The sequence below is a fragment of the Podarcis bocagei genome, assembly GCF_964188305.1.
Source record: "Podarcis bocagei genome assembly, chromosome: 14".
Lineage (NCBI taxonomy): Eukaryota > Metazoa > Chordata > Lepidosauria > Squamata > Lacertidae > Podarcis > Podarcis bocagei.
Window position 1 is genome coordinate 17,521,556 of NC_138139.1, and position 536,535 is coordinate 18,058,090.

Genomic DNA, 536,535 nt, shown 5'->3' on the forward strand with positions numbered 1-536,535 from the left:
GAAGGCTATTTTCTGTCTCCACCATTGGAGGCAGTGCAGTCAAAGCTCGGGTTGAAGTTGTTTCAGGTTGAGCGTTTTCAGGTTGCACTCCACGGCGACCCAGAAGTAACGGAATGCATTGCTTCCGGGTTTCGCCGCTCACGCATGCGCAGACGCTCAAAATGACGTCACGCACATGCGCAGAAGCAGCAAATCACGACCCGAGCACGAGCAGATGTTGGTTGCATTCTGCTCAGGATGCGAACGGGGCTCCTGAATGGATCCAGGGGTACTGTATGCATCTTGAGTAATATCTGCTGGGAATCACGTGGGGAGAGGACTGTGGCACTCGGGCTGCTTGTGGGCAGAATGGCTCAGGATGACAGTCTTTACATAAGAACCTCCCTGGACCCTGAGATCATCTTCTGAGGCCCTTCCTCGTGTGCCCTTCTTCTGAGGCCCTTCTTCAAGAGGTCCAGAGGGTGGCAACATGAGAACGGGGCCTTCTCTGCAGTGGCTCCCCATCTATGGAATGCTCTCCCCAGGGAAGTTCGCCTGGCGCCTTCATTATACAGTGGTACCTCGGGTTACATACACTTCAGGTTACATACGCTTCAGGTTACAGACACCACTAACCCAGAAATAGTACCTCGGGTTAAGAACTTTGCTTCAGGATGAGAACCGAAATTGTGCTCTGGCGGTGCGGCGGCAGCAGGAGGCCCCATTAGCTAAAGTGGTGCTTCAGGTTAAGAACAGTTTCAGGTTAAGACCAGACCTCCGGAACGAATTAAGTACTTAACCCGAGGTACCACTGTACACCTTTAGGTGCCAGGCCAAAATGTTCCTTTTAAACCAGGCCTTTGGTTGACCTGATTGACATCCCATACCCTTTTAAAATGTAGGGAGCCGTACGAGGGCTTTTTAGCCCTTTGGAACTCCCTTCCACTATGATATTAGACCATATTTCTTTTCAGCGTCTCTTGAATATATTTCTTTCCCAACAAGACTTTTTAAAGTAGGGATTGGGGGATTGGTGCTGGTTCTACTCAGAGTGGACCCATTACAAGGGATGGACCTAAGTTAGTCATGCTCATTAATTTCAGAGAATCTGTGTAGCAAATGGGTGCGACCGTTTTATCCCAGTCTGTATTTGTCTTGTTATTGAGTTTGTGGGTGCCAGACCTCCCTAATCCTTGGACCCAGCAAGTGTTAGAATTTAATCAAGGCTTGGGGTATTAAACTGGGTGCCAGGCTTCTAATCTCTGGATCCAGCATAGGCTCAGGTTGTATATATTTGTAAATAAACCATATGTAATAAAGACACCACAGTCTCTCCTGTGTCTCATTCCCTAAAGAAAACACGGACCCAGGAATCTCACACCACTGAGATCAGGGTGGCATTCGACAAGATAAATGAAACTGGCACAATCATTTTTGCTCTGAGATATTTTTAGAAGCAATTATTAATAGAATGGAATGATAAATAAATAGCCCTCTCTTAGACATGCTAAGATCAGGGATGTCCAACAGGTCTGGTAGATCCCCACAAGGTTTTGAGCTGAACCCCGCAAAAACAGGGCTAGATCACTGCCAGTTTTTCATTCTGAAAGTAGATCGCAGTCTCTTGAGAGTTGGCCACCCCTGCTATGATGGTTAGTTCCTAGCGTGTCACTGTTTATAATTATTAATTGGGTTTACTGAGGTGGTGATACTGTTGCTTTTCTATTTTGAGCTTTGTTGACCAGGAAGCTGTAATAAACAGCTGCATTTATTTATGAACGAATGAATGAATGCTAACGGATCTTAAACAGTTGGTGACCTCTGCCTAGCAAGGGACTTGATCCTGACACTGCATCACAAACATTTGAAGTCGTTCTCAGATGCAGCAGGAGGAAAAGAGAAAGATGGTGGTGAGAGATTGTGGTCCTCTCTTATGCACTAGATTTTAAAATATATTTTTATCTATATAGCCTTTGAGCTAAATGGCCTAGGGAACTATTTTATTCTCCTGGGCTCTTTCATGAATTCTGCTAGCATTGCACTGCGAATCTCTGAAGTTGTTTGAGCTGCAACACATGGGAAGAAGAAAGATGGTGTCAGGAGATAGTATTCCCATTCCATGCAGTATATTGTGTAAATATTTATCTATAGCAGCTACTTAAAAAAAAAAAAGGTATCCAGTGCACGAGATAACCTGTTGAGCTTAAATGGCCTAGGGACGCTCCTTTTGGAGCAAAACAATCAAAACGTTATGAGGAGCAGAATATGGAAGAGCAAATGGATGTTTTGCAAACTCATTGAAACTTGATTGTAAGGCATTTGGGGTCAGTAATCCCCACAGCTTTTGGAGCCTGCCTCTTGCTGCTAATAATCTCTGTCAAATACAAAGAATTATTCTGGATTTTGTCCCCGGTCTCCAAATACTCCTGATCTGAGCGGCAAGAAATTTGAGCAATGCTACATGTGTCACCCTATCTCAGTGGATCCTGTGAAAAGTCAGCTTTTAATCCTAAATTTGGCTTTTCTCTTGGCAAATGCCCTGAGCTGCCCTTTACAGCAAGCTGTAGTTTAAATCTTCAGTGGCAGCCGTATGTTGAGCTGCGGTTTCTTGGCTGTGTTCAGCTACTGACACCCACTGGAAAACGCAGCCAGGAATTCCATTTGGGCACCACTTTAGCTTTTCCCAGCCTATCCCCCCCCCCCCAATTAAGGGGATATTCACTGAACTCAAGCTCTCATCCTACCTTTAGCTGCACTTACTACTTGAACTCTCCAGTAGCACTTATGAGCAGGGATAAATAGATCGGTCTTATTTGCAGCCTCTGCCAATTTTGCATTTCTTCATTCACAAGTCTGCCCCATCCTGCGTTTGCTGTGATTTAAAAGAAGCATGCATGGGAATTTGTATTTAGCCATGTATTTTATCATAGGGTAAGCACTTGAGTCTGTATTTCTAAATGCAAAATATTCATTTTAGTACATTTTGGACCCCATCTGCACCATACATTTGAAGCAGTATGGTAGCCTTCATTGGCAGAGGCAAAAAAAAAGAGTTACCCTGTCTTTCCATTTATGGCTACACCCACACAATACATTTAAAGCCGTCATGGGCTCCATCTGCACTGTACATTTAAAGCAGTATCATACCACTTTAAACAGCCGTGGCTTCCCCCAAGGAATGCTGGGAACTGTAGTTTGTTAAGGGTGCTGAGAGTTGTTAAAGGTAAAGAGACCCCTGACCATTAGGTCCAGTTGTGGCCGACTCTGGGGTTGCGGTGCTCATCTCGCTTTATTGGCCGAGGGAGCTGGTGTACAGCTTCCGGGTCATGTGGCCAGCATGACTAAGCCGCTTCTGGCAAATCAGAGCAGTGCACGGAAACGCCGTTTACCTTCCCGCCGGAGCGGTACCTATTTATCTACTTGCACTTTGACATGCTTTCGAACTGCTAGGTGGGCAGGAGCAGGGACCGAGCAATGGGAGCTCACCCTGTTGTGGGGATTCGAACCGCCGACCTTCTGATCGGCAAGCCCTAGGCTCTGTGAGTTAACCCACAGCGCCACCCGCGACCCTTGCTGAGAGTTGTTAGGAGACCTCTATTCGCAGAGATCCCATTCCCAGAATTGCCAAGGAAGAGAGATTGACTGTTCAAACATTCTGAAAATTGTACGTCTGTGAAATAGGATGGAGCCCCAATTTTCTTTTAAAGGCAGTTATATGGTGGAAGGGGGTGCATTATATTCCTATATAATTATATTCTTATATATTGCTGATGCTAACAATTCACATACACTTGAAATACTCAAATACACTTGTGCTTCGATGGCAGAATTGTTGAGCGGCTGCAGAAGCCTGTGCCCTATAAAGGCTTATTGCCGACCCCTGGAATCTCTTGCTTTTGTTGCTCATCCTCCTAGCTGCTCAGAGTACATAGTTAAACTATGGAACTCTCTTGCACAAGATGTAGTGTTGGTCGAGATGGGCGGGAAGAGATTTGGTTCAGTTCGCATTTAAAGGCGAGCCTACCTAATTTTCACTTTCCGAAACAACGCGCTGATCGAAACAAGCCGCACTTTGAAATTCACATACCAAATTTTGCAATGCAGTTCTCCAGCCTGAGTACACAAACTCATATACTATGGAAAAGGATGCATAACAATACAGGTATTCATGAAAATAGCATGCGGAAATGCATTACAGTGGTATCTCTTGTTACGAACTTAATTCGTTCTGGAGGTCCGTTCTTAACCTGAAACTCTTCTTAACCTGAGGTACCACTTTAGCTAATGGGGCCTCCCGCTGCCGCCACTCGATTTTTGTTCTCATCCTGAGGTAAAGTTCTTAACCCGAGGTACTACTTCCAGGTTAGCAGAGTCTCTAACCCGAAGTGTTTGTAACCTGAGGTGTTTGCAACCCGAGGTAAAAAGGTAAAGGGACCCCTGACCATTAGGTCCAGTCGTGGCCGACTCTGGGGTTATGGCGCTCATCTCGCTTTATTGGCCGAGGGAGCCGGCGTACAGCTTCCGGGTCATGTGGCTAGCATGACTAAGCCACTTCTGGCGAACCAGAGCAGCGCACGGAAACGCCGTTTACCTTCCCGCTGGAGCGGTACCTATTTATCTACTTGCACTTTGACGTGCTTTCGAACTGCTAGGTTGGCAGGAGCAGGGACCGAGCAACGGGAGCTCACCCCGTTGTGGGGATTTGAACCGCCAACCTTCTGATCTGCAAGTCCTAGGCTCTGTGATTTAACTCACAGCGCTACCCGCGTCCCGTAACCCGAGGTACCACTGTATATCAGGGAAGTTGCCTTGCAAAAAAAAAGTGTATTGGGCCACATGGCATGAAAAAGTGTATCTGTTGGGAGAAAAGAACATTAAAATGCTAATAAGCAACTGCAAACACTTCAGTGGAATGGTGGGGGTAGATATATTTAACATAATTTCATCAAATTGATAAGTAACTGTGTAAGTATTTTGCCATTTGTCATTTGGTCGAGGTTTTTTAAAAAAATAAAAATAAAAGTGCAGGGATAAGCCAGCAGAGGGCACACACTCCTTGTTAACTGAAGAAGCACTCAGATTAATAAACTGTCAAATTGATAGGGGTGAGTTGACACTTCAAGCCTCTCAAGGACTCACCCGCACACTTTGAACAGGTCAAAGGGCATGTAGAGCATTGTTGAGGTTAAGGATAACAAAAACTGCCTTTAAAATGCATGTTTATTCCCCCATGAAAAACATTGACCTGCTGGTTTTGCAGCCCACTCTTTCATATTTCTACTCAGAATTTACCCTCCTTGACTTCAATGTGGTAGGAATGAATCTGTCCGTTGTGATTTGTCATTTTTCTGATCTCAATTTGCCCCAGTTGCACATCAGTTTTAGATAGTATACATACACACACACATGAAGGTGAAATCTGAAATACTTTGTGATAAGAATTAACAATGCAGTGGTACCTCGGGTTACATACGCTTCAGGTTACATATGCTTCAGGGTACAGACTCTGCTAACCCAGAAATAGTACCTCGGGTTAAGAACTTTGCTTCAGGATGAGAACAGAAATCGTGTGGTAGCAGCAGGAGGCCCCATTAGCTAAAGTGGTGCTTCAGGTTAAGAACAGTTTCAGGTTAAGAACGGCCCTCTAGAACGAATTAAGTTCTTAACCCGAGGTAACGCTGTATCTTATTTGTTAGTCATGGTTAGAAATATATGATTTCAGTGATTAACACAACCCTACCAGGATCCAGAACAATCTTTCTGTTTGATGCTTTCCTATGTATCAATCTATCGATCTAGTGTTGGACTAGGTAGGGCCTGGGAGCCCAGGGTTCGAATCCCTGGCAACTCACCCCCCTGCTTTAAACCTCACTCAACCCCCCCCCCCCCATACAGGACATAGCTGTCAACTTTTCCCTTTTCTTGCGAGGAATCCTATTCGGAAATAGGGAATTTCCCTTAAAAAAGGGAAAATGTTGACAGCTATGATACAGGGCTGTGCAGAGGTTGTCAGAGGCCCAGAGCAGGATTAAAGTTATAAACTCAAAACAACCTGATTAGGACTTAATTGGTGGGTTCAACTCTTATTGCCAAGCTGCCTAATCAGCTATCAGTGGAGACAAAGATCTGGCGATCTTCTTGCCGCGGCGAAGTAAAGTCCTGCTTCTTGTTACCAGATGCTGGAGGGGAATGATGATCTCCCGCCTGCCTGGCTTGCGAGCTTCCCTGGGGGTATCTGTCTGTCTGTCTGTCTGTCTGTATCTCGGGAAGGCTGACGCGATCATTTCTCCCAGGAACAGGGAGCAGAAGTCTGTGCATGGCAATTACATAAGTCAGAATGAGAGATGTGGTTTTTTTCGTTCATACTCATGCTTACTCAGTTTGCGGCAGTGATTAAGAATGATTTTATCTGCTGCTGGGTTCTCATTCCTCTCCTCGTTCTGCCCACCCAGCCCCTACCCTGTGATTGACCCTGCTGATGACTAGAAACTTGGCAAATAAATACCTACTAAGGATGACACTCATGCTGAACTGCAGGGGGTGAGCTGAGGTTGGGGACAGGAGGGAGCCCAAAACTTATGAGCCACACTTGACTCTAGCTGAAAGGAAGCTGTTGAGTAATCTAGATATGAGATCAGCAGAACTGTGAGAAAGGAGATCTCCTGCTTTCTTCAGAATTTAGCAGCTAGACTAGTGACTGGGAGTGGCTGCCGAGACCATATAACACCGGTCCCGAAAGACCTACATTGGCTCCCAGTACGTTTCCGAGCACAATTCAAGGTGTTGGTGCTGACCTTTAAAGCCCTAAACAGCCTCCGCCCAGTATACCTGAAGGAGTGTCTCCACCCCATCACTCAGTCCGGACATTGACGTCCAGCGCCGAGGGCCTCCTGGCGGTTTCCTCCCTGCGAGAAGTGAGGTTACAAGGAACCAGGCAGAGGGCCTTTTCAGTAGTGGCGCCCGCCCTGTGGAACCCCCTCCCATCAGATGTCCAGTAAAAAAAACAACTATCTGACTTTTAGGAGACATCTGAAGGCAACCCTGTTTAGGGATGTTTGATGTTTTATTGTGTTTTTAATATTCTGTTGGGAGCCGCTCAGAGCAGCTGGGGAAACCCAGCCAGATGGGCAGGGTATAAATAAATTATTATTATTATTATTATTATTATTATTATTATTATTATTATTATTATTATTTCTTCTGCGCTGGGTGCAGGCACAGGGCTGGCCTGGAGCACTTCAGTGGCCCTTGAGACTCTCGCCAGACTACATCTCCTCCTGGCTTTGCTTCTAACCCGCCTTGAATGTTTTCGCCTGAATGGAATGTGGCCTTGAATAGATGGAGTGTTGTGTGGATGTACATAGGAGTTTGCAGCATATTTCATTAGGATGTGCACTGAGGAGATTTCATTTGTTTGTTTGTTTTAAAGGCAAGTATTTAATGGATGCATAAACAGAAAGGACATTATTCTCATTCATCCAACAAACTGAAGGAACGAACACTTTATTTATTTATTTAAGATATATACATTTCACTGATTTTGCCATCATTTTGACATTTTAAAACTTGACTTCCTTCCCCCTCTTTCTGCGGTTCCTTAAATTTATTTTTAATATCTTCTGCATATCCAAATTAACTTAACCTACTCATTTATTTATATTTTCAAAAAATATATACTCTTATGTAAGTGCAGGTTATTACAATAATCCTGCCAGTGTTTTTAATCTGTTTGCAATTTATTTGTAAATATTCAATAAACCATTTCCATTCTTTAAAAAAACACACCTTTGTTATCTTGATTTCTTATTCTTCTGGTAAGTTTTGCCATTTCTGCACATGCCATACATTTTTTGTATCCATTTTTCCTTTGCTGGGATTTGTTCTTTCCATGAAGGAAGGGAAACTTAACTGAACTTGACTTTGTGTTTGTGGGAGGGTTTTTTTTAGTTTGTTTTGGTTTTATTATGTATTTTGGATTCTCATTTTGTTTTTTTCTGTTGTGAACTGCTCTGGGATCTTCAAATGAAGAGTGGTATACAAAATTAGGAAATAATAATGCCAATGCCTGCTGTACAAAGGTAAAATTCACTTGCATTGCTCCTTCAACTTTTGCCTCTGGCTCCTGCCTGGCAAAAAAAAAAAAGTTTCCACCACCCTTCCTCCTAGCAGTACATTTCACAGAATTAAACTATTTATTTATGCATAATGAACTGGGACTGTAAGCTACATTCCAAGAGCCTTTCTCGTTCCACTAATCCAAGAGTTTGAAATCATGCTAATGAAAAAGATCAGGAACAAATGCAAGCTTTTGTTTACCAGAGTTATGTGATGCTGGTAGTCTCTCCCCATCAGGAGAAAACATGAAATCATCCTCAATCTTCCAGAGTGAGAAAAATAAATACAGTGGTGCCCCGCAAGACGAATGCCTCGCAAGACGGAAAACTCGCTAGACGAAAGAGTTTTCCGTTTTGGAGGTGCTTCGCAAAACGAATCTCCTATGGGCTTGCTTCGCAAGACGAAAATGTCTTGCGAGTTCCTGCGGGTTTTTCCCCCTTTCCCCCCCTTTTTCTAAGCCGCTAAGCCGCTTATCAGCTGATCCGATAAGCCGCTAAAAGCCGCTAATAGCGCTAATAGCGCTAATCCGCTAATCCGTCAATGGGCTTGCTTCACAAGACGAAAAAACTGCTAGACGAAGAGAATCACAGAACGGATTCTTTTCGTCTTGTGAGGCACCACTGTAAGGAGCTGCTCCTGAAGCCATCGCATTTGGTACCAGATTCAAATGCCTGAATTCTCCTGCCTTTGCAAATGCAGGAAAAGTCCGAGAAGGAAAGCAGGGGTCTGAGAAAAAGGCTAGTTCTCGAAGCTACCAGCATGTTTGACCAAGGCAGTGGATGACAGGAGTGCCTTGCTTAAAGATCTGCAAATCTTTTTTCCATCTCACTCTCTCGGGAGAGACATGTGCTGACTGCAAGTTGTTATAGCCTATGGAGAACTTTGCTTCTTTTCAACAGAAAAAGGTAAGCTCAGATTCCAGTTTTGACACTCACTTCATTTAAAAAAACCCTTTAGCCGAGGCATTTCTACCCCGTAACACAGTTATGAAGTTGTACCTGCATTGCGGCCTGGTGAGGTCAAGCTGTGCAAACAATGAGCTGAACGAGCCATTCATGAATCCAAAGGGTCAGATGTAGGGAGCTAAGGGATTGTTGTTGTTTAGTCGTTTAGTCGTGTCCGACTCTTCATGACCCCATGGACCAGAGCACGCCAGGCACTCCTGTCATCCACTGCCTTGGTCAAACTCATGCTGGTAGCTTCGAGAACACTGTCCAACCATCTCGTCCTCTGTCGTCCCCTTCTCCTTGTGCCCTCCATCTTTCCCAGCATCAGGGTCTTTTCCAGGGAGTCTTCTCTTCTCATGAGGTGGCCAAAGTATTGGAGCCGCAGCTTCAGGATCTGTCCTTCCAGTGAGCACTCAGGGCTGATTTCCTTAAGAATGGAGAGGTTTGATCTTCTTGCAGTCCATGGGACTCTCAAGAGTCTCCTCCAGCAAGGGAGCTAATGGATGCTAGAGGTCAAATACTGACCGCACCAACCGTAAGTCTAGAGAGGCAGGAACATAAGGGCCTGCTGGATTAGGCCAATGGCCCATCTAGTTTAGCATCTTGTTCTCACTGTGTCCAGCCAGATAGAATTGAATCATAGAACTGTAGAGTTGGAAGGGACCCCAAGGGTCATCTAGTTCAATAATTCAATAATAATAATACTACCCCGCCCATCTGACTGGGTTTTCCCAGCTGCTCCATCTATTCTCCACACAAGCCAGAAAAAGGGGGAAGGAAGTCAAGTTTTGGCAAAATGATGGCAAAATCAGTGAAATGTATATATCTGAAATAAAGTGTTCGTTCCTTTGTTGGATGAAAGAGAATAATGTCCTTTCTGTTTATGCATCCATTAAATGCTTGCCTTTAAAACAAACAAACAAATGAAATCTCCTCAGTGCACATCCTAATGAAATATGCTGCAAACTCCTATGTACATCCACGCAACACTCCATCTATTCTCCACACAAGCCAGCAAGAGTCACAATCAGAGTTCAAGGCCACATTCCATTCAGGCGAAAACATTCAAGGAGGGTTAGAAGCAAAGCCAGGAGGAGATGTAGTCTGGCGAGAGTCTCAAGGGCCACTGAAGTTCTCCAGGCCAGCCCTGTGCCTGCACCCAGCACAGAAGAAATAATAATAATAATAATAATAATAATAATAATAATAATAATAATAATAATAATAATTTATTTATTTATAGCCTGCCCATCTGGCGGGGTTACCCCAGCTGCTCTGGGCGGCTCCCAACAGAATATTAAAAACACGATAAAACATCAAACATTAAAAACTTCCCCAAACAGGGCTGCCTTCAGATGTCTTCTAAAAGTCAGGTAGTTGTTTATTTCCTTGACATCTGATGGGAGGGCGTTCCACAGGGCGGGCACCACTACTGAGAAGGCCCTCTGCCTGGTTCCCTGCAACCTCACTTCTTACCGTGAGGGAACTGCCAGAAGGCCCTCAGAGCTGGACCTCAGTGTCCGGACTGAACGATGGGAGTGGAGATGCTCCTTCAGGTATACAGGACTGAGGCCGTTTAGGGCTTTAAAGGTCAGCACCAACACTTTGAATTGTGCTCAGAAACGTACTGGGAGCCAATGTAGGTCTTTCCGGAGCCCTGTTCGCATCTAGAAACAAATATAACCCATGTTTGCGTGTCTGCGCGTGCACAGGTCACGTTTTGGGGCTTCTGCGCATGTGTGTGACGTCATTTTGAGCGTCTGCGCATGCGCAAGCAGCGAAACCCGGAAGTAACGCGCTCTGTTACTTCCGGGTTGCCGCGGTGCGCAACTCGAACGTGCTCATCCCGAAGCACATTCAACCCAAGGTATGACTGTATATAAATTCAATAAATAAATAAATAAAATAACACAGCAACATGTACCAGTTTCTTGAAACACGCTTTCGAGGTCTCTGCTGCTGGGAACGATTTCAGATTCTGTTTATTCTGCCGAGGCAAACACAACCAAATGCCAAAGCTCTTTTGTCATTGACTTTCCACTTCTTACGGTTTAGAATTATCATCTCCAGAGCCTATGCCCACAGAGTTTATACAAGAGAGGGTGGTGATTCATGCTATCTAACTGGAAATTGCCCAGTCATGGGTTGTTTGTATGTAGAAGGATCTACTTAACTTAACCATCATCCTCTCTCTCTCTCTCTCTCTCTCTCTCTCTCTCTCTCTCTCTCTCTCTCTCCCCCTCCCTCCCTCCCCACCCCCCTCCCATGTGCACCTTTTGTCCCTTGTGTGTTTACACACAGTTTCAGAACTGCTCCGCATACTGGAAACAGGAGCAGGTAGGGCAGGGCTTTCCAAAAGGTGTGTCACGACTCTTCCCCATGGCTGGAAAGGGGTTAGTTTAACCTCCGGTTTGCTAGTAAAACTGAATGACTGTATGGTGCATGTCTAAAAAGTGTGTCACCAAGATTCTGAGCACATTCATTCACATAAAGTGCTATGATGACACTTTGAACAGCCACATATTCCATCCCCCAAAGAATTCTGGGAGCTGTAGTTTGTTGAGGGTGCTGAGAGTTGTCAGCAGACCCCTAATCCCCTCTGAGTTCTATGATTCTCAGAGCTTCCTTTGAAGAGGGATCGATTGTTCAACCACTCTGAGAACTGTAGCTCTGGGAGGGGAATAGGGGACCTCCTAACAACTCTCAGCACCCTGAACAAACTACAGCTCCCAGAATTCTTTGGGGGATGGAAGACATGTCTGTTTAAAGTGTCATCATAGCACTTTAAATGTGTGATGTGAATGAATGTGCTCAAAGTAAACCCCTTGGCTTCTTGGGAATATAGGAAGCAGAGTCAGACCATTGGTCCATCTAGTTCAGTATTGCCAGCTCTGGCTGGCAGCACCTCTCCAGGGTTTCAGGCAGGGTTCTCTCCCAATCCTACCTGGAGAAGCCGGGGATTGAACCTGGGACCTTCTCGATGCAAGGCAGGTGCTCTGCCAGTGAGCTATAGCCCTTCACTTGTGACACCAGAGGCTCCTCTCAGGGATATTCCCTGCACATGTGCCTCTCCTTTCAAGACAAGCCTTTAGCTCTTTTATTGGTGGAAATATGAAGTTAAATATGCAGGTGCTATTGAGAAAGACATCACCTCCCAGTAGTTCTGGCCTGTTAGTGCAAAAGGCCCTAGCTATGCGCTAGGCCATTAAAAAATATATGCATGCAATTACATTTTGTTTCATTAATTTTTGATAGAATTAAAAACAAAAAAGGCTGCTTCTAGGCTAGCACATTTATTACGGCCCAAGCTTTCATGCAATACAGTCCACTCGATCAGATGCATTAAGCATTAGCTTCACTTGGGAGGAATCTATATAGCCATGGTTGCAGAGAGTGAGGGGAGTTACAAGCAGTGAGGAAAAAAGGGGAAGAAATGCTCAAAGTACAGATACTGGTGGTTGCTGCTATGATTTCACACCTGTTTAAACTTAACTGAAGGGGTAGCCAATGGGGTTTCCTCCAGACACGGGTGGCGCTGTGGTCTAAACCACCAAGCCTCTTGGGCTTGCCGATCGGAAGGTCAGTGGTTTGAATCCCCACGACGGAGTGAGCTCCTGTTGCTCTGTCCCAGCTCCTGCCAACCTAGAAGTTCAAAAGCACACCAGCGGAAGTAGATAAATAGGTACCACTGTGGCGGGAAGGTAAACGGCATTTCTATGCGCCCTGGCTTATTTCACGATGTTCCGTTGCACCAGAAGTGGTTTAGTTACGCTGGCCACATGACCTGGAAAGCTGTTTGTGGACAAACACCAGCTCCCTCGGCCTAAAAGCGAGTTGAGCACCGCAACCCCATAGTCAGCTTTGTCTGGACTTAACCGTTCAGGGGTCCTTTACCTTTTACCTTACCTCCAAATTTATATACCGCTTGCTTGAAACCCCCCCCCCCAAAACTTCAAAGCAGTTTACAAAAAGATAAAACAAGAAAATCAAGAAAAATTCAGAACCATATTTTAAAACATGGGGGGGGGGTCTGAGTAATCATTCCCAAACTGTATGTCAGATTACACCTGCATGTCACATGAGAGAGCTGCATAGCTGCCAACTTTTCCCTTTTCTTGCGAGGAATCCTATGCAGAATAAGGGAATTTCCCTTAAAAAAAGGGAAACATTGACAGCTATGGAGAGCAGTCCATGGATGAAGATAATGGTGATGATTGTTGATGTGGTTCATAAGAATTAATCCCCCTCTTAGCTCGGTGTATCCATTTGCAGAGGAGGCTGCCCGCTACTTCTCTGTGTGATCAAGTGCTCTGTTCTAGCCTTCCCATTATTCCCGGGGTGCTGGTGGTGGTGGAGGGACGTCAACCCAGTTAGCAATGACACTGCTGTTGTGCAAAGCCTTATTGCGAGGTCTGCTGACCTTTGCCCCAGGGCAGCGAAACGTCTGGCTGAGTAGATGAGGCTGGGCCAGATGACATGATATAAGGCGGCTTCCTGTGTTTCGATGCACAGGAACATTGGGAAACCTTTAATCCTGTCTTATTCTCCCCCCTCCGCTACCTCCCAACAAGGTGAAGGAATTCCACACAGAAGTCAATACGTCAATTAGGTTCTAGTGGGAGGCGATGGTCTAAACAGAGACAGTTTCAGTGGGAAGACTCGAGAAACAAGGGAGATAGAGGGAAAGGTTGCATAAACATTTACTTAAGCCTTGTGTAGCCCAGGGTTAAAGGCCAGCTAGATTTTGCTCGGCAGGAAAACGAGGAAAGATTTTTTTGTTGTTGTTGCTGCTGCTGTTTCCTGCACTTACCAGGGCACAGGGGGCAGAATTATCTCGGAAGCTGTGTGCCGGGGATTCTAGAAGGAGGCTGTGATGCTACGTTCACTGCCAGTGGGTTAAGATTTATGGTAGCAACAAGTTCAGGACAGAGCAACGCTTTTTGAACGCTAATGGAGATGTCACTTCTCAGCATGCCTTTGTCAGCTGCAAAGTCTGAATCATAAAAACCTGGATCTTAGATTGCAGCGGCAATGCCAAGGAGCCGGGGCTTACTCATTTTAGCTTCATCATCATCAGAATAAATTGCCGTTCACAACCAGCATGCAATCCAGATTTGATTCCCCTCAAAGCAACGCAGACATTCCTAACATTTGCAAAGGGAGCTGAGGTGAGTGACTAGGGTGGCCAAGTGCCACCCTTTTAAAGAGGACAGTCCTTTATTTAAAAGGTTGTCAAAGAGCAACACCCTATTCAAAGGAGTCCTGTGCTTAAATGGTTGTCCAAGTCCTGTTTAAAGATAAACACCCCAAAGATGAGAGAACAGAAGCTCTGAAAATGATCAGCAGCACAGGAGACCAAGCAGGCACCCAGGTCTCTTGGTCACAGACTGCGTCCAGACAACATGTTTATTGAGCACTGTTTGTTGTTTATTTAACTATTGCCTTATACTAGTCAGTTCATTGGTTCAACCAGCTTGGTATTGTTGACACTGATTGGCAGCTGCTCTCCAGGGTTTCAGAAAGGGGTTTTCCCCAGCCCTACCTGCAGACACCAGGGATTAAACCTGGAAGCTTTTGCATTCAAAGTGCATGCTCTGCGACCGAGCTACAGCCTTTCCCCCAATATATTCTGCTAATGTCAGGCATGTCACTTAAGCTGAACTGGAATTTACCTGCCATAACCTTTTTTGGCTTATAATTCCACCCTCCCACTCCCAAGATGATGTCCCAATAAATAAACATACTGTTTCAAGCCACCCCAATCTCTGAGCAGTGTGAGATTGCATGGGTCCAGGGTCTTACGCAGGGGCTGTGTTTCCTTTGGAAATGGGGAACAGTGGAGACTGTGGTGTCTTTATGATATGTGGTTTATTTACATATATATGCAATCTGAGTCTAGACCAGTGTTTCCCAAGCTTGGGTCTCCGGTTGTTTTTGGACTACAACTCCCACCATCCCTAGCTAGCAGCAGCAATGGTCAGGGATGATGGGAATTGTAGTACAGAAACAGTTGGGAGACCCAAGCTTGGGAAACGCTGGTCTTGATTAATGAGGATCTGAGCACTGCACCCCATACAGAGGGTCTCTTGTTAGTTCCATAGGCGCAGCCAGCTTGGGGCTAACACAGAGAAATCTGGCATGCTCTCTCTCTTTGTTACAGCCTGTCTCAGTCCGCCCACATGGTGTTCTGCCCTGCCCTTCCTCTTCCTTCTCACTGCTAACCCAGTGATACTATTTCCCTCCAGGCAACATCATCCAAATCCTAAACCCTTCTTGTCTCTGCCCACTAACACACAGCTGGAGGAGGGAGCCTACCTCTCCTTGTCTTGTACCTCATTGACCTCTTAATGGCTTCCTTGACAGGTCAATGACTAGCCATCATCAGCCTTCAGTTCTTCAATGACCCACACTCAGCTAGCTCTGCTAAGATGGCCTGGCTCCTTATCATAAGCTGAATCCAGGGGCTTCTGTGTTCCGCATGGTTTAGTCAAACCTTGATTAATTCCCACTTATACTAAACCCAAGAATTATGGGCGACTTGCACACACAAATTCTGGCACCCAAAACTTATAACCATAGTTTCCCCTTTATAAATTAGCTGCTTGGTTAATTTTGGCCATATGTTTTCCCATCACATATCTGGTGTTCCTGGTATTCAGTAACTTTCCCTCTTTTGTTCTGGCTTCAGGATCACATAAAGACGATGTCTTCCAAAATACGATAGGCTGAAAACAAGCTAGACCCAAGGATTTTGGAAACAGCAGATGCCCCATGTGCTCAATCATTCCCAAGATGAACAAGCAACTAGCAGTAATTAATAAACTGGTTGCACAAAATTCTAGGTGTGAAATATGGATATAAAATTTACAGCATGTTATGGGACGCGGGTGGCGCTGTGGGTTAAACCACAGAGCCTAAGACTTGCCGATCGGAAGGTCGGCAGTTCAAATCCCGGCGATGGGGTGAGCTTCCGTTGCTTGGTCTGCTCCTGCTAACCTAGCAGTTCGAAAGCACGTCAAAGGGCAAGTAGATAAATAGGTACCGCTCCGGCAGGAAGGTAAACGCCGTTTCCGTGCGCTGCTCTGTTTCACCAGAAGCGGCTTAGTCATGCTGGCCACATGACCCGGAAGCTGTACGCCGGCTCCCTCGGCCAATAAAGCAAGATGAGTGCCACAACCACAGAGTCGGCCACGACTGGACCTAATGGTCAGGGATCCCTTTACCTTTACTATGGTTTAAGAGAAAGTTATATGAAAATGATATAGTGTTGGTATCTGACACCAAGTAAACTAGCAAAAATATATAAATCTAAATCAAACAAGTGTTGGAAATGTAAAGAGAAAGAAGGTTCTTTTTATCTTATGTTGTGGTCCTGTATTAAGGTTAAAGCTTACTGGGAAATGATATACAATGAATTGAAAAGGATGTTCAAAGTAACTTTTATTAAATAAAAAAACCCAGAAGCTTTTCTTTTGGGAATTATTGGGACAGAACTACAGTACCTAAATTGTATATAATTTTTTTTATGTATGCTGCTTGCCCAAAAGTGGAAAGAAGCAGAAGTCCCAGCAAAGGAAGAATGGATACAAAAACTTATGGGATATGCAGAAATGGCAAAACTTACTGGAAGAATAAGAAATCAAGATAGCAAACTTTTTATAAAACAATGGAAATGGTTTATTTAATATTTACAGATAAATTGTAAACAGATAAGAACATTATTGTAATAACCTGCAGTTTCATAAGAGTATATATTTAAAATAGATAATTAAATGAGAAAATTAAATGAATTTGGATATGCAGAAGATAATAAAAATTTAAGGAACCACAGAAAGAGAGGGAAGGAAGTCAAATTTTGAAATGTTAAATTGATTGTAAAATTAATGAAATGTATAAATTTGAAAGTATAAATAAAAACTTTTTGAAAAAACAAAATTCTAGGTGTACACACACAACCAGTTAATTAATTTTATTATACATTTCTATCTCACCTTTCCTTCAAGGAGCTCAAGGTGGGATATGTCCTCCCCAATACCATTTCACCTGTACATCAACCCAGTGTGGTAGGCTAAGCTAATAGACACTGATGGACCCAAATCTACCCAGTGAGCTTCATGGCTGAATGGGGTTTTAACCCTTGCTTCCCAGGTCCTAGTCTGACCCAATACCCACTATACCACACTGGTTCTTCTAGATTATCATGAATGAGCCTTGGGTCTGATGCACATCCGTTCCCTGCTCCTTCTCTCACATACAAGAGAGACCAAAAGAGTGTGATAATGGTTTGCTCCTTGGCAGAGCACCAGGAATGGTTTGTTTTCACTAACTTTGGTTAGAACAAACCACAGTTTCCGGAGTCCCTACAGTTTGATCCTTGGCAGAGGGACCCAATAGATGCTGCTTTGTTTTCACTAACTTTGGTTAGAACAAACCACAGTTCCCAGAGTTTGTGTGTAATGAAGAACTGTAGTTTTTGGTAATGTGAAAATTGAAGCTTTCTTTGCCCTGCTCTCATGGCTTGCTGTGCCATCCTCAAGATGATATAAACCTAGGGGTAGGGAACTGGCAGTCCGCAGGCCACAACTGGCCCACAAAGCCTCTCTGAATGGCCCACCAGCTGCCTGCTCTGTTTCCTGGTGGTCTCAGCAGCAGCAGCAGCAACAACAACACTTACATGTAAGAAATTAGCACTGCAGTGTAGAGTCTTGGGGAAGGGGGGCAGTCAGAAGTGGGGCTTCTGGAAAAACAGAAACAAGCAAACCACACAGACGTTTGCCCAGCAGAGGCACAGTTCAGGCTCTCTGGCCCTGATCTGCACCTGAAAAGCACTTCTTGGTTCTTTAGTAACAGTCATCAGTGGTCCAAACTGCTTCTGTCCTTGCAGAAGTGCTCAGCTGTTGTTATGTACTGAGCTGAATCCTAGAACAATAGGCTCCAGAATGCAGCATTCTGATTGGTCCGCAGGAGCCACCCAATCCAGTTCCAGGTGGAAGTGAACCAGCAACATGATTGGCCTGCAGGAGCAGCCAATCAGGCTCCTGGATGAAGTGAATCAGCAACCTGATTGGCCTACAGGAGCAGCCCGGAATTAGCCAATCATGCGGGGCCCATTGTGTAAATAATGTATATATGGCTAGATGTTTTGGGGAAAGTTTCATTCATTGCTACTACGAGCTGAATAAAGAGCATGAAATTCACGCTCAACTCCGAGTATATTTCAGCTGCCCTTGCCAAGTTTTGCTCAGCCTTCTCTTGACAGCAATGGGAGCTGGAGTGAAGGCACCACAGCTCAGCTGTGGCATGGCAAGTAGGTTTTAATGGATATGAAAATTTGGCTGTCCCCATTTTCCCCATCACTCAAGATCTAGGGAAGTGTCGTTATGCCAACATTTTAGCAGAGAAGCGCACCTGTCCACATTTACCAGCTGAGCAAGGGGCAGAAGAGGGTGGCGTTTCTCTCTGTGATTTTGGATTAAGGGTGTGTATGTTATGATGCACACCCTCCAACAGTTCTCCAATGAAAATAGGGGCGTCCTATTCCATAATAGCAGGGCTTCTCCTCAGCAGGAACTCAACAGAACTCAGTTCCGGCACCTCTCTGGTGGGCACCACTGCCATTATAAGAGGAGCGGGTGAAAAGGGAGCGGGTCTAAACCACTGTGGTCTAAACCACTGAGCCTCTTGGGCTTGCTGATTGGAAGGTTGGCGGTTCGAATCTCCGCGATGGGGTGAGCTCTTGTTGCTCTGTCCCAGTTCCTGCCAACCTAGCAGTTTGAAAGCATGCCAGTGCGAGTAGATAAATAGGTACCACTGCGGTGGGAAGGTAAGCGGAGTTTTTGTGCGCTCTGGTATCTGTCACGGTATCCCATTGTGCCAGAAGCAGTTTAGTCGTACCGGCCACATGACCCAGTATGTGGACAAAAGCCATCTCCCTCGGCCTGAAAAGCGAGGTGAGCACCACAGCCCATAGTTGCTTTTGACTGGACTTAACCGTGATGAGTGCAAGAGCGCACAGAAAATGCCATTTACCTTCCTGCCACAGCGGTAACTATTTATCTACTTCGACTGGTGTGCTTTCTAACTGCTAGCTTGGAAGGAGCTGGGATAGAGCAATGGGAGCTCACCCCGTTGCGCAGATTCGAACCACCGACCTGCGTCCCTTCAGGATTAATACTGGTGTAGGAATACAGTGTGCCATAGTTAACGCCATAAAGGAAGGGAGTGGGAATTTGTGCACAGGAGGGGGTGAAAGCATGCAAACCTGTGGTATTCTCCTGGTTGTGTGTAAGCGATTGGGACTGCACCAGGCTGAATGCTCTTACATTCAGCAGATTTTACTGCTCACTACTTCAGATTTTCCCCTGACCTTACAATGCACGGTGCTGTGGAATCAAAGGTTTCTCATGTGATCTAACCATAATTGAGGCCTCCAGTTCCAGAAACATGTTCAGCATTATGATTTATTTCTGGGTTTGCAGTTGAAACTCAGATCATGTGAAATCTGTTCCTGTTTATATTGAGTCTTGAGCAGCCCAGAACAACCCTCTGCCAAGGGACAGGTCATCACACTTGGTACAGTGCTGCGATTCGTCACTTTGTAGTAGTACCTGAACTAAGCATCTCTGTTCCACACATCTAATCCGGGTGGTTGGGGGGACAGAAATGCACTCTGAACATGCTCAGGAGCCTTTCCCATCTGTACTTACTTCATTTGTTCTAGGATTGGGCCCTGGCAGTCAAAACATGCCAGGGCTCAGTCCTGATGAGGCATTGCGCAAATTGTGAACATTGGTGGTGGGGGTGGTGGGGGCAGCATTTAATTACACCTCAAATGACTGCAGGCACAACTAGGAATGGGCAATTTCAGTTTCTTATTTGCCCAGTCTGAAATTCAGGTTGCACATTGATTTGCAATTAAAACAAAAAATCCACAGGGAAATTTTGGTCCTAATCCCAACTCGCCCAAAATTTTGTTCATGTTTTAGTATCATTTTTATAGAATGCACATCACTGCACTTATAGAAAGCAAAGGACAAAATTGAGCACATTTATGGCCCATTAACTTAAATGGAAGAGTTAAGTTAAATAAATACTTCAATGCCATGGAAGTCAACAGGATTAAAATTATTTAGCATAGGCTGAATTATGGCCTCAGCGTGAAGAGTGGAGGAGGAGATAATTAAATGTGGCGGGCTTAAAAAAAAATTTTTTTTTTAGCTTACCAAACTCTTTAAAGTCACCTGACTGGTTATTAATGCATACTAAGCACGCAATTAGCTTTTCAGAAGTCAATTTCAGGAAATTGTGTGAAGCAAACTGGAAAATTAACTGGGTAATTTACAAAAAATAACACACTTGGTTTTCTCTCCACACAAACACCCCACATTCATCTACTGGGGCAAAAGAGGAGGAACCTACATGCAATGACAATGATAAATGAGCATTTTGAAGACAAAGGCTACCTCTTGGGGGGGGGGGGGACTTTGATCTCAGAGCCGCTCAGTCATTTAAAAAAAATGTTTTGCATGTTCATCAACATATCTATCGCAGGAAGCAGCCAAGAGGCAAAGGTTTTGTTTAAGGTGATTCCAAATTGAGCTCCTACTGAGGATCATTGTTTGTTAGCCACAAGTAAGGTTGCACTGGAAGCTTTTGCAGAACATCTTGCTGTGTTCCTTGAAAATCTGAATGGAACAAAACCCCAAGAATATATATTAGGAAAGGCTTTGTAAAACCAATCCAATCTACTCTCTTAAACTTCTGTCCGAAACTGCTGAAAATTATCTGGCAAGATAAAGATTCATTCATTCATTCTGGCAAGAAGGGCGGGTTTGTGAAGACTGTGGTTCAGTGGTAGAGCGCTCACGCTTTCCATGTTTAAAAGGGCCAAGGATTAATCCCCAGCAGCATAGCCTCAGCAAGCAGGTGAAAAGCTAGCAACCCTCTAGATCTAAGGGTGGAATGGAATATTCTAGAAAATAGGGACATCCTATTCAATAATAATAATAATAATAATAATAATAATAATAATAATAATGGGGAGCACTGTGGTCTAAACCACTGAGCCTCTTGGGCTTGCCAATTGTAAGGTCAGCCATTTTAATCCCCGTGACAGGGTAAGCTCCCATTGCTCTGTCCCAGCTCCTGCCAACCTAGCAATTCAAAAGCATACCAGTGCAAGTAGATAAATAGTTACCACTGTGGTGGGAAGGTAAAAGGTGTTTCCGTGTGCTCTGGCTTCCATCATGGGGTTCCGTTGCGCCAGAAGTGGTTTAATTATGCTGGCTGCATGACGCAGAAAGCTGTCTGTGGACAAATGCTGGCTACTTAAATCATCATCATCCCCTGCCCATATGGCTGGGTTGGCCCAGCCACTCTGATAATCTTCCAATACATATAAAAACATAATATGTCATCAAACGTTAAAAACGTCCCTATACAGGGCTGTCTTCAGATGTCTTCTAAAGGTTGTATAGTTACTTATCTCCTCGACTCTGGTGTCGCATAACTCCATCCCCTCCGATTAAAATACTGACGTCCTAGCATACCCTCCAAAATTTATCCGATGGGATTAGGGATGTCCTAAGGAAAAGTGGGATATTCCAGGATTAAATCAGAAACTGGGATGGCTTCTGTAAATCCAGGACTGTCCCTGGAAAATAGGGACACTTGGAGGGTCTGATACTTTGTCCCAGTGAGTACCATGATCACACACACACACAAAAGCACCAATCACACACACATACAGACATTTCCCTTCCAGTACAGTGGTACCTCAGGTTAAGAACTTAATTCGTTCCAGAGGTCCGTTCTTAACCTGAAACAGTTCTTAACCTGAAGCGTGCTTTCGCTAATGAGGCCTCCTGTTGCCGCTGCTCCGCTGGTGTGCAATTTCCGTTCTTATCCTGAGACGAAGTTCTTAGCCTGGAGCAACCACTTCCTAGTTAGCGGAGTTTGTAACCTGAAGCGTCTGTAACCTGAGGTACCACTGTACACAATCTGCTGATAAGCAAAACTAATAATTTTGAGGATAGAAAACCTGCTGATAAGCAAAGCAAACCTTTTTTAAAAATTTTTAAAATACTGTAATGATTATTTCAGAATTTGCCAGAACAACCAGCCAGAGGGGGGCAGGCAAGGGTAAACCTGGCTACCTTGGCTGATGAGATGTCTTCTTTGGAAAGCAGCGGGCTGGAACCTTGTAAAACATGGCAACATCCTGAGGAAAGAACAACAGGTTGCAACTATCATACACAATTACTTGCAAGTGCATAATGCTTACATGTACAGGCAGTGGACCGACACGTGCCTGCTGTGAAATTAAATGCTAGAAATCTTTTTGACTAAGTAATACATTTTCTTTACAGTAAAGAAAAGTCAAGTGCGGACTATAAGAGCCAGCAGCACCATCATTGCAACTGTGACTTTGCAAGCAAACAGAAACATACCGTAACTCAAATTACTATAAAATGAATTAACATAGTACTGAAAATATACATACATACACAAATGCATGATCACTAAGTTCATTGTAAATAAACTATATGGGTGTATATTATGCCAGAAGGTGTGTTATGTACTGAGTTGAATAGGATCCAAAAGGCGGCAGTCTGATTGGTCCTAGAACAATAGGGTTCAGAATGCAGCAGTCTGATTGGTCCTAGAACAATAGGGTTCAGAATGCAGCAGTCTGATTGGTCCTAGAACAATAGGATTCAGAATGCAGCAGTCTGATTGGTCCACAGGAGCCACCCAATCCAGCTCCAGGTGGAAGTGAATCTGCAACCTGATTGGCCTACAGGTGAACCCCAGAATTAGCCAATCACGAGGGGCCCATTGTGTAAATAATGTATATAAAGCAGACCTTCTGGGGGAACTTCCATTCCTCCTCACCACTATGAGCTGAATAAAGAGCATGGAATCCACTCCCGAGTATATTTCAAGTTGTTATTCCAAAACATCATAAAAAGTGACCATCATTCTATCTGCAGATCCACACCATACTTTTAAAGAACATTCAGTGTGCATTTAAAGCACACAACATCCTACAAAGTATGTTGGGAAGTGTAGTTTCACCAGCGCACAGTGACAATTCTCAGCACCCATAACAAACTGCATGTCTTTTCCCAGACTGGTTTATCAATTGATTCATCTTCCCAGGGAACTCTGGGAATGGTAGTTCTATGAGAGGGACAGGAGTCTCCTAACAAGTCCCAGCAAGCTAAACGAAGTGATATAAAATCAATATAACTGTACAGTGTGGATTAAGCCTCTGATAGCTCCCAGAGGCCAACTTGTTCCAACAAAGTCTGGCACTCAGTTGAGGCCTTTTATCCCTTTGCAGCCGAATTACCTTAACCAGGGTAGTTCATCTAACTCAGAGGTTCTCACTAACTCGTGGGTAGGCAAACTAAGGCCCGGGGGCCGGATCTGGCCCAATCACCTTCTAAATCCGGCCCGCGGATGTTCCGGGAATCGGTGTGTTTTTACATGAGTAGAATGTGTCCTTTCACAGTGGTACCTCTCGTTGCGAACGGGATCTTGGAATCTTATCCATAGTATAGGTAATACCCTTGCAAACTCTAAAAGTAGGACTGGAGCCCGTTTCAGAAATGTAAATTGAGTACTTGTGAAAGTAAATGAATCTATTGTTAAAAATGTACATAAATGTACATAAGCTTGCATGTGATTAAGGCAATATTTCTAAAGAAAGAAGCACAAGTTGTTTGTAGGTGATTCCCACACATCTTGTAGTTGTGATAGCAGAGCTGCCACATGTCCGGGATTTAAAAGGTGGAAGTGGCGTCCTGGGGAATTCCCCCAGCAATTTTAAAATTTTGTAGTCTTTCTTTAAAAAATGCTTAATAACTTTCAGGGTATCCTGGTTTTTTACTTTATGAAATATGGCAACCCTAAGTGATAGTCTTAGAAAAGGTGTAGTACATCCCAGATCTGTCTCCCCAAGCAATTCTGAATCTTTTAAGCACCCCTGCTCAGTCTAGCACCATGATGGGGATGCAGACTGCCCAGTCCCTGCTTACCAGCTCCATCATCTTCTGAGTGGGAAGGGGGCATGGACCAGCTGAGGGGGTCTGGCTGTGTACCTGTTCCTGCAAAAGGAGTGTGTGCATGGAATGGCCACGCCAGGCTTGGCCAACATGGTGCTATCCACATGGACTCCAACCCCCATCCTCCATTGCCAGTATGGTCAATGGTCAGGGATGGTGGGAGTTCTAGTCCAACAACACCTGGCTACACCAGATGCGTTATGTACAGAGTTGAATAGGATCCAAAAGGCAGCAGTGTGATTGGTCCTAGAACAATAGGATTCAGAATGCAGCAGTGTGATTGGTCCTAGAACAATAGGATTCAGAATGCAGCAGTGTGATTGGTCCTAGAACAATAGGATTCAGAATGCAGCAGTGTGATTGGTCCTAGAACAATAGGATTCAGAATGCAGCAGTCTGATTGGTCCACAGGAGCCACCCAATACAGCTCCAGGTGGAAGTGAATCCGCAACCTGATTGGCCTACAGGTGAATCCTGGAACTAGCCAATCACGTGGTGCCTATTGTGCAAATAATGTAGATAAAGCAGACATTCTGGGGGAACTTCCATTCCTCCTCACCACTACGAGCTGAATAAAGAGCATGAAATCCACTCTCGACTCCGAGTATATTTTAATATGTTTAGCCGCACCCTCTACTGGCATACAGACCACGGATGATTGGCCAAGGGTGAATATGCCCCGGCAGGGCAAAAAGGGTTAGCCACACCAGGCTTAAAAGTACAATTTATTCCCAGTTGCTAGACAAAAAGGGCACTGCTTCTCACACGTCTGAGGAAGCAGAGTGCAGCCTATGGAAGCTTACGCCAAGAAGAAAGATGTCAGTTCTTTCAAGGTGCCATAAGAGCTTTAGTTTTCGCGATAACAGCTGAACACGTAAACCCCTCTGCAAATGCATTTTCTTGGATTGCTTTTCTGTGCAACTGGTTCCACACATTTAGGTATTATTTATATATATAAATAATTCAACACAATTCAAAGTGTTGGTGCTGACCTATAAAGCTCTAAATGGCCTCAGTCCGGTATACCTGAAGGAGCGTCTCCACCCCCATCGTTCTGCCCAGACACTGAGGTCCAGCGCCTAGGGCCTTCTGGCAGTTCCCTCCCTGCGAGAAGCCAAGTTACAGGGAACCAGGCAGAGGGCCTTCTTGGTAGTGGCACCCACCCTGTGGAACGCCCTCCCACCGGATGTCAAAGAGAAAAACAACTGCCAGACTTTTAGAAGACATCTGAAGGCAGCCCTGTTTAGGGAAGCTTTTACTGTTTGACGGCAGGGTATAAATAAATAAATTGTTGTTGTTGTTGTTAATCCTGCCAATGCTCCAAGGAGCTCCAGGTGGCAAATAGGCGCCCTTTCATCCTTGCTACCATACAAGGTAGATCAGGCTGAGAAACCGTGGCTGGCCCAAGGTCACCCCATTGTGCCACTGAGAACAAAGTCTAAGGGGGATACTTTATGTGCTGGGAAGATCCTTTGGGAGGGAGTCCACTCAGGCCACTTGCTATCTTGTAGGTATGCAGTACTGCAGCTGATGGTCTTTATATCTTGCTTCGTATTTTGCCCTGTACTTAAGATTAACATGCATGACACAGGGGTGTAGAATCGGGCTGACTCCTTGACCTCTTCCATCCTCGAGGGCCAACACTGGCAGGTAGGTGAGGCAATGACATCAAGAAGCGAGTTTTTCTTTGCTCGTGCAACTAGAAATCAAATTGTGCAGGCGAAAGTGCTATGCGCCCAGTGACCAGTGTGCTCATACAGCCACTGTCAGTGCATGCAAATCCCGCTTTCAGCAAGGAGCCATGTCTTTACCTGCCCTACACTGTACAGCAGAGCTTTCCAAAATTTTAATGTTGGCGACACACTTTTTAGACATTTCATCATTTTGTGACACAGCGGGTGCTGCTGTGGGTTAAACCACAGAGCTCTGCCGATCAGAAGGTCGGCGGTTTGAATCCCCGCGACGGGGTGAGTTCCCGTTGCTTGCTCCCTGCTCCTGCCAACCTAGCAGTTTGAAAGCACGTCAAAGTGCAAGTAGATAAATAGGTACTGCTCCAGCGGGAAGGTAAACGGTGTTTCCGTGCACTACTCTGGTTCACCAGAAGCGGCTTAGTCATGCTGGCCACATGACCCGGAAGCTGTACGCCGGCTCCCTCGGCTAATAAAGTGAGATGAGCACCGCAACCCCAGAGTCGGTAACGACGGGAACCAATGGTCAGGGGTCCCCTTACCTTTACCTAATTCAGTTTTACTAGCAAGCCAGAGGTTAAACAAACCCCTTTCCAGCCCCGGAAGGAGGGTAGGGAGTGTTCGTGAAACACACCTTACACAGTGCAGCAGACACACTGTGTCGCAACGCACAGTTTGGAAAACATCCTATAGTGCCGTGGTCTGTGGCTGATTTGATATGGCCTCACAGACCAAACGGGTTGTCCTGATTCGGCCTGAAGACTCACTACCACCATGGTATGGCTTCATTTTTGGTCTGTTGGTCATAATGCACCAATGGTGATGTTTTGGCTGCGGACACATTTAACGCATACGATTTCCCCCACCAAGGAATGACTGGGAGCGGCTGCTGAGACCACATAACACCGGTCTTGAAAGACCTACATTGGCTCCCAGTACATTTCCGAGCACAATTCAAAGTGCTGGTGCTGACCTTTAAAGCCCTAAATGGCCTTGGTCCTGTATATCTGAAGGAGCGTCTCCACCCCCATTGTTCTGCCCGGACACTGAGCTCCAGCGCTGAGGGCCTTCTGGCGGTTCCCTCACTGTGAGAAGCCAAGTTACAGGGAACCCGGCAGAGGGCCTTCTCGGTAGTGGCGCCTGCCCTGTGGAACGCCCTCCCACCAGATGTCAAAGAGAACGACAACTACCAAACGTTTAGAAGACATCTGAAGGGAATGTTTAGGGAAGCTTTTAATGTTTGATGTACTACAGTGGTACCTTGGGTTACATATGTTTCGGGTTATAGACTCCGCTAACCCAGAAATATGACCTCGGGTTGAGAACTTTGCTTCAGGATGAGAACAGAAATTGTGCTCTGGTGGCGCAGCAGCAGCAGGAGGCCCCATTAGCTAAAGTGGTGCTTCAGGTTAAGAACAGACCTCCAGAACGAATTAAGTACTTAACCCGAGGTACCACTTTACTGTATTTTAAAATTTGGTTGGAGGCTGCCCAGGGTGGCTGGGGAAGCCCAGCCAGATGGGCGGGGTACAAATAATAAATAAATTATTATTATTATTATTATTATTATTATTATTAATCCTGAGAACTCTGACAGGCAGGGATCCTCCATAACCCTTTTCTGGTCTTGGCCACGATTGAACCGGGGACCTTCTGCCTGCATGCAAAAACACCTGTCATTTTGAACCGTCAGGGAAGGCAGCAAAGGACTTCGTGAAATGCATGTGTTAAATAGATAATGCAGATACAAAAATCTGCAGCTCAGCCCTGCCTAGGAGCAAATATTCTTCAGGGATGAGATGTTCAGGCGTGTCCCCAGCTTTAATCCAGAAGCGAGCGCGAGTCGTTCACCATCCGACGCTTGCGGAGAGAAGGCACTAAGCCTGCAACTGCGCGATGCTGGCATTCTTTGTCTGCTCCGGCTACAAAGTGTCGCTGAGGACCCGCCCCTTTCCCTGCCCAAAAGGCTCCTCCCTCCTCTTTGCCAGCCCAAAGTGCACGTGGCTCCCAAAGGCGGAGCCAGAACCTCCGGCAAAGGAAGCCACGCCCCCTCCTCCGCCAGCGACTTGAATGGAAAGCAGCGCGCATCCCTCCCACTCCGTCCGTACAAACCCTCAAACGGTGGGAGAGGAAGGCGACCTGTGCGCAGGCGCCGGGAAACAAAATAAATAAATAAAATAAATACAAAACACCCTTCGGGGCGCAAGCGCAGAAGGGCACTCTTCCAATCAGGAGAGTTAGGGATGCTTCCTGCCTCCCCCCCCCCCTTTGCAAGTTGAGAATTTTTGCTGGTTAACAACAAAGAAGCGCTCGCCAGAAATGACTCGTATGAGGCGCAAATGGTTTTGCTCGAATTTTTTTGTCGCTGCAAAGGACTAAGGATGGGCGTGCCCGCTGTTTCAAGCGGCTGCGTTGGAGGTATTTGTTTTGTTCTGGACGCGCGTTCCTCAGGCCAACCCGCGATCGCAGCTCGCCTTTCTTTTGTGCACGTATGCACGTGCGAGCACGCGTTCCAAGTTGAGCGTTCTTTGCGCTGCGCCGCAGTTTATGTTTGCAGAAAGAAAGAAAGAAAGAAAGAAAGAAAGAAAGAAAGAAAGAAAGAAAGAAAGAAAGAAAGAAAGAGAAGGCGTCCCTCTGATCTGTCAAGTCCCCCTGGAGATGCCACGCCCCTCTGACCTGGAAACCTCTTCCACCCAACGCCCCCGAATGCGAGCGGGGAGAGCGCACGCCGCTTTGCACATGCTCAGAGGTTATCGTATCGCTTGACACACACACAGACACCGTTGCAGGCATCCAAATTAAAAAGGAGGAAAGGTGTGCGTGTGTGGAGGGGGGCGGGACCCAGGGGTGCCCCCGGCTGCAATTAAAAACCCGCTTTCTTCTACAGTTTAGACTGTTCCTCTTTATTTCCATCGGAAGGTTAGGCACCCTCTTTTTTTTCTTTTTAAAGGGACACTGTCAGCCCAAGCCACACCCCTCCTGCCTTCCCCTCTGCTGCCGGTGCTGCTCGCAGGAAGCGCCGCGCGTGGCTCCTTGGGCCGGCGCAAATGTCCCTCCCTCCCTCCACCCATCACTCGGGGCCAGCATTTTATCATCCCTGCGTAAAAACCACCGCACCCCGAATGGATAGAGAGAGATCCCTTGGGGAACGAGGAGAAACGAACCCCCTTTTCCGGATGGGAAACGGGTTTGCAAGCGCTCCGTTTGCAATGCCGCAAGAGCCATTAAGTGTCATGTTGGGTCCGCGTTGACTTGATGAATGCGCGGAAGATTTCCTATGTATACATAGACAGATCGACAGGGTTGCTTTTTCTTTCTTTCTTTCTGGATCTTCTCTCTCTCTCTCTACCCCCCTCCTTTATTGTTCTGCATTAGACAACAAAGAAAAGGAGCCTTGCCTTAGAGGGGCGGGGCCAAGCAGCCCAGCCGGCCCGCCCCCCTCCGCCGGGCCCGGCCAATCGGCTCCTCCAGCGGCGCTGTCGGCGGCTCCCCTCGGCTCGCTCGCTTTTCCCGGCCGCTTACGCTGCGGCGCTCTGATTTCTCCTCCCCTCCCCCGCTCCCCTTTCCCCAGCGCTGTCTGGCTGCAGCAGAGGCTCAGACAGAAAAGAGGAGGAGGAGAAAGCGAGCGAGAGAGAGAGAGAAAGAAAGGGGGAGAGGAGGAGAGAGAGAGAGAGAGAGAAATCGCTGAGTGAGTGGAAGCTGGGAGGGGCTCCTTAAAGAAACGCCTGCCATCGCGGCCAGCAAAGGAACTCAAGGGGGGGTGCCAAAAGCACCGGAGCGCTTCTCTCTATTCTCTGCACGCGCCCCCCCGCGCCCCCCCCAAGGAGGAGGAGGAAGAAGAAGAAGAAGAAAAAGGGAAAAGCTTGGGGGGAGTCGTGGTGGGGTATTTTTTCTCCTTTTCTTGGAAAGCATCTTATAAACCGGATTGCACTGGAGGGGGGCTTCTTCTCTTTTTTTAAAGCGGCGCGCAAGGAATTTACAATCTGAGCATTTTTGCCCGTTTTGTTTTGTTCTGAGCCAGCATCCAGGATCTGCTTGCCGGGCTTCTCCAACCGCTTCCTCGTCTGCCGTTTGCTGGCCATCTGCCTTGGCTGTTTCCTTTGTGTCTGCTTTCCACCTCCCCCCTTCTCCTGGTGTGTGCGTGTGTGTGTGTTGGTGCTGCTTCCCTTCCCTGCTTCCCTCCCTCCCCACCCCCGCCCCCCACTCCTGATCCGAGAGCGCAGGAGGGAAAGGAAGCGGAGGGCGCGATCCCCCCACATCCACCCGGGACTATGCCCAGCTCCTTGTTTGCCGACATGGAGAGGAATGGGAGCGGAGGAGGCGGCGGTGGAGGAGGAGGAGGCGGGGAGACCCTGGATGACCAAAGAGCCCTTCAGATCGCTTTGGATCAGCTCTCCCTGCTGGGCTTGGACAACGACGAGACGGGCTCCCTTTACGACAACGAGCCGCGCAAGAAGAGCGTGAACATGACCGAATGCGTCCCGGTGCCCAGCTCGGAGCATGTCGCCGAGATCGTGGGCAGGCAAGGTGGGGGCTTGGCTCGATCGTCTTTGTGTGTGTGGTGTGTGAGAGAGAGATGTGTGGTGGGAATCGAGGGGACGTTTTTTGCTGCTTCTCTCTAGCTGCTGTCTCCTCCCTGGGTTTCTGTGGATGCCTTTTGCCTCCGAGATGCCAACACGGCTCGCCCCCTCGAGTCCAAATTGCAGGGTTTGTGATGATGGCTAACCTGGCCGCCTCTTCTCGACACCCTTCTCCCTCCCTCCCTCCTTCCCCCGCCGCCACCACTTCCACTCTAGACAAAGAAAGTGAAGCAGAGCAGAGGTGGAGGACGCCTTTCGCATCCAGATGTTTGCGCCTCATCTCGCAGCACAACTCCTCCCCCTTTTATGCCCTAAAAAACCCCTTTTGATTTGATTCTGTGTGCGCAAAAATGCAAGCGGATGCTGGTCAGTGCGCGCGCCTTTATTTGTCAATAGTTAGGAATCGATGGGTGTTTCCTTACAGGCAACGGCAAGGAGGTGAACAATGGGGGGGGGGGTTAGGTTCAAAGCATCTGCATTACGAAGCGGGTGTCTTCAAGAGGGCTGCTGCTGCTGGTACCTTTTTGTATTTCTCGGTGTGTCTGTCTATGTCATCCCCGTCGGGCTTGCTACCACCCCCTCCCCCAGACCCCTTCCCTTCCCCTGAAATGTGCGGAGCGCGAGTGTGGTTTTATTAATTTTATTATATATATATATATAAAGGGGGCGTTGCATATTTGGGTTGCCCGCTTGCGATGGATGCAATGTGGCCGCTCGCTTCGCGTCTCATAGCGTGGTTGCGTTGGGTGTGGGGAGGTGTTTTGGTATTGTTGTCTCTCTGCCGCCCCACCCCCCTGCAACTTATTATCTCCGAGATGCTGGGCAAATAACGTTTTGGGGCTTTTGTTTGCTTGTTTGTTTTGGCCAATGGGAATATTGGTTGGTTCGAGGTGCGGAGATGGGTGTGTTCCTGTGTCAAAAACCTGGCATGGTTGTGATGACTTGCAAATGGAACTCGACATGGATGAAAGGTTGGACCAAGAGGCAGGTTGGCTTGGTGCCCCCCCCCCTCGTTCCGTTGTTGCACCCCGAAAAGCTGGAGCAGATGTAACCGTGTTTCCTTCCTCTTTTTCCTCCCTCCCCTTCCCTCCCCCTTCCCCCCCCCGCCTTATCTCAGGTTGTAAAATCAAAGCGTTGCGGGCCAAAACCAACACCTACATCAAGACCCCGGTCCGCGGGGAGGAGCCGCTCTTCGTTGTCACGGGCAGGAAGGAAGATGTGGCCATGGCCCGGAGGGAGATCATTTCGGCGGCGGAACACTTCTCCATGATCCGCGCCTCCCGGAACAAAAACACCGTGCTCAACGGCACGGTGCCCAGCCCGCCCAACCTGCCGGGCCAAACCACCATCCAAGTGCGGGTCCCTTACCGGGTGGTGGGCCTGGTGGTGGGGCCCAAGGGGGCCACCATCAAGCGCATCCAGCAGCAGACGCACACCTACATCGTGACGCCCAGCCGCGACAAAGAGCCCGTCTTCGAGGTGACCGGCATGCCGGAGAACGTGGACCGCGCGCGGGAGGAGATCGAGGCGCACATCGCCATGCGCACGGGCGGCATCATCGAGCTCACCGACGATAACGACTTCCACGCCAACGGCACCGACGTGGGCTTCGAGCTGGCCGCCGGCGGCGCCGGGAGCCTCTGGAGCAAGCCCACGCCGCCCCCTCCGCCGCCGCCGCCCCCTCCTCCTCCGCCCCCTCCGCCGCCCTCCTCTTCCAGCATCACCCCGACGCCGGGCCGCAAGCCCTTCTGCAGCTACCGCAACGACAGCTCCAGCTCGCTGGGCAGCGCTTCCACCGACTCGTACTTCGGCAATGGCGTCGGAGGAAGCGGCGGCAGCAGCAGCGCCCGCTTGGCCGACTACAGCCCGCCCAGCCCGTCGCTCAACTTCCCGCACCACAACGGCAACAACAACAACAACGGCTACGGCGTCTATGGCGGCGGAGAGGTGCTCTCGTCGCCCGACTGCTGCGCCTCCGAGCTGCCGCCCTTCGATTCCCCGCCCGGCTTCGACTTGGCGCCGGCGCCTCCGCCCGGCGCGCCGCTGCTCTGGTCGCAGTTCGAGCGCGGGTCCTCGTCGCCCGGAGCCGTCGCGTTTCCCGCCGGTGGCGGCGGCGCGCCTCCGTCGAACGCCAACCTGGCCTTGCTGGTGAGCAGCGGAGGGCAGAGGCGGGGCGCCGGGCCGCCTCCGCCCCCGCCTCCTCCTCCTCCCACGCGCCTTTCCCCGCCTCTGCACGTCGGGGCGGGAGGCGTGGCGCTGGAGCAGCACCCGCTGGCGCGGCGGGTGCGCAGCGACCCGGGCGGCCGCCTCATCGCCGCCGCCGTGGCCGCCGCTGCTGCCGCCGCCGCGGCCGCTGCAGCCGCTTCCTCGCCGTCCGTCCCGTCGTCGTCGTCGCCCTGCTCCTACCCTCTGTACGCCAACGGGCTGGGCTGCCACTTGCCGGGCCTGCCGTCGGATTCGTCGGCGTCGTCGTCCTCATCGTCCAGCTCCTCTTCCAGCTCGTCCTGCTCGTCGTCGGGGCTGCGGAGGAAAGGCAGCCGCGACTGCTCCGTGTGCTTCGAGAGCGAGGTGATCGCGGCGCTGGTGCCCTGCGGCCACAACCTCTTCTGCATGGAGTGTGCCAACCGCATCTGCGAGAAGACGGAGCCCCAGTGCCCCGTGTGCCACAGCGCCGTCACTCAGGCCATCCGGATCTTTTCCTAAGGGTCCCCAAACCGCGACCCCTCCCTCCCTCCCTCCTTCCCTCCCTCTCATGGGTGCCAACTTGAATTAAAAAATGGGTGTAGACGTGTGCCAGGCCAGCTGCACCCTGCATAATGGATCGCAAGGCATGGGGTGCCAACTTGAATGAAATATTGGGGGCCCCAGCAAGCCCCGCCCCACGTCATCGATCACATGATGCGGTGCATGCACCCCATTTGAAGGGCAATGCCCACCAATTTTAGGGGGCCCGCCCCATCAATTATTTTATGGGGGGCAAAGACCCCTCAGAGTTGGCTCCTGTGATGCACCCCATAAACTTTTGGGGGGCCCAGCTCCCTTAAATACTTTATTGGGGGGGCAAAGGGACTTCGACCTCTCAGAGTTGGCTCCTATGCTCCCTCTTTCTCTCTCCCCCCCCCACACAGACAAGCAACCTCCTCTTCTTCAAAAGGTCTTCTACTTGCCTATATACATGCATATAAATATATATAATATCTGTGTCGAGCTTTTAAAGCTGCAGTATCCGCACATCCCAAAAATAATATAAATAATAACAGAGTGGGGGGACGGGGTGGGGTGGGGGAACCTGACGTTTTGCAGGATGGTGACCATCTTGGTTTTTGAAAAAATAACTTCTGTTTTTGTTTCCTTGCATTCTTGAGTGTGCCGTAGCTTAGGAATGGGTTTAAGGGGGATGTTTGTGACACCTGGTGCATGCTATAAATATTAAGGAACGACATTCTAGTAATAGACTAGTTTTTACACTTTCTCTTAAGGCCAAGCTTCCAAATCAAATGATATCTCTCTCTCTTCTCTCTTCTCTTTTTCTCCCTCCCCCCCAAATTAAAATAGGAAATGCATATGGATTATGATGGCGTGTGAACAGTTAGTATAATGTGCTGGTAGTTGGTAGATTGCTTATTGAGAAATAAATCTATGGATGGATAACTTTTCTTGAATGTTCTCGAAAGGGCAAGATTTTTTCCTGTGAATTTTTAATAATAATAATGATGATGATAATAATAATGATGAACTTATGATACTGCAGCTTTATCAAAGAAAAAAAGAAGAAAAAAAGGAAACTGTAACATATCTCTTATATATATTAAAACGTTTAAAGGTTTTAAAGATAAATTGCATTAATACAGATTGAAGTATTTTATTCTTTTTTGACTTGAAAAATTATATTTCATATTGCAAAGATGTTTACAAGTATTTTAATTTAAGTTCAGTGAACTTTTTTGTAGCTGGGTTAAATCTTTTTTATTTTTTGGTATGGCCTTATGGCGAAGAACACTGTATTATTTTACTATCACACAATTGTGAATGGAATTGCAAAACCATAAAATGTGTAATACTTTGAACAGTATTCTGTTGGGCTGGAGATTTTTTATAGGTTCAGAAAAAAGAAATCTTTTAAATCTGCTTCACCCAGCATATTTTCTATTCAGTGATATAAAGCATATTTTATTCTATATTATTACAAAAAAATGAAAGCGTTTAAGCATAAGTCAAAAGGAACTGTTGATGCTTTCTAACATTTGTATAAATAGAATTCAGTGGAAATTACAAAAAAATTCTGTTGCACCACTATAGTTTAGTATTTCTATTTTAATACATTTGTTTACCACTTGTTTATGTATATGTAGGTGATGTTACTTGATCTTAAATGTACTTTACTGAGCAAAGTTTAAAAACAAAGTATATTTTATTTTATGATAAAGGGCCTTTAACCTCATGGTCAGATACTAATATTATATTTGCTGAGACAAGATTTGAAATTGTATCAAGAGTTTTATTTTTCTGACATTTAAAGTTCTACATAATAAAGGTAAAACTTAAGTAATGGTGCTACTTCATGTTTTTTTAAGTATTTCTATATAAATAAAATATTACAGAAAAGCATCTGGTGTTGTGGTTAGATTTTGGTGGTTGTTTTATTGCGTTCTTTTATGGTGGGGAGAAGGCAATGTCTCTTTGATCTGAGGTTACTGCTTTGGAAAGTCTTTATCAGGGATGTTCCGCACATTGCCTGGGGGAAAACCTGAGTTTGCCACCAAGTCTAAGTTTGGCAAGGAGCCCTAGTGAATCCTCACTCTCAGAAAAGTCCCCTTTGGTTTTCTTTTTTTAAAATGAAGTGTTTCAGAAGAAGCTTTGAGTGTTATCCTTAGAATGCAACAAACTTGCATTTGCAACCTTGCAAAATAAGTGTATCCTAACCTTGCAAAATAAGTGTATCCTGTTGTGTGAAGTGGCCCCAATTGCTTCCCATATTAACTTCCATTCTTTCTGTGTGTGCAGACTGCAGGCCTGACGCTGCTTGTGACATCATTTGACCCATCAGGCTGAAAACCGAGGGGTTGCCAAGCCCGTGGCAGAGCACAATGTATGACTGGTGGGCTGAGTTTTTGCCTGGAGGGTCACAACAGGGGATGGTAGGTCACATTCATTTTAAGAGTAGCTTTCGGGACCTAATGAAATGAGTTTTTGGCTTTGGGGAGAATGTCCCAGAGTAGCTAGGATTCCTGTTCCCCCTTTCCTATGTTTTGATAAAGTTTTTTTTTAAAGTTTGCATCTTGAGTTTGCTGCAGTTAAGGCTGCTTTGATCTCAAAGACCTGTTGTGTGTACTATATGAAAGGTAAAGGTAAAGAGACCCCTGACCATTAGGTCCCGTTGTGGCGCTCATCTCACTTTATTGGCCGAGGGAGCCGGCATACAGCTTCCGGGTTATGTGGCCAGCTTGACTAAGCTGCTTCTGGCGAACCAGAGCAGCGCATGGAAACGCCAATTACCTTCCCGCCGGAGCGGTACCTATTTATTTACTTGCACTGTGACGTGCTTTCGAACTGCTAGGTTGGCAGGAGCAGGGACTGAGCAACGGGGGCTCACCCCGTCGCGGGGATTCAAACTGCCGACCTTCTGATCGGCAAGTCCTAGGCTCTGTGGCTTAACCCACAGCGCCACCTGCGTCCCATATGAAATGTACCTGTATCATAAAAAAACTCCTCAATGTGTACTCTTTTGTTGCAATCCAGGTATCACACTTTCATGTGCTGGTGTGTTACTCATGGTCAGCACAACTGGATCAGAAAACCACAAGTGCAGCCTGATCTTTTAAGGTCAACTTTGTTATCCCGGATCCGGCCAATTGCCTATTTAGCAGCAGAAGAGGGAGCTGGCAGAAGTTCCATATCTCCTTCGAACAGGCGGTCAGCATTGACAGCCCCAGTGATGCAAGCCTTTGGAGCAGGCATAGGCAAACTCCAGCCCTCCAGATGTTTGGGACTACAATTCCCATCATCCCTGACCACTGGTCCTGTTAGCTAGGGATGGTGGGAGTTGTAGTCCCAAACATCTGGAGGGCTGGAGTTTGCCTATGCCTGCTTTGGAGCTGTAAGAAGTACTGTATGTATGGCAGCCTTCCTGGCCGGGTGTTCTTCACATCTCTGGACTTACAACTCCCTGACTATTGGTTATGCTGGCCAAAGCTGATGGGAGCTGCAGTCCAGCATCCCCTGAAGGCCACCCTGAAGAACCTTTATCTGAAACACAGATGGGCGAGACTTTGTGACTCTGCAAGAGTTGTTGAGCTACGTCTTCTGTGGTCTGACCATGTCAGGTGGAGCTGATGGGACTTGGGGAGTCTGACAATGCTTTGAGGGCCCAAACCTCCCCATTCATAGATTTACAACTGAAATTATCTGCAAGCTATCAGAGTAGATCAAGTCTGTGAGCAGGATTTGAACTATGAGTAGCAGAAGGAATCGGGAGGAGATTACAGGATTGTTATGTTATAAGAGTGAGACGATAGGGTGCAGCAAGGAGGGGATAAATTAAAAAACACCGTGGAAAACGGGGTGGGAAGTCTGCAAAACAAAAGAAAAAAATTATTATGTATTGGAGTGTACATGTGAAATTTTTGACAATTTAATAAAATGTAACCGGGCACCTTCTGTGCCAACTTTTAAATGCCTACAGAAAACTTTTCTATGTGGGCATTTCAGAGTACATCCCCCTACTGTGGGGTTCTGATGTTATTTTTTAATTCTTTTGCTTTTGGCGTGCTTTTAACTTTTTATGGTTTTCTATTGTAAACTGCTATGATGTATTTATGATACAGCAGTATTTTATAAATGAATAAGTAGACAAACAACCCTGTGAGGTAAGTCAGGCTGAGAGGCAGTGATTGGATCAAGGTCACCCAGTGAACTTCATGGTTAAGTGGGGGTTTGAACCCGTGTCTCCCAGGCTAACCTCTACATGACCCTAGATGGGCCATTGTTATGTTCCAGCAAGCTGTTTTTATTTTATTACATGGCACAGCTCATTACAACTGCTACATCAGGCAGAAAGATAATTAAGTGGTCCACTCAGACCCTCAGCAGTTTTCAAGTAGTCTATATTGCAGAATGTTTGGGGGTAGATCATTCAGATTCCTTTTGGCTTGTAGGCCTAGTTGTGATAGCAGATGAGGTGGCAAAGCTATTCCTAGACTGTACTATAGTCTGTTCCTAGGCTATACAGTGGACACTTGGGTTGCGAACATGATCCGTGCGGGAGGCAAGTGCGCAACCCGCAGTGCCGTGTCTGCGCATGCACGGGTCACGATTTGGCTCTTCTGTGCATGCGTGAAGTGCGATTTAGTACTTTTTGCGCATGTGTGAGCGCCGAAACCCGGAAATAACCTGTTCCGGTATTTCCGGGTTCGGCGCAGTGCGCAACCCGAAAATGTACAACCGGAAGTGTCTGTAACCCGAGGTATGACTGTACTATAGTGGTACCTCTGGTTACGTACTTAATTCATTCTGGAGGTCCGTTCTTAACCTGAAACTGTTCTTAACCTGAAGCACCACTTTAGCTAATGGGGCCTCCTGCTGCTGCCGCGCCTCCGGAGCATGATTTCTGTTCTCATTCTGAAGCAAAGTTCTTAACCCAAGGTACTATTTCTGGGTTAGCAGAGTCTGTAACCTGAAGCGTATGTAATCTGAAGCATATGTAACCCGAGGTACCACTGTATACTATACCATTTTAGATTGCGGTGAGGAGGGGCAGTTTGAATGTCCCCTGCCCCTGCCCCTGCCCTTACATTTTTAAACAACCCAACTCTGATTAAAAAGTGATGTTTGGGAGAGGAGGGCTTCTAGTCCATCCTCCTCCCTGAGGTACTAGATTTCTGTGTGCAGGGAAACTTCCCTTTGGGGAAGGATTCAGTCATGCAATTTCCTTCCACTCTTAGCTGTCCTCAATTTGCAAAGGAAAAAAAGGTGTTGCTTGAAAATATCCCCCAAAACCAACATCGCAACATTGCTTGTGCTTTTATTTAACCTCACGATGGTGTTTTTTCCCTTTTTGCAGCAGAATGTCAACATTCTGGTGCCTGTGACTTTCTGCTCGTCAAGGCAAATAATTTTGTTACACAGCATGTTGTGGGTGCAGGGGTCTTGCTCTTAAAGGGTGGCAGTTCTATAGCACCCCTGACTCCTCTGTAGCAGGAGTCCTCTGAGAAGACACACTGCATTTTGCCTGGGATCGTCCCGCTCTGACACTGAGAAGCAGTCTTAAGCCCAACTACTGCAACCACGACCCCCATAAACCATGTGGATGTGCACAGGTGTGACCTCATTCAGCTGGGTGCATAGACGTGTGTACATGTATGCATTGCTGCCTGATACTGAATCAGATTATTGGTGTAATTGAATGAAATAATAATAATAATAATAATAATAATAATAATAATAATAATAATAATAATAATAATAAATGAAGGATATATGCTGCAGGAGTGCACATCCAGGCCTTGAAACAACATGTGCCATTAACGACAACTTGTTCCTTGCTGTGCACTGAAGCCACTGAGTAGCAGGTTGCAGTGTGCTTCTTATGTAGGTGAGTCTTTGGAGAATGGTTTGGGGCTGGCCACTTCAGCCTTGGGATAGATGCTGGGCTTTTAATAGTTCTGATGGCTCTCTTGAAGGTTCTGGTGGGTTTTGGAAGCCAGGCAAGTACCGTATTTTTTGCACCATAACACTCACTTTTTTCCTCCTAGAAAGTAAGGGGAAATGTCTGTGCGTGTTATGGAGCGAATGCCTACGGATGGCAGGGGGATCTGCTGCAGTCGTGAGCAGAGGATCCATGGTTCCCCTTCCTTCCCTCCTCCGTGGCTTGCTTTGAAACAGCAAAGCGGGAGAAGAGCCGCTGAGTGGGGAGGAGAGAGGGACAGAGAGCCTGCTTGCTTTAAAGGAGCAAAGCGGGAGAGGAGAGGAGCCTTCTCCTCTTATACCCCTCTTCTGTATTATTAACAGCATCCTTCTCCACCCACCCCACGCGTGTCCCTTGTCCCTTGAGTGCTTTTCCTTCCCTCCCCACTTAAAACGTGGTTACAAAGCATGGATCCACATGGATCCTCAGGATTTTTGCACTGGGTCACCCCAAATTCACCATCAGATCACATAGCATGTCCATGGCTACATCTTGCACCAAAAAAATCACGCACCCACTGTTGCCTGGGGCCGCAGTGGTGCAAAAACGTGGTTACAAAGCATGGATCCACATGGATCCTCAGGATTTTTGCATTGGGCTACCCCAAACTCACTGTCAGATCACATGTCTGTGGCCACAGCATGAACCACAAAAATCATACATCCGCTGTTTCGTTTAGAATATTTTTTTTCTTGTTTTCCTTCTCTAAAAACTATGTGCGTGTTATGGTCGGGTGCGTGTTATAGAGCGAAAAATACGGGTATCTCTTTGTCCATGGCAGATTACTCAAGAGCTGTGCCCCCGCAGGACTGTCACTCACAAGAGCAACCCAATTGCTTGGCTTTGCTTTGGGTTCTCTATTTTTCCGTCTAGGCCACTGGGATTTCTTCCTGCCTGCTTCCCTCAGCTCTTGTTATTTTGATGTGAGAAACGCGTATTTGATCAAACATCCGGTGAGATCATTGCCGCTAGTGTATACAGTGGTACCTCGGGTTAAGTACTTAATTCGTTCCAGAGGTCCATTTTTAACCTGAAACTGTTCTTAACCTGAGGTACCACTTTAGCTAATGGGGCCTCCTGCTGCTGCTACGCCGCCAGAGCACAATTTCTGTTCTCATCCTGAAGCAAAGTTCTTAACCCGAGGTAATATTTCTGGGTTAGCAGAGTCTGTAACCTGAAGTGTATGTAACCTGAAGCATATGTAACCCTAGGTACCACAGTATTTGTAGTTCAGGAGGGAGTATACACTGGGCATTGTGCAAAAAGTAGAATAAAACAGCACTATAACCCCAATAAAGACCTTTGAATTGATTTCATTGCATGGGGTTTTGGTCAATTTAATCTATTGGTTTTGAATTTGCACGTGCAGAAAAACATTTTTCCTGAAGACAAAAAGCATGCTTCCTTTTGTTTCAAAGAGGTAAGTATGTATATGTGCATCAGTTAGGCATCTCACTGCACATGCACCATTTAGAACATATAACCTCCCCTAAATAATCCAGGGAACTATAGTTTGCTAAGGGTGCTGGGGCTTTGTCAGGTTAAACTACAGTTCCCAGGATCCTCTAGGGCAGGCATGGCTAAACTTGGCCCTCTAGCTGTTTTGGGACTACAACTCCCATCTTCCCTAGCTAACAGGACCAGTGATCAGGGATGATGGGAATTGTCGTCCCAAAACAGTTGGAGGGACAAGTTTGGCCATGCCTGCTCTAGGGGAAGCCATTTGCTTTAAATATGCTTTAAATGTATGCTGCATATTAAGTCTTGGGCCATTTCCAGACAAGCTGTTGACTGGATAATTTATCCCAATTTGTTTTGTGCAAAATTTGTGGGCCGGTTAGACAATACCCGCTTTCTATTGAGTATCCATTCTGATTTGATTGCAGGGGGGTTAGATAATGTTGCATCATGCAAATGTTATCCCACACTTTCTGGTGCATTTTCCCATGCTTTCTTTGTTGCAGAATGTCAGATTTTGAGCGGTGGAGTGGAGAAGTGGCTTTTTGTGCAAGAGCTCCAAGGTCCACTTTAAATTACACAAATGAATTTGTTTGGATGCAATAACCAAATAAGTATATATCCACACATAGCATATATATGTATATAAATAATATTATACATGATCAATACATGTAGTAAGTTATTAAACATATATTATAAAAATATATGATGCCTTATATTATATATTATAAACATATATTATAAAAATATATGAAGTCTGTTCCTGGTGGCACTGTCTTCCCCCGCCCTCCAGACTTTGTTGTTGTTTAGTCGTGTCCAACTCTTTGTGACCCCATGGACCAGAGCACGCCAGGCACTCCTGTCTTCCACTGCCTCCCACAGTTTGGTCAAACTCATGCTGGTAGCTTTGAGAACACTGTCCAACCATCCCATCCTCTCTCATCCCCTTCTCCTTGTGCCCTCCATCTTTCCCAACATCAGGGTCTTTTCCAGGGAGTCTTCTCTTCTCATGAGGTGGCCAAAGTATTGGAGCCTCAGCTTCAGGATCTGTCCTTCCAGTGAGCACTCAGGGCTGATTTCCTTCAGAATGGAGAGGTTTGATCTTCTTGCAGTCCATGGGACTCTCAAGAGTCTCCTCCAGCACCATAATTCAAAAGCATCAGTTCTTCGGCAATCAGCCTTCTTTATGGTCCAGCTCTCACTTCCATACATCACTACTGGGAAAACCATAGCTTTAACAATACGGGCAGCAACACATAATTTAACAGCAGCTAATAAATTTAAAACAATTTCTAAGTCAGCCTCTAAGACTGCACCTTTCAAATATTCAGAAATTGTATTTTAGACCAGTTTAACAATAAATAGCCAGTCTTTTATAACAACAGATTTCCTACAGCATTCCAAGAAATTTGGGCCACATACATTTAAAGCACTACAATACCACTTAATTCTTTAGCTCCCCCTAAATAATTTTGGGGAGATGGAGTTTGCTAAGGGTGCTGAGAGTTAGGAGACTGCTATTCCCGTCACAGAGTTACAGTTCCCATAGTGGCAGGGGTGCCAACTTGAATAAAATATTGGGGGGGGGGCAGGTAAGCCCTGTTCCATATAATAAGTCACATGATGTAGTTCATGCACACCATTTGAATGACAATGCCCATCAACTTTGGAGAGGCCTGGTCTCTTCAAATATTTTATTGGGGGTGTGTGTGAAGCCCCCTCTGCCCCTAGGAGTTGACTCCTATGCATAGTGGTTTAACATCAGTCCACAGAAGGAGAATAGGGGTCTCCTAACAACTCTCAGCACTCTTAACAAACTACAGTTCCCAGAATTCTTTGGGGGAAGGCATGGCTGCTTGGCATCATAGTACTTTCAAAGTATGGTATGAATGTGGCCTTGGATTATGGGGCAACTCCCCCCAAAAACATGCAAAAAACCAGTTTGCTTGGCGGGTCAAACTGAGCAACTTTTAGTGAATCGCCAACATGTTTTACCTACTCCTTTAGAAGAGTTTGGATTTGATATCCCGCTTTATCACTACCCGAAGGAGTCTCAAAGCAGCTAACATTCTCCTTTCCCTTCCTCCCCCACAACAAACACTCTGTGAGGTGAGTGGGGCTGAGAGACTTCAGAAAAGTGTGACTGGCCCAAGGTCACCCAGCAGCTGCATGTGGAGGAGCGGGGATGCAAACCCGGTTCACCAGATTACGAGTCTACTGCTCTTAACCACTACACCACACTGGCTCTTAGTCGGCAGCTGGACAGGCAGAAAGGAAGCAGCAGAAGCTTTCTCTGTCGGTTTATATCTGAGTGAGAAAAAGGCCCCACTCGCTATATTTTTACATGTGAGGCTGATATTACAGGCAAAGAAACAGGGCTGTGTGTGTGTGGGGGGGGGGGACGGGGACACTGACAACTCTAGTGACCGTGGATACATTTTAAAATGTTTGTTTTAAAATGAGCTTTTCCAGGTAATAGAGCAACTGGCCACAATCCAGCTCAGAATCACACTTAAGCCTGTTGATTTCAATAGGCTTAAGTGTACCAAATGATGATGAATTGTGACCACGGACTCTGAATGATTTCTTTCTGTTCTCCTTTGCAAGGATGCTGTAAATAGCTCCACGCTGAGCAGCCTTAAATCAGGCACAGGGTTGCCAACATTTCAACCATGCCTTTTAAATACATACCCTCCAGCACTTCTCTTATGAAAAGAGGGATGTCCCATTCCATAATGATCATTTTACTATCTATACCCCATACATCTTATTGGGTTGCCCCAAGCCACTATGGGCAGCTTCCAACATATATAAAAACATAATAAAGCATTAAAAGTTGGGGTGGGGTGGGGACTTCCCTGTATAGGATTGCCTTCAGACGGCTTGGGGAAATGGGCTAACTCCAACATTTCTCCAATGGAAATAGGGACATCCTAAGGAAAAGCAGGACATTCTGGGATCAAATCAGAAACCGGGATGGCTTTTCTAAATCGGGGACGTCCCTGGAAAATAGGGACACTTAGAGGGTCTGTAAATGTAGCAACAGCAGTATGACCCCCATGAAAGTTGTGGTGCACTGTGCTTTTTGTGTCATAGGATCTTGCAAAAGGAGCAGTAGCTGCCCGAGGGTTGCAGAACTGATGGGTAGGACCAAGGGCCAATGGGAGGAGACTTCACCGATTGCCTCTCAGGAAAAGCATCAAGGCAAGGGGAAGACCAACTGTGGCCTGTTCATCGGCCAAGAAGGGAGCAACTGCAGGCAGCTCGTTTCCCCGTTCCCTGCCTGAAAGAATACTCACAGAACAAGTGCCCCTATTTTCCAAGGACATTCCCAGATTTACAGAAGCCGTGATGAGCAGCAAAGAGGGAGATCCCCGGCCGCGTCCTGCCTTTATAGGGCAGGCCACACCCCCTAAACTGGCCAACTGGAATCCCCCCAATCGTGCGGGGGCTGGCCTCTACCCACCACGTGTGCGGAGGGGCCATGAAGCCTGCAACCCTACCTCCTCCGTAGGGCAGAAGGGGCTTTTCCTTAAAGGTAAAGGTAAAGGGACCCCTGACCATTAAGTCCAGTTGTGGACAACTCTGGGGTTGCAGCGTTCATCTTGCTTTACTGGCCGAGGGAGCCGGCGTTTTTCCGCAGACAGCTTCTGGGTCATGTGGCCAGCAAGACTAAGCCACTTCTGGCAAACCAGAGCAGCGCACGGAAGCATGTTTACATCCCGCTGGAGCGGTACCTATTTATCTACTTGCACTTTGGCGTTCTTTTGAACTGCTAGGTTGGCAGGAGCAAGGACTGAGCAACAGGAGCTCACCCCGTTGCGGGGATTCGAACCACCAACCTTCTGATCAGCAAGTCCTAGGCTCTGTGGTTTAACCCACAGCGCCACTCGCATCCCACTTTTCCTTAGAACGTCCCTATTTTTATTGGAGAAATGTTGGAAGGTATGGAGTTATCCAAACCCCGAGCTGTCTGAAGGCAATACTGTGTAGGGAAGTGTGTAGTTTTTTTTTAAAAAAATGTTTAATGTTTTATCATGTTTTTATGTACAGTGGTACCTTGGTTCTCGAACTTAATCCATTCCGGGAGTCTGTTTGACTCCCAAAACTGTTCGAAAACCAAGGCACGGCTTCCGATTGGAAGACAGGTTGGAGGGTATGGTAGGACGTCCCGATTTTCATAGGAGGGTATGGAGTTATGCGACCACTGAGCCAAGGAGATAAGTAACTATACAACCTTTAGAAGACATCTGAAAGCAGCTCTGTATGGGGAAGTTTTGAAAATTTTATTATGTTTTTGTATATGCTGGAGGGTGCACAAAGTGGCTAGGGCAACCCACTCAGATGGGCAGGGTACAAATTTTTATTATTATTATGGAATAAGATGTCCCTATTTCCATCGGAGAAATGTCAGAGGATCAGCACTCTGCTCCGAGGGCCTATTACTCTGGGATCACAGGAAACTCTGCTCCCATCCAGAGACCAAGGGAACAAGAGCCTGTAATTGCTGTTCAAATAAGAACATTCACAAGGAGAGATCAGCCTGGCCTGAACTAGATGTAAATGCTTAATAACTCCCCCACTTTTAGACCCCACTTGGGTCTAAAAGAAGCCTCCTTGTTCCACTGTGTCCTTCAATGCCCCTTTATTTGCATGTCTTGTCTGGGAAGGAGCTATAGCCCAGTGGTAGAGCATCTGCTTTGCATGCTCAAGGTCCCAGGTTCAACCCCAGCCATCTCCAGGTAGGTCTGTGAAAAGACTCCCCTCTGATACACTGGGAAGTCACTGCCAGCCAGTGTAGACCAAAGTGAACTAGATGGCCCCAGTGGTCTGGCTCAGCCTAATGGCAGCCTCTTAAATTTGGTTTGTAAACCAGATTCCTAGTCTCTCTCCCCCTCCCTCCGGATATGAGCCACTCTGGGAGACCATGATTGTCTGATAAGTGAGTTGAGGGGCGCCATCTAGGGGGGACTGAGGGGCCAAGGGCTTCCAAAATTTTCGAGAAGGCCAGACACCCTCAAAATTCTGCAGCAACCATGCATTGTGCTGATGTCAGTGGCGCAGACCGCATGGTGACATGCCAGCATTTCACACAGCGTGCGTGAGTGACACCAGCAAATTGCGCATCTTGTGCACATGTGTGCATGTTGCACGGCACCCTCAATTGCAAAGGGCAAACTGGCAAGTGAGTGAGATAAAAATATTGTATGTATGTACGTATGTACGTATGTAAATAACATGCATACTTCTTGGTCGGTTGATTCTTTCTTTCATGCTGCTATCCCTGCCACTGTTTAAAACAGGAATCTGAATGGTTCAGCATTGTTTGAAGGCTTGTGTTGTAAATGACTTACTGAAGATACAGACATTTATTATTACAGTGGTACCTCGGGTTAAGTACTTAATTCATTCTGTTTTGTACTGAAGTTCTCACCCTGGGCCAGCAGGGGGATACTGTAGATAGTTATGCAAATAAGGGATCGAAAGTGACGTTCAGTGATTGGATAGTTTTAGAAAATTGTTACAGTTACATTGTACTGGAGCTCTATATAAGCAGGCTGACTGAACCCTTCAGTTCAGTTCTGTCCTGGCCTGTGAATAAACAAGAGCTGTTTGAAGAATCGCTGTGTCGTCTGATATGTTCACCCACAACTTAACACATTCCGGAGGTCCGTTCTTCACCTGAAACTGTTCTTAACCTGAAACACCACTTTAGCTAATGGGGCCTCCTGCTGCCGCCGTGCTGCTGGAGCACGATTTCTGTTCTCATCCTGAAGCAAAGTTCTTAACCCAAGGTACTATTTCTGGGTTAGCAGAGTCTGTAACCTGAAGCGTATGTAACCCGAGGTACCACTGTATTTGATATGTGCATGTTCGTGCAGACCTAGAAAAATACCTCCAGTTGTTCAATGCCAGAAGCTATTTCTTGGATGCCCGTTTGAAATGTATAGGTTATCAGCTCTGAACAGGGCAGAATTAAACATATATATTCTACAAAGAGCAGCATTTTATAAAAAAAAGAGGGGAAACACACTCGGAGTTTTCCTGTTCTGAAAAATTGGCACCGCCTATTTAAGGATTTTTAAAACGATAATGATAATGCAAATAGCAATTAAAACCTGCACAGTATAAAGTGCACATAAAAAAAATAAAATCAGAGAAAGAGAAATTAGTATTGCGTTCCCGGGGCTTTAAATAATGGTACTCTTGAAAGCACTCCACAAATGTTAATTAGTATTATTATTATCACAAGTGGGACCTGCAAGAAAAGGTTGCAGCATGAGGTGGCAGCGTGGAGTGTTTCAGTTCCCTATTCTAGTCATCCAGTTCTGCCCTCCTGCAGGATCCACCATTCCTCCTCCCATTTGGTTTGCCTTTACCCTGTTTGTACATCTGAAAACTTTGAGGTTTTCCCTAACCCAGCTGATATCTCCCACTGGTATTGTGGGTGCTGCTGTTTTGGCTGCATAAGCACAGCACTCACCCTTGAGCATCAGATATAGAGGGAATGAATTTCCCAGCCTCCCTTTCTCTGCTGTTTCTTCCCTGCATCTCTATAACATCCAAATTCTCCTAGTTTTATGATTCCATCCAGGTTACATGCAGTTAAAGCAATGATGCAGACATCTTGCCCCATAGCACAACTGCAATTTCAAAAGACGTTCTTCTTGCCAAGGTACACGTTTTCTCCTTCCACTTCTCGGTTATAAGCTTCTGTTGTTGTTATTAACATTCACAACTCTTTTAGGCAAGACTCTGTTTCTCTGATTTTGCACAAATGTTGCATTATGTGGCAATTTGTCTCCTGAAACGTTCTGCAGTGGTACCTCGGGTTACAGACGCTTCAGGTTACAGACTCCGCTAACCCAGAAATATTACCTCGGGTTAAGAACTTTGCTTCAGGATGAGAACAGAAATCATGCAGCGGTGGCGCAGCAGCAGCAGAAGGCCCCATTAGCTAAAGTGGTGATTCAGGTTAAGAACAGTTTCAGGTTAAGAACAGACCTCCAGAACAAATTCAGTTCTTAACCCGAGGTACCACTGTAGTCTGGTTTTGAAAATGTTGACACCTTGCTTGAGATCCTGAAGAGCTGCTATCAGTCAATGTGGAAAGGGAAGAGGAATCTCAAGTCTGGGCAACAAATACAGTATGGCCCACCAGGTTCTCTTTCTGACCCTCAGGACTCTCTCCAGGCACCTATGTTCTGGATCCTGAAAACAGAAAAGAACAGGTAAACATTCAGGATGGTATTCAACCAGCTTTTACTCAGCAAAGAACCACTGGAATTAATTAACATTACTAAACTAGGTCGATTAAGTTCAGTGAGTCAGACCACACCTGGAATACTGTGTCCAATTCTGGGTACCACAATTTAAGAAGGATGTCGACAAGCTGGAACATGTGCGGAGGAGGGCGACCAAGATGATCAAGAGTCTGGAAACCAAGCCTGATGAGGAATGGTTGAAGGAGCTGGGTTTGTTTAGCCTGGAAAGGAGGAGAGTGAGAGGAGATAAGACAGCCATCTTCAAATATCTCAAGGCGTGTCACTTGGAAGAGGGAACAAGCTTGTTTTCTCCTGTTCTGGAGGGTAATAATAATAATAATAATAATAATAATAATAATAATAATAATAATAATAATAATTTATTTATACCCCGCCCATCTGGCTGGGTTTCCCCAGCCACTCTGGGCGGCTTCCAATAAAACACTAAAATACAATAACCTATTAAACATTAAAAGCTTCCCTAAACAGGGCTGCCTTCAGATGTCTTCTAAAAGTTTGGTAGTTATTTTTCTCTTTGACATCTGGTGGGAGGGCGTTCCACAGGGCGGGCGACACTACTGAGAAGGCCCTCTGCCTGGTTCCCTGTAACTTGGCTTCTCGCAGCGAGGGAACCGCCAGGAGGCCCTCGGCGCTGGACCTCAGCGTCCGGGCAGAACGATGGAGGTGGAGACGCTCCTTCAGGTATACTTGACTGATGCCATTTAGGGCTTTAAAGGTCAGCCCCAACACTTTGAATTGTGCTCGGAAACGTAGGGTAGGACTCGAACTAATGGCTTCAGGTGACAAGAAAGGAGATTCCCACTAAAGATCAGAAGAAACCTTCGGACATTAAGAGCTGCTTGACAGTGGAATGGTCTCCTTCAGGAGGTTGTGGACTCTCCTTCCTTGGAGGTTTTCAAGCAGAGGATGGGTGGCCATCTGTCATGGATGCTTTAGCTGAGATTCCTGCATTTCAGTGGGGTTGACTAGATGTCCCTTGGGGTCCCTTCTAACTCTACAATTCTATGATTCTATGAATACTAGCCTTAGCATAGGCGCCAACTCTTAGGGACCAAGCCACTTTGGAGCCCCCTGTGTTTTTTGTTTTTGTGTTTGAAGGGGCTGGGCTCCCCCATTGTTCAGAGAGCAGAGGAGGGTGAATGCAGAGCCAGGCGTGGTCTGGCTTCGGTGGTAGGTGGCTCCTCCACCTGCCACACGCCAAGGGCGGCTTCCCCCGTCTTCCCCTTGTGTGACGGGGAAGGGGATGACAGGGGCCTCCAGCTGCTGGGACTGCGCTGCCTCTACATTCTGCTCCACCCTGCAGCACCTCATGATGTTCCTTGTGAGGAACACCCTCTCACCAGATGTCAAAGAGAACAACAACTACAGTGGTACCTTGGGTTACATACGCTTCAGGTTACAGACTCCGCTAACCCAGAAATAGTATCTCGGGTTAAAAACTTTGCTTCAGGATGAGAACAGAAATCACGCAGGGGTGGTGCTTCAGGTTAAGAACACTTTCAGGTTAAGAACGGACCTCCAGAATGAATTAAGGACGTAAGCAGAGGTCCCACTATACCAGACTTCTAGAAGACATCTGAAGGCAGCCCTGTTTAGGGAAGCTTTTAATGTTTGATGCATTACTGTATTTTAATATTTTGTTGGAAGCTGCCCAGAGTGGCTGGGGAAGCCCAGCCAGATGGGCGGGGTATAAATAAATTATTATTATTATTATTATTATTATTATTATTATTATTATTACTACTACTACTACTACTACTACTACTACAGTCATACCTCGGGTTGAATGTGCTTCGAGATGAGCACGTTCGAGTTGCGCTCCGCGGCAACCCGGAAGTAACGGAGTGCGTTACTTCTGGGTTTCGCTGCTTGCGCATGCGCAGACGCTCAAAATGATGTTACGTGCATGCGCAGAAGCGCCGAAACGTGACCCGCGCACGCGCAGATGTGCACACACAGGTTACGTTTGCTTCTAGATGCAAACGGGGCTCCGGAACGGATCCCGTTCGCATCTAGATGTACCACTGTATTATTATTATGTTGCTGTTGTTGTTGTGTGCATGACGTCAGGATCTTTTCCAGAAATTGGCTCCTCTGACCTTAGTTTGAATGCTTGTCTAATGCCCAGGTACCAGCTTTTTTGTTTGGTTCCTTAATGGCTAAATGTCTTAAATTAAACACTTAATGGCTAAAAAGTCAAGCTGTGCCAAGCCACTTCCTTTACGACTTGAGGGCCGGAGGCCAAACATGGCTCTCCAGGCATCTCAACCTGGACTTCAGGCCACACCCTTCACTGCCTCTGCTCCACACCCTCCCTGGCTGCTTTTGCACAACTGAATGTGTCCCTGAACTGTAAAAATGCTTCTTGCTCACCTGAATGGGGAGGGTTGCGTATAGGAACTTCTGACTTTTGAATCAACGGACAGTACAAAAATCAGAGTCACTGCTGTCGCTCCACTTTCTTCTGCCTCTGCAGTCCTGGCACCAACCCACTGCAAACATTTCTGGTTCTTTTGGTTATTATATTGATTACTGGACAGGGCTAGCCTTGCTTCTGTTGTCTGTGCTCTGGTAACCTCTGGACTGGATTACTGCAATGCACTGCATGTGGGGCTGTCTTTGAAGAGGGTTCAGAAACTGCAGAACTCTGCAGCCAGATTGCTAACTTGGGCATGCCAGCTAAAAACAAAATGGAATTGGTGGGTGGGTAGCATTCTGTACACGGGAACTGCTGGGTGCTGTTTGGGGTTGTGGCATTTTGTGTGGAACGATCCCATTCTTCTACGACTTCTCTCCTGGCGAAAGCAAGGAACGAATATGAAAAAGGAACTCCTCAATGGCTCGGAAGGCTGTAATAAGCTCGTTTCGTTTCGGAGTAAAATGTAATAGCTAATTACATTTTAATTAACTCTCTTCTAGCAACAGCTGTTATAAAGCAGTCTTTTCAAGCTACATTTATTTTTAGTATGTTTTAAAGAACCCATCTATATCTGCATCTATCTAGCATTGCCTCAAAGAGCAAGCCATGCAACCTCCATGCAGCTACTGGCAATTGTGTCTAAGAAGGATTGGAAGGCTGATAGGTTCCCGATCCAGCCAGGAACATAGGGAGAAACTTCCTGCATGAACTGATTCCCTGCATCACAGCTGTAAACATGTGTGTGCTCGTGGTGGTCCATGAATGACCGCAATGGGTGCAAATGGGATAATTTCTCCCTAGGCAAATGGGAGGTGTAGGAGGTGACTGAGGTTGCAACCACAGGAGGTAGCTCAGGTTAAAGACTTTCTCACTCCCCACAACCCCAGAGACCTGAAATGGATGGAGCGCCTCCCCCCTCTACCACTGGCAGTCTTTAGGCTGTTAAATTTCAGTGGCACCCTGTGCAACGCCAAAATTGAGTATGAGGGAGCACTATTTATTATTATTATTTTATTACTACTTCCTTTCTTCTTTTTTGAAATTTTGCAACCCTAAGATTTTTCGTCCGTGGCAACCACCCCGTGGCCTCACCCACACTATGCGCCATTGGGCTGGCCACTTTGAGAACATGCTGCTGGACTAGAAAGGGCACTGGTCCGATCTGACAAGACAACAACAAGAATGTGCTGACAGCATACAAATCAATCTGGCTACAGTGGCGTAGCGTGGGGGGTGCAGGGGGGGGCCAGCCGCACCGGGCGCAACATCTGGTGGTTAGGGTTAGGGGGCGCAAATCCACGGGTTAGGGGGCGCAAATTACTTGCCTTGCCCCGGGTGCTGACAACCCATGCTACGCCACTGTCTGGCTAACATGATCCAAATACACACACACACTGCTCAAACACACAAACATATCTCACTACAGTGGTACCTCGGGTTAAGAACTTAATTCGTCCCAGAGGTCCGTTCTTAACCTGAAGCTGTTCTTAACCTGAAGCACCACTTTAGCTAATGGGGCCTCCCGCTGCTGCTGTGCCGCCGGAGCATGATTTCTGTTCTCATCCTGAAGCAAAGTTCTTAACCTGAAGCATTATTTCTGGGTTAGCGGAGTCTGTAACCTGAAGCGTCTGTAACCTGAAGCATCTGTAATCCAAGGTACCACTGTACAGCCAACCAAAAACAACCAATCACACCCTGGGCCACCCCCAACCTCTCTCACCACCGAAGAAATTCAACAAGCGAATAGTAAGAGAACCCACACAAGTGATGCTGACACAAAACCCCACACATACACTAAGTAGAAGAATAGAGGCATTGCACCTGACCCCACCCCACTCACCATTCCCCCTCCCCCTCTTTACCCCTCTTTTCTTCCTAACCTAACACTGCATGTAACCCTAATGTCTCACAACAAATGAAATTGATCTGTAGAAAATGCAGCTTGAAAAAAGATACAATGCACATATTTTTGTAAACTAAGAAACCTTACGATCTTTTGAGAAAAGCTGTGTCTGCAGAAATTCCCCACTCTGTGCCTTAGAGTCCCAGGTGGGGTCCTATCCTCCTTTGCAACCAGTCAACCTTTTTGTCCATCTGATTGTTGTTCTCTCCTTTTTTTTTAAAAAAAGAAAAGAATGAAAGCTGGACCGGGTGGAAGGTGGCGTGTTATGAGACACAGCAGAGCGGGCTGTCATTTTTAGCCCAGCAACAACCTCTCTCGGCTGCTACAGGGACAGAGGAGCAGGGCCCATCAATAAACATGCCACAGCGAGATGGGCGATGATTGAAACAGCATGCAGCCCATTGATTTGCGAGGCTCTTGGAGGCATGCGTAATAGGTCGCTATTTCTTCTCTGGAGCAGCTGATTGAATTGCATCAAGCTGAATTCCAGGAGCTGAGCAGCGATTGTATTAGGAGAAATACTAATCGCTGCGGGATTGTTTTACAGATGTCAATAATGCAGGCCGTATACCAGCACCTGACATGCATGGGAACTACTCAACTTTCTACAGAGGTCCAAATCACACCGGCTGATTTGAAAGAAAACATTTCTCCCCGTCTCCTCATTTCTGTATTTGCAGGAACCCTGGTTAGGAGACCAAAAGCTAAAGGGGAGCAGGAAGACTGCCTCTTTAACTGCTGGCAAATGCAAGGTGTTGGAAGGAGTGTGCTGACTAGGGATGGGAAAGAAAGGATATTAGCCTGCAATTTTTCAGGGGTGAGAAATCTGTTTTTCTGCCTGCGGGCCGCCTTCCCTCATGTGCAGCCTTCTGAGGGCCACACATCTGTGGTGGCGGCGCCAGATGTAAAAGCAGGGAGAGGAAAGGATATGATTCTCTTTTTTCCTTCAAAAAATTTTTTTTTGGGTTTTCCAAATTTATAACAGACATAAACAACAAAAAAGAAAAACATTACAATATTAAAGAACAAAAAACCAAACATTTATCCTAACTGTTATAATCCCACTTTTGTTACCATTGTTGGATGACTTCCTCAAATCCCCCAGCTGAGTTTCTATAAGACTCATTGTAGCAGTTTTCCAGTACTATTATCAAATAAACTTAACTTGGTCAATTAACATCTTTCTTTCTTTTCATATTAACTTCTGTCCATAGTATTATGCAATTTAACATACTGAACTCCTAGGCCAATCTGGTACTTACAAGTAATTCTACTTATATTATCTTAGCATATTTAACTAAATAATCCTTAAATTTCTTCCATTCATCTTGGTACTCCTCCTCTTTCTGGTCGCGGAATCTTCCGGTCAGGTCGGCCAGCTCCAAAAAGTCCATCATCTTCATCTGCCATTCCTCCACTGTTGGTATTTCTTGTACTTTCCAATTTTTGGCTAACAGAATTCTAGCTGCAGTCGTGGCATACACAAACAATCTAACATCTTTCTCAGGCAATTCCAAACCTGTTATTCCAAGTAGAAAAGGAGCCAGTGTGGTGTAGTGGTTAAGAGCAGTAGTCACGTAATCTGGGAAACCGGGTTCGCGTCTCCGCTCCTCCACATGCAGCTGCTGGGTGACCTTGGGCCAGTCACACTTCTGTGAAGTCTCTCAGCCCCACACACCTCACAGAGTGTTTGTTGTGGGGGAGGAAGGGAAAGGAGAATGTTAGCCGCTTTGAGACTCCTGAAGGGGAGTGAAAGGCGGGATATCAAATCCAAACTCTTCTTCTTCTTCTTCTTCTTCTTCTGGTTTTTTTAATAAAAGTATATTTCAACATCTTTTTTAACTCATTATAAATCTTTTCCCAGCAGTCTTTCACCTTGGGACACACCCACCACACATGAAAAAAGGTACCTTCCTTTTCTTTACACTTCCAACATAGATTGTCACTCGTATGATAGATCTTTGCTTGTTTTCTAGGGGTGAGGAAAGGATATGATTCTTACCTTGGAACAGCAGGTTATATTCCAGCCATGCAAATGCCAGGTGTTTCCTCAACACACACTGCAAGTCTCCGTCTTCCTGCTGGGCAGGGAAAAGGAAACCTTACAGCCAGGCAAAAGCCCTGGCAGTGGGAAAGTTTGTGGCCTGTGGAGAATTCTGAGGACCAAAGGAAGAGGATTGGAGGGCTGCATTTGACACCCAGGGCTGAGGTTCCCCACCCCTGCTATGCTCATAAGTCTCACTGAACCCATGAGGGAGTAGACATAAGCAGTGGCATAGCACTGGTTGCCGGTGTCTGGGGCGTGCATGTGTGTGCATGCCAGGCAGAGGGGGAGCATGTGTGTGCTGGATGGGGGGGGGGACACCAACCCAGCCCTCACCATTGACGCCGCCAGAGGCACCCCACCCCCATTGGAGCAAAGGTGGGATGCGCTGAGCAGCCTGCACAAGGGGGAGCCCAGCTGGCTGATGTGGTCCTTGGCGGGCAGAGGGGAGTGCCAGGCTGCGCTGCGCTGGGATGCCTTCAAAAAGTGTGTGCCAAGGGCCACAGCCCCCCTGGCACATACACCCTGCTATTCCCCTAGACATAAGAACATACAAAGAGCCCTGCTGGATCAGCCTCCAGGCCCATCAAGAACAGCATCCTGTTCTCACAGTTGCTGCTTACCCCCTGCCAAGAGGTGGACGGGGTTTGCGACACCGTGCGGGCTTACCTGGCCAGGTGCAACCCACCTTGCAACAGGGTTGCGGTTGCTCCGCCTCCTTCTCGGCAGGACAATGGGCTGCCAGCTGGGGGTGGGGCAGGGGCCAGGAAAAAGGCTGATGCCCTTTGGCCCAGACTCACTTGGTTTCCTTCTAGACCAGAGGTAGGCAACCTAAGGCCCGTGGGCCAGATGTGGCCCAATCGCCTTCTCAATCCGGCCCTCGGATGGTCCAGGAATCAGCGTGTTTTTACATGAGTAGAATGTGTCCTTTTATTTAAAATGCATCTCTGGGTTATTTGTGGGCCATAGGAATTCATTCATATATTTTTTTTCCAAAATATAGTCCGGTCCACCACATGGTCTGAAGGACAGCGGACCGGCCCACGGCTGAAAAAGGTTGCTGACCCCTGTTTCAGATTCACCCACCCAACCCACTTGGTTTCCTTCCAGATTCACCCACCCAACCCTCCCTAAAATATAACACGGTCTTCTCTTGCTTTCTAGGTCAGCGGGCACTGCTATGGTCGTAAGATGGCTGCTGTACAGTGGTACCTCGGGTTAAGAACTTAATTCGTTCTGGAGGTCCATTCTTAACCTGAAACTGTTCTTAATCTGAGGTACCACTTTAGCTAATGGGGCCTCCTGCTGCCGCCACACAATTTCTGTTCTCATCCTGAAGCAAAGTTCTTAACCCGAGGTACTATTTTTGGGTTAGCAGAGTCTGTAACCTGAAGCGTCTGTAACCCAAGATACCACTGTATTCAGAACCAGGAAGGAATCTTCCCTGCATTGGCAGGTTTTGCCTTCCCCGTAGCAATTCGTCACAACTTTGGCACTTTTTAGGCCTTGGTCGGTATCCTATCTTCGAGAGGAGGGGCGACATCTTCATGCACCCCCACATGGCGGCATTGCAGGTCCCGTTAAAGGGTGGATTGTGGGAGTCACTGGCCCTACAGCAGTGGCATATAGGTCAAACTTCCTGGCTTTGGTGAAGTGGGAGGGCACGCTGCGTAAGTTCACGCCTTACAGCCCCCTCCCACCGCACCTGACTGCCCTGTGCATCCTCAGCCCCTGTTGGGTTGAGAGGGATACTTTCCAAGACCTAAGCCAAGGTTCCTACACCTGAAATTCAATAAAGCTTTGGCCTAATTTAAACCCATACATTGTAGTCATGTCTCATTTCTGGGGGGGTAGGCTCCGGGGACAGGGTTTAGCGTGTGGGCTTGCAATAGCCAGTTAGATGCTCATGGGAAGCCCATGTGCAAGGCATGAGTGCAGCCACAACCTCCCTACTTGTTGTTTCCAGTAGCTGACATTCAGAGGCATGTTGCCTTCAACAGTAAAGGTAGGACATAGCTACAGTGGTACCTCGGTACCAATTTGAATCTTGCTTTTGCCATGTTCTCTCCAGATGGCCTTTAGCCCCAACCCCAATTGCTCAGCCCTAGCTTTCCACGCCGTCTTCAGTACAGTGGTACCTCGGGTTACATACGCTTCAGGTTACAGACTCCGCTAACCCAGATATAGTGCGTCAGGTTAAGAACTTTGCTTCAGGATTAGAACAGAAATTGTGCTCTGGCGGCGCAGTGGCAGCAGGAGGCCCCATTAGCTAAAGTGGTGCATCAGGTTAAGAACAGTTTCAGGTTAAGTACGGACCTCCGGAATGAATTAAGTACTTAACCCGAGGTACCACTGTATTGTGGCTACTAGCCACTGATGGATTCATCCATATATAGCATTGCCCTGGAAATGAAAGAAGAAGAAGAAGAAGAAGAGGAGGAGGAGGAGGAGGAGGAGGAGTGCAGTTAGGGATTGATACCTGAGATACACATATATTTCATAGTAAAATAATAATAATAATAATAATAATAATAATAATAATAATGATGATGTTGCATTTTTCATTTGAAATTCCGCAAGCAAGATATTGTATATTCCCCCCTTCTTTTTTTAAAGGTGTGCTTTGAAACTATAAAGGTGTGCCTGGGAACTATAGCAGCAGCCTGACATGAAAGTGGTGAAAACAATTTGACTTAATAGCTTTTTAGAATAAAAGGAGGGACAGGGTGGGGAAGGAGCAGGTTTTCTGGGGACTGGAGGCGTTCACTGAGAGAAAAGGCAGGAATCACAAATACAACTTAATGGCATATATAATTCTCAGAAAGGGCTCCACGAAGTAATAGTGACTTTAGCATTCATACCAAATTAGATTTAAGAGCTACATTTGGTTCTAATATAGAATCAAAAGGGCCGCCCGCTTCCTGTTTCAATCCACTTATTTCGAACTAAATGGAGTTCAAACGCAATGCCACGGTATAGTTGACATTTATCTTAATTGGAAACAACTGAGAAGCATTATTAGCGATGTGCAAACTTTGAGGCATCGGTACATTTTTTTAAAAAAATAAAATAAAAATAAACAACTCTGCCTTCTCCAAAGAGCTGGATAAGACGAAGGTTGTCACTCCTGAGTATTCTGCAAGATGAAGTGCTCTGTTTCTTACTTCTAAACAAGAGATAAAGCCACACCGTAAGGCATAAACTTGCACGACAGCTATTGTGAGTCAGTCCTCACCACCTGGGACTTGATTCATGTTACGATGGGTAAATCTATCCATTTTGGCTTCTCTCAGTCCCCCCCCCCCCCAATTTCCCCAGTATTAAGTCCTGTTCTCCACATTTGATGATTTGATGATTATTGTTGTTATTATTACCATTGATTTATTGATTGCCTTGTAAGCCACTGTCTCATGCTGATTTTAAAACGCAGTTTAAAACGCAAACACACCAAATGCATTTTAAACAAGAGCATATCCCTAACAAATGGACATTTGTGGTAAAGACCCTTTTAGGCAGCTGGAAAAGCCTGTTGAAACAAATATGTCTTCAGCTGTTTCCAGAAAGCATGGATAGCAGACACCTGCCACATCTCTACAGGAATGCTGTTCCACAGAAGAGGGGCTGACACATGGAAAGCCCTGAGCTGACTTACTGAAGAGCAGGCTTCTAAGATCTTTGGCGCTTGTAGGAGATGGCAGTGGCCTACAGGGCATCCTGGGGATAAAGGTGGTCTCTCAGTGTGTGATTTTTTTAAATAAAAAAATTGTCCTCATCATAGGAGCCAACTCCTAAGGGCTGAAGTCCCTTCACTACCACCCCAATAAAATGTTTGAGGGAGCCAGACCCCCTCCAAAGGCGATGGGCATTGCCAGTGCTATTTTCTAGAAAAAGAGGTGCCAGAACTCACCTGAGCACCTCCTTTTTTCTCTTATAATGGCAACGGTGCATAGCTGCCAACTTTTCCCTTTTCTTGCGAGGAATCCTAGTCGGAATAAGGGAATGTCCCTTAAAAAAAAGGGAAACGTTAACAGCTATGCAATGGTGCCCACCTGAAGGTGCCAGAACGGAGTTGCAGCCAGTTCCAGCTGAAAAAGGGCCCTGCCATTTAAACGGTGTGCCTGTGTCAGGTCATGTGATCGATTACGTGAGGCGGGGCTTACCTGCCGCCCTAATATTTTGTTCAGGTTGGCACCCCTGGTCCTCATGAAATTAAATCAGCATCTTAGTGCAAATTTCTCATAATATACACATTTTTGTACACAGCTTTGACTAGCACACACATTTCTGCAAAGGAAAATGATGAGTGTAGCTCTCCTCCAAGAATATATATATATATATATATATATATATATATATATATATATATATATATGCACACAGTCATACCTCAGGTTGAATATGCTTCATGTTGAGCGTGTTCAAGTTGTGCTCCGCAGCAACCTGAAAGTAACGGAGCGCATTACTTCCAGGTTTCGCCACTTGCGTATGCGCAGACGCTCAAAATGACGTCACGTGCATGTGCAGAAGCGGCGAAAAGCGACGTGCGTCTGCACAGACGTGCCTTCGCTAGTTACGTTTGCTTCTGGATGTGAACGGGGCTCCGGAATGGATCCTGTTCGTATCCAGAGGTACCACTGTGTATATATAATGTGTATATTATATATGTGTATATAATATATATGTGTATATATAATGATATATATATCATTTTCACTGATGAAATATTGGACACTGAGGGTGTTGAGAGCGTGTTTGCCTAGACTTTGAGGGAGAAGGTCAAGTTCTTTACAGAGTCACCAAATTACCTAAACACTGCTCGGATCCTAGGCTGTATGCTTGCTGCCAAACCCTGTTACTGCTGACTTTGAGAAGTTCGTAAGGCAAGTGTTTTCCTCAAAAGTAAATGCACAGCCTGTCTATCTGTGGAAACAGAATTTTTTTTATTATTATCTTGGCATCCGTTATAATATGCAACCATATTGTCATATCCCAGACTAGCTGTTTTGCATCGGCTACAGAAGAAGGATCACAGGTTGTGAGCTAGTCCTAAGGCCCAAAAGCAGGTGTACTTCAAGAGCATTCACAAAGGAGCGAGGAAGTGTTACCTGCCTGTAGCTGAAGGTGAATCAGAGGCCAGAAAGAAGCAAGGCATTTTTATAATGGGTTGGCCATTTAAGTGCTTAATAGACATCTACACCTCATGTGTCTAGTCCCCCACACCCATTTTTGCAAGTGCACATTATCAGCTTTCCAATTGCGCAATCCCCCCCCCTTTCCGCCGCCACCAAACTGCACATTTTATGTCCAACTAACAAAACCCAACAACCCCAGGCACTTTGTGGCATTGTGAAGAATACCCCCCCCTTTTTCCTGGTGTGTAATGCTTACCCACGATGTCAGAGGAGTTAATGGCAGATGTGGCTGCGAAAAAGCACTCTGTATTTTTAGACAACCTTTAATTAAGACGCTTTGTATGGTGTGCAGGCCCAAATAATATGCTGCCACTTGGAAGCTGTCAGCGGGGAAAGGGGGTACAAAGCATCTAAAAGCAGGCCGCCTTTTATTCTCCTAATCAGAAAGTCAGTTTAGGAAGCCTTAGCCCATGACAATAAGTGTCTTTTCACAGGGCAAGCTAAATTTACAGTGCACTGTTCATTAGGGCAAATCCTCAGCAAATCTCGTTTTGAATGGATTTTAATTTTATATAATATTTTCACTCAAGGGTGAAAAAGAAGCTATATAACCAAACTTGGTGGGGTCTGCCAGCAGGGAGCTTCGATGGGGAAACCCAGGCGTTCCAGTTTGACTGGGAGTGGCCGCCAAGACCATATAACACCAGTCCTGAAAGACCTACATTGGCTCCCAGTACGTTTCCGAGCACAATTCAAAGTGGTGGTTCTGACCTTTAAAGCCCTAAACGGCCTCGGTCCAGTATACCTGAAGGAGCATCTCTACCCCCATTGTTCAGCCCGGACACTGAGGTCCAGCACGGAGGGCCTTCTGGCAGTTCCCTCACTGAGAGAAGTGAGGTTACAGGGAACCAGGCAGAGGGCCTTTTTGGTAGTGGCACCCACCCTGTGGAACGCCCTCCCACCAGATGTCAAGGAAATAAACAACCAACTGACTTTTAGAAGACATCTGAAGGGAAATTGTTAATGTTTGATGGTTTATTGTGCTTTTAATTCTGTTGTGAGCCGCCCAGAGTTGTTGATAAACCCAACCAGATGGGCGGGGTATAAATTATTATTATTATTATTATTATTATTATTATTATTATTATTATTATTAGCCTTGAGCAGGCAGTGTTGTGCAGTGGTTAGACTAGGGCCCTGTCTACACTTCCATTCATGCTATGCTTTTGAACAATTTGTGCCGGACAATTACCACTGGTCTGAGGGCTTTTTCATGTATAGGTAAAGGTAAAGGGACCCCTGACTGTTAGGTCCAGTCGTGGACGACTCTGGGGTTGCGGCGCTCATCTCGCTTAACTGGCTGAGGGAGCTGTCGTACAGCTTCCAGGTCATGTGGCGAGCATGACTAAGCCGCTTCTGGCGAACCAGAGCAGCATACGGAAACGTCGTTTACCTTCCTGCCAGAGCGGCACCTATTTATCTACTTGCACTTTGATGTATACTTTGATGTATAAAGGTAAAGGGACCCCTGTCCATTAGGTCCAGTTGTGGCCGACTCTGGGGTTGTGGCGCTCATCTCGCTTAACTGGCCGAGGGAGCCAGCATGTGGAAACGCCGTTTACCTTCCTTGCCGGAGCGGTACCTATTTATCTAAGCTGCTTCTGGCGAACCAGAGCAGCGCATGGAAACGCCAATTACCTTCCCGCCGGAGCGGTACCTATTTATCTACTTGCACTTTGACGTGCTTTCAAACTGCTAGGTTGGCAGGAGCAGGGACCGAGCAATGGGAGCTCACCCCGTCGCGGGGATTCGAACCACTGACCTTCTGATTGGCAAGTCCTAGGCTCTGTGGTTTAACCCACAGCGCCACCCGCGTCCTGTACTTTGATGTATACTGACACTGCAATACAAAAAACCTGGACTTTATCGCTGTATTGGAAAAAATGTTAGTACTTTGGAAACCTGAAGATATTTTTTTCTCCCTTCCAATTTGGTCTGTTTGATGGCTTCTGAATGCAACCATGCGTGCTTTCCTGGGATTTGTATTCTGTGGGCGGTCTCCTTCCACACCTGCCCCTTCTCTCTGCAGCTGTAGCTAGAGGACAATTTTTCAGTTTCCCCTTGAACTCCCTCTGCTGCACTCCTGGTTCTCTCATTCCTGCATTTTCTCTCCCTTCAGTATAGCTCTTCCGCTTCGTGCACATCTCAGCAGTGCAATAAAATGGGCTGACCCCAAAGTAACCCTCCACCCCACCCCTGTATATAAAGGGGGTGGGGGAGACCATCTAGGACAGGTATGAAATCATATGTAGCAGAAGCAAAGCCTTTGACTCCCTTGGAATCTGCCAAACCCAAGTTCTAGTAAGTAGTTAGGCAGCTGGGAGCTCCATGTGGGCAACTTTTGACTGTGCATTATTATTATTATTATTATTATTATTATTATTATTATTATTATTATTATTAAAGATTTCTTAATTTACAAAGATACGTGCATTATCTCTTTTTTCAAGTTGTGTTTTCTACATATCAGTTTCATTTGTTGTGAGACATTAGTGTTGCATACAGTGTTAGGTTAGGAAGAAAAGAGGGGGACAGAGGGGAAGGGGGAATGGTGAGTGGGGTGGGGTCGGGTAGCAATTCTTCTACTTAGTGTATGTGTGGGGTTTTGTGCCAGCATCACTTGTGTGGGTTCTCTTACTAGTCGCTCGTTGTATTTCCTTGGTGGTGAGAGAGGTTGGGGGTGGCCTAGGGTATGATTGGTTGTCTTTGGTTGGCTGTAGTGAGATTTGTTATTGTGTGGGGGGGGTATGTGTTTGTGTGTGTGTGTGCTTTAGGATCATGTTACCCAGATTGATTCTTATGCTGTCAGCAGATTCTTCTTGTTGTCTTGTTGGGCTGTGTGATAAAGGGGAACCACACTGGGGTGAAAACGTCTTCTATTTGTCTCTGTGTCAGTTTCAGTTTATTGGTTAGTATTTCTAATAAGGCCGTTTCCCATACTATTGGTCCATGCTTACTCCTGACAAGTCTTTCCAGTGTCTGGCTATGATGCTTCTGGCTGCTGAGAGAAGGTGGGTTATGAGCTCTTTATGATGTGAGTGGGCATTATTATCTTGGAAGATGTTTAGTAGGGCCAGTTCTGGGGTGACTTCTAATACTTGCTTAATTATCTGGGGTGACTTCTAATACTTGCTTAATTATCTTACATATTTATCGTATGATTGATGTCCAGAAAAGTTGGATTTTGGGGCATTTCCACCACACATGGAAGTATGTGCCTATGGAGGTGCAACCTCTCCAGCATTTTGGTGAGGTTCTGGGCGTATTGGTGCTAGTTTCCAAGGTGTTAGGTAGCATCTGTAAGTAAGTTTCAGAGTGAGTTACTTTCTTTTCGCTGATATGGATTTAAAGGGAGGTTTAGACCACATACTGGTCCATTGGGTGGGGTTAATCCAGGGGTCAGCAACCTTTTTTAGCTGTGGGCCGGTCTACTGTCCCTCAGGCCTTGTGGGGAGCCGGACTATATTTTGGAAAAAAAAGTGAATGAATTCCTATGCCCCACAAATAACCCAGAGATGCATTTTAAATAAAAGGACACATTTTACTCGTGTAAAAACACCAGGCAGATCCCACAAATAACCCAGAGATGCCTTTTAAATAAAAGGACACATTCTACTCATGTAAAAACATGCTGATTCCTGGACTGTCAGCAGGCCGGATCTAGAAGGCGATTGGGCTGGATCCGGCCCCTGGGCCTTAGTTTGCCTACCCCTGGGTTAATCTCATAGCCTATGTCAATATATTGAAGGAAATATGAAAGGTCTATGGCAGAGGTTTTCAACCTTTTTCAGTCTACATCTCCCTTGACCAACTACATTGGCTTCAAACCCAGAAGCCCAATTATGTCACCCCTTGCCTGCAGAGCCAGCAGCCCCTCACCCTAACACCCTCCCTTGTGGAGTGTTTCCTCAGGCTCCTCTCCCCTCTTCAGTCTCTGAGCTGCCCACCCCACCCCAAATAGAGGTGCCTCCTTATGCTGCCCCCCCCAGGGTCTGGGAAGAAGATGCTCCCAGCCTTAGTGGCCCAACGGAGACAGAGATCTGAGAGACTGTCAGAGGAGGGAAGGGAAAAAAGAGGGACAGAGGCCAGTGTTGCCTGTGGCACCCCTGACCATGATTCATGGTAATGGTAAAGGGATCCCTGACCATTAGGTCCAGTCATGGCCGACTCTGGGGTTGTGGCGCTCATCTCGCTTTATTGGCCAAGGGAGCCGGCGTACAGCTTCCGGGTCATGTGGCCAGCATGACTAAGCCACTTCTGGCGAACCAGAGCAGCGCACGGAAACGCCGTTTACCTTCCTACCGGAGCGGTACCTATTTATCTACTTGTACTTTGACGTGGTTTCGAACTGCTAGGTTGGCAGGAGCAGGGACTCAAACCACCGTGGGGATTCAAACCACTGACCTTCTGATCGGCAAGTCCTAGGCTCTGTGGTTTAACCCACAGTGCCACCCATATCCCTTCATGATTCATGGTACCCTGCTTGAAAACCCCTGGTCTAGGGGATTGTTGTCCATATTAGCAAGAAGTGTGCCTCCTACAAGACAGCCTTTCCCAGCTGTGGCTGCCTGTAATGTACGCATTATCATTATTATTTTCCTTTAACTTGGAGGTCCATATGCAGTCAGTGAACTGATCTGTTCAAATTCCAGGATGAATGAAGAATAGACAAAACACACGAAATGACAGGAAACAGGAACAAGGAGACATTATCATTCATAAGGCTTGATGGGGATAATTGCAGACCTGTCAGAATTTTGGCTCGCAAGAGAGTATTTCTGGAGCGGTAGTACCTTTAAGTTTGCTTCTTTAGTTTGCTGGGCACATTTGTGTTTCGGGGGTGGGTGCTCTGTGCTTGCCACAAATTGCACGGCGCCACCGCAAGCGGCTATTTTGTGGCAGCTTGTGGCGCGGTGCAATTTGCGCTGCCTGCAGCAATCAATTTAAACATTCGCTATGTGCAAATGGCTCACCGTGTGAAAAACAGTCCCCATGATGATCCACTTACAGCAGATTTCATGTGGTCGGGGTGATGTATAAGCTACCTTTTTTTTTTTTTTGCTGTGGAATAGGGAAGCTATAGGGTGACTGTAAGGCAGGTGTAGGGCACCCCTTGCCCTCCAGATGCTTCTGAACTACAACTCCCATCAACTCAGGCCATAGGCCATGCATGCTGGGGCTGATGGGACTTGTAGTCCAACAACATCTGGAGGGCCAAATGTCAATCTGTGTGGATTGTGCACTCAGCTTCAGTATCCTTCCCAGTTCTGTGGAATACCCTTTCTCTGCCTCTGATTTATCTGTTGGATTTATTGTTTGCTTGTTATCGAAGAAGGTCTCCAAGCAACGTACAGCTAAAAGTGTACATGATACCATAAAAATAAAAAGAAGTCCTGGAATCGCAGAATTATAAGGTAGGAAGGGACTCCAAGGATTATCTAGTCCAACCCCCTGCAACGCAGGAATCTCAGCTAAGGAATTCGTGACACATGGCCACCCAACACCCACTTAGAAACCTCCAAGGAAGGAGAGTCCACAACCTCCTGAAGGAGACCATTCCACTGTCAAACAGTTCTTAATGTCCGAAGGTTTCTTTTGATCTTTAGTGGGAATCTCCTTTCTTGTCACCTGAAGCCATTGGTTCGAATCCTACCCTCCAGAGCAGGAGAAAACAAGCTTGTTGCCTCTTCCAAGTGACCTTGTGATATTTGAAGATGGCAATCCTATCTGGAGAATAGGATTAGCCTGGAGAAGAGGAGGTTAAGGGGTGATATGATAGCCATGTTCAAATATATAAAAGGATGTCACATAGAGGAGGGAGAAAGGTTGTTTTCTGCTGCTCCAGAGAAGCGGACACGGAGCAATGGATCCAAACTACAAGAAAGAAGATTCCACCTAAACATTAGGAAGAACTTCCTGACAGTAAGAGCTGTTCGACAGTGGAATTTGCTGCCAAGGAATGTGGTGGAGTCTCCTACTTTGGAGGTCTTTAAGCAGAGGCTTGACAACCATATGTCAGGAGTGCTCTGATGGTGTTTCCTGCTTGGCAGGGGGTTGGACTCGATGGCCCTTGTGGTCTCTTCCAACTCTATGATTCTATGATTCTATGATTCCTCTCAGTCTCCTCTTTTCCAGGCTAAACATACCCAGCTCCCTCAACTGTTCCTCATAAGGCATGATTTCCAGACCCTTGATCATCAAATAACCAGACCCATTTGAAATGAATACTTGTAACTTAGACCTATGTAATTTAAATGGGCCTACTCTAAGTAGAACTTAATTGTTTCACTGTGCTTGCTTTTTTATCAAGTCTAAGTGGGTACGGGGGTGGGTGGGAAAGGGGAATTTTCCTGGAGAGTGCAGTTGGGGAGGCAAGAGTTAACTGTCCCTCCACAGCTGCAGTCTCCAGGAAGACACCCCCCCCCAAAACCCACACCAATTAGGCTTGAAAACAGCCTTCTATTGGAGGCACCACCATCACCAGTGAAGGGGAGGAACAGCAGTAGCAGAGACTGGGGCGAGGAGATTATTGGAAGGGGGGCACACAGTGTGATTTGTCATGTTCCCTGCACCTCCCTGGGAATGATCCTGGCTCCACAGGTGCTGTACCTATACAAGGAATGATCCTGTCTGGTGAGTGCATGTATGCATGCAAAAATCCTAAATCAACAATATAGCCCAGAACGCGTCCCCCCCCCCAATAGCATTTGTTTGCCATAAAAAATAGGTTTTTAAAACTTCGATTTTTAGCAGTAAAAATGGGCCATGGGTTAGCCTTCCTGTAATACATTCTGTTTTATAAATAGAAAAGATCACGTGGAGATTCTTTGAAAATGAAAATACTTCCTTCACTTCAGTTTCTCTCTCTATTTCCCTGTGCCTCCCTGCTTTAGGAGGTTCATATTCATTATAATCATTCTACATCTGGGCATCATCTTTTGACAATTGCACCTGTTAGTCGTTTCTCAGTTTGTCTCTCAAAACCAAGTGATCTCTTTAAGGTCACGGATATTTCTTTCCAGACTCGTGTTACTTTTTTTGGCTTTGTTTCCTCGTGGCTGAAAAGGGCCCATAAATTCTCCAACCCTTGAAAATTGGGCACCTAGAGATTTTTCCATTCTTATGTTCAGCTATGCAGTCCTTCGTTTGCAAGCCCTGATTTCCCCCCTTTAAATCCTTTACTTCAAATAAAATAATCTTTTTCAGTGCAACGTATCATTAATCTAAAGAACGCTCCAAGGCAGGTTTCCCCCCCCCTAAGACATAATAGGAAATTTACAGCTGGTTTTGTAAAGTGAGCTATAATTCCTCCGAGCACAGTTTAAAAGTAATTGCCCAGCTCAATTAAAAAAAAATTGGAGCGAGAGATCAAGAGAGAGAAAGAGATCATCTATAAGTCATATTTAGCTGTCATAAAGGCTGGTTAAAGGTAAAGGTAAAGAGACCTCTGACCATTAGGTCCAGTCGTGGCTGACTCTGGGGTTGCAGTGCTCATCTCGCTTTATTGGCCGAGGGAGCCGGCGTACAGCTTCTGGGTCATTTGGCCAGCATGACTAAGCCGCTTCTGGCAAACCAGAGCAGCGCACGGAAACACCATTTACCTTCCCGCTGGAGTGGTACCTATTTATCTACTTGCACTTTGATGTGCTTTCGAACTGCTAGGTTGGCAGGAGCAGGGACCAAGCAATGGGATCTCACCCCATCGCGGGGAATTGAACTGCCAACCTTCTGATCAGCAAGCCCTAGGCTCTGTGGTTTAACCCACAGCGCCACCTGCATCCCTAAAGGCTGGTGACCAACACATAATTATGAGATTTGATCGTAGAGAGGGATCCTCGTAGCTAGGGTTGCCACCTTTGGTCGGGCAAAATATGGGACAGCTTGGGCAAAATAAAGAACAGTTGGGTGGGGATTGGGGGCAGGTGCACTCTCATGACACCAAAAGTGAACAACAAAAGAGGTTTAAAGATGCTCTCAAGGCAAAATGTGGTATAAACACTGACAACTGGGAAACACTAGCCTGCAAGCGCTCTAATTAGAGAATATGTAAAGGTAAAGGTACCCCTGACGGATAGGTCCAGTCGCAGACGACTCTGGGGTTGCACACTCATCTCGCTCTATAGGATGAGGGAGCCGGCGTTTGTCCACAGACAGCTTCTGGGTCAAACCAGAGCAGCGTGCGGAAATCCCGTTTACCTTCCCACTGGAGTGGTGCCTATTTATCTACTTGCACTTTGACGTGCTTTCAAACTGCTAGGTTGGCAGGAGCAGGGACCGAGCAATGGGAGCTCACCCCGTCGCAGGGATTCGAACCGCCGACCATCTGATCGGCAAGCCCTAGGCTCAGTGGTTTAACCCACAGTCCCACCTGCATCCCACCAATTAGAGAATGGCCTCTACCAAAGCCATCAAGGACTTTGAAGAAGCATGAAAGGGAGAAACGAGATAAGAGGAAGGCACTTTGGCAAATCCTCACCGTGATCAACTCCTGCCTGGAAACCTATGCCCCCACTGTGGAAGGACGTTACAGATCCAGAATTGGCCTCCACAGTCACCTATGGACACACTGTTAAGACCATATTCATGGAAGACAGTCTTACTTGGCTACGAGTGATCGCCAAAGAAAGAGTAGATTTGTTTCCACACAGGCATCCGTCTACGTCCTTCATCAAGGCAAGCAAGAAGTGTTGTCATAGTTCAAGGTCATGTCCCAGCCAGGCGAAATAACTTGAGGATGTCTCAGTGGAGGGCTGGTGAGGACTGCGGACCGAGCAGAGTGGGGTGGCATGGGAAATTTAGTGAGGATGACGGAGTATGCGGACCTGGCAAGACTGACTCAAGCAAAGATGAGAGACCAAAATGACGAAAAATTCCTTGAGGACTGGAGACCTTCTATTGAGTATTTAAATAACTATCATAGCGAGATGAAAACATGAGCACTATTTGAAATATGAGCATCAGCGTTAGTTATTAAGATAAATAGGTTAGAATGGATGTATATTACATGTGGAATGTGCAGCATTTAAAGGTAAATATGGAAACTATGGAAAGGGGGGACAGGAAGTCAATGGATAAAGTAATTTATGGTCTATGACAAAATCTGTATAGTTTTTGTGTGTGTGAAAAATCAATAAATAAGTTTTAAAAAATAAAGTTAGTGAAGTTGGAGGGGGGACACAGAGAGATGAACTGGGTCCCCAGACTTGAGGTTCTCTACCTCTGCTGTGTAGAAAATCGTGCCGATTCAATACATTCCAACTCCTGTGACTCAGTGACTCAGATTTCATTAATCCAAGCGAGCAAGAGACATTGTCACACATTCCAGTCAGGCATAAACACTCAGGGAGGGTGAGAAGCAAGGCTGGTGAGGAGAGGCGGTGGTCTGGAGAAGGAGTGCAGCCTGGAAAGAATTCCCCCCTCTCTGTAAAAATAAGAAACAGAATAATAACAAAGGCCAACTATGAACCAAAAAATAAATGCAGTAACCTTAAAAACAGATGTTCAAACAGTAAGCATATAAAAGGTTTCCTTGATTATTTATTTATGTGAAGTACAACGCTAGCAACGATTCGGGAATTTATTAGATTTTTTTTTTTTAAACTGGAGTATCCAGATGGATTTGTCCTGCCTTGCAACAGAAAGTTTAGTGTTCCTCGCTCTAAATACCATTGCAAAATGAGTCTTGTTGCAGCTATTTTAAACTAGCCCCCTGGGAGCAACCTGAATGCTGTCCCCGCCTTTTTTCCCAGGCAGAGGAGCCAATTTATTGTGTAATCTTTATCCTGAATGGAAGAACTAAGGCAGACATTTGCCCCTGGTGGTCAGGCTAGAGTGTGTGTAATCTGTATCTTGTGCAGTCTGCAGTACAGAATATCGAGTGCTTTATTATCCCTTTATCTGGGTGCTGAACTGCTCTCTGAGAGCAGAGAATGGATGCTTGCTTCTATCCAAGAGCTGAAGAAGGTGATGCGATCGAGGAAATGTTGCTCCTGATGTATTCGCACTCAGCTGACTCACATTTCTCTTCTCTTTGTACTGCCTCAAACATGTACCATGAATAACAGAACCGTAGAATTTTAGAGAGGACCTTGAGGGTCCACTCTGAGTCCAAGCCACCCCACCTTCCTCTGCCTGCGCAAAAACTCCTTCTCCCAAACCGGACCAGGCCCCTCCAATCTCCCTCTCTCGCTCTCCCCCTGCCACCCCCCTGCCTGCGCAAATCCTGAGACTCCACCATAGCAGGCCTGTGCACTGCCAACCCCCCCTCTGCAACCCCCCCTCTGCCCATGCAGTTTTGAGGATGATGATGATGGGCTTCAATATGTGAAATGTATGAAAAAATGTGTCCCATTTGAAGTCCAAACAGGACAGGGGGTGTTGTTGCTGTTTAGTCGTTTAGTCGTGTCCGACTCTTCGTGACCCCATGGACCAGAGCACAGCAGGCACTCCTGTCTTCCACTGCCTCCCGCAGTTTGGTCAAACTCATGCTGGTAGCTTCGAGAACACTGTCCAACCATCTCGTCCTCTGTTGTCCCCTTCTCCTTGTGCCCTCCATCTTTCCCAACATCAGGGTCTTTTCCAGGGAGTCTTCCAGGGAGGTGGCCAAAGTATTGGAGCCTCAGCTTCAGGATCTGTCCTTCCAGTGAGCACTCAGGGCTGATTTTCTTAAGAATGGACATGTTTGATCTTCTTGCAGTCCATGGGACTCTCAAGAGTCTCCTCCAGCACCATAATTCAAAAGCATCAATTCTTGGGCAATCAGCCTTCTTTATGGTCCAGCTCTCACTTCCATACATCACTAGGGGCAGGGGGCTACTTTTCTTCAAATAAAGACAGGGGGTACTTTTCTTCAAATAAAGGGACAATTGCGTTTTTCTAAGGATGAGTGGCAACCCTCGTCTGAGGGCAACCTCCCAGAGGCCACATGCCAATGGTGGGTAAGGACAGGGAGCAGGTGGCGCTGTGGTCTTAACCACCGAGTCTCGTCGGAAGGTCAGCGGTTTGAATCCCCGCAATGGGGTGAGCTCCCGTTGCTCTGTCCCAGCTCCTGCCAACCTAGCAGTTTGAAAACATACTAGTGTGAGTAGATAAATAGGTACCACTGCGGCAGGAAGGTAAACGGCGTTTCCATGCGCTCTGGTTTCCGTCATGGTGTTCCGTTGCGCCAGTAGAGGTTTAGTCATGCTAGCCACATCTGTGGCCAAATGCCGTCTCCCTTGGCCTGAAAGCGAGATGAGCGCTGCAACCCCATAGCTGATTTTGGCTGGACTTAATGATCCAGGTGTCCTTTACCTTTCATAAGAACAATGAATGTAAACAATGATCATCAGCTTGTGGCAACACAGAGATGTGCTTTCTCACTGGTGGCACTAGCATTGTGGAATGCCCTCTCTGCTGAAATAGGAGTGGCTCCCATCAATACTGGCATTCTGCCGGCTCTTGAAGAGAAGGCAAGCATTCCTCTGAACTTGAACCCTGGGTTTTGCTTCATGTGTGCGTAAAGTGCGGCTGGGAGCACATCTCTGGGGAGAAGGTGCTTGCTTGTATCTCTGTGAGGCAAGAAGTCCCTTCTTTTCACTTTGCATGTGCATGTCCCACCCTGTCCCCATTTCCTCCTGGGAGAATCTTGCACACGCCTGTTCACTTCTATGCTCATAGATGGCTTAGAGGCCCGGGCATATACTGTACTAAAACCATGCAGTTATAGAGAAAGGGGGCCAGTTTACTTTCAAAGCTATGATATTAGCAGGAAAGGCAACAACAGCTTTAGGTTGGAAATATAGAGAAAAATGGACAGTAGAGGCATGGAATAGTTATTTGTTTGAACTTATTCAGTCGGACATTTTTGCAGTAATGTCACAGGAAACAATGTGGAAGATCAAGTCCACCACGATAAGGAACAGATGGAACTCCTATCTTAAGTGGATAGAAACTACTGGAACAAAAGACATTCGGTGGAAACTAAAGATGCTGTGCCTGTGGCTGAGGATAATTGTTTGAACCCTTCCAATGGATACGGGGGTGGGGGTGGGAAGGGAGGGGAAGGAAAAATTGTATGGGAAATTAAAAAATTGGAAGGAGATAATATAATGTATGTAAAAATCCCAAAATAAAAATAAATAAATAAAAATAGTCATAAATAAAAATTTGTGACTATGAAATGCGCGCGCGCACACACACACACACACACACACACACACAAGGTAAAGGGACTCCTGACCATTAGGTCCAGTCGTGGCTGACTCTGGGGTTGCGGCACTCATCGAACCAGAGCAGCGCACGGAAACGCCGTTTACCTTCCCGCCGGAGCGGTACCTATTTATCCTCTTGTACTTTAACGTGCTTTTGAACTGCTAGGTTGGCAGGAGCAGGGACTGAGCAACGGGCGCTCACCCTGTCATGGGGATTCAAATCGCCAACCTTCTGATCGGCAAGTCCTAGACTCTGTGGTTTAATCCTCAGCGCCACCCGCATCCCTACACACACACACACACACACACACACACACACACATCTTTGCACAGCCCTAACTCCATGTGCTTGGGAGTAAGTCCCCCCCCCCAATTCAGCGGGACTTACTTCTGCATAGATATGGCTAGGATTGTACAGTAAGTCTTTTTAAGCGACTTCCCAATACCTGTTTTTCCTTGTCCATAATCACAGCTGCAATATGCACTTTGAAGCATAATGGATTTGTTTTTTAAATGTTTAATTCAGATATAAATATGTATCTGCTCATTTGATATACAAATGAGATGGCGTAGCTTTGATGAGGGCAGCCAGTGTCACCTTTAAAATGGTATGTGGAAAAAAATGCTCTTAGATGTAAAATGGGTAGAGGTGACCAGCATGAAATGTACTTGAGAAAATTCTTGAGGCATGTTCTCTCTGCTTTTCTGTCCCCAGTGGAAGAAGCCTTAACTGGTCAGCTATCTGAATCAGTTAAGTCTCAGTTAAGATGTTTCAGTGGGCAAATTTCATTTTCCCGCAATATGGAAAGCTGCTTTTTAAAAATAAGAAGGGCAATAGCTTATAACCCTGCTGTTGGGCAGCAGAGGAACCAACCCCCACGGCAGGTTGACAGGAACAGACAAGACAAGGAAAAGTCCTTATCATCTGCATTTATTCAATATTCACAGAGAGAGGCTTAGAAAGGCAGCCTCTTGGAATAATGGTGTTGCTCTGAGTGAAACCCCACCCCCTCCGTCTCTCCCACTTCCTCATGAGTCAGCACTACGAGTGCTGGAGAGGGCCTTTTGCCTTTGAGCTCTTTGCTCTCCTACTTTCAAGGTCCGCCATGATTTTTTTTTTTTGGGGGGGGTCTAGAATGCTTTCTAAAGACCCTGTGTCTGTCAGCTGTCTCTCCCCTGGTGGTGCTTCTTCTTCCTCCTGTCCCATAATTTCCCAGCTTACCCGCTCATCTTCCTCTGAGCTGTGACCTCCCACAGACCCCTGTTGTAATTCTGAACTGTTTCCTTCTTCTCTGGAAGGGTCAGGCTGGGGAGGTGGTCTCCACCACTCCTCCTCTGCCCAGTCCCTGACACCCGCCTCCCACACCCACTGACATTTATTCTTTCCACAATCTTTATCCTATTTGATCTACATAACTCTCAAGAGAATTGTTGCTGTCTTTAGCACTGAGCCAAAAGGAGTTGTCTCCAGTACCGAGCAGGGAAAGGTGAAATCGTCAGTTTCCGTTTCTCTTGGTTTCTCGTTTTTCCAGTCTTAAATTCAGTTCTCCACATTTCCATATCAGTTTGTAATAATAATAGTAATAATAATAATAATAATAATAATAATAATAATAATAATAATCCTCATGAAAATCTGTCACCATTTTAGTGATAATTTCTTTTAATAGACAAATTATGCAAGCCATTTCCCCTAATATAATGCTTTTCTGTATGTTGTTTTCACCAGTATATGCATTTGTATGTAAACATTACACAGCTGGAGAACTGCATTGCAAAATTCAGAGAAATGCAAATTTCAAAGGGTTGCTTCACATATTGTTTCACAGAGTGCAAGTTAGGTATTATAATGGGAGTTGTTGTTGCTTGTGTGTAAGTCACTGACTTCCCTAAACTGCTTGTTTGTTTAAACCTTTCCCTAACTGAAGCGCACTCCTGTGCGTCTGCTTCAGTCGCTGGCAGAATCCGTTAGTGGGTGTTTCCTAAACTTTTTCCAACATAAGAATTCCTTGACAGCCAGTCTCTGCCTAGCCTCCCTGCGCGGAAGCCTTCTGCGCAGAGTAGGCGTGCCCAGCGGTGGTCCGGCACTCTCCCCGCTGATCTCACTGGAAGAGTCCCTGAGCCTTCCCTCCAAAGTGCTCTCATTCCCTCCTTCCTTCTTGGAGTCACCTTGATTCCCTTCCCCCTCGGAAACCCTCTCTCTCTCCTTGCTGGTTCCCTCTCCTGCACTATCGGGGCGACTTCTCTCTCTGCTGGTCTCCGATGTCAGTTCCATGACAGGTATGTTTGCTTTGAAATGTGCTGAACGCAACTGTGAGCCAGCGGCGGTGCTCTGCCGTGTTTTGCCAGTAGCTGCTGCCATAGACTTTAATGGGTCAAGAAAACTTTAAGTTTTGAACTATTGCTCAGAACTTCCAGAAACTGACAAAAGTGTGTGATCCTCAACTAGCTTGATTAAAGCACCACACTAATTGGAAGGGAATGTATAATAATAATAATAATAATAATAATAATAATAATAATAATAATAATAATAATATCTTTATTGTCATTGCCCCCTTCAGGGACAACGAAATTACTTGACTGCTCCATAAAAACACTAATTAAACAATACAGTATAATACAGCAAGGGAGATTAGATGACTTTCAAAGTCCGGGCTTCCCATTCAGGGCCGAGATCGCTCTGTATGATGTGCCTGTAAGAAAAATTGCATTAAAAAGGGTCAATGTGTCACTTTTTTGCCTGTCTTAATTTTCTGTATCTGTTGCCATTTTTATTGGCTTGGTTTGAAAGCTGGTTTGTTTGAGCTGCCATTCTTCTTTAGTTGGGACCTTGCTCGTTTTCATTTTCGGGCTAACAAAACATGGGCCACAGTAGTTGTATACATAAATAGCCTTTTTTGACACCTGGGAATTTCCATCTGAATTATCCCCAACGAAAAGGAGTCTGGGGTTGTTTTTTATTGAAGAGTACTTTTAAACATTTTTTTCAGTTCATCATAAATTATTTCCCAATGCTCTTTTACCCTTTTACAGGTATACTACATATGAAATAACGTACCCTCAACCTCATCACATCTCCAATATATACCACCTCCAATATATATCCAATATATACCAATATATACCACTCCAATATATATCTTCCAAGGAGCTCAAGGTGGTGTGGAATGTGGCCTCCCCCCCATTTCATTCTCATAACACCCCTGTGAGGCAGCGGGGCCCATGGTTGCTCTAGTGCAGTGTTTCCCAACCACTGTTCCGCGGCACACTAGTGTGCCGCGAGATGTTGCCTGGTGTGCCGCGAGATGTTGCCTGGAGGGAGGCGGGCAAGTCGGGCGGCGAGAGGCGGGACGGCGGCGAGGAGAGGCCGCCCAGCGCGGGGCTCTCGCTGTCTGGCTGCCTGGCTGCCTGCGAGCTCGGCGGGCAGCGCCTCCGTCCGCAGCGCCCGCCTCGCGGCTCTCATTCCCTGCCAAAGCTCACCCAGCCAAGCCGCGCTCTCCTTCCTGCCTCGCTTTGCTGCCTCCTCCCCCCCCCCACCCCCAAAGCTTGGAGGTTCCCCGGCAAGGGGGAGGGAAAAAAATTGAAACTTACACTTTTGTGCGTCCCTCCCGGCATGACGCTGCGCGCTGACGTCACGGGGCTGTAATGGTGGTGTGCCTCGAGATTTTTTTCATCAAACAAGTGTGCCTTTGCCCAAAAAAGGTTGGGAAACACTGCTCTAGTGGGCAGGTGGATGGAGGCAGCAGGCAAGGACAGGGGACTGCCACACTTGCCCTGCCCCGGGCACTGGCAACCCATGCTACACTGCTACTGTGAGGTAGGTTAAGCTAACAGATGGTGACTGGCCCAAGGTCACCCAGTGGGGATTCAAACCCTGTTCTTACAGGTGCTAATCCAATACTCTAATCATCGTGTCACATTGGTTCTCTACTCCTATTTTAAAGGAAGCAACACAGCACAGTCTTTAGCTGTTATATTTTGTTAAATGACGAATATAGAGAAACTAACACCTGGGCATAAAACAAGCTTTCAGGAGAGATTTGATCTTTGTGTGATAAACTGAATGTTTACCAGGACTTTTCTATTTTAAGGATGCTGCAAAACACATTCTCTCTTTCTCTCCAGCCTTGGAAAAGAAAAGAAAAGATGTTGCCTTTGTTCTGTTCTGTTTTGCCTTTGGTATAGATTCCTCAGCCGTGTTGCTTATAGTTTAGATAAAATGCCGAACATAAAAAAACCACACAACTTGACTCCTTTGCCCACTAGAAAGACTGGCTGCAGTTTTAAGACAGCTGAAATCTGAAGTTTTGCTGGATCATTTTGCAAGACCTTAAGAGGAGACACAGCAATTCTTCTGTGAGTAGCCTGAGCACTGCACCCAAGCAGCCATGGAGTCAGATGTTGAAGATGGGACCTCAGTCAATGCCAGCCAGTTTTTAGGGAAACAAAGATTCTGAGGGTTTTCTTTAAGGATAGTAGATAGTTCTGAGACAAAGGCATTTCACACCTTCAACTTAAAGGAGTGAAATAAAACAAAATAAACACAGGAGCTAGTTCTTTGCACAAATCACAAATGCTGACTTCAAGAGAGATGCTCCCATGAGAATGTAACGTGCCACACAATGCCTTTGTCCTCACACATTCCCCAAATGCCTGGAGATGTGATGTCAATAATACACTCAGCGCCAAGTGCAATGCAGATGCACATCTATTGTACAGTTGTGTATTCCTGCTTGTCGTCACATTATGTACCTGCCAAAATGGAGCAAGCTGAACAAAATAGCTGTGGTGGAGGAGAAAGAGGACAAGGTGGGAGCACAGCTCTCATAGTCTACACCACAGCCAGTGGGGGGGGGGGGGCGCTAGACAATGTTAGGCTGGAAAGAGATGGGACTCTTTTGCTACCCAAAATAGCTCTAGCAGCTATTTAACACGCTCTCCCTCTTTCTGAAACATGTGTTTATTCATTTCAGGGTTACCAACAGAATGCCACTGAGAACATCTCATCAAGCCATCCAACATGCAAACCCATGCACACTGTTCCCTTTGTCACAGAGCTGAGGGAGGAAGCTGGAGGAACAACACTCTTTCTCACTTCCTTGTTCAGCTCTTACGTGCTTTCCAAGCCTCAGGTTGACATCTGAGCAACTGAACAGAAGGCAGGGAGACCAAGGGGGTAGGAGAGAAAGGGGGCGGGGGGGGGGGAAGATTTGAGAGACTGTGTGAGGAGGAAAATGGCACGAGCACAGGGAAGACATGGGAGAGAAGCAACATTTCCTGCATCACCACTCATTTCCAAACTCCAAGGAAACCTTCCATATTGACCCTGCGCATCTGCCATAGGACAACTCTGGTCTCTCACAGAGGATTCTGGGTAATGTTCATGGGCACACACTTCGACTTCTTGTACATTCACCTGGCAGAATAAGGTAGTGCAATGACACCATCAAGGACAGTGACCAGGATGGTGAAGGGTTTTTGGAAAGCAGGTCCTATGAGGAACCGTTGACAGAGCTGGGTTTATTTAGCCCGGAGGAGAAAAGATTAAGGGGAAACATGAGCATTCTTCAAATAGCTGAGAGGCTGTCTTGCAGAAGGTAGAGTGGGCCTCTTTTGCTCCAGAGGGCAGGACCAGAACAAATAGGTGAGAATGGTCCATTTCACAACTCTTTACTGAACTGTTCACATCAGCATGGCTTCAGCATGGAGATGAGAAGCTGTGAAAGGTCTCAGTTGGAGTCTGAATGCAGCAGTGGACTGGATGAGGGTCAAGAAACTGTGCTTGGGCCTCAGCTACCAGCTGTGTATTAATTCCAAAGATAATTTCCTCACAGAGCCAGAGATTGATTCATAGGGCAGCTTTCCCCACAACTCTTCCCAGTGCCTGTAATCTAGAGAGAGCTGCAAATTTTGATCCCACCACATCTTCAACCCGAGAGATTGACCTACATGACCAGGTTAAGAAGAGCCCTCCTTGAGCAGACCAAAGGCCTAATCTAATCCATCGTACCGTTCTCATAGTAGCCAATCAAATGTCTATGGGAAGCCCACAAACCAAGCAGGAGCAGAACAGCCCTCTCCCACTTGTGAGCTCTGGGAACTGGCATTCAGAGGCAGGATCCTTGAGGCAACCTAGCCATCATAACAAGAAGCCTTGAAACAAATGGCTAGTAACAAACAGGGAGCTTACTTGGGTGACAGGGCTTTATAGGATCTGGTGAGTTCTGACTGCTTTGTGGAAGTCAACTTGTTTGAGATCACTGATGAACCTCCAAGGAACAATGGTGTTCCTGGAGTAGAGTTTGCAAAATGCTGTCCCAAAAAGATGAAGAAGGGATGGAAAGAACCACAAGGAAGGACTATAGCTCAGTGGTAGAGCATCTGCACTCCAAACAGAAGGACCTAGGTTCAGTCCTTGGCATCTTCAGGTAGGGTAGGAAAGATGCCTTGTCTGAAACCCTGTCCAGTCAGTGTAGACAGTTTTGGGCTTCTTGGACCGATGGTCTAAGTTGGTTTAAAGGAGCTTCCTCTGTTCCTATGCAGTTTTTTTTCAAAGGGATGTTGTGGATGATGGCAGTCCAACAATTCACACATTTGTAGCTTGTTACTGGTTTGTCTCTGTGGATATATGGAATGGAAACTCCTGACAGTCATCTGTTCCACAGGGGACCCGGAAGATGAAAGAAGGTTTTGGTATATGGTAGGATTGACAGCTACTGTACGAAGAGAAGGCTTTCATGTCATATTCTAGTAGTGTGTACCCAGATCTCCACACATTCTGATGCACCTTGGGGGGGGGGGGAGAGAGAGAGGCTTTTGTATGATGTTGATGCTGCAATTGGAAACTGTATTTTGTATTCGGGCAGAGCAGTTCCTTGATAAATTGCTTGCAGGAAAATCCACAAACTTTATGGCCACAATCTCACACACAACTATACAAATACATTGAAATCAGTGGAGCTGACATAAGCCTAATTCTGTGATGTGCTGTGGCCTTTGTATTAGTGCGTTTATACTTTTCACTTGGCCTAAGAGAGAGAGAGAAGCAGCTGAAATAACAGAAATGGAGGAAGACTGTGTGTCTTTGCTTGGTTATGCAAGGGTTATACGTGTGAGATCATTCCATGTAAGCATGGAAGTAATGGGTCTGAATGTGTGCGTGTTCACATTTTTTTTTTTACAAACTTTTCCAACAGGTGTAATGTGTTGGGATCACAGGTTATTTTTAGAAGAACTTTTGCACAGCTGAAACATCTGTTTGCTTTACTGCTGTTAGGCTCGAATAAAATAATCTAAGGGGTGGGGGAAACTTCAAGAAAACGATCTTGCCTTGAATTAAGATATCTCGGTTTGCATCATAAGAGCACCAGGCCAATGGCCCATTTAGTCCAGCATCCTGTTCTCAAAGTCGTTAGTCAGATTCCTGTGGGAAGTCTGCAAGATGGACATGAACGCAACAGCACTATGCAACCAGCAATTCCCAGCAGCTGGTATTCAGAGGCACAGTACCTCTAAAAGTGGCAATGGATCATAGCCTTCACAGTCTGGCCCAATATAAAAGAGCAGGAGTCTTCCTGATGCCTATCAAATCTTAGCAGCTGGACATCTAACTAACCACATTCAGCCTAAGAATATGCACAACCTGCAGACTTAACATAAAGAATAAGAGAACAAGAAAAACATTCATTTAAAGAAGATTGGGATATGTTTATTGAATACAGTCATACCTCATGTTACGTCCGCTTCATGTTACGTTCTTTCAGGTTACGTCCCGCGGCAACCTGGAAGTACCGGAAAGGGTTATTGCCTGGTTTCGCCGCTCGCGGATGCGCAGAAGCGCAAAATGACGTAACGCGCATGCTCAGAAGCGGCAAATTGCGACCCACGCGTCTGGGTCTTTTCATGTTGTGAATGGGCCTCCGGAACGGATCCCGTTCGCAACCAGAGATACCACTGTATATGGGAAATAATTGTATACAGCTGAAAACGCTAGCAGCATTAAGATAAAATTAAACAGTGTAAATAAGTTTTGATGGATGCAATAATGGAATACTGAATAGTATAGTTTTTTTAAAAAAAATATATGCAAGGATTTATGATATGTAAAATGAACCATGGAAAGAGAAGGGAACTCACTGATATCTGAAGGATGTCAAATGAGTATTTTCAGTTGTAAAACGGGAAATTTAATAACAATAGAGATTTAACTTACGGTTCGGAAAAACACAGGAGAAACATTACTGCATAATCTTAGAAGGTTGTATAATGTCAGAAGTGGCATGGCTGTGATTATCACGAAGGGAACCCTGAACTTCTGAATTGGCCACTATTGCTTTGCGAATTTGCCTGGGCTGAGCCTGGAACATTCTGCATTCAAAGCACGCACTCTTCCTCTGTGCTATAGCTCTTCCCTAGTGTGCAGAGGAGGGAGCCAAATCCTGGTCACACTACCAACATTTTAATAAGGTGCCCAAAATAGGTATGAATAATAGGCCCACACAGAGGACAGGGCCAGAAAACAGGTGCTATCCCTGGTTAAACAGGGACAGTTGGCTATGAGGATTTGTAACGCATCTGATATTGGTTTGATCAAACTTGGCAGTCTTGCTTCCATAGCTCTGTGTGCTTTGACATAACATTTTTTCCTGAGATCTTTCCAAACCTGGTGTGTTACCCCAAGGGGGCAGGAGAAAGGAGATCTCAGTTGTATATCTTTTTATCTCAAGAGGTCTGGCAGCATCAGAAAGATTGTCTTTATTTCCATACTTAGATGGAACTATAGACTCTCTATGGAAGGAGAAATTGTATGTAGTGGCACCCCATTTATAAGGAGCTGACAATTTAATGCAAGATATATAAGTAATTGCACATATAATATTGCAAGCTGTGCTGAGAGATCTGAAAATTGCAGTCCCAACTATTCAGACACCTCCCCCCCCCCCATCAGCCCTTACTTAGACGGCTGATTGTCTGCCTACAAGGAATGGGGAATAAATAGGGAGGTTAATAACCAAAACTGCATTACCTCCTTAGCACTTAACATTTCTTGAATAAGTAGAGAACACTGGCTTCAGTGTGAAATTAGTGTCCTTGTTTTGTAAGGTGGGGGTGGGGAATGGTTTTCTTTAATTAGAAGTGAGTGGGAGGTTTAATGCTCAGCAAACTTTGATGCCTTTCATATTTTGTTCATGGGTATTTATTTATGTATTATGAATCTCAGTGCAGACAATCTGATTCTTAGGACTTGCGAAACTACTAGGGTTTCGGTGTTCAATCAAGTCATTTTACCGATAAGTTATATTCAGCTAAAATTAGTTAAACAAATTAGCTAAGCACCCACAATTAATTGGGGAGGAGATTAGGGTTGCTAGACAGCCAGGGATGACTTGGAACTCTCCTGCCAGGGGGCAGGAAGGGGGCTTAAATTTCCAAGTGGAGCAAGAATGCCATATATATATATATATATATATATCCTTCTTTGCAGTTGCATCACGGTAGTGCCACTGTTGGCGCATATCTCATCTTATTTATCTCCTCTGAATCTTTTCCATCTTGTCAACGTTCTCACTTGATGGATGGGGTTTTCAGTATTCACCATGCTGTAAGACAGTTTGTAATATCAGTGGGCTTTGCTGGGCCAAAAAAGACTCCCAAGTCTTTTTTAACCATGATTCTGGGCTCATACCCAATATTGACACTGTAGTTTTGCGATATAAGACCTGCCACTCTTCAGATGTTAAACTAATCTCTCCCTCTCCCTCCCCCGCCCCCTGTTTCTGGTTGCCATCCAGATTTGAAGTCAAACATCCCATAGTTTTTCAAAGACGTCATTGCTTTGTTTTTGTTTCATTTATGTATTTTGTATTCTCATTTTGTGTTTTTCTGTTGTGAACTGCCTTGGGATCTTTGGATGAAGAACGTTATACAAATTTAATAAATAACAAACAATAAATTTAATGGAGGGGGGAAGGGGGGGGAAAGATTGCTGTTTTCTGTCCAAGTTCCAACATCCCTTCTCTAAGTTAAATAAGTTTTTAATATTGACTGAATGGGCTCTTACAGCGTTCTAGAGACACTGCCAGTTTCACTTGCACTGCTCTGCCATTTCCCTGCCAAAACAGATTTGGCTCATTGTGCGGTACACAATAGTGAATCGAGATCCAATCCCTATAAAATAAAATGAGAATATTTTTTTTAAAAGAGTTGAAGTGGATTCTTGCCTACAGCTGAACTTTGTGCTCCGTTTCAACTTGACCGTTATTGGCTGCATGCAAATCAGTGGCGTAGCGTGGGGGGTGCAGGGGGGGCCGGCCGCACCGGGCGCAACATCTGGGGGTTAGGGTTAGGGGGCGCAAATCCACGGGTTAGGGGGCGCAAATTACTTGCCTTGCCCCGGGTGCTGACAACCCACGCTACCCCACTGATGCAAATAAAGCCTGAATCTTGGATTTTCCTGTCATGAAGACTTTTGAAATTAAAACTCCCCCCCCCATGCAATTTTTGACAGTTTTGGAAAGAAATGCCATTCCAACCCTGGCTCGAGAGTTCCTCCTTCCCTCCCCTTTAACATCTGCATGTGGCTCTAATAAATTGCAGACCCTCAGTGGCTTTTGCTGAGAGCATCAGGGCTTGTAATTGAGATGTTATTTGCCAGAGGGCCCCCCCCCCATGGCACATGTGGGTTGAGGCGAACATGGCAGTCAATAAAGCGAAGCCGGGGGCAATAAAACAGAGACCTTTGGTGCTCTGTTACCGAGATCTGGGCAATACAGAGCAACCTGTAGCCATAAAACATGCAGTGAGGGGAACAGCTACACTTTCCCAGAGAACAAAGGCAGCTGGGCTTTAATGCTTTGGGGAGGAGAGGGGAAGGAAAAGGAGACCCACATGCACACAGCCATCCCAGCAGCCCTAAATATCTCTTTTCTTTGCACCTGGAAGTAGTTAACTTTAAAAGCTCGGCAAGTCTGGACTCTTCTGCTGTTTGAAGGCGGAGGAAGGGGGGAGGCCTTTCATGTATTCTGGTGAGGAACGACTACAGAGGTGTAGCTTTAATGAGGGTGCTCAGTGATCCGTTTCTCTTCCCCCCTCCAAAAAAAACACACCCGGTAAATTTATTTCAAAGGATGCATTAGCGAGCTATAGCAATAAAGTGTTTTCACTTTGGGATTTATCGCCATCCCTAACCCAAGGGCTCAGGAAGGCAGGTGACGGTAGTACTAAAGACTGGGATGCACCACACAAACAGAGCGCTTTTATATGTACGGATACAGATTTAGAAATAACGGCTATGATTGAAATAGAAAGACAACTTGCCAGAAAGGGGGAAGAGTGTGACTTGTGCGCTTGTCAGCTTCTCGTCCGGGTGACAACTCCTCCTGAGGGAACATCAAGGCTTCCACTTCTAGCTCTAAATCTTTAAACCAGACTTGAACCAGACGGCCCTCGAAACATTGTGCTTCAGAGGCTTGTTCACATGCTGAAACGAACAGCTGTGGAAGCCGCCTCTCTTCCCATGTTCAAGTGTTTGTGTGAAGGAGTGCTCACCTCTGGATTCATACGTTCAAAAAGTACTTTCTGTGTACCAGAGCACCCAAACAGTTGAGCTACGCCTTCACATGTTGATTCCATTCAATGTTCAACAAGTGTACAGTCTGTGCGCCAACACACACAATCATTGACCTGTGCGCACTCAGCAATCGACAACCGCACGCTCCTTCGCACTGCTATTTTTCTAGAAATCACCACAAACACCTCCCTCGTTCTCTTTTTTTTTTTTAAAATATTTTTTATTGGTTTTACAAAAAATTTTGTAGACAATACAAACAAATAAAGAAAACAAACAAACATGTATAATTTCATATCCTTTTTTTCATAAACCTCGCTTCTCCGACTCCCCCAAACCTCCCCTTTCTACATCCCAATTTCCAAAGTTATTTCAGCAAATCCTAACACTTATTTTAATCCAATTTGTCCCTTATTTATTCTTTTCTTTTACTTAATCTTATGCCGCTGTAATCCCCTTTTTTCTAAAACCTCAACATTTTAGCATTCATTAATTTTATAATATTTCTTAAGGTAGATTCTAAATTTTTCCCAATCTTCATCCGCCGTCTCTTTCCCCTGATCACGGATTCTGCCGGTCATTTCAGCCAATGCCATATAGTCTATCACCTTCATCTGCCATTCTTCCAGGGTAGGTAGATCTTGGTCTTCCAATGCTTTGCGATAAGTATTCTTGCTGCTGTAGTAGCGTACATAAAAAAAGTTCTATCTTTCTTTGGCACCAATTGGCCGACAATGCCCAAGAGAAAGGCCTCTGGTTTCTTAGGGAAAGTACATTTAAGTACCTTTTTCATTTCATTATATATCATTTCCCAGAAAACCTTAATCTTCGGGCACGTCCACCAAAGGTGATAGAAAGTACCTTCAGTTTCTTTACACTTCCAACACTTATTGTCAGGCAAATGGTAGATTTTTGCTAGCTTGACTGGGGAACACCTCCCTCGTTCTCTTGGAATGGCAATGGTGTCTGACTGAAACCAACCTGAGAGGAGACAGAACCAGGGGCGCCGACTTGATGCCCCCACATTGAGGGGGCACAGTCATGTGACGTGTCACATGATGCTGCCCAGCTTGCGGCCGGGACGAGCAAGCGGAGAGATTGCCCTCTGTGCTGGTCCCAGCTGCCGCCTGGCTCTGGGCTGCCCGGCAGGGGTTGGGGTGCTCGGAGGGCACCTGGCAGTGGCAGAGGGAGGATGGCCCCCTCAATATTGGGTGTGTGTGTGCTGCCCCTACCCAAAAAATATTTGGGGAGCTGAAGTTCCCTCTGCACCATATGCCTGGCGCCCCTGGCCAGAACTGAGTTCTGGCTGGCGAGTTTTGGCTGGAAAAAACCAACAACCCTGTGACTTTCGGCAAGTGGATATTTCTGCTGTGGCAGCAGTTAATAATCCTGTTTAAATTAATTTATTATTATTATTATTTATTAAATTCGTATACCACCCTAGAACCGCAGGTCTCAGGGCGGTTCACAAGATAAAACCACAATAAAGGTAAAGGTAAAGGTAAAGGTAAAGGTAAAGGTAAAGGTAAAGGGACCCCTGACCATTAGGATCAGTCGTGACCGACTCTGGGGTTGTGGCGCTCATCTCGCTTTATTGGCCAAGGGAGCCGGCGTACAGCTTCTGGGTCATGTGGCCAGCATGACTAAGCCGCTTCTGGCGAACCAGAGCAGTGCACGGAAACGCCGTTTACCTTCCCGCCGGAGTGGTACCTATTTACTTGCACTTTGACGTGCTTTCGAACTGCTAGGTTGGCAGGAGCAGGGACCGAGCAACGGGAGCTCACCCCGTAGCAGGGATTCGAACCGCTGACCTTCTGATCGGCAAGTCCTAGGCTCTGTGGTTTAACCCACAGCGCCACCCGCGTCCCAAAACCACAATACAAAATCACAAAATACATAATCAAAATAAAAACAGAAACAACCCAATAATTCCTCCTCCCAAACACATTTTAAAAGGGCAGATTTAGTAAATAAATAAATAAATAAATGAAGTGACTTTACAGTAGCCCAATCCCCCCACCAGGGTTAAAACGCATCTCTAGCCCCCATGATAAACCATGGTGGTGGGGGGGCACTTTCTAGGCCACCCCCACCTAGAACGTCTTGCTCTGACGAAAGCCCTGCTCCCTTAGTCCTTGCACAGAAGGAGGTGGAGGGGCAGCAGGGAACCTTGCTTTACTCCGGGTGGGTGGGGGTCAGTGGCGCCAGCTGCAGCAGGTGGGCTGACTGACAAGCAGAGTGGCCAATTATGAGGCAGTTGAGTAGGGCAACACACTCTGCCACCCATTGCCCATCACCTGTGACAGTTCTCTTGTTCTGCGTTGTGACTGGACCATCTCTGAAACGGAAAGGTGAAGTAGCTCAAGGACTAGGATTATAGTAGTACCTCGGTTTTCAAATGTAATCTGTTCCGGAAGACCGTTCAACTTCCGAAACATTCGAAAACCGAAGTATTTAGTTCCGGAAGCATTTACTTATGGAAAGCTCAATAGGAAGCCATGTGGCATGTTCTACTTCTGAAAAACATTCAAAAACTGAAGCAGTTACTTCCGGTTTTTGGCATTCAAAAACCGAAACGTTTGACTTCCGAGACATTCGAAAACCGAAGTACAGTAGGTTAAGTACTTAATTCGTTCCGGAGGTCCATTCTTAACCTGAAACTGTTCTTAACCTGAAGCACCACTTTAACTGATTGGGCCTCCTACTGCCGCCGTGCCGCCGGAGCACAATTTCTGTTCTCATCCTGAAGCAAAGTTCTTAACCTGAGGTAATATTTCTGGGTTAGCGGAGTCTGTAACCTGAAGTGTATGTAACCTGAAGAGTATGTAACCCGAGGTACCACTGTACCACTGTATATGGTGGGATAATTTGCGAAAGATTGGGAGGAAGAGACGGAGAGGAAGGAAGGAGAAATTGTTATTTGTTTATGTCATTTGTGAATCGTTTCCCCTGAAGCAGCCCAAAACAATTTACAATATATTTATTATCGATTGATTGAATTTAGAGGAGCCCATGGCAGCAAACACGCTCACAGCAAAACATGCACACAAGAGCAAAAACATTCAAAAAGCAGTTATGCTAATATAATAACACATAATGATATAATGTGTGTTACAGTTGCATTATATAAAAACAACTGCATATACAAAGATAATTTTAAAAGAGTTGTGAGTATAAAAACATAAAATCAGTTCAGATCCAAGACGGATACCTACTGGGATAAAGGTTTGGGAAGGTCCCTTGGAACGAATGTGAGGGGAAAGAGTTGTGAGTAATAAACTAAGTATATACGTATGGAACTCAGAAAGGAAAGAGTCTTCACCTTCATTTTCTATTCATCTTCTTTCACCCCCTCAGGCTCTAGATCAAGCTGCACAAAATGGGGCCAGCTGCATGTTGCAAGGTGGGAATCTGTTTTATGCAATGAAATTCTCCTCCATTCAGGTCATTAATGACATTCCCTGCACTTAGAAAACAAGTATGCCAAGGAAATAATCTCCCTGACATGCTTTCTTTCTTTTAGGATGGATTTACCACAGTTATTTTTCACATGAAGTTGCATCCCATCTGAGTCTCGGTGGTTGCAGTCTAGATACAATTTTCTGCCACCTCACTGTGAGCTGCTCCATGGCACTTTTATTTATTTTATTTATTTATATTTATTTTTATTCAATTTCCAATATAAAATTTTAAACATACATTTTCAATATTGTCACAGATACATATTTTTGACTTCCTTCAGCTCATCCGCGAATCTTCCGTTTTCTAATCTTCTGTCCGCAGTTCTAAATTTAACATTGCCTTTTATTTTAAATAAACCTATTCCCTTGGTTCCCTTTTTTTACGTTTCTTATACTTATTTCTTCACAAAGCTTCCTGTAAACCCACAAACGTTATTTATACATCACCTATGCGTTTCATATAGTCTACAAATTTACTCCAGTCCTCGGTAAACTTGTGTTCTCGTCGGTTTCGAACCTTTCCTGTTAATTTGTCTAATTCTGCGTAGTCACTCCTTGGCACTTTTAAATGGATGTGCACATCTAACCTGTGTGTTTTGCATTATTGAGCTGGAGCTCTCTGATAGCAATATTTAGTACTTTCATAGCAATTCCCCTAAATACCATACCTGATCTCAGCAATCCTTATAGCAACCCTGTAAGTTAGGGCAGAATATACCGTACTTTTCCGTGTATAAGACAATTTTTTTATTATTAAAAATTAATGTTAAAAATTGGGGGTCGTCTTATACATGGAGAGTGCATAGGGGGGACGTGGGATTGGCTGCTGCAGCAAGCTGGAGATTGTCAGCGGCTGTTGAGTGTGTTATTGGTGGCTGCGGCAAAGGCCGGTGTTGATTGGCTGTCGCTGTGGCAGTTGGGTGGGCAATTGGCATTGAGGGGACAGACGACAGGTGACTTTTGCAATGTGCGCGAGTGACAAAGTAGGTCAGTCGGGTGAGTGATTTTCAGCAATCTCCCCTAACAAAAGCTCAACAAGTCTGGCAATCCTCCCCCCATTTTCTTAATTTGGTGTCCCCCAAAATAAAGGTAAAGGTAAAGGTACCCCTGCCCGTACGGGCCAGTCGTGTGCGACTCTACGGTTGTGCGCTCATCTCACTTAAGAGGCCGGGAGCCAGCGCTGTCCGGAGACACTTCCTGGGCACGTGACGAAGCTGCTCTGGCAAGCCGGCACCAGCGCAGCACACCGAAACGCCGTTTACCTTCCCGCTATAAAGCGGTACCTATTTATCTACTTGCACTTAGGGGTGCTTTTGAACTGCTAGGTGGGCAGGAGCTGGGACCGAAAGATGGGAGCTCACCCCAAAATAGGGGGCGTCTTATACATGGGGGTGTGTTATACACGGAAAAATACGGTATGTATTTGCAGGTGTGTGTGTGCTGGATGTTCTTTATGTGTGTGAGAGAATCATTTGTTCCAGAAACAAAGAACAGGGAAGAAGTTTCAAGAATCAGCAGAAGGCTGAGATTGTTTTGTCTATGCAAGGACGTTTTCTGTGGGAACTGTTCTTTGGACCTGCGCAGCGTTACAGGCAGTTCTGATAACAATGGTTCAGCGTGATTTGTTGTAACTTGTTGTGAGTCTCTTGCTTGTGTCTTGCGGTGAGGGAAGCAGAGAGAGAATCTTGCACTCTTGTTGGACTCTAAGCATGCCTTGACCACAGCAGTGGTGAATGCCTGCATATATTTGCTACCAATACGCTTTTATGCCTGTCAAGTAAACCTCTGCACTTGACTGAATCTTTAGGGCATCCATGAGTGTTTATTGCCTACTCTGTGTACCTTCAACCCCAAAGACACTTCCAAGGAAGGAGCTTCATTGAGATGTAACTCTGCTGAGTATGGATACTGGCACACACAGTTCTTCTAAATCATCCATCAGAGGTTGATGGATTGATCCAACAGAAGGAACCCCAAAGGGTCATCTAGTCCAACCAGCAATCTTGGCTAAAGCATCCATGACAAGTGGCCACCCAACCTCTGCTTAAAAACCTCCAAGAAAGGAGAATCCACAACTTCAGAGGAAGATTGTTCCACTATCAAGCAATATCTATCTATCATCTATCTATCTATCTATCTATCTATCTATCTATCTATCTATCTATCTATCTATCGGGGAGGGGGAGAGGGAGAGAATGGGATAAGATGCAGCTGATATATAATGTAGTTTCATTTTCTTTATCACGTTAACCATCCCCACAAAATAAATCACATACTAGGAGCAAGTCTTTCTCAGTAGTGGCCCCAAACCTTTGTAACTCTTTCCGCAGGAAAATGCACACAGCCTCATCACTGCTGGGCTAAAGAAATAAATAAAGAGAGAATGTTTTATTATAGAATCACAGAGCCGGAAGGGACCACAAGGGTCATTTAGTCCAAAGCCCTGCAGTGCAGGAATATTTTTGCCCAACGTGGGGCTCAAAGCCTCAGCCCTGAGATTAAGAGTCTCATGCTGTACTGATTGAGCTATCCAGTCTGCATTTGATTGAATTGTTCCTGTACTTGGGGGGATGTTCCCCCCCGAAAAGTTGCTGGGGTGGCCTTGTGTCCTACTTTACATATAGCAGTCCTCTATTCGAAGGGCTGCCTGGTCCAGATTTGATTTAAAGGCACTGAGGAAGAGAGAGAGAAGGTGGGGGCCTGAAGTTGACCAACATAAGCTAGTCATGTCCATTAACTTCAATGCGTCTACTCTGAATAGGACTAGCTTTTGATACAACCCTATAGATCTATGGCAGGGGTGGCCAACTCTCAAGAGACTGCAATCTACTTTCACAATAATCAATCAATCAATCAATCAATCAATCAATCAATCTTTATTACAGTCCAGAGACCCAACAAATCGTTACAAAGCAATGCACAATTCAGACAGCCTACCTCCAGGTTAAACAAGCATTTTGTTCAGACATGAGCAAAGTCTGTCCTGGTAGGGAACTCCTCTCAACCTGCCATCCAACACTGCAGAAGGAAAGAGGTTTAGTCTGGCTTTGGTGAATAACCTTTGATAATTTGGTACTGTCAGGTTTTTAATGTAAGGTGTTAGCTTAAAGACATGCCCATATTGTACTCCTACTGCCAGCGGACTACAGACTGCGACTTTCACAACTAAAAACTGGGGGTTCAGCTCAAAATTGTTGAGTTTTTTTTAGGGGTTAAGAAAACTTTTGGGGGGAGGAACTTCCATTTTTGGGAGGGGTTAAAGGCAAGGGACAAAGGGGTAAAGTCACTAACAAAAAGATGGCTATGGATGAAAACAGATCCAACAACAATGGAGGGCAGGGGGATGGAGCACTAAGAAAAGGGAGCAAGAGATCGACAGTGATCTACCAAAACCTCGCGGGGATCTACCAGTAGATCGCAATCTACCTGTTGGACATCCCTGATCTATGGGCTTTCATTTCGTATGCCACCTTCAAAGGGCAATGCTCCCTAAGCAGCAGCTAAATTATTATTATTATTATTATTGTTGTTGTTGTTGTTGTTGTTGTTGTTATTGTTGTTGTTGTTGTTGTTGTTAATTTATTTGTACCCCGCCCATCTGGCTGGGCTTCCCCAGCCACTCTGGGCGGCTTCCAACCCAATATTAAAATACAGTAATACATAATTTGAACAAACGGATCACAAACCAAAATAGGCGCTTTCAAAAATCTCTAGACTGCACACCAAATAGGCAAAAGGACTTCTGAATTCTGCTTTAGAGATTATTGCTATTGTTTTATTTTAAGGTAGATACTTTACCTGCCCTTTGTGACCCTGCTTATGCTTATTCTGCCCCCTCTTAGGGAATTAAGATGCTAATACTAAATGCTTGCATTTTGGGGGAGAGGAACACTCTGTGATGCTAATGGTGCAAGCAGCCATCCAAACAATAGAGACAGTGAAATCCTATGGGAAGAGGAGAAATGGTACCAATGCAGATGGAGACACACAGGGCATGGCTTTTAAATGGAAAAGAAAAAAAGAAACAGTTGGTTTTATATTGCATTTCCCCCCTCAAATGCATAGGGAGGTAGCCCTTGAAAGCAGGTGAACTATTCAGAGGTTGGGGGGGGGGGGCTTAGGCAACTAGTCTCTGAGGCCCTTCTCCTCTAAAACCTTCCTGCTATTTTTGAGCACTGGCAAAAAAGGGACAAAACAAAAAACACAAAACCCTCTCCCATTCTGAGTATCAATGAGTGAAGTCAGCTGTCCTTTAATTTATACACGTTGCCAGGGACAGTCCCAAGCTTGGAATTAAATACTCCAGCAGAAATCTCTCTAAGTCCCCCTAAACAAGAAATTATGCTAAGGTCCTTTTGAGTAAAGAGGTTCCCTCGCCCGTTGAAATGAAAATCAATTATATTTGCTCTTTGGAGAACAATGTCATCCTGCACCTCTGCTTTCTAATTGGATAACGTTCGTAATGACCTGCTGAGAAACTCTGATGAAGCCTTTGGACCTTCCCAGCAGGCCTTTAGACTACCAGTCAGATGTCAATAGAGCCTGCCTCTATGGGAAGGCTCCCTTCCTTAAATTCCATTATTCATCAAGGTTTAGGCACTAAAATGATCGCAAAATAATAAAAATTAGGTGGGGAAAAACCCCTTCGCATCAAGTGAAGTGAAATGGAATCATTGATGCGTTGCTCCATTGTTCAGCCAGAAAGTCCTTGATTTCTTTCCTTCACGAAATCTGAAAGCAAACTTTCTTTCTTTCTTTCTTTCTTTCTTTCTTTCTTTCTTTCTTTCTTTCTTTCTTTTTACCCCCCCTTTTAATGTCAAAGTCCTGAATCATATGGCATTGAATCTTTGGCACAGAGATGTGGGTTCTTCTGTTGCTGTTTTGTTAGAAATATGAAATTTAAAAATTACAAAAACAATAGCCTCTTAATGCCAAGCAGGTTAACTGACAGGTACCGTATTTTTTGCACCATAACATTCACTTTTTTCCTCCTAGAAAGTAAGGGGAAATGTCTGTGCGTGTTATGGAGGAAATGCCTACGGGTGGCATGCCTATGGATTTTCCTCCTCTAAAAACTATGTGCGTGTTATGGTCGGGTGCGTATTATAGAGCGAAAAATACGGTAATTGTGACTATTGCAGGTCAGTCGATATACGGGCTCCCTCTGTGCCATTAGGGTATGTCATTTTAGGAGGTGAAATTTAATTTTTGCATATTTCTTCAGTTCTTAAACATGTTCTTAAAAACATGTTTAGGGGTACGCGGGATTCAAATCTGCTGTTATTTCTGAGATTGGGCAACATTTAGCTTGGCACGTCTACGTTTGATGGAGAAGCACCTAAACAGCTTTTGGAAACACAAATTTGCCTTCTGAAAAAGGCAAGTAATGTGAAATAACAATAACAAAGAACAAAAAATATGAATATACACTATAACTGCAAGCAGTTGGCAATCATTTTAATGATTTTACAAACTTTTTACCTAGCAAGCAAAACTAAATTACTTTAATTCAACCAAAATATCCTCTGGATTCATGAGTCCCGTTAAGACATTTTAGCACCCTCCGTTTTTGGAATTTGAAAGCCGAAAAATTCAACGTCCCCCTCAGAACCATACATTTAGAGTGGTATCATACCACTTCAAAGAATATTCTCCCAAAGAATCCTGGGAATTGTAGTTTGTTAATGGTGCTGAGAGTTGTTAGGGGACCTCTGTTTCTCCGACAGAGTTATGTTCTCAGAGTGGTTTGACAGTGAGTTCCACTTCACAGGAACTCTGGGAATGGTAGCTCCGTGAGGAGAACAAAGGTCTTCTAACAACACTCAGCACCCTTAACAAACTACAGTTCCCAAGATTCCTTGTGGGGAGCCACGACTGTTAAAAGTGGTCTTACACTGCTCTAAATGTATGCTGCCGATGTCACCCTCGATTCTCTCACCCGAAATGGCTATCTCACCACTTTTAATGGTCTTTAAAAAAGATTCCCACAGCTAAGAAAAAAACGAGATGCTCTTTCTATTTAAAATGTAAACTCATTTTTAAAGTTTTTTATTTTTATTTTTTAAAAAAACCTTTAATGAAAAAATGTGCTTGTTTATAAGATACCTCAGGGGCAAGTTTCAGGCTATTTAAACATGTATTGCTCTATTATCCAATGACAAATTAGGAGCTGCCATAGCAACGGTGTGCAATAATTTAGTCATGTTGCTTCAGGAGCACAATGCACTCTCTTAAAGGTAACTGAAGGTTGACGGGGTGAAGTCTGTGTCTTTCCAAATTTATCAAGCAGCCTTGTAACTTTAAAATGGCATTTATTTATTTTTTAGTCTCCTTTCAGGAAGCTTTCAGACACACTAGAAGGGAAGGCTAAAGCATATGGGTTCTTCTTCAGGGGTCATTTGGACTGTAACTTAAGGGTTAATTCTGCCATCCGTAGGTCAGCTAGCCAAGACGGTAGAGGAAGTTGCATAGTAACCTGGCAGAGTGGTATAATGTTTGCTGAGGTAGCATGTGCCCTGTATGACTGTGTAGTTCCGAGGGTATTCTGTCTTTGTATGTTTGGTTAAATGTCCCCCTGCCTTGCACAAGGCCTGAACTAAGACAGGCAAAACCTCTGTTTATTTCTTCTCAAATCATACGCTGTTTTTGTTCAGTTTTCTTCAGCAAAGTGTTTCTAGGATTTCTTTTCTCTCTGGGCTCCACCTGCATTGTTTAAGTGACTTTGATAACAAATACTTGGGATTATTGGATGATCTGAGCCCATGGTAAATGAGCATAATAAAGTAGCATAATAAAGTAAGAAGAAGAGCCCTGCTGGGTTGGACTTCAGTCCCATATCCTGTTCTCACAATGACCAACCAGGTGCCTATAAATAATAATAATAATAATAATAATAATAATAATAATAATAATAATAATAATAATAATAATAATAATAATAATATATTTATACCCCGCCCATGTGGCTAGGCCTCCCAAGCCACTCTGGGCGGCTTCCAACAAAATATTAAAATACAGTAATACATCAAACATTAAAAGCTTCCCTAAACAGGGCTGTCTTCAGATGTCTTCAAAAAGCCCGCAGAGCAGGATCTGTGCACAACAGGGCTTTCTCCACCTGTGATTCCCAGCAACTGGTATTCGGAGACATTCTGCCTCCGACAGTGATTTGTAGCCTTATTAGGCTTGCTGATCGGAAGGTCGGCAGTTCGAATCCCTGCGATGAGCTCCCGTTGCTCTGTCCCAGCTCCTGCCAACCTAGCAGTTTAAAAGCACACCAGTGCAAATAGATAAATAGGTACCATGGCACAGGGGTGTTGCAAGGGTGGGTGTCATGCCTAGAGGGGAGGGTGACAAAACCCCCCTCGGGCGGATCGGCGTGGCGGTGCTCACACCCCCGGCGGGCGGATTTTCGCGATTGGCGCAATTGTCCTCATGAAAATCCGCCCAATGATCGTGCAAATATGCCTGGTGATCAGCCTGACACCGCCTGGCGGAAGGTGCTTGCATCCCTGGAGGGCGGTTTTATGTGATCGCGAAAATCTGACTGCCAATTGCGCAAATATGCGGCTGGGCGTATTTGTGCAATCAGCGGGTGGATTTTCATGACGATGGTTGTGCCAATCGACAATCGCACTCGGTACCACCTGACCTTGCTACGTCTCTGCAGCTGCAGCGGGAAGGTAAATGGCATTTTCGTGCGCTCTGGTTTCAGTCATGGTGTACCATTGTGCCAGAAGCGGTTTGGTCATGGTGGCCACATGATCCGGAAAGATGTCAGTGGACAAACAACAGCTCCCTCAGCCTGAAAGCGAGATGAGCACTGCAACCCATAGCCACCTTTGACTGGACTTAACCGTCTAGGAGTCCTTTACCTTTTTACCCTATCATCCATGAATTTATATACAGTGGTACCTCGGGGCTAAGTACTTAATACGTTCTGGAGGTTTATACTTAACCTGAAACTGTTCTTAACCTGAAGCACCACTGCTGCTGCCACGCCGCCGGAGCCCAATTTCTGTTCTCAACCTGAAGCAAAGTTCTTAACCTGAAGCACTATTTCTGGGTTAGCGGAGTATGTAACCTGAAGCGTATGTAACCTGAGGTACCACTGTAATCCTCTTTTAAAGCTGTCCAAATTGGTGGTCACCACCACTTCTTGTGGGATTGAGTTCCATAGTTTAATTGTACACTGTGTGGGGAAGAACTCTCTTTTGTCTGTCTCGAATCTTCCAACGCTCAGCTTCTTTGGAAGTTCCCGAGTTTTTGCAGTAAGTTCTCGGATTCCCTTCCATCCCCTTTTCACAGTGAAATTTTACTTAGAAATAGTTTAGCCACCACCATTATATGAAAAGCCATACACCGTGGTTTGTCATTTAATCCAAACCATCATCAGGACCCCCCAAATTAGGATCAGGAAATCACAATCCTGGCTATGGTCATTGCTCTAGCCTGAAAGGCTCCTCCTTGGGATAGGGAACGTGGATAAAGGGATATTGCAAAAACCATGGTTTGGAAGACACATACATTTGGACACAAACCTTGGTTTGGAGTATGTTTAGCACATACTAGGTTCTGAACAGGAGAGCCACTCTGCTCTTAGTATTGTGCTTTCCACCAAGATGCCTCAGAGATGAATATGGAGGGTCCACATAGATGTTACTCCCTCTACTATTGGACTCAGGTGTGCCACTGTGGGTTAAATCACAGAGCCTAGGACTTGCTGATCAGAAGGTTGGCGGTTCGAATCCCTGCGACGGGGTGAGCTCCCGTTGCTCAGTCCCTGCTCCTGCCCAACTTATCAGTTCGAAAGCATGAAGTGCAGGTAGATAAATAGGTACCGCTCCGGCGGGGAGGTAAACGGCATTTCCGTGCGCTGCTCTGGTTCGCCAGAAGTGGCTTAGTCATGCTGGCCACATAACCCAGAAGCTGTACGCCGGCTCCCTTGGCCAATAAAGCGAGATGAGCGCCACAACCCCAGAGTCGGCCACAACTGGACCTAATGGCCAGGGGTCCCTTTACCTTTATTGAGTTCAGACAGAAATGGATCTAAAATACAGGCAATGAGGAACAAAAAAGAGGTGTTAGTATGTTTGGGGATGCGGTCTAAACCACTGAGCCAGGGCTTGCTGATCGGAAGGTTGGTGGTTTGAATCCTCGCGACGGGGTGAGCTCCCATTGCCTGGTCCCAGCTCCTGCCAACCTAGCAGTTCGAAAGTACGTCAAAGTGCAAGTAGATAAATAGGTACCGCTCTGGCAGGAAGGTAAACAGTGTTTCTGTGTGCTACTCTGGTTCACCAGAAGCGGCTTAGTCATGCTGGCCACATGACACGGAAAAACTGTCTGCAGACAAACGTCGGCTCCCTCGGCCAGTAAAGCGAGATGAGCGCTGCAACCCCAGAGTTGGTTCGCGACTGGACTTTAGTATGTCTGGGAGAACTCCAAGGTTTGCAGGAGAACAAAAAACACCTCCCCTAAAGGGGTCATCCCCACTAAATCGCCTATTGAGAACTGAGCATGCACAGTAGCTACAGAATATTGAGTATCAGCTGGAAAAGAGAAATAGGGTGTGGGGTATGGAGTATTCTGAAATAGGGCACAGTTGGCAGGCTGGCATATTGGGCAGCAGCCTGGATATGCTGCAACATTTTGTTACAAGCACCACTTATCATCTCTAATAGTCATTCACAGACTGTACCTCCATGAATTTGTCCTAAAGCAATCCAACCTGCTGCCCTGCAGCCATATCCTGGTGACAGCACAGTTTTTTATTTTAATTGTGTGTTCTTCAGGACCTGTGTCTGAAGAACTTGCCATCTTGCTTGTAAATACAAAGGCCAGCTAAGTTTTGAAATGGATTGAACATTTACACCTTGCGTCTACTTCTGATAGTCCCCCGTTGACATAAATAATTCTTCCAGCTTCGCTTAAAAAGCTGTTTATCCGCCCCACCCTCCCTGCGAGTGTGTCTGTCTGGAAAGACAGAAAATGCTATCTCTTGGGAGACTAATTGTTAGGAGGTGGGAGAAAGCAGTACTTAAGCTTACAGTAAAAGCATTTGTTTTATGCTTATTAATGAGTTTTTTAGACTTACAATTTTTTTAAAAAAACACAGAAACCCTATTATGTCCCTTTTCAACACTTCTCTCTAACCACCCCCTCAGTTTTTTAAGATGGGGAAGAGAGGTTGTGGCTGTCTGCACACCAGAAAGCTAAGAAAATATGTCAAAAGGCCCCCAGGGAATCTCTGTGTTAATTATTCCTGCAATTGGCTGGTGTGAAACCCCGGTTGGGGGTGGGTAAGAAGGGAGGGGAAAGGAATAATTCAGGCTTTTTGTTTGGGTTGAAAAGAAAAGATGCAGCACAGACTGCTTTTAGAAGATGCTTTGCAAAGGACCAAAAAACCCAAAAACGAAACAAAAACCACAACGAGAGAGAGAGAGAGAGAGAGAGAGAGAGAGAGAGAGAGAGCATTCCTTATTGTTAAATCTTTAAGAGCTAAGACAGAAAAAAGTGTGGGAATGAGAGAAGTCACAATGTGTTGTGGGAATTTCAAGATCCCTGTTTCCCCGAAGAAGGTCCAAGGTTCAATCGTGGACATCTCCTATTCAAAGGATCAGGAATCATTATCCTCTTCATCATCATCATCAACAACAACAACAGTGCTTTTTTTCTTAAATGTTTAGGGGTAGTCTCATTTTCCTACTCATATTGAGATACTGTCCTTCAATGAGGCCAAACTTATATTCACAAAATGTTTAGGGGTATGCCTCCCCCTGCGTCCCCCCCCCAAAGCACTAATACCAATACCAACAACAACAACACTATTTATACCACCCCTCCCCTCCAAAGCAAACAACAAGGTAATAATACAATCTCCTTTTTCTGTAGTGTGTTCTTGGCTTATGAACCGAGTATGGCAAGGAGCATTTCCCAGAATCCTCTGCAACACAGATCTGTGGTGAAATGTCTGCACTTGCAAGACAGTGTCAACATCTGGTTGCAACACCTCAGCTAGCGGTGCCATATTTTGAAGAGCGAAAAAGAGGACACCTTTGCCGACTTCTGCTTTTAACTATGGATTGCTATGGCGACTCTACCCATGGAAAACACGATGTGTCCCAGAAAAAAAGAGGACATATGGCAACCCTAAACATCTTTCAATCCCAGTTTCTAGGGTTCACTAGCAAGAGGAAGAGTTTGGATTTGATATCCTTCTTTATCACTACCCTAGGTAAAGGTAAAGGTAAAGACCGACTCTGGGGTTGCGGCGCTCATCTCGCTTTACTGGCCGAGGGAGCCGGCGTACAGCTTCCGTGTCATGTGGCCAGCATGATTAAGCCACTTCTGGCGAACCAGAGCAGTGCACGGAAATGCCGTTTACCTTCCCGCCAGAGCTGTACCTATTTATCTACTTGCACTTTGATGTGCTTTCGAACTGCTAGGTTGGCAGGAGCAGGGACTGAGCAATGGGAACTCACCCCGTCGCGGGCATTCGAACTGCCGACCTTCTGATTGGCAAGCCCTAGGCTCTGTGGTTCAACCCATAGCACCACCCGCATCCCTACCCTAAGGAGTCTCAAAGCAGCTAACCATCTCCTTTCCCTTCCTGCCCCACAACAAACACTCTGTGAGGTGAGTGGGGCTGAGAGACTTCAGAGAAGTGTGACTGGCCCAAGGTCACCCAGTAGCTGCATGTGGAGGAGCAGGGAATCAAACTCGGTTCACCAGATTACGAGTCCACCGCTCTTAACCACTACACCACACTGATTGTGGGCTTTCCATTGGCATCTGGTTGACCACTTCAGAAACAGGACCTGCGACAAGGCTGGCTGGTCTGATCCAGGCGGGCTCCCCTTCTGTTCTTAATGAGGACAGAAATACCTGCCCTTCACCATGAGGTCTCGGGGAGTTACTTCAATATTAAAATCAGTTAAAACAACTAACCTTGAGGGATAGCTCAGTTGCTGCAGCATAAGACTTTTAATCTCAGGTTGTGGGTTTGAGCCCCATGTTGGGTGAAAGATTCCTGCACTGCTGGGGTTTGGAATAGATCAGGGCTTCCCAAACTTGGGTCGCCAGTGGTTTTTGGACTACAACTCCCATCATTCCAAGCTAGCAGGACCAGTGGTCAGGGATGATGGGAATTATAGTCCAAAAACATCCATAGACCCAAGTTTGGGAACTCCTGGACTAAATAACAACAACAACAACAACAACAACAACAACAACAACAACAACAACAACAACAATTTTATTATTTATACCCCGCCCATCTGGCTGGGTTTCCCCAGCCACTCTGGGCAGCTTCCACAGAGACCAAAAATACACTAAAATGTCACACATTAAAAACTTCCCTGAACAGGGATACCTTAAGATGTCTTCTGAATGTCAGGTAGTTGTTTACCGCTTTGACATCTGATGGGAGCGCGTTCCACAGGGCGGGCGCCACTACCGAGAAGGCCCTCTGCCTGGTTCCCTGTAGCTTTGCTTCTCGCAATGAGGGAACCGCCAGAAGGCCCTTGGTGCTGGACCTCAGTGTCCAGGAAGAACGATGGGGGTGGAGACGCTCCTTCAGGTATACTGGGCCGAGGCCGTTTAGGGCTTTAAAGGTCAGCACCAACACTTTGAATTGTACTCGGAAACGTACTGGGAGCCAATCAAGGTCTTTGTAGATGATCCTCATGGTCCCTCACAATTCTATAATTCAAGTGGTTCCGTGGCAAATAGGCAAAGAAGTTCTTTTCCAGGCAGCAAGTTGTGAAAGGAAGACACTGATTATAGCACACTTTGAATACTTTTTTTACATCTACAGTCAAAGCTTCGGAAGGAGGCTCTATCTGTCTGCAAGAAGAGTCTGCCACACACCGCATATCTTCTCGTCAGCTCAGAAGGGTCCATCTGTTGCCTTCCACTCAACGTGCTTGTCTTTCAAGGCTGTGTTTATGTAACTGACAATTTCGCCAAACTCCGCTATTTTTAAAGAAGAGGGTGGCTGGCTGGCTGATGCCTGCCTGCACATCATCCTGTTTAATTGAGCACTATATACAAGATGTTGTAATTAAGTGGCTTCACCCAAACGCTTAGGGCTCTTGTACGGCAATTAGTACTGTTTTAACACAGGAGCCAGGAAATAAACTGCCTGATTGCACCTTTCTCTGTGCTCAACCCCTTGACTGCAGTCGGAATCGGGAAGCGCAGTTCTTGTCACCGCAAAATAACCGCCGTGCCATCATTAGCAGGAGATTCGGATGCAGGAAACATTGATCGGCCTGTCACCCCCGATGACAGCCGCTATCTACCATGTGCTTGGCTATAGCCTGAAGCACAGGAGGAAGAAGGTTTTTCACAAGCCATGTGGGCACCTTCTCCTCCTGTTTACGCATTGCACTGGATGTAGACTGGCAGCACCCACAGGATTTGAGCACCAAAAGGGAACCTGGAAGGCCATCGAGTTCAACCTTCTGCCCAGTTTCAGGAATATTTTGAGGACAGCATCCTGAGCATAGCTGTCAACCGTCCCTTATTTGGTGGGAAAGTCCCTTATCCCAGCGCCGTGTCCCACTGCTGTCCGTTATTGATGATGTCCCTTAAATTTCCCGGGTTTCAAAGGAAGCAGCTCCCCTCCCTCCCTCCCTCCCTCCCTCCCTCCCTCCCAGGGAGGAGGGAGGCTCCAACTGTGTTGCTCACCCAATAAGGAGTCTAAGAACGACTGGGGGGTGGAGCTTGCATGCCATGTGCCAGTCAAATCAGCCGCGTTGCCTGGGGACTCGCCTTTGCTCAGCGCTTCCCAGCGGAGAGGTGACGGTGGTTTTCCTTGCTGCATCCCCTTTGCCGGGTTGCTGAGCTATGGGAACCGCTGCTTGAGGCTTCATTTGGCTGCTGGCTGGGCTTTCTACCTTTGGCTTGGAGGGGCTCAGAAGTTGAACATACCTGTGCTTGGAAATCCCTTATTTTGGTTGCTGATCCCTTATTTTCGAGGCTGCTGGTCCCTTATTTTCAAATCTGTAAGTTGACAGCTATGATCCTGAGACCACTGGGTATAGGGTGGTATATAAATTCAATAAATAATAAAACAACAACAACAACAACAACAACAACAACAACAACAGGTAGCCAGTCCAGCCTCTGCTTAAATGCACCCAACCAAGGTGGTAGATTGTGATCTACTGATAGATCTTCAACGACTTAGATTGGCAAGGATTTCTGACTGCTCAACAAGAGCAGCGACAAATGTGCTGCAGTCATACTATTTGCTAGAGTCAGTTGCAGATCTCTGAGCCTCAGTTAGTACCCCTGCATCCAATGGATATTGGCAGAAGCTGTACATGTGAAATTCTATATGTGTGCAGAACTGCGTTTGACACCTGTTGAATGTGTCAATGTTGGGGCCGAATTGGTGGTGGGCAAGGCCCGGGGCCATCTTCAGCATATGCGCTGCTGGGGTGCAAAGATCCTCCCAGTGTCCCCAAATTAACTTTTATTGAGCTCACCTGTAACAATGATGGGAAAAACTGCTTTTGTTTCCTGGCTTGTCAGGAATATTTGACGCTATGGAGTAACAGAGCGATGGGGGCGGAGACTTTCGCTACATTGCTTTTCACTGCCGTTGATCAAAAGGGACCGGTATAAGAAAGCGGCAGAGATAGCACATGATAGTACGCACCCTGGAAATGATCTCTTTCAGCTTCTGCCTTCTGGAAGAAGGTATAGGGTTATAAAGGCCAGGACTAGCCGCCTGAAAAACAGTTTCTACGCTAATGCAATTCTGGTTCTAAACGCAGCATAAGGGGTTTCTGTACTACAGTGTGTTTTAAAATGGGGTTTTAGAGTTTTTAGGGGTTTTTGAATGTTTTATGTAGTTTTTATGTAGTTTTATGTAGTTTTTATTTAGTTTTATGTAGTTTTGTGGTAGTTTTATGTAGTTTTTATGTAGTTTTATGTAGTTTTCAATTTCATTGTTCCGCAAGGGACAATGACAATAAAGATATTGTATCGTATCGTATACAGTAGGTATACATTTGCCGCCCTCCAGAATTCTGAGCCCGGGTGCCTGCACCCCTTGCACCCTCGGGTAAAGACGGCCCTGGCAGGGCTATTAGTGGGTGGGGCTAGTTTGCATGGCTTTACAGTCCCATCCTCCTTTCTTTCCATACGTGAACCCCTCTGAAGTCACTAGAAAGCAGAATTTGCTAAAACAGGAACAACCTCCCTTTCTCCCTGCAACCCTTTGTTTTGAACTCAGCCTCTGATTCACAGATTCTCAAAGTTCTGAAGTGTCGTAAATCACGGATTCAAGTATTATTAATATTTTTATAAAAAACAACCCAGCGACAAGTTGTTGAGGAAAGGAAAATATGAATAGGGTCGTTTTTAAGGTTAAAAATTTGGCGAGACTTTATTTTTTATTTTTATAAATCACACTTCAAAATATTGTCTCAGATTTAAATGACAAAGGCCATACTCCATATCTAGAGATCAGGAGGCGAAAAGGAAATAAATGGGAACAGTGGGCTTAATCCAAGCAAGAGAAAGGCTCTCTGCGCCCCTCTCTCTCTCACTGAAAAAGAGACTGAGAATAAACCAAAGGATATGAGCAGAAGCAAAGGTGTCTTTTTTCTTTTTTCTTGCAATTTAAATGCCTTGGCTTTGAATGCATTCTCCAGCTGAGTCTTTCCTCTTCATATCTGCAATGCAAAACTTACAGTAAATCCCACTGTTTCCTTTGGAATGCCTCTGGTGGAGTTTACCAATTCCAATTTCCATGTGGATTAAATGAGGCGCAGTGGACCAGCGGTGTGCAATAAGCCCCGCCCCCCATCATCTTCTTGACTTGCATTTTCAAGTAATGAGCACCTTTCCCCTTCAACCTGATTAAATGCAAAAGATCAAAAGTCAGAAAAGAAGTACAAATATGAAATATGAATATGAGCTGCTTCCACAACTCGAGTGCTTTGGATACATTGCTTTCCCCACAATTAACTGGATGTGGAGTTAAAGCAGAGTATGGGATGCAGGTGGTGCTGTGGTCTAAACCACTGAGCCTCTTCGACTTCCTGATCAGAAGTTCAGCGGTTCAAATCCCCACGACGGGGTGAGCTCCCGTTGTTCTGTCCCAGCTCCTGCCAACCTAGCAATTCGAAAGCATGCCAGTGCAAGTAGATAAATAGGTACCACTGTGGTGGGAAGGTAAATGGTGTTTCCGTGCACTCTGGGTTCCGTCACGGTGTCCTGTTGCGCCAGAAGCGGTTTAGTCATGCTGGTCACATGACCTGGAAAACTGTCTGTGGACAAACGCCAGCTCCCTCGGCCTGAAAGCGAGATGAGCGCCGCAACCCCATAGTTGTCTTTGACTGGACTTAACCGTCCAGGAGTCCTTTACCTTTACCTTCCATACAACGTGAAGGCAGTTTCTTTTCTTTCTTTTTTAAAAACCCCCATCAAAATTCAAGGGCTGCTTGGACACATAAAATATCCTCTACCTTTTAAACTGAACTTTGGCAGGCTTCATTCACTCAGAACGACACCTGCAGCTTTGTCGAGGTGCTGCCCAAAGGTTAGCAATGTTAAAGGCATGTGTTGATTTCACCCTTACAGTCAATGAGGCAGGATGAGTTTCCAAAGTGAGGCTCAGGTCCAGATCCAAGGCAAAGAAGCTGCCCTCTGAAGCAGTCCAGGCTGGCTGAATCAGCAATAAAATAGGAATGACAGGAAGCTTTAAGTTAAAGGACTAAAAGGTAAAGGGACCCCAGACCATTAGGTCCAGTCGTGACTGACTCTGAGGTTGCGGTGCTCATCTCGCTTTATTGGCCAAGGGAGCCGGTGTACAGCTTCCGGGTCATGTGGCCAGCATGACTAAGCCACTTCTGGCGAACCAGAGCAGCACACGGAATGGCAATAAAATATGTGGACAAGCAAAGCACCAATGAGAATTTTAAGGGTGACTAGTCCTTTAACTTTAACCTAGCAGTTTGAAAGCACGTCGAAGTGCAAGTAGATCAATAGGCAGGAAGGTAAATGGCATTTCCGTGCTCTGCTCTGGTTCACCAGAAGCGGCTTAGTCATGCTGGCCTCATGACCCGGAAGCTGTACGCCGGCTCCCTCGGCCAGTAAAGTGAGATGAGTGCCGCAACCCCAGAGTCGGTCACGACTGGACCTAATGGTCAGGGGTCCCTTTACCCTTTACCTAACTTTATCAGTGTGTGTTGTTTGCGTGTGTGTGATGTTTTACAAACAGAAGGTGGCGACTTTGACCCCTCAAAGCTCTTTCACACATACAGATGTGCATCTGCAAGTTTGAATCCCGCTCCTGACAACATGCCCTCTGCTGAGCAATCTCCTATGTTGGAGTAGCTGCACTGGAAACAATGGGCTTTACTTCTGAGTAGGCATACACAGAATCAGGCTGCAAAAGCTCTATGAAGTTGGTTTGTATCTTTAACAATGCCATCATATATATGTCTACTCAGAGGTAGGGATGGAAAAATCTGCCCCTTTCCATTCTCTCCCCCCTCCTTTCTTAAAGTCAGCTCTACATATTTCCTCAGCAATTTGTGTGTTTTTCTTAAACAACCACTCTATAGTATTTTTGTGTGAATTTCTCTAAACCCATTTCTGAATGTGCTTTTGGCTAATACACACTTGCAAGCAATTCCCCCTTAAAATAATGCATAGGACATTTTGACCGATTAATGCATTTTTATTGCACGGCTTCCCCTATACATGTCTTTGTGTACACATTGGAGAACTACATTGCAAAATTCAGAGAAATGTGGATTCCCAAAGACAGCTGCATTTCAGTTTGTGTATTGGCTTGAAAAGTGAGAATTGGGCAGTTTCTTATTAAAATGCAAACAAAACTGAATTTCTCTTTCATCCCTGCTTAGAAGCAAGCCCATGTGAGTTCAATGGGGCTTACTTCCAGGTAAGTATGTATGGGATGGCAGACTAAATCAGGCAGTACTTCTACACGAGGTTTGTAACAATCATCATTATAATTTTAATCATTTTAAAGGAGGTAGCGCAATTCATTAATGGTCTCTGCTAATGGGTTAGTCACTGATACAATGGCTCATTGGAAGGTTTGTCAGAAGCTGCCGTGATGGAGAGGCTGAAGGGATAAACTGCTGTTAGAGCCCATTGTCTGGCGAGGCCTCTTGTAATTGCCTCAAAGAAGCTGCATGGGAAAAATCCACCTCCACTGAGGCCTCTTTAAGTAATTCTGTAAGCCTGGTCCTACTTAAGCTTTTAAAGACCCATTCACAGAAAGCACCTTTGCAGTCTTTAAGGAGACCCTCTTAGCTAGAAGGAAGAATTAGAAGAATTAATGATGATCAGGTACACAACACTTGTAAGCTATTATTATTACTTCCCTTGATCTGGACACCATACTTTTGTTGATGCAGCCTAGAATAGCATTAGCTTTTTATTTTATTTTAATTTTTTTGCTGCTGCATCAAGCTTTTGACCTGTTAAGCTTGTGGTCTACAAGACCTTTAGATCCTTCTCACATATACCACTGGCAAGCCAGGCATGCCCCAATCTTATATTTGTGCAGCTGATTCCTCCTGCCTAAATGTAGAGCCTTACATTTGCCCCTATTGAAATTCATTTTGTTAGTTTTGACCCAGTTCTCCAGTCTGTTAAGGCCATCCTGAATCCTGATTCTATCTTTGAAATAAAATGAAAAGAAATGTCTATACTGGGGCAAAGTGTGCCTATAGAAGGATATATTAGTGAAAATAACATACAAAATGTATTTTTTTTGGGGGGGGGGAGTGTTGTTTGCAAAAATGTATATATTAGGCAAAAGTGCCTGCAAATGTGTGTACAGTCATACCTCGGGTTACAGACACTTCAGGCTGTGTTTTTTCGGGTTACGGATGCGTTGAAACCCGGAAGTACTGGAACGGGTTATGGTGGTTGCGCATGCGCAGAAGCGCTAAATTGTGCTTTGCGCATGCGCAGAAGCTCCGAATCGCAACATGCACACGCACGGCACTGCAGGTTGCAAACGTTGTGGGTTGCAGACGTGCTTCCCGCACGGATCATGTTCGCAACCCGAGCGTCCACTGTATATTAAGAGAAATTCAAACTAAAATGCTGGTGAATTTTCATGAGAACCTGGGTGGGGGGAGGCAGACTGGTGTGGAAATGTGGAGAACTAGACTGAAGAACTGATTCCCCCCCCCCAATTGACAGATTTGCCCATTCCCAGGAAGGAAGGGGAGATGTTGGAATGCATGGTATCCCCTTTAAAAGAGGCAGCCTCCATTAACAACACAGAATTAGTTTCAGCCTGCTTGAGCTGGGGCTTGGAGGACGAGCAAGGACTAAGCAGGCCTTGCAAAGGCAGACTGTAGTCTGTTTGTTGCAATAACCGCCGCACCCCCCAGTCAACGGTCAATTTCATCTCTTCAAGCTAAGCAGAAGGTGTAGTTTCTCCTTCCTTTAGCCCACACTCATAAAATCTTCATGTAAACCTACAAGCAACACTAAACCTGTCTTTTGGAAAAGGCATTTGGCTTGTGAGTATGCATTCCTTGGCTGCATTTCCCTTGCACCTATTTACCCAGGTGTGGTTGCCAATCAGCTTGCATCTTCAGCATGAGAAGCAGGTTGCTCCAGGTGGACATGAATCAGTTCAGGATCAAGGCCAGACGCAGTGCACAGGCCATTAATATTCAAGCCGACAATTTATACCTGTGATTACACCTGAATCGGGGCTCATGCCTGGTGTAGCATGAACAATGGAGCTGTGATTGTAAGCCCCACAGGGAAAGATGCTGGCCCAGTTTTATTGCCTTCCACCAGGGGGGAAACCCTCCCCCCAGACAGATCAAAGCCCTTGAAAGCAAATTTAAGAATACAATCCACTCTCAGTGGGAGCAGCAGCGGCTGCTTCCCCCTGCAGTGGTTTTCAGATGTCTCCTTAAAGAGAGGACTTACCACCTTGTTCTCTATCTCAACTTAATGATGTGAACCAGCTTGACTCTTGAAGAAGGCTTCACCCCGATATGGCTCCCCTTTATCACACACACAGCCCAACAAGACAATGACAAAAATTCACCAACAGCATACAAATCAGTATGGCTAACCTGATCCAAAACACCCACCCACCCCACTCAGACGTGGAAACAAAGATCACCACAACCAATCACAAAAAAACAACAACACCCTAGGCCAACCCCAACCGCTCTCACCACCAAAGCAACACAAGTGAATAGCCGAGAACCTGCACAAGCGACGCTGACACAAACCCCCACATATATTAAGTATAATAGAAACATCACCACCCGACCCCACCCTCACTCACCTTTCTCCCCCTCCCCCTCTTTCCCCATTTTCTTCCTAATGTCTCAACAAATGAAACTGATTTGTAAAAAATGTTACTTGGAAAAAGAGAGAGAGAGAGAGAGAGAGAGAGAGAGAGAGAGAGAGAGAGAGAGAGACATTGCACATACTTTTGTAAACCAAGAAAATCTTTAATAAAAATACACACATATATAAAAACACCTTCTGCTAAGCGTGGGATTGAATCCTGCCGTATAAACACACTATTTGTTGTGAAGAGGCTCTACAAAGCTCAGATGCGCTCAGGCTAAATAAGGACCCTCAGCAATGCTTGGAGCGGGTGTGCAGAGTGCTCAGATGGCTGCAAAGCTTACTTGCAAAGCTGCCATATTTTTCGCTCTATAGGACGCACTTTTCCCCTCCAAAAATTAAGGGGAAATGTGTGTGCATCCTATGGAGCGAATGCAGGCTCCTTGGCTTCAGCAATAGCAACGCGAAGCCCCCAAAGCACAGAGGGAACGCTCCCTCCGCGCTCCGGAGGCTTCGCGTTGCTTTCGCTGAAGCCTGGAGAGCAAGAGGGGTTGGTGCGCATTGACCCCTCTTGCTCTCCAGGCTTCAGGTTCCTTTCGCTGAAGCCAGGAGAGCAAGACTCTCCTGGCTTCAGCAGAGAGGGAGAGCTGCGCAGCACCCCTTCAGCCAAGCGGGAGGAGAAATGGAAGGGGCTCCGTTTCTCCTGCCGCTTCGCTGAAGGGGCGCTGAGCAGAGAGGGGAGGATTTTTTTTCACTTGTCCTCCCCCTCTAAAACAAGGTGTGTCCTATGGTCTGGTGTGTCCTATAGAGTGAAAAATACGGTACTTTTAATAGACCAGTGGGGTTTATTCACTTACCTATTGAACAGGCGCATACACACACATGCGAAGGGAGAGAAGGCCAAATGACATTGGGTTTCAGGAGATGAAAGTCTTGCCGGTTCTTCACCCTCTAGAGAACACAGCAGTTACTATCTGCTCTCTTTAGTCAAGTGACTCAGAAGCAATTTGTGGCAGCCTGAACAGCTCCGAAACAATTATACCACCCAGAATGACGACCTAATTATCCCAACTGCTCCAGATATTCTGAAATTCCCAAGCAGCAACAATTAATGACCCAGTGACCAAAGACGCTTCGAGGGGTATGATCTCCTGGCAAGTTGTCAGGAAACAAGTAAATAGCTGTGTATAAAGGGTCAACATGCAGCAATCTGAAATGCTGTTCTCTGTACAGGAGAGATTGGGGTTGCCCACCATCCCAATCTCTGAGGAGTGTGAGATTCCAGGGGTCCCTGGCTCTTATTGAGGGTTTGTCTTTCCTTTTGGGAATGAGGCACTGTGGTGTCTTTAAGATACATGGCTTATTTATGTATATATGCAACCTGAGCCCACAATGGAGGGGCTCACAGCAGTAACACCCCAAAAAGGTCTTGATTCTCCCTGCATTTCCCTGCATTTTCGAGCTTGAAGCTTTTTCTTCTAGGTCACATCCTAGCAAACTCTGCTCTCCAACTTTGTCCTTCTAACTACAGTGGTACCTCAGTTCTTGAACGAAATCCGTTCTGGAAACTCGTTGGGCTTCCAAAATGTTAAAAAACCAGGCACGGCTTCCCATTGGTTGCAAGAGCTTCTTGCCCTCAGTGGAAGCGGCGTTGTATGCTCAGGTTCCGAAATACGTTCGAAATATGCAAGCATTTACTTCTGGATTTTCGGCTTTTGAGAACCGAAATGGATGACAACTGAGGTGTTTGGGAACCGAGTTTCTACTGTATCTCAGAGCTGGAAAAGGGGTTCCACCCATTTGCTGTCAGGCACAGAGCCCACTCTCCTCTTAATGGCCTCTCGCCCCTGGCTATTACCTCAACACAAGAAACTACCGTGGCTTATTTTTTAACACTTGCTGGGTCCAAGGGTTAGAATGGGTAGGAAAGGGTCTGGCACCCACCCACACATAACAGTGTATTGGTGGCAGTACCATCTGAAGAGAATCCACTTGTGTGCTGATCTTGCCCAACTAGAGATTGGTGGATCAGTCAGTTTCAGATCCTCCCAGCTGCCCCCACCCCCGCCTGAATTCAGCTCTTCAAGGTCCTCGACTTGGTTCATCCTTTGAGGACTCTGTGCCTGGTCCCAGGTCAAGGCTTAGGTATGGCAGTAATAATTGTGCAATTCATAATGTGATTCCTAACCTGATTCAGTTACAGTGAGCCGATGCTCTATGCTCTCTATACGTATGACTGTACAGCCATCTACTCCAGCAACAAAATCATCAAGTTTGCTGATGACACTACGGTGGTGGGGCTCATTTCAGGAGGGGATGAGTCCGCCTATCGGGACGAAGTGGAGTGGCTCTGTGTTTGGTGTGGAGAGAACAATCTGGCTCTTAATACGGCTAAGACCAAGGAATTGGTGGTGGATTACAGGAAAAAAAAGGCGGACATTCAGCCCTTGTATATCAACGGGGAACGGGTGGAGAGGGTGGCGGAATTCAGGTTTTTGGGAGTGACTATGGATCAGGGCATGACTTGGAGCGCAAATACCACTGCTCTGGTGAAGAAGGCCCAGCAGAGAATTTATTTCCTCAGACTTTTAAAAAAGAACAATCTGAGTGAGAGACTGCTGGTGTGCTTCTACCGAGGCTCCATAGAGAGCATACTTACATACTGTATTTGTGCTTGGTTCTCCAGTTGTACAGCTAGGGAGAGGAAGGTGCTCCAGAAGGTCATAACCACAGCCCAAAGGATTATTGGTCACCCTCTCCCACCTTTGGAAGAACTGTACGGTTCCCGTTGCCTTAGGAAAGCAAACAACATCCTGCAGGATCCATCTCACCCGGGATACAGTCTGTTTGCACTACTGCCTTCTGGCAGGAGGTATAGAAACATCAAGTCAAGGACAAATAGACTGAAAAACAGTTTCTATCCAAGAGCTGTGGCCTTTTTGAATGCTGTAACTCGATAGTGAGATCTGGGAGTTTTTGGGGGTGGGTGTGGGTGTGGTTGGAAGGTGGTTTGTTTGATTGTTGTTGTTGTTTTGCTTTTGTTGTTTTTAAGGGATGGCATCCAATTTCGTTGCACTTGTGCAATGTTGCACTAGTGTAATGACAATAAAGAATCTATCTATCTATCTATCTATCTATAATGCAGTTTTCATCAGAAGCTGAACTGCAGAGGAACAGAAACAGCATTGCATGAGCTGACTGTGGGTTGCAAAATTGAAAGCAATCACTGCATCAACCTCCTCCTGCAGTTTAGCAGCAGCAGCAGCAGCAACAACAACAACTTTATTATTTATACCCCATCCATCTGGTTGGGTATAAATAATAAAGCCACTCTGGGTGGCTTACAGCAAAATATAAAAAATAATAAAATGTCAAACATTAAAAACTTCCCAATACAGTGGTACTTCGGGTTACATACGCTTCAGGTTACAGACTCTGCTATCCCAGAAATAGTGCTTCAGGTTAAGAACTTTGCTTCAGGATGAGAACAGAAATTGTGCTCCGGCAGCACAGCGACAGCAGGAGGCCCCATTAGCTAAAGTGGTGCTTCAGGTTAAGAACAGTTTCAGGTTAAGAACAGACCTCCGGAATGAATTAAGTACTTAACCCGAGGTACCACCGTACAGGGCTGCCTTCAGGTGTCTTCTAAAAGTTGTGTAGTTCTTTATCTCCTTGATATCTGATGGGAGAGTGTTCCACAGGGAGGGCGCCACTGCTGAGGTGGCCCTCTGCCTGGTTTCCTGTAACCTCACTTCTCGCAGTGAGGGAACCGCCAGAAGAGCCTTGGAAGTGGACCTCAGTGTCCGGGCCGAATGATGGGGGTGGAGATGCTCCTTCAGGTATATAGGGCCAAGGCTGTTTAAGGCTTTAAAGGTTGGTACCAACACATTGAATTGTGCTCAGAAATGCACTGGGAGCCAGTGAAGATCATTTAGGACTGGTGTTAGATAGCATCTGTGATCCTGCCCACCCAAAGGAGTCAGGGACCTGTTGGCAAGAAGAACAAGATGTTTTTGCTTCTGGCTCGGTAACACCGTCTTCAGGAGCCAAGTGGTGCCTTGGAGAGTGTCTTAGCAATCACACCAAGTGCGAATGCCAAGTGTGCACTTAGAACACTCAGAGGCTGCTTTCATCTCTCAAGACCATATCCTTCTTAATTTATGCCTGCTGGGGCTGTGCAAAAACTAAGGCTAACATTGCTCTTTTCTGATCTTTTGAAGTGTCAGATAAGGGATGCTGCTGAGGGTCTAAAGGCGTAGGTCACAGCAACAGCCAAGGCGACATTTTTCCACCTTTGCCGCATCAAGCAGTTGGTCCCTTACCTTTCCCACCCCGATCTGGTCACCTCCAGCCTTGACTACTGTAATTCGCTCTACGCGCGGCTGCCCTTGAAGCTGTCCCAGAAACTCCAGCAGGTGCAGAATGCTGCAGCGAGGCTCCTCACGGGGTCTCTGCCATGGGAGCATATTTATCCAGTGCTTTTCCAGCTGCACTGGCTCCCGGTGGAGTACAGGGTCAGATTTAAGGTGCTGGTTTTGACCTTTAAAGCCCTTCACGGCCTAGGACCCTCGTACCTACGGGACCGCCTCTCCTGGTATGCCCCACGGAGAGCCTCAAGGTCCATAAATAGCAACACCCTAGTGGTCCCGGGCCCTAAAGGAAGTTAGATTAGCTTCAACCAGAGCCAGGGCCTTTTCAACACTGGCTCCGCAGGGCTTGTAAGACAGAGTTGTTCTGCCTGGCCTTTGGCTTGGAACCAGTTTGATTCCCTCCCCCTCTTTCTTTTTCCTTTTTCCTTTCTCCTGTGATGAGGCTGCATTTTAATATTTTAATGTTTCAATATTTTATTTTATTTTTTAAAAATGATATTTATTGAGAATTTAAAAATTACAGAGAAACAAAAAAGGGGGAAAATAAACAAAAAAGGAATTAAACAATACAAGTAAATAAAAACAAAAAACAAAACGCACAATACATCAAAACCAAAAACAAAAGCAAACAAAAAATTTAAAAACAAATCCAATATTCCCAAATCTTTATCTTTCGTTAACTTGTTTCATCGACCTCCTCACACCTCCCTTTTTTGTATTCTAGTTATTAATTATCTCAGCAAATCCTTTCCATCTTTCACTATGTTCTGTCATTAAATTACCTTAATTTATTTTAACCTTATCTTACCATAAAAAGCCCTAAAGCTTAAAACTTAAAACTTATTTATACATAATTCCTTAAAGCATTTCTACTAAAGCCAAATAGTTTCATTCCAGCATTTTTTCTAACACTCATTAATTTTACAATAATTCTCTAAATGAATTTTTAAACTTTCTTCCAATCTTCATCCATTGTCTCTTCTTCCTGGTCTCGGGTTTTGTCAGTCCTTTCTATCCCTTCCATCTAGTCCATCAACCTGGTGACCTTCTATCCGAGGCTCTTAAGTCTTTTCCATGTCCCTTCTGCAGGTCTTCTTCATGTTTATACCTGCACTTTACTTTGTCTTCTGCTGATCTTATTCTTAATTTCCTTCCTTTCTCACTGAGGAGTAGATCTTGGGGAGACTCCAACCTGACAATATCTTTATCCCTTCTCGACAGGTCTGCCCATTCTCCATAGTCAGCACTGAAATCCAAAAAATATTTGAAGACATGTTTCAAAGTCCCTCCAAGGTTGAGGGCCCCCACAACTCCAAACTCCCCCTGGCCCAACTAATGTTTCAATATTTTAATTGTATTTTAATCTTGCTTTTAAGTTGTATTTATTCAACTTGTTTTATTATTGCTTGTTAGCTGCCCTGAGCCCGGCCTTGGCTGGGGAGGGCGGGGTATAAATAAAATTATTATTATTATTATTATTATTATTATTATTATTATTATTATTATTACAGGAATGCGAAGACTGCAGCTCTCCCGATATCATTGCACTTCAGCTCTCAGGATTCCTGACCATTGGCTATGTCAGGGGGCACTGATAGATCGCTGTTTGCGTGGCTATTCCCTCCCCCCCCACGGGTGGAATAAATGAAGACAACGGACACAGAGTTATAGGTTAAATGGGCGAAAATGGCCACAACTTTATTGATTACAGGAAAGAAGGGCATTGGCTTTAGGCATTGGCCCCTAACCGACTATCCGGTCTGCCCGGGAAGGGTTAAACACCAACAGGGGGAGCCACCCGAGATGCGTATCCCTAGGCGCTCCCCGAGGGGTTACCGCTCGGGGGCGCGCTTTAGGCCCTAGCCTCCGTAGGTTTCGGACGAGGCGACGCCCCTCGGAGTCCTTTAACGAACTACCCTTCAAGCATTGAGGGAGGTGATGGCGTTCCTCCCCCCCAACCTCATCTGCATGACAATACCCCGGCCAATGCCTACCGCCAAAACCGAGGAAGTTGTGACGATTTGCTACGAGGTAGGCGAAAAAACCAAGTGGCTCACAAAATCAGCCAATTAGCCAAATGGAAAAACTCCTACCAGGCCCCTTGCGGCGACCAGCCGAAGCCCATAGCAAGGTCAGTGGCAAAACCTAAAGGGCGGGTGGGTGGGAAAACGCGTCGTCTCCAGGGTAGAAAGGGGCGAGCCAAGGGCTGCCCCGACCTTAAGTGGCCTTATGAAGGCCCGCCCCCGCCGCCAGCTGATTGGCTGGGGCCAAAGGGTATGATAATTGGGGGAAATCCCCTGCCTTCCGCGAGGCTGGCGCCAGCCTCACGAGAGCGAGAGTGGGCGGGGTCGTGATCCCGCAACCCCCCCTCCTCCTGACGATCGGAAGGGGCATTACGAGTTGCCACTATCTTATTACCATCATTCAGCCACACCAAAATAAAGTGTTGCTGATCAACCAGCTGTTTTGGTTAACTGTCTATCCAACAGTGCCTTACAAGGCTTTGTAAAAGGGATGGCAAAGTAGGCTAGGCACCAATGTGCAGCACCTGCAGGTAGCAAAGGTTTTTTTTAAGCCACTATTTTAAATTTCTGACAGTGCTTGATGTAGTTTAGCTCTGGGAAATGTACTTACTTACTTATCAAACCTTTATTAGGCATTGTGCAAATAAAACCATAAAAGAGGAAATAACATATAAAAGCTTTGAAATATATATAAAAGGCAGCAGTTGGCTACATACATATATATATATATATACATATAAAATCAGTGGTTTTCGTTGTTAACCTGCTCCTTGGAGGACTGCTGCCAAAAACTCGGCTACCCCCGCCGTTACCCTTTGGTCGACGTCGGATAGGCAGAATCCCACACATTCACCTTGCTGGGGTTCCAGACCACCCAAAAGAGGGGACAGCACGCGTTGACGTGGGATACTGTACAATGGGCAATGAAAGAGAATATGCTCTACAGTGTCCGGGACATTCATAGAACATCTGCAGAATCTCTTGTTTCTAGGAATGTTTTGATATCTTCCCCTGACAAATGCTGAGGGAAAAACATTCAAACGGGCCAGCATAAAAGCCCTACGTTGGGCTGGGATTATTAATTTAGTGGCGTAATTGGCTCTGCTGTCTAGGATATTTAAATCATAGAATATGGGGGAGCAAATTTTGTTTACAGCTGCCATAATATTTTGTCTCTCGACATCCTTTAGTCTAGTTAGGATGTTATGGAAAATGTATTGCTCATTAGAATTGTACAGGGGCTCCAGCTCGATGCCTAAAGATTCAATCTTTTTTTCGAGGTACTGATACCATCTTGATTTATAGGAGTCTTTGAGCAAATCAGCGAGCAGACTTGATGGAGGGCAGCGAAAATGGCAGCGTAACCAGTACTTTATTGAGGTGGACCAGGCCCAATATTCCATTGTGTGTATGCCTATTTCTGCACACATTGTTTCATATTTGATCACAGCTGGGAGTCCAAGAATACGTCTCAGAAAGCTGGAGTGAATCTTTTTTAAATCACTGTTATATGCTTGGACCCATAGCGGGATTCCATAGAATATCTGGGATTGCACTTTTGTTTGAAATATCTGATTGGCCGCAGGAATAAATTGATTACCTTTCTGATAATAAAAACGGGCAACTGCTGATGAGGTACACTTTGCCTGTTTTATGGCATTTGTGCGATGATTTGCCCACCCTAAATTGCTCTGGAATAAGATTCCCAGATACCTATAGATTTTCACTTGTTGGATTTCTTGCCCTCTTATTTTCCATTTCTCTAATTTCCAACCATTCGAGAAGACCAAAATTTTTGTCTTCTCATAATTTATAGAGAGTTTGTTACATTCGCAGTAAAGGATCAGAGAAGATATAAGACGTTTCAGACCCAAGCTCGTTAATGATAGTAGGACAGCATCGTCTGCGTATAATAAGAGAGGAACTGGTTTCTGATTAAGTTTAGGGGCATGTGATTCTATTTTTTGGAGGTGATCTGGCAAGTCTGATAAAAATAAATTAAATAGAAAGGGAGCGAGAATACACCCTTGTTTTACCCCTTTCGAGTTTGGGATGTCTGATGAAAGGTGACCTTTGGTGTTAAGTTTGACTTGACAGGTATTGGAAGAGTATAGATTTTGTATTAGAATCAATAAGCGTTGATCAATTTTTAATTCTGCGAGTTTCCTCCACAGCTTTGGGCGGTCAATTGAGTCGAATGCACCACGAAAGTCTACAAAAGCAGCATATATCTTAGATTGCCTTTGGGATCTATATTTTTCAACCAAATGCATAAGTATAAGGCAGTGGTCTAATGTAGAGCAACCTTTGGAGAAACCTATTTGTTCTTTCCCTGGTAAATTTAGATTTTTCATCCAGGTAAGAAGTTTAGATAAAAGGTGCTTGGCGTAGATTTTCCCTATCACTGATAATAGGCTTATCGGTCTGTAATTCCTTGGTTCTTTTGGGTCACCATTTTTAAAGATTGGGATAATTATTGATCTTAACCATTTATTGATCTGGGAAATGTATAATGACCTCTCAAAAGCCACCTGCTTTTGACAGAGAACCACAAACTGGCAAGTCATCTGAAGAGAACAGACACTTTTAGCCCAGTTTGGTATTATTTTAATACCAAATTAATATCAAGGTGCCAAGATCCCCAACCAATCAGCATTGGTTCAACTATGGCTGGCATAAACAGACAAGATATAATCCAAGAAAGAGGGATTCTGGAGAGGGCGTCAGCAAGGGGAAAGAACAAGGGGGAAGGTTCAATGATAAAGAAGGTTCAGATGCAAAAAAGCAAACAATTTTATAGGTTTTCAAGACCACTAAATTTAAGACTAGTAGCTTATCTCTTTAACTAGTAGCCCACATTAATGCATATAAATATAAGGATTTTGAAGCATGAACGGTTACAGAGCTGTGAGCAAAAGGGGGAACTGGCATGGATGTGTGTTTATTTTATGATTTGAAATTTGAACTTGAACCTACTTAGTATGTTGATTTCCTCCCTCCCTCCCTCCCTTGAATTTAATTATTTCTTCTTCTTATTCTCTTTTAAAAGGCAAGCCGTATGAAGTATGAAATTGTATCAGGCTGAATTTTTATTGACAGTATTTTGCTGATTTAGAGTATTTTGTATCCATTGTTTTGATTTTCAGTAAATAAAATCCTTTGGGGGGGGGAGCAGGCTACCTGTTGCCAGGTAAGTCCCACGGCTGGGACAGGGAACTGATACATATTGTATATTTTATTCTTTACAAGAATAAATTATACAATATGCAAAATGAAACCTTGAAAATTTAAAACTGAAAGACATTAAAATCTCAGAGAGAGAGAGAGAGAGAGAGAAACTTCTGAGAAGAAATCAGGGTGCAAAGGCCTCCTGTTATAAAACTTTCTTGACCAGGCATCTGAAGTTGAGCCAGGGATGGTGCCTGTCTAGCTTATTATGGGAGGGAGTCCCATAGTTGGGCCTGCAAAACTGAAGGTACGACTCTCTATTGACCTGAGTCATGCTTCTGTCTCAAAAGATATAGTGTCATGACTAGGAATGGTGGAGAATTTGGATAAATTTGGAATCGGTAGCAGAAATAACATCAGTTCAGGTGTTTGTGTTCCACCTGGAACGGAAATTTTGCTTGGAAAATTGGTATTTACTGGTTGTTGGGGGTTTTTTACATCCACAAACCCAATGCGATTGATATTGTTTCTTAGCGTTTTCTTCCATTGAATTGAATGGTGTGGCATCACATAATACTCAACCAATAAATGAGATGGACAATGTGGGGTTTTGTTTCAAGAAAGCTGGACTTCAGCTCTTGGGCTGAAAAATGGGATACAGTGCTGCACATGATGAATCCTTTTTTTACATCCCTAGTCATGAACCACAACCCAGATACCATATACTAAGTGAAAGGCTCCGAGAAGAATTAAGCTCTGGCCCCGATTTAGGGAAATAACCACCAGGTCCATCTTCAGGACCCTCTCAATTGGTAGGCCCAGCTTTGCCTTCTTCCATTTCAGAGGAAGAATCTTCCAAGGTGCCCTGGTTTAAAGGAACAGGCCAGCGTTAAAGGGCCCTTGCCTTATTCTATTGGCTGCTGTAAACCTGGAGATAACCAGCAGTTTTCCAGTTTCCAGTTCTTTATAAAGGGTGTGTGTCTTTATCTCCAGTTTTAAACTTAATGGAGAGTTCAGCGCTTCCTCGCCGGGTTTGGCCTGTTCCTCTTAGGAGGTATGGCATCCTGAACTACAGCCCATACAAAGGCTTCAATACAAGCTTTGTTGTTGTTGTTGTTTAGTCATTTAGTCGTGTCCGACTCTTCATGACCCCATGGACCAGAACATGCCAGGCACTCCTGTTTTCCACTGCCTCCTGCAGTTTGGTCAAACTCATGCTGGTAGCTTCGAGAACACTGTCCAACCATCTTGTCCTCTTTCATCCCCTTCTCCTTGTGCCCTCTATCTTTCCCAACATCAGGGTCTTTTCCAGGGAGTCTTCTCTTCTCAAGAGGTGGCCAAAGTATTGGAGCCTCAGCTTCAGGATCTGTCCTTCCAGTGAGCACTCAGGGCTGATTTCCTTAAGAATGGATAGGTTTGATCTTCTTGCAGTCCATGGGACTCTCAAGAGTCTCCTCTAGGCATTGCAAAAACTATAGGTTGCAAAGCTATCCAGCAGAGCCCCGGGAGCTCTCCAAGGTCCTGTAGGTATCCTAGGTGTCTGGAACGCCTGCCTCTCGACAGGACACAACCTGGCTTCCCCTGTGAGCCTTGAGCTCCTCTAGAACAGGACCAATAGAAGGTCTACTGTCTGCCTTCAGTTCTACACAGAGCCAGCCCGGGACAATTTGCTGCTGCCTGAGGTGGAGCAGCCAAGGGCACCCTGTTGCCACAACAAATCAAAATGTGTGATGCCCAAGGCACCTGTCACAAATACCTGCCCCATTTTCCAGTAGTAAAAATACAGGGAGCTGGAGAAATTGGACTACTCAGTTTTTCCTTTGTTTGACTTTTGCAGGTTGGCTGCAGCAATTTGGGCAGAAACCATGGAAGGAGAGTAAGGAGAGAGATTGGACAAATCACAGGTTAGAAATGATTGCATAGGAAATAATGGACATAATCAGCACCGTTTTTCTAGAAAACAAGCTCCCATAACTCATCATGAAGGCCTCCCTTCTTCTCTTAGGCCTACCTGAGAGGTGCCGGAACTGAGTTTTGGTGGGTTCCAGCTGAAAAAAAGCCTGGGATATCATTAGCTTGTAATGTGAACATTTGCCCAACGAACCGTTTCCTGGGAATGCGTTGTGCTCAGAAAGTGGGACCTGCTTGTAATTTGCACTTCCTAAAATAATATGTGAACAAAACCTTCACTTCTCCAAACCAAAAATGTGTACATAAAGAGCTATCGTGGGGGAAATCATGCGTATATGAGAATGAAAGGAATGTTTTAAAAAGTGTTTTATATTAGGTGAACCTGCTTGCAAAATGCACGTGTTTTAACACAAATATGCATGTTAGGAGAAATGCTGTTTATATAATCACAAGCGCCTGTGGTTAACTGAAGAACGAGAAACTGCAAGAAACCACCCATCCCTAATTACCAGTAGGCAGTGTTGGAAATGGCAAGACCAGAGGTCACTTTTCCGGGGTTGACCTCCAAACCAGAGTCAGCCCTGGACGCAAGATTGTGGAAGGTGTTTTCATAGGGTGTTTCTGCAGTTGAACTGACCTTGATTCCCCGCTGCAATTTTTATGATACATAGTTAAAAACATTGCTGCTTCTTTCTGCCTCTCTCTTTCTCACTCACACAATACCCAAACCTGTGCAACTGCATTTCACCTAAGGAAAAGGAAAATGTTGTGATTTTAAAAAGCACAAACTCAATAGATTCCCACAAATTGATTTCAAATGTGCCAGTAGAACATTTGGGTTTCTTTATCAAGTCCTATGTGAAGCAGCTGTTGCCAAGGTAACGGCGATACTTTTAATGACAGTAAAGGAAGCTTATAAAACTTGCACATTTTCATCGGCTATGAGATGGCTGGCCTCGCGCTACCTTACTTTTGTGGCACATGCTCTCTTTTGTCCGCAAACTGGAATGTCTGGTGCTTCGTCGTCTAAGACAGATGCAGTCTAGCTTGCTTGCTGAACTGTGTACCTATTTCCTTCATGAGGAAAAAAATAATTTTCAGACAGCTAGTCTTGAATATCAACTGCATTGGTGCATTTAACACAGTCCTCAAATGTATGCGCACAATCTTTAATGGAAACATTAATTAACTAAGACTGCATTCGTAAATGCACTTGGATGACTTGAAAAGAGGATTAGATAAATTCATAGAGGATAAGGCTATCAGTGGTTACTAGCCACAAGGGCCATGTTCTTCCCGGAAACTACAATTGATCCAGAATACAGCAGCTAGACTGGTGACTAGGAGTGGCCACTGAGACCACATAACACCAGTCCTGAAAGACCTACATTGGCTCCCAGTACGTTTCCGAGCACAATTCAAAGTGTTGGTGCTGACCTTTAAAGCCCTCAACGGCCTTGGCCCAGTATACCTGAAGGAGAGTCTCCACCCCCATTGTTCAGCCTGGACACTGAGATCCAGCGCCGAGGGCCTTCTGGCGGTTGCCTCCCTGTGAGAAGCTACAGGGAACCAGGCAGAGGGCCTTCTCGATAGTGGCACCTGCCCTGTGGAATGCCCTCCCATCAGATGCCAAGGAAATAAACAACTACCTGACTTTTAGAAGACATCTGAAGGCAGCCCTGTTTAGGGAAGTTTTTAATGTTTGATGTTTTATTGTGTTTTTAATATTCTGTTGGGAGCCGCCCAGAGTGACTGGGGAAACCCAGCTAGATGGGCGGGAAACAAACAAGCAAGCAAGCAAGCAAGCAAGCAAACAAATAAAATTATGGCTGGAGACAGTATAACAAGATAGACAAGGCCACTGGATCAAGCCAATGGCCCATGTAGTCCAGCATTCTGTTCTCACTGTGGCCAACCAGATGGCTATGGGAATAAATTAACAACCCAATATTTTTTCATCCCATGTGGCCTGATTAAACCACCCAGCTCTGACGGGCAGTTTGTGGACAGCACAATGAGATGCAAAAGCAGTTACAGGTCATGGGCTTCACTGCCCAAGGTTTGAACTAAGTTCTCTTCTTAATGACTGCATGTCAAAAGCAAATGTATGGTACTGTTAACTGCTGAGCAGATGGTTATGGAGGAGCACTCATATCAACCTTCTGGTGCCACTTGCTTTGACAGAAAGCAGACATCACAGTTGGTGGTGCTGGGAGTCTGGCTCACTCAAGCCACCGAGTCCTGCTGAATCAACCCCGTTTGATTTGGGCTTCGTCTGAATTCGGTGCACGGCCCGAGTAAATACAACAGCATGACCATTACAACCACCCACCTCTAAAAACACAAGTAAAACTTATCAGCTTAAAAATCCAAGAATTAAAATGGATCAGTCATTTAAAAAGTTCTCATAGCCTATCTAAAAATCTCCTCCAAGGTCAAGCTTGCAAAGATCTATCATTTGCCCGATAATAAATGTTGGAAATGTAAAGAAACTGAAGGTACTTTCTTTCACCTTTGGTGGACGTGCCCGAAGATTAAGGCCTTCTGGGAAATGATATATAATGAAATGAAAAAGGTACTTAAATGTACCTTCCCTAAGAAACCAGAGGCCTTTCTCTTGGGCATTGTCGGCCAATTGGTGTCAAAGAGGGACAGAACATTCTTTATGTATGCTACAACAGCAGCAAGAATACTCATAGCAAAGTATTGGAAGACACAAGATTTACCCACCTTGGAAGAGTGGCAGATGGAGGTGATTGACTACATGGGATTGGCTGAAATGACTGACAGAATCCGAGACCAGGGGAAAGAGACGGCGGAAGAAGACTGGAAGAAATTTAAAATCTATCTTAAGAAATATTGCAAAATTAATGAATGTTAAAATGTTGTGGTTATATAAAGTAAGGAATTACAGCTGTTAAAGATTAAGTAAAAGAAAAGAAAAGGAAAAAATCGGATAAAATTAAGGGGAAGGATTTGCTGAAATAATTTTGGGAATTGGAATACAGAAAGGGGAGGTATGGGGAAGTCGATGAAGTAAGTTTAAGGAAAAAAAGGAGTTGAAATTATACGTGTTTGTTTGTTATTGTATGTATATCTTTGTATTGTGTGTATTGTATGTGTTTTTAAAATTTGTGAAAACTTAATAAATATTTATAAAAAAAATAAAATAAAAATCTCCTCCAAGAGAGAATTCCACAACCGTGATGCTACCACTGAAAAGGCTCTGTCCCTGGTATCCATCAGTCAAATGCTTGCAATGCTGGGGCACAGAATAGAGCACTAGATGCCAATCTTAGGGGTTGGGTAGATTCATGGGTGAGGAAACTCCTTTAGACCATGATGTTCTGTTTGTGTTGTTGCTGTTCCTATGTTTTTTGTATACCCTGCTGGAAGCCACTCAGAGTGGCTGGGGCAACCCAATCAGATGGGTGGGGTACAATCAATCAACCAGTAAAATTCCCCAACCTGGTATCCCTCAGATGTTTTGCACTACAACTCCCACCATTGCTGAACCTGGCTGGAGTTGATTGGAATTGTACTCCAAAGTATCCGGAGAGCACCTTGTTGGGGAAGGCTGATTTAAAGGAGGGCCTGCACCCATCTGAATCTATCGGAACCCCAAGACGGGCACCCAATGTTCTGCTTTAGATCACTCAGCCTAAACTGTTCAGGGCTTTAAATCAGAAATGAACTGGTAATAACCAATGTAATTGGCAAGGGATCATTCCAATATGCATTAGCCATCTTGCTCATGCTAGCATCCTGGGGGCTACTTTTTAAAAAAAAGAAATAAAATAAAAACCACTTTGCATTTCTGAATTGTTTTAAAAGACAGTTTCATATAGAGAGAGAACTGTGGTAGCCTGGTCTGTACATGTTGCACTGCAGCATCTATTTCATTTATTCAGTCTCTTGGATTTAGGCATTCCTTTGCCGCTGTCTTGTAACACCCCACAGAAACAGTGTCAAACTTACGGCACACTGGTAACTCTAATAGATACTCTTTGAGCCAAAGCTGTGATATTAGAAGAAACACCCATTGCCCAGGGAAGGCATTTGTCATCATGCTATAACCACGGTGGCACTGATTGCACCAATTGCCAGGTACCGTTCACCAGAGTCACACATATAATTGACAAAAGGTGAGGACTGGGGAAAGTATCTTGCTTATGCACTACTCACCGACTGAATGCAGTTTAATTGCACGTGTCAGTTGCTTTCCAGGTGAGTGACAAATAATGCCAGTGAAACAGTCTGGAATTCAGACTCTCGTGGCCTGCAGGAAGCTTTCCTCACTCCCTCAAAGAAGCCCATTATACTTACCAAAAGGACCATGAATGAGACTGATTGTGCCAAGAATATTCTGCCTTGCATGAATGAGGTTGACACACTTGAAAGGTCTTGATGAGTGCTGCTCCAGCATTCAAGGGTGCTAGCTGGACAGTTAATCCACATCAGAGAAGCCTGGACCATGGGGCAAAATTAGGCATGTCGCAGGTGGCTAGGAAAGATCAGTCCACTGTCCCCATGAATGGCACGCGAGTGGTGAGCAATGGAGGGTGGTCCATTAGGGCACACAAGGCACTGCTCCCCTAACCTCAGTCTGCTATCAGCCAGCCCTCACTCACATGCTGTCATGAATGAGCCAGACCCCAGGAGAAGTTTGCAGCTAGCTCCCCGTGAAGAGAGGAGCCAGGAGGAGAGAGGGTTAACTACAAGACAAGAGGCTTATAGCCATGAGCCAACTCCCCCACACGTAGGAATGCCAACTGATAGCAACGTACAGTGGTACCTCGGGTTAAGAACTTAATTCATTCTGGAGGTCCATTTTTAACCTGAAACTGTTCTTAACCTGAAGTACCACTTTAGCTAATGGGGCCTCTCGCTGCTGCCGGGCCGCTGCTGCGTGATTTCTGTTCTCATCCTGAAGCAAAGTTCTTAACCCGAGGTACTATTTCTGGGTTAGCGGAGTCTGTAACCTGAAGTGTCTGTAACCCGAGGTACCACTGTATTAGAGAGTCCTCCAGCAGTTTGCCAGCGTGCTAGCGAAGAGCAAAATGCAGGAGTTAGAAATGAAAACAGCTTAGAAAGTGGGAAAGGGCATGGAAGTAAACTCTCAGAGAATGAGGAAGAGGTGAGAGCTGCCCCCCTCTCCCCTAGGTCTGTGCATATGGGGCATCTTCAAGACAGAATACGTCACAAGAATAAGTTTGGCTGCTTCTGGCCTTGCCGAAAACATCCACCTTAGAAGGGACATCTTTCATTAATGGACGACGGCCGTGCTCGCCGCTCCGATGAACTTTGTTGCTTTTGCAATAAATCTTCCTTTTAATTAACTCCGCTCTTTTTGTTATCAAGACTCTCTGACACATGCCTTCTTACTTAATAATAATAATAATAATAATTTATTATTTGTACCCCGCCCATCTGGCTGGGCTTCCCCAGCCACTCTGGGCGGCTTCCACAAAAACCAAACAGTTATAGAATCATAGAATTGTAGAGTTGGGACCCAGGATGTCATCTAGTCTAGGAATCTCAATTAGGTCAACATCTGCTTAAAAACTTCCAAGGAAGGAGAGCCCACCACCATCTGAGGGAGTCTGTTCCACTGTCAAACAGCTCTTACAGTCATAAAGTTCTTCCTGATATTTAGTTGGAATCTCTGTTTTTGGAACTTAAATCCATTGGTTTGGGCTGTCATCCTTCTCCTTAGTCTCAGTGTTGCCTTTGTAGGACTTGGCAGGGAGGAAGATGGGGACAAAACTGGAAGCAACTAGCTCTGCCTGTCATTGGCTACAGCTCCACCTACTGTTGGGCTCCTGGCCTTCCACCCCACCAGTTCCAACGGACACCAACCATCTTTCTCTTCTTCAAATGACATTATGGACAGATTGACTTGGGCTGTGTTGCCATCATATGTTTTCCCATCGTTGCTCCAAGTTCTTGGCTTTTAGGGGAGGAAAACTGGAAGATCACATAGTTAAGGCTGCCTAAAGGTGATGGAAAGAAGTTGACAAGAGGACCGCCATATTTTTAAAGCAGGAGACTTGTGATTCTGGCTTGATGGAGGCCCTCTCCACCCTCAGTGATGCCACCCTGACCACCTCACCCTCCCAGAAAGCAGTCTTCTCCCCCAATTCAGATCCAGGAGCAGAGCTAGGAACAACATCTAGGCCAGGAGGACAGGGAAGCTGTGAACATGTAGTTCTTCCCTCAGACAACTACCGTATTTTTCGCTCTATAAGACGCACCAGACGATAAGACACACCTAGTTTTTGGAGGAGGAAAACAAGAAAAAAAATATTCTGAATCCCAGAAGCCAGAACAGCACGAGGGATCTGGCTTCTGGGATAGCCGCGCGAAGCCTCTCCCGGGCAGCAGGATGAAGGCTCCCCCTGCCCGGAAGAGGCTGTGTGCGGCTAAGCCGCACTCTGTCCCTTCCCCCACCTCCCACAAAAGCCAGCCAAGAGCCGCACACTCTTTAAAGGGAGCGCGGCTCTTGGGGGCTTTTCTGGGAGGTGGGGGAAGGGACAGAGCCACGCTGTTCTGGCTTCTGGGATAGCCCGCGAAGCCTCCGCAGGGCAGTGGGATGAAGGCACCTCGCAGCCCTCTGGAGGCTTTGTGCAGCTAAGCCAGAAGCTAGAACAGCAAGAGGGAGCACTGCGCAGTGATCCCTCTCGCTGTTCTGGCTTCTGGGATAGCCGCGCAGCCTGCATTCGCTCCATAAGACGCACACACATTTCCCCTTACTTTTTAGGAGGGAAAAAGTGTGTCTTATAGAGCAAAAAATACGGTAACTTGCTGGAAGTTAGGATCCAAAGTGATCCCATGGTGTCTAGAGAGCTGCTTGAGATTTTTGCTCTTCTTGTCTTATGGCAGGTGTCCCAGATGTTGATGAAACAGCCACCTGGTAGCCCCCAAAAGTAAAAAAACAAAAATACACAAACACACCAAACTACAACTGGACAACATAGTCCTTTATACCACTGGAGCAGGAAAACAGTTTCTTTGTATTACACAGTGTAGAGCAGCTGGTTCAATTTTTAAAAAAGACTTCTCATTTTGCCAGCCTTTCCCACTATCTCTTGCAATCCTTTAATGGGAGCTGTAAACCCCCATGTTCCTTCCTTTGCTGAAAAAGGCCCTCATTTCCTCCGTCTTATCTTCTGTTTCAAAGGCTTGTGTTTCAGCCTGACGGATTTCACCTCCGCTCCTTGTAACAATAGCCATTTCTGGTCTGAGAGACCCTGACTTTCCTGAGAAAGGCCAGTGTCGCTGGATAATGAGGAAGCCCGCTTCACCTCTCTGACCAAGGCACTTGATAGAACCCAGGTAAATTGGGCAAAAGTAAAATTGGCGATTTCTTAGCTAGCACACTCAAAGTCATGTCTTTTAAATAGGCCGTTAAAAATAAAAAAAAGGTAAAACCAGCACTACCTTTGCAAATGTATCCAGCATTGACATACCTGTTGGTTGCAGGAAAAAATGGGTATATGAAGGAAAATTTCTGGATGTGGGGGAAAAGTACTTTTTGGTGAGAGAACCCCAGCAGAGATTCACAAAACATGCAGCAAAGTAAAGTGAGGGAATGTAGGTTGTTAGACCTTTAAAACACCCCCTTGTGAGTTCCAAAACTTCCCTCTTCATCTAGCATAGAAAAAACCCCCATACATTTGGTAAGTTAAAAATTGGTTTACTTACAAACTCTTCAAAGGTCAGCTTCATGTGCTTTTCCATACATCAGTCAGAAAGGTTGCCTAGGCAGTAAAATTTGGCTTAGTTGCAAAGTGGTGAAAGCTCCTTAATTATTGGTATAGGAACTCAAGAGAGGCTTGTTAGAGCCATGCAGCTAAGCTGGAGTAACCAGCTTAGCCTCCTCACACACAGTCCTCCTGCTCAGGGTTTCAGTTAGCCAGCCATGCCCTTCTTGGTATAAAATATTGATAGGAGGGGGAAAGCCCAATGCAGACTTTAAAAACTGTACACATAATATAATTACCAAAATACAGGTAAAACCAACAGATTTTACACAACTTTCAGAAGACATCTGAAGGCAGCCCTGTATCGAGAAGTTTTTAATGGTTGACGTTTATGTTTTCATATGTGCTGTAAGCCGCCCGGAGTGGCTGGGGGAACCCAGTCAGATGGGTGGAGTATAAAACAACAACAACAACAAATGTAAATAACAAAATCACCATATGTGACTGGGGAAGCTTGCTTAAATAAAAAAGATTTTAGCAGGCAGCAGAAACAATATGATGAAATCACCTGCCTAATATCAAGAGGCAGGGAGTTCCCAAGGACAGGTGGTGGCACACTAAAAAAACCCTATTTCTTGCAAGTGCAGAATGAACATTTCATGCAAGATGTAACAGAGGGGGGGGGGTGTGCATGCGTGTGTGTTATCCTTAAAGAGCATGAAACAATTTACAGATAGTTTGTGAGGCAGCATTGTCTTGTGTGCAGCTCCTAGGAGTTTAGCCCTGGAAACTGGGGCGTATGCAGCGGGTTGGATAGGTTGCCCCCCAGCAAGGGTGCAGGCCTAGGGGGAACCAAAATCGTCCCCCTCCACTCTGGCTCTGGGTGGCTAGGAGCCCGCCCATCTGTCCACATGCTCCCCAGCCTGCTCTACTGATGCTGTGGGTGGCCAGGTGAGGTGCACAGAGTCCTCTGGGTGGAGGAATCTGGTCACTGGCATGGGCTATCACAGCAGCCCTGCAGGGCCCAGGACTCTGAGAGAAGAAAGATGGAGGGAATGGGTGAGAGTTGCAGGAGGAGGATAAAGGAAGGGCGGAAGGAGATAGAAGGGAAAGCAATGAGCAGAGGGAGGCAGGAAGACAGGAAGTCACTGGTGGAGTGGGGCAGGAGCTGTAAAGCAAACTTTTTGAGTTTCTGGTCCATGGTCTCTCCTGGCTTCAGAGGCACTGACACATCACCTTACGAAGGCTGCAAAGGATCCTAGGTATGCCTCTGCCTGGAAAGATGGAACTCCTAGGTATCTTCTCTCACCCAAAGCCTCAACTGATTTTGGGCTCTCCATAAAATAGACTTGGATTACAGTGGTACCTTAATTCGTTCTGGAGGTCTGTTCTTAACCTGAAACTGTTCTTAACCTGAGGTACCACTTTAGCTAATGGGGCCTCCTGCTGCTGCCGTGCCGCACGATTTCTGTTCTCATCCTGAAGCAAAGTTCTTAACCCAAGGTACTATTTCTGGGTTAGCTGAGTCTGTAACCTGAAGCGTCTGTAACCTGAAGCGTCTGTAACCCGAGGTACCACTGTAATAGCTAGGAAGCTAGACATCGGTTTCCCAGAACATTTCAACCTGATCTTAGCTTTCATTACCATTTCAAACTTGCTTGGTCGAAAGGAAGAGCAGCTAATTCTACTCAAAACAACAACATCTAATAATGTCATTGCACGCCAGAGTTGTGTTTTACATGGTTTGAATTTGCTTTCTCTCCAAATACATCCCCCCCTTCCCCTGTGTGTCTTAGGAGATAATAAAGCAGCGCGTAGGCTGTTTAAAAATAAATCCTCATCAAGTTGGGGTGGAAAGCGATGACAGAATTCCTTCCTGATCTTGAAAAGCTGTCAAACCTGGATATAATTCCAATGGCTAGCTCTGCTCAGCACCAGTGCTTTGGCATGAAAGGGAAGCCCACACATCCACACACTGGGATTTTCACACCGTTTGCTTTAAAATTAAGCCGCATCCAAGCAAATGGGTTTGGTGCAAAGATTCGTGAAACAGCACCGTGTCTGGCTCCTGCAAGGCATCTCTGCAGGGCTACTTTAACACAAGACGAAATTGTGGGGGTTTTTTAAAGTGAGAATTTCAGGCCCAGCGTTCAGTGTTGTTTTTTAAATAAACAATCTTGAGGCTTTCCATAGGGTTGTCCAATGCCCTTGTGATGGCCTGGGAATCGGATTCAGAGGCTGAACCTGAGGAATCCCAGCCTGCACAGGAGTCCCCGCCTCCAGGACCAGCTGAGACGGGGCTGGAGCTTGAACCTGAAGGGCCCTCACCTGTGCCGGATCCTCAGGAGCAGACACCAGCTGAGTCTGCTCTGGCTCCGGAGGTGATTGAGGACCCATTGCCTGCAGGTGCTCCACTCTCAGCCCCGTCAGGGGAAGAGGAGGTTGCCTCTGGGTCCAGTAACCCTCCAGCCTATCCGGAGCTGCAGAGGCTCAGGGCAGAGAGGCGGAGGGAACTAAATTCTCACAGGAGGAGTGCTCGCCTTAAGGCCAGGAGAGGCAGGTCACCTGTGGACAGGGACCGCCCTGTGCCTCAGAGGAGATAAAGGCCAGTCAGCCCAGTCCCAGGTTGCGGGAGCAACGTCGTTGGTAACCTGTTCCTGCCGGCACCCTGACCTGCTCTCCTGAGTTCCTGACCACGTCCGACTCCTCGCCTTTGACCTTCGCTTAGCCCCTGACGGACAGCCTCCTTACCCTCGACCTAGGACCAGACATAGACCATGCCGCACGGTAAACCCCGCCCCCCCGGGACCAGCACAGCCCTATACTTTAAAGCAATAATGGGGTGTGTGGCTCTCCAGATGTTTTTGGACCAGGACTCTCATCATCCCTGACTATTGGCCTTATTGGCTGGGGCTGATGGGAGGTGGAGTCCAACAAAATCTGGAAGCGACATGTTCCCCACCACCACTTTAAAGGGTTAAGGTTAAGGATGTATTGGGAAAAATGAAGGCAACATAAGACAAAAAATTGTTTGTCCTGGGAGTGGGGATTAAAAAGCAACAGGAAAAGGATGCCTTTATCAGGACCAATGTATCATTATGAAGCCAAATCAGAGTGAGGACAAACTGTCCTGCCCTCCATTTGGTGTCTTCTGAATAAAATAAAGGCAGACAGTAGCAACCAAGATCACAACTGCTACCACTTCACTCCCATTTCCACCTCCTAGTTCTCTCTCTCTCTCTCTCCCTCCCTCCAGCCTGGTGTAGTGGTTAAGAGCGGTAGACTCGTAATCTGGTGAACTGGGTTCGCTTCCCTGCTCCTCCACATGCAGCTGCTGGGTGACCTTGGGCTAGTCACACTTCTCTGAAGTCTCTCAGCCCCACTCACCTCACAGAGTGTTTGTTGTGGGGGAGGAAGGGAAAGGAGATTGTTAGCCGCTTTGAGACTTCTTAGGGTAGTGATAAAGCGGGATATCAAATCCAAACTCCTCCTCCTCCTCCTCCTCCTCCTCCTCTTCCTCTTCTTCTTCTTCTTCTTCTTCTTCTTCTTCTTCTTCTTCTTCTTCTTCTTCTTCTTCTTCTTCTTCTTCTTCTTCTTCCTCTTCTCTCTCTCTCTCTCTCTCTCTCTCTCTCTCTCCATATGCAACCTATGGGCAGGATGTTGAAGTCGGAGGGGAATTTTAGCTCAGAACCATCTTCAGCACCATCATGTCTCAACTCCTCCCCCAACATCTCTTTTGGCCATAAAAGGCCAATGCTATTATTAGGACCAATCAAATTGTCACAAGTCATAGAATCATAGATTGTAGAGTTGGAAGGGACCCTGATGGTCCCTTGCAATGCAGGAATCTCAACTAAAACATCCATGACAGGTGGCCATCCAACCTCTGCTCAAAAACCTCCAATGAAGGAGAGTCCAGCACCTCCTGAGGAAGTCCGTTCCGCTGTCAAGCAGCTTTAGCTTCCTGATGTTTAGTTGGAATCTTGTAACTTGAAGCCTTTGGTTTGAGTCCTAGCCTCTGGAGCAGGAGAAAACCAGCTTGTTCCATCTTCAACGTGACAGCCCTTGAGATATTTGAAGATGACGATTATATGTCCTCTGTCTTTTCCAGCCTAAGCATGCTCAGCTCCCTAAAGCATCCCTCATAATAAGGCTTGGTTTCCAGACCCTTGATCATCTTGGTTGCCCTCCTCTGCACACATTCCAGCTTGTCAATATCCTTCTTATTTTTATTTTTTTGTACATTTTTTAAAATTAATTTAAATCCATACACAATCTTAGGTACATGTACAGCCTTAAATAATTACACTATTAAATAGTGATTTAAACTTGTATTTGTACATGCTCTTTTCTTATAATTTCTAACTAAACAAAAATAAACCAAAGTAAAAAAATTCAATAAACTAAATTCAATATCCTTCTTAAATTGTGGTGCAAACAGTGTTCCAGGTGTGGTCTGACCAAGACAGAATAGAGTGGTACCATTACTTCCCTTGATCTGGACACTAGACTTCTGTTGATGCACCCTAGAATAGCATTAGCCTTTTTTGCTGCTGCATCACACTGTTGATTCATGTTAAGCTTGTAGTCTACTAAGTCCCCTAGATCCTTTCCACATGTCCTACTGGCAAGCCAGGAATCCCCCATCTTATATTAGTGCAGCAGGTTCTTCCTGCCTAAGTGCAGAACCTTACATTTGGCCTTATTGAAATTCATTTTGTTAGTTTGGGCTCAGTTCTCTAGTCTGTTAAGGTCATATTGAATCTCGAGTCTGTCTGCTGTGCCCTTAGCTACCCCTCCCAGTTTGGAGTCATCTGTACATATAATGAGAGTGCCCCCTGAATTCCTTCATCCAACTTCTAAGTTCTCCTGAAGTCTTCCTCAAATTTGATAATACAAATAGCGGTAGAAGAAGGGAGAGAGAGAGAGGAGAGGCCATCACGAGAGAGAGAGAGAGAGAGAGAGAGAGAGAGAGAGAGAGAGAGATGGAAAACAGAAAAGAGGTGACCCTATAAACTCAGAAAATCCACTGTTTAGTCTTTGGCACATGCCTGAAATGTCTAGAGAGCCAGCTTCCAGTCTGCACAGATATTGCTGATCTCGCTGGGTGAAGATACCTGTGTTGTCTTGTTTAGGCTGTGACAAATATTGATGCATGCCTCCTGCAAACAAAAAAATAGAAAAACTCCCACCTTCAGTGGGAACCCATGACTGTATGTAATTTATCTTGAAAGTGATGCTGTTGTCATCACTTTGATGTGTAGTTAAGACTGATGGCATAAACCTGATCTTAGTTTACACTTCCTGTGTTACTAGAGATCAAAGGCTGGAGAGATCCATGTGGCAGCTCTTCAATTTTGCATGTGTAATGCAATTCCGAGTCACAGCTTGATATAACAACGTGGTGCTCCCCCCCCAACCTCCCCACAAAGTCTTTTCCTTTAGGCAATGCACATTCGGAGCAGTCAGCTACCATTCGGGCCTGCATTGTAACTGATCAGTTCTACTATTCCAGTAGTGACTTGGGAAATGAAATCATCTATTCATGGTCCACATCTGCTTATACCGTGATCAGGTTATGCATTACTAATCCTCTAGGAACAGGCAGAGTGAGGGGTAGTGAATCTTTTCCAGTGCAATGATACAGAAAGCTATCATCAGTGAATTTCCATTTTATTTTATGCTTATTGCATTTATATTCTACATTACCTCCAAGCTTGAAGGCATCACAAGTGCTTCCTCTGCACCCCATTTTAAGGACATAAGAAGAGCCTGCTGGGTCAGGCCAATGGGCCATCTTCATCTAGCATCCTCTTCTCACAGTGGCCAGCCAGACACCTGGGGGGAACCAACACGCAGGAACTGAGCCCTCTCCCTGCCTGTGGTTTCCAGAAACTGGTAGTCAAAAGCATTGCTGCCTTCAGGGCATAGCAAATATGGATAGAAGCCATTGCTAGCCATATCCTCCATAAATGTATCTAATCCTCTTTTAAAACTATTTAACTTAATGGCCTTCACTTCATGGCCATAGCTTAACTATGCACCGTGTAAAAAAGTACTGTATTTTTCGCTCTATAAGACGACCAGACCATAAAATGCACCTAGTTTTTGGAGGAGGAAAACAAGAAAAAACATATTCTGAATCTCAGAAGCCAGAACAGCAAGAGGGATTGCTGCACAGCGATCCCTTTTGCTGTTCTGGCTTCTGGGATAGCTGTTCAGCCTGCATTCGCTCCATAAGACGCACACACATTTCCCCTTACTTTTTAGAAGGGAAAAAGTGAGTCTTATAGAGCAAAAAATGCGGTACTTAATTCTACCTGTCCTGAATTTTCCAACATTCAGCTTTATTCAGTGTCTACAAGCTCCAGTGTTTGGAGAGTGTTCTTTTCCCTATCCATTCCCCCCATGCATAATTTTTGTAAAGGTCTATCGTGTCACCTCTTAACTTGTCTTTTCTCTAAACTAAAAAGTCCCAAACAATGCAACCTGTCTTCATAGAGGAGTTGGTCTGTTCCCTTGATCATTCTGGCAGCCCTTTTCTGAAGTTTTCCTGACCCTACAATATCCTTTCCGAGGGGAGGTCGCCAGAACTGTACATCGCTCCAAACGTTGGGTTACAAAAACATCTGTATAATACTTGCAAATTTATTTTCAATTCGTCCCCTAATGAACCCTGGTTTGGAATTTGCTGTTTCCATGGCTGCTGCGCACTGAGTTGACATCTTCATCGGGCTATCTTCCAGTGGCGTAGCGTGGGGGGTGCAGGGGGGGCCGGCCGCACCGGGCGCAACATCTGGGGGTTAGGGTTAGGGGGCGCAAATCCATGGGTTAGGGGGCGCAAATTACTTGCCTTGCCCCGGGTGCTGACAACCCATGCTATGCCACTGCTATCCTCTATAACCCCAAGGTCTTGTTCTTGGTCCTTTCACCCGATGATATGTGAATGATATTTTTGCCCTAACATGCATCGCTTAACACTTGTTTACATTGAATTGCATTTGCCATTTTGCCACCCATTCACTCAGTTTGGAGAGGTCCTTTTGCAGCTCTTCACAATCTCTTTTTGTTTTAATGATCCCGAACAATTTCGTATCATCAGCAAACCGGCCACCTCACTGCTCACTCTACCTCTAGATTGTTTATGAACAAGTTAAAAAGCCACAAGACTGAGCCTTGGGGAACTCCACTTTCTACTACTTTCCGTTTATCCTACTCTTTGCTTCTTGCTACTTAACCAATTACTGATCCACCAGAGGACCTCTCTTCTTATCTCTTGACCAGTAAGCTTACTCAGGAGTCTTTGGTGGGGTACTTTGTCAAAAGCTTTGTGAAACTACAGTCATACCCATAGCTGTCAACGTTTCCCTTTTTTTATTCCAAATAAGACTCCTCTCAATAAAAGGGAAAAGTTGACAGCTATGATAATACCTCAGGTTACAGACGCTTCAGGTTGTGCATTTTGGGGTTACGGACGCGCCAAAACCTGGAAGTACTGGAACGGATTACTTCCAGGTTTTGGCGCTTGCACATGCAACCTGTGCATGCACAGATGCGGTGCTGTGGGTTGTGGACGCTGCGTGTTGCGAATGTGCCTCCCGCATGGATCACGTTCGCAACCTGAGCGTCCACTGTACCCTATGTCAACCACATCACCTTTATATGCTTGTTGGCACTCTCAAAGAATACTTATAGGTTTGTGAAACAGGTATTTTCCTTGTGAAAGCCATGCTGACTTTGATGCAGTACTGCTTGCTCATTTAGATGCTTGGTTATTTTATCTTTAACATTACTTTCCACCATTTCATTTCATTTTTATTTATCATAATTATCCAACTTCCCAAAAATTTAACACTTCTCAATATGGTTTAACCCCTTTCTGTTTTCACAATACAAATTCCACAAATATCTTCCATATTTCCTCAAAGCCATTTCCCCCTTCTTACTTTGATAGCACACATTAATTTATCATATATATCCCACACTTCTTTATGCCATTCTTCTATTTGATAACCACCTTGCCTTTTCCATTTCCTAGCTATGATAACTCAAGTTTGTAAGTAGGTCCTTCATAAAGGTAAAGGGACCCCTGACCATTAGGTCCAGTCGTGGCCGACTCTGGGGTTGCGGCGCTCATCTCACTTTATTGGCCAAGGGAGCCGGTGTACAGCTTCTGGGTCATGTGGCCAGCATGACTAAGCCACTTCTGGTGAACCAGAGCAGCACAGGGAAACACCGTTTACCTTCCCGCCGAAGCTGTACCTATTTATCTACTTGCACTTTGATGTCCTTTTGAACTGCTAGGTTGGCAGGCGCAGGGACCGAGCAACAGGAGCTCACCCCATCGCAGGGATTCAAACTGCCGACCTCCTGATCAGCAAGTCCTAGGCTCTGTAGTTTAACCCACAGCGCCACCCGCGTCCCTAAGTCCTTCATAGCCTCCGCCAATTTTCCAGGGACATATGTTAAACTAACCAGCCTGTAATTTCCAGGATCCCCCTGGATTCCTTTTCTAAATTTGGCGTTACATTGGCTACTATCCAGTCCTAGGGTATAAGAGGTTGACCCAAGGGGCAAGTTACATATTTTTATTAGAAGAGTAGCATATCCACATTTGAGTTTTTTGAGACTCTCAGGAGGATGCCAACTGGACCCAGAGTTTTGGCAGTTTAAACTTTGTTTGTTGGGCCTATAACTTCATATCTCGTCTCCATTATCCATCTTAGCTCCTCAGACTCATCTCCTGCAAAGGTACTGGGTTCTGCCCTATACAGTGGTGCCTTGCAAGACGAAATTAATTCGTTCCGCAAGTCTCTTCGTTTTGCGAGTTTTTCGTCTTGCGATGCATGGTTTCCCATAGGAATGCATTGAAAATAAATTAATGCATTCCTAGGGAAACCGCCTTCAGACCAGGTCCGGGGACAGTCTGTCCCCGGACCTCTTCTGAAGGCTGGGGGGGGGGATAAGGGCTTTTCTTCCCACCCCCAGCATTTTAAAAAACCCCGGGACAGCGGAGGACTTCTCCGCTGTCCGGGCAATCTTAAAATGCTGGCGGGCGGCATTTTAAAATCGCCCCGGGACAGCGGAGGACTTCTCCGCTGTCCGGGACGATTTAAAAGCCCCTGGGAAGGCAGGCAGGGGGGACAAAGACTTTTGCCCCCCGCCAGCCTTCAGAAGGTGTTCCCGCGCCCCCGCCCCACTTCGGAGCACCGTTCCGAAGCGGGGCGGTGGGGGAAGGTGTTCCCACCCCCCGCCCCGCTTCAGAGCACCGTTCCGAAGCGGGGCGGTGGGGGAAGGTGTTCCCACCCCCTCGCCCCGCTTCGGAGCACCGTTCCGAAGCCGGGCGGTGGGGGAAGGTGTTCCCACCCCCCCGCCCCGCTTCGGAGCAGCGTTCCGAAGCCGGGCGGTGGGGGAAGGTGTTCCCACCCCCGCCCCGCTTCGGAGCACCGTTCCGAAGCGGGGCGGTGGGGGAAGGTGTTCCCACCCCCCCGCCCCGCTTCGGAGCACCGTTCCGAAGCCGGGCGGTGGGGGAAGGTGTTCCCACCCCCCCGCCCCGCTTCGGAGCACCGTTCCGAAGCCGGGCGGTGGGGGAAGGTGTTCCCACCCCCCCGCCCCGCTTCGGAGCAGCGTTCCGAAGCGGGGGGGGGTGGGGGAAGGTGTTCCCACCCCCCACCCCACTTCGGAGCAGCGTTCCGAAGCGGGGGGGGGGTGGGGGAAGGTGTTTCCACCCCCCCGCCCCGCTTCGGAGCAGCGTTCCGAAGCGGGGGGGTGGGGGAAGGTGTTCCCGCCCCCCCGCCCCGCTTCGGAGCACCGGGAGAAGCGATCTCCCCACAGCCCCTTGCTTCAAAAGAGGTCCGGGGGCAGCGGGGAAGAAGCGCTGCGCTTCACGCTGCCCCCGGACCTCTTTTGAAGCAAGGGGCTGCAGGGAGAAGCGATCTCCCCGCAAACCCTTGCTTCAAAAGAGGTCCGGGGGCAGCGCGAAGCGCTTCCCGCTGTCCCCGGACCTCTTTTGAAGCAAGGGGCGATGGGGAGAAGCGATCTCCCCGCAGCCCCTTGCTTCAAAAGAGGTCCGGGGGCAGTGGGAAGCGCTTCTCCCCGCCGCCCCTTGCTTCAAAAGAGAAGACCCGCTGTCCCCGGGGCAAGCTTCGTTTTGCGAAGCAAGCCCATAGGGAAATTCGTCTTGCGAGGCAACTCGAAAACGAAAAAACCTTTCGTTTTGCGAGTTTTTCGTCTCGCGAGGCGTTCGTCTTGCGGGGTACCACTGTATCTCCATTGTGAAGACAGATGCAAACAAATCATTCTGCTTCTCTGCAATCTCTTTGTCCTCCTTTATAACTCCTTTGTCTCCCTTGTTGTCGAAGGGTCTTCCCAGATAATTTCCTGCTACTAATATATTTGAAGAACTTCTCCTTGTTGGTCTTTATTTTTACAATAACGTGTTCCTCAAAGTCTTCCCCCCCCCTAAAGCATCCCTTACTGTCTGTCTGCACTTTTTGGGCCGCAGTTTGTGTTCCTTTTCGTTCTCTTCATCAGGACAAGACTTCAGTTATTTGAAGGAAACCTTCTTGCCTCCAATAGCTTCTCTCACTCTACTTGTTAATCATGCCAGTGTCCTCTTGTCTCTTATGGTACTTTTCATGAATCTGTGGTATATACTCCAGCTGAGTATCTAATAGCGTGTTTGGAGCTAAAAGCATTTTGGAGTGATTTGACCCTCTTGACTTTCCGTTTCAACATTTCTTTCTTTCTTTTTTTAAAACAGTCTCCTTATTTGTTGGGATACTTCAGTCAGTAGAGCATGAGACTCTTAAATCTATGATTTTCCTCTCTCAAAATCAGATGTGACCGTGTTGGATTTTCTAGGCAATTGGCTATTTACATGTTTATTTAATATAACAGGACTATGGTGTCCACTCCCAGTTGGCTCAACAATGCTCCATCTTGCACCAGGCCCTGGGTGCCACTCCAAGATGGCTTTCTCTGCAATGCTACCAGTTCCATGTGCAGGGCCAGACAGACAGGCTCAGCTTTCTGGTCTCAATATCAAAATGAGACGATGGTGTCAGGAGGAAGGGTTTGGATTCATAGGCACTGGGGAACATTATGGGGCAAGCTAGGCCTGTAGTTGAATGTTCATGAAGTAAGTTATTTATTAATTTATTTATTAAACTGATATGGAAATTTGGAAAATTGAACCAAAGATTGGAATAAATGAGGGGGGCGGGGGACCTGAAATTGAATGATTCACACTAGGTGCAAATTTGTGATGGGTGGAGTAGCCAGTCCATAGGTTGAATGATTGGTTAATGGCACTCGGTTACTACAGAACGGAAATAGGCCCGAAAGCTTATTATGTCTGCCAGCAGTTGATTTAATTAAAACAGCATCTTTCTCCACAGAGATTCTTACACCCACAAACACTTGCCACTCTTTCTCGCAATAGATAAATAATTAGTTCGCTGTACCGAAAACCTCACAACTTAGACATTGCCAACTCAGTGGTTACATCAGTTAATTAATGTCTATTGATAGACATTACATCATGGTAAGGAACACATGATGTCCTCTGCTGCTGAATAAGTCATAGCTTTACCTTTCAAGACAGAATAGACTAAACGTAACCACACAGGCGTTGTTGTTGTTGTTGTTGTTGGCATTTGTCTGTCTCAAGAGACAATGGAATGCACCCCCAGGGGTGTAGTCAAACTGCAGGAGGATAACTGTGCCCGAGACTAGCTGCAGAGACTAATAATTCAGCTTGTTATTTGACTCCCACAAAGAGCTGATTCACACCCCTAGCAGATAGTACTGCGATGATGGACCAGTGGTCTGACTTGGTTCAAGGCAGCTTCCTACATTCCTGAAAAAAAGTGTGTTCTGCCTGTAAAAATGATTCCCACTCCTCCAGACAAGCTTGGCGCCCATTCCAAGTCTCTTTTGTCAGCTCTGAAGTGGCCGCTTGCTTCTGCTCATCAATCTGAAACCTGAAGGAAGCCTTGGCTGGTCTTGCAGTTGGCACAGATTCTTCTAGGTGATTCATGAGGACCGAAGTGCCTCAGCACACAAGCCACAAATTGAATTTTGCCAGCTCTTCCCCCGCTGCCAGTTAGGAGACAAAACAAATAGTTGCCATTTCCACCCCTGTCCTCCTCATGATCCCTTTGTTCTATCTGAAAGCTCAAGACCCATGCTCTGATGGCCCAGATGTGTGCTGGAAATGTTTAATGCTGCTCTTCAAGCAACTTGGAGAAAGACTCCCCGCTTCAACGCTGGTGTTGGATAATTTCCAGGTATTTGTGAAACCACGTGGAGCTGGACTTGGGAAGAGCGCACTGCTGGCCACATTCCCACCAAGATGGTACAAGAGAGAAGTGTGTCCTGGGGAAAAAGGAGAAGAAATCACTAAGGCACTTGTGGTCTGTGGATAATCAGGTTGAGTAAGGACTCCTCACCTTCTGGAGAAGCAGGCTGCCACTCTGCCAGGGAGCTGACAAGGAGAACAGGTCATTCGCAGATCAGAGAAAGGCGGTGAAACACTGGCTAACTTACAGTTAGGTAAAGGTAAAGGGACCCCGGACCATTAGGTCCAGTTGTGACCGACTCTGGGGTTGCGGCGCTCATCTCGCTTTATTGGCCGAGGGAGCCGGCGTACAGCTTCCAAGTCATGTGGCCAGCATGACTAAGCTGCTTCTGGCGAACCAGAGCAGCGCACAGAAATGCCGTTTACCTTCCTGCCAGAGCGGTGCCTATTTATCTACTTGCACTTTGATGTACTTTCGACCTGCTAGGTTGGCAAGAGCAGGGACCGAGCAACGGGAGCTCACCCGTCGCAGGGATTTGAACCACTGAACTTCTGATTGGCAAGTCCTAGGCTCTGTGGTTTAACCCACAGCACCACCTGCGTCCCTTAACTTATAGTTAGTTTCTTTATTAAGGAAGCAGAACAGAGAACACACAGAGACTTCTAAGATTTGCTCCTGTCTAGCTGAAGCATTTGCCTGAAGTGGCTTGTAACTCCCTATCCTCTGTGTCAGGCCCCTTTCTCTGGCTACAGCAGGGTCCCCAAACTAAGGCCCATGGGCCGGATAAGGCCTGAGGGACTCGCTTATCCAGCCTGCGGTGACCCCCGCCACCTGCTGCCGCCGCCCCTCTTTCCGGCACTGCGCTGCGCAGCTGCCAGTTCCGGGTCGGAGGAGCACTGGAAATAGCTTGTGTGCATGCGCAAGCGTTATTTGCGCATGCACAAGTGTTATTTCCAGTGCACATCCGGGTTGGAGGAGGCCCGTGCACATGCGCACATGCCATTTCCGGTGCTCCTCCAACCCGGAAGTGCACCGGAATTAGCTTGTGTGCACGCATATGGGCACGCGCTCCCCCACCCTCCGGCCCGCTTCACAATCAGCGCTGGAGACACCAGCCCAAGGCGTGGTAAGTTCACTGACCCCTGGTCTACAGCAAGACCCAAGAGACCCTTTCTGTTTCTAAAGGTAAAGGGACCCCTGACCATTAGGTCCAGTCGTGACCGACTCTGGGGTTGCGGCTCTCATCTCACTTTATTGGCTGAAGGAGCCGGTGTACAGCTTCTGGGTCATGTGGCCAGCATGACTAAGCCACTTCTAGCGAACCAGAGCAGTGTATGGAAATGCGTTTACCTTCCTGCCGGAGTGGTACCTATTTATCTACGTGCTTTCGAACTGCTAGGTTGGCAGGAGCTGGGACCAAGCAACGGAAGCTCACCCCATCGTGGGGATTTGAACCGCTGACCTTCTGATTGGCAAGTCCCAGGCTCGGTTTGACCCACAGCATCATCCGTGTCCCTCACTTCTGTTTCTACCTGGCACTTTATTTGGTAACATGCCATAGACGGCTTGTTCTGGGAGTGGGGAGGGGGCTTGCAGGCTGTCAGCAGAGAAGGCTCTGTGGTAGGACTGCCAAATCTGATCCCTGTCTCTGCCCTGTGCTGGGGCACCTGCCTGTTTCCTCCTCTTCATCATCTTTCAGCTCCCAGTCTCCAGTGCTTCCCAGCTCTTCCCTTCTTCTGGGGTGTGGCTGATTTCTCACCTCCAGGATCCAGGATTCAAACCCTCTCCCTCTGTACTTTCCCTGGGGGGCTCTTGGTCAGGCAGTTGCCACCATTCTCCCTCATCCATCCAGTCCCTGACACACCCAGTGGTAGTCACGTCTGCATTATGTAAGAGCTGCCCTATACTGTGGCAGATAAATTGGTCCACTTACCTTGGTTTCGTCTTCCCTGACTGGCAGCAATTCTCTGGGACTTCAGACAGGTGTGTCTCCTAGCCCTACCCAGCAATGCTGGGAGATTATACCTGCGAGCTTTTTCATGCAAAGAGATGCTCTACCATAACTGAATCTTCTTGCTCAGTTCCAATAGCATGAGCTCAGCATCTCCCACACTGGACGTTCCCCTGTAAACATAACCACAATTTATTGGTCGCCAAGAGTGGACACTCACCCTCGTATCAGTTCTGAGTGGATGAGAGGTACACAGAGGTGCTAAGATAGGGTTGCCATATTTCAAAAAGTGAAAATCCGGGGACACACACACACACACACACACACACACACACACAGGGTTTGTGAGCTCTTTGTAATGAAATTCACCAAAATCTACATTTCCGCCATACACCTGGATTTTCCTGGACATTTCCGCGATTTCTGCCTGGACGTTCTTTACAAGGGCCGAATACTGGCTATGTCTGAGAAATTACAGACATTTGGCAACCCTAGCTAAGACCTTCTCTCTATGAGAGAAAATGGAGGTGGCTGATGAAGGTGCCTTTTTCCATTTTGAGGGGGCAGCTGAATGGGGTGGGGGCACACCCATGCCCTTTTGTGGTCCAGTCACCTTTTCTGCTCTTTTAGATATGGCAGCCATTTTGTGTTACGCCATGTCCCCACAGCAGTCATTTTTTGACCGGCATCTGCAGCACTTCAGCAAAACTTCGAATGTGCCCACATGCCCAAAAAAGTTGGCAGCCCCTCTCCTTGAGGGCCACAGGTTCCCCATCCCTGGTGATAAGATGAATGATAATATATATATATATAAAGAAATAAATACAATCACCCACATACACACTCACACCCCTTTACAGTGGTACCTCGGGTTAAGTACTTAATTCGTTCCAGAGGTCCATTCTTAACCTGAAACTGTTCTTAACCTGAAGCACCACTTTAGCTAATGGGGCCTCCCACTGCCGCCGCGCCGCCGGAGCACAATTTCTGTTCTCATCCTGAAGCAAAGTTCTTAACCCGAGGTACTATTTCTGGGTTAGCGGAGTCTGTAACCTGAAGCGTATGTAACATGAGGTACCACTGTACTTGTATTTCTAAATAGTTGTTTGCTTTTGCAGGAATCTAGAGGAGGCTCACACCTTAAAACCAGTTACTTCTTTTATTGTCTTCTTTTGGATGTAGAACCCCTCCTCAATGTGTTGGGCGAGATACACATCAGGGTGTATTGACGCTGAAAAAAATAAATCCCTCTAACTGTATTACTTTGGGCTTGAAATTGCATTGTGCGACATCATCATCAGCTGATATCCTCTACAAAGCTACAACCCTGAATGTGGATGCTGATTTGGATAGATGAACTACTTATCTTAATATACATGTTGCAATTAGGATGGATGGATAATTCTTATTGTTACAGTGAACTGACATTTCCACCCCCTTTCTGTTATATTTGCAATAAAAATCTGTCTGTCTGTATAAATGTACTGACCTAGATCCCAGCTTCAATTTCTGCACCTTTAGCCTGAAGGGCACAGTTAGAGCAGATTAGGCATGTGTCAATATGGTGTCTGCAAATTGGCTCCCACAAGAACTGAGCTGCTCATTGTTCCCAGCTAACACTGTCTAATAATAATCAATTTTCTCCCCATTTCGGAATAGCGAGCTGCATTTGCATTCAAAATGATTTTAACAAATACAGCACAAGGAGGCAGCGCCTGGTGCAAAATGAACTGGGAATCGTTTCACGCATTTGGGGTTGTTAACAAAGTGAGCCTGCCTGCCTATTGGATGCCATCTGTCTGGTTATTGACAGCCCTGTCAAGGAAGGGGAGGGAGAAGATCTTGAGAGAGTTGGCAGCTGCCCAGCTTGCCTCCGTTCTGCTTTCTAGTGTTTCCATAACAGATGTTCTGCCACATGCCTGGGGTTGCTGCAGAAGAGTTGATGTGTGCACTCAAAAATAGGTGATTTTCTTTTAAGGCACAAGAGATGGTCTCTCGCCTTCTGTAAGGCAGGTTTCGAAGATGGGACTGCTTCTGTGGGAGAGAATCCTGCCTTCACTTTTATTTTTATTTCCCTCAAAGATGGGGGGAGATTTGGAAGCGAGGCATGGTTGCCCACCTGGCTGAATTCTTGCACGCAGGCAGCACTGTTTGTTGCGAGCAAAACCTTCTTGTTTGATTCTAGCAGAGGCTGGTCCAAGAAGGGCATTGCCCCACTGACCTCACTCTGCCCCCGACTACCTGCGTTCTTACCTGCAATCAACCCAGAGGGTGGCACTAGTTGTCAGCTTCCTCCTCCTAAGTCTCAGTGTCGCCTCTGTATAACTCAGCAGTACAAGAGGATGAGGGCAAAACTAGAATTAGCTGGGTCTCCCTGCCTTTCATCCTGCTCGCCCTCAAAATGCCCTCTTGCCAATGTCTGTTGGTTGATTGTAGAAGGAAGCTCCCTCCAGGGCCTGTTTGAGACATTTACTTCCTGAGGCAAAGGATAAGAATGCACCTTTCTCTTTTAGAGGTGATATCTGGTGCCCTAGTGATGTATGGAAGTGAGAGCTGGACCATAAAGAAGGCTGATCACCGAAGAATTGGTGCTTTTGAATTATGGTGCTGGAGGAGACTCTTGAGAGTCCCATGGACTGCAAGAAGATCAAACCTCTCCATTCTGAAGGAAATCAGCCCTGAGTGCTCACTGGAAGGACAGATCCTGAAGCTGAGGCTCCAATACTTTGGCCACCTCATGAGAAGAGAAGACTCCCTGGAAAAGACCCTGATGTTGGGAAAGATGGAGGGCACAAGGAGAAGGGAACGACAGAGGACGAGATGGTGGGACAGTGTTCTCGAAGTTACCAGCTTGAGTTTGACCAAACTGCGTGAGGCGGTGGAAGACAGGAGGGCCTGGCGTGCTCTGGTCCATGGGGTCACAAAGAGTTGGACACAACTAAACAAGTAAACAACAACAACAACATCTGGTGCCCAAGATTAGGGGGCCTGGCACATGTGTGTGACATCATGCACATGACGCACGGCGCACGCATGGTGTCACATTGTCGGGATGAGCCTGAGTGTGGAGCCCAGCACGGCTTCCTCTCTCACTCTCAAGAGGAGCTAACCACTAACCTACTCCATGCTCAGCCTCCTTTGTCCCCTCAACATTGACGGGGTCTGGCCCCTGCCAGCAGATTTTGAGGGGGCCCAACACACCTTTGCCCCTAAGAGTTGGTGCATCTGCCGTCTTTCCACATACAGAAGTGAACTGGATGCTTAGTTGAATTTTACTGTAACATTGATGACAGGGCAACATCCTCAGGGCATCAGGTCAACTTATGGGTGGCAGACCAAGCTGCGTGACACCCAGAACAACTCGGTCCTCCTCTGACAGAGGTGAGGAGCAAGGGAGAAACTGCTGAGGGGGTTGGCACTGCTGCCCTCCACCTACAAAAAAACCCCACACCCACTCCAACATCTGTCATCTCAGGCAGTCACCTCACTCTGTCTAATGGTAGAGCTGGTCTTGGCTTCTTCACAGATGGAAGAGGCTTCTTGGACAGAAATAAGTTGAGCACTGCCTATTTTGCGACATTGGGAGTGTCTTTTGCTGCCAGGACATCTCCCACGATTCCCTGGAGGCAAAAGATGTTGCCAGCATCTCTATGCTGCCATCACTTTACTTCAGGGTTAGGGAACCTCAGACCTTTGCGGAGGCCAACTGCAACCTTTCACCAGTCAGCCCCCTCTCCTCAAGCCACATCCCTCACCAGCCCTGATTTGTACCCTCCCTGAGTGTTTTTGCCTGGGTGGAATGTGTCCTTGAACTAATGATAATGTTTCTTGTTTCCCTGGCTGGAGGATAAAGAGGGGCGCATGAGTGCAGAAGCTATCCCACTGTACAACAAAGTTAAAATTTGCATCTCAGCAGCGAATGCTGCCCTTGAGCTGAAAAAGGTCCTCCACTCATTTGACTTAATTGTGTCCAGGAAGGAGGAGAAACCCATCAGGCCTCACCTGCCTGCTATAGAGATTCCTTTGCACCAAGGTGAGGTTTTCGTTTAGGGGGTGGGGTAATGGATAGTATAGGTGATTGGGCTCCTCCTGCAAAATAATAATAATAATAATAATAATAATAATAATAATAATAATAATAATAATAAGGGTGTGGAGAAGGCATCAGGGAGAGAGGAATGAAGAACCCCCTCATGTTCTGATTGCCTATGGAGCAATAGCAACTGAAAATGGGGAGAGGTGAATTAGGGAAGGTTTGATGAATCATGGAAGGATATTGGACCCTCATCCAGCCCTCTGGAACCAGTTACCAACTAAAATTAGACAGTATCCCAGCATCATGATGCTTAGATGCCTACTGAAGATGATGAAGAAGTTTCTCCCTGAGGTGCGACCCAATCATTTATGAAAGGCGAATTGTACATCTGTGGGAATGGCTTTATTTTTACAATTTGTATGAAATTTTAGCTACCGGTAATTGTTATCCTGTTGTACACAGGCTATGAAATGGTTTATCAATTTGTAATAATAATAATAATAATAATAATAATAATAATAATAATAATAATAATGCCCTGAATTGGGAGTTGGATGGGGTCTGGTTCACTTCGGAATGCCTCCAAAGAATCCTTCTTTATTAATTTCCCCTTTTTATTTTGGAGGAGGGAACAGCATCGTCTGAGGCAGTACAATGAGAGCTTGAGAAAGTTTGTCCACTGCTAATTCTGTATTCTGCACTTCCCCCTTCCCCAGCCTGACCTAAATCCTCATGCCTCTCCCCTCCAAGTCTCCATGCACATTCTACTTTAGGAGAGCCAGGGATCCATTTTGACATCCCTTCTGCATCCACCACTCACCCTGGTCTTTCCGAATCTGACATTATCCACCCAGATGCTAACAACAACAGCAAGATACCACAAAGAACTCAAAAACTGTGTAGTGTGTGACTGTTTGTTGCATTTTGTATTATTACCTCCTGCTTCGCGTAATCCCAACAAGTGATGTTGTTCATTCTGCTTCTGTGTAATTAAAGCAAGGTGTGAAGACATTTCAGCAAGCGCAGAAGGTGCTTTTTAGTTCCTTTAAAAAAAAAGCAAAAAGCGATTGCTTCCCTTTGGTCCTTCTGTCTGTCAAGCTTCGTTGGCTGTCAATGAGGTGGCAGAACAGAGTTATCATCTGCCTGCAGCAAGACCTGTTACCGCTGATAGGCGAAGGGATTTCTTTCCCCCCTGTAGCAATAAAATGGAGACAGACAGAGAGGCAAATTCAAGCATGCAACATACAACAGCCTATATATCTTCTTAGCACAAGCAGTCTGTGTGCACTTTCTGTTTCAGGAACTTGGACGTTCAAAATGCTTAACAGGATTATCTTGTAGAGGCTGTGTGGGTGTGTGAACAGGATGACAATGGGGCATCATTTAGATAAATCCTCCACTTCCCAAGGATGATTTTGGTTAGGCAAATTCTGTGCTGTGGAAAGATGCTCCCCCCCCCCCACAAAAAAAATAACAAAAATGATGCTGTGGTGTAATTAGTTTGGGAAGAACCATAGCTCAGTGCTAGAGCAAATATTTTGCATGTAGAAGATCCTGGATTTAATCGCCACCATCTTCAGATAGGGCAGGGAAATAATAATAATAATAATAATAATAATAATAATAATAATAATAAACACAACCTTGATGGCAGACAGTGAGGAGGAATTAAAGAACCTTTTAATGAGGGTGAAAGAGGAGAGTGTGAAATATGGTCTGAAGCTCAACATCAAAATAACGAAGATCATGGCCACAGGTCCCATCACCTCCTGGCAAATAGAAGGGGAAGAAATGGAGGCAGTGAGAGATTTTACTTTCTTGGGTTCCATGATCACTGCAGATGGTGAGAGCAGTCACAAAATTAAAAGACGCCTGCTTCTTGGGAGAAAAGCAATGACAAACCTAGACAGCATCTTAAAAAGCAGAGACATCACCTTGCCAACAAAGGTCCGTATAGTTAAAGCTATGGTTTTCCCCGTAGTGATGTATTGAAGTGAGAGCTGGACCATAAAGAAGGCTGATCGCCAAAGAATTGATGATTTTGAATTATGATGCTGGAGGAGACTCTTGAGAGTCCCATGGACTGCAAGAAGATCAAACCGATCCATTCTTAAGGAAATCAGCCCTGAGTGCTCACTAGAAGGACAGATCCTGAAGATGAGGCTCCAGTACTTTGGACCATAAAGAGCTAGATGGACCAATGGTCTGAGTCAGTACAGGGCAGCTTGTGATGGTCTATCATGAAGTCGCTGGTCACGTTGCCTGAGATATGTCTGCAGGCAGAAAGAACAAAGATCCTCAGCATCGCCTTCTAATAGATTCTGGCCACAAACAAATCACACACACCCTCCACATGCAAGTCACCCATGATAATACTGAATGTTTGAGTTTCCCCTCTCTAATCATATTTTTAAACCAGTCTATGTAGTAAATTGATCAGTTAAATTATAAGTCAAGGAAAATAAAATAAATATTCGAGGAGAAGAAGCAGCAGCGTTTGGATTTGATATCCCACTTTATTACTACCCTAAGAAGTCTCAAATCGGCTAAGAATCTCTTTTCCCCTCCTCCCCCACAACAAACACTCTGTGAGGTGAGTGGGGTTGAGAGACTTCAGAGAAGTGTGACTAGCCCAAGGTCACCCATTAGCTGTATGTGGAGGAGCGGGGAAGCGAACCTGGTTCACCAGATTATGAGTCCACTGCTCTTAACTACTACACCACATGGGCTCTCGATCTTAAGGAGCTTAAGACAGTGCACAAGGTTCCTCTGCTCCCACATCACAACAATCCTGTGCGGTAGGTTACACTGTAGGTAGTGACCATCTCAGGCCATCCTGGGAGTTTCATCGCTAAACAAGGATTTGAATCCAGATCCTCAAAGTGGCTTTTAGCAATTATGTTCATGTCTTCTGAACCATAGGTCAGCGGTCTTTTGTAGAGAGGCTTTTGATGTTTTCTATCTTCATTGTAAGAAACAGCAGCACACCAAGCTCATGCAGAGATGTGGGGTGATTGACCGGTGCTGTGGTGCTAGACAAGGTATGGTGAATGGTTCACTGCTACGGATGCAGACATCTGCCACCCAGCAGCAAACGTTACTCTCTTTTTGCAGATGACCAAATGTTAAAAACGCAGGTAAGGAATAAAAGTTTAATGCCTGTGAAATGATTGGGAGCTCTGGAAAAGACGAAGCATGTGGTATATATAATTCCAAGTGATAAAAAGATAAGCACCACAAAGTATTTATGATTATGGAAGGGGGCTATAGTCCTGAAATCTGTCATATATAAACTAAACCAGAAAATGAGCTTTGAATCCGATCGCAGGCAACAATCATACCAGGGATTGCACTGAACAAATGAGAACCGCTGTTTATAACAGTTCGGGAGCATTTCGTGAAATTAAAGGGAATGTACGGTAATTGTGGTTTAACTGATCTGTGACAGAAAGCAGAAAAGGTGCACTCTTGTCTCCTATGAGAATATCAGATAGTGAGACTTGTGAATACCAGGCAGAACACAGACACACAGGTGCACAAGTATTTGTGCATAGGTACGCACTTATGTGTGTAGGCATGTGAACACATTCACACTCATCCACAACCCTCATTGTAGTTGAGGATACATGATTGCAAACATTCCTCTTGCTTAGTCAATCTCAATATCCACACTGATTCCGATACTGACTGAAGGCTGTCAATCACCTCCAAGTGACAATTCTGACTTAAAGGGCAAAATAAAAAGGGTCTGCATCCTTGCACATGCCACATTTCACATGTATGTGCAGGCTCAGTTATGTAGACATATTAGCTGCTGCAAGAAGCCTCCTAGCTTTTAGCCACATCAGAACAAAGTGACAGGATTATTTATAAAGACACAGTTCTCCCCGCCCCAAGCCATTCAGCAAATACATAGAAATACATAGAAATACACACACACACACACACACACACACACACACACACACACACACTCATTCTTACCTTTTGGATCAGAGGCAGGTGCCAACGGTTCAGGCCCCTACATGTGGTTAACCAGCATACTAGGACACAGACCATGCTCTCCGCCTGCAGGTGCTGCTTGTGATGTAGATACTGGACCACATTTTGACAGCTGATAGTCTGGGAGAGAGGCTAGAGTTATTTAGCATCTTTGCATTCACGGCAAGTCAGACCGTGCAGCGGGAGCATCTATATTTAATTTGGCAATCGCTCTGGATGACCTCAAAGGCTTTTTCATTTTCTTGCTCTGCTTCTCTCTCTCTCTCTCTCTCTCTCTCTCTCTCTCTCTCTCTCTCTCTCTCTCTCTCTCTGCCTTCGTCTTCATTGCTTAGCAACAATCAAGGGTGAACTTGCTCTTAAGCCAAGCACCACTACAGATATGGCTCCGATCTCTGCCGGCTGAGTGCATCCTAGTCAACCTTTCCTTTTCGCGTCTCCCACCACTTGGCATTTCCCTCCACCCTTTCCTGTCTTGTTCTTCCACTCAGGCAGAAGTTTTCACTCTTCCCCCCTCCCAATTTCAAACACATTGCAGTAGATGGGGAGGCAGCTTCTAAAACAAACGGCAAGGCGGCAGGCTTGGTGGCGGGAGCAAGGAGTTTTATTGGATGCCAGTAGCCCTAGGTGAATGCAAGGTTGGACTGTACAATTGAGTAACAGCCAGGAAGGGGGGGGCAGGAAGTGGTTAACCCCTGCTTTTCCTTGAAATTAATTCCTGGACTGGACTTAATAAGAGCCCATATAATTAGGACTATCAATGACAACAAGTCATGAAGGCTATGCTTGGCCTCCACAGCTGGAGACAGTAATACTTCAAAATATAGCTTGCTGGAAACCACAGGAGGGGAGAGTACTCCTATGCTCAAATCCTGCTTGCAGGTTTCCCACAAGAGTTTGGATTTGATATCCCGCTTTATCACTACCCGAAGGAGTCTCAAAGCGGCTAACAATCTCCTTTTCCCTTCCTCCCCCACAACAAACACTCTGTGAGGTGAGTAAGGCTGAGAGGCTTCAGAGAAGTGTGACTGGCCCAAGGTCACCCAGCAGCTGCATGTAGAGGAGCGGGGAAGCGAACCCAGTTCACCAGATTACAAGTCCACCGCTCTTAACCACTACGCTACATCTGGTTGGCCACTGTGAGAACAGAATGCTGACTGCATGGACCTTTGGCCCGATCCAGCAGGCTCTTCATAGGCAGGGCCATCTTACCCATAGGTGTTAGGGGTGTGGGGCTCTCAGGGGCGCCAGGCCGAGAGTCCAGGGCATGAGAGTTGAGCCAGGGAAGAGCCTACCCGTTGGTCAGAGTGCCGCGGCGGGATCTTCTGCTGCGGGCGGCTCTGCACCATGAGTTTGGGGACAACTGAGTCAGTGAGACACTGAGGCGGCTGGCCAGCTCTGCCCTCCTGCGTGCCTGGGACTGGGTAATCTGGGAGGGGGGGGCGCCAGGCTGATCTTTGCACCCCGGCACTGCATATGCTTAAGACAGCCCTGTTTGTATGTTGCTATGTGCATTAACAAACCTGCTGCCTTGTAGGAGTGCTGGCTACTTGGACTCCTGCAAATACACCAATAATTGCAAAAGTCGTTGTCACTTCCCAGTGATCTGTCCTCTGTGAGAAATTGGAACACACAAGGATCTCTGGCGCCAGAACTTCTCAATGCTCAGAGAACATGCCCCTGCATTGGACTTCCTTTAACCTGCCATTTAACGTGGAAGACCTTGTGAGAACAATCTGATGGCCTCTCAACAGCGGTACTTAGAACGATCACCTGTGCGAACCCACATTGTTTTGAAGCCCATTCAGAGTTGCCTAAAGGAGTTGCCTGTCAAGTTCATTCAGTCGCTAAGCTGGATTTCATTGAACAGCTAATTCTCTCCCACTCTCTTTTCTCCCGGCCACCTAATGGATCAAGCAAGTTCAAGTGGAGATAAATGGATACAAGAGGCTAGCAAATAACTAAGCATCACAGCATCCTCTGCTGATACGCTTAGCTGAGGTTTTAGCTCCTAAACCTTGCAAAATCCAGCCCCCTGCCGCCCCTCCTAAGGATTAAGAACAGGCTGTAAACTAGCTATACTCTTGATTCTCAAGAGAATCAAAATGATAAGAAATAGCGACGGGCAAGGAATGTGTTTTAAATGCATACCGGTATATACATAAAATGTGTCTGTTCCAACCTGAAGAACCTTTGCTTGTATCCCACTGCCTCTTGCACTGAGTATCCCCTTATGTCTTAGCCACTTGTGCATTAAAAAAAAAGCTATTATGTGCAACATTTAATGCGAAAAGTATTGTATTATATTATAAGCCTCCTTTTGAGCATGATCTGCATGATCACCCCACCCACCTGTCCTCGATGTTAGAGCCTCAGGACTGAAATTGAATTCCCCCCTCCCAACCTCCCATATTTCCCACAGGAGTGGGGTGGGGGAAGGCTTACTTATGTATATGACACCTACAATAATGTATTTAATAATATGTATAATTAGCTATAATTGTGTTTTTAGCAGAAAATGCACTTGGGGGGGGCTGCGATCTTGTGTGGTGCCCTAAAACATGCATTTTGGGGCACCATGTCCCCCAACCTGCTTTTTGTGGGGCAGGGGGGAAACTGTGGTGCAAAACCACGCAAGATCACAGCAACCAAAATGGCCGCCGTGCTCTTATGATAGAAAACAGGAAGATGGCATTGGGAAAGATGGCGTTTCAGATTTTGGCTTCAAAGTGTGTGTTATGTATTTCGCAGCTACGTGCAGGAATTTCACAAGGTGGAGTTTGGTGGGCATCTTTAGGTACTTTTAAGATGAAAGGTGAGACCCAAGACTTGTCTTCCAGGTTGTAGGACCTGTTGGCTGGGTAAGAATCACCTTTGGGGCTAAGCTGTGACCCCCACTCAGAGTTGTGGGGCCCTGAAAGGGGATGGGGGAGGAAGACCTCCCTACCCACCCTGAGGTGTGTGTTTGACAGGAGGGGGTGAAGTTAAAGCCACCCACTTTTATGTGTTAAAGTTAGCTAGGTTCCCACACTGGCACCCAGCAAAGAAATTGCATGAAACTAAATATATGTGGCTCCATGTTTTACCCAAGCTTGCCCTGTGTTACACTTCTTTATTTCATGGCTGCAGTCAGAACTACAGCTGTCATTAGACCCAATTTGCATGCATGATTTGCTTCTCGAAGCATCAACGGCTGAATTTATCTGGAGACAGGAAGGTCAGAAAAGTTTAATTGATTGTATAATGCAATTTAAAAAGACTGGCAGGGAATCTCGGGCAATTTTGGGACAGCTGCCTGCCAAACCTAAAACGCACAGCAGCTGCGACAGCAGTGGGATTATGATGAGCTACACACACACATTTGCAATATCCTGCAAAACGGGATTGGGCAGACACTTGAAAATGGGCAGCAAAAAGTATGCAGGGGTTCCAGACACATGGAGTTGGACTTAATGCTAGTCCCAGTCAGAGCAAACCACTGAAGCTATCTTAGGTTCATTAATTTCAGTGGGTCTACTCTGAGTTGGATTACCATTGGGTACAACTCCATGTAACTGGGGCAAAATACTTGACCATTTTCAACCTCAGTAGGGTTGCTACCCATCTTCTGTCCCATTTGGGCTTCAAACAGGACAGCTTTCTCCCATACTCATGCTTGGCCAACCCAAAATGGTGGTTGCATTGCTGTTGGTGCAGCTGACGAGGAGCCTGGCCCGGTGTGAGCGATAATAGAGAGAAGGGGAAAGGAACAACCTCCTTTCCCTCTGTCAGACTCCAGGGAATTGGCTTAGTAAATAAACAGAGATCAAATGAAAGGAATGTCTTACCAGTTAGATTCTTTAATAATCACAGTGAGAGCACAAATAACACGTCTACTAGAAATGGTGGTGCTCCCAATTAAGGCTCACTCCCCCCCCCCATCCCTATTAATCTACATCACTCCTACATCTTGTAATCTGAGTTTGTACCTTCTGGGCATTTTCTGAGCTCTCTGTGTTTTTGGAGATGCGAGATGGATGCTGTCCAGAGACTGTGAATCTGTTAACCCTCTCTCTTCCAGTGTTTCTTCTCCTAGTTGTTTCCCCTCCAGTATTTCCCAGCTTCTGCCTTCTGAACTATGCCCCTCTGCAAACCAGTGTCCCAAATCTACACTGTCCTCCTGCTCCTGGGAAGATTCAGGATCAGGAGGAGGGGGTGGCTCCCACCATTCTGCCTCAGTGCAGCCCCCCTCAGCACGGTACCTGACACCCTCCCTAACCCCTCCTTCTTTTCTTCTCACTGGTACTCCTCCTCCTCCTCAGAAGAGTTTGGATTTGATATCCCGCTTTATCACTACCCTAAGCAGTCTCAAAGCGGCTAACATTCTCCTTTCCCTTCCTCCCTCACAACAAACACTCTGTGAGGTGAGTGGGGCTGAGAGACTTCAGAGAAGTGTGACTAGCCCAAGGTCACCCAGCATCTGCATGTGGAGGAGAGGGGAAGTGAACCCGGTTCCCTAGATTACAAATCTACCGCTCTTAACCACTGGCTCCCACTGACACTGGTCTAGCATGGTGCATTGCCGCTTGGCCCCCTCCGCCACCCCAACCTGACCTCTCCTCCCCCCCTCCTTCTCCTCCTCCTCTGTGCTCAAGTCTGTTCCGACACAAACATGGCAAGAGGCTGGACCTGTGGCTTAAGTTGCCTATGGGAGCCGACGTCTACCCCTGTCCCCTGCCTGTCCCATATTTTACCTGACCAAATGTGGCAACCTTAGATACAGAGCTGGCCTTACTTGTGCACAGCCCTCTCAATTCAGGCCCCTGGCTTGTATCCAATTCCAGCCCTGAATCCATTCAGGGGGTAGGACTAATATTTCAGGGATGCAGGTGGCACTGAGCCTCTTGGGCTTGCTGATCGGAAGGTCGGCGATTCAAATCCCCGCGACGGAGTGAGCTCCGGTTGCTCTGTCCCAGCTCCTTCCAATCTAGCAGTTTGAAAGCACGCCAGTGCAAGTAGATAAATAGGTACCGCTGTGGCGGGAAGGCACACAGGGTTTCCATGCACTCTGGCTTCTGTCACGGTGTCCCGTTGCGCCAAAAGCAGTTTAGTCATGCTGATCACATGATCCGGAAAGCTGTCTGTGGACAAACGCCGGCTCCCTCAGCCTGAAAGCGAGATGAGCGCCACAACCCCATAGTCGCCTTTGACTGGACTTAATCGTCCAGCGGTCCTTTACCTGTACTTTACTAATGTTTCATTAGAATTTTAACCCCCAACTAAACATATGGTTGGGAGGGGGAAGAAGGAGGTGCTGTGTCTCTTCCCCTGTCCCCCTCCTGACCGAGGGCAGGAGCATTCAATCCTACCGAACGCCGCTTCCTTAGTGTGTTCCCGGGCATCGCCCAACTGCAGGCCAATTCCTCCCCACACTGGAAAATATTCTTAAATGCTGTCTATATTCTGACTGAGCCCTACACAGGAAGGCCTGACCACGGGCCCTGTAAAAATGCCTGCTTTCCATCCCCAACAAGGCTCCCTTTCACGAGCCACCTTCCCCCCACATTCTTACGCAAATAGTTCTATTTTAATAGCCAAAACCTATATAGCCCCCCAAAATAAAACAGATCCGCAATGTTTTAGGAAATGTAAAACTAATTGCTTTCCTTGTTCCTCACGAGGTTGCCAGGCCTTTCGTGTACTTAGAGCCCCGCTGGAATCAACCCACAGAAGAACACGCCTTTGTGGTATGTAAAATGAGGTGAAGGGAGATGGCTGCTGGGTTTATTATTACTATTATTATTATTATTAAAGCAGGGCCCTCGCTGCTGCTGCCGCCACCACCACCTAGCTCCAACTTCTTAAACACTTAAGTAAATATATTAGTTTGGCTCACCTCTGGGGATTGGGTTGACAAGGGAAGCATTCTCTGCTGGTTAGAGTCTGATAATCCCACTTATGCTGAGACGGCAAAGGTAATAAAGCAAATGTTAATGGTGACTTCAGCGAGAATAGGGGTGTGCCTGCACTATGATGCGCCTGGCGATTTCCCCAGCCCATTGTAAACTCTTTCGCACTTAGGCACTTCTGCACTTAACCAAATGGTCCTTGTTGACCTCATCTTGTTCCCCCTACCCAGTGGCGTCGCAATGGGGGGAGGGGGGTGGTGGTGCACCCTGGGTTCCATGCCTGCGGGGGTGATAAGAAGTCAGCCCGCAGGGGCTCACAGCTGCGCAAGCAGCCATTGCACCACCGCAGCCGCATGTGGAGGATCCTCCGTTCGTGGCTGCAGCCTCAAGCAGAGGATCCCGGCACCATCCGTACGGCACTGGAGTGCCGCTGCCAGCAAACCGCTATGTACAGTGCATGTGCGGTGTCGCTACATATGGCACATGCGTTGTACATAGAGCTGCCGCACATGCGCCCTACGTGGCTACGCCCGCCCCGGGTGTCACGACGCCTTCCTTCACCCCTGCCCCTACCATGAATGCAAGCGCCACCTCTTTGTGTAGTGGCCTTTCCTCTTTGGCTCTGGCTCTGAGAGACACGCAGAGAACTATGGTCCTGCAGCTTGACTCTCTCTATGGCTTAAAATCAGGGTGGATAAAAATTGATGATTTTTTTAAAATTTAAATTGGATTTTTTAAAATTTAAATTGGATTTTTAAAATAAAATGCTTTTGGAGGAAAAAAAATTCTGATGGTTTTTTTTCTATTTAAGTTACAGTATAGTCCATAGGCTATTCACCAGGAAATAAGGATTTGTTTTAAGTTTTTTATATGTGCTAAAATTCAGTTTAAACTTCTTCTTCTTCTTCTTCTCCTTCTCCTTCTCCTTCTCCTTCTCCTCCTCCTCCTCCTCCTCTTCCTCCAAAAATTGTTTAACCACATCAGTTTACAAACATGGACACATATGCTATAATGTTCTTGTTTTAGTTAAATACATTGTTTAAATTGTTATAGAGGAAATTTTATTTTTCTCCTTCCAATAAAATACAGCATAAAAGTTGTCCAAATATAAACAATTAACTTATTAAACTTTAATAATTTCATAATTATCTGTCTATGTATTTCTAAGAGTATAACCAAATCAGTAATTTTTGATATAACTGTAAAAACTGCTCTGAAAAACTATTATTTCAAAAATGAAACCTTCATCTGGCCGTAAAGATTAAGATTATACCAGCAAGAATGAGTCTTTCTGTAAAAAAATAATGATTTAAATCAAGTCTTACTGACTAGTGATTCAAATTGTGAATTTAATTGCGATTTAAAATGATTTGATTTAAATCAAATCCCCCCTGCTTAAAATGAACCAGACTAGATTCCTAGAGAGGAAAGGGATTTGGGGAGATGGGGAGGGGTCCTCCAGGGCAAAAACGCCTCTCTCCAAAGCCTCTTCCTGCCTGGCTTCTCATGTGGGTGGGGAATTTCAAAAGGTGGCTGTATATTGGTCCATATATTGTTTCAGAAAGCACAAGTTGTGTAGGTTGCCTTTAAATTGGAAATAAATTTCTCACTCATTCCTACACAGACCTGTCGCTGTTATCTCCAGGGTCAAAGCAAAGGGAGAGTGTTTTCCAGAGCTCTCCCAATTAGCACAGCGCCTCTGGATTTCTGCCATCCTAGGGTAGCTGCTTACCTCACCTTCCCACCTTTTAAAGTAGGCAACGGTTTAAATACATTAGCATCCCTCCTAATCCCCCCTGAGAGCTTTCCCTCTAACCCTTCAGCAATATTCCAGTTTATAGTTGGTTTCTGCTTGAATTCTGCTCACCTAGCGTGGAAGTGTTTTCTGAAGTAAGCTGATAACCGATCCGGCCACCTAAAGGAAAAACATATCGCAAGACTTACTCCAGCGCATCTCCCCACTTCTCCTCTTTGATTCCTAAGTGTTAAAGCTGTCTTGTCTCTCCTGGTGGTTAATTGGCAAATCCTGACACCAGTTTAATCTGGTCCATTACATTAGTAAGTGGTTAAAGGAGCAGGGTGCTGGAGGAATGCGTGGGTCAAATGAAGATTTGGACCTGCTCGTAAGAAGATGAAAAATACTGTGATGTAAAACAATGAAGCAGACATCAGCCTTGGGCCAGTTTGTTCCCTAAATCAAATCTTTTCCAAAAGAAGTAATTCTAGAAAGTTGTCTCATACTGAATCGGACCATTTGTCCATCTAGTTCAGTGCTGCCTCCAGAGACCACCAGCAGCTCTCTGGAGACATTACCTTACCTGGAGATGCTGGGAATTGCATTTGGGATCTTCTGCATGTACCACAGATGCTCTGCCACTGAGCCTCTGGTCCTCCAGATGTGAAGAATGCAGGAAGCTGCCCTGTACTGAGCCACAAACTTTCTGTTATGTGTCTATTACTTATTTCAGAGCGCACTTAAAGCAAGCTTTTATGACTTTAACTGGTTTTGTCACTACTGTATCCTTTTTGCTACCTTACTGTAAAAAAAGGCCCCATTAGCTAAAGTGGTACCTCAGGTTAAGAACAGTTTCAGGTTAAGAACAGACCTCAGGAACGAATTAAGTTCTTAACCCCGAGGTACCACTGTAGTTACTTATCTCCCAGGCTCTAACGTTTCTTTGATGAAAATAGGGACATCCTACCATATCCACTCATATTTCTCCAATGAAAATAGGGATGTCCTAAGGAAAAGCGGGACATTCCAGGATCAAATCAGAAACCAGGATGACTTCTGTAGATCTGGGACCATCCCTGGAAAATTGGGACACTTGGAGGATCTGCATACAATTGTCCTTGCAATCTTTTGCACACATACTGGACTGGGATTCAACCCCACTGAAGCCCCAAGGAGGCTTACAGCACAACCCTCCTCCTGCTTCCTCAAAAGTTAAATTCATAGCATTCAAATAGCCTATCGCAAAGCATTCAAACCCTCGTCTGTGCTTCTGCCTGGGCCCACTTTGATTCCCCACTCCTTCTTTTCACAACTGTAAACACTGATGTAAACATGACAAGAAAAGGCTTTCTGTCTTTCTTTCGCTGCTGCTTATCAGCTTTGGCAGATTCCACGGTACAAAAGACTGTGTGGTCCTTCTATTATCCCGCCGTGTGGCTCTGCAACAGTGGAGACCACTCACTGTTTTGTACTCAGGGCTTTTTATTATCATTGCCCAGAGAGAGGGGCTTACTATAAATGTAAATGCCACATTTATGGGAAGGCTCAAGGCTAAGTTGGATTTTATTAAAAAGAAGGCCGTTCTGTTGCTGGCTGATGTGCACTCTGAAAACGCACAACCCATAGGGCAGACATCCTGTGCGAAAACAGAGCTGGCTTAATTGCATACTTAATAAGGGCTCTCTTCTCAACTGGCTTAGCTTTCTCCAGAGAGGGAAGTGGTGGTGGTAAGCCACAAGTTCTGGGCTTGCCACACACCTTGCTTCCAAGTGTGAGTTTTCAACAGGGAAGTTGAAATATGGCAGCAGAATGCATAGGAGTAACCCAGCCCCATATTTATTTAAACATGCAAGCCAAACACCTATAGGGTCCTGTAATGGTTCTAGGGGTTGCTCGTGCGTAAGCCTGTGCCAACACCTGGCTGCGTTGCCTGAGTGAACCTTTCCTGTCCGGGCAGCCACTCACCCGTGGCTATCTCAATCGCTGGCAGAATCCGTCAGTGGGCGTTTCTTAAACTTCTTCCAGCAAAGAAGCTCTTTGACGCCCAGTCTCCTCCTACTCTCCCTGTGTGGAAGCCTTCTGCGCAAGGAGGGCATAGGCAGCGGAGGACCCTTCCTCTCCCCGCTGGTCCCCGGCAAGGAGTCATGTGACCGCCTCGCTGATTCCCCCATCTGCCCCCCTTCTCCACTGGAGCTACGCTGATTCCCTTCCTCAGAAGATGGGCTGCCTCTCCCAATCCCGGGACACTCTCTGGGATCCCTCTGGAGCTTGCTCTCTCCCTCCGGCACTGATGGCAGTTCCCTGACATCCACCTCCTCCTCAGCACCCCTCCCACCCCTGGCGCGATTTTCCGACACAACCTCCTCTCTCTCCTCGGCTGACGATGCGGGGAATCCCCTGAAAGAGCTGTCATCATCTTCTGAGGATTCAAAACCAGCCTCCCATCCGCTCGGATCTCTTCCCACTGGTTGAACCTCCCAGTCTGATTCTTCTCCCTCGGACACCTGCTCTCCCTCCTCTTCGGAGGCAGGAAAACCCACAAAGTCCCTTTCGTCGTCTGTGGGTCCAAATTCTTCCTCCCAAAATCTAGCTAATGGTTTGGGCTTATCCGGGAACAAACTGTGGAATTCTTCCACCAGATACCCATCAGTGATTGATTCAGCAGGGACCCACGTGTTTTCCGACCTAGGTTCCCCCTCCCAGGCTACCAAGTACTCTACCTGGCGACCTCGCCACCTTGAATCGAGTATTTCCGTGGCTTCGTTACAGTGTTCCCTCTCCTTGACCCGCGGGTGGGTGGTAAGATTCAAAAGATGGTTACACAGCCTTTGGATTCCAAATCTCCCCCCCCCTTCCCCGGTTTGAATTCCCCATGTCCATCAGTCTATATGTTATCAGCCTGGAGATCTCAAGTCATGGCCGAATTTCTCCCCAATTCCATCTTGTCGGTTTTCTTCTAATTTATTAATTTTAATAATAGTTAACTTCAAACGTCCAATCTAACAGAGGCCTTTAATTTCCTTGATCTTTACCACTCCTCCCATTGTTCTTCCGTGTCGTAGTCAGTCCTTTGTTCTTCTTATTCCTCACTTTCTCAGGTTTCTTGTCCTGTTCAGCTGCTAAAACGTTCTAATTCAGAAATCTAGTATCTCTACAGAGGTTTGTTATTCAGGAACAAAAACTTACGTCCAGTCCCTTCCTTTCTTCAATAGAGAATTCTATTGTCTCCTTTAATGTAAACACCTCTGTAGACAAAATACAGTTTCAGTTTTGCAGCTTTCCCAGAAGGTAACGCGAATCCGAGAGTATTTTTCCACTTACGACCGTTCTTGTAATGTCCCGAAACCCCTCTAGGGGGATTGTAATAACTTTGTATCCTCTAATCCAAAAGTCAAATTGTTGTTCCTTATTTTCCAACAGTTTATATCCATATTGTAGCAAATTGTATCAAAATTAGCCAGCAAAGTCCTCATAACAAAGTCCTCTTTATATTCTCCAGCTTTGACAGCTACTTTGACAGCTGTCAAAGTCTCCGTCTCTCTTCACCAGGCTCTGCGAATCGCCCCGGTTCCCAGGGGGGGTTGCATTTTCCTTCTCACCCTCCACTCTTCTCCTCCAGCACAGTTCTTATAATTTCCCATCGTGGAATTAATGATTTTTATCAAGAGTATGCTTCTCTTTCGACCTTGGTTTCCCAATCCTTGTTTTAGAGTGTTTACAATAGGGGGGGGATTGACTTCCTTTTTAGATCACCCCCGCTCGTGCCAAATCCGAAAGAAAAAATTCCTTTTGAAACCCGGTTTCCCAATTATTCACGGGTTGTTGTTAATAGTCCTCCTTTTGAACCCGGTTTCCCAATTACTCACGGGTTGTTGTTAATAGTCCAAATTTCCAATGGAAGAAGTCAGCGCTCTCCGTCGAATGGCATGCGGCTGCGCTCGGCAGGGAAAGCAGAGGACTCAAAGCACCACGCCGCTCCCCGGCACCCGATCCGAAGCCTTTAAAAAGGCTCCTTCACGAGTCGGGAGGGCGCTATTGGTGCCAGCCGAGTCACCCATGTCCACGGGCTCCGTGCCCGTGGTTTTTACGGGTCCCCGCGTCGCCGGCGCGGTAGGACCCAGCCCCTGCCGAGCAGACTCCCTCCGGAGCTCGGAGGGAGTCCGCCATTCGGTGATGGCGCCAACCCGGAAGTCAGGCAACTTGAGTTTAAATGCCACTGGGTTCACCTGCCGTATTACCTCAAAAGGCCCCAGCCGCCTCGGCTGCAACTTCTTGCACCCTCCCTTTAGGGGCAACCCTTGGGATGACAACCACACCCGGTCTCCCACCCGTATGGCCTCCCCCTCCCGACGGTGCCTGTCCGCCTGCCTCTTATAAACTTCCTTGGCTCGCTCCAAGTTCAACCTGAGTTGCTGGTGTAAGGCCTCCATTTCCTCCACAAATTGCTCCACCTCAGGTATGCTCCATCCTTCCTCCCCCTGCCCCGGGAATGCCCTGGGGTGACACCCATAATTGGCCATGAAAGGGCTCATTCCTGTGGACACGTGTTCAGCGTTATTGTACGCAAATTCAGCCAAAGCTAATTTCTCTACCCAATCGTTCTGTCTCTCGCTGACATAGCAGCGTAGGTATTGCTGGAGTATGCCGTTCGTTCTTTCGGCTTGTCCGTTGGTTTCCGGGTGCCTCACCGTCGAGAAGCACACCTCAACCTGTAGCAAGCTCATAAGTTTCCGCCAGAACCGGGAAGTAAATTGTTTCCCGCGATCCGAGATTACCCTCAAGGGAGCTCCATGCAGTCTAAAAATGTGATCCACAAACAGCCTGGCTGTCTCCTCTGCCGTTACTGCATGTGAGCAAGCTACGAAATGGCACATTTTAGTCAGTAGATCGACTACTACCATGACCGCTGTCTTTCCCCTTGACTTGGGCAGATCTGTCATAAAATCAATGGACACCACCTCCCAGGGCCTTTCCGGTGTGGGTAAGGGTTCCAGTAACCCCGCGGGGGCAGCCCTTTCCCCCTTAGCCCTCTGGCATCGGTCGCACCCTCGTACATATTCTCTTACGTCTTCCCTCACCTTTGGCCACCAGAACTGCCTCGTGACAAGTAGCATGGTCTTGTGCTGTCCAAAGTGCCCAGCTGTTGGGTTGTCATGGAGCTGTTTAAGTACCTTCCCCCTCAAAGTCTCCCCCGGTACATACAGCGCCCCCTTATAGTACAATAGCCCTTCCTTTTCCTCGAACCCTCCATTGACTTCCTTTCCATCCCTGAGTTCCCTGATTTTTGTCTGAGCAAACTCATCGTGCCTGGTGAGCCCTGCTAGTTCTCGTTTCCCAACCAACGCTCCCCCACACACCCACCGGTCCTCGGGGAACACGTGCCTGGTCTCTGGTGGCCCCTCTCCTTCCATGTACTCCGGTTTCTGGGAGAGAGCATCTGCCCTTACGTTTTCCTCTCCCGGCACGCATTGGATCTCGAAGGAAAACTTGGCGAACTCCTGGGACCATCTGATCTGTCTCTGGTTGAGCACTCGCGCGGTCCACCAGTATTCCAAGTTCTTGTGGTCAGTTCAGACCTGGATCTTGTGCCGCACCCCTATCAACAGATGTCTCCATTGCCGAAATGCCGCATAGATAGCAAGCAGTTCTTGGTCATACACTGTGTAGTTTTGCTCTGACTTGCTCAGCTTCCTAGAGAAAAAGGCACACGGCCTCCAGTTCTGCTTGGCCCCGGGCTGCAAAAGGACCGCTCCAATGGCGCGGTCGGACGCGTCCGTCTCCAGTCTCATGGGCTTCTCCGGATCCACGTTCAGGAGCTGCTCTTCCGAGGCAAACATCCTCTTCAGTTTTTCAAAGGATTGCTGCGCTCCCTCTGTCCACGCGAACTTCTTTTTGCTACTAAGACAATCTGTTATGGGTGCTGTCAAGTGAGTGAAGTTCTTTATGAACTTCCTATAGAAGTTGCTGAAGCCTAGGAACCTTTGCACATCCTTTCTGTTTTGGGGGGCTTTCCATTCCAGCACTGCCTTCACCTTGCCCAGATCCATGGCTAGTCCTTTGTCTGACAGCCTGTACCCCAGGAACTCGACCTCCCTGGCGTGGAATTGACATTTTTCCAGCTTGACCCACAACTGATGCTTCTTCAATCTCTGTAGCACCTCCCTGACGTCTCTGACATGTTGCTTTTCATTGTCCGAATAGATTAAGACGTCATCCAAAAAGGCTACACAATTCTTGTACAGCAGGGGCCCCAACACATGGTGCATGAAGGCTTGAAAGCAGGCCGATCCCGATTGTAATCCAAATGGCATGACTAAGTACTCAAAAGCCCCCAGGGCTCTCCCTCCGTCACTGATGGCAGTTCCCGGACAGGTCCCTCCAGATAGGGGCTTAATTTGCAAAGTACTTTATTTCTTTACTTATAAGGGGGCTGTAGCCAACTGAGTTCTATTCCAAGTAGACCCACTGAAATTAATGAACCTATGCCAGTTATATCAATGGGTCTACCCTTTGTATGATGGACATGGATACAACCCATTATTTCTGACCTGCCTGTCACCATAAGGGCATCCACTGAGCTCTACAGGATTTCTACGAGGTAAGTGTGTATAGGATTGCCCTGGAAAACTCAGATAGCCATCTGTCATGGATGCTTTAGTTAAGATCCCAGCATTGCAGGAGGTGGGAAGGGATGATCGTCATGGTCCCTTCCAGTTCTACAGTTCGGTGATTCGGTTATTCTTCTGTATGGGTCACAAAATTGCTATTGGCAACATTTTTAAAAAAATGGCCCCAGTGCAAAATTCTTCTACAGTGGTACCTTGGATTACAGGTGCTTCAGGTTACAGACTCCTCTAACCCAGAAATAGTACCTCGGTTTAAGAACTTTGCCTCAGGATAAGAACTGAAATCGTGCGGTGGCAGCGCGAGGCCCCATTAGCTAAAGTGGTACCTCAGGTTAAGAACAGTTTCAGGTTAAGAACGGACCTCCAGAACAAATTAAGTTCTTAACCCGGGGTACCACTGTGTAAGAAAATAGTTATTAACATTATTTTTTTTAAAAAAACAAAACCAGAAACACTTCGTTGATGCAAAATGCTTGCATTAAAAAATGGCCCACCATTCCACAAGGAGGATAAATGAGCATAGCTGTTCTTTTGACTTCTCCCCGATGCAGCACGTTGTCTATTTGCATACCTTACCTGTAGTATTCCTGCACAATTGAATACATTATTCCTGTCACAGATTTGCCACTCGGTTGAACGTTTTATGTTGAGTGTGTGTGTGTGTGTGTGTTGGAGAGAGAAATTAAAGGATGTTTCTTAGCCTCTGATGCTGCCGAGTCTTATTCATTTAACAGATTTATATGGGTATTACAGCACACAAAACTTGTTCGCCTAAGCTTGTTTTTATTATCACTGTTTGTTTAGGAAGATTTATTTAGCTGCCAGTTTCTAATAAGTCCCTAAGCAATGAGTATATTTGCTTAGCAAGTTGATTATTTACATTGGCCGCAATCCAGCAGCTTGGGTGCGCATGGAAGGAGCCGCTTGTGCATGAGGGGGCTCTGTGTGCATAGGAACTGCCCAATCAGAGCTGGTGCCTAAAACCCTGGGGCTCTGAAAGCCATAACAATGAGGTAGCTGGATGGTCCCATTTCTCATAAGAATGTAAGAACCCAGGAAGGGCCTGTTGGAACAGGCCAGTAGCCCATCGAGTCCAGCATCCTGTTCTTACCGCGGCCTATCAGATACTTGTGGGAAGCCTGCAAACAGCTGCAACTTGGTGCTAGGTGCTTATGAAAATCTGAGGCAGCGATGGCATCATAGAATCATAGAATCATAGAGTTGGAAGAGACCACAAGGGCCATCGAGTCCAACCCCCTGCCAAGCAGGAAACACCATCAGAGCACTCCTGACATATAGTTGTCAAGCCTCTGCTTAAAGACCTCCAAAGTAGGAGACTCCACCACACTCCTTGGCAGCAAATTCCACTGTCGAACAGCTCTTACTGTCAGGAAGTTCTTCCTAATGTTTAGGTGGAATCTTCTTTCTTATAGTTTGGATCCATTGCTCCGTGTCCGCTTCTCTGGAGCAGCAGAAAACAACCTTTCTCCCTCCTCTATGTGACATCCTTTTATATATTTGAACATGGCTATCATATCACCCCTTAACCTCCTCTTCTCCAGGCTAAACATGCCCAGCTCCCTTAGCAGGGAGATTCAGTCAAGGGGCAGGTGAGCTAGCCAGAGAAGGGAGGGAATAATAATAATAATAATAATAATAATAATAATAATAATAATAATAAATTTTATTTATACCCCGCCCTCCCCAGCCAGGACCGGGCTCAGGGCGGCTAACAACCAATAATAAAAACACGTTGATTAAAATACAACTTAAAAAACAAGACTAAAATGCGAACGCATCCCTTCTTAGAATACGTATCACACCTTCTCTACAATACCTCTCCCCACTTGAACCAAACCGGCCACTTCATCACCTTTAACACCCTAAACGGCCTCGGCCCAGAATGCGGCAGCTAGACTGGTAACTGGGAGCAGCTGCCAAGACCATATAACACTGGTCCTGAAAGACCTACATTGGCTCCTAGTGCGTTTCAGAGCACAATTCAAAGTGTTGGTGCTGACCATTAAAGCCCTAAATGGCCTCGGCCCAGTATACCTGAAGGAGCGTCTCCACCACCATCGTTCTACCCGGACACTGAGGTCCAGTGCCAAGTGCCTTCTGGCGGTTCCCTCATTGCGAGAAGCAAAGCTACAGGGAACCAGGCAGAGGGCCTTCTCGGTAGTGGCGCCTGCCCTGTGGAACGCCCTCCCATCAGATGTCAAAAAAAGAAGTATCTGACTTTTAGAAGACACCTCAAGGCAGCCCTCCTTAGGGAAGCTTCTAATAGTTGATGAATTATTGTATTTTAATATTTTGCTGGAAGCTGCCCAGAGTGGCTGGGAAACCCAGCCAGATGGGCGGGGTATAAATAAATTATAATTATCATCATCAGAAGCCATTTTCTGTGTGCCATCTCTGAGGAAGGTGTAGAAGACAGGCCTTTTTGGTGGTGGCTCCCCCTTTTGTGGAACGCTCTCCCCAGGGAAGCATGCCAGAAGCACATGCATCTTCGTCTGTTTTTTTAGCTGCCAGTCAAAAACATTATTCAGCCAGGTGTTTGGTCTTTAATTGGGAGGGTAGTTAGTTATGCCAGTGGCCTTCGCTATCCACATTCTTAAGTAGGGTGGATAGGATTTGTTTCCTCCCAGTGGGAGAAGGTGGCCAGTGTTTGCGCCTATGGGATGTATCTGGAGTAGTTGCCATGGCTAAGAGTTCAGAAATATGATGTATGCACTTCAACAGATGTAAGTTTATTATCTGTATTGCATTGTAACACCTCTTTATTTTATTTTTTTTCAAGCTCTTTGCAGTATTTCTTCTGATTTTCTTTTCTGTAACTCTGCCTAGTTGAAAACTCAATAAAAGCATTTATTGGGGATGGAATATGACATGCGCACTGGGCTGCTGTACTGTTTTGCACATCATACTTAGGTGAAATCAGAATCTCTCACATAAACTCACCCTCCTTTGAGAATTATATACAGTGGTACATTGGTTCTCAAACGCCTTAGTATTCAAATGCCTTGGTTCTCAAACGCCGAAAACCTGGAAGTAAGTGTTCCAGTTTTCAAAAGCTTCTCGGAAGCCAAATGTCCGGCTATTGTTTCCGGGGCACCTGCACCAATCAGAATCTGCGCCTTAGTTTTTGAACATTTCAGAAGTCAAACGGACTTCTGGAACGGATTAAATTTGACGCTTTTGTTTTTGCTTTTTATTTGGGAAGATAAACGGCGTTTCCGTGCGCTGCTCTGGTTCTCCAGAAGCGGCTTAGTCATGCTGGCCACATGACCCGGAAGCTGTACGCCGGCTCCCTCAGCCAATAAAGCGAGATGAGCACCACAACCCCAGAGTCATCCGCGACTGGACCTAATGGTCAGGGGTCCCTTTACCTTTACCTTACATTGATTATTGCTTTCATTTTATGGGTCAATGGCCTCATTAGATAGTAAAATTCATGTTACATTGCTGTTTTACGGGTTGTTTTTAAAAGTCTGGAATGGATGAATCTGTTTTACATTACTTTCGACGGGAAAGCGCGTCTTGGTTTTGGAACGCCTTGGTTTTGGAATGGACTTCTGGAATGGATTAAGTTTGAGAACCAAGGCACCACAGTACTGCATTTTGGGGCAGGGGGTGGGATGGGGACTCAATTTAACTGATACACTGCTTTATGCTACACCTTTGAATAAAAAGAGGGGTGGCATCAGATTTTGCAAACTAGGATCTGCCTGCAGCCCTTTCCTGCTCTAGGCCCATTATAGTTAATGGGAGCTACGCAAGGCACATCCTTACGTGTTTCCCCATCTGCTTCTGTGGGTCAGGCGCAGGGGAAGGCCCCTGTGGGTTGTGCCGCGCATAGGTCAATTGCAGCACATGGAAGGGATCCTTTTAGTCATTCGTATGTGCTGCCAGGCTTGAATTACACTGCCTCTTTGACCTAGTTTTCAGCCAGAAACTAGGGCAGATCCTTTGGACAGCCTTGCCATATCCCTGGCAACCCCTGCTGTTTTGCATTCTCCATATCTGACATTATAAGACTTAAGCACCGAGCCAAACTGTGGGATATTCCTCAGGGTTTTCCCCCTCCCCCCCTTTATCGCCTTCTCCTTCACTGAAACGCAGATGGAGCAGATGTCTGCCCATTGAACAGACCAAAAGGGGCGCTGGATAACAATAGCTCTTCCGATAAGTGATCTTTCTTTCTAGTTTATCAAAAGCTGATGCGTTCAAGAGCACTTTCCAGAACAGGACATGGACAATCTGCCGGAAATAATGAATAAGACAGGGGTATATTCTCTCCCTGCTCCCCACATTCTCCTTCCCCTTCTCTGCTTCATATCCCACAGGTTATTTTGCAAAGGAGAGTCTTGAAATCAAAAACACGTCAGCTTATAGCGCAGGAGCTGCTAGCGAGGGCAATCTCCAACGAGCTGTTATCCATATCCTCTAGAAAGTGTACTTATGGAGGGTATCCCCCCCCCCATAATAAAATGTCTACTACCTATTTATCTGTAAAACATATCAACTGCCATGAAAAAAGAGGTTCACGGCAGTGTATCAGAGAGGACGTGAAAAAGGGGAGGAGGAGCTATTTAAAATCAATTGGGGGAATTCAACACCACACACTTCCAATTGTGCCGCCTGCTTGCTAGACAGAATGATATCTACTCTCCTTCCCAGAGGAATACCAAATAGGGATATGCCGATTGCTAGAATTCAACATGTTTCATACAGGTTTGGGATGGGTGACTCTGCCAATTTCAGTTTCTCTCAGTTCCTCCTATTTCCTTTTTTTTTAAAAAAGTATATATTTAATATTTTATTTAGCATCTTTTAAAATTAATTTTTTCAAACATTTTTGCAAGAATCTTCATATCAAATAGTTTCATAAATCATAGCTGTCAACTTTTCCCTTTTCTTGCGAGGAATCCTATTCGGAATAAGGGAATTTCCCTTAAAAAAATGGAAATGTTGACAGCTATGTCATAAATTGACCCACTCCCCACGTCTGCTATATTTTTACTCAAACCTTTTCTACTGCATTATATCTTTTATCTATTACAAAAAGTTTCTCTGTTACAGATAGTTTTTAGTTCCTCCTATTTCCAAACTTATGTTCAGTTCTCCACTTTTCCACATCAGTTTGTGACTGTGTTGTTGTTGTTGTTGTTGTTGTTGTTAAATCCCCATGAAAATTCACGGGCATTTTAGGGCACATCTCCCTGTTTTTTGTATGCACATTTGCTCAATATACACATTTTTTTGCAAAGAAATTTTCCCTAATGGAATTCCTTTTCAGATATTATTTTTCACCAATATAGTGGTACCTTGGGTTACAGATGCTTCAGTTTACATTCGCTTCAGGTTACAGACTCCACTAACCCAGAAAAATTACCTTGGGTTAAGAACTTTGCTTCAGGATGAGAACAGAAATCGTGATCCGGCAACGCGGCCGCAGAGGGAGGCCCCATTAGCTAAAGTGGTGCTTCAGGTTAAGCACAGTTTCAGGTTAAGCACAGACCTCCAGAATGAATTAAGTACGTAACCAGAGGTACCACTGTATATGCATTTTTATGCGTACTATATGCACTTCAGTACACATTACTTGGCCGAAGAACTGCAGCACAAAATTCAGAGAAGTACAAATTTCAAAAGATGACTGTGTTTCGGTCCGTGCATTGTTTTCGAAAGTGTGGGTAAGATAAGTTTGTCTTTAAATGTGTACCAAATTGGATTTCTTCCCCATTTCTAATACAGGGTTAGTATGGATTGCTAATATTACAGAGCCTGTGCCTCCATCCCGGTTCACACAGCCAAACTACTGAATTATACACTCATTGTCCATTGTATATCATTGCATATTTCCCTACCCTTATTGAAAATTCTGTTGATGGGTGGTGGGAAAGACAGAAAAAAATGACACCTCTCCCCAACCCATTCTACTGTCCCCCTCCCCTTGTCTAGCATCTCATGTTCTTTGCCAACTGCGATTCCATTGGCTAATACTAAAATAGGTCACCCAATGAATATCCAGGCTTTGCACAGGCCGTGTAAACCAGACAAGGTGAAAAGTGATGCCCTTCACAGATGATTAGAGAGAGCAAAGGACCAATGTCCGTATTATTGATGATCTCTCTCTGTCTCTCTCTCTCTGCTCGTAAAAGGTGCTCTCCTTCAGAAAGGTCAACTTGGGGCCAAATTTCAATGAGTAGCATTGGCTCAATAAAGCCGGCATCGTGCATTCACACATTTGGGCTTTCCTCAGTCTGTAATGGTTCCCCAGCGGCTTTGGTGGAAAGATTCTGAAGTCCCTCTCAGGCCAGGAAGATACAGGGCTATAGATATACACACATACCATAAACACATGCAAGCTATCCTCAGGAATTTGGGGTGAACACACATGGGGAGAGGGGTGTGCGAGCATGCATGCAAGACCCGCTCCTGATAGCATGCACGTCCTGCATGCTGCGTGAAGGTTTGAAGGGAAACACTAAGGAAGTCCAGGTAAATACATTTAGCATTTTCCCCCAGGGCAGGGAAGCCAGGGAAGATTCAAAATGTATTCAGGGGAACACACTTAGAATCCCCTTTCAGATATTTAGACTGAATGAAGCCCACACTTCTTTGCCCTGAACCTCTGAACACACACACACACGCACGCACACACACACACAGATATACCAGATATACAGTGGTACCTCGGGTTAAGTACTTAATTCGTTCCGGAGGTCCATTCTTAACCTGAAACTGTTCTTAACCTGAAGCACCACTTTAGCTAATGGGGCCTCCCGATACCGCAGTGCCGCACAATTTCTGTTCTCATCCTGAAGCAAAGTTCTTAACCCAAGCTATTATTTCTGGGTTAGCGGAGTCTGTAACCTGAAGCGTATGTAACCTGAAGCGTATTTAACCCAAGGTACCACCGTATAGTAGATGGCACACTTTGTTTTTTTAAAGTAAAATAAAATAAAATAAAATAAAATAAAATAAAATAAAATAAATAAAGAAAATCCTTCCAGTAGCACCTTAAAGACCAACTAAGTTAGTTATTGATGTGAGCTTTAATGTGCATGCACACTTCTTCAGATGCACTGAAATAGAAGTCACCAGACTCTTATATATAGTGAGAGGGTGTGGAGGGGTCTTACTGAGAAGGGTGGTGGGAATGGGTGATTGGCTGATAGGTGTGGTAAACCTGTTGACGACTGTTAACAACTGCAGTTGGTCTTACAGGAAAACACAAGGGGTGAGATGGCTAAAAATAGCTTTATCGTGTATAATGAGATCAGAATCCAATGTCTCTATTCAGACCAGGTCTCTCCATGGTTTTAAGTTTGGTAATAAGTTGCAATTCAGCAACTTCTCTTTCCAGTCTATTTCTGAAATTCTTTTGTAATAAGACAGCTACTTTGAGATCTTGTATAGAATGTCCTGGGAGATTGAAGTGTTCTCCTACTGGTTTCTCTGTCTTGTGATTCCTGATATCAGATTTATGTCCATTTATCTTTCAGCTTTGGGTTTGGCCTGTTTGTCCAATATAGAGAGCTGAAGGGCACTGTTGGCATTTGATGGCATACACAATGTTAGAAGATGAGCAATTAAATAGTCCTGAGATGGTATGTTTGATGTTGTTGGTTGTTTTTTAAGCAAGCCTGGATTCGTGGGTTGTTTCCAATGTTAGTGCTGCTCAGAATAAACCCACTGGGGCTAATGGACATGACTGACTCAGTTTCACTATATTGTATTTCTTGTACATTGCTTACAGACTCTTGTGGTTAAGCAGCATATAAATTGTTTAAACAAATATAACAAATAATTTCAGTTGGGTTTGAGTAGGAAAAACATTGGATACAATGCAGATTTGTGGTCAACATCTGTTTATTTGCATGCCACCTTTCCATAAAATTGTGCTCAAAGTGGCTCACAACATATCAAATGAACAAACAATTCACCAATGGACAAATTGGCAAATTTATGACAGACCAAGTTCTGAGATCTGCAGTTGCTGCCCAAAAATTGAGGAGAATGTTCATTGAGGACTGTAAAGACTGAACTGAGGATGAAATATAAAAACCTATTTTTATTAGTTTGTGTATCACCTCCTGGCAAATAGAAAGGGAAGAAATGGAGGCAGTGAGAGATTTTACTTTCTTGGGCTCCATGATCACTGCAGATGGTGACAGCAGTCACAAAATCAAAATACGCCTGCTTCTTGGGAGAAAAGCGATGACAAACCTAGACAGCATCTTAAAAAGCAGAGACATCACCTTGCCAACAATGGTCTGTATAGTTAAAGCTATGGTTTTCCCCGTAGTGATGTATGGAAGTGAGAGCTGGACCATAAAGAAGGCTGATCGCCGAAGAATTGATGCTTTTGAATTATGGTGTTGGAGGAGACTCTTGAGAGTCCCATGGACTGCAAGAAGATCAAACCGATCCATTCTTAAGGAAATCAGCCCTGAGTGCTCACTGGAAGGACAGATCCTGAAGTTGAGGCTCCAATACTTTGGCCACCTCATGAGAAGAGAAGACTCACTGGAAAAGACCCTGATGTTGGGAAAGACTGAGGGGACAAGGAAAAGGGGATGGTAGAAGATGAGGTGGTTGGACAGTGTTCTCGAAGCTACTAACATGAGTTTGACCAAACTGCAGGAGGCAGTGGAAGACAGGAGGGCCTGACATGCTCTGGTCCATGGGGTCACGAAGAGTCGGACACAACTAAATGACTAAACAACAACAGGCATGATCCATTCAAGGTTGGGGTGGCAAGAAGCCAACAGTTCTACTCGACTAGCTCCTTGAACATCCCTTGGTATCATTGTGGACCTAAGGCTGAACCAGACTGGAGGCCAATGGCATCCCTCTTGGGCTATGGCAGCTAGACAGCACTTGCTATTTTGATACTCTTCTTTAATGCTGATGCTTAGGGTCCATCCAGTCCAGTGGGTAGTTCTTTTTGTGGGTTTTTTCTGCAATAATGCCGCACTGAGACAATAACAGTGCATTTGTGGTGGATTTATACTGCACTGTTAACACATCACCTTTCTGCTTGCTTTGTTGCTCTGAGATGCCTCCCCATCCTTTCCGTATTATTGCCAGCTGGAGAGGCACTTGGAGGGGCAGGGGAAGGGAAATACTTTGTACTTTGGCCTTCTCTTTGAAGAGAAGACTCCCTGGAAAAGACCCTGATGTTGGGGAAGATGGAGGGCACAAGGAGAAGGGGACGACAGAGGATGAGATGGTTGGACAATGTTCTCGAAGCTACCAGCATGAGTTTGACCAAACTGCGGGAGGCAGTGGAAGACAGGAGTGCCTGGCGTGCTCTGGTCCATGGGGTCACAAAGAGTCGGAAACGACTAAATGACTAAACAACAACAACAATAGATTGCTTGTAATAGATAGATGATGATAGATAGATATAGATAGATAGATAGATAGATAGATAGATAGATAGATAGATGATATAGATCGATAGATCTATAGGTAGAATGAAACTTTATTTGCGTCAGCCATTGGCCATAGCAATGATAGATAAATAGATAGATGATAGATAGATAGATAGATAGATAGATAGATAGATAGATGATAGATAGATGATAGATAGGTAGATGATAGATCGATAGATCGATAGATCGATAGATCGATAGATCGATCGATCGATCGATAGATGATAGATAGATAGATAGATAGATAGATAGATGATATGGTAGGTAGGTAGGTAGGTAGGTAGATGATAGATAGTTGTTGTGTTTCAATGTTGAATACAAAATATATGTTTTAGAAACATGGAAACCTACATTAAGCTTCCAGCTCAAATCCCAGCCCAATTTTATGGTCACAATTATTGAAATTATTGCCAGTGTTTAAGTGCACAATGTGTATAAGTACTCATTGCAGATCAAAATACTTTTCAGCCTCTTTTCAGGCAAGACACACATAGACATGTAATTTTATTATGTCTACGGCCATATCTGCATTCTGAGATTTTCCTGGAGTGCTGCAGAGAGACTTGTTTGGAGATAGACAAACAAGCAAACAGAAATGCAATGTCATCAGTACATAAAAGGGCCTGTGGTTTTTCTGAACATCTTAGGCCGCCAGTTTGTTACATGCAAGAATAATAGCCTCCTCTTGCCAGACCATTCAGAGGGCCAATTTCAGTAAGAGCTTAGTCAGGCAGCAACCCATCAAAATCAGGACTCCTGGACTCTTGTTTTCTAAGATAAGATTGATACCGCTGCAGAAACTTCAGCCAGGAAACAGTGCTGGATCTCATTCTAATGCTATTTTTTTAAGAGTGGTGCAGCAAGTTGTGATTCTAGAATCATTCAGTCAACAGCTCAGTTGGCCTTGAAGCGTGGTCAAGGACTTGTGGACTGCTCCACAACATATTTTTAAGCACATACCTTAAAATGCAAAAAATATAAATGAGATCAAAACATCTACAGCGAGAAGAGCCTGTTTTGAATGTTTTAATGAGTTGTTTTTTTACTGATCGTTTTATTCTCTTTGTAAACTGCTTTGAGGGTGTGTGTTTTTATTTACAATCAAGCAGCGTATTTTTTTAAATGAAATAAATAAAAAAGGTAAAGGTAAAGGACCCCTGACAGTTAAGTCCAGTCGCAAACAACTCTGGGGTTGCAGCACTCATCTCACTTTACAGGCCGAGGGAGCCAGCGTTTTTCTGCTCCACAGTTCTTCCAGGTCATGTGGCCAGCATGACTAAGCCGCTTCTGGCGCAACGGAACACCAAAACCAGAGCAGCGCACAGAAATGCCGTTTACCTTCCGCCGGAGCAGTAACTATTTATCTACTTGCACTTCATGCTTTCAAACTGCTAGTGTAGCAGGAGCTGGGATTGAGCAATGGAAGCTCACCCCGTCACGGGGATTCGAACAACCGACCTTCTGATCGGCAAGCCCAAGGCTCAGTGGTTTACACCACAGCACCACCCACGTTCCGAAATGAAATAAATAAAGGATAATAAAGAACTATTCAGAACTCAGGATCAGTCTAAGACATTTTGCTACCTGAGGCAAAGGATGAGTCATCTCCTCCCCATTTCAATATATATTAACTGTTGAGAGTGATAATTGACTATTGCTTCTGGGCTGCTGGTCAGATATTATCCTCTATTGCACCTGAGCAAAGCACACTGCTCCCCCTCAGTTCTGCCCCCTGAGGAAACTGCCTCACTCTGCCTAATGATAGAGCCGGTGCTGCTCAAAGGGATATTTTATAAATAACCTTATCATTTTCTGTCCCCATGAATCAACCACTGACCACTTCGAATCCCCCGAAGTCTCTAACATGGCTGACTTTCTGCTGACTGCCTTGGAGAAGGATCTATTATTTATGACATCATTTGATTTCTGACCTCCCTGGTGTGACCCATTTCCATCCATTAAGACAGTAGCTACTGAAGTATTACGTGCATCGTAAATGAAATATTGATTCTTCTTTTAAAAAAAACAAAAACCCAAACCTGGTATGTTGCCCTCGCCACCCCCAAAAGAACTACCATCCATCAAAACATTTTACTCTAAACTACACGGCAAAAAAAGTAGCAAATGCTATCAATAACATTAAGGATTTTCCTGTACCTTAGGCATATTATTCAATTATTAGAAGACGTATTACTGTGGTGCTGTAGTATATATAGCTAACAAACAGATATAGCTAACAAAAAGCACATTTAGATACTTGGCGAAATTAGAGAAGGGAGAGAATACGTAGGGGCAGCTCACCCACTGTTCCCACTGTCTCAGGCAGCAGATTGAGAAGGGAAGATGATGTACACACTCTTATCCAGCCAGGTTGCCCTCCTGCCTAATTGAGCACCCCAAGGCCTGTCTGCACTATACATTTAAAACAACATCATACCACTTTTTAACAGCTATGGCTTCTTGCAAGGAATACTGGGAGCTGTCATTTGTTAAGATGCTGCGAGTTGTTAGGTGAACCCTATTCCCTCCACAGAGCTACAATTCCAATCAGGCATGCCAAGTTGAATCAATTATTTTTTTTGGGGGGGGGGGTGGGCTGCAGAAATGACCTCGGCTTCTAGGAGTTGGCTTCTATCGGGGCCATCTTTACCCAGGGGTGCAAGGGGTACAGGGCACCCGGGCGCCAAATTCTGAAGGCGCTGCTGAAGCTGCTGCTGAGCTCCAAATTCTTAGGCGCTGCTGAAGTCGCCTAAGCTCTTAACTAGCTACCTGTGATGAAATAATATATTGATATATAGAGACTGATTTCACAAAGTTAAGTTAATCAGATATATAAGATTGAATGTTTAATTATTAAAAAACAAAATTACAATCTCAATAATAAAGTTACAAAATAATAACAAGGAAGTCACGCACGGGTGGAGGGAAGACACAGGGCAAGAAATAAGAAATGGATAAATGTTGGTACATAATGAAATGTGAAAATGTGAATTTATGGATATAATGTATATGTATCATTATGTAAAGATTTGATATATGTATTGCAACATTAATAATAAATAAATAAATAAATAAATAAATGGGGGGAGGAGAAATAATAAATAATTGTGATCAAGCTAGAAAAACAAAACACATATATACCTAGGTATTACCAAAATGTATACCTACTGTTCACTAAAGGACTTTCGACTGTGTGCTCATTTACCAAAGACGCGCCGCGCCAGCAACAGTGCTTATCATTCACAATGGCGGTGCTTGACTCAATGACGGCGCTTGTCATTCTCAACGGTGCCGTGCATGCGAAATTAACTCTTACATCATAATAAAAGTTAATTTGGGGGCTAAAAATCATAATAAAAGTTAATTTGGGGGTTAAACTAACTTTTGGGGTGCTGGGCAGATCTTTGCACCCCGGCGGCGCATATGCTAAAGACTGTGCTGGCTCCTTTGATTTCAATAACTCCATTCTCCCTGCACCACCCTACGCAGGGCATTGTGGGGCATGCAAAATGGTGGCCAGGATGCCAATACTGTTGCATCTGCTGCTCGCAGTGGTTGTGTAAGTGCTCTCTCTCGCATACATATCCCAGGAAAAGGGGGGGGGGCTGTGCTACTGCCTCTGCTAATGGTGAGCTGCACCTCTGAGGACCTATTGGAGAATTTCTACTCCCCTGCCCCTGGGAAAACGGTCCCTCAGTTTCCCTGCACACAAATAGCATGGAGAACTGTGAGACTCTGTGCTGTTCTGCAAAAAGGTTGGTACACCATAGCAGCTAAGAGGCTACAAATCAGGAAATCGCTGGTTCAACTCTTGTCCCAGGGTTGTCATATGTCCGGAATTTCCCGGACATAGCCAGACTACTGCAGTCAGCAGCAGTGTCCGGGTGGGAATTGGCCCAAAAACTCCCCACAAAACAAAAACACGTCTGGGAAAATCTGGATGTATGGCAGCCCATGGCAGCAATGTCATTTTTGCTGATTTTCCATAAAAATAGCTCAAAAAAATCTCACTAGGTGACAGTCTCTCTCTCTCTCTCTCTCTCTCTCTCTCTCTCTCTCTCTCTCTCATTATCTCACCTTTTGCAGATGGCAGAACAAATGCTGGCTTACCTTACATGGCGGTTCTAATGTTGACATCTAGATAGCACTTTGAACACCTTTGAAAGAGATATACAAATGTTGCTATTAAGGAAAGGAGCTAGGCGGAAGATGTCTTATCAAATGAGCTGTTTTAAATCTAGCATGTTGTTTAGAGATTCTTTTATGTAGGAAGCAACCAATAAACTGAAACAGTAATAATAAAAATAATCAGGGAAATGGGTTGTTTCATTGCTGTTGCACATTTTCTGTCCATTCATAGGGCTTTGTGGGGTGCTCTACACCTGCCCACACTTAAAAAAAATAAAACAAAATTCAATGCTGTGAAGTAGAATATTGATGACGACCAATCATCAAGGGGAAAGGGGGAAAGGAAGTGTATCAAACCATTACAGGTTGCATAACATGCCATTATCAAAAGGGAAATAAAAGAAAGTAAAAATAAATAAAAGCATTTGAGAAATAATATCCTTTTTACACACAAGGGGCAGCATAGACAGTTGTAACACAAATTATGGCAAACCCATCATGTAGAAAGCAGCAAGCATTGTAATCTGCCCACGTTCTTGATTTGCACGATGGGTATTTGATTTCCAGCAGGGTACAGCTGCAATGGTTGACTTGTGGCCAATTTAAAATATCGTTTTCTTTATTGGATCCTGAATTTGCTTTAAAAAAAACAAAACAGCATCAGAAAAGGATTCTCCTAGCTTGTTCAAGATTTCTTTGCCACCTGTGCTTTTTTAACTTGAAAAAGATTGTCCTTGTTCATTTGGACCAAGCATTGCAACTCATTTCCCTGAGCAAGCTAGGAAAATTCCTAGTTGTATCCCCTCAGGTTTAACGTGAAATTGCTCCAGACAGGTTTGTAATAGACTTGCTGTTTCAAAACCAGTTTAATTATTAGCTGCAGCATAGATGGACAATGTGACATTTTTATTTGGGGTGGAAGGAGCATCATCAAAAAAACAAAGATCATGGCCACTGGTCCCATCACCTCCTGGCAAATAGAAGGGGAAGAAATGGAGGCAGTGAGAGATTTTACTTTCTTGGGCTCCATGATCACTGCAGATGGTGACAGCAGTCACGAAATTGAAAGACGCCTGCTTCTTGGGAGAAAAGCAATGACAAACCTAGACAGCATCTTAAAAAGCAGAGACATCACCTTGCCAACAAAGGTCTGTATAGTAAAAGCCATGGTGTTTCCAGGAGTGATGTATGGAAGTGAGAGCTGGACCATAAAGAAGGCTGATCGCTGAAGAATTGATGCTTTTGAATTATGGTGTTGGAGGAGACTCTTGAGAGTCCCATGGACTGCAAGAAGATCCAACCTGTCAGGGAACTGCCATCGGAAGGACAGGAGGTGGAAGGGCTCACACAGGTTGGGAGAGACTCAGCAGCTGAAGAGGGAACCGGCAGGGGGAGAGGAGGGGCTCTGGGGGAAAGTGAGCAGGAGGGATGGCTCAGAGACACTTCCAGCGAGGACAGTGGGGAAGTTTCAGGACCTCCTATAGGGACACCCACTCCTCGCCGGAAGCTGTCACGCCGAGAGTCCAGAAGACGTGTTTCCGTTAAGGAGCTTTTATGTTGGAAACGATTCCGAAAGCAGCCACTGTCGGAATCTGCCAGCGACTGACGGAGCCATGCTTAAGGCGCTCCGTCACAGACAGAGTTTTTGCGGACTTGACCAAACTCTGAGGGATTAGGATTTTACGCACAAGCAGCTCATCATCCCATCACAGCATTCCGACAGTCTTTGAAAGCAGCTTGTGCAGGGGAAAGCATCATGAGCAACCCAGCCGGAACCGGAGAAGCAGGAGGAGCTGGAGCGGGTCCAAGCCTGGAAGAAAGGTACAGGATGTTGGAGGTCCAGCTAGCGCTGCAGACGGCGAGGCTCGAGGAGAGGAGGGCTCAAGATGCAGAAAAGGGGAAAACCACCCCGCTCGCCAGAAAGGTGCCAGGATTGGTGCAGAAGTTTTGGGGGGGGGAGCCCAGGAACTATCATGCCTTTAGGACAGAGATGCAATATGCCCTTAATCTGCAGTTTGATGAATTTCCAGACGAGGAATCGCGAGTGGGATTTGTGATTGCACATCTCGAAGGGGGGGCGAGAGACTGGGTTAGGCCCCTGATGGCAGCGAATAATGACATCCTAAAGGACACGATGAAGTTCTTTCGTGCCATGGACCTGATGTTTTCCAGCGATATTGAGCAGGGAGTGGTACGCAGACAGTTAATGGCTTGTAAACAGGGGAGCCGATCCGTCCGTGAGTACTGGACTGAGTTTACCATGTTGATCCATAAATTGGGGTGGGATCTATCGGCGGAACCCATACAAATGCTTTTTGAAGAAGGGCTTTCTTCGGCTGTGAAAGACGAACTTTCTCGGGCGCCCAGGGCGGAGTCTATGGACCAGCTGACCAAATCCGCGCTGACCATAGGAGCACGCCAGGAGGCAAGAGCCTTGGAGAGGTGGGAAGGGAAGGGGGAACGTTGGAGGGAGTTTCGCATTCCAGAGATTCCAGAGCCGCCTTTCCCGCCAGGAGAGCCGATGGAAATTGGAACAGCGCGCGCGCGTGCAGTTTCAAAGCCCAGTGAAGGGGGAAAGAAGGAGGGGAAAGGCGCCAAGAAATGTTTTCTCTGCCAACAGCCAGGTCACTTTGCCAGAGTCTGCCCCCAAAGAAAGGAATGGCAAGAGATGGCGGGAGCTGTTGGGGAGAGAGAGGAAGAGCGCCAGCAGCAAGTAAAAGCCAACGCCTGGCTGCCACCGTCGGGGCACAGCAGCCAGGCCAAAGAGCAGTGAAAGTGCCCACGCCGGAACCTCCTAGACCCGCCCTAGTGATAGAGGTGTTGCTAGAGCTGCCAAACGGACACCCACTAAAGATAAAGGCGCTATTGGACTCAGGCAGCTCCTGTAATTTCATGAGCAAGGAGTTTGCAGCTGAACACCAGATACAGACTATCCCTTTAAGCAACCCTTTGCAGGTGACCACGATCGATGGGAGGGAGCTGTTGGGAGGAGAAGTCAGCCAACAGACAGTCCCAATGATAATGAGGGTGGCAAGGCACACTGAGCTAATAGCGTTCAACGTGGCCACCTTGGGAGGAGCTCCCATTATTTTGGGGATGAGCTGGCTAGCGTTACATGATCCGCTAGTCGGCTGGCACCAGAGAGTGGTCTCCTTTGGGTCAGCACATTGTCTAGAGCACTGCCAAGAGGGGAAAGCTCCGGAAGGGGCTAAGGCCACTCTAGCAGGGACGGAAGTAGCGGACAAGGGGAAGGTGCCCCAACAATACGCCGACCTGAGCAACGTCTTCAGCGAAAGGGAAGCTGACAAACTACCTCCGCATAGACCCTTTGACTGTCAAATCAATTTACTCCCTGGGGCTCAACTCCCAGTAGGCATGCTGTACGCCATGTCAGACAGGGAGATGCAGGAGTTGAGGGAGTTCATTGACAAAAATCTGAAGAGGGGTTTTATCCGAGAGTCCAGAGCGGTGGGTGGCAGCCCAGTGTTTTTTGTGGATAAAAACACACGGACAAACCGAGACTTGTGGTGGACTTTAGGGCCGTAAATGCAGTGTCAGAACCAGTGGCTTTCCCTATGCCCAGAATTGATGACATCTTGACAAGGGTCAGGAAGGGAAAGATTTTTACCAAACTGGACCTGAGGGGGGCGTACAACCTGATACGAATGAGGAAAGGGGATGAATGGAAAACCACCATGTTCACCCCTTTGGGGGCATTCGAATATCTCGTTATGCCCTTCGGCCTACAAGCAGGCTCAGCGTGTTTTCAATCGTTTATGAACCATGTCCTGGGACCTTTGCTTTACAAGAATTGCGTGGCATTCTTAGATGACGTGTTGGTATATTCAGAGAATGAGGAGCAGCATGTAAGAGACGTCAGGGAAGTGTTGGGCAAACTGCAAGCGAATCAACTGTGGGTGAAACTGGAGAAGTGTCATTTTCATACCAAGGAGGTGGAATTCCTGGGGTACCGCTTGTCAGACAAGGGATTGGCCATGGATCCAGGCAAGGTCCAAGCGGTGCTGGAATGGAAGACACCGAAAACGAAGAAGGATGTGCAGAGATTCCTAGGGTTTGGAAACTTCTATCGGAAGTTCATCAGAAACTTTGCCCACCTGACGGCTCCCATTACTGACTGTCTCAGCAGTAAGAGGAAATTTGTTTGGACGGCGGAGGCGGAGCGAGCATTTGAGGAACTGAAAAGGGCGTTCGCTTCTGAAGAACAGCTCCTGCATGTGGATTTACAAAAACCGATGAGAGTAGAGACGGACGCATCAGACCGGGCGGTAGGGGGGTGCTTCTGCAGCCTGGAAAGGAGAAGTCGGAGTGGAGACCGTGTGCCTTTTTCTCGCGAAAGCTGAACAAATCCGAGAGGAACTACACGGTGTATGACCGAGAACTATTCGCCATTCACGAAGCGTTCCGAAGATGGAGGCACCTATTAATTGGCGCACAACATAAGGTGCAAGTGTGCACTGACCACAAGAACCTAGAGTATTGGAGAACGGCACGAGTACTCAACCAACGGCAAGTGAGATGGGCCCAGGAGTTCTCCAAATTCAACTTTGAAATTTGTTACGTGCCAGGCCCAGAAAACGTTAGGGCGGATGCTCTCTCGCGTAAACCTGAATATTTGGAGGGGGAGGGAGCACCCGAAGAGAGACATGTCATCCCAGAGGACCGCTGGGTGTGTGGGGCGGCATTGGTGGGGCACAGAGAACTGGTAGAGGTAACAGAGAATGATGAATACGCCCAGGACAAACTCAGAGGTCTCAGGAGGGAGGGAGAGAAACCCGGAGGGTTTGAGGAAAGAAATGGGGCATTGTATTACAAGGGGGCACTGTATATACCCGAAGGAGAATTTTTTTTATTTTTATAATCATATTTATTAAAATTTCCAATAATAACAGAATAGAAAAAATAGAAAAGATAAAGAATAGAAAGAAAAAGAAAGACCAATTTTAAACCCTTATTTTCATAACCTTCTTTCTGGGACTCCCTCCTTCCCCTCCCGACTGTATTCCCCTTTCCCTACGTTGGTTCCACAAGTTCTCATTCCCAATTTAAACCTAATATGTTATACCTATTAGCCAATTTAAATTACAATCTTAACATCACTCCTCATCTTTAACAAAATAGAACAAAGATTTTTCCCCCAAGATCTGCCCCGTTTCCTTCCACGAATTCCCCCTTTTCCCCCCAAAACATGTTAAATCAAAATACCAAAGTTATATAGAAAGATAAAAGATAGAAGATAGAAGAAGATTCCAAAAGTTGGTTACATAGCCTTTGGATTCTAGAATTCCCCCTCCCTTCCCCGGTTTGGATTCCCCATGTCCATCAGTCTGTATGTTGTCGGCCTGGAGGTCTCAAGTCCACAACCAAATTTTCCTCAATCCATCTTGCCGGTTTTCTTTGAATTTGCTTGTTTTGATAATGTTTAACTTCAAAAATCCAGTCTAATAGTTGCCTTTAATTTCCCTTGGTCATTGTTGCTCCTCCCATTATTCTTTCCATGGCATAGTTGGTCCTTTGCTCTTTTGTTCCTTACTTTCTCAGGTTTCTGTCTTGTTCAGCTGCAAAACCATTCTTATTCTGAAATCTAGTATCTCTACAAAGGTTTGTTATTCAGGAACGAAAACTTACGTCCAGTTCCTACCTTACTTCAATAGAAAGATTCTATTGTGTTGTCACCTCTGTAGACAAAACAATATTTCAGTTTTGCTACTTTCCCAGGAGCTAAGACCAGTACACATCCCGGAGTAGTTTTCCACATACGCCACTTGTAATGTCCCAAAGCCCCTCTAGGGGGTTGCAGTAACTTTGTGTCCTCTAATCCAAAAGTCAAGTTGTTGTTTCTTTTCCCCCCCGACATTTTGTATCCATATTTATGTCCAATTGTAACAAAATTAACCAGCAAAATACTTGTAACAAAGTCCTCTTTGTATTCTCAAGATTTGACAGCTACTTTGACAGCTGTCAAACTCTCCATCTCTCTCCGCCAGGTTCTCCGAATCGCCCCGGTTCCCAGGGGGGGTTGCCTTTTCCCTCTCACCCTCGACTTTTCTCCTCCAGCACAATTCTTGTAATATCCCATCGTGGAATTGATATTTTTTGTCAGCAATAAACTTCTGAATCGATCTTGGTTTCTCAGTCCTTGTTTTAGCATGTTTACAATCAGGTAGGGGACTGACTTCCTTTTTAGATCCCCCCCGCTCGTGCCGAATCCGAAAAAAATTCCTTTTTTTCTCCTTTTATACCCGGTTACCCAATTACTCACGGGTTGTTGTTAAATGTCCGAATTTCCAATGGAAGAAGCCAGCGCTCTCCGACGAATGGCATGCGGCTGCGCTCAGCAGGGGAAGCGATAGACTCACAGTACCACGCCGCTCCCCGGCACCCGATCCGTAGCCTTTAAAAAGGCTCCTTCATGAGTCGGGAGGGCGCTAACGGTACCAGCCGAGTCCCCATGTCCACGGGCTCCGTGCCCGTGGTTTTTGAGGGTCCCCGCGTCGCCGGCGCGGTAGGACCCAACCCCTGCCGAGCAGACTCCCTCCGGAGCTCGGAGGGAGCCCGCCATTCGGCGATGGCGCCAACCCGGAAGTCCTATACCCGAAGGAGAATTGAGGGGGAGAGTACTCAAGCAGTTGCACGACAGCCCCACAGCGGGGCATTTTGGGCAACACAAGACCATGTGGTTGGTCACCAGGGAATTTTGGTGAGGGAAGATGTACGGGAGTATGTTAGAGGGTGTGACCAATGCCAGCGAGCTAAAGGGGAGAGGCGGGCGCCGGCGGGGTTATTAGAACCATTACCCACACCAGAACGACCATGGGAGGCAGTGTCGATAGACTTTATGACTGATCTGCCGAAGTCCAAGGGGAAAACAGCCATCTTGGTAGTAGTAGACCTATTAACAAAGATGTGCCACTTTGTAGCATGCTCGCATGCAGTCACGGCGGAAGAGACAGCGAAATTGTTTGTAGAGCACATTTTTAGGTTGCATGGCGCCCCCTTGAGGGTGGTCTCAGACAGAGGGAAACAATTTACGTCCAGGTTCTGGAGGAAGCTCATGAGCTTACTGCACGTAGAGGTAAATTTTTCGACTGCCCGGCACCCTGAAACCAACGGGCAGGCGGAAAGAGCGAACGGTATCCTCCAGCAATACCTGAGGTGTTATGTCAATGACAGAGAGAATGATTGGGTAGAGAAGTTGGCGTTGGCGGAATTTGCCTACAACAATGCGGAGAATGTGTCCACAGGGATGAGCCCCTTTTTGGCTAATTATGAGTGTCATCCCAGGGCATTTCCCGGGGGGGAAGGGGAGAGATGGAGCGTCCCGGCCGCCGAACAGTTTGTAGAAGAAATGGAAGCGATCCATCGTCAGCTCCAACTCAACTTAGAAAGGGCCAAGGAAGAATATAAGAGACAGGCAGACAAACACAGAAGGGAAGGTGAAACCATTAGGGTGGGGGATCAGGTGTGGCTGTCAACCCAAGGGTTGCCATTCAAAGGGGGTTGCAAGAAATTAAGACCCAAAAGATTGGGTCCATTTGAGGTCATGCAACAGGTCAACCCAGTGGCTTTCAGACTCCGGTTACCGAACCACATGAAATTGCACCCAGTATTCCACAGGTCGTTGCTGTCACCGTATAAGGGGGAACGAGAAGGGAGGTCCACACGGGGGCCAGCAATGGAAGAAAGGGAACACAGCAGCCATGTTGCGGAAATCATTGACTCCAGGTGGAAGGGGGATCAGGTGGAGTATTTGGTAAAGTGGGAAGGGGAACCGGAGTCAGAAAACACCTGGGTAATGGCAGAGGATGTCAATGACGAGGTCTTAATAGAAACGTTCCATCAAAGGTTCCCAAGGAAACCTCAGCCTGTAGCGAGGTTCCGGAGGGAATACTTTGGCCCCACCGACGAGGAGGAGGAGTTGGAAGAATTCACGGACTCGGAGTTGGAAGGAGGGATAGACTCCGATGAGGAGGAGTACTTGGAGAGCAGGAACAGCAACCGGTGGAGGGAAATGTTCGAGACATCGGAAGATGAAGGAGGTTCTTTCCGGGGTTTTGCCTCCTCACCGCCCATAGAGGAGGGCACGGGAGGGGGTGAAGGGGGCCCTGGAGGGGAGGTGGATGTCAGGGAACTGCCATCGGAAGGACAGGAGGTGGAAGGGCTCACACAGGTTGGGAGAGACTCAGCAGCTGAAGAGGGAACCAGCAGGGGGAGAGGAGGGGCTCCGAGGGAAAGTGAGCAGGAGGGATGGCTCAGAGACACTTCCAGCGAGGACAGTGGGGAAGTTTCAGGACCTCCTATAGGGACACCCACTCCTCGCCGGAAGCTGTCACGCCGAGAGTCCAGAAGACGTGTTTCCGTTAAGGAGCTTTTATGTTGGAAACGATTCCGAAAGCAGCCACTGTCGGAATCTGCCAGCGACTGACGGAGCCATGCTTAAGGCGCTCCGTCACAGACAGAGTTTTTGCGGACTTGACCAAACTCTGAGGGATTAGGATTTTACGCACAAGCAGCTCATCATCCCATCACACAACCTATCCATTCTTAAGGAAATCAGCCCTGAGTGCTCACTGGAAGGACAGATTGTGAAGCTGAGACTCCAATATTTTGGCCACCTCATGAGAAGAGAAGACTCCCTGGAAAAGACCCTGATGTTGGGAAAGATGGAAGGCACAAGGAGAAGGGGACGACAGAGGGAAGTGTTGGAGAGTGTTCTCGAAGCTATCAGCATGAGTTTGACCAAACTGCGGGAAGCAGAGGAAGACAGGAGTGCCTGGCGCGCTCTGGTCCATGGAGTCACGAAGAGTCGGACACGACTAAACGACTAAACAACAGCAGCAGCTTTGCTTGGTGCTGAAACAATGGCTTTCAAATCGTTTGCTGCACTAGGAGCTGAAGTATGACTTGAAATGTTACACGGCCCTATTAGGGTATGCCTACCATTCTTAGCCTTTTCAGGTGCTCCCTGCAGGAGGGTGAGGGCAGGCCCACTGCCATGACGTCCCATGCTAGACCTGCCTGCAACTGTCCATGCATTGGGGGCATCTATAAACAAGGAACCTGCTGTATTGTCAGGCACTTGTAGGTGCTCTTGGAGGCTAGGGTCCCAAGCCGAGGAGATATAAGCCTCCCAGGAAAACATTTACTAAGGAGAGCAGGGCTGAAGGTGCAGTGAGCTCCAAGGCGCTTACCTGACCCCCAGGCAGGTGAGTCTCTGCTGCTTACCGGAAGGGAGAAGGGAAGGGAGAAGTGGTGGGGAGGGTAAGGGTAAAGGTAAAGGTAAAGTTAAAGGGATCCCTGACCATGAGGTCCAGTCGTGGCTGACTTTGGGGTTGTGGCACTCATCTCACTTTATTGGCCGAGGGAGCCAGCGTACAGCTTCCGGGTCATGTGGCCAGCATGACTAAACCGCTTCTGGTGAACCAGAGCAGCGCACGGAAACGCCATTTACCTTCCCACCAGAGCGGTACCTATTTATCTACTTGCACTTTGAGGTGCTTTCGAACTGCTAGGTTGGCAGGAGCAGGGACTGAGCAACAGGAGCTCACCCTGTCGCGGGGATTCGAACCGCCGACCTTCTGATCGACAAGTCCTAGGCCCTGTGGTTTAACCCACAGCGACACCCTCGTAGTAGAGTGCAAAAACACTGTCAGGAGTGCTGAACTGGCTCTGTTTGCACCATCCTGGTCTCATCACCATCTCTCCCACACCTGGGAAGCAGGAATGACTCACCTGCTGGGAGGTCAAGTAAAGTGGTACCTCAGGTTACAGACGCTTCAGGTTACAGACTCCCCTAACCCAGAAATAGTACCTCGGGTTGAGAACTTTGCTTCAGGATGAGAACAGAAATCGCACGGCAGCAGCAGGAGGCCCCATTAGGTAAAGTGGTACCTCAGGTTAAGAAGAGTTTCAGGTTAAGAGCAGACCTCCAGAACAAATTACGGTAAGTTCTTAACCCGAGGTACCACTATACGTGCATCTCACCCATCACAACCATCAGCCACACACAGGAATGGGCTCTACAGCTGCCTGAGGGTGCAGGTGATGCCTGTCCAGTGTGTGTGTGTGTGTGTGTGTGTGTGTGTGTGTGTGTGTGTGTGTGTCTTCTGCCAATACAACGTAAAACACCAAGTTGCAGAAACAAGGAGATCCTGTAAGTAATAGCTGCCCTGTTAGACAACACTCCGGAAACTTCAGCCAAGTTCAGGTGCAAATGGAGTGCAGACAGCTAGCGCAATTATACTAACCAGCCAACAAAAAGCTTTATTTTCTTTGGTCTATCTCCAGCTTTGCCACAATTGCTTCTAGGCCTGAAGAGCATCTTGCATTTGAAATTGCAGAGTGTTATTAAAATGCATTCATTCTCCTCCCTACCACTAGCCATCTCTCTCTCCTGAAATATTCCCCCCCCCTGAACCATCTTGCGTCCACTGAGAGATACCCTGCAGTCAATTAAAATTATCTTCACTATGCAGTAGCTTTCAAAATGTTGCCTAATAGCTTGTGTACGCGGTGCTCAATGAGATCATAATTATGTATCTGATAGTTACATAAAGCATAATTTATATTCTCATCATAAGGACCCAAAATTGGGTCCTTCTTAATTTATGGGTGCTTTTGTACTAACAGCCACGGGCAAAAATCAACTCTGAGTACTATGTAAGAGGTGTGTGCAAAGGAGTTACTTTCTTAACTTATCTGGATCTATGTTTCAGGCATGTTGCACTCAAGTGGAATATATCAGGAGTTCCCAAACTGTGATCTGCAAACCCCTAGCAGTCTGCAAGCTTCACTCCGGTGGTCCATGGCGTCCCTGTGAAGAACACTTACAATCCAATTTTTATGGAATTCAAATTGCAATACAGTAAAATAAAAAAAATGAAAGCAACTGAAATGCAGTTTTTAAAAAATCATACCATATGTAGCACAGTACATTGCAATTGCTACAACAGGCGGACAATTTTTTTAAGTGGTTCACCAAGAATTTCAGCAATTTTCAAGTGGTTCATGGGGGAAAAGTTTGAGAACTGCTTGTTGTTGTTTAGTCGTTTAGTCGTGTCCGACTCTTCGTGACCCCCTGGACCAGAGCACGCCAGGCACTCCTGTGTTCCACTGCCTCCCACAGTTTGGTCATACTCATGCTGGTAGTTTCCAGAACACTATCCAACCATCTCGTCCTCTGCTGTCCCCTTCTCCTTGTGCCCTCCATCTTTCCCAACATCAGGGTCTTTTCCAGGGAGTCTTCTCTTCTCATGAGGTGGCCAAAGTATTGGAGCCTCAGCTTCACGATCTGTCCTTCCAGTGAGCACTCAGGGCTGATTTCCTTAAGGATGGATAGGTTTGATCTTCTTGCAGTCCATGGGACTCTCAAGAGTCTCCTCCAGCACCATAATTCAAAAGCATCAATTCTTCGGCAATCAGCCTTGAGAACTGCTAGATTATATCAATGCAAGCTGCAGTCATGTTGGAAAAGCCACAGGCTCCCATCTACAAGAGGTTGTTGTAGAGCTGGAAGAGGGCAACCAAAAAACCACAGGGCTACAACAGCTGTTCTTTGATGAGAATCAAAAGCTTTTGGAGCTTAACGAACATGCCATTCAATTTTAACAACATTTTTTAAAATTACTCAAATGTGCATTCATGCTAATTATGTTCGTTTTGCAGAATTTCCAATAAATACCTGAGCAGAGCATTCCAAAAGGGCAGGGAGGGTGGATGAAGCACAGTTACCTGTAAAGTGGTACCTCGGGTTAAGTACTTAATTTGTTCCGGGGGTCCGTTCTTAACCTGAAACTGTTTTTAACCTGAAGCACCACTTTAGCTAATGGGGCCTCCTGCTGCCACCGCACCGCTGGAGCACGATTTCTGTTCTCACCCTGAAGCAAAGTTCTTAACCTGAAGCGCTATTTCTGGGTTAGCGGAGTCTGTAACCTGAAGCGTATGTAACCCAAGGTACCACTGTATTGTGCTGGAGGGGCAGAAGGGAGGGATCACCCTTCCCCCAATTTCCATGCATGTAAAAAAATAAAATAAAATAAACTTGGGCTTAATGCAATGTGTAGCGGGGCTCACATGTGTGCACACACAGCACAGAAGTTATCATTTCCGGCCCTGCAAAAGACATATTCACCTAGAAAAAGGGCTGACAATCAAGTAAATAAAAGGGAAAGTGGGGAGTAGGAAGAGAGTACAAATTGGGAGGAAATGATCTCAGTCTTGGCTTGGCAAGTCTTTTACGGCATCCCTCTGGATGTGGGGAATTGCCTGCTGTTTCTGCAATGCCATTTTTTAAGACATACTATTTCTCATTGCTGAACGAGCTGATCGCCCTGACGATTAAAAGTGAGCTGGTGTCAAAAGTCCTCTGTAAAGAATCCTTTCCCGAGAAAGTATTCACATCATTCCAGTCAATCTCCAAGGCATTTGGGGAAGCGCAGTAGCTCAGCGGCAGAGCATCTCTTTTGCATGCAGAATCTCTCAGATTCAATCCCCAGCATTTTCAGGTAGGTCCGGGGGGTGGACTCCTGCCTAGAATTTTGGAGAGCTGCTGCCAGTCTGAGAGGACAATACTGAGTTAGATGGACCAACGGTCTGATTCGGTATAAGGCAGCTTCCTACATTCCTATTAAAAGGTAAAGGGACCCCTGACCATTAGGTCCAGTCACGGACGACTCTGGGGTTGCGGCGCACGGAAATGCCGTTTACCTTCCCGCCAGAGTGGTACCTATTTATCTACTTGCACTTTGACGTGCTTTCAAACTGCTAGGTTGGCAGGAGCAGGGACCGAGCAACGGGAGCTCACCCTGTCGTGGGGATTTGAACCGCCGACCTTCTGATTGGCATGCCCTAAGCTCTGTGGTTTAACCCACAGTGCCACCCATTCCATTCCTATTATGGACAGTCTAATTACCAGATGTGATGGTGGTGTGTTGCTTGTGAGTATAGGGATGTGTATGGATGCTAGGAGAGGATATATTAATTAGGTATTGTTAGGGATTGATTAGCTGCTTGTGCGTAAAATCGTGCTCCCTCAGAGTTTGTGCGACCCCACAAACCTCAGTGTGTGACGGAGCTCCTCAGACATGTCTGCTCTAGTCACTAGTAGAGTCCGACAGTGGCTGTCTGCGGAAGCGTTTCCAGCAAAGGAGCTCCTTAACGGAAACGCGTCTCCTGGACTCACGGCGTGACAGTTTCCGGCGAGGTGTAGGTCTCCCTATGTGAGACTCAGATACCTCCCCACTGTTTTCGCTGGAAGCGTCCCTGAGCCCTCCCTCCTGCTCACATTCCCTCAGAGAATCACTCCTCCCCCTGCTGGTGCCTGCTTCAGCTGTTGAGTCTCTTTCTTCCTCCCTGAGCCCCTCCACCACCTGATGCTCCGATGTCAGTTCCCTGACATCCACCTCCCCTCCAGGGCCCCCCTCACCCCCTCCCATTACCTCCCCTCTGGGAGGTGAAGGGCTAAAACCCCGAAAAGAATCTTCCTCATCTTCAGACGTCTCGAACAACTCCCTCCATCGATCGTCGTCCTGGCTCGCTGAATCCTCTTCCTCTTCAGAATCTGGGAACCCCTCCAACTCCTCTTCCTCATCGGTGGTGGCAAAGTATTCCCTTCGGAACCTCGCTACAGGCTGAGGTTTACGTGGGAACCTCTGATGAAAAGTCTCTATTAAAACTTCGTCATTGACATCCTCTGCCCTAACCCAGGTGTTTTCCGACTCCGGTTCCCCTTCCCACATTACCAAATACTCTACTTGATCTCCCTTCCACCTGGAATCAAGGATCTCCGCTACATGGTAGCTGTGTTCCTTCTCCTCCATTGCTGGTCCCCTAGTGACCCTCCCTTCACTGTCTCCTCTATACGGTGACAGCAACGACCTGTGAAAAACTGGGTGCAGCTTCATGTGGTTCGGTAACCGGAGTCTGAAAGCCACTGGGTTGACCTGCTGCATGACTTCAAACGGACCCAGCCTTTTGGGTCTTAACTTCTTACAACCTCCTTTGAATGGCAACCCTTGGGTTGACAGCCACACCTGGTCCCCCACCCTAATGCTTTCACCTTCTCTTCTGTTTTTGTCTGCCTGCCTCTTATATTCCTCCTTAGCCCTGTTTAAGTTGAGTTGGAGCTGGCGATGAATCGCTTCCATTTCTTCAACGAACTGTTCTGCAGCTGGAACGCTCCAGTTCTCCCCTTCCCCCCCTGGGAAGGCTCTGGGATGGCACCCGTGATTAGCCAAAAAGGGGCTCATCCCCGTGGACACGTTCTCTGCATTGTTGTAGGCAAATTCTGCCAACGCCAGCTTCTCCACCCAATCATTCTCTCTGTCATTAACGTAACACCTCAAATATTGCTGGAGAACCCCATTTGCTCTTTCCGCCTGCCCGTTGGTTTCTGGATGACGGGCCGTTGAGAAATTAACCTCTACATGCAGTAAGCTCATGAGCTTCCTCCAGAACCTGGAAGTAAATTGTTTTCCCCGGTCTGAAACCACCCTCAAGGGGGCGCCATGCAGCCGAAACACATTCTCTACAAACAATTTGGCTGTTTCTTCTGCTGTGACCGCATGTGAGCAGGCTATAAAGTGGGCCATTTTAGTTAACAGGTCTACCACCACCATGATGGCTGTTTTCCCTCTAGACCTTGGCAGATCAGTCATGAAATCTATTGCCACTGCTTCCCACGGTCTTTCAGGTGTGGGCAGTGGTTCTAATAAACCAGCCGGCGCCCGCCTCTCCCCCTTGGCTCTTTGGCATTGTTCACACCCTCTCACATACTCCCGCACATCTTCCCTGACCTTGGGCCACCAAAATTCCCTAGTAACCAGCCACATGGTCTTGTGTTGCCCAAAATGCCCTGCTGTGGGACTATCGTGCAACTGCTTGAGTACCTTCTCCCTCAATTCCCCTTCGGGTATATATAACGCTCCCTTGTAATACAATGCCCCATTTCTCTCCTCAAAACCACCGGGTTTGTCTTCCTCCCTCCTGAGACCCCTGAGTTTGTCCTGGGCGTATGCATCAAGCACCGTACCCTCTACCAATTCCCTTTGTCCCACCAAAGTCGCCCCACACACCCAGCGATCCTCTGGGATGATATGGGTTTCTTCAGGTGCTCCCTCCCCCTCCAAATATTCAGGTTTGCGTGAGAGAGCGTCCGCCCTAACATTCTCTGGGCCTGGCACGTAACAAATCTCAAAGTTAAATTTGGAGAACTCCTGGGCCCATCTCAACTGCCTTTGGTTGAGCACTCGCGCAGTTCTCCAATACTCTAGATTTTTATGGTCCGTGCACACTTGCACCTTATGTTGTGCACCAATTAGCAGATGCCTCCATCTCCGGAACGCCTCATGAATCGCAAGAAGTTCTCGGTCGTACACCGTGTAGTTCCTCTCGGATTTGTTCAGCTTTCGCGAAAAGAAGGCACACGGTCGCCACTCTGACTCCTCCTTTCCCGGCTGCAGAAGAAGCACCGCCCCTATGGCTCTGTCAGATGCGTCTGTTTCGACCCTTAGCTTCCTTTGTAAATCCACATGCAGAAGTTGTTCTTCAGAGGCGAAGGCCCTTTTCAGCTCCTCAAACGCTCGCTCTGCCTCCGCCGTCCATACAAACTTCTTTTTACTGCTGAGACAGTCAGTAATGGGCGCCGTCAGATGGGCGAAGTTGCGGATGAACTTACGATAAAAGTTTCCAAACCCCAGGAACCTCTGCACATCCTTCTTGGTTTTTGGTGTTTTCCAGTCCAGCACCGCCTGCACCTTGCCGGGATCCATGGCCAATCCCTTGTCTGACAGGCGGTACCCCAGGAATTCCACCTCCTTGGTATGAAACTGACACTTCTCCAGTTTCACCCACAGCCTGTTGGCTTGCAGTCTCCTCAACACTTCTCTGACGTCTCTCACATGTTGCTCCTCATTCTCCGAATACACCAACACATCATCTAGGAAAGCAACGCAATTCTTGTAGAGCAAAGGGCCCAGTACATGGTTCATAAAAGATTGAAAGCACGCGGAGCCTGCTTGTAATCCAAATGGCATAACGAGATATTCAAATGCCCCCAAAGGGGTAAACATGGTGGTTTTCCATTCATCTCCTTTCCTTATGCGTATCAGGTTGTACGCCCCCCTTAGATCCAGCTTTGTAAAAATCTTTCCCTTCCGCACCCTGGTCAAAATATCATCAATCCTGGGCATAGGGAACACCACTGGTTCAGTCACTGCGTTCAACCTCCTAAAGTCACATACAAGTCTCGGCTTGTCCGCGGTTTTTTTGTCCACAAAAAACACTGGGCTACCCCCCGCTGCTTTGGACTCTCTGATGAAACCTCTCTTCAGGTTCTTGTCAATAAACTCTCGCAACTCCTGCATTTCCCTGTCTGACATGGCATACAACTTGCCCACAGGAAGCTGTGCTCCAGGGAGTAAATTGATCTGGCAATCAAAGGGCCTATGCGGGGGTAGTTGGTCAGCTTCCTTCTCGCTGAACACGTCGCTGAGATCTGCATACTGTGGTGGTACCTTCACCTTCTCCATTACTTCAGTCCCTGCTAGGGTGGCTTGGGCCCCTGCTGAACCCTTTTCCCCTTTGCAGTGTTCTAAGCAATGTGCTGAACCAAAGGACACCACTCTTTGATGCCAGCCCACCAGCGGATCATGTAGAGCTAGCCAGCTCATTCCCAAAATAATGGGAGCGCCTCCCAAGGTGGCCACATTAAACGCTATCAGTTCTGTGTGCCTTGCCACCCTCATGATCATTGGGACCGTCTGCAAGCTGACTCCTCCTCCCAACAACTCCCTGCCATCGATCGTGGTCACCTGCAGGGGGTTGCTTAAAGGGATAGTCTGTATCTGGTGTTCAGCAGCAAACTCCTTGCTCATAAAATTGCAGGAGCTGCCTGAGTCCAATAGCGCCTTTATTTTTAGGGGGTGTCCATTTTGCAGCTCTAGCAGCACTTCAATCACTAGAGCAGGTCGAGGAGCTTCTGGCACGGGCACTTTCACTGCTCTTTGGCCTGGCTGCAGTGCCCCGATTGTGGCAACCAGGCGTTGGCTTTTACCTGCTCCGTCTCCCCCTGCTCTTCCCCCTCAACAGCTCCCACCATCCCTTGCCATTCCTTCCTCTGGGGGCAGACTCTGGCAAAGTGGCCTGGCTGTTGGCAGAGATAGCATTTCCGGGCGCCCTTTCCCTCCTTCTTAGCCCCCTCGCTGGGTTTTGAAAATGCGCGCGCGCGCGCTGTCCCGATTTCCATCGGCTCTGCCGGCGGGAAAGCTGGCTCAGGAATGTCTGGAATGCGGAACTCCTTCCAACGTTCCCCTCTCCCTTCCCGCCTCTCCAAGGCTCTTGCCTCCTGACGCGCTCCTATGGTCAGCGCAGATTTGGTCAGCTGATCCATAGACCCCGCCCTGGGGCTCCGTGACAGCTCGTCTTTCACAGCCGACGAAAGACCTTCTTCAAATAGCATCTGAATGGGTGCCGCCGATAAATCCCAACCCAGTCTGTGAACCAGCATGGTAAACTCAGTCCAGTACTCACGGACAGATCGGCTTCCCTGCTTGCAAGCCATTAGCTGTCTGCGCACCACCCCTTCCTCAATATCGCTGGCAAACATGATATCCATTGCACGAAAGAACTTCATCGTGTCCTTTAGTACGTCATTGTGCGTTGCCATCAGGGGTCGAACCCAGTCTCTCGCCCCCCTCTCAAGATGCCCAATCACGAAAGCAACTCGTGATTCCTCATCAGGGAATTCATCAAACTGCACATTAAGTGCATATTGCATCTCTGTCCTAAAGGCATGGTAATCCTTGGGGTCCCCCCCAAACTTCTGCACCAATCCTGGTACCTTTCTGGGGAACTGAGTGGCTCTCCCCTTCTTGTCTGCATCCTGAGCCCTTCTCTCCTCCAGCCTCGCCGTCTGCAGCGCCAGTTGGACCTCCAACGCTCGGTATCTATCTTCCAAGCTTGGACCAGCCCCAACCCCAGCTCCTCCGGTTCCGGTTGGTTCGCTCATGATGCTTGCTCTTGCACAGGCAGCGTACAAAGACTGTCGGACTGCTGTTAGGGATTGATTAGCTGCTTGTGCGTAAAATCGTGCTCCCTCAGAGTTTGTGCGACCCCACAAACCTCAGTGTGTGACGGAGCTCCTCAGACATGTCTGCTCTAGTCACTAGTAGAGTCCGACAGTGGCTGTCTGCGGAAGCGTTTCCAGCAAAGGAGCTCCTTAACGGAAACGCGTCTCCTGGACTCACGGCGTGACAGTTTCCGGCGAGGTGTAGGTCTCCCTATGTGAGACTCAGATACCTCCCCACTGTTTTCGCTGGAAGCGTCCCTGAGCCCTCCCTTCTGCTCACATTCCCTCAGAGAATCACTCCTCCCCCTGCTGGTGCCTGCTTCAGCTGTTGAGTCTCTTTCTTCCTCCCTGAGCCCCTCCACCACCTGATGCTCCGATGTCAGTTCCCTGACAGGTATTATCCTTCCTCACCTTTGTGAGTTCAGCAGAGTGCATCCCTTTACTACTGTCTCTAATTATTTTCCTGATAACTTCAGCTGCAACTCCAGGCCACTTCTTGTTTCCTTCCCCCCTCCTTTTTCTGGATTTTCTGTTTGATTCTATTTACTTACCTGCGAAAATCAATGAAGATTATTTTTTAAATATTAATAATGCATGCACATGCGTGTGCACACACATCAATGAAAATGACACTGTGATGCATTATATAGGGATAAATTGCTTTGTGAAAATGTGTATATTAAGCACACTCGCATATAAACAAGTACAGTACAGTGGTACCTCGACTTAAGTACTTAATTCGTTCCGGAGGTCCATTCTTAACCTGAAACTGTTCTTAACCTGAAGCACCACTTTAGCTAATGGGGCCTCCCGCTGCCGCCGCACTGCCGGAGCACAATTTCTGTTCTCATCCTGAAGCAAAGTTCTTAACCCGAGGTAATATTTCTGGGTTATCGGAGTCCGTAACCTGAAGCGTATGCAACCTGAAGCGTATGTAACCCGAGGTACCGCTGTATAAGGAGATATTAGAAAGACACTGTGGTGTAGTGGTCAAAGTGTCCAACTAGGACATGAGAGACCAGGTTTCAAATCCCCACTTAAGACATGAAGCCCACTGAATGACCTTGGAGCAGTCACTATCTCTTGGCCTAACCTACTTCACAGGGATGTTGAGAGGATAAAATAGAGAGGAGGAGAAGTACATGGGCCACCTTGAGCTCCTTGGAGATAAGGTTGGGTATAAATGTACAGAATTCAGCGGCCAGGTTGCTCACCAGGACAAGACAGTTTGAGCATCCTCTTCTGACTGCGCTAGCTACCAATTAGTTTCTGGGCCCAATTCAAAGTGCTGGTTTTGACCTATAAAGCCTTAAATGGCTGAGGTCCGCAGTACCTCAAGGACCACCTCTCGCCATCTAAACCTACCTGGACCCTCAGATCATCTTCTGAGGCCCTTCTTTGTGCTCCTCCTCCATGTGATGTCCAGAGGGTGGCAACATGAGAACAGGCCTTTTCTGCAGTGGCCCCCTGTTTGGGAATGCTCTCCCCAGGGAGGTTCAGCTGGTGCTTTCAATACACACCTTTGGGCACCATGCGAAAATGTTCTTCTTTAATCAGGCCTTTGGCTGATGGACATCTGATGCCCTGTTAAAATGTGTTGTGGAAGGGGGTGGGGCTTATTGGGTTGTTTGTTTTTTTGTTTTTATTATGTATTATGTGTTTTTTATATTGTGATTTTTACACTGTGAATTGCCCTGAGTTCTATGGGTAGAGGGCGGTATACAGATTTAATAAATAATAATAATGAATAGTAATAAATGTCATAATAAATAAGTATGCAACATTTGCACCCAAATACAGTCGTACCTCAAAGCCTTGTGAGTTGAACGTTTTGGCCCCCAAATGCCACAAACCCGGAAGCGAGTGTTCTGGTTTGCGAACGTTCTTTGGAACCTGAATGTCCAACACGGGTTCTGCGGCTTCTGATTGGCTGCAGGAGCTTCCTGCAGCCAATCAGAAGCCGCACCTTGGTTTCTGAACATTTTGGAAGTCGAACGGACTTCCGGAATGGCTTCCGTTCAGCTTCTGAGGTATGACTGTACTGATGAACGAGAAGTTGTTGTTGTTGCTCTTTTTTCAAAAAGCAAACTGATGTGGCAATATAAAAGACTAAACTTAAGACTGGAAAAACAAGAAAGCAAGAGAATCCAAAATGACAGGTCCGTCCATTCCTAGTTGATAGGAAACGTCAACGCTTCTGGCATTGCTCCATCTATCGCTACTTATGGTTTGCTATCTTTAAACCAGGCATCCTTTGAATAGAGGACTATCCTCTGTAAAGCAGAAGTAAGCAAGGTGACCTTCTCATTCATATCTGTGCCTGGCCTCACTTCCAATCCTAAATAGCATTCCTTCCCAATTTCACAAGCTGTTCAATATTCTTATCACAAAAGGCAAATTAAAGCTAAAACAGCAAAGCTTTAATGAAAAAAGAAGAAAAGAAATGGAGGGAAGGTGCTCTGAGGGCAGGCTTTCAAGAAATGGTCCTCAGAATCTGGATGAGTTGCCAGGTCATAGAGGTAAAGGCTTTAATCCGATGGAGACAGCGGTGGCATTTATCTTGATGCAGACTTGCCTGAAGACCAGCTGCATGCCAGGATGCGGTTTTAATTAAAAGCAATATAGGCAGCTGGAGAAAGCATAAGACGGAATGAGCCTTCATGGCTCCATGGCTCAGTTGCAGGTCTTCTAGGAATAAGCAATGACACAGACTTCTCAGGTTGTTTTTCTTTTTAACATTTTAGGTTATGTCTCGGATGTCAAAAAATGAAATTCTCCAATTGCTGAAGTGGCCTTATTTCTTTTTTATATATTTTTAGTTGGTACTCTGTTATGGTTTAGCTTCCGCTTTTGGTTGTGAAAGGGTTTAAACATCTGCAAATTAACAGAGTATGAATCCTAGCAAGATGGAGGCTCTGTGGGTAAATATTCCCAGGCCTAGGAAGCCAGTACATTGCCTGTCCTGGCTGGCTTTGCACTTGAAGATGTGTAGTTTTGGGCTGCTCCTGGATCCAACTCTGACATTGGAAGTGCATGTAGCTACAATTTACCTGCTTCAGTTGGTATCATAGCTTGAACATAGTTTTCCATACACTGATCACCTCAAGGTTGGATTACTGTATTATGCTCTATGTGGGGCTACCCTCGAGGTTGTTTTGGTGACTGATGATGGTGCAAAACATTGCAGCTAGTTTGCTTGTGGAGACAAACTATACAGCCAGCATATTGCACCCTGCTTGCAGAATTTGAATTGACTGCCAGGTTTCAGGTGTTGATAATCATACAAAGGTTGAGGAAGCAGTGGGTGGTGCTGTGGTCTAAACCACTGAGCCTCTTGGGCTTGCTGATCGGAAGGTTGGTGGTTCGAATCTGCATGACGGGGTGAGCTCCCATAGTTCTATCCTAGCTCCTGCCAACCTAGCAGTTCGAAAGCATACCAGTGCAAGTAGATAAACAGGTACCGCTGAGGCAGGAAGGTAAATGGCATTTCTGTGTACTCTGGCTTCTGTTGCAATGTCCCATTGCACTAATAGTGGTTTAGTCATGCTGGCCACATTAACCGGAAAGCTGTCTGTGGACAAACGCTGGCTCCCTCAGCCTAAAGCGAGATAAGCGCCGCACCCCCAGTCGCCTTTGACTGGACTTAACCATCCTGGGGTACTTTACCTGTACTTTTACTAATACAAGGAGCCTATGCAGCTCAGGATCAGGTTAGCTGAGAGATCTACATGCATTAGGTACTGTGTTCTATGGGACAGCTTCTCTTCAAGTCCCAAAGATCTCCCAAGTTTGCCCCGTAGTAACCCAGAGCTTAGGGATGCGGGTGGCGCTGTGGGTTAAACCACAGAGCCTAGGACTTGCCAATCAGAAGGTCGGTGGTTCGAATCCTCGCGACAGGGTGAGCTCCCGTTGCTCGGTCCCTGCTCCTGCCAACCTAGCAGTTCGAAAGCACGTCAAAGTGCAAGTAGATAAATAGGTACTGCTCCAGCGGGAAGGTAAACGGCATTTCTGTGTGCTGCTCTGGTTTGCCAGAAGCGGCTTAGTCGTGCTGGCCACATGACCCGGAAGCTGTATGCTGGCTCCCTTGGCCAACAAAGCGAGATGAGCGCTGCAACCCCAGAGTCAGTCACGACTGGACCTAATGGTCAGGGGTCCCTTTACCTTTAACTTTAACCCAGAACTTGGCTTTTGATGAGACCACCCTTGCTCTGTGGAGAAGAATTCCTGTTGAGATACAATGGGTGTCTTGGCCCCCATTGTTCAGCTTGGACACTGAGGTCCACCTCCATGGGCCTTCAGGCAGTTCCCTCACTGCGAGGAGTGAAGTTGTAGAGAAGCAGGCTGAGTGTTTCTTAGCAGTGGTGCCCTCCCTGTGGAACACCCTCCCATCAGATGTCAAGGAAATAAAGAGCTACACAACTTTTAGAAGACATCTGAAGGCAGCCCTGTTTTGGGACGTTTTTAATGTTTGACGTTTTATTATGTTTTTATATGTGCTTGAAGCTGCCCAGAGTGGCTGGGGCAAGCCAGCTAGATGGGTGGGGTGTAAATAATAAAACTATTATTCTTATTATCGGCATTTCCAGTGTTTCCAGAAAAAAATGCTATGTTTTACCTCCACTGTAGGAGGCAGCTGGTGGGGATCACAAGCACAGAGAGTGCAGTGCTTTTGAATACCAGTTGCTAGAAACAGCAGGAGGGGGAGTTTCTGTTGCCCCAGGTTCCTGTTTGCAGGCATTCCCTCCAACATGTCTCCGATGAAAATTAGGACGTCCTATTCCATCATAGTAATTTTACTGATTGGATTGCCCCAATCAGTTTGTGGGCAGCTCCCAACATATATAAAAACATAATAAAACATTAAGCATTAAAAAAAAAATCTTCCCTATACAAGGTTGCCTTCAAATGGCTCGGATAACTCCAACATTTCTCCAATGGAAATTGAAATTGCAATACTTTATTGTCACTTGTACAACTTGTATACAGTGAGATTACACAAGCACCCCCCCCACTCAGCTCTCTTAGTCTTAATTCTCCTCGTTTACTGACGCATACCCACCAAACCCAAAAGTCAGTTGCCCTGTTGTTATCTTTTCATTCAGCAGCCTAACAGCCCACAGATAGAAACTGTTCTTTACCCTGTTGGTGTGACTAAGATCAGAAGATCAAGAAAGTGCCAGCCAGGGTGTGAATCATCCCTGAGAATTTTCCGCACTCTCCTGAGGCAACGTTCTTCTGCTATTTCATCCAGCGGATTCATGGGACAGCCGATAATATCCTGTGCTGTATTCACCACCCTCTGTAGGCGCTTCCTATCAGTTGGTGTCAAACCAGCTTACCACACCATGATGCAGTATGAAAGGACACTTTCTATTGTTGACCGGTAGAAGGAGATAATCAAATGTTGATTGACATCATTCTTCCGCAATACTCTGAGGAGATGGAGTCTCTGTTGGGCTTTCTTAACCACCTGGGTTGTATTTATTTTCCAAGTAAGGTCTTCACTGAGATAAACTCCTAGGAATTTAAAGGAAGAGACTCTCTCCACACAGCCCTCCCTGATGTACAGTGGGGCTAGTTTTCCTCTTTTCCTCTGAAAGTCCAACACCATCTCCTTTGTCTTGTTGATAAGGTGCAAGTTGTTCCCTAGGCACCATGTAGATATTTTTTGGACCTCCCCTCTATATGCTGATTCGTCTCCACCTGTTATTAAACCCATTATGGTGGTGTCATCTGCAAACTTAATAATTGCAGTAGACGGGTCAGATGATACACAATCGTATGCATACAATGAATACAGGTAAGGACTTAGCACACATCCCTGTGGTGTGCCAGTGCTGATTTTTAAGGAATTAGATGTTACATGTCCAATCCTCACTGTTTGTGTCCGATCTATCAGAAAGTCTTTAATACAGTCACAGATGGATAGGAACATCCTAAGGAAAAGTGGGACATTCTGGGATCAAATCAGAAACTGGGTCGACTTCTGTAAATCTGGGACTGTCCCTGGAAAATAGGGACACTTGGAGGGTCTGTGCAGACTTCTCATGGGCCTCTGGTGGGCCACTGGCCTCATCGAGCAGGTTTATCTTATGCTCCTATTAGGATGAGAGGAGGCACTACTTGAAGTGTGAATGGGTAAAATAAAGGTATCGATTTAAAATTCTGGCAGCCACCTTCCTGGTGTGCACTGTCATCATCCCCCTTTTAATTACCATTGCTGCTGCTTTTAATAGTTGAACACTGCAAAAACAACAACGAGAGAAGAGAGAGTAGATTCCCCCCTACCCTCAAGTTGTCCTCTTCTACACTAGATCCGCTCCTGCTGAGATCTCTGTTAATTAGATAGTATATTACCTCCAGCATTGTTTTCGTTAATGTTAATGATGCTGTAGATACAGGCTGGGTGCAACTAAATTAGGAACATGCTGAGAGTTGAATAATAAGAGTTGGTTTTCCACGCATCACCATCCCAACATGTGTATTTCTAGCAAAACGAATGCTCTCACTGTGCTCAGACATAATGTTGTACATTTTTTACCCTCTCTATGATGAGATGATCTGCGTCAAGTGGCTCTTACTGTTTATGGCAGTCACAAATCCTTTTTTTAAAAAAAATCTACCAACATGCTGCCTAGGACTTTTCCACTATTGCTCCCAGTATAAGGATATAGAAACTTAGCCCAAGAACTTCCCCTGTACAGGGGAACCTTGGTTCTCAAATGGTTTTGTTGATGAACAAATTGGCTCCCAAACATCGAAAACCCGGAAGTAAGTGTTCCGGTTTTCGAACGTTTTTCGGAAGCCAAATGTCTAGCGCAGTTTCTGCTTGAGTACAGGAAGCTCCTGCAGCCAGTCAGAAGCTGCGCCTTGGTTTTTGAACGGACTTCCAGAATGGATTAAGAACCAAGGTTCCACTGTTGTTGTTGTTTAGTCGTTTAGTCGTGTCTGACTCTTTGTGACCCCATGGACCAGAGTACGCCAGGCACTCCTGTCTTCCACTGCCTCCCACAGTTTGGTCAAACTCATGCTGGTAGCTTCGAGAACACCGTCCAACCATCTCGTCCTCTGTCGTCCCCTTCTCCTTGTGCCCTTCATCTTTCCCAACATCAGGGTCTTTTCCAGGGAGTCTTCTCTTCTCACGAGGTGGCCAAAGTATTGGAGCCTCAGCTTCAGGATCTGTCCTTCCAGTGAGCACTCAGGGCTGATTTCCTTCAGAATGGAGAGGTTTGATCTTCTTGCAGTCCATGGGACTCTCAAGAGTCTCCTCCAGCACCATAATTCAAAAGCATCAATTCTTTGGCGATCAGCCTTCTTTATGGTCCAGCTCTCACTTCCATACATCATACAGGTTCCATACAGGTTCCACTGTACATCATAAAAAATGGCAGAGAGAGTATAAGTTTTGCATTTCTGTTTTCAAGCTTTGGTTTAAATGCCCAGAAGGTTCTTGGAGAAACCCATGATTTTGACTTTGATACTCTTTCAAGACCCTAGCTGCGATGGCTATGCTCTGCCTTCATGATTAGAGGCAGGAATGCTTCTGAGTACCAGTTGCTGGAAGCTGAGACCTCCGGGTATAGGGTGGTATATACGTAAATTCAATAAATGAATGAATGTATCAACCACAGGGAGGGTGCTCTTGTTCTCGGGTCCTGCTGAAGGGTTTCTCACAGTGGGTAGCCACTGTGAGAAAAGAATGTTGGGCTAGACAGTCCATAGATTCATAGAATCATAGAGTTGGAAGGGACCCTGGTGATCATCTAGTCCAACCCAAATATGGGAATCGAACCTGCAACCTTGGCGTTATCAGCACCATGTTCTAGCCAACTGAGCTATTGAGGCTGAGACTCTGCTTCTGTTTTTATCTTCCTACACTTTAGCCACTGATATGTTCTCTGGATGCCTGAATAAGCCTTCAATTAACAGAGTTTTTTTATTCTGTGTGCTAAGACAACATTTGAGCCGGCTTCTGATCTCATGCTATCAACATACAGTGGTACCTCGGGTTAAGTACTTAATTCGTTCCGGAGGTCTGTTCTTAACCTGAAACCTTTCTTAACCTGAAGCACCGCTTTAGCTCTAATGGGGCCTCCTGCTGCTGCCGCACCACGACCGTGCAATTTCTGTTCTCATCCTGAAGCAAAGTTCTTTACCCGAGGTACTATTTCTGGGTTAGCAGAGTCTGTAACCTGAAGCGTATGTAACCCGAGGTACCACTGTATTGCGGATTCTGAATAGTAGTTTAGTTTCTCAAAGAGCAACCCTTATATTGACAGGTCTGCTTCTTTTTCCAAGCCATTTTGTAGTCATTTAAGAATTTGGGGCACTACTGTGGCTAAGGAGATTGGAGAATTGTAAAAGGAAAAGGAAGCAGAAATCGGTTGCATTTCTTGTGTTCTTGTGTGGTCAGGAACAGAAATCAGTTAAACAAATATTCATTCACATCATTGTTGTGGTGGTTTTAAATCCACAGATGACATGTAATTTGTGGCATTTTGCATTGTTTCATTGTTTCTTTTACATTGAAATGAAAGTAGATTATGTAAAAAGTTACTTAAGTCGTGCAATGTGTTACAGTAAATAGCAGACAGTGAGATTAATATGGTAGTATTTGGTGGAAACTGGATTGCAGTGGAATAGAAACAGTGTTGATTGTAACAAATACAAGCTGGGATGGAAACTTTTGCTTATGTTTCTTGGTCATGCTAATGTATGATGTGACTCCAGGACTGGCATTTAGAGATATAGAAGGAACTATGCAACTCACTAGACCATCTTCAGAATTTGAGCCTATATAGTACATTTGCATTAAAAAAACTTACCGTAAAAACTCTCTAGTAAGCATAACTACGAACTCAGCCGTTTTGAGCCATAAATAATCTATTTGCTTTGAAAATGCTCAAAAGCTAACTGAGCTTGTGGTAATGAAAGAAAAATAACCCAGATTCGGGCTATAAAGCAGCAGTAGATCGAATATGCTTCAGTTTAGAGGAGATAATTTGAACAGACGCCAGAGATTTTAACTCATTGGTTTCAGAAATTGGTAAGCAAATATACTAAAAGAAAAGAGTGCTCTGTCTGTGTTAAAACTAAAATTGATCGAATTTAACAACACTCTCAGGTCCCCAACTTCCATAAAGATGGTCCCTTGCCTTGACCCTGACCCACACTCCTATTTTGTCCCACTCCTCTGTCCCTTAATGAAAAAAATTACTCCAGGGACCCAAGACACTGAGGTTGGGATTAAACATCTGGTGGCCAAAAATGAAGAATGATGAAGTCACAACAGGGATGTTTTAATTGAAGTTGTGGTGGGAAGATAGTGTGATGTAGCAGAACAGGGATGTTTTAATAAAATTGGTGGGGGAAGGATAGTGCCATTTTCTGCAGCAGGCCCATATGCAGTGCTATTTATCTAGAAAATGAGGTGGCGGAACTCACCATGAACTTCTCTCTTGTTCTCTTATAATGGCAATGGTGCCCACCTGAGAGGTGGCAGAGCTGAGCTCCATTGAGCTCTGGCTGAAAAAAATCCCTGCCCATATGAAGCATAAAGTTCACCCAGCCTGAGAACTGTTCCAAAGCATGAAATCCAAGAATGCTCTGCGAACGTAAATCCTGCTCACACAAAATCACTGTGAATTTCCCCCCTCTTTTAATGGCATGCAAAATGGAGAAGGGAACCAGCATGCTCCCTCTTTATTCCATTTGCTTTCCAACTGTGTTGTAGTCAGACAACAACAACAACAACAATAATAATAATAATAATAATAATAATAATAATAATAATAATAATAATAATTTATTATTTATACCCTGCCCATCTGGCTGGGATTCCCCAGCCACTCTGGGCGGCTTCCAACCAAATATTAAAATACAGTAATACATCAAACATTGAAAGCTTCCTTAAACAGGGCTGCCTTCAGATGTCTTCTAAAAGTTTGGTAGTTGTTGTTCTCTTTGACATCTGGTGGGAGGGCATTCCACAGAGCGGGCGCCACTACCGAGAAGGCCCTCTGCCTGGTTCCCTGTAACTTGACTTCTCACAGGGAGGGAACCGCCAGAAAGCCCTCGGAGCTGGACCTCAGTATCTGGGCTGAACGATGGGGGTGGAGACGCTCCTTCGGGTATACTGGACCGAGGCTGTTTAGGGCTTTAAAGGTCAGCACCAACACTTTGAATTGTGCTCGGAAATGTACTGGGAGCCAATGTAGGTCTTTCAAGACCGGTGTTATGTGGTCTTGGCAGCCACTCCCAGTCACCAGTCTAGCTGCTGCGTTGTAGTTTCTGGGTCACCTTCAAAGGTAGCCCCACAATGAATTAACTGTGAGCTTCCCATTTTAACCCAGTCCTCTTTTCTTGCCCATTCCCCTTGACCTAAGCCAAGGGAGACGGGGAACCTATGGCCCTTCGGATGTCGTTGGACTCCAACTCCCATCAGCCCCAGCCAGGGAATGGGAGGAGAAAGGTGATTCAATTTGTATTTAAAGGGTAAACCTACCAAAATCACACTTTTTGAAACAATACATGAACATAAACACAGCACCCATCCAATCTTTCAAAATTCACCTCCCACACACATTTTCCCTAGGCCACACCCTCCCTGACCTTGTTTTGTAGCCTCCTTGAGCATTTGAAATGTGTCCTTGAACTCTGGTTAATGCTTCTTGCTTGTCCACAAGGAGGGTAGAGAGGTGCATGAATGTGTAGAAACTCACTTACTGTAGAGAGGTGTCATGTACTGAGTTGAATAGGATCCAAAAGGCAGCAGTCTGATTGGTCCTAGAACAATAGGATTCAGAATGCAGCAGTCTGATTGGTCCTAGAACAATAGGGTCCAGAATGCAGCAGTCTGATTGGTCCTAGAACAATGCAGCAGTATGATTGGTCCGCAGGAGCCACCCAATCTAGTTCCAGGTGGAAGTGAATCCGCAACCTGATTGGCCTACAGGAGAATCCCAGAATTAGCCAATCACATGCGGCCTATTATGTAAATAATGTATATAAAGCAGATATTTTGGGGGAACTTTCATTCCTCACTATTATGAGCTGAATAAAGAGCATGAAATCCACACTCGACTCCGAGTATATTTCAAGAGGGCAAAAATTTGCATTGATTTCTCCACCCAGTTCTGCCCTGCCCACCAGTGACATGTGACCTCCCCAAAACCTGCCCATAGGGGAATACCTGAAAAAGATCCCTCTCCCCACTCCATTAGATGCCAGGAGCCTTTGCACATGGAGAAGAGGGTTATGTCTAAAAACACTTGAGAATAATCACACAGAAGATCTTGAATGCTCTTCCCAAAGAACAACAGATCCAGAAATATTCCCCTGGGTTGATTATGTAATATATTCTTCAAAGGGGGCTATTTAGGAAAAAGAGAGTGAGTTCTTTTAAACAGATTAAAGACAATTTACAATCATTCTACAATCCTTGGGCAGATTTCCTGTATTCCCAGAGTTAAGCATTTGATTGGCACCCTAATGGAACTCCTGTGTAGGCTTTTCTTTTATGCACCAAGATGTCTGATGCTTCGGCAGTTTGTATTTCCAACTTTCAACGGCTGCACAGCAGGGGATAGTACAGTAGGTGTGCTGCTTGCTCCATAATTGCAGCAGTGTGCTAGGCTTGGTGCCTGCTTTTCACATGTTCCTCTCACTTCTGGAACCCTACCCCTTGCCTTCGGTGTGCATGCACACTCACAACCCCCTCCTCCTCTTGAGCCCAATCCAGTTATTTTTCTTCCTCTGCATGCCCTCCTACTATTGAGACCTGGAGATGGGGGTTAATTGGGAGAAAGGAGGAGGACAGACCCCTCCCAGGGAGTCTATGCAGCAATTTTTGGAGATGGAGGTTAATTGGGAGGGGGAAAGGACAGGAGGAGGTTAAATTATTGACTACGCAGTAATTTACGGCTGGCTCTCATCAGGCTGAAGTAAGCTGCATGCACAATCATCTTCATAATTATTTTTTTCTTTTAAAGGGCTCTTGTCTACCTTTAGATTTAAGACCTCTACCTGCCACCTGGAGTGGGGAAGGCAAACCTGGAGACTTCAGGCCAGCCCTGGGGGTCTGGCAACCCTAACTTTGTGCTTTTCAGGACAGGAGTCTCTTGCCATTTCATGAGACTCCCCACTCCCACCAATTTGTAGCAATTCACTACAGTCGTAAAATAGCTATAAATCAAGGACCTGATAATATAGAATGCAAAAGTTCACCCTATAAAAGCAAAAGATTAGCAGACAGCCGTATGCTGAGAGGAAGATCCAGCTATTTGCAACAGGAGATCAAGGAGCCAAACAACGAAAACTGCCCCCACTTCTCTGGAGTCAAAAGGCCTTGAGAAATTCACTTGATTAAGTGCATTATTTAATATTGTACCTGGTTTTATTGCGATGGCTTCTATGTTATTATACTGAAGGCAGTGCCAGCATTTCGACTTTAGTTTCCAATTTTCTAGGGTTTATAACCACCACTAAAAATAACATTTCATGTTGGAACATAGCCTGTAAAGGTTTTTCTTCTTTTTCAATGTGGCTTTTATTTCTAATGCTTTTTATTATCTGTCTGGCTGGCTTTGTGTTGATTGAGTGTAGAAACCAGAAAGCCAGAAACCTCTCTCTTCCACCAACCCTCTTTCTTTCCCCCCTTATCTGTATGCACAAACCCGTCGTAATTTTCAGAAGCAGAATTTGGCAAAACATCAGTTAGATCTCATGTTGACCTAACCTCGTTTCTTGATTCTTTTTTTCTTTTTTTTAATGAGTCATCAACAATGAACTCCAAAAGTTCACATAAATCTGCTTTACAGTAATAAAATGTTAGGGTATAATCCCACAAGAATGGCATTAGATTATACCTTGTTTGCACTGGCAAGTGAATGGATGCAGTCTCCAAATGCATATCTTACCTGCAAAAAACAGCAGGATCAGTATACTGTCCCATAAACAAGGGTGTGTGTGTGTGTGTGTGTGATTGGATCTTTGGGCTTGCCATGCAAGTGTAGACTTTGGGGGCAGAATACAGTTTGCTGAGAACGAATCTAAGATTTCACATTTGCAAAGTGGTTGGAAGCTTTATAATTGCAGGCGCTTCCTTCTGAAAACTATGCAACTACCCAAAGGTTTCGGAATCCCATGGTAATATTTTCCCTGCCATCATTAAGATTTTTCAGCAGAAAGGTCATTGCAACAGCCAATAGAATGAGCAGCAAATGCCTTTTTTAAAAAAAGCCCGTTGGGTCATCTGTAAAATATGGTACCCTTAATGTAGAGCATATGATGTTTGTAGATTCACAGAGCTGCTATTATTGTTAAGATTCGGTGCAATTTTTCTTAAATGGAAAGACTTGTTCGTACTTATGCATTATGTATGTCAAAATGACTCGTACTCTGGAATGACTGAGCTCCTGTGACCTCAATTTGGCTGGCAGGCGCCATTTTGTTTTTCCGTACATGGTCCAAGATGTTCTATCTGTCGGGGCAGAGAAATTGTTTATTTTATTTAAAACCCTTTCTAAATCACATAGTGTTTTTAAAATCTCCATGCAGTTACACTATGTACAGTAGAAAAACAATATCCATGAAAACAAAGTAAAATAAATAAATATCAAAAACCAATTTTTAAAATAAAAGATTTCTACACACAGATGAAACAGATTCAATGGATCCATACACTTAACCTAGAGTCCAATGTTATGGGTCAAGGAAAATCCAGTAAAAAAAAAAGGTAAGTCTTTGCAACCAGGCAGAGGGCCTTGTCGGTAGTGGTGCCCACCTTGTGGAACACCTTCTCATCAGGTGTCAAGGAAATAAACAACTACCTAACTTTTAGAAAACAAACTTCAGGGAAGTTTTTAATGTTTGAAGTCTTATCGTGTTTTTAATGTTATATTGGGAGCCGCCCAGGGGCAACAGCAGAAAATGCCCACATTATTCTATAGGGTGTGATGCCATGATTTCCCTAGATTGTGTTTTCCAAGCAGGCTCTAACTTCCCTGGGGTGGAATCTGTCCCCATTGTTTTGCTACACAAATAGCCTTCCACGTTCTTGGAGATAAGGTGGGATGGAGCTTAGTACAGTAGGAGCAACAAGCTCCTGGGGTGCTTCATCTGCTGAGTCTGAACTGCATTCTGCACCTGGCTCCTCTTGCTCACTAAAGCCTGTTGCCTCTTCCGCAGCCAACCATTCCCCCTGACCTGTCCCCAGTGTCCCACCACCACAGCCTGGGCTCTGAGCATTCCTCCTTTGAGGCTTCCTTGAGGCTGCTGCCTCCCACCACAACTCTTCATCCAGCCAATCCCTGACAACTCCTTTGTAGCACTGTGAGGGAAATGGGGTCTCTGAGTAACCTTAACAAATTCCCAGTCCTCAGAATTATTTGAGAGAAGCCGTAACTGATTAAAGTGGCAAGACACTGCTTTAAAGGGATAGTACAGATGGTACCTTAGCGTTCAGTACATGATGTGCCTTTGCACGAGTCTGTACTGGAGGCAAAACAGCAAGTCTCAACTCAGAGATTTAACAGGAGTTAAAGGGCAGGGGGTGGTGGTGTCCAAAACAGGAATAATGCCAATAGTAGCAACACAGAAACTAATTTTTAAAAAACCCATTAAAAGTTGTGTCCGAAATCCACTGCAAAAGGCAAAGTTTAGGGACAAAAAAGGGAATTTATAGGGGTTGTCCCTGGCAGAGATGGGGGAATATGTTAATTTTGTTTTTCCATTTTTCCAACCTTCAGTTCTCCACATTTTCACACCTATTTGTCATTCTTTTTAAAGTCCTCTTGAAAATTATTCAGTGGATTTCTTCTAATATATACATTTTTGCACACAATTTGGCCTGATTAAAAAACAACCCCCCCCCCATTAACCTTCTCTAATATTTTTGATGTTATTTTCACTAGTATATTACATGTTACATGCCTGGAAAACTGCATTGCAAAATTCAGAGAAATGTGAATTCTGAAGGATCATAGAACCACAGAACTGTAGAGTTGGGAGGGACCCTGAGGGTCATCTAGTCCAACCCCCTGCAGTGCAAGAATATGCAACTGTCCCACATGGGGATCAAACCTGCAACCTTGGTGTTATCAGCACCATGCTCTAGCCAACTGACCCACCCATGGATGGCTGTGTTTTGCGTATTGTTTCGGAATTTGCAAACTGGGGACATTCACCTTTAACTGTGAACTGAATCAAATTCCTCCCCTGCCCCTAGCTAAACAGAAGCCAGGTGATCACTGAGAATCTCCTTTCTTGTAACTTGAAGCCATTGGTACGAGTCCTACCCTCCAGAGCAGGAGAAAACAAGTCTATCACCCACCCACCTACCCCCGCAAAAAAAAAATAGAGTATGAATTTGCATAACATTTCTCCATGCTGATTTATATGTATAGATGCAAATTTAGATATAATTGCTATAATTTACATAGAAATGCAGCGCAGCTCATCATATTGGGGAAGGCCTAAAGACTAGTGTGCCTGTGGTCCAGCGGTCTCTCAATGTGGCCGTCCATCTTCCAGGTCCCCCCCCCTTCCTTACGGTTCTTTATTCTTTTTCTTTTTTTAAAAAAAATATTTTTTATTGCTCAATTTCCACATAACAAATTATCAAACCATATAATCACCTACAAAGTTTCCCCCCTCCCCCCCCCACCAAGGACTTCCCTCAGCTCCTCTCCCTGCTTTCGCTGCACATATTTTCTCTGCATATTATGAAATTGTATATATCCTTACATATCTGTCCATCCTGTTATCAACAATAAATTTGTGTATGTTTATTCAAAACCTGCCAAGGAGTCCAGTTCATTTTGTTGTCTTTTTAAATAATTTGTGAAAAGTTCCCATTCTTCCTTGAAGTCACAGTTGTCCTTGTCTCTCAGTTTGTATGTCAATTTCGCCAATTCTGCATAATCCATCAATTTCTCTTGTCACTGTTCTTTTGTCAGGGTTTCCTCATTCTTCCATCCTTGTGCTATCAAGACTCTTGCCGCTGTTGTAGCATACATAAATAAGTTCTTTGTTTTCCTGGGCAGGTCTTGTCCATGGTTCTTTATTCTTAAACCAGGCTTTGATTGGACAGTCCTTCAGAAGGAGGACTCCTTCAAATAGAGGATTCTACCCCCCAGGCACTGCCATTGTTCTGCCATTACATTCTGACTAAACACCAGGAAGAACTTTCTGATGTTAAGAGCTGTTTGACAGTGGAACAGTCTCCCTCAGGAAGTTGTGGACTCTCCTTCCTTGAAGGTGTTTATGCAGAATTTGGATGGCCATCTGTCATGGATGCTTAGCCGAGATCCCTGCATTGCAGGGGGTTGGACTAGATGACCCTTGGGGTCTCTTCTAGCTCTACAATTCTATGATTCTCTGACCCCCCCCCCGTTTTTTTTTGCCATGCTCAAATGGCCACCATGTCACTAAGCCATAAGGTAAGAGCAAGGGACAGTCAGAATGGAACAAATCCCAGACAGAATGCAGTTGAGAACACTCTCCTATGTGATATTGGGAATCAGAATTCCCACAGCAATGACCCTATGACCCATTCCTAGGAGAAGAAAACGGAACTCATCCATTGGGTGCTGCAAGCCAAGTGGCAGGCAACAAACCACAGCAACCAGGACTCACATTTCTTTTCATCATTGCTGTTTTTAATATGAAAAAGCTGGCATACTTTTACACTCGCAAGCCTACACAATAATAATAAAAAAGGTGTGAACAACTGAAATGTTAATTTCTTGCTTTAATTACAAGACTAAATATGTCATTAAAATATACAGTCATCCGAGTAGCTGGTAATTGCCAATCAAGTGTATAACATGTAATAAAGAGATTAAATTAAGCAAAGAAGAATTTTTTAGTCTGGATCTCGAGAAGGAATTCCTAAGGGCAAGATTTATATACAGCACAGCCTTCCTGGCAACAAGAAATAAAACTGGCAATATGCCAGAGGCTGTGGTTAATTTGCATCTTAATGCAAATAGAGAACTTTCATTAAGGCATGATGGGGAGGCCTTGCTTCCCCCTCCCTATTTTTAATTTTAGAAAGCTGTTAAAAGTTTAGATGAATGTCTTGCAAAACACACATGGAGAAGGAATGACTCATGGGCTTCAAAATAATAATTAAAAGGGCAAAGCAGTGATTCCCTGAAACCAGATTCTCATTGACCAGCTCTACCTACAGGGTAACTGCATCAATTAGGAGATTTTGGCTAGGATGTTCTATGGTAAAGGTTAAAAGGTAAAGGACCCCTGGATGGTTAAGTACAGTCAAAGGTGACTATGGGGTTGCGGCGCTCATCTCGCTTTCAGGGAGCAGTGTTTGTCCACAGACAGCTTTCCAGGTCATGTGGTCACCATGACTAAACTGCTTCTGGTGCAACATAACACCGTGACAGAAGCCAGAGCGCATGGAAATATCATTTACTTTCCCGCCACAGCGGTATCTATTTATCTACTTGCACTGGTAGTGAATCCCCGCGACGGGGTGAGCTCCCGTTGCTCGGTCCCTGCTCCTGCCAACCTAGCAGTTCAAAAGCATGTCAAAGTGCAAGTAGATAAATAGGTACTGCTCTGGCAGGAAGGTAAACGGCGTTTCTATGCGCTGCTCTGGTTTGCCAGAAGCAGCTTAGTCATGCTGGCCACATGACCCAGAAGCTGTCTGCGGACAAATGTCGGCTCCCTCGGCCAGTAAAGTGAGATGAGCGTCGCAACTCCAGAATCGTCCACGACTGGACCTAATGGTCAGGGGTTCCTTTACCTTTACCTTTACCTTTACGTGTGTGCTTTCAAACTGCTGGCTGGCAGGCAGAGCAATGGGAGCTCACCCCATTTCGGGAAATCAAACCGCCAACCTTCTGATTGGCAAGCCCAAGAGGCTCAGTGGTTTAGACCACAGCGCCACCCGCATCCTATGAGCACAGCTCAGTGGTAGTGGAGCCTGAAAGCCATGCTCCAACATCTCTTATTAAAGGATCTTTCGAACTGGATCTGGGACAAGACAGTCGTAGTTCCAGCAAGGTTGGCACTAGGTGAGAGGGGCCCTGTTGGCATCTTTGTCATGGTTTGAAATGTCTTCTGTGGCTTGGAGTGCATTTACCAGCTTTATCTGGTTCACTAGCTATGGCTCTTCTGGGACAGGGATAGACTGACCCCCATTATCCATCAGTTGGTAGCCTTGAGTCTGGATTACCGCAGTGCACTCTACCCCGGGGCCACCCTTGGGTTTGGTTTAGATACTCCAGCTGGTGCAGAATGTGGCAGCCGGGCTGTTGATGGGGCCACACGGCCAATAACATATACGACACCACTGCACTATTGGGTCATGGTTTAAATTCCTTATATTTACAATGCCCCAACAACTTGGGTCCAGGTTATTTTAGGGACAGTTTAAACCCTTATATCCCAGCTCAATAGCCAAGATCAACTACAGGAATTATAAACACTGACTGACACACTCTGGGATTTCAGGAATGGCAACTTTCCCAGCTCTGCCAGGAGATACCCAACTGCAAGCCAACCACCTTAATCCCCCTGTGCTGGGCCCGGGGGTAACCCATGAAACATGGTCCAGGACTGGTCCAGAATCCGAAGGTTCCGCTGGGAGTCAGTCTGACAGGGCCAAGGCAGGACACGAGGCAGGAAACCCGGCAAGGACAGGCACAAGATCTCAGGCAGGATCTAGCATACAGCAATGATGCTCCTGCAACCTGGGGCGGGGTCCAACAGCCTTTTATCTTTGTCAGGGTAGCGCCTGGTCCTAATCCCCCGGCGACTCACCTCCCTGTTTCGCCCGAAGGTGAGCACTCCTCCTGCGAATACTCAGGTCTCTCCTTCTCTCAGACCTTAGTCTCTGCAGCTCGGGAGACGTCGGTGGGTTACTAGACCCAGGGGCCGCCTCAGCCTCCCCTGACCAAACCAGTTGTGGAGCAGCTGTAAGTGATGGCCCAGCTGAAGGCGACGAGGTAATCCCCACATCTGGAGCCAGGGCAGGCTCAGGCCCCTGACTCGGCCCAGCTGGTGTTTGTTGCAGGGGAACCTGTGCAGACTGGGACTCTTCAGGTCCAGGCCCCAGACTTGGTTCAGATGATGCCTGAGGCAAAGGATCTGGTGCAGACTGAGACTCCTCTGGTTCCAAGTCCAAGCCCGAGTCCCAGGCCATCACACCCCCAACCCTCCATTTTGTAGTTAAAAAACAACTTTCTAACTGCCCAGATCGAGCAACCTGAATCTGTGGGAACTGAGCAGCTTTGATGGTCCAGTATGCCTCACATAAGATGATGTGGTTGCCACCAACTTGGATGGCTCAAAAGAAGCTTGGGCACATTCATGATGGCTATGTATTTCCTCCACTATGAGAATGTGAAACTGGGGAGAGTGCTCTTGTTCTCAGGTCCTGCTTCCAGATTTCCCAGAGGTCTATGGTTGGCCACAGTGAGAACAGAACTCTGTATTTATTACAGGCGAACAGACATACATTCACAAAGGTATCTGGAATACTGTGGACCAGACAGCATCCTTGCTCCAAAGGTCAGGGAGGTGACCTGAGCTATGGTCTGCTGTGTGGCTCCCCCAGAGGAGAGAGCTATTCATATCTACAAGCCATGATGGCTATGGGCTGCTTCTACAGTTGGGGGTTAGTACAGTTGTACCTCTGGCTGTGAACGGGATCCGATCCGGAGCCCCGTTCGCAACCTGAACGGAACGCAACTCGCGTCTGCGCACACGTGGGTTGCGATTCGCCTCTTCTGCGCACGCGCGTGACGTCATTTTGTGCATCTGCACATGCGTGAGTGGCGAAACCTGGAAGTAACCCTTTCCGGTACTTCAGGGTCGCCACAGGACGCAACCTGAAAAGACGTAACCTGAACCAAAGGTAACAAGAGGTATGGCTGTAATAGCTTTTGCATAGCTCTTTGAGAACTTCTCAGTGTCCAGGACTTGGACTATACGTAAGTAACTAAGTAAATAAACAAATAAATAAATAGATAAATAAAAGAAAATTGATAGGGAACTTGCAAAATGCATCTTTTGTAGGGTGGAGAATGGACAAATTAAGACTCCTGCAATGTTTTTGACCTCCTTCAACCTACCATGGTGAACATTTTCTTCATTAGTAGTAACAACAGAATGAGTGAAAGTAAAACTGAGATCCCTTAATAACCATTTTATGTGTGCCTTCCCCCTTGTAATTTTTTTGCAACTCATTGCTTTATTGATCACTATAAATATTTAATTACACACAAAAAAACCCCATTAGATTTATGTCACTGCAGGGCGTATGTTAATAAAACTGTCAAGGAAAAGACTGCCTACAGGAATTCTAAGTTAGGGTTAGCTGCAAATGCAGATGCACTCGTGACAGTATAAGCAGCATCATATTTTAAAGAAAATAAAATGAATGGCTCTTGAATTAAGTATATTCATTTAAGATGCCCAGATTCAGCAGTTAAATTGGCTTCCATGGAAAGGGGGCTTGTGCTTCTTTGGACAAGCAAAATCTTTCTGTGTGCAGATCCGCAGATCCACTGAGGAGGATAAGTCTCTCAGTGGCAACTAGCCATGGCTGTTATAGTCATCCTTGAGGTTCGGAGGCAGTAAGCCACTGATGGGAACAACTTGGGAGGGAGCTGTTCCTCTTGTGTCCTGCCCATAGGCTCTCCATTGAAGCCTGATTGGCTGCTGTGGCGATCACACAGGGTCCCCGGACGTTTAATGGTCTATTGATCCCTGTGCCACCGCTGTGCTCGCTTCCCCGCTGCCACCAACCCATTACTCTTGGGTAAAACACTGAGTCCAGACAGTTGTTAAAAGTGAACCAAATAAACAAGTTTATTTTATAAACATTAACAAGTTTATGGTTTCTCAGATAATATTCCTGTCAGTTTCTTAACTTTAGTTTCTTTACTGGCCTATACCTTCCTAATACCTTCTGACTGATTATCTCAACTGTTTGACTGACTCCTCTTAACAGATTCTCTCACATCAGACTAGCCCAACCCACAGACCTATCCTCTCTGTCTCTTCTCTAACTCCAGACTTCTCAACCACCCTAACTCTAACTCCTCCCCTTGGGTTCCCATTGGTTAGTCATTTTACAATTAGTTAACTCTTTCCTTATGAACTCAGTATGATGTCACACACCTAGGAGAGCAAATGCCACAGCCGCCAATCAGGTGATGGGATGCAGGGCTAAGATAGACCTGTTCATTGTATCCATCAAGGCTCATGTTATGTTATGAGGAAAGGTTGAAGGAGCTGGGTATGTTTAGCCTGGAAAAGAGGAGACTAAGAAAAGATATGATAGCCAACTTCAAATATCTGAAGGGCTGTCACATGGAAGATGGAGAAAGATGGTTTTCTCCTGTTCTGGAGGCTGGGATTTGTACCAATGGCTTCAAATGACAAGAAGGGAGATTCTGACTAAACATCAGGAAGAGCTTTCTGACAGTAAGAGCTGTTTGACAGGGGAACGGTCTCCCTCGGGAGGTGGTTGACTCTCCATCCTTGGAGGTTTATAAGCAGATGGCCATCTGTTATGGATGCTTTAGTTGAGATTCCTGCATTCCAGGGGGTGGGACTAGATGACCCTTGGGACCCCCTTCTAACTCTCCAGTTCTATGCTTATCCTTCCGCCAGCAGGCTAAACCCTTCCAATGTAGATGGGCCGTTGAAAACCAAGGTGCAGAGGATGCTGGTCACTGAGTTGTATCTTAATTGCCAATTCTAAATGTTCCAATGTACAGTGGTGCCTTGCAAGACGAAAAGAATCCGTTCTGTGATTCTCTTCGTCTAGCGGTTTTTTCGTCTTGCGAAGCAAGCCCATTGACGGATTAGTGGATTAGCGCTATTAGCGCTATTAGCGGCTATTAGCGGCTTTTAGTGGCTTATCTGCTGATCGGATCAGCTGATTAGCGGCTTAGCGGCTTAGAAAAAGGGGGGGAGGAAAAAAAGCCAGCAGGAACTCGCAAGACATTGTCGTCTTGCGAAGCAAGCCCATAGGAAATTCGTTTTGCGAAGCACCTCCAAAACGGAAAACTCTTTCGTCTAGCGAGTTTTCCGTCTTGCGAGGCATTCGTCTTGCGGGGCACCACTGTATTCTAATTTTCAACTGGTTCCTTTTTATTACTTTGCATTTTATAGTATTGTTTTCAAAGGTTGTAAAAGCAGAGACATCACCTTGCTGACAAAAGCCCATATAGTTAAAGCTATAGTTTTCCCAGTAATGATGTATGGAAGTGAGAGCTGGACCATCAAGAAGGCTGATCGCCGAAGAATTGATGCTTTTGAATTATGGTGCTGGAGGAGACTCTTGAGAGTCCCATGGACTGCAAGAAGATCAAACCATTCTGAAGGAAATCAGCCCTGAGTGCTCACTGGAAGGACAGATCCTGAAGCTGAGGCTCCAATACTTTGGCCACCTCATGAGAAGAGAAGACTCCCTGGAAAAGACCCTGATGTTGGGAAAGATGGAGGGCACAAGGAGAAGGGGATGACAGAGGGCGAGATGGTTGGACAGTGTTCTCGAAGCTACCAGCATGAGTTTGACCAAACTGCAGGAGGCAGTGGAAGACAGGAGTGCCTGGGGTGCTCTGGTCCATGGAATCACGAAGAGTCGGACACGACTAAACAACAACAACAAGCCGCCTTGAATCCCAATTTGGGATAGAAATAAGAACTACAGTGACTGCCTCCTCTCCTGTTGCTGCTGATGTAAGTAACTCACCAATCCTAGATTTGTCAATCTCACATTCCTCCTCTAGTGTTTCCTCTCAGACCTTCCGCCTTTCCCTTTGTCTTTGAACGTGTAAGCCCGCCATGCCTTTGTTTTCCATTTGTGAACATTTATACACATTGCATATTTGAATTTTAATAACTGTGGTAAGTAGGTTTGGGATTTTTTTTTGTCTGAAAAGAGAGTTGGACACCTATTAAATACACTCATACATTCCAGTGTCTCATATATGCTCCAATCCTTCTCTCTCCCCTTAATCTGGTGAGTAATCCCCACTGAACAGAGGGACTTGCTTCTAAGCAGCCACTCTTGTTTAAATTGGCCTGTGCAGCTGCAGCACACATCTACTCAGAAATAAGTTCCAGTGAATTCAGTGGGGCTTACTCCCAGGTAACTGGGGGTGGGATGGCAGCTTCGGGCTGTAGCTCTGCCCCTAGCAATCCATTGTAAGTAATGGGACACTTGTACAGAGCTCTGACTTTACAATGTTCGAGGACCCAGACAGATATGATTTTCAAAATAAAATAGGTCATTTCCAAAATTCATACATATGGACAAATATATTTGCATACCGTCTTTCCCTTTTCCTTTAGATGTTTTCCTGGGGGCGGGGGGGGGACTTAGCCAAAGTGCAAAAGCTGCCGTTTAATCTCTGCATTAAAAAAAATAAAAATCCAACGTGCTTTTCCCAGTGACTTAATGGAGCCTAACAAGCAATTAATGGCTTTAAAATCAACAGGGTTCCTGGATTGCACAGTAACCTGAAATTAATTATTTAGAGACGCTCTCAGTCCTCCATCTTGCCTTTCATTTCAAAGACTCTGTGTCTGCCAATTCCAGTTTCCCAGTCAACCATCGGCACCGAGCCAAGGTTTGTAGGCCAACTTTCATCACAGCAGAAAGACCTGTCTCTGGCTCACTTTTTAAGCTTCCTTCAAACAGGCACAATGCCTTTGCCTCCGGTTTACAGTCTGTCCCTAGTGCCCAGGCAATTGGGATGCGCAATGAAGGCTGGGTCTTTAGAAGCAAGGTCAAGAGTTGCTTACCTTAAAAATGGCAGCATTGCTGGTGGACCGTTGTTCAGAAAGATAACAACAAAGGTTTGCCCTGATGGCTGCATGGGTTCTATGACAGATGGTGTGCTTGGAGCCTTCAACTCTTATCTCAGCCAGGAACTTGCTTGGTAGGCTCATGACACAACCACACTCACACCAGTTTTAGAGCCATATGACACCGCTTTAAACAGTTGTTGTTGTTTAGTCATTTACTCATGTCCGACTCTTCGTGACCCCATGGACCAGAGCACGCCAGGCACTCCTGTCTTCCACTGCCTCCTGCAGCTTGGTCAAACTCATGCTGGTAGCTTCGAGAACACTGTGAGCACTCAGGGTTGATTTCTTTAAGAATGGGGAGGTTTGATCTTCTTGCAGTCCATGGGACTCTCAAGAGTCTCCTCCAACACCATAATTCAAAAGCATCAATTCTTCGGCGATCAGCCTTCTTTATGGTCCAGCTCTCACTTCTATACATCACTACGGGGAAAACCATAGCTTTAACTATACGGACCTTAGTTGGCAAGGTGATGTCTCTGCTTTTTAAGACGCTATCTAGGTTTGTCATTGCTTTTCTCCCAAGAAGCAGGCGTCTTTTAATTTTGTGACTGCTCTCACCATCTGCAGTGATCATGGAGCCCAAGAAAGTAAAATCTCTCACTGCCTCCATTTCTTCCCCTTCTATTTGCCAGGAGGTGATGGGACCAGTGGCCATGATCTTAGTTTTTTTGATGTTCATGGCTTCCCCCAAAGAATTCTGGTTCCTGTGGCTTGTTAAAGAGTGTGGAGAGCAGTTAAGAGACCCCCTTATTCCCCTTTCTGAGCTACAATTCCCAGAGGTCTCTGGGAAGAGAGGTTGATTTCTCAACCACTCTGGGAACTGTAGCTTTGGCAGGGGAATAGGGGGTCTCCTGCTAGCCCTCAGCACCCTTCAGAAACCAAGGCTCCCATAATTATTTGCAGGAAACCATGCCTGTTCAAAGTGGTACCATAGCACTTTAAAAATATGCTGTGAATGTGGCCTGTGTTTCAGACCACATGTGATCAAGAGTGGGTGACAGGAAGGAGTCACCAGCACCAGCACCACACCTGGCCTCCTTGCAGCAGAATGACTGCCACTTATTGGGAGAGATGAGGTGGCAAAGTAGCTGGCCCTCTGCAGGCACATCAGCAGAGCGGTTCTGGCACTTCTGCTGGTACCGATTTTCTTTAAGGGCATGCAAATTCCTGGCCAAAGAGTTGGTGTATTGAAGAGGCTAAGACACTGAGATTCAAACTGAGTAAATTAATAAACACAGCTCTGCTATGTTCTTAACTCTGGGTCCATTGAGACCCAGTCATTGCTCTTCCGTTGCAAGCCAGATGAGGAATTGTAGCTAACATGTTTTTAAGCACTATTGTTCAGTGGTGTGTGTGTGTGTGTGTGTGTGTGTGTGTGTGTGTGTGAGAGAGAGAGAGAGAGAGAGAGAGAGAGAGAGAGAGAGAGAGAGAGAGACCCTTCAGTTAAGGAGAATAGTCAAATAAAAAAGGCTTTGGTGTAATAAGCCTCAAAATTCTGTAGCTTATAAAAATGCATCTGCTAAACTAATAACTTGAAACACGGCCTGCATGGTGCATCTGGTAAGGTCTATGAATATGTCAAATTTCAGATAACAATTTTGCCACACATATAACAAGTTAAACTGTGCTGGAAATCAACACATGCCCTTTAAATTCCCATTTTTGAACAGGTGTATCGTTACAGTCTATTCAGGCTTATCAAGGAAGGCAGCCCCACATTGCTTTAGTTATGAGCAGCACTTCAAGAGTTTTTAAGGCTTTCCTGCACCATTAAAACCCATGGCATCAAAGGAAGGCCGTGCATGTGCATTTTAATTTTGAAGCAAACATTCTGCCAGTACGGCAATGTTTGCAGAGGAAGCCACCTAGTGGTTACTATATGTAGTACCTATTCCTTTAGTTACGGATTGAGACAGTGTGATGCAGTGGTTAGACCAGGAGCCACCAAGCTTTTGGGGGTGCCTGGCCCCACTGGGACAGCTGGCAAGCTGTGATGAGGACGACGCAGACACACAGAACATGCAAAAGCACATCACAATCACACATTGTGGGTCATCTTGGCTGGTCATAGGCAATTCCTTTAGACTGAAAAATCCAAGGAAGACTGTGGGTGCAGAGAGGATTACTTTACAACTGTGCTGCCTGTTGAAAAATATAATCCTGACTAGTCTCTTCTCTTTGTCTTTCCAACACCAGAGTCTCCTGCAAGAGCATTTAAAGGAGCCACATGATGCAAATGGGCCAGTTTGTTAGGTTGCTTAACTATATAAGGTATTTGCATCCTATTTATTTAAGTACAGATGTGTCTGGAATGGGCCCTTTTATTCACGTGGACTTAGGGATGGCACCGCCATGCCTACAAAGGCTTGTTTTCAGAAATCTCAGCTTGTTAGCGATAAACCAGAAAATCCAAGAAGAGGCTGTAAGGCTGCTTCACAGTTCCTATTTACCAAGCTGCCAGCTTAACTTGTTTGAGAAGTACAATATGCTCCCTATTCGGATCTGCTCCATCTCTATTATTATTTTTTGTATTAGTCACATGTATACAAAAGGCTTACTGAAATGTTTGATTAAGACAGAGGTGGGGAACATAGCTGTCAACCGTCCCTTATTTGGTGGGAAACTCCCTTATACAAGCACCGTGTCCTGCTGCTTTCCCCTTATTGATGATGTCCCTTAAATTTCCCGGGTTTCAAAGGAAGCAGCTCCTCTCCCTCCCTCCCTGCCAGCCAGGGAGGAGGGAGGCTCCGACTGTGTTGCTTGGCTGCCCGGCCCGCCCCCCTCCGGCCTTCTCTCACCAGCCTTGGCTCCCGGGAGCCCCTCCTCGCCGGGACTGGCTGGAGCCTCGGGCCCTTCTGCCACCATCCTCCTTGCGGCCACCAAACTGAGCATCTCTGCCTGGGGCCTCCCCTCTGCCCGTCACCGCCGCCGCCGCTCCCCCTAGGCCTTACTGTGGCTCCGCCGCCAAAGGACGTGGATGAGATGGGCAGCCTGGAGCGGCTTATGAATTGCTGAGGAGCCTTGAGAGGAGAGTGAGGGCAACCATAGAGAAAGCAGTTCAGAGAGAGGAGGAGGGGAGGCGGAGGCACGGGCAGGTGTTCCAAGGGCTAACCATAGAGGGGGAAAACGGAGAAAGAACCGCAAGCACTTCTCCCATAGAATTATACTGGTAGACGAGCATAGATGGTCTGATCTGCGGGTTTACTTCGGGCGCTATTTCTCCCCCTCTTCCTCCCGCCCCGCCTGATGGAACTGAGAGCTGCAGATGGAGCACGAGAGAAAAGATACAGAACTGCAGCAGCTTCTTCATAGCTTGGACTTCGTTTTGCACGAAAAGTGGTGCGGCTTGCAGTTATTTAATTGCAGTGTTTCATCAGCTGGTGTCTTGAACAGCAACCTCTGGAAACGAAGGGGTAAAAACCGGCGCTGCTCTCCCAAATTATCTGGTCCCTTTTAATTTCATATTTCAGCTGGTTGACTAAAATCCCTTATTTTGGCTGTTGCTCCCTTATTTTCAAGGCTGCTGGTCCCTTATTTTCAAATCTGTAAGTTGACAGATATGGTGGGGAACCTTGGGCACAGTGGGCCCAATGTGGCTCTCAGGTCTCTCCATCTGGCTCTCAGGTCCCTCTGTAAGCCACACACCTTCCTGAGTCACCAGGAAGGTGAATGTTTTACATCCCATCCTTTGCCTGGCTGGAATATGTCACCGGATTCCGATAATGCTTCTTGCTTGCCTGAATGGACAATGGGTAAAGGTAAAAGGTAAAGGACCCCTGGATGGTTATGTCCAGTCAAAGGCGACTATAGGTTGTGGTGCTCATCTCACTTTCAGGCCAAGGGAGCCAGTGTTTGTCTGCAGACAGCTTTCCGGGTCATGTGGCCAGCAGAATAAACTGCTTCTGGCGCAATGGGACACTGTGATGGAAGCCAGAGCGCAAAGAAACTGTGTTTAGCTTCCCACCGCAGCAGTACCTATTTATCTACTTGAACTGGTGTGCTTTCGAACAGCTAGGTTGGCAGGAACTGGGACAGATCAATGGGAGCTCACTCCATCACAGGGATTCGAACCACTGACCTTCTGATCAGCAAGCCCAAGAGGCTCAGTGGTTTAGACCACAGTGCCACCCGCATCCCTATGGACAATGGAGGGGTATGTCAGACCCTCCAAGTGTCCCTATTTTCCAGGGAAACTCTTGAACTTGCAGAAGCTGTCCCAGTTTCTGATTTGATACCAGAATGTCCCACTTTTCCTTAGGACGTCCCTATTTTCATTGGAGAAATGTTGGAGGGCACAGAGTTATGCAACCCGTGAGCTAAGGAGATAAGTAACTATACAACCTTTAGAAGACATCTGAAGGCAGCCCTGTATAGGGAAGTTTTTTAAATAGTTAATGTTTTATTATGTCTTTATATATGTTGGAAGCTGCCCCCAGAGTGGCTGGGGCAACCCAAACACAAGGGTGGGGTATAAATAAAATTATTATTATTATGGAATAGGACATCCCTGTTTTCATCAGAGAAATGTGGGAGGGTACGGGATATGTTTGTGTGCGTGTAGAAACGATCCTGCTGTACAAAGGGAAAGTTTACATTCATTGCTCTGACCATTTTTGCTTCTGGCCCCACCCAACACATGCATGTGGCCCCTGGAAGGTTTCCAGCATTCCTCAACCTGAAATACGTTCCCCAGCTCTGTTTAAAATCAATGCTGCAAGCTTCAATCCGTTTAATCAGATTCATCAGTAGATTAATCAACCCAAGCTTTAAGTGACCCGTGGAAAGTAAGATAATCAGCAGGGCTAGAAATTGTTTTTTAAAAAAAAGAAGAAGAAAACCTCCCCCTCTTCTTCTTCGTATGTCACTGTAATAGGGAATGAGAAATAATTATTCATGACATTCTCTTCTTACAAGGAGCAACAATTTTGGTGAGTTAAATTACAAGATATCTTTCAGTGACTGCTACCTGGTATTGCAGCGGCAAAACTTGGATCTATGTGACCTTTTAACCTCCAAACCCCACCTTAAACCTCAATATTACATGTGGCTTGCTAGAGGTTGCACGGTACCATGTGTAGGAATGTGGGTGGGAGGATATAATTTGGTCTGCATTTTAAAGCAAATTAACCACATTTGCACTTCACTGACACATATATTGACTGCAACACAGTTAACAAGCAAATTGTCCACGTCTACAAATTTGGTTGTGTTGTTTGGGATCAAAAAAATGTGTACAATATGGCACTGTGGGTTAAACCACAGAACCTAGGACTTGCTGATCAGAAGGTCGGCGGTTTGAATCCCCGCGACAGGGTGAGCTCCCGTTGCTTGGTCCCTGCTCCTGCCAACCTAGCAGTTCGAAAGCACGTCAAAGTGCAAGTAGATAAATAGGTACCGCTCCGGCGGGAAGGTAAACGGCATTTCCATGCGCTGCTCTGGTTCGCCAGAAGCGGCTTAGTCATGCTGGCCACATGACCTGGAAGCTGTATGCCGGCTCCCTCGGCCAGTAAAGCGAGATGAGCGCCACAACCCCAGAGTCGGCCATGACTGGACCTAATGGTCAGGGGTCCCTTTACCTTTTACAAATTCAGTTGTGTTGTTTGGGATCAAAAAAATGTGTACAATATGCACGCTTTTGGGGGGCAAATGCATAGAAAATACTAAAACGCATGTTTTAGCACTAAAACACCTACATATTTTACATATTTTAAAGGGAAGTGAGTACAAAAAGATGTACAACTTAAATGTGATTTTTGTCTGTGCGATATATAGGGAATTTTCTCAAGAATATTCCCTACTAGAAAATTCTCCGGAGAATATTCTCTATAAACTATAAATTCTGTGCCATCTACATAGCTGCTTTAAATGTACACACCTCATTAATCGCGAATATTCTTGAGAAAAGCTTATTCTCGAGAATTTAACATCACTAGCGATATAAAAGCAAAACTACAGAAAATGGGACAGAACAGGTTTATAATGGAGACACAAAACATGGGCATGGAATGGGAATACATTGATGCACTTATCCATTTCTACCTCTATATTTTTTGGGGGAAGGGGGGGGGTTATACTACATTTTTTCTGTGCTGGTTCCAAACTAGAAATCAAGATGGAATTTGAATTGGGCGGAACATTGTGGGCATAGCCATGCTCTGTATTTTAGATGCCATTGCCTCATCAAAAACCACAAGTAGTTTTATACATCAGCTAATTTCCATTCCTCCACAGTCTTACTCTGATTAGATCACTTATTTCACATCCAGGGAATAATGACTTCCAGTGGGCCTTTGTGCCTTAACCTGAAATATGAACTTACTCTCCCTGCCTGGATTGTGAAAGGGCAGGCATTAAACACTTTTTTTCTTCCTAAGACGGCTCATAAAAGTACACCTACTGGCCTGCAGAAAGCTTTTGCAAGAACAAAGAGAAACGTGAAATGTCGGGAGAAGCTGCTGAATGGAAGTACTTGGGGGGAAAGAAGGTTCTTGTAATTGCACGTGCATTTGGACATAAATTATCTTGACTCTTCTGGTGATCTTCAAAGAATTCTAGGGGGTCTCCACTAGGGATAGGTGAATCTGTCAGTTTCAGTTTCTGTACCATTTTATCATTTCTTCCAATCTTAAATGCAGCTTTCCACATTTCCACATCAGCTTGCAATTTTTAAAAAATGTCATCCTGAAAATTGTATTTTAGTGTGAATTAATCCTATTATACCCTTTTTTGTATGCTTTTTTGCCTAACACAGACATTTTTGAAAAGCATTTTCCAATGATGATGATGATGATGATGTAGTAGTAGTAGTAGTAGTAGTAGTAGTAGTACCCCTGGATGGTTAAGTTCAGCCGAATTTGACTATGGGGTGCAGCACTCACCTTTGCTTTCAGGCCGAGGGAGCCAGCGTTTGCCCTCAGACAGCTTTTCCAGGTCATGTGTCCAGCACGACAAAACCATGGTGAGTGCTGGAGCGCATGGAAACTCTGTTTACCTTCCTGCCACAGCGGTACCTATTTATCTACTTGTGCTTGTATGCTTTCAAATTGCTAGGTTGGTAGGAGCTGGGACAGAGCAACGGGAGCTCACCGTGTCGCGGGGATTTGAGCCGCCGACCTTCTGATTGGCAAGCCCAAGAGGCTCAGTGGTTTAGACCACGGCTCCACCCACTCACATAATAATAATAATAATAATAATGTGTTTGTATGTGTTATTTTCAACAATATATGCATTTTTATACACACATCACCCCTGCATATGCACTTTTGTATGTATGCAACAGAAGGCCTGTAAACCTCACCTGCTAGACCCTTTCCTTTCTCCATGGTATCCTTGTTGTCAGTAGCAGACTGCATGGTGAGACAGCATCACTCACCTGACCTTATAGCTGAGTTGCTGCTGCTTACTGATAAGAAGGGGAGGGGCTAATAGAGGAGAGGTTGGTGTGGTGCAAACACACTGGCAGATGCAGTGGACTGACTCCACCATTGCATGTGCACTGCGCTGGCCTCCTCGCCACTTTGGTATTGAGCCACCTTCTCATTGCACACAGCCAGCAGAAAATTCATTCAAGCTTCATTAGGCAAATGCCTCGAGGCCTATGCTTTTACTTTTCTTGCTCATCAAGGAAAGCAGAGAACTGTATAAAGACCCTATGCAGTTCAAGCATCATCATACCACACAGTTCACACCCACACCCAAATCCTGGAAATTGTCATTTCTTAAGGGCGATGAGGGGGGTGCAGGTGGTGCTGTGGGTTAAAGCACAGAGCCTAGGACTTGCTGATCAGAAGGTCGGCGGTTCGAATCCCCGCAACGGGGTGAGCTCCCGTTGCTCAGTTCCTGCTCCTGCCAACCTAGCAGTTCAAAAGCACATCAAGGTGCAAGTAGATAAATAGGTACCGCTGTGGCGGGAAGGTAAACGGCGTTTCCGTGTGCTGCTCTGGTTCACCAGAAGCAGCTTAGTCATGCTAGGCACATGACCCGGAAGCTGTACACTGGCTCCCTTGGCCAATAAAGCAAGATGAGCGCCACAACCCCAGAGTTGGTCATGACTGCACCTAACGGTCAGGGGCCCCTTTACCTTTGCCTTTAAAATAACCAGGACCCAAGTTGTTGGGGCTTTGTAAATATAAGGTACTTAAACCATGACTCAATAGCGCAGTGGTGTCTCATGTCAGGGGTCCCTTTACCTTTACCTTTTAAGGGCGCTGAGAATCATTGGGAGATTCCTACTGCTCTCACAAAACTGCAGTTCCCAAAGTGGATTAATAACCAACCCCTCCTCCCAAGGAACCCTGAAAATTGCAGCTCTCTGAGGGTTATTTCAGTCACGGCTTCCTCCCAAAGAATGACGTGAACTGATAGCTGTGAGATGTCCCATATTCTCCTCATGGAGTTGCAATTCCCAGAGGAGGTGGGCAGCCGGGTACAGTTGCCCCAGACCTCAGAGGGTTAAGCCGATCAGGGCCCCCCACCAGATACCGGCGGCTTTTTTTAGTTTATAACTTTATTCTAACAAGATTCCTGCTCCGGACCTCAGATAAGCTCTGCACGGGCAGTTGTCACCCTGGGAACTGTTGCACTGTGAGAGGAATGGAGAAGCCCTAACAATTCCCAGCACCCATAACAAACTACAGTTCCCGTGAATATTTAGGGGAAGCCATGTAAAACAGCATCATCGTGCTTTAAAAGTATAATGTGTTCAGCAAGAGGACTAAAAAAAATAAAATAAAATGCTTGGAGCTATAAGCTCTTGACTTCTTTTCAAGCAAGAACCAATTAGACTTGTCTAGTGATCTCTAAAACAAGTCGACTTCAGGGATGTCATCACAGTCAGGCCTAGTGTTGTGGAATTGGAAAATTCCCCTTTTCTCACAGGGAATTTCCTGCCCTCCAGGGTGAATTCCAACGAATCATAATAGTTACTTTTAAATATAAACCCTTTTCTCTCATGGAGACTGAGAGGTATTTGGCGTCTCCACCCCCTTTTCCTGTTTTGTTCAGCCCTGGCCATCTTGATGAGAACAATGCTGTCTGTTGCTACCCTGATCACCTACAAGAGACCTTTCCCTGCTCTTCCCCTTAATAGTTTCAGGCTCTTTCCTGGGAACCTTCCCCTTGCTGATACATGAGAAGTCAGGGCAATGCATTACAGGTCAGATATTTTCCATCATCGATGGCTGAAGCCAAGGGATTAGCCTGATGATGGATGGGACTACTACAGAAGCTGACTGTGTGGCTGTGTTTTTGCGACTGGGATTTCATAGAGATTCCCCCCCCCCCCATGTGTCCTTTGCTTTCCCATCCATCAGCTCCCAATTCCTCCCTCCCCCTCCCTCCCCCTTTATAAGGTCTTGAGTATCCTTTTGTATAAGGGACGCAGGTGGCGCTGTGGGTTAAACCACAGAGCCTAGGACTTGCCAATCAGAAGGTCAGCGGTTCGAATCCCCGCGACAGGGTGAGCTCCCGTTGCTTAGTCCCTGCTCCTGCCAACCTAGCAGTTCGAAAGCACGTCAAAGTGCAAGTAGATAAATAGGTACAGCTCCAGGGGGAAGGTAAACGGCGTTTCTGTGCGCTGCTCTGGTTCGCCAGAAGCGGCTTAGTCATGCTGGCCACATGACCCGGAAGCTGTATGCCGGCTCCCTCAGCCAATAAAGCGAGATGAGCGCCGCGACCCCAGAGTCGGTCACGACTGGACCTAATGGTCAGGGGCCCCTTTACCTTTATCCTTTTGTATAATGAAGAGTACGACGCAATCACAAACACATGGGACTTGCAGTTGGCTATCTGAATAGTGGCCTTAGGACCCACCCTACTCCCATGACTGATTTTGTTTTAAGCTGTTCTTAATGCTGCCTTTTCTATTGCTGTGACTCACGCTGACACAGTGTGGGGCACAGGGTTGTTGCCCTGGGTGCAAAACTCTTAGGGGGCACAAAATTTCAACACCCGGTGCTGCCTCAATACAGCTGCGCACTTCCATTGCTGGGCTCTGTTGAAAACAGGTTCTCTATGCAAACCAGGAAGTGGCCTCTCCAGACAACAGAGCAACTCTTAATTTCTTATCTCTGCAGCTGCAGTTTCCTGGGTGCCATGGATGCCGTTAGGCAGTTGAATGCACATGCGTACTCAGTCCATTTCCTGGCAAACCACGCTACGCCACTGCCCTGGCCCCTTGGGTGAAGGGCAATTAATTGATTAAATTTATAATGCTAATAATGTGGAATATGGATATAAAATTTACAGCATTTTATGGACTAAGAGAAAATTTTATGAAAATGTTGCATTGATGGTACGTAACACTGAGTAAATTGGCAAAAATGTTTAAATCCAAATCAAATAAGTGTTGGAAATGTAATGAGAAAGAAGGCTCTTTTTATCATATGTGGCAGTCTTGTAGCAATATTAAAGCTTACTGGGAAATGAGATATAATGAACTGATAAAGATGTTTAAAATAACGTTTGTGAAAAAAACACCAACAACCCAGAAGCTGTATAGAAATTTATTCATGTATGTGACTGCAGCGGCAAGAAAGTTACTTGCCCCAAAATGGAAATAAGTCCCAGCAAAAGAAGAATGGATACAAAAACTTATGGAATATGCAGAAATGGTGAAACTTACTGAAAAATAAGAAATCAAGATAACAAACTTTTTATAAAAGAATGGAAATGGTTTATTGAATATTTACAAATAAACTGTAAACAGATAATAATAATAATAATAATAATAATAATAATAATAATAATAATAAATAAAAATTTTATTTATATCCCACCCTCCCCAGCCGAAACCGGGCTCAGGGCGGCTAACAACAATAAAATAGTACAACATTCTAAAATCATTTCATTATAAAATTAATTCAACTCAAATTGATAATAATAATAATAATAATAAATTTTATTTATATCCCGCCCTCCCCAGCCAAAGCCGGGCTCAGGGCGGCTAACAACAATCAAATAATCAGTCAAATAATCACACAATCTAAAAATATTTCATTATAAAAATTAATTAAATCAAATTGATGGCAACCAATTAAGCAGAATTATGTGCAGGTTGCCAGAGGAGGGAGTCAGGCTGCGCCCTGACCAAAGGCCTGGTGGAACAACTCTGTCTTGCAGGCCCTGCGGAAAGATGTCAGGTCCCGCAGGGCCCTAGTCTCTTTTGACAGAGCATTCCACCAGTTTGGAGCTGCAGCCGAGAAGGCCCTGGCTCTAGTTGAGGCCAGCCTAACCTCTCTGAGGCCTGGGACCTTGAGGATGTTATTATTTGCAGACCGTAGGTTTCTCTGTGGGGCATACCAGGAGAGGCAATCATTAGGCTAAAGTTCTGTGAGGATTGCCAAAGGAGGGAGTCAGGCTGTGCCCTGACCAAAGGCCTGGTGGAACAGCTCTGTCTTGCAGGCCCTGCGGAAAGATGTCAAGTCCCGCAGGGCCCTAGTCTCTTGTGACAGAGCGTTCCACCAGATTGGAGCCACAGCCGAAAAAGCCCTGGCTCTAGTTGAGGCCAGCCTAACCTCTCTGTGGCCTGGGACCTTCAGCATGTTTTTGTTTGAAGACCGTAAGTTCCTCTGTGGGACATACCAGGAGAGGCGGTCCCGTAGATAGAAGGGTCCTAGGCCGTATAGGGATTTAAAGGTTAAAATCAGCACCTTAAACCTGATCCTGTACCCCACCGGGAGCCAGTGCAGCTGGTATAGCACCGGGTGAATGTGATCTCGCAACGAGGACCCCGTAAGGAATCTCGCTGCGGCATTCTGCACCCGATGGAGTTTCTGGGTCAGTCTCAAGGACAGCCCCACACAGAGCGAGTTACAATAATCCAGTCTGGAGGTGACCGTCGCGTGGATCACAGTGGCTAGGTCAGGGCGAGAGAGGTAAGGAGCCAACTGCTTAGCTTGGCGGAGATGAAAAAATGCCGCCTTTGTTATAGCTGCAATCTGCACCTCCATGGAAAGGGAGGTGTCGAAGATTACACCCAAACTCTTAAGGGACAGTGCTGGCACTAATTGCACCCCCGCAAGAGATGGGAGTTGCCCCCCCAATCCCATATCGTCCCTTCCCAGCCAAAGGACCTCTGTCTTCGAAGGATTTAACTTCAACTGGCTCCCATGTAACCATCCAGCCATAGCTTCCAAACATCTGATCAGTGTGTCTGGGGCCGAGTCAGGATGGCCATCCATCAACAGATAGAGTTGGGTGTCATCAGCATACTGATGGCAGCCCAGCCGAAAACTCCAGACAAGCTGGGCGAGGGGGCGCATAAAGATGTTGAAAAGCATCGGGGAGAATATCGCACCCTGAGGCACTCCACACACCAAGGAGTGGCACAATGACAATTCCCCCCCCCCAAGCGCCATCCTCTGTCCCCGACCAGAGAGAAATGAGCGCAGCCATTTAAGGACTGTGCCCTGGATCCCCACGTCAGCAAGGCGGTGGTCCAGGAGTTCGTGATCGATCATGTCGAAGGCTGCTGACAGGTCTAGAAGAATCAGCAGCCCCAACCCGCCTCAATCTAGCTGCCTGCGGAGATCATCTGTTAGGGCGACCAGAGCCGTCTCGGTCCCATGACCAGCGCCAGACTGGAATGGATCCAGAGCCGATGTTTCATCCAGAAACCCACCAACCTGCAGTTTTATGAGCGTATATATTTAAAGTAGATGAATAAATGAGCAAACTAAGTTAATTTGTATATGTAGAAAATATTAAAAATAAAGGAACTGTAGAAAGAGGGGGAAGCATGTCAAGTTTTGAAATAAAATTGAAAAGTATTATGCTTAAAATAAGAAAATGGGTCAACAGCCAACATTTGCTCCATTTGGACTTTCTCCTCCCCATCACAGAGACAATGGACCACTTACATTCCTACAATGCCATGTGATAACAGCACAGAGGGAGTTGCACTGGCTGGGGATTATCTGCTGAGCCAAGATCTGGTCTACAAAGTCCTAAACAGTTATCTGAAGGATTGCATACACTGTCAAGGTCACTGCAGTCCACAGATGAGGGCCTGCTGATTTTATAGCATTCTCAGAGGTACATCTGGTGGGAGGTGCAGAGGAGAGCTTTTCCCATTGTCCCACCTTAGCAAGTGTCCAACGATTGAGGAAGAGCCATATGGAGGACACTGAGACCCTGAAAGGTGAATGTGTTGGTCACAGGTAGTGTCAGGTGTACGTGCAGGAGCCAAGCCCTGTGACCAATAGGACTTTGCAGGACTGGGGCCTTCCTAAGTTTGTTCTGAAGAGGCAAGGCATGGCCTCACAGGTGAGGTACCTCACCAGGTAACTCACAGCCCCTGGTGGCAAGAGCTGGGAAGGGTTATAAGGTCAGCATTTCCATTCAGCTCTTTGCCACAACAACATGCTTCCTGTCTTGGGCTTCTTGCTTCCTGACCCTTGAACCTCGGCTTCTTGACTCCCTGCTTCTTGATCTTTGGACCCCTGACTTCGTGACTCCTTGCTTCCTGACTCTTGGACCCTTGGTTTCCTGAATCCTGGCTTCTGGACCCCTTTTCCTGCTCCCACCCCACCATTTTGCCCCCGGTCCTGACATCCCCTGCTGGGACTTCGATCGCCCGTGAACCAGACCATGACAGGTAGTACCAAGCTACAGAGGCTGTTGTCAACATAGGGATGAGGTGGGTGTGGCCTTAGGTTTGCAGTACCCAAGTGGCTGCTCTTTATGGCTGGCGCCAGCTTACTTTAGAATTAAAAAGCAGACTTCCCCTGGTAAGAATGGATGAAGGATGAAGTAGACCCAAGAAAACGTTGGCAGTATTAAGATAAATTCAACAGTGTAAACAAGTTTTGATGGATGTATTAATGGAATACTGAATGGTTCAGTTTATGTAAAATATGCAGGGATTTATGATATGCAAATTGAACCATTGAAAGAGAAGAAGGGAAGTCACTGACATTTTAAGGCTGTTTAATGAATATTTTAAATTGTAAAATAGAAAGCTTAATAAAAATCACACACACAGACACACACACAATATCAGAGGATGAACTAGACCCTGAGTTCCAACAGTGGGACAGATAGGAATGAGGGAGAAATTTGATTCAGTTCTCACTCATTCATTTATTCATTAATATTTATTAAATAATTAAATTTGTATACTACCCTATACCCGTGGGTCTCAGGGCGGTTCACAAGATAAAATTACAATACAATACCTAATCCATACTTTCTGAAACAGTATTCAACTGTATCCTTAGACAATCGCACGTCTCCAAATTTTGCAATCCAAACTTTTGCAACTAATGAGTGCAAAACTGCATATACTTGGGTAAAGTGTGCATAAAATTGCTGTGTAACAATGTGTATATGAGGAGAATGTTGCACTGAAATGCTAATGAATTTTCATGAGGACTTTGGAGGAGGGGAGACACCTAAAAGCGATATGCAAATGTGGACGACTGAACTTAAGATGGGTAAAAGGGGGGAAACGAGAGAAACCAAAATTAACAGATTTTCCCACTCTAGGACAGCCATGCCAGGACTCAGGGCATGATCTGGCTATGTGAATTGTGATGAATTTTTCCCTCTGAATAATTGAACCAATGTGCTGGTTAGAGTGTTGGACTAGGTAAAGGTAAAGGGACCCCTGACCATTAGGTCCAGTCATGGCCGACTCTGGGGTTATGACGCTCATCTTGCTTTATTGGCTGAGGGAGCCGGCGTACAGCTTCCGGGTCATGTGGCCAGCATGACTAAAGCACTTCTGGCGAACCAGAACAGCGCACAGAAACACCATTTACCTTCCCGCCGGAGTGGTACCTATTTATCTACTTGCACTTTGTGCTTTCAAACTGCTAGGTTGGCAGGAGCAGGGACCGAGCAATGGGAACTCACCCCGTCGCTGGGATTCGAACCGCCAACCTTCTGATCGGCAAGTCCTAGGCTCTGTGGTTTAACCCACAGCGTCACCTGCGTCCCTGTTGGACTAGGACATGGGTTCATATCCGAAGGAAGCCAAGAAGCTCACTGGGGGACCTTGAGCCATTCACAGTCTCTCAGCCTCACCTACCTCACAGGGTTGCTGTGAGAATAAAACAGGAGGGGGGAGGGGACAAGCCTCCATGTCAGCTCAAGCTCCTTCCAGGTCAGTTATGAATATAAGTAATAGCAGAATTTTGTCCTGTTTAAATCTTCTTTTCTTTTAAGCTCTCCTCCTGAGTTTAGGGATGCTGTTCTCTTACTTTTAAATGGTAAATCAACAATGGAGAGTGTTCCTGTGGGGAGAAGAGATGGCCTTTTTGAAATGGGCGAGACATACCCATCAAATCAATACCTTTTGTCCAATTCTAGTTTCTTCCAAGTTTTTTTTTTAAATAAAAAATAAATAATAATAGAAATCACTTCTGCCAGGCAGACAATGCCCTGATTGTTCCGCAGATGCAACTTCCCAGGTAACTTCTTCCATTTCAGATCCATGCCTGCATAATTAAAACCCAAAGCTGAGTCCCTTCTCCCTTTTCCCCATTCACCCTTTCTCTCCCTGATTTCTCATTATGCTGCTTGATGAGATTTTTAAGCTTCGCAGAACACCGTCTAGGCCGCTAATCCGAGGCAGATCACAGACCCTTCTCCGGCCATTCTTACTGGGTTAATCAAGGAAACCCAGTGAAGCAGGAGCCTTCTCAAAGCCTGCCAAATTCGAAACCATAGATCAAAGTTCGGGGCCCTCTGACCTTTGTGCCCTGCATTCGCCTCAGCACAGTTCCCATGAATGGCCTCTTTGTGAACATATCCTTGTCAGAGAAGGGTTGATATATATATATATATATATATATATATATATATACGCGCATGCATACAATTCTTTGGTCTTAGAATTGGGCAGGGGATGTGACGTGACTGATAAAATGCTTTTGCTTCTCTCTCTTCCTCAACCCCAGAAGTCTAAAAGGCTTGTGTGGTTTCCCCCTCCCTCTTGGTTGCCTATAGAAATGCCCCCCCCCCAATGGCCACAATGGAAGTAAGGTGATCATTGTTCCTGTCAAGACTCAGCTCTGGGTTTTGTGATGGAGTATAATTAAATGGTTCAGGAGGCAGGATTAGGAAAACGGCTGTGTGGGACACAGCAAAAGCTCGATTTCCATATGGTCAGCCCATAAAAGACAACATAGCACTGCGCTCTAGAACAGACTAGATTTAAGGCCTATATGAGGATCCTTCCTCCTCTCTAAATTGTCTACCTAACCTGGGCTATTTTTAAATTTGGTTTTCCTGATGACTGAATATTTTAACCTACCTGTTTTAAATAATAATAATAATAATAATAATAATAATAATAATAATAATAATAATAATAAATAATATTTTATTTATACCCCACCCTCCCTGGCCAGAGCTGGGCTCAGGGTGGCTAACACCAGTAAAATTACAATAAAAACATAATGGGGGGGGGGGGAACAATGTAAAATACAGGTTAAAATGCAATTTAAAATGCAGCCTCATTTTAAAAGTAGCCGAAATATCAAGACCATTAGGGGAGGGTCAGACTGAGTCCAAACCAAAGGCCAGGCTCTGTGGGTTTAACCCACAGCGCCACCAGCATCCCAAGAGACTCCTTACACTGCATTTAAAACCAAAATTGTGTTTGGATAGAAACTGTTTCTCAGGCGGCCAGTCCTAGTCTTTATAACCCTGTACCTTCTTCCAGAAGGCAGAAGCTGAAAGAGATCATTTCCGGGGTGTGCACTATCCTGCGCTATCTCTGCAGCTTTCTTATAGCACCTGGAAGCATAGATTTGATCCAAGGTGGGAAGAGTGCACCCAGTTATTCTCTCCAGTCTTTACAACCCTGGACAGCATTGTTTCCCCTCGGTTTAACTAACTATCAGAAGCTGGCAAGGTTGTGTCCTGTGGTTGAGAGGGGACTGAAGACAGTCCTGAAAGTCGTCGTCATCGTCCCCCCGCAAAAGGATAGAGTCAAAGGCTCCCCTTCCCTTTGAATCCATTGCACATCATATGGTCTCTGAGTCATGGGTCATGACACTTGTGGATAGCTCAGTTGGTTAGAGTGTGGTGCTGATAACGCCAAGATCGCAGGTTCGATTCCCTTCTAGGGCAGCTGCATATTCCTCAGGGTCCCTTCCAAATCTATGATTATATTATTCTGAAGGTGAGGAGGGCTGTATACAGTATCTCAGGTTTCCAGATACTCTTTATTTTCAAGGTTAGGCTTTTTATTTGTTTTGGAAGGTACTGCAGTGACCGTGATAGTAGTGATTTTAGGTTTTGTGTTCACTGGAATTATACCTATTGGTAAGATTGCAATCTGATTAGAGTATTTTTTTAAATAAATAATAATAATCATGTGAGTTTTAGTCGATCAAATTGGACTATCAATTAAACTTGCCTCTGGGTAAAACTATTTCTGAACACACTTTGTTTTTAGATGGTGAAAACATGTAGTAGTAGGTTTTATTCTAGAAAATGTAGTCCTCCTCTTAGAGAAGCAGAATGCCTCTCTTAAGATGATGTTTACCTTGTATTAAAACAAATTTTAAAAACATTCCTGCTTAATCTTGGGCACCTTTTTAGTTGTCTTTAAAATCAATGATGCTAAGAATACAATAGAAATGGCACTTTTCTGATATAGAAAGGGTGGGAGTTGATGCCACTACTGTAAAGGCAGAAGAAGAGGAAGAGGAAGAGGAAGAGGAAGGAGGAAGAAGGAAGGAGGAAGGAGGAAGGAGGAAGGAGGAGGAGGAGGAAGAAGAAGAGGAAGAAGAAGGAGGAAGGAAGGAAGAAGGAGGGAGGAAGGAAGGAAGGAAGGAAGGAAGGAAGGAAGGAAGGAAGGAAGGAAGAAGAAGGGAGGAAGGAAGGAAGAAGGAGGGAGGAAGGAAGGAAGAAGGAGGGAGGAAGGAGGAAGGAAGGAAGAAGGAGGGAGGGAGGAAGGAAGAAGGAGGAAGGAAGGAAGAAGGAGGAAGGAAGGAAGGAAGAAGGAGGAAGGAAGGAAGAAGGAGGAAGGAAGGAAGAAGGAGGAAGGAAGGAAGAAGGAGGGAGGAAGGAAGAAGGAGGGAGGGAGGAAGGAAGGAAGAAGGAGGAAGGAAGGAAGAAGGAAGAAGGAGGAAGGAAGGAAGGAAGGAAGAAGGAAGGAGGAAAAAGGAAGAAGGGAGGAGGAAGAAGGAAGAAGGGAGGAGGAAGAAGAAGGAAGAAGGGAGGAGGAGGAGTTTGGATTTGATATCCCGCTTTATCACTACCCGAAGGAGTCTCAAAGCGGCTAACATTCTCCTTTCCCTTCCTCCCCCACAACAAACACTCTGTGAGGCGAGTGAGGCTGAGAGACTTCAGAGAAGTTTGACTAGCCCAAGGTCACCCAGCAGCTGCATGTGGAGGAGCGGAGACGCGAACCCGGTTCCCCAGATTACGAGACTACCGCTCTTAACCACTACACATTGTATAGTACAGAAGGGATGAAACAATCTTTTTGCTGTCCTGATCACAAGCTGTATAGGGCTTTGTACACCAGGCCCAGCCCCAGCTTCTAGAATGCATTCTATAAACACAACACTCTTCAAGACCAAAGGTTTTTAAATGTTAAGGTCCAAATAAATCGGTAAGAGATGTCCAAGCAGGAAAGGACATGTTGGCCCCGTTCGCTCATAATGATAAACTATGGTTATGAGAATGAGCCTTAGATTTGTGCACTCCACACTTCTTACCTTTTCTAGAAAGGTAGTGGGAAGATCAGAAGCATGTGCTTCTATTTTTCATCAGCCATAGTCTTCCCTGTTGACCAAACCCAGGCAAACTGTGACTAGTCTTGACCATGGTTAGTTGAAACAAACCAACTACAAACCATAGTGTATAAAGCTGGCTGGTTAGTTTCAACTAAGCATGCTTTAGATCAGGCTTCCTCAAACTCGGGCCTCCAGATGTTTTGGGCCTACAACTCCCATGATTCCTAGCTAGCAGGACCAGTCATCAGGGATGATGGGAACTGTAGTCTCAAAACATCTGGAGGGCCGAGTTTGAGGAAGCCTGCTTTAGATTAACCAGAGATTAGGGTCAAGAGGACACAAACAACTGTGGTTTATCTAAAGCAGAAGCATACATTTCCAATCTTACACTTTGAACTTAGCTGTCTGAGCCAAGTAGAATTTGTCAATTTACTTTTCGGACAAGTAAATGGCATAATGCTCCTTACTGGTTATCTCCTCTTTCAGCTTTGGGGAAATATGCCTTTGCCTTCTGCCTGCAGAATGCCCTGTCGATAAATCTGAGCAGCATTTCTTGAAGTGTCACGCTGATGGATGGTGCCATGGCAGAGGCTGCTCTGCCAGAGCAAGAGGGAGACTTGACCCATTCATCACTCTTCCTGTTGTCGAGGCTACCAGGCAGGTCCAGACTTGTCTAGGTCACTGTGCCAATAGGGGAAAAATTAGGTGGTCCCACCACCACCACAAGGATATTCATATTTCAGGCATAGAATGTTTGGTACATACACTCCAGCCTCTGTATTCAGTTCATTAACTTGGAATCTTATGTGTGGTAGTAGCAATTTTGAATAATAAGAAAAGAAAACATTGGGACTGGAATGCTATGTTTTGCCTCTATGGAATATTTCTGTGGCTGTCATGATCATAAGCAAAGAAAGACTTCTGTCATGATCATGAGCAAAGAATGATTTCTGATGATGCTTCTGATTTGAATTTTTAAGAGGCAGCTATACGAAGAATGATTGATGGTAAATAGTAATTGATTTTATAATCAGCCAGTGTTACAATTTTAGACTAGGACCTTGGAGACCAAGGGTAGGGATGGCTGAAGCTGTGCGTTTCAATTTCTCTCTGTTCCTCATTTTTACAATCTTAAATTCCAGCTCTCCAAATTTTCACATCAGTTTGAGAATTTTGCAAAAGTTATCATGAAAATTCACTAGCATCTTCTCCTAGTATACACAAGTTTCCTATGCAGTTTCTCCTAATATGCACACTTTTGCAAAGCAATTTCTCCTAATATAATAGTTTTGTAAGTTATTTTCACTGACATTTGCATTCTGATGCGTTTTTTTAAAAAACACACTACTTGGGTGGACAGCTCCACTGCAAAATTCAAAAAGAAGACTGTGTTTCAGTTCTCATATTGCTTTGGAAAGTTTGAAAATTTTTACTCACCCCTCACTCCTCACTTTACTGCAAGGCATGATCAAGCCATGATTAACTCACCATAGTTAACCATGGTTTCCAGAGCAAGTCAGGAGAGTAAGCCATGGTTTGAATTAGTTTAAGATTACAGTGGTACCTCGGGTTAAGTACTTAATTCATTCCGGAGGTCTGATCTTAACCTGAAACTCTTAACCTGAAGCACCACTTTAGCTAATGGGGCCTCCTGCTGCCACTGTGCCGCTGGAGCACAATTTCTGTTCTTATCCTGAAGCAAAGTTCTTAACCTGAAGCACTATTTCTGGGTTAGCGGAGTCTGGAACCTGAAGCGTATGTAACCTGAAGCGTATGTAACCCGAGGTACCACTGTACTGCCTTCTCTTAGTAACCATGGTTTCCTTGTTGGGACAAAATGGAAAACTAATGTTTTATCTTCCCAGTTTTATCTTGTAAACCATATATATATATATAGTTTAATAAAATTAATCACAGCTCACTCCAATGGGTTCGGTGCATGAGCAAAAGTTTCATACATACTGTATTTCAGATTAATAAACTGTAGTACAATCATCCAAACTGGGCTGTTGTAAACTGCTGAGAACAGCTTGCAGGACAACAGTGCTTTTTCCAATGTAATGAACAAAGACCCACTTGGCTCTTAAAACTGTACAGAAGTTGGCTATTTCACAGTTAATGAATACAGGAAATGGCAGATGGATCACTGCCTTATTGGGGTAGGGAGGGGGCAGGGAATGCTGGGCAGTAATTCTTGGCATGATAATAGGGGTGTTATAACTAAGTCCTCTTTCTGTTTCCCTAAGTCAAATGACATGAGATGCAGCCAGATCAACAGCGTTAGGAAGCCCTATTGAGCAGGATTAGGAAGAAGGAGAGTCCTAAGTTTGGGGTGGTTACAATTCTATGCCCCCTTCATGGATCACTGCCTTGCCGTGGCGAAGGGGCTTGAATAACTCAGAGAAGTTTTCTTGGGAGAAAAGCAATGACAAACCTAGACAGCATCTTAAAAAGCAGAGACATCACCTTGCCAACAAAGGTCTGTATAGTTAAAGCTATGGTTTTCCCAGTAGTGATGTATGAAAGTGAGAGCTGGACCATCAAGAAGGCTGATCGCCGAAGAATTGATGCTTTTGAATTATGGTGCTGGAGGAGACTCTTGAGAGTCCCATGGAGTGCAAGAAGATCAAACCTATCCTTTCTGAAGGAAATCAGCCCTGAGTGCTCATTAGAAGGACAGATCCTGAAGCTGCGGCTCCAGTACTTTGGCCACCTCATGAGAAGAGAAGACTCCCTGGAAAAGACCCTGAAGTTGGGAAAGATGGAGGGCGCAAGGAAAAGGGGACGACAGAGGACGAGATGATTGGATAGTGTTATTGAAGCTACCAGCATGAGTTTGACCAAACTGCGGGAGGCAGTGGAAGACAGGAGTGCCTGGCATGCTCTGATCCATGGGGTCATGAAGAGTCGGACACGACTAAACAACAACAACACAATTCTATCCCACCACCATGTCCAGCATGTCTCCTACAACTTTATAACAAATTAAATTCAGCCCGGTGAAGTTATATCTTCTGAACATCTACTCTTCTGGTGGAAACAGAAAAACATTGACCTCAGCAAGGTTTGGTTTGCCATCCTTGTTCCAAAGGAAGTTTATACAACTCCAAACAGCTTGCTCTGTATGAATCTGTGGCATATGGAAAATGTTGAAGTGAGACAATAATGATCTGGAGTGCTCATGTTCTTATAGGTTTGGACCCTGAAGGGCAACTGCTGAGTTATCAGAGGCACGATAAATATAATCTAGGAGTGCAATTTGCTTAGATGGGGATGGAAAGAAACACATTATCCCAAAGTGATCTTTGCGATAACATCTCTAATTTAAGAACAGAATGGTGTGTTTCCTGGTGCTAATTAAGCCTTTTCTGCACCCAAATAAGAGGTGAATTTTGGCATGGGTTGTAAGCCACAATACCTACAAATTAATTAAATTCAATTATCTGAACGGATTAGCAAAATGGCTCCGTTAGCACTCCTAAAAACGTTGCGCTTTCTCAAGGTATGTAACACAAAGGACTCCTAACGCCACGGATTCTGTTTTGTTGTTTTTGCCTCCACCTCCTTTTAGCAAAACAGCAATAAGACAAGAATCGCCTCAAAGGGACACTTTGTGTTGGAAGGAGAACTACTGATTGATAGCAGAGGAAATTTAATATGCTTTCGTTCTTTAGCTCTCTATCTTTGTAGTGCAGCCAAGCTCTTAGAAATAGTTAATTACGGGTTCAATGGAAAATATTTAGATGACAGCTATATGCCTTCATCCTCTCTGTGCCTAATAACACTACAAAATGCTCTTGTTCTTTCTAGTGTGTGTATTAAGTGGATAAGCAGAGCAAGTAAAAACAGATCCCAGATCCACTGGTCAAAGCATAAGGAAGGAAGACTTAAGCGGGAGAGGCCTTGTCGTCTTCTGTTTTTCTCTGCACTGAATCAAAGAAGAAGAAGAAGAGTTTGGATTTGATATCCCGCCTTTCACTCCCCTTCAGGAGTCTCAAAGCGGCTAACATTCTCCTTTCCCTTCCTCCCCCACAACAAACACCCTGTGAGGTGAGTGGGGCTGAGAGACTTCAGAGGAGTGTGACTGGCCCAAGGTCACCCAGCAGCTGCATGTGGAGGAGCGGAGACGCGAACCCGGTTTCCCAGATTACGTGACTACCGCTCTTAACCACTACACCACACTGGCTCTCATGTAGGGCTGCTGTAAGATTCAAGACAAGACAGACCCAAAAAGAGTTAAATTATAGAATTCGTTCCTACCAGATGTGGGGATGCCCAGCCACTTGAAGTCCCCAGGACTTCAAAGGTAGAATTGATGTCCAGAGGGAATTTATGAAAGGTGGTGCTTTGTCTTGGATCTCAAGCAATTGAAAATCCGTGGGGGTTTTGGCAGGTGTTTTTTTAAAAAAGCTTTTAAGACAAACTTTGGGGTTTTCCTAAAGAAAGCTCAACAACTTGAAATATGGCAACCCTACACTTGGCTAGCTTTAAAAGAGCATTGGAAATGGAAGATAAGGCTATCGGTGGCTTCAGTGGCTATGTTCTCCCTCCACTATTGGAGATGATGATGATGATGATGACGACAACAACAAAAACAATTTATTTCTACCCTGCCTATCTGGCTGGGTTTCCCCAGCCACTCTGGGTGGCTTCCAACAAAAGACTAAAAATACATTAAAACATCAGTCATAAAAAAACTTCCCTAAACAGGGCTGCCTTCAGATGTCTTCTAAACGTCAGATAGTTGTTACTTTCTTTGACATCTGATGGGAGGGTATTCCACAGGGTGGGCACCACTACTGAGAAGGCCCTCTGCCTGGTTCCCTGTAACTTTGCTTCTCGTAATGAGGGAACTGCCAGAAGGCCCTTGGCGCTGGACCTCAGTGAACGACGGGGATGAAGACGCTCCTTCCGGTATATTGGGTCGAGGCCGTTTAGGGCTTTAAAGGTCAGCACCAACACTTTGAATTGTGCTCGGAAATGTACTAGGAGCAAATGTACTGGGAGCCAATATAGGTCTTTCAAGACTGGTGCTATGTGGTCTCAGCGACTGCTACCAGTCACAAATCTAGCTGCCACATTCTGGATTAGTTGTAGTTTCCGGGTCACCTTCAAAGGTAGCCCCACATAGAGCATGTTGCAGTAGTCCAAGTGGGAGACACTATAACCTCTGAATTCCTCTTGTTGGGAACCCCAAGTAGAGAGAGTGCGGTTGCGCCCGGGTCCTGCTAAATTCCCTATGGAGAGGGATTGAGTGTTAAATCATTTTGAAATTGTAGCACACCCTCCAAGATTTCTCCAGTGAAAACAGGGACATCCTATTCCATAACAACAACAATAATTTTATCATTTATACCCTGCCTATCTGACTAGGTTGCCCCAGCCACTCTGGATGGATTCCAACACATATAAAAATATAATAAAATATTAAACATTAAACCTTCCCTATACAAGGCTGTCTTCAGGTGTTTCCTAAAGGTTGTCTAGTTACCGTACTTATCTCCTCGGCTCAGGGACGTCCTAAGGAAACGCAGGACATTCTGGGATCAGATCAGAAACTGGGATGGCTTCTGTAAATCCGGGACTGTCCCTGGAAAATAGGGACACTTGGAGGGTCTGTTACAGCACTGTGAAGGGAATTGGGACCTCCTAACAACCTTCAGCTCCCTTAACAAATTGCAGCTCCCAGAATTCTCTGGGAGAAGAAGCCATGGCTGTATAAAAGGGCGTCATAGTGCTTTAGATGGATGGGATGAATGTGGCCTTGGCCTCTGACTTCACCCGTAGCCCCTCCCTTGTAACGTGTCTGGCTTAGAGGCGTCTGTCCAATATACCACGGGCCACATATATTCTGTTCTGCCTTCAGCACAGCGCTGCATTGCTTGCTGCATGCTCCAGCTAGCTCTGCTCAATGCGGCTGGCTCCAGGCAGAGGAACAGCTGGCGAGAATTACTTTCCTCCAGGCTTTCACGCAGGCTTTTAACAATGCCTTTCTGGCAAGGGAAAGGGGACCGGGTTCCACTCCGCAGGCAGAGAAGATGCTGACACGGCTAATTCTCTTCCTTTTGTGGCTTTGGGAGCCTGCTGCCAAATGGCCGGCGTGTTGAGAAACCCAGTGCTGCGTGCTGGGAGGAAATGACTCCTCTGCAGCCTTAGGGTTGATGTGGATTAATGGGAGGTTTTCTAGGGACAGCAGAGATTACTTTTGAAGCAATGGTGCAAGGCATATTCTGCCCAGGTCAGGAAGTGGTTTCATCTCTCTCTCTTTCTCTCTCTCTCTCTCTCTCTCTCTCTCTCTCTCTGTGTGTGTGTGTGTGTGTGTGTGTGTGTGTTTGACAGAAAATGTACCGACAACAGATGTGGTTTGTATACCCTCCAACATTTCTCCATCGAAAATATGGATGTCCTATTCAAGAATAAGAATAAGAATACATATACCCCACCGATCTGACTGTGTTACCCCAGCCACTCCAGATGGCTTCCATCATACATAGGTAAAGGGACCCCTGAGCATTAGGTCCAGTTGCGGACGACTCTGGGGTTGTGGCGCTCATCTCGCTTTATTGACCGAAGGAGCCTGCGTACAGCTTCCGGGTCATGTGGCCAGCATGACTAAGCCACTTCTGGTGAACCAGAGCTGCGTACGGAAATGCCGTTTACCTTCCTGCTGGAGTGGTACCTATTTATCTACTTGCACTGGCGTGCTTTCAAACTGCTAGGTTGGCAGGAGCAGGGACTGAGCAACAGGAGCTCACCCCGTCGTGGGGATTTGAACCACCGACCTTCTGATCAGCAAGCCCTACGCTCAGTGGTTTAGACCACAGCACCACCCGCGTCCCGATACATCAGCTACAACATCATAAAAAAGAGGGGGGAGTATAGATTTGCATAAAATTTGCATGCTAAGATGCCAATTCAGGAAGCATGAGTATAACTTAAACAGAAATACAAGACATCTCACTTTGTGGGGAAGTCTCAGGTGAGGGGACCTATGGGTCTGCTCAGTCTAAGAACATAAGAAGAGTGTGCTGGATCAGGCCAGTGTCCTATCTAGTCCAGCATCCTGTTCTCACATTGGCCAAGCTGTTACCTGTTTGCTAAACTTTGGGGCACCCTGTGAGAAAAGTTACTAGCAAATACAACAAATAAACTGTGAACGGGCCCATCATCAGCTGATTGTAGTCACTAAAAATTCAGGTTAGGACCAATCTGTTTATTTCGGTTTCTCTCAGTTTCTCATGGGGGAAAAATATCACTAGCATTTTACCAAATATACACAAGAAAGACTGGGCACCCTTGGCTGAAGATGAGCGCACATTTGAACCCAAACTTTTGAGCCCAGGTTTGTGATAACTACCCCATATAGGTTTCATGTTTTGTTCTTTATTTTAGTTATGTATATCATTACTCTGAGGGACGCAGGTGGTGCTGTGGGTTAAACCACAGAGCCTAGGACTTGCCGATCAGAATTTCGGCGGTTCGAATCCCCGCGATGGGGTGAGCTCCCGTTTCTCGGTCCATGCTCCTGCCAACCTAGCAGTTCGAAAGCACGTCAAAGTGCAAGTAGATAAATAGGTACTGCTCCAGCGGGAAGGTAAACAGTGTTTCCGTGCGCTGCTCTGGTTCGCCAGAAGCGGCTTAGTCATGCTGGCCACATGACCCGGAAGCTGTACGCCGGCTCCCTTGGCCAATAAAGCAAGATGAGCGCCACAACCCCACAGTCGGTCACGACCGGACCTAATGGTCAGGGGTCCCTTTACCTTTATCATTACTTTAAAAAACATTTCCCCCCTCCAAAGCAACTCGAAAATAAAAGAGAAACAGCCATAAAACACAATTAAAACCATATCAAAGAATTAAAAAATGCCTCAGCACAAAATGTTCCACAAACTCGTAAAAAAAAATAAACCCTTGCAAAATAAGGTTTTGCACAGAGATTACTGTAAACCATCTCGTGAGTTTGTCAGACCAAAAGGCAGGCCTTAGATTTAGTAGATAAATTACACTGTATTATATATTCTGACATACCAGTTGGGAAGTTGGAAAACTCTGAAGGTTTCAAGTGAGTCTCCAACCCTCTCTCCCTCCCCTTTAAAGTACCAAACAATATTCGTTGCCAAGTTAGCCGGAAAGTCAAAGTTAGTAAGCCCAGGAGCTGCTGAAATAAAAAGAGCAGCATTTGAACTTCATGATCTGATTCAAAACAGGACTTTGTTGCTCCTCCTGTCTATAGAAGAATATGTAAGGTGAGGGAAGCCTGAGGCTGGCTGAAGCATTTGAGTGAAGGGGGACAAGAGAAGGCAGAAAGGAAGGGGGGAAGGGGGAAGGGGAATTGGGGGACACATTGAACATCAAACAGCTGAAAACATCCCTTTGATCAGTAAGAGTAGGGAAAAAACACTTTGTGGGGTGGCTGGAAAAGAAAAGGTCTTGATGGAGAGTACTGTTCAACCACTACTGTACATTCACAGAGCTGTCTTGCCTTCTCTCTCTTAGGCAATGTTTTCAAAGTTTTGTTTTTTGTTTTAAAAAGAAAAAGACATTATCAGCAAATATATCAGTTTTGGGGTTTTTGGCATCCATTCCTTTCTTTTGCAAGACTATCTGCAACATGGGTGTCTTTAGTCTGTCTCTTTCGGTAGTATCCAGCTAAGTTCCACTCACTGAAATGAACGGATCCAAGTTAGTCATGTGCATTCATTACAATGGCTCACACTTTGGCAGAATACAATTTTGTTGTATTTTGCATTAGTGGAAGGTTTTTACCGGACAGTCCATACACAGGGCTGTAGCTAGTGGGTGGTGAGGTGGGCCACCGTCAGGGGTGAAGGTGATTGGGGGGGCACAAAATCGGATTAAAAATATGTCCATAAATATAAATATTGATTATTGCCTCATAAAAAATGGTTTTAAATAGAGGATGAATTGAATGGGTGGAGGGGGGTTGGAAGAGAGGCAGAAAGAAGAGCTAATTTGTGGCTAGGGAGCGCAATCTGGACAGTTCTGCCAGGGGCGCAAGATCACCTAGCTACGGCTCTTTCCATACATCACTTTTTTATTTCTTAGTTGTTTGGCAATGCTTCTCCGATTGAGGAAGGGCCATCACGCAGTGGCATAGCATGCAGGAGGTCCCAAGTTGAATGCCTTGGCATATCCAGGTAGATAGATGCTCACCTGAAACTCTTCATTGGCTCCCAGTACGTTTCCGAGCACAATCCAAAGTGTTGGTGCTGACCTTTAAAGCCCTAAACAGCCTTGGTTCTGTATTCCTGAAGGAGCGTCTCCACCCCCATCATCCAGCCTGGACACAGGTCCAGCACCGAGGGCCTTCTGGCGGTTCCATCCCTGTGAGAAGTGAGGTTACAGGGAACCAGGCAGAGGGGGTTTTGGTAGTGGTGCCCACCCTGTGGAACGCCCTCCCAGCAGATGTCAAGGCAATAAACAATTATTTTACTTTTAAAAGACAACTGAAGGCGGCCCTGTTTAGGGAAGTTTTTAATGTCTGACGCTGTATTGTTTTTAATATTTGGTTGGAAGCCGCCCAGAGTGGCTGGGGAAACCCAACCAGATGGGTGGGGTATAAACAATAAATTTATTATTATTATTAACCACACTAACATAGATGGACCGCTGGTCAGTAGAAAGCAGCTTCCTATGGTGTGTGTTGGGAACCCCTTCTGTCTCCCCAACCTCGCAAGTACATAGTTGTATCTGCAACGTGTCATTAACGCAAGAACATCTGCGGTGTAGAAGATTTCAGGATTTCAGTGAGAAGTCACAGGACATGCTCTGATTGGAAACAGCATCAGACCTGCCTCTACGGTTTTGCAGATGTGACAGTATTGGAAGCAGGAACCTGTGAAACCAGCCCAATACTTCCGTAAGCCCAGGACACCATGAAACAATTGCAACCAAAGAACCGAACCCAAAATGATCCATGGGACAGAGTGACCACCTTTTAAAGAAAGGCTGAAGCACTGAGGATTTTTTAGTTTAGAGAAAAGGCGATGATGATGATGATGATGATGATGATGATGTATGCTCCACCCATCTTGCTGGATTTCCCCAGCCACTCTGGGCAGCTTCCAGCACATATAAAAACATAGTAAAATGCCAAAGATTAAAAACTTCCCAATACAGGGGAGTCTTCAGTTGTCTTCTAAAAGCTTTGTTGTTCTTTATTTTGGCTGCCCAAAAATTCCTGCAGCATGAACTGAGCTTCTCTTTAAAACCATTTTTTGAACACATAAAAATACACTTTCCTTAAATGAGTCTTTCCTTAAGTTCACTGAAATCTGCCACCTCGTCCCACCCCTTGATCATTTTCAAAAGCTATTTCTTTTGTCATTAATTGATAGAGAATATGTGTGTGAATGTTATTTTTTTAAAAAAAAAGTGGGAGAATTTTTTATCATTAGCTGTTAGGGACAGTCAGATCTGTTGATTTCAGTTTCTCATTTCTTCCAGTCCTAAATTCTATTCTCCACATTTCCACATCAGTTTGTGTTATTTTAATTAACAAAATGCCTGTGGAAATCCATCAGCATTTTCATATGGATTTCTCAGAATATAAACAGATTGGTATGCAATTTTGCCTAAAATGTATATTTTTTGCAAAGCAATTTCCCTTAATAGAAAGCATTTCTGAATGTTACTTTCTTTCTACTTTCTACTTTCTTTCTCACTCTGGTGTATGTATTTTTGTACACATTTCTTGGCTGGAGAATCAAACTGCAAAATCAGAATATGTGCGCATTTTGAAGGAGGGCTGTGTTTCCAGTGGATTTCGTTTTGTTTGGAAAGGGAGAATTGGGTAGGTTCGCCTTTTAATGTGAACTAAATCAAATTGTCCTCCCATCCCTTCTCTCTCTCTCTCTCTCTCTCTCTCTCTCTCTCTCTCTCTCTCTCTCTCTCTCCTCTTTCCCCTCTTCCCCCAAATTCACCGCAAGCCCACAACATTTTTATAAAACTGCTGACTAATTCAAGACGTTTTACAGATTTTTGTCTTTCGCCACGCAACTTATTGTAAAAACAAATTTTAAAGGAAGCTTAAGTGGGGGGCAGTGGAGGGCTTTTTGCATCGCAGCGAGGGGGACGAAGAAGGCCCACTCCCCCCTGGCAGAATTGTTCCAGCGTTGTTTGTCAGTAGGAGAGAGAGAAATGGAGAGGGAAGGGATGTAACAGCGGCTAGACAGACCATTAAATTGGTATTAAACACTTTTCCATGTGAGGGAAGTCTCCTTCTGCCAAAAGCCCGGAGTAGGCAGATCGCTTTCCATTCAAGCACTGCTGAGATGGGGCTAGATAAACTTTGAAAAATTAAAAGGCGACCAGGGGTCAAAGCACAGACTGGAGACCTCGTCTGGCTGGCTTCCTTATAAACTCACAGAGAATTGGCTTGCCCCACTTGCATGACGTCCTCCTGCATAAACATTCAATCTTCCTGACCAGTTTGTTCCAGTGCTTAACATGGGAGGGGTGGGAGAGAGCGGGGGAATACATAAAACCAGCCCAAGCTGTTTTATATCAGTTTTCACCATGCAGAACCCACAAAAGGATTCCTGTACTATATCCAAAAAAAGGGGAGAGGGGGGCAGGAATGGAAAGAGGTTTCGCTGCCAAACTGCATGCATGTTTCCACTTCTTTTGCAGCTCTTTCCAACAGGGGGATTCCTCTGAAATTATGCCCAGGCAAGACAATGCTACTCTGTAGATCGGCATCCATTCCCCCCAAAGCAAAGCAAAGCCATAAAATCATAGAACTGCAGAGCTGGAAGGGACTCTGAGAATCATCTACAGTGGTACCTTGGATTAAGAACTTAATTCGTTCCGGAGGTCCGTTCTTAACCTGAAACTGTTCTTAACCTGAGGCACCACTTTAGCTAGTAGGGACTCCCGCTGCTACGGTGCCGCCACAGCGCGATTTCTGTTCTCATCCTGAAGCAAAGTTCTTAACCTGAGGTACTATGGCATGCTCTAGTTATCTCCCGCTTGGACTACTGCAATGCGCTCTACGTGGAGCTACCTTTGAAGGTGACCTGGAAACTGCAATTAATCCAGAATGTGGCAGCTAGACTGGTGACTGGGACTTGCCGTCGGGACTACGTAACACTGGTCCTGAGAGATCTGCATTGGCTCCCAGTACGTTTCCGAGCACAATTCAAAGTGTTGGTGCTGACCTTTAAAGCCCTAAATGGCCTCGGTCCTGTATACCTGAAGGAGCGTCTCCACACCCATTGTTCAGCCCGGACACTGAGATCCAGCGCAGAGGGCCTTCTGGCGGTTCCCTCATTGCAAGAAGTGATGTTACAGGGAACCAGGCAGAGGGCCTTCTCGGTAGCAGCGCCCACCCTGTGGAATGTCCTCCCTTCAGATGTGAAAGAAATAAGCAGCTATCCGATCTTTAAAAGACATCTGAAGGCAGCCCTGTTCCGGGAAGTTTTTAATATTTAATGCTGTACTGTTTTTAACATTTGATTGGGAGCCGCCCAGAGTGGCTGGGGAAACTCAGCCAGATGGGCGGGGTATGAATAATAAAATATTCTTCTTATTCTTATTATTAGTATTTCTGGGTTAGCGGAGTCTGTAACCTGAAGCATCTGTAACCTGGGGGTACCACTGTAGTTCCAACCCCCTACAATGCAGGAATATCCAACTGTCCTTTACGGGGCTTGAACTTGCAATCTTGGTATTATAAGCACCACGGTTTAACTAACTGAGCTACCCAGGCAGACAAGGCTCCTTCTTGCCAGCTAGCACACAAAGCAATAATTGTTAAAAAACCCTCTTGGACCTTCGCCTGCAGGTTCTTCTAGACTTGGGCTTAATATGCAACTACACCACTGAGAAGTCATAAACAAGTTGTGTTGCAGCCCATGCTAGTCCTACTCAGAGTAGACCCATTGACATCAATGGACACAACTAACTTCGGTTTCCCATTGTTGACAGTGGGATCAGATTTTCCCTGGAAAAGGTAATTTACTATTAATCTGGAGAAGGGGGAACAAGAGGCTGGCATTTTGATACCAACAATGTCATGTGGAGGTTGTTAAAGAAACTGCTGGGATAGTCCAGTTGTTACAGCACGAGACTCTTGATCTCAGGTCATGAGTTCGAGTCCCACATTGGGCAAAAAATTCCTGCACTGCAGGAGGTTGGACTACTGCAATGCTCTCTACGTGGGGCTACCTTTGAAGGTGACCCAGAAACTGCAACTAATCCAGAATGCGGCAGCAAGGCTGGTGACTGGGAGCGGCCACCAAGACCACATAACACTGGTCCTGAAAGACCTACATTGGCTCCCAGTATGTTTCCGAGCACAATTCAAAGTGTTGGTGCTGACCGTTAAAGCCCTAAATGGCCTCGGCTCAGTATACCTGAAGGAGTGTCTCCACCCTCATCGTTCTGCCCGGACACTGAGGTCCAGCTCCGAGGGCCTTCTGGCGGTTCCCTCATTGTGAGAAGTGAGGTTACAGGGAACCAGGCAGAGGGCCTTCTCGGTAGTGACACCCTCCCTGTGGAACGCCCTCCCATCAGATGTCAAAGAGAACAACAACTACCTGACATTTAGAAGACATCTGAAGGCAGCCCTGTTCAGGGAAGTTTTTAATGTTTAACATTTTAATGTATTTTTAATCTTTGTTGGAAGCTGCCCAGAGTGGCTGGGGAAGCCCAGCTGGATGGGTGGGGTACAAATAATGAATTGTTGTTGTTGTTGTTGTTGTTGTTGTTGTTGTTGTTGTTGTTGTTGTTGTTGTTGTTGTTGTTGTTGTTGTTGGAATAGATGACCACAGTGGTCCCTTCCAATTCTACAATTCTACAATTCTGTCTTACAATAAACTCCCACCTAGATGTATCCTCCTTCTTTGGCTTCATTCTAACTGCGAAACTCCTCTCTAGCCCTGCTGCCAACCAAGCTGGTGGGGAGATATTGACTAGCTAGTAGCCACCAGCCATAAGTGCTCAGTGAAGCAACTGTCAGCCCCAATGTAAAGAAATGTCTTCCGGCGACCAGCTGTGTGAAAACGTCTAGAGAGGCTTGCCGCTTTACTTGGTGTAATTTGCTGAGTTCCTCTTTGAGCCTAAATCCAATATCGAGGGGAGGAGGAGGGGGAGAGAGAGATTGTTAGAGGCCACATTTCAAACCCTAATTAAAATTAAATATTCAGCACCTGGTGAAATACCTCAGGGCAAGATAAGTAGAGTCTGCCTTAATTTTGCTGCCAAGATTTGAACGTAGGGCTGGATTGTTAGCAGCGAAAGCGGCTGTCATGGTGCAAGGTGCAGCTACTGTCAATTTTGTCCCACCCCCCAGAATGTTAGCAGCCTTGTGGCTGTTTCTAGGATCTATACATTATTGTTAAAGCACTCATGCGCACGCACACATGCACGGAATTACCCATGAGAGGCTGCAGGAACTTCACCCCTGTTGCTGTCTTTGTGGCAAGTCATCCACATCATGGGTAGGCAAACTAAGGCCCGGGGGCCGGATCCGGCCCAATCGCCTTCTAAATCCAGCCTGCGGACGGTCCAGGAATCTGTGTGTTTTTACATGAGTAGAATGTGTCCTTTTATTTAAAATGCACCTCTGGGTATTTGTGGAGCATACAAATTCGTTCTTTTTTTCTTCAAAATATAGTTCAGCCCCCCGCAAGGTCTGAGGGACAGTGGACCGGCCCCCTGCTGAAAAAGTTTGCTGACCCCTGATCTACATTATATCCTCCTCTTGCTATGTGGGAGTAGAATCTTGCAAAACAGAAGCTCCAAAATGTTGGATATAAGCTACCTAGCATGCCTCCATTCAGGGCAGGTTTTAGGTTTGACGAGGCCCTAAGCTACTGAAGGTAATGGGACCTTTTATATGTTCAGCTGTCCTTTGTCAACAACAAATTGCCACTGGTTTTTGAGTTGAATATATGCTATGTGGTAATTTATGGACCTAATGGGTATCTAAAGCCATTTGCACATGCAGAATGCAGGCACCCTATACGGTGGTACCTCAGGTTAAGAACTTAATTCATTCTGGAGGTACGTTCTTAACCTGAAACTGTTCTTAACCCAAGGTACCACTTAAGCTAATGGGGCCTCCTGCTGCCGCCATGCCGCTAACGCGTGATTTCTGTTCTCATCCTAAAGCAAAGTTCTTAACCCGAGGTACTATTTCTGGGTTAGCGGAGACTGTAACCTGAAGTGTCTGTAACCTGAAGCGTCTGTAACCCGAGGTACCACTGTATATAGAGATGAGCAAACCAGTGATATTTTAGGGAGCAGGCTAGCAGGTGGGGCCCATTATTTACATCATAGGCGCCTACACAACACAAAACACTGTTGCTGTATGTTGGTTTTATTTTGTTTCTTCTCTTATATTTTGGAAATGTACATCCAGGTTTAATTTTTTGGGGCCCCCAAGAGAGTGGGGCCGTAAGCTATAGCTTGTTTAGCTTATACATAAATCAGGCACTACCTCCATTCAGCAGAAGGCAGGAAGGTTGTGTAAAAACCTTCCTCGGAGGTTTTTAAGCAGGGGCTGGATGGCCCTCTGTCATGGATGCTTTAGCTGAGATTCCTGCATTGCTGGGGGTTGGACTAGATGACCTTTGGTGTCCCTTCCATCTCTATGATCTGCCTGCGGCAGCTGCCCTTTTCATATCTGGCATTTAAAAGGGCTAATTCTTTGACGGAATTCTGGAGCACAGAGAAACTTTTCTTGCTTTAGGGTGTCTGGCTCCATCACAGGGCTTGGACGGAAAGCTAGCAATAAATGAAAGATTTTAAAAATAGAAGCCTAATATTTTAGCCGGGTGGGAGGAAGTGGAATGATGCACAAACTGAGGGCTGTGGACCAGAGAAGCGACTGAAAACAAGATTTGACAAAGGCAAGATTTAAAAGTTTGTGCTAGGGTAGAAATGGCCCAGAGGAGATCAAGGGACTCTGCCGCGCAACTCAGGAAGACCAAAGAGGGCAGGAGAGTTCAAAAGGAGAAGGTTGAAAGATTACAGCGGCTCAGTCAGGGCCACAATCAAAAGGCCACGCTAAAAATTGGACGATGTATAATGGGAAGGTCAGGAGTCAACTTTTGCTCTGAAGTCCTTTCAGGCAATTCACGATAGAAGAGATGAGCTTCCTGGTGTATTTTGCAAGCATCTGACCTTGAAAAATCCAGCTGTGGACTTGAGCGGCGCATCTCGGTGACAGATGCATCCTGGAAATCCATGTTAGCTCTGAGCTAACTTCTGCCAAGCTGCAGCTCTTCACAGGTTCCTGCTGACCTTGGCTATGAAACCCCCATTCGGATTTCCCTTAGAATTGTGCCAATGGGTAGCACTGGGTTCTCCCAGTAAGACCCCATTCATTAATGCAGAAAGGAGACTCCAAATGTGGACCTCTAGGCCTCTCTCTCTCAGGGTGCACCCCTGTCAGCAAAGTCACTTAAATGACACAAATGGGAGGGGGAGAGAGAAATCCTTATAACATTTTCCTGAGGAAACTGAACAAAACTGTGTATTATTTGAGGAGAAAGGAACAGGAAGGTTTTGTCTTTTTTTAGTTCAGGCCTTGTACATAGCAGGCAGACATTCAATGAAACATACAGAGAGAAAACTCCCTTGGAATGTCTGCTTTTGCTCCCTGACACCTGCACATATGTATGCCAGGGGTCAAATTACTTCCTGGTTGGGTGGGACTTCAGCATTATAAGGTTACCTGATTACTAGGGCTGATGGGAATTGTAGTTCAGCAACATCTGGAGGGCCAAAAGTTTCTCAGTCCTGCAATATGGGAACACAGTAATCCACCTAGCTCAGCACTGTTGACACTGACAGGCAAAAACTCTCCAGAGTTTCAGACAGGTGTCTCTCACAGCCCTATCTGGAGCTTGAACCTGGTAACTTATGCAGGCCAGGCAGACCCTCTATCCCTAATCTACATAGAAACAATATTTCTCTAGGACAATATTTCTTAATTTTTGATGGTAAGGTTGTGTAGCAGGTGTGTATATGTGTCTCTTTGTGTGTTTCTGAGTTGCTTAAATCTTTTGAACTTAGCAAATGTAACCTGAAGTAGACTTTCCGCAACCCCTCCTGAACCCAGCTGAACTTCATGTCCTTTCCTAATAAGCATGCTTTCCTTGCTTATTACGGCTTACTGAGTTTCTTTCTAATCTTTCAATTGCAGCTTTGAAAATAAGCATCTCGTGTAACAGTTAATAGCGCTTATAAGAAAATGAAATGGGTGTGTGTGTGTGTGCAAATTTCTCTACCATAGCTGTGTTGGCAAAAATAGCCTTGACTGTTAAGCACTCTCAAATACAGCTTTGAAATAAGAATATTCAAGAAGTGGGTTATTTGAGTTTGTCATTTATAGAAAAGTTGTCACTGCAGTGGTTAGACCATAAAAATGGGGAGGGGACAGAGGGGGCAGAATGCATTTCATGAAGTGGGGAGGTAGCTTTTTCCAGAAATCTTCTCACATAGGTAAAGGTTAAGGACCCAAGGATGGTTAAGTCCAGTCAAAGGCAACTATGGGGTTGTGGCGCTCATCTCGCTTTCAGGCTGAAGGAGCCAACGTTTGTCAACAGACAGCTTTTCAGGTCATGTGGACAAGCATGAGTTAACTGCTTCTGGCACAATGGAACACCGTGATGGAAACCAGAGTGCACGGAAACACCGTTTACCTTCCCGCCACAGCAGTACCTATTTATCTACTTGCACTGGCGTGCTTTCAAACTGCTAGGTTGGCAGGAGCTGGGACAGAGCAATGGGAGCTCACCTCATGGAACCCCAGAAAACCCCTTACATCTCATGGAACCCCAGAAAACATCTGCATTGATAGCATTTTCTAGTAGTTTCTTTTCATCTTCTTCTGAAACTCATCTTTTTCACTTCTAAGAAAGATGCTTAACCTTTCATTATGGTATGACACGGGAGCTCACTCCGGTGCGGGGATTCGAACCACCGACCTTCTGATCAACAAGCCCAAGAGGCTCAGTGGTTTAGACCACAGCGCCACCCACATCCCTTCTTATCACACAGAAGCAACCCAGGCATCAAAGAGAAAGCAAGGACGTGGGAACACAGATGTAGCCTGTTTGCTCAAGTAAGGCTCAAGTGGAAGAAGAAGCCTTGTGATATCCTGACCTGTCCACAGTGCCCAAAGGCCACCATAGGCGGGATGAGTTAATCTAATGTAATCTCTTCTCCAATTCAGCATGAAAAGTTCAGATTTCTATTTCACACATAAGAGCAGCGATAGGGAACTTCAGTGCGGCCCTCTGAGCCTCTCTGTCTGGCCCCTGTGGCTGTTCTCAGGAAGAGAACATGGTGGAAGAAAGGACTCTCCGTCTGCACAAGTACCAAGTCCTGCCAAATGTTGATCTTGAGGCTGCCGCTTAACAAGAAACTGCTGGAGGGAGAAGAGAGTAGAATTATAATGCCCATTCCAATTTTTGCTTTCCTGAACCGGAGAGGAACAAACCTCGAGTCTATCCCAATGGGCACCCACTGACAGGAGCGAGCCAGCAGAAAAATGCACTGAGTAAGTTGGAGTTAACTCTTAGCAAAAACAGGATCTACACAGGAGTGGCAGGCCTAGTGAGCACAGCAACTCATCTCTGGCAGGTCGGGCCCCCTATGAAGCAGTTGCTGAGACTGAAGGTCCCTGCCTCTCCAGTCCCCTCCTCTCCAGGGTTTTCCCCAAGCAATCTGAGACTGTAGCTGTGGAAAGCTAACTTCTCCTCTTCCCTCTTCACGCCTCTCCTGGTTCTGGCAGACCGGTGGGAGGGGAGCTTGTCGCAGAGATCTGTGCCTCTTGACCAGCCAGACTCCTCCCTGCCTCTTGGCTTCCAGCTTCTGCCCCTGATTCTGGACATCTCTCTTCTACAGACCCTCCCTGCTCACCAAGCCCTGTTTCCTCTTCAGCTTCTGAAACAACCTCCTCACAGTCTTGTCCCTCTAACCACTCATCGTCATCCCACCATCAGTCCCCTGGCTCTGAAATTCCTTCACTTGGGGGTTCCCCAGCTGGTTCCTCCCTGTGACGTTAACATATGAGAGAGTGCTGGAGGTGAAATAGTTAAACAGGTTGCCCAGTCAGGACCCAGGGGGGTGGAGTCAGTGGGACTATAAAACGTCCGGGGACCCTGTGTGATCGTGCCACTCCCTCCATTCCTCTCCATTCAACCAGTCTGTGACACCCACCCCTGAACAAGACTGTTGAAATTAGGAGTGGCCTAATGGCCCTCCAGGGACGCAGGTGGCGCTGTGGGTTAAACCACAGAGCCTAGGACTTGCTGATCAGAAGGTTGGTGGTTCGAATCCCCATGACAGGGTGAGCTCCCGTTGCTTGGTCCCTGCTCCTGCCAACCTAGCAGTTCGAAAGCATGTCAAAGTGCAAGTAGATAAATAGGTACTGCTCCGGCGGGAAGGTAAACGGCATTTCCGTGCGCTGCTCTGGTTTGCCAGAAGTGGCTTAGTCATGCTGGCCACATGACCCGGAAGCTGTACGCCGGCTCCCTTGGCCAGTAAAGCAAGATGGGCGCCGCAACCCCAGAGTTGGTCATGACTGGGCCTAATGGTCAGGGGTCCCTTTCCCTTTCCCTTTAATGACACTCCTTGGGTGTCTTTGCCTGGCTGGAATGTGTCCTTGAACTCTTAATTGCATCTTTTGCTTCCCTGGGTGGAGCATAGAGAGAGGTGGGTGAAAGTGTATAGAAACTAACATACTAGTTTCAACACTCAACACTTGACACGCATTGCTGTGCTCACTTGTGCCTCTGACCACCCCTTTCACTGCCCCCTGGGCTCCTGGAAGGCAGTGCCCCATTTGCCCTACTGGGCCAGCCTTCCACTGGGACCCAGGACTTTGCTGCCCACATGTATTTCTAGCTGTCAACCGGTGTAACGTGTAAAAATGTTTCATTTGCTTTGCGTTGCTCGCTTTGCTTGATCTTGCTGTATCCCCCTCTCTCCGCAGTGAAGCTGAAATAGCTCCTCTCTATTTATTCCCTCCCCACAACCAATTTTGAAATTTAAAATCCTGCGCAGCTCCCAGCAAAACAGATATTATCAGCCACCTATCACCTCTGTTTCTGGCTTCTCCCGTCTCTCTCTGACCCTCTATGCTTTTTCGAGCTATGATTATTGCTTCCAGGAATGAGCCAGGAGATGAATGTGTTAGCATTGCCAGCACGCTCATTTTCTGCATTAAGTGACAAGTTCCCTGCCACTGGTTTTTAAATGCCTGTAATTAAAGAGGCAGGAGTGCTTGTAATGTCAAAGGTCCAGTGAATGGAAATAGAACAGGGTAGAAATGACAGCCCCGTTAAGGAAGCGGAACGATCCATTTCAGTTAGTTAGATCGATTGCGCCAGCATAATCTGATCAACTCCTATTGATCTCAGTTTTGCGCCCGCCATGTAAATGTTGCATTTCAGCACCCTGCAAGCCTGAAATGTTTGGACACCGTTTTCACAGCTAGGGGAGGGACCACAGCTTAGCAACAGAACAAATACTTTGTGCGCCAAAGGTCCCTGCCATCTCCAGTTAAAAACAAATGGGGGGGGGGAGAGATAGCTCAGTCAGTAGAGCATGAGACTCTTAATCTCAAGGTTGTGGGTTCAAGTCCCATGTTGGGTAAAAGATTCCTGCGCTACAAGGGGTTGCACTGGATGATCATCACGGTCCCTTCCAACTCTACAATTATGCGATTCTGTGATTATAGTTAATGCTAGTCCCACTCAGAGGGGACCCATTGAAATAAATAAAATCATGGTAGTATCCTTCAATGAGTAGGATACAATCCACAGTCTGGTGCTCCCCTAGTGGGGCATTTTGTAGTTTCAGCACATTATGCAGAATCTATCCTTTGGGGCCAATGAAAGGGTACACCAGCCTAATCTGGGAATGTGGACTGGGTGCTAGGACTACTCCCTCACTCTCTATCTTGTTTTGGAAGCAAATCCAGCTACAATTTCAATAGGACACACTTCTAAGTAAATGGCTTAAGGGGGAGAAAAAACGACAACCCACTTATAGTCCCAGAATTAAACTTTTGACTAGGAGACAAAGCCTTTAGATCAGGGGTGCCCAAGCTTTTTTCAAAGAGGGCCAGATCTGATGAAGTGAACACGTGTGAGGGCCGACCAAAGTTGTTGAACTTTTTTTTTTTTACAATTTTACCCCAAAGTTGTTGAGCTTTTTAAAGAATTTTACCCCAGGACATATACTGCCATGGGGGCCAGATTAAATCGACTGGTGGGCCGGATTAGGCCCCTAGAGCAGACTTTGGACATGCCTACTTTAGATGATTAGAAATCCATCCACTCATACTTTTTCTCAACCGGCCAAAAACAATCACTCGAGCTACATACTCTTTAACCACCTTTGAGCAAATAGTTCACCCCATTAACTCATTAGGAAAATGAATAATTTCCCAAATACATAAGATACTAGTTCAGTTGGCTTTGTCCCCACTTACGCTTTTAAAGAGGTACACCGATGGCGCAAACACCCTGCAAAATTGCATAAAATCAGCCAAAATACCTCTCCTTTATGCTGACGAGATTGTAAACTTCCTGAATCACTGTACCACACATATGGTGGTAGTGTCCTAAATTTGTTTCCTTTGCGGGGAACAGTTTTCCATACCACAAACCAGATTAGGAAATACCTACTCCAAAATAGCACTATTATCTTATTTTCTTTTAGATGCTCAAGGAATGCCTATAAAAGTTCTTTTTACCCATTTGCCAGAGTAACAATTGCCAGGTTTTGGAGGACTCTTAAAGTAAATCCCATTAAAGCCTGGCTGTCACAGATATAGGACTCTATTCTTACTGTCAGGGACTGGGCAGAGGAGCAATGGTGACTCAAAGTACATTTAAGCATGCAGTTTTACTCACATGCATTCCGAAGTGGGAGGCCTGTACAACATGATTTTTTATGAACATTATAACATGCTGCTCAGGCTGTAATTCACGGTGTCTTAAATCAGCCTCCAGTGAGTCTACTTGGAAATCTTGTCCATTGTATTCTCCTAAGCAATTCTTCCCCTATCAATCTTATGCTTCCAAATCCTAATCCTATTTTACACCTTTCCTGGTGTTTCAAAACCTCCTTTAGCACATTTGTGCAGTTATCACTCATGCACAGAATGAGCAGCTGAACATTCCTTAATAGTTTCTGACACTTATCTTCCTCATCAATCCTCATTGTTTATCATCAAACTCCTCATAGTGACAAAGGATGATTCAAGAGCACGGATCTTAAAGTGGAAGCTGGTGTCAGAAACTCTTCCTTGACTGCCCTGCTGAGGTGTGTGTCAGTAACAGTGCTGCTATGAAAAGCAAAACACTGCTTGAAAAGAAAACCCACAGCATTTTGGGAAGAATGGTTCGGCTTAGCTGCAACAAAACCAGAAATTTGCTCACTCCCTCTACAGTATGAAATGGTGCAGTCCAGCAGGGATGGAGGAGAAATTTGATCCAGTTTGCATTTACAGTGGTACCTCGGGTTACATATGCTTCAGGTTACATACGCTTCAGGTTACAGACTCCGCTAACCCAGAAGTACTGCTTCAGGTTAAGAACTTTGCTTCAGGATGAGAACAGAAATTGTGCTCTGGCGGCGGCAGCAGGAGGCCCCATTAACTAAAGTGGTGCTTCAGGTTAAGAACAGTTTCAGGTTAAGTACGGACCTCTGGAACGAATTAAGTACTTAACCCGAGGTACCACTGTAAAGGTGATCCTACCCAACTTTCACCTTTTAAAGCAATGCACAAACTGAAACATAGTCGGTCTTCGAAATGTACACTTAACTGAATTTTTCAATGCATTTCTCCAGGCAGGTAATGTGTACAAAAGTATGTAGAGTTTAATCTGCATAAAGATGCATATATTAGTGAAAATAATATACAAACAGTGAAATTATATGTGGGGAAATTGTATGGGGGAAATGTGTAAGTTAGGCAAAATTCCATACAAGCATGCTTATTAGGAAAAATCAGTACTTAAATACTGAAGAATTTTAAAGAGGAATTTTTTTTTTTTAAGACAGCAAACTGTTGTGGAAATGTGGAGAAGTGGAAAAATGAGAAACGGAGAGAAACAAAAACTGACAAATTCACCCATCTCTACAGTCCAACAAAACCTTCGTTCCTATTGCCTCCACCCATAACCCAAACTGGTACACTCAAAGTAAAACTTTACCTGTCCACTAATGCTGATTGTATAGATTGGCACACTAGAGTCAAAGAGCTGGTACATACATAACATCATCTGGTCTCTTAGCCTTGGTCATATTCTCCAATTAATCCAGGCCAAGGATTGTCTGAGGTCACACCCAGATGGTCTGTTTATGCAGCATCCATCCTGATCGTTTGCATTGAGTTTATACAACATCCACTGTTTACTGAGCGTGCATTCTGATTTGTTTCCAGAGAGGTTATGTAAAAAAAAAGTGTTTTCCCAGACTTACTGGTGCATTTCCCACCAATTTCCTAACTGTAAAATGCCAGAGTTTGGGGCTTTTTTTGGAAGGCGGTTTGTTGCACAAGAACACCAAATCCACTCAAACGGCACAACCTGAATTTGTTGACCTGCCGCTGAATCCCAGCTGAATATTTCCAAAATGGCATATAGAAACGCATCATATTAGGGGAAACTGCTTGCAAAAAAATGCTTATATTAAGAGAAATGTGTACTAAAATGCTGGCAAATTTTAAAAAAATAATAATAAAATTGGAAACTGATGTGGAAAGAGAACTGATTTTAAAATCTGAAAGATAAGAAACTAAGATTGATAGATTTGTCCACTGCTACAAATACATGCATGTTATGCACACCTTCCCCTACAAATTTTGTGATATGGTTACAAAATTCATAGGAGTCCCATTTTTGTAGGATATGCATTGTTTGGGAATGTGCAAAATTAGGTAGGTTCATAAGAAAAAGTGTATGGAACCAAATCTCTCCCTCATTTTTAGTTCCTCGTATCCGTTGCTACTCAGTTATTGCAGACTTTCTTTTTCAAAAATAATAATCACAAACTGGAAATAAGGCAAAGTCAGCTTAAGCCTGGATAAAATGAGAAGCTGAAAGAAGCCAGAAGAGATAGATTTTTCTCAGCTTGCTGCTCTACTGTGCTTGCTCTGTTTCTTTTCCTTTACTGAAGTATCCTTGTGGATGTCTCCTCAAACCTCTGTTTTAAATATCAAACACCAGGGAAGTCACATTAGTGATTCAGCCACTTCAGATGCTGGAGACCTAGAAATCCAATTTAATCCATTCACAAGTGCTTGAAATCTTCAGTGTAGAGCAGTTCTGTTAAATGGCCACTTGGCAAATATGTTTTGGAAGGTTGTTATTAATTTAAGCTCATTCCATCACATTTATGGTGCACCCAGCCCTCCGCCCGTCCATCTGTAATAGTGCCCATTGTCTTAAACATTTCTGCAGTCTTGGTTAAGCTTATAATTACTCCTGTCAATTCACAGCACTGGGTATATGGCTTTAGGGATTTTTCATTCACTCTTATCAGGCACAATGAAGGCAGACGGTTCAGATTTCAAGTTCATCCTGCTGGCTCAAGAGGGAATGGGGGGGGGGTGGGTGGAATGAGGGAAGGGGACTGGAAGGAAAAGACACACAGAAGATACAGATTCCATCCTACAGGAAAACGTGATGGCCTTTTGGAGACCTTGACCTGGTAACAAATTGCTTGGGGAAGAGTCAAAGCTCAGTGGTAGAACACCGACTTTGCTCGATGAAGAAGGTAAAAGGTAAAGGGACCCCTGACCATTAGGTCCAGTCGTGGCCGACTCTGGGGTTGCGGCACTCATCTCGCTTTATTGGCTGAGGGAGGAGGCATACAGCTTCCGGGTCATGTGGCCAGCATGACTAAGCCGCTTCTGGTGAACCAGAGCAGCGCAGAGAAATGCCGTTTACCTTCCCGCCAGGGCGGTACCTATTTATCTACTTGCACTTTGACGTACTTTTGAACTGCTAGGTGGGCAGGAGCAGGGACCGAGCAATGGGAATTCACCCCGTCACAGGGATTCGAACCACCGACCTTCTGATCGGCAAGTCCTAGGCTCTGTGGTTTAACCCACAGCGCCACCCGATGAAGAAGGACTCGGGTTCAATTCCTGCCATCTGCAAGTAGGCCTGAGAAGGACTTCTGTGTTGGACCCATGAGAGTCACGCAAGTCAGTGTTGTCAGTAGGCATGGGTGAATCTGTAATAATAATAATAATTTATTATTTATACCCCGCCCATCTGACTGGGTTTCCCCAACCACTCTGGGCAGCTTCCAACAGAATATTAAAATACAATAGTCTATTAAACATTAAAGACTTCCCTAAACAGGGCTGCCTTCAGATGTCTTCTAAAAGTCTGGTAGTTGTTTTTCTCTTTGGCATCTGGTGGGAGGGCGTTCCACAGGGCAGGTGCCACTACCGAGAAGGCCCTCTGCCGGGTTCCCTGTAACCTGGCTTCTTGCAGTTTCAGTTTCTCTCTCTCCCCACCCCACCCCAATCTTACGTTCAGCTCTCAGCATTTCCACAACAGATTCCATTAATTTTTTAAAAAAATTAAAAAATAGTCCCCATGAAAATTCATCATTTTGGTGTGCATTTCTCCTACCATGCACATTTTTATGCACATTTATGGAATCATAGAATCTTAGAGTTGAAGGGACCCCAAGGGTCATCTAGTCCAACCCCTGCAATGGCAGGAATCTCAGCTAAGGAATCCATGACAGATGGCCATCCAACCTCTGCTTAGAAACCTTCAAGGAAAGAGTGTCCACTGCTGAACTACTCTTACCTGTCAGAAAGCTTTTTTGAAGGTTTAGTCATAATCTTCTTTCTTGTAAGAGCCTTTGGTTCGAGTCCTGCCGTCCAGAGCAGGAGAAAACAAGCATGTTCCCTCACAAAGCAGTTTCCTCTAACATAATGCATTTTTGTCTACAATTCCAATGCATTCATTTTGTGCACACTTAGTAAATGCCCATTTGCACACACACCACTTGTCTGGGGAAGTGCGTTGCAAAATTCGCAGGAGTATGAATTTCAAAGGATGGCTGAGTTTCAGTTCACGTCCCCTTTCAGAAAGTGTGGATTTAGGTGGCTTGACTTTAAATGTGAACCAAATTGCATTCTGCCCTACTCCCATCTCTAGCTGTCAACACTCAGCTAGACGGACCAATGGGCTGACTTGGGAGAAGGTACTTTCCTAGTTCTAACATTTATGCCATTTCTAAGGGTTTAAGTGCTTCACATGTTAGTCCAGAGTTTCCCAAACTTGGGTCTCCAGCTGTTTTTGGACTACAGTTCCCATCACCCATAACTAGCAGGACCAGTTCTCAGGCATGATGGGAAATGTAGTTCAAAAACAGCCGGAGACCCAAGTTTGGGAAACCCTGTGTTAGACTTGTTCAGACTGCTTCCATGAATACATTAAACATATGGAGAAAGGGGGAGATTGGGACCCACCATGACTGCACATATTGCTGGTCCTGCCTCCTTGATGCAGGCAGTGACTCTGGGATGTCAGAATGGAAAGGAAGCACCTTCTGTCTTCTGCCATCAAGTGGGTAGGGCTGCCATGCCCAGTACAATATATGCAGTATTTTTTGCTCTATAAGACGCACCAGATCACAAGACGCACCTTGTTTTTGTAGGAGGAAAACAAGAAAAAATATATTCTGAATCTCAGAAGCCAGAACAGCAAGAGGGATCGCTGTGCAGTGAAAGCACAGGATAGCTGCGCAGCCTGCATTCGCTCCATAAGTCGGACACATAATTCCCCTTACTTTTTAGGAGGGGAAAAGTGAGTCTTATAGAGCAAAAAATACGATACGTATCTAGCCCCCCCAAACTGTACTCTAACCAGGGCAGCTTCCTGTTAATACATTCTAGCACACAGGGGGAAAAAATTAAAATAGCAGTGCTCCTGACATCAGTACTATGCTAGAGTATTATATTCAATACACTTGCAAATATGGGAGCTTCTGAGGGAATCTTTTCCCCAGTAATTTGAATCCACCCATGATTATCTTTCTTCAAATTGCCAACTATTATGAATGTCCCATTAAACATAGAGGGGGAAGTAAGCTATCAATATGTTTCAATCTCACTTAATCCTTTTCATAGTGCCTTTTGTTGAAATACTCCGATCGGACTTGTCTTCACTTCACTGTGGGAATCAGGTCAGTGGACTAAATGGAAACACATGAACGTGACCCAACCGGACTGATCTTCTGTTCTTATGACCCACAATGGTGCAGAGAAGCCACCTAGTTGCATTGGAGCATCTAGATCCGCTTTCTGGTGTGTCTGTCCACCAGATCAGACAGAGTCATGACCCAATCCTTCAGAAGAACCTTTTCAATATTTGGTTTTGCAGGTACCCTGAGCATTCCTGGAAAATTACTTTTCAAACTATTGATGGCTACTTGCCATGACGACTACACTCTGCACCCACAGTCAAAGGTGGTATGTTTCTGGAAAATGTAGGAGGCGAGAGTGCTGTGGTGCTCAGGTCCTGTTTATGGGCTTCCCATGGGCATCTGATTGGCCACTGTGAGAGCAGGATACTGGACTAGATGGGCCAATGGCCAGATCCAGCAAAGGTGTTCTGATGTTCTTTTGAGTAACAGTGAGAGAGGAGCTGCTTTCTTTCTGCCCCGTCTATGGGCTTCCTGGAAGAATCTGACTGGCCACTGTGCATAGCTGTCAACCGTCCCTTATTTGGCGGGAAAGTCCCTTATCCCAGCGCCGTGTCCCGCTGCTGTCCCTTATTGATGATGTCCCTTAAATTTCCCGGGTTTCAAAGGAAGCAGCTCCTCTCCCTCCCTCCCTGCCAGCCAGGGAGGAGGGAGGCTCCAACTGTGTTGCTTGGCTGCGTTGCTCGCCCAATAAGGAGTCTAAGAACGACTGGGGGGTGGAGCTTGCATGCCTTGTGCCGATCAAGTCGGCCGTGTTGCCTGGGGACTCGCCTTTGCTCAGCGCTTCCCAGTGGAGAGGTGACGGTGGTTTTCCTTGCTGCATCCCCTTTGCCGGGTTGCTGCGCTGTGGGAACCACTGCTTGAGGCTTCGTTTGGCTGCTGGCTGGGCTTTCTGCCTATGGCTCAGAGGGGCTCAGAAGTTGAACATACCTGTGCTCTGAAAATCCGTTATTTTGGCTGCTGATCCCTTATTTCCGAGGCTGCTGGTCCCTTATTTTCAAATCTGTAAGTTGACAGCTATGCCACTGTGAGAACAAGTTGCTGAATTAGATGGACCATTGGCTGGATCCAGCAGAGCTTTTCTGATGTTCTTATGTAAAGATAAGCAGTTCTGCTCTCCTGGCACTTAGCCCCTTTTCTCCCTTCCCACGCCCACCCCCTTTTTTCATTTTCTTTATATTGTAAAATGAGTAAGAGGAGCCATAGTTTTCCAGATGCTGGCTGGGCTTCCCTAAGGAGGCACGTGAAGTGCTTTGAGACCATGCACATTCCACTTTGACCCCATCCAGGTTAATTCTTGTGTTTTGCCCTGATCAAGCTAGGAGTTAAGCTACCAACCTGCTCTCTTAATCCCCTTGCGGTAAGTCTAATGCAGTCACCCGCAAGGTCATTCTGCGTCTCTGCTTGTTGTGTTGATTGACACCCCACACACCTCAAGCCCCCTTTCCCTCTCTGATTTAGAAAAAAAAGAGAGCACAAAACCTGTGCAGTCTGATGACTCAATCTTTCCTTGTCTAGCTGGAAATCGTCACGTTTAATGAATAGCTCATTTGAGGATATTGGATCCAGCTGCATATGTTCCTCCTATGTTCGCTTTTCTTCAGCCCGGTGCCTTGAGGATGTGCAGGTCATTCTCAAGCACACCCGCTCCGTCTTCCAAATGGAAAGAGTTAGGGTCAGCCCAAGAATTCTTTTCATGTGGATATCAACTTACTCAGGCTTTCAGAGGCCCAACACAAACCCAGTTGGGAGTCAATTGTGGATTACCCAGCACTTAACATGACTTTCCCAGCAATCTATTGGTTTTAAATTGGGTGGAGGGTTAGCAACAGTAATGGTGGGGAATCCCAATTTCCCCTTATCCATAATTTATACTAGCAGGGTGTTTATTATTGCTGTGATATACAAGATGGCATTTGTGGGATGTTTGGGGCCCTGGTGGGTGGCAGGGTCTGGGTTTGAGCAGAAAATGAGTTAGGACAGGTGGTGAGCAGGAAATAAATTAGGACAGAACCAGCAAAAGTTAAAAACCATTGCGTCTCCCGGTTGCTCATAGAAGCATATTGTCGGGCTCTTACTGTAGCCTCATCAATTCACACTGTTGATCAAAACACATTTATTCAAATAATATATTGCTCTTGCATGCAACCATTTACCCGTAATGGGTTAGAATCTGACCCTGTGATGCAGTTATTAGAGACTGCAGTCTTAAACACACATACTTGGGAGTAAGTTCCATTGAATCCAGTTGGTTATAGCCAATGTTGGTCCTATTCAGAGTAGACCCATTATGACTCACTTGTGTCCATTAATTCCAATGGGATTGCTCTGAGAATAACTTAGTTAGCTAGCACCCATGGAGCTTATTTCTCAGTAGGCATGTATGGAAGTGCTGTGGGACTATCAGATGTGGTCCTACATCAGAGTCACAGAGTGAGCTGTTCAGTAAATTACACAGTTCAAAGTTGGAGTTACCTCTTTATTAGTAAAAAAAACACTATCTTCACAGACTTGGCTGAGTTTCAGGCCTAATGAGCACAGCAGCTCATTTCCTGTAGGTATGACTCCATGAAATCAATTGCTGAGATTAAAGGTTTTCACCGCCCCAAGCCGTCTATGTCTCCTCCTCTCCAGGGCTTTTTCCGAGCAATCAGAGACTGCGTCTGTGTAGAGCCTGCCATTGCTCTGCCCTTTTCATGCCTCTCCTGATTCTATGAGTCTATTAAAAACAATATAATGCAACAGATCGATACAGATGCTGATCTGGAAAGCTAGTGGAAGTAATTCCATTCTGACTTTATTGTGCTCCACAAACCCAGACCCTCCATGTGTCCCTATTTTCCAGGGACATCCCTGATTTAGAGAAGTTATCCTGGTTTCTGATTTGATCCTGGAATGTCCTGCTTTTCCTTAAAGGTAAAGGTAAAGGGACCCCTGACAATTAGGTCCAGTCATGGCCGACTCTGGGGTTGCGGCACTCATCTCGCTTTATTGGCCAAGGGAGCCGGCGTACAGCTTCCGGGTCATGTGGCCAGCATGACTAACCACTTATGGCGAACCAGAGCAGCGCACCGAAACGCTGTTTACCTTCCTGCTGGAGCGGTACTTATTAATCTCCTTGCACTTTGACATGCTTTCGAACTGCTAGGTTGGCAGGAGCAGGGGCCGAGCAATGGGAGCTCAAACCATCGCGGAGATTCAAACCGCCGACCTTCTGATCGGCAAGTCCTAGGCTCTGTGGTTTAACCCACAGCACGACCCGCATCCCTCTCGCTTTTCTTTAGGATGTCTCTATTTTCATTGGAGAAATGTTGGAGGGTATGGAGTTATAGGGAAGTTAAAAAAAAAGTTTTACTATGTTTTTATATGTGTTAGAAGCTGCGCAGAGTGGTTGGGGCAACCCAGTAAGATGTGCGGGGTATAAATAGTAAAATTATCATTATGGAATGGGACGTTCCTATACTCATCGGAGAAATGTTGGAGGGTGAAAGAGGAGAGCGCAAAATATGGTCTGAAGCTCAACATCAAAAAAACGAAGATCATGGCCACTGGTCCCATCACCTCCTGGCAAATAGAAGGGAAAGAAATGGAGGCAGTGAGAGATTTTACCGTATTTTTCGCCCCATAGGGCACACCGGCCTATAAGGCACACCTAGTTTTTTGGGGGGGAAATAAAGAAGCTTCCCCCGACCCCAGCCCCTGGAACAGGCTGCTCTCTGCAAGCCGTGGGAGCCCTCCTCAGCGCCGGGGCTTCGGGATAAGGAGGCAGCTCTGCGCAAGCCGGGGGAGCCCGGCAGGAACTCCCGCAGGCTCCCAAGGCTTGCGGATAGCTTCCTGAAGCCTGGAGAGTGAGAGGGGTTGGTGCGTACCGACCCCTCTCGCTCTCCAGGCTTCAGCGAAAGCCTGCATTCACCCCATAGGATGCACACACATTTCCTCTTCATTTTTGGAGGGGGAAAAGTGTGTCCTATAGGGCAAAAAATAAGGTACTTTCTTGGGCTCCATGATCACTGCAGATGGTGACAGCAGCCACGAAATTAAAAGACGCCTGCTTCTTGGGAGAAAAGTGATGATAAACCTAGACAGCATCTTAGAAAGCAGAGACATCACCTTGCCAACAAAGGTCCGTATAGTTAAAGCTATGGTTTTCCCAGTAGTGATGTATGGAAGTGAGAGCTGGACCATATTTAAGGCTGATCGCCGAAAAATTGATGCTTTTGAATTGAGAGTCCCATGGACTGCAAGAAGATCAAACCTATCCATTCTTAAGGAAATCAGCCCCGAGTGCTCACTGGAAGGACAGATCCGGAAGCTGAGTCTCCAATACTTTGGCCACCTCATGAGAAGAGAAGACTCCCTGGAAAAGACCCTGATGTTGGGAAAGATGGAGGGCACAAGGAGAAGGGGACGACAGAGGATGAGATGGTTGGACAGTGTTCTCGAAGCTGCCAGCATGAGTTTGACCAAACTGCAGGAGGCAGTGGAAGACAGAAGTGCCTGGCGTGCTCTGGTCCATGGGGTCACAAAGAGTCAGACATGACTAAACGACTAAACAACAACAACATGCAAACACACAAACACCCACACAGCAGAAGCTTATCGATTTATGAAGAACATAAGAAGAGTGTGCAGGATCAGGCCAGCAACCCATTGTTACAGTGGCCAACAAGATGCTCGTGGGAAACCAGTGAGTAGCACCTGAGCTCGACAGCACTCTCCCTGCCTGTGAATCTCAGTGACTGAGATTCAGAGCTCTACTGCCTATGGCAGATGTGGTAGAACATCACAGCTATGGTTAGCAGCCATTGTTCTCAGACAGCTAGGAGAAAAAACATAGAGTGGTACCTCGGGTTAAGTACTTAATTAGGGTGGAAGACTGAAGAAACCCCAACTGAAGAATCATGGCAAGAAAAATTGATGGACTATGCAGAACTGGCCAAACTGACATATAAGCTACGGGACAAGGATAACTGTGATTTTAAAGATGAATGGGAACCCTTGAAGAAGCAACAAAGCGAACTAGACTACTTGGCTCGCTTTGAATAAACATTCACAAACTTTTTATTGATAATAATCAGCTAAATAGCTTGAGGATCTAGACAACTTTGTAACATGCAGAAAACAGGATTCTCAGAGAAATCAAAGACTGGAACTGAGGGAAGCCGGGGGTGGGTGGGTGGGTTTTGTGTGGGAGGGTGGGGGAGGGAGGAAAAATGGAGGGGGGGGAGAAGGATGATATGTTTCTGGATAATATGTTTTGTTTTAATTTTGAATAAAAAACAGTTTTTTTTAAAAAAAGAACTTAATTAGTTCTGGAGGTCCGTTCTTAACCTGAAATTGTTCTTAACCTGAGGTACCACTTTAGCTAATGGTGCCTCCTGCTGCCGCTGCGCCGCCGGAGCAGAATTTCTGTTCTCATCCTGAAGCAAAGTTCTTAACCCGAGGTACCACTTCTGGGTTAGCGGAGTCTGTATAAAAAAAAGTTGTTTTTTTAAAAAAAAGAACTTAATTAGTTCTGGAGGTCCGTTCTTAATCTGAAATTGTTCTTAACCTGAGGTACCACTTTAGCTAATGGTGCCTCCTGCTGCCGCTGCGCCGCCGGAGCAGAATTTCTGTTCTCATCCTGAAGCAAAGTTCTTAACCCGAGGTACCACTTCTGGGTTAGCGGAGTCTGTATAAAAAAAAGTTGTTTTTTTTAAAAAAAGAACTTAATTAGTTCTGGAGGTCCGTTCTTAACCTGAAATTGTTCTTAACCTGAGGTACCACTTTAGCTAATGGTGCCTCCTGCTGCCGCTGCGCCGCCGGAGCAGAATTTCTGTTCTCATCCTGAAGCAAAGTTCTTAACCCGAGGTACCATTTCTGGGTTAGCGGAGTCTGTAACCTGAAGCGTCTGTAACTCGAGGTACCACTGTAGTGTGGTGGTTGGTTTTTTTAAATCACATAAAACATTGCTATTCCCATTGTTCTGAAATGCCATAGGAAGAGGAGAGGGTGGGAGGTAACGAAGGATTTTAGAAAGCCAGGGGGAGGGGGGAATAAAGAGGAAATGGAGAGGAAGGAAGGAACTCTGATGGAATGGAGGAATGGGTGCAGCAACAATTGCTTGTACTGACGATTGTTCTTTGCCACACCATTCCCAAACCAGCACGGATATCTTCGGAAGGGCTTACTTTCTGCATGATTTTTGTATGATTGTTAACCCCGTGAAGATCTTCTGTAATTAAGACTTTTGTTTCAGTGTATCTGAAGAAGTGTGCATGCACACGGCAGTTCATACCAATAACAAAATTAGTTGGTCTCTAAGGTGCTACTAGGGATGCGGGTGGCGCTGTGGGTTAAACCACAGAGCCTAGGACTTGCCAATCAGAAGGTTGGTGGTTTGAATACCCACGACGGGGTGAGCTCCCACTGCTTGGTCCTTTCTCCTGCCAACCTAGCAGTTCAAAAGCACATCAAAGTGCAAGTAGATAAATAGGTACCGCTCCGGCAGGAAAGTAAACAGCATTTCCGTGTGCTGCTCTGGTTCGCCAGAAGCAGCTTAGTCATGCTGGCCACGTGACCCGGAAGCTGTATGCCGGCTCCCTCGGCCAATAAAGCGAGATGAGCGCCGCGACCCCAGAGTCGTCCACGACTGGACCTAATAGTCAGGGTTCCTTTACCTTTACCTAAGGTGCTATTGGAAGGAATTTATTTATTTTTTGTTAAGAAAAATCAGTTTTTGATATGTGGGTTGTGTTTTATGCTGCTCGTTGGACCTACGTTTTAATTTTGTTCAATGAGATTATTTACTGGGGGGAAATGATAAGGAAGTGCACAAAAAGAATACATTAATCAACCTGGAACCTTATTTCCATAAAAGAAGAACAAATGCATTTCCTGGGAAGGGGAGAACTCTTATAGGTTTAGTTTAAAGGTGGGAGGGACTGGGGAAAGCAGCTTTCCCGCGGGAGAATAAAGAGATGTCGTTTGAGTTGGATACAGTGGTACCTCGGGTTAAGTACTTAATTCGTTCCGGAGGTTCGTTCTTAACCTGAAACTGTTCCTAACCTGAAGCACCACTTTAGCTAATGGGGCCTCCTGCTGCTGCCGCGCCACAGGGGTACAATTTCTGTTCTCATCCTGAAGCAAAGTTCTTAACCCGAGGTACTATTTCTGGGTTAGCGGAGTCTGTAACCTGAAGCGTATGTAACCTGAAGCGTATGTAACCCGAGGTACCACTGTGTATTATGTCACTCAGTATACTAGTATTTAATTGCACATCTGTAGTGGAGGGACGCGGGTAGTGCTGTGGGTTAAACCACAGAGCCTAGGGCTTGTCGATCAGAAGGTCGGCGGTTCGAATCCCCATGACGGGGTGCGCTTCCGTTGCTCGGTCCCGGCTCCTGCCAACCTAGCAGTGCGAAAGCACATCAAAGTGCAAGTAGATAAATAGGTACCACTCTGGCGGGAAGGTATATGGCGTTTCCGTGCACTGCTCTGGTTCGCCAGAAGTGGCTTAGTCATGCTGGCCACATGACCCGGAAGCTGTACACCGGCTCCCTCGGCCAATAAAGCGAGATGAACGCCGCAACCCCAGAGTTGGCCACGACTGGACCTAATGGTCAGGGGTCCCTTTACCTTTTTATACTAGTATTTAATTGCACATCTGTAGTGGAGGGGAAAGTGTGGAAATTATTCATTCTCTGTTGCTGTAATGAAACATCCTGGTTTCGCCAATTGATCAAGCGCTGGTGATGCTCTGGCTGGTCTTTGCCAGAGAAGATACTCAAAAGGGCTGCTGGTAACTGGGTGGCATTTTATGTCCCTCTGCTCACTGCTGTGTCATGTATTGGTTCCTGGGGGTGGGGCACCTCAGACCCTCAGGCCAAATGCAGCCCACAAGGGCCTTTCTGCCTGACCCTCCAATGATTCCCCAAACCACATCCCTCACGCGCCCTGCTCTGCACCTCAGACGTTTCTGCATGACTGGAATAAATCCCTGATCATGCCTGGCTGGGAGACAGAGAGGGGCGTGTGAGTGTTCCAACGGCAGAAAAGTAAAATTTGCATGTGTTGCTCCTCCCACTTTTGTTCCTGGATCCGCCCACCGTTTTCACGCATCAGTTTGTATCCTTCTTTCGTGTTGCCTTTATCTAAACTGAAAAAGCCTTAGAGGCTGTGACCTTTCGTTGCTCCATCCCTTTGATCATGAGTTGAACATCAGTGTTGGACTTGAACCCAGAACTCCCTCGTTTAATTCCCTGCTCAGCTTTGGGAATGGACTTGGGAAAGTCATCCTATGCCCTCTCTCACACATCAGCTATTTAAAAGGGAAAAGGAAAAGATTTGGTGACTAGATTTGGGTTGCTCGTCTCATCGCATGAAGAGAAAATAAATACAAAGTGGGGAGAGACATTGCTCTGCAAAATAAGCATTCTGTTGCGCTGCCTAAATCTGGGTTTGAAAAATAAACTCCCGCCCCCAGCCTGCAACCTGCTTACAAGCTGTTGCTGACAGGTGCCAGCTAAAAGATTTAATAAAGAGATGATTACTTCATATACAGCTTGAGCCAGCCTCTTTCAAACACAGGCATGCTTTCCTGCTGAGATCAGAATGACTATTGTGAGCAACTGAGGCAGGAGGCAGCAGCAAAACCGTCCATGGTTGTTGTGCTGGGCTGGGGTCCATGGTTGTAATCGCTGCTGAGAGTCTGCTCAACGGCTTCCTTCCAACCCCTTTCATACTGATTCAGTTGCTTTAGCGAACCTTGGCTAGATCTGCAAAGGACCATATTTTTATACCTACTAAATTGCAAACATCTTGCAGGGGGAAGGAGGGAAAAATCTGTTGTCCCTTTCAGTTGCAGCACATTTTCATGTATTTGTTTGTATGTTCATGGGGGGGGGGGCTTTAGGCATAATTGGCAGTCAAACAGTCCCTTCATTTTTAATCTCCATCTTTGCAAGTATGTAAATAGCTTGCTTTTTTTTTTGTTCTTAATTCCCCTCCAGGATGGATTGTTTTAAAAAAGAATCTGGACAATAAAACCGTACTTTATTTAGATCACAGATTTGTTTCTTATTATGTCCCATTTGGTGGCTGGACGATGCATATCCTGTGGTTTGCCCCTTGGAGCCCAACTTCATTGCTTATTATGTTTATATCTCAGATTTCCTCTGAGGAGCTCATGGTTCTCTGACTTTTGACCCTCACGATTATTCCATGATGGCAGCCTTTCTCAACCTGTGGGTCCCCGGATGTTGTTGAACTACAACTCCCATCACCCCTAGCTAGCAAGGCCAGAGCTCAGGGATGATGGGAGTTGTAGTCCAACAACATCTGGGGACCCACCGGTTGAGAACCGCTGGCTTAGAGGGAAGGAGGGTGACTTGGTCTAGGGTCACTTAGTGAGCTTCTTCACTGAGTGGCGATTAGAACCTGGGTCTTCTCCTGCCAAATCCAGTGCTATAACTGCTATTCAGAAGTATAACTCCCTCCAACTGTGGAGCCCGAGCCTAACTATCATGACTAGTCACCAATAGTCTTCTCCTCCATGAATTTGTCCAATCTTATTTTAAAGCCATCCCAGTAGGTGGTCACCACTCCCTCCTGGGGGAGCAAATTCCATAGTTTCACTATGAGCTGCATGAAGAAGTCCTCTCTTTTGTCTACAGTGGTACCTCGGGTTACATACGCTTCAGGTTACAGACTCCGCTAACCCAGAAATAGTACCTCGGGTTAAGAACTTTGCTTCAGCATGAGAACAGAAACTGTGCTCCGGCGGCGCGGCAGCAGCAGGAGGCCCCATTAGCTAAAGTGGTGCTTCAGGTTAAGAACAGTTTCAGGTTAAGAACGGACCTCTGGAACGAATTAAGTACTTAACCCAAGGTACCACTGTATTCTGAATCTTCCAACATTCAGCTCTGGAGGAAGTGTAGCCTGAGAACCAGGTAGACAACCCCGAAGGACTAGATTTGATCCTTGTGACTAAGGTTCTCCACCCCTGTGTGGCATCACAACCATAGCCCCATAGCTGTGGTTACCGTCAGACCTCCCAGGTGGAATCTTCAGGATCTGATGGTAATTATCCTGAGCCGCATGTGATCATTTGGCGTGTGAGCATCGCTCTTGGGAATGCTGTGGGTTTGCCCCGGGAGTATTGCCAAGGTCTCTTCCTGCAGTGATTAGGTGTCTCTCGGCTAATGCTGTTAATGACATGGAGTCAGCATTCCTGAGAACTCTGAAACAAGCATGATGGTGTAGCCGGATGCTTGGCACACATTCCTCTGTGTGCCAGCATTCTCCATGATAATTAGTTGTACCATATTCGTTGTGACTGGAGGGGAGAGGGAGCATTTGGATCTTCCATCTTGGCTTTCGTGGGCCTGCCCTGTATTGAGTATTTATGTAGTGCTTTTGAGCAGACATGGGTAGATTTCAGGCTTGCACAGGATTTCCTTTGTTTTTCTACCACCTTCATCCAGATTCAAAATGGTGGCATGGGAAGCAGAGACTTATTAAAAGGTAAGGTAAAGGACCCCTGGACAGTTAAGTCCAGTCAAAGGCGACTATGGGGTTCCTCATCTCGCTTTCAGGCCGAGGGAGGCAGCGTTTGTCCACAGACAGCCTTCCGGGTCCTGTGGACTAAACTGCTTCTTGCACAACAGAACACTGTGACGTAAGCCAGGGCGCATGTAAACGTCATTTACCTTCCCGCCCCAGTGGTACCTATTTATCTACTTGCACTGGCATTGTTTCGAACTGCTATGTTGGCAGAAGCTAGGACAGAGCAACTGGAGCTCACCTCATGGAACCCCAGAAAACCCCTTGCATCTCACGGAACCCCAGAAAACATCAACATTGATAGTATTTTCTAGTCGTTCCTTTCCATCTTCTTCTGAAACTTATCTTTTTCACTTCTCAGAAAGATGCTTAACCTTTCATTATGGTATGACACACAGGTAAGTGTGAGTTCAGTGTGTTAACATTTGGCGGTATGAATTTAAAGTACATAATCTCCCCCCCCCCTTTGAATCCTGGGAACAGTAGTTTACCCCTCATGTAGCTACAATCCCCAGCACCCTTCACAAACTACGGTTCCCAAGAGTCATCTAGAGAGCTCACGTTCTTTACATATACAATGTAGTCAGCCCATATTGGATGGTTTGTAGCTGGTTCCTAGTGGTAACGGGGAAGCTTATTTTTAATGACCCGCTATGTGAATAGCTATGAATGTTGTTTTGGGGGCTAAGCCAGGTGGGTCTTTATTACTCCCCCCTTTTTAAATGAAGGCTCTTCATCTTTTCCACAGGAATGCTAGCAAACGATTGGCTGTCCATTAAAAATCAATGCAGGTGTCTGCATACCGCCCACTCCCCTCAGGGAAGAAAAGTTCTTGGAATTTTGGCCAAAGCCTTAGTTGGGTTGCTGCCTTTAGAGGGGAAGGGTGAAGGGAAGTAAAAACTCCATGTAGCTTCCAGTTGCTAGAAACTGTACTTCCATCTTGTGCTTGGATCCTGCGTTCAGTGTTCCCTCAGGCAACTGTGTGGCCAATGTGGAAACAGGATGCTGGACTAGATGGGCCACCAGCCTGATCTAACAGGTTCCTCTAGCAGGTTCTTCAAATGTTCCTAATCCTTTGTCACTGACATGTATTAAACAGCTACTTTTGTCCAGTGCATAAAGCATCCTTAGGTAAAGGTAAAGGGACCCCTGACCTTTAGGTCTAGTCGTGCCAGACTCTGGGGTTGCGGCGCTCATCTCGCTTTATTGGCCAAGGGAGCCGGCGTACAGCTTCCGGGTCATGTGGCCAGCATGACTAAGCCGCTTCTGGCGAACCAGAGCAGCGCACGGAAACGCCGTTTACCTTCCCGCTGGAGCGGTACCTATTTATCTACTTGCACTTTGACGTGCTTTCGAACTGCTAGGTTGGCAGGAGCAGGGACCGAGCGATGGGAGCTCACCCCGTCGTGGGGATTCGAACTGCCGACCTTCTAATCGGCAAGTCCTAGGCTCTGTGGTTTAACCCACAGCGCCACCCGCGTTAACAAACTACAATTCTCAGGATTATTTAGGGGAAGCCATAACTATTTAAAGTGGCATGATACTGCTTTAAATCATGGAACTTTGGAGTGTCAGGCATAGCCCTATTGGCTTTAGCCCAAACGTAGCAGAGTTTTCCTGCACAGCGAAGAAGCTAGTTGCGGCAGTAATGACTAGGCAGCTAGACTCAGAATAACTATTTACAGGATTTATTAAAAGGAAAAATAAAACCAGCAGAGTTTCTGCATACAAATAAAAGCAAAATAAACCCTCTCTTTCTCTCTCATAACCATACACAGCACTTCTAACTCCTAACACACCTCACACCAAACTGTGCTAGCAATCCCTAGATAACAGAGTTGAGTGCTGCTCGTTAACCAATCAGAGTGAGTAGTTTCTAGGTCAAGCAGACCTGGGCTTTCTGCCAAGAGTAAATTGACACCAGCTTGAGTTAATTGGTGAAGCTAGAATCTGCAAGTTTCCCACGAGAACCAATTAACTGAAACTGAAACAGAAACTGAACACCCCCTCACAGATTCTGCTGAACAATTAACACCAAATACACCTATGTAGGAGATTATTTTTCCAGCAAACCTAAACCCTTGCACATTCGCATGTTCTTTATCTTTGCCAATGGTTTAGTTAACACATCTGCTACATTTTCTTCACTTGACACATAAGTACAGGTGATTACATTGTCTTGTACACAGCAACGTACATTTTGGTATTTTACAGAGATATGTTTTGAACGTGATTTGAAACCCTCTGTTTTACTTAAGGTTATACAAGCTTGATTATCAATGTAAACTTGTACTGGTTCTCCACAATTTACATTTAAATCTGCTAACAAATGCTTGAAATAAATCACCTCGTTGCACAATTCACTCAATGCGGCATACTCTGATTCCGTTGATGACACACTTACAACGTCTTGCTTGCGTGACCGCCAGCTGATTAAAGCTCCACCGACCATTATGACTAGTCCTGTGACAGATTTTCTATCTGGCAAATTTCCCCAGTCACTATCACAGTAGCAACTCAACATTTCATCCTCTGAAGAATTTAATTGTAACATATAGCCAATTGTCTGTTTGAGATATCTCAGAACTTGTTTTACCCCTTTCCAGGCATTTAGTGTGGGTTTTGAGACCAATCTACTTAATATGCCTACTGCATAACTAATATCAGGTCTGGACCACTGTGCTAGATACAATAAACTTCCAATTACAGAGTGATATACATCAGGGTGTTCAAATTCAGGACTCTCATCTGTATGAAGTGTTTTTATGAAACCTGGATCCATAGGCACCGCTGCCCCTTTGCAATCCTGCATCCTGTATGTAGTCAGTAGTTGTTTAACTTTGTTCTGCTGACTAATTAGGCAGCTGCCATCTTGGGCCCAGCACACTTCCAACCCTAGATATGTCCTAACCGGACCTAAGTCTTTCACTTTGAACTTACTGGACAATTGCTTGGCAAACCTTTTAGTTTGTTTATCTGTTTTGCAGGCATACAAAACATCATCTACATAAATCAGACAAAACTCTTGATCACTGCCTGTACCACGTACATAAACACAATTGTCAGCTGTACTCTGCTTAAAACCAAATGACACTAAGGCCTCATGGAAACATTTGTTCCAAGATCTTGCAGCCTGTTTGAGACCGTATAGAGCTTTGTTTAATTTCAACACTCTATTGGAACCTGTCTCATAACCAGGCGGTTCAGCTAGATACAGGTCTTCTGATATTGGTGCATGTAAATATGCAGTCTGAATGTCAAAATGGTTTAACAGGAGTTTTCTCTTTGCTCCAAGCGTTAGAATCAGCCTTACACTGTCCCCCTTAGCAGTAGGGGAAAAAGTCTCGTCATAATCTTTTCCAGGCCTCTGAGAATATCCTTGAGCAACTAAACGAGCTTTGTATTTGTACTCTCCTGTCACCAGAGGTTTAAGTTTGTACACCCACCTGCAGCCTACAATCTTTGCCCCCTCAGGCGCTGCTACTGGTGTAAAAACCTTGTGCTCATTCAGAGAGGACATCTCTTCCTCCATTGCCTGTTTCCAGCGCTCTGCCTCCTCTTTTGGTAACTTTAACACTTCCTGAAAACTCTTGGGCTCTGCACTTACACTAAACACATTTGCAGTATCAGGAGAAAAACGCACTGGAGGCACTCCTTTGTTTTGTCTTTTAGATCTTCTGGGAGAAAATTTTTCTTCTGACCCACTTTCCTCCTCAGAACTACGACCTCTCTTTTGTTGCTTAGCCACCGGTCTTTGGCTAACTTCACTTTCCTGAGAGCTCTTATCTGAACTTTCCTCCCCCTCAGACTCTGACTCCCTGTGTCTACCTTCAGAGTCATGAAGCTCCTGGGAAGGTTCAAACCAAACCTCAGTATTGGCATGTAGTCTCTCCCAGCCACTATGTTCACAAAAACTGGCATTCCTGGAGATCACAATGCCATTTGTCCCTTCAGCAAAACGGAAACCTTTTCCCAGCTCCTGGTAACCCACAAACACTAGCTGTTTGGTCTTAGGATCTCCCTTCTTCCTCATTTGTTTCGGAATTAATACCCAGGCTTTTGATCCAAACACATGCAAATGGTCAATTTTGGGTTTTTTCTGAAACAATTTAAAGTACGGGGTTGTACCTATGGTTTGATGAAAGAGCCTATTTTGGAGATAACACGCGGTGAGCATGCTCTCCCCCCAATAAGACATGGGCAAATCAGCATCATCAAGCATGGCAAACATCATATCTTGTAAAGATCTGTTTTTTCGCTCCGCAACGCCATTCTCCTCTGGGGAAAAAACGTTTGTTTTTCTATGCCCAATGCCACGCTTTTGTAACCAATCTTTAAAGGCATTTGACATAAATTCGCCACCTCTGTCCGTCTGTATCCTTTTGAGTTTAACAGACAGAAATCTTTCCACAGATGCCACCCAGCCTTTAAACTTAGTGAACACATCACCCTTATTCTTCATGGGAAAAACCCAAGAATAACGCGTGGCGTCATCCACAATTGTTAGTGAAAAACGCGATCCACCCCTGCTTACAGCAAATGGACCAATTACGTCCATGTGAACCAGCTGTAGCGGTGACTCACTAACTCTGTCACTTCTGGGGTAAGAGACTCTGTGGGTTTTAACCTTTTTACACACATTACAATCAAGGTACTTGCTACAACTCTTTAAATTACCCCCATCAGCCAATTCAGACATTTTTAGTACACTTTTCCAGCAAGCATGCCCCATTTTCCTATGCAATAAGTGCACACAGTTGTCATGTATAGCTTTGTTATTCACTGCAGGCTGAGATTTACTGACTACTGCTGCAACTTGAGATCCTGCTTTAAGCCAAAACAAGCCTCCCTCTGACTTAGCAGTGCCTAAAATCTCACCAGCCTTCTTAATAATGCAACTGTCTCCTTCAAAATGCACTTTAAACCCAGCTTTCAGCAAACAATCTACAGACATCAGATTGCTCCTTAATGACGGCACACAAAGTACATTTTGCAGGCATTCACGAAGACAAGGAACAAAAACTGCACCCCCCGAAATCACTTCGGAAGTACTTCCGTCTGCTAGAGCCACCTGGCTGCGCTGTGCTGAGTTCTTGGAAACAAACAATTCATCTGAATTCACGATGTGGCGAGACGCTCCCGAATCGACCACCCAGACCGCTTGTTTCTCATCAGCAATCTTGACCTCGCCGGTCACCAGTTGAGCCGACTGTTTTCGTTTGAAGAATTTCCTTTTACGCTGCTGCTGCTGCTGATCTCGTCTCTGCTCCTGCACCGGCAACTGAGACTTGACCAACTCCGGACATTGTCGTTTTAGATGCGCTGAAGACCCACATCGGAAACAACGCCTAACAGCAAACGCTGACTCCTCACCAGTACGCTGCTCTTGCTTCACCTCTGGCACGGCATGAGAACTCCTTCCAAACCGTCCGCCAGTAGAAGCCTCTGCAGCCAACAACCTTTCTTGCCTCTTCTGCCATTCTTCAATCAAACGCCCAGTAACGTAACCGACTGATAAATCATGCTCCTGCATGCCTTCTAGAGACAAAACTAAATTATCCCAGCTTTCCGGGAGAGAACTCAAAATAATAGCCACCTTCTCCTGCTGGTCTAATGCACAGTCTCTTTCCTGTAGCGCAGCAAACTTTAACTGTAAACTGTGTAGGTGTTCCTGCATTGTAACCCCAGGCTGTAACGTTGCCTTGTACAATGCCTTGCGAATGAACAGCTTGGAAACCGCTGTCTCACGCACATGGAGTTCTTTAAGTGCTTGCCACACACCTCTAGCTGTCTTGATTCCCCTCACATACGGCAACTGGGAATCTTCCAGCCCCAAGACAATTGTGGCCCTTGCTCTTTGGTCTTTATCGAGGTCTTCATCATCAGGCTTCGTAGGAAACTTACTCACCACCTGCCAGAGACGATCCCTCTGCAGCACTGCCTGCATGCGTTCCGACCACAGCAAGTAATTGGAGTCATTCAGACGCTCAAAAGCCATCTGAACTGGTTGTGAGGCCATCTTGAGAGCGATGTCCCTGGAACCCGGAACCAGCTACTCACGACCACCGAGAGAGAAAACAGGAACCACAGCACCCAGCACTCACACGCTGCAGCTGTTGTCCTTCTGTCCGCTGCGTCACCAGCTCACCACGGTCAGGAACCAGCCAGGAACAACAACCTCTGGAACTACTGGAACCAACGCCGTTGATGCTGACACCACCGCAACTCAGGCTGGCAGCACAATGCCCATAACCTCATGGAACTTTGGAGTGTCAGGCATAGCCCTATTGGCTTTAGCCCAAACGTAGCAGAGTTTTCCTGCACAGCGAAGAAGCTAGTTGCGGCAGTAATGACTAGGCAGCTAGACTCAGAATAACTATTTACAGGATTTATTAAAAGGAAAAATAAAACCAGCAGAGTTTCTGCATACAAATAAAAGCAAAATAAACCCTCTCTTTCTCTCTCATAACCATACACAGCACTTCTAACTCCTAACACACCTCACACCAAACTGTGCTAGCAATCCCTAGATAACAGAGTTGAGTGCTGCTCGTTAACCAATCAGAGTGAGTAGTTTCTAGGTCAAGCAGACCTGGGCTTTCTGCCAAGAGTAAATTGACACCAGCTTGAGTTAATTGGTGAAGCTAGAATCTGCAAGTTTCCCACGAGAACCAATTAACTGAAACTGAAACAGAAACTGAACATTAAATACATACCCTCTGACATTTCTCTGATGAAAATAGGGATGTCCTATTCAACAGCAACAATTTTATTTCTACCCCACCCATCTGACTGGGTTGACCCAGCCACTCTGAGTGGCTTCCAACATCTATAAAAACCTAATAAAACATTAAACAACTTCCCTATGCAGATGTCTTCTAAAGGTTGTGTTGTTACATATCTTCGCAGTTCAGGAGTCACCTAACACCATACCCTCCAACATTTCTCTAATGAAAATAGGGTCAAATCAGAAACTGGGACAGCTTTTCTAAATCCGGGACTGTCCCTGGAAAGTAGGGACACTTGTAGGGTCTATAAATGTACCATGAAGATGGAGCCATACTCAAAGAAGACCTACCGAAATGTATGGCTGTGACTAACTTAGCTCAATTTCAGTTGAGCCTACTCTGAGTAGGATACTCTTAGCTGGATACAGCCCACTATCTGATACTTTGTCTTACAGGGGTCACATATACCCATTATTTTGGCCCTTGGGGTTAATTATGATCCAATCCCCAATTACAACAGAATGCAGTTGTATTCCTGATGTGTATCTTTATCAAACACCGGCTGGAGCATTTGTTTTCTTCCATCTAGAAACGTTGGAGGCTGCGAATGGATTAACAACACAATTAGCAGAAAGGATTAATGGAAATATTACATCATAATGATAGTCATAATGAATACGGCTGGTACACTGAAAACACAATGACCCTCGACGTATATAAGCTCTGATGGGACTTATTACTGTTTACACAGACCTCCCATGACTTTGCTAAACGTAAAACGCCATTCGGGGTTTATAGCCATGTGGCTTGCGACAAATTACTCTTTTATTTATGCCACAGCACTGTAACACAAATTGTGAGCAGTGGCAGGGCTTCATGCTGCGGCAGTGGGGGGGGGGCGGAGAGCAGGCGGGGGCATGTCTGGTGCCCTCCCAGGGGGGCGTGACACGCTGCCCACAGGGGCGTGGCGCACGTCCTGGGGGGTGTGGTGCGCTGTCTGCAGGGGCCTGGTCCCAGGACAGGTGGGGGGCAGCCACGATGGCACCCCACCAGGATCGCACTGCCGGGGGCGATGTGCTCCCCCCGCCCCCTCTTCCTCCGCCAGTGATTGAGAGCAGAACAGTACTTTGATCATGCCTGGCTTATTTCCTAATGCCACCCATTTTTTTATGAAAGCAAGGAAGATTTTGAAATGCTAAACCCGGCATATATGTGTGAGTTCTGTGTTTTCTTCTACCTTTTAGAATATGACCTGACTGGACCAGCTCAGAACGGTTTGTCTGAACTACAATTTTAGCTGATATCAGATCGCCTTATCAAGGAGACCATGAGCTACCTCCAAGTCTGTAATGGAAGCTGGCATTACAAAGTGGCGTGGATCTAAGAGTCAAGCTAGATGTGACGTTAAATGTGTGCATGAGGTTTGCTGATCAGAAGGCTGGCGGTTCGAATCCCCGCGACAGAGTGAGCTTCCTTTGCTCTGTCCCAGAGCCACTGCCAACCTAGCAGTGCAAGCACGCCAGTGCAAGTAGATAAATAGGTACCACTGTGGCAGGAAGTTAAATGGTGTTTCCATGCACTCTGGTTTCCGTCACAGCATTCCTCTGCGCCAGAAGCGGTTTAGTCCTGCTGGCCACATGACCCAGAAAGCTGTCTGTGGACAAATGCCGGCTCCCTCGGCCTGAAAACGAGATGAGTGCTACAACCCCGTAGTCACCTTTGATGGGACTTAACTGTTCAGGGGTCCTTTACTGGTACCTTTTTATCTGCACTTAAAGCAGTTTCATGCCTCTCCTGGTTCTGAGAGACCAAGGAGGAAAGGGAGCTGGTCACAGCAGGAGGGGTACACACCCGTGCCACTTCTCAAACCTGATCCATCACTGTCTCTTCGCCTCCCTCCTCTTCTGCTTCTGCCTCTGTGCCTGGACTACTCTCTATCACAGACTCACCCTGCTCACTAAGCCCTGTTACTTCTTCTGCTTCTAACGCCTCCACTTCCTAGTCTTCCCCCCCTCCTCTCTCTGACCACTCACTGTTGTCCCACCACCACTCCTTGGACTCTGAGCCTTCTTCTTTTGGTGGTTCCCCAGCTGGTTCCTCCCACCATTCCTCATCATCCAACCAGTCCCTGACATCTGGCATGTGGAGCAAGCCCTAGCTGTAAGCTGCTGTTTCTGATAACCTGTTCTTCACAGACAAAAGCTACTATTGAACCTTTCCTGACTCCTGCTGCAAAGGTTTCCTCACACAGTGATTACCCTTCCCACAAGATACAGTACCTTTGGCCCAATGGCCAGGGATGATGGTAGTTGTGATTCAGGAACATCTGGGTGTCCAAAGACTCTCCACATCTGGTCTAACGGTTCCAATATTCCCATGTGTTTTAATGTAGAGGCAGCTAAGTTGAATATCAGCATTGGGAGTGGGAGGGGATAACATAATTGACCAGTGTTTATTATATTACAACCAGCTAGCATTGCTACTTTAGCACATAAGTCGGTATCAATAGATCTGCAATAGACCAGGCATTGTACTTAGTAAACAGATGCAGCTGGGTGGTGTGAGAGCCCAGCATTAAGGGAACTGCGGAGAGCTCTTCATAGGCACTGGGGCTTATAATTCAAAAAATTCTAATTGCAGAAGACGGTAATAAAATTGAACATGAGTGGTTCCCTTCATTAGCATTAACGTCACATGCCCTTGATTTGAACTGCCTCATTGGTATGCACACTCAAAGACACAACCGCTGCTAACTATTCCTTCATAGACAATCTTAATAATGTTGCAATATTTCAGTTTTATTCTCATAAAAATTAGAAGCATCTTTTGAAGGGGGGAAATTAAAGCCATAAAACTTATCCATGCTTCCTAGGAAACATTCTAATGTCCTTCATCAAAAACCTTTAATGTAAAAAAATAAAATAAAAATCAATCAATTGTATCCCCATCAACAAAGATTTTTTTTAAAATAAAAATAATGACTCACATATATATTTGTCCTATAAACTTTCTTATTCATTGTCTGTATGCAGGAAACAAAGTGCATTGGCAGAATGGACCGCATCATTTCAGGCTGCAGGTAGGAATTCCTGTTTTTGAATGCTCATCTAGAAGAACTCCCTGCAAGTAGAAATCTCGGATATCAGGGACAAAGACTGTAACCCAGTTCTCTCCCTCCTGTGCTAGTTTTCTACTTAGACATAGATGTATCTTCCCCCTTCTCTATCAACATCCTGATGTGCCACAATTGTCCCTCCACCAGAATTACATCATCTCATCCAGTACTGCTATAAGACATAGCCTCAGAAATCTAGCTTTCCATATATGCTACATGTGATGGGATGATGAGCTGCTTGTGCGTAAAATCCTAGTCCCTCAGAGTTTGCTCAAGTCCCCAAACCTCTGTCTGTGACGGAGCGCCTCAAATATGGCTCCGTCAGTCACTTGCAGATTCCGACAGTGGTTGCTTTCGGAATCGCTTCCAACATAAAAGCTCCTTAACGGAAACACGTCTTCTGGACTCGCGGCGTGACAGTTTCCGGCGAGGAGTGGGTCTCCCTATGGGAGGTCCAGAAACCTCCCCACTGTTCTCGCTGGAAGTGTCTCTGAGCCATCCCTCCTGCTCACTTTCCCTCAGAGACCCTCCTCTCCCTCCTCTCCCCCTGCTGGTTCCCTCTTCAGCTGCTGAGTCTCTCCCAACCTCCGTGAGCCCTTCCACCACCTGTCCTTCCAATGGCAGTTCCCTGACACTACATTTCTGGCCAGTAGTGTAGTGGCAAATTCAGAAGTTCAGTGTCCCTTTGTAATAATCACAGTCACTCCCCCTCATAGCCACGCCTCATTTGAAGATTATAAAATAATCTTATACAACAACAATAATAATAATTAGATATTCATTGCAGTGATCAAGGCAGATCTTCATGCGTTACTTTCATATAGATCTACTATTTTCAGTGCACACGCATGGGCAAATTAATTGGAAGTGCTCCAATATCTTCTTTTGGAGTGATTTAAGTTGTGTTTTCCAGTGTGACAACCAGGCGAGTGTCCAGTTAATCACAGTTCAGACAGTGACTCTGAAGGATTCCCGGGCCAAGGAAATGATGTCATTCAATCTCATTTTTAAAAGACTCTCTGAAGACTCAGCTAGACTGGTAAAGGAAAAGCTATTTATATGCGTTGTATATGCAATATAACATTGTGCCACCAGATGGTGACATGGAGTCCCGTTTTTCTCTACCCGTTTTCCCTGTTTAAATTTACAACACTTTAAACTGAAACGTGGACGCGGGTGGCACTGTGGGTTAAACCACAAAGCCTAGGACTTGCCGATCAGAAGGTTGGCAGTTCGAATCCCCGCGACGGAGTGAGCTCCCGTTGTTCAGTCCCTGCTCCTGCCAACCTAGCAGTTCGAAAGCACGTCAAAGTGCAAGTAGATAAATAGGTACCGCTCCAGCGGGAAGGTAAATGGCGTTTCCGTGCGCTGCTCTGGTTCACCAGAAGCGGCTTAGTCATGCTGGCCACATGACCCGGAAGCTGTACACTGGCTCCCTCGACCAATAAAACGAGATGAGCGCCGCAACCCCAAAGTCGGCCACGACTGGACCTAATGGTCAGGGGTCCCTTTACCTTTAAACTGAAATGCTTCTTTGATGTGTCTAGATCCAGCCTAATTGTGACAGGGAAGAGTAGGGACCAGTGCTATTTTTCTAGAAAAAGAGGTGCCGGAACTCACCATGAACGGGGAAGAGGGGGCAGTCCCCGGGCGCGCCAGCCTTAAATGTGCTAGGCCACGCTTCCCCGGCCCGCCGATTGGCTGGCCGGGTCGGTGACGCGCCCGAGGATTCCCCTGCTCTCACGGGGGTTAAGAGCCAGCCCCCGCGTGCGTGGGAGGGGTGGGCCCACAACCCCACCTCCTCTCCAGCTAGGAAGTGGCTTTCTCTTTTAATGGCAATGGTGCCCACCTGAGAGGAACTGAGTTGCAGCGGGTTCTGGCTGAAGAAAAGCCCTGTTAGGGACACTGCCTAGTCCTGCAGAACTCTTGTAAGTGACCTGCTTAGGAAATAGGCAGAACCTGCAAAAGACCAACGAGCGCATAAGACAAACATCTTTATTTCTAATATCTCTGCCACAAAGCACTGTGATCAGAAATTGACTCTGACCTGTCAATCACAACCAGCTATCCTGCTCACTTTCCCTCCTCTCTGACCAAGGCTGTTTTCCATACAGTAAATTTGGTTTCATGTTTTGCCAAAGGGAAAGTCTGCTTTTTCTTCTGTTTTGCAGCAACCATGTAAACAGAGCTGAACCAAGCCTTTATGAGAGACTTGATTGGGTGAGTCTTGTAAAGATCTCACCTTGCATTGGCCAAGCACAAATACACAGTGACTTGGGGTTCATGTGAATTCACTAGACACCCCAAATAATGGAAATAACGTGTCCTTTGCATGCCTGATTGTATTCCAAAAAGGACGCTGTTGAGTTGCTTCGCCTCGTCCTATCTCATGGTTTTCGCTTGCATTGTTTCATCAAAAGTGATGCACGTGTTCTGTTTATCATAAATAAACACACAGCTTCCTTGAAACCACTTTTCTCTTTTTGCACAGAGCTGCTGCCTTGCTACCTCCAGTAACTTGCCACCGTGCAGCTTAAAGGAGGCTGTGCCGTGTGTCAATTTTTACGCATGTGAGTTTCCTCTCCCTTTGCCTCCTTGCAGGAGACCGTAGCAATGGGGGTTCTGCCTCCTTTTTCATGCTAGCTTTGCGGTTCCATTTTCGCCAGTAATGAAGGTGACTGCCAGAATCTGGAGGACACTAGGCGCAAAAAATCAGCTTGGCCTCTTTTAAGCAACGCAATCTCAGGTTAGAAGATGGTAACTAGAAAGGCGGGTGAGCAATGAAATCGTCTCCATCCTTTGTGCCTCTTACATTTTCTGTGCTCTCATGTTCAGTTCAGTGATCTTGATTCACTACATAGGCTGTAGCACAGTGGTAGAGCAACTGCTTTGCACGCAGAAGGTGAGAGCAGAGACCCTTTCCTGCCTGGAAGCCTAGAAAGCCACTCGCATCCAGTGCACATACGGCTAGACTGAGACCTTTAGAGACCCTAAGCGCTGAAAAGGTTATGGTGCTCACCATAACAAAAATAATGCTAAACCCCAAACTGAATTTTATTCTTCAAATTTTTATTTTTCAGTCTATGTTAGTGAATTGTAAGGAAACCTAACAAAGTCCTGATTTTCCCCATCACAATCACTTTGATGGTTTTAAATACAGTGATACTTCTAGTTGTGTTCACCTCTGGTTGTGTATCCTTCAGAATATGTACACGACAAAGTATTTTTCCGGGTATTGCCAGAAGCACTCTGTGCACTGCGTGCATGCACAGAAGCGCTAAACAGCACTGCACATGTGTGCAGTAGCAGCACCTCCAGTTGCAAATTCCTTGGGATGCGACTGGAGCTCCAGAACAGATCCTGTTTGCAACTGGAGGTACCACTGGATGTGTGTGTACACACACACACACACACACACATATAATGTCTAATTTTTTATTTTTAAATTCTCATTTTTGTGTGTGCACCCCCGACTTGCTGCTGCCCTAAGCATGGGCTTGGTCTGCCTATTTCGTAAGACTGTACTGAGCTAGGTGGACCAAGGGTCTGACTTCGGAAAAGGCATCTTTCTGTGTTCCTCTCTTCCTAATTGATCTTGCACTTCAAAGAGAGCACTGAGAATTATTTATTTCGCAAAGTCCTCCATGTCTCCCCCACATACGGGCAAACACAAAAAACCCCAAACCAATTTGTATTGAGTAAAATAACTCATTCATTCATTCAACTTGTTGTTAAATCTGGGCTTGTGTAGACAATGGGAGATGGAGCGCCAAATGATTTACAGTATATTTTGCTCTATAAGACTCACTTTTTCCCTCCTAAAAAGCAAGGGACAATGTGTGTGCGTCGTATGGAGCGAATGCAGGCTGCGCAGCTATCCCAGAAGCCAGAACAGCAATAGGGATCGCTGCTTTCACTGCACAGCGATCCCTCTTGCTGTTCTGGCTTCTGAGATTCAGATTTTTTTTTTCTTGTTTTCCGCCTCCAAAAACTAGGTGCGTCTTGTGGTCTGGTGCATCTTATAGAGCGAAAAATACGGTAACTGCTAAGACTCCTAGCACCGGGTTATTACTTTGTTCCAGAAAATTGGAAGGACCCTTAGCCTTCATTCTTAGATGTATTTCTTTACCTTCTTGTTCATTTTTTAAAAGTTGACTCTGACTTTCTGTTAAGGCTAAATCAGTACCATACATATAAAGCAATATTGGATGCCATCTGCATTGTCCATTTAAATCAGTATATACCACTTTAAACACTCTTGGCTTTCCCCAAGAATCCTTTGAACAACAGTTTGTTAAGAGTGCTGAGAGTTGTTAGGAGACCCCTATCCCCCTCACAGAGATCCCTGGGAAGAAGGATTGATTGGAGAGAGTTGGGTTGAGTGAGGCCATTCTAGCCTTCCCCCTCCCCACACCCTGGCATTCACCTGATTTGGCGGTGTGATTAATAACTGCAACATTTTGGGGACATGCTGTCTGTCTTTCTGAGAGTGCTTTGAACTACAGATCAGCACAAATCTCTACAAATCAAGTTGTGGCAAGCCCGTCTGTCTTGTAGTGATTTATAGCTGCTTCAACCCAATCCATACAGGATACAAATCAGCCCAAATCAGTTCAGGATTCAGCTGAATCCAGTTCACTTAGCATGTTCCCAGGTAAGTGGGTTCAGGATTGCCTCCTTAGTCACTGATATAGATACTTCGTATCAAGAGTGAAAGTGCTTTTCCTTGCTGGGTCAAATGAGTTGCACATGTTTTTGTTTTTTTGACTGAGGTATCACTACTAGGTGTGATCCCCTCACTCTTGTGGGGAGAGCTGTAGGTCAGTGCTTTACAGCTATTTTACCTACAGAAGTCATAGGTTCAGTTACCAGGTGAATCTGGAAGGAACCCATACCTGAAATTTCAAGGAGTGTCATAGGTAGCCAGTGGTGACAATAATGGGCTACATGATCTGACTCAGCTTCCTATGTTAGTGTAAGAGCTTTTCTTGAACAGTACAGTATTTTGCTCCATTAGAGGAGGTTTCTTTTGCCTTTTTAACCAATGGCGGATCTACAGTAGTTGTTTATAACGTTAAAAATGTGTTATTAAAACGTGATACCAGAGGGTGCTGCAGAGCAGAAAGCCACCAGCAAAAGGAAACTGCCATCAAATGTTATAGAACTTTATTTTTAATAATGTTTAGAAGATCAATGTAAATCCAGCCCCAGTTACCGTTATACATATTAAAACAGGGTTAGGAAAGCATTTTAAGAGTATCTTCCCCAAAAAACAGAGTCCTTTTTTGTTGGGGATAATTCAGATGGAAATTCCCAGGTGTCAGAAAAGGTTCTTTATGTATGCCACTACTGCAGCCCCAAAATGGAAAACGAGCGAGGTCTCAACTAAAGAAGAATGGCAACTTAAACTGATGGAATATGCGCACCTTGCAGTCTTAACATATAGAATCAGAGAACAAGAAGAAGATACGTTTAAAGAAGATTGGGAAATGCTTATTGACTATATGGGGGGAAATTGTGTACACTTGAAAATGCTGGCAGCATAACGATAAATTCAACAGTGTAAATAAGGATGTAATAATAGAATACTGAATGGTTTCGTTTATGTAAAATATGCAGGGATTTAGGGTATGCAAAATGAACCATGGAAAGAAAAGAAGGGAAGTCATTGATGTTGTAAGGATGTTTAAATGAGTATTTGAAATGGCAAAACAGAAAATCTAACAAAAATTATATATATATTTGAAAAAAGGAAAGTGTTTTGAGCCTTCTGGGAGCCATAAGCCAGTGGTGGGCGGGGCCAGTTTCAGAAGTGGGTGGAGCCGTATGTGCAACTTTTACTTTGGTACAGTAGGCTAGTTTCGACATGCACACTCACAGTCTCCTCTCTCTCATCCATCCAGACAAGCAAGAGACATTACTGGCATTCCGGGACACCTTCCAGGCAGGAGAAAACACTTGGGATGTGAGAAAGGGTCTGGGGAGAGTTCTCAGGGCAAGAGACAGAGATCTCAAGGAAACCATATTTGGTTCCAGGGCTTGAATTCCCCCCCCACACACACTTTTTTTAAAAGGAAGTCTGCAGAGTCCAAGTTTGCTCAGGGTGATTTGAAGCAGACAGGCAGGAGACTTGCTGCCAGTGACAAGCTGCTATCACCTGGCACCATATCAAATGCAAAAATGTTTGAGCATCAAATCTATATGTCTCACCATGGCTGAAGGAGAGACGCATTAAGAAAGCGCTGTCAGTCGCACGGATTTTGATGGGCAACTACACCTTGGGATGTGGCTTGCCTGTCAGGTTACGAAATGTCCTCTCCGGTGCTGTTTCTGAAAGTCAAGAACCAAGTGGGCAAATTACAATTTGTGCTCCCAACTAAGATCGGCTGTCAGCAATTTGTGGTGGGGTGGGGGAGAAGGTAGGTAAGTAATTTCTGTCTTCCAGCCCACCTGCACACTGCTACTTTTCCGTTTGCATGGAGATGGATTTGTCCCCTGGAGGCTAAATAAATAAATAAATATATGCAAAACTAGGTCTGGAAACCTGATCTCTGCCCTAGCCTTGAGAGATCACTGCTATTTTAGAGAATTTGCATTTTTGATATTTCAGAGAATTTTTCAATCACCCTTGGGGGATGTAAGAAGGCATCATTTTCTCTTCTGCCCTGTGTTTGTCAGTTGCAGCGCTGTTTCCATGCTGCTGCAGTTCGCCTTGAACCAAAAACTACCTAACTTACATAATTTAATGACATAAATTCATCTGTCATTACGTTGTTCCACGCCCAGGAAACACTGGGCAAATGGAAGGGGAGAAAACATATGTTGTGTTTCATTTGCAGATTGAAAGCAGCAGCAACAATGAATGCTAATAACATAATTTTTCTGTACTATAGGTAACAATGCCTTCAGCTCTTTTAAAGCCATATACAAAAATACAACTCTGTTCTCTGTTTTCATTGAAAAGTTTTTTAAATTTTATTTACTTTCATAGTATCCTCACAAAAGATTTTGAATTGTCATGCTTGCCTAGAAACCATTGCATGATCTCACTGCTTCCCTTGCTTCATCAGTTAACAATCTGATCCTATCCGAATTCAGAGTTAAGCTCTGCTGTGTTCATTGGGGCCTACTCCCAACTATGCATGCAGAAGACCTGAACAGAATTTATTTGGAGAAGCCCATGGTTATATGTGTGGCGATCACACAGGGTCCCCGGACGTTCCACCGTCTAGTGATCCCTGTGCCACCACTAGATTTCTCGCTGCCACCACCCAGGCCCTACCTGGTAAAATACTGAGTCCAGTCAGGTTTAAATTGGAACATAAACTTCTGTTTATTTATTGCAGTTTAACAAGCGTGTGGTTTCTTAAACGGTATTGGTCAGTTACAATCATAGGGTGCCTATCCAGACCTATAACTTCCGCTACCTGCTCTCACTCACTAAACCACCTCTCAGATATTTGCTTGTCTTCCTAGCTTCTAACCATTCCTGACTCAACTTATTTCTCTAAACTAACTCAGCTACCCACAGACTCTAGCCCAATTCACTTCCACTCCAACCAACCTCCCAACGAACTCCTCCCTTTGCCCCTCACAGAGCTGGTTTTATAGTCCCTCTGACTCCACCCCCTGGGTTCTGATTGGGTAACCTGTTTAACTATTTCACCTCCAGCACTCTCATATGTTAACATCACAATATGTTCAGTGGTTCTGCATGCAAAAGGTCCCAGTTTCAACTCCCCGAATCTTTAGGTTGAACTGATCAACCCTCTCACTTATAATCCCAGACAGCCAAAGCTGCTCCATTGTGGACAGCTCTGGGCTTGACTCTGCATAAGTCAGCTTCGTGTATTTATTGACGAATTTCCTGGCACAAACTTCACACTCTGTGATGTACTCCACTTAGTGGGGGCAAAGTGGGGCATTCAAACCAAGAGAATGATGAATTTGGTTTGCTGGAATGTGAGGCTGCAGGATGGCGGTCGTCCCTCGCACATAGTAATTTCTCCACAGTCTGCAGTCTCCATGAAAATACTAATCAAAGACAGATGCTTCCCTTGTTATAAATAATCACTGCTCCTTGCACGGGCCAGGAAGAAGAAGGGGCGGGAGACCACGTTGTTTAGACTGGTGTTACTTAACTTTCTTGGACCTCTGTATCCCTTGCCTGTCCTTTTTCATCTTCCCCCTGTCTTTCTAATTTTCGCTATTCACCTGAGGAAATAAAAGGAGCAGGGAAAATATTTCTTGGCACAATCTGAAGCCCCACCGGATTACCCTATACAGTGAAATTAAATGCACATGACATGAGAAAAGGGTGTTTGTGTTTTTATTTTGTTTTTTTAATAGGGGAAAGAATAACGATCAGGACTTATTCCCAGACCAAAATCTTCCCTGTACTTTCCCCAGGTCTTTATGAGACAGGGACCTTTTCCTGCAAACAAACCAGCCCTACTAATGAGATTCTTTGGGCTAGATCCCAAAGTGCTACTTTAAGACATGTCCAAAAGCTTGAACACACTCAGGAAGGTTCCCCCCCCGCACCCAAAATAAAATAAAACAAATCATCTTTAAACTGTAGACCCCTCGTGTAGCATAAAACTCCACTTTGGAAATTCCTCAGCTGTGTCTTTCTATGCTATGCATCAGAGCAAGAATAAGAAGTGGGCTGCTGTTAACCACTAAATATTTACGCTGAAGTGAGGGATATAAATTATTGCTACTATTTTTTTTAACATCATCATCATTATTGATTTACTAATCACCTTATGAACCACCATGATGTATTAGGGCTGCCATGCGTCCGGATTTTCCAAGGCAGAATTGATGCCCAGGGGAATTTCTGAAATGTGGCAATTTGTCCTCGATCTTAGGCAAGTCAATCGGAAAATCGTGGTTTTTGGCTTTTTTTGGAGGGGGGTGTGTGTCCTGAAATATAGGCGTATGCATAAGATAATTAAAAAGCCAAAGCAACAAATACATTTAATACAAGATCAGAACACTAAGAAGTGGGTGCTCATGGTAAAGACCCTTAGGACCAGCAGGGGAAACCTGCTGGACACAATTTGTTGGTCTAGATATGTGTCACCCTTACAGTGGGTCCATTAACCCGGGGTCTCCTGCTGAGTGACCTTAAGCTCTCTCAGGGTGCCTTGAAGATACGCGTGTGATTTTATGTTACGGAAATTACGGGGTGGGGGGCACATTTTTAAAGTTAAATGTTACAGATATTATGCCTGAATGTATCCTTTCAACTTGACAGCTCAGGGAAGTTACCTAGCTTTAAAAATAATATAAAATCAACTCCTTTGCCAGTTTCCTCCCCTTGAAAAAGGACTCCAGGAAGTTCCCAGAGGTGACAATTGCTGGGCTCATTGTTAGCCAAGGGAAGCCAAATCTCATCACCTGACTTGTCTCGGGCTCCAGACATGCAAAGGAACTTCTATTGTACTTTTGGGTGGTGGGTACTTAAGACATATTTGTCTATGCTAATTTTATACCTGAGTCTTGCCCTGTCATGTCTGCTTATGCTAATCTTGTACCAAGGACTTGTCTGGACATGCTTGCCAAGTTTAACCCCTCCCCTTTTGTGACATGTCAGTGATGTAGCAATGATGCTGTATGAACTGTATTCTGGAATATGATGGGGAAGTATTAAAAGTCTTTGTGTTAAGTTGTGGGTAAACATATCAGATGACACAGCGATTCTCCAAGCAGCTCTTGTTTATTCACAGGTCAGAACAGAACTGAACTGAAGGGTCAGCCAGCCTGCTTATATAGAGCTCCAGTACAACGTAACTGTAACAACTTTCTGTAACTATCCAATCACTGAACGTCACTTTTGATCCCTTATTTGCATATGTGGACCTGAACTATCTACAGTATCCCCTTGCTGGCCCAGGGTGAGAACTTCAGTACTTAACACCTTGTCACCCCATCCTCAGGGTTCAAAATTCCTCTTTGAACCTGTTGCGCAATAAACTGATCTACGGCTATTTGCTCCAGTTGGTGGCTGGACTCCTTCCTTTATTCTGCAGGGACCCGCGGGCTCTGCCCGACGAGCTGGGTGACAGAGCAGCCTCACACCTAGATTTTTCCGTAACATTTTATAAAACCAACCAGTTGGCCAAGGGGACTGTTTTGCACTTACAAGCCTCCCCCCACTGTGGGCAAGGAAGGGGCAGTTTGAGCGGCATATAAGGCTTTGGCTTGGATCCTTAGTCTAAGGAAGTGGGTGGTGGCCCCTCCCACACCATGATAACAGGGTATCCCCTTAAAAGGAGCTTCTTGTCCAGACTCCTGGCTTGGGGGATGATGGGCAATAGCACCCCTAAATGGTGAGCTTGGAGGGTTGCCTGGAATTGATGCAATCTGTAAAAATGCTCAAGCCCACCAATCAGCAACCAGTAGGTGGGTTTGTTGATTTTAAGCGACATACCCAATGCCTACACTGAAACCTTCCAACACAATAACGTTGTGGCCTGCTTAAAGCCCAAGAGTGCTGTTGTGTCTTATTTCTATGTCAAAATAAAGCGCCCCGCAGATGGCCACAGAGAACGGATGAAAACAGGGACATTTCTCACTCCCCCACAACTGAACCTTCTTGACACCCCCATATTTTTTTTTTGTCGTTATCCCTCCAGCATTTCCTATCGGAAGAAGGACGAGTGTCACCAACAGGACGCAGCAAATACATCCTCCCTAAAAAACAACAACACCAACCCTAATCCTGATTTTATTTTATTTTATTCTTTGGTAGGTTTACAAAAAGTAAAACACTCACCAATCGTGAATTTTAGAAAGGGGCACGATTAGACGCGGAAGTACAAAGCATTTTAAAAAAAATCAAAAAATCAGAACTCTTTGAAATCCACTCTACAGTGGTACCTCGGGTTAATAACTTAATTCGTTCTGGAGGTCCGTTCTTAACCTGAAACTGTTCTTAACCTGAAGCACCAGTCTAGCTAATGGGGCCTCCCGCTGCTGCTGCGCAATTTCTGTTCTCATCCTGAAGCAAAGTTCTTAACCCAAGGTACTATTTCTGGGTTAGCGGAGTCTGTAACCTGAAGTGCCTGTAACCTGAAGCATCTGTAACCCGAGGTACCACTGTACTCCCCCTTTCTTCCTGCTTAGGGTGGACTGCCCTTCAGAGCTGGTGCATCACATGGGGCTGGCCTATGACGGCCACAGCCTCTCCCTCTTTCCAGTAGCCACTACAAGCAGTCCAAAAGAGGAGGCTGGTGGTGGCGGCCAAGGAGAGGCAATCGATGCTCCGACTTGTTTACAGCAACCATTAATATTAGTACAATATTTCAGTAGCTCTCTGTTCTTCAGCAGCATCACTTTCTAGATTTAATATCCAATTCAAGCAAACAGATAGCTGATAAGCATCCAGTCAAAGCTGGGAGGCCCAGCTTATCAAAATCCATCTCCTTAAAAATTGCTTCAAATTCAGGAATGGTTGCTGCACACAGACAAACACAAGTCCATCTCATATTTCAGCATGAAGCTCCCAGAAAAGCATCTGTTTTACTCATCAATAATTTTTCAGGGAGATAAGAGGAGTCCGATGAATCGGAAAGCTGTTGGTTTGGGATAGGTTTCTTTCTCATTTCACACAAAATATCCCCCCCCCTTTTTTCTGCAGATAGTAGAATCTGTGCACCTGGAGCTATTTCCTTCTTAATGTCTAAGACAGTACAGTGGTACCTTGGGTTAAGTACTTAATTCGTTCCGGAGGTCCGTACTTAACCTGAAACTGTTCTTAACCTGAAGCACCACTTTAGCTAATAGGGCCTCCCGCTGCTGTGCCGCCGGAGCACAATTTCTGTTCTCATCCTGAAGCAAAGTTTTTAACCCAAGGTACTATTTCTGGGTTAGCAGATTCTGTAACCTGAAGCGTATGTAACCTGAAGCGTATGTAACCCGAGGTACCACTGTAGTGGGAAAGCTGTAGTCCTGTGAATGTTGATGGAAGCTTGGACTCCAACTCCCATCATCCCCTATCATTGGCCATGGTGGCAGAGACTGATGGGATTTGGAGTCCCACAACATCAGGGAAATGAATTTTCCCTGCCTCTTGTTTAAAAGATTAGCTCTGCAATCCAAGACTGTGGTTATGAATGATGTTGTCAGAGGCACTTACAGACATATTTCAAGCATTCTTCAGTCAGGGAGCAAGGAACACGGACACATTGCTACATTTGGAACGCAGCAAGGGTCTTAAAAATAAACCTCTATTCCTCTAACAGAATGACAACACCCCGAATTCTCTGGGAAAAGGGATTGATTTGGGGTCTCTTAACAACTCTTAGCACCCTTAACAAACCACAGTCCAAAGGATTATTAGGAGGAAGCCATAATTGTTACAGTAGTATCAAAGTGTTTTCAATGTACAGTCGTACCTTGGTTGTCGAACAGACTGCGTTCCGGGAATCCGTTCGACTTCCGGAACTGTTCAAAAACCAAGACACAGCTTCCAATTGGCTGCAGGAGTGTCCTGCAGCCAATCGGAAGCCGCGCCGGATGTTCGGCTTCCAAAAATCGTTCAAAAACTGGAACACTCACTTCCGGTTTCTGATCCTTCAGGAGCCGAAATGTACAAGTTCCAGGGCTTTGAACAACCAAGGTATGACCATATGGTGTGAACACAGTCAGTCTTCCCCATTCTGGAGAGGTGTATTTCTATTTAAATTACAGCCGTTGTTTCTAAATGTGTGTTTCTACATATACATAAGCATAGGCAGATATTATGCAAATCTGTTCTGTTCTCCCTTTTGCAGTTGCATTTCCGCTTTTTGACAATGTGCAAATGACCGCACTAAATATACCCTTGATTCATCCGAAGCTAGCGACAAGAAATAGACCTCATCTTTCTACCCCACGAACAACCTTCCAGAAACTATTTAAGGATACCAAATGGTTTTCATTCTCTGAATTATTTCCTCTTAAATTAAACCTGCAGTACGTCATTTTGTTTCTGATTTAAAGCTTGTGCAAACATTATCTCTCTGGAGACTGGTGCATGGTTAATTCCTTCTCCTGGTTCTGGAGAGATAATGTTTGCAGAAGGTTTGAGTCCAAGGGCCACATTTCCTCATCAGCAACCTTCTGGGGGCCACACCTCAGTGGTGGGAGGGGCCAAAGACAAAAGTGGGTGGAGTCATAGAAGCCACTTTCTTTTCTGTAGCAGGCTTTAGGCTACATTTCAGCCATTGAAGGCAGATGGTTCTAAACACACACACCATCTAGCAAGCAAGGAACATAATCACAGGGCACCCTTTAGTGAGTTCAAAGTGGCCCTTTAGGGGCAAAGCACTTGACAAGAGTGCAGTGCAGGCATTGTGGGAGCATTATTTGGGAAAGGGGCATGGCGACCACCACCAAATCCCAGGACTCAGCTACATTAGTAAAGAAATGATTTCAATGCGCTATAAACATGCAACACCAGATGGCGCCAGAGAGCAGGAAATTTTTATATGCGTTTTTCCATAGGGTGTTTTTTTTATAACTAATTTCTGACTTGAGGGACATGGGTGGCGCTGTGGGTTAAACCACAGAGCCTAGGACTTGCCGATCAGAACGTCGCTGGTTCGAATCCCCGCGACGGGGTGAGCTTGGTCCCTGCTCCTGCCAACCAAGCAGTTCGAAAGCACATAAAAGTGGAAGTAGATAAATAGGTACCGCTCCGGCGGGAAGGTAAACGGTGTTTCCGTGCACTGCTCTGGTTTGCCAGAAGCGGCTTAGTCATGCTCACCACATGATCCGGAAGCTGTACGCCGGCTCCCTCGGCCAATAAAGCGAGATGAGCGTCGCAACCCCAGAGTCGGCCACGACTGGACCTAATGGTCAGGGGTGCCTTTACCTTTACTTAATTTCTGACTTATTTATAGCACACACACCCCCCATGTATAGATCCACCTCTCAGTTTTCTACTTTCCCATACTCACTGAATGTGATCAGTCTTCATGCCCAGTTCCCCTTCCCCTAGGCTTTGTTCCAAAGGATTTTTTGGTACTTCTCCATCCCTTGGGCTTCTGGCAAGCATCACCTTCTTGTGCAGTATGGTGCTGTGCTGACTAGATTCATACTCATCAGGGCACACCCGTAGCACCCATTTAAAGCATATGGCTCCCCACAAAAAAATCTTGGGGACTGTAGTTTGTTAAGGGTGCTGGGAGTCGTAGCCCTGTGGTGGGTAAACGGCAGTTCCCAGGATTCTTTCGAGGAAGCCCTGTACTTTAGATGTATAGTAGGTGTGACCAGAAGAATTTGCCATCAAATTTTCTGGGTGTCCTAGAGGTTTCCTACTCCTCATTTTTGGGAACTGAGAAAATTTCCATCTTACCTTTTCAAGCATAAAAGTGATCTGCATCTGGAAGTTAAATCCAGAAGAAAACGAGGGAAACAATGAAGTGTGGTGAACTGTAGAACACTTTCCCTGCTTTTCTTTAATTTATTTCTTTATTTTGCAAACAGGCATGTATTTATTGAATGAGCAAGTGTTTCTGAGCTATATTACCTAATGGCTGGGGTATTTTAAGTGAATAAACCTGGTGTTGCTCCCTCAAACTTCCATCAGCGTCTCTCCCACCCACCCCTCCTTTCCCCCTTTTCAGTTTCTGTTTTATTCAGTGTTTCTTGTTAGTGCTGCTGCCAAGCTTGTCAAACTGCTGGCAAAAGCATTTGTTTGTGTAGTAAGATGGCTGTAATCTTTCTCATGTGCTATTTTTGGGGCTTTGGGAAGTGGGGAAAAAGAAAGGGTCCCCATCTCCAAGTTCAGACCAGCTGAATTATTTGGAAGTCCAGTCCATTGATGTGTGTACGTGTGTTGTTGTTTTGTGTGTGTGTGTGAGAGAGAGAGAGAGAGAGAAAGAGAGAGAGAGAGAGAGAGAGAGAGAGAGAGAGAGAGAGAGAGATGCATATATATAATATATATGTAATTGGCTATACAGTGGTACCTCGGGTTACGTACTTAATTTGTTCTGGAGGTCCGTTCTTAACTTGAAACTGTTCTTAACCTGAAGCACCACTTTAGCTAATGGGGCCTCCTGCTGCCGCCGCACTGCCGGAGCACGATTTATGTTCTCATCCTGAAGCAAAGTTCTTAACCTGAGGTACTATTTCTGGGTTAGTGGAGTCTGTAACCTGAAGCGTATGTTACCTGAAGCGTATGTAACCCGAGGTACCACTGAATTGCGAATTGAACAAGGTTCTTACATTTGGATCTTCCAGGAAGGAAAATTCGGATTCCTTGTAGCTGAAATTACAAGATGAACCAGGACTTGGCGTATTTATGATTATACTGTGCAACAGTATAGCCAGAATTCAGTATCTGATTTTATTTTATTTTTTGCCCTTTAAGTTGATGATACTGTTGTTTTCACCCATCAACACATAAAATAATAATCATAATAAAATCATTAACACATCAAAAAATATATAATCATAAAATAAAGAACAAATGACCTACGCTGACTGAGATTAATTTTTTGAAAATTTCAAGATAAGCTTGAATTTGTGCGCAATCCTTTTCAAATTGCCCGTCTTGGCTGATTAGAGCGTGTCCAGACGAGGTGCGGGCCCTCCTGGGGGATATCATCAATTTGTCCCTTGGCACGGGGACATTCCCAGGGGAACTGAAGGAGGCAGTGGTGCGCCCGCTCTTAAAGAAAACATCATTAGATCCTTTAGATCTATCCAATTACCGCCCGGTTTCGAATCTTCCGTTCCTGGGTAAGGTGATTGAGAGAGCGGTTGCTGAACAGCTTGGTGGGTTTCTGGATGAAACATCGGCTCTGGATCCATTCCAGTCCGGCTTCCGCGCTGGTCATGGGACCGAGACGGCTCTGGTCGCCCTAACAGATGACCTTCGTAGACAGCTGGATCGAGGCGGGTCGGGGCTGCTGATTCTTCTAGATCTATCAGCAGCTTTCGACATGGTCGATCACGAACTTCTGAACCACCGCCTTGCCGACGTGGGGATCCAGGGCACAGTCCTTCAATGGCTGCGCTCGTTTCTCTCTGGTCGGGGACAGAGGGTGGCGCTTGGGGGGGAATTGTCATCGCGCCACTCCTTGGTGTGTGGAGTACCTCAGGGTGCGATACTCTCCCCGATGCTTTTCAACATCTTTATGCGCCCCCTCGCCCAGCTTGTTCGGAGTTTTGGGCTGGGTTGTCATCAGTATGCCGATGACACCCAACTCTATCTGTTGATGGATGGCCATCCTGACTCGGCCCCAGACACACTGACCAGATGTTTGGAAGCTGTGGCTGGATGGTTACGTGGGAGCCGGTTGAAGCTAAATCCTTCGAAGACAGAGGTCCTGTGGCTGGGACGGGGCGATATGGGATTGGGGGGGCAACTCCCATCTCTTGCGGGGGCGCAATTAGTGCCAGCACCGTCCGTTAAGAGTTTGGGTGTAATCTTCGACACCTCCCTTTCCATGGAGGCGCAGATTGCAGCTATAACAAAGGCGGCATTTTTCCATCTCCGCCAAGCTAAGCAGTTGGCTCCTTACCTCTCTCGCCCTGACCTAGCCACTGTGATCCACGCGACGGTCACCTCCAGACTGGATTATTGTAACTCGCTCTACGTGGGGCTGCCCTTGAGACTGACCCAGAAACTCCAGCGGGTGCAGAATGCTGCAGCGAGACTCCTTACGAGGTCTTCGCTGCGAGATCACATTCACCCGGTGCTATACCAGCTGCACTGGCTCCCGGTGGAGTACAGGATCAGGTTTAAGGTGCTGGTTTTAACCTTTAAAGCCCTATACGGCCTAGGACCCTCGTACCTACGGGACCGCCTCTCCTGGTATGCCCCACAGAGAAACCTACGGTCTTCAAATAAAAACATCTTGAAGGTCCCAGGCCTCAGAGAGGTTAGGCTGGCCTCAACTAGAGCCAGGGCTTTTTCGGCTGTGGCTCCGATCTGGTGGAACGCTCTGTCACAAGAGACCAGGGCCTTGCGGGACTTGACATCTTTCCGCAGGGCCTGCAAGACAGAGCTGTTCCACCAGGCCTTTGGCTAGGGCACAGCCTGACTCCCTCCCTCGGCAATCTTCGCAGAGCTCTGGCCCAATGGTCGCCAGTGGCTTGAATTAATTAATTTTTATAATGAATGATTTTAGAATGTTGTTTATGTTGTATTTTTGTACTGTTTTATTGTTGTTAGCCGCCCTGAGCCCGGCTTCGGCTGGGGAGGGCGGGATATAAATAAAATTTATTATTATTATTATTAGTAAGAGGGTGTGAGAGGATGTCATAATAAATAAATTATGGAAATAATAACATTATTTCATATTGTATGCCAGCATTTGTATGCATTTATGTCAGGGAAGAGGAAGGTTTCTTTTGGCCATAGGGCAACTGCTCCACAGTCATGTTGCTACATTCATACAAGAAACATCAAGTCCCATATGGTTTCTAAATAGCCCCTTTCACTCTTCCACACCAAGGCTGCATCTGCACTATACATTTAAAGCGGTATTATGCCACTTTAAGCAGTCATGGATTCCCCCAAATAATCCTGGGAACCCCTATTCCCCTCAGAGCTACAATTCCCCAAGTTCCCTAGGAAGAACGTTTGATTGTTAAACCCCTTGGAGAACTGTAGGTCTGTGAGGCGAATAGGGGTCTCCTAGCAACTCTTTGTTGTTTAGTAGTTTAGTCATGTCCGACTCTTCGTGACCCCATGGACCAGAGCACTCCAGGCACTCCTGTCTTCCACTGCCTCCTGCAGTTTGGTCAAACTCATGCTGGTAGCTTCGAGAACACTGTCCAACCATCTCGTCCTCTGCCGTCCCCCTCTCCTTGTCCCCTCCATCTTTCCCAACATCAGGGTCTTTTCCAGGGAGTCTTCTCTTCTCATGAGGTGGCCAAAGTACTGGAGCCTCAGCTTCAGGATCTGTCCTTCCAGTGAGCACTCAGGGCTGATTTCCTTCAGAATGGATAGGTTTGATCTTCTTGCAGTCCATGGGACTCTCAAGAGTCTCTTCCAGCACCAGAATTCAAAAGCATCAATTCTTTGGCAGCCAGCCCTCTTTATGGTCCAGCTCTCACTTCCATACATCACTACTTAGAACCTTTTAAAAACCCCACAGTTCCTAGGATTGTTTGGAGGGAGGCTGCCTAAAGTGGTGTGATAGTGCTTTAAATGGGGCCTAAAATTCAACACCCCAGTCTGAAGGGTGGGCCAGTATTGCTTTGAAGGATCCTTATTTCACCAAGGTCCAGAAGGACCAACGTACGTGTGTGTGTGTGTGTGTGTGTGTGTGTGTGTGTGTGTGTGTGTGTGTAAAAACCTTGCAATCATAAAACAGAAAGGAAAGCTAGACACCGGGATCTCTCTGCCAGATGAGCCTCATGAAACAAATGGCTGGAACTACCTGGGACGACGAGGGCTCACGGCAAAGTGATCCCTCTTAATGAGAAGCAGAGCTTGCCATGTGCTAATCAGAAGTTGCTGCCGATCTAACCCGTCCTGTCACTTTTATAAGGGGAGCGCCCCGAAGGGCAACTGGAAAGGGAAAAGGAAGGAGGCTAACGATCGCATATGAAAGCAGCTCGTTCCTTGCTGGGTCTCCGACTTCAAACAATGCAGCGCTTTTATGACTTTTTTTAAAAAAAAATTGGGAGTGTGACTTGAGCTTGGATCCTTTTCATCTGGCAAGTGGTGTGTGTGTGTGTGTGTGTGTGTGTGTGTGTGTGTGTGTGTGTAATTTGTTATCATTCTGCTTCTTATTAGAATGGCAGGAGAGGTTCAGTTCCAAGGAAGAAACAGAAATACAACATGTAAGTGTATTGTTTGAGACACTATTGTTCCTTTTCTTTTTTAAAAAAAACCAGTGTTTTGGGATGTTTTTACCTGTGTTCTCTCACTTTAAAGAAATAAATAAATCCAAGCTGTCATGCTCATGTTGAACCATTCTGAAGAGAGATACTCAAAACAAAAGAAGTTGCCTTGCGCTGAGACAGACTGTTCATCCATCTACCACGGTATTTTCCACATGGAGTGACAGGCACTCCCCTGGGTTTCAGATTTTCCCAGCCTTACCTTGAGATGTCAGAATCTGGGATCTTCTGCATGACAAGGAAATGGATTGTTATGAATTGTAGGTGCCAGGTTTCCCTAAATTCCTGGATTTAGTAAGTGTTAGAATTGAAGTAAGTGGTAGAATGTAAGTCAGACACTTAATTGTTGGGCTCAGGTTCCCATGTTGAGGAAATCGCCTGGGAAAAGAGCCATTAGGAAGAACAAAAGGAAGGTAATGGGAGATTAACAAAGCAAGTACTCTGTGTTGGCCAGCAGGTGGGTATGAGCCCCTTCTTCAACAGAGATAGTTAGCGGAGATGAAGCAGGGTTGAGCAGATGGGGGTGGTGTAGGCAGGAGGAAAATAGTGGCACTCTGTTAAAAGCAGCAAGTTGGAGCTGAGGGCTAGAGCTATGGAGGAGGATAGAACGATTGACAGCTATTAGTTATGGTGACTATGTGAAACCTCCATATTCAGAGGTAGTCTGCTTCTGAATACCAGGTTCTTGTATAGTCCACAGGGCTTACTCCTCAGAAAGCATGCACAGAATTCAAGCAATTTATTTTTGTTCTTCCTGTTCTAAACTGTATTAAACAGTCTTTTTGAAAATGTTTTTTTAAAAAAACTTACTCTCCTTCCTTGCCCTTTAATTTCCTTTTTTGCCTGGTTATCAATATGTTTTGTGTAAATAATAATAATAATAGTAATAATAATAATAATATACAGATAAGGGATGATATTCAATATTATAGAGAAGACTCACTGAGATCAGTAAGTTGCTTACACCCAGTGATTCCCATGAGTCTATTCTGAGTATGAAGAACATTGGATACCACTCATTATTTGTGTGTGTGTGTGTGTGTACACACACAAAACAATACTGATCACCATGAGAAAAGGGAAAAAAAATTCTAGATCCATTGAATTCAATGGACTCAAACTGGTGTGTGGTTTAGGCCTCAGCTACACCATACATTTAAAGCAGAATCATATCACTTTATAAGCAGTCACATAAAGGTAAAGGACCCCTGACCATTAGGTCCAGTCGTGACTGACTCTGGGGTTGCAGCGCTCATCTCGCTTTATTGGCCGAGGGAGCCGGCGTACAGCTTCCGGGTCATGTGGCCAGGATGACTAAGCTGCTTCTGGCGAACAAGAGCAGTGCACGGAAACACTGTTTACCTTCCCACCAGAGTGGTACCTATTTATCTACTTGCACTTTGACATGCTTTTGAACTGCTAGGTTGGCAGGAGCAGGGACCGAGCAACGGGAGCTCACCCCGTCGCAGGGATTCGAACCGCCAACCTTCTGATCAGCAAGTCCTAGGCTCTGTGGTTTAACCCACAGTGCCGCCCGCGTCCCTCGCAAGCAGTCACATGGCTTCCCCCAAAGAATTCTGGGAGACGTTGTTTGTTAAGGATGCTGAGAGCCGTTAGGAGACCCCTATTTGGCTCACAGAGATACAATTTCCAGTGTGGTTAAACAGTCAACCTTCCTTCCCAGGGAGCTCTGGGTGTTGTAGTTCTGTGAGGGGAATGGTGTAGCGGATGTCTCCTAATAACTCTTAACAAACTACAGTTCCCAGGATTCTTGGGGGGAAGCCATGACTATTTGAAGCAGTATGATACTGCTTCAAATGTATAGTGCAGATGGGGACTCAGTTGGATACCAACCAGGTTTTTTTGTAATCCTGTATTCCAGCATGGCAATCTAATTTTTTGGGGGGAAGGGGGGGAGACTCTGCCCTTGATGGATCCAATAATGTTGCCATTATGGGAAAAGAGAATGACAGCAAACAATTTTTGCGGTTGCTTTGTGGTATCCATACAGAAGTATAATAGCAGTCTATATTGTTTGCCGCAGTGAACCCTTCCATTATTTATTTTGATCTAGCTGTGGGTCTAATGTACTAGTCAATCATATGCTAGTTCTTTGTTGTTAAACCATTATCCAGACTGTTATGTATCTTTGGATCTTTGTTGCCATACTGTCCCGCTTTCCCAGTCCTGATTTAAGGCTTGTTTTACTTGGCTCATAGTAACTGTGAGAAAATCAATAATCATTTATTTCCATTAAGTGGCGAGCAGCTTTTATTGCATTCCTGAAGTTTAAAAATAGCAAAGCGGAGTAGGGTTTCCTGAAAATTTCTGCAATTACACCAAAGCCCTCCAAAATAAGCAATATGTGAATTCTCAGACTTTGATGGCCGTATTTTAACAGTGGACGCGGTTGATCTCTGAATGCATCGCTGAAAGTGAGATTCTTAATCAACAGGGGCTTTATTAATATTATTATTCCAGAGAGGAGATGTGAAGGCTGTATTTTTCTGTGCTCTTACTAGGGATTACGTGACAACATGGAGAGCACAATGTGAGAAATGAAACACAGCCATCCTTTGAAATTCAGAGTTATTGGAATTTTGCAATTACAATTCTTCAACCAACCAGCATTGACAAAAGCACATATATTAGGTACTTAAATATGGATACATCTGTGAAAATAACATACAAAAATGCACTATATTGTGAGAAAACGTTCCCAAAAATATTTGAGTTATTCAAAACTGCACACAAAATTGTACTTATTAGGAGAAATTTGCACAAAAATGCTGAAGAGTTCGCGAGGATTTTTCCCCCAAAAAATGAAAATTGCTGAGGTAATATGGAGAACTGAACTGAAAATTGGAAGGAGGAGAAATGGAATGAACTAAAACCACCAGATTCTTCCATCCCTAGGTATCACTACCAATAAATTAGCATATTCAGATTTTTTACAAATCTGTGTTCTCGTGTTGCGCTTTTGGTGATGCACATCTCCATCCCAAACCACAGAAGACTTTCAAGGTAAGTACCAGCAACACCTTTAATCAAGCCCAGAATCACTAACCAGTAAAACAGAAGCGATGACAGAGTCTGATGTTCCAGCAAACTGCCTCTGTGTTTCATCACCAGCCCTTGAAATGGCTGAAGTTTCCAGCTGCGGCAATTTCTTGGATGAATAAAATACCAGTTGCTGAGAATCACAGGTGGGGAAAGTGCTGTTGAACTCATGTCCACCTTGTGGGCTTCCCAGAAGAGGCATCTAGTTGGTTGCTGCGAGAACAGAAAGCTGGACGAGATGAGTCTTTGCATGGTCCAGCATGGTCTTATATAAAACCAATGAGCTAGCTAGATATAGATGCTTCTCAGCATCTTAGGTCTCCAGCTGTTTTTGGACTACAACTCCCATCATACCTAACAAGACCAGTGGTCAGAGATTATGGAAACTGTAGTCCAAAAACAGATGTAGACCCAAGTTTGGGAAACACTGCTTCTGAGGAAGAAACACATACCCATCAACTGCCCCATTTTAAGCGGGATATCCTGGAATCACAGAACCCAATCCCAGCTTCTGTTTGATTTCCAGGTGTCCCCTTTTTTTGGTCCAGTGCTCTGATGCAAGTCCTTGCACCAGAGCAGTGGACCAAAAGACTCCCACTCTGGCACTCATGAGGAGAGTCGTGGCAGAGTGTCGAAGGTCCAGCACTCTGATACAACACTATGATGAACCCAGAGTGCCAACGCCGTGCTCTTGTCCCACTCTTTCACCCTGCGCTCCTCTCACCCCACATTTTTTGGGGTAAGAGTGTGGCACGGGTCACATGACCCACCCGGGAGCATCACGTGTCAAGATTTCAGGTAAGAAAATGTTGGATGGTCTGAGCCTCACATATTCCTAACCTTCCGAAATGGTGTCTTTCCCACGTTTCTCTGCTCTAAGAATGAGCCAGAGAGCATCAAGGATCAATTTGTTAAAGGATGATGACCCTCATGTTGCAGATTGTCTGCGTTTGGATTCTGCGGTTCACCAGAGAGGCTCCTTAATGAGAAAAACAGGCGACAGGATAAGCAGGAAGCCAAAATAAAGCATTAGGTGGGGTGTTGGGTCAGCAAGCTGACATCTGCTTGAGGTTTCAATTTCAAAGCTGCAAAGCTTAAACTTTTCTGCCTTTTTTTTTTTTTTTTTTTTTTTTTTTTTTTTGCTTTGTGGCATAAATAGTTCACAGTGCTAATGGCAGGAAGAAGAAGGGCTCCCTTTTAAGCACCAGGTAGTGCCGTTCCCCAAGCAAATGTTTCTTCTGAGACATATGGAGGGCATACCTTAAGTAAGCATGAGTCATGCGTGAGAACTCCAGCTTGACTTTCTGCTGAAGGCGAAAGATGAATACAGCCACAGATCACCATGCAACAATGAACCATGGTAGTTTTATGTCTGGAAAAGTTATTCCATGCTCCATAATACTTGGCAGATTATGTTAATAGGGAGAAAGAAGGTTCATGATTGAAAGCAATGAGCAAGATCTAAATTAGCTCAACTTTCACCACCCTGGTAAGTGGGGGTAGAATGCTGCCCTCCAGATTCCATTATCTTACCCACAGAATTTTTCCCAGGCCACACCAACTTTCCACGGGCCACGCCCTTCACTGGTCTTGCTTTGCGCTCCAAGTGTTTCTTCCTGGCTGAAATGTGTCCTTGGTCTCTGATAATGTCAGGAGCAGGCGTCAGGAGCAGGTCAGTAATAAATCACACATCATCAGTGAAGCTGAAACAAGGTTTGCTCAGGAGGCCAGGACTAGTAAGCACACCAACCTATTTTAGTAGATCTTGCCTTTATGTGGACAGAATTTCCCCCCTTCCCACAGTTGCCAAAACCTCCTTCACCTATCCCCAGGTCCTTCCCAAGCATTCTGAGACTCCATCGCCTTGCCTGTCTTTGCTCCTCCCTCTTCATACCTTTTCTGGTTCTCGGAGACCAGGGGTGAGAGGAGCTTGTCACTGCTGGAGGGGGAGACACCTTGGCTTCATCTCAAGCCTGACTCATGTCTGCTTCTTGGCTTTTGCCTCTGCGTCTGATTCTGGATTTCTCTCCGTCACAGTCTCTCCCAGCTCACTAAGCCCTGTGACCTCTTCAGCTTCTGACCCATCCTCCTCCCAGTCTTCTCCCTCTGACGACTCACTGCCATCTCACTACCAGTCCCTGGACTCTGAGCCTTCTTCCCTTGGGGGTTCCACAGCTGGCTCCTCCCACCGTTCCTCTGAGTCCAACCATGACAAATAATGCCCTTTGCTTGCTTGAATGGAGAATAATAATAATAGTAATAATAATAATTTATTATTTATACCTTTCCCATCTGGCTGGGTTTCCCCAGCCACTATGGGCGGCTCCCAACAGAATATTAAAAACACAATAAAAGATCAAACATTAAAAACTTCCCTATACAGGGCTGCCTTCAGATGTCTTCTAAAAGTCAGATAGTAGTTTATTTCCTTGATGGGAGGGCATTCCACAGGGCAGGCGCCACTACCGAGAATGCCCTCCACCTGGTTCCCTGTAACCTCACTTCTCGCAGAGAGGGAACTGCCAGAAGGCCCTCGGTGCTGGACCTCAGTGTCCAGGCTGAACGATGGGGGTGGAGATGCTCCTTCAGGTATACTGGGCCAAGGAAGTGTATGCAGAAAGCCAAACTCTATGTTATGCCTTATGCTCATTAAAAAAGAAAAAAAGGCTCTTTTGTAACTCTGATGTGCAACTACAATCACTGATGTCTGCACACTCAATCCAGATATTGCCTACATGTTGTGTACCATGCCTTGACTTTCACCATGCCCAGTACTTGTGGAAGAATACCATCCTCAATTCCCCAAAGTATGTGGTTTTTTTTAATACTTCTGCCTCTTACTTGTCAATGCAATTTCCACCTCAATTGTCTGCAAGCTATTGATGTCCTGGGGCAATGGAGTAGCTTATTAGGCACTCAAATTACAAGGTTTTACAAAGCCCCTTTTCTCTGCCACTCTATAAAACCCCTCACATTTATCTTGGCAATACATAGAGGCATACAGTGCACCTCCTTAGAGGAACATAACATATGGACTCTCTGCGATGGACATTTAAAACGTCTTGAAGAAAATTGTTATGGCAATAAAACCACGGCTCTTTTCCCCCCATATACTTTGACACCAGCTGCTATACTTTTTATTCACTTTGCTGCTGGTGACAGGGAACGGATGGGCAGAGACCAGGGAAATATAACACAGGTGGGACTTGTGAAATATTGCTGAATTAGACCACTTATAAGACACAGATGTTTTCTGTGTGTGCCTTTAAAAAAAAAGTTTCTTAAAAAAAGGAGGACTGTTTCTTTAGCCTGTGATTTAGTCTCATGCTTAATTTTGCATTTACTTAATCTCCAATGTGTCTCTAACCTTATCTTGGGCTGTATAGAATAATTAATCAATGGTTGTTTGATTACACAGTCAAACAAGGTCAGCAGTTCGAATCCCCGCGACGGCGTGAGCTCCCATTGCTCAGTCCCTGCTCCTGCCAACCTAGCAATTCGAAAGCACATCAAAGTGCAAGTAGATAAATAGGTACCGCTCTGGCAGGAAGGTAAATGGCATTTCCGTGCGCTGCTTTGGTTCGCCAGAAGCGGCTTAGTCATGCTGGCCACATGACCCGGAAGCTGTACGCCGGCTCCCTCGGCCAATAAAGTGAGATGAGCGCCGCAACCCCAGAGTCGTCCGCAACTGGACCTAACGGTCAGGGGTCCCTTTACCTTTACCTTGGTCTCATGCTAAATTTTGGATTTACTTAATCTCCAATGTGTCTCTGACCTTATCTTGAATAGAATAGTATAGAATGTTGTTTAGTCATTTTGTTGTTGTTGTTGAGTCGTTTAGTCGTGTCCGACTCTTCGTGACTCCCTGGACCAGAGCAATGGCACTCCTGTCTTCCACTGCCTCCCACAGTTGGGTCAAACTCACGCTGGTAGCTTCGAGAACACTGTCCAACCATCCCATCCTCTGTCGTCCCCTTCTCCTTGTGCCCTCCATCTTTCCCAACATCAGGGTCTTTTCCAGGGAGTCTTCTCTTCTCATGAGGTGGCCAAAGTATTGGAGCCTCAGCTTCAGGGTCTGTCCTTCCAGTGAGCAGTATAGAATAGTATAGAATAATTAATCAATGGTTGTTTGATTACACAGAAAGCACAGAGCGTACAAACTCAGATTACAAGACATAGGAGTGACATAGATTAATCAGGATTGAAAGGGGTGTGATCCTTAATTGGGAGCCCCGCCATTTCTAGGAGATGTGTTCTTTGTTCTCTCGCTGTGATTATTAAAGTTTCTAACTGGCAAGAAGACTCCTTTTCCTTTCTTCTGCTTATCTACTGCCACAGGGGGAGGAAGCTGATTCCCTGAAGCTTGACAGCCACGTTGCTGCTCAGTCTCTGCAGCTAACTGCAGACAGGCAGCTTCGATGCATCCTCTTGTGGTTCTTTGCTTTTAATCTGAACATGGACCAAGCAGACCATTAACTAGAGAATACAGTGGACGCTCGGGTTGCCAACGTGATCTGTGCAGGAGGCACGTTTGCAACCCACAGCATTCGCAACCCACAGCCCAGTGTCTGCGCACACACGGGTTGCAATTTGATGCTTCTGCGCATGTGCAAAGTGCGATTTAGCATTTGTGTGCATGCACTGTTAGGATATTTCTGTTCCACCTTAAAAGGGAGCAGGATGTTTGTGTCACAGCCTGCGTATTTCCTGTTCACAGGATGTTTATGTTTGCTATTGCTTTCGTTCTCTCTCTGTCGAAGACACTGACGCAGAACAGTCATGTCTTGCTTTGTTCTGATCAATGCTGAATAAAAGCTTGTAAATAATGCTCTCCTGGGTGCGACTTTTGCTGTGCATTATCTGCTGATAAGAGTGTGCCTGAGCCCTGGAATGTGGCAAGGTATTTCCAGGAAACTCGTGTCGCTAATAGCTCATACTGCATGACTACAGGGATCGATGGATCGTCCGGCAGCCGGCTTGGGGGCCATGATGGACTTTATCTCCCTGGCAGTATCCCAACATGCGTGAGCTCTGAGACCTGGAAGTAACCTGTTCCAGTACTTCTGGGTTTCGGTGCATCCGTAACCCGAAAACGCAGAACCTGAAGCGTCTGTAACCCGAGGTATGACTGTATCTCCAAACAGAGGAGTGTCTTCTGTGACACATGACTGTTGGGAATCCCGCTGTGATGTTCAGATCAGGGTGGCCCATTCATGTTGCTTTCAGTAAGCTAGGAACATACTTGTGTGTCAGCCAACCCTGTTGAGGACTTGCGGGTAGATGTGTGACCATCGGTGCACATTGTGTGAAACGGCACAAAATCCAGGAAATTATTTTGGTGGCCTCCTTCTCCAAAAGCCTCTTAAGAAATCCATGTCATAACCGTGATCCCGCTAACCCCACCGGACAAAGAAGGGATCTGATTTTCTGTCACCAGGGTTAAATATGTGGACAGCTGAGATGTAAGCCTCCAGGATACGCTGTTTTATCTGATTGGTCTTGGTCTCGATCTGGCACTTGAAAGGGAGATTTTTCAAACAGAGGTCACTGTCTGAGCCCAAAGATTAGGGTGAGGTCAAGTTCACTTATGCTATCACTGTATCTTGTTACAGACGTAAAACAAAGTGGCATCTTATGAGGGTTATTCCAGTGAAGCTGCAGCGTTTGGGAGGTTTTCACTGAAAGCATTTTCTCTTTATTTATTTTTGAAACAGGGAAAAGTTCTACCTCCAGGAAGAACCAGTTAAGGCCAAAAAAATAAAAATTAAAACATCTCTGTGTGCTTTCCTGCTGAAGGAACAAAGGAAGACAGGACTTTTGTCCCTAAGCTCCAAGGTGCAATTTCTGTGCATATTTTCAAAGCGTACACTCAATCATAGTTTGTAAAACAATAACTCTGGCTTCTTCACATCAGCAAATTTGTTTGCAGGAGGAAAAAAAAACCAGCAGAATCCTCTTTTCGCATTGTATCGGTGGAGTGGAAACACCTACAGTATTCTTTGTACAAACTCCATGTTCCTCTTCTGAAGAAAAAGGTGCATTTTGGAGCACAAAAAAGCATTTGTTTCTTTGGGTTTCAGGGGGGCTTTCCCGATTTACTGCTTTGGCTTTAAGGTCTGTGGTTTAAGTAGTGAAGGCCACTTGGCAGCCTTCCCAAATTCTACTTAACTTGTTTAATTTTATTTAAACAGGACATTTATATCTTGCTGCTCTGGAGCACGGGTTGGTTAAGAGCAGAGATAAGTATAAAGATCATAAAGCAAGTATAAAGCATCCTTTGAAAACACGGAATCCTAATTGAGCTACAAAAAAATCAACAGCAATAGCATCTGTAAAATAACACCCCAAAAGTAATTCATCTGACCAACACCTTAGCCAAATAAAAAGATATTTCGTCTACTCTGAAATATTTCTACTGAAGATGGTGATAGAATGTCACTTGGAAGGTGCCACCACCCAGAATTCCCTGTCTGGTCTCACCACCTTTGTTGCTTCTGTTGCAGGTGGGACAACGGGGAAGACCTGTCCTGCTGATCAAAATGCACATAACACCAGTTACTTGAGTCCATCGTCATTTAGGGCAGTGTTACTCAAAATGGTGGCCCGCAAAGTGATGCCAGCCCACGAGCCATCATCTGCCAGTCCACAGCGAGTTTCTAGGAAAGAAAGAAACAACAGAATAATTGAAAAATCACACTGGAATTCCAGCTGCAGGAAGGGAAGTGACAGCCAGGAGGGGTGGAGAGACCCAGAGTTCTGTCACTGCTGCAGAGACTTTGAACTCAGTGGTGGCAAGAATACTCATGTCTTCGACACACTGAGCTGGGGTGAGGGAGAAACATTTTTCTGAACAGATGTGCTTATGTGCCTGCATATATGAATACAACAGTAATATGGCACAAGTATGGTCCTGGCCCCTGGCAGATTGGGGTGGTTGGACTTGCCTGTCCACCACATCAGATAGCTTGAGAAACACTGATTTAGGCCAGAAGTGGGAAATCTGTTTTTGGCTTAAGAGCCCTGTTCAGCCCCAGACCTCTGGCATCGTGCCACACAGGCTGACATGCCAGTGGTGGGTGGAGCTAGTGGCAAAAGAAGCAGAGCTCTGACTATGAATTTTGCCTTGCACAATAGACTATCATAGAAACTAGGCAAGCAAGAAGTATTATCGGAGTTCAAGGGCACATTTCAGTCAGGCAAAAACACTCGAGGAGGGTGCAAAGCAGGGATGGTGAGGAGTTTGGCCTGGGGCAAGAGCAGGTGTGACTGGCAAGCAGGTGTGGCTTAGAGAGAGTTTCCAAGGGCCAGACAGTGAGTCTTAGAGGGCCACATTTGCCTGTCAGGCCTGAGCAGTGCTGGATTTAAAAGGTAAAGGGACCCCTGACCATTAGGTCCAGTCGTGACCGACTCTGGGGTTGCAGCACTCATCTCGCTTTACTGGCTGAGGGAGCCGGCGTACAGCTTCCGGGTCATGTGGCCAGCAGGACTAAGCCGCTTTTGGCGAACCAGAACAGTGCATGGAAACGCCGTTTACCTTCCCGCCAAAGCAATACCTATTTATCTACTTGCATTTTGACATGCTTTCGAACTGCTAGGTTGGCAGGAGCTGGGCCCGAGCAACGGGAGCTCACCCCGTTGCGGGGATTCGAACCACCGACCTTCTGATCGGCAAGCCCTAGGCTCTGTAGTTTAACCCACAGCACCACCTGCGTCCCTAAAAGAGGAGATCCGCAGGTTCCACCGAGATTTGAGCTCGAATCGCTGGATTCAGAGTCCAGAATGCTAACTATTACACTGGATTTACATATAAGCTAAAGAAGCTATAGCTTAGGGTCCCACTCTCTTGGGGCCTCAAAAAAAATTTAAGGCAAAAAAACTGGATGTACATATCCAAAATATAAGATAAAAAACAAATAAAACAAAACCTACATACAGTAACAGTGTTTTGTGTTGTGTATGGACCTATTAGGTCCATAATTACCACATAGCATATATTCAACACAGAAAACAGTGACAATTTGTTGTCGACAAAAGACAGTTGGACATATAAAGGGCCCCATTACCTTCAGTAGCTTAGGGCCTCATCAAACCTAAATCCGGCCTCAGCCTGAGTTTCTCAGTCTTTGGTTTAGGGCTCTGTATTCTAACAGCAAAACTTTGAATTGGGCTTGGTAGCTCACATCCTTATTGTGTAAGGATAATAATGCTGCTTCTGGGACCAATTATCAACAAGAACTTTATTGGAGTTGGGTATCTTCTGAGGCTTATCTGGACCTAACTTCCAACTATCAGTAACAGAAAGAAAAGTGAAAAGAAAGTTAATTGCTTTGTCCCTATAAGAGGCCATGTCAAAATGGCTCAACTGTACAGCTAGGGAACACGCCCTCCCCAAATTCCCAAATGCCAGAAGCAATATATATCATGATATGAAACTTGTATAATCTGGTTACAGCTTCTCTTTTAGAAACCACCAGGCAAATTAATCCACCTGTAAATAGGCCCACTAAGCAAATAATAATAAACATCAGCATCTTTAAAAATCCTTCATCGCCCCCATCTTTACACCAGCAGCTAATTAGGACGATGGAAAATTTAACGTTCAGTTTAAAAACAAACTGAAGCAAAGAACAAGCTTGGAGGGGGGTGAGTGGGAAAGCTGAGAATTACACTCTGACTATCATGGCTTCCAGGTACAGGAAGCTCCCTGCACCAGAGCTTTGCCCTTCCACTCATGGAAGGTGATGGAAGCGGTGACAGGGCAGAGCTTAGCATGCTTGAATTTGCCCACCAAATTCCTTCGCTGGTTTTCCATGCAAGGAGGAATGGGTAGATAAATTCAATTCAGTTCACATTTAAAGGTGAACCTACCTAATATGCACTTTTCTGAAATAATATGAGAAGGGAAACACAGCCATCCTTTTGACATTCACGCTTCTCCGAATTTTGCAGCGCAGTTCTCCAGCCGAATAATGTGTACAAAAAGGCATATGATGAGGTAAACTGTGCTTTTAAAAAAATGTATATATGAGTTTTAAAAGAAACAGATGCATTCTTTTAGAGTAATTTACCTCGTAAAAATATGCTTATTGGACAAAATTGCATACAATCATGCAAATGGGAGAAATCCACACAAAAATGCTGGTGAATATTCATGACGGCTTTTAAAAGAATAGTGAACTGATGTGGAAATGTGGAGAACCGAACTTAATATTTGAAAAACTGAAATTGACAGGTCCTCCCTCCCACCATCTCTCCACACAAACAGAATGCCCAAAGAAGGCCGGCAAATGGGCCAGGGTGATTAGGAAGGGGGTCCGCTGAAGGACATCTTACCCAAGGACCCCTAATATCTGAGGCTACCATTGCTTTCTATACATCCTTTACTTCTGTGACTATATGTTGGAATGCATTTGTGGGTTTTTTCCCCATTCTCAGTTATCACTGTTGTTGTGTTAATGTTGTAGGGGGGAAGAACTGCTATATCTGTTGGTAGCAGAATTCCAGAAGAGTAAGTCTATTATAGTCAAAGCACAGATTCATGTGGTATTTTATAGATAGCTGGGCTTTGGCCCATGGTTTCATTTTCAAGGTACTACAACTCTCTCTCTCTCTCTCTCTCTCTCTCTCTCTCTCTCTCTCTCTCTCTCTCTCTCTCTTGTGTGTGTGTGTGTGTTTGGGTGTGCTGTGTACTATCACTCAGTGATGTGGGGCGGAAAATTTTCTGGGAAACTTTCCAATGCCTTATTTTCCCATGGAAAAAACCTTCCATTTCATAAATTCATTCGTAACAATGAATTGATGCCAACTGCAAATACAATATTACACAAGCTTGGCAGTTTCAAAGTTTTTAGCTTTGTTAGCTAAATAAAAGTCAAATAAATGTGCTAAATGAGATCACTCTCTAGGGCAGGCTTCCTCCAACTTGGCCCTCCAGGTGTTTTTGGCCTACAACTCCCATGACCCCTAGCTAGCAGGACCAGTGGTCAGGGATGATGGGAATTGTAGTCTCAAAAACATCTGGAGGGCCGAGTTTGAGGAAGTCTGCTCTAGGGCATCAGATAATTGTCTGGGGAAAACTGATACCCCCCCAAGCAAAGTAACATAATTTGCAAGTGAAACATGCCCCCACAAAAAAACCTACCCCATATCATTGCTGTCACTGCTAGTGGTAATAGATAGTTTTACAGAAAAAAAGGAAACACCTTGAGAACAGAGAGAGGCCTACCTCATTTTGATAGTAGAGGAGACCACAGAGAGGGAGGATCAATAGCATTTAATTATTGTATATTGCTATTATTATTCAGCCTGAAACCAGTCACCAAAGATTTTCCTATGACATAAGGAAGTGTCCTTGGTTTCTCCCTGCAACATCACTACTTTGGATTTCGCGGGTGCAAATGTGTTAGAACAAGGTGTGAGCAAATTTTAACAAGATAATCTCTCCTGATGAATTAACAGGGGTTATTTTTAGGAAGTTTGCCTAGCCTGCCAGGGAGATTTAATTGGCACGGCACACCTCACCAGTATATTTTCTCAAGTGCTGCTCTTGGGGTGGCGCCCGCGAGCTTATTATGGTTGGAAGACCACTTGTGTTTAATAGGGAGGGTTCTTGGGCTTAAACGAAGGTTTTCTTTCCTCTTCCTGCTTTACGTTCTATGCACTGGAAAAGTGACACATGTAGTAATTGCATCTGCTGTGGGTTGAGAGGGAGTGGTTTCTTTAAAGCCACCTGCAGCAGTGGTGGGAATTTGAATGAGGGACACTTAACACACTGCAAAGTACCGGATTGTTTAGATGTGTGTGGTGCAAGCCACCCACTGATGGAAGTTGTTGCCTTAAGCACACCGCAGAACTGAATTCATACCCTTGAACATTCGTCAGATGAAAATAGGAACAATTCCCAGTCCGCCCTCCAACTGACCCTATTCCTTGCCCCATAGCAAAGCATTTCCACTCACACTACACCAACAGAATACAGTCGAACATTCATTCTCGAACGGCTTAGCTGGCGAACAAATTGGTTCCCAGACGCCGAAAACCTAGAAGTAAGTGTTCCAGTTTTTGGACGTTTTTTGGAAGCCAAACATCCGACGTGGCTTCCAATTGAGTGCAGGAAGCTCCTGCAGCCAATTGGAAGCCACACCTTGGTTTTCAAACAGTTTTGGGAATCGAATAGACTTCTGGAATGGATTGTGTTCGAGAACTAAAGTACCACCGCACAGCATGAACACCCTCCACTGTCCTAAGAAAACCCCTTAATTCCAATTTTGTTTTATTCTATTCTTTGGTAGATTTACAACAAGAAAAACTCACACCAATAAATAAATTTTAGAAAGGGGCAAGATTAGATGTGGACGCACAAAGCGTTTTTATTTTTAAAGCAGGAGTCCATGCACTCCCAGTGCACTTTTCATGGTTGTGTTCCAAACAGTCCCAAGTCTTGCAGAACCAAGAGTTGTGCAACTGAAAGTAGACCATCTTGACTGGCAAAATTCTTTGTTAATTTTTAGATTGGTTTTGTTGGGGGACAGATGGGCAGATGAGCACAGAAGATTCGCCACCGTACTGTGAGATTTCTCACCACATTTAAACCACAAAGATGAGAGAGAGAGAGAGAGAGAGAGAGAGAGAGAGAGAGAGAGAGAGAGATCTCACTTGAGTGTCCTGGGCACCTCTTCTCAGCTCACTGCTGCCATCACGAGGTTTGTTTCCTGCACTGCAGAAACGGTTGGCAGGGATTTGTCGAGAGCAGTACTCAGCTTCCGGAAGAGGCAATGTGAAGAGACAGAGAGCCTATTGTGGTGGCAAGGTTAAGAGAAACAGAATCATTGAGGTTAATCAACATCCTGCAGCAGACAATGGAGGGCTCCAGAAGGGCTTCAGGCTGTATTGCAGAGAAACATGTGAGAGATGAGATTAAATTCATTCATGATGCCTGAGACCAGGATGAAAGGCTGGCAGCTCCTTGTACATGTTAATGAAGCTGGATACAACTTTCCTCGGGCAAAGAACACACACGTGCCACTGGGAGCAGATCCCATTCCCCCCCACACACTGCCACAGAATGAATCCCAAACCATTAAGAACAGAGAGACCGAGAGTCAACTATTCGTAAGAACTTGGTGTTGCATCTCACTATTGTTCTACTTATGCTACTCCTATTTATTTATTCATTCATTCATTCATTCATTTATTGTTTCACAATGTATGTACCACTAGGGATGAGAGAGAAATTCGTTTGCATTTATAGGTGGATATACCTAATTCACACTTTGCAAAACCATATGCAAGCTGAAATGCAGGGATCCTTCAAAATTCACACATCTCTGAATTTTGCAATGCAGTTCTGCAGCCAAGTAATGTGTACAAAAGTGTGTGTGTGTGTTGACACGCATACGTAAAATGTACATAAATGCATATATTAGTGAAAAAATGCTTTGCAAAAATGTATCTGCTAGGCAAAATTGCATGTATACTTGTACATTAGGAGAATTTTGCACTAAAATGCTGGTGGTTTTTTAAAAATTGGAAACTGATGTGGCAATGTGGAAAATGGAATTTAAGATTAGATAAATGAGAAACCAAAACAGATAGATTTGCCTATCCCTAATTTAACATGTAACACCGTAGTTTCTAAGCCGTGTACACTGAGGTTACAAAGAGACACCATACAGATAAAATTGCTTGAAATTAGCCATACCATTGGAAACACAGAAATAAGAAAGCCTTCACCAAGTGCCAGACATTCAACAGGGAGCAGACCTGGCTGATCTCAACTATGAAGGAGTTCCGTAGAACTGGACCCACAGTACTGAATGTACAGCTCCTAAAGCAGGGGTCAGCAAGCTTTTTCAGCCGGTCCACCGTCCCTCAGACCATGTGGTGGGCCAGACTATTTTTTTGGGGGGGGATGAACGAATTCCTATGCCCCACAAATAAGCCAGGGACGCATTTTAAATAAAAGGACACATACTACTCATGTAAAAACACACTGATTCCCGGACCATCCGCAAGCCGGATTTAGAAGGCTATTGGGCCGCATCTGGCCCCCGGGCCTTAGGTTGCCTACCCCTGCCCTAGAGGATACGAACCCTGCATTTACACCGTGGCAAGCCACCAACAGCAACTGCCACAAGACATCAGTGATCAGGGAGGGATATAAAGATTCAGCCAGTCCTTATAATATGATACTCAACTCTTTCAGTCATTGGGTTGTATCCAGCATAGTGCTCAGTTAAAGTCACTTAGTGGTAGACTTGCTCTGTGAGTGAAAATGTTTGGCACCAGGAGAGCGTTGTTACACTGGAGAATGCATACGCAGGTTGGCGGTAACTCTGTTGTGCAGTAGATTGTGCAGTCTGTTGCCTGAGTTGCCACTAGCGCAGCTGTTGCATTGGATTCGTCTGCTGTGCCACATTAAAACCCATTTGCTAGTGCAACCGCCTCTGCAGCTATGGTGGCTGTGTGTTATCTACACTGTCAGAAGCAATATGTCTCTGAATGCCAGCTGCTGGGAATCACAAGGGTGCTGCGCCCTCAGGTCCTACTGTGGGGCTTCAAACAAGCAACTGGTTGGCCACTGTGAGAACAGTATGGTCCAGCAGGGCTCTTTTTATGCTATTACGTTAGCCCTAAATAAATAAATGAATGAATGAATACAATAACCAGGAACCAGCTCTACTGACCTACCTTACAACAACGAAAAGCTTTGTGTGTGTGTGTGTAGGGATCAAAAGCACTCATTACTGAAGTACTTATTGCTGGGCCTAATTGCTACCTGCTCATCACCAAAGCAGAGAAGGGCAGGTTTTCATTCTTTGCTCTGGATTTAAGTTTGTACTCCCAGAGCAATCACTTTTTGTCCCTTTCCAAGAATGCACTCAGCAGTTGGGCTAAGGAGAAGGAGGGGGTCGGGGGTGGGGTGGGAGACATGCAGCAGTCCTACGGTATTAATTACGACCGAGGCTATTTGTTTTTCTTGGTTTACATTCCTCCCATAACTCTAAGCAGAAGTCCATATGGATACTATCATCAATCATATGTTTGCCGGGCAGGAGGATTTTGTGTAAATATTCGTTAGCGCAGCATATAGCCAAAAGTACCAATATAAAACAGACTTGCTGATTCACCCCATTTTGCCATTAAACACCAACACCTGGGGCAAATTCCAGAGAGAGCGCTCTTGCCCTACAGCCAACTTCTCTCTCTCTTCCCCATACAGCTGGCCAAACATCTGCGCAATGAAGAGTTCACAGGCTCAGAACAGGCCCCGCCCAGCCAGGCTGGCCATTGGGCAATCCTGGACAGGAAGAGTTGCAAAGGACTTCCTGTTTTGGTCAGGATGCTGTCCCAGCAATAAGGTATTCCAGGCCTTCTCCCTGATTCCCAGCTCCTTGCTCACTCAGGCAGTTGACTATTACAACTCAGTTTTGAAGTGTCAACCTCGGGTTAAGCCACCAGTGGGGAACCTCTGGCCCATGGGTCTAATTCAGCCCCCTCCATTTGACACAGGAGACTGTTTTGGCAGAGTCATATTCACCCGCCCTACACCCAGGGCTTTTTCCAGCCGGAACTCACCAGAACCCAGGTGGGCACCATTGCCATTATAAGAGAACAAGGGAGGCATACATAGTGAGTTTCAGCACCTCTTTTTCCAGAAAAATAGCACTGCCTACAGCTGACATCATAGACCAGGATTTCCCAAGCAGTGGGTTGTGCTCCATAAGTGGGTCACAAAGCCTGTGGGTTGTGGGCTTTATAAGTAAACCCCAGACAATTAATCTTTAGCTGGCATGTGATCAAAACCTTTATAACTTTGTTTTTGCAATACTGCAAAATATTGCAATACTGTGTTGACACTTGTAAGCAAACACTGAAAGGATCAGGTCTTGCATTTTGATGTTAAAGAACCTCTCTTTGGGGGCAGGCAAAAGATTCAGTGATGGACCCAACAAGATGCTCATAGGTGGTACGTTAATTTTGGCTTGGATATCCCAAGAAATGCTTGTAGAATTGGTTAACCTGCAGTTAAAATGCAGAAAGACAATGGCTGCCGAAGACCCAAGGTCTAGCATTCCTGTGCTAATATATCAACTGGTCACCATACCAAGTGAATTCAGAATTGTGAGTCACCACGCCAAAAATGTTGGGAACCACTGTAATCTATGATTTCAGATGCAGCTAGGGTTGCCAAGTCAGAAGCATCTTTGACCATGAAATGTATGGGCTGAAAGCTGAGATGTAGAGGTGGCACCCTGATGATGTCAAGCTGGGAAGCTCCTGCTAGTATCATGGTGCTGATGCTGGAGATGGAGGTTAATTGGGAGAAGGGAGCAGAGGTGGGCAGACTGCTCCCCAATACAGTGGTACCTCAGGTTAAATACTTAATTTGTTCCGGAGGTCCGTTCTTAACCTGAAATTGTTCTTAACCTGAAGCACCACTTTAGCTAATGGGGCCTCCCGCTCCTGCCACGCCATCGGAGCACAATGTTCTCATCCTGAAGCAAAGTTCTTAACCTGAGGTACTATTTCTGGGTTAGCGGAGTCTGTAACCTGAAGCGTATGTAACCTGAAGCATATGTAACCTGAGGTACCACTGTAGTCTATAGTAAACTATAATTTGAAGGATATGTGTTAGGCTTCAGGTTAGGGGCGGTTTGTTTCATTTCTCTACCCTAAGACAAAACTGAAACAGGCCACCATGCCATGCCATGCCACGCCACTGCCCCACCTCCCCATTGCCACCACCTCCCTTAGCTGGGTTGGGTTGTGGCACCCACAAAGATTGCAAAATCTCAGCGGAAGCTGGCACCACTGCTGGTGCACCCATGGAGACACTGCCTCTTGGGCTTCCACTGCCCAAGGCAACTGCCTCACCCTACCTCATGGACAGGCCAGTCCTGCTTTGGGTCTCTGTTACCCAAGGAAAGAAGATTCCTTTGGGAAAAGGTCAAATCTTCAAGCAGTTTCCTGGCCCAGCAGGCCGGCTTCTGCATCCTATAATAGTCTCATTTGTTAGCCTGATCAATATGTGCATCTGCATCATTTGGTTGATTGAACACTTGTCATTTGTATCTATTAGCACATTCTTGAAAGCCTATAATTTTGTTTTGTGCTTAGTGAACAATAATCATTCCTTCAGAGCCACATAGTGGATAGCTCAGTCAGTTGGAGCATGGTGCTGATAACGCCAAGGTTGCAGGTTCGATCCCTGTATGGGAAGGGTGCATTATTCCTGCATTCCTGTGGGTTGGACCAGTGGTGTAGCAAGGCCAGGTGGTGCCTGCTGCAGAAAATTTATTGTCACCCCTCTCGCCCACATTTAAATTATTAAAAGAAGGAAAAATAAGATACTTACAGTTGCAGGTGTTATTTTCTGGTTTATTTATTTAACATTGTGAGCATAAGCACTGAAAACCCTTTTTTCCTAACTTTGTCCTCTGCCCTTGAGCAGGGCTGATTCATGTTCAGCTTGTCATCTACTACAGTCCCGAGATCCTTTGCACATGTAGTTGTGCAAAGCCAAGTAAGGTAAAAGGTAAAGGACCTCTGGACTTTAAGTCCAGTCAAAGGCGAATATGGTATTTCGGCGCTCATCTCACTTTCAGGCCAAGGGAGCTGGCGTTTGTCCACAGACAGCTTTCTGGGATATGTGACCAGCAGGACTAAACCGCTTCTGGCATAATGGGACACCGTGACAAGTGCCAAAGCACACAGAAACACCATTTACCTTCCTGCCACAGCGGTACCTATTTATCTACTTGCACTGGTGTGCTTTCGAACTGCTAGAATGGCAGGAGCTGGGACCGAACAATGAGAGCTCACCCCGTCATGGGCATTTGAACCACCAATCTTTTGATCGGCAAGCCCAAGAGGCTCAGTAGTTTAGACCACAGCGCCGAGTATCTACCATCCCATTTCGTGTGTGTGTGTGTGTGTGTGTGTGTCTAAATGCAGAACTTTGCCCTTGTCTCTGCTGAATTACATTTGGCAGAGTTTTCTGCTCTATAAGTAGTTGTACTTTTGCAGAGGAAACAGCTCAGGATATACGTAGATGACATATAGTATTGACACATCAATCAGATTCTTCACACTGAAAGGATCTGTTCAATCATTACTGTTTTCGCTGCACCCAAATGTGGCATTTCACTACATAAAAGTATTCTGGCAGTTTAAATCCAGCACAGATGGGCAGGCTTCAATATCCTGAAATGAACCCTGTCAGCTGTGTGTCTCTCACAGGCCACCCTTGGCACCCTCTGTGTTAACTTACAGAGGTCCTGTGCCAATTTCTCCCTCCCTTATTGTACATCTGAATTCTAAATACAATCTGCAAGGCCCACACAGCTTTCTTTGTTCCTCGCGTCCATCTGCATCAGCGGTCTCCAGTAGGCAATGTGCTCAAGCGCTCTTTGCTTTCAGATTGCGCGATCAAAGCGCACTGAAGTCAGTGGGGCCTTTTAATATGTGCTGTTCGTTTCCAAAGAAATGCGGTTTACCAGCTCACGACACGAGCCAAAACAACTCCGAGCAAATATTCAACACTAGTGTTGCTATTTGCTACTTTGGTGGTTGTTTTTTTGTCCGTTCCCCCACCCTCAATCTTAAAAGTGGCATTTTCGTTTAGAAAGTAACATGTGAACTGCTCATGAGGCAATTTCATCTTTAATCTCAATTGTTTGAAGGCAAGGGTGGAGAACCTCAGGCCTTGGTGGCACATGCGGCCCCTCCAGGATTCTCATTCTGGCCCTTGGAACACTCCCCAGGCCACAGACTCTCTCTCCAAGCTACATCACCCAATGGTCCCGCTTTGCATACTGAATGTTTTTTGCCAGGCTGGAATGTATCCTTGAACCTATGAATCTATGAAACAATGCCTCTTGTTTCCCTGGACGAAGGCTCGCAAGATGTGTGTGAGGGTGTGTGGAACCTCACCTACTGTGCAAAGGTAATGTTTGCATTAATTGTGCTGCCCGCTTTTGATTCCGGCTGCACCCAGGACTCAGCTACATTAGTCAAAAAACAATATTTTGAATGTGTTATAAGCATGGAACACCAGGTGGAGCTGGAGAGCAAAAAAATTTCCATGCGATTTTTCATAGTGCTTCCCCCACCCCACCCCATTTGTTATAACGATTTAATTTCTGATTTATTTATAGCGTTTTCTTCCTGTGTGTAGATCCACCCTTGGTGGCATGGGGGGGGCAGGAACCCTCTCTTGACACCATTCAGAAATCTGAGCTTGTGCACTGGAAACCAGTCTGTGATGGTAGTTGTATGCATGCTGATGCTAGCTGGGCACATCATCTTCCCCAGTTTGGCGTCTGACTTCACTTTGCAAATGTCACGTCTGGAGCATTTGCTTTGGCTGGCAAAAATCAGCATGAGCCAAATCCCTCATATGCTACCGCTGGCTTAAGTTTGCTTCTTTCAATTGTACTTTATGGAGAAAATAAAACAGAAACACAAGTAGAAACTCCTTTTAAATTCATGAAGCTACCTTCATGTTTTAGGAAGGAATTAATAGGGCCCCCTGCCATTGGAGAAACAGCAGCAGTGATGAAAGCTTGCACAGAGCTCTGCCACGGCTTATGAGATCTCACTGGAACCTGCCACTGCTGCTGCCACCACCTCTCCTTGTTTCTCCTGCAGTGGCAGCAGTGGGCAGGAAAGCGTGGCCTCAGGCACGTACAGTGGTGGTATCCACCACCTCGGGATCCCAGTGGTATTCCACCGCCTGAGCCAATTACCTCAGTTTGCCTAATGGCGAGGCCGGCCCTATGTGCAGAGCCTAATTATCAGCATTTGCAAAGGCAGGAACAATCTGTGCTTATCAGCGACTTGCCTTCTCAGTTCCCCAAGAGCCAAGTATCTGAAACAGAATAAACCTAAATCCTCTTCCCTCCTGGGCAAATTTCCGGCTCTAAACTGCAGCATGTGACGAAGTCTAAACGCTGGGGCTCTCCGTGAAGCATGAATATATACATAAGCGATAAAGCCGAAAGGAACTTTTGTAGCGAGCTTCTTTGCAAAGGACAATTTTCCAAATCAGTAGCCTTGCTCTTGATGAAGAGGGCGGTGAGTTTAAGGCGAGCTCTTGGCGCCTCCGACAGACCCGAGGCCATTCATTATGTGCTGTGCGCTGAGCAAATGAATGCCGGGGAAATCAGAGGCACGCCTTGAGCATAACTGGAAAACTGGTAGCAGTGAGATGCTAAAGAAGTAACTTATGCCAATGAAGTCGTTCCATGCAGCAGAAGGAGTGTTATTTATTTATCTAGAACAGACATTCCCATCATCCCTGACCACTGGTCCTGTTAGCTAGGGATGATGGGAGTTGTAGTCCCAAAACATCTGTAGGGCCGAGTTTGGGGATGCCTGATCTAGAGCATTTGTACACCTTCAGTCAAAAAGGTTCCCAGAGTGGCTTAAGGTAAAGGTAAAGGGACCCCTGACCATTAGGTCCAGTCGTGACCGACTTTGGGGTTGCCAGCTCATCTAGCTTTATTGGCCGAGGGAGCCAACGTTTGTCCACAGACAGCTTTCCGGGTCATGTGGCCAGCATGACTAAGCTGCTTCTGGTGAACCAGAGCAGCACACGGAAACGCCGTTTACCCTCCCGCTGGAGTGGTACCTATTTATCTACTTGCACTTTGACGTGCTTCCAAACTGCTAGGTTGGCAGGAGCAGGGACCGAGCAACGGGAGCTCACTCCGTTGCGGGGATTCGAACCGCCGACCTTCTGATCGGCAAGTCCTAGGTTCTGTGGTTTAACCCACAGCGCCACCCGCGTCCCCCAAAGCGGCTTACTTGCAAGCAAAACAAGACAGTCCCCACTAAACCTAAAAAAATAAAATAAAAAGACACGCAAGGGGAAAGGAACAGGGAGGGAAGAGGAAAATCATCTCCAGCAAAGCCAAAGAAATGAATGAGCCCTGCTTGCTATCTCTCCCACTGAGGGAATGGCAGTCCCCAGGTGGCAAGCAGATGGCAGAGGAGGTCTAATGAAGCTAGTCTGCCAAGGGGTGCCAACTTGAATAAAATATAGGAGGGACAGGTAAGCCGATAATTGATCAAATGGAATGCACACACCATTTGAATGGCAACGCCCATCAAATCCCTCAAGTATTTTATGGGGGGGGCGCAGAGACCTTGGCCCCTAGGAGTTGGCTCCTAAGGGCCTGCCACAGCAGAGCCAATGAATAAGCATTATGAGGCAAATGGGGGCGGGATGACAGTGGTTGAAGGGAAGGGGCAGGCTGTGGCAATTAGACCTTGGTGCCCATTTACAGAGTATGTGGAAGACAGCCCTGGGTCATTTAACCCTTTAATGAGTTTTCTTTTCCCTCCTAGAAAAACTACACAAGACACTCTCTTTTGAAGTTTAAAGAACACATTAACTTTTACTTAGTGTACTTACGGTTGCAGATTGAAGAGACAATGCGGGTAAGTGATTCTTAAGTTGCTAATACAGTCATACCTCGGGTTAAATATGCTTCAGGTTGAGTGTTTTCAGGTTACGCTCCGCGGCGACCCGGAAGTAACGGAATACGTTACTTCCAGGTTTTGCCACTCGCGCATGCGCAGATGCTCAAAATGACGTCACGCGCATGCGCGGAAGCGGCGAAACGCAACCCGCGCAGACGCGGGTTGTGTTCTCTTCAGGATGCAAATGGGGCTCCAGAACGGATCCTGTTCGCATCCAGAGTTACCACTGTACGTCTTAAATAGGACTCAGCTGGTCAATTATAACGTTAAAAATGTGTTATAAAATGTGACACCAGAGGGTGCTGTAGAGCAGCAATCCATCACCCATGGTAAATTGCATTTTTTTCATGTTAGTGTCGATCCAGCCATAGATTAAACTGTTACGGACTAACTAGCTCTGAGACAGACAGCACAACGTGACATACTTGTTGCTCTGCTCTGACTGTTTAGACTGTTCAGTTAACTGCCATAACGGAAATAATGGCCATAACGGCCACAGAGCATATGACATCACAGAGTTCTACAGCCCTCGCAATTAACCCTTTACATAGGCATTTTGGATACTAACATCCCACCCAGGCTGGCTGCAAGAATCGCTTGAGATAGGAAGCAAGGCTCATTCAATCAGCTCTGCTGAAGGATTTCCTCTGCCAGGCAGCGGTGGAGGAAGGGGGTGGGGGGGATGTGGGCCACCCCAGGTGTCACCACTGAGGGGGGTGACAAAATGGCAGGTGGCACTCACCACGGGGCCTGGGAGCGATGCAATGGCTTGGGCGCGCACAGGCTCCACGCTGCCAAACAGTCTGCCCGCTGCCTCCCCCCCCAGCTGTAGGGCAGCTGAGTGAGAGGAGGCAGGCAGACTCTGGAAGCCCCACAGTGCACCTTGCCCCTATGGGTGGCTCACCCCAGGTGCCTGAGCGGCTTCCTCTGTAACTGCTGCCAGGCCTCCTCTATCTCACTTGTTGCTTGGTAACTGCCATTCTAGCAGCCTGCTTCAGTGAGAGAGATGGGAAGAGTCCCTTCTGCCGCTGAAGTGTTGCCATTCCTGCTGGTCATTCCCTTCCATTATTCTTTAACTTTAAGAACCGGTGCCTGTATTGTTATTTCATTTTTCCCCTCCTCCCTCCCTGTTCCCATTTCCTTTCGTGCCATGACTTTTAGATTGTAAGAACTGCAGACAGGGACTGTCTTGTTTGAATGTTAACCACCCTTAGAACACTTTTGGCTGAAGAGCAGCATACAAGTGCTCTAAAGAAATAAACATTAAAATGGCTAGTCTGGTTTTCTTGACTCCAAACAAAAAAACCCACTTCCCCAGGCATGGTTGGAGGGTGGGGGCCCTGCTCTCTAGTTAATAGTTGCACAGAAGAGGAATTTCAGCAAGGGTGGCTTGTCACATGCGGCTGCTTTAATGTAAAAGTAATAATATTTTATGTTTTATCGTGATTTTTATGTTCTGTTGGGAGCAGCCCAGAGTGGCTGGGGAGACCCAGCCAGATGAGCGGGGTATAAATATTATTATTATTATTATTATTATTATTATTATTATTATTATTATTATTATTATTATTATTATTCACTGGGGGATCTAGTCACAGATCTGCTGTTCAGGGTGTAGCTTAGCCTCAATAGGAACAAAGGAGGAAGCATTGGGGGGTTTCCCATGATTTTAAAACAAAATTTTTAAAGTATGAAATTATTTCATGTCTAGTGATAATGTTAACAGTTTGACCCATTATGCTATCTTGCAGTCTCTGCTGCCATCTGGTGAGTGGTACCTATAAAGCTGGAATGTCCTGAAATGTCTTGGCTGTTAACTTGAAAGATAAAAATGGTAACCTCATTCAGCCTTTGGCAGCCTTGTGTTCTCTAGGCATTTTGAACTGCATCAGGATAGGAGAAAATTACATATTCAGTCAATCCTAGCAGGGGCAATAGTCCCCCTTCCAGAACCCTTGATCAACAATCTTGATCTTGATCCTGGGTAATTTATGCAATTTGCAGGAATTCCTTGTTCTCTTTTAACTTCCACATCAGGATATATAAAATAGATGCCATAAGACTCTTTGCTTCTTTTCTTGCAGCAAACTTTGATTTGATGCTACATTTGTGATATGGTTGCTGCGTCCACATTTTTGAATCCCAAACCTAGGGATGGACAAAATCTGTCAGTTTCGATTTCTCATTTTTTCCACTCTTAAGTTCAATTTCTCCACATTTCCACAATAGTGTGCAATTTATTTATTTTTTTAAAGTACTCTGCTCATGAAAATTCATTAGCATTTTAATACACATTTCTCGCAATATACATATTTTGGTATGCAATTTTGCCCAATGAACATTTTTGCAAACCAATTTCCTGCAATACAATGCATTTTTGTACACGTTACTTGGCTAGTTGGCTGTGTTGCAATCCTCAGAGGAATGCGAATTTCAAACCATAGGTGTGTTTGGGTAGAGCTGTGCACTAGATTTGGTTCAGGCCTGAGCCAAATTGGGCATATTGGGAGGACATCAGTTGGGTTGGGCTGGGTTGGGAAGGCCCCAGTTCACTTTAGGTCAGGCTGGGTGGTCCCACATTGACCTGGAGCTGTCAGGAGGCACAACACCAAACTGCACCACAACTGCATCTTCACAAGAAAATATAAGGCAAGCCCTACACCCTTTCCTACCAGACCTCTCCTTTTTCCCAGGCCCTGAAGCAGCACTATGCAGGATCGAATCCTGTTGCTGATGATGATGATGATAATTATTATTATTATTATTATTATTATTATTATTATTATTATTATTTATTATTATTATTTATACCCCGCCCATCTGGCTGGGTTTCCTCAGCCACTCCGGGCAGCTTCCAGCAAAATATTAAAATACAACATTTCATCAAATATTAAAAGCTTCCCTAAACAGGGCTGCCTTCAGATGTCTTCTAAAAGTCAGGTAGTTGTTTATTTCCTTGACATCTGGTGGGAGGGCGTTCCACAGGGCGGGCACCACTACTGAGAAGGCCCTCTGCCTGATTCCCTGTAACCTCACTTCTGGCAATGAGGGAACCGCCAGAAGGCCCTCGGTGCTGAACGATGGGGGTGGAGACGCTCCTTTGGGGATACTGGGTCGAGGCTGTTTAGGGCTTTAAAGGTCAGCACCAACACTTTGAATTGTGCTCGGAAATGTACTGGGAGCCAATGTAGGTCTTTCAGGACTAGTGTTATATGGTCTTGGCAACCACTCCCAGTCACCAGTCTTGGTGCCGCATTCTGGATTAGTTGTAGTTTCCAGGTCACCTTCAAAGGTAGCCCCAAGTAGAGAGCATTGCAGTAGTCCAAGCTTGCCAGCTTCATGGGGCTGGTTGCTGTTCCTTCACAAGCAAAGGAGCAGCACCCTGCAGGATCAAATCCTGGCAGCTCTTAGTCAGCTGGGTGGAGAGGAGGAGATACAGTGTCTCTTCCTCCCTCTCCCCCTCCCAACCCTATGTAAAAGCCCAACTCCCAAATTACATTGGGGATGGATCTGGGGCGAGGCAGGTGGTCCGTGGGTTGACCCAAGGCAACATCACTCTGATTAAGGGCTCCTGGATCAGGGCAATGGGGAAAATCAGTGGGGGGTTGTGTACAGCCCCACATTTCGGTTCACATTCTGAAAGTGCAAATTAGGTCTAAAGGTAAAGGTAAAGGGACCCCTGACCATTAGGTCCAGTCATAACCAACTCTGGGGTTGCGGTGCTCATCTCGCTTTACTGGCCGAGGGAGCTGGCGTACAGCTTCCGGGTCATGTGGCCAGCATGACTAAGCCACTTCTGGCAAACCAGAGCAGCCCACGGAAACGCCGTTTACCTTCCCACCGGAGCGGTACCTATTTATCTACTTGCACTTTGACGTGCTTTCAAACTGCTAGGTTGGCAGGAGCAGGGACCGAGCAACGGGGGCTCAGCCCGTTGCGGGGATTCGAACTGCCGACCTTCTGATCGGCAAGTCCTAGGCTCTGTGGTTTAACCCACAGCGCCACCCGCGTCCCTGCAAATTAGGTCTATTCACCTTTAAAGGTGAACCTGATCCGTTTCCCTCCCCTGCCTGCACTGCAACACTGATTCTTGAAATGCAGCGAAATGCACAAGTAGATGATATGGCATCTTCCCATGCCAGTGGCGCAGCTCCCCAAGGATGGCATAGACAGGGCAGATTTCCAGATCTTCTGTTCTGTAATAAAATGATGTCAATTTCAGTCCCCTTTGGAAATGCAGCAGCCGCGGCGTATCTTCGAGGTTTCCTGGATACCAGCTGTTGTGTCTGTTCCGCCGGGCCTGCTGCTTTTTCTGAGAGGTGAATGCTGTTTGTCTTATTGATATGGTGGCTTCACATTAGATCATGTTACAGATACCAAATCTGATTATGCTGAAAATCAGATTAGCCTCTCGGCCTCCCAGCCCCAAAGCTGCTCTTCAGACAAAGTGGTAGAGGTGCTGAATATTTGAAACAGGCAGACTTTGGCTTGATAGCTGAGTAAAATCAAAAGATTTGCACAATCTGAAAAGAAACCAGTGCCTGGCCTGACTGACCTCTGCTGACTAAGGCAAAGGTAAAGGACCCCTGGACAGTTAAGTCCAGTCAAAGGCAACTATAGGGTAGTGGCACTCATCTCACTTTCAGGCCGAGGAAACCCATGTTTGTCCATAGACAGCTTTCCGGGTCATGTGGCCAGCAGGACTAAACTGCTTCTGGCGCAACAGAACACCGTGACGGAAACCAGAGCGCACGGAATGCTGTGAGGGGAGAGACTTCATCAGGCAAGGCCTTCTTCCACCTGCCTTGCCCCCCCCCCCCAGCCCTGGGACTCCTCATAAGGGAGCTGTGCCTGGAGGAAGTACTGTGAGGGGAGAGGCGCTCTCTTCCTCCTGCCTTGCTCCAACCTCTAGTCTCTGCTTCTCAATTTCTATTGTATTATTTTATGTACTGTGGCTTGCCGTTGTTTTATTGATTATAGTTTAGAAATTATTTATCGTACCTGTTAAGGGTGAATTTCTGTTTAATTTTATATGTGGATATTATTTTATACTATTCTAATGATTGTTTAATGTTACTTTTTTGATGTAGGTTGCTTATTTTAAAGTTAGGTTTTATTACCACATTTTTGTATTGCATTAGATTGTTGTAAGATGTACATTTTTTGTTTCTTCAGCTTGTAAACTGCCTTGAGTATTGTAAGATAGAAAGATGGTATACAAATTAAAAATGATGATGATTTACCTTCCTGCCACAGTGGTACCTATTTATCTACTTGCACTGGCATGCTTTCGAACTGCTAGGTTGCCAGGAGCTGGGACCGAACAATGAGAGCTCATTCCATCGTGGGGATTCAAACCGCCAACCTTCCAATCAGCAAGCCCAAGAGGCTCAGTGGTTTAGACCACAGCGCCACCCGTGTCCCTAACTATGTCCCTAGCACCGGGGTCTGCTGACTATGGCATGCTCCAACATCTGTTATACCCCATGAACCTGTGATCCTGCATTGGAATCCACTTGTGAAGCAGAACTGGATGAAGATATGGGCAACCACCCACCTCTGCAGTGTTTTAAGGGCTGCCCAGCAGGTTGTAGGATACCACCCTTTTCAAAGGGAAAAACAAAAGCAGCATAAATTTGATGTCTCCCATCAGGATTTCATTCCCCTGATGGTCAGAAACAGCCTTTGCCTTCCAAGTACTGAGGTCACATGATTGTCTGATGATATAATCTAGGACTGCTTTGGAAGCAGTGGGGCAGGTTTCACCATTTGTATCCGTTGTACCAAGTGGAGTGACACTGATTTAAACCCTGCCCCTTTGCTTGCTCCCTTTTGTCTGACGCTTTCTCTCTGCCATGGCAGCACTGGGCGCTGTGATTACATCTCTGCTCCATTTCCTTTATAATTTATGTGGAGATCCTTCCATGGCAGGGAAATACAAAGTGCATGAAGCATGGAGCAGCATGACAGGGTGTGAGATTTAGGGCAGGCATTAGAAACTAAAGGCGGAAAGTGGTCATGACTCAGGAAATTTCAAGGTCGTCCAACACAAAATGTGCCCAAGTCACAGAGCAATTTTACATCCTGGAGATATTACTATATTTCATTGCTTCCAAAAATGCCAGCAATTGCCTGTCGCCGCTTTTTATGTATCTCGGTGTTTTATCTTGGGAGCAAAATGGATCAATAGTATTCATTTTGTAATGTTTATTACCAGAGGCTTAATCACTAGCTTGCTCGATATCGCACAGATATTTGGCTGAACTATAACTCCCCTCACACCTGGCCATTGGCTATGCTTGCTGGCACTGGTGGGAGTTGTAGTTCAGCCATGTCTATACAGCCAAAAGTTCCTCCACCTGCTTTCAACAGAAGCACAATCCATCTCTCTATAGTGCGAAAGACTTTGACCAGGGAGCCTATGGGCCTGTTCTGTCTATGATCCAAGTACTGCTAACTGCTGATGGGGAACTTCAAGGCCTCTGCAGTCACTCTTCTGGTTCTTTATGTCTAAACCACACACTTTTACCAAACCACCCTTCAAACAGAGGGTTGTCCTCTGTAAAGTTGGACCCGTGGCCTCGCTAACCACCACAGGTGGCAGTAAAAAAGAAGAAGAGAGAATGAATGGTATTCAACATGAGTCCTACCAAGAAAAGACCCACTGAATTCAAGAGTTTATGAACTAATTATTATGGCCAATGTTGGCTATTCCCCAGTGAATGCAGCAAAATGAGACTGAGGAGAAAGGCGGGATAGAAATTTGATTAATAAAAGAATGAGTGTCACAGCACTGTCAGGCAAGGAATGTCCAGATCAAGAAATTAACTCGTTATTGTCAAAAGTAGACTTACATATTAGGGGAAGGCATGCCCATCAGTCCTGCATCTCTTAGCTACTCCTAGGTGTGGGACTCAGGTGGTGCTGTGTTCCAGCAAAATACACCTCTATTCCCACATCATTGCTTTCTCTTTGATGCCTGGGTTGCTTCTATGTGATAAGAAGAGATGTGGGTGGTTCTGTGACCACTGTCCCTCTTGGGCTTGCCGATCGGAAAGTTGACAGTTCGAATCCCCATGACGGAGTGAGCTCCTGTTGCTCTGTCCCAGCTCCTGCCAACCTAGCAGTTTGAAAGCACACCAGTGCAAGTAGATAAATAGGTACCACTGTGACAGAAAGGTAAACAGTGCTTCCGTACACTCAGGTTTCCGTCACGGTGTCCTGTTGTGCCAGAAGCAGTGTGGTCATGCTGGCCACGACCCGGAAAGCTGTCTGTCGGCAAATGGCGGCTCCCTTGGCCTGAAAAGCAAAATGAGCGCCGCAACCCCATAGTTGGCTTTGACTGGATGTAACCGTCCAGGGGTCCCTTACCTTTTTTACCTAGACCCACTGAATTCAGCAGTTTATGAACTAATTATTATGACCAATGTTGGATATCCCCCAGTGAATGCAGCAAAATGAGACTGGGAGGAAAGGTTGGGTAGAAATTTCATTTTAAAAATAATAGGAATGCCCAGAGCGAGGAATTAAATCATTATTGTCAAAAGTAGACTTACACATTAGGGGAAAGCATCACCATCAGTCCTGTGTCTCTCAGCTGCCCCTAGGTGTGCACTCAATGAGGCAATTGCTGCAACAGAGAGGCCCCAGCCCGAACTTTAGCTTATGTATCTCCTTTATTTGAGGTGTGTGCAAGCAGGCAAAGACTACGCCTGTGTGCAGGGCCATCTTACCCATAGGTGCTAGGGGTGTGGGGCACCTGGGCACTGGGCTCTCAGGGCTGCCATGCCGAGCGTCCGGGGCCTGAGAGTTGAGTCTAGGGAAGAGCCCGCCCATCAGTCGGAGCGCCGTGACAGGCTCTTCTGCTGTGGGCGGCTCTGTGCCACAAGTTCAGGGGCGACTGAGGCAGCAAGACGCTGAGGCAGCCAGCCGGCTCCAACCTCCTGCATGCCTGGGACTGGGTAACCTGGGGGGAGCACCCACTGAGTGGATCTTTGCATCCCGGTGCTGCATATGCTTAAGACAGCCCTGCCTGTGTGTAACCTGTTTCTGTTCCTCTCACTGCAATCCTCTTCTGGTTCTGGAAGACAGTGGAATAGGAGGAGAAGGTGTAGAAGCCCTTGACTCTCCACCAGCCAGACCTCTCTCTCTCTGCTCCTACACCTGTGCTTCACTCTCCAAGCCAGCAGCTTCTCCTGCCTCCACCCCTTGTCTCCTGGCTGTTACAGCTTCTCCCAGATCACGGCTCCCTTCTTCCAACCCTGCTTCTTCCATCGCCCACTCATCATACTGGCAGGGACTCTGCTTGACCACTTCTGTCAGCCACCCCCTTTCCTGTATCTCTGCCAATTGCCTCCAGATTTCTACCTTATGCATTTCAGCTGCATCCTGTTCCTGGTTTACAGCGATTCAGGTTCAATGCCAAATAATCCAATTAAGACGCTTTCAGAAAAGTCCCTGGTGGGCTGAATATATTTGTGACATCCAGCCTACGTTCAAAGGGGCCTGAGAAAGACAGTCTGACTGGAGTCGCACATGGAAGGTTGTATATTATCTGATGCTCGTCTGAGATCTTTAGTCTCATAGGGGCAGCCAGCAAAGTTAGTTCAGAATCTGAAGTAGGTGGGGAGCTTGGAATCCGGTCAGGTAGACTTGGGCAGCTCCAAGGAGCCCTGCTAATGTAGCTGCTGGATATGTTGTCTCTGCAGGGAACTATATCATGTCTAAGTAGTCCTGGAAAATGGTCCCCACTTGAGCTGTTATAGCTGTGAGCATCGCAGGATGCTTCAAGGGAACAGTTTAAGGAAATTATTATTTATTGCAGAAAGGTATTCCTTTTAAGTAAAAGCTTCTGAAATCAACGTTTGCTGTTCTTGTTCCATTTTATCCATTTCTGATGCTGTTCACATACTCTTAAATCCACACACAGGAACTTGGGCTTGGTGACAAGGTCCTCAACCAGTGTTTCTCAAACGTGGGTCTCCAGCTGTTGTTGGACTACAACTCCCATCATCCCTTGCTAGTTGGACCAGTGGTCAGGGATGATGGGAATTGTATTCCAAAAACCAGCTGGAGACCCTGGGAAACCCTGTTCTAGACTAAAGAATGGGGTGCTGTCACAGGACTGTACCTCCCATCACCCCTGACCATTGGCCATTCTGACTGGGGCTGATGGAGTCCAATAACATCTGGAGGGCCACAGGTCCCTCACCCCTGTTCTAGACATTTCTGTTGTTTATAACAAAATAATTGGTTCCCCATTAATTAATTTAAAGATTATTTTTTAGATGAAAGCTGCATTTAAATATGATTGTGTGTCAAAATACTCAAATTTAAATATGCATTTAATTTTCAGACTAATGCGGACAGGGAATGGGATGGAATTATGAGTGATAACATGTTAAATTGGCATGGGTCAAAAATAGTCAGATTCACCCATCCCTAAGTAGGTGCTCAAGATTATTAACTGATGCTTGAGACTAGACCAGTCAATCAGCCAATCTAATTGCTCCATTTTATTGTCGTTAAATCATTAGATGAGAGGTTTATCTAGCACCGGCATGAAAAGGGGCGATCCGGCAGCTTGACTCCAGTTTATGAGCAAAACAGAATTTCATGGGCTTCTGTGATGTTCCACACAGTTATCTTAACCCATTCCATCTGGGAACTTGAGATAAGCCTTGCAGCTGAGAGATTGGAGGAGGGTATTTTGGAGTTGATATATCTGTGATGTTTGGCTGCTTATTTGTGCTTGAATTTAATCTGTGGCCTGATTGGCAATTATGCCAGCCAGGCAATTTTGTAGGATTGTGACTCAGGGGAGGTGACAGAGAGAGAAAGAAAAATTAATGAGGAAATTGTCTTACTTAATTTATTATCATTATAGTGCACTTTTTCTAACAATAAGGACAAAACATGTCCAGCACAGGAATGTGCGTGTGAGAAAGTGTTCATGAAACTTGTTTGTTATACGTTTGGGCACCATATATTTTTGCACAATGGTTTCCTGGGATCAAGGAGTAAGTTCTCATTTGTTTGGATGCATTTGAACGCCATTTTGAATCAAGATGGTGGAATGAACTTTCCAAAGCTGCACTGGTTTCAAAACAACACTTTTAAAAGCATTTGATGTTTCTTAATCATGAGAGAGAATATCACTTAAAAACCTAGTATGGTTACCAAAGAGCGACAAAACGGGTTGGGTAAGAGAAGAATACTTCAGCCATTGCATTTTGATTGCCTGAATGCATACAGGGTTTAACTATGGCCATTTAAAAGGGACATTTTTTCAGCTAACAATGACACAGTAGATTAGCTGGGAGTGTGAAGAAAAGCCAGCTGCCCTCAGCTACAAATCTAGTGGAGAGAACTTAATGTTCCGTCTTGAGAGAGGAGACGTATAAAGTGTGCAGAGGCCATGGGTGCCTAATATAGGCAGCTGAAGCCTCACATCCTTGCAAAATCTCAACCAGAGGACTCAATAAGAAATGAATGTGGCCCTCCAGGCATGTTTATCTGGCCCTCAGGACTCTCCCCAGGACGCCTTACTGGCCCTGCCCTGAACTCTCAAGTGCTTTTGCCTGGCTGAAATGTATCTCTGAGCTGTGATAATGCCTTCGCTGGATGGAAAGAGGGTTGTGTGTGTGTTTGTGGAATGTGGCATACTGTGGAACAGCGGTGTAGCGTGGGTTGCCGGTGCCCAGGGCAGGGCAAGTGTTTTGCCCCCTGGTGGACTGGGCAGCTGGGGTATGGGTGGGTGCTCCAGGGGGCATATGCAGAGCTCGAATGGAGGGTGAACAGAGCCCACCTCCAACAGGCTCCTCACCTGTCCAGACATGAAGTTCCCCCAGGGCACAGCTTTAGGAAGCTCCGGTGTTACACACTTGAAATGCAAACACTGCAAAATTACCCTTTTAAAATGGCGACCACAATCATTCTTGACTCAGGGTTTTATTTATTTCTAGCATCCAGAGCAGGCTGCATCGTTTGATTATGATTTTTGTGCGTCTAATGCAGTAGGCTTTTCCGTGGGAAAGCTATGCCTTGATGAATGGGTGCTACGAGACATGTCATCTTTTTCCTTTGCTGCAACAGACCAAGAGCACCACAGCTGCTCCCTTGGATGTGAAGGAGGAGATCAAGCATCGCTGCTACTATGCTACAGGCTCTGGTGCACTGTGCCTTTAAGATTATGTCTGTGTTTCCAGCTTTCTGGTCTTTCCCAGACTCAGGAGTGCCAGATGCCATCAAGAGGGGAAATAAGGGAGTCCACGTCAAGATCCGTCAGCTTCTGGTTCTGCTTTGAGATACCTGGTGGTACCCAACGCTTCCCCCCCATGTTCTCGAGATCTGATTGTTGCTGCTGCCTTTCCAAACCCTGAGTTTTGAAACATCCAGAAACTCCTGAGATGTCGTCTGGAGGTGCTTCTTCAGCAAAGTCCTGCAAGAGGTCGAAAACGGTGAAGCGCCATGCCAGCATCTACACCTACCAGGAGCCACCCCACAGGTGAGAGATTGCCTTTGGATAGGATAGGCTAGAATAGGAAGGCTATGGGGAACCAGGTGCAAAGAGAGACTGCTCCTGTTCAGGGTTGCTTTCACAAAGCTGCTGCTGAGGTTAGATTCTATTCAGTCCTTATTAAGCACTCTTGTTTATAGGGTGAATTTGTCCTGCATTCATCCTGATTTGCTTACAGGGTGTTTATACATCTTCATGTTATTCATTCATGCCACCCTTTTCAGTGCTTTTCCTTGTCACTTTCCAAACTGCAAAAAGTCAGATTCATATTTTTTTTAAGGGACTTTCCTGCACCTGGGTGACAGCACACTTCAACCCACTTCAGTTGCACAAAGCTAAATTTCTGGTATGCGCCACAAAATAGTGACAGTCTGGAGGAGCCCTAAGAGAGGGAATTTAATTAGGTGCTGATTCTCTTATCCTTGCCTGACAGGCTTCACTAGCCAAAAAATGCCCCCTTTTATTCAGCTGTTCCAAGTACAAGAGCATAGTCCCTTTGGAGATTTTCTCATTCTCTCTCTCTCTCTCTCTCTCTCTCTCACACACACACACACACACACACACACACCCCACATCTACTTCCTTGTTCTTATTAATAGAAAATCATAGATGTCCCTCCTTCTGTCACTCAGACACCCAAGGAGTCTAACACACGGTTTAAAAATGAACACACTCAGAACACTATTCTGGGTATAGCACCCGCGCAGTCCAAATTAACAATCTAAGCTAAGCACTGCTTTTGCAACTGGCCTTTTGTAATGCCCTGAAATGATGCGTGCAGGAACCTGCATATTAAAATTTTCAGATGCTGTTTCTCTGCACTTCCAGTGTTGAATTCCAACGCAGCGCATTTCTATTTCTGAAAGATCCCAGCTTTGATTGATTGATTTTGGCAGGGTGGCAAGCGGTTAAATCTCTTTGGTTGTTTATTTGTTCGGAGACTCGTTTTATGAATGTAGGAAAGTGTGGTCTTCTGCATCTCCTTCGCACACACATCTTCACAACCACCATTACAAAGAGGAATACTGTCCATGCAGTTTATGCCTCTAGATGCTGTCTGAATTCAGTAAATGTATATTACTACTACTACTACTACTACTATTACGACTACTAGTAGTATTGTTATATGCGTACCCCACCTTTTCTCCAATGAGTTCAAGGCAACTTACATAGGTAGGTCTCCTTCTTCCCATTCCACCCTCACAACAAGCCTGTAAGGTACAGTGGCGTAGCGTGGGTTGTCAGCACCCGGGGCAAGGCAAGTAATTTGCGCCCCCTAACCCGTGGATTTGCGCCCCCTAACCCTAACCCCCAGATGTTGCGCCCGGTGCGGCCGGCCCCCCCGCACCCCCCACGCTACGCCACTGGTAAGGTAGGTTAGGATGAGAGATAACGACTCTGGCTCAAGCTTCATGTCTGAGTGGGGATTTGAACCCTGGTTTCCCAGGTTCCAACCCAACCCTCTGACCACTGCACCACACTGCCCCTCTTATGTGCAACAGGAAGTTGTTAGCCATGAGTCTTGGTTAAAAAAAATATCAGGCACATGCTGCCTACTTCCCTCAGAGTGTAGTCCTGTGTGTATCAACTCTAATGTAAGGGGAACCCAAATATAGCTCAGTGAGGCTTACTCCCAAGTAAGCATATATAGGATTGTTTTCCTCCTCCCTTTTCCCTTGTGTGTTGTGGATTTTTTTAGATGGCAAGCCTGTGGATAGGGACTCTCTTGATTATATGTTTGCCCCTCTGGGAATCTTTTTGGATAAAGAGTGGGGTACAAATGCTCTTAAATAGATAAATATATAGGATGGCAGCCTCAGTGGCAGAGGAATAATATTGTTCTTTTAAATCTAAGGTTGCCGTCGTCATATGCATATTAACTTCGGAGCAAATCAAATTGGGGGACCTATATCTGGTTAAATATGCAGAGGATCTGGTTGCAGAACCCTTTATTTGCAGTCCTGGGGAATTGATGGCCTTGAGCCATTTATTCTTTTATTATTTACACATACACACATTTCTAGAAAGGAGCACTGTGTTATCAGTGCGGCTCAGACGGAAGACGATGCGGAGCTGCAATTAAATGTGCAGCGAGCGCTTGTAATGGAAAACGCAGACATGCCACTTCAGTCCTATGGAGCCATGTGTTTACAACAGGGCGGTCCAAAATGCAGGTAGTTCTCGAGGCCTTTTTTCCAGCCCTCGGCAACATTTGAACTCCCCCCCCCCTCCGAAAAACCCCTTGCGCTGCCTTCCCAAAGCCAGGTAAGAGAGTTGCTGGGCTTGAGGAAGGAAGCATGAGGTCTCTGGCAGCTTCCTAGTGTTATGTACTGAAGTTCTCACCCTGGGCCAGCAGGGGGATACTGTAGATAGTTATGCAAATAAGGGATCGAAAGTGACGTTCAGTGATTGGATAGTTTTAGAAAATTGTTACAGTTACGTTGTACTGGAGCTCTATATAAGCAGGCTGGCTGAACCCTTCAGTTCAGTTCTGTTCTGGCCTGTGAATAAACAAGAGCTGTTTGAAGAATCGCTGTGTCGTCTGATATGTTCACCCACAACTTAACACCTAGAGTCCCCCATCCTTCTTCCCAGAGCCTAGAGAGCCCTTTCCCAGCTTTGGGAAGAAGGTAGAAGGGCTCTAGGACCCTGGGAGAGCTTTGTGCCTCCTTCCCAAAGCCCACCACATCACTTATCCAGCTTTGGGAAGGCAGCATGAGGGCAGGGGGCACTCAAATTTTGGCCTCCCCTCCCCCAACATGACAAGTACAGCCCATAGGTTCCATGTCTTTTTCCCCAATTTTTTTTTATTGATTTTCCAAAAATTTTGAACAAACAAACAAACATACATACATACATCTAAACTTTACTTGATCCAATCTTGGTAACATTGTTAAGTGACTTCCTCAAATCCCCCTGGCTGAATTTCAGTGTATATCATTGTAACAGTTTTCCAAAACCAATTTTCTCATAAAATTAACTTAATCACTTAACATCTTTCTTTGTTTTCATTTTGACTTTAAACGTGTTATTCTCTAACATCACATATTTAAATCTTAAGCCTATCCGGTATTTGCAAGTTTTCCCAATTAAGTTATCTTAGCATATTTAACTAAATAGTCTTTAAATTTCATCCATTCCTTCTGGTACTCCTCCTCCTTCTGGTCGTGGACTCTTCCGGTGAGGTCTGCTAGCTCCAAAAAGTCCATCATCTTCATCTGCCATTCCTCCACTGTTGGGACTTCTGGTGATTTTCAATTCTTAGCTAACAAAATTCTAGCTGCAGTTGTGGCATACAAAAACAATCTAACATCTTTTTGGGGCAATTCCAAACCTATTACTCCAAGAAGAAAGGCCTCTGGTTTCTTAATAAATGTATATTTCAACATTTTTTCAATTCATTATAAATCTTCTCCCAGCAGTCTTTCACCTTGGGGCAGGTCCACCAAATATGATAAAAGGTACCCTCCTTTTCTTTACATTTCCAACATAGATTATCTGTATTATGATATATCTTTGCTAGTTTTACAGGGGTTAAGTACCATCTATACATCATTTTCATAATATTTTCCTTTAACACCATACGTACAGTGAACTTGACCGTGGGTTCCATGTCAAAATACTCTTGCGGCCTACTTGGTATAAAAAGTTAACCGCCCTGGACCACAAATAAAGTGCCTTGGTCAAGCCTTGAAGTCAGAAAGACAGGTAGCCCGGCTTATCTGGGACAATTTCGGTTCTCTCGGTTTCTTACTTTAACAATCTTAAATTCAGTTCTCCACATTTCTGCAGCAATTTGGGATTTTCTTAAGGAAAATAAATCTCCCCAGGAAATTTTTGTATCGTTTTGTTGCAGGTTTCTCCCAGTAGGCACATTTTTAATACAGTTTTGACTAATGTGCACATTTTTGCAAGCAATATAATTCTGCTACAATTTTGTAAGTTTTTTTCACTCATATGTCCATCGTTGTGCACACATTCTCCTAATGTATGGCATTTTTGTCAACACTGGTTGGAAAACTGCATCAAAAAAAAAATCCAGGTAACTGTGAATAAAAGATGGCTGGTTCATTTAATTGTCTTATTGTTTTGAATGAGTAAATGTGATAGATTTGTCTTTAAATGTGAACTGAGCTGAATTTCCTCCCTGGGCTAGATTTCCCTACTTGGGAGTAAGCTGAGTAAACTGAGCGATGTCTGATTAGAGATGTGTTGAATTGTGGTGTTGGGGGCTGCGTTTGTCAGTCTGCTGTTTAAAGCGCAAAAGCATTCAGAAAAGGTGGACTAAATTAAGTACCAGAGTCACAAGGACTGTAGTATCCAACCATCTGTTTGTATGATGGGGGTTTCTAGATAATCTGCACTGATGCAACCTGTATGTTTTACTGATGCAACCTTTTGCTTTTGGCTGAAAAATCACTGTGATGATAACTCACCTTGCGCTGTGTGTGTGTGTGCACATGCACCATGGGATATCGGCCGTACCTAGCAACTCAGATGAAGATAATGGGGATGAGAAGGTTGACAGCAGTGACCCAGAACAGATCTTCCAGAATATACAGTTTCAGAAGGAGATCATGGCCAACATCCGTTGCAGACCCTGGCCCATGAGGCAGAAACTCAGGGCGTTAAGGTAATGGAAATTCTCCGACGACATCAGTCATTTCTGAAACATACACCCTTGTGGGTTTTGTGATCTCAAATCATTTACACTTTCCAAGAAACAAATCAATGCCTGCATCTGCCTAGTGATAAGCAGTGGTCAGCGGTTCAAATCCCCGTGATGGGGTGAGCTCCTGTTGCTCGGTCCCTGCTCCGGCCAACCTAGCAGTTCGAAAGCACGTCAAAGTGCAAGTAGATAAATAGGTACCACTCCAGTGGGAAAGTAAACGGCGTTTCCGTGCGCTGCTCTGGTTCGCCAGAAGCTGCTTAGTCATGCTGGCCACATGACCCGGAAGCTGTACGCCGGCTCCCTCAGCCAATAAAGCGAGATGAGCGCCGCAACCCCAGAGTCGGTCATGACTGGACCTAATGGTCAGGGGTCCCTTTACCTTTACTAATATTCTGTAAGTCAACAGTAGGACCGTTAATCTGCAGGATTTCAGAGGGTGATCTTCTTAGGTCTACCTGGAAATAATACATACATACATACTTACACCCCGTCCAGCCACTCTGGGCAGGTTCCAGCAGGATATTAAAAACACAATAAAACATCAAACATTAAAAACTCCCCTAAACAAGGCTGCCTTCAGATGTCTTCTAAAAGTCAGATAGTTGTTTATTTCCTTGACATCTGGTGAGAGGGCGTTCCACAGGGCGGGCACCACTGCTGAGAAGGCTATGTCAGGTCTCCTTCAGGCACTGTAGTAGTTAAACACCTTCTTCCTAAGTTTTTGTTTTCTTAAATTTCTTTGTTTAAGAGAAAACATTACAGACCCTCCAAGTGTCCCAATTTTCCAGGGACAGCCCCAGATTTACAGAAGTCATCCCGGTTTCTGATTTGATCCCAGAATGTCTCACTTTTTCTTAGGACATCCCTAGTTTCATCGGAGAAATGCTAGAGGTTATAGAGTTATGCGACCCCCGAGCCAAGTAAACCTTTAGAAGACATCTGAAGGCAGCTTTGCATAGGGAAGGGTTTTTTCTAATGTGGAATGTTTTATTAAATTTTTATATGTATTGGAAGCCACCTAGAGTGGCTAGGGCAACGCAGTCAGATGGGTGGGGTATAAATAATAAAAATATTATTATTATTGAATCGGACATCTCTCTTTTCATCAGAGAAATGTTGGAGGGTATGGATTTAGCATTGTTGCAATGCTCCAATTTCTTTTAAGTGTAGAGAGAGGGGGGAAGGTCTACAAGGCAGCTTGCATTTTGCGGCAGTATTTCGCGCTCCTTGGCAAGTTCGTTAGATGTTATTTATGAGAGGGGGACGTCAGGAGCTGGGGATGTAATGAGATTTTGGCCACGCGGAATGAATCTCTTGTCTTCCTCGGCAGACAAGCCAAAGAGATTGTACTGAAGTACGAAGGTCGGCTGACTCGAACGAGAGGCTACCAGGCAGCCGGGGCTGAGGTGGGTCTGCTTTTCATTACAAGCTCCTGAACTCGCTTTCCATGAAAGTCATTGAGGATTTCCATTTGCAGAGGGAAATGTTTCCAAGTCATCATTATTAGCTAAATGGGGGGAAAAGAGGGCAGCAAGGTAGAGGTTGCCGGCGTATCTGTCTGGCACAAATTCTGCAGGCGAAGCTTTCACAGCCTTGCAGTATATATACAGTGGTACCTCAGGTTACATACGCTTCAGGTTACATACGCTTCAGGTTACAGACTCCGCTAACCCAGAAATAGTACCTCGGGTTAAGAACTTTGCTTCAGGATGAGAACAGAAATTGTGCTCCAGCGGTGCGGCAGCAGCGGGAGGCTCCATTAGCTAAAGTGGTGCTTCAGGTTAAGAACAGTTTCAGGTTAAGTACGGACCTCCAGAACGAATTAGGTCTTTAACCTGAGGTACCACTGTATAGGACAAAATATATATAAATATAAAGGACTAGTAGGGCGTGTCTGTCACCACCCAGGAATTTTTAGAAGTGTAATTTCTGAGTTTGGACCCATCGTGCCAGAAATTGCCCCAAGTCATGCCCAAGTCACATGCTGGTCTGCCATCTTGATTCAAAATGGCAGACAGCAACATGGGCAAAAACTGGCTCCCCCACCTCAGGAGCCCTCCTGCCAAGTTTAGTGTCAATATTTCAAGAGGCAGCCAAACTTTTCGAGAACCGTTTGCCCAAATATTGTTACAGATTTGGGAGGGATCCCTCAAACCCTATAAATTAATACAGTGGTACCTCGGGTTACATACGCTTCAGGTTACATACGCTTCAGATCATCCATGAATCTGCCCAACCCTATTTGAAAGCCACCACTGCCTCTTGTGGCAGCGAGTTCCACAGATTTAACTGTGCTCTGGGTGAATTGCTCTCTCTTTATCTTCTAGCATTCAGCTCTGTCTTATGTCCAATACAGCGGTACCTTAGGTTACAGACGCTTCAGGTTACAGACTCCGCTAACCCAGAAATAGTACCTCAGGTTAAGAACTTTGCTTCAGGATGAGAACAGAAATTGTGCTCCGGCAGCGCGGCGACAGCAGGAGGCCCCCTTAGCTAAAGTGGTACTTCAGGTTAAGAACAGTTTCAGGTTAAGTACGGACCTCCAGAACGAATTAAGTACTTAACCTGAGGTACCACTGTAAATGGTAGTGTTTACCCCTTAGCCATTTCTTCTCCTGAAGATATCCTTCAAGGCAGTGGAGGTTTAGATGGGCTACCTTCCCAGATTGAAAAGTCCCATCTACCCCACACTTCCCTCTCCAGAATGTGCAGAAACCACCTTCTTGACTGTTGCACCCACTAATGGTCATGTTCGCTCAATCCACCAGAGCTTGTTCTCACATGCAGAGGAAGTCGCTGCCCCACTGAGGGTTTGAGACCCATCAGCTACCATCACCTGGTTTAGCCGACCAATCAAAGCTGTTCCTGGAGTGTGGCTGCTGTCACATGCTGACAGCTTCTAGGAACCATTGATGGGAGCTGAGTGCAGGGTGGGGCCCAAAGGTGGACAAACCACCCTAGAAGGAGCATGTGTCCCTCACCGGAGGTACTTACTGAAGTGTAGGTGGGTACGAGGCAAGACACAGCGATAACAGCAAGAAGCTTTATTGAACCACATAACTGGGAAACAGGGGCAAAGCAACTGCTTATATACATTCTTGAAAGCTTGGGCCACTCCCAACGTGATTGGCTGTCTAAACTTCCAAGCTGCGAATCATGACTCACGAGTTCAAGGGCCAATGGCAGAGGCCCAAATCCTGAAATGTTCTGTGATTGGACATCATGTATCGAATCAGAACACAGGAGCTCAGAATCCTTAGTCCAGACTCAAGCTCAGGCAAACACAGACCACTGAATACATAACACTAACCCTCCCTTAACACCCCATACACCCTATGGAAGTTGTAGGCTAGTCACATCTGGAGGCCAGCAGATGCCACTTTGCTGCTTTACAATATATTGCCTGTAAAGCTTTATCTGTGCCATTGGTGTGGTTTTCTGATTGATCGAGAAGGTCTGTGCCATCTGTTAATTTTTTGTTTAATTAAAATACTTCCACTTACAGCAATAAAGCCTTGGAAGACCCATGGAATTAATTAGCTTTGACCACAGTATTGATTATTCATGAGTTAAGAAAAATCTGGCTCGAAAGAAATGGACTGTGCATGAGCAACTAGCGACCAGAGAAGGCGGCCTCTTGAGATTGACTAATGGGCTGAACCATCATAGGCACGGCAATGTTATTGCTTTCTCAATACCATGGAGCAAAAGGGTCAAATGAGAAATTTTTGCCCAAATCGCAGTTCAGCATGAAGTTGAAAGTTACTCCATGAGCAAAATGTCTGAGGAATTTTAAAGAAATACAGTGGTACCTCAGGTTAAGAACTTAATTCGTTCTGGAGGTCTGTTCTTAACCTGAAACTGTTCTTAACCTGAAGTACCACTTTAGCTAATGGGGCCTCCTGCTGCTGCCACGGCGCCGGAGCACGATTTCTGTTCTCATCCTGAAGCAAAGTTCTTAACCCGAGGTAATATTTCTGGGTTAGCGGAGTCTGTAACCTGAAGCGTATGTAACCTGAGGTACCACTGTACATGTTATCAAATGTCAGAGAACTTTCTCCTCTGGGCCAGGTTTGAAGGGGACACTGGGGGTTCCCAGCGTCATTATAGTCATAAGTTTGTTTGTATTTTGTTTTGCCCAAAGTGGCTTGCAACATATGATATGAACACAAAAGTTGTTGTTGTTGTTAATACCCCATCTATCTGGATGCGTTTCCCCAGCCACACTGGGCAGCTCCTAGAATAATAATAATAATCATAATATGATAAAACATCAAACATTAAAAATTAATAGAGAAGACTTGGTTGTGGCTGGGGAAACCCAGCCAGATGGGTGGGGTATAAATACAACAACAACAACAATAACAACAACAAATTTAATAATTATTATTTTTATTAAACCACTCTGGGAATTGTAGTTCTGTGAGAGGAATTGGGGGGGGGGGTCTCTTAACAACTTTCCAAGCCCTTAACAAACTACACTTCCCAGGATTCCTTGGGGAAAGCCGTGGCTGTTTAAGGTGGTATGATACTGCTTTGAATGTACAGTGCAGATGGGACCTAAATGTTGAGAACGATCCCTTGTGTGGACAGAGTGTATTCCTTTCATGTGAACTAAAGCTGTTTCTAATATGTCTGTGTTTTTCCTAGCTGTGGCGAAAATTTATTCGGCTTGCATATAACTTTGTGGTCATCTTTATTCCCTGGGAAATGAGAATTAAGAAAATAGAAAGTAAGTATGGAGGAAGGGAGGCTAATTAACTAAGATGTTGCCTGCCATGGCAAAGTGCTGGGAATAAGGCTTTCTCTTTGGCTTATTGAAAATATTATATAATATTATATTATAGATAGATAGATGATAGAGATAGATAGATAGATGATAGATAGATGATAGATAGATAGATAGATAGATGATAGATAGATAGATAGATAGATAGATAGATAGATAGATAGATAGATAGATAGATAGATAGATGATAGATGCTTCCAACATTTGTCAAATTGAGCCAATTAAAAAAGATTAAATGAACATTTCCTTATTCTTGAGCTGAGGTTCTAAAGCACACTTCCCTCAGAGTAACACTGCAATCTTGCATGTTTCTACTTGGAAGAAGGGATGGAAGAATCTGACAACTTCAGTCTGTCATTTTTCCTCCCAATCTAAAGTTTAGTTCGTCTCATTTCTGAATCAGTTTGTGATTATCAGTGCTATTTTGGTGGAAAAAGAGGTGCCAGAACTCACCACGAATGCCTTCCATGTTCTTTTAGCATGGCAATTGCACCCATCTGAGAGGTTCTGGGTTCCGGTGAGTTCCGGCAGGGGAAAAAACCCTGATGATGATGATGATGATTTTATTTATTTTTTCAAATAAATTTTTATTAGTTTTCAATATAGTCATACAATTTTATCCAAATTTTACCTGATTTCAACAAAATACAAATTTTGGACTTCCTTCAACTTCTCTGGTAATCATCCATTTTTACCCTTCAGTACGCATTCCTTTAATTGCATTGCCATTTGTCTTCCCTTCCTTTTCTATTTACTTTCAGCAATACCTCTTAGAATTTTACAGTGCTTCTTGAAACCCCACTAGCGTTGCTTGCACCTCACATATATTTTTCAGATAATCTGCAAATTTTCCCCAATCCTCGGTTTTGGTTTCGGGCATATCTTATTTTCCCAGTCAGTTTGTCCAGTTCCGCATAGTCAGTCAGTTTCATTCTCCATTCTTGAATCGTCGGTATTTCCTCTTGTTTCCATTTCTGAGCCAATAGAATTATTGCTGCCGTAACTGCATACTGGAAAAGTTTACAGTCTTTTCTTCTTATGTCTTTTCCTGTAATCCCTAAAAGAAAGGCTTCTGGTTTCTTCACAAAAGTGTATTTTAACATCTTTTTCAATTCATTATATATTGCTTCCCAGAAACTCTTTACTTTCTTACATTCCCACCACATGTGGTAGAATGTTCCCTCTTTTTCTTTACATTTCCAACACTTATTACATGTTTTATACATTTTTGCCAATTTTACCGGAGTAATATACCATCTGTAAAACATTTTCATTACATTTTCCTTCAACCCCATGCATGCAGTAAATTTTAAACTTTCCTTCCATAATTTTTCCCAATCTTCAAATTGAATGTTATATCCAGAATCTTTGGCCCACTGTATCATTACCGATATAACCTCTTCGTCTTTCGTAAACCATTCTAACAGTATCTTATACATTTTTGACAGAGTTTTATATTCATTATTTATGATCTCTGTTTGGAACTTTGAGTCTTTTTCTGCATATCCACTTTCCTTTATATCTTTTTTAAACATTTCATTTACCTGAAAGTAATGCAACCAATCATAGACATAATCTTTAAGATATACGTATGGTTTTAATTTCCATTTTCCTCCTTCTTTAGTTGTTAATTCTCCGTATGTGGCCCATTTCCCTCTCATATTAATTTTCTTTACGCTCATAGCCTCTAACGGAGATAGCCAGTGTGGAACTCTTGGCTCCAGGAGGCTTTTGTACCTGTCCCATACTTCTATTAATGAACCCCTGAAAATGTGGTTCCCAAATCCTGTATGAACTTTCTTCATATCACACCATAAGTATGCGTGCCACCCAAATCTGTTATCAAAACCTTCTAAATCCAATAACTCCGTATTTTCTAATTTAATCCATTCCTTTAACCAGCAAAGACAAGCTGCTTCAGAATATAATTTCATGTCTGGCAGGGCGAAGCCTCCCCTTTCCTTCACATCTGTTAGTAATTTATATTTTATTCTTGGCTTCTTGCCCTGCCAGATATACCTTGATGATGATTTTAATGCGGTGTGAAAATTCACCAGCATTATTCTGTGAATTTCTCCTAATGCCTGGGAGAGGGCAATCTCTGTGGTAGCCTCTTAAGTTGCCAAACTCCCTCCCCACAGGAGGGACCTTTGTTATGCAGCTACCATCAAATGCTGAAGACCTTCAAATGCTGAGGACCCAGGCTTTTGCCACTTCAGATGTATGTTTTTAGGGCCTGTGTTGTTTCTGTGGGGGCAAGTTGTTAGACACTCTTTTTAATATTGTGTTTTAATTGTTGTAACCCATCCTGGGACCATGGGGGTGAAGGGAATAGAATAGAATAATCATGCTAATACTCCCCCTTTTGTGGTTGAAGGTCACTTTGGCTCTGGAGTCGCCTCTTACTTTATTTTTTTGAGATGGCTATTTGGAATCAATATTGTTCTCACCATCATGACAGGAACATTTGTTGTTTTACCAGAGGTAAGCAATGCTTGTTCGATGGTATTTCTTGGTGGGATGTGTGGAGAGTTCTTATTTATTTATTCAGAAGTTTATTATTGCCAGTATTTTTTTTAAAAAAAATAAGCAGTGGTATGTGCATTTTATTTATTTATTTATAAATTAAAGCATGTATATACATTCATACTTCGGGATGAATACGCTTCGGGTTAGGCAAATTCGGGTTGCGCTCTGCGGCAACCCGGAAGTAACTGAGCACGTTACCTCCGGGTTTCGCCACGCGCGCATGCGCAGACCGTCAAAATGACGTCATGCGCATGCACAGAAGCACTGAAACGTGACCCGCGCACGCGCAGACACGCGGAACGGATCCCGTTCGCATCCCGAGGTACCACTGTACTGCATTTTGGCCCTCAAAAGGGCTATTCCAGGTGGTTTGCATACAATTTAAAAATTGAAAGCAATAAATATCTAGGTGGTATTGCGGTCCTGAGCTGTTTTCACATACCCTCCAACATTTCTCCGATGAAAATAAGGACATCCTATTCCATAAGAATAAGAATAAGAATAAGAATTTTATTATTTATGCCCAGCCCATCAGACTGGGTTGCCCCAACCACTCTGGGCAGCTTCTAACATATATAAAAACATAATAAAACATTAAACATAAAAAACCTTCCCTTTACAGAACTGCCTTCCGAAGTCTTCTAAAAGCTATATAGTTACTTATCTCCTTGGCTTCGGGGGGTTGCATAACTGCACACCCTCCAACATTTATCTGATGAAAATAGGGCTGTCCTAAGGAAAAGCAGGGCATTCTGGGGTCAAATGTCAAGGTTTCAGGGAATTACAATCCCTGAACACCGTCTCTATTAAGTAATGGTGTTGCTCCAAGCCAAGTCCCACCCCCTATTCTACACCACCCCTGCGCTGGCTAATCTGAGCTTTCTGCCTCTGAGCTTTCTGTTCTACTACTCTCAATGCACGCCTGGTTCTGGGCGAGGGGAGTCGGGAATGCTTTCTAGAGACACCGAGACTGTCAGCTGTCCCTCCCCGGTGCATCTTCTTCCTGCTGCTCTCTCAATATTTCTCAGCTTTTCCCCTCTGCAGCCTCTGAACTATGCCCTTCTGAAAACCACTCTTCTAAATCTATACTGTTCTCCTCTTCTCGTAAGGTGCGGGGGGGGGGGGCTCCCACCATTCCTCCTCAGTCCAGACCCTGAGATCAAATCAAAAACTGGGACGGCTTCTGTAAATCCGGGACTTTCTCTGGAAAATAGGGACACCCGGAGGGTCTGTTTAAACCTTTGCTTTGTTATTACAGATCCTGGCTGGAGAGCCCTTTGGAAGCACTCCAAGCAAGAGCATCCCTGCTGGGCAAGAAGAATCTGCACAAGATCTCGATACGATCTGGTCTTTGGGGGCAAGGCGAAAAATTATATTATCGTATCAGCGATTGATTGGGCCTTTTTTCTTTAGATGGACTGGGTGACTACCCTGCTAGATGCTGATTTATTTCCTTGGTGTTTCCATAGGGCTACCTCCAGTACTCGGTTTTATTCTACGGCTACTACGGACAGGCGAGGAAGATTGGGACAGCAGGCTACCGGCTGCCCCTTGCTTACTTCCTCGTCGGAATGGCCGTCTTTGCTTACAGCTTCATCATCCTCTTAAAGAAGTAATGCAGCTCTTTTGCTTAAGGCAGGAGTCGCCAAACTTTGGGGCTCAGGGCAGGCATTTTTGATTTTCGAGAAAGCGCTGCGGTCACAAAATGGTTGCTACGGGGCATGTGGGAGAGGACGGGCAAGTAGGGGCTGGGCATCAGGTTCAGCCAATGCCTGAATCCCAAATCCAGAGATGGGTGAATTCAAGGTGGGATCCAGGCTTTGTCCAAGTCAGGTCACGGTTGCCCCGTGCTGGGCCACCCGAAGCGAGCCAGAGTTGTAAGGGGGCAGGGAGTTGGGCAGGGAAACAGAGGCAGACAGCCTCTGTGAAAAAACTGCATGGGTTTGTTTGCAAGCAGGTGTTTCAAACAGCACCACACTGCAGGGGAACACACACGCTCAGTCAAACCGAGCAGGATCGAACCCTCTGTTCGTAACCCCCCCCCAAAAAAAAATATCCACTGGACTAAAGTTATCCAACTGGAATTGCTCCCCCCGCCATGCTTACATTACTTCATTTGCAAGCAAACAAACTGGCTAGGATTGAAAAATGTGTAAATAAGCAAAGGCATAAATAAGCAAAGATGTTTGGGTGGTGTTTTATTGAACCATACCTGGGGACGTGGGTGGCGCTGTGGGTTAAACCACAGAGCCTAGGACTTGCCGATCAGAAGGTCGGCAGTTCAAATCCCTGCGATGGGGTGAGCTCCCGTTCTCGGTCCCAGCTCCTGCCAACCTAGCAGTTCGAAAGCATGTCAAAGTGCAAGTAGATAAATAGGTACCGCTCTGGCGGGAAGGTAAACGGCATTTCCGTGCACTGCTCTGGTTTGCCAGAAGCGGCTTAGTCATGCTGGTCACATGACCTGGAAGCTGTACGCTGGCTCCCTCAGCCAATAAAGCGAGATGAACGCCGCAACCCCAGAGTCGGCCACGACTGGACCTTTACCTTTACCTGTATCCCTACTGGTGCTAAAAAACAGTGTTTAGGAGCAGGACTAGTTAGAAGAGAGATTCCATGGTAGGGAATACCCATTTCAGCATGAACAGGCGTCTCTCAGGAGGAATCCTCTATTTATTTGAAGAACTGCCTGGTCCAAGTCTGGTTTCAAGATGAATCACAATAGAATGAGGAACAGGTGGAAGAACCATAAAGTTTCTCACCTGCAGGTATTATGTGGGTAGCAGACTGAACTGGCACCCACACAACCTAGCCACAGTCTTCTCTATTATGGCGAGATGCCTTGCATTCCCGTTTAAATTATAGTGATAGTTTCTTCTTCTTTTTTTTATAAAATATTTATAATTTTTTTTTGAAATATAACAGTAAAAATGAAAAAGAAAAAAGAAAAATACAAAATAAAAACAGTTAAAAACATACATTTTTTCTTTTACTTATTTTCTTTTAGCTTATTTCCCGGACCTCCTCATACCTCCCTTTTTTTGTATTCCACTTCAATTTATTGGTTCAGCAAATCCTTACCATTAGATTTTAACCCATTTATAACCCTTTTTTCATATTCTCTTAAATCATTACAGCTGGAAACCCCTTAGTTGCTATCCAACATCATTCTATCATTCATTAATTTTACAATATTTCTGTAGATAGTCTTTAAATTTCTTCCAGTCTTCTTCCACCGACTCTTCTCCCAGGTCTCGGATTCTGCCAGTCATTTCTGCCAATTCCATATAGTCCATCACCTTCATCTGCCATTCTTCCAAAGTGGGTAGATCTTGTGTCTTCCAATACTTTGCAATAAGTATTCTTGCTGCTGTTGTGGCGTACATAAAGAAAGTTCTGTCCTTCTTTGGCACCAATTGGCCGACAATGCCCAGAAGAAAGTCCTCTGGTTTCTTCAAGAAGGTATATTTAAATACCTTTTTCAGTTCATTATATATCATTTCCCAGAAAGCCTTAACCCTTGGGCACGTCCACCAAAGGTGAAAGAATGTACCTTCCGTTTCTTTACATTTCCAGCATTTATTATCGGGCAGATGATAGATTTTTGCAAGCTTGACTGGAGTCATGTACCAAGATAATTTCTTAATTCGCATCTACACATATAAATTTGCACGTGTAAATTTGGTGCAAACCCATTCCCTCTTTTGCCATCTTGGTTACCCTGTGCCGGACAGCTTTGTTGATTTATTGGGGGTAAGTCACATAACCATTTTTGCAAGCCATTTCCCATAGCATTTGCAATGAGCATGATGTGCAGGATGAACCATCCTTGAAGGCCATATTAGACATGGTGTTTGCTGTGCAGTTTTCCCTTTCTAGTTGACTTAAAAAAAACAAAACCCTGATCGTGTGTGGTAGTGGGGTGGTTTGAGATCGACAAAGAGACTGCGACCAGGCATGGGAGCAGAGGCGTAGGAAGGGAGGGCAGGCTGCCCCAGGTTCCATAATGGAGGGGGGTGACAAATTATCAAGGAACAATTACTGCCCTACTAGGGCGGTTCATAAAAAACTTTTTTAAAAAAATGCTTGCTCCAAAGGTCTTATTTTAATACACTAGGGATTATATAGCTATATTTGAAATTTATATGCATATCAGTTAATATCTTGACCCTCCTCCGTGAAAATAGCGGTTTACTTGGCCGTTTTCCTATGTCGTGAAGGCTGAAATTTCAATTCAGTGGAACACTTACTGTTCCCAACCCTAAACTTGCAGAAAGCCATCTAATTAGACTTTCATTTGATTTTGACATGTTTTTAGGAGGTAATTTAATTATTGTTTGATTTTATACCAATGTTATGTATCTGATGCTGGTCGCCCTGAGCCCGACTTTAGCCGGGGAGGGTGGGATATAAATTTTTTTAAAAAAATTATTATTATTATTACTTATTATTATTTCTTTGTAAGAAAATATGAAATAACGTAAAACCATTTTTGCAGGCAATAAATAAATAAATGGGGGGGGGGTGTGACAAGAAATTTTCCACACCGGGTACCACCTGACTTTCCTATGCCTCTGCATGGGAGATCTTTAACTCTTTTGCCTCCAGAATTCTTGTACCTGCAATGGGAGGATTAGTATTAAAATTATTAATGATTAGCCATTTGCAGTCGCGGTGTTTACTATCATTCAGTGCCTGTTCAAACACTGTGCTTTGGAATGGAGTCAGTTCGCACATTCAGTGGAGGAATTTGGTAATTGGGGATCAGGTGCTAGTATGAACCAGCCCTTGAGCAACTCACATTTATGCAATATCTCCGCTGCTCTTATCCAGGATGGCTAAAAATTCAAGAATGAGCCTAGCAAGCGCTTCTGATGAAAATTACACGTTTTGTTGGCGGGTCTTCTGTGCCTGGGATTATCTCATTGGCAACCCTGAGGCTGCAGAGAGCAAATCAGCTGCCATAGTTAACAGCATCAGGGTAAGCAACTGGTCTCTGTAGCCGGAAGAGATGCCTGCCTGTGATTGTTGTGCATGAGGCAAATGTGTTACGGACCGAATGCAAAAAGAAAAGAAAAACGCAATACATTAATGCTCCAAAGGTGCAATTCTTGTTAGTGTTTGAAAGTAACACTGTTTGGTGGTAACTGTTTGTAGAGGCAGCTCTGCAAACAGCAGACAGAACCCTGAAGGGATCTGTGGAAAAAACCAAATATTCTATTTTTTTCCAAGGAAATAGATGACTTTAGAAGAATTAAGAGCTCTTCTTTTAATGGATTGCTAGCTACAGGGTATTGTGACCTGCCAATAAATGATAAAGCCTTGCATTTCTAAAGAGAGAATAATAATCATCTAGTAGAATCTAACTGGACATGGAAATAGCAGCACATGGTCACTCCTAAAACGTATTATAAGAATTCAAATGGTCTGCCTCTCCTTTCTGACTGGGGGTAGTAAAAACAACAAAAAGGGGTTGTGGTGCCTAAAAAGCTTGACTTGCACCCTAACATTTCTCTAATACCTTAGAGCAGGCACAGGCAAACTCGGTCCTCCAGATGTTTTGGGACTACAATTCCCATCATCCCTGACCACTGGTCCTGTTAGCTAGGGATCATGGAAGTTGTAGTCCCAAAACATCTGGAGGGCTGTGTTTGCCTATGCCTGCCTTGGAGAGGGACAGGAGAGTCCAAAAGGGGGCTGACTCAACAATGCAATCCTATGCATGTCTACTCAGAAGCAAGTCCCACGAAGCTCACCACATGCCATAGGAGCCAACTCCTAGGGGCCAAGGTCCCTTTGCCCCCCAATAAAACATTTGAGGGGGCTGCCCCCAAAGTTGATGGTCATTGCCATTCAAATGGTAAGCGTGCACTGCATCATGTGATTGATCATGTGGGGCGGGGCTTACGTGCCCCACCCCCAGTATTTTATTCAGGTTGGCATCCCTGCTACATGCTATTATTTTTGTGTTTCACAGGAAGCCATACTAGAAGAACAGGAAAAAAAGAAAAGCACAAACATGTATGTATGTATGTATGTATGTATGTATGTATGTATGTATGTATGTATATGTATAATTTCCCAGCCTGTGTTCCACGGTTGCAAAAGTGGAATTGTCTTCCTCCTGTCCTTTTGAAACAATATGAAAATGACTTGCTGAAGCAATATCCATACTTTGTCCTACCCTCGTGTAAAGGGCCGTGACCATAAGCTTAAGGATCATCGCCAACATCCTTGTTCTCCTCTCACTCGCCGGAAGCATTTACATCATTTACTTCGTAGTGGATCGATCCCAGAAACTGGAGCGCACGAAAAAGGAGCTAACACTCTGGGAAAAGAATGAGGTAATAAAAACACATTCTCTTCGTCTCTGTCTGCAGTATGGGGGTGATTACATTGACCTTTGTTACTGGGCTATCCACACTTAAATACAGGTTTTGAAAAATTCTCTCTCAAAATACACATTTTTAAACCTTATTTTGAATACGGGTTTTGAGCCAAGAACTGAGAGCCACAGCTTATGTAGAAGTGTGGAATCCAAGAGAGAGCAGCAGTTTGATCTGAACATTAATCCGAGATGTGTGGATCAAGTTATTCTGCACCCCGTTTAGCAAACGATTTAATCCCACAGGGACCCCTGGCGAAATTGAGGTACAAACTGCGAGACAAGGATAACTGTGACTTTAAAGAAGAATGGGAACTTTTTACAATTTATTTAAAAAAACAAACAAAATGAATTGGACTCCTTGGCAAGTTTTGAATAAACATACACAAATTTATTGGTTGTTAACATACTAGACAGATAATTTAAAGATTTTTACAATTTTACAATATGCAGAGAACAACATGTGTTGAAACATCAGAGAGAGGAGCTGAGGGAAGTCTTGGGGGGGAGGGAAGGTTCTTCTTGGGAAGGGGAAAAAATTGGGGGGGGGGAGATGATATGTTTTGATAATTTGTTGTGTTGAAATCCTTAATAAAAACTATTTTTTTAAAAAAAGAATTCCACAGGGACCTCTGCTAAAAATCACACGTGTCCCTCTTCTTTCCAGGTAAGTGTTGTTGTCTCCCTCATCACAATGCTCGCTCCTTCTGCCTTTGAATTGGTTGCTGCACTAGAGATGTACCACCCTCGAACAACCCTACGCTTTCAGCTTGCCAGGTATGGGAAGGAGGGCTGGACTGATTGTATACAGTGGTACCTCGGGTTACAGACGCTTCAGGTTACAGACTCCGCTAACCCAGAAATAGTACCTCGGGTTAAGAACTTTGCTTCAGGATGAGAACAGAAATCGTGCAGCGGTGGCGCGGCAGCAGCGGGAGGCCCCATTAGCTAAAGTGATGCTTCAGGTTAAGAACAGTTTCAGGTTAAGAACAGACCTCCAGAACGAATTAAGTACTTAACCCGAGGTACAACTGTATAGGCAAGAAGAAGCTGGAACAGATCCAAGTGTCTAACTCAGTATAGATAGGTAGCCGTGTTGGTCTGCCATAGTCAAAATAAAAAAATTCCTTCCAGTAGCACCTTAAAGACCAACTAAGTTAGTTCTTGGTATGAGCTTTCGTGTGCATGCACACTTCTTCAGATACACTGAAACAGAAGTTGCCAGATCCTTCTATATAGTGAGAAGGTGGGGAGGGGTGTTACTCAGAAGGGAGGGTGCGAATGGGAGATTGGCAGATAGCTGAGAGAGCCTCTTGACGACTCTTAACGACTGTAATAGGTCTTACAGGAAAAGGCAAGGGGTGGGAAGGTGAGAAATGGTTTAGTCATGTATAGTGAGATAAGAATCCAATGTCTTTGTTCAGTCCAGGTCTTTTCATGGTTTTAAGTTTGGTAATGAGTTGTAATTCAGTAGCTTCTCTTTCCAGTCTATTTCTGAAATTCCTTTGTAGTAAAACAGCTACTTTGAGATCTTGTATAGAATGTCCTGGGAGATTGAAGTGTTCTCCTACTGGTTTCTCTGTTCTGTGATTCTTGATGTCAGATTTATGTCCGTTTATTCTTTGGCGTAAGGTTTGGCCTGTTTGTCCAATATAGAGAGCTGAAGGACACTGTTGGCATTTGATGGCATACACAATGTTAGACGATGAGCAATTAAATAGTCCCGAGATGGTATGTGTGATGTTGTTGGGGCCAGTAATGGTGTTGTCCGGGTGTATGTGGCAGCAAAGTTGGCATCTGGGTTTATTGCAGGCTCTGGTGCCAGTGTCTGTGTTAAGTCTGGTTGTAGTATTATTGTGGGTTAGGAGTTGTTTAAGATTGGGTGGCTGTCTGTAGGCAATGAAAGGTCTTCCTCCCAGAGCTTGAGAAAGAGAACTGTCATTGTCCAGGAGAGGTTGTAGATCTCTGATGATGCGTTGTACTGTTTTAACTTGGGAGCTGTATGTGATGACTAGAGGTGTTCTGTTATTTTCTTTTTTGGGTCTGTCTTGCAGCAAGTTCTCTCTGGGTATCAGTCTGGCTCTGTTGATCTGTTGTCTAACTTCATCTGCTGGGTATTTTAGTTCTGAGAAGGTTTGCTGTAGATCCCTTAGGTGAGAGTCTCTGTCTGTAGAGTTGGAACAGATGCGGCTGTAACGTAGTGCCTGGCTATATACAATGGACTGTTTGGTATGTTTGGGATGGTAGCTAGAGGCATGTAGATATGTTTGTCAGTCAGTTGGTTTGCGGTATAAGGTGGTGTCTATGCGCCCATCCTGTATTTTTATAGTAGTGTCCAAAAAATGTATTTCTTGCATAGATTGATTCATTGTAAGGTTGATTGTGGGGTGAAAATCATTAAATTTCTGGTGAAAGGTGTTGGCATACATCTGCCAATTTGTCCTTACCCACAACAACTTCAAATTCGGTGATGACCTGTTTCTTCAGATCAGCGGCACAGCAATGGGCACCCGCATGGCCCCACAGTATGCCAACATCTTCATGGCAGATTTAGAACAACGTTTTCTGAACTCCTACCCACTCAAACCTCTCTTGTACCTGCAATACATTGACGATATTTTTATCATCTGGACACATGGTCAACAGACCCTGGACACCTTTCACCAGAAATTTAATGATTTTCACCCCACAATCAACCTTACAATGAATCAATCTATGCAAGAAATACATTTTTTGGACACTACTATAAAAATACAGGATGGGCGCATAGACACCACCTTATACCGCAAACCAACTGACCGACAAACATATCTACATGCCTCTAGCTACCATCCCAAACATACCAAACAGTCCATTGTATATAGCCAGGCACTACGTTACAGCCGCATCTGTTCCAACTCTACAGACAGAGACTCTCACCTAAGGGATCTACAGCAAACCTTCTCAGAACTAAAATACCCAGCAGATGAAGTTAGACAACAGATCAACAGAGCCAGACTGATACCCAGAGAGAACTTGCTGCAAGACAGACCCAAAAAAGAAAATAACAGAACACCTCTAGTCATCACATACAGCTCCCAAGTTAAAACAGTACAACGCATCATCAGAGATCTACAACCTCTCCTGGACAATGACAGTTCTCTTTCTCAAGCTCTGGGAGAAAGACCTTTCATTGCCTACAGACAGCCACCCAATCTTAAACAACTCCTAACCCACAATAATACTACAACCAGACTTAACACAGACACTGGCACCAGAGCCTGCAATAAACCCAGATGCCAACTTTGCTGCCACATACACCCGGACAACACCATTACTGGCCCCAACAACATCACACATACCATCTCGGGACTATTTAATTGCTCATCGTCTAACATTGTGTATGCCATCAAATGCCAACAGTGTCCTTCAGCTCTCTATATTGGACAAACAGGCCAAACCTTACGCCAAAGAATAAACGGACATAAATCTGACATCAAGAATCACAGAACAGAGAAACCAGTAGGAGAACACTTCAATCTCCCAGGACATTCTATACAAGATCTCAAAGTAGCTGTTTTACTACAAAGGAATTTCAGAAATAGACTGGAAAGAGAAGCTGCTGAATTACAACTCATTACCAAACTTAAAACCATGAAAAGACCTGGACTGAACAAAGACATTGGATTCTTATCTCACTATACATGACTAAACCATTTCTCACCTTCCCACCCCTTGCCTTTTCCTGTAAGACCTATTACAGTCGTTAAGAGTCGTCAAGAGGCTCTCTCAGCTATCTGCCAATCTCCCATTCGCACCCTCCCTTCTGAGTAACACCCCTCCCCACCTTCTCACTATATAGAAGGATCTGGCAACTTCTGTTTCAGTGTATCTGAAGAAGTGTGCATGCACACGAAAGCTCATACCAAGAACTAACTTAGTTGGTCTTTAAGGTGCTACTGGAAGGAATTTTTTTTATTTTAACTCAGTATAATTCAGTTTCCTATATAGCACTGTGAACTGATGGTAGCTTTCTGCACTTGACGTTTCTGTTTTGACAGAGTTCTTGTCTTATATCTGGGAAATCTATACAGTTTGATCATTGCACTTCTGGACAAAGTGGACAGCATGAGCATCGCTGTAAGTTGCAAATCTCGACCATCTTTGGGATGTAAGTCTATGCTTTTTATTTATGTTTTTGGCCTTTAATGTTCCATCTGTTTTTCTGAGGAACTCAAAGTGGATAACAAGTCAAAATGCAAAAACAATATTTCAAAAGTATTAAGAGGGTCCAAATGCATAAAGAAGAGATTGACAGACAGGACAGCTTACTCTATGGCATTAACCCCTTCATGCATTAATTAAACTTAAGCATGCTGGCTCCCTCGGCCTATAGAGCAAGATGAGCGCCACAACCCCAGAGTCGTCCGCTGCTGGACCTAACGGTCAGGGGTCCCTTTACCTTTTATGCTGGCTATATGAGGCTGGTTATCTCACACTTTGTTGCTCTCCTCTGAACTGCTCCCAGCTGGTAAGATGCTGTGCCCACTGATTTACCTTATAGGGCTGTTATAAGGGCTGGAAGAGAACCTGTCACCCTCCAAATGTGGTGTACTCCATATTCCCATTGTCCCTGACCATTGGCTGTTGACTGATGAGAGACGGAGAGTTGGCCACAGGTTCCCTAGCTCTGTCCTAAAAGATCTAGATCTCCAAACTGGCTGGAACCAGGATATTTTAAGCACCACCTTCTTAAGGCTTAAGTTTATGAGTTTGACTTTTGCTCCATGATTTCAGGAATCTGAAGTTCACAACAATGGAAGCACCACAGTGATTGCCACAACCACTTCAGCTACTAAACTTGTTAGAGAAGACAACTTTTCAACAATCATTCCTAGTATGCACATTATGAGGACCAGCACCTTTCTTCTGGTTGACAACCACACTCAAAGCTATGCTCTACCCATCAGCATGGTGACCAACAAGACAACATCTTATGAATCCAACACTCAGAGCCACCAAGATCAATGCTGGGAGACCTATGTTGGTCAAGTAGGTTTGACCTTTATGTGAGACTAGACAGGCAGGTACCCAAGACAAGGTCTTTGCAGGGATGGCAGCAGGATTTATGAATGGTTCCACTGTGGAGATCTGTTGAGCCCTTTTATATGTCAGCTTTTGGATCGGGGATGGGGATTCTGTTTTCCTCAAAATGTTGCTGGGCCAATTGTATTCACTGGATTGATTTCCATTCCAAACATGAGACAGACAAACAAACTTTGTTAGGCAATTTCTACTCCCGTATCTGCATTTGTTGGAATTCTCTGACATTCCTACCCATGACTAAAGCGTGTGTGACATCAACACAGAATAGAAATAGTTTGATCCATCTTTCCCTGTTCCTGGCAGTAATGGAAGGTACAGAGGCGCATCCCTTGCCCTGGAATGTGATATTTTTGCATCCTTCCTGTTTCAGGAAATGTTGAAGCTGTCGATTATTGACATGCTCTTCACCGTGGCGAGCATCCTGTTGATTGACTTCTTCCGTGGGCTTTTTGTCCGATACTTAAGTGACTGTTGGTGCTGGGATTTGGAAAGCAAATTTGTGAGTATATACTTACTATTAGTAAAGAAGGAGAATGGGAGGTAAAAACTGGGGGCACATTACACAGACATGGAGGTAGCTGCTGACTACTACATTCCGATATTGCATCACCCAGCCCTTTCACTGTAACACAATGGCGGGGGATCTGTGGACCCTGCAGATGTTGTTGGACCATTAGTCACTCTGGTGGAGCTGATGTGAGTTGCAGTCCAACAACATCTGGAGGGCCACAGTCTCCCTACCACTACTGATGATTATATCTGTGATTATTATAACACCTCCAGTCAATAGATGGTGCTGTTCCACATCCTTTAGTGCCCAGCTAAGGTTCTATACCTTGTCCATCTTGTTCTTTCTTTGGGGGTTCCTAAATTGGGCAGATCTAAACTGGGGACCAAAGCACTGTTGTTTTAACTTGCTAATTGGTTATAAAGTCTGCTGTTCTAAGTGAGTGTTAACAATAATTTCATTTAGCCACAATGCAACATTCCCCATCTTTGCTTTACAGTACGCATCACCTGGTGTTCCAGCCAGATCTGCTCTCTTTAGGGCAAATAATTATATTGACAACTGGCTGTGGCATATTATTACATTAAGAGTGCCATAGATGAATATTTACTCTGAAAAAAAGAGTGGCTTTCTAGTCCTGTACTTTTGTTTACTTTGCAGCCAGAATATGGAGAATTCAAAATAGCAGAAAATGTCCTGCATTTGGTCTACAATCAAGGGATGATTTGGTAAGTGAGTACACATATGAAATTTTGTGAGAGTTGTATTTTTTTTAAAATTGTAATTGCAATTGATTTTATTTTAATTTTTTCAATACTTGCATTCTGACAATACTGAGCTCAAAGTGGCTCAGAATGGCATTAAAAATTAAACAAAGATTGCAGTCACTATTAATCATATCAAAAGCGCAACAGCATATAAAGAAGGCAGAAAACAAACAAATTCACCAAACTGTTACAATCTCATAGTGATTCAAAATAACTTTTTACGCGATAGATCTAGATTGTGTGTGAACTACACAGGAAAAACAAGTAGTCTGTCTCGCTGATTCTGGAATAAAATGTCATGTGTACATGGCTTGAGAGAGCTCGCAATTACCCCACCTGTTTTGAGATGACCAATGGCAAGCTTGCTTACCTGTATCTCCCCTCTCCGCTGTGCCTTCCTTTCCCCAAATCCATCGCTGTTTGCGGGGACGATGCTTGTTTTCTCTCCTAGGATGGGAGCCTTCTTTTCGCCCTGCCTCCCAGCGTTCAACGTTCTCAAGCTGATAGGGCTCATGTACCTGCGGAGCTGGGCTGTGCTAACTTGCAATGTCCCCCATCAGCAAGTCTTCAGAGCCTCAAGGTAGGTTAGTCAGTGAGTAAGTAAGTAAGATGGCCATAGGGTTGTCTCCAATGCTAGTCCTATTCTGTGTAGACCCACTAAACTTGGTGTGCACACAATCAACTTAGGTCCACTAATTTTGATTGGTCTCCTCTAAGTGGGACTTTGTTGACTTCACACCAGTCTAGCGAGGTGGAAAACAGTAGCTTCTGCTTGTATATATTAAATGAATGGGTGTGTCTTGCTTTTAATTTATTTTTTTAAAAAATAACAACTGCTGGGGGCTGGGGCTGGTGGAAACACACATCTGGGAAGCAGATTTTCAATCACTCACCTTTAATTAGTTTATTTATGTAACAAAACGTATAGACTGCTTAATTAAAAAAAAAAGATTTCAAAGCAATTTATATGAAATAGTATAAAATATTTATAACAAAACAGTGACCAATAAACTTTTTTTAAAGTAGACATCTATAAAACCATCAAAGTATAGATAAAATCAACAGTGGCCTCTTCACTGTGAAGACCCCCTCTTTCCTAGAGGGCATTAGTGGGTCTGACCTGATGCCAGAAACACAGTTGGGGAGGCTGTGCGTGTGATTTTTACAGGGTCCAAGGAGCTGGGGGTGAGGGGAGAGAGTTAACCTCCCTCTTGGGGTACTGCAGTCTCAATTCTCATTGCCAGTAGCAACATTAGGTGCAGACTTCGTGACTGAAGTCCGGGGCAGCTTGGGGTGGGGGTGGCAGTGATGCAAATAAGGCCAGCCAGTGAGGGGCAGCTAATGGGGTGGGTGTGTCATGCCTGCCTCTCAGATGCCAAAGGGTGAAAATGAAGCAAAGCAGCATGGGCATTCCATGGCAATGGAGGGGCAAGAGGGGAAGAGGCATCTGGGAGAAAGGACAAACGGCCTTGGCCCAGTATACCTGAAGGAGCATCTCCACCCCCATCGTTCAGCCTGGACACTGAGGTCCAGCTCCAAGGGCCTTCTAGCGGTCACAGGGAACCAGGCAGAGGGCCTTTTCGGTGGTGGCTCCCACCTGTGGAACACCCTCCCATCAGATGTCAAGGAAATAAACAACTATCTGACTTTTAGATGACATCTGAAGGGAGCCTGTTTAGGGAAGTTTTTAATGTTTTATGTTTTTGATGTCATATTATCATCATCATCATCATCATTATTACCAGCATGGCACAGGGGAGGGTGTTCCACAGGGTGGGTGCTTCAACCGTCCTCCCTGACCATTCCCCTGCATGTAATTGCTGCCTTAGCAGGATGCCTCAAAGACAAGCATCCATTTAATATATCCTTCAGTTTCCTCTGGAAGTAGAGTTTTGCAGGGCACTGTAGATCCCGAGAATGTTCCAAATGCCTTAAAGGAAGGTGTGTGTTTATTAGAACTGATGGTGCCACGAGGGGGTGGGGACCTGTTGCAGCCCTCCAGAGGTTCTGGGACCCCCATCAATGGTTGAAGGAAGCTGGAGCTCAATGACATCTGGAGGTTCAGAAGTTCCTCCCCTCCCAGGTCTCATAGATCGCAAATCAGCTTCTTCGCCTCCAGGTCATCAATTCGAAGCCAGCAAGGGGGAGAGAAAGGCTATAGCTTGATGGCACTTTGTTAATTGAATTGTTCGAAGTTCATTTTCTAAGTGACTGTACTGCACTGGGATCACATGGGACCTCGGCAGGAGATGGAGCCGTCGGCCAAAGATTGGAGCTGGGCAGCTCAGGGTGAATGCCAAAAGCCAAACTGGACCAAGAAGTACAGTGGTGCCTCGCAAGACGAAAAGAATCCGTTCTGTGATTCTCTTCGTCTAGCGGTATTTTCGTCTTGCGAAGCAAGCCCATTGACGGATTAGCGGATTAGCGCTATTAGCGGCTTTTAGCGGCTTTAAGCGGCTTATCTGCTGATCGGATCAGCTGATAAGCGGCTTAGCGGCTTAGAAAAAGGGGGGGAGGGAAAAAACCAGCAGGAACTCGCAAGACATTGTCGTCTTGCGAAGCAAGCCCATAGGAAATTCGTTTTGCGAAGCACCTCCAAAACGGAAAGCTCTTTCGTCTAGCGAGTTTTCCGTCTTGCAAGGCATTCGTCTTGCGGGGCACCACTGTATAGAATAGGTCAGAGGGATGACAACTGGTCAGTGAAGGCAGATCAAAGGCACAGATAACAACTGGGCAGTGAGGGCACAACAGCACAACAATGCCAACTGTGTGGTTAACCACCAGAGATGGCAGCCATCCTGCTCCTCTCTCGGCCAGTAACATTTAATAAAGCAAAACCTGTGATGTGATATGATGTGATCACCTTCCTTCCTCCCTTCCTTGGATGCTGCTTGGGCGAATTTTTACCACCATGTGACTTGCTATGCTTTATTAAATATTACTGGGAGGGGTGTGAAGAAGAGCTAAAAGGTAAAGGGATCCCTGATCATTAGGTCCAGTCGCGACCTACTCTGGGGTTGCGGTGCTCATCTTGCTTTACTGGCCAAGGGAGCCGGCATACAGCTTCCGGGTCATGTGGCCAGCAGGACTAAGCCTCTTCTGGTGAACCAGAGCAGGGCACGGAAATGCCGTTTACCTTCCCGCCAGAGCGGTACCTATTTATCTACTTGCACTTTGACGTGCTTTCGAACTGCTAGGTTGGCAGGAGCCAGGACCGAGCAACGGGAGCTCATCCTGTCATGGGGATTCGAACCGCCGACCTTCTGATTGGCAAGTCCTAGGCTCTGTGGTTTAACCCACAGCGCCACCCATGTCCCTCAAAAGAAGAGATAACCAGCTGCTGATTTTGGTGACAGCTATGCAATGGCTGTAAGGGCCACCTTGGAATGTTTGTGTGCATTTATCTACTTGCACTTTGACGTGCTTTTGAACTGCTAGGTTGGCAGGAGCAGGGACCAAGCAACGGGAGCTCACCCCGTCGTGGGGATTCGAAACGCCAACCTTCTGATTGGCAAGCCCTAGGCTCTGTGGTTTAACCCACAGTGCCACCCACGTCCCTCTAGACCTTGGTTATATCCCCCCAATAACCAAAACAGGAACTTCCCAGGTGGGCCAATGCCATATATCTTCCTTCCTAGCTACAGGATACAGTGGAAGGAAGACTTTGGCATTAAGAATTCAAGTTTGATGGGTAAGATGCCCAGGGAGAAGGAAAATCCTACTCAAGGGAGGATTCCCCTAGCAAAAGAATTTGCTGCGAATGAGTTAGGGTGTTGCTAGAACCCTTTATGCAGAAGAACTGGGTATTAACTATTTCTTTCCTTGTAGATCTAATAACTTCTACCTGGCTATGCTGCTCTTCATGCTGTTTTTGTGTATGCTTCCAACCATATTTGCTATTGCCCGCTATAAGCCATCCCTTACCTGTGGGCCGTTTAGGTGAGTTGATGCTAGTGAGGCTTTATTTGGGGTTTGTTGTGTTGTGTGAGAATCCTACAGCAAGACAATCACTTAGACGTCATCTAGCCCATGCACCCTTGCTCAGCACAGGAATCTGACAAAGTTCGGAAAGACAAAACTCAGATGTGCTTGTCTCCATCCTTTTCTCCCAGTCCTTTCCCCGCTTCCCCAACAAACGCAGGCCTAGACGCCTACACAAGATTTCCAGTTATGGCTGTGAAGCTTACTGGGTGGCCTTGGGCTAGTCACTGCTTCTCAGCCTACCCTACCTCACAGGGTTGTTGCAGGGATTAAATGTGGAAGGGCAGAACCATGTACAGTGGTACCTCGGGTTACAGATGCTTCAGGTTACATACACTTCAGGTTACAGACTCCGCTAGCCCAGAAATAGTACCTTGGGTTAAGAACTTTGCTTCAGAATGAGAACAGAAATCGTGTGGTGGCGGTGCGCTGGCAGCGGGAGGCCCCATTAGCTAAAGTAGTACCTCAGGTTAAGAACAGTTTCAGGTTAAGAACGGACCTCCAGAACAAATTAAGTTCTTAACCCGAGGTACCGTATTTTTCGCACCATAGGGCGCACCGGACCATAGGGCGCACCCAGTTTTTAGGGGGGGGGGGAAATCAAGAAAAAAATCTTTCCCCCCCCCAGCCCCAAAGAGCAGCGTACAGGGTGCGCACAACCTCTCCCTGCCGGAGGGGTTGTGCGCAGCTATGGAGCAAGCCAAGTTTTGGCTTCCCCTTTAGCCCCATGCAGCCTCTCCTTGCCGGGAGACGCTGCGCAGGGCTAAAGAAGCCATAGCCCCGTGCAGCGTCTCCTTGCGGAGGGATTGCGCGCAGCTATGGAAGAAGGCAAGGCAGCGAGCGGGATGGATCCCGCTCGCTGTTTTGCCTTCCCCTTTAGCCCCGCGCAGCGTCTCCTTGTGGAGGGGTTGCGCAGCTATGGAAGAAGGCAAGGCAGTGAGTGGGATGGATCCCACTTGCTGGTTTGCCTTCCCCTTTAGCCCCGTACAGCCTCTCCTTGCCGGGAGACGCTGCACAGGGCTTTCCTGGCTTTTCTGGGAGGTGGGGGAATTCCCTCACCTCTCGCAAAAGCCTGCAGAAGCCGTGAGCTCTTTAAAGGGGCTGTGCGGCTTCTCCTGGCTTTCCTGGGAGGTGGGGGAATTCCCCCACCTCCCGCAAAACCGGCAGAAGCCGCGCGCACTTTAAAAGGGCTGCACGGCTTCTCCTGGCTTTCCTGGGAGGTGGGGGGATTCCCTCACCTCTCGCAAAAGCCTGCAAAAGCCGTGAGCTCTTTAAAGGGGCTGCACGGCTTCTCCTGGCTTTCCTGGGAGGTGGGGGAATTCCCTCACCTCTCGCAAAAGCCTGCAAAAGCCGTGAGCTCTTTAAAGGGGCTGCACGGCTTCTCCTGGCTTTCCTGGGAGGTGGGGGAATTCCCTCACCTCTCGCAAAAGCCTGCAGAAGCCGTGAGCTCTTTAAAAGGGCTGCACGGCTTCTCCTGGCTTTCCTGGGAGGTGGGGGAATTCCCCCACCTCCCGCAAAACCGGCAGAAGCCGCGCGCACTTTAAAAGGGCTGCACGGCTTCTCCTGGCTTTCCTGGGAGGTGGGGGGATTCCCTCACCTCTCGCAAAAGCCTGCAGAAGCCGTGAGCTCTTTAAAGGGGCTGCGCGGCTTCTCCTGGCTTTCCTGGGAGGTGGGGGAATTCCCCCACCTCCCGCAAAACTGGCAGAAGCCGCGCGCACTTTAAAAGGGCTGCACGGCTTCTCCTGGCTTTCCTGGGAGGTGGGGGGATTCCCTCACCTCTCGCAAAAGCCTGCAGAAGCCGTGAGCTCTTTAAAGGGGCTGCGCGGCTTCTCCTGGCTTTCCTGGGAGGTGGGGGAATTCCCCCACCTCCCGCAAAACCGGCAGAAGCCGCGCGCACTTTAAAAGGGCTGCACGGCTTCTCCTGGCTTTCCTGGGAGGTGGGAGAAGGGACTGATGCGGCCAGTCAGTCCCTTCTCCCTCCTGTGGAAAAGCCCGCAAGAGCGCACGGAGCTTGTGTGCGGCTCTTGGGGGCTTTTCCCGCCTGCCTCCCCCTGCATTCGCTCCATAGGACGCACACACATTTTCCCTTGCTTTTTAGGAGGGAAAAAGTGTGTCCTATGGTGCGAAAAATACGGTACATCACCTCGAGCTCCTTGGAGAAAAAGGTGGGATAAGAATGCAATCAATAATATGGCTGTTACCAGAAGACAACTATGAAGTGTCTTAAGATGCTGGGGATTATTATGATTTTTCTCCCGAGAGAGCAACTGAATGTTTTTCACCCTAGCGGACAAGAAAAAATATATGACATTGTGTCCGAAACCATTCAAGCTGACTTTCCTGTCTGGTTCCACAAGATGATGATTTATGTGAGCAGCCCTGTAGTTGTCCTCCCGGCTTTATTGCTTCTCTTGTAAGTCTATAAACCTCTTTTATCGATTTCACTGCCAACATTACAGCTGCTGTCGACCTACATGTTCAGAACATCCTTTGACCCTTCTGCAGACTGTATCATTTTAGAATGATGACTGACACCGCGGTGGAATATGCTCTCCCATGACAAAATCTCCCCAGACATAGAAAAAGTAGCATATAAAGAAACACTTTAGACCTGAAGCTTTCTTCCTGACATGCTGTCTTTCCAGATTTTATTTTTATTTTTAATGTGGAGGAGTTTCCAATCTTCCTATTTATAAACACACACACAAGCATGCACACAACATGTCTGGATTTGGGTCCACGTCCCATTGAGCTCAATAGGACAAGTGAGCTGTGACTTATTTTCATTCTGCTAATTTCAGTGGGGTTTTTAGCGTGACAAGCTGTCTCTGGTTTAAGGCGATACATCTGTGCATGTATGTTGTCCTCAGGTGTCTGGGAGGTTCACAGGGTAACACATACAATAAGGCCACCCTGTCCACTTCAACTGAATGCTTCAATTGAAGGTGGCTTGGAAAGGAAAATGTACACAAAGTTCTCCAGTGAAATGAATGGAAATAATGAATCATGTGCATCTTGGTTCACACAGGGGTCTGGATCAGGAGTTTAATGTGTACTTAAGTCTTACTGATAATGGAAGATTGGTGCATAGTATATTTTGGATTGGAGGCTATCTGGTATTCTTCTAACCTGCTCTTATGTAAGTGGTCTCCCATTTCAGTGTATTGATCAGCTTATTGATCAGGTCCACACCTGCTTAGTTTCAGCAACTCTGCAAGGTTAGACGTTTACACAACATTCATTGATCTTCATGGAAATGAATGGTTTGCAGTTATAATCCAATTCCTGTCCCTGCACCAGAGCAATGTGGTTCTGTGATGACCCTGTGTTTCTCTCTTCCAGCATGCTAATTTATTATCTGCAGAGTATTGCTAGGTCGCTAAAATTCACTAACAATCAACTGAGGATGCAGATCCAGAATGTAAGTACTGATATCTTTCAATTTTTAAAAGCTTTTATTTTACATGTTTAGTGGCATTTCATAAAGGACTTAGCACCAAAATATTGGGTGGGCGAGGACTGGAAGAGGAACTGTGATATTTATTCTGCATTAGCAATTTGCACTGGGTGTTTCTGTTATTAACAGATCCTATTAAGTCATCCCAAGTGTTTTGTGTGCATTCTAGGAAAGAACAGAAGACAAGAAAAAAGTGGTCCAAATGGTAGCAGGTGAGAAGAAATGTTAAATCCACAAACAGGAACCTAAGAAACACTTAGCTGTATTTGACTGAATGCTCTTTCGGAGCAAAGACCATCTATTTCAGGCACTACTTCCACCAGAAGCATTAGGAAATCATGTCACATTTATGTCAGTGGGAGAATTAGCATCAATATTGTTGGGTGCAAAATTTTCCATTGCTGTATTCCTCCGCTGAAAAATTTGTTTTGTGAGCTCGTGATTAACAATGAATGGATGGCAACTGCAAATACAATATTAGACGGGCTTGACAGTTTCAAAAGTTTTTAGATTTGTTTGCTAAATTAGAGCACACTGGGCAGCTTCTGACATATATAAAAGCATAATAAAACATTAAACAACTTCCCTATACAGGGCTACCTTCAGATGTCTTCTAAAGATTAGATAGTTAGTTAGTTAGTTAGTTAGTTAGTTAGTTAGTTAGTTAGTTAGTTATCTCCTTGGCTCAGGGCTCCAACATTTTTTCAATAAAAATAGGAACGTCCTAAGGAAAAGCAGGGGGACATGGGTGGCGCTGTGGGTTAAACCACTGAGCCTAGGGCTTGCTGATCAGAAGGTCGGCGGTTTGAATCCCTGCGACGGGGTGAGCTCCCGTTGCTCGGTCCCTGCTTCTGCCAACCTAGCAGTTCGAAAGCACGTCAAAGTGCAAGTAGATAAATAGGTACTGCTCCAGCAGGAAGGTTAAACGGTGTTTTCGTGCACTGCTCTGGTTTGTCAGAAGCGGCTTAGTCATGCTGGCCACATCACCCGGAAGCTGTACGCCGGCTCCCTCGGCCAATAAAGCGAGATGAGCGCCACAACCCCAGAGTCGGTCATGACTGGACCTAATGGTCAGGGGTCCCTTTACCTTTAAGGAAAAGCAGGACATTCTGGGACCAAACCAGAAACTGGGACAGCTTCTGTAAATCTGCGACTGTTCCTAGAAAATAGGGGCACTTGGAGGGTCTGCAGTTGTGAAAACAAATGTACTAGTTGATGAATAAAGAGGCTATAACCGTGTTCTTGATTTAATCCGCATCTTTAGCCAGAATACAAACTACAGAAGGAAACGACATAAGGCCGGAGCAGCAGGAGAGTGACATCATCAGCCAGGAGTCCTCAGCCCGGTGCTCGACGCCGAGGAAGAACGGCAGCGTGGTGAACTTTGAATCACCCAAAGGCAGGAGAATACAAACCATCTCCCAGTCCGTAGCACAGCCTGAAGTAGCCAAGCCAGTCAGCCCACCGCCGGCAAATGCTCTTCCTGCAGCCCCAGCACCTATAGCGGCTCCCTTGCCCGTAGCATCCCCAGTGCCCATAGCTGCGACACCCGTCACCCCAAAGCCATCTCTGCCCAGTGTACCGAAGCCGAGAACGGAACCAATTGCCAACAGGTAAAACCCGCCTCTTGAGCTCTGGAAGTAAATGGAGGCCCACAAGAAGCAGCTTCAGTTGTTTTGTTCATGTTATGCTATTGCAGACCATAATAAGAGCCCTGCTGGGTGCCCAGGTAGTCCAGGATCCTGTTCACACAGTGGCCACCAAATGCCTATGGGAGACCCACATGGATGCAACAGCATTCTTCCCACTGGTGAATCTCAGAAACTGGAACCCAGAGGCCATAATAATAATAATAATAATAATAATAATAATAATAATAATAATAATAATAATTTATTTATACCCCGCCCATCTGGCCGGGCCTCCCCAGCCTCTCTGGGCAGCTTCCAAAAAAATATTAAAATACCGTAATACATCAAACATTAAAAGCTTCCCTAAACAGGGCTGCCTTCAGGTGTCTTCTAAAAGTCTGGTAGTTGTTCTCTTTGACATCTGGTGGGAGGGCGTTCCACAGGGCGGGTGCCACTTCCAAGAAGGCCCTCTGCCTGGTTGCCTGTAGCTTTGCTTCTCGCAGTGAGGGAACTGCCAGAAGGCCCTCAGTGCTGGACCTCAGTGTCCTGGCAGAACGATGGGGGTGGAGACGCTCCTTCAGATATACTGGACCGAGGCCATTTAGGGCTTTAAAGGTCAGCACCAAGACTTTGAATTGTGCTTGGAAACATACCGGGAGTCAATGTAGGTCTTTCAAGACCGGTGTTATGTGGTCTCAGCGACCACTCCCAGTCACCAGTCTAGCTGACGCGTTCTGGATTAGTTGTTGTTTCTGGGTCACCTTCAAAGGTAGCCCCACGTAGAGCTCATTGCAGTAGTCCAAGCGGGAGATAACCAATAGAGATAGGAAGAATTATTTGAAGCTCGCCTTGGATTGTTTCGGAGACTTAACTTGCAAATTTATTATTATTAAACAAAACAACGAGAAGAACTAAGTCTTTTTCCTCTCTAAACCAATATGAGGTCCTATTCCTCAGAGTATGAAGAGCCAGCTAGAACTGGCCTAGTTGCTGAGATTGGAAACCAAACCATGAGATTGCACGCCAAGGCACCCAAGCCCCAAAGTTCCCAGGAGAACAATAAATCACACTGACATGGGATATTTGGTTTATGGGTTCAAATAGGCCACAACTTTATTGGTTACAGATGTGAGCGGTTTGGCGGTGAAGCCAGGCTATATCTTGACTCCTGCCTGTTTGCAGGAAGTCCACAGAAGGGTAAACCACTGATAGGGGGGTGACTTATAATTAGGTCAGATAGTGGCACCCCGTGGGGGCCCCATAGGAGCTGTGACGTGGCCCCAGCCCATGCCCAGGCTTCGGACAGTATTCACACCCCAGATCCCCTTAGCAGGATATCCTTACTGAGGAGGGGCAGGCGAAGGCAACAACCTCCCCTCCAACCAACCAAAGGCTTACCCAATGCCTAACGTCACAAAAGTTGTGACGATTGCTACTAGGCAGGCAAAAACCCTCAAAGTTGGTAGCATTTGGCAAAGTCTCTTTCAGGAAGATAGTTGGCCATTACTGATGATCTTGCGGAAGGACACCCATTTGATAACAAACTGGTGTAGACTAAGGACGAGAACTAACATGAGAACAGGCCTTCTCTGCTTTGGCCCCCCATCTGTGGAATGCTCTCCCCAGGGAAGTTCGCCGGTGCCTTCATTACACACCTTTAGGCATCAGGCAAAAACGTTCCTTTTTAACCAGGCCTTTGGTTGATCTGTTTGACATCCTATGCCCTTTAAAAATGTTTTTGGGAGTGGGGCGTTATTGGGTTGTTGTTTTTATTTTGATTATATATTTTGTGGTTTTATATTTTGATTTTGTTCTGTGAACCGGGTGGTATATAAATTCAATAAATAATCATAATCCACACTTCCGCTTGCCTAGAAAGCATGGTTCTGAGCAGTTATCGCTCATTTCCCAGGGAAAATCCGTTTTTTAGATAGACAGGAACAAATGGCAATCCAGGCAAAACCCAAATAGGTAAAGGTAAAGGGACCCCTGACCATTAGGTCCAGTCGCGGACGACTCTGGGGTTGCGGCGCTCATCTCGCTTTATTGGCCGAGGGAGCCGGCGTACAGCTTCCAGGTCATGTGGCCAACATGACTAAGCTGCTTCTGGCGAACCAGAGCAGTGCACGGAAACGCCGTTTACCTTCCCTCCAGAGTGGTACCTATTTATCTACTTGCACTTTGTGCTTTCAAACTGCTAGGTTGGCAGGAGCAGGGACCGAACAATGGGAGCTCACCCCGTTGTGGGGATTCGAACCGCCGACCTTCTGATCGGCAAGTCCTAGGCTCTGTGGTTTAACCCACAGCGCCACCCACGTCCCATAAATAGTTGGCCCCAATTGAGCGCTAAAGAGCTGTTTTCCCCAGGGAGAAAAGCAGGAGGAGAAGTGGAAGTGTGGATGAGCCCTAAATTAATCTGCCTTCTCTCACACACACTTTCTCTCTGTCTCTTTTTCTGTAGATACGCAAGTGCTGCCCATGGAAGTGCAAGCGACCTCTGCAAAGCCAAGGCTTTCACCCCTGTGAAGTACAAGAAGCGCCTAGAAGATGTTCACTCAGAACCTCTGTTCAGGAAGAGCCTTCGACAAACCAACCCCGAGGCTCGCGGCGCTGGCGGCACCCCTGCTTTTGTGGGCCGCAGGTCTCACACAGCCAGGTACTTCCTTGTCAACGAGCACGAACCCCGGAAAAAGCTCCTCCGCTCCACCACGCGGCTGCCGAGGAATTTCCGAATGGACGAGTCAGGGGACATCGTGGAGCTGTATCCGAGAAACATCAGGAGGTACATGGTTCGGACGCCACACAGGGCCTACTCCCCTCATTTCAGCGAAGAGGAGGAAGAAGAGGAGTTGAGGAGAGCTCTGGCCAATAGATCCCACCGCCCACGGTCGCTCTCTGATCTCCGAGCAGCCCCCCGCTTCTACATTGGGGAGTGTGCTGACAGCCAGATCCTGAATAGCAAGGCGCTGGCGAAGATGCACTACAAATCTTGGGAGGATGGCTTTGGGCTCACGTTTGGCAGGCCCCCTCACACCCACCGGAAGATTCACCTGAAGAACATTGAACTGGATCCGCGCTACCCGGAGCAGCACCCAAAGGCGAAATCCAAACACAAGCCCGAGCCGTCCCCGACGGAGTCTGACTCCATCTCTGTCGAATCGAGCAGTGACCAGCCAACTAGTGGCAACGACCAATACATCCAAGTCATCCACAGTAAAGACAAGTACCTGAAACCTGGAGCAACATTAACCAGGAAGAAATCCAAGACTGGTGCCGACTTGAACATGGCCGAGGCTAATGAACTGATATGCTCAAATGTTTAGTGGGGAGGGACGAGGCTGCTTCATTCGAGAGCAGAGGTTCCTAAACTTATTTGGCCTAGAACGCCCCCCCCCCTTTTCAGAAAAGAAAATGCAGTGGTACCTCGGTTTTCGAACGTAATCCATTCCGGAAGACCGTTCGACTTCTGAAACGTTTGAAAACTGAGGCACAAAGGGCGGTCTCCCAATTCAATAGAGAAATTTGTGAAAAACAACAGAGACATGCAGCAGAAGCCGTTCGACTTGTGAGGCGCATTAGAAAACAGAAGCATTTACTTCCGGGTATTTGGCTTTTGAAAACCGAAACTTTTGGCAATGGAGATGTCTCAAAACTGAGGTACCACTGTACTCTGTGTCTCCCCCCCGCCGCAGTAAAGGTTTTTCAAAACTGGACGATGGGTAGGGTAGGCCACGGGAATAAAAACCCATGGGGTGGACCAGAGTCCAATCTGCTCCAGCGGTGGTGCCGCAGCCCACCTGCCATTGGCCAAATAAGCAAGCAAGCTGAGATCCACTTTCCGGGCTTGGTGAACCACAGCTTCCTATCAACCCAACTGGCCATGCTGGTTGGGGCTGATAGCAGCTGGGGTCCAGCCATACCCAGAGTGCCACATGGTACACATCCCTGCTTTAAAAAAAAATTTGAAGCAAAGAGGCAATTGCATTGTGCTTGGAGCAGATACCAATCAGTCCTTATACTGAGCAAGATTCTCTATATTCAATCATTCGTGGCTGAACTGTTACTGTGAAATGATATTGCAGCGGTAGAGAAAGGCATTTAAAAGCACTCAAAAGAAACGTACAGAAACCATTGTGTGAAGCTTATTCCACCCTCTCATGAATCTTGGTGTAGTGTACTCACAAGTAAGCCACAATGCATTCAAAAGGACATATTAGTAGGTTAATGTGTATAAGAACACAACATGAAGTATTGCATTCTGCATCATTGCCAGAAGGTGGCGCTGCTGAGTTGCTCTCTGTTATGCTTGGGTACCACCTATGGCTGGAGGATGGTACTACATCTTCCAGTTCAGCAGTTGCCACGTGACACAGGTAGCCCAATAGGGTTCCACCTGGCTGTATAAAATCACTTGTATTGGCTCCTCCTTGCTCCGAGTTTGTATGACAACCACTTTCAGATTGCAAACCTACTTAGCACCTCATTGCCTGTTCTGCCTCCAGATCAACGGTGCACTTTCTAACTCTGTACAATACAGTGCTCATCACTGGCATTAAATAAAATATTAAAAGCAGTAGTTGAACATAGTTGAAAACTCACGTCTGGTCAACTCCCTTCTTAACATCAGTGTTTAGTATCTGCTTTGCTTCAGTTTTGCACGGTGCCCGTTTCCAATATAATTATTAAGGCTGCAATATTATAAATCAGTTTAAAGTTTAATTGTTCTAAGAGGTGAGGACAAATCTCACTGAAACAGCAAAATATATTGGGCTGACCCTAACACAGAGGAGGTGAGATGCTGGCCTCATCTGTTTACACACAGCAGCAGCGAAACTGGTTCTTCCACATTTTATGGAAGGTGGAGGCCAAAACGGATTGCAGGGTTGGTCTGTAAACCCTGCCTCCTTATTTTATTAGTGACGTACTCCACAAGGGTAACTTTATAGTGAAGCATAAAGTCTGATGGCAACTTGGAGACTACAGTGGTACCTTGGTTCTCAAACGTAATCCGTTCCGGAAGTCCATTCCAAAACTAAAGCGTTCCAAAACCAAAGTGTGCTTTACCATAGAAAGTAATGCCAAACAGATTAATCTGTTCCAGAGTTTTAACAACAACTCCTAAAACAGCAATTTAACATGAATTTTACTATCTAACGAGACCATTGATCCATAAAATGAAAGCAATAAACAATGTACTGCAGTCACACAATCAATCAATCAGTAGCTGAACTGGGTCCCACACAGTCACAAAAACAAAAATCCGCAAAAACAGAAACACAAAATAAATAGCAAAAACAGACAGACCACAGCATAGCACTAAAAATGGAAGCGTGGTATTAAAAACGGAAGTGTAGCACTCAAAACGGAGTACATTTGGCTTCTGAAAAAAGTTACTTCCGGGTTTACAGTGTTTGGGTTCCAAATCATTTGAGTACCAAGGCGTTTGAGAACCAAGATACCACTGTGCAAATTACTATAGTCCATCTTTCCTCCCAGAAGCTTAAGAACTCTGACCCTTCCCCATTTTGCATTCGCAATCTGCTTAAACCAAACCAAACCTTCAGCTCATCTGCCTCATTGGTCTTCGGCTGGAGACCAGGAGAATGCAGTACCGGGCCACAACCTCGTCTAAGCTGGGCCACCATGGCAGCACTACCAACATACAGATATATCATGGAAATGATGGGCCTTGAGTCTGAAAAGGCTGGAGATGATTGATTTAGCTTGATATTGTCAAGAGCAGGGTTTCCCAAACTTGGGTCTCCAGCTGCTTTTGGACTGCAACTCCCATCATCCCTTGCTAGCAGGACCAGTGGTCAGGGATGATGGGAATTGTAGTCCCAAAGCATCTGGAGACCCAGGTTTGGGAAACCCTGGTCTACAGCAACTGGCAGTGGCTCTTTGGGGTTTCAGACAGACGCCTTCCCCAGCCATATCTGCAGATGCCAGGAAGTGGGGAGGGTGAGGCTTCTTGTTATATGAGAAGACTGGCAATGAAAGAGAGAGGCGTGTTAAATAGGGCATAAGTGAAAACAAGATCCAGTCGAAAGTGTAAAAGGTTCAACCGGAGTGGGCGTAACCCTTTCCCAGCTGGTAATGAGCTGACAAAGCAAGATTCGTAGCGGGCACAAACAGGGCACATTCACTTTCTACATTTGGGCTAGCCACACCCAGTCTCTGTTGAGCCCAAATCTGATAATATCAAATTACACATGAATTCCAGCTCAACAGATTGGAAGCGTCCCTTTGCAACAGGCAATATATGCCACTGCGTGCTAGCAAGGACCACTCCCCACATCAAATGGGGGGTGCTTTTTGCGTGGTCGGGCGCAGCCCCCCTGGATCCCAGTGTGCCCCTGGTAGTTTGGGCTGGCTTCATCCTCCTCAGGCTGGATACCTGGAGGTCTCCTCCTACCTCAGCCAATTGCCCAATCCCGCCTGGGGAGGCGTTGCCAGGGGATTAGCCAGGTAAGGGGAGGGACCACCCTGCCCACACAACAGAAGGTGAATCCTACCTGTGAAGCGTCAGTTGGCTCCAGAGCTTCTCCCACCCTGCCCTCCCTCAGTTAAGTCTTCTTTTGCAGGTTAATCTCTTCTCCACAGGTACGCAGGTGCTGCTACACCAGGGTCACTGTTGAAAGCCAGAAAGAAATTTTCCTGCATTGGCAGGTTTTACCTTTCCTATAGCAAAACGTCACAACTTTGGCGGTTTCAGGCCTTGGGCAGAAGGCCTTAGTCTATCTTCCTAAATGGGGAGGGGCGTGAAGTGGTGACCCACACCCCCTTGCGGCGGTGATCCCAGGGTTCCCCATTAAAGGGGTCTTGAGGGGAGGCATCGGCTGTAGGTTGTCATTGCTCTCCCCTCCAACGGCGGCAAAACGGGGGGTGGGCTCCCTGCTTGAACAGACGTTCTCCAGAGCCAGCCCAATCCCCACACATTCTGGAAAACCCTGAAGTCTCCCAGATCGCCGGCTGGGGACTGGGAAGGATAAATGCCCAATGCCTGAGCCAAGGTCTCCCTACATCTGAAACTTAATAAAGTTGTGGCCAATTTAGCACATTGTCTTGAGTCATTATTCCGCTCAGGGGTCGCCAGAGGCTGGGGGGGGGGTGGCTCCGCCTGTCCACGCAATTGCCATTCTGTTACAGCTGGTGAAACTGGACTCTCAGGAGGATTAGTGGAAACAAATTGGACATGGCTGTGGCACACCTCTCTCCTGCAGCTGGGTCTTCGGGTCTTATTTTGCAGTAATACTTTCACACCCTTTCCTGTCCCATCTGCAGCTCAGTTGTCATGATCATCATGCAGAAGGCCCTGGGTTCAGTCCCTGGCATCTCCAGGATCAAGTGATGGCAAAGCCTAAACCTTTGGAGAGGCCACTGCCAGTCCCAGTAGACAGTACTGAACCAGATGGGACAAACTGTGGGCAGCTTCCTATCTATAGAGCACAGGGATTGCTGGACTGCAACACCCAGCAGACTTAGCCAGCATGACCAATGGTCAGGGAAGATGCAGGATTTATGTTGTGTGGGGGGGAGCCTTTTGTTGGGGGGAGGGCAGAACCGAGCTATCTGCGACTCAGTTGGTCAGTTAGATAAGTACTTTTATTTACTTTTATTTGGGGGGGGGCAGGTGCTCCCCTGCACCCACCTGGCTATGCCCATGGAATGATGGGAGTTGTGGTCCACCACCAACAATAGGATACCACACTGGCTACTTCAATATAACTTTTTTTTAAAAATGGAGAACACACTACTAGCAGAGGTAGAAAGAGGAAAAACATCAGGTGCTTGAAATAAGATTTATTCCAGGCCTGACTTATTTTGGAATAAATCCTTCACGTTTTAGCCCAAGGGAGGATTTGTTCCAAAAAACACATCGGAGCTGAAATAAATCTTATTTCAAACACATGGAGCACCATCCCTTTCTGCCAGTAACGCGACTGGAAACTGAACTGTGAAAGGTTCCTGGGCGCACGGCCTCTATTTTATAGTACCAACTTTTATTCCCGCTTCAATTAAAATATACTGGGTGTTCCCATATATAGGGCACTCCCGTGGCGAAGTGCCCCTTATTTTTGAAATTTTACCCCGGCAACCCATTTACGGAGAGGGGCTAATGTTGTGCGCTGCTTTAATTTCCTCTTGGATGGATGAAAGGCATGCGCCTTCTTCACCTTTAAAAGCGCGGCGCGGGGGCAGCGGGAGACCGGCAGCCAGCCACCCTCCCTCTCCCACCCGATTCAGCAAGCGATGGCACGCAACAAACCTCTTCCCTCCTCCTCTCCGGGCCATTGATCCGCCCACGTGCTCAAGCGGCGCTCCCTGGGACAAGCCGAGGAGAGCGGCCCCGGCGCCGCGATGCTGCCTCCACGTGGGGGCGCCTCCCCTCAGAGGCTCGGCCCCTTTTCTGGGCCGGCCTGGGCAGCTCCGTTCCCCCGCTTCCGAGCTTCTGGGCCAGCAGCCGGCAGCGCCAGAGCCATTTTGCCCTCCCGCTCGGCGACATGGACTACCGGGAGGCCGCCAGCTGGGCTGCGGAGCGCATGCAGAGCTATCGCAAGGACTGCAGCGGATGGCGCAGCTGCAAGCGCACGGTGAGGCCCGCGCGGCGCGCTTGGAGAGGTTGCCCCCCTTCTCACCACTGCAGCCTGGCTGAGAGGGGGTAAAATCCTGGTGACACTCCCTTTGAAGCAGAGGTTGGATGGCCATCTGTCATGGGTGCCTTAGTTGAGATTCATGCATTGCGCACGCAGGGGAAGGGGGGTTAGACTAGATGACTCTCGGGGTCCCTTCCACTCTACAATTCTAGGATTGTACCGCTTATGGACGGGGCGATGCGCCTAGCTTGTTCGTCCTGAGTGAGCCGCTGCCGGTCCGGGCTGGCAGGTGGAAAAAGAAGCTGGCCCGGCATGTGGTGGATGGCTTCCCTCGTGCGTGCATTTAATGCGCAGCGCAGGGACGCAAAATGCCACCAAGCTGCTTCCTCTAATCTATCCCTGTTTGTCTGCTTTGGCAGCAGCAGAAGGAATTGGTGACAAAAGGTTCTTTCCGGGGCCGCGAGACGCTTTGCTGTAGCTGCTGAATGTGTGTTGAGAAGGCATCTGTTCTGGCTTGAGTCCCCCGGGACCTTACAGCGTGGGGTGGGCGCACGGGTTATTGGAAAGGAGGAACAGTAGTAACTCAGTGTATAAAACTGTGTCTGGCATTGGAGAAAGTGGAGAGGGGGAAGTCCCCTCTCTCGTAACGCTAGAAGTACAGTGGTACCTCGGGTTAAGAACTTAATTCGCTCCGGAGGTCCGTTCTTAACCTGAAACTGTTCTTAACCTGAAGCACCACTTTAGCTAATGGGGCCTCCTGCTGCCGTCGCGCGATTTCTGTTCTCATCCTGAAGCAAAGTTCTTAACCCGAGGTACTATTTCTGGGTTAGCGGAGTCTGTAACCTGAAGTGCCTGTAACGTAAAACGTCTGTAACCCGAGGTACCACTGTATTGGACATAAGACAGAGCTGAATGCTAGAAGATAAAGAGAGAGCAATTCACCCAGAGCACAGTTAAATCTGTGGAACTCGCTGCCACAAAATCCACAGATTTAACTGTGCTCTGGGTGAATTGCTCTCTCTTTATAGGCTTTCAAATAGGGTTGGGCAGATTCATGGGTGATCTGAAAAGGAAACCTTGGAGAGAAAATGGGGAACAATGCGTTATTTGGAAGGGGCGAGAGGGCATGAACCTTTTCCAAGTGCGTGAAGAGGGGCTTGTAATCTCCCACCCACCCACCCTGCATCTCTGAAATGTTGCAGGGAATTCATTCAGTTCCCTCTCCCCTTGAATGCTCTTTGGTGTCTGTTCCTGCTGGGAACAAGCAAGCAATGTGACACTCATTGTTTAGCCTGGAGGGGGGGGAGGGGGAGGCATCAGCAGGTCTCATTGGTGCATCTGAGGACATGCTACAGTGTGATGTTGCCAGCTGGGAGGAGACAATGTGGTTTCAAGGAAGCTGCAGCCGCCAAACTTGTTTTCAGTAGTGCAGTGGTACCTCTGGTTACAGACACTTCAGGTTACAAACGCTTCAGGTTACAGACTCCGCTGACCCAGAAATAGTACCTCGGGTTAAGAACTTTGCTTCAGGATAAGAACAGAAATCGTGCTCCGGCGGCGCAGCGGCAGCAGGAGGCCCCATTAGCTAAAGTGGTGCTTCAGGTTAAGAGCAGTTTCAGGTTACAAACAGACCTCTGGAGCGAATTAAGTTCTTAACCCAAGGTACCACTGTACTTTAAATTGTAAAACAGACAATTCAATAAAAATTATATACAAACGTTCTCCAAAATCCACAAGAGACGGTGGAAGACGACTGGAAGAAGTTTAAGGAATATTTGAAAAAATACGTTAATGTTTAAACTTTAGAATAGCTTTGGAAGTGGATATATAGGGCTGTAGGGTTAGACGTAGAAGATAGGGTATTTTAAAATTGCATTATTTGTAAGTGATAAAATGTGAAGTTATTTTAAGTATGATAAAAAAGATGGTTAGAAATTATGATATATGTACGGTAAACTGCTAAAGATGAAGTAAAATGAAAATCAGATAGGTGGGACTTGGGGAAGCCCACTTAACAATGTTTAGAAAAATAAGGATATGACAAGAATTTGTTCGTATTGTTTGTCTTTTCTGTCTTTGTTTTTTATTTGTGTTATAAAATGAATAACAAAAATTTGCAGGGAAAACCAAAATGCACATGTATCCTATGTTTTGTTTTAAGATATCACTGTTAGTGTGTATTTCTCAAACCAACTTCTCACTGATCGGGCTCCTTAAGGCGTTCCTCATTTGTCTCTTGTGTAAATACCTTGGCAGTGGCATAGCGTGGGTTGTCAGCACCCGGGGCAAGGCAACTAATTTGTGCCCCCTAACCCGTGGATTTGCGCCCCCTAACCCATGGATTTGCGCACCCTAACCCTAACCCCCAGATGTTGCGCCCGGCGCGGCCGGCCCCCCCTGCACCCCCACGCTACGCCACTGTACCTTGGCATAGTGTAAAGGCACCCCTGTCTTGTCCCTGCCCCCTGGTGTATACACAGGCAGAAATGAACAGCTTCACTGCACCCATAGATATTGGGAGAAGCCAGTTCTGTTCCTGATGATGCTCTGTAGAACATCCACTGTAGAAAGTCCCAGGTGCCATTTGCAGTATTGCCAGTCAGTGTAGATAATATTGATCTAGATGGACCCAATGGTCTGACTTCAAATAAGGCAGTTCCGTTTGTTTATAGACAGGCTGGTCTAGTCTATGAACATTGATACCACACTAAATGTGCTAGTCTTTGAAGTGTTGTAGACCTCTTTGTTTCAAATGGTACCCTATTTGAATGCTGGTCCTTGGCATTATTCCCCTGAAACAAATAAACAAGACTTCCAAATATGAATGGTGCATTTATTGGTGCATTTGTATCCTACATTGCCGTCAAGGAGAAGAAGGCAACTTGGATCGTATCCTAATCATTTGTCTTTTCAGCAAACCTGTAAGATGTAAGACAGAGAGTTGGTGACTGTCACAAGATAACCCAGTGAATTTCAGGGCTGAGTACGGATTCAGACCTGCATTTCCCTGAATTTAATCCAGCGTTCTAACTAATTCAGCACACTGGTTTAAGCCACACACTCTGTCTCAAGCATGTTTCCCCACCTGCAATATAAGAGGATATTCCTTCTAACTATCTTACAGGACCCTGTGGAAAATACTGAGATAATACTGAGAGAGCTTGAAATACTTCTAAAGTGCTATATAATTGCTGAGTTTTTTAAAAAAATGTTTTTTAAAAAATAATCTCAATTGACACAGTTATAGTGTAGGAGTGGATTTTGATTGATTTAATTTATTTTTTCTAGAATGAAGTTTCAATATCTTGGAGGCCATCAACTGAGTTTCATGGAAACATGTAAGTAAAGTTGTACACACATACACCCAAAATGAGCATATTTATTTAGGAGGTAAATTACTTGGGGAATAAGGTAAATCCCACCACTTTGGTCACATCTGCAGTACAATCCTATATATTCTATGAAGCATCCTGAGATCTTTTGATGAAGGGCAGTATCTATATTTAATAAATAATAAATAAATAAAAATATATGTCTGTTCAGAAATAAGTTCCACTGGGGCCTATTGCCAAATAACTTGAGTATAGGATTGAACGGGCAGTTTCCATTCAGTTTTTATACATCTGAGTTATCAAATGTACATTCCGAGCACAATTCAAAGTGTTGGTGCTGACCTTTAAAGCCCTAAACGGCCTTGGCTCAGTAAACCTGAAGGAGCGTCTCCACCCCCATTGTTCTGCCCAGACACTGAGGTCCAGCACTGAGGGCCTTCTGGCGGTTCCCTCACTGCAAGAAGTGAGGTTGCAGGGAACCAGGCAGAGGGCCTTTTTGGTAGTGGCACCCGCCCTGTGGAACGCCCTCCCATCCAGGAAATCTGACTCTTACAAGACATCTGAAGGCAGCCCTGTATAGGGAAGTTTTTAATGTTTGATCTTTTATCATGTTTTTAATATTCTGTTGGGAGCAGATTTTCTCCCCAACCTCCCCACACAGCCTCCAACCAACTGGCAGACTAATTTTTAAAAATGCCTTCTACCAAGTGGACTATGTTTTTTTTTTTATAAAATATTTATTAAAGTTTCAGAAAGAGGAATTACATAAAAACAAGAAATACAAAAGTAAAAGACAAAAATAAAAATACAAGAAAAATACAGAATAAAAAAAGTAAGTACACTTACAAAAAAGGGGAAAAAAATAAAAATAAAAAATCAATCTTTCCATATCTTACATTCATATCCTTGTTTCCCTGACCTCCTCATACCTCCCTTTTTTGTGTTCCAATTCAATTAATTAATTCAGCATTTTCTTTCCCTCCTTATTATCCTGGTCTTTAATCTTAATATATTGTAACATTAAATTTTTACCTATTTAAAAATCCAATTTTCCATATTCTTTTATAACATTACAGCTAGAAGCCACTTGACTTCAATCAAACATCATTCTAACATTCATTATCTACCAAGTGGACTATGGGAAGAAGAACAGGGTGACCTGTCACTCCCCACCCTACATCAACCCACTATGTGTGCATCCTGGTTGTGGGGAGACGCCCCTTTCTCCTCAACTAGCACAGACACCGAGCGAGCTGGAGGAAAGAGGGATGGAGCAATCCATCTTTCCTCCACCAGCCCATACCTGTATGAAATTTGTAGTCACCTGTAGGAGCAGGTGGATTGTTAAGTACAAGACCAAAGCAAAGTCATTGGCATGAATAATGCATTTCCAATACACATGGCATTTGATTTGAGTTTATCATGTGGATGGGACATTGAAAAATCTTTAGTCTGGAATGGGATCCTATCATCTCTAGCACCAGAGGTCTGCCTACGGAGACCGAAATAAAATGAGGTCAATTTTTTAATTATTTGTTTATGTCTGTATGTCCCTTTTGTTCTTCCTTCCCCTGAAAGATACAAAGCGGAAGGGATTATGCCTGCAAAACCGGAGGATGTCTTTAAATGTTTGAAACCAGAGAAGGGTGGACTTCGAGAAAAATGGGATCCAAACGTGAAGGAGATTGAAGTCGTTGAAGAGATTAGCGAAGTAAGTATAATACAGTTGGGCTGTGGCAACTGGTAAAGTGCAGCTGCTACGTTTTGGATCCATCTGTGCTTAAGGTTTAAAGTAGTCTCATTTCACTTTTAAACAGTCCCCAAAATCATGGGAAATGTAGCTTGTTAAGGGTGCTGAAAGGCGTTAGAGAACCTTATTCCCTTCACTGAGCTACATTTCCTATAGTGGTTTAGCAATCAATCCCTCTTCCCAGGGAACTCTGGGAACTACAGCTCTGGAAGGGAATCAGAGTCTCCTAACAACTCTTGGTGCCCTTAATAAAATACAACTCCCAGGATTCTCTGAGGGAAGTTATAACTGTTTAAAGGAGTATGATACTTCTTTAAATGTATGGTGCAGATGAAGGCCGGGATGGGGTACCTGCAGTAGATCAACAAATACGCCCCAATATTACATCATAACCCTGGTATGTGCTTTGTAGGATGTTTCCATAGTCAGAACTATCACACCGTCAGCTTTTATGAAGATTATCTCTCCGAGGGAGTTCATAGACGTGGTCCTGATTAAGCGGGATGAGGATGGAACCATCACATCTAATGGTAAGATGGCCAAAGCCTAAATATATTGGCCTCCAGAGGCTGGTGCCCATGTTAGTATGAGTACTCAATACCAGTGGCTGTGTGTATGGACTGGCAGCAACCTGAGGCAACCAGGAAATTCTCTTTCTGTGGTGCTTGACCTGTCATGCGCCATCACACACACACACACACACACACACACACACACACACACACACACACTCCCCATAGCTGTCAACTGTCCCTTATTTGGCGGGAAACTCCCTTATCCCAGCGCCGTGTCCCGCTGCTGTCCCTTATTGATGATGTCCCTTAAATTTCCCGGGTTTCAAAGGAAGCAGCTCCTCTCCCTCCCTCCCTGCCGGCCAGGGAGGAGGGAGGCTCTGACTGTGTTGCTTGGCTGCGTTGCTCACCCAATAAGGAGTCTAAGAACGACTGGGGGATGGAGCTTGCATGCCTTGTGTCGATCAAATCGGCCGCGTTGCCTGGGGACTCGCCTTTGCTCAGCGCTTCCCAGCAGAGAGGTGACGGTGGTTTTCCTTGCTGCATCCCCTTTGCCGGGTTGCTGCGCTGTGGGAACCACCGCTTGAGGCTTCGTTTGGCTGGTGGCTGGGCTTTTTGCCTATGGCTCAGAGGGGCTCAGAAGCTGAACATACCTGTGCTTGGAAAATCCCTTATTTTGGCTGCTGATCCCTTATTTTCGAGGCTGCTGGTCCCTTATTTTCAAATCTGTAAGTTGACAGCTATGACACACACACGCAGCACTTCTTAGATATTGCTGCCATCAAGCAATGGTCTCACATGTGTGAACTGATGCTCTGAAAGCCAGTAGCCATTCCGTAACAGCATAGGTGAGAGACCCAAGAATCTCATACGTAGCACAGAATGCAACAGCCTGAAAATTTCAGTTTTGATCCCCACCAACAAAAAACCAAAAAATTCCTAGAAGCTGGCAACTAAGCAATTAACTGGCTATTTCAAATCAATATGATGCACACGCGCGCACACACACACACACTGGCCTACCCCCTGCTGCAAACTTTGTGCTTTTTGCCACCTAGAAAGCTACCTTGCATCAAATGAGACCGTTGGTCCATTCTAGGGTGTGTACATTTCTACACTGACTGACAGTGGGAAATTATGGTCCTTGGGATGCATGCCAAGCAGATGCTCTACCAAAGAGTGGACTTTCCCCTAAAAATAAAGTAAGACTCTAGTCCTCATGGATAAAGAAACATAAGAAGCTGCCTCATTCTGAGTGAGATATTGCATTATAATGTTGCACCTCACCCTGACCTTAAAAGTGTTCCACTCTGTTAGGTTGACAAGGGGTTGCTCGTGCGCAAGCAGGGCAAACCTCTCCCTGGCTGGCTGCTAATGTAAACTTTATCTGTCCGGACAGCCACTCACCCGTGGCTGGCTCAATCGCTGGCAGAATCCGTGAGTGGGCGTTTCTTAAACTTCTTCCATCAAAGAAGCTCCTTGATGCCGAGTCTCCGCCTTCCCTCTCTGCGCGAAAGCCTTCTGCGCAGAGAGGGCGTGGGCAGCGGAGGACCCCTTCCTTCCCCGCTTGTCCCAGGCAAGGAGTCGTGGGACCGCCTCACCACATCCGACTCCTGCACCCCCTCTCCACTGGAACTGCGTTTATTCTCTTCCCCAGAAGAGGAGCTGCTTCTCCCGATCCCTGGAAGCTCGCTATAATCCCTCTGGCTTTTGCTCTCTCCCTCCGGCACTGATGGCAGTTCCCTGACACACTCCTCTTGCTGTTTCATTACAGTTGTACCTTGGAAGTCGAACGGAATCCGTTTTGGAAGTCCGTTCAACTTCCAAAATGTTTGAAAACCAAATCGTGGCTTCTGCAGCCAATCAGAGCTCCTGCAGCCAATCAGAAGCCACAGACACCCCATCAGATGTTCAGGTTCCGAAAGAACGTTTGCAAACCGGAACAATCACTTCCGGGTTTGTGGCGTTTGGGAGCCAAAACGTTTGAGTTCCAGGGCGTTGGGGATTCAAGGTACAACTGTATTTCTACTATTATTATAAAATTGAAAAGGCTTTCTTTTCCCCAAAGCACTAAACGGACTTTATCTTGTGCATTATTTTCATATCTCTTCCTTGCAGCAACCAATGTGGAGCACCCGCTCTGCCAACTTCAACCAAGTTACGTGAGAGGCCTTAATTATCCCTGCGGCTGTTTCTGCATCCCAGCCCCAGGGTAAGATGGGTGGAAATGTTGTAGTACCACAAGCATGTACAGCGGTACCTTGGTTCTCAAACTTAATCCGTTTGGGAAGTCTGTTCCAAAACCAAAGCATTCCAAAACCAAGGCACGCTTTCCCATAGAAAGTAATGCAAAACGGATTAATCCGTACCAGACTTTTAAAAACAACCCCTAAAAGGGCAATTTAACATGAATTTTACTATCTAACGAAACCATTGATCTACAAAATGAAAGCAATAAACAATGTACTTCAGTCACACAATCAATCAATCAATCAATCAATCAGTAGCTGAACTGGGTTCCACACAGTCACAAAAACAAAACAATAAAGCCACAAAAACGCAAAATAAATAGCAAAAACAGACAGACCTCAGTATAACAGTCAAAACAGAAGTGTGGCACTCAAACTGGAAGCGTAACACTCAAAACGGAGCACGTTCGGCTTCCAAAAAAAGTTCACAAACCGGAACACTTCCGGGTTTGCAATGTTTGGGTTCCAAGTTGTTTGAGAACCAAGGTACCACTGTATATATATGGTGCATGTTGTTGGGTTCTTGCTTTCATTGAGTGGGAGGAGTTGTTGCAAAGTTTAGGGAAAGCTTTGCCCACCATCCAACTAGATGCTAAAGCCTCTAAAGGCCAATTTGATACAAGGAGACTGAATTTGCTGAGAGATGCTGTCAGCTTACTGCAGGTAAAATGGCTGATTGCTCTGCGAGCAGCTTCTTCCTGGTTCATTTTTGCAAAGGCTTCTGGGAGGTTGGGGCCTTTGAAGCCAGAGTATCATAATGCCCTCTTATTTCCAATATATGCAGGCTTTGAGCACTGTTGCAGTATGGGGCTCAAACAGCACACACATTCCCAGAGTGGTTTAGCAATCAATCTCTCTTCCTAAGGAATTCTGGGAATTACAAGCAATTCTCTGTACCCTCAACAGGCCACAATCCCCAGGATTCTCTGAGGGAAGCCATTCCAGTTAAAATGGTATCATAATTAAAATGGTACCATAATTAAATTTATAATGCAACGTGGGAGACATTGCAACATGTCCTGCTATTCTGATAATGGCCACATAAACATCATACAAAAGCACTGTGATACCAATTTAAACAGGCGTGGTTTCCCCCCAAAGCATTCTGGGAGCTGTAGTTTTCAAAGGGTGCCTGAGAGTTGTCAGGAGACTTCTGTTCCTCCCACAGAGCTACATTTTCCAGAGTGATTTAACAACCAATCCCTCTTCACAGGGAACTCAGGGAATTACAACTATGTGAGGGGAATAGGGGCCTCCTAACAACTCTGAGCACCCTTAACGAACTACAGCTCCCAGAATTCTTTGGGGAAGCCATGACTTCTTGAAGTGGTATCCTAGTGCTTCAAATATCAGAAACCTTGGGCCACATGGGTGGGACTACAGGAATGGGCTCTCCTGCATCTTTGGCTAAAACTGGTGATTTCTGCTGACTTATTTAGGGCTTTTTGGTTTGTTTCTTTCCCTACAGAGAGCCATGTAAGACGCAACTCCTCACTTTCTTTCAGACAGACCTAGCCGGCAACCTTCCTCAAACAGTTGTGGAGTCCTTCTTCCCAAGCAGCATGACCGGTTTTTACAGCAATCTGACCAAAGCAGTGTTGAAACTAGCGGCTTAAGCAATTAAAAACAAACAAACTCCAATTGCACATGTGTGCGCACAGAATTCTGTGATTGCCCTCTGCAAGTAATGTGGGGATGTGGGATTCAAAACTGTGGCAGCTTTGGGGCATGATTGAAACAAAGTTAAGCAATTGCAAATCCCATTGGTTTTTAGTTGGGGAAGATTTTTAACAGATGCCTTGACATCATCAGGGCTTGCCTTACAGTACTTTGGGTATAATCCTGGGCTGGTGAGTACAGTGGTGCCTCGCAAGACGAAATTAATCCGTTCCGCGAGTCTCTTCGTCTTGCGGTTTTTTCGTCTTGCGAAGCACGGCTATTAGTAGCTTAGCGGCTATTAACGGCTTAGCAGCTTAGCGGCTTTAAGAAAAAGGAAACAAACTCGCAAGACGTTTCGTCTTGCGAAGCAAGGCCATAGGGAAATTCGTCTTGCGGAACGACTCAAAAAACGGAAAACTCTTTCGTCTTGTGTGTTTTTCGTCTTGCGAGGCATTCGTCTTGCGAGGTACCACTGTATTGAGAGTCCCAACAACATTTGGGGTGGGGAGGAGACCGCATTGGCTACCCCTGTCCTAGTTCTTTTGCCATTCTATAATAATTATGAACTGTGGTTTTCCAGTACAGCAAAGGACCCCCTTTTGATTCCAGTTTTTTTAATCCTGGGCTGTCATGAGTCCCATCCCACTTTAATACACCTCTGGAATCCCTGAACATATTTGTGTGTGTGTTCTGGAGGCGCTACCATCTCTGCAGTGATGGCTTTGCTTGTCCAGACGCCTATACAGTGGTACCTCGGGTTACAGATGCTTCAGGTTACAGACTCCACTAACCCAGAAATAGTACCTCGGGTTAAGAACTTTGCTTCAGGATGAGAACAGAAATCGTGCTCCAGTGGCGTGGCGGCAGCGGGAGGCCCCATTAGCTAAAGTAGTACCTCAGGTTAAGAACAGTTTCAGGTTAAGAACGGACCTCCAGAACGAATTATGTTCTTAACCCGAGGTACCACTGTATAGACTCAATGTCGTTCATTCTAATGATGCGTTTACAATCCAAGCACCAAGGAGTCAGGTGCTGCTTGCATGACAAGCAAAACATGCTAGCAGGAAAAACTGTGGGTGGGGGTGGCTCTTGAAGGGAAACTATCTGCACACTTCTGCCCTAGGGTGGGAAGCACATAACTTGTGATCGCCTGCCTATAAAGTCAGCTGCAATCCAGGTCGATAAGATCTGGGTAGCCTAGCAGCCTGAAGCAGAATCCCATGCGTGCTGCAATGCACACATGGAACTGTGGGGAAATATCCCTGCTCTCGTTTGCTTGACCAATGAAGGCAGTTCCACCCCATTGAGCTGAATGGAGAAGACCTTTGTACCCCTGTGCCTTCTTCCCTTCCTCCTTGTGTTTTGCGTTGGGTTTTTTTAGATTGTAAGCCTGCAGGAAGGAACTGCCTTGTTTTTCATGGCTATGCGTAAGCAACTCTGGGAACCTTTGTACAAATGCTCTAGGTCAATAAAAACACACACACACTTGGATCTGGCGTTAGGTCTACAAGGCCTTACAGTTTGTGGGCATCCTTAGCCATGCCACGGTAATCTTAGCACAAATTCTCCTTGCTGTGGATTTGCTCATATTCCCATTTACCAAACAGCATTCAGGTAACAGTGTCTGTGGTGGTGGTGAGAGCATCACACAAAAACCCACCTCTGCTGATAGAAAGCCAGTGTATCAGGGAGAAAAGTTCAGGCTTAGCCTTCTCTCTAACATGCTAGTCTTCTGTGTGCAGGGATATTTTTTTGAGAGAGAAGGAGAGAAAGAGAAGCATTTAAGCATGCGACCTCCTACCTGCACCATTTCACAGCCCCACCATGTGCGATTTAGCTCTTCGCATAGCTCAGGCAATAAAACTCTTCTACCCTTTTTGTTTTTTATGGACCATAAGATGGTTAAAGGTAAAGGGACCCCTGACCATTAGGTCCAGTCGTGGCCGACTCTGGGGTTGCGGCGCTCATCTCGCTTTATTGGCTGAGGGAGCTGGTGTACAGCTTCCGGGTCATGTGGCCAGCATAACTAAGCTACTTCTGGCGAACCAGAGCAGCGCACGGAAGCGCCGTTTACCTTCCCACTGGAGTGGTACCTATTTATCTACTTGCACTTTGTTGTGCTTTTGAACTGCTAGGTTGGCAGGAGCAGGGACCGAGCAACGGGAGCTCACCCCGTTGCGGGGATTTGAACTGCCGACCTTCTGATCGGCAAGCCCTAGGCTCTGTGGTTTAACCCACAGCGCCACCCGCATCCCATAAGATGGTTAGTACCTTGTAAATTAATCATAATCATAGTCATAATAGATGGTGCTTTTGAACTGTCGCTGGTGTGTTTGTGTTGTGGCTGGAAAGCCATGGTACTTAGAGTGATCAGGCAAGTTCATGAAAGAGGGCTGGGTGGTAATTACAAGTAAACTTAACAGTGATTACAACAGTGATGATTTATTTGGGCAACATAGAACAAAGATGAAAGATGTTGCTAAATCAAGTGTCCCTGAGCCAGATATGCCCACAATCCATGCACGGCCCTTAAGTGATGAGGCCATGTGTTCCCGTCAGTGTTGCACCACGCGCCCACTTTCTACATCTTGCAGCAATAGCGGGTGGCTCGTGTCAAAACATGCCACGTAGACTACAGATGTGGTTCCCATCCATAATGGGGATCCACATGTCCAGAACCACTTCCATGAGCCACTCTTCCCTGCCAGATGTGGGTGCATGAGCAATGTGCTTCATCAACTCATTATGCAATCAAGACATGTTAATTCATCAGCGTCTGTTTCACCCCCAAGCTGATTTACAGGTTTTGGCTCTTGAGTTGCTTGTTAACAAAGCCTCCTTTTAATTAGTGTAACCCTCGCGGCAGCTGCTTTATTAATACTGGGACCACGACCAACCAAGCTTTTGACATACACCTCTTCTCAGTCCTGGCCTACTTTCTCTTTGCTCGCAACGAACATCTGGTGCTGGGAACCTGGGTCTTCTGTGGCTTTTGAGTGATAAATGAAAGCTTTTTTGGTCATTGTTTAACATGGGCAGCAGTTCAGGCTCTGTTCTTTCCTTTTTTAAAATCGTTGTCATTCCTCTCCATGGAGAGATGCCGTAGGTTTGCTGATGGAGTTTTTTCTCTTGATGACAGCATTAATCGGTCCATCGGGCAACGTCTTGATGATGTTCCAGGCTTCGAAACGAGTGAGCCCTTGCATCAGGGTCGTGTGCACCTGTAACAACTCGTCTCCAGGCTGAACTGTGGGGCTGTGTTCCAATGCCGCCCCTAAAAGAAGCAAAAGGAGTACAATAGGCGGCTTATGAGAATATGGTATATGGGAAACAGTACAAACACATGGAGAACCAAGCGACCTCTTCCAATGAAGCCTTTGGCACAACCAGTAGTTCCCATTCCTAACTGCAGGGATTGCCAACATAGTGACCCATACGTCTCATTGTACCACAATTCCCATTGTGCTTGAGACCATTGGACCAGAGGCAAAAATACACATAAGAGACATTCTGCAAATGTTACCAGTGTAAAGGTGTGTCATTTTCCCTCCTAGGTGTGTGGCATCATACTGGGTTCATAAGGAAAGGGTTAACTTATTGTAAAATGACTAACCAATGGGAACCCCAGGGGGCAGAGTTAACAGTGTATAAGGTTTAAGCACAGAGGGCTTTTGGAGGAGTTAGAGTTAGGGTGGTTGAGAAGATGGTCTGGAGTTAGAAGAAACAGAGGGGATAAGTCTGTGGGTTGGGCTAGTCTGATGTGAGAGAGTGAGAGAATCTGTTAAGAGGAGTCAGTCAAACAGTTGATATAATCAGTCAGAAGGTATTAGGAAGGTATAGGCCGGTAAAGAAACTAAAGTTAAGATACTGACAGGAATATTATCTGAGAAAACATAAACTTGTTAATGTTTGTAAAATAAACTTGTTTTTTGGTTCACTTTTAACAACTGACTGGACTCAGTGTTTTACCAGAGAGTAACTGGTTGGTGGCAGCGGGGAAGGGAGCACAGTGGTGGATCAATAGACCGTTAAACGTCCGGGGACCCTGTGTGATCGCCACTAAAGGTTGCAAACTCCAGCTTTTATTGGGTCAGAAATTCAGTGCAAAGTTATATTTTTTTTATATGGAGTGCAGGACATCTTTGGGAAAAGAAAAGGCTGAGGAGTAAACCCTACACAAATCCAGAGTGGAGTCCATAAGGCGGTTGGATGGTGCCTTATACACCTCCTTCCCAGTGGCGTAGCGTGGGTTGTCAGCACCCGGGGCAAGGCAAGTAATTTGCGCCCCCTAACCCGTGGATTTGCGCCCCCTAACCCTAACCCCCAGATGTTGCGCCCGGTGCAGCCGCCCCCCCTGCACCCCCCACGCTATGCCACTGCTCCTTCCAGCAACTTCTGCAGCCAAGCTGGGGCCAAATGTATTACTCTGCTTTCAGTGAGGCTGAGAGGGAGATTTTGTCCAGGCAGCCCAAGACCTCCATACACACTGCCTAGGCTTTTGCCCTGGAGAGGTCACTTTGGTGCTGCAAATGCAGCAAACCAGTGCAAGACCAGTTACGAGTTACTGGTCTCTGCAGCCACAGCAGGCGCTGTGATTCTCTCAAGACAGACGGTCCTAAATGTGTCATGTTTGGAAATAAACCTTTCTGCTCTCTAGGTAAAGAGTTTGGTAGGGCACATTACCTTACATGTCAGGTCCTGCACAGTTCACTGAACTCCCTGGGGAAAGTACATGCTGAAGTCTGTTCTGTGCGTTTCCAAGTTAAATGAGTACATTTGTGCTGTTTGCTAGGGTCAGAGGAGTTTAATACATCCCTGGGTTGAGCCTCTATGCCAAGGGTGGATAACCTGTGGCCCTGCAGATGTTGGACTACAATCCCATCATCCCCTACTGTTTGCCATCCTAGCTGAGACTAAAAAACCAACAATATCTAGAGGGCCACAGGTTCTCCGTCCCTCCTCTGCAAACTAAAGATCCCCTTTGTGAGCATCACAGTGTCTACAGTTTGAAAAAGAATAACGCTCAACTATTTTGCTGCCATTGCATACCTTTAAAAAGTCTGTTGACAATGATAGGCTTATCTCCGTTGATGGAGCCTTTCCCTCCTTCTAAACTGAAACCCAAACCTGCAGATGTCTTCTCCAGTATAACTGTGAAGATCAGGTCTTCAGATGCTGTGTGGAGAAATAATATCGTCAGAGGGGGATGTGTTGGTTTGGATGGGCTGAAGCTCAGTGGTAGAGAGCGTCCGTCTCCAAGTACACCTGGGAAGAATCTGGCCCCAGCAGTACTATGTGGCCCCTGGAAGGTTACCCAGAAGGGAATGTGGCCCTCAGGCTGAGAGTTCACCATCTCTGACCCCAGGGCTTTTTTCAGCCGGAACTCACCAGAACTCAGTACTGGCACCTCTCAGGTGGGCGCCATTCCCATTACAGTGGTACCTCGGGTTACATACACTTCAGGTTACATACGCTTCAGGTTACATACGCTTCAGGTTATATACTCCGCTAACCCAGAAATAGTGCTTCAGGTTAAGAACTTTGCTTCAGGATGAGAACAGAAATCGTGCTCTGGCGGCACAGCAGCAGGAGGCCCCATTAGCTAAAGTGGTGCTTCAGGTTAAGAACAGTTTCAGGTTAAGTACAGACATTCGGAACGAATTAAGTACTTAACCCGAGGTGCCACTGTATATGAGAACAAGGGAAGGCTTCATGGTGGGTTCTGGCACCTCTTTTTCTAGAAAAATAGCACTGACTGACCCTACTGCTTATTTAAGCCTTGTTACCAAATAACTCACTGGACTCCATTGAAGTTTCACTTCCTATAGATACAGAGGATGTAATGGACACATTGGGGCTCCTTTCAGCCTCTTTGGGTTTTCTCGTGACGATGACTGCCAGCTTCGGATGCCGGGCATTTCGCAAGATCTCCAGTGCTTCGTTGTGAGTGGTGCCTTTGAGCGACTTCCCATTTATCGATAAGACCTCGTCGCCTTTCTGAATAGTTCCTTCCTGGTACGCAAGCCCACTGGGGAAAACTCTGTGGACCTGTTAGACAACACAATCGCATGCATAAAAGAAAGATGTGTGGCATTTTCAATTTGACATATCAGACTGACATGCATCCTCCATGAATTTGCCAGATCCTCTTTGAAAGCCATCCAGGTCTTGGGACCTGCAAACTTCCCAACCCAAATTAGCAAATCTGTCCCATCTCCACACATTAAAAAAAATAATGGAGGGTGTAGGAAGTCATTTAACTTGCAATGTCCCTGCCAGTGCTGACCCAATACATTTTGCTGCCCGAAGCTCAGGATCTTGCTACAGCCAACAGTCAGATGCAATCATAGACTTGGAAATCTATGCTCAGAAATGTTATAATTTGCTAATGAGCGAACTGCGTTCTTCATGCCCATAGCTCTTCATATGCCTTGGGATGAAAAACCTAACAGAACAAGATTGCTTCTGGAAGAGGTGGGAAACCTCAGACCTTGGAGCCAAATGCGGCCCCCAGGCTTCTCTATCCGGCCCTCGGGAATCTCCACAGGGCCACACCCCTCATCAGTCGTGCACCATGCCCTCTGCAGATGCTGCTGTCTGGCTAGACTGTGTCCTTGAACTGAGCCTGTTGAAATCTCTGAGTTTTGTATAACCGGAATATTGCCTATCGCATGTACAAAAGTAAGAGCTCCACCCACTTTTGTCACTGGCCACACCCCTTTTCCTTTGGCCCTCCCCACCACTGGAATGTAGCTCCCTGGGGAGGTCGTCCATGAGAGAATGTGACCTTTGGGTTGGGGGGGGGGAATTAACCCTCCGCTAACTTACGGTAATGGCTTTGTTTTCTAGGTCTACTCCGCCTGCCAAGCTGAAACCAAGACCAGCGCCTTCTTCTTTGTGCAGAATTGTGACATGAATGTCGCTGAGTTGCTGTGCAAAGGGAGAACAAAGTGGACCTCAGTCAAGGCAGTGGCAGGATGCACACACAATGGGAAGAGGAGGGATAACAGCCAGAGTGCCTATGCTCTCAATAGCGGGCTGGGGGAGGTGATTCCATAGCAGCTCTCCAATGTGACAAGCTTCTTTTGGCTGAAATCTCCTCTTCGGCTCATTAAGGGAGCAGGAGCCTTCCTTTGCAAGAAGATTGCTCTGTGTGTGGGCACCCTTGCGGTGCCAGTGAAGCAGACTTCATAGAGGCTTTAGCTTTGCCACGTTTGCCAATATGGAAGGTCAAGGGTAAGGAAACCTGTGGTCCTCTCGGGGATGGTGGACTCCAGCTCCCATCATCCATGACTCTACTGCCCATGCTGGCTGTGGCTGATGGGAACTGGAGTCTGGATGACACCAGGTTCCCATCATCCCTGCAGCCTATCTCCCAGTGGTGTCTTTGCTGCAGAAACAAGCAGTACTACACTGGTGGAAACAGAGCCACAACCTTTTGTTGTGGAGGTTTGGCTGGGCAGACGGAACTTCATGGAATGTTTCTGGAGGTGTTCTCCCCCCCCCCCTTACACTCTTTCTCCCATCACCTCCTTCCTTTATCTGTTTTGGGCACCCACACAAATATTCCTTTATCTGTGCAAGTGCACCTTAAAAATAAAATAAAAAGTCCCATGTCTACTCATATGTAAGCACTACTGAATTGAGTGGAGCTAACCCCAAGGTAAGTGGGGTTGTTAGGATTGCATCCAAAGGGCAAAATAGAGCCTTATGGGGTTTTATTTTCATTTACTTTGTAATGCTGAGGTCTTGCACAAGAATGATATTGATATGACTGTTTGTCTATAGAGATCTTGTGCACGACTCTTTATCTGGGCTTATCAGAGAAGGGGTGGGTGAAGTACAGTGGTACCTTGGGTTACATACGCTTCAGGTTGCAGACTCTGCTAACCCAAAAACAGTGCTTCAGGTTAAGAACTTTGCTTCAGGATAAGAACAGAAATCGTGCTCCAGTGGTGCAGCAGCAGCAGGAGGCCCCATTAGCTAAAGTGGTGCTTCAGGTTAAGAACAGTTTCAGGTTAAGTATGGACCTCCGGAACGAATTAAGTACTTAAACCAAGGTACCACTGTAGAGGATAATTTGGCCTAGGCCTCAAGTGCAAAGCAGGTCTCCAATTTAAACACTGGTTTGTTTGTTTGTTTGTTTGTTTGTTTGTTTGTTTGTTTGTTTTTTGGTATTTGATCAGCATTTCAACTTGTGCATCAGTCCAAAAGGTGACAGACTCTATCAGCTTAGAGCTGCAAATTTAAGCAAATAAGAGACGTGCTTTCGTAAAATACTTTGTTGTTGTTGTTGTTAAGCCATATAGATTATATTGTTTTTCTGTGTCATTATTATTATTTATTTGCCTGAACAGCTGAAAGTGGCCCTCTGGTTCTCCAAGAGGGCCTGCTCTTTATGCCTTCAGAAGGCGGGAGTTGGTGGAAATAGGCACACATGCATTTTAAGCTGTTAGAAATAAAACGGCTAGGTTATGCTCAGGTAAGGAGCAAACAGAAGTACTGGTGCTGTGTTAGAAACCAAGGATGATTCAATTAGGGTGACTAGGGCCCTTCTGTGCCACCCACAGCCTGCCCCCACCTGCCTTTTCACTCCCAAGCAGTTCAGGGAGTGGCATTGTCCATCAGCTTGAAGTCAACGAGGAGAAGGATGAGGACAAAACTAGATCACACTGGCTCCTCCTGTCATTGGCTGTGGCTGCACCTGTTGGGCTCCCTACCTTCCAATGGTCACCAGCCCCCGCCGCCAAAACGTCACCCCACACGTGACAACCGTCCACCGTTTTAAAGTACTCTAACAACCTTCCACACCAGTGGTGGCTTGCAAGGCATATAATAGGTCGCTTCTATGTATCAATGGGATGCGGATGGCGCTGTGGGTTAAACCACAGAGCCTAGGAGTTGCCGATCAGAAGGTCAGCGGTTCGAATCCCCGCAACGGGGGGAGCTCCCGTTGCTCGGTCCCTGCTCCTGCCAAACTAGCAGTTTGAAAGCACATCAAAGTGAAAGTAGATAAATAGGTACCGCTCCTGCAGGAAGGTAAATGGCATTTCCATGCGCTGCTCTGGTTCACCAAAAGCGGCTTAGCCATGCTGGCCACATGACCCGGAAGCTATACGCTGGCTCCCTCGGCCAATAAAGCGAGATGAGCGCCGCAACCCTAGAGTCGGCCACGACTGGACCTAATGGTCAGGGGTCCCTTTACCCTTATGTATCAATACTTAGATGCTCCAATACTTTGGCCACTTCATGAGAAGAGAAGACTCCCTGGAAAAGACCCTGATGTTGGGAAAGATTGAGGACAAAAGGAGAAGGGAACGGCAGTGGATGAGATGGTTGGACAGTGTTCTCAAAGATACCAACATGAGTTTGACCAAACTACGGGAGGCAGTGGAAGACAGGAGGGCCTGGCATGCTCTGGTCCATGGGGTCACGAAGAGTCGGACACGACTAAACAACATGTATGAAATGCTCCACAGTAAGAGGAAAATCCAGCCCTGGTCCTAACCCAATAGTTGAAAACCACTGAACATGGATGGGGTTGGGGAAACTGGAAGTGTCCATAGCAAAAGACTTACCTTTAACGTTGCCTCGTCTAAGGACTTCACCTCCTCCATGAGTTTCTCCAGTTCTTCAGGGGTGAGCAGCGATATGACGGCCTGTCCTGAGGAGGCGCCTAAAGGTTGAGGAGAAGAGCACTCCCTCATGTTTCCCTCCTTTTCGCTGCCTGACCTACTTGCCTTGTAGTCTCTCAGCTCGGAGAGGCTGTCCGATTGTAGAATAGGAAACAAGAAACACCATATTATGATAGTAAACTTTCCCTGTGACCCATCACACACCAGAGGCTGTTGTGTCTACTGCAGTGGGTTTATTATGAATGTGCTTTTCATTCCCAGAATGACTTCGATGTCCAAATTCTTTTAGCAAATACGTACTTTTTACATTTATCAAAGTAAGCACAAAGGACCTGATCCAAATTGGAACTTGGGGTGGGGTGGTGGGAAGGCTTTACCCCTCCATCGTCCCCCTCCGGCCTGATCCAAATTAAGTCCCCTTCACCTGTTCTTTGCATTGGAAGAGATTTTCTCTCATAGGTCCATGTGGCACTTTTCTACCAACGCAAGCTGCAGATGTGGCAGGGGTGTGTGGTTCTGATCTGCATTGGGGGTCTTGTGCCTGTTATTTACTATTTTAAAAATCCATTCTCACACTTGTTCAATGATTCTTCCCCCAAAGAATCCTGGGAATTGTAGTTTGTTAAGGGCTACAATTCACATAGCGGTTTAACAATCAGTCTGTCTTCCCAGGGCACTCTGGGAACTGTAGTTCTGTGAAGGAGACAGGGATCTTCTAACGATGCTCAGGACCCATAACAAACTACACTTCCCAGGATTCCTTGAAGGAAACCGTGACTGTTTAAGGTGGTACGGTACTCCTTTAAATATATAGGGCCGATGAGGCCTTAGAGCCATTCATTTAAACGGATCTACTCTTAGGGCTAACATTGGATGCAAAACGACAAAATCCCCAAAGAGATGTGGCAATGAAGTGTGGGCCACTCCTCTCCCCCTTCTGAACCTGAAAATATTCAGTTTTTCCCAAACTTGGGTCTCCAGCTGTTTTTTTGACTACAGTTGCCATCATTCTTGACCACTGGTCTTGCCAGCTAGGGATGATGGGAGTTGTAGTCCAAAAACAGCTGGAGACCCAAGTTTGGGAAACGTTATGAATGAAACTCAGAGTAAACACTGATTAAAATGTGATAGGGAGATCAAGCCAGGATATGGGACCCAGAGGTGTCTTGTGGGGGGCTGTCATCTTGAAGGCTTGACAACCATATGTCAGGAGTGCTCTGATGGTGTTTCCTGCTTGGCAGGGGGTTGGACTCGATGGCCCTTGTGGTCTCTTCCAACTCTATGATTCTATGATTCTATGATCTGCCCATCTCTGGCCTAAACTGTAAAGTACCTGTAAAGTACCTGTAACTCTCCATATGTTGTCGGAGGGTTCCCTCATCCCTGCCCATTGGCCATGCTGGCTGGGACTGGTGGAAGATGAGAGTCCACCATACACCTGAAGGACCCTAGATCCCCAATCCCAGTAGAGCAACTGATGGCACGCAGGAAATTGCTCACTGATCAGAAACACACATTTAAAAATACCAAGTAGGAAGGTCTTACTTAAGAGAAAAGCTGGTATCCGAAGAATGAGCTTCATGGGTCTGCACGAGAGTTGTCCCATTTTCTTCTGTTTGGGGGGTTGGTGACCCATTGTGTGGCCTCCGTGGGTTTTTCCCAGAACACAGCGGGGACTGAGGAAGGGAATGCAACGATTTCATTAGCGCTGATGAGAAGTGGTTGCTGATGGAATAGATCTTGCTGCATTTCTCCCCGTCCATTTTCTGCATCTCGCAAGATTGGGCCGCGGTAAGTGGGAAACTCCGGGCTCTTTTGCTGGGTGCTTTGGCGACTTGTGAGATGGGCTCCGTGCCTTGTGATGGTGTTGATGTCAAGGAAGATTCAGTGGGGATACTGCTACATGCTTTTGGACTCGGGGCACAGTCTCCTCTTGAACAAGACAACGAATCTAGGCCAGTGGCATCCGGATAGGGCTGAAGGTGGCTGTGTTCAGGACCTTGAAAGTCAACACTCTCACTGGGAACTTGTTTAGGATGAACTGCAGCCGAGTTTGGCTCCCTCCTACTGGAAGATCTTTCGTTCTGCATTGATAGAAGTTTTCTGTTTCCTCTTTCTGGAGACTGAGGAGTGCCCAGACTCTCAAATGAGCTTATTCTTTGCTTTATTGACGACCCTCTAGGCGAGGCCCGGATTATCTTCGAAGTAGAACCCACTTCGTTGTCAGAGACGCTCTGGTGCTCAGTGGTGCTTCTGACGGCTGCTGCATCAGAATTTCCTTTCTTCAACCCTTTGAGGCTCTGACGAAACCAGGCTGGCTTAGGGGCTACTGGCGGCCCTTTCTTAGCAAAGTCGCCTTCATCGGATGACCTGGGTGCCTTTGAGTCCCCCTCTTCCGTGTCTGATCTCTGCAGGGCTGCTTCTGAGCAGCTAGAGGTTTGGTTCCCTTCATTTGCATCAATGGTTGGGTGCAGGTTTAAGGGGCAGCTGCCTTCTGACATGCTGGGGTTAAACAAGCTTTTGATGCAGTCCGAAATTCGAACCCAAGGGTCTTCAGTCGTAGCCTCAAGGCTATAATCTACCCGTGCCTGCCTTCTGAGCAAAGGCCGTTGAGTTGGTGAAAGAGTCTTCCCTGTATCGGGGAAAAATGTGATTTAACAGGAACATCGTGCATTCCTGTAAATGTACCATAATGGTTAACAGTGAAGAAGGGATGTTCATTTCATTCCAAGATTTCACACAGATAGGAATCAACAAGTCAATTTTACTGTCTTTAAGTTTCTCATTGTTCTAGTCTCAAGCTTAGTTCTCATTTCCACATCACTTTGCAATTTCTTTTTTAAAAGCCCTTCTGAAAATTCATTAGAGTTTTAGTGTGAATTTCTCCTAATGCACACATTTCTGTATGCAATTTTGCCCCATGTGTGCATTTTTGCCAAGCACTTTCCCCGAATGTAATCCTTTGCTGTCTGTTACTTTCATTAATCTGTGCGTTTTTATGCAAACTTTGCCCCCCCCCCCCGAATATGCACTTTTGCACACATTACCTGGCTGAAGAACTGCATTGCAAAACTGGGAGAAGTACGAATTTAAAAGGATGGCTGCGTTTCAGTTTTGTTTCGGAAAATGTGAAATAGATAGGTTTGCCTTTAAACACAAACTGAATCAAATTTCCCTGTCCCCCGATGCATAAACCTGTGGCCATGGTCACATAAGATTTCTACGCTTAAAAAAAATATTTAAAAATATATTGACTTATATATTTTTAAATATATATATTGACAGTCTCCCCGCTGTCCCCGGACCTGATCTGAAGGCGGGCGGCGGGGAGAAGAGCGCTTCTCCCCGCTGCCGGCCTCGCAAGTTCCGGGGACAGCTGGGAGGTGCAGCGCGTCTCCCCGCTGTCGCCGGACCTGATCTGAAGGCGGGCGGCGGGGAGAAGAGCGCTTCTCCCCGCTGCCTGCCCCACAAGCTCCGGGGACAGCTGGGAGGCGCAGCGCGTCTCCCCACTGTCCCCGGACCTGATCTGAAGGCGGGCGGCGGGGAGAAGAGCGCTTCTCCTCGCTGCCTGCCCCGCAAGCTCCGGGGACAGCTGGGAGGCGCAGCGCGTCTCCCCGCTGTCCCCAGACCTGATCTGAAGACGGGCTGCGGGGAGAAGAGCGCTTCTCCCCGCTGCCAGCCCCACAAGCGCCTGGGGGGGGCATAACAATTTTTCCCTTTATTTCCCCCCAAAAAAACTTGATGCGTCCTATGGGCCGGTGCGTCCTATGGGGCAAAAAATACGGTATACATTCTAGAGATGATTTTCTTGCTTTCTTTACTCTTTTTAAATTTGAGTCAATATGATTGTAGAGTTGAAAGAGATTGTTTGTTTATACACCACCCCATCTACTAACCCAAGTTGCAAACACAGTAAAACAGATAATGATGCAAGCAGGGCAAAAAAATGTATATATTTCTTCCCCTGGTTCCCCAATGTTTCAACAATAGCTCCATTCTGCAGCCGAGTTTCCTGGCCTAGAGCTGACTACTGAAGCAGCTAAATGCAAGCCATGACTTCCTGATAGAGTGGCTGCCGCTGATGTCTCCCATAGCCCCTGTCTCTGGTGACAGATGCAGGAGGTACTGGAGGAACAAGGATGTTGCAAGCCTCTCTTCTGGTTCTCAGACCTAAATCTGCTAGCTTGAAATTTTCGCCCATTGCATTTTCCAGAGAGAAGAGCAAGAATCAAAGGATCTCAGTCCGATTCTATCTGAGCGACCCTTGAAATTGCATCACAATTTATTATTATTATTATTATTATTATTATTATTATTATTATTATTACAAAATCGCTTCACAAACTCACAAGGCCACCACAAGGGGGCGGTGAGGTGAGCTCTCCCTCAGCCCTGCTTCTTCCGTGGGACAGGCAGATTTCAGTTTACAACAGTTTTCTGAAGCTGTGTCTGAGCTACTGTCCTCCCTCCAGTCTAATGCAACAGGAAATGAACGAAAGTGCCATGCCTGAACGCTGCATATATTTTCATTTGGGGGCCATTTCATTTTACTGAATGAGCAATGCCCTCTAGCATCTAAGTTAAGGCTACTTCATTTGAATAAATATTCATTATAATATCAACTCAGCTGCTTATGCCTCCTCTAGGTAAAGGTAAAGGGATCCCTGACCATTAGGTCCAGTCGCGGACGACTCTGGGGTTGCGGCGCTCTTCTCGCTTTATTGGCCGAGGGAGCCGGCGTACAGCTTCCGGGTCATGTGGCCAGCATAACTAAGCCGCTTCTGGTGAACCAGAGCAGCGCACGGAAATGCCGTTTACCTTCCCACCAGAGTGGTACCTATTTACTTACTTGCACTGGTGTGCTTTCGAACTGCTAGGTTGGCAGGAGCAGGGACCGAGCAACGGGAGCTCACCCCATCGCATGGATTCAAAGCGCCAACCTTCTGATCGGCAAGCCCTAGGCTCAGTGGTTTAGACCACAGCGCCACCCGTGTTTCTCCTCTAAGTTTTACTTATTTTTTAAAGAAACATAATACAGCTCTAGTATCTTTGGTGGATAGAGAGAGTGGTCTAGATTTTTCTAATTGCATTTAGATTTTTCTGTGCCACTTCTACTCCAACAGCCCTCTAAGGACCTCAGAACAGTGAGCATGAGAACAATGTAGTGAGCTAGGATAAAGAGAACATTATGGTTCATATATCATGGTAAGCCAGAGTATGGCTTACCATGTATGCACAGATGTCTTGGCTCCCATTTTGCTCCTCCCTGGGTGTTTTGGGTTAAGGCAGGATGAGAAATAAACCAAGATTTATGCATTTATACACCACTTCCTAGTAAATGTTTATGAAGCAGAGTAGAAAATAAATATCAAAATAGCAGCAGGTATATTAAAAATTATGTATGCGGAACAATCTCCGAAACAGATCTTAAAAGCGCCATATCACAAAAGTCTGCACAAAACACGTCGTAAAATAAATGAGCCGTCCATTCCTCAAGATCATGTTCCACTTTTGCTGTCATTTATCTTTCTACACCAAAAGTTAGCTGTGATTAAGGCTGCATTCCTAACAGTGCCAGATTTATGTATTAAGCTAAACAAGCTATAGCTTAGGGCCCCACTCTCTTGGGGACCCCAAAAAATTTAAAGGGAAAAAAAAACTGGAAGTACATTTCCAAAATATAAGATAAAAAAACATAAAATAAAACCTACAAACTGCAACAGTGTTTTGTGTTGTGTAGGCTCCTATGCTGTAAGTAATGAGCCCCATCTGCTCCCTAAAATATCACTGGTTTGCTCATTTCTATATATAGGGTGCCTGCATTCTGTATGGACTGGTTGCACGGCTTTAGATGGTTTTAGATACCTATTAGGTCCATAAATTACCATATATCAACTCAAAAAACAGCAACAATTTGTTGTTGGCAAAGGACAACTGGACATATAATGGGCCCCATTACCTTCAATAGCTTTAGGGCCTCATCAAACCTAAATCCAGCCCTGATTTCTAAGGCTTGTGACTCAGGTTACAACTTAGCTTGGAACCAGTCCCACTGAACTCAATGGGGCTTGCTTCTCAGGGGAGATGCGCAGGATTGCACAGCAAGGCTGCAGTCCTGTGCAAAGGTAAGTCCCACAAGACACAGTTCCTTCCATGCATTGGATTCTCCTGCAAATCTCATCGAAAGCAATGCAGCTTTGATTCCCTACACACTTACCTGGGAGCAATCACCACTGAATATAGTGAGACTTCCTTTAGAAGTGTGACTACTTCAGAGCAGATGTGTATAGGAAGGACTGCACTGGCTAGCTCACCAAAATTCATTTGTTCCACTGGGATTTACAGGGCAATCCTATACACACCTAGTCTGCATAAGTGTGCAGTCTTGTTCATAATTTAACAGATAGGTAGCCGTTTTGGTCTGCCATAGTCAAAATAAAAAAATTTAAAAAATTAAAAAAAAATTATTTAAGGTGCTACTGGAAGGAATTTTTTTATCATAATTTAACATTTGCATAAATTCACAATTTAACACGGAGCAGAAATTTCCTTCCAAAATGAATTCAGTTTCTTTGCTGCGGTGAGTACAAGTGATGTTTGTCATCATACAAGGAAACATACCTTTGCTGGTCTTTCTGTCTTGGGATGAGGCTCCTACACAGGCATCTGGCTGCTCTGAAGCTCTGGGTACTAAAGAGCTCGCAAAAGCACCGTGAGTGACAACTGTCTTAGTTCTCTGCCACAGCAGATCTTCTGCTTCCTGTGGAATAAACAGGAAGCTCAAGTGTAATGAGGCCCGGTTGCACAAAACTACATTCTCTGCACCCACAAGCTGGCCCCTGCTCTCTAGAATGGCAGCGAAACACTTACGCTGGGACTCCTAAGGAAGAATGAACCGATAATTAAGGATGTCCCCAGATTGCCAATATTTTCTGACAAGGATTCCAGTGCATTCTGGGAAATTTAGGGTTGTGCAATTAAAGTGGATTATAGCTCAGAATAGACAGATAAGTCCTTTTTTTGTTTTGTTTCTCCCAGCTTCTCATTCCTTCAGTCATCAATTCTCCACATTTCTACATCAGTTTAGATTTGTTTTTAAAGTCCTCATGAAAATTTATCAGGATTTCTCTTAATATGCGCCTTTGCAAGCAGTTTCCCCCAATTCAGTGAATTTTAATTTCACTAATGTACGTATTTTTATCTACACTTCTCCCAATATACACAAATTTTGTAGACATTTGGTTAGAGAACTGCACCACAAAATTCAGCTTCAAAGGACGGATGTGGTTCCTGTTTGCATATTGTGTAGGAACGTGCAAATTACATACGTGCACATTAAAATCTCAATCACACCAAATTTCTCCCCATGCCTAATTTAAACTGTTCTACTGTCCTAACACAACAAATCCACTTTTTTAAAAAATGACTTTCTGCAATTAGGAAAGTGACAGGGATATGCATTGAAAAGTGTGGAATGAACAAATTATTGAGTGGGAAGATTTAGAAACACTCCACAAGCAAATCAAGATGAATAGAAGATGACTAATCACAGTCATATAGCAGCCCTGCAAACAAATCAAAGTGAATTACTTGATAAAGACTGAATATGATTGAACGTTTACATAAACTTTTTAGGATGAATGACCAGTGATAAGGGATGTTGCAATCCAACATCTGCAGGGCACCAGTTTGGGGAGGAAGGATCTAAAGCAGGGTTTCCCAAACTTGGGACTCCAGCTGTTTTTGGACTACAACTCCCATCATCTATAACTAGCAGGAACAGTGATCAGGATGATGGGAATTGTAGTCCAAAAACAGCTGGAGACCCAGCAGGTTTGGGAAACCCTGATCTAAGGGGTTACCCTTCCTCAGTGACTTATAGGGTTAAATATCTGTGGATGCTACTGGTGCATATTTGAAGGGTGGAAGACAAAAAATCATACCTACAAATTTTTACCATAATTGGCGCTTAATTTTTTTTTTATCATTCTGCAGCGTTTCATAAGTTCTTGCAAAACTTTGTACCAGTGATATATTTGTTTTGCTTGCTTTGCATATATGCTACCTGGTACTTTCCATTGTTAAGCTCATGATATCTAAAAACTAGTTCCTTTTTCGCTGAAGCTTTGTATACTTGTGCAAATGTACCAGAAGAAGCGTGCACTCACAGGTCTCTTGGGAATCAGTCAGTCAAGGGCAGTTTGATACATTGCGCTTAAATCAGCCTTTTTGTAAATCCCACATACAAATAGCCAACACCGTAGACTGCATAGCACCCATGGCCCCAGGCATCCACAGTTGTGAGACCAAGCTACCATCTTTGTGAATACAGATCAGGTCAGACTGAAGACATTGTGACTATATGTCACATTGTCCTTTACATAATTCACCTAGGCATAGAGTCCTTCACTCATTTCAGAATTCTCTAGGTGGTCAATCAGATTATTTAAGAATTAGATGGCTGCTGGCAATGCAGACAAGTTTGTGACCTACAGTATAGGGTAGCGTTATGCACCCTGATCCAAAACAGGTTTTAATACCAAGGAGATTTTTAAAATTTAAATGATTTGGGGAGAGTTTGCATTGTCATTGCCGTTGGCTACCAGAAATAAAAACCTGACAGTTTGCACCTCTAAAAACCTGACAGTTCGCACTAAATGAGTACTTAAGTCTGTCATTCAGCTGCTTATTAACTCATTGTCAGGGATGGAGTCAGCACAAAAGAAGCAGAACTCAGTTGTCAGTGAAGTTAACTCTTTATTCAAGGAAACTCGGCAACCCTTCCCAGTAGGTCTTGCACCTATGGAGCAGTTGCCAGGAATGCAGGTCCCTGCCTCCCACCTTTTCTAAGGCTCCTCCTCTCTCAGATGTTTCCAAGCAATCTCTGCACATCTCTGACCTCTCATAACTGTGTGAGTTCTTGGAGACCAGGGGTGGAGGAGAGATTGTTGCAGCAGGAGAGGGAGACTCCCTGGATTCTTCAGCAGTCTCTTGACTCCCATCTTCTGCTTCCGCCTGAGAGTCTGAACTGTTCCCTTTCACTGGCTCTTCCTGCTCACTAAACCCTGTTACCCCTTCAGCATCCAGCACCTCCTCCCAATCCTCTCCCCCTCTGACCTCTCCTCAGTGTCCCACCACCAACCCTCTGGTTCTGAGCCTTCCTCCTCTGGGGTTTCCCTTGGGGGTTCCCTGGCTGGTGCCTTCCTCCACTTCTCTTCATCCAGCCAGTCCCTGACACTCACCCATCCATTTGCTTGCCTTTTCCCTTTCACTTTCCCCTAGTGTGGAATCTCACGTTCCATCTTCCCACTCTTAATGGGAATGCAGATATTTCACCAGATCAAGCCATTGGTCCATCTGGACCAGTATCAGTTGCTCTCCAGCATCCCAGAAAGAGTTGTGCTCAGGTCCTGCTTAATTTCTTCCCAACTGTTTACGAAGCACTCTTCCCTAATAATGCATTTGTGTGTGTGTTATTTTCACAAATACAGTGGTACCTCTGGTTGTGGATGGGATCTGTTTCAAGCTCCGGTTAGATCCCGAGGTTTCCGCAACCGGTGGTGCCTGTTCTGCGCACACATGCAGCGCAGTAAAGCACATCTGCACATGCGTGCATGGCGAAACCTGGAAGTATACCTCTGGGTTTGCCGCGCGTCTATCATGAAGGATACATAACAAGAGGTGCAAGTAAGTAGAGGTACCACTGTATATGCATTTATCAGACCACTTAATTTAGCATGTGCATTTTTGTACAAATTACTTGGTTAAAGAACTACAGTCATACCGTGGGTTACAGACACTTCAGGTTGAGTTTTTTCAGGTTATGGACCACCGAAACCCGGAAGTACCGGAACGGGTTACTTCCGGCTTTTTGCAATCGCGCATGCGCAGAAGCGCCAAATCGCAACCCACGCATGCGCAGACACGCAGCTGCAGGTTGCAAATGTGCATCCCACACGGGTCACATTCGCGACCCGAGCATCCACTGTACATTGTGAAATTTGGAGAAGTGTGAATTTCAAAGGACACCTCTGTTTTGGTTTCAGAAAGTGTGAATTGGATAAATTTGCTTTTAAAAGTGAGCCGAACTGAATTTCTCCCCAGCTTACCCATTGACATCACTTCTGCCCAGTGAAAGTGGACCTTCTTCCTAGTCCGAGAGTCACTGCTCTTAGAAGGTGTGGATTTTACCAGGGAGGTAACATCCGCATTGTTAAGACTCCTATTTTTGTTGGCTTCATTCCCTGGGAAGTTGTCTTACCTGAGCGCTGGAAGGAGGTGGGCTCCCGTCCCCTTGCAGCTTGGGCTTCTCTTTCGCTTCCCTGCTCGCCTGCTTGCTGCTGGTGCAGTCCTGCTTGAAATATTTCCTCGGCGGAGGTTTGGGCTTTGAGGACCTGGGTTTCCTAACAAGGATCTCTGCCGACCTTTTTGTATTTTGCAAGAGGTGACCGTCTTCTTTCAGCATTGGTGGAGAGGAATCCTTCTCCAGGCTTGTTCTAGAGGAAGAATACAAGGAGCCAGGCTGTCTTGTAATTGGTACATCAATGCTGTGCCCTTTTTCTTTCATATCAGCCAGCTGGTAGGGAAGGCCGTTGCCACATGATGGCCTGGGGTTGTAACTGCTGTCGCTGCTGGAACGGATCATAAGCTTTTGGGAGCGGTGGCTGGAATGAGCATTATTCCTCTCTGAGTATTTTTCACATGGAGGTCTCTTGTGCCAGCTGTTCTCCAGGCTTTTAACACCTGCATTCAAAAATACAAACAGTTTTTGAGTGAGGAATAAGACAATAACCAGAATCTAAACACCCACACAACTAATTCTGTGCACCTGAAGAAGCTCTGGAGTTATTCCAAAACCACAACAGCTTCCCTGCATGAGCTGCACTTTAAATAAAAGAAATAAAAAACAACCCCAAACCCTCTGGGTGACTGCAAATTTCAAACCTACATGGCAAAGCCAGTGCTTTTTTTCTGGAAAAATGATGGGGAAACTCACTACAAAGTTTGTTTGTTTGTTTGTTTTGTTGCAGGCCCAGTCACAGTGCCCCCCCCCCACAAAGCAGAGGAAAAACCTGTACAGCTGCAAACTATAAACATTTCCAAACCATATTTTCAAAGGATCTGCTTACTTGGTGTCTCTGGTGACAAATACGTGACAAAAAGACACCATTCTGCTGCAAAGTCCAGCAGGTCTCAGTGGCTCTTCAAAGAACTCCCAGCTGATGAGCCTTACAGAGCCAGTTCATCATGGGATATGATTAATAATAATAGTAATAAATTTTATTTATACCCCACCCTCCCCAGCCAAGTGGAAGGCTGACACCAGGTATAAAAACAATTGATTGAAATACAACTTAAAAACAAGATTAAAATACGACATTAAAACATTAAAATGCAGCCTCATTTCAGTAGGAACTCAAATCAAAAACTTGGGGGGAGGGATGAAAACGTCAAGTCTTCACCAAGGCCAACTATCCAGACTGGTCCTACGTGGGCCAGAAAAAAGCCAGGGAAGTCCCCAAATAGGAGTTCCATCACAGAAGGAGAAAGGAAAAAGGAAAGAGAGGGAGGGGATCAAGTTGATTCCAAGCCAAAGGCCAGGCAGAACATCTCTGTCTTACAGGCCCTACAGAAAGAATTCAGATCCTTCAGGGCCCTGGTCTCATGAGACAGAGCATTCCACCAGGCCGGAGCCAGTGTTGAAAAGGCCCTGGGTCTGGTTGAGGCTAATCTGACCTCCTTAGGGTCCGGGACCTCTAGGGTGTTACTATTTATGGACATTAAGGTCCTCCGTGGGGCATACCAGGAGAGGTGGTCCCATAGGTATGAGAGTCCTAGGCGTGATTAAGGCTCCTTCCACCCTTTCGCTGTGATTAAGCAGGCATCCCCCAGCAGGTGGATGATTTTCTAATGGTGGTCCAAATTCTCTCCCACAAACATGTTTCATGGGGAAAGCCTGGGATCTAGAGTGATGCTCCTCTGTCCAGCGGTGGTCCTGATATCTGATATTGCCAAACTCCAGAACTTTCAGGGGTGAAGGCGCACCACATATGATAGCAGGACCGTCTGGAGCTACATCCCCTCCAGAAAATGGGGGAGATGGACTTCGAGATACGATTCAAGTGGGCCAGCGTCAGAAACTGCATTCAATTTTTAATAAATTCTAAACCAATTGGGATTTCCTTACCTTCTGTCCGCCACTGGTACCTCTCCCTTTCAAACTTGTTGCTCTCCACTGCTTGTGAAATAGCCTCCTTTAGCTGCTGTTCAGAAACCTACAAAACGTCACAGATCACAGAGCTACTTGTGGAAGCTGGAAAGTTTGGCTAAAGACTGAATTTGGTTCCCTTTTCCTGAATACCTTTCTTACACAAAGGAGCCCCTTTTCACTCAAGTTTCTGTTCGGCGCTTTATCAATTTTCTTTTTGTGATTTGTGGAGTGCGGCTTTTCCCCCCTTCATTTTTTTGCCCACAGTGTATTGCCTTTTTTTTTTTGCTTCAGAATCATGGAATCATAGAATTGTAGCGTTGGAAAAGACCGTGAGGATTATCTAGTCCAACCCCCTGCAATGCCGGAATCTTCCCCCTAACGTGGAACTCAAACCCAGAACCCTGAGGTTAAGAGTCTCATGTTCTACAAATGGAACTAAGCTGAAATAGCACAGTAGAGCAACAGAGACATCACATGAGGTCATTGACTACATAGCTTGGCTCAAAGAATATGTAGGAGGTTTGGGGTTTTCTAATGCTGTATTTGACCTGATACTTGCAGCATACATAAAACCCAGAGAGTTGTATCTAGCTCAGTTATACTCAGAGTAAACCCACTGAAATTTATAAGACTAAAATGTTGTTGTTTAGTCGTGTCCGACTCTTCGTGACCCCATGGGACACGCCAGGCACTCCTGTCTTCTACTGCCTCCCGCAGTTTGGTCAAACTCATGTTAGTAGCTTTGAGACTAAAATAGCCCTGTCTTTTACTTTCAATGGGTCTCCTGTGAATAGGACTAACACCAGATAAAAATCTGTCTTGATAAGAGGGTGTCTTTTGGTGACATACAGCATTTCCTTTTCCTGCCACCTACATTTTGGGGACCCTGAAACTTGAACTGTTATGGGGGCCCCCTCACAACCAGCAACAAGGTCTGGGTAGCCACCATTATGTTCTTCAGTTGGGTTGTTCCACAACAGATCACAATTTTAAAAAAGAAAAGAACTACCACATGTCTGATTAAAACTGCTGTACTGGATTATCTTGCAAGTCAAAGTCACTGTTGTGAATAAAAATTACCTAGGTGAAATATACTCGGAGTCGAGAGTGGATTTCATGCTCTTTATTCAGCTCATAGTGGTGAGGAGGAATGGAAGTTCCCCCACAATATCTGCTTTATCTACATAATTTACATAATGGGCTGCACGTGATTGGCTAATTCCAGGATTCTCCTGTAGGCCAATCAGGTTGTGGATTCACTTCCACCTGGAGCTGGATTGGGTGGCTCCTGCGGACCAATCAGACTGCTGCATTTTGGATCCTATTGTTCTAGGACCAATCAGACTGCTGCATTTTGGATCCTATTCAACTCAGTACATAACACTAGGCCTTATAGTTTTTGTGTTACTGCGACATTCTGCCTTTACAACATCTGCACTACTGACTCTCAGACTTTGTTGTTGTTGATATATATGTACCATAAAAAGTTAATCAGTTTGAGATGTGAGACTCAAACTGGGTTTACTAGACCAAAAATTCTTAAGCAATGTGGACTCAAGTTGCTTCTAGGGCCCCTCCAGGATTGGTGCCCCCTAAGCTTAAACTTCATTAGTTTCAAAGTAGATCCATTCCTGGCCACCCGCTATCAAGACTGAAAATGTCTTATATATATAGATTGCTAGGAAACAATTCTAAAGTGAAATCATTTGAATAACTGCTTTCTTTTTTTACATCCAGGAAGCTAAAAGCCACCAGATAACAACATGTAAAGCATCTGAGCTGCTGCTTAATGGCACTTCGCTCATGAGGATTAAAGACAAACAGTAAATGCAAATGACTGTACATAAACCCTGAGCACTTACATTTTAAAGGAAAAAAAGACGCTGTGAAGAACACCCAATTTGCAGTAGAAGAGAAGCTTCACCTTTTCCACATCCGCCACATAGAATTATAGACTTGTAGAGTTGGAAGGGACCCCAAGGGTCATCTAGTCCAACCCCCCTGCAATGCAGGAATGTCAATGAAAGCATCCATGACAGATGGCCACCCAACCTCTGCTTAAAAACCTCCAATCTTAGCTCCTTTGCTTCTTCTCCATCATGGGTGTTCCCAATGCATGTTGTTAGCAACCCTAACAACAGGGTTGAAGCATCTGGGGAGCGACTACCTTGGAAGGTAGTGCAACCTCCTCCTTTGGAGGTTTGTAAGCAGAGGTTGGGTGGCCGTTCTGCCTTGTATGATCTAGTCGAGAGTCTTGCATTGCAGGGAAACACTGGTCTGCAAGCGGTCCAACTGGAGAACATCCTTGACCAAAGGTGTCATGGGCTCTGAAGATGCTCGAACTCAGGACGCAAGGGAGAAACATGATAAGAGGAAGGCACACTTGGCAAATCCACACTGTGATCAACTCCTGCCCAGAAACCTGTGTCCCCACTGTGGAAGGACGTGTGGGTCCAGAACTGGCCTCCACAGTGACTTGCGGACTCATTGTTGAAACCGTGTTTATGGAAGACAATCTTACTCGGCTACAAGCGATCGCCAAAGAAGAAAGAAGAAGAAGGACTAGATTACCCTTGGGGGTCCATTCCAACTCTACAATTTTACAATTCTCTGACTACAATCATCACCTCCAACGGTTGGCTAAGTTGGCTGGGGGATCTGATGGGAGTTGTCGGTCTAACAAGGTTGATGATCTCTGGGCTCTGTGTGAGCTTGCCCCATATGGCATCCCACCAGGGCCAGATTTAGGTTTGATGAGGCCCTAAGCTACTGAAGGTAATGGGGCCCTTTATATGTCCAACTGCCCTTTGTCAACAACAAATTGTCACTGTTTTTGTGTGTTGAATATATGCCATATGGTAATTTATGTACCTAATAGGTATCTAAAGCCATTTGCACATAACAAAATACAGTGGCACCTTGGGTTACAGGCACTTCAGATTACAGACTCCGCTAACCCAGAAATAGTACCTAGAGTTAAGAACTTTGCTTCAGGATGAGAACAAAAATTGCGCAGCAGCAGCGTAGCAGCAGCGGGAGGCCCCATTAGCTAAAGTGGTACCTCAGGTTAAGAACAGTTTCAGGTTAAGAACGGACCTCCAGAACGAATTAAGTTCTTAATCCAAGGTACCACTGTATGTATTTTATCAAAGTGCATCCAGGTTTTTTTTTCGTTTAATTTTTTTTGGGGGGGGGGCTCCAAGAGAGTGGGGCCGTAGGCTATAGCTTATTTAGCCTATACGTAAATCTGGCACTGTGTCCCACCAGAACTGCAGTTGGGATATCTTCCTGAGCAATAAAGAGTTGAAAACCAGGCCTGGACTATCAATGCCACACCAAACCCAGGCTGTCCATTGGGGCCTCTTAGACAGGAAGAGCTATAAAAGGTAACAAGGTCTTCCCGGTTGTGACTCCATGGCTCAGTCCTGACACTCAAGCATCATCAGAATATGGAAGCTTCAAGCTTACCTGAGGATCGGGGTGTCTGCTGATGATAATCTGCACAGCGCCAGGATTGCAATGACTTAAAACTGCATGGACCTCATTAAGCGACATGTTCTGGACCGATGCCTCATTGATTTCCACTATTTCATCTCCGCACCTTCCAAAATGGATAGGGGGGGAAATTTACATATTTCAATCCGGAAGCCAAGATGTGATTACCGGTATTTATTTTAGTACACATTTACAGACCCTCCAAATGTCCCTGTTTTCAAAAAACAGACCCGGATTTACAGAAGCCATGGATTTAAGCTTGTCAGTGCAACTTTCCCACTGTTTTGCCAAACGTAAGAGTTCTTTAGGCAATAGTGGAGGGAAGTTCAGTGGTTTTATTGAATAGCAGACTTGAATACATGCACAAAAGGCAGCCTTTTAAGAAAAAATAGCATAGCATGAACAAGATAAACTACTTCCCTATTCTCCTATTGGGAACACCAGCAACTGATAATGCAGACCCTCCAAGTGTCCCTATTTTCCAGGGACTGTCCCAGATTTACGGAAGCCATCCCAGTTTCTGATTTGATCCCGGAATGTCCCCCTTTCCTTAGGACATCCCTGTTTTCATCGGAGAAATGTAGAAGGATATGGAGTTATGTGACCCCCCCGAGCCAAGGAGTTTACTAACTATATAACCTTTAGAAGACATCTGAAGGCATCTGTTTTAAATGTTTTATGTTTTGTTATGTTTTTATATATGTTGGAAGGTGCCCAAAGTGGCTGGGGCAACCCAGTCAGATAGGCAGGGTATAAAGATTATTATTATGGAATAGGACGTCCCTATTTTCTTCAGGGACATGCTAGAAGGTATGCATTTACAGTGGTGCCTCGCAAGACGAAAAGAATCCGTTCTGTGATTCTCTTCGTCTAGCGGTTTTTTCGTCTTGCGAAGCAAGCCCTTTGACGGATTAGCGGATTAGCGCTATTAGCGGCTTTTAGCGGCTTATCGGCTTATCGGATCAGCTGATAAGTGGCTTAGCGGCTTAGAAAAAGGGGGGAAGGGGAAAAAACCCGCAAGAACTCACAAGACATTTTCGTCTTGCGAAGCAAGCCCATAGGAGATTCGTTTTGCGAAGCACCTCCAAAACGGAAAACTCTTTCATCTGGCAAGTTTTCCGTCTTGCAAGGCATTCGTCTTGCGGGGCACCACTGTACTATTGATGGCCTAAATCAAGGCGGTCCAACTTTTCATACCAAGTGAGCCACAATAGTATTTTAACCCAGAACCTAGGGGTTCTGTTGTAGCCTTGTTGTGCAGTGGAGGTGAAGAGCAGGGCCAAAATTTGTTTTTGCTTTTTTAAAAAAAGATTTTTAGTTATACTTTTCAAATTTATACATTTCATTAGTTTTGCAATCAATTTCGCATTTCAAAATTTGACTTCCTTCCCCCTCTTTCTGCAGTTCCTTAAATTTATTTTTTTAATCTCTTCTGCATATCCAAATTCATTTGACTTGCTCATTAAATTTTCTGCTGTAAATATATACTCTTATAAGACTGCAGGTTGTGACAGTAATCCTGCTAATGTTTTTATCTGTTTACAATTCATCTGTAAATATTCAAAAAACCATTTCTATTCTTTTATAAAAAGTTTGTTATCTTGATTTCTCATTCTTCTGGTAAGTTTTGCCATTTCTGCATATTCCATAAGTTTTTTTGTATCCATTCTTCCTTTACTGGGACTTCTGCTTCTTTCCACCTTGGGGCAAGTAACGTCTTGCTGCTGTAGTAGCATACATAAATAAATTTCTGTACAATTTAGGTACCATATTTTTTGCTCTATAAGACTCACTTTTTCCCTCCTAAAAAGTGAGGGGAAATGTGTGTGCGTCTTATGGAGCGAATGCAGGCTGCGCAGCTATCCCAGAAGCCAGAACAGCAAGAGGGATCGCTGCTTTCGCTGCACAACGATCCCTCTTGTTCTGGCTTCTGAGATTCAGAATATTTTTTTTCTTGTTTTTCTCCTCCAAAAACTATGGTCTGGTGCGTCTTATAGAGCAAAAAATACGGTAGTTCTGTCCCACAAGGCCAAAATTTGTCGCTCCAGTTTGTTAAGGGTGCTGAGGGATGGTAGGAGACTACTGTTCATCTCACAGAGCTACAATTCGCTTTGTATCAACCCCTCTTTCCAGGGAACTCTGCGAATTGTAGCTCTGTGGCGGGAAGAGGAGCCTCATAAGAACTCTCAGTGCCCTTAAGAAACTACAGCTCCCAGAATTCTTTGGGTTAAAGTGGTATTATCGTGCTTTAAATGTATGGTGTAAATGTGGCCTAGGTGGCCTACAATATACCGTATTTTTCTGTGTATAAGTCAATGCTTTTTGCTTGAAAAAATAGGGGAAATTGGGTGTTGTCTTATACGTGGATAGTGAATGGAGGGGGGACATGCGATTAATGGCAGCAGCAAGCAGGAGATTGGCAGCGGCAACTGGGTGGGTGGTTGGTGGCTGCAGCAAGGCTTGCTGGTGATTGGCTGTGGCTGAGGCTATTGGGCAGGAAATTGGCAGCTGTGGCAAGGCAGGCAGGCAATTGGTGGCTATGGCAAGTGGGCGGGTGGGTTGTTGGTGGCAGTAAGCAAGCAGACAATTGGCAGCTGCAGCGAGGTGTGCGATCGGCAGTGGCTGCGACAAGTGATCAGCAGTGGCGGGCAGGCGGGTGAGCGATTGATGGAAGTGACCTCCCCCACCCCCCAAAAAGCTAAACAACTTCATTTCTTAATTTCAGGTTAAAAAAAAATATTGTTGGTGTGGCATACAAAGGATGAACAAGTTAAATCCGTGATGATAGACTGGGCAAGAGATGTGGGACATAATATAGTGTTTGAAGATTGGGAGAGGTTATGGAGGAAAGGGGTCATGTTCACTGCATGTACAGTGTTAAAGGAAAATATTATGAAAATGATGTATAGATGGTACTTAACCCCTGTAAAATTGGCAAAGATATATCATAACAGTGATAATTTATATTGGAAATGTAAAGAAAAAGAAGGTACCTTTTATCATATGTGGTGGACCTGCCCCAAGGTGAAAGACTTCTGGGAGAAGATTTATAATGAATTGAAAAAAATGTTGAAATATACGTTTATTAAGAAACCAGAGGCCTTTCTTCTTGGAGTAACAGGTTTGGAATTGCCCAAGGAAGATGTTAGACTGTTTTTGTATGCCACAACTGCAGCTAGAATTTTGTTAGCTAAGAATTGGAAAACACAAGAAGTTCCAACAGTGGAGGGATGGCAGATGAAGATGATGGACTTTTCGGAGCTAGCCGACCTGACTGGAAAAGTCCGCAACCAGAAGGACAAGGAGTACCAGGAGGAATGGAGGAAATTTAAAGACTATTTAGTTAAATATGTTAAGATAACTTAATTGGGAAAACTTGCAAATACCAGATAGGCTTAGGATTTAAATATGCAATGTTAGAGAATAACATGTTTAAAGTCAAAATGAAAAGAAAAAAAGATGTTAACTGATTAAGTTAATTTTATGAGAAAATTAGTTTTGGAAAACTGTTACAATGATATACACTGAAATTTAGCTAGGGGGATTTGAGGAAGTCAAGTAACAATGTTACTAAGATTGGATTAAGTATAACTAAGATCTATGTTTGTTTGTTTCAAAATTTTGGAAAATCAATAAAAAAAATAGGGGTCATCTTATACATGGGGGCATATTATACACGGAAAAAAACAGTAATTCTATTTTCCTCCCTTTTGGTCTCTCAGTCTGTAATGGGGCAGAGGGAGATAGAATTAGGTTGCAAATGACTATGTCCCAGAGGGCTGCCTGCCCAGGAGAATATCCCCGAAATACACAGCGTGTGGAAGTCGTGCAGGTCTGAAGAACCCGTTCATCCTTCACACTTTGGTGACTTTTACAAACTTTCTTCTGATGCGTCTTTAGCTGCAACCAGACCTGCGGTGTGTGATTTGTCAAGTGTGTTGCACCCACAGTTTCCTTCCTTCCTGCTTGCTTAGCCTGGCCTTTCACTTTGGGGGTAGGGGGGTGAGTGTTGCTTAAAAACTTCCAGCTCAAGCACAGAAGGCTGAGAGAGCAATGTGGTCCAAGCCCTTCATGGTATTTGCAGCACAATTTAGCTTGCTAATGTGCAGCTTCTCATACCATTCTAGGAAGTGTGCACATGGTTTTTAAAAGCACCGGCAGTTGGGGAGGTTTGAGAGTGGTTGCTCTGTTGTCCCTATAAAATGTGTGTGTGTGTTACATACGGAGGATGTTTTGGGGTCAGTCCGGTGCAGGTTTGTTGTGTAGACATGCCCTTATTGCTGCCATGTGTGTCGAAGGGAAGTGGGGCTGACACCATCAGTTTTGAGGTTCTTGTATTAATTTACAGTGGTACTTTGGTTCTCATATGCCTTGGTACTCAAACAACTCAATGGTCTCGTTAGATCAGGCATCCCCAAACTCAGCCCTCCAGATGTTTTGGGACTACAATTCCCATCATCCCTGACCACTGGTTCTGTTAGCTAGGGATGGTGGGAGTTGTAGTCCCAAAACATCTGGAGGGCCGAGTTTGGGGGTGCCTGCGTTTGATAGTAAAATTCATGTTAAATTGCTGTTTTAGGGGTTGTTTTTAAAAATCTGGAATGGATTAATCCATTTTACATTACTTTTATGGGAAAGCATGCCTTGGTTTTGGAACGCTTTGGTTTTGGAACGGACTTCCAGAACGGATTAAGTTTGAGAACCAAGGTACCACTGTAGAAGACCCTTTAACATCTTGGGCTCAGGACTATCTAATCACTGAGGTCTTGGGGAGGGGGTCTCTGTCCTCCATGGCTCCGGTGCATGACTCATAAGTCTGTGCATTCCCTGTTGTGGACCAAGCCTGTGCAGTCCCCTTCCGACTGAGATTGTACAGGCCCCGTCCTTGCTGAACTTAAGTGCAAATCAAATACTTTCTGATTCCAGTAGGCGTTTTATGTTCAGTTTTATGCTGACTTTCTGATGTTTTATTCTGTGTACTGTTTATGTATGTGACTTAGAAATGCTAACGGTTAAGCGGTATGTCAATGCCTAAAACGAATAAATGAAAGTCGACTGCAAATATAGGTCCATCTTTTCTCTACATCTTTTCTGTAATTAGATTTCCTCGTGTATTTTTTTTCAGTTAGTGAAAAACAGTTAGTGACTGCCTTCTGAAGAGATGTGAATTCTCTCTCTCTCTCTCTCCTCTCTCTCTCTCTCTCTCTCTCTCTCTCTCTCTCTCTCTCACACACACACACACACACACACACACACACACACACCTGCTGCTGAAGCTATTTGGTCTCAACATACCTGAGCCTTCCATCCATGTGAGCTACAGAGCCTGGAGAGAGGGCATGAATGAATATTCCTGATATACACTGAAAATAAGGGATGCTGCATAATCCGATGCCCAAACCCACGCCAGCCTCTGAGGAAAATATATCAGAAAGATGCAAAACAAAGACAATCTGTTATGTTTTTTGAATTATATAAACTGTCATTAGATGAAAAATTAGATTGGTTTCTCCCCTTTCTGTCTAAATCGGGTGTGGGAAACATCAGGTTTGGGGGCCAAATGTAACCGTCTGGGTCTCTCTATCCCTTCCTGCCTCTGGGACTATCCCCACTCTTGAGGCCACACCCCTCCTTCCCAGATCCCACCCCTCAGTGGCCCGGCGCCTCCTTGCTGGCTTGGAGTGTTTTTTGCCTGGCTGGAAGTGCCTTTGAAATGTGAGGTTGGTGCTTGCCTGGCTGGAGAGAGGTGTGCATGTAGGGACACCCATCATTTGCATGGCCAGAATGTCTACTGTATAAAGCAGGCATAGGCAAACTCAGCCCTCCTGATGTTTTTGAGACTACAATTCCCATCATCCATGACCACTGGTCCTGTTAGCTAGGGATGATGGGAGTTGTAGTCCCAAAACATCTTGGGGGCCAAGTTTGCCTATGCCTGGTATAAAGGAAGGAGTCACATCTGTTGCTCGGCCCACTTTTGAAAACGGACATTTGGAAATTAGGTTTAAGATTTCCTCACCCCTTTATAAACACTGGCAATTTCCCCCTCACCTTGCCCTACTCCTCTCAGTAGACTATGACTTATTAAATCTGTTTGGGGGGAAATACTTGGCACCCCCCACCACCCAAAGGGGGAGTTGTATCCAACTACTCAGAGTAGACCCCACTGAAATCAATAGACATGTCAGTCAAGACCATTCATTTCGATGGACTTAAAAATTATGGAAGTAGTATTCTAAAAGATCTGGAGGGCACAATGTTAGCTACAGTGGAATTAAATCATACTTGAATTCAAGGGTAGTCAACATTGTGCCCTCCAGGTCTTTTAGGATACTACTTCCATGATTTTTGACTGTTGGCCATGCTGGCTGGGCCTGATGGGAGCTATAGTCCACAACATGTGGAGGACACCTCCCTGGCTATCCCAATTCAGTTGAATTCAATGCCCAGGAAAGATCACCGATTTGGGGAAAGCCTTCCAAGGGATCGCAGAGCTGCTTCTTCTGTTCCTTTGTGCTCCGTTACTTCTAACACTCACCTTTCTTGAGGGAAACTTCCATAATGATCCTGTCGTTGGGGTTGGCAGAGTTCAAGGGGAAAGTGGTGCCTTCCGAGCCAAAGGAGCTGTTCTCCTTGGTGATAGACATGCTGGTGCTCAGGGAACGGCAGAGATGGGAGGATAAGTAGCTTGCGGCAGAATGTGGGGTACTGAGGCTCGTCCGGACCGTGAGTGTGAGAAGACCTTTCTTGGCCTGCTAGAAACAAGGAAGCAACATGAGTTGTGTGTGTTATGTGTATAAAGAGAGATGCAATGGGGCAGACCCAAACATTAGGCAGAGTGAGGCAGCTGCCCCAGGGAGCAGATTGGGGGGAATGAAAGGACAGCAAATTACTTGATTTAGTATTCTTGTGTTTTTTCCTGCCCGGAAAGCAGGAGAACGTGCTTGTGCCATTTTCTGCCTCAACTGCAAATGGACAAATCTGTTCTTTTATATTTTTCTCTGTTTCTCAATCCTTCCATCTTATGTTCCAGTGCCCACATTTTCAGGTCAGCTTGTGATTTATTTATTTTTTAAAGTCCTCCAGAAAATTCATCAGCATTTTAGTGTGCATTTTGTCTAATAAACACATTTTTGCAAAGCAATTCCCCCCCCCAATGTGATGCTTTTTTTGTATGCTGCTTTCACTAATATTTTCATTTTTATGCACACACTCCCCCCCCCCCGTATACAGGTTTCAGCACTCATTACTTGGCTGGCAAAATGCATTGCAAAATTCAGAGATGCACAACTTTTGAAGAACGGCTGTGTTTCAGTTTGCATATTATTTTCAGAAAGTGTGAATAAGATCACATTTCTGTTTCAACCCTAGTCTTGAGTGCCAAACTAACTTGGATGACCTTCTGTACTCTGCACCATGACCTGAGTGGGTGTGTTGGGCAAGGGGAGGGGCAGGACTTCAGAGATGGACGTAACCTTGAATTTCTGCAGAGCTTCGTGATGTGTGAGTCCGTGCATTGATTCTCCATTCAGTTCCAGGATTTCATCCCCTGTTAATTGAAAGAAATAATCCTGTTAGAGAGCCTTAGCTTTGTTTATATGTAACAGCATCGCTCCAATAGATGTCACAAACGAAGATTCAGAGCCATTGTGCATTTTCAGTTTCCACTCAGCATAAATGAGTGTGCGCACACACAAACAAACACATTGCAAAGAAGATACAATGCACAACAGGATGTATTTATTCTGTTTCACAGTTACCCACTTGTTGTGTGTCAAAGCCCCACGTCACCCCCATGAGAATAAAGACACAAGGACACAGAATTTTAGGTTGGTGTTAATGGGCAAAATTTAGGCTACAACTTTATTGGTTACAGAATGTGAGCGGTATTGGCTTAGGCATTGGCATCAACAGACTATATCTGACTCCTGCCTGCCTTGCAGGGAGTCTGGTAAGGGTAAACCACCAGTAGGGGGAGCCCCACCAATGTGGATTGACTCAAGCACCCCCTGGGTTTCTGCTGGGGTCCTGGCATGGCCCTAGCCCCTCCCTGGGCTTCGGACAAGATCCACACCCCCGGATTCCTTTAACAGAATACCCCTAAGCACAGAGGGGCAGGTAATGGCCACACCTCCCCTCCCCCAAACTTCGCTATTCCAATGCCTAACCGCCAAATCTTACAAAGTTGTGACGACTGCTACGAGGTAGGTGAAAACCAAGTGGGTGGTGCCAATTTGCCAAGTGGGAAAAGTCCTACCAGGCCCCTCAACGGCGACCAACCGAAGTCCATAGCAAGACCAAGGACGCAACCTGAACAAAGGTTGTGGGTCACAAACGAAGATTGAAAACCATTGTGTATTTTCAGTTTCCACTCAGTATAAATGAGTGTGCGCAAACAAACATACTGCAAAGAAGATGCAATGCACAACAGGATGTATTTATTCTATTTCACAGTTACCCACTTGTTATAAAAAGAAAAGGCCGGTCTACATATACAGAAGCAAAGTTCTCTCACCTTCTTGCAGCCTTCCATCTGCAGCGGCAGCTCCTCCAGGAAAGATAGTCTTCACATATATGCCAATGGGGCCATAAATACTGTCTTTGCCACCCACAATGCTGAAACCAAGGCCCTAAGGGGAGGATGCATGGGGAACATGTTTAGTTGATGAAGCGGTTTTAAAAAGGCTTTCCCTGTTAAATGTAAACGCTGCACATTACAAAGGTCTTGCCATTATTTTATTTTGATTTTTGGCCAAAGTTCTTGAGCTTTCTTTAAAGGTAAAGGTAAAGGGACCCCTGATCATTAGGTCCAGTCGTGACCGACTCTGGGGTTGCAGTGCTCATCTCGCTTTATTGGCCGAGGGAGCTGGCGTACAGCTTCCGGGTCATGTGGCCAGCATGACAAAGCCACTTCTGGCAAACCAGAGCAGCACATGGAAATGCCGTTTACCTTCCCGCTGGAGCGGTACCTATTTCTCTACTTGCACTGGCATAATTTCGAACTGCCAGGTTGGCAGGAGCAGGGACCGAGCAACGGGAGCTCACCCCATTGCGGGGATTCGAACTGCCAACCTTCTGATCGGCAAGTCCTAGGCTCTGTGGTTTAACCCACAGCACCACCCGTGTCGCTTTCTTTAGCTTTGCCCAAAGTTGTTTTTGAGCTCAAAAATTGAAGTTTTTCAACTATTTTTATGGAAATTCGCCAAAATCTGCACTTCCGACATGGGTTACCATGCATTCAGATTTTACCAAATTCCAGCTATGTCTGGGAAATTCCGTATGGCAATGCTAGCCACCCAACCCTCAAAAATACAGATGGGAGAGAACTTATGAACTGATAGACAAAACCTACAATTTCACAGATATGCCATGAGTTCCACTGAGTTCAGTGTAATTACTCTGAGATAACTGAGAATACAATTCCAGTCTTACTGAAAAATGTGTTGGCCTTGCTGAATGGGGCTGATGGGAATTTGAGAACGGTTAATGATGCCTTCCTACATCCCTCCTAAGTCGAAGCAGTATTGCTTAGCAGCCTCTTGGAAACCATTCCTGCCCAAGCAGAGGAGACACATGATTAAAATTAGCATCTCACCTTCCCTTGGCCTTTCATTAAAACAATATTGGAGATTACAGAGGCTTGAAGACCACACGTCGCGTGCATCAGCTGGGCTGTACTCAGTGACCGCGAAGACCTGGAAAGGGGCTGCATGTTCAACGAAAAGCAACAGGTTAATGCCACTTGAAAGGACAGGAGACCATGGATGTTATGACTAGGGGTAGGATACAAATAGGGTTTAGTTTGAATTTTAAAGTGAACTTACTCAATTCACACTTTCTGAAACAGTATGAACACTGAGGTCCAGCTCCGAGAGCCTTCTGGCAGTTCCCTCACTGTGAGAAGTGAGGTTACAGGGAACCAGGCAGAGGGCCTTCTCCGTAGTGGCGCCCGCTCCGCACAATCGGAACAAATTTCACAAGCCAAAAAGGCGTGTTGGAAAATGCAATTTTTGAGCTGCCTGGCCCCGAAATGGCAATTAGGCATTCCGTTTTGGCAACTGTAACCCTGGTTTAAGGGGGTCATTTGGTGCCTAGATTAGTTATTTGAGTTTCTACCACTGCTCCCATCATTACTGACAATTAGTCACTCAGGCTGGAGCTGATAGGAGTTATAATTCGAGAACATCTGGAGGCCACAACATTAAATTCCCCTATTCCTACCAAGAGAGTCTTTCCTCATGCTACCTAGTGTGGCTTGAACTGGAAACCTTATGCACCATGATGCATATGCTCTACTACCGAGTTTGAGCCAGACTGAGAAGATAATGCCTGGATGCTTAGAGATGCTGTGGGCAGCCTCCTCCATGTATGGATGGCTCTGGGTTCATTGGAGACATTAATTAGTTAATAAAGTAAAGATAAGGTAAAGGACGCCTGGACTGTTAAGTCCAGTCAAAGTCGACTATGGGGTTGTGCACTCATCTCGCTTTCAGGCTGAGGGAGCCGGTGATTGTCCACAGACAGCCTTCTGGGTCATGTGGCCAGCATGACTAAACTACTTTTGGTGCAACGGGACACTGTGACAGAAGCCAGAATGCATGGAAACGCCATTTACCTTCCCGCCACAGCGGTACCTATTTATCTACTTGCACTGGCGTGTTTTGGAACTGCTAGGTTGGAAGGAGCTGGGACAGAGCAACAGGAACTCAGTCTGTCGCGGGGATTCGAACTGCCGACCTTCTGATCGGCAAGCTCAAGAGGCTCAGTGGTTTAGGCCACAGCGCCACCCGCATCCCTTTTATTAGTTAATAAACTAATGCCCTGGCACACACAGTTTGGGAGCAACAGCCCTATGCTCTTGTAGCCGTGATGGAAAATAGGTGACTGTTCCCTTGACAGGAGGGAAATTGGTAGCCTTAAAGCTGTATACCAGCTGTTCCCTGCTAAGCATAGCTTTGCCTTGTTGCTGCTGCCATCTGATGGATTTCCTCTTACGTTTACAGAGGCTCTTCCTGCTGAGGTGTCCAGCTGCTGAGAGAGAGACTTCCTGTTGCTGTAAAGAGAATGGGACTGTCTGTATCGGGAGGCTGATTTCTTTGCCATGGGGCTGTCAATTTCCCCTATCCAGTATGGACTCACACCTGTTAACAATAACACACAAGAGAAGGGAGAAGGTATGAGACAATCAGGAGTGCATCACAAGGACCAGAAGATAAACTGCAGCACTGCAAGTGTTTCCAAATCAACATTTTCAAGGCAGATTTGGAAGATGGAGAGGTGTGCAGGCTCACCATGTGCAAACTTACCAAATATGGAGGATGGAGAGGTGTGCAGTCCCCTCATTATTCCTTAGTGGGGGGCTCAGCCCCCCGAATATTGAGGGGGCGGAGGAGGCCGAACTGCCGAGCTGAGCACGGCGCAGCATCAATAGAAGGTTGTGCTGGCCTGTGCAGTGTTGAGAGATGCCTCGGTCCTGTATACCTGAAGGAGCGTCTCCACCCCCATTGTTCAGCCCGGACACTGAGGTCCAGCGCCGAGGGCTTTCTGGCGTTTCCCTCATTGCGAGAAGTAAGGTTACAGGGAACCAGGCAGAGGGCCTTCTCGGTAGTGGCGCCCACCCTGTGGAACACCCTCCCAGCAGATGTGAAGGAAATAAGCAGTTATCCTATCTTTAAAAGACATCTGAAGGCAGCCCTGTTTAGGGAAGTTTTTAATATTTAATGCTGTACTGTTTTTAACATTTGATTGGGAGCTGCCCAGAGTGGCTGGGGAGACTCAGCCAGATGGGCGGGGTATGAATAATAAAATATTATTATTATTATTATTATTATTATTATTATTATTATTATTATTATTATGCTGTGAGGACTGGCATGGCCTGCTGCAAAGTCACACTGGCCTGTGCACCAGCTACTCCTGACACCAAGCTGGCTGGTGCAGCCTTCCGCTAGACCTCAGGCCAGGCTGTGACAGTCTCCACAGCATCTCCTGACACCATGGAGACCAGTGCGGCCTAGAAAAAGGCTGCCCCGGCCTACACAGCATTGGAAGGTGTGTGTGTGACATCACACATGCAATGCGCACCACCACCCCAATCTTGTGTGCCACCCAGCACTTGTGGAGGTTTGTGTGTGTGTAGAAGCTAGCCTACTGTATAAAGTTAAAATTTCCCTTAATTGCTCCACCCACTATGGACTCTGGCCTTGCCCACCATGGGCATCTTCAGCCTCAGTCCTTCCTCCTCGCACACCCATCTGCAATATCACCATGGCAACGTCTATTATTATTATTATCGTTATTATTTTTCAGGTTACTTGTTGCCTCATAAAATACATCTCCAGCTGATGTACATATGCAGTTTTGAAAACAACCACCGAGTTCAACAAGGCAACAATTATTCTGCCCTGCCTTACGGTGTTGTTTGCCAGGATTACCAAAATAACATACGTGGATTGCTTTCAATATCCTAAAGTGCTATATAGTTCTTTGAATTCAGATAGATTTTAAAATGCTGATCTTCAGCTAAAGAAGGCTCCCAGAGAGGTTTGTCAATCACTAAAAAGAGAGAGCTTACAATCTAAGAAGGCACGACACAAAAGGAAAATGGATGTGGGGAGGAGGAGGAAATAACAGCATTAAGTGTTAAAATATAAATTGCCGCTAGAACTTACTGGCTGAATTGCTGCGAGTCCTCTGACATTTTGCTTTTGTCTGTAGAATGGAGCCGTTGTGTATATCCTGTTTAACAGGCTGTTCTTTGCGAGAACAAACTGAGGATTCCTGGAGTGGGGAGAAAAAGACTAGCTTAATCTTTTAAGGGGGCAATGTTTACTCTGAGCTTGCCTGAATACGCTGGAGCTCTCTCCTGTCTTGGCGTGCAACACCAATAATACCCCTCACCAAAATGGCAGAGCCATTTGTCATACCCATGCAAGAGATTCTTGAAAACTTTAGCAGACTTGGATGATGAATCCCCTATATGTTACATAATTTTTAATTAGGGTTAACGAATCTTTGACTAACAGCTCAGAGCAAGCTTAGTTTTAACAGCTATGTGGCAGGCCAGAAACAGGAGAAGGGTGGCGCTTTTCAGTATGAAAACAGGAAGGTAGGAAGCTGCCTTATACCATTAAGTCTATATAGCCAAGCATTATGTACACGGACTGGCAGTGCTGAATGCCTGCCTGGATTCCACAAACCCCACATTGATAGACATTGCTGTTAGGGCAGCCAAGTATCCCACCCCACCCACCCCCTGCCAGGAATGCCCTTGGGAATACTTGCTCCTGTTTTCAACACCTGGATTTTCAGAAAATCCCATCGCAACCTGCCATCAAGACGACATGGCGACTTCCCTTTTCCCCACAGCAGAGGGCGCTTTTGTTAAGTTACTCAAACGCTGTTGCTGGGTATCTTCCCCTTATTGAACACTTTGGGGGGATGAGATTAATGTAGAAAAGCACAGAATCCTAGAACTGTAGAGGTGGAAGGGACCCTGAGGATCATGTAGTCCAACCCCCTGCAGTGCAGGAAGACAGAGCTGTCCCATACGGGGATCAAAGTTGCAACCTTGGTGTTATCAGCACCATGATCTAATCAACTGAGCTATCCAGACTGATAATCACCTTTCTTTCCTGCAGTGTTCTCGATGGTTACTTTTTGTTAGTGTGGCAGCTGTGCCACTAAGAGCTCTGGGACAGACAGAAATTCAAGAGAAGATATTTTTCCCCCAGTGTGGCCATGCCACGGAGAAGAAAAGCACGCCTCTTTAATTTCTATCTTCCATGCAGGTATTAAAGGCACAGGGGTGGAGGTTGAATATGTGTAAAGGTAAGGTAAAGGGACCCCTGACCGTTAGCTCCAGTCGTGGACGGCTCTGGGGTTGTGGCACTCATCTCGCTTTATTGGCCGAGGGAGCCGGCGTACAGCTTCCGGGTCATGTGGCCAGCATGACTAAGCCGCTTCTGGTGAACCAGAGCAGCGCACGGAAACGCCGTTTACCTTCCCGTCAGAGTGGTACCTATTTATCTACTTGCACTTTGACATGCTTTCGAACTGCTAGGTTGGCAAGAGCAGGGACCGTGCAACGGGAGCTCACCCCGCCACGGGGATTCGAACCGCCGACCTTCTGATCGGCAAGTCCTAGGCTCTGTGGTTTAACCCACAGGCCACACCTTCCCAAATACCAACCACCTTGGGTCCTGTTTGTGATGCTGTCCAGTTGTTCCCTGTCACGCATAGCACTGCCTTGTGGCTGATGCTGCCGTCTGATGAATTTCCTCTTACATTTACAGCAGAAACTTGCAACAGGGCCTTGTAAGTGGTGGCTCCCCTCTTTGGGGAATGGCCTACCTGGTGAAGTGTGTCTGTCTCCATCATAACTGACTTCCAGGAGGATTTTTTTAAAAAAAAAACCAAAACATTCTGGTTTACACCCAGACCTTTGAAGACTGAAAGCTACTGTTCCTGGAAACCTTGAAATTATTTGCTATGAGAATGTGTGACTTTATGTTCATGCCATCAGAGTCCTTCCAGGAGGACATATCAGGGCCTCTTATTAGGAAATGGCCCCACACCAGTAATCACTAGAGATCACTCGGTGCTCCTATGGCTATTGCTAGGCACTGGCCTGCTTTTTCCCCTCTGGAAAAAAAAAGGAATAACAAGTGCTACTTGCCTCCCCTTTGGCTGAAGGAGCAAGTGGGCAGAGACAAAAAAGAAAAGAGGAAGGAGGAGTCATGTAGGGCATCTTGCCAAAGTCTCCCCCCCCCCCCACACACACACCTGCAGACCTGTGGTCCTCCTACCAGGAGGTCTCTCCCACGTACCTTGTTAGCAATGACTAAGTTTACCAAGCCTTTTGCCGACCGGATGAGCGATTCCGCTTCTTTGCTGGAGAGCTCCTTAAGAGATTGTCCGTTGACAGTGAGAAGTTCGTCGCCAGGGCTTAGACGGCCATCCCTTTAAAAACAGCATCAGATACACACTATAATTGATGTTAGAAAATACAGTGGTACCTTGGTTCTCGAACTTAATCTGTTCTGGGAGTCCGTCCGACTCCCGAAACCATTCGAAAAGCAAGGCGCGGCTTTCAATTAGCTGCAGGAGCTTCCTGCACTCAAGCAGAAGTCGCGTCAGACGTTCGGCTTCCAGGAAAAACATTTGCAATCAGGAACACTCACTTCCGGGTTTGCAGCGCTCAGGAGCTGATTTGTTCGACAAAGCGTGTTCTCCTTCATGGAGAGCACGTGTTGCGGTGGGGGCTGCCAGGACACTCCAAAGTTGGGGGGCGGGCTAATTGATTGTTGGCCACTGATACGATTGGGGCTTCCCTTGTTGTTGGGAAGAAGTTAATGTTGCCATTTTTTGATTGACAGCCAGAAATAGTAAAACTCCTTGCACGAGGCTAGAGCTTCCTCTTTTCGCCCGTGCATCAGATTGCCCGTCCCTCCCTCCCTAGAATAGGGTTGTTCGCTTTGACCTTGCTATGCCTGTCATGGGGTCGTCTGCTTTGGAGCGGGGGCCTGGTAGGAATTTTGTCCATCTGGCTGATTGGCTGGGGCCATTTGGTTTTTGCCTACTGCGTAGCAAATTGTCACAACTTGTAAGGTTCGCGGTTAGGCATTGGTTTATGGTTTGGTTGGTTGAGGGGCATGGATTGGCTGTGCCTGCCCCTCTAATGCTGCTGCTGCAAGGGATTCCGTTAAAGGAATTGGGGGCTAACTATTGCTTGTCCACTCTATCAAGGGGGCTCGGGCCATAGCAATGAGCTCCTGGTTGCACTTGGGGTGAGGGCAGGTTCCCTGCTCCGCGTAACCCCCAAGTGTATTCCCCCATTCTGACTTTCGCATCGTGCGGAATGTCAGTCTGCCCCCCATGGTGGGGGCAGATAGTCGCAACCAATGCCTACGCAACCACTCACAAATTTGTATTTTAATAAAGTTGTGGCCAAAATTATGCCAAAAATCTTAAACAAAAACTTCTGTGTGATGTGTGAGTTATTGGGGTGGACCTGGGGACCTCGACATGCAACTAAGCCATTTGAGAACCAAGGTAAAGGTAAAGGGACCCCTGACCATTAGGTCCAGTCGTGGCCGACTCTGCAGTTGCGGCGCTCATCTTGCTTTATTGGCCGAAGGAGCCGGCGTACAGCTTCCGGGTCATGTGGCCAGCATGACTAAGCCGCTTCTGGAGAACCAGAGCAGCGCACGGAAACGCCGTTTACCTTCCCGCCAGAGTGGTACCTATTCATCTACTTGCACTTTGACGTGCTTTTGAACTGCTAGGTTGGCAGGAGCAGGGACCAAGCAATGGGAGCTCACCCCGTCACAGGGATTTGAACCACCGACCTTCTGATTGGCAAGTCCTAGGCTCTGTGGTTTAACCCACAGCACTGTATTTATTTGGAACTGGAATCACTTCCCTGTGTCTGCTTCGTTCCCTGAAGCTCAGGTAACTTAAGAGATTTGGAGACTGCACAGAGGTTCATTTGCCCCTTACCAAACAACGCCCCTCACCCCCCACCACAACCAGGTGATGCTGGAATGGGGCATAACAACACAACCTGTAAGTGAGAGCACTTAATGTGTTGTGTTATTAAAATACTGCTCTGGCTGAGCTGCTGTGATGTCATGCAATGTTCACCAATGTTCCAATTTCAGAGTATCAGTGTTTGCAAACCTCCACACAGCCTGTGCACTGTGATGAATCATGCAAATAGATACATACATGCATAATTAATTCCAATAATAGAATTTATTCAGACCAGAATTGTTGATTGTGATATTATGCTAATGTCCTTTGCCTATTTTGAGCCTTGGTTAGAAGAGGTAAATTAGAAATATGAGTAATCAAATACATTCATATTCATCATCTTTAAGCGAAGATGTGAAGTACCTCTGGGCAGCTCCTCCGTCAATCACGTGGCTAACTGTGAATTCTTTTCCAAAAGCAGAGCAGTTGGGAGTCCTGGAGACTTGAATTCCCAGCCCATCGGTACCTGTGGCTATGCAGAGCTTCCAAATGCAGCTGTCCTGGTTTGGAAGATTTGGAACAGTATTTAAGGTAAGAACTGATGCTTCTCATGAGGCCAGCTATAACATTTGGATAGCCTAAAAATAGACGTGCTGGTGTATTCATACAAATCAGAAGACATTCCCCATCCCATGCAATCTTTGAATCTGCATCTTAGCAGATACATCCCCTCCAACATTCCTCCATTGAAAATAGGGACGTCCTAAACAGACAAACGGGACATTCTGGGATCAAGCCAAAAACTGGGACGACTTCTGTAATTCTGGGACTGTTCCGGGAAAATTGGGACATTTGGAGGGTATGCAGATAGTGTGGGATGTCTGTGCTGTGGTCCTTGATAAAGTTGAGCTTTTTTGTTAGTACTTTGTCTCTCAAATGAGGTCTACTTGATTTGGAGAAAAAGCCAAGATGGCTTTTGTGGTATTGTGATTCCTTGTGGGTCTTTAGGGATGTTACTTAACTGCACATTTCAATATTTTTGACGTGCCCTCTGGCAGCAAAGCAGTTCGTTTCATTTTAGTTCCCTTTCTGTTGGTAGTTGGGCCCAGGAAAGTCTCTGAAGGAGCCTAGCCTTCTTCTAAAAACGTTATTGCTGATATGTAGGAGAATTTCAGCCTCTGATGTATAAAGTTTTTACACATTACTGTTCCTTTTTAAAAACCTACAGTTTATTTCTTTCTGCTTAGTTGCACTTTTTTGTGATGATGGCTTTATTGGTGTTTCTCTTTAAATAAAAATAAAAAATCTGCAGTGTTCAATGGATCAGTTTAGTTGCTTAGAGAGTGATGCTGATACTGCCAAGGTTGTACGAGACAGCTGCATATTCAGGGTCCCTTCCAACTTGACAATTCTATTATTTCTTCTATGGACAAGTCATATTTCAAAGGTATGAATTCTCACAAGCTTTCCAGCATCAAACACTAAATAGCACTACACACCAACTTTTGTTCCTTCATAGTCATCTATATCATCTCTTATCAAAACATTTTTATACAGTTTTGTACTGCAAACAGGCGGTGTTAGATGCCATTATCTCTGCCTGTCTATCATCTTGTTGAATGGTTCTGCTAACATGAATTTGACCCGAAGAGTATTGTTTTCTTTCACCCTTTTTGCAGACAGGTAGATATTTTTGGCCCCTGCTGCTTGCTTGAAAATGTAAAGCCCACCGTCTTTTATTTGTTACTTCTGCCTAAGGAGGGCAGAGAATTTTGAAACGGCTTGCATTTTAATGCAAACCTGCCTTATTTGTACTTCCCAAAACAATATGTAAACTGAAATGCAGCTATTCTTCAAATTTTGCATTGCTCCATATTTTACTATGTACTTAATTATTCTTATATATTTAAGAAGTTTATATCCCACTTCTCAATATATACCTCAAAGAGGTTTACAGGAAAATATAGTTCTCCAACCAAAACATACGTACAAAATTGCATACCGTATTTTTCGCCCTATAGGACGCACCGGCCCATAGGACGCACCAAGTTTTTTGGGGGGGAAATCAAGGGGGAAAAAATTATTTCCCCCCCAGGTTTGCGCAGCCATCCCCAAGCTAGAAGAGAGAGACAGAGCGCTCCATCTCCCTCTTCTGCCTTCAGGGACAGCATCTCTAGCCTCCGTGGGGCAACGGCTTGCCCCGCTGTCCCCCAGCTTATGGGGCTGGCGATGGGGAGAAGCAAGCTTGCTTCTCCCCCCCCCCCAGCCTCCAGATCAGGTCCGGGAATAGCGGGGTGGCGGCGCTCCGCCTCCCCGCTATCCCCCGAGCTTGTGGGGCTGGCGGGGGGGGGGAGAAGCAAGCTTGCTCCCCCCCAGCCTTCAGATCAGGTCAGGGAATAGCGGGGTGGCGGCGCTGCGCCTCCCTGCTATCCCCCGAGCTTATGGGCTGCAGGCTGCTGCCTGCAAGCCTTGCGACCCCGCAGGACCTCGCGCCGGGATCCGGGGGGTGGCACGGAGCTGCAGGAAGCCCTGGAGCGCAGGCAGCTCTGCGCCAACCTCCGGAGCTCCGCGCAGCTTCGCACCGGGATCGGGAGGGTGGCGCGGAGGTGCCTGTGCTCCAGGGCTTCTTGCAGCTCCGCGCCACCCTCAGGAGCCCCGCGCAGCTCCGCGCCGGGATCGGGAGGGTGGCGCGGAGCTGCAAGAAGCCCTGGAGCACAGGCAGCTCCCCGCCACCCTCCGGAGCTCCGCGCAGCTTCGCGCCGGGATCGGGAGGGTGGCGCGGAGCTGCAAGAAGCCCTGGAGCACAGGCAGCTCCCCGCCACCCTCAGGAGCCCCGCGCAGCTCCGCGCCGGGATCGGGAGGGTGGCGCGGAGCTGCAAGAAGCCCTGGAGCACAGGCAGCTCCCCGCCACCCTCCGGAGCTCCGCGCAGCTTCGCGCCGGGATCGGGAGGGTGGCGCGGAGCTGCAAGAAGCCCTGGAGCGCAGGCAGCTCCGCGCCGCCCTCCGGAGCCCCGCGCAGCTTCGCGCCGGGATCGGGAGGGTGGCGCGGAGCTGCAAGAAGCCCTGGAGCGCAGGCAGCTCCGCGCCACCCTCCGGAGCCCTGCGCAGCTTCGCGCCGGGATCGGGAGGGTGGCGCGGAGCTGCAAGAAGCCCTGGAGCGCAGGCAGCTCCGCGCCGCCCTCCGGAGCCCCGCGCAGCTTCGCGCCGGGATCGGGAGGGTGGCGCGGAGCTGCAAGAAGCCCTGGAGCGCAGGCAGCTCCGCGCCACCCTCCAGAGCCCTGCGCAGCTTCGCGCCGGGATCGGGAGGGTGGCGCGGAGCTGCAAGAAGCCCTGGAGCGCAGGCAGCTCCCCGCCACCCTCCGGAGCTCCGCGCAGCTTCGCGCCGGGATCGGGAGGGTGGCGCGGAGCTGCAAGAAGCCCTGGAGCGCAGGCAGCTCCGCGCCACCCTCTGGAGCTCCGCGCAGCTTTGCGCCGGTATCCGGAGGGTGGCGCGGAGCTGCAAGAAGCCCGGGAAAGCCTGCATTCGCCCCATAGGACGCACACACATTTCCCCTTCATTTTTGGAGGGGAAAAAGTGCGTCCTATAGGGCGAAAAATACGGTATATTAAGGGAGAGCATAAAGATGCGTAAGTTTGTGAATATAATGAACAATATGCATGATCTTAAGCAATTTGGTTTTGCAAAAATGCATATAGAAGGAAAGATGCACACTAAAACGCTGTCTAATTTTCATGAAGACCTTAAAAAAACAAACACCACCCACTAACTGATGTGGAATTGTGCCAATCTGTAATGTAATTGACAGAATCGCCCCTCCTGAGTTCTACAGCTCGCTTTTATGCTGTTGTATCTTGATGGTGGTGGTGCGTACTGGTTTTGAAATCTGGGAGCTAGCTTATGGACCTTTCTTTATGCAAATTAACATGACAATATTTAAAGTGTGAAAGCTCATACTTTTTAAATAACGTATTTTTTGCTCTATAAGACTCACTTTTCCCTCCTAAGAAGTAAGGGGAAATGTGTGTGCGTCTTATGGAGCGAATGCAGGCTGCGCAGCTATCCCAGAAGCCAGAACAGCAAGAGGGATTGCTGCTATCACTGCTCAGTGATCCCTCTTGCTGTTCTGGCTTCTGAGATTCAGAATATTTTTTCCCCCTTGTTTTCCTCCTCCAAAAACTAGGCGCGTCTTGTGGTCTGGTGCGTCTTATAGAGCGAAAAATACGGTGCAGTGGTGCCTCGCAAGACGAATGCCTCGCAAGACGAAAAACGCGCAAGACGAAAGAGTTTTCCATTTTTTGAGTCGTTCCGCAAGACGAATTTCCCTATGGGCTTGCTTCGCAAGATGAAACGTCTTGCGAGTTCTTGCAAGTTTGTTTCCTTTTTCTTAAAGCCGCTAAGCCGTTAATAGCCGCTAAGCCACTAATAGCCTCGCAAGACGAAAAAACCGCAAGACGAAGAGACTCGCGGAACGGATTAATTTCGTCTTGCGAGGCACCACTGTACTAGGCAATATTGCATGTCAGCCATTGTGTACTAGTATCATAGAATTTCGTAGTTGGAAAGGACCACAAGGATCATCTAGTCCAACCCCCTGCAACGCAGGAATATTTTTGCTCAACACGGGACTCAAACCCACAACCCTGAGATTAAGAGTCTCATGCTCTACCAACTGAGCTGTCCCTAACTATGCAGTTATTCCTATATCCACTCCACTCCAAGCTATGCAGGCTTTCGCACTGCTTCAAAATCCCCTTTGCCAGTGAATAACAGTAGGTGAGAGAAACAGATATGAATAGTGATACCTTCCACTGCATTAGGATTATTGCCTGTCTTTCCAGCCTACGGCCTGGGGCTCTCTCTGTATATATGCGACATCCCTAAGGGGCACCCGTAACGTTTGCAACACAAGTCGGAAGACCTGTCTCCGAGCATTTCCCTCCAACTAACAGCTTTTAAGCCACATTTTGCTGATGAGAGGTGCCTTTTAAGACCCCAGCTTACCCCTGCTGTGTGCGCTGTAATGACAGCTTTGTATCATAGCAATGCTCTCTGTATTCCTGGTAGGATGAGCCTGCTGTGCTGCAGAACGGAGAGCACATTGGATGAGCAAGCCACACAGTAGGGGGGGTAATACCCTTGGCACGGAAATTCATGCTGCCTTGGGAAAGGGACATGGTTCTGGGGTTTGTCTCCCAAACCTCTGATCAGGAGAAACCCCATATTCAACGGGGGGGGGGGGGTAACTCTTACCCAGATCTTAGGGAACACCAAACATCCAGTGGTCAGGTGTGACCTCCTACCTTGATGAAGAACTTTCTCTTCATATTCTTGCAGCCATCGCTGGCCGCAGCCCTCAGTTGCATCATGCTGGTGATCATAAAAGGATCAGGAGGGCTGTCCTCGCTTGACGATGCACACGTTAATTGAAGCCGAGGGCAGTAGTCGCTTTCCTCTTGACCCCAGTTGGCCTGCGTTTCGAAGGGATTGGGGTACTTCTCCTCCGGGCTCGATCCGTCGTCGCTGTTCTTGCCATTGCAGAGGATGAGGGAGCGCGAAATGGAGCGCAGGGTTTTCGACTTCCGACTCTTTGCGCTGTTCTGTCGCTCCATCTTCGCCCACCCAGTAATCTGCTGCTTCCCGTCAATTTGCCATGGCTATTACAGGGGCTTGTCCCAATTATTGCAGCTGAACACCCTGCTGGAGGAGAGAGATACAGAGGAGAGAAAGCTGGCTTGTAGATATTGCTGTTTCATCTCTTCTTCCCCACCCCACCCCAAAATAACACACCGTTTCAAATTTGCGATTTTTATTTTTTTTTAAGACACAGGCCTTCAGTTCAGGCACAGCAACGTGATGCCTCATGACTTGCTAATTCTGTATTTTTCAGAGAAGTGCTAGGCATGTCTCCCCTCACCCCCCCCCTCGCCGCCTTCATCTCTTGGCTTTATATTCTTTCTATTTCTGTCTCTAAGCACCATGGAAGACTCAAAACAAATATTTTGCATCGGTCCTCTTCAGTTTTGGCAATCCTCCTGTGCCCCTTCCTCCTCAAAAATACACCCAAAAATCAAAGTGGGCATGTGGCAAGCACATGTTTCCAAACATCTGTAATACAGGTACGCCGGATAGAGGATCCCTGTATCTTTTTTCCCTTTGGGGAAGGCAAGTAGCTTGATTATCTGTCCAGCCTGAAGCCACCTGTAGCTGCTTAAGGAAAGGAAGCTCTGGGCTGGCGGCTGGCCAGATGGGGACAGAGGGAGTCAAGAAGCTGTATCCAAATAAATGCGTTGATGTGCAGAAGTCTAGGATTGGCTTTGATTGTAGTCCTGTTCTGATATTCAGCTGCCTATGGAGAGGAATGGAACTGCACACACAGTCTCTTTTCCCAACCACCCCAGTAATGCCGTCTTACTTGCCTTTTCTCTAAACTACTCCCCACCCCCTGCCATGTTGTAGCCTTTCCTCATCGGGGAATATGGGCATGCTTAGGAAATTGATTGATCCCTGGTCAGACTGTTTTTGCCCATCTAGCCCAGTGCTGCCCACTCTGGCTGGCAGTGCAATATTTAGAGGGTGCAATACTTGCCTTGTCCCGGGCACTGGCAATCCATGCTATACCACTGCTGGTAGTTCCACAAAGACCAGGATGCTTGCTATTATCGGCTACCTGGTTTCACTTGACCCCTTTTTAAGAGTATTTTGAGAGTAGGAATTGCCTACCTTCAGAGAAGTCTGCCCCACTGTGTTCTGTGTGAGTCACTGTTTCAGGTGCAAAAGGGTAACTCATGCAGAAAAGCAGGGGGTGAACTCCTCTTAAGTTAGGTCTATGTGTCTCTATGAGGAATAATGGGATAAGTCCATTGCACCAAACTCATATGAGGCAGAACTGGCCATCCTCAGCAGATTGAAAGGAAGCAAGAGGACAGCATGGAGTTTCAAAAAGAGCTAACAGGCAGCTTCCACTTGTGGGTAGTTCTTCAGAGTTATGGTAGCTTGTAATAGTTTGATTTAAATTTTATTTCTCATGGCACACTAGCTGTTATCTATATTGGCATATAGTTAACTATTGTAGTAACATATCTCTACAAAGATGATTTCCTCTTCTAACATCTTAAGGGTAGTGCTTAAATAAGAAGATCTCATTGGATAGCATATACATTTACGCCTTGTGGAATTAAATTATGCAAAGGAAACATGTTTAAAAGCCAAAAATATGCATCATACAGATGCTTTTGAGGATTTTGTTAGGTCTGGGGTTTTGTAAGTAGACCAACCAAGAATTAGTTTCCCCAGAAGGCAGTTTCCTTTCACTTTTGTGCTGCTCCAGATTTTAGAATATAATTTTTGGCTTGGCAAACTACATATTTTAGGATAAATATTTCAAGTTAAAATGTGTACCAAAAATGCAGGCACAAAATGATGTGAAAATGAAACCAAATTTATGAATGAATGCTCATGTAACTGACACAGACCAGAAATAGACTGATCTGATTATCCTTACCAGGGATGGATGAATCTTTCCTTTTCTGTATCTCTGAGAATCTCATTTTCCCAATCTTAGAATTCCTTGTGAAAACTCATCAGCTTTTTAGTGTGCATTTCTCATAATATACACATTTATGAATGTCGTTTTCAGCAACACTGAAAGCACTCAAAACCATTTAAAAGCACCCACACACTACAACACCCACTCTCAAAAGACCTGCCACAACAGCCAGTTAGTAGCCAAAGGACTGTTGGAACCAAAAAGGAGGCCAGCCTCCCATGGAAGGGAGTGTGGGATAACCAGCCTCACATAATCAACATACTTCAGTCTAATTAATACATGAAGGGGTTAATACCATAGAGTAAGCTGTCCTGCCTGGCTAGCAATGTCACTTCCCTTACTTTAGGAGAAAATAGGCAAACAAGACTATTGTTTTCCTCCGAGTCTACCTGAGAAGTTCAGTGTGTTAAGAGGTCTGAGCTGGTTGCTCCAGCTCAACAGCATGGCTCTCACCATATACTTTTGAGTTCCTATATCAATAATCTAGGAACTTTCACCACTTTGTAACTCAGCTTAGTTTTACTGCCTGTGCAACTTTTCTGACAGATATATGGGAAAGCACATGAAGCAGGCTTTTGAAGAGTTTGTAAGTAAACCAAATTTTAACTTATCAAACGTGTTGTCATCTATGCTAGGGGAAGTGGAACTCACTTACTTGGAAGGGCATATTTTAAAGGTCTAGCAGCTTATATTTCTACACTTTGTTACACATTTTGTGTCTCTAAATCTCTGCTGCAGTGCTCTCACCAAATAATACTTGTCCCAAACTTGGATCCTGGTATCCAGGAATTCTCATTTCTATATATGTTTTGCACCAACAAGGAGTTCCACAATCTGGGAGCAGCCATTTAGAAGGCCCTTTTTATGTACCCTCTCTCTAATATACACATTTTTGTACACATTTCTTTAATCGGAAAGCTCCATCACAACATTCAGAGAACTGCGAATTTTAAAGGGTAGCTGTGTTTTGGTTTGCATATAATTTTGGGAAGTGCACCAAACAGAATCTCCTCAGTATCCTCTTCTTTTCATTCCTTTTCTGCTAATGTACTGATGAATCATGATGTGTGACCAGACCAGCTCTGGCTGTTTTTCCTTTAAAACCTCAAGTCGTCTGCACATATTGTGACCCTAGAAAGGAGGATATGGATGTTGGCTCTGCATATGGGATTTTCATAGCAGGGAATGATTGGTGCTGAGGCCTAGCAAGGAAGAGGTGAATAAGGTCTTCCTTGATACATGTATTCTGTATTAAACTATTTCATTTCTGAACCAAAGAAAACTAAGCTGTACAGTCGTACCTTGGTTTTCGAACAGGCTAGTTCTCAAACGTTTTGGCTCCCGAATGATCGAAACCTGGAACTGACTGTTCCAGTTTTCAAACGTTCTTTTGGAAGCTGAAAGTCCGATGGGACTTCCGTGGCTTCCAATTCCTGCAGCCAATCAGAAGCCACGCTTTGGTTTTTGAACGCTTTGGAAGTCAAACGGACTTCCGGAATGGATTCCCTTCAACTTCCAAGGTATGACTGTATACAGTGGTACCTCGGTTTATGTACTTAATTCGTTCTGGAGGTCCGTTCTTAACCTGAAACTGTTCTTAACCTGAAGCACCACTTTAGCTAATGGGGCCTCCTGCTGCCGCTGCGCAATTTCTGTTCTCATCCTGAAGCAAAGTTCTTAACCCGAGGTAATATTTCTGGGTTAGCGGAGTCTGTAACCTGAAGCGTATGTAACCCGAGGTACCACTGTATAGCATTCGGAGAATAATGCACATTGAGTCAACGGTGCATAATGTCATATTAGTTTTTGCATAATTTAGTTTAGCTTTGCTAGATGTAGGAATGGTGCGAGGCATTTTGAAAAGCACTGCTTCTCCACATCCAACGACTCAGAGGTGTCTTCAGGAAACTCTTTGAGCTCTTTCCCTAAGTGTTAGCCATAGATCTTCTGAAACTTAGGAACACCTCTTGCTGCCAGAAAGCCTCTCCTTTGGGTAAACATTATGAGAGTTGGAAGGCCACCTTTCAGAGATGTTGTATTGCATTCTGCATTTTAGATCCTGCATGGAGAGGGTATAGATTACATGGCCCCCAGGTCCATCTGTTGTATCAAAGCTAGGAGTTTGCTCTTCTTTAAACATCTGAAAGGGACGTGGGTGGCGCTGTGGGTTAAACCACAGAGCCTAGGACTTGCTGATCAGAAGGTCGGCAGTTTGAATCCCCATGACAGGGTGAGCTCCCGTTGTTTGGTCCCAGCTCCTGCCAACCTAGCAATTTGAAAGCACAAAGTGCAAGTAGATAAATAGGTACTGCTCCGGCAGGAAGGTAAATGGCGTTTCCGTATGCTGCTCTGGTTCACCAGAAGTGGCTTAGTCATGCTGGCCACATGACTCGGAAGCTGTACGCTGGCTCCCTCAGCTAATAAAGCGAGATGAGCGCCGCAACCCCAGAGTCGGTCATGACTGGACCTAATGGTCAGGGGCCACTTTACCTTTACTTAAACATCTGAAATCCTCAAGCAACCAAATTATGGTGCCAATACCATCTTCTGGGGCTTTTGTGTGCTCTAAGAGAATTGAAGCATGCACCCACAATTTTGGCTATTGGGGTTTTCCCTCCTGGGCTTTGCTTGTTTCTTTCTTTTTTCTTGAGAAAGATAACAGAGGAGAACCAAATTTGCGGAGCAGTGTCTAGCCCCTCTTTGCCTCATCTGTGAACCCCAGGTAATCAAGGACCTGCTCATCCTTGGCTAAAAGGGTTCGTGCTGTACATGGAAATGGACTAACCCTGTCATAAATCAGAGCCACAACAGCAACCACAACAGAAGCAATTACAGCAGAAACCAGCCTGGCGTTGAAAACAGCCCAGCTGCTTCCCTTAAGCATGATCTATCGCCTTGGAAAGGAAAATCTCAATAAGTGAAGAAAGGAATTCGAGACCACCTTCTGATAAATGTTCATTTTCCTGGAAGGAATGCATTCGGGGAAAGGATTAATAAGGCACAGGTCGAAGCTGCACAAGCAGGGATCAAAAGAGCGCAAGGGGGGATAGATAAGATGGATTTCCTAGGCCAATGCTGAATAAGTGTTTTTATGGTAGACCGAAGTGCTTTAAATTTTGACCCATGAGCACTGACCCAGAGTTCAACATAATACATCTGCCTACATATCCACACGTGTGTGTGCTGAGCTTAAAACTAAGGTGGTCATGTGACCAAGTTACCATTTGAGGTGCTGGAGGAGACTCTTGAGAGTCCCATGGACTGCAAGAAGATCAAACCTATCCATTCCCAAGGAAATCAGCCCTGAGTTCTCACTAGAAGGACAGATCGTGAAGCTGAGGCTCAGATACTTTGGCCACCTCATGAGAAGAGAAGACTCCCTGAAAAAGACCCTGATGTTGGGAAAGATGGAGGGCACAAGGAGAAGGGGACGACAGAGGACGAGATGGTTGAACAGTGTTCTCGAAGCTACCAGCATGAGTTTGAGCAAACTGCGGGAGGCAGTGGAAGACAGGAGTGCCTGGCGTGCTCTGGTCCATCGGGTCACAAAGAGTCGGACACAACTAAACGACTAAACAACAACAACCACCAACCCAAGTCTGGTTTAAAGATAAAGAATCAAGAGCATTGGGAGCAATAGAATTGCCTATCCCCAGTTAGCACCAGGATAGCAGCCTGAGCAAATGCCCAGGTCATCTGGTCATAGTCTTTCTCACTGTGGTGACATGTACTATATTCAGGGATAGGGGGGGGACTTCAATTCAGTTTGCATTTAAAGGCAAACTTACCCTCATTAGCCCTGTCCAGAATATTGCATGAACCAAATACAGCCATCTTTGAAAACTCACACTTTTCTGAATTTTGCAATTCAGGTCTCCAGCCAAGTAATGTGTACAAAAATGTACGTATTTGGATACAGTGTGTATAGAAATGCATGCATTGGTGAAAATGACATACAAAAGTGCATTGCATAAATGAAACGCTTTGTCAAACTGTATATATTTTGCCAAATTGCATACAAAAAAATTGTCTTTTGGGAGAAATTCGCACTAAGATGCTTTTGCATTTTCATGAGGACTTGTTTAAAAAGCAATGTGCAAACTGGTGTGGAAATGTGGAGAATTGAATTTAAGACTGGAAAAATCCCTAACTGACAGTATATCTATCTAAATTACAGTATTTCTAAATGTGCCTTTATACATTTAAATATAACACATGAAAAATCATGTCCTCTCCCCCCCCTCTTTTTCTTCTTTTTGGTGGCTCTCCTACCTGAAAGAAGGTTTACCTGATGTGGCTGAGTGGATCTGAAACTTTCTTAAGTTTTTCCTCCTCCTTTTTTAGCTGCTAGGTGAAGGAATAAGAATCACTGTCACGATCGACCATGCAGAAAAGAATAATACAAATGCCCCACAAGTTTTGTGAACTAACGTATGGAGAATTATTTTGTAGACACTTGCCCACCTGCCAAATCCAATGCAGTCATAAGTCGGTGTAGCCAACATGCCCTGATGAATCACACCCTCCTCCTTAAGGATTTTTCTTCTGTTTCCTGTGTGCACTCCAGATACAAAGTTGTCTTGCGTTGTTTTTGTAATCCAAATCAAATGTTTAACAGCTTGGCTGGCTGGTCTCACTTCTACACATGCACACACACACCCACACACACCCACACCCACACACCCGCTTCCAACCTCCCTTCCTCTGTTTTGTGCTAAATTATCCTAACCTTTTTTTTGGTTCTTTATGTAAACAAATGTGCTTGCAAGGAACAGCGTCCATTCTGTTTACACTTCATTTGGGATGACCAAACAGAGCATTTACGAATATAATAAAAACTGTTTGGCGCAATTGCAAAACCGAACTGGAGAGTATTGCTCTTAATGAAAAGGCAGGAAATGCCAGATTTCTTCCTTGCTGTAGAGATCACGAGGGTTTCTGTGCCGTTTGGCGCGAGCAGCGTAGTTCGACTTCTTTCATCCACTCTGATGAGAAGCTGAGAAGGTTCAGCGCCCTCTTCTTCTTCTTCTTCTTCTTCTTCTTCTTCTTCTTCTTCTTCCTCCTCCTCCTCCTCCTCCTCCTCCTCCTCCTCCTCCTCCTCCTCTTTTGAGCTTTTCCCATAAATAAAAGGAGAAGGACCCGATGTGTCTTGGGCTATCCCATTGGTAGGTTCCCCCTTTCTTATAACTTCGTCTAGCAGAGCCTGGGGTTATTGCAGCGGGAACAGGAGAGAAGCATATAGAACCATTCTAAGAAATGAAATGTTAAAAGGGACTTACAACAAAGCAGCAGCAGACTCCCTCAGAAGGCTGTTTGTCTTTGCGGCCCCGGCAGAAAGCTTCAAGTGCAATAATTGAAAACACACCCTCCGACTGTCACATGACTTTCTTTCAGTAATTCTGTACAGGGCTATGGGACACAGCTATTGTTTCCTAACCGCAAAAAGGGGCAGGGGGAAGAAAAATGATAAATGAACCCAGTGGATTTTTTTGTGTCCAGGGCATCCCACCAGATGTCTTAGTGCACCCCACCCCCCACAAGTAGGGTCTTGCCATTTTAGTTTACCTTATAAAGGGTTAACTCTTCTGACAAAGGCTTGCAGTTTCATAGGATGGAGGCAGGGAAGAGGGGAAAGGTTGTCGCTCATTGGCATGGCATCTGCCCTGGGTGCAGAAGGTCCCCAGCATCTCTAGGTAGGGCTAGGAGATAACCCTTTCTGAAACCCCAGGGAACCACAGCCAGACAGTGTAGATCACGGCTTTCCAAACTTGGGTCTCCAGCTGTTTTTGGACTACAACTCCCATCATCCCTAGCTAGTGTGGCCAGTGGTCAGGGATGATGGGAGTTGTAGTCCAAAAACACCTGGAGAGCTAGATGGATCAACAGGTCTGACATTGTACAAGACGGCTTCCTCGGTTCCTAGGCCTTACAGTTTCCATTACATCTACAGGGCTGAAGGGCACTACACAGCAGGGTGGACACAGTTTGCATGATGAGCTGGAGGGGCATATTCTCCCTCATCACAATTTATATAGCCTCAAGAGCGATAAACTCAAAGGGAAAGAAGGCAGCATACTGCCAAGACATCTTTATTGTCTATTGAGAGGGTCAGGGTTAAACTGAAGTGATTGTCATTCAGAGCCAGTTCACAGATCGAGGAGGCGATTTGCCAGTGCATTTTCCTTTCCCTAAAAGTTGCAGATATGGGGTCTCAGCTGGAGCAGGACTGTGAGATTCATGGCCAGTGTAGACCATGCATGAGAACTGTATGACCCTGTATGAAACTTGCTGAACTGCAGCCCCCATCAGCCCCAGTAGGCATGTCGATGGGCAGGGATTATGGGAAATGTTGTGCAGCAATATCTGGAAGTCCTAACCCCAACTCTCTAACCGTAGCCTGTCATATTTTTGTATGTTATTTTCACTAGTATATACCTTTTTAGGCACAATTTATCATTTTGGTATACATTGCTTGGCTGGAGAACTGCACTGGAGAATTGCAAATTTCCCAGGCTGGCTGTATTTTGCTTCATGTGTTGTTTTGGAATGGGCCTGTTTGTTCTTTAAATGCAACCTGACTTGAATCCGCCCCCCCCCCCATGATCACCATGGGAATGTGACTCTCAGCAGGAAGGCAAAAAGTATTATGGGGTATGCTACAAGTCCATATGGTTAACAAGTGTGTAGCCATTATTCTTTTTAACATGTGAAACAATTATTCATTCTCCAACTTAGGAAGCTGCCTTACATTGAGTCAAGCTATTTTTGCCCATCCAGCTCAGTCCTTGCTCTGACTGGCAGCAGCCCTCCAGGGCCTCAGACTTGGGGTTTCCCGCCACCTTTTGTCAGAGATGGTGAGCATTGAAACTAGGACTTCTTACATGGAAAGCAAGCGCTCTGCTACTGAGCTATAGGATTACGGCTCTCTATACAGTGGTGGCACTGTGGGTTAAACCACAGAGCCTAGGACTTGCCGATCAGAAGGTTGGCGATTCGAATCCCCGCGATGGGGTGAGCTCCCGTTGTTCGGTCCCTGCTCCTGCCCACCTAGCAGTTCAAAAGCACGTCAAAGTGCAAGCAGATAAATAGATACCGCTCCGGCGGGAAGGTAAATGGCGTTTCCATGCGCTGCTCAGGTTTGCCAGAAGCGACTTAGTCATGCTGGCCACATGACCCGGGAGCTGTACGCTGGCTCTCTCGGCCAATAAAGCGAGATGAGCGCCGCAACCCCAAAGTCGGTCACGACTGGACCTAATGGTTAGGGGTCCCTTTACCTTTATACAGTGGTACCTTCAGGATCTGTTCCAGAGCTCCAGTCGGATCCTGAGGTTTCCACAACCAGAGGTGCCTGTTCTGCACATGCACATGGCGCGACAGGGTGCTTCTGCGCATGTGCGCCGTGCGTAGAGTGCTTTTGTGCATGCATGAGCAGCGAAACCCAGAAAGATACTTCCGGGTTTTCCGCTTTGGCAACCCGAAGTTTACATTACCCAAGCGTAATGTAAGCCGAGGTTCTACTGTACATGGAATGTTCCTAAGATGCTGAAGAGACCCGGCGCTAATGGAGGAGACGTATTTGTTAAGCTGCAGTTTGCACAGCAAAAGGGTTTGTAGGAAAGGAAATGTTGACAGCTGTGACTTGCTACCTAAGAGCTCTCCTGATGATTTGTGCTCCTCGTGCCTCCTAGCCGCCCCCAGCCAGATTCCTCGGAAGCCTGTCAAGGATCTGTGATTCAGTTTGTGTGTAGGTGAAATGCCCTGGCCTTTTTGTGGCATTTCTTGTGACGAGCAAGGACCGTGAATTCAGAATTTGCAGTGTGTAAAAACGAGGGACTAACAAGCAGCAGGGGCTCCCGAAAGGCAACTGCTGTGAAACCATTACTGTTTTGCTAAGATGTGTGGGCCCTGATAGGAATGTTACACTTTAACAAAACATTTGAGTGAGTATGTATTCAGGGATGGAGAGCATCTGTGGGTGGGTGGTAGAGGAGGATGAAAGAATGTCTTTAAGGATTGCTTTGCTTGATCAGACCGAAGGTCCGCCTAGGCCATAATCCTCTGCTGCTTATAGCAGCCTGTCAGATGCTTCCAGGAAGCTCCCAAGCAGGGCATGAAGTCTGCCCCTGTTGTTTGTCACTGAGCACTGGTAAACTGTACCTGAACATGGAAGCTCAATTTAGCTGTCGTGTTTAATTGCCATTGGTAAAACGTAGGCTCCATAAAGTTCCCTAAGCTCTTTATTTAACAGAATTTTAATCGAAAGCCACTAAGTGGATCACTTGAAACAATATAAAATACTCATTTTAAAATACAAATGAAATTGTATATTAGAACAAGCTGAGCTTTAAAGAAAGGATCAGAATGTAAGTAAAATTGGCAGTATTAAAAATATACATAATAAAATAAAAATTCAGCTCAAAAGTATACACCTGGGTAAAGGTACCCCTGAATGTCAGGTCCAGTCATGGACGACTCTGGGGTTGTGCGCTCATCTCGCTCTAAAGGCCGAGGGAGCTGGCGTTTTGTCCGCAGACAGCTTCCGGGTCATGTGGCCAGCATGACTAAGCTGCTTCTGGTGAACCAGAGCAGCACACGGAAACGCTGTTTACCTTCCCGCCGGAGCGGTACCTATTTATCTACTTGCACTTGATATGCTTTCGAACTGCTAGGTGGGCAGGAGCTGGGACAGAGCAATGGGAGCTCACCCGATTGTGGGGATTCGAACTGCTGACCTCCTGATCGGCAAGCCCTGGGCTCAGTGGTTTAGACCACAGCACGACCTGCGTCCCTTACCCCTGGGTAGGCTTACCTAAACAAATAAAAGTTTTTAAGCTAATGCCAGAAGAAATACAGCCAAGGTGCCTGCCTGGCAGTGGCATAGTATGGGAGGGGCATGGGGTGGTTGTGGCAAAATTGTTAGCGGCACAAAATCTCAATACCTGGTGCCGCCACAATACAGCTACACACTTCTATTGCTGGGCTCTGCTGAAAAAAGTTTCTGCATGCGAACCAGGAAGCAACCTCTCCAGACAACCGAACAACTCTTCTTTTCTTATCTCTGCAGCTGCGATCTCCTGGGTGATGCAGATGCTGTTAGGCAGTTGAATGTGCATGCATATTCCTTCTGTTTCTCTCACTCTGCATGGCCCCGGGCACTGGCAACCCATGCTATGCTAGTGCTACCTAATGTCAATGTGCAGAGAGTTCTAGAGTGTAAGCGTTTCTACAGTGAAGGCTAGTTACCTTGCAAGTGCAGGACAAACACTAGGAAGCATTCATAGGAATGCCAGTTGCATATCTAGACCCTTCAGCCACCCCTTGTAAAGAAAACACCAGGACACAGATAATACGTTAATGTTAATTGGGCAAATTTTGGCCACAACTTTATTGATTACAGACTGTGAGTGGTATTGGCTTAGGCATTGAATGAACCCGACTATATCTGACTCCTGCCCATTGCGCAGGAAGTCCAGTAAGGGTAAACCACCAGAAAGGGGAGCCACGTCGATGCAGACCAACTAGAGTTCCCCCAGATGTTTCCGTTGGGGTCATGTCATGGCCCTAGCCCTGCCCTGGGCTTTGGACAAGATCCACACCTCCAGATTCCTTTAATGGAATACCCTTAAGCTTGGAGGGGCAGGTGGAGAGTGGGTGGAGTGAAGTGGAGCGGACTTCTGCAAACAGAAGCAATCGAGAGGGCATATGTGAGATAAGGTGACCCTTCACGTAAGGGTTTGTGAAGAGAGGTTGGGGGGACATCCTCTCCAGTGCATCAAAGTATTGACAATCCAATTGAAAGGTGAGCCAATCAGACTGGAAGTGAGGTTGCAAGGGAGAGATCAGTGATGAAGCAGCACTGCTTAGCCTGACGGAGGATAAGAAATGCATTGGGGCAAGAAATGCATTGGGTGTGGATGCTGGTGACCGATACAGCGAAGGGGTAGCAGGAGCTGATAGAAATACAGGAAAGGAAGCAGCAGTAAAAGAGGCAGCAGCAGATCAAGGATGAATCGGAGCGTGTGAGAGACAGAGGTGGAATGAAAGAAGAGCGTGGGAGGGAAGGTAGGATGGCAGCCTGGCGTGAAGATGAGAGAGTGAGAGTGGGCGGACTGGAATGGAGGGCAGAACGGGAGCATGAATGTGGGAGTGAGCATGAAACAGAGGAGGAGGAGAAACAAGCCGAGGACTGGGTAATAAGCAGGCAAAAAACAGGGGAAGAAATGAGAGGCAGGCGTAAGACCCCGACTAAAGCCAGAATAAGGGAACAGAGCATCACCTGTGGTGCATTAGGAGAGGAGAGATTACAGCCATATGAAAGGGAGTGGGGGCTTTAGCAGAGAGGCAGGAAACAGATAAGCGAGGAAAGGGATTTGGGAAGTCTGGGGCAGCAGACCCCCAGTGGCAGGCCAGCAGGCGGGAGCATAAATAAACAAATTATAAATTTGCCTGCTGATGAGGAGAGCCCTGACCTCGAAAGGAAGAGGGCCTCACTAGGTGGCTTTGAACACAGACGGCACCTCAGACCTGGAGGAGGATGAAGGGGGTGGGAAGGACTTTTCCATGTCATGTTGAAGGTCACAGTGGGGATGTTGCTTTTGAATGTTCCCAAATGGGTGTACTCCCTGCAGATAATCATGCAAAGAAACCCTGGCTTGTCTGGAGGAATAAGGACGCTCCCCGATATGTTGGTTTTCATAACTGATAGAATAATGGAGATAGTAATCTCAACGAGGGATGAGCGAATCCGTCAATTTCGCGTTCTCTTGGTTTTTCATCTTTCCGAGCTTAAGCTCGGTTTGCAAACTGATGTGATGGCTTTTCCAAAAAAATTATAATGGAAATTCATTAACATTTAATTGTTTTTCCTAATAGACACCTATGTGAAATGCAGTTTTCCCTAATGTACACATTTTTGCAAAGCAGTTTCCCCTAATATAATGATATTTTCATTGATATATGCATTTTATGCACACTTTACCCCAGTATGTTCTTTTTTGTGTCCACATTACTTGGCTGGAGAGCTCCCCAACTAAATTCAGAGAACTGCAAATTTTGAAGGATGGTTGTGCCGCAGTTCTTCTATTGTTTTGGAAAGTGTGGATTGGGTAGATTTACATTTCAGTTTGAACTGAACTAAATTCTCCCCCGCCCCAAGTCTCAAAACAGAGAACCTGCTAGATGGGCAGCCCAGCTTCGCATGTAACTTGAATTCAAGCCCCAGGGTCAGCATGCAAACACCTCGAACAGCTTTTGGGAGTGGAGTATTCCACCAGGGCTTTGTGGAGCTGATGTTTATCCTGGACCAAGTGGCTGCATGTGAATCTATATTTCCCACAATGCTCCACAACAGTGGAACCATCAGGCACTGTGTCCAAAATCTTAAATGATGGCTTGATACCATCTATTGCTTTAGCCAGGAATAGCCATAGGCGGGAGAAGGGAGCTCTGGGGAAGAAGGAGAGCCCACTGAGAACTCATTCAGACCTGGAACCAGCCTCATAATAGTCCTGCCTTCATCTCTCTCCCACCCACCCCCCATATGCTCAAAAGGGGTTATTGGGTTGTTGCTTTTATTTTGATAACATATTTTGTGGTTTTATAGTTTGATTTTGTTCTGTGACCGCCCTGAGACCTCCGGGTATAGGGCAGTATATAAATAAAAGCCCCAGTCACTTTTGCCTGAATTAACGGGACCATATGTTACAACACTTGTGACCATTATAGTTACTCTTTGCCATATTCTTCTCAGTTCTGCAATATGTCTTCAAGCAGAGTGCCTTTAAATCGCACAGTTTTGATCCTAGGATCTTATGACCAACTATTTCCCCCCCCCTAATAACTGGTTGCTGTACAGCATATAAATTATTTTGGCTTTGGAGCCGTAGTGATTTATATGAAATTGCCAATTTGGCATTGCCACGACTGGTGGTTTTTTTTAATCGTTTTTGTGGACTTTCATCTACATTTTGAATACTAGTTTCTTAAAAAAAAATCTGGCTTCTTTTTAAAGTGGTTACTCCTAAAGTAGAGGCTGAAATAAAGACCCCTTTAATGCCTGAATTAAAGGAGGTATTATAAAATACCATTTGACACACAGCCCAACCCCCCAGTTTTCAGGGAAAGTTGTCTGGTAATATGACAAATACAGTAGTACCTCGGGTTAAGAACTTAATTCGTTCCGGAGGTCCGTTCTTAACCTGAAACTGTTCTTAACCTGAGGTACCACTTTAGCTAATGGGGCCTCCCACTGCCTCCACACCGCTGCCACACAATTTCTGTTCTCATCCTGAAGCAAAGTTCTTAACCTGAGGGACTATTTCTGGGTTAGTGGAGTCTGTGACCTGAAACGTCTGTAACCTGAAGCATCTGTAACCCGAGGTACCACTTTACTTGAATTTGAAACTGAATGAATATTTGGAGATGGAAGTTTTTGACTAAATAGAAGTTATTTTAACCACAACCAAAGCTCTTACCTTTATTTTCACAGGTTTATCACCCCTTCCCGTTTATACTATAGAAACAGTGGTCAGATAGGCTGTAACAGGAGTGGGGAATATGTGGCTCTCCAAATGTTTTTGAACTCCATCTCCCATCATCCATGACCATTGGCCATGCTGGCTGCAGCTGATGGAAGTTGGAGCATAACAACTGGAGCCGAACAGTGCCCAGGTTTCTTTAGTGTAGATTCAACTCAGTTCCATCACTGACTAGTTTCTAGGCTGGTCTTATGTCCTACTTGACAGAGGATAGCTTCTGTCTGAAGGAAACCTGTATTTGGAAAGCTATCCAGTTCAACTCTGGTTTAAAGATTTGTAAAACCCTAAGGTGCTGTGGGTTAAACCACAGAGCCTAGGACTTGCCGATCAGAAGGTCGGCAGTTCGAATCCCCGCGACGGGGTGAGCTCCCATTGCTCGGTCCCTGCTCCTGCCAACCTAGCAGTTCAAAAGCACGTCAAAGTGCAAGTAGATAAATATGTACCACTCTGGCGGGGAGGTAAATGGCGTTTCTGTGCACTGCTCTGGTTCGCCAGAAGCGGCTTAGTCATGCTGGCCACATGACCCGGAAGCTGTACGCCGGTTCCCTCAGCCAATAAAGCGAGATGAGCACCACAACCCCAGAGTCATCCGCGACTGGACCTAATGGTCAGGGGTCCCTTTACCTTTAAGAAGGGACAAGGGGCCATGGAGGGTGCGCATCAACAATTAGCACGTGGACAGCAGACTTGGCAAGCACACAGGCTAGCTGATCCCACAATCTTCCCCACTTTGGCTATTTCCCCACCATTGTACCCAGCCATATTTTAAAAATAATAGCAGTTGGCCCTCCCAGGTTCAGTTCCAGACTATCTGTGAGTCATAGTCCAGTGAGAATTCAATGCACAACTCTTCTTCTTTGGCGATCACTCGTAGCTGAGTAGGATTGTCTTCCATGAACACAGTTTTAATAGTGGGTCCGTAAGTGACTGTGGAGGCCAATTCTAGATCCACACATCTTTCCACAGTGGGGACATAGGTTTCCGGGTGGGAGTTAATCACGGTGAGGGTTTGCCAAGCGTGCCTTCCTCTTAGCACGTTTCTCCCTTTCATCCAGAGTTTCATAGAATCATAGAATCATAGAATCATAGAATCATAGAGTTGGAAGAGACCACAAGGGCCATCGAGTCCAACCCCCTGCCAAGCAGGAAACACCATCAGAGCACTCCTGACATATGGTTGTCAAGCCTCTGCTTAAAGACCTCCAAAGTAGGAGACTCCACCACACTCCTTGGCAGCAAATTCCACTGTCGAACAGCTCTTACCGTCAGGAAGTTCTTCCTAATGTTTAGGTGGAATCTTCTTTCTTGTAGTTTGGATCCATTGCTCCGTGTCCGCTTCTCTGGAGCAGCAGAAAACAACCTTTCTCCCTCCTCTATGTGACATCCTTTTATATATTTGAACATGGCTATCATATCACCCCTTAACCTCCTCTTCTCCAGGCTAAACATGCCCAGCTCCCTTAGCCGTTCCTCATAAGGCATCGTTTCCTTTGAGCGTCTTCAAAGCCCACGACACCTTTGGTAAAGGCTATTCTCTAATTGGAGCGCTCGCAGGCCAATGCACAACTACCTTAGTCTGGGCCCAATCCGTACCATCCACACCAAGCTGCAGCTCTGCGTTTGTGATGCTGGCTTTAATATTTTCCACAGAAATGATACTACTAGGAAGTAGGGCTTGGCAGGCAATGCAAGCTCCTTCTTCTTTGAAAGCCAATGCACTAAGAGGCCCACACAAAGAAGCGGCAAGGACTAAATATAGCTCATTTCAGGTTTTCCGAAAGTTTAATATTGCTGTTGCCGGGGGGACGGACGGCGGCGGCTTCCCTCTATTGCTTAGAGAAGCATGTTGCCACCGGCCCCCTTTAGCCCCTTAAAATGTCTGGGGCCGAGTCGGAAGAATTCACAACATCTTTGGGAGCTGTTGTTATTTCAGCTGCAAGGATTTAGCTGTAAGTATTCTGTAAGTCTTTTGTCGTATGTTTCATGTGCCCAGCAAAAGGCAGAACTGCTCAGTTCAAAATTTTCCTTCCTTTTTTTTTTTGGTCTCGGATGAATTCTGAACTCTCCGTTCCTTCACTTACGTTCCTTTCCTTGATCCTCCAACATTCTGACAACTCCTCCAAGTTGTCAGCAGAGTTTCATTTTTAACGTGAGGTTTTGCTGCCAAAGATTATCACTGTTAAGCTCTTGCGGCCAGCCACCTGGCTCCTTACCCAGGTAACCGGCATGATGTGAAAGCCTATTATTGCCGCCTCCCCCCTATAATATCTAAGCATTAATAGTAGGCACGGCTAGTTATTTCAACATAAAGCCCTTATGTAACCCAGCAGGTTTACATTTCGGAAGACAGGGCTGCATATACCAGCTTAAGCAGGTATTCAAATCTAAGGAGAGATGTCCCTGCTATGTTTTCTCTGACAGAGAAAACAGCACCTCTGGGGAGCAGGTTGCGGGGGAACCCAAAACAGTTTTTGATGGGGAAACAACATAGGAGAAGGTGTTCATTCCCTTTTCCCCAGCACTGAAGTTCCAGTCTGATTTGCACAACCATTTATCTATATGCTTTTCATTTTTAAGATTCAGAAATAATATTTTCAGAGAAGCTTAAGATGAATATATAAATAAATGAATATATAAGTAAATATGAGTGAACGAAGATGTGAATGAACTTATAAATGCTTCTTGCACCTGCTTATTTACGTTAATCTGTTCGTTTTAAAGAATCCTGGCGATGTAACAATAGCATTTTCATACAAATGACACAATGATATACATAGGGGAAATGACAGCTTCCATTTTCCTAAGAGGCACGTAAAAACAGCATAAATCAGCTCAGATAAAACAGATAAAAGACAGCAGAGAAGGCTGCTCTCCCAAGGGAGAGCATTCCGCATGCAGGGTGCCACCACCAAGAAAGCCCTTTCCCTTGTCACCACCTGCCTCACCTTAGATGGTTCCATCCAAGCCCATTGTCAACAGCTGACATCCCTGGGTACCTGCCTGGGCACCAGTATCCCAGCAGGGCTCTCTGCTGCCCATGCCCTGGCCCTCCCTTGCTTTATTTTCAAGCAGCGACTAGTGACTGAATCTACTCACCCATCTAATTTTCCCACAGTGTCTCTGACTTTGTGATGTTTGTGGGCAACTGATGCTGCTGTCCAGTGCTACAATCTCAAGTATTCCCTTATTCAGCTGAATGCTTTTGTTTTTGTTTTTATTTCAGCTTGCATATTTAAATTCTGGAATTTGCTGTTGTGGGTTTATATATCACTATGCCTCTTGAATGAAGTCCTTTCATTTTGACGACCAAAAGATGTGTGGGCGCCTGTTAAACCTCTTTGAACATAGCCATCTAGAAGTACCGCCCTCTGGATTCTATTATACTTACTCTCAAGCAAATGTTAGGTGGCCCCAGCCTTTACAACATCATACAGGAAACTTAAACAGCTTGGTTAAAAATAATCACTCACCATTATCAAGAGATCAGATCCATCCTTTGCCTTTCATTGCCGTGGCTTGATCAAGGTGGAATACACAACACAATAACTTTCTGCAGTGGTTAAAAGTTGTGTTCTGTTGCTAAAAACCAGTCTGTAAATCCATAAAAGTTTTCAGATACCTTGGTGTAAGTCCAGGGCACACGAAGTAACATTTCAGTTTAAAACTTCCTTCAGCAGCAAAATATATTTTGATTTGCCTCTTTGGGCTGGCTGGATAGCTCAGTCAGCTAAGCTTCCAATCTCCTGCCCGGCTTGTTCGAGATGGAGCTGGCCGTGTGGGTAGAGGAGATGTTATTTCACTGAATCGGCCACCAAGATTTGTCGTCGCCAGTTTCCTGTACCACAAACAGAAATCGAAAACCTGAGTCTTTCGTTTTGGACATTTACCGACTCCCTTCTACAACAGGAGAGGCAGTGAGGGTGGGGGCAGCACAGCCCAAACATCCCAAGCTTTTTTGACACACACATGGAAAATGTGTTCAACTGTTTAGATAATCTTCCTAAATCCATGTCCTTCCCCTCATTGGTTAACTGGCTGCTCCTATGTAATTGCATGGTTCATTTCAAATGTAACACCTAAAAACCCGTTGCCCAAGGTTGAAATGAAACGATTCATTTATTACTATTTTTTTCCCAAAAGAAGAAGGGGGGGAGTGAGGAAACCCAATGTACTTCGTTCATTTCAGCCTTGGTGAAAAACGGCTTTCATAGATGCTTGTGTTGAAGGCATGGTGTGTGTGTGTGTGTGTGTGTGTGTGTGGAGGATGAAAACCATGTAGTGATCATCAGGGCTCAGTTGCAGAGGGAAGGGTGGACTTGAATACCACTGAGATCTTTGCAAGAATAATGTGGCAATAATACAAAGATTTTGGAGTCACCAATGTCCTTGGTTGTTGGTTCCTTTCCTTCCCTCCCCCTGCCTCTCTCTCTCTCTCTCTCTCTCTCTCTCTCTCTCTCTCTCTCTCTCTCTCTCTCTCACACACACACACACACACACACACACACACAGACACAGACACACACACACTCCCCCTTTGCTGGCTTAAGAGTTTATTCAGCTGTTTTAAATCATGCACTTTCAGTTCCTCCTCCTCTAGCAAGGGCTCTTACCTTTTGAGTATTTCCAGATGGAGGCTTTTGTGAGTGACAAATGTCCCACGAGCCCTTCACCTGCAACGCGCTGTCTTTCTCTCGCCACCCCACCCCAGCCTCAGCTGCCACCTCAACCAGCTACAATTGGCCTGTCACAGGCTGCAGCAAGCATGAGGGCATTACAGCCTCATATGCTGGGAGTTTTCACAGTGACCCTGTGTGATGAGGTCACGGTTAATCCCATTTTACAGATGGAAAACTGAGGTTGAGAACCTGTATTTTGCATCACACCATCCCCCAAGCAAGCATACAGGGGTGGGGGATCAGTGAACCTCCAGATATGGCTGGACTCCAGCTCCCATCAGCTCCAACTACTGGCCATGCTGGCTGGTGGGTGGAAGTTTGATCCCAGCCCCAGAAATATCTGGAGAGCCACAGGATCCCTATCCATAGTGTAACCAATTGAAATTATATATATATATATATATATATATATATATATATATATATGGGGGTTAAGTTTCTCATAGTCAAGGCACACCTTTTCCTGAAATAATAATAATAATAATAATAATAATAATAACAATAATAATAATAACAATAATAATATAGATTATAGAATATAGATATAAAGAGTACCCCATATGGTACTCTTAGATAAAATGGTCTTACACAGCCCCACCTCTAGATTTAACAGTTTTATCAGCCTAGGCGGGGGCTCATTAGATGGTAATGTTATTGCTTCATTTACTTCAAAATGTGGTAAGCCAGGCATAGGCAAACTCCGGCCCTCCAGATGTTTGGGACTACAATTCCCACCATCCCTAGCTAACAGGACCAGTGGTCAGGGATGATGGGAATTGTAGTCCCAAATCATCTGGAGGGCTGGAGTTTGCCTATGCCTGTGGTAAGCCATTTTGCTGGATTTTCTGGGTGTGTTCTGCTGAATGAGTCCCAAACGTCAGCCCCCAACTCCACCCTTGATTGAAGGTATATCACACCAGATTGAAAGGCATGTTACACATCATTCTTAAACCAAAAAAGAGAGAGTAAGAATTGCCCACCTTCAGAGGGGTTCATCAATGTGATTCTGTGTGAGTTGCTATTCTGCACAATGGGGGGGGGGGGTTAAGGGTACAATGGTGACTTGGGTCTGAACATAATGGAATATATCTGTTAAGTTGTGGGTGAACATATCAGACGACACAACGATTCTTCAAACAGCTCTTGTTTATTCACAGGCCAGAACAGAACTGAACTGAAGGGTTCGGTCAGCCTGCTTATACAGTGGTGACTCGCAAGACGAAAAGAATTCGTTCCGCGAGTCTTTTCGTCTTGCAATGTTTTTTGTCTTGCGAAGCACGGTCCGTCGCAACTGCGCCTCTTCAAGCGGCTTTTTAAAAAAAGCGCAAGACGTTTTTGTCTTGCGAAGAAGCCCATAGGGAAATTCGTCTAGCGAAGCAACGCAAAAACGGAAAACCCTTTCGTCTAGCGAGTTTTTCGTCTTGCGAGGCATTCGTCTTGCGGGGCACCACTGTATAGAGCTCCACTAGAACGCAACAGTAACCATTTTCTGTAACTATCCAATCACTGAACGTCACTTTCGATCCTTTATTTGCATATGTGGACCTGAACTATCTACAGTATCCCCCTGCTGGCCCAGGGTGAGAACTTCAGTACATAACAATATCCTCTGAGGGTGGGTGGCTTTTCTGCATCTTTGTATTAAGAATTACGGGATGGCCCATTCATGCAAAGTCTGTACAAAATTACGAGCCCTCCACCCACAGTGGCGACTTACTGAATGGAGGTAAGGTGAGAGTTGGGTACCATACAAAGTGGGCAGACTCCTTGGTGTGGTGAGTGGTGAACCAGCCTCGCCCTCCTTTGACTCAGAGGTCCCTCCACTCCGTCACAGTAGGAGATTATTGGAGGAGGCTAGACCTCTTCGGGTAAAGCAGGACTTTGCTGCACTTGTTGCTATTATTATATAAGGGATCAGATTCAGTTCATTTCTTACTGGAGCAATTCCATAGGGCTGCGTTACAAAAGCAGTACCCAAATGCTGCCTTGCCTTAAGCTCAGTTGAGGACTTGCTTTGCTGTGCAGCAGGGCAGGACAAGAACCTTCTAGTATCCTAGCACACGTCCTTCATAGAATTGTAGATTCGGAAGGGACCCCAAGGGTCATGTAGTCCAACCCCCTGCAATGCAGGACTCTTAGCTAAAGCATCCACGACAGATGGCCGTCCAGCTTCTGCTTTAAAACCTCCAAGGAAGGAGAGTCCACAACTTCCTGAGGGAGAAGAAGCATCAGTGTTGTTACTGTGCACTTTGACCTTTGACAAGGAATGTGCTCAGGATCACAATACCTCAAGGACCGCCTCTCCCCCTATGAACTGACCTGGACCCTGCAACCATCACCTGAGGTCCTTCTTCATGTGCCTCCTTCTTGAGAGGTCCAGAAGGTGGCAACATGAGAATGGGGCCTTCTCTGCAGTGTCTCCCCATTGGTGGAATGCTCTCTCCAGAGAAGCTCGCCTGGCACCTTCATCATACATCTTTAGGTGCTGGGTGAAAACGCTCCTCTTCAAGCAGACCTTGGGCTGATTAACATCCTCTATCCCAGGGGTCGGCAAGGCTTAACTTGCCTGGGCCAGTTCACTGCCACGGAGCCCCCTGTGTGGGCTGGATTGTGGGTGCGCGTGAGCACGTGCACCCGCAATTTCTGGCGTCTGCGCATGCGCAGACATGATTTCCGGTGTTGCAAAAGCGATTCCCTGTGCCATGCTGTGCTGGTTTAGCGCAGCGCACGGGGACTCGCCAGGCAGGCAGCTCAGAGTCCAGTAAAATGACCCCCATGGGCCTCCTTTTAAATGTGTTTGTGGGAGGGCAGGTATTGGTTTGTTTCTTGTTCTTGTTTTTATTATGTATACAAATTAGCTAGGTAGCTGGATCTAGAGCTTTGCTGGTTTTTCTCCTCTGGCAGTTGGCCTGAATATGGATCTATCTATCTATCTAGCCAACAAAGGTCCATATAGTTAAAGCTATGGTTTTCCCAGTAGTGATGTATGGAAGTGAGAGCTGGACCATAAAGAAGGCTGATCACCAAAGAATTGATGCTTTTGAATTCTGGTGCTGGAGGAGACTCTTGAGAGTCCCATGGACTGCAATAAGATCAAACCTATCCATTGTGAAGGAAATCAGCCCTGAGTGCTCACTGGAAGGACAGATCGTGAAGCTGAGGCTCCAATACTTTGGCCACCTCATGAGAAGAGAAGACTCCCTGGAAAAGACCCTGATGTTGGGAAAGATGGAGGGCCCAAGGAGAAGGGGACGACAGAGGACGAGATGGTTGAACAGTGTTCTCGAAGCTACCAGCATGAGTTTGAGCAAACTGCGGGAGGCAGTGGAAGACAGGAGGGCCTGGCGTGCTCTGGTCCATGGGGTCACGAAGAGTTGGACACAACTAAATGACTAAACAACAACAACATCTATCTATCTATCTATCTATCGATGCAAATTTGCATGGTGAGTTTGTTCCCTGGAGTCTTTTACCTACCCAGGAATGCCCCTGCTTCCAGTATAAAACTGGTTCACCTAGGAAACAGTTAAATCTCTTGGCCAGCTTTCGCCTCTCTGCAGAGAATACTAAGCACACTTTGTTCATTCTATAAAACTCAGTCTTGGTTCACTTTTTCCTCTCCTGCTTTCGTAGCTGGGCATAGCAAGAGGACCTTGTGACATCCTCCAGTTCCTGAAGGAGCTGGTTATAAAAGCACAGGCTCTCCAAGAGAAAACAACTCTTGCTTCCAACCACACCCTCTTCAGGCTGTTGCTGTGCAGATGGGATTCCCATTTGCTTCGCTTTAGGCTGAGACTAAACAACGTAAGGCTGGCAGTTCCAGTCCCTATTTATAGAGAGAATGTATCTGTCGCTTGTAACTAAGGAGGTGGGTGGCAGCTTTCCAAAGGGGTGGGCTAGTGACTAACCACAGCATATTTCCACCTGGAATGTGCCATTATTGGGAGTTAGCCACTTCCCAGCAAATTGGGTAGCAATTGTGCTAGGTTCGTAGCTCTCTTTAGCTACTCCGTGGTGATAAATGCAACAGAGCTACAGACCAATCCGTTTTCTAATAAAACAGGAATGTAGTGTGTGCCTCTTCTGTATGCGATGAAAACTTCAGAGAATCATGGAAAAGAATCATAGAATTACAGAGTTGGAAGGGACCTTGACGATCATCTCGTCCAACCCCCTGCAGTGCAGGAATACGCAGCTAGCCAATACAGGGATCGAACTTGCAACCTTGGCATTATCAGTACCATGCTCTAACCAACTGAGCTATCCGGCTGACCCAAAGCTCCTGGTCTTCAAGAGCATTTTTGCCTATTGTTTTTATTGTACGGGGAAAGGCCATCATTCAATGGTAGAATTCAGGAGACTGCCCTGATACTGAGTCAAGCCATTGGTCCATTTAGCTCAGTATTGTCTACACCAGGCCTGGCCAAACTTGGCCCTCCAGCTGTTTTGGGACTACAACTCCCAACATCCATAGCTAACAGGACCAGTGGTCAGGGATGATGGGAATTGTAGTCCCAAAGCAGCTGGAGGGCCAAGTTTGGCCATGCCTGGTCTACACTGACAGGTCGTGACTCTCCAGGGTTCTCTCCCAACCCTATTAGCCGATGGCAGGGATTGAACCTGGGACCTTCTGCATACTGAGTGGATGCTTTGATGACTGAGCCAGGGCAGCTGCTTGGCATGCAGAAGGCTCCAGGTTCAATTCTTGGCAATGTGTAGGATGGAAGAGACCCCTACCTGAGACCCTGGGTGGTCAGTGTAAGACAACATTGAGCAAAATGAGCAATGATCTGTCTTGGAAGAAGGCAGCTTCTAATGTTCCGGCTGCAGTTATAGGGGGGTTGTATGGGGTTTTACTGGGGAGGGGGGTAGTACCTCTGGTAGGAGACATGTCATGGGGTTGTAGCCAGAGTAGACCCATTGAAAATAATGAACTTAAGGTAGTCCTGTTCATCAATGGGTCTACTCTGAGTAGGACTAGCATTGACTACAACCCTCAAACTGCTAGGTCCACACTGCGTATTCACCCCCCCCACCTCTTTCCTTACCTCACATTTGTTGTCTATGTTTTAAAAACTTAAAATACCCAGCATTCAATATACGCCATTAAACTAAATGCTTACCTTGCAGCTAGTCTTATAATGTACCCTATTCTTCCTGGTCTGGTTTCTAATACAGTCCCAATGTTTTGTTTTGCTTGCTTTTTTTTTTTTTAACCACTGCTGTGAGCTGAGCAGAAGTTTCCACTGAGCCGTGCAGAGTAACGCCTAAGACTATTTTTCTTTTTCTTCTAGAGTGGTTAACTTAGAAATATAGCCTGTGAGTGGATAGATGAAGTTCAGACGCCCGTCTGACTTGAATCGCCTCACACTTACCTATGGCACAGGATGTCATCTGCTATCTCTTTGTGCCAAACCGCTCTCCCTGTTTGGGGGCATATGTCAGTGGGGCTCCCAGCTTCCTCCTTTCCCTGCTGCCACCATGGAAGTCACTGAAATTTCCAGATGAGTCTCAAATACAGTCATACCTTGGGTTAAATATGCTTCAGGCTGAGCGTTTTCAGGCTACGCTCTGCGGCGACCCAAAAGTAGCAGAACGCATTACTTCTGGGTTTCGCTGCTTGCGCATGCACAGACGCTCAAAATTACGTCATGCGCATGTGTAGACGTGGTGAATCATGACCCACGCATGAGCAAACGCAGGTTGTGTTCGCTTCAGGATGCGAACGGGGCTCCAGAATGGATCCCATTCGCATCCAGAGGTACCACTGTAATGATCACTATTGTTGGGCGCAATCTATCCAAAGGGAAAGTCCTTGGGTGGCGTTTAGCTTATAAAATTTAGCTGGGAGGGGTGCACTGGATGGGTTCGGGATGTGGGGGTCAAGATGTCGTTACAAGAGGGTGTGGTACTGGCTGCCTTGAAAGAGTTGGAGGTGCGGCCATTCCTAAAAGACCCTCCCCGGTGTGTTTAGCCTGGATAAGAGGAGACTGAGAGGAGTTATGATGGCCATCTTCAAATATCTAAAGGACAATGGACGATGGAGCTGGCTTGTTTTCTGCTGTTCCGGAGGCTAGGACCCCAACAGTAACTTGGCTTCAAGTTATAAGAAAGGAGATTCCAACTAGACGCCAGGAAGAACTTTATGGCGGTAAGAGCTGTTCAACAGTGGTCTTTCTTAGAAGGTGGTGGACTCTTCTTTCTTGGAGGTGTGTAAGCAGCGGTTGGATGACCATCTGCCATAGATGCTTTAGCTGAGAGTCCTGCATTGCAGGGGGCTGGACTAGACGACCCTAAGCGTCTCTTCCAACTCTACAATTCTGTGATTCTAGGACACTAATGTCTCTTTCCTGGGCAAAGCGACTAACAGAGTGGTGGCTGAGTAGCTGAAGATATGGCTGTAGGAAGCAGATGATCTAGGGTTATTTCAGCCTGGTGTTAGACCTCATTCTGACACTGAAACTGTCTAGGTCACCAAGGTTAAAGACCTATACCAAGAGAGATGTGACCTATGCAACCCTGTTGGGTCTCTTCTCGGTGGCTTTTGATACCATTAACCATGATTTCCTGGAGCAACTCTGTAAACTTGGGTGTGGGGGAACTACTATAGTAGTTCTGCTCCTGCTACCAGGACCACTAGTGAAGAGTGACATTAGGGGAACTTCTGCTCAGCCCCTTGGTATTTGTGCTCTGGGGTCCCATGGGGTTCCATCCTGTCCCTTCCATGCTTTTCATCCTCTTTAGGGAGTTGCTGGGAGGCATCATTCAGAGATTTGAAGCCTAGTGCCACCAGCATGCAGTTGCCCTCAATATGGCTCCATTCATCTGATCGCTTTTTAGGTGCTGCTAATTACCTAACACTGAAGTTGGTCCAAGATGGCTTAGATGGCGGAGTCCAGCAAGTTAGGGAGGAGGAACTCCAGCTATTTTGAGTTGTCCGGGCAGCAACCTGATTGTGAGAACTTGCAACCTTGCTCTCCAACCTGAAAATTTGCTTCAGTTCACATTGAGAGGCTAACGTACCACACTTTCCAAATCATTACATGAACCAACACAGCCATCTTTGGAAATTCACAGGTCTCTAAATTTTGCAGAGCCATGTAATATGCACAAACAAATAACATATATTGGGTTATAAAGTGTGCATAAAAATATACCTGTATTGGTGACAATAGCATACCTTATTATATTATGTTACATTACATCATATTATGGGGAAAAGGCTTTGCAAAAATTTGTATATGAGGGAAATTGGCATGCAAACAGAAATTAGGAGAAATTCACATTTAGAGTTTGATGAATTTTCATGTGCTTAAAAAAAAAAAACTGATGTGAAAATGTAGAGAACCGGATTTAACACTGGAAAAAGGAGCAATTGAGAGAACTAACATTGACAGATTCACTCACCTCTACTTTAGAGGCATTTGCAGACAAACTCTGGTCCCTTCCAGGTATCTGTTTATTGAACATTCACTGTGCTTTGTTGGCGGGGGGGGGGGGGTATATGACGTTGCCCCAAGCAATTCTTCACCCACCTTTCCCAGTGCATTTTCCTGTCACTTTCCTTAAGCACAAAATGGTTTGAGGTTTTGGTTTGAAGGCAGGTTTCTTATGCAAGACTGCCAAGTCCACTTTAGTTGCACAACCTGAATTTGCCAGTGTGCGATGAACACCCCCCCCCCCAAAAAAAAAACCCAGCAAGAGTCTGGAAGCTTCCTCCATACCCATACACACACAAAAGAGAAAAATTAGGAGACTCCAAAAGGGTGGCTATGCAGCCTTAGCAGAACGCACCAAGTCTCTCAAGACAGTGTAAAAACTAACATATTCATCATGGCAAACACAATTCGCCAACATGCCATTGTTGGAATGAGCTCCTTTGCCCCTTCAAGCCTTCTCGTCAGCTCTTCCTCCCTCTTTTTCGTTTGCTAAATTCAAATTAAAAGCAGGCTGTCCCCATGCTGAGTAGCGGTTCAATTGACCAAACTTTACGGGAGAAATGATTGCAAGCCGAGCCAAACAGGAAACAAGTCACTTACCTGCGAGACGACGACCCCCGTATTCAGATTTCCAGAATTCTGCTCCCTAAAAGTTTGCGTTAACAAGAGTTGAGTGCCAGTGATGCAGCCGAGGTGCCTTTTTGATCCGGTGAGACTGGCTCCTCCCGCTCATTCCTTGACTGGTCGCTGCTTATCCCAACCTCAGCGTCTCCATACCAGGCAGTTGGGATCCTGTTTGTGCACATGAGATGGAAAACTACAGGCCCATCACACCCGCACACCCATGTTCTGAAGGTTGCGCGCAGGAACACAAGACCTGTTCACAATTCGGGAAAAGAAAAACCTGGTCGTACCCAAGGTGTCAGTCATTTTATAAGTGTGCCTAGGCTGAGACAGTTTGTGTTGTTTTTGCTGGTTGTTGTTTTTTTAATGTTATGTTTCTTGGGGGAAATGGCCTTTAATCACCTCTCTTCTTCTAAATTAGCATCCTGGCCATACAATGGACCTTACTTCATTGCAAAATAAAGGCAACAAGAGCTTGATTCGTGTCCGGCCCACACATGCTACGAACAAAAAGAGCTTTCAGTCTGCCTCGAGGTCTTTATATAATGTGTAGCTCTTGAAACTAAACAGCTTACAGTAGGGTTGTGTAAGAGGCCTAATGTGTGGCATAAATCAACTTTGCCCTGCTGGAGTTGGACTGGGGGCTGTGAGGGGAGAGAGTCTGTGTGCATGTGTGATGAATGAGTGCTTTGTTCAGGGGGGGGAAATAATTGCTTGCAGGGGAAGGTTGACGACGTTTGTGCACACGCTAGTATACAGTGCAAATGGCAAGTCCCCGTCTCCTCCTAATTTAATTTCATAGAAAGCAGGCACAAAGGGGGGGGAGGCGTCTTTCTTTTACTGTGTTTATGCAAAGCATGCGAAAGAGCCTTTCGCTCTTCCAGTGACACCTGGAGACAAAATTCCGCCACTGCCCGTAATAGCCTTTTAAAAATGAATTCAGGCAACAAGAGATTTGGCTCTCTGAACTCACAAGTCGGTCGAGGGAGGGGGCTGATGGGACTGCTTTTAAAAGAGGGAAACACGAAATGTACAGAGGTGTCAATTTCTCTTTTGAGAAGCACAAGTGTTCTTCTGGGGGCTCCACACTCAAGTTCGCAGGGTGCGAACTTGAATAAAATATTGAGGGATATAAAATATTGAGGGAGCCGGGTAACACACACACACACACACAGCATAATTGATCACAAGACACAGTGCGCACACACCATTTGAATGGCAATGACCATCAACTTGGGGAGGGCTGGCCCCTCAAATATTTTATTGGGGGGGCTGGAGGGATCTCGGCTGCTGCTATGATGCTCAGGAAAAAATGAATGTGTTTGCAAGCTCCTTTTGAAGTGCAGCTAAAATCTAACCACCCCCCACACACTTGTGGCTTAATTCACACAAACAAAAGATGAAATAGTAAAACTGCTTTTGGACTGTACTGGTTCCATACAGCTGAATGCCTCCCCATGGAGTGATAGGGAGAATCACTCAGGCGTTTTAAAGCAAACCATCAAGGAAGAAAGTTGGACTAGTAAATGGATATTTGTGTGCATTGGGGTTATACACTTGTATCTAGTGATGAGAGAGGATTCTGTCATGTGATCCTCCCCCTTTTAGGAATGAAACTGTCCAGGAACAGTCCCCCCCCCACCTGCAGTCTGTGGGTTTTTTACCAGTGCCAGTCCTACTCACAAGCAGACCCACTGTAGTTGCTGGAAATGTCCACCGTGGATTCATTCACATCAATGGGTCTACCCTGAGTAAGTAGCACATTTCAGATGCCAGTGATGGTGTGCAGTGATACCACATCAACCTGCAACCTGTTTGTCCACCTGGTCCGAAGTTGTCTTCCCTTGACTCACAGCAACTCTCCAGCAGAAAGAAAGAGGTTTTCCCCATCACCAACTAGTGCTTAGCTGATGTTTTAACTGTGAAATGTGCCTGAAGCCTTCTGCATGCACAGTGCACATACCACCCCACCCCGTGCGGTCCTAGCTCAAGACCCCACTTTGAGTGAAAATAAAGTTCATTCAGCAATTCATCCAAAGGATGCATGGAAGTGTTTGGGGGAAAATACTCTGGTTTCATGCTGGGTGCTGCCTTAGGCATTGTGTCACACCATGTTATGCTTAAGAAGAGAAGAGAATAGTTTCTGCCCAAGGCGGTCTCTCAGCTAGAGTTGACTGGACTGCTAGCCCTGCTGAAAGCCAGATAACAGGCATAGATTCCTGCTCTGGGTGGTCTGACCGCTGAGCTGTGCTCCGATATTCCACGTGTGACTGGGCTTGACATAAGTCAGAAGGCAAGCCCCAACCAGTTTGTATGCAAACATATACCAGGAACTCCTCTGCATAAATTATCCTGCAGCAGCGTAGCTGGAAAACAAATGCATTCCAGGTTCTTGACTGCTAATGCATCACATACCGTAGACTCCTAGAGCTGGCAAAATGGCTTAGAAAGTCTGGGGGGGTTGCTGGGGAGAGCCATGGTCTTGTTTGAGGTGCACTTTCCTGGTGCAAGGAACCTTGCTACTCGTTTTTAGGAATGGACAGATCCATCAATGTCTTGTCCATTCCAGTTCTTCATGGGGATGGGGATAAGTCTGCCCTGTCTCATTTCCATGTGAATTTTACAGGAAATCCTTTGAACACAAAAACGTATGATAGAGATACATACAAGCATATATGTGCTTATGTGGGAATCCAATGGCTGCAGCAATAACTCTGTCCAACCCCGTAATAGAATCTACAGGACTGCAGATTCTAAAGAGGACCAAAGGGAACTCATACTCTGATCTGGGTCATGACCTGCCCTGATCGAATCAGGAGAGTTGGCTTTGGAATCTGACTTCTGCAGATGCCTCCTCCGTCCCTACACATGGTCACGTCTCAACTGGGGGAGTCCTCATCAGAGGAGGACCAGGAGGAGCCACCAGGATAGTTCTGTTGGCTCGAACGTGGTTCTGTTAACACCAAGATCGCAGGTTTGATCCCCGTAAGGGATAGCTGCATTGCAGGGGCTTGGACCAGATGATCCACAGGGTCCCTTCCAAATCTATGATTCTATCACCCGGCCTTACGCCAAGGCTTGGGTCAGGCTCCATCTGGGGTCAAGGAGTTGGAGTTCTGCAATGAGACTGAGGTGGGGTGGTCTGCTGCCAGGGTGGCTCCAGCCTCTGTCATCAAGGCTGAACAGGTCCCAAGCCTGTGGGGAAAATAACACCTTAAACCTGACCTATCCACAGAGGTGCCTGACTATGGACAAGGATTCCTCAGGAGTAAAGGTCTTCTTCTTCTTCTACGGCGATCACTTGTAGCCGAGTAAGATTGTCTTCCATGAACATGGTCATAACAGTGAGTCCGTGACTGTGGAGGCCAATTCTGGATCCACACACCCTTCCACAGGGGGGACATAAGTTTCCGGGTGGGAGTTGATCACGGTGAGGGTTTGCCAAGCGTGCCTCCCTCTTAGCACGTTTCTCCCTTTTGTCCTGAGTTTGAGCGTCTTCAAAGCCCATGACACCTTTGGTAAAGGCTGTTCTCCAATTGGAGCACTCGCAGGCCAGTGTTTCTCAATTGTCAGTGTTTATACTACATTTTTAAATATTTGCCTTGAGAGAGTCTTTAAACCTCTCTTGTTGACCACTAGCATTACGCTTTCCATTTTTAAGTTCAGAATAGAGTAGTTGCTTTGGAAGACAATAATCAGGCATCCGCACAACATGACCAGTCCAACAAAGTTGATGTTGAAGAATCATGGCTTCGACACTGGTGATCTTTGCTTCTTCCAGTACACTGGAATTAGTTTGCCTGTCTCCCCAAGTGATGTGTAATTCTTTTCTCAGACACCGTTGATGGAATCTTTCAAGGGGTTGGAGATGGCGTTTGTAAGTGGTCCGTGTTTCACAAGCATACAGTAAGGTTGGTAGTGCAATAGCTTTGTAAACAAGCATTTTGGTTTCCCTGCAAATGTCCAGTCCTCAAACACTCTGCACTTCAATTGGGAGAAAGCTGCACTTGCAGAGCTTGACTGACTCCAGCTACAACAGCAGAGGCTGCTGAACAGATGCTTAGGTTGTGGGGTTGTTTGAGGGCATGGTTGCTGTTATTATTTTTGCGCCTTTAGATCTTCTTATGATTTATGTGCAAATGGTTTGATTTGGCTGTGGGCTTTTTGCTGTGTTTTATTTATTGTTCATGACTACATTTGTTTATGTTTGTAATTATGTAATTCATTTCATGTTGTAAGCCACTTTAAACCAGTGTTGCCCAACCTCGGGTCTTGAGCTGTTTTTTGGACTACAACTCCCATCATTCCTAGCTAGCAAGACCAGTGGTCACAGATGGTGGGAATTGTAGTCCGAAAAAATGCTGGAGACCCAAGGTTGAAAAACACTGGTTTGAACTATGGAAAAGTGGTATACAAACAAAATGATGATGTTGATGATGCTCAGGGATGATGGGAATTGTAGTCCAGCAACATCTGAAGGACACCAGGTGGCCCACACTGGTGTAGTTCCACATTTAGATCCCTAAACGAGAGGTGGGAGAGAGTTTTCTTTATGTTTGGCTTTCTTTTTAAAAGATGCTGCCACCTAGTGATCAGGATAGGAAAGGACACAATGTTGGCCAAGGTACTTAAAAAACTAAGGCGATTCTAAGTTTGTTGTACTGATATTGTATTCTGGATTTTTTATTTATTTTTTACAGGATAGAATAATGTTAGATTTCTATTGCTATTTGAATACATCCTCGCCTATCTGTTCAGCTCGAATGAATAGCAAAGCACACTTCGTGCTCTGCTGCCAGTTTACATCTTCAGCTCTCACGCTCTCTCTCTCGCTTTCTGTTTACATGAGCACAAAAAATGACATTCTTGTATTTCCTTTTTAAAGCATGGGCTTTAGCAGGGGCATATTACTTTGGGGATTTCGCTGTTTTGCTCTCTGTCCGCGTCCGACGGAGGCTTTGGCCTATCAAACATCGTGGTTGATTTGTCGCTCGGATTCCCGGTAACCATGACCCAGTAATTCTTGTCTTCTTCAGCTCTGTGTGTATCCAGGTATGTGTGGCAGTTTACCTCAAATTCCTTTCCAAAGTATGTCCTTCAAAAGAAGAGAGTAGAAATTCAACAATAACGGCTAAACGTTCTGTAGCCTCAGCCTGAATGTCAGCTGACCCCGCACACATACAATTTTAAATTTCTCAGTTGATTGCAGTGTGGCTTGTTTGTATGTGTGTTGGGGATAGGTTGCTGGGTCAGGTTAGCCATATTGATTCATACGCAATGGAGGGGGTAGGTTGTTGTCCTGTTGTGCTGTGTATGTGATAAAGGGGGAGTCAGACATATATTTAAATGATTTATACTTAAAAAAGAAAAGAAAATACAATCTGCCACACACCTTGCATTTATTTGAAGTGGGGGCAGGAAGCTCACTTTGTGGTGTTGACTTATGTTTATAATAATAAATAATAATTTTTTAAATTTATATCCCGCCCACCTTGCTGGGTTTCTCTAGCCAATCAAGTCAGCTTACCACATATATAAAAATACAAGAAAGCATCAAACATTAAGAAATAACAAAATATCCTATACGAGCAACAAACAAACCAATAAATCAACAGAAACTAATAGCAACTGCAACAATAGCAATAATAGTAATAACAATAATAAACAGTTTATAGTTACAAATTAAAATAACCACCAACCCGAATTAAACATTTAATCAACATCAACCTGACAAAAAAACAGAGGAACCAAAATTAGATCTTTCTAAAACATTTTAGCCAGTTGCCTTCTTACAGTCCTCAAATGTTGGCCTTGTTCTCCCATTACTTTTTTATATAAGGTTCGGCCAATATTCCTTCCCCAGTTACTCAAAGTATCCCCCCCCCCAAAAAAAAAGAAACAAGGGCCAATTTTCTTTCTTGGGGAAGTGGAGGCATTTATTTTGATTCAGGAGGAGGAAGTGGTTGCTACTTATGAGGAAGTCCAGCCTTTGTAAGCATAGTCTCACACCACTTCCCACTGTCCCCAAAATTCCCCGGGAAATTGCATTTTTACTGGGCAGTTTTGGCCAATGTACACTTTCTTTTTGCTAGCAGCTCCCCCCCACATCTGCCTTCTTGTAAGCATTGTTTGGTTGGAGAGTGGCATCGCAAAATTCAGATAAGTGTGAATTTTGAAAGGTGGCCGTGTCTTGGTTCACATGTTGTTTTACAAAGTGCAGATTTGATGGATCACCTTTAAATGTTGAACTGAAATGAATTTATCCCCTGTCCTTGGTACCCAGGATTGTTTGGGTAACCAGGGGGTTCAAAACTGGTGTAAAGCAAATGCATATTTGGAGTGTAGTGTAGATGTGCCATTTCTACAAAAGTTGCTCACCTTATCCAGAAGATCCGAGGAACTGCCAAGGCCTGATTTGTATGACTGTGAACAATGAGGATCTTTGTATTTGCCTAGAAATGGGGGCGGGGAGAGAGAGAGAAAGAGAAATACTTGAAGGAAAGAAGGGCTTAAATTCTGTTTACGCATGAATTTGATTAAATTTTCCTTGGGAATCAAAAGCAAAGCAGAGAGAGGTGTGGCAAGGAAGAATTATTGTTCAAACGGTGCAGAAAAGGCGGAAGGTGAAGAAAAGCTGCCCACACCATCAACTTAAAGCATTTCTTCCCCCAAAGAATGCTGGGAGCACAGACGCCAGGTTCTCACCAATTTTGGGGGGGTGCTCAGCACACATGAGTGATGTCACACACATAATATGCATATGTGATGTCACGCAGTTGGAGGAAGATGTGAGGCCCACTGTAGTCACAAATAGGCAAGGCCCTCTGCAGGCCATGGATACTGAGGGGACCCAGGCCCCTCCTTGAAAACTTTGGGGGCGCTCTCAGTCCCTTGGCCTCCTTAGATGGTGCCTCTGGCTGGGAATTATATTTTAACCACTTAGAGAGCTATTCCCAGCACCCTTTCACAGAGCAACAATTTCCACCGTTCTTAACAAGCTACAGTTTCAAGGATTCTTTTGGCGGGAAGCCATGTGCTTCAGATGTATAGTAAAGATATGTCTGAAGATGGCTTGATGGGTAAAAGATGCAAAGCCGTTCCCAGAATATGGGCTGGCGTAAAGGTACGCCTGACCGTTAAGTCCAGTCGCAGACGACTCTGGGGTTGTGCGCTCATCTCGCTCTATAGGCCAAGGGAGCTAGCGTTTGTCCACAGACAGCTTCCAGGTCATGTGGCCAGCATGACTAAGCCGCTTCTGGCGAACCAGAACAGTGCATGGAAATGCTGTTTACCTTCCCGCCGGAGAGGTACCTATTTATCTACTTGCACTTTGATGTGCTTTTGGGCTGCTAGGTGGGCAGGAGCTGGGACCGAGCAATGGGAGCTCACCCCGTCGTGGGGATTTGAACCACCGACCTTCTGATCGGTAAGCCCTAGGCTCTGTGGTTTAGACCACAGTGCCACCCGCGTCCCTATGGGCTGGCATAGCAGAGGCCAAAGAGGTAAGAGTCATGGGAGGCAGCTAAAGGCTCCTAGAGGACAGGAGCTTGTGCAGAGCTAGTTTAGGAAAAGGAGGGAGAGGCGGTTGGAGAACATGAGAGAACAGTCTGAAAGGCAAGGTACGCTTAAGGGGCTCGGCATCATTTCTTACAGGAACTGGGAACCCTTCATATTCCAAGCGTAACTGTGGGTCCAGATAGGTAGCTTGCCAAGAACACAAGTAGGTAAGTTCATCGGTCAAGAACACAGGCTGGAGGGAGGATTTCTTTGTCATGTTCCGAAAACTTCTGTGGTCACTCGCAATAAATAGCTGGAAATGGAAACGTGGGAATGATTTGTCTGCGAATTAGATAAACATTGTTGTAGATTGACAGAGGCCAAAGAACAAGCAAAACAAATATTAGCGCGGTTACGAATCTGGGTCCAGTATTGCGCTGACATCATACTGTAATCACATGTTGCGTTCTTAAGTTTGCTGTATGGACTAGTCTGGCATGAATGGTTGGGTGTGAAGGACTTTGCATTTGCAAAACTTCAGGAAATGAGGGACACAGAGCTGCAAATCCCAGCACTTGCCAAAAGCAGAAATACTACCTGAAGTTACATTGATCAAAGCCACACAGAAACCAAAGGCAACTTTGAGCATCTGGCTTGATGATGTCTCTTCATTGGGCACCTCTTAAGATATCATAGCCAAATTTTGTGAAATGGTTCCTGAGATCAAGGAGCAGGTTTTCATCTATGTTGGATAGAATTGGACGACGTTCAAAATTGGCCAGGTGTCAGGTGCATTTCCACCTGGCTATTGGCCACTTGCAACCAAGTGAAGATGCCCAAGGTGACAGGATGGCACCTGACATCTCCACCATCTGGAGGTGCATTCCTGGGCATCCTTGGATCGTGACTGTTTTCACACACTAGCAACACAAAGAGGAAGCTCTTAACTAACGTTGGAAGGAGTCTTTACTCAACAGGACTTACTTCTGAATTTTCAATATTTGTTTACTATTTAGAAGAGTTTGGGTCCACTTTTTGGCTACAAGAACTTCCACATATATGCAATTCACCACAATAAAATACAAAAGAAGAGAGTTAAGGACCAGAGCATCACGGAAGCAAATTGGCCATCTGGAAGGACATTACTGAATAATGCAGCACAATAGTGGTGTGTGGGAAATCAGCTTTGAGTGGAGAAAAGGAATGCATCATCAGGGCTTAAAAAATAAATAAACCCTAGTGCAGGGTCAACCATTGTTCAGGTAAGGGGTCCAAGCTTAGTGAGATCCTGCATGGGAGACTGGTTCAGGGTCCCAAGTATGTTGGTGTGAGCTCTTCAAAGGAGAAGCAGGTTAAAATTATGAAGTAGGCGATCATCATAATCATAAACTGTAGTAGGTATCGCAGAGCTTTCCAAACTGTGTGTCGCAACTTGTTGGTGTGTGAGCTGTAGCGTGTACGTGCATTGCACGATATGTGTCCGTATCTCTTATAAGGGGTTAGTTTAACCTCTGGTTTACTAGTGAAACAAATACACTATGTCGCAAAATGATGCTTTTCTAAAAAGTGTCACCAACATGAAAAGTTTGGAAAGCATGGTGAACAGTTAGCAAATAGCTGTTGCATCCTTAATCCTGTGTAGGTTTATGGTAACATAACATTATAGTCATTAACATTGTATGGGCCGTTCTGTTTCATATATTCACTTACCATCTTCTCTGGAAACCCTCCAGATGCTCCAAGACCAAAATTCTGCCCGAATCTAAGTGGCTCTCCCATGCATTCGCCTTCAATGCTTTAAAAAACAGACAAAGGTCATTATTTCAACAGAAGACATGTTACAGATCGTTTACGAGGGGTGTGCGGCAGATTCAAATTTATCCCGGTCCCGAGCCCAAAGCAAGGTTCTCCTGAAGGATTCTGGGTTTGTGCAAAGCAAGGCAGGATCTTTACAAGGTGCACACAACTGAAGTAGGCACCTTGGCAATATAGGGTAAAAAAAAGGTAAAGGACCCCTGGACGGTTAAGTCCAGTCAAAGGCGACTATGGGGTTGTGGCGCTTATCTCACTTTCAGGCCAAGGGAGCCGGCGTTTGTCCACAGACAGCTTTCTGGGTCATGTGGCCAGCAGGACTAAACCACTTCTGGTGCAGCGGGACACCGTGACAGAAGCCAAAGCGCATGGAAACGCCGTTTACCTTCCTGCCACAGGGGTATCTATTTATCTACTTGCACTGGCTTGCTTTTGAACTGCTAGGTTGGCAGGAGCTGAGACAGAGCAACGGGAGCTCACTCTGTTACAGGGATTTGAACCGCCAACCTTCTGATCGGCAAGCCCAAGGGGCTCAGTGGTTTAGACCACAGCGCCACCTTGGCAATATGGAGGCAAAGAAAAACATGCAGCAGACAACTTGCCTGCTAACAGCAGCACTAGTCTTGGCGTACTAAATAAGGAGGGAGAAAGAAGGAAAGAAAGAATGAATGAAAAAGAAAGAAAGATCCAATTCTAGGAAGTTATAAAATGATTCAACCAGTCTCCCACCTTAAAATCCGGAACGCATTCCGGCCAATTGGGGTCACGCTGCTGATTGCGCTCATATCACAGGGAGCTGTCAGTTCATTCTCTGAGAGTATGTCTGTTTCCTTGGGATTAACAGCCAGAGATAGATTCCCACTCATGGTAGGTTCCTTGTCAGGTGAATTGTTGTTATCTGGGCTCACCAGCATAACCGTATCTCCAAAGTGAATAAATCCGTCTGTTGAAATGGAGAGCTGCTCCTTTTTTTAAAAAAAGAATAAGAAGAAGGGGTGGGATCTCAGATGGTTATAGCATGATTTGGATGTTCACTTTGGTTGTCTCCAAAGATCATTTTTTATGATCAAGCCACACTTGTTTAGGGAAGTTTTCAATGTTTTATTATTAATATTCTGTTGGGAGCCGCCCAGAGTGGCTGGGGAAATGCTGTCGGATGGGTGGTGTATAAATAAATTATTATTATTATTATTATTATTATTATTATTATTATTATTTGCATTCTGCACTGGAAAATATGGGCTTCCCACGCATCCTTACAAACACAACCTTGAAGATGAAACTGCCCATCTGGCAAAAGCAGCCTCAAGTCAGGGAAGGATCTGTTGGTCTGTGATATGGCACATCCTTCTCTTGCAGATTCCAAGTTCAGTCCCTGGCATTTTACAGGTAATGCTTAAAAAGGAGCCCTGCCTGAAATCCCAAGGAGCTGCCCATTGGTGTATACTAGCCTTTCCCAACCGGGTGCCCTGTAGATGTTTGGAGCTGCAGCTCCCATCAGCCAGAACCAGCATGGCTAAAGATCTGGTATGATGGCAGTCGTCCAAAAATCCGCTCTACTTCCCAGTGGGGAGGAGTTGCGGTGGACCACGTGGCCACCCACTCTCCTCTGGGGGTGGGGGATGAAGTCCCGCGTCCCTTGGAGGTTCCCAGCCAAGTCATTCTCCTGCCAGCCAATCCGCTGGCTGGGGGGCGTGGCCGGGCCCATTTAAACTGAGGTGCGAGCCGGAGAGCTTCCTCTTGGCTCACTTCCTCAATCGCCATTGAGGGGCCTGGTAGGAATTTTTCCACTTGGCAAATTGACATGGGACACTTGGTTTTCGCCTACCTCGTAGCAATCGTCACAACTTTGTAAGGTTTGGCGGTTAGGCATTGGTTGACCTTATGATGGGGAGGGGAGGTGTGGCCACCACCTGCCCCTCCAAGCTTAAGGGTATTCCGTTAAAAGAATCCGGGGGTGTGGATCTTGTCTGAAGTCCGGGGCTGGGCTAGGGCCATGCCACAACCCCGTTGGGAACCCAGGGGGAGCGCAAGTTGGTTTGCAACGACAGGGCTCCCCCTATCGGTGGTTGACCCTTACTGGACTCCCTGCATGACGGGCAGGAGTCAGATATAGTAAAGGTAAAGGGACCCCTGACCATTAGGTCCAGTCGTGGCCGACTCTGGGGTTGCGGCGCTCATCTCGCTTTATTGGCCAAGGGAGCCAGCGTACAGCTCCCGGGTCATGTGGCCAGCATGACTAAGCCGCTTCTGGCAAATCAGAGCAGCGCACGGAAACGCCGTTTACCTTCCCGCCAGAGTGGTACCTATTTATCTACTTGCACTTTAACGTGCTTTTGAACTGCTATCACTTAGCTAATGGGGCCTCCCGCTGCCACCGCATATCATATACCGTATTTTTCGCTCTATAAGACGCACCAGACCATAAGACACACCTAGTTTTTGGAGGAGGAAAACAAGAAAAAAAATATTCTGAATCTCAGAAGCCAGAACAGCAAGAGGGATCGCTGTGCAGCAAAAGCAGCAATCCCTCTTGCTGTTCTGGCTTCTGGAATAGCTGCGCTGCCTTCATTCGCTCCATAAGACGCACACACATTTCCCCTTACTTTTTAGGAGGGAAAAAGTGAGTCTTATAGAGCAAAAAATACAGTGTGTGTGTGTGTGTGTATGTGTGTGTGTGTGTAAATAATGTGTGTGTGTGTGTGTGTGTGTATTATAACATATAATAATATGTGAATCAGTAATTCAAGATTAAGGAAAACAACAGCATAATATCTGTTCATAATAAGTTCATAATATCACAAGTTCTCTGTACACGCATAGGATAAAGGCACATATTATTGCCCTTTTGCTAAAGCTTAGCAAGTGCTGGTAGAAATGTAGAAATGCAATGGGTGATCACATACCTTCTTGTAAAGGTTCTCTTTCAGTTTTTTTGATTTTTGGATTAGAAGCTCCCCTCTTTCTCTTTTACATAAGAAGTCTTTCAGGAGTTCCTGTTTCGGGAAAGACATTTTTAAAATGTGAGCTTGGCATTTTAACGTGCATCCGTTGTCTCATCGCAACTCGGTCTGAATAGCGCAACCTCCAGCCACCGCAAACCATGGCAAATGCAAATAAAAAACAACATAATAATAAATAAAAGTCTGCTAAATTTCACCATTATGAGGTGTGCAAAACTAAGGCAGAGTCCCGCAAATTGAGCCAGGGGCCACAAATAGAGTTCGAAAAACACAAAGCCGATTACAAAATCCAGAAAGGGGTGTAGAAAAGGAAGCAGAATCAGAAAAAAGCTGGGTCAGTTGGCATCAGCAAGAAGCACTTTTTCTTTAATATCCCAAATACAGGAAAAGAAATGTCCTTTGTTTTGGACAAAGCATTTACCAGTTATTTGCCATAATTAAAGTTCATAAAATCTAAAGAATAAAAGTACAAAACTATATCCATAGATATAAGGGGATTTTCCTTAAAACCATAGTAATTGATATCAATAACTTCTGCTACAAAATTTATTGACAAAACACATTTCCTCATGTACAGTGCTTTTTTTCTGGGGGACGCATACCCCTAAACATTTTGTGAATCTAAGTTTGGCCTCATTGAGGGGCAGTCTTTCAATATGAGTAGGAAAATGAGAGTACCCCTAAACATTATATTTTTTTTTAGGAAAAAAAGCACTAACCATGTATCATATATCAGAAATTAGACAATGCGCACTAAATTGAGAGTAATCTCACTGGACACAGTGGACTTTGTTTCCAAGTAAATGTAGAAAGGACTGAACAGTAAATGGAATAAAGACACAAAGTAAACGAAGTAAGTCAAGAGGGGAGGAAGAGCTTTTAATTACCTCTTCCAGACACACATCTTCGTTCCAGTTGCCAATCAGCACCCCAGGGCTGTATTGTCTGCCACTCTTGCTAGTCCTTAGGTTGAACATTTTGGATTACTTTGAAGTAGGCCACTTCGCTAGCCTTAAAGTCGAGGAGGTAGGTGCCACAAAACACCCTGGGCAAAGCGGTACACACACTGCTGTGAGAAAGATGATCTGTGTTTACAGGTTGCTATGGGAACCGTGTGTGTGCCCCTGGGATTGGCCCTGCTGGAGGAGAGCTGCTAGCCAATCGGAATAGGGAAGAATGGCTGAGAAAGGAGGTGGGGGCTCTTGCCATCCCTTTAGCCATGGGACAAAACTGGGACCATCCATAGATGGGACGTATATTTTATAAGCAAGAGAATGGAATTAATTGTGCTGTTTTGGACTGTGATTTGTGTACACACACAAAAACTGTAAACAATAAATAAATATCCAGTTGATTTTATATACTCTTGTTTCCTTGTTTTACTGTAAATCATGTTATACTGTGAACCACCATGTACAAAGGGTACAAATAAATAAACTAGATTCAAATAATTTAGATTCAGATAGATAGACACACAGAGAGTACACCTTCCCTGTACTGTTTTAGATGCTTCCTGAAAACTTTTCTGTTTCAGCCAGCCTATCCAGACACATGGTTTAGTTACATTTGTATCAAATGCTTTTACTGATTTTGTCCTGTTTTTTAGTGATGGATATATGTATATTTGTTTTTGATTGATTTGTGGATTTAAGTCATTTTTAAAATATATGACTGGCCTTTTTTTTCTTTTTGGAAGTGGGATTTGCACACACCTAAACGAAAATCCGCATTACGGTTTCCAGGGTGTAGTTTTAAGCACATGCTTTGAAAATTACTTAGCAGAGCATGGTCTGAATCGCCAATAAAAATGTCTTGTCCTCTTTGTTTGCTTACATACTACAACCTACTAGAATTTCCTAATTAGCTGAACTTGAAATATGAATCCCTGTCAGTCACATGCTGGAAGTCATACACTGAGGGCTCATGCACAATGACCATTCCCCACATCAAATAGGGGGCCCCTTTGGCGTGGTCGGGCACCGCCCCCCGGATCCCAGTGCGGCTCCTGATAGTTCAGGCTGCCTTCACCCTCCCCAGGCTGGATACCTGGAGGTCTCCACCTACCTCAGCCAATCGACCAATCCCGCCTGGGGAAGGTATTGCCAGGGGATCGGCCAGGTAAGGGGAGGGACCGTCCTGCCCACACAACAGAAGGTGAATCCTACCTGTGAAGCGTCAGTTGGCTCCAGAGCTTCTCCCACCCTGCCCTCCCTCAGTTAAGTCTTCTTTTGCAGGTTAACCTTTTCTCCACAGGTACGCAGGTGCTGCTACATCAGGGTTGCTGTTGAAGGGCTGGAAAGGAATTTTCCTGCTTTGGCAGGTTTTGCCTTTCCCGTAGCAAAACGTCACAACTTTGGTGGTTTCAGGTCTTGGGCAGAATCCTTTAGTCTATCTTCCTAAATGGGGGGGGGGGCGTGAAGCGGTGACCCACGCCCCCCCTTGTGGTGGTGATCCCAGGGTTCCCTGTTAAAGGGGTCTTGAGGGGAGGCATTGGCCATACGCCGAGAGGTAGTCACTGCTCTCCCCTGCGACGGCGGCAAAACGGGGGGTGGGCTCTCTGCTTGAACAGACGTTCTCCAGAGCCAGCCCAATCCCCACACATTCTGGAAAACCCTGAAGTCTCTTAGATCCCCGGCTGGGGACTGGGAAGGATAAACGCCCCGTGCCTGAGCCAAGGTCTCCCTACATCTGAAACTTAATAAAGTTGTGGCCAATTTTAATCCCATAGCGCATTGTCTTGGGTCTTTATTCCGCTCGGGGGTCGCCTGGGGTTGGGGGGACTCCGCCTGTCCACGCAATTACATCTTGCCCCATACTTTCTAGGCAGAGGTCCGCACTGTATCGAAACAACTGGCATTTCAGGTTTTCTGCGGAATTACTTTCAGAGGTTAAGAGTGGGGTTTTGCAAGGAAAGCACCGGGGCAAAAGGGAGGGGGGACGGGGGAAAAAACTCGGAGCTTTAAGTGGGACCTATGATAGAAAGGTGACATGAAAGGAGGAGCCCTTAGTTCAACTTACACATCTTGAATAATGTAATTCTAGGCGCTGATATTATTGTGTGGGTGAACCTTAGTACAACAGCTCCATCTTGTGGTTTATTTAGGTCAACTCATTTTCTGGCTAAATTCATTTTTAAAGTTGGTTTGCAAAACTCCTCCTCTGTGCGGCTTATATAAGAGGATGAATAAGCGTTAGTTTTTGGTTAAGATTATTGATAACTGCCAAATCAGGATTTTGGAAGCAACACGAATGGTGTAGATTTAGGAACATCTTAGAATAATCACATGAAACCGCGCGGCATCATAAAGAGATTACATTTTAGAATGTGAACTTCTTGTCGTTGTCTTTGCAAAATCAAAGGTTTTAATTAAATTAGGATGTCTGGTTTATCTCAAGCATGTTTGCAGAGATGATGTTTTAGCTATATATGCCCATGACTTAACTACATGAAAGGCAAGTTGCTTCTGATTAAATCATTTCCCAGCTATATGCAACTGGATCTCTGGGTTTTCGTTTCCCCTTTCCCTTCACAATTAAACCAATGTTTAATTAACTTCCTATGTTCGTCAACATGGTTCTGCAACAATTGCTGTTTTTAACAAAGCACACAAAAAATGCTTATATCCTGCTGTTAAACTTATTTGCAAAATTATGGAAGGCTCGTAAGTGGTTTCATATTTGTGATAAAGGTTAGAAATGTGGAGAATGTTGATATTAACTGATGATTTTTAGGAGGTGGGGAAGTCTGGAAATGTTTGTGTTCTAAGCTTTGCTTTTGATACTTGCGATCATGTGCTTTATTGATAAGTAATGGAACTGCAATGTTCTTTATATATAACTCTGGCCATAGAACATGAGTATTAACTGAAAAACTGGAGTTCTAAAATCCATTGCCCAACTAAGCAACAACTTGAGACATTCAATTGGCATTGACATTTAGAGGCAAATCTTATAATGGTTGTGATTGTTTTACTGATGCTGTTCTCTGAATTTTCTAACATTTCCGTTTGGATCTCTTAAAACATTGAAAACATTTTCTAACCACCAAGTTCCTATAAAATAATTTTTATTCTAGAATAAAACCCACTGGCAAAATCCATCTCTCTCATAATTCGCAAGCCCAAGAATTTCTTACCCCAGTTGTGTTTATTGCCCATCTTTGAAGGCCATAGAAAGACACAGTTGGTACAACCCATTGTCTGTATGTGTGCAGATAGCATTTTGCTATTTTTTTTGGGGGGGGGAGAATGTATTGTTTTCAAACCTATTTCTGCTGTGGATTCTAAGAAGGGATATTTTCTTGCCATATTTTCATCCAAGGGATTTTTTCCCTTCTCTTGTTGGACATGTGAATAGCATGTCGGCCTCTCAATAACTGTGGAAAAGGAAGACAACTTAGCTCTTCAGCATCTGCTCACCAGAGCAATCTGCCTGGGTCTTCTTTTTAATATGCTGCTCTGACAAGTACCATATTTTCTGAAAGGCTGCTTTCTTGTCTTTGGACTTTGAAGATGGTACATCTGTTTTCTAATTGGGCTTCTCTCTGTATGATAGGTAATATACTAATGCCAAAAAAGAGAGAGATGACTCCTCTTTTTCCAAGCTGTGAATGATGTGGCTTTATATACATAGCTAAGTGGCATATCCACTCATTAAAGGAGGCACTGGGAAGCTTGGCTGAAGCAAAAATTATTGGAGAAAAGTACCGGGCTGTTGGGAACCTGCCCCCCAAACGGTCCAGTGAACTCTGAGCAAGCTCAGTGACCATGGAATCCTGACAGTTAAGAGGGGAGGACCCAGGAAAAAGTTCGGCATGTGATCACCAAAGCAACATGTCTGCGTTCATTTTAATATGCCAATCTCACTATTCCGACAAACAGTCAGAATGGTGCTATATGGGCAAAGGCTGTGGAATGTCTGCTTTTCCATGTACAGTGGTAGCTCGGGTTACAGACGCTTCAGGTTACAGACTCTGCTAACCCAGAAATAGTACCTCGGGTTAAGAACTTTGCTTCAGGATGAGACCAGAAATCGCGCGGCGGCGGCGGGAGGTCCCATTAGCTAAAGTGGTACCTCAGGTTAAGAACAGTTTCAGGTTAAGAACGGACCTCCAGAACGAATTAAGTTCTTAACCTGAGGTACCACTGTACATGGTCCGAGTCAAGAAACTGTCAGAGTTTGAGGACACATTCCAGCCAGGCAAAAACCCTTAAGCAGGGTGCAAAGCAAGACCAGTAAGAGAGGTGGCTGAGACGAGAACAGATGTGGCTGAGGAGGGGTGTGGTCTAGGGAGAATTCCAACAGCCAGAGAGACCCAGAGGGCCACATTTGGCCCCCGAACCTGAGGTTCCCCCTTCCTGGTCTAGAAAAAAAGATTAGAGGTGAGGAGAATTTCCCATACCCTCCAAACTTTCTCTGATGGAATAGGGATGTTCATAATAATAATAATAATAATAATAATAATAATAATAATAATACCCCACCCATCTGACTGGGTTGCCCAGCCACTCTGGGTGGCTTCCAACACATATAAAAACATAGTAAAACTATACAGTGGTAACTCGATTTAAGAACTTAATTCGATCCGGGGGTCCGTTCTTAACCTGAAACTGTTCTTAACCTGAGGTACCACTTTAGCTAATGGGGCCTCCCGCTGCCGTCGCACCGCTGCCGTGTGATTTCTGTTCTTATCCTGAAGCAAAGTTCTTAACCTGAGGTACTATTTCTGGGTTAGCAGAGTCTGTAACCTGAAGCGTCTGTAACCTGAGGTACCACTGTATAGGGCTGCCATCAGATGTCTTTCTAAAGGTTGTAGAATTACTTATCTCTTTGGCTCAGGGGTCACATAACTCCATACCCTCCAACATTCTGGGATCAAATCAAAAACTGGGATGGCTTCTGTAAATCTAGGATGTCCCTGGAAAATAGGGACATTTAAGAGGGTCTGATTTCCACCCTTAGGTAAATGTAGAAGCATTTCAGCTCCCTGGCTGGGCTGACCGAGGGGGATGAAATACAAAGGTTCTCAGCAAGCAATGGCTATTTTAAGTACACAGCATTGTTCCCTGTGGGATCTTGAACAGATCCGTTTTGCAAAGGTGGTTAGGGCTATGGAAGAGGGGAAGATCCCGGCATTTCCTACTGTTGCTTTTTGATTCAGCTCCTTGGATGGTAATAAACAGTGGGAAATCTTGGTGTTGCAGACAAGGGCCCTTGCAGCTGCCAACAACATTGTAAACATTGTGGTGTTCAGAACTTCAGCTGGCAGCTGTTCTCTCCTCCGTCTGCCTATATTAGCTCAGCACCGGGGGGCGGGGGACTGCGGGAAGACATTGGCCACTGTGGTTCCTTCCCTTCTTGAAGAAGCATCTCATTAGAGAGAATTTGCGTGCCAGAGTATAATGAAGGTCAGGATCAAATCCCTCTGCAGCCATGCCGCATGAACAGAGTTCAAGGACACCTCCCAACCAGGGAAAAAATTCAGGGAGGAGGGTACAAGGCGGGACTAGTGAAGTGTGTGGCTTAAGAGGGTGTGTAGCATATATTATTCATTTGCCACATTTAGACCCATTGCTCTTTAGCCACAAGAAAAAGTCCCAGAGTGGCTTACAAAAATAAGACAAGTAAGATGAAACCTGCCCTCTGGTTTACCATCTAAAAAGATTTGGCACACAAGGAAAACGCGAGGAGCAGGGAAGAGGAAAAGGTAGTCTCAGGCACAAGTTCTTAACATTGCAGTCCTCATAAAACAGTTAAGAGCAGCAACTACAGTGGTACCTCAGGGTACAGACGCTTCAGGTTACAGACGCTTCAGGTTACAGACTCCACCAACCCAGTTACAGATAGGTAGCCGTGTTGGTCTGCCATAGTCAAAATAAAAAAATAAAAAAATTCCTTCCAGTAGCACCTTAAAGACCAACTAAGTTAGTTCTTGGTATGAGCTTTCGTGTGCATGCATGTATCTGAAGAAGTGTGCATGCATGCACACGAAAGCTCATACCAAGAACTAACTTAGTTGGACTTTAAGGTGCTACTGGAAGGAATTTTTTTATTTCCACCAACCCAGAAATAGTACCTCAGGTTAAGAACTTTGCTTCAGGATGAGAACAGAAATCGTGCGGTGGCAGCAGGAGGCCCTATTAGCTAAAGTGGTGCTTCAGGTTCAGAACAGTTTCAGGTTAAGAACGGACCCCCAGAACGAATTAAGTTCTTAACCCGAGGTACCACTGTACTTGCGGATGTCAGTGGCGGTTCTTGGGTGTCTTGCCCTTGGTAAACAGTGCCCCCTCATACCAGATCCAGGAGTACAAGAGGTGGCAATGCCCAGGCCAGGAGGACAGAGCAGCTCCTGCCAAAATGACTGAGCCTTAGGCTGCCAAAGTCGCAATAATACAATACCAATTTATTGTCATTATCACTATATAAAGATAAAGATAAGGACCCCTGACCATAGGTCCAGTCGTGACCGACTCTGGGGTTGCGGCGCCCATCTTGCTTTACTGGCCAAGGGAGCCGGCGTACAGCTTCCGGGTCATGTGGCCAGCATGACTAAGCCGCTTCTGGCGAACCAGAGCAGTGCACGGAAATGCCGTTTACCTTTCCGCTGTTTACCTATTTATCTACTTGCACTTTGACGTGCTATCGAACTGCTAGGTTGGCAGGAGCAGGGACCGAGCAACGGGAGCTCACCCCGTCACGGGGATTCGAACCGCCGACCTTCTGATTGGCAAGTCCTAGGCTCTGTGGTTTAACCCACAGCGCCACCCACTTCCCAAAGATAAAGACAGATAAAGATAAACATAGATAAAGAGCCACCATTTGGTCATCTATACAATAGACAGCTGAATCTTTTATCTGGGGATTGGGGATCCATCAGGGTCTATTCCCCACTGTCTGTTTTGTTTTGCTTTTAAGAAAAGAGAGATAAAATGCTGAAAGATCTACTATTAGCTTATATGTGTAATTTATTTGTGTGGCTTTTTTTCTAGAAACTCCTATACACAGAGCTGGCATCTGACCAATTCTATTTTTAATCCGAATGACTGCAGAAGCTCATGTTTATTGCCCTTCTGCAGAGGAGTGTCAGCTAAATTCATCTTTGCACACCCATTTTGGCCGTCCACTTCCTCTTGAGCAGGAAGTCCCCCATCAGGGGGATTTTTTTTGAGCCTTCCACCTATTCATAGTGTTGGGAAAGGACACACCCAGGCCTGCCAAAAACACCTCCTAGATGCAAAATCATTCTCTGAAGTTCCCAGCTGGGAACATAAACTCCATAAAAGTACCACAGGAATCAGAGGAACTGTCTCTGATTCTTCTCACTGTGCCTCCCACCCTGCTACCTTCCATTTCCACTCTCATTACTCATTCTTGTTTCCCTTCCTTCTTCTTTTTTTATGGGACAGATGAGCAAGAGGACAACAAGGGCAGAAGGGCACATGGTCCTCAACTATGGTATGTGGCCAAACTAGGCCAGGGGTTAATAGGCCCTTGGGAAAGTTGCCTCAGGTGCGCCTCTTCCTACGTCAATGGACCCTGGTGGCCTCACATGGCATCAGCAGCAGACAGTGGCCATGCTCTTAGTTGGACCTGGATGGCTAAGAGCCAGAGGCACTGCCATGCACCCAAAATTGAGGGAGCCCCATGTGAACTGCATGCACAACGTCACTTCTTCAGGAGGAGGCCAAGCGCAGAGCCCAGATTAGCTTGGCGTGACTTCAATGGCTGGCTCCTCCTCCTCTCTTGCACTCAGGAGGAGCCAGCCACTGAACCACTCTATGCTCAGCTCCACATTCAATCTCCTCTGCCCCCTCAACTTTGAAGAGGCCCATCCGCCTGTCAGTGGATATTGAGGGGTCTGAAGGCACCTTGGCCCCATAGAGTTGGCATGCCTGCTAAGAACTGGCTCTTCACTTAAGCGTTGTTGCCCTGAGGCATTATGGGAAAGAAAAATGGCAGCTAGTCATCCAGACTAGTCATCCAGCGCTGATTGGAGTACAGTGATACCTCCGGTTGCGGACGGGATCTATTCCAGAGCTCCGGTTGGACCCCAAGGTTTTTGCTACTGGAGGTGCCTGTTCTGCACATGTGTGCGGTGCGGTAGAGCATTATGTGCATGTGCGTGTGGTGAAACCCAGAAAAATACTTCTGAGTTTGCCGCGTTCACATCCTGAAGTTTATGTAACCAGAGGGTTATGTAACACGAGGTACTCCTGTAATGCAATCAAGGATGGATATAGCAACAAAAACCAAGTGGTGCGCCTCGCCAATTTGTGAGGAACCTGTTATGCCTCACCCTGATCCGGGGCCATCCACAGAGCCCTCAGAGGACAAAATGGACCCTCTGTTAGTTGAAGACCTTGCAGGGTCACTTGGAAACAGTACTGAGGATATCTCTGGTGGGAGCCCGTGTTAAGTATAGTGATTTAATTTAGTGAAATTGGGAATGCTTAGATGCGTCACTGTGTGTTTAATTCTGGAATGTTCCCCAGTAACTCTTGTGCGATTGGTTGACTCTGTTCACACAGGGAGGTATCTCATGGCATTTTCCATTTTGTTTTGTGTGCAAGCGACTTGGCAGTCATGGCTGCATCTCTGTGAACACTGAAGAAGAGACAAGTGTTAGACAAGTCTCTCTCTAAACGCAGTAGAGGAAGGCTAGTGTTTCTGTGTGAATCTACTTGACAGAAGGAAGTACAGGAGTTGATGTTCTCCCAAAGAAGCAGTAAGGAGAAGTCTTCTGGAAGGAGAAAGTGGAAACCTTTCAGAAGCAACTGCAAATGGACTGGCTGGGTAATGGATGGAAGGTTGAGTACGAGTACTGGAAAGAGAAAAACACAGTTTATTTGAATGTTTAAAGAAGACGCTGTAATCTTCAACTAAGATAAACTTAAGCCCATGCTTGGATCAGCATGTGAATGTAAATACCTTGCATATATTCTCTTTTAGCTATACGTTCTGCACTTTTGAATATTTTAACAAGTGTTTGAACATTGTTTTAATTTCAAGAAAAGAGTCGGTACAGTGGTACCTCGGGTTACATATGCTTCAGGTTACATACGCTTCAGGTTACAGACTCCGCTAACCCAGAAATAGTACCTCGGGTTAAGAACTTTGCTTCAGGATGAGAATAGAAATCATGCTCCGGCGGTGTGGCAGCAGCAGGAGGCCCCATTAGCTAAAGTGGTGCTTCAGGTTAAGAACAGTTTCGGGTTAAGAACGGACCTCCGGAATGAATTAAGTACTTAACCTGAGGTACCACTGTATTGTACATGATGTTGGCTTCCTAGCTGCAGTTTAGCTGCTCTGCCAACAGTCAGTGCTTTGTATACCGTATTTTTCGCTCTATAGGACACACTTTTTCCCTTCTTAAAAGTAAGGGGAAATGTGTGTGCGTCCTATGGAGCGAATGCGAGACTAAGCCCAAAGCCAGAACAGGGAGACGGAGCGCTGCGCAACGCTCCGTCTCGCTGTTCTAGCTTGGGGATGGTTGCGCAGAGCCTCCGCAGGGCAGCGGGGTGAAGGCACCCCTGCGGAGGCTTCACAGGCTGTCCCCGAATCCAGAACAGCAAGAGGCTATCCCAGAAGCCAGATCCCTCTTGCTGTTCTGGCTTCTGGGGTTCAGAATTTTTTTCTTCTTGTTTCCTCCCCCCCAAACTAGGTGCGTCTTATTATCCAATGAATCCTATAGAGCGAAAAATACGGTAATTATTTGCCCTTCCTATGACTATCGAAAGCAGAATGAATTATGCCGCTCTGCAGAATTTGCATAATAAATATAATTCATAATGAATTCTTACCTTGGCACTGGCTTTTGCATCTTTCAAAGTTCAAAGGGCATGTCTTGATTTAAATCATGTCTGCGCACTGTGATTTCTATGTAGGCTCCAGAACGACATCAAAGTATGAGTGCAGATCTGGAGTTCTGCTTTTCCTTTTTATCGGCCAACTTGGCCCTCTGTTCCAGTTCCCACCCGTGTGATATAATTCCTGGAAAAATTGCCCTTGCATCAAATACTTGACACAAAATCAGCAAACCGCTGAGAAAGCCAGCGCTCTGTGCTTCTGGGACACTTGCTGAGGTTTGGCACTGCACCGATATGACTAAAATGTAGCTAACTGGGTTCCCCTCTGGAGTCTGGCCTGAGAAGTTTGCAGAGAGAGAGAGAGAGGCAGTTGTGAGTCATCTTTGGACAAGTGGCAAGGAAACTCACAAGCCTGACTTAGCACGAGATCTTGGTGAAATTACTAATATTCAAATTATTAGCATCAATATCATAATATTAGTAATTTCATATAGCCACTGTTCAGACTGTTTGCAACAGGAGGTTCTCAGATTCCCAGGATTCACCTTGTGGGTCTCTAATACCCAAAGGGAGTAGCAATCTATCATTGCTGAGAGTTGTTAGGAAACCCCATTCCTCTTAGGTAAAGGTAAAGGGACCCCTGACTATTAGGTCCAGTTGTGGCTGACTCTGGGGCTGCGGCGCTCATCTCGCTTTATTGGCCGAGGGAGCTGGCGTACAGCTTCCGGGTCATGTGGCCAGCATGACTAAGCCGCTTCTGGCGAACCAGAGCAGCGCACGGAAACGCCGTTTACCTTCCCACCGGAGCGGTACCTATTTATCTACTTGCACTTTGACGTGCTTTCGAACTGCTAGGTTGGCAGGAGCAGGGACCAAGCAACAGGAGCTCACCCCATTGCGGGTATTTGAACTGCCGACCTTCTGATCGGCAAGTCCTAGGCTCTGTGGTTTAACCCACAGCGCCACCCTCCGCTTACAGAGCTATAATTTCAAGAGCTGCCTGTGAAGAGTAATTGACTGTTAAGCCACTCTGAGAATTGTAGCTCTGGGAGGGGAATAGGGGTCTCCAAACATCTCTCAGCACTATCAACAAACTACAACTCCCAGAATTCACTGGGGGAAGCTGTGACTGTTCAAAGTGAAATCGTAGTGCTTTAAATGTGTGGTGTGAACAGGGCTTCGATCTCTCCCACTCTCTTTCACACACACGCTTCACCTTCTGTCCCAAGAGCATTCTGTTGCATCTGTGTCTAGGAACATGCGTGTATATGCAATTCACACATGACCTTAAACATGCATGTGTGAGAAGCGAACCTTTTGCATGGGTCAGTCACACACTGCCTTGAGGATATGTCTAAAACATTCTGAACCCAGAAATTCACATCAAAGACACAATTTCGAGAAGAAGTTTATTACAGCAGCCTGAAGAAAATAAGATTTCAGTTCCAAACTAGTAAATGAGATATTCTAGCACATTCCTTTAAGCTTAAGCTAATAATAATAAAAAGAGGTCACTCTTCTAATGAAATAAGAGGAAAAGGAACAGAAGCATGAAAAGTTGACATGAAAAATAGGACAAAATTCAAAGTTACTTATCCAATGGCTGGAAGGGCATTTCTGCAGCTGTGTGTATGCCTGTTTGCTGAAGTTAAAGAACAAGAAGAAGAAGTACAAATACCTGCTGGGAATGTAAAGAAAAAGAAGGTACCTTTTATCATATATGATGGTCATGTAACCTCAGGTTACATACGCTTCAGGTTACAGACTCTGCTAACCCAGAAATAGTGCTTCAGGTTAAGAACTTTGCTTCAGGATGAGAACAGAAATTGTGCTACGGTGGTGCGGCAGCAGCAGGAGGCCCCAATAGCTAAAGTGGTGCTTCAGGTTAAGACCAGTTTCATGTTAAGAATGGACCTCCGGAACGAATTAAGTACTTAACCTGAGGTACCACTGTAAAGGCTTTCTGGGAAATGATATAAAATGAACTGAAAGAAATGTTTAAAACAACTTTTGTAAAAACAAACAAACCCAGAAGTCTTCTTCTTAGGAATTGTAGGTACTGACATGCCAAAGGAGCTGAAAAGACTTTTTATGTTTGTGACAACAGCCGCACGAATGCTGTTAGCCCAGAGATGGAAAGAAGAAGGAGTCCCTATCAGAGAGGAATGGCAAACCAAGCTGTTAGACTATGCCAGAATTGCAAAACTGACTGGAAAACTCAGGGACCAAGAAGACAAAAACTTCAAGAAAGAATGGGGAAAATGTATAATTTACTTAGGAGACCACTACAAGCAGATGAAAACATTAGCAGGATTTTAATCTCACTTGTAATTTAACAAATACTATGGACAATATGGATAGATATAAAATACAGATTATGAAACAATATGCAGTTGAAACCGTTGACAATAGGCCCCATGGATGGGATGGGGGGGGGGAGTCTTGGGATTCAGAGAAATCTCTTTATATGGATATGTATTTGGTTTTGTTATAAATTTATATCTGTAAAATGAAATAAAAACAATTTAAAAAACAAAACTCCAGAAGCTAGGACCAGGAATTCTAAGCCTTTTGGTGCTGGGAATTGCAAGCCTGCCCTCACAGTTGCTTTGAGTTTAGGATTGCAGCAAGGCAAAAGAAATCCTTATTTAAAGCTCCATGGGAGCACTCAGACGTGGAGAATATTGTGCCAGGATTTATCCACACTTACCTTTCCTCTGCTCCTTCCAGGTACAGTCCTCAATTTAAAGCTCTGTGTCTGAGCGCCCTTTTGTTTATTTTTCTCCAGAGCTTTTCCCACAAAGGTGGTTAGGGCTGCGGAAGAGGGGAAGATGCCAGCAGTTCCTACTTTTGTAGAGGTTTTAATTAATTGAGGGCTTTAATGAATTGAGGGGGGCGGGGAACAGTAGAGTATGGGAGAGAGAGAAAAGGGAGGAAGAGGATTGTGTACTAAGGATTTAGGTTTAATGAGGCCCTAAGCCATGGGTAGGCAAACTAAGGCCTGGGTGCCGGATCTGGCCCAATCGCCTTCTAAATCCGGCCTGCGGACGGTTCGGGAATCAGTTTTTACATGAGTAGAATGTGTCCTTTTATTTAAAATGCATCTCTGAGTTATTTGTGGGGCATAGGAATTCATTCATTCCCCCCCCAAAAAATATAGTCCGGCCCCCCACAAGGTGTGAGGGACAGTGGAGTGGCCCCCTGCTGAAAAAGTTTGCTGACCCCTGCCCTAAGCTACTGAAGGTAATGGGGCCCTTTATATGTCCAGCTGTCCTTTGTCAACAACAAATTGTTGCTGTTTTTGTGTTGAATATATGCTATATGGTAATATATGGACCTAATAGGTCCACATGCAACACAAAACACTGTTGTTGTATGTAGGTTTTGTTTTATTTGTTTTTTTATCTTATATTTCGGAAATGTGCATCCATATATTTTTTTTAAAAAAAGTGGGGGGGGGGGCCAAGAGAGTGGAGCCCTAAGCTATAGCTTGTTTAGCTTATACGTAAATCCGGCACTGATCGTAGTGGGCACTGACACCTTTTATTCCCAGGAAAAAAGCACTTCCGTCACCCATAGAAGCAGGAACCCACTGAAGGGCATTCTGCCTGCAGCCCCTTCAAACCCAGAGCCAGGATTTGAACTGGGAACTTCTGGCTCCCAACTCAGCCTCTTAGGCCCTGCTTCCTAGCTAACTGAATCCACAGTGGGCGTGTTTTAACCTGCAGTTAAACTGACCTTGCTGCCCTGAATTTAGCCCAAACCTTGTAATAATAATAATAATATCCCACCTGTCCACTTTGGGCTTTTGCTTTCCAAACTCTTTTAAAGTCTATGTGGGGAACAGCGAGGAATGCTTAAAATCCTGCTCCTCTGCTGCCTGTTTCTAATATTAGAATGGAGGGAGCTGTTCACTTCCTGGAAGCTTCAGCTCGCTTTTGTTCTGCAGATTTTCTTTACTTTTTCTTTCTCCACCCTCCCCGTCGCCCCCACCGCACCCCAGCAGTTGTCAATGAGCATGTGGAAACAATTATGATAAACAGCTTACGGTTAAATGCAAAGTACCTCCAAGATTTGTAGCAGTTAAGCTTTCTATTTTAGTGGGTGGTGGAGGGGGCGGCGGCGGCAGCAGGGGGGTCTACAAAAGGAAAGGGAACGGCTACATCCTTAGCTTTCATTGTTATTTATTGGATTTCTTACCCACCCTACGCCATAAGGTCCCAGGGCGGGTTGCAACCATATCAAGTTACAAGATTAAAATCAGCTAAAGCACTCTAGAGTCAGAAGAATTAATCTGTACTAATATCTCAAAAGTATTGTTTTATTGTTATTATATTAATCCGCCCTTGACCAGAAGGTCCCGGGGTGGGTTACAGCAATATAAATACAGCCTTAAAAACAGTTTAAAACAAACTACAGTAAAAGCTAGAGTGAGTCCAGGGCTTTTTCCCCCCAGCCGGAACTCACTCAAGTGGGTGCCGTTGCCATTATAAGAGAACAAGGAACGCGTTCCTGGTGAGTTCCAGGACTTCTTTTTCTAGAAAAATAGCACTGAGTCCCAGTAGTATTTGTAGTCGTTGTAGTAGTAGTAGTAGTAGTAGTAGTAGTAGTAGTAGTATCAGTATCCTGCTCCTCTGACTGGGTTGCCCCTGCCGCTTTGGGCAGCTTCCACCATACAGTCATACCTCATGTTACATCCGCTTCATGTTACGTTCTTTCAGGTTACGTCCTGCGGCGACCTGGAAGTAACCAGGGTTACTTCTGGGTTTCGCCGCTCGCGCATGCGCAGAAGCGCAAAATGACGTCATGCGCAGAAGCGGCGAATCACAACCCACGCCTGTGCAGACGCGCCGCTGCGGGTTGCACTCTTTTCATGTTGTGAACAGGCCTCCGGAACGGATCCCGTTCGCAACCAGAGGTACTACTGTATATAAAAACATAATAAAACATTACACATTCAGATGTCTCCTAAAGGTTATAAATACAGTCGTAGTCGTACCTTGGAAGTCGAACGCCATGTGAGACGAACATTTTGGCTCCCGAACACCGCAAACCCGGAAGTGATTGTTCCGGTTTACAAACGTTCTTTGGAACCCAAACGTCCGACGCGGCTTCCTGCAGCCAATTGGATGCCGTGCCTTGGGTCCCGAACCATTTTGGAAGTCAAACCGACTTCCAGAACGGATTCCGTTTGACTTCTGAGGTACAACTGTACATAGATATGTGTGTGTCAAAGGCCAAGGTATAGAGCATGGGTAAACTAAGGCCCAGGGACCAGATCCGGCCCAACTGCCTTCTAAATCTGGCCCGCGTATGGGCCGGGAATCAGCGTGTTTTTACATGAGCAGAATGTGTCCTTTTATTTAAAATACATCTCTGGATTATTTGTAGGGCATAGGAATTTGTTCATTATTTTTTTCCAAAATGTAGTCCGGCCCCCCACAAGGTCTGAGGGACAGTGGACCGGCCCCCTGCTGAAAAAGTTTGCTGACCCCTGGTATAGAGCATATGATGAAAGCTGTACAGTTAAGATGCCCGGACACACATCTGTGGAGAGGGAATTCCAGAGCTTTAGGGGGTGCCAAAGAGATTCATGCCCTTTCTAGGGTCAACCCCCCTCCCCGAATCTCTGAGGCTGGTGCAGTTGCTAAGAGGGCATCTTCTACTGCTCTTAACACCTGAGCAGGTGTATAGCGAAGGAGGCAGTCTTTCAGATATTTGGGGCCAAAGTTGTTCAGGGCTTTAAACACTCATTTGAGCACCTTGAATTGGGCCCTCAAGTTGATACAAATACTTCCAACGAGGCTTCTAAGCGGACTTCTCTTTTTTTTATCTCAATGGGGATCTGAATTTATTTGAAATGATTTTTGGTATGCACAGTTGTTTTGCCAATGATTTTTTATTAGTATTCTATCTTGAAATCATGTTGAGGCGCTTCATAGGAAGCAATTCATAGATGAAATAAGTAAACAATAAAATCACAGTAACCTGGGAGGTGGTCCATATTCTATCAAAGTAATTGGCAAAGTTCCCCATTGATTTAGATCTGGGGAGATGCTCAGCTCTGGGTTTCCTGGATCGAGATGGGAGTTGGACCATGTGTCCTAAAAGACCTTCACTTATGATTCTGTGCACTATTGAGTTCAGCGGAAGTTACTCTCCGCCACCCCATTTCGGTTTAATAGGATATGCAAACAACGTCAGAGAGACGAGACGTGCAAGTTCAGAGATGTTAAAACTTCCGTACCCACAACATGTTGAAATTTGTGTGTGAGAGAGATTAATGCTTAAGCATTATGCTCTGTTACAGAATGCAGGAGGAAAACTAAGGGGGCAGTCCCCCCCCCCAAGAAAAGCATCCCAGTGAGAACTGGACATGTTCAATGGCCACAGAATGTGGAGAGGCTGGGATAGGACAGTTCTAGCAGATCTCACTTTAACATCTCTCAACATTCCTTCTTAGCTGGCTTTGTTCACTCAAAATCTGCGAGAAATTGAGGGGACTCTCTTATGAACTATTATTGCTCTTGAAAGAATGAGTGAAATGTTTTTAAAACAAAAAATGTTTTAGCTGCTCTTTTCCAGTTCTGATTCCTTCTCCCAAAACATCCAAACTGGGCTTTGTTCTTCTATCCTTAAGCTTTGAAAATACAAATATTTCCAGGACTCATTGTCTACCAAGACAATCCTAATGGAACAAAGTTTTCTTATAGTTCCTTACATTTGCTCCTTAAATTCTTTGATGAAAGAAAAAGCTGGGCTTTTCTTATAGTAAAGGTGGTCCGTTCCAACAATGCTTTCCCGGCTGTGTTTCATAGGATTGCACAGATCTTATTAATCAGTTTCCTGGTTTTTGCCCAGCCCTCATTAATGGGTTTCCTGGTTTTTCCATTTGCACTGTCCAGGATGTGTGTCCAGTTGATATCAGCAAAATGTGCTAATAGAAGAATGATGACATCAATATCAGGGTGATTTACATCACCAGATTCTGACTGTAATACCACTAGGCCATCTTTCTGCGACAATGCAGACAAAGCTTGCAAACTAATATTTGAATCAGCTTCCTCCAGATTTGAGCAAAGCAGTTCAAACCAAGGTTTTCCCCTCTTCCATAATTTGGTAACTACCATCCTCCTTTCGATTCCCTCCCTCCCAGAATAGTTGAACAGGGCCAGCCCACTCATGAGACCAGGTGAGGCGACCATCTCAGGCAGCAGAATCCATCGCGGCAGGCAGCAGATCCCACTGACAATCTTTCTCCCCCACCTTGTTCCTGATGTAGATTTTCTTCTTCCCTGGTGGGGAGTAGGGTCCACACCTGTAGTTGAACGTTGGTCTTGCAGGACACGCATTACAACAGTCATTCATTTCTTGTCCCTAAATTCAGCATACCACGTAGGACGTCTCATAAGAACGTCCACACTATAGACAGCTGCCTGTCCTCTGCGTGGAATTTCAGGGATGGGGGTGGGCATGCACACCACAAGTTCTGAGAAAGTTGCAGGCAATTTCACAATGCCTCTAGTTATAACTATTAAGTCTACAATATAGGAACTTCCAGAGAAATATCTTTTACTGCTATTTCTGAAAGGCTCTCTGTGGTGCAATGAATGAAGTTAGGTTCTGGGGGTTGAACAGTTCTTGACGTCACCTAGTTCCTTAAGTTGCCTAGTGTTCCTTAAATGGAGAAGACATTCCATTCAAAAGTTTATGTCAAAGCTCAATTATGTTTATTTGATTCTGCCAGCAGCAGTGGAGTGTCTCTTTCCTTCTTCCTTTCCTTGGCTTTTCCTGAAATCTTCGACTTAACATTCACATTTGCAGTTGTTTCATAAAGCAAAGACGCTACTGGCCCAGCACCACCCCTGATCATTGACCAAGATGGCAGGACATGATGGGAGTTGAATTCAGAGGACCATAGGTTCAGAATTCAGAGAACCCCTTCTCTAAAGGTAATATAAAGCTAACCTGACAACCTGCAATTTGTGTTGTCCCATAGCTCACCTGTCTTTTTCTCACACCAAATAATAGAAATGGGCTGTTTCAGATAACAAGCAGATGTAGCTGCAGCAAGATGACACATCAGCACTGGGCTTCAGCAAAAGAAAATATACAAAATAAGAGGCATCCGTTCAGATTTCCACCCATCTTTGGAACAGTATTGTCTGATCACAGTTTAAGTTGGGCTGGTGTCAGAACCCAGCACCCTCAGATCCCACTTGCGGGCTTTCAGTCACTACCCATGTAGTTGACCACTGTGAGAACAGGATACTGACTAGATGGGCCTCTGGCCTGATTCAGCAGGGCTCTTGTGTTCTTATGAGTTAATGGGACTTGCTTTTAAATGGAAATGCAGATGATTGCACTTGTATAATTAAGATTGGTTTTTTTTGTGTATGAGCATGAAGTTTGTCTCTGTGTGTGGAGAGAACTTTTGCACATCAGAATAGTCAGGCGGTGCAATCCTGTTTGTGTTTACTCAGAAGTCAGCCCCCTGCTCCTAGTAAGTGTGCTTAGCAGGGACAGGAGTGAAATTTGGTTTCATATGTATTTTACCGAGAGCCGACCTAATCCACACCTCCTTAAAAAATCGACTTGCCTCATTCACAAATATATAATCAACTTGAATCAGTCAGCAATATATAATCAACTGTATCACTCATCAATCATTCCTAGGAATCATGAAAGGTAAAAAAAGAAGAAGAAGAAGGGAGTGCAACAAGTTCCAAACCCTTTTTATTTTATTTTTTTAAATATATTTATTGCAATTTTTTAATCAACATAGAAACCACCAAAAATATGAAATACCGTCACCATAGACACAGAAAAAGTCAAAACAGAGTTAAGAAATAAACAAAGAGTAAAAGAAAAAAACATATAGAGTACAGTTGTTATATTTTCTTAATCTTTGGACTTCCTCACATCGCCCTTCCCTGCGTTCTCGGTCATAATTATAGACAGCGATTTATTACCTTATTTCAGTTCTTATTCTGTATATCTCAAATATTATGTCCCGAATGTAAAATAACTTTAGCGTAAAATTTAGCTGCTCGATTTAAACATAATATTACTTCAAATTTCATCACTTCCTTAAAACCTCACTTATTCTCATATATCTTACAACAAAGTTTACTGCTGCCATGTTACTTTCAATCGTGCATTCTCCTAACATTCGTACAGTTTATAGTGTTTTTGTAAATAGTCTTTAAATTTTTTCCAGTCCTCCTCCACCGTCTCTTCTCCCAGGTCCCGAATTCTGCCAGTCATTTCAGCCAGTTCCATGTAGTCTATCAGTTGCGTCTGCCATTCTTCCAGTGTGGGTAAATCTTGGGTCTTCCAGTGCTTTGCGATGAGAATTCTTGCTGCTGTTGTAGCATACATAAAAAAGGTAAGTTCCAAACCCTTTTTAAAAGCTCTTTGAAATTTTCAAAAGGCGGCTTGCTTTTATATCTTTTGCATCTTTCAGGCAGGGAAGGAGGGGTGTTAGAATGATTCTCTTGACACAAAAATAAAAATAAAAGAGTGAAACTCTGCATCTGTGTACAATTTTCTTCCACAATAAAGCAGCATGGTCTGAGAATACTGTTGCATTGTGGAACCATCATATTAAATACAGGATATGGGCATGAACAGTGTGTATTTCCCTTGCCAGTGAGGAAAAACTGTATTATATATATATATATATATATATATATATATATATATATATATATATATATATATGCAGGTTTTGGTGTCTTCGGGTGTCTTCCCGTGTAAGAGTTGGGGTGTCTAGGCGACGTTTCGACGAGGTCTCACTCGTCATCTTCAGGCTGGTGCTTTCGGCTTCTTGTTACTGGAACAGAGCTCTTGTTCCAGTAACAAGAAGCCGAAAGCACCAGCCTGAAGATGACGAGTGAGACCTCGTCGAAACGTCGCCTAGACACCCCAACTCTTACACGGGAAGACACCCGAAGACACCAAAACCTGCATTCCTGTACCCGTGAAAATCTACGAAAGCAAATATATATATATATATATATATATATATATATATATATATATATAGGAATATATATATTGCAATTAATTTTTTGCACTGTATCTCCTAAACTTTTATACCCCCAAGCCCTTTCTGACCCTCTTGGAAGCCCTGGGTCTCTTTTCACCCCCCCCCCCCGCCAGCGACTCTAGCAGATCAGTAATGACCACTTGGGAAAACTTGAGCTGACCCTTGCAGTTGTTTGAAGGTCGGTCGTCTGAGAGCCCTTCGGATAAAAGAACTGTCTTTTGTAAATGGCTCTCTAAAGGTCTTACACAGGTGGAACAGGACCCACTTCCTGGTCATATCTGGATCTAAGATGAGTTGCCACAGACACCATAAAGTTAAAGGGACCCCTGACCGTTAGGTCCAGTGGTGACCGACTTTGGGGTTGCGGCGCTCATCTCGTTTTATTGGCCGAGGGAGCCGGCGTACAGCTTCCGGGTCATGTGACCAGCATGACTAAGCCGCTTTTGGTGAACCAGAGCAGCGCACGGAAACGCCATTTACCTTCCCGCCGGAGTGGTACCTATTTATCTACTTGCACTTTGACGTGCTTTCAAACTGCTAGGTTGGAAGGAGCAGGGACCAAGCAACGGGAGCTCACCCTGTTGCGGGGATTCGAACCGCCAACCTTCTGATCGGCTAGTCCTAGGCTCTGTGGTTTAACCCACAGCACCACCCGTGTCCCACAGACACCATACCACCATACAAATAACTGGTAAAAAAAAGAAAGAAACCAAATGGGTTCCCAAATGCATGTTTTGGGTTAGAAGTGGATTCCAGCTCTGAAAACCTTGAAGACTGCGCTCAATGTTCAGTTCTCAGTATGGGTTAGCGGCAGTGAAGAGAGTTTTCTCTCTCTCTCTCTCTCCCCTTCCCCCGCTCTCTTTTTTTCATTTAATAGTGAAGTTATTTATAGTAAGCTTCTTCATGCAAGGTTCTTGCCAGAGAAACAGATGTCACATGAATATGTTGTCATAAAAATAAGGGCGAAAGGCTAAGGGAAAATATAGAAAGCACCCACCTTTTAAACATTTGAACTCGGCAATAACAAGCTGGGTGTGTCGACTTTAAAACTGCAACTTGTCCAAAGTTTAGAAGAAGGGAAGGGTGGGAAACTTCTCTGCTTATTAGTTTGTAATCTGTTTTGGTTAAAGCATATCTGACGCTGTTTGTGGTTTCATAGAATGAAAGTCACTTCTGATGTTTTGAAATACAGCTTTTTTTAAAAGGGGGGGGTTCTTGTGGCTTTATTCATTGTGAATGAATTCTGCAGAATACATTAATCTGGTCAGGGAGAGGGAGGATTTAAAATATGTATATATACTGTACTGTTTTCAAGCAAAGTTTCTCAGCAGAGAACCTAATGAAATATGATCCCGATAGCACAGGCTTCGTGCTGACATTTGTTGTTATGAAATCTAATGCTATTTCAGTCTTTATGAATGAGGCGTTCAAGCTGTTTACTGAGGACGCCTCTCCTCCAATCCCATTTGGCAGGGTTTGGTGAATGAAATTCTCTGCCATCGGAACAGAGCAGCAGTAGAAGGAATATAGTTCACCCAGGGGGAGGGAGGAGTCTTGAATACCATAAAATTAGCTTTAGCAGCCTAAAGCCATCTTGAAAATAAGTCAAGAAGTATTACCAACTCATATCAGTATTTAATCAGCTGATTCACCCACACAGTGACCTATATTAGTCATTTGCAGCTTAAAATAATAATAAAAAAAGGAATCCATTTTTTGCAAAGTCCCTCTGCCTTATCACCTAGAGGCCGTTCTTACTCACCCCCAGAAATCAAGCAAGAGGTTATTTGCAAGTCTGGCTTAAAGCTGGGAAAAGGAAATGTGTCACGATAACTGCAGAAGAGAAGTCAAACCGGACCAGAACTGCTCTGCTGAATCCAACCAATGGGTTATCTTGTCCAGCATTCCTCTTTCCCTCAGTGGCCAATCAGATGCTCCCAGGAAGCCTACATACAAGGCACAAACCAGCTCAGGATCTGGTGCTCACAGAGATGCCGCTGTATGCACAGTACACCCAGCTGTGGGACCAGGGCCGGATTTAGGATTGATGAGGCCCTAAGCTACTGAAGGAAATGGGGCCCTTGATATGTCCAGCGGTCCTTTGTTTGTCAACAACAAATTGTCGCTGTTTTTTGTGTTGAATATATGCTACACAGTCATACCTCGGGTTGAAGTAGCTTTGGGTTGAGCGTTTTCGGGTTGCGCTCCGCGGCAACCCGGAAGTAATGGAACGCGTTACTTCCAGGTTTTGCTGCTCACGCACGCACAGATGCCCAAAATGACTTCATGCGCATGCGCGGAAGCAGACACGGGTTGCGTTCGCTTCAGGATGCAAACGGGACTCCGGATCGGATCCCATCCGCATCCAGAGGTACCACTGTATGGTGATTTATGGACCTAATAGGTATCGAAAGCCATTTGCACATAACAAATAGGAGCCTACACAACACAAAACACTATTGCTGTATGTAGGTTTTATTTTATTTGTTTTTATCTTATATTTTGGAAATGTGCATCCAGTTTTTTTCCCTTTAAATTTTTTGGGGCCCCCCAACAGAGTGGGGCCCTAAGCTATAGCTTGTTTAGCTTATACGAAAATCCGGCACCAAGCTGAGTGCCCCCAGGTTATTACCATACATCATTAACCGAGAGGCTATCTTTGAAACTTGACAACAAAAGATGAATTGTCGTTCATGAATTTTAGTATTTTAGGGGGTTTTTTGTATTGTATTGCTTCTCTTCTCTTTGGACATGGCCGTATTTATGTGAACGAATAGGTGCCAGCCCCAATGTGGTGTAGTGGTTAAGAGCGGTGGACTCGTAATCTGGTGAACCGGGTTCGCGTCTCTGCTCCTTCACATGCAGCTGCTGGGTGACCTTGGGCTAGTCATACTTCTCTGAAGTCTCTCAGCCCCACTCACCTCACAGAGTGTTTGTTGTGGGGGAGGAAGGGAAAGGAGAATGTGAGCCACTTTGAGACTCCTTTGGGTGGTGATAAAGCAGGACATCAAATCCAAACTCTTCTTCTCTTTGGACATGGCCGTATTTAGGAAAATGAATAGGTACCAGCCCCACCCCCTGCCACATGCAGATCCCACAGGCCATAAATCTACCGCTACAGAGATGCACTGGTGAACCTTCTGCTTCTGTCCTACTATCACAGATAGTACCCATTTTGATCTTTGCAACAACCCTCTTGGGGGTGGTTAGGCCAAGAGATGGCAAATGACCCAAGGTCATCCAGCAAACTTGGCAACTCGAGTGCAGACTTGACCCTGGGTCTCCACAGCCTTGCTCCAACTCTCTAAATCACCATTCCACACTGCTTTCAAAAACAGGTGGCAAACAAGCCACTACCACTTTGAATTATACACCTACAAAACCATTTGTGTTCTCTTTTTATATTTTTATGTTGCAAACCGCCCAGTGATCTTTGGATGAAGGGCAGTATACAAATAATAATGATGATTATAATAATGCAAAACAGCCTCATATTACTTTAATTAAATAAATGAGGTAGAACAATCTTGCTACTTTTTGCTTCAGTTCATTTGCCCCCAACACATATTTTTGAAAGGCAGGACTGACTGGAATGGCTTGGATACACAATTCTGCCTTCACAGAACAAAACTGCTTAATTATTTTTCACCCTACTAAAGACTGATGTTTCAGAATGAAAAGCACTGTAGGCTTGTTCACACATTACACTAAACACAGGTGAAAGCTCCCTCTACACAAATACAAGTGAAAATGTATACACTTATTTACTAGTACAGCTCAGTTATGTGCACAGATAGATGAATTGGTGTGAACACCCCTGCTGTAAAAATTATGAAACCCTCATCCAACTTACCTTTCCTTTAGCATGTAGGATTAAATCATGTATCAGTAATACCCATTTTCAGTGACTTGCTTGTATTTAAAATGTCAGCCCTTCCTTATCTGGAACTGAAAAATGGCTCCCTGAAAATCCGTGGGGGGTTTTGAGTGGCAGAGAGCCTTTGTTAATTTCTCAAAGGGATCCTGAAGTCTGAGAATATCCTCAGAGTGATGTATGGTAAAGCTTTTGGCTCTGCTCCAATGTTTATCCATAACCCCTTTTCTACTTGGGTTATTTAAAAGTTTTCATTTGCATTTGAAAAGGGGTATTAGCATGTTGATGGAGAGCTATAGATTCCCTCCCCCCAGTCTAATTATGGGTGTGAGGGTGGATTCACAGAGTGGAGAAGGTGTGGGCTCTGCGGTCTTCTACTTACAGTACTTGGAAATATGATTTAGACTGTTTCTGTGCCATACATTTAAAGCACATTACTTCCACTAAAGAATGCTGGGAACTGTAGTTTGTTAAGGAGCTGGGAATTGTAGCTCTCTGAGGAATAAACTGCAGGAGGCTTTGTGCGGGGAGCCATGGGATTTAAATGTAATTTTGATGTTTGGTGTGTACACAGCCTATAGTGTGGATCTGGGTGGGGCTGTGGTCTAAACCACTGAGCCTCTTGGGCTTGCTGATCGAAAGGTCGGCGGTTCGAATCCCTACAATGGGGTGAGCTCCCGTTGCTCTGTCCCAGCTCCTGCCAACCTAGCAGTTCGAAAGCACGCCAGTCCAAGTAGATAAATAGATACCGCTGTGGCGGGAAGGTAAATGGCGTTTCCGTGCTCTGGTTTCCATCACGGTGTTCCATTGCACCAGAAGTGGTTTAGTCCTGCTGGCCACATGACCCGGAAAGCTATCTGTGGACAAACACTGGCTCCCTCAGTCTGAAAGCGAGATGAGCACCACAATCCCATAGTCAACTTTGACTGGACTTAACCATCCAGGGGTCCTTTACCTTTACCTTAACAGCTGTTTGCAATGTGTGTATAGATGCAAATCTAGAAATGTCTGTAATTTAACGAGGAATTCCGTATCTCTCAACTGGTGACTCCCCATTTTATGTGACTTCACTGATGCGTGAGGAGGTTTGGAACGGAACCCCCATGTAAATGAGGAGCTATCGGCCTAGCACCAATATCACCCTCAGGAGAAACATGTAGACCATTTTTAGAATCAATCCATGTTATTTGCAAAAGGAGCCCCCCCCCCCCCGCTCCATTTTGCTCCATTATCTCCATTTACAGAAATACGTTTTCAAAAAAAGCATTGAATGGGAATTTAAGAAGCTTGCTTTTGTCCTCCTCTCAAACGGGTTCTGCAGATAACAGTACAAATAACTTCAAAACTTACTTAGTACAGGCGTAAGTGGAATAAGCAGGCCCACTGGGAGCAGAAATCCCAAATGATTGTGGAGGAGGGGAGAGAATACCATCTTCTATGACTTATTCAGGTGACTGCCCAAGAGAATGAATTTAAAGTCAATGCATTTAATTGGACCTTCGGAGCTTAGCAGCTGCATAAATAGCATCTTACCGCAATCTGCCTTGCTAATTATTTCTAGCCGTATCATATCAGGGGACGGTGGGGAACTTTTTCAGTTAAGCACTGACCTTGGCTCCGTTTCAGGGCAACCCTGCCCTAGTTACGTGTGTGCTCTTCTCAAGGACTCTGCACAAGGCCTTTCGGAAGAGGGTTACTGTCAGAGCTGCTTGAAGATCCTAGCTCACAGAGGATCACGCTAGCCAGCGATCATTAAGTAAAAGTCTTTATTGAATTACAGTTTCCATTCTCACGCTGCTGCGCGCAAACTCTACGTCTAGTAGCTAGATCGGCGAAGCTCCGTCTGAATCTCCGCCCCTTGTGCACCAACTTAATATCCTAGCCTTGCTCCACCTTTTCCGCCTGACTGTCCTCCTCTGGGTCCCTCTACCCCCCGGGGCTTCTTCCTTCCGGGATTCTTCTGACGCTGACCCGGACCCTCCTGCCTCCTTGCGTCGGGCTTTAGGACCTGGTTCCCTTTCGGGGCTGCTTACTGCGCCGCCTTCCTCTGCATTTGAACTTGGCGCGCGCGCCCAACCTTCCACCTTCCTCTTAACCGTTTCTTCGCTCCCCGATGGAGGTGTGGCCACTCCTGACTCATGCCCTCCCTCCTGTGGCGAGCTGCCAGCGCTTCCCCCCTGGCTCCCTTCCTCTTCCCTGCTTCCTGGCGGTGACGCTGGTCCCGATTTCCAGCTGCTCCCCCCTGAGTCCCTTCTGGCTCTATCTTCCTGGGGTGCCCCCCTTGACCTGGCCACTGGTGCTCCTTTCTGTGAATCCTCTGATTCACTGGAAAGACTAGGAGATCTCGGGTCGTCGTCATCACTCATCTTTTCTTCTGCCTCCTCCCCTTCGCTCTCTGTTTCCTCCCTTGCCCGTGCCTCTGCTCCTAAACCCCTGACATCCATCCCCCCCTCGAAGCCCCCCATTCCCCCCTCCCCTCCTTCCGGTGCTGGAGCTGGGGGCTGCTGTTGCAAAGGGACGAACGTCGGATATCGGTCGCTTCCCGTGGCGGGCCTCCATCTGAAGTCTTCCGGTTCTTCCTCCCTGCTCTCGTCGACGACAGTCACCTCCGCTTCCATCTCTGTGCCGCCGTGCTCGAAACCAGGGTCGTCCCCGAAAATGTCCATGTCCGTCTCTCCCTCACTTCCTCCTGGCGGCGTTGCTCGTCCTGAGCATTCCAGCCACTTTCTGCGGAACTGCTCCTCTGGCCTATCGTCCCACCAATACGAGGGTTCTGAGGCGGATCCCGAGGGTGACCCCTCCGGGGAATGGACGTCTCGTGTCGGTTCCTCGTCCGAGTTGAACCCCCGGAACGTGCTGGCCGAAAGCGTGGGCGTGAAAAGCCAGTCGTCGAAAAAGTCTGCTGGCATAGGTCTATGTGGGAAGAGGGCATGAAACTCGTCTTTGAGCAGAGGTTCGTCTAAGGCGTAGCCGGGCACCCAGCTGTTCGCACTGGCCGGGGTGCCCTCCTTGGCGAGAAAGTATTCTACCCCCTCTTCCCCCCATCTGGAGTCCAAAATCTCCGTGACTTCGTTGATGCGCTCCTTCTGTGCCACTCCCGCGTGCCCTGTTCTGTCTCTGGCCGGACCCGGCGCCGTTCCGGGTTCCTGGAACCTGTGCGGTGCCTTGTAGGGAGTGAGCACCGATCTGTGGAATACCGGATGCATTCTGGAACCCTCCGGAAGTGCCAGTCTGAAAGCTACCGGGTTGACCTGCTCTTCGACTTGGTAGGGCCCCAGTTGCTTATGCCCTAGTTTCTTCTTGGCCAACGACCTGGCCGGCACTGCGTGGGCTGCTAACCAAACCCAGTCTCCCACGTGGAGCTCTTCTCCAACCCTTCTGTGCTTGTCTGCTTGTACCTTGTATGCGTGCTTGGCTAGCTCCAGGTGGCGCCTCAGCTGATCGTGGACTTCCTGCAGCTCCGACGCGAACGCATCTGCTGTCTGCGGCTCCCCCTCCCCCATTCTTTCCAGTCCCGGGAAGGTTCTGGGGTGCCTCCCGTTGTTGGCGAAGAACGGCGTGACCCCCGTGGACACGTGCTTCGTGTTGTTGTAGGCGAACTCGGCAAGCGGCAGGTAATCCACCCACGTCGCAGGCTGTTGATTTGCATAACATCTCAGGTACTGCTGCATGATGGCATTGACCCGCTCCGCTTGCCCGTTGGTCTGCGGGTGTCTCGCCGACGCCAGGTTGATCTTGACGTTCAGGAAGCCCATCAGCTTCTGCCAGAAATTCGAGATGAACTGCCGCCCCCGGTCGGACAGAATAGACCGTGGCAGACCGTGAACCTTGAACACGTGGTCTATGAACAGTTTGGCGGTTTGCTCCGCCGTGGCCACCTTAGCACACGGAATGAAATGGGCCATCTTGGAAAACAGGTCCACCACCACCAGCACTGCCGTCTTGCCCCTTGAGCTGGGCAGATCCGTGACAAAGTCCAGGGCCACCCTTTCCCAAGGTTCGACCGGAGTTTGCAGCGGTTCCAACAGCCCGGCCGGCGGTTTGTGCACTGGCTTGGCCCTCTGGCAGGTGTCACACCTCGCCACGTAGTCTGCGACCTCCCCTCTCATTCCAGGCCACCAGAAATCCCTGGCTACTAATTCCACCGTCTTCTCCTTGCCAAAGTGCCCGGCCGTGGGCGCGTCGTGCAGCTGCTGCAGCACCTTGGCTCGAAGTTCGTCTCCCGGCACGTAGATGGCCCCTTTACGGATGAGCAATCCATCTCTTAGCTGGAAACCGTCGGCCGCTGCCGTGCCCCTTTGCACCTCTGCCATCTTTGCTCGTGCGAAGGAGTCCCCCTGCAACGCTCGTCGCACCGCCTCTAGGTCCACGGTCGCCGCGGCGCACGCCCACACTGTCGGTGCGAAGATGTGCATGGCGGCCGCTGGTGTTGCGTCCTCCAGATACTGTGGCTTACGGGAGAGAGCGTCTGCCATGATGTTGGTGTCCCCCGGGACATACTCTATTCGGAAGTCGAAGTTCGCAAAGAACTCAGCCCAACGTATCTGCCTCTGGTTCAGGAACTGTGCCGTGCGCCAGTGCTCTAGATTCTTGTGGTCCGTGCAAACCTGCACCGTGTGCTTGGCGCCGATTAGAAAGTGCCTCCACGCCTTGAACGCTGCGTGAATGGCCAGCAACTCCCTGTCCCATATGGTGTAGTTCTGCTCGGACTTGCTGAGCTTCCTGGAGTAAAACGCTCCCGGTCGCCACACCCCCTGCGGGTCTTTCTGCAGCAGGACCGCCCCCACGGCTCTGTCCGAAGCGTCTGTCTCCACCCTCATCGGCTTGCTGGGGTTGACATGAAGCAGCTGCTCTTCCGACGCGAAGAGACGCTTGAGTGCCTGGAAGGACTGCTCCGCCTGCTCTGTCCAAATGAACTTCTTTTTCTTGGAGCTAAGCGTGTCAGTGATGGCCGCCGTCTGCATCGCGAAGCCCTTGATAAACTTGCGATAGAAGTTCGCAAAGCCGACAAACCGTTGGACCTCCTTCCGGTTGCGCGGGCTCTTCCAATCCAACACCGCTCGAACCTTGGCGCTGTCCATGGCGAGCCCCTTGTCAGACAGCTTGTAGCCCAGAAAATCCACCTCCGTCACGTCGAATTGGCACTTCTCCAGCTTGGCGTAGAGCCTATGTTGCTTCAACCTGCTCAGCACTTCCTTGACGTGTTTGTCATGCTCCTGCTGCGACTCCGAAAAGATCAGGATGTCATCTAAGAAACAGACGCACGTCTTGTAGAGAAGTCCCGCCAACACGTGATGCATAAATGCTTGAAAAACGTGGGAGCCATTTTGCAATCCAAAAGGCATAACTCTATATTCGTAGGTCCCCAGTGGCGTGAACATGGCTGTCTTCCACTCATCACCCTCCCGCATGCGAATGAGGTTGTACGCCCCCCGCAGGTCCAACTTGGTGAACACTCTGCCCTTCCGTACCTTTGCGAGGAGGTCGTCAATTCGGGGCATGGGGAAGTCCGATGGCCTAGTCACACTGTTCAAAATCCTGTAATCCACTACGAGTCTCTTTTGGGGCGTGTCCCGCTTCTTAACAAAGAATACGGGACTGCCCCCCACAGCCTTGGACTCCCGGATGAAGCCGCGCTGCAAATTATGATCAATGAACTCCTTGAGTTCTTGCAGTTCGTCCTCTGACATGGAATACAGCCTCCCTTTAGGCAGCGCCGCCCCCGGCAGCAGGTCAATTTTGCAGTCATATGGTCTGTGAGGGGGTAGCCTGTCAGCCTCCTTCTCGCAGAAAACTTCCAAAAATTCAGCGTACTTGTGGGGAATCGCTTGCAGCGTGCCTAGCAGCAGCTGTGACTCCTCTTCCTCTCCTTCCTGCCTGGGCACGATGCAGTGTTCAGCACAAAAGGAAGAGCCGAAGGTCAGCTGCCTCTGGTACCAAGCCATCGTTGGGCTGTGCTTGTCCAGCCAACTCATGCCCAATACAACGGGCGTGTCAGATAGTTGAGTGACGTTGAAGCTGATGATTTCTCTGTGATTCCCAAGTCGCATCACCATTGGTGGCGTCTGCTTCACCACTTGCCCCCCGAGCAGCTCCCTGCCATCCACCGTGACAACCTGCAGGGGCAGTGTGGCCGGCAGCAACTGCACAGCGTGCCTGTCGACAAAGTCCTGCCCTATAAAGTCCGCATTGCTGCCTGAGTCAATGGTGATTGGCACGTCTATGGTGATTCCATTGGGCAGCTGGAGAGATGCTGTGAGTCTCACTACTGGTTTGGGCGGGAGGGGGTTCACGGGCTGTAAAATCTCTGGGGACTGCGTCACTAACACGTCTGGCTGGGCCCCAGTGCCTCTTCCTCCAGCCAGACGGCGTCGTTTCCCTGCTGTGGTCCTCCTTGCTGCGTTGCTGCAGTCACCATTGCTGAGGCTGCAGTGAGCTTGTGGGGCCTCTGGGGACACTCTTTTGCCATATGCCCTGGTTCCTCACAGACGTAACACTTCCTGTTCCCTCTAGGAGGCTTCGCTTTCACTGCTGCCGGTGCTAGGGCTCTGGTTGCTGACTGAGCCCTTGCACCTCCAACCTCCATAGGTTCGGCTCCTCCTCCTGGCGGAGGCGTGGATTGCGCCCGCGCTGCTTCTCTGGGAAGGAAGGAGGGGCCCCCGGCTGGTTCGCGCCCTCCACGCCCTTCGTCCTTGCTCCACGGACGTCCTTCCAGCCTCACCCCCACTGCCAGTGCCCTCTGAACGACCTCCTGGGTGGTTCGGGGTCTCTCCCCCCTCGCGATCTCATCTTTAATCGAGTTGTGCAGCCCCTCCCAAAAGAGGTCTCTTACAGGAGCCGAATCTCTGTCCCATTCCAGGGCACTGACCAAGGCGAAAAAGCGGGCATGATACTGCCTGACGCTGGCCCTCCCTTGTCTCAGCCCATGCACCTCCTTCCGTGCAAGATCCACGTCAATACTTGATAAAAAGCACCCATCCATCGCTTTAATAAAGGCATCCGCATTCTGGAGCGCCGGATCCTTATCTCTCCATAAATTACGTAGCCATGCTTTCGCATCCCCATGCAGATGGGACATGATGAACCCCACTCTCTCTTGTTCATCTCTAAAGTCTTTATGCAGCAGTTGCAGTGCGCACAGTACGTCGGCTCTAAAGTTGGGATACTGTTGCAGGTTCCCATCGAAGTGAGAGACCAGCCCGCCTGTCCGTCTCGCCAACCCAATTCCCTCCTGCCGGGGTGTCTGCTTTGTCAGCACGTCTAACCTGACCTGGAGATCCCTGCAGGCGGCAGCTGCCTCCTCCTCTCTCTTCCTGGATGCGAGAACCTCGGCGTTCAGTTGTGCCACTGCTTTTCTGAGGTCCTCTATCTGCTGCTCAGCCGTCATGTCGTCTGCCGTTCGTGAGCTCGCTAGTAGGCACCTGTTTCTCTCCCCTCCTCGAGGCTGTAGATGCCCACAATGGAGAGACGGAGCTTACTGTCAGAGCTGCTTGAAGATCCTAGCTCACAGAGGATCACGCTAGCCAGCGATCATTAAGTAAAAGTCTTTATTGAATTACAGTTTCCATTCTCACGCTGCTGCGCGCAAACTCTACGTCTAGTAGCTAGATCGGCGAAGCTCCGTCTGAATCTCCGCCCCTTGTGCACCAACTTAATATCCTAGCCTTGCTCCACCTTTTCCGCCTGACTGTCCTCCTCTGGGTCCCTCTACCCCCCGGGGCTTCTTCCTTCCGGGATTCTTCTGACGCTGACCCGGACCCTCCTGCCTCCTTGCGTCGGGCTTTAGGACCTGGTTCCCTTTCGGGGCTGCTTACTGCGCCGCCTTCCTCTGCATTTGAACTTGGCGCGCGCGCCCAACCTTCCACCTTCCTCTTAACCGTTTCTTCGCTCCCCGATGGAGGTGTGGCCACTCCTGACTCATGCCCTCCCTCCTGTGGCGAGCTGCCAGCGCTTCCCCCCTGGCTCCCTTCCTCTTCCCTGCTTCCTGGCGGTGACGCTGGTCCCGATTTCCAGCTGCTCCCCCCTGAGTCCCTTCTGGCTCTATCTTCCTGGGGTGCCCCCCTTGACCTGGCCACTGGTGCTCCTTTCTGTGAATCCTCTGATTCACTGGAAAGACTAGGAGATCTCGGGTCGTCGTCATCACTCATCTTTTCTTCTGCCTCCTCCCCTTCGCTCTCTGTTTCCTCCCTTGCCCGTGCCTCTGCTCCTAAACCCCTGACAGTTACTCTGACCTAAATCAGCTTAAAAGTGCTTAAGAGGCTTCGCTGACTGTCCTGATCAAGCTCAGGCTGTGTTCTTTGCTTAGCAAAGCAGGTGTGAAGGTAACGCACGATCGGGCAGATAACTGTTGGTTGATGTGTAGCCTCTTAGAGGGCCAAAGCTTTGAAACCCTTTTCAGACTTTTCAAGCCTAAATGATAGGCAAAGGCAGATGATGATGATGGTGGTGGTGGTGGTGGTGGTGATGATGATGATGATAATAATAATAATAATAATAATAATAATAATAATAATAATAATAATAAAAAAAAAAAAATTATACCACGCCCATCTGGCTGGGTTTCCCCAGCTGCTCTGGGTGGCTCCCAACAGAATATTAAAAGCACAATAAAACATCAAACATTAAAAACTTCCTTAAACAGGACTGCCTTCAGATGTCATCTAAAAGTCAGATCGTTGTTTATTTCCTTGACATCTGGAGGGAGGGCGCTCCGCAGGGCGGGCGCCACTACCGAGAAGGCCCTCTGCCTGGTTTCCTGTAACCTCACTTCTCGCAGGGAGGGAACCGCCAGAAGGCCCTCGGCGCTGGACCTCAGTGTCCGGGCTGAACAATGGGGGTGGAGATGCTTCTTCAGGTATACTGAGCCAAGGCCATTTAGGGCTTGAAAGGTCAGCACCAACACTTTGAATTGTGCTCGGAAACATACTGGGAGCCAATGCAGGTCTTTCAAGACCGGTGTTATATGGTAAGATTCTTACAAGTGGTTATGGCAGATTCCTGAGCACGTTGAAGGAAAGGTGGGAGATGGGTAAGTAAATAAATAAATAAGAAGCTGTAACTTCTTGAAGAAATGTGTAAGTTTCTGGTTCCTTCTCTGTAATCAAGTATGGGTTTAGCAGAATATTGTATCTCTCCAGCAGAGTAATAAAAACGAGCAAGGGAAATGTGACAGTTTTATGAAGGCAGAAGAAAGATAGGTGTAATGAAAATCAGAACGGAAGATTTACCATAGCTTCCATCTGCTAGTGGAAACTGGAAAAATCAGGAACCATTACAACTTTCATCTTTGCATACGCCAGCTTTCTGTCAAAATCTCTTTCGGAGATGAAATTTTCCATAGCATATCTGTCCAAAAGATAATGTTTTGAAGAAACCTTTGAATGTATTTTTTTCCCTCTTCCCTGCATCTGGCTTTGAGTTAGTTTTTTCCCTTTGTTGTGTGTAAAAAAAAAAGTGTTAAACTGTTTACCATGTAGATAACTCCAAAGGTGGCATTTGTGAGTAATGATCTGGGCAACAGCTGCAACCCTCATTGTTTACTTCCAAATATTCTTACAAATTTAATAAATAATAATTCAGCTTCACTGGGCGGCCCCGGCTTGTAGTACTGTATTTTGCTTGGTTTGCATCTTAAAGTGAACTCAATTTGCAGTTTCCAGACATATACAGTGGTACCTCAGGTTAAGAACTTAATTTGTTCTGGAGGTCTGTTCTTAACCCTAAGCACCACTTTAGCTAATGGGGCCTCCCGCTGCCACCGCGCCGCCGCCGCCGCACGATTTCTGTTCTCATCCTGAAGCAAAGTTCTTAACCCGAGGTACTATTTCTGAGTTAGAGGCGTCTGTAACCTGAAGCGTCTGTAACCTGAAGCATATGTAACCTGAGGTACCACTGTACACGGATGCAGTTAACAATCAGACAGCAGACTTCTCTGAATTCTGTGGCACAGTTTGAGTTTTTAAATATACGTGTGTGTGTACAAGTGGGAGTGTGGGTGGCGCTGTGGTCTAAACCACTGAGCCTCTTGAGCTTGCCGATCAGAAGGTCGGCGGTTCGAATTCCCGCAACAGGGTGAGCTCCCATTGCTTGGTCCCTGCTCCTGTCAACCTAGCAGTTCAAAAGCATGCCAAAAAAGTGCAAGTAGATAAATAGGTATCGCTCCAGCGGGAAGCTAAACGGCGTTTCCGTGTGCTGCTCTGGTTCGCCAGAAGCAGCTTAGTCATGCAAGCCACATGACCCGGAAAAACTGTCTGTGGACAAACGCCGGCTCCCTCGGCCTGTAAAGTGAGATGAGCACCGCAACCCCAGAGTCGTCTGTGACTGGACTTAACTGTCAGGGGTCCTTTACCTTTTCTTTTCTTTTTTTACAAGTGGGAACACATAGAGAAGCATGCAAAAGTGTGTATCTTAAGTTGCAAAGGCAAACAAAATACAGTGGTACCTCGGGTTACATACACTTCAGGTTACAGACTCCACTAACCCAGAAATAGTACCTCGGGTTAAGAACTTTGCTTCAGGATGAGAACAGAAATCATGCTCTGGCGGTGCGGCGGCAGCAGAAGACCCCATTAGCTAAAGTGGTGCTTCAGGTTAAGAAGAGTTTCAGGTTAAGAACGGACCTCCGGAACGAAGTAAGTACTTAACCTGAGGTAGCACTGTACATATTTTAGGGGAAAGCTCTTACAAAAATGTGTATTGATGAAATGCATTTTTCATGCAGTTGTCTTTTTTAAAAAATCTGCAGAAAACAGGACAGAACTATGATTCCGCACATTGAACAGCACACTTGAACCCAGAACCCTTTTCTTTGTGTGTGTATATTAAGAGTGGCACTGCTCTGAGCTTGTGGGCCCTTCCTATTACATGGAGCTGCCATATATGTATTTTGCTCTTGAGTTAAATTACACTTTTTAAAGACAGGATATCAAACCAGAAAAGGTGTGTGTGATGAGGAGGGAGAGATTGCTTTTTTACATATGCAAGGAGGCATTACGTCACTGGTGGGATGGAAATGGAGAAGTCGAAGGGAGTAGGGCAGGCATTCTTTCCTTCTTTTACAGGAAATGGGTGAAGCCTTGCTTGAAATCATTACTCAGACTTATTTCTCTCTCTCTCTCTCTCAGTGAAGGAAATGTCTCCCGATAGTGCAGGCTATTGGTTTCCTGTTACTAACTAACAGGGTTTTTTGGCACGGCCAAGAATGGAAAGGAAGGACAAATATTTGTCACCAGGAGACCCTGGGATTAGAAGTAGAACGCCAGCTTGCCTTTGGACTGAAAAGCATATTAAATTGCACAGAAGCTTTTAATGAAAAAGCAGGCTGATGGATAATTAATCGGACATTTTATCCCTGTGGGACATAGAATGGGTGGTGGCAGAGGGGAACTGCACGTGTGCAAATGAGTTTTGAGAGCGAATGATCCCAAGCTTAACAGACTACAGAAGATTTAAGTGTTATATTGTAGAGCTGAGGTGGGGAACCTTAGGCCCAGCACCTAATACCTTCTCTGTCTCACCAGAGTGGTGCATGCTCTGGTTATTTCCCACTTGGACTACTGCAATGCGCTCTACGTGGGGCTACTTTTGAAGGTGACCTGGAAACTGCCAACTAATCCAGAATGTGGCAGCTAGACAGGTGACTGGCTGCCGAGACCATATAACACCGGTCCTGAACAACCTACATTGGCTCCCAGTACGTTTCCAGGCACAATTCAAAGTGTTGGTGCTGACCTTTAAAGCCCTAAACGCCTCGGCCCAGTATACCTGAAAGAGCGTCACCAACCCCATCGTTCAGCTGAGGTCCAGCTCCGAGGGCCTTCTGGCAGTTCCCTCCCTGCAAGAAGTGAAGCTACAGGGAACCAAGCAGTGGGCCTTCTCGGTAGTGGCGCCCACCTTATCAGATGTCAAGGAAATCAAAACAACTACAGTGGTACCCCTGGATGCAAACGGGATCCGTTCCAGAGCCCAGTTCGCATCCAGAGCAGAACACAACCCGCGTCTGCGGGTCGCGATTCACCGCTTCTGTGCATGTGCACGTCATTTTGAGTGTCTGCACTTGCGCATGCGGCAAAACCCGGAAGTAAAGTATTCCATTACTTCCGGGTCGTCACGGAGCACAACCCGAAAATGCTCAACCTGAAGCAACTTCAACCCAATATATGAGTGTATCTGACTCATGGAAGACAGCCCTGTTAGGGAAGTTTTTAATGTTTGATGTTTGATCGTGTTTTTAATATTCTGTTGGGAGCCGCCCAGAGCAGCTGGGGAAACCCAGCCAGATGGGCAGGAAAGAAAGAAAGAAGAATTATTTATACCTAGTGTGTCTGTCTGGCCCTTCAGACTTGCCCCAGGCCACACCTCTTCTCTCCAGGCCGCACACACACAGCCAGCCCTAATTCCTACCCTCCCTAAGTGTTTTGCCTGGATGGGCTATGTCCTTGTGTTTGTGTGTAGAAAGTAGCCTACGGTACAAAGGTTAAAATAGACATGCATTGCTCCACCCACTTTGACCTCTGGCATGTGGCCACTTCCAAAGACTGCCCGGATGAGAATATGCCCTCCAGTTTGAAAAGGGTTCCTCAGCCATATTTTAGAGGAAGCAATGAAAGCGGGCAAATTACTTTGTAATCAATGAAGGGCAGAGGCAACCAGGTCTACATTGTTGCTTCCTACACGTGGTCCATGGGAAAAATGGGGGGAAATGCAGAAGAGCGTAATAGTGGGTTGACCCAATGCCCTCTCTGGTTGTGACACCCTCTCTATTGTTCTTTGGGGCATCATATGGAAACCTTTGCCTCTGCCCAGTGGCTTTTCAAGCACTGCGGTTTTAGGTTAGTCTTTTCTTTGCTTTCTCTGCTGTGGCTTGTTTTACTGCATTTTTAAAAAAAACCATTTGCTGTTTCCATCCCATGTACTGAAAGCAAACCCATGCTCTGAATGTGGATCCTTGTCTAGTGAAAACGGAACCACCCACACACAAGAGGGAGGTATCAGCAGACTTGGGGAACTCCCGAGCTTTGCAGAAGCAGAGACAGAAACTTCAGATTTTTAAGTGCAAAGGGGATTCCCTTAATGAGGGCTCTAAAATGAAAATAAAGGCCCAGAAAAATTAATCTCAGCATTTCAGATCATTGAAAATATATTTATCTACATCAAGGTCAGCCTGGATAGCTCAGTTGGTTAGAGCGTGGTGCTGATAATGTCAAGGTTGCGGTGACTTCCGGGTTGGCACCATCGGTAATGGCGGATTCCCTCTGAGCTTCTGAGGGACCAGCTCTGCGGGATCGGGTCTGACCACCGCGGCAAAGCGGGGACCCTTCAAAAATCACAGGCGGGTGAAGCCTGTGAACGTGGGGACTCAGCGGGCACCTTTTGCGCCCCCCCAAACAGCGAAGGGACCCGTTTAAGGGCTCCAGAGCGAGACGGGGTGAGTGGCACGGTGCTGAGAGTCGACTGCTTCTTTCGCGGAGTGAAGCCGCACAGCCGTTATCGGAGAGCGCTGACTTTTTCCTGAGACAATCTGACTTTGAAAGTAACTACCCGTGAGTAGGATTAAATTGGATTTAAAGGGGAAAATAACTTAATTCGGCACCGAAGTGGGAAGGTATAAACAGGAAGTCCGCCTTCCTTTCTTGTAAACAGATCAAAGCAAAGAGACTGTAAGCGGAAACTCTGAAAGACGTCTGAAAAAAGACTTAAATCTTAACATCAGGAAAGTGATCTCCCCTCCGGATTGCAGGAGGGGGGGGGAAGGTTCGAACTGTATTTATCTGCAAAAAAAAGAGGGAAAGGAAGCTAAAATCCACCGCTTAGAGCCTGGGAAGGGACTGCCCTGAGACAAGGAATGCCGCTCTGTGAAAAGCACTGTCAGTAAGCAGAGGACTTTTTATAGCTAACTCTGCAAGAGAGATACAGTGTTTCTGGACTTCTCCTGGCTTTAAAGTAACTGATTAAAGTAACTGATTAAGTGCAACTGAAACTGTTGTTTCCCTGTGAATTGGGGGACTTATAAAGACTATTTTCTTTTCTTAAAGTTGCAAGCTTTGGCTGCTACTGTGTCCCCCTAGAGGAGGTTTGACATTGCTACAATAACAACTGGGCTAGGGGAATTTTCCATTCCAAAACAAATTCTAGCCGTGGGATCAACCTTGGACTCTCATGAGAGTGTTATGGCAGATGGAAGAGAATTGACACAGGAAAAAACTACTAGGTCTGGCAGACCCTATCAGACAGATACTGCGTCACAGCGAAGAGCTTCAACATCTGGCCCTTCTGGACCATCTGGATTACCAGGGGCTGCACCTCCACAAGTTAAATTAAAAGTAATGTCATCCGAAGACGTTTTGGCTCAGGCACTAGGGAAAATTAATGAATCTTTGGAAAATTTAACTAAACAAGTAGCTGAAACAAATAAACAAGTAGCTGAAGCATCAGTTGAAATTGACCAAAACACTACAAGCATTAATAATTTGGGACAGAAGGTGAATACCAACACATAGTCTATTGAAAAATTGTTACAGGAATCTGCTTTGACCCGAAAGACAGCCGAAGAAGCAAAAGATATAGCAATTGCCACTCAAGAGAAGATACCACCGATTTATAGGCAACTCGAGGACCACGGTTTGACACTGTCTATGATTGAATTGAAGGAGAAACAAAGAAATTTAAGAATCAGGGCTATACCAGAACTTGAGAAAGATAACTTGACTGAATTTCTTACGCAGGAGTTTGCAGATTTTTGGCAACAGGATTTGGGGAAGGAAGAATTTAAGATAGTGAGTGCATTTAGACTTGGAAGAGGAGGAAGGAAGAACAAGGTGAGAGACTGCTTGATTACCCTTCGAACAAAAGAGGAGAGAGACAAAATCTTGAATCTGCATTACCAAAAGACTTTAGAAATTTACGACTCAAGTGTGGAGATATTTAAGGACATCCCAAAACATCTTTTGGACTTAAGGCTTAACTACGGAGATCTGGTTGCCCTGTTGAGAAGTAATAGAATCATCTTTAGGTGGGAATTTCCTCAAGGCCTGTCTTTTAAATATAAAGGAAGAAAGATAAAAATAAGATCAGTCAATGACAAAGATAGGTTTTTGAAGGACCACGGAGAAGATCTACAGAAAGAAGCGGAATCCGGAGAAGAGCCAAAAGCGCTGGAAAAAGGAATACTAGATATAGCAAACTTATCTTTTGGATTGCATGGTCCAGAGAAAGTGACACCACCGACAGAACAAGAACAAACACTTGGCGCAGTTGGAGGTAAAGCGAAGTAACCCCATCATGGCTCTGCAACTGTTAAGTTGGAATTGTAATGGTCTTAACTCTCCTCGGGAGAGAAAAAGTGTTTTTCATTTACTAAAAAAGGAACAATTGGACTTGATTTGCTTACAGGAAACACACGTGATAAGGCTACACAGGAAAGTATTGATTAACAAGAGATTGGGACAGGAGTTTATCTCATCTGATAAAGTTAAAAAAAGAGGAGTTGTGATTTATGTAAAGGAGAGACTATCACCGAAATTTATTTTTAAAGATGATCAAGGAAGATTTGTGGCAACTGAAATTCAAGTTCAAGGAGAGAAATTTTTGATAGTAGGAATTTATGCACCGAATGAGGGGAAATCTGAATGCTTTAAAAGTTGCATGAGACCTTAATGGACTATTTGGACTATAATCTGATCTTGATGGGGGACATGAATGGAGTAGTTTCTACAAATATGGATAAGGCACAAAGACAGGTAGTCACCAAGGATGGTAGATTACCGAAAACATTTTTCGAGATGACAGACAACTTGGACTTAGTCGATATTTGGAGAACAAAGAATCCCTTGGGAAGAGAGGGAACTTTCTTTTCTGAAGCCAAGATGACATGGACTAGAATTGACCAAATATGGGTAACTAGAGGAATGGCACCAAAGACAAGAAAAGTGGAAATCTGCCCAAAAACCTGCTCCGACCATAATGCTGTCAAGATGGAAATGAAACTAACACCAACTGGCTCCTTTAGATGGAGGATGAATGACATCTTATTTAGAGATGAAGAAGTGTTTAAGAAGGCCCAAAAAACCTTGAGAGATTATTTTGAGATAAATATGAGCACCAATGTGGAAAAAAGAGTAATTTGGGACGCAAGCAAAGCTGTCATGAGAGGGTTCCTGATACAACAGAATGCAATAAAGAAGAGAAGCCAAAATGAGAAGAAAGATAAAATTTTGGGGAAAATAAAAGAAAGTGAGAAGAAATTGAGAGCAAAACAAAAGTCACAGGAGATTTTGAGAGAAATAAAGTTATACCAAGTACAATATATGGAAATGATGAATCAGGAAATAGAATGGAAAATTAAACAAATGAGACAAAAAACATTTGAATCAGCTAATAAATGTGGGAATTTGCTGGCCTGGCAAATGAAAAAAAGACAAAAATTAAATACTATCACAAATTTAGAAGTGGAAGGAAAGAACATACACAACCCAACTGAGATTAGAAACTGTTTCCAGAGGTATTTTGAACAACTATACACACAAGGGCCACAGAAAGAAATGGACATAGACCGATTTCTGAAGACAAATGGATTACAAAAAATCTCTCAAGAAAGTAAATTAATGTTGAATTATAAAATAACTGAACAGGAAGTAGAAGGTGCCATCCAAAACATGCAATTGGGCAAATCTCCAGGACCGGATGGGCTGACTTCTAGATATTATAGATCCTTGAAAGAGTGGTTAATACAGCCTTTAAAGGAAGTCTGCAATGAAATATTGGAAGGGAAAAGGGCACCAGAGTCCTGGAAAGAGGCATACATTACACTTATACCGAAAACAGAGACTGAAAAGACTCATCTTAAGAACTACCGCTCCATATCATTACTTAATGTGGATTACAAAATTTTTGCAGACATTTTGGCCAAGAGATTGAAAAAAGTGTTGATGGAAGAGATTCATAAAGACCAAGCGGGCTTTCTCCCGGGAAGACACTTGTCTGACAATTTGAGGAATATAATTGATATTCTAGAAAAACTAGAAGTGAACATAAATACTAAAGCAGTTTTGATATTTGTGGACGCGGAGAAAGCTTTTGATAATATCTCTTGGAGTTTTATGAAGAAGAACCTACAGGGGATGGGGGTAGGCCAAGGTTTTGAAAACGGTATAAGTGCAATTTATTCAGAACAAAAGGCTAAACTAATTGTAAATAATGTGGTGACGGAAGAGTTTAAGATAGAAAAAGGGACAAGACAAGGTTGCCCAATTTCCCCATTGCTTTTTATATCGGTCCGGGAGGTTTTGCTGAACATGATTAGAAGGGACCAGCGGGTTAAAGGTATACAGGTCGGAGCTAAACAGTACAAATTGAGAGCATTCGCAGATGACTTAGTATTGACGCTACAGGAGCCAGAATCTAGTACTAAAAGGGTTCTAGAATTAATTCAAGAATTTGGTCAGGTGGCAGGATTTAAATTGAATAAGTTAAAAACTAAGGTTTTAGAGAAAAATTTAACACCGATTGAGAGAGAGAGGTTTCAGAATGAGACAGGCTTGACAGTGGTTAAGAAAGTGAAATACCTGGGGATTAATATGACAGCCAAAAATGGGAACTTATTTAAAGACAATTATGAAAAATGTTGGACAGAAGTTAAAAAAGACTTAGAAATTTGGTCAAATTTGTAGCTTTCACTGCTAGGCCATATTGCTGCGATAAAAATGAATGTATTGCCTAGAATGTTGTTTTTGTTTCAAACATTGCAAATTGTGGACAAGATGGACTGTTTCAAGAAGTGGCAGAGAGATATTTCTAGATTTGTCTGCCAGGGCAAGAAGCCCAGAATAAAATTTAAGATATTAACTGATGCAAAGGAAAGGGGTGGATTTGCCCTGCCAGACTTTAAACTTTACTATGAATCAGCAGCTTTTTGCTGGTTGAAAGAATGGCTACTTCTTGAAAATACAGACATTTTGGATTTAGAAGGTTTTAACAATGAATTTGGATGGCATGCATATTTGTGGTATGATAAGGTCAAAGCACATAAAGCATTTAAAAATCATATTGTCAGGAAAGCACTGTTTAATGTTTGGATAAGATACAAGGACTTATTGGAAAATAAAACCCCAAGGTGGCTGTCACCGATGGAAGTGAAAGCTCAGAAAAAGCTCAATATGGAGGTCAAATGGCTGAAATATTGGGAAATTTTGGAACAAGATGGAGATAGACTGAAATTGCAGAGTTTTGAGAAACTAAAAAACAAAGTGCGAGACTGGCTTCATTATTATCAGATAATGGAGGCATACAATTTGGACAAGAAAATTGGCTTTCAGGTGGAAAAATCAAAATTGGAATCAGAACTGTTAGAACCCAAAACTAAGAATTTGTCAAGAATGTATAACTTGCTGTTGAAATGGAATACTCAGGATGAAACGGTGAAATCTGCTATGATTAAATGGGCACAAGATGTTGGACATAACATAATGATGGCTGACTGGGATCAGTTATGGACCACAGGTATGAAGTTTACGGCATGCAATGCCTTAAGAGAGAATATTATGAAAATGGTATACAGGTGGTACATGACCCCAGTCAAGCTTGCAAAAATCTATCACTTGCCCGATAATAAATGTTGGAAATGTAAAGAAACTGAAGGTACATTCTTTCACCTTTGGTGGACGTGCCCAAGGATTCTGAAGCACGATTTCTGTTCTCATCCTGAAGCAAAGTTCTTAAGCCGAGGTACTATTTCTGGGTTAGCAGAGTCTGTAACCTGAAGCATATGTAACCTGAAGCATATGTAACCCGAGGTACCACTGTATAGGACAGCTACTTCATATTCCTGCAACCATCTCTATGATTCTGTGATTCTATAATTCTATGATTCTAAGGTGCCAGGTAGGGACGCGGGTGGCGCTGTGGGCTAAAGCCTCAGCGCCTAGGGCTTGCCGATCGAAAGGTCGGCGGTTCGAATCCCCGCGGCGGGGTGCGCTCCCGCTGCTCGGTCCCAGTGCCTGCCAACCTAGCAGTTCGAAAGCACCTTCGGGTGCAAGTAGATAAATAGGTACCGCTTACCAGCGGGAAGGTAAACGGCGTTCCGTGTGCTGCGCTGGCTCGCCAGATGCAGCTTTGTCACGCTGGCCACGTGACCCGGAAGTGTCTCCGGACAGCGCTGGCCCCCGGCCAATAGATGTGAGATGGGCGCACAAACCCCAGAGTCTGTCAAGACTGGCCCGTTCGGGCAGGGGTACCTTTACCTTTACCTTTAAGGTGCCAGGTGGTTCTTTATAAAAGTACTTCTATGCCACTATATAATAAAATATCAGGGCAGCGTTCAACATCATATACCATTTTAAAAATACATAGATGATCACTACAGTGCAAGCATAAAATTGTATTTGACACCTGAAAGTCAACCGTGAGGAAGCCTGCAGCATCTCTGCAAAAAGCAAAGTGTTCCACAGCAACAGTAAATGACTGACTTCTAGCTGAGGCCTGTGGTGATCACACAGGGTCCCCGGACGTTTCACCGTCTATTGATCCCTGTGCCAGCACTAGATTTCTCGCTGCCACCACCCAGGCCCTAACTGGTACAATACTGAGTCCAGTCAGGTTTAAATTGGAACATAAACTTCTGTTTATTTATTGCAGTTTAACAAGCGTGTGGTTTCATAAACGGTATTGGTCAATTACAGTCATGAGGTGCCTATCCAGACCTATAACTTCCGCTACCTGCTCTCACTCACTAAACCACCTCTCAGAATTTACTTGTCTTCCTAGCTCCTAACTGTTCCTGACTCAGCTTATTTCTCTACACTAACTCAACCTACCCACAGACTCTATCCCAATTCACTCCCACTCCAACAAACCACCCAACTCCCAACGAACTCCTCCCTTTGCCCCTCGCAGAGCTGGTTTTATAGTCCCTCTGACTCCACCCCCTGGGTTCTGATTGGGTAACCTGTTTTAACTATTTCACCTCCAGCACTCTCATATGGTAACGTCACAAGGCCTATCAGGTCTCTGTAGCACAGGAGACAATTTCAGCTACTGAGCTGGGATATGGGATCGGCTATAAGGGATCGGGCTTAAGGCAAGCATGCACCTGTCATTCTTTTGGATTTTATAGAATTGAATTTACAAAAGCGGGGGGGGGGAGTGAAGCACAGCAAACTGCCTCTGTGCCTAAAAATAAGAGCAGCTTTCAGTTAACTTTGACTCTAGGGCTTTTGGGGAAGCAGGGGAGGTGGGTGGGATGAGAGAAGAACCTTCTAAGCTAATTCCGTTTACAGCCAGGTCTGCCAACATTCCCACGGAAAAATCTCCAGTCATAAGATTTTTTTTTCAGCATAGGGTGGGGGGGAAGCTGCACCTCCCAAGGCCCCTGCCATCACATGCAGCTGACAGTATGGTTAAAGTGAAACTATCTTCAGTTGCAGAGTCATCTAAGGACATGGCAACTCAGTGTATTTATTGTTTCTGCCATTTGTGGACGGCATCCGCCCTCTTGATCTTTCTACCAGTTGAAATTTTGCCACAGAATTAGGCAAACTCGCTCTTTTAACAGTTGTCTCTCTTCATTTTCTCAGTTTTCTTTCTTCAGTTCAAAAGCAAAGTTTTGACACAATGTGTGGGTGAGTAAATGGGGGGAGAGAAAGAGGGGGGGCTTGAGATGTAGAGGGCTTAAACTACAGGTGCCCCCCCCCGCAAAAAAGGCTGCTAAAATGAAGAAAACAGGAGGAACAGAGTGATTTTGGACTGTGACTCTAGCTCAGGTCTTTGTGATAGCCGAGAGCTAATTACTCATTTTTCAGATTTTCGGTTTTTCAATTTCGCATCAGTTTGATTTTTGTTTTGTTTTTGTGAAGTCCTCATGAAAATTCATCTGCATTTGAATGTGAATTTCTCCCAAGAAACCCCTATTTTTGCAATCAATTTTAACAACGCATTTTTGTTATGTTGATTTCACTAATATATGAATGTGTGTGCACATTCCTCCCTAATGCCCCTAACATATGCCTGTGCACACGTAATTGTTTGGTTAGAGACCAGAATTGCAAAATTCAGAGAAGCGTGACTGGCAAATGACAGCTGTGTTTTGGCTTGTCTGTTGCCTTGAAAAGCACACTTAATCAAATTTCTCTCCCATCCAGAGTGTGAGAGGACAGGAAGGGTTGTCCTGTGGCCTTCCAGCGTCAGTTGCATCGCTCAAAATGGCCATTGGTCAGGGCTGATGGGACTTGCAGTCTGGCAACATGTTGAGGGGCCTTAAGAGCTACAATTCCCAGGGAATCAATCCTTCTTCCCAGGGAACTCTGGGAATTGTAGCTTTGTAAGTGGAACAGGGGCCTCCTAACAATTCTCAGCACCATTCACAAACCACAGTTTCCAGAATTATTTGAGGGAAGCCTTAACAGTTTAATTTGGTGCTAAATGTCACAGCAGGAGGCAAAGTAAAGGCAGAGGGCCTTTTTGGTAGTGGAACGCCCTCCCACCAGATGTCAAGGAAATAAACAACTATATGACTTTTAGAAGACATCTGAATGCAGCCGTTTAGGGAAGTTTCTAAAGTTTGATATTTTATTGTGTTTTTAATATCCTGTTAGAAACTGCCCAGAGTGGCTGGGGAGGCCCGGCCAAATGGGTGGGGTATAAGTAATAAATTTATTATTATTATTAAGCAGGAAATTGATTCCCTCCCCATTCTCAAAACCACTGGAAAGCTTCTATTTATCTACCTTTCTAGCTTCTGAAGGCACTGTTCCCACACTTCTAGAACAGGCATCCCCAGCCTTCAGACATCCAGATGTTTTGCACTACAATTCCCTACATCCCTGACCACTGGTCCTGTTAGCTAGGGATCATGGGAGTTGTAGGCCAAAACATATGGAGGGCCGCAGGTTGGGGATGCCTGGCCCAGAAGCTTGCTTTTAAAAAGTATGCATATTTGAACACCTAGATTTTCATTCAGGAAGTTGAATTCTGTGGTTGAAATATTTCTGGCACACATACATAGCCCTGACTGCAACAGTTTGGTGATTAACTGCTAACATACCTGTAATAAAAATAAAAATATGCAAGGTAGCCCTCTAGCCTTAATATGGATTGCTTCACTCATTCATAACTCACTTTGGGGGAACAATGATATGGAGCATGAAATCTGTATACAATTTTAACAGTTCCTATCTTTCTGTGAGGGACGTGGGTGGTGCTGTGGGTTAAACCACAGAGCCTAGGACTTGCCGATCAGAAGGTCGGCGGTTTGACTCCCCGCGACGGGGTGAGCTCCTGTTGCTCGGTCCCTGCTCCTGCCAACCTAGCAGTTCGAAAGCATGTCGAAGTACAAGTAAATAAATAGGTACTGCTCTGGCGGGAAGGTAAACCGCATTTCTGTGCACTGCTCTGGTTCGCCAGAAGCGGCTTAGTCATGCTGGCCACATGACCCGGAAGCTGTACGCCGGCTCCCTCGGCCAATAGAGCGAGATGAGCGCCACAACCCCAGAGTCATCCGCGATTGGACCTAATGGTCAGGGGTCCCTTTACCTTTATCTTTCTGTGAAGTAGATCAGCTTAACCCCCACCCACACAAAAATTCTGAAGAAATAGTAGCACCTGGATTCAGTACAGTCTCATTCTCACCCACCCACACCACATCAAACAGAGGGGCATGCACTTGTAGCAAGAAAGTGCAGGAAGTCAGGAAGAAAAAAAGTCAGCATGCAGATGCGCTTGCAATAATGATAATATTCTAAAATGTGTCTTCAAGTCACCAACAGCTACATTTCTGCAGACTTCTAAATTTTGAGTTCATTAACCATTTTTTCATTATTACTATTTTTTAAGCATTCGCTGCTTAGAACTTCTTGAACCAACGACAGCAGCCCAGAGCTGGCTCCTCGACGCCCACAGAGATCCCCAAACCTGCTTGCCAGCTCTTTAAGCGAAGAGATTTGTTGCAGGCAGCAGCCTCAGGGCCTAAAGCTGCAAACTGTGCCTTTTCCCCTTTTACTGAGTTCTCCTCCAGGCCGGAGTGCACAGAAAATGGAATTCAAAAGCTGTTCCAAGCCACCCTGTGCAGACAGCACTCCAAAGAACAGCTTATCCCCGCACGACATTTGCCGGAGTGTGTTTGTGCACACACGCACAATTTTAGTAGTAGCTGGGCAAGGGGAACACCTCTGTGTACTGCAGTGCAGCAGATGGTTTTAAAAAAAAGCACTGGGGGAAAAGGGGTGGGAGTGAGGAAACCTGCAAAGACGCTTCCCCATGGCCCAGAGGATTTCCTTCATTAATAAGTAGGGGCCGAAATCTTGCTTTTATGCCATGAAAGCAAATGTTGGCTCCAAAGTCTTCAGTGCGCATACACACACACACACACACACACACACGAGGTGGGGAGAGCTGAACACTTGAGAAGCCTTCAAACCATGACTTCAGCAGGAAATTAGTGGGAAGGGGAAGGGTGTGGTCTGACAGGCCCACAAACACACTTACTTCTAGGAAAACCTCCGAGCTTGGGCAAGAAGCACTTTTACCCTCCAAAACTGCTTCTTCTTCTAAAAGCATTTCTTTCTTTCCTTTCTTTCTTTAAAAAAATGCTTTAAGCACCAACTCTTTAAATACAGCCGGCCCTATCGTTAGGTAGAAGCCTAAGGCAGCCAAAGTTTGGATGCACGAAAGAGGAGGATATCGTCGTTTAATGTACTGTTGTGTTTTTACAGCCAGGGAAAAAGGAATAGGTGCACTGGGGATTTTCTGCCAAAATAACTTGTCCAATTTCTAGGTACAGTGGTACCTCGGGTTACATACGCTTCAGGTTACATACTCTTCAGGTTACAGACTCCGCTAACCCAAAAATAGTGCTTCAGGTTAAGAACTTTGCTTCAGGATGAGAACAGAAATCAAGCTCTGGCGGCACGACGGCAGCAGGAGGCCCCATTAGCTAAAGTGGTGCTTCAGGTTAAGAACAGTTTCATGTTAAGAACGGACCTCTGGAACGAATTAAGTACTTAACCTGAGGTGCCACTGTACCTTGATAGGGAGCGGAGGGGAAGGCTTTGCTAGCTAGTCAGGCTGCAAAATGTCTTAGGCCCTGGTTATAAGAAAGCCATGTTAAGTAGCATTAACTCACTCGGCAATTTCAAAGCAGTGGTCGGGAAGGAGGGCATTTAGTTTCTTTAAATCAAGGGGTTGCCTTTGATGTTGGTCCTACTCTAAAGTAGACCTATGGAAAATACTGGAACATGACTAACTGGACACGATTTTAATAACGGGCCTAAACTGAGAAGAATGAAGCTGGATGCAACCCAAGATTCATACACCTGTTTTTCTCCTCCAAATAAGAGATTGCCTAATCCAGGCTTCTTCAACCTCGGCCCTCCAGATGTTTTTTGGCCTACAACTCTCATGATCCCTACCTAGCAGGACCAGTGGTCAGGGATGCTGGGAATTGTAGTCTCAAAAACATTTGGAGGGCTGAGATTGAGGAAGTCAGTAGGCAGTAGCTAACATCAGTTCAAACAACCTAAAAACAACAATAAAAAAACCAATTAATAGTCACATCAAATACAGGGGGAGGGGGGAAATCGACAGCAGTTATAAAACACCAAGGAAGGAAGGAACATACAATTAAAATAAAAATCTAAACAACAGAAAAATCAAGAGTTTTCAAGCAGTAACAGCTATGCCCTCAATTCACAGTTGGAGGCAGTAGTGTTTCTGAATATGAGTTGCGGGGGACCACAGGAGCGGGTGAGTGCTTTGGTGCTTCAATCCTGCTTACTGGTTTCCCACAGGCACCTGTGAGAACAGGATGGTGGATTAGGTAGGCCATTGGCCTGATCCAGCGAGTACTTTTTTTTTGCGTTTATTGTGACTTCATGATGTTTTATGCTCATGATGGTTTGGGGGCTGTCCTACGTAACCCCGCTTTCAGTGCAAAGGTTTTAGGGCAGACACAATGCTTGGTTTTCCAGCCTGTCCCCTATCTCCCTTCTGAAATCCTGTCACAGTTTATACCACAGATGACCTCGACCCCTCAGGCCCCCACCCCACTGTGATGGTGCCTCTGTTATGGTGGAAGAGTGCCCTTGCAGACATCAACAATTCAGCAATGTTTGGGAAGCCTCACGGAACTGTTGGCAAAGCAGAATGTTGTGGGGATGGTCTAGTATAAACCAACATGGGACACAGGTGGTGCTGTGGTCTAAACCACTGAGCCTCTTGGGCTTGCTGATCAGAAGGTAGGCGGTTCAAATCCCCGCGACGGCGCGAGCTCCTATTGCTCTGTCCCAGCTTCTGCCAACCTAGCGGTTCGAAAGCATGCCAGCGCAAGTAGATAAATAGGTACCGCTGTGGCGGAAGGTAAACAGCATTTCCGTGCACTCTGGTTTCCGTCGCGCCAGAAGCAGTTTAGTCCTGCTGGCCCCATGACCCAGAAAGCTGTCTGTGGACAAATACCGGCTCCCTCGGCCTGAAAGCGAGATGAGCGCCACAACCCCACAGTCACCTTTGACTGGACTTAACCGTCCAGGGTTCCTTTAACCTTTTTTTTTAACCTTTATAAACCCACCATTATTACATCATTAGCATGTTACAGAACACACCTGCAAAAAAACACTTGGCTGGAAGGGCCCCGTTGCATAGCAGTAGGGAAAGAAAGAAATGGCAGCAGGGGCGAGAGCGGCAATGATGGCAAGCTTGCTGAGATTAGATGGCAAATGCTCCCCAAGGGGGGCTTGCAGTGAGCTCTGATCCGCTGACTGGCACTAGCTTCCTGGGATCTGTGAGCCGCAGTTCTTGATGGGGAGACCCCCTAAAGCGTGCTTTCAGCAACCCCCCCCCCCCCGGAAGGCATATGTACATGCAAGTATTCCTTTGCATGGGGGTGGCCAACTCCCAAGAGACTGCGATCTACTTACAGAATTAAAAACTGGCTGTTAAGTTGTGGGTGAACATATCAGACGACACAGCGATTCTTCAAACAGCTCTTGTTTATTCACAGGACCAGAACAGATCTGGGCTGAAGGGTTCAGCCAACCTGCTATATAGAGCTCCACTACAAAGCAACAGTAACAACTTTCTGTAACTATCCAATCACTGAACGTCACTTTCAATTCCTCATTTGCATATGTGGACCTGAGTGAAAACTATCTATAGTATCCCCTTCTGGCCCAGGGTGAGAACTTCAGTACATAACATCGGAAGTGAGCTTTTTTTTAGAGAGGAGGAAAGCCCCGTTTTTAAGGGTTTTTTTGTGGGGGAAGGGGATCAGAAACTCACCAACAGATCGCTGGGGAAACAAACACCCTCACTGAGTAAACCCCATCTTCCATTCTGCAGATCGACAATGGAGGGCGGGGAGAGGGGGCGGGGCCAGATTCTATTTTTAAAACGCTAAGGAAAGGGACCCAGCGATCGAACCTCACGGAGATCTACCAGTGGATCGCGATCGACCTGTTGGACATCCCTGCTTTGCATTAATTCAAGCCTGCAACGCAATAGGCTCTTTGTGTCTGCAGACACTGTACACCCACAAAGGATTTAAAAAAACAAACAAACAAGATCTCTGGGTCACCTAACGTCATGTCAGGTGATTGACAGGCAGGTGTCCCCGCCCACCTGTCAGAATGGCCCATGAGGGGCAAGGGATGGGGGAGCAGTCAAAACGGCTCACCAGCTGGAAAAGGTTTTAGGCAACATTGGCGCCGATCATAGTGAATGTCTTTAAACCAATTTTATTAGAAGTTGCCATATGGGCTTTGGCATATGACGATTAATGAATTCAAGAAATACAGTGCTACCTCGGGTTAGAGACACTTCAGGTTACAGACTCCACTAACCCAGAAATAGTACCTCGGGTGAAGAACTTTGCTTCAGGATGAGAACAGAAATCGTGCAGCAGTGGCGCGGTGGCAGTGGGAGGCCCCATTAGCTAAAGTGGTGCTTCAGGTTAAGAACAGTTTCAGGTTAAGAACAGACCTCCAGAACGAAATAAGTTCTTAACCCAAGGTACCCCTGTAATAAACTGTGTAAAGAGAAGCAGCTAATACTTCTGGGATTGTCATCAGCCTGGGAGTCCCATTCCAGCCCACTCTTCACATGCCTGCCTGCTCACCCTCTCGCCATGGGGAAATCTTACGGCACAACTAATGTATAGTTAGCGATAGCAATTTGTTCTTCTCCAAGGCTGTTGGAATCCACTGCTCCCTGAGGGCAAAGCAGTGACAGAAAGGGTTGGAACAGGGTCCTCTGGCTGACTGCAGCAGAACTGGTTCCTGAAGCGGTGAACCGGACGCGTCACACCAAACAGAAGCTCTTTTGCGGGCATTCTGGGAACTTTCTCAAATCTTCCGTTTTGGGCAAGGGCCACAGCTGAGTGGTACATCATCTGCTTTGCATGGAGAAGGTCCCATGTTCAAACCCTGGCACCTCCAGGTAGTGCTGGGAGAGATCCCCACTTGGACAGTCACTGCCGGTCAGTGCAGACAATACCAATGGTCTGACTCAGTATAAGGCAGCTTCCTGAATCTGCAAAATAGGGCAGGATGTAAATCTCAATTAATGAATATTACACAGGAAGAGACAGACGTGCTGCTCTTTTCCTGCATTTGAATACGTTTCTGGGCCAAAATGCATATGTAAAGATTAACCATAAGCTTGCTGATGACACAGCCAGCCTACATTTATAATAAATAAATGTTATGATTTTGGATTCTAAAATAGTTACAGACCTGTCAAAATAACACATTATGGTCAATACTTAATGCAATTACATTGGGCAAGCTAATGGCAAGAATATACTACCCTCCCAAAGTCCTGTGGTTATGGGATGCACATTTCCAGGGCTACATATTAAGCATATTTGCATAACTTAACTCTTGCTTTTCATGGGGAAAGGAAAATACTGCACAGTACTGAAGCTCTCTTTGTACTCAGCTGTTGCGTCCACTTGCTGTACTCAGCTGTTGAGTTCACCAGTGTCAGAGCTCACCAATATGGTGCCCGTGGGTACCACGGTGCCCTTGAGGTCTTCTCCCGGTGCCCACAAAGCCTGTGAGCCCCCCACAACCCCACTTTTGTGATGTGGGTGGTTACCTGCCTTGAAAAATGCATGGAGCTGAAGGAGGACATTGGAAGAGACACTCTTCCCCACTTCCTCTTTTTAGCTCTATGTACTTTTCAAAAGGGACGCGGGTGGCGCTGTGGGTTAAACCACAGAGCCTAGGACTTGCCGATCAGAAGGTTGGCGGTTCGAATCCCCGCGACGGGGTGAGCTCCCGTTGCTCGGTCCCTGCTCCTGCCAACCTAGCAGTTCAAAAGCACGTCAAAGTGCATGTAGATAAATAGGTACCGCTCCGGCGGGAAGGTAAACGGCGTTTCTGTGCGCTGCTCTGGTTTGCCAGAAGCGGCTTGGTCATGCTGGCCACATGACCCGGAAGCTGTATGCCAGCTCCCTTGGCCAATAAAGCGAGATGAGCGCCACAACCCCAGAGTCGACCACGACTGGACCTAATGGTCAGGGGTCCCTTTACCTTACTTTTCAAAACAAAGATTAATTCTACTGAATTTGGCTGTTGCCCAGTTCCCACAGCTCTTGTTCAAAAGTCCAAGTGTGCTGAGCGGCTTAAAAAACTTGGCCACACCTGACCTTTGACCTATTCTTCCCCAACCTGGAGCTCTTCAGATTATTTGTACCAACTCCCGGCAGCACGGATGATGACTGGTTAATTCTAAAACCTCTGGAAGACCCTAGGCTGGAAAAGGGTGACTACCCAGTTTGAAACTTAAATCTCCGCAACCTTAAGGGATGAAAGCTTGAAGTGTTTTTTCAGTATATCTGAAGGAGCGTCTCCACCCCCATCGTTCTGCCTGGACACTGAGGTCCAGCTCCGAGGGCCTTCTGGCGGTTCCCTTGCTGCGAGAAGCCAAGTTACAGGGAACCAGGCAGAGGGCCTTCTTAGTAGTGGCACCCACCGCCCTGTGGAACGCCCTCCCATCAGATGTCAAAGCGATAAACAACTACCTGACATTCAGAAGACATCTGAAGGCAGCCCTGTTCAGGGAAGTTTTTAATATGTGACATTTTAGTGTATTTTTCATCTTTGTTGGAAGCTGCCCAGAGTGGCTGGGGAAACCCAGCCAGATGGGCAGGGTACAAATAATAAATTATTATTATTATTATTATTATTATTATTATAAATAAAAGCTGAGATTATCACGGTTCTGTATTCACTCCGCTCTGGCCAATGGGACCACAGAACTGACGCAGCTGTCCTTACGAAAGGTGCACCAGATACATGCATTCAAGGTCACTAAAGATAAGAATGTAAGGACATAAGAGCAGGTGAAAGGCTCAGCTATTCCATCATCCTGTTCTTGCAGCAGCCAGCCAGATGGGAAACCTGATAGCAAAACCCAAGCGTAGTGGCACTCTCCTATTTTTGATTCAGAGTCCTGCCTAAAGCTACACTCCTGCATCTAGTTACTTATTCCGAAAATGTTTGTGTCTCCCCTTGCCTAAATGTTCAAGGCAGCTAACAAAGTAGAAACATGCATGTTTCCCTTGGAGTCTGCCCAAGTGAATGGCGTGCAACTTACTTCTGAGTAAACATGCGCAGGATTGTGCTGTCAGCCTCGCAGAGGTTGACCCAGTTTGTTGCACATACCTCCAAGCTGACTCACAAGGTTACAATATACCTGTATATGTAAAGGTAAAGGTACCCCTGACCGTTCGGTCCAGTCGTGGATGACTCTGGGGTTGCGGCGCTCATCTCGCTAAATAGGCCGAGGGAGCCGGCGTTTGTCCGCAGACAGCTTCCGGGTCATGTGGCCAGCAGGACTAGCTGCTTCTGGCAAACCAGAGCAGCGCAAGGAAATGCCGTTTACCTTCCTGCTGGAGTGGTACCTATTTATCTACTTGCACTTTGACGTGCTTTCGAACTGCTAGGTGGGCAGGAGCTGGGACTGAACAATGGGAGCTCACCCCGTCGCGGGGATTCGAACCGCCGACCTTCTGATCAGCAAGCCCAAGGCTCAGTGGTTTAGACCACAGCGCCACCCGCATCCCTACCTGTATATGTAAACTCTCTCAAAATGCCTACCGTGTTCCATTAAATCAGAGCTCAAAAATCTTTTGTCTCATACTAAGCTCCTCACAAATTAGGTCAGTTAGCAGTGGAGGCTGGTCCATATGGGCAGATGGGGGCACTGCCTCACTGACCTCAATCTGTGTCCATCCAGTACTTGCCAGGCTGCTTTCTTACATTCAGTCCAGTTACCAGCTTCCTCCTCAAGACTGAATTTTGCGCTTGTAGAATGCGGCAGGAAGCAGAATGAGGATAAACCTAGAATAAGTTGGCTCCACCTACTGTTGGCCTCCGACCCTGTCTTCTGCCCTACCAGGCCCAACTATGCTTGCTATAATAAAGCATAAAAATCACACATCTACACACTAACAATGCAATCCTATACCCCCCCCCCATTCAGAATCAGGTGTCACTGATGTAAATGGGGCTTTCCACCTAAGTAAATGGGGCTTTTCCGCCAAAGTGTCCAGCATTGCATCTTAAGTTCAGCTACTGGAGTTGCACTTTGGAACAGCTGCTGGATCAAAAGATGAGGAACTATCAGGAACGCAGTCTTCAAAGTTTCTTTAGTTCAAAGCAGAAATTAAAAGCTTAACGCTGAGCTCCTTTTTTTCCATAGATGAACAAAGAAATAAGAGTGTTTCACTTTCTGTTTGAGGCAGCCCAGTCATCAGTGAGTAAGTTCAGGGTCTCTCATTTTATTTAATGGATCACACTGTTGCAAAAAACCAAGCCAACCCCAATTTCTCGATTGCAAAAGACACTTGCAGTCTGTTTCACTGGTACAGTGGTACCTCGGGTTACAGACACTTCAGGTTACAGACGCTTCAGGTTACAGACTCCACTAACCCAGAAATAGTACCTCAGGTTAAGAACTTTGCTTCAGGATGGCAACAGAAATCGTGCGGTGGCAGCGTGGCGGCAGCAGCAGGAGGCCCCATTAGCTAAATTGGTGCTTCAAGTTAAGAACAGTTTCAGGTTAAGAACAGACCTCCGGAACGAATTAAGTTCTTAACCCGAGGTACCACTGTAGTTTTAAAAAGTTCCCCTTTCCCCTATTCCAGTTTAATGCTGGGGAGAGGGGGGAGCAAGTGCAAACCTGTGCTGGGTGTGGCCCAGCAAACATACCTAGATACGGAACAAGTTGAACTTTTGAAGGATGAACCAGCAGAGACAGCTTGGTATGTCCAAGAGTTACGGAGTAGTACTGAAAGCCTACACACAAGTCTCAAACACTAAATCAAATTTGTACCTAGCTCCAATCCCCTGAAATTCCAAAGTGCATAAAACATCAAAATCTAAACCAGGAATCCTGTGCCATGCTCATCTGCCAGACAAATTTGCAGTGCCACCCTATACTTGGAAAAGCCCTATTGAGTTCAATGGGATTTACTCCCAAGTAACAGAGTACAGGATTGAAGCCTAAGCTTCACTGATTAAGTGGGACTTAATTCTGAGTAAGCATGCATAGGATTGTGCTGCTCAAGTTGCTATCCTACGCAGAATTAGGCTGTGATCCTAGAGGTAAGGTAAAAGGTAAAGGCCCCCTGGACAGTGAAGTCCAGTCAAAGGCGACTATGGTATTGCAGCACTCATCTCGCTTTTCAGGCCAAGGGAGCTGGCGTTTGTCCACAGACAGCTTTACAGGTCATGTGGCCAGCAGGATTAAACCGCTTCCGGTGCAACGGGACACCGTGATGGAAACCAGAGCGCATGAAAACACCATTCACCTTCCCACCGCAGTGGTACCTATTTATCAACTTCCACTGGTGTGCTTTTGAACTGCTAGGTTGGCAGGAGCTGGGACAGAGCAATGGGAGCTCACTCTGTCGCGGGGATTCGAACCGCTGACCTTCTGATCGGCAAGCCCAAGAGGCTCAGTGCTTTAGACTACAGCGCCATCCGCGTCCTTTTTACATGATCCTACATCACTTACTTGCAAGCATAGGCACATCTAGGATTACAGTGAAGCACACACAAGTCCGTTGATTTAAACAGTCTTTTGCTTATCTAACACTATAAACAATCGTGCTGTTGGACTTGAATATTAAGCAACATACTAGTAATCCCTTGGTATGTGGATACACACAAACAGACAACAGTGTCCAAATATTTAATGGCAAACCTCCAATAAATGTAAAGGTCTCATCAGGCAACAAGCAGAATTGTTAAATAAGTAGCTTTTGCATAAGAAGCCAAAGAGCTGGAAAGAGAAAAAGACTGCAGATCCTACAACCAACGCTAACATAAAAAGGAAATTGCAGGGAGTTAGGAGAGTTCCAAGACCTGGCAAGAAACCAAGAAATTCAAAGCAAAAGCCTGAAACTTCAGAGCTCACTCCCATGCCTAAATATAGCCTCTCCCATAGCATATGGCATGGCAAAAAAATCATTTACAGTACATAGGTCTGCAGAGCCAGCTAATATTATTAGTGGTTCAGTCTGTGTCAGCGTGAATAAATTAACAGGCCAGCCAAACCCGGAGTCCAAGCAGTAGCTGGGGAGTTTCAGTGGAATGACAATATTACAAAGATGCCCCCCCCCCAAAATGAGAGCTTTATGACCCTCTCACACACCCTCCCAATAGCATCTAGATCAGCCTTCAGTTTTCCCCTCCCTTCCTTATTTACATCCTGCCCTGGGGATGGCATGGCCGGTCAACTCCCTCTTCCAACATTTGCACCATGCATTGCAAGCACTCAAACCAAGAGCCAAAAGGGCTTCGGCCCCCCCAATATTGGTTGGGAGTGGGCTGAGCCTCTCCCCCAATACCAAGGGAGCCACCATCCTGTTGCCGCCAGGCAAGCGCTCTTGCGCCAGGCAGGGGTGGGGCACACGAAGGGTGAAGCTCACCCCCGCTGCCATGCAAGCGCTCGTGGGCATGGGTGGGATGAGCCACGTGACACTGCTCCCCCCCCCAATGTGGGGGGCAAGTCAGCACCCCTGCTTTAAACAGTCGTGGCTTCCCCCCCCCCCCCCCAGGATTCTGAGAGACGTCGTTTGTTAAGGGTGCTGAGAATTGTTAACAAGCGAGAGGCAATGGAGCGTCCCTCCAGGAGTGAAGTCAAACCGCTGCGCTAACAGCAGCAAAATGACCTCCCTGGGTGGAAGCCTAGGCAGTGTGCATGGAGGTTGTGGGCTGCCCAGATGACAAGACCCCCACCCCCCACCTCACTGATGTGGTCCAAAGGAAAACATAGCAAGACACTTGTCACTCACTTGACTGCAGGACCTGTATGATACTTCTTTAGGCCACAGTCGCAGCGTACATCTAAAACACTACGATACCACTTTAAACAGTCACGGGTTGGCCCAAAGAATCCTGGGAGGTGCTGGAAATTGTTAGGACCCCTATCCCCACCCCCTCACAATCTCCAGAGTTCCCTGTGGAGAGGGATTGCTCTTTGAACTACTCAGAACCTTAGCTGTCAACTTTTCCATTTTCTTGCGAGGAATCCTATTCGGAATAAGAGAATTTCCCTTTAAAAAAGGGAAACGTTGACAGCTATGCTGAGAACTGTACCTCTCTGAGGGGGAATTGTACCTAACAAATCTCCGCACCCTTGAGAAACTACATGTCCCATAATTAAAGGCAATAGGAATCTAAGAAATGCAGAATAAGTGACAAGAATGGAGGATTATCAGAGGGGCTGATGGAAGTCCAAAAAGATTGTATAAGAAGGGAAGCTTTGTTGTATGAATGATAATTAATATGTAAAAATTATTTAAAAAATAAAGAGAAACTACGTATCCCAGACCAGTGGCGTAGCGTGGGGGGTGCCAGGGGGGCAGGCCGCACCGGGCGCAACATTGGGGGGGGGGCGCGCTCGCTGCCTCCGGAGTCGCCGAAGAGCCTCGGGCGCAGGCTGTAGCAGAGCCGCATGTCTCGCGGAACCGACGAGCTGTGCGCGCGTCCGGGCTGAAGGCGCCCGGCAGGCAGCGGCTCTCAGCGCTCGCCGCGGAGGACGCGCCAGGCAGCCCCTTCTCACAGCCCCGCCTCCGCCGCTGCTGCAGCTGCTGGGCCGTTGCATTTTCCTCGCCTCTCTGCCCCCCTCCTCCTCCGGGCAAGCGGCATCGTTTGGGCGGCAGCGCCAGCGGCAACTCGCAGGTTAGGGGTTAGGGGGGGCGCAAATTACGTGCCTTGCCCCGGGTTAGGGGGCGCAAATTACTTGCGTTGCCCCGGGTGCTGACAACTCACGCTACGCCGCTGTCCCAGACTTCCTTGAGTGAAGGCATGGCTGTTTAAACTGGCATCGTAGTACTTTTGACGTGTAGTGCGGACAACAGTGAAGTGCAAATGGAGCCTGTGTCACCACCTTATAAAACACAGCAGGGAGGACAGGCACAAAACTAGAATTTTGTGCCTGTCATCGGCTCTGACTCCACCTGCCCTTGGCTTGCATTTCCAGTCCCAATGGATCCCAGCCACTGTGGCAAGGAAGCCTCAGCAAGAACTGCGAAGAACCCTGAGAAAGCAACAGAACACATGTAGAGCTCCCTTTGGATGTTGCCACAAGCTTTCTTTCCACTGAACACTTTGCCATCCCTTCCCTACCACAGATCCCTAACCCTGAGTATATTTTCCTCGGG

General features: G+C 45.8%; 5 protein-coding genes and 3 long non-coding RNA genes across 23 annotated transcripts; 4 read left to right on the forward strand and 4 right to left on the reverse strand.

Annotated features, from left to right (window-relative positions):
• Positions 1 to 29,789: 29,789 nt before the first annotated feature.
• MEX3B (mex-3 RNA binding family member B) lies at positions 29,790 to 34,985 on the forward strand. 3 transcript variants are annotated; one of them, XM_081171173.1, is made up of 2 exons: positions 29,790 to 30,324; positions 31,495 to 34,985. In XM_081171173.1, the coding sequence occupies exons 1-2, from the start codon at positions 30,069 to 30,071 to the stop codon at positions 33,078 to 33,080; spliced, it is 1,842 nt and encodes a 613-aa protein (XP_081027299.1). In that variant the 5' UTR covers positions 29,790 to 30,068; the 3' UTR covers positions 33,081 to 34,985. The 3 variants fall into 3 exon arrangements, with proteins under 3 accessions (XP_081027299.1, XP_081027298.1, XP_081027297.1); XM_081171172.1 differs by lacking the exon at positions 29,790 to 30,324 and adding an exon at positions 30,338 to 30,743; XM_081171171.1 differs by lacking the exon at positions 29,790 to 30,324 and adding an exon at positions 30,754 to 31,365.
• Positions 34,986 to 60,585: 25,600 nt separating this feature from the next.
• Positions 60,586 to 134,849, reverse strand: LOC308573948. Its single transcript, XR_014002270.1, has 3 exons — positions 134,500 to 134,849; positions 66,841 to 67,138; positions 60,586 to 60,631 (listed from the first exon to the last, which is right to left on the reverse strand). It is a non-coding gene; the product is annotated as an uncharacterized lncRNA (long non-coding RNA).
• On the forward strand, positions 132,981 to 376,730 carry TMC3 (transmembrane channel like 3). Of its 9 annotated transcripts, none has more exons than XM_081171050.1 (24): positions 132,981 to 134,161; positions 330,487 to 331,144; positions 337,790 to 338,331; positions 342,833 to 342,976; positions 344,346 to 344,421; positions 347,666 to 347,747; positions 350,182 to 350,288; positions 351,592 to 351,690; positions 351,803 to 351,945; positions 355,164 to 355,311; positions 356,308 to 356,351; positions 356,527 to 356,674; positions 357,383 to 357,492; positions 360,756 to 360,834; positions 361,492 to 361,746; positions 362,171 to 362,299; positions 362,969 to 363,036; positions 363,527 to 363,655; positions 366,904 to 367,014; positions 369,344 to 369,469; positions 370,399 to 370,477; positions 370,683 to 370,725; positions 371,778 to 372,126; positions 374,606 to 376,730. In XM_081171050.1, the coding sequence occupies exons 3-24, from the start codon at positions 338,234 to 338,236 to the stop codon at positions 375,465 to 375,467; spliced, it is 3,429 nt and encodes a 1,142-aa protein (XP_081027176.1). In that variant the 5' UTR covers positions 132,981 to 134,161; positions 330,487 to 331,144; positions 337,790 to 338,233; the 3' UTR covers positions 375,468 to 376,730. The 9 variants fall into 9 exon arrangements, with proteins under 9 accessions (XP_081027176.1, XP_081027180.1, XP_081027173.1 ...); XM_081171047.1 differs by lacking the exons at positions 132,981 to 134,161; positions 330,487 to 331,144 and adding exons at positions 326,581 to 326,783; positions 335,207 to 335,653; XM_081171048.1 differs by lacking the exons at positions 132,981 to 134,161; positions 330,487 to 331,144 and adding an exon at positions 326,581 to 326,783.
• Positions 136,549 to 148,955, reverse strand: LOC308573903. Its single transcript, XR_014002204.1, has 4 exons — positions 148,358 to 148,955; positions 145,310 to 145,565; positions 140,320 to 140,510; positions 136,549 to 138,462 (listed from the first exon to the last, which is right to left on the reverse strand). It is a non-coding gene; the product is annotated as an uncharacterized lncRNA (long non-coding RNA).
• Positions 376,731 to 380,580: 3,850 nt separating the features above from the next.
• STARD5 (StAR related lipid transfer domain containing 5) lies at positions 380,581 to 390,225 on the forward strand. The gene is made up of 6 exons (XM_081171334.1): positions 380,581 to 380,738; positions 384,030 to 384,079; positions 385,652 to 385,784; positions 386,236 to 386,353; positions 388,454 to 388,547; positions 390,053 to 390,225. The coding sequence occupies exons 1-6, from the start codon at positions 380,649 to 380,651 to the stop codon at positions 390,198 to 390,200; spliced, it is 633 nt and encodes a 210-aa protein (XP_081027460.1). The 5' UTR covers positions 380,581 to 380,648; the 3' UTR covers positions 390,201 to 390,225.
• A 1,776-nt stretch (positions 390,226 to 392,001) lies between these two features.
• Positions 392,002 to 464,976, reverse strand: IL16 (interleukin 16). Of its 6 annotated transcripts, none has more exons than XM_081171022.1 (22): positions 464,856 to 464,976; positions 455,611 to 455,975; positions 437,359 to 437,752; positions 432,481 to 432,617; positions 430,413 to 430,545; positions 428,256 to 428,364; positions 426,580 to 426,725; positions 425,180 to 425,290; positions 424,100 to 424,214; positions 423,060 to 423,133; positions 422,123 to 422,339; positions 420,880 to 420,997; positions 415,558 to 415,690; positions 412,066 to 412,153; positions 410,140 to 410,621; positions 406,500 to 406,638; positions 401,424 to 402,510; positions 399,822 to 400,008; positions 397,072 to 397,173; positions 396,042 to 396,291; positions 395,293 to 395,418; positions 392,002 to 393,517 (listed from the first exon to the last, which is right to left on the reverse strand). In XM_081171022.1, exons 3-22 carry the CDS (start codon positions 437,665 to 437,667, stop codon positions 393,321 to 393,323), a joined length of 4,260 nt encoding a protein of 1,419 aa, XP_081027148.1. In that variant the 5' UTR covers positions 437,668 to 437,752; positions 455,611 to 455,975; positions 464,856 to 464,976; the 3' UTR covers positions 392,002 to 393,320. The 6 variants fall into 6 exon arrangements, with proteins under 6 accessions (XP_081027148.1, XP_081027151.1, XP_081027149.1 ...); XM_081171025.1 differs by having other exon boundaries at positions 437,359 to 437,755; XM_081171023.1 differs by lacking the exons at positions 455,611 to 455,975; positions 464,856 to 464,976 and adding an exon at positions 444,884 to 444,978.
• LOC308573929 lies at positions 426,621 to 464,832 on the forward strand. The gene is made up of 4 exons (XR_014002251.1): positions 426,621 to 426,758; positions 432,539 to 432,648; positions 462,791 to 462,967; positions 464,766 to 464,832. It is a non-coding gene; the product is annotated as an uncharacterized lncRNA (long non-coding RNA).
• Positions 464,977 to 469,531: 4,555 nt separating the features above from the next.
• On the reverse strand, positions 469,532 to 478,249 carry CFAP161 (cilia and flagella associated protein 161). Its single transcript, XM_081171294.1, has 7 exons — positions 478,039 to 478,249; positions 477,095 to 477,184; positions 474,918 to 475,153; positions 474,087 to 474,171; positions 472,531 to 472,689; positions 471,258 to 471,331; positions 469,532 to 469,974 (listed from the first exon to the last, which is right to left on the reverse strand). The coding sequence occupies exons 1-7, from the start codon at positions 478,126 to 478,128 to the stop codon at positions 469,773 to 469,775; spliced, it is 936 nt and encodes a 311-aa protein (XP_081027420.1). The 5' UTR covers positions 478,129 to 478,249; the 3' UTR covers positions 469,532 to 469,772.
• Positions 478,250 to 536,535: the final 58,286 nt, after the last annotated feature.

What these genes read in the sequence shown, in the direction of transcription:
- MEX3B (XM_081171173.1), top strand. Translation starts at nt 30,069, where the DNA reads ATGCCCAGCTCCTTGTTTGCCGACATGGAGAGGAATGGGAGCGGAGGA. An exon ending in CGAGATCGTGGGCAGGCAAG is followed by an intron (nt 30,325 to 31,494) that starts GTGGGGGCTTGG and finishes GCCTTATCTCAG; the next exon opens with GTTGTAAAATCAAAGCGTTG.
- TMC3 (XM_081171050.1), top strand. Translation starts at nt 338,234, where the DNA reads ATGTCGTCTGGAGGTGCTTCTTCAGCAAAGTCCTGCAAGAGGTCGAAA. An exon ending in CAGAAACTCAGGGCGTTAAG is followed by an intron (nt 342,977 to 344,345) that starts GTAATGGAAATT and finishes CTTCCTCGGCAG; the next exon opens with ACAAGCCAAAGAGATTGTAC. An exon ending in GGGATTTGGAAAGCAAATTT is followed by an intron (nt 362,300 to 362,968) that starts GTGAGTATATAC and finishes TTTACTTTGCAG; the next exon opens with CCAGAATATGGAGAATTCAA.
- STARD5 (XM_081171334.1), top strand. Translation starts at nt 380,649, where the DNA reads ATGGACTACCGGGAGGCCGCCAGCTGGGCTGCGGAGCGCATGCAGAGC. An exon ending in TGGAACCATCACATCTAATG is followed by an intron (nt 386,354 to 388,453) that starts GTAAGATGGCCA and finishes TCTTCCTTGCAG; the next exon opens with CAACCAATGTGGAGCACCCG. An exon ending in TTCTGCATCCCAGCCCCAGG is followed by an intron (nt 388,548 to 390,052) that starts GTAAGATGGGTG and finishes CTTTCCCTACAG; the next exon opens with AGAGCCATGTAAGACGCAAC.
- IL16 (XM_081171022.1), bottom strand. Translation starts at nt 437,667, where the DNA reads ATGGAGCGACAGAACAGCGCAAAGAGTCGGAAGTCGAAAACCCTGCGC. An exon ending in GACTCGCAGCAATTCAGCCA is followed by an intron (nt 426,726 to 428,255) that starts GTAAGTTCTAGC and finishes TATTGTTAACAG; the next exon opens with GTGTGAGTCCATACTGGATA. An exon ending in TAATGAAAGGCCAAGGGAAG is followed by an intron (nt 424,215 to 425,179) that starts GTGAGATGCTAA and finishes TCCTCCCCTTAG; the next exon opens with GGCCTTGGTTTCAGCATTGT.
- CFAP161 (XM_081171294.1), bottom strand. Translation starts at nt 478,128, where the DNA reads ATGTTCAACCTAAGGACTAGCAAGAGTGGCAGACAATACAGCCCTGGG. An exon ending in GAGGGTTTCCAGAGAAGATG is followed by an intron (nt 472,690 to 474,086) that starts GTAAGTGAATAT and finishes TTCCATTTCCAG; the next exon opens with CTATTTATTGCGAGTGACCA. An exon ending in CCTCGGATCTTCTGGATAAG is followed by an intron (nt 469,975 to 471,257) that starts GTGAGCAACTTT and finishes CTTCTTTTGAAG; the next exon opens with GACATACTTTGGAAAGGAAT.